We start from the raw sequence: 556,922 nt of genomic DNA on the forward strand, positions 1-556,922 counted from the left end.
ATTGTATTACAGGTTTTGAGGATTTTCCATCATGTAGGTCTAGTAATAATGGTAGTAGGTGTCTGATATGACACTCATTTTGGTTTGAGACATTCAAGTGGCTGGAATATTCATGTGCAGATTATATGGTAAATTAAAATCAAACCCTTCCTTCCTTCTCCAATCTTCACATTTTTTAAGTAGTATGTAGCCCTCACATGCAAGGAAAAGTGCATGGAAACAGTCTATTTAGAAGTATGTTTTTAAGTTTTTTGATTGAGAAGAATCTGGGCTCAGCCCTGACCTGGACAGAACTTGGCGGAGATGGTGATGGAACCAGAAGTAAGTTGCAACTCTGTCTGATTCTGTGGTGAAGAGCAGATCCTGTGGAGAAGCATGATGGTTTAAGTAGTTTTGAATGTGTTCAAAAGGACTCATTTTAATTTAGATGGAAGAGAAGTACAGGGTGAAAAAGGACAAGCTAGTCAGTTTTCAGGGAGGCAGTGGTGGGAGAGGCTTGCGTGCCATGATCGGTGGTTGCAAAAAACAAAGAATGCTAGGAGAAACACTGATTAGAGAGATGAGTCGATGGAAGGGGATAGGTATCCTGCACGGAGGATTTGGATGCAATGGATGAGGAGATCTGCTGTCAGGGTTAGGTGTTTTGGTGTAAGTTGGGGATCTTCTTTTTGTAGGCCTTTGATGAACATTTTGACATAGGGGTGAGAAATGGAAGGGGCTAGAGCTCCAGAAAACAGTATGATGAAGAAATTAATGCTGCTGATGTACTCCTGAATGATGGATCTTCTGATCTTCTGATTTTGAGAACTGAATGGATGTAAGTGATAAAGCTGGTTAAAGATATGACATCAGTGGAACAAAACGGTAGGCTGTGTGAGGTATGAAAAGCTTTGAAACTGCACTATCCTGAGTAGAACAATGAGAGGGTTTTAGGAGTGAGACTATTTATGATGGTTCCTTGTGATGCAGTGATCAGGTGGAGAAGCTGGGGGTTCAGTTGAAGATGGAGGCTGAAAACAGAGGGACCAGCGTGAGATGGGAATCTGAGTCTGGCACCAAGGATTTGAATCTCTGAAATGAGAAACAGGGGGGAGTCAGCAATAGTGGGCAGCACAGATGATGTATTGGTGTTGGCTTGAGATTAAGGTGAGTTTTTGGATGAACTGCATGATGTCAAGTGATTGTGAGTAACTTTTATTTGTTATATCGACAGTGGTGCGGTTGTCTGCATGGATGAGGATGAATTTTTTAGACCACTCACACCCCCAGAGAAGGGCGGTGATGATGATGGGGTACAGTTCGTAGAGAGTGGAGGAAGGAGATAGCAAGGACAGTTCTGGCAGCCGATCGGAGGCAAACCATCTACCACTGTAGTAATCCGATGGAGAGTGTACAGCTGGACGTCTTCAGGTTGAGTTATGTGGTTGTCGTAAAATAAAGGAAATGCCATTCTGGGAGGAAAGGAAGTTGTGCTACAGTCTCAGCTCAGATTCAGATTTTACATGTGTTATCCAGTATGATGTAATCATGGAGAGAGGGGACGGTGGCAGGCAGGGACACTAGGTGGAAAAGGAAGGAACAACCTTGTGGGCTGATACGGATGGCAAAATTCAGATGTAAAAGCAGGGAGAGAAGCTGGCACTTGGTGCATCGGAAGGCAAGGAGGAAGTTTGAAATGTACAAGGAGATACGGTGGAGTTTCGCATGTGGGAGGAAGGCCTGAGAGTGAATCCAAAGTGATGCCAAGAAATTCGAGGGATGTGCTGGGTCCTAATGTTTTCTCTGAGGAAAGGGGAATGCCAAGTTGAAGGAAGGCAGAAGTGAGGGTGGAGAGACCATATAAAGGAGGTGAGGATGATGGTGTGATGGTGAGGAAGTCATCCAGAAGGTGAATGATATATGGAAGTTGAAATGTAGAAATGGAAAGTTTGGTGGTCGCATAACCCCAGTGAGCACATGCAACTCTCTAAAAGTCCCATCCTCATAATGAAGCTGCTGTTTCACACAACCTCCCGCAATGAACAGAACCCAGTAATTCCCAGATGTAATAGTGACTAGTTGGCCAGCTTAGAAGACACCATTACCGTGCCAATAAAAAGCATTTTTCGTATTTTCTTGTTTTACAACATTGAATCAAAGGGGATTTAATGTGGCATTTGAAAGACCCTTTATTGTCAAAATGAAAACATGTTTGCATAGTTATTCATATCCTTTAATTGGACACACCTAAATTATCACTGGTGCAGCCAATTAGTTTTCAAGTCACATAATTAGTTAAATGGAGATCACTTGTGTGTAGTCAAGGGGTTTCAATTGATTATTGTATATATACACCTGCATCTTGAAGGTCCAACTTTTTGTGAGTTAGTATAATTGCAAAACTTCAACCATGAAGACAAAGGAACACTCCAAGCAACTCCACAAAAAGATGATTGAGATGCAAAAGTAAACGGAAATGGATACAGGGAAATTTCCAAGTCACTGAACATCTGATGGACTACAGTTAAATCACTATTAAGAAATGGAAAATGAATGGCACAGCTGTAAATCGGCCTGATCAGGTCTTCCTCAAAAAGTGAATGAGTGTACAGAGGGAGATGAGTGAGGGAGGCCTATGACAACTCTGAATGAATTATCAGGCTGAGACTGAAGACGCTGTGCATACAACAACAGTTGGTCAGGTACTTCACCAGTCTTTATGGGAGAGTGGCAAAGAAAAATCCAAGAAAAAACATGTTGGCTAGTTTTCAAGAAGGCACATGGAGACTTTGAGATTAGCTGTGAAATGACCATCCCCACTGTGAAGCACGGTGGTGGCAGCATCATGCTGTGAGGATTCTGTGTGTTCTGTAAGGTTTCTATGCAGCTGGCACTAGAGGGCTGGCGTGGGTTAAAATGAATGTAGTACAATACAGGGAAATCCTGGAGAAAACCTAATGCAGTTTCAAGAAACCTGCAACTTGAGAGAGGATTTGATTTCTAGCAAGACAATGAACCCAAGCATGAAGCCAAAGCTCCAATGGAGAAGCTTAAAAAAAAACAATGTTAATGTTGTAATGTGAACTTTAAGGAGGTGAATACTTATGCAAAAATGCTTTTTGCATTTTTAATTTGTAATGTTATTAATTGAGTTGAATTTGTCGATACAGTATCTGTTTTCGCTTTGATATTAAAGGATCTTTTTCTGTTGATCAGTGTCAAAAAAGACACATTCAATCTACTTGATTCAGTGTTGTAAAACAATCAAAATGAAAGTGAATATTTTTATAGGCAGTGTAAATACAACACCTTTGGAGTTACGAGAGGATGTACTCCTCCTTTTTTTGTGGGCACTGGCCACCTCCCTCATTAGGTTAATATTGACCATTTTATTTGCAGTCAAATATAATATATTTTAAAACAAACGTTTGGCAGTGCAATAAAAAAAAATATTTAAAGGTAAAAAAATGCTTTGTTATCAAATACTAATTGACTGGAGAGCAAAATTTCAAAAGGTTCTAATTTCAGTCTATTTATATTTGACTTTCCTACCTACCGACTAACATGTCCCGGACTAGTCTCTCCATTGGATACACACAGTGTCTCTGATAAACTTCTGACAATGTGCAGGAATTCAATGTTTTCTTTCACATGCATTAGATAACTTGACCACTCATTACTAAAAGAAAACATTGTTCACAAAAAATAGAAATATTCCCTGAATGAAATGCTGAAATGCTCATGAGCAGAATACTTAATTCACTAATTCCAGAGAATCTGCGGTCCTGACGTCCTGTGATCTCACAGAAGGGAGGAGGATTATTAATCCAGACAACTTTTCAAAGCTATTGCGGTTTGAACCATCACACAAAAATCTATGACACAATATTCACATCTGGTTTCATCTAAATTTGTTCACGACAACATAATTGGGGCTAAATCTGATTCCAAAGCTGATTACAGCTTTCACTGTGCAGTTTTGATGTTTAGGAAATTCATGCGGTGTGTGTCTTTCTTCACCACTTTTCTCCTCAGTGACAGAGACATAACTTTACAATGAGCTCTTTCCAGGGTTTCCCTGTCCTTGGCAAGACGCTGCATCTTTCCCCAAGAGACGATCATGAGGGCCAGTTTGTCAGTAATAGCTCTTGGCCACGTGTGGAAGATATATGGATGACATGAGCCCAGTCAAAACAACTAGAAACAGAATAGCTGAGAACAAAATATATGCATAAATATGACTTTTTGACACTGCAGCATGCATGGAAATCTTCATAATATCCTTGCTCCCCAAATACAACCTCCCTTAGAGTCAGTCATTGTTTTACAATGAGGATCTCATTATGAATAACTTGTTTAATAAATGTACTATGTAATAAGTGTCTTCACCTGTTTTTGCTTAAAAGATCCACATAAACCTTAAAAATATATATTATTTACCTGTATATTTATGATTTTACTCACTTATGCAGTGTGCAGCAAAAGAAACAACTGTTTTGTCCATAACAATAAATCTATTTTTGACAAATTTGACACCACATTCTACTGTGTGTGTGTGTGTGTGTGTGTGTGTGTGTGTGTGTGTGTGTGTGTGTGTGTGTGTGTGTGTGTGTGTGTGTGTGTGTGCGTTTATGTGTGTAACAGGACTGGTCATATATCCTTCAACACTCTTTAGCTCTCTTCTCCATCCCAACTGTCTGCACTCTGTCTCTCAGCAAGTGTGTGTGTGTGTGTGTGTGTGTGTGTGTGTGTGTGTGTGTGTGTGTGCGTGTGTGTGTGCATGTGTTGCAGTGTGTGTGTGGAGAAAGAGAGATAAAACAGGCTGATGGTGGATCATAAATAAAAGGTCACTGCTGTATGTTCTTACCATGTGCTTCACATGAAAGGGGGAGCCGATACATGGAAACACATGTTGACTCTGTGATAACCTCCATCATCAGTTAACAGAGAAAACAGGACGCGGAACAAAAAAATAAGGAAGAGAAGGAGAGACAACGAGAGAGATGACAGAACCAGATGCAGCTCTTGTGGTGTTAATCAATCATGATTTCTTCCCAGACATTGAATATGTCGGATGAGCCTCATGATCATCATATAACACACACACACACAGGCAAGCTTTCCCACCCATGTGTCTGACAGGAGGAAAATGAGGAAATAAAGACATATTAGATGCTTTCAGTAGAATAGAATAGAAGACAATAGACTGCAATAGAACAGGGAGAGCAGAAGCAGAGAAGATTTACTTACTTGCATCTCTGGCCTCAACCCAGATTCAAAATCACAAGTGCACACACAACTGTCAGCCATGCATAGTCCAGTCCTATTATCAGTCTACAAGGATTTACTGGTGTTCAGTAGTGTCATGTTTGTTCCAGATACTAAATGATTTGAGCCAATATTTAGTCAGTGGTGGCATTACAACAGATTCAATTTAGTTCATTTAAGTGGATCTTCAAATTTGAGTATTCAAGAACAGCAATGTTTAAGGACAAGGAGAGGAGTTTGGATATCTAGGGGAGGCTCGGAGCAGAAATGCTGCTCCTTTGTGATAAAAATGAACACTTAAGGTGGTTCAGGATGACTCCTGGACAGCTCCCTGTGGCTGTATTCTGGTCTAGAAGAGACCATAGGAGGGATTTTATTACCCACAGGGCCTGGGAACCTCTCAGGATTCCTCAGATAGAGTTGCAGGACGTGGCTCGGCTGACAGTGGATGGATGGAAGGATGTGTGGATAGATACATAGTTAGCACTATAAAGGTTTCAAATCTGACTTCTTGGTTAAGTAATTAGGATGTCTTTCTGTTATACATGATTTTACTCCATTCACAGCTAACATTTGTTTGAAACCATATGAATACAATTCAACTGAAAGCCAATAGGACGATGTGTGACAGTTGTCTTAGTGTGTTAATGTAGTTTAAACTCATTGTAACAATGTCTCATATTGACATCTTGGCCAGCTCTCTTTTGAAAAAGAGATTTTGATCTCAACGAGATGTTTACCTGGTTAAATAAAGGAAAAAAATTAAATGAAATTTAAATGTTAAAGGACAAAAAACTTAAACAGCTCCCCTCTAATTTATAAAAGAACATAATGCACACCTGAACTTTCCATGAAACAGAAGGAACTGTCCTCCCTTGCTCAGTAAATCACTTTGGTAATGAAGGAGGATGTGTGAGTATGTAGATGAACTGAGATATGAAAGTTTAAAAGGTTTAAAGTTGCAACACATTTAATAAAAAAAACTCTACTAATATTTTCCCTCCATTCATTATTTGTTTAAAAAGTTTTATTTGCAATCTCAGGGGCCAAATTGAGATTAAAATCATTGGTTGCCATAGGTCTTACATGACATCTGTTCCACAACTGTTTCAACAAGATATTGAAACAAGGTGGCAGAGACTATAGATCGTCTTTCGTGAGTCTTTAAGTACACAGTGCTGCACTTCTAACACAATGATGAGTTGAACCATAAATATCTTAAGGCTCTTGACACTCATTTCTCTTTTACGAGATGTGAATGATAGCTGATAGTGATAAGTCATGCAATGTTAACCATCTATGTTTGCTGACATCATGCTTGATAGGTGATCATTTCAGACACTCACTTGTGATGCAAATATAGACAAAACAGACCCAAGAGAAGAAATGCTGACTTTCTTATTACAGGTTATTTCTTACTACATCTCATCAAACATTTGGGTATAGACATCATGAATTATGAAGGTGCACTTTCAAAAAGCTTATCAAATGTTTCAATGGAGAGCGTCTTAATGCTCTTTCTACCTCCCTCTCTCTGTCTATTTATCCCTTCCTATATCTTACCCCATCAGCTCTCATCTAATCACTGAAGTACCAAAGGGGGCTGACCTCATCACCCCAGCGCCATGGTAACACCCTGCAGCCGTGCACCCTGGGTCCCCGGGATCCTGGGAAGGTGGAGGAATGTGGAATTTGATTGGTCTGTGAGAAGCAGAGTGGACGCACAGGGTGGGAGCGGAGCAACCTGAGGATGGATGGATTAAATGACAGCTGGAATACACACACACACACACACCATGATCACATGACCACAACACACACATATACACACACACACACCACGATCACATGACCACAACACACACACACACACACACACTCACACAAACTCAAGACTTAAACAAGACATGCATCCACATACACAGTACATTCACAAACACACAAACACTGTTCATACAACACACACACAACCATAGGAAAACACACAACATACTTCTCTCAAAGTATTAAATGACATAACACTAGACCCTAGACACTGGACCCTAGAGCTACACCCTCACACACATTAATACACAAAAATGTGATACCTGCAAAGCTGCATCTATCAGTCAGAGTCTAATTCACTTTGTCTGTGTAGGCTGCGGGGCAGAGGTATGAAGTGGTGGAAGTGAAGGGTGATGAAAGCCCTTATTTTCATTCATTCACACAATGTCAGAGTTGAAATATTTTAAATACCCGAGTTGCACTCACTTTACTGAGGCTTACTAAATCACAGGGCCATTACAGCTTCCTTTTGAACTGTTAAACCAGTTCTGATGTGCCTGACGATGTAAATCAAGCGCACCTCACATAGTTGACCCTGTCGGTGAATGAGGTTTACGTCAGGGAACCAAACATTCTGGTAAAAAGAGACGCACAAAAACAGACAGTGAAGTCACAAATCACTGTTTTGAATGAATGTTCAGGTTAAGAGAGGCATTGGAAAGTTTAAATATTTAGTTTTGACTCAAGAGGGCAAAGCAGAGTGAATGTGTGGTGCCCTAGTGTTTCTATATTTGTGAAGCGTTTTAGGCCTTTTTGACCGCCCTTACTTCTCTGAATGGTTATTTGAGACTTTTTTAGGCTTAGGTTTGGGGTTTACAAAAGACTATTGTTTATGTCTAGGTTAGGGCTAGGAGTAGGGTTGGCACATAGTTGTAGATAGTCAAAGATCCCATAAAATCAATACTTAAACTTCCAAGAAAACTGTGCATCTTCAAGTGTGACCTCATGCTGCATTACAGGCTATAAAATCGTCAAACATTTTTCAAAAATCCTGCCTTTCAGCCCTCCCTGTTCTCTCACATGTGTTTGAAACATATGGTTATGGCTTTTATAATTGTAGACATGTTTGTCTGTATTTGTGAGCCTCGCTCCAAACCTGCTCATTTGCATTACAGGTCGTCAAGCACACTGAATCCCCTGAAACCTTGAAGATGTGACCAAAACTAAACCACGTCTTGGGTTTACACTTTCTAGTCTACCTTGGGTTTCTGTCAATCGAAATGCAATAAATTACAGACTTAAATGTAGCTTTTCTATCATAGAGATTATGTTTTTGTTAGTCTTGTGGCTCCAAAGTAACATGCTCACACCAGGGGTGGATGTGGTGCAAACTGCACAAAAAGGATAAGATAAGATTTTGGTATGAAATTAAAGTTGCATTTCTGCCAACTCAGACCACCTACTACTGCAAATACAAGCACAAAAAGCAATATTTATGGTTTAAGTAGACAGAGATGCACACACAGATCTTTCCAACCTTTCATGAAATTAATCTTCAGTTTTACTTCCGCTTTTTCCACTTTGATTCTTATCTAATGCACACATAATTTTATAAAATATAATTTGAGATATTATTAAGACAAAGTCTGCCCTGTGTTTGATAATTACAGAAAAATAGAGGTTTTTGTTTTCCATGCAAACAAAGAAATTTGTTTGAAGAAGAAAATTATTAGTCAGTGGGATTTGAATCTGAGTTTTTCCCAGCTGGTTCAGGATAATGACAGTGAAATGAAAGTGCATCTGAACTATATTTTCAATGGAAAACACTGTATACAGTTATACATATATACACACACATACAGGTCAGTTAAGATCAATAACAGAAGTTTTTTTTCCATCATAACATTTTTCAGACATAACAACATAAATGACAGAAACCAACAAGCTTTCCATATCTTTACACTTCTGAACTGCATTAAGATGCACTTTCATCCACTTGAGTCATATTTTCTTTCAGAAAATGAAGAGATTCATCTTGTTTTACATTAAGATAGCCACTGAGAACTTTTGAGTCAGAAATGCAGAACCATGACAACCTCCAATATGCAACTCGTTGTTAAAAAAAAACATAAGAAACTGCGGAGATCTGCATGAGATTGTGTGTGTTTCATTGCATGTAGAGTAATCACATGTCAGCCAATCAAATATGATTAAATGCTCCATTAGCTTGAGTGTGTGATTTAAAGTAAAACATTTCTTGATCGCTGCAGGAGGAATCTAAGTTTTTCAGTTCTAAAGCAGTGACATTCACACACACAAAGTCCCTTGTCTTGATTCAGCAAACCCACACAAACACTTATTCATTCACTCAAAGCTTTTACAGGCAGTTCTCTAATCAAAGCTTCTGTCTCTGAGACAGAAGCAGAGTGAGACAGAAAGAGCGTGAAGTGTTCTGAATGTGTTGTCAATTAGCAGTAGCAGATCAATGGTACGAAGTGAAAGAAGCAGAAACAGGAAAGATCCTCAATGAGTCAAATCCGTCGGTTGCTTTTATGAGGTCTCATAATGGTGTGGACCCAGAACTAAATGTTTAACTATGTTTTTTTCAGCCTCTTCAAAGATTTGGTCAAGAATTACGTTTATAAAAACAATGAAGCAGCTTGTGCAGAGAGGCCCTCAGTGTGCTGGTTGCTATATTGTCCCGGATGTTTCCTTTCAGTACTCTGTTCTTCCCTCTCTGTGCAGCTTTTCTTCCAGCTCTCTTTCAGGCCTGTCCTTCACGGGTGTAATTCATTACCGCCTACATTCAGATACTAACACACATGCACACACATTAAAGGATGCACATACATTCGGCTGTGAAAGAGAGGCATGAATGACTGAAGTGTGCAATTTACTTTAAGTGTTTTATTAACAGCTATAAGTATATGCACGGATGTGATTGTGTGTGTTATATGAAAAAACATAGCAGTGTTACAGACTGAAACCATGTCTGATTACTGCTTTTTTAAGTTGTGATTTGAAAATGTGCATTGGTCCTGTGTTTATTTTAATTACACCTCCCTGTATGTGTAGTGTAGTATGTGAATTGGCTTCCTCTCTACGTAACTCAATGCAACAAAGCCCACAGCACATTTGGACCCAGACAGAGGGAAAGGTGACAGCTGCTTGACTGTAATGTTCTGAGAAAAACAGAGGACAGAGAAAAGATACAAAGTCAGATATAAAGGGACAGACGTTAGGTAAAGACAGGTTGACACAAAGTGAGGAAGATAAAGACAGAGCGGGTTATAGAGGGGCAGACATGAGGAGAGAAGGCAGAAAGGAGACTAAAGGCATCGGTATGGTCTAACCAAATGCTTGTTGGATGGCTGAATGTCTGAAACCTCTTCTGCCCACATGTTTCTGACATCAGAACTGGGGAGACTGCATCTGACAATTTCTTTAACTTTCCGAAACCAACAACCCAACATTCACGTTCACTTAATTTAGAGAAGTAGCAGGTTTTTCACTCCGACTTCAAGTGTGGCCTTTCTCAACAGCTACAAACGATTTGTCCTTCAACATGATGGGACGACACTTCATACACACAAGCATAAAAAGTCCTTCAGGTTCAAGGTTCAGCTTTATTGTCATTATACAATACAGGTTTGCACAATGTAGTTGCTGACCCCTTCATGATACACACAGAACATTTAAATTAAACAAAGAAATCTAAGTAGAACAGAATAAAAATCAAAATAAGTATCAAAATAGAACAAGGTATAATAATAAAAAAACTGTAGTAATAGTAGCACTGACAGAAGAAAGAAAAAAAAACTGTATTTTCAATGAAAAAGACTGTATACAGTTATACATATATACACACATACAGTACAGTAAAGGTTGATAACAAGTTTTTTCCATCACAGCATTTTTCAGACATGACATAACATAAATGACAGAAACCAACAACCTTTCCATATCTTTACACATCAGAATCTTATTAGTTTTTTACTATTTCAGTTTTAAGTAGATTTTACAGTCTTACAGGCACATAAATATTACAAAATTAAATCCCCCCAGCATCCATGTCCTACATTAGATTTAAACAACTGTGGCAACATATTATGTTATTATAATATTTCCATTTTTATTACAGTCCAACACGTTTAAACATTCTAACATGAAATATATTGTAGAAGAAACTGATTTGAAACTTGAGTAAAACAAAACTATTCCAAGAGAGAGGAGTAAAGCTGAACAAATACTGTACTTTAGTTCCTGTCTTTATGCTCATATCTCTGCAGCATGTTTACTTCCTGCTCTACTTTCATTGATTTAGGCACATTTATAAAGTAAGAATAATACAGCAGCTTAATAAGTTCACAGAAACAACTAGCCACAGAAAAGTCGGTTTAAATAGATGTCCTCTGAAGTATCAGAATGGTTTTAATTTTGTGAACACGATATACATGAAAAGAAAACATATTTGTGATTAAAAAAAAGAAAAGGTGTTAACGTTTTGCATGCAAAGAAACTTTGACAACATGCTGTGAGATGTCTGAGGAACAGGTAAAATATCACAGTTTTACAACAATTTAATCTATGTATATATAATGTGATAAGGGCAATTAAATATGATCTGCAATGTTAATATCCTAGCCCAACCGATACTGATTTTTTGGGCTGATGCCAATGCCAATATTAGGGAGTAAAAAATTCCAATATCGATATATCGGCCGATAATCTTACAGAATATGTTCATGAGCACACATCAGTGCACTGGGAATATATTATAAAGAACAATGAATAAAAAATAGGCATAGAACAAAAAAAACATATGCATATATTAAATTTGAACTAAGAAAAAGGATGAAACATACATAAAATGCTGCCTATAGAACTTTAAAAAAATATTGGCACATGTCGGACAACATATATCTGTGATAGGCCAATATCGGCCGGTAATATTGACTGACCTATATATAGGTCAGGCTCTAGTTAATATATTGACCTACAGTAACAGGTAAAGTAAAAGATCATGACTTTGGAATGTTTCATATTATTGTATTGAAATTATGCAGATATGCTTTTGCTAGGTTGTCAAGTGGAGCATCAAGTGATCACTACATTACACTTCTTCCCATTGCAGAGAGGTTCAGTTGATCTCACACAAAGTCACAGAGCCCTTCTTAAACCAGAAGCCTGGGTAGAGGGGTTGTGTGAATTTGGCGCAGAAGGTATGTATGACGCTCAGCTTTCCAGATGTGACACTGTAATAAGTCAGAGTACCACCTTCCCAATCCAGAAGTACTGCTATTTTTTGGCAAGGACGCACTTTAATATATTCAGAATCCTTCCCATGCATGGCCTTGTATCCAGTCTTTGAGCAGAGCAAACTCCAGGACTTCTTATTGCATCCTAGGCCACCACTGCTGTCCCATGTTCTACCCACTTCTTTATATGCCACTGTGATGCCGACCGTCCCTCTCCACTCCACCTCCCAGTAGCAGAAGCCTTTCAAGCCCTCCTCACACAACACCTGACTCCTCTTAAACCTGTCCTTGTTTTCAGGTCGTGACACCTTCTCCTTTACATTCTCCACAGTTTTTACTCGTCTGTTCCCTTCAGACAGAACAAGCCTTTTGCTGGCTGTGTCTTCATCAAACCTCAGAGCTTCAAAATCTGATAGAGAAACAAAGAACACATAATTCAGCATGTTTCATGTTTTTTGTGCAGTTAAAAGACTATAAAACATTAAAAACAATTTAAACAAGCCAAACACCAAAAAAAAAAAAAAAAATCAAGCTATGTCATATGTCTAAAGGAAAGCAGATATGAATTCAACATTGATTTGGAAAATAAAATGACCAACAATCTTATTTTATTTTATTTTTAGTTTATCATGTCACTGTTCCAACCAAACTATCACAGTGTACACATTATTAGACAAAGGCACATCATCTGACCCTCATTTCAAAATGATCAGACATCAGCTTGGTGTCTATACTGAAGTGATAAAATATTTGAGATCAGAAAAAGACTTACACTTCTTCAGCCCTGGCTTTAACCGACGTTCTCCACCATGGTCCAAACTGTACAAAATGAAGGAAGAAACAAAAATTTCCAACTTCAATACAATACTTTGAAAAGTATTGATATTTGCTGTTATTCCTAGTACCTGGCTGAGTAGGGGGAGGTGGTTCAATCATGAGTCACCTTCACAACTGCTACCTTACAAACTGTCTTGGGGGTTAACCATAAGACCTCAAATATAAATATGTTATTCCCTACTGTTCTTATACTTTAGAGCAATACAGGTTGCAAAGGCTTTGAAACTGTTTCCATCTTTAGCAGCCTAACAGTGAGTGAGAGGAAGCAGGGCAGCTCGAGTGTTCGGGAGAGATGTGTGTGTGTGTGTGTGTGTGTGTGTGTGTGTGTGTGTGTTTGTGTAAGTAATTCAATGTCAAAGACAAGGAGTAGGAAAGTGCATTTGATATAGAATGAATACAGCAAAAAATGAATGTTGGTACCATTTAAAATTTTCAGTATTGATATGTATCAAAATGTTCGACTGGCAAGCAGGAGCACACCCAATTTTACATGACTAAAAGTTTAAAATGAACAGAAGACACTGTGCTTTGAAGGGCAGCTAGCTTGCATATCAGAGTTGTTTGTTTTCCAAAAGCAGCTGGATCCTGTGGTTGTAGGCACCACTGTCATTGAACAAATCAGTAGCATCTATGCATTACTTCCTATTCAAAAAATTAGGCTGCTGAGCTATTAACCTTATCTGCAGTGCTTGTTTAGGCTAATTTTGTACTGAACTGAACGTGACAGCTTGGACTAGCAACAGATGGAACATACTACTGAACTGAATACAGTCAGATTCAATGCTGAATATAACGTCTGCATGAACGATGATGCAACTGCTTAGCTTAGCTTATTACTAACTACAAAGACACTGACTGTAAAACTTTGAACTGAATTGAACTTGATGAGTCACAAGATTTTGCCTTAGTGCATAGATAGTCTCAGTATAACCCACTCCAGGAGAAGCAGCTGTACTGTATGTACTGTAGACTTATAAACACATATCCTGACGTCTTAACATACCAGAGTGTCTTCAGCTTCATATTTGGATCCTCAGCTATAGCAGAGAGCATCATCAGCCCATTGTCTCCAGGGTGATTGTAACTTAGTTCCAGGTGTTTCAGGTGGGAAGCTGTGTTGGACTTGAGAGCTGAGACCAGGAAAGAGCAGCCTTTTTCTGTCACCTGACAACCTGACAGCCTGCAGACCACACACACACACACACACACACACACACACACACACACACACACACACACACACACACACACACACACACACACACACACCTTAAGAGATAATTGTGAAAATGTCTCTTTCTGGTTATCACATATACAACAATGACAATGTTGGCAAATTTTGTTTATAAATTTAGAACCCAGATATGTGTCCTGATACATGAAATAATGGATGATGCAAAGTACTCCACAATGTAGGAGAATGAGTCCACTAAGTGTCCTTTCATTGGACATTTGTCAGACAATCAAACATTTATTTTCAGCAGCCATAAATGTCTAAATAGAAGTTTGATGATGAATTGTGATACTTTGTTGAACTGTGTTAATTAACCTTTTATAGCAGCAATTTATGTTAAAAGAAAAAAAGTTTGTTTTGTTTTCAATGGGCCCATTTACAAGCACCTAAATACTGCAGCTATATGGGGTTTATCCTCACTATATGGATATGATTTCTACAACATACATGATTTGTTCATTCACATAGCAAATCAATTCATTATATCCCATCAAAAGTTTTATTTTTATTTTGGTACTTTTTTGCCATTAAGGTTTTCATTATTCAACAAAAAATATAAGTTTTTTATTGAGAGTCAAAGGGAAACCGGAAAACTTAATTCAAAAATGCATGTGCAAAGTCTTTAGAGGAGCACTCACTTTCCTTTTTATTCTGTGCTCTAAAGATGCAAATTTACTTTTACCAAAACTTTTGCTGCATTGCTCAATGGGCTTTTTGCACTTTGGGGTAACTTCAATCTAAACATAGCATCCTCCCATCCCTGACACTGATATTGTGTGGGTTTTCTGTCAGTCCTTAAAAACCATAAAATGCACAGCAAATGTAATGTACACTTACTTGAGAATCTCTAGTTTACATTGTAGACTCTTTAGACCATTAGCAAGTTGTTGTACACCTGAATCCAGCAGATCACTATGACTCAGGTCCAGCTCTGTGAGGTTAGAGGAGGCAGACTTGAGGACTGAGGATGACAGACCTTTGCAGGATTCCTCAGAGAGCTCACACCAACTCAGTCTGTGAAAATATTTGTAATTACAATCCTACCAGAAACATCTGCTACGGCATAGTCAAAATGTGACACTAGTGGTATTAGAAATTTGTGATCCCTCATTTATTCCCAATACTGTTGATTCAGGAACACCAAAGATAGGAAGCTGCTGTTGTGCTGGCCAACTTTGTTTAATAATTTGGCTTTTTGATATGGCACTGTCTTGCAGAATCTTAACTAATGAAGTTAGCTAGTACTGGTACTGGCCTTGTTTGTTTTATTTGATGGATTAAGTCACATGCTGCCATTGCTGATGACAGGCTGGTTAGTTACATGTGACCCAGAAACTGTTGTTAGCCAAACAGTGTTAGCTTGCTTCGGAGGATAGTGTTAACTGTGTGGGAGCAGGTAAAGGGGGAGGTGGGACTCTGGGAGCCTTTTCTGTGACAGGAACCACACTCAATGGAACATGAGTTATTGAGAGGGTTCCTTTTCCAATTGTAAGACTATCGGATCTAAATACACATGGATGGTGGCTGGACTACTGAACAGGTAATAGCATTTGCAGGAAACTGTCTATCGAGCCAGAGGGCCAAGCCAATAGCCTGAGCAGATACAATGTACTGTAGATATATCCTGGTTAAGAAGCTGAGTATCTTCTCTTTGCTTTGGGCAAGGGTAGGACTCAAAGGCATTTAACTGTATGTCAGGTCAAGGTTAGAGGGCTCAATAGATTTATGATAGCACAGCTTAAAACCTACTGTAGGGCCAAAAAAAAAGGCTCTAAAAAGTTTGGTACATTTTACCATTTGTACTGATAAAACATGAAGCCTACTTGTAGCCCACCCAGCCCACATGGACAGACACACAAGAGGACTAAATAAAGCAGCTTTTACCCACTTCATTTGCTCAAATGTGACTTATTATAAATGCCAGCCCATCGTTAGCCCAATTTGGGCCATAAGAAAAATAGCAAACATCAGTTTTGAAGTAAAGATTTACTTTGAATGCTGTATATACCAACATAACAAAACTGTATTTGCAAAAGAAATCATTTTTAAAAGTACTCACAAAGCAGTTTTTGAGACTTTGACCACCGGCAACATTCCTAGAAGAACTTTCTCTGACCTCAGGTACTTTTTCAGATCAAACACATCAAGGTTCTCATCTGATGTCAGCAGCACGTACGTCAGAGCTGACCACTGGGAGGCAGAAAACTTTTCAAATGCCTGTGATTCTGAGTTCAGGTACTTTTTGACTTCTTCCACAAGAGAGTGGTCATTCAGCTCATTCAGACAGTGAAAAAGATTGAGTTTTTTGTCTGCATCACTGATCTCTTCCCCAATCTTCCCTTTGATGTACTCAATTGTTTCATTGTTGGTCTTGTTGTTATTTCCTGTCTTTTGCAGCAGTTCTTTCAGTAGAGTCTGATTAGTCTCAAGCGAAAGTCCAAGCAGGAAGCGGAGAAACAGATCCCAGGCTCCATTTTTGCTATCTAAGGCCTTGTCCACTGCTGTCTTGTAGAGGTCTGATTGGTTTGGTTGATCTGGTTTGATAAGCAGATTTTCACCTGTGTTACTGAATGTGTGAAAGACATAAAAAGCTGCCAGGAACTCTTGAATGCTTAAGTGTACAAAGCCGAACAATTTCTGTTGGTACAGCCCACGGCCTTCTCGTTTGATCTGAGTGAATAATCCTGAGAAGACTGCAGTTTCTGTGATGTCAATCCCACACTCTGTTAGGTGTTCTTCAGTGAAGAGAAGGTTTCCTTTCTCTAGCTCTTCGAAAGCCAGTTTCCCCAAAGATAGGACTGTTTCCTTGTTCCTTGTATTCCAGCATGATTCTGTCTCAGAACTCTCACCAGTCTCATCTCCACCATACTTCACATTAGCCTGTCTGCATTGCAACAGAAGAAAATGTATGTACATGTCAGTCAGAGTCTTGGGCATCCCCTCTTCTTGGTTTCGGCTCACAAAGTCCTCCAGAACTTTTGCAGTGATCCAACAGAAGACCGGGATGTGACACATGATATAAATGCTCCTTGATTTCTTCACATGTGAGAGGATTTTTTCAGCCAGATCCTTGTCACTGAATCGCTTCCTGAAGTACTCCTCCTTCTGCTCGTCATTGAATCCTCGCACCTCTGTAACCCGATCAACATTATCAGCAGGGATACAGTTGGATGCTGCAGGTCGGGAGGTGATCCAGATTTGAGCTTTAGGAAGAAGGTTTCCTTGGATGAGGTTTGTCAGCAGAACATTCACTGATGTTGGCTTTGTCACATCTGTCCAATCCTTACTTTTGGAGAAGTCAAGATCAAGACGACATTCATCAAGGCCATCCAGGACGATCAGAATTTGGTACTTGTTATAGTCGATTATGTCTGATGTCTCCATAGCTGGGAAGAACTGATGAATGAGATCCTCTAAACTATGTTCATTCTCTTTTCTCAAATTCAGCTCCCGAAAAGGAAATGGAAATGTATAATATATGTTTTTGTTGGCTGTACCCTCAGCCCAGTCCAGCATGTACTTCATTGAGGCAAATGTTTTTCCAATGCCTGCCAATCCCATTGTTAGCACAGTCCTGAGTTTATTTTCTCCAGATGCAGGTTTAAAGATGTCATGATATTTAATGGGTGTTTCTTCTCCCACTGGTTTAAACTTTGCATCTTGAACCTGTTTAGATTCATGCTGCTGATTGACGTCTCCCCTCTCGCCCTCTACAATGTAGAGATCTGTGTAGATCTCGTTCAGTAGGGCAGATATTTTCTGCCTATCAATCCCCTCTGACACAAGATTAAATTGCTCCTTCAGCTGAGATTTGAGTTTCCGTTGACTTGTGATATCAGGCTTCTCTGTAAGAAAACATTTTAAGTTACTGTGGACAGAAATTAGCCAATGGTTGTGATTAAATGTTTGGGTCACAATCATAGTGCAGTTTATTAAATCTTGACCACAGTGCCAAGGATTAAGTGGTTGTTGTTGTATTTGTTTTGTTGGGTACACTATATTTACAACATGGTTTAAGTGTAGTAGGTAAGTGAAATAGTTTTAGTCAGATGTAGGTTATAGGTCATTTATAGGTATAGAGTGCCATGCTACCAGGTTTGCTTGTTACTGTAAGTGCAACCAAACCTTCCTGTTCAACAATTATAAACATGTAGGAAAGTGATATTTTCAACTGCTTTGTGTCCCATCCACTGCCAGTATGGTTTACACAACCACAGCGCATCACAATGAAAGCTGTCTGTATGTAGCCTAAATGTTCATCTGACTTTGCCATGTATCTTAACATTTGGCAAATTCTTGTAAACTTAGTTAATGGCTGAGACAAATGAGTACCTCCTCCTCTCTACCAGTGGTACCTGCAGGCAGTGAATCACATCAGCAGCAGAGCACAGAGGACAGGAAAGACGCCTTGCACAGAGAGCAGCTGCGCACACACACTCCACAGTGCCAGAAGCGGGTTGTAATAATGAAAAGGCAAAACTACGAAATCAGGAGATTAACAGGAGTAATTGCTAAACAGGAGCAGAGTGGGACAAAGGGTTAAAAATAGGGAGACTCCCGCGAAAATCGTGAGTGCCCTGTTCTCCCCAATGTGTTGCTGTTTACAACTGTCTCTCTATCTGTCTGTCTGAGAGAGAGAGACAGCAGTCTGCTTCCCCACTGAAAGAAGTCAGAAGACTTTCTCATCAGTCTCAGCAGAAGTCAACAGACTCCATCACCAGTTTCTGGACTCCATGGCAGGAATTATCTTGCTGCTGCTGATTTTTTCCCCCACCCCTTCCTTTCCTTTTAGGATTTGAAATTCAAAGTCAATACCTCAAACTTGACTTGGGACTTGTATCACGCGTGAATTGGAGTTTTTTATATCATAGATGTTAAAGGGGTCGGACAAACTTAAGGAAGGGCTACAGCTGGTTGAGATTTAAACCAACACTTAAAGTCTGAATTATTAGAAGCTTCACAAATTAAGTTTCATTTCTCATTAGATGACCATTTTAAGCATTTTTGGATATTTCTTGGCAACTGTTTGCTTTGACTTTGATCGCACACTTATTATGAAGCTTTAACAGCCTTCATCTACACAATTTTTTGATTCTTTTTGTTACCGGTATGAAGTCCCATTCTTTCTCTGTGTTGAGACCAACTTCAGCTGACAATTCTTCATCTCCACTCCATGCTGCGGCAACACCTTCTCATCCCTCCTGACGGCACCATCTCACTCAGCAGCTACCAGTCCACGGACACGCAAGTAGCACACTTCTGCTCTGCTAACCGGGTGAATTCAAAAAGCTTAATCTGCTAAGAATCGAATTTTAAATTTGCCACCCCAGTTTACCAGCTGCTTCCAGTGATGGTCACTAGTCAGTCTGTGTTTTTCCACCCCCTTTTCTGACAAACTCCAGTTCTGCATTCATTCATCAGCGTCATTGGTTGTTTAGTGAGTGTTGTTTTGTGTTATTGTAAGGTTAGTCTTTTAGTAATAAATGTTTTGTGTATAAGTTCAATGCCTTTGTTTTCTTTAACTTATTTTCAGTCACTTTACGTATCCAATCCCTTTTCTGAGTGCAAGTTAATCCCTTTCCAAAACTGATTTATGTGTTAAAGATTCTCTTGACTGATCAGCAAGAGAAACTATTTATTAGTGTTATTGTGCCGATTCTGAAGTTATATCGCTGTATGAATAATTGAAGAAATTCTGCGTAGTAATTCTGCTTAACACTAAAATTCCCTAAATTGAGCTAAAATTACCCTACATACTACTGAAACCTCCATATGTAACTCAGTCTTTGTTTCTTCCTGATATCCTCTTGCTCCTTTCCAGACCAACTGTCATTTGAATGTCCTGCTTTGCCTCAATTTCCTTAAGTCTTACTGTCTGGCCCACTTACATTCTGTATATTTCTGTCTATCTTACCTACTTTTTTCCTTTTTCTTCCTTCCTTCTTTCTATCTCCCCTCTTCCCTATTCCTGTGTTTCTCATAATCATATGCATAGCTTCCACCCTGTCCCTGTTGTTCTTTATCTGTCATTCTGCTTTTCCCTTTATACCCCTTTTCCTTCTAATTTCTTTTATTTTTCCTACGAACTCTCTGTGCTTTTCCTGTTTATTTGTCTTTTGCTATTATTTCTCACTGCCTTTCCTTCCCTTTATATCTTTATGTCCTTCCCTCTTCTCTACCTTTTTTCTCCTGCCCCTCCTTTCCATCTACCCCTCACAATTTTGTGATAAATCCTTCTGTTCCCTATAGAAAACACAGTGATAATACAGATTTAGTGGATCAGATTTGCAGACTTGCCAACCCTGGACGAATTTTTGGAGTTCCACTTCCGCGACCTAGATGCGTCAGATGCAAATCACTGCTGTTCGAACAATGAATTATTGTACATAATTTGCAAACATACACATAACATGTGTACATCATGTGCACACATGCAGCAAACTGACAAAAATGTGAGGGATGCACTGATATGAAAATTCTTGATACCAATAACAGATTGTTTACAAAAATATGTGCAGATACCAATACTGTTGGTTGGTCATTTATGCCTGTCTGTCCATTTGTCTTTCACCTGCCTAAACACAGTTCACCAAGGAATACAATTTCACTCAGGCTACACACTAACCTACCACTACTGCTGCATTTATATAGTTAAATTGTTTACAACCTTCACAATAATCAAACTTTCAGCCAATTTGATTTTTGAAAATATGATTTCCAGCTATTTTGAAAAGATGATGACAACGTAGCTGTAAAACCCAAACCAGCCTAAACAGACTATTTTGTGGCTACAATTAAATAAATATTTTAGAGCTGGTTAATACAACAGTTCTCATTATAGGTAGGCGATAACTCAATGGTATGATGGCCTAATGACAATACGAATATGAACATGGCTGTTGAAACTGTAGAAGTCATTACATCCCTCCTTAAATATTGTACTTAATTTGCAGTGAAGGGTTGTTTCCTTGAAATTTTCCTGGAGTAGGCAAAGTTATAGACTACAGTACCAACACACACACGCACGCACTTAGCAAGCCACAGGCCCATTCTGTCTTTTACACACACCTGCACACACACACCTTTCTAGGTAACGTTAACGTTATTTCTGTGGCACATTAACTCACTCTTTTTCCATTGTGCCACTGCTCCTCTCATTATAGTTACAGGTTTGGCTGCAACAATAATTATGAATACACACTATGAAAAAGTCACGTTTTACAATCTGCGACAAACGGACAATATATCCTAACCATAGATGATGAACCATAGATTTATGAATTGAACTCACAGGCATCACCAGCTTTTGCGTAGTTCAGAGTGACAAATCGTACCAGCGTACTTTGATGTCAAAATGCGTACCTGCTACGCAAAATGCGTACAGGTTGGCAGGTCTGGATTCGTTTACAATGTAAACAGGCACAACCAACCTGAACTGAAAACAAGTTTTTCTCAAACTAAATTTCCAAAATTTATTCCAATTCCTGAAATGGCACATTGTTCCAGAGGATAAATTCCTCTTTTCTACTTTTAAGTTGCGGTGTGAAAGTAAGAAAAAAAAAAAGTTATGACAAATTGGTGTAAATATTGATACCAAGATGTAGCCTGTTGTTATTTTCTAGGTGGAGTATTATATCTGCTTTAATTACAAAGTAAATATACTAAAATAGTAAAGGTTTAAAAAAAAAAAAAAAACAGTAAATTAAAGCTGCAAGCAGCAATGAACGGGCCCTCGCACCTCCGTGCACGTCAGGCTACAGCGCAATCGAAGGGCTTCTGTCATGTCTTCTGACCTGGGCTGTTTTCAGACATTGCAAAAAGGAGATAAACATCACTTCCCTTGTCCACTATTTTGCCTGCTGCTGGGGCTGCTTCGTTGAAATATTGTAGGGGGCGTTGATGAGCCATTCTGCCACACCCATGCCTGCCACCTATACAATATTACAGACTTTAAGACCTGTCATGTGTGTGCAAAGTTTTGTGGGTTTTCAAGCATGTCTAGCCCCTTAAAAACAGCTTTGTACTTTGTGGTGAACAATGAGTTACCATGGCAACGGCTTTTGATGAAAACTCAAAAGCTTCAGGAATTTCATTTTAAAGGTCTTACACCTTTTTTGTGTTTCTGGCTAACCTGCTAGGAGTAGTTAGCAAAAGAGTGGCGTTTAAGACTTCCTGTTGCCAGTAGGTGGCGCTATGACTATGACTCAATATGAGCCTATCCTTGCCTTCAGACCAAGACCCTTATCAAGCATGGGAAATGTGGAAAAGATCTGATCATGCAGAATCAAATTGTGACACTTTGTTTGTTCATGGCGAAACATCAAAGCCACGGCAAGGGCGTTCAGTGAAAACTCAAGATTTTGATAACTTTTAATCACAAAGGTCTTTAGATGACACTGACAAAATTTGAAGTTGGCGGGATTAAATCTCTAGGAGTTTGTTAAAATACAAAGCATGCAAATCACCAAAAATGATCGCTTAATTCAAAATGGCCGACCTCCTGTTGGGTTTACGGTTGTGCATCTGGGAATGATACATGTGCGTACCGATTTCTGTGCATGTCTGTGTAACATGATACAGGGGATACAGTTTAGTGGGCACTGTTGAGCCATTTTGCCACGCCCATGTTCGGGACCTATAAAATATCAAATTTTTCATCACTTCTGATATATGTGCAATGTTTAACAACTTTTCGTGCATGTTTAGACCCTCAAAAATGCATTTGTTTTGGAAGAAGAATTCCTTTAGATCCAATGGCGCCTTCTCACCGCTTGGTGCTCGGGCCCTAAATATACACAGAAAAATACACATATCCACCAAGTTTCTCTGCTATACTAAAGAAATAGAGAAAAAATCTGTTCAGGGATATAAGTTATAACTGCTGTCGAACTACCTCTGACAGCATCACAATCAGGATGTAGAATGAAGGTTTCACAAATCAGAAACTGTGTTTTAAAGAGTCTCTGGAGTCTTCATGATAATCTAGTCCAGATTTGACAGGTTCAAGTATAGTGGTTTTTGATCTGGACCTGGTCTAATGTGGTCTGGTCAGAGGGTTTGAGATCATTAAGAGAAAATACTACAGTAAAAATGTATAAAACTCAGGATTATGATACCCTTTGACATCTCCTGTCATACTGGAGTATTAGTTTGTTTAGACGTTTTAATACTGAGCAGATAAGACCACAGCAAATACGCAGAAATAGCAATAAGACTGAAATGCAGTTTACCATGAGTAAGGACAAAAAGAAAAATATGCTACAGTTAAAATGCTAAAAATTTAGGACAATTGCACTCTACTGATCATTCTCATTTCAATTTTCAGTTCATGAATTAGCTCGAAAATGACCAACCAATGAACAACGCCATCTACAGGCGTTATGCCACTTTTAAAGTGGACCGGAAAATTCCAATCGGAAGCTGTGAATCAGAAGCCAACTTCAGCCTTGTGTCTGGACTGTTGTCGCCCGCCAGCCTGTAACCTCACTCATTCCTCACATCATGCATCGCCCCATTCCTCATCCTGTGCCCATGTTTCAACTCAGGGATTTGTGAGTAACAATTAACCAGTGCACGTGCTATTTTGTTTTGTAGCTTGCATTTGCAAGTGAAGCGGCCATTGTTTTAGGTCTCTACGCCCCCGAGCAACAACTCAGGCCTGCAAACATTTTGTTTTGGTTTAAAGGACACTATTTTATTTTGGTTGCAGAGTGAGTGTGGGCCCTTTAGTTAGAAGCTTGGAAATTGATAAGATATAAAAAGGTCATAACTTCTGAGAAAGGTTTGAAAAGCAAAAGGGAAACACAACTAAGTTTTGTATAATATTTTTATACCTGTTTATTTTTATCAATTGGTTTAAATATTTGTTTTCATTAACTAAATTCATTATTCGCATTTAAAGTACTGTGTGTGTGTCATATTTATATGTCATTAGGGTGTGATTTGAGTTTAAAAACAAGGACCAGTACTTAAAACCATAATTCTTAGTGGGATTTAAAATTAGTGACTCCTACTATACATACCTGCTAAGTGGAGGCACCGCCGTATATTGTAGTTCATACTCTGGTAATTCCATTTCGATTACACAGGTTAGCACGGCCAGCCACAGGTAAACGTACCCAGGGCCCCGCCCATAGTACTACAACACTCGTTAGACAGTTACTAACTAAACAGCTACACGAGACGGGTGTTACAGTAATTTTTGCCAATTCCTGCAATTTTACCACAAAACTATAACATAAAACTTTGCAAATTGCATCGCAATTTTGGGAAAAAACAATGCAAAATGAAGCATTTTTTATTACAACAATCATAAAAAAAACTCTGGAGGAACTACATATAGTATATCTGAGTCTGTTGTCCATCAGCTCACCATTATTTACTATATAGTCCTCGATTCAGAGTTAGTCAGATTACAGGACCTACTTATTCATGATTTGTTAATTATCAGGTTCCTTCTGATTTGTTCCTCACTTTTCTTTCAGGTTCCCATTATGTGCCATATAAATCTGGGAACATAGGACCCTAGGAATGTAGGAATTATTCTGGGCTGGGTTATATCTCAAATTAATTCAATTCAGTCAATTCAATCTAAAAGTAACATAGATGGTAGCTGGCTACTACAGCCACTTTGAGTCATGACAATCCTGTAGACAGAATTAGTCGTGCTTCATGTGCATCTAATGCAGTTTACAGGATCGTCATAACTCCAGGTGGCTAGCTGTCTCTGGATATCTTGTTGTGAATGTAATGGTTGCATCTATGAGAAGGACAGACTGAAAATGACTCTCAGTTTGTGTTTGTTGGTGAAGTATCACTACTGGTTATGAGAGTTGAAGCACTGTGAGTTGACTGAACAGTCTCCAGATTCTACTTTGTTCAGTCTTTTTCTGTCAGATGACACTGGCTAGCATCAGAGAAAAGAAATGCAAACAGCAGATTAATTAGTAAACAAATCTTTCTGCTCTGTCTGTGCTGAAACTGATTATTAAACTGGATGTGCTCAACGTTGAAGCATTTGGTATTGACAGTCAATAACTCTATGGGATCCACTGTGTTTTATATGTAATGATCATACTGTTCGTGCAGACCTATTATTATTCTTGCTGCTGTGTTAATAAAAATCAATACATGAATCAACCCCAAGCTTGAGAAAATAGAGATTTGATATTTTAGGCCATATCGCCCAGCATCACATCTGGTGAAAAGTGCATAATGTTTTTTGTAGGATTTGAAAGTCAAGGTCAACGCCTCCAACTTGACTTGGGACTTGTATCATGCATGATATAGCTATTTTATATCATATATGTTATACAGGTTGGGCAAAACATAAGGAAGGACTACAGCTGGTTGAGATTTAAATCAACACTTACAGAGTGTGAATTATTAGAAGCTTCACAAATTAAGTTTCATTTCTCATTTGATGACCATTTTGAGGATTTTTGGATATTTCTTGGCAACTGTTTGCTTTGACTTTGATCACACACTTATTTATGAAGCTTTGACAGCCTTCATCTACTTGCTAGCTTACCTCGTATTTGTGTCTTCCTGTGGACAAGTTTATCAGGCACCTTTTCAGCACCTGAAGGTCGGGAGGTTATCCAGAGGTGAGCAGAAGGAAGCAGTTTTCCTCTGATGAGGTTTGTTAGTAGCACATCCACTGAGGCTGGCTCTCTGATGTCCGTCAAGGTGTCATTGTTGTCAAAGTCAAGAGGAAGTTCACAGGTGTCCAAGCCATCCAGAACAAACAGAACTTTGAAATCTGCATAGTTAGAGATTACAGATTCTTTGGTTTCCTCAAAGAAATCATTTAGAAGTCCAAACAAACTGACTCTTTTCTCTTTTATCGAATTTAGCTCTGAGAATCTGAGAAGAAATATAACCTCTAGATCATCATTGGCTTTGCCAAACACTGACATTGTTGACTTGATAAACCGATTGAAAAGTGAAGACTTATTGTCATTTTTAGCCCACTCTTGTGTGAATTTCTGTGCATGGAAGGATTTTCCAACACCATCTTCTCCAGTGGTCAGCACAGTTCTAACTTTTTGATCTTTTTTACATTTGAAGATTTCTGATATTGAATTCACTCGTGTCACTGATTTCCCCACAGTCTGTCCATTTTTCTCCTCATCATTGATCTCTCCACTTCTGTCTTCTTTTATGATGTGTTCTGTGTTTTTCTGGTTAGGATGATCAATGTCTTCAACTTGAGTGTTTTCTTGATATCTTTTCTTCAGGTTTGATACCAGCTGCTGCCGCCGCTTCAAGGTCTCTGAATAAACAAAAAAAAAGTGAAGCATATTATTAATAATGAAGGATAAATGCAGCATGAATCAATTATCTTTAACAATGATTAGTCGATGAATCTAATAGCCGATCATCAGAAAATCAATTAATCAATTAATTGTTTCAAGTAATTTTTAAGAAAAAAATAGAATTCTCTTGTTTCATGTGAATATTTTGTGGTTTTTTTAGTCCTCTATGACAGTAAACTGAATATATTTTGATTTTGGACTGTTGGTCAGGACAAAACAAAAACATTTGAGTTTGCATATTGGTCTTTGGAAAACAGTGACGACAACATTTTCACCATTTTCTGAAATTTTATATTCCAAACAACAAATCAATTAATCAAGAATATATGGCGAAAGATTAATCATAATCAAAATAATCATTTGCAGCCCTACATAGAAGTGATTGTTTTGAACCAAGTAGGCTAAGATTTGTTTACAGTACAACAAATTAATACCAATTTAAGATTATAAAGTAACCAATGTTTAAAACCATATTTCATTTTGGGTTTCTAATTAAATGAATCTCAGTAAAGTTTATAAAACTTTTGAAATAATATTACAATTTGTCATGTGTACCAACATTTGTAATATTTAATCAAAATCATATTTCCTAGTCTGACCAAAATAATGACGATACAGATGACAAAATGTTAGCGATCAAAAAGAGAACGAGCCATGAAAATATGTTACTGTCATAGTTTCCTACCTTGACATTCTGTCACTTTGTGAATATATTTCATAGGAATCTTGTCAACTCCTGAAGGTTGAGAGATGATCCAGAGACGAGCAGAGGGAAGTAAATTCCCCTTGATGAGGTTTGTTAGCAGCACATCCATCGAGGCTCGTTCTTTCATATCAGACAGGTCCTTGTTCTTTTCAAAGTCAAGAGGAAGTTTACATTCTTCCAAGCCATCAAGGACAAAGACTATTTCACATTTATCATAGGAGCAAAGTACTGGTTGTTTGATGCTGGTGAGGAAATGGAGTAAACTCTCCATGCTTTGAATTTCATCTCTCAGCTCACTGAAATTGAGTGGGACAATAAAGTCTATGTTTTTGTTGGATTTCCCATTTGCCCAGTCGACCATGAACAGCCTTGTTTGAAATGTTTTACCAACACCAGCCTCTCCCTTCATTAGCACTGTTCGCACTTTGTTTTCCTTTGAATCATGAAATATATCATCGTAGGTTTGTATTAGTTTGTATTTACGTTCCTTCTTTTTCACCCATAGTTCTGTATCAGTCTCATGTTGACTCAGTTCCTCTTTATAATCTTCAAGGATTCTCTTCTTTTGGTCTGCTGTGAATTTGTGTTTGGCATCTTCCTCTGAGGAAATACAACAGATATGATCAAGATTATTCAAATAAGGCAGTATGCAGTAATTGCAATAAATTCACACTCAACAATATGATGGCAGCTATTAAATACAGTGTCATATGATTGTCATTTTGGATTATACCTTCAGTTAAAGCTCAGAGAGGAAATTAGCAACAGGAATTTGAAATGTAAATGTGAAAATAGAATCCTTTACTTTTGAAATTTTAATTCTTCTGTCAAACATACTGACTTTAAGGCTGATAGAATCTGTGTGCTGTTCCTTGTTTGAATACCTAAATCTTTGCTGAAGTTGAGTGGGTCATCCTCAGACTGGTCAGTTTTCATGGAACTGACTTCTCTCTGTGACACAGGTGGGCTTCAACACAGAAAAAAGAGGAATTTGTGTCAATACAGAAAAAATATTTTAGTGTTAAAGAAATCAGCTGATGATTTTCTATATTTTTCCTATTGTCCACAAATCTCATTTGCAGAGCCAAACCAACAATGAACTCATCCTACTTACAAGTATTGTGTGTGTATCCAAAGCCTGATCTATCGTATTCCTCTGTGCCGTAGACTTCCATTGTTGTCCAAGAACTAATACCTGAATGAACCACACCGCTGCACTGGTTGACATGTTTCTGTTTATAATTTAAGACGTGGTTCTGTTTATAGAGCTTTGCTATCTTGTTGTGCTACATAATACAACATCTTGACTTTGTACTGAAGTTCTTTGAGAAATTTATCATGTAGTACAAACTCAAGAGGTGTTATGTTGTACAACAAGATAGCAAAGCTCTAAACGGAACTGCATTCCCATGCATGCGCAGTGGTGTCTGCTGTACTAAGAATGTTGGTGCCAGATTGGCTCAGACAGAGGGACAATTTGTGAAACTCTCGCAAGATTGGTACGCATTGTGTTTCTTCATTGTGCGTGTAACCCTAACCATAACCTTAACCTTAATCCTAACCGCACTCATGAGAGTTTGTCCCTCTGGCTAATCCAACCTAGCACTTATCTACAAGGAACTACTCTCCAGAGAGTTATCACTGTTTTTACTCTTTGGAGCCGTTTCCAAATGAGCTGCGGTATCACGTCATTTTCATGGATGACTGTACAAGTCACCCAGTGCAACAGTGTGGCTCACTGACATGTTTTTAAAAGTTTTTGTTCGACAACAACAGAGGTCTACAGCACAGGAATATGATATATCAGGCTTTGGATATAAACACAATATTTGTAAGTAGGATGAGTTCATTGTTGGTTTGACTCTGCACATAAGATTTGTTGACAACAAGAAAGATATAGAAAATCGCCAGCCAAATCTTTAATATCATTAGAAATTAGGTGAAATGCATCTCTCAGGGTTCACTGCTCTACTTTGTCACATTCTCATGTTGTCTTTCTCTGTTGTAGAGTTGTGAATGGGAGGGGCCGCTGGTTCCAGAAGTGCTTTTGCTCATTCTGTATTCCCATTTCAACTTTGTCTTTAAACGATATACTCAATATTACTTAAAATGGAAACACAGGACTCTCCCAGATAATGTAACAATCCTATAGGTTCTTTCACTGCAGATGGTAAAATCAGTTTTCTCAACATTGTAATCTTTAGCTTCTGCCCACTGTTAGAGGCACACATGGCCAAATTTTAAGCTCGGTGATTGGCTGTTTCTTGTTGACATGCACTGGGAGCCAAAGGGTTTCTACCTAATCTAAATCTTTATTTATGAAGTCTTGTACCTTCGACTTTTTATCAAAGAACTAGATATTTGTTAACGCAGTTGTTCATCTTTTATAATGATGATTTAATCAAGAGAGTTTCATCTCAATCAAAGCCACAGAAGTGCTCAAACTGTGAGTCACGTAATGTTGTCTATTGTAAAAATGTATGAGATTTCTGTTTTCAGAACCAGGGGCACCCAAAATAGAAGAGCATAACACCATTATTGTTGAACTTCAAGATGGAATTTACATTATTTATCTTTCTATGTCAAATTCATTCTCTTCAGTTTATTTTTTCTCTGTCTCCGAATCTCTCTGTATCAAAGCCCAAACAAAGCAAAAAATTATCTTACCCCGGCAAGCCTTTACTGAAGTTGAAAAGGTCATTACATAAGTCCATTGTACCATGCACTCCAGATTGACCCATTGGAGCGTTTTCTAATATGCTGCCTCTATCGGCAGTAATCGGCAGGACAATGTCATTTGTCTGTGCTTTCCAAAACCATTACAAATCACTGTTAAAAAATAATAATGTTTTATGATGTGACAGCACTGTGGTTAAGGTCTGGTTAGGTTTAGGCACAAAAACCACTTGGTTAGGATAAGGGACAGATCATAGTTTGGGTTAAAATGATCACTTGAAATGTGATGCGGGTTAAAGTTACTATTTTCTTTAAGTGTCTTGAAGATCTCCAAAGATCTTCGTTTAAATAAATGTCTGTTTAGTCACTATCACCAAATGAGGTAACACAATGGTAATTGAGCCTATGGCCCACTGATGAAAGCCCTTGCATGCAGTATTATCAAAGAGTATGATTATTACAAATTGGGTGTTGGTGGCAACTTTCCCACCATGCATTCAATTCAGCGGAGCTGACACAACAGACTCGCTCTTCATTCGCTTGTATGTGAAGCGGCTTATTTTTTTAAAAGCTTACTCTTATTGGCTTTTTACGCCTGGGCCACACAGCCTACCTCTACCTGAGCAGCGTGTGTGTGTTACTGAACATAACTGTCTCTCCTGTGCTGCACTGTGTGTGTAGCACACACACGGAGGGCTGAGCCCTGCCCCTCTGTGGTGAGGAGACAAAGTAGCACAGCCATAAATGACAGCAAAACACAGTAGACACTCTCACACTGAGCTGAAATTAAACGAGTGCACATAAATTAGGTAAATAACATAAACAATCAGTCCCTGCTGCGTTTTGCTGTCATTTACGGTTGTGCTATAACCTCCTCTCCACTGTTCTCTTGTGTTTCAGTGAACCAGGTGAAGTATTCCAGATGACGACAACTACACTTGTTACGTTACTGTAGGTGCAATAAAAGCTCTGTGAGAAAAAAGCCAATAAGAGTAATTTATTAATGTTATCTGCGCAACAGCACACCTGCGATTACCGCTTATCGCCATATGGTACTACCAAAGAGAACGAAATGGAAATCTTCAAGATTGCCACTTTAAAGAAATAGTAAACACTATGACAATCGTAGTTGCAGTTTTTAAAAAACTATCCCGACTAGCGGTTGGAAACTGGAAGAGAGGAGCAGTCTCCTGCAGCAAAATCCACTTTTTGCCATTGATCTATCTATCTATCTCACCCAACCCACCACCTCTGATTATGGAAATTTGTTACCTTATATAGACGTCATCTGAACTGCATCACTTTTCCGGGACATAATTATTACAGCTGCTAGATGGCGTCTGTCAATCAAACCTATTTTTGAGCTTCACAGTGGAAATATTTTTCTTTCTATGTCAAAGTAATTTTCTTCTGTTCTGTTTAGAGAGCTTCATCCTTGGATCTGTCACTTTTCATGGAAACATCACTGGGTGCAGGAGAGACTGATCTTTCTTTCTCATGCGAGCTTTAACACAGATTTAAAAATTGATTTTACAGTGCCAAACTTTAGCAATTTTAACATCTTTAGTATAATTTTTGAGCTTCACAGTGGAATTATTTCTTTTTCGATGTCAAAGATATTCTCTTCAGTTCATTTTCTCTCTGTTTCTGAATCTCTCTGTATCAAACATCCAACATTAGCCAAAATATCTTACCCCGGTAATCCTTTATTGAATTCAAGAGGTTTATCCTTGGATCTGTCACTTTTCATGGAAACATCGCTGGGTGCAGGAGAGACTGGTCTTTCTTTCTCATGCGAGCTTTAAAACAGATCACAATTAAAAACTTTAACACTTCTAACACATTTATTATTATTGTTGAGCCTCAGGGTGGATTTTACAGTATCTTTCATATTTTGAATCTCTTCAATTTGATTTGTTTCTGCCTCTGAATCTCTCTGTATCAAATATCTAAGATTACAAAAAACCCTTACCCTGGTGATCCTTTACTGAAGTTGTAAAGTTCATCCTTGGATCTGTCACTTTTCATGGAAACATCGCTGGGTGCGGGAGAGACTGATCTTTCTTTCTCATGCGAGCTTTAACACAGATTTAAAAATTGATTTTACAGTGCCAAACTTTAGCAATTTTAACATCTTTAGTATAATTTTTGAGCTTCACAGTGGAATTATTTCTTTTTCGATGTCAAAGATATTCTCTTCAGTTCATTTTCTCTCTGTTTCTGAATCTCTCTGTATCAAACATCCAACATTAGCCAAAATATCTTACCCCGGTAATCCTTTATTGAATTCAAGAGGTTTATCCTTGGATCTGTCACTTTTCATGGAAACATCACTGGGTGCAGGAGAGACTGATCTTTCTTTCTCATGCGAGCTTTAACACAGATTTAAAAATTGATTTTACAGTGCCAAACTTTAGCAATTTTAACATCTTTAGTATAATTTTTGAGCTTCACAGTGGAATTATTTCTTTTTCGATGTCAAAGATATTCTCTTCAGTTCATTTTCTCTCTGTTTCTGAATCTCTCTGTATCAAACATCCAACATTAGCCAAAATATCTTACCCCGGTAATCCTTTATTGAATTCAAGAGGTTTATCCTTGGATCTGTCACTTTTCATGGAAACATCGCTGGGTGCAGGAGAGACTGGTCTTTCTTTCTCATGCGAGCTTTAAAACAGATCACAATTAAAAACTTTAACACTTCTAACACATTTATTATTATTGTTGAGCCTCAGGGTGGATTTTACAGTATCTTTCATATTTTGAATCTCTTCAATTTGATTTGTTTCTGCCTCTGAATCTCTCTGTATCAAATATCTAAGATTACAAAAAACCCTTACCCTGGTGATCCTTTACTGAAGTTGTAAAGTTCATCCTTGGATCTGTCACTTTTCATGGAAACATCGCTGGGTGCGGGAGAGACTGATCTTTCTTTCTCATGCGAGCTTTAACACAGATTTAAAAATTGATTTTACAGTGCCAAACTTTAGCAATTTTAACATCTTTAGTATAATTTTTGAGCTTCACAGTGGAATTATTTCTTTTTCGATGTCAAAGATATTCTCTTCAGTTCATTTTCTCTCTGTTTCTGAATCTCTCTGTATCAAACATCCAACATTAGCCAAAATATCTTACCCCGGTAATCCTTTATTGAATTCAAGAGGTTTATCCTTGGATCTGTCACTTTTCATGGAAACATCGCTGGGTGCAGGAGAGACTGATCTTTCTTTCTCATGCGAGCTTTAACACAGATTTAAAAATTGATTTTACAGTGCCAAACTTTAGCAATTTTAACATCTTTAGTATAATTTTTGAGCTTCACAGTGGAATTATTTCTTTTTCGATGTCAAAGATATTCTCTTCAGTTCATTTTCTCTCTGTTTCTGAATCTCTCTGTATAAACATCCAACATTAGCCAAAATATCTTACCCCGGTAATCCTTTATTGAATTCAAGAGGTTTATCCTTGGATCTGTCACTTTTCATGGAAACATCGCTGGGTGCAGGAGAGACTGGTCTTTCTTTCTCATGCGAGCTTTAAAACAGATCACAATTAAAAACTTTAACACTTCTAACACATTTATTATTATTGTTGAGCCTCAGGGTGGATTTTACAGTATCTTTCATATTTTGAATCTCTTCAATTTGATTTGTTTCTGCCTCTGAATCTCTCTGTATCAAATATCTAAGATTACAAAAAACCCTTACCCTGGTGATCCTTTACTGAAGTTGTAAAGTTCATCCTTGGATCTGTCACTTTTCATGGAAACATCGCTGGGTGCGGGAGAGACTGGTCTTTCTTTCTCAATCCATCTGTATCACAGATTTTAAAATGCTTTAGAGGCTCACTCACACCAGCTTTTAAAGATCAAGATGTCACAACAAAATCAGTTCATTTCAGTGAAATCACTGTGATTAGCATATCCACTCATGCAGGTGAAGAGCAAAACGTTTAACATCACTTTAGAGCTTTCTGTCTCAACTTTATGTCACTTACTTAACAATAGTAAATACTGTACTATTCACCATGAACTTCCTAGTGAGGTGAGACTGAGCAGATTTCAAAGTGTCACTCACTTGTCAGCTGATGTGAGACTTCCTTGTTCTTCAGACATACTGGTTTCACAGGAAGTGAGGCTGAATATGGTGGTTGTACTGTGTGACCAGCCACCGTAGAATTTCCCTGAAAAAAAAAATCACTCAGCTGCTCTGATTCTGTCAAGAGAAATCTGATCAAAGTCTAGTAGTATCTAGTAACTTCTCAGAAGGTTATTGTTGGAGAATAGTAAGTGGTTAGTAATTACAGTTTTTCAAAATATATGGACCTTGACCTTGATGTGTCTTAATACATGTCAACTCTGTAATGATTAAGGACTGATTCATGTTCATATGCATTGTCCATAAAAATAAATGCCTGCCAGACATTTAAGGCTTGTATAAATCAAATTAGTCTAACAGAAAGAAAAAACACAGCACATGACACTTTCAAACAAAAAAAGCTGAATTTCCTTTTCCAAAACTATTAATGTTTAACTCTTCCTGCAACTGAATACTATGCTATAAATGTACCTTTGTACCCTCTGGATCTCTTTTTAGAGCTCCATCAGCCAAAGCTAACATACAAAAACTCTCTCATTCCCTCTGCCCCCTCTCAACTTTTGAAGAAAAGGGGACTTGAGCACACAAACATTCTCACGATCCAAATTCTAAAACCTCAAGGTTTTACATTTTACATTTAGATTTCATTACATTGATTTTTTATTGTAACTATTTTAAATGTATATAATAAGTCTTGACTTATCTAAAGAAACATGCAGACCAACATGTATGCAACAGGCATGTCTCAAAGGGTGCTTGAGCACCTGCCGATTCAGCCTCCTATAGAGAAAATGCCCCTTTTCTGGGGTGTTTTTTTAAATACATAAATAAATTCCTGTTATTCCTGCTACATCCAACCTCAGTCATGAGTTTGTTTTAAATACACACATTTTAATGTCCTTTTAACAGGGTCACAAAAGTAGTCATTCCAGGCATATATATATTTTTAACTGTTTGCAAAAATTGCCTTCATGAATCTGGGTCCCTGCCCCTCTAACATCCTCTGCACGTCGCTGGATAGCAAATTACTAAATTAGACACACATTAAAGTACATGATTAAATCTTACCAGTATAGACGAAGTTAAAATCCTTGAATCATGTGTATTTCACAAAGCCGTTCTCTGTAATGGAGGCCATACTCTCGTGACAGCTTTCTTCCCTTCTGGCAGTGCTGACAGTTTCACTTTGAGTTTCATTTTTAAGTCAGCAGCAAACATTTCCTTCCCCTCTGAGAGCTACTGAAGTTTACCAACTGATCATATAGGAAAAATAGTCATTATTTTATGAGTTATATGGGTTCTTTATATTAACCTAAGTTGCCTTACGCTTTATTTATTATGGTCTGTTGTCTTCTTTAACACCGTGTGAAACACTTTGTAGCTGTTGTTTTAAAAATCCTTCTAAACTCTCTTGACCAATATCAGGCTTTGTTACTGTTACTCACTTTCTCTGTTTTGTTCTTTGTTCCAATTATATGTGTATGTGTCTGTAGGCAGATTTGTTATTTTTCACTTTGTCTTCTGCCTCATGCCTTTTTCTTTTCAGACAAAATTTGATATTTTTAAGGCTGCTACATTTTTTCAACCTGCTGCCTTTTAAAGAATAGATTCTCCAGGACACTTTTCCCCAGGAACAGTGCATTGTACATGTATCTGTTTTTTGAATGTTTATCTGTATTTAGTGGGTCATCATGCAGCCCCCATGAGCACTATGATCCATGTTTCAACATCAGTGTCACACAGACTGATACCTCCTGAAACAAGGGCAGTTTATTTTTGACCATGACATGATGACCGTAAAAGCTTCCTGATACCAAATCTGTGCATTAACAATCTAAAATGGCCTGAACAATATTGTGGTAGTAACTTATGGGCTGCACATAAAAGGACACACATTCGTACACAGACACAGTATTTTGGGAGGAAAGCATTTTTCTGTTCTTCTTCATCAATATCCGATGATATCCCTGATTTGGCTGGAACTGCCTCTGGGCTGTTCAACCAAATACACATATGGTATTCATGTACGTAAAAATTGTTTTCAGTGAAAAGACTTATCATAAAAATTGAAAATGTGTGAGATCAAGTGAAAACAAACATACATGCAAGTTCATGCTGTAATAGAAAAAGGCCATATTTTGCTTTTAAATGGATTTCAGTAAAGCAGCTGTAACACTGTGTTTATGTGTGTTTGCTCTTGTACATATACCTTTGTGAGGACCAATTTGAGTTTTTGTGCATAGACAGACAATAAAGAGAGTGAAACACAAAGTTCATCAAAATTGATGCCAAGCACCAGAACAATGACTTTGACTTCACTGCCTTTTACACTGTGTACACGCGGTCAGCATCTGTTCACTTCTTCCTTCCATGTCTTTTTATTACCCATGCAGCTCACTGAACCCTCATTACCCTTCCACCTTGACTCACCCCTTCCCTCTCCACCCTCTCTCTCATCATCTCCTTATATCTCTGACCTGCCTTCTACCTTCTGCATGCAACCCTGAAAATATTTTGTATTGCATTTCCATGAAGTCAGAAATTTTAAAAAGAAGGGTCAAAATAGATACAGCAAAGGCCGAGATCTTGACACTTCGTTCTTATTATGAGTCGAGCTGCCAGTATGTAGCTCAGTTTCTATTGAAAAGACCCCTCTTCCGCGTGAACACACATCTCTCAGACTATATGCCCCCAGGGTTTGTAACACAGGCTTCCTGTAGTAATAACTTAATACTAATAAACTGACTTAGATGTATAAAATTGGTGGGGTTTTCTGTAATGAATGACATTATATGCCTACATCTATTTTCCAAAACTACCAGTTTTGGGAATAACTGAGAATAACTGGCACTGTAGTTACTGTAATTCCACTAATTTTGGCGGTAACTAGTAATGTAACTACTTTTTCAAATTGAATAACGCAATTACAATTACTGAAATTTAAATGGGCTCGTTACTCGTTACTTGTCTCTTATGTGAAAATAGTGGACAGCTGCAGAGGACAGCAGACAAACGCACAAACAACACAAACACAACATCATCTGACCTTACCGTGTCTCAGAGCCACGTTAACATAAGCTTTGTCTCTAGAGTTATAACGTTATATATTGTAAATAACACCTGTTTCTGAACTCCCGCTGCTATTCCTGGTTTGAGTTGTGGATCTGCGGTAAAACCCAGAGTGGATTTTGACTTGTCTTTCTTTTATGTTTGTGAAACTGGATTGAATTTCATTTTACCGAGTGGATTGAACTCAGATTTTGGGACGAGTTACACTTTTGCGTTAAAAGTAACGCAAAACTTACTTTCCTTAGTAAGTAATTACTTTTTATATGCAGTAGTTGGTAAAGTAGCCTAATTACATTACCTTTTGAGAGAAGTAACTAGTAACTGTAACTTATTACTAAATTTCAGTAATCTGCCCAACACTAAAAACTACTAGATCATACCTTACAACTCCACAACTGCAGTCTTGCAAGTGGAGAAAGTGTGCATCACAAAAGTAAATTAAACGCCTCCAAGCATGTCAAATGTCAAATATCACAAGCTGAGTATTTTAAAAGGGGAAATTTTAGCTTTTTCATCTTTCATGTTCCCCTTCTGCCATTGTTTCCCCCTCATGTCTCTTCTTTGTTTTGCATTCATATTGTATCTGTCCTTCCTCATTCCTGAATCAATCTCCTTTTTATTATCAGTAGTTCACTGTGCCTTCATCAGCCCTATACTGTTTCTCTGTTTTCAAAATCTGGCTGTTTCAGCTCCCTGACTCATTCATGCCCTCCTTTTCCTGCCCTTCCTTTTCTGTTGGCTTTCTATTTGATTTTATTACATCTGAATTCTTCATCTATTTTTCTATCTTTCTTTTTATACATTTTCCTGTGTTTTAGTTTATTCTGTTTTCCCTTTGTCTTCTCCATTCTTTAAATGATCATCCTGTATTTGATTCTATAGGTTTTTATTGTTTGTTGGTTTTGTTTTTTATCTTGCCCTTTTCTTGTTGATTTATTGCCCTCTTGAGTCATTGAGAAACGGACCAATTTGTTGTCAGAGCAGTTGCCGTTGTAGCTCTGTGTAAATAGAAAAATAATGTTTATTTATTTATTTATTTAACCAGGAAGTTCTTGAGATTGAAATCTCTTTAATGAGGGAGACCTGGCCAAGACAGCACACCAGTTACAGTTTAAAGGTCCAGTGTATAGTATTTAGTGACATCTAAAAGAACAGACTTGGTAAAAACTGAATAGATTATTTATAAGTATATCTTAATTAGTGTCTAATCAGCTGAAAATAATAATTGTTGTGTTTTCGTTACCTTAGAAATAAGCCCTTTATGTCTACATGGGAGCAGGTCCCCCTCCACGGTGGCCACCATGTTGCATCACCACGTTTCTACAGTAGCGCAGAACGGACAAACCTAACACTGGCTCCAGTGAGGGCCTTACACGTTTTAGATTCAGTGGGCGACTACCGGAAATGCACCAGTTTTAAAATGAAGAAGAAGAACGGACCAAACATTTTGTGTTGTGAGAAGTTTTTGACACCAAAATCTGATAAATGGAGGATCATATTTATTTAGTAAAACACAAGAGCATGAAATGTCGTTGTCAAAGAAACGAAAACACAAAAAAGCTAAACGAAATCAGGACAAGAAACGGCATAAAATAAGGATAAACCCAGATGGAAATCCTTGATGAGAGAAATGTTTGCAGACTGACGCCGAAGTTTCCTGTTTACTGCTGGACAGGTAAGAGTGTAATGTATATTTATTTTGCCCCGTGCACACTTTAGCCTCAGTTTGTGCCTCTCACGGAGCTGGTGGTCGGACAAGAGACAACAGGGACGCAACATTGTGCTAATAAGCCAACGATTTATTCATTTTCTGTGGCAGTAAGACAACACATTGACTGATAACTAAGATATTTAGCGCTGGTGATGTGCTAAAGACAGTAAGTCAGAGTAATGAGTTAGTGTGAAAGATAAACTGAGGAGAAGTCTGCTCATCACCCAGTTAATACATCCTGTGGATATTTTTCACAGTGCTCCATGATTGTTTGCTCCTAATTTGTCATTTAGGAGCACATGTACACATTGGCGGGCAAAGTTAGCTTATAGTCCAACACAAGTTATGTTTTCCCCGTTTCAATGTTGAAAAACATGTAATTGCTACCAGAGTTTTAATTTTACATTTATCAGTCAGAAGTAGAATTTTTCTGTTATTTATTTTGGTGTGTTTATCCAGGCCAGCCAAGGCTCCTAGCATCTTAGGACGTAACATAATGTATTACAAGGGTTTGTGACTGTGTCATAAAGCACTTATTTTCTTGATGTTGCTGTCGTTTCTCCAGCTATGAGAGAGGTCCTGTAGCATCGATGCATGATATTGCCTTTATCTTCATCTAAAGTGACTGTGTAATAGGTCAGGGGTATTTCACCATGTGCCATTGATGGCTGGGAGTACATAGGTTTTCTTTACAACCAAAGGCAACAAAAGTTGATTTCACTGAATAGCTACTTGTCTCTGACTGAAAGTGTGTTAATCAATTAAATAATCTGATCTAGGCTGTTGTTGGGATGAAAATCTGCATGGAATAAGGTTGAACAGTTTCTGGTGAGCACATTAGATAGATTCACTATGTCTGTGACATTCACACCCGCCATATCAGCAGTATTGCAGACACAAGTCAGGAGAGGTCTGGGTAAGTGATACACATTTGTTTGCCTATGTAGCATATCAACTTACCCTGTAAGTCCTACTCTTGGTTAAATAGCACTATTTTCACATGTACAACTGTATAGAATGTATGAAATAGTAAATTAACTCTATGTGTAATGGTACTGTCTTTCACAGAAGCAGTTTTCCATGCAGCTGCTGCTCTACACACAGCTCCTGGAGCAGATGAGGAACAGCAGTGCCAGTGAATCGTGAGTGTTGTTCCTGCCATGAGAGCATCTTCATCCAGAGCAGTAAATTGAATACCTTTGGTGTGGTATCGGTCTGACCCTTGTCAGCTATTATATGTGCAGCAATTTGACTGCTGGAAGGTGATAAGTTTAATCACACTGCTTTTAGTGTTCAAACAGACTAATGATTTGATAGATTATTCTGTCTTTATCAGAATCACCTCTGAAGAACACAGAATAAGCTGTCAAAATGTTTGTTTGAACAGTAAAAGCTGCATGTTATCCTTTTATTATCCAGAAAAGGATGTCCAAAAACGTTTCTGTTAAATAAAATATGTTTTTATTACAAATGTCATTATTCTTAGTGTTGTTTTTTATATTTTTATTTTTTGGTTCAAACTAGTGAATTACAGTTAACATAACCTGAAGTGGCAATGTAAATTAATCCATAACATGTACTACATTTCCCTGTTCTGAGGATCAGTGGTATTCCAACTTCACTACTGTTTTATGTTACTTTAAAAATATAAATAATGACAACATAAATTAATGGTGGAAGTGGTAATGACAATATACTGACTGCAGGGAAATACTGTCCTTGTATAAGTATATATTAATATGTTTATCATTGCAATTATCACAGCACATCTGATGAATGTCTTTTATTTGGTAAACTTGCACATTTAAGTTGAACAAATGTGAATATATAAACAAAAAGTTTAATTATCCAGAAAATATATAAATATAACGTAAAAATGTATAGAACAAGTATAAAATAAATAAAATATCAGAAATGTAACAAATAAATATGAGATGATTTGATGCCTTGATGATGAACAGGCAGGTGTATGAGTACCTGAGATACTGTGTGGACGTTCCAGAGGACCTGGAGGGAAACTCAGTGGCCAGGTGTGAAACCAGTGTGATGTCTTTGGAAGACCAGGGAACTTGTCCCTGATCCTCCAAACACAGCAACTGGGGATGACAAGTCAGTTTCCCTGGCCTAAAGAGCCATGCTGTCAATAGACGAAATGTCTATAGGCAGCATAACAGTACTCCCGGTTGTCATCCCCAGGCTTCCTGGTTTGGCCTAATACCGTAATGTCCTCCCAGTACCACCTGTGAATGCATAAAAAGCATTTTCAAGACAGTACTGGGAGAAGTGCGGTATAATTATTACACAATCTGCAGGGTACTGGCCACAGCATTTCCTCTCCCAGTCCGTAGGCATGTCTGTACAGTTACTACAAGTACACCATGGTACCCCTGGCACTCAAGCAAACGGTGGGACACCATGCCTGCACTGATGTATCATCAAGGCATCAAAAATGAACCCTGGCTGCCTCTGAAACAGTTCACTGGTGAGCTGCCTGTGCTCCTCCAAGGTCATCTCTTCAAGAAGTTTCTTTCAGATAAGGCTTTATAGGTTATAAGTTTCATGATATGTTGGAAATATGGTAATGGTAGTGCAGAATATGGATTGTAGGCTGTCTGGTGTTCCCAAACATGTCTACAACAATAACATGATTTTTAAAAAAAGTCAAAATATTGCTGCTCGATACTGTTCCGATATAGTATTTATATAATCATTCTGTAATGTTGCTGATGTTTTCAGTAGCCTCTTTTATACAGAGAACCCGCATTATAGCCTTAAAGAGGATCCAAGGGGAGGACATTTCTCTTCGTTTGATAACGTTAAAAGTAAAGTTAGACTTTTCTGTCAGCTTCCCGACTCATTTTAAAAAGACGAGAGAAAGAGAGAGAGAGCAGCCGTGGTCGAGTGAGCTAGAGGGTGAATGAAGAGAGGGAGCGCTAGTAACGTTAGTGAGGAAGCTGGTAAATCAGATCGATAAACGTTATTTTCTGATTGTTTCACAGTGGTTAGCTTCTAAAGCACAAACACACCCACACACCTCTTCAACCCTGCAGCTGTGTGCTGCGCCGCCTGATTTCGGTCTGAATATGGGCTAAACAGAGTCACAAACCTCAGTCACTTTGGTCCCTTCGGAGGGTTTCCAGCCTCTTCCCCTGCTTCCGCGGTGCCGGTGTTTGCTCTCCTCTCTTGCCTGGCCCTGCCTGCAGCAGCACCGCTAACTCGCCCTCTTTCTCGCCCTCTTCCTCCTCCTCTAACCTCCGGTATTTGACTAGTTTCCACTCTTCTTCAATACAGCATGATGTTCATTTTGTAAATTATGGGCCCATTTAATTTAAATTTGACAATAAAGCAGGGTATGCTTTAGGGCGTGGCTACGTTGTGATTGACAAGTCGCTACCATGGCGACAACGTTGCTTACATAACGTAACCATAGGCCTAACTGCTGCTATTTCACCATGTGTTTTCAGTTTACTAAAGTTAATTGTAACATTGTGATCGCCTAGAAAAGTCTTGTTCAGCATTTGGTTTTAATAAAAGACCCATTAATGAGTTGGATGATCAGTTTTTCCGGTGAGTACATTTTGTTTTAATGGTTTTAGGCCTGTTTTTCGCTAGTGAAAATTAGCATTAGCATGATCACTGTTAACCATAGATTGTAAATGCACCGTGCTAACAGAGCTAGCAGCCAGCGGTATGGTCAGCTCAACCCTCTCATCCAAATATGGTCACTTCTGGCTCAAAAAAATCAAACATGGTGACGGCCAAATCCAAGGTGGTCATGGTCAAATCGCTAAACTCGAGGCTTCAAATCAACAGTTCGCAAACCAATGGGTGACATCACGGTGAGTACGTCCATATTTTTTACAGTCTATGGTCAGGATGTTACATATATATGTGGGGAGTTTACCCAACAAGTTCTTGTTCACAAAAATATATTTCATCAGGAGAGACTCAGTTTTTATAAGTGAATATAATTTATTGAACATGCATGATAGATGAAAGTGAGAAGTCTTTGGCGATTAGACCCCATCATGATGTCATTATATATAAAAGGGGAGGCGAAGGCAAGAGTAGAATAGGATATCCCCACGATGGAGTCTAGACACTGGTGGTGGTGATGAATAAAGGGGCACTGAGATCTTGATGGTGTAAGAGAAGCGGGCTTCTACTGATCTCGGACCTGGAGCTGAAGTGATGAAGTTGAGGAGAATGAGGTGGAAATCTTGGATGATGAGGAGAGGAGCAAGTTTCTGGATCTCAGGCATGGAGGTAGATGGGGTGGAGGAGGGTCATGGCGATTGCATTGAAATGACAGCTGACAGCGACAGAGAGAAGAACAGATTTAAAATTTGACAGCTAAGACGTGACTGACAGAAAGATTGTGGCAGAATCTGACAAGATAACTAAGAATAACGCCCCTAATCAGCTGATGCAAGAGCGGGAGAAACAGGGGAGAGAAAGAGAGGAATGGGTGACAGATAGTCTTCCTGCCTGAATTTATGCTAAGCTCCATGGGGTTGTCAACGTAGACTTAGTAGTGATGGCCAGTCTACCAATTCATAAAGCGTACAGTAATGAGTGCAGGAACCAGAGTTGGTTATAAATCGTAGTGCACTGTGAAGCACAGAATCTAAGAGGTGGAGTGTACAAGAGGCAGCATGCATGTAGACAACATCACCATAGTCCAAAACACAAAAAGATAACCTGCACAAGTTTATTCCTGGCTAACATGTTATAGTGAGCCTTGTTTCAAAAATAAAAACCAATCCTTAGTTTCAACCTCAAGATTTTCAATGTGTACTTTGAAATAAAGTTTGTCATCCAACCAAACACCTAAATATTAATATGATGACACTTTTTCAATTGAGCCCATTTAGAGTGTACAGATTTGTGTTACCCTGGGATTGGGAACAAGCCCTAGAAAAAGTCATGAATTTGGTTTTCTTTACATGAAGAACTAACTTGAGCCCATCTAGTGAGACTTGAAGCTATTGAAATACTGTCTGAAGCTCATTAATAGCTTGTTTCAGAGAAGGGGCAACTGATTATGTCACTGTGTCATCTGTGTAAAGGTGCAATTTAGCAGTTTGCAAGTCCTTCCCAATGTTGTTTATAGAAAATAAGATACGAGGTAGAATCAAACCTTGGGGGATTTGATTTTCCATGAATGTTTTGACTAAAATTTTAGTTTTTTGTATAATTTTCAATTTATTAGCAGTAGCAGAATTGTTTGTTTGAAATCAATTGATCAATTGGTACCTTTTAAAATAGCAGATGCGCTATTAAATTAGAATTTAATGAAAGCATTTCAAAGAAAAAACAATAACAAGATTTTTCCAAAAATGTATTATTATAATTAAAATATTTAATTTATGTATTTCTTTAATGTATTCAATATAATATTTGGAGTGGTAAATACTTATACAGTGGAACATGTTCACTACAGACAATGAGCACCAACAGATTTGCAGGATTTCAGATGTGATCCTGGTGTGTTTGATGTGGTGAAAAAAAGGGAGAGAAGACGAATTGTTCACTTCAGTTTTAAGACTTATGAATATTTGTTACTTGAGTCCAGACGCAGAAACATTGCCTGCAGGAATACGTTTACAGGAGAAAAGATAGACAATAGACCTTTTCCATGTTGAAACCGGAGAAAAGAGACTTATCAAACATTCCTGTGAAACCTTGCACCACTAAAGACAGAGACTATAGACGTCACTGGAGTAGAAAGCAATAGTGTTCATGAAAAACCGGATAAAGTAAAGAGAGCTCACAAACATGTAGCAACTGTTTTTATACTGTTTTGACACTATTTAGGTCTTTATTCTTTTTTAAAAATTCTCTGTTTGTCCATCTCCTGTTTTGTAGACACATTTCATGCTGCACATTTGTTTTGACAAAATTTACTTGTAATAACAAAGGGCAACAAACTAACACTAATGTTAGTTACTTCTGTGTTCTAGTTAAAACCACTGATGCTAAAGTCACTTTAAATAGGAAAATTCTGAAGTTGTCAGTCATTTACAGTTTTATTCAAGTCATACTGTTTTATGGTGCAAGCTGACAGTGGATATTCATACCTCACACTGCAGTTAACAAAACCACAATTTGCAACATGCAAGTGAGCGGCTCTACTAGTTTCACTGCTACTGTCTAGTGCCTCAAGCTGCCTAAACAAGGGGGGATCTATGTGAAGCAGACAGAGTTAAATATGAATAAAAATAAACAGAAAAGCAGCTTTTGTTTAAACACTATATTATTAAGGTTAATTAGCAACACTTATTGTTGTTCTTCTAAAGCCATCCAGTCTCGGACATTTGAAGGGGCATGTGTCTGCTGTACTTAATCATGGCACCAGCAGATGTACGATATTTATTTTAACAATGTAAATGCATATTTTTTTTCTCTAAAACTAAGAGTCTGTGACTTAACTGGAAATGTAGCCTACCAGCTACAGTCATATAAAAGTTCAAACAATGTGAAACCAAGAATGTAATTTTGTGTGGTGGGATCAGTGTCATGTACAGGGGACAGAAATGAGACAGGAGCATATGAGTAGCACATTGTGCGGCTCATTGCGAAACAACTTCCTTGTTGTGGGTTTGTGTGACTGATATGGTGAGGTGTGTGTGTGTCTGGTTGAGAGAGAGAGAGAGTTTGGGTTTGCATTGATGACAAATAGATCCATAAGAGAAGGCCACAGTGCCACCCAACCGTGAGCTTGCATGACTTTTTTGCAGACTTATAAATCTGTCTGTGTTTGTATCATTAGAGGAGTGTATATTTCATTTAGCCAAACCCTCTGGCTGGACTAGGACAAAAAATCAACCCTGACATTTTTGGCCCAGACCAGGCCCCCACAATCAGTCCAACACCACCCACCAGTACATCATCCTTTTGGTCTCCTTAAATATGCGTACTGTACTATTCCCCCAAACAACTACAAAGCTGAGTAGAAAGTGCTGTGGACAAGTGTGCCAGTGCAAGTGGACCAATGTATTCACTTACTCTTGACTGACTCCCTGGTGATCAGAGATGGCAGTTTTAACTACAGTTGACCTCTCACATGTGCACTGGTGCTCACACGCCTACCAAGTGAACATGCATGCTTACTGGACAACAGCACCAAACAGTTTGAACATACTGTAGGTGGAGAAAGGTCTGGAGTAGGCTACATGTAGGCCTGCATTACCCCACAGATAGTAATAACAGTAACCCATACAATATATATCATGACAATTACCACATACCTGAAAATAAACATAGGATAACTTTGTTGCCTGTTGTTAGAAATGAATTTTTTCCCCCCCATATTAGGCTAATACATAAGCAGGCACATATTTTAGAGCTACAAATGTAACCTATTATATAGCTTTTTTACATATCTTTATCAAGGGAACCCTTTTGCCCAATAATTTTAATAATATTATGATACGATATGGACCTAGGTCACTCACTGCTTAGCCAATGCTAATGCTCGCTAGTTAACATTAGAATAGTCAGCTGAAATTGTGACAGCATTAAGGAACTATGCTATGCTGACGGTCTCACTTTATGATAGCATTATGATTATGTTATCTTATCTTATTGTCATTGTCATTAATTGAATTAATCATCCTTTATCATCAAAATCATGGCATGGCACACATAGTACCTCCATGCACCCTTCTTGAGAGTCCTTGTTTCCCTGCATGCTACTCCCTGCTCACTGCTTCAACTACAGTCCCCTCCTGCTCACTCTGTTCCTCTGCTTTCCCATCACACGCCTGCTCCTCTTACTGGCAGAGGCCATGACCAGCCACCTCTCCTCCTTCCACCTGTTGCTGCATAATGGCGGGTACTGCTGTCACCGTAGACGTTGAAGCTACCGCTGCAGCCCACGCAGCAAACATATCTATGATTTTTGCTCATTTGGCAGCATCTGCATCTAGATTCTTCATTTTTTGGCCTGCAACTTGTCCATCTTGAGAATTGATAAAGGCACTCTCCTTCATCCACAGATGTTTGGCTCTGAGCCACAGCTCAGACACAAGAAAGACAGAGGACAGAGGGGGAGGGGTGGGGCCAGCCCAGTAAGAGATGTGATTGGGCCACTGCCCAGGACAATCAATTCAGGCACATAATCAAAAAACATTTGCACATCTTATGTTTAGATCCCTACTTCAGGAACAAGAAATATATCAGAAATATAGGGAATATGAAGCTTAGCGAAATTCAGTCAGGAAGACTATCTTCATGCTGCTCCATATTTTCTCTCTTTTTCACTCTGTTCCTGTTTTCAACCTACTTAACTGACTGAGGGCGTTCACACTTTCAGTCAAACCAATCAGATTTTTCCACAACCACTGTGAGCATCATCTTGTTGTTGTCAAAACGGTTCCCCTCTCTGCTACTGTTGTTTCATTTTAGTGTCAGATTGATGCAACCCTCCTCCGCCCCATTCACCTCAAGTGTTCTTCAGATCCAGTGTCCTTGGGTCCTTCCACTGAGCTCATCAGAGTCCTGCTCCACATTACATCCATCCAGATCTTCGGCCACCTTCACCACCACCACCAGTGTCTAGACTCCATCAGGGGGATATTCCTGTACAGCTCATGGCATCATGGAGGTCTAACTGCCCAAGACTTCTCACTTTCATCTATCATGCATGTTCAATAAATAATATTCACTTATAAAAACTGAGTCTCTCCTGATTGACATGTTTTTAAAGTTGTAGCACTTTGAGATTCACTCTGAATGAAAAGTGAAGTACAAATTAAATGCATTATTATTATTATTGGTGAGTCTTTAGGAATCACAATTTTTTGGACTCAGCACCTGGACATGAAAGATCAATCAATCAGTTTTTATTTATATAGCACCCAATCACAACAAAAGTCATCTCAGGGCACTTTTCACATAGAGGAGGTCTAGACCATACCCTTTAATGTGAGTGTGTTCATCACACTGATTGTATAAATGAACAGAAGAAAAATGTTTTCTGTGAAACCTCTAGAGCTCTTTATCATTTTTGAGGCAAACTAACTTAATCAGATTAAATCTTCAGTCAATTATGTTGCTGATAGAGGATTATACAGGTAGTTAAGAAAAAGTCATCAGAGGTCATGGAGTCATTAAATCAAAACAAAGAACTCAGCAAATGTCATGGCAGTTTGAGTTTCAGATATGCAGGTTGTCTCAGAGGCAGATATACACTCAGGTTGAGATGCTGTACAGGTTCAGAAAAGCTAGACGATAGACCTTTGCCAGGTTGAAACCGGAGAAAAGAGACTTATCAAACATTCCTGTGAAACCTTATCACTAAACACAGAGACTATAGACGTCACTGGAGTATGAATTTGCCGGCTGTGCAAATTAAAGAAAAGGTTGTGTTTAAACAAAAGCAGGATGTGATATAGAGATGAATGAATGTCATGTGATACAGCTGAGCTGAGCTGGTCAGATGAGCCACTTTCAAATGACTACATTTACTGTCCCTGTGGTGTCATATAACTTAACTGTCACATTGATAGCAGCAATAGGATTAATGATACATACATAATATGCAAACATACACATATGCAAACATACATACATGTGTACATCATATGCACACATGCAGTAAACTGACAAAAATGTGAGGGATGCACTGATATGAAAATTCTTGATACCAATAACAGATTGTTTACAAAAATATGTGCAGATACCAATACTGTTGGTTGGTCATTTATGCCTGTCTGTCCATTTGTCTTTCACCTGCCTAAACACAGTTCACCAAGGAACACAATTTCACTCAGGCTACACACTAACTTCCCACTACTGCTGCATTTATATAGTTTATGTTGTTTACAGCCTTCACAATAATCAAACTGTAAGCCAATTTGATTTTTGAAAATATGATTTCCAGCTATTTTGAAAAGATGATGGCAATGTAGCTGTAAAACTCAAACCAGCCTAAACAGACTATTTTGTGGCTACGATGAAATAAATATTTTAGAGCTGGTTAATACAACAGTTCTCATTATAGGTAGGCGATAACTCAATGGTATGATGGCCTAATGACAATACGAATATGAACATGGCTGTTGAAACTGTAGAAGTCATTACATCCCTCCTTAAATATTGTACTTAATTTGCAGTGAAGGGTTATTTCCTTGAAATTTTCCTGGAGTAGGCAAAGTTATAGACTACAGTGCCAATACACACACACACACACCTAGCAAGCCACAGGCCCATTCTGCCTTTTACACACACCTGCACACACACGCCTTTCTAGGTAACGTTAACGTTATTTCTGTGGCACATTAACTCACTCTTTTTCCATTGTGCCATTATAGTTACAGGTTTGGCTGCAACAATAATTATGAATACATACTATGAAAAAGTCACGTTTTACAATCTGCGACATACGGACAATATATCCTAACGTAACTTTATCACCTTAAATGCCTGGTGAACAAGCAAGCTAGCTTGCAAATTATGTAACGTTAGGCCAACGCTATTAACGTTAAATATTTTCCCAAAGTTGGAAGGTCTACGTTAACTAAACACAATTCACAATTTCAACTTTCCACATCCACCCAAGTCCGTTTACGTTTACAAAGGAGTTAAAAGTAGCGTCCTCACTTGAGGAAATAGCCAGGTGGAGTGAGAGGGATAAAATCAGTGACACGTTGCTTTCGATATGCAGTCTCTTGTAATGTCATTATGTATTTGTCAAGTATGACCATATCATGGATGTATGTACCATATCCCCGCTGATATTTGGGTGAAGGCTGGAGGAATGAATCCGGTGCTATGATTGGTCGAACTCTTCTTCTTCTATTGCTTTTCGGCAGGCTACAAGCTGCTGCCTCTTGCTGTTGGACTTGAGTACTGCACGTGCACAATTGAACCATAGATTTATGAGCTCATAGGCGTCACCAGCTTTTGCATAGTTTAGAGTGACAAATCATACCAGCGTACTTTGATGTCAAAATGCATACCTGCTACGCAAAATGCGTACAGGTTGGCAGGTCTGGATTCGTTTACAATGTAAACAGGCACAACCAACCTGACCTGAAAACAAGTTTTTCTCAAACTAAATTTCCAAAATTTATTCCAATTCCTGAAATGGCACATTGTTCCAGAGGATAAATTCCTCTTTTCTACTTTTAAGTTGCGGTGTGAAAGTAAGAAAAAAAAAAGTTATGACAAATTGGTGTAAATATTGATACCAAGATGTAGCCTGTTGTTATTGTCTAGGTGGAGTATTATATCTGCTTTAATTACAAAGTAAATATACTAAAATAGTAAAGGTTTTAAAAAAAACAAAAAACAGTAAATTAAAGCTGCAAGCAGCAATGAACGGGCCCTTGCACCTCCGTGCACGTCAGGCTACAGCGCAATCGAAGGGCTTCTGTCACGGCCATGTAGATGTCCTCCTACCCGGGCTGTTTTCAGACATTGCAAAAAGGAGATAAACATCACTCCCTTTGTCCACTATTTTGCCTGCTGCTGGGGCTGCTTCGTTGAAATATTGTAGGGGGCGTTGATGAGCCATTCTGCCACACCCATGCCTGCCACCTATACAATATTACAGATTTTAAGACCTGTCATGTGTGTGCAAAGTTTTGTGGGTTTTCAAGCATGTCTAGCCCCTTAAAAACAGCTTTGTACTTTGTGGCGAACAATGAGTTACCATGGCAACGGCTTTTGATGAAAACTCAAAAGCTTCAGGAGTTATCATTATCAAGTTCTTACACCTTGGCTGACCAAATTATGTGTTTCTGGCTAACCTGCTAGGAGTAGTTAGCAAAAGAGTGGCGTTTAAGACTTCCTGTTGCCAGTAGGTGGCGCTATGACTATGACTCAATATGAGCCTATCTTTGCTTTCAGACCGAGACCATTATCAAGCATGGGAAATGTGGAAAAGATCTGATCATGCAGAATCAAATTATGACACTTTGTTTGTTCATGGCGAAACATCAAAGTTTGCCGTATCGCCACGGCAAGGGTGTTCAGCGAAAACTCAAGATTTTGATAACTTTTAATCACAAAGGTCTTTAGATGACACTGACAAAATTTGAAGTTGGTGGGATTAAATCTCTAGGAGTTTGTTAAAATACAAAGCATGCAAATCACCAAAAATGGTCGCTTAATTCAAAATGGCCAACCTCCTGTTGGGTTTACGGTTGTGCATCTGGGAATGATACATGTGCGTACCGATTTCTGTGCATGTCTGTGTAACATGCTACAGGGGATACAGTTTAGGGGGCACTGTTGAGCCATTTTGCCACGCCCATGTTCGGGACCTATAAAATATCAAATTTTTCATCACTTCTGATGTATGTGCAATGTTTAACAACTTTTCGTGCATGTTTAGACCCTCAAAAATGCATTTGTTTTGGAAGAAGAATTCCTTTAGATCCAATGGCGCCTTCTCACCGCTTGGTGCTCGGGCCCTAAATATACACAGAAAAATACACATATCCACCAAGTTTCTCTTCTATACTAAAGAAATAGAGAAAAAATCTGTTCAGGGATATAAGTTATAACCGCTGTCGAACTACCTCTGACAGCATCACAATCAGGATGTAGAATAAAGGTTTCACAAATCAGAAACTGTGTTTTAAAGAGTCTCTGGAGTCTAGTCCAGATTTGACAGGTCTAAGTATAGTGGTTTTTGATCTGGACCTGGTCTAATGTGGTCTGGATGGGAGAAAATCAGTGAAATCGTCCCTTTTTGCATTTTCACAAATAGAATAAAGGTTTCACAAATCAGAAACTGTGTTTTATTGATTCTCTGGAGTCTTCATGATAATCTAGTCCAGATTTGACAGGTTCAAGTATAGTGGTTTTTGACCTGGACCTGGTCTAATGTGGTCTGGATCAGAGGGTTTGAGATCATTAAGAGAAAATACTACAGTAAAAATGTATAAAACTCAGGATTATGATACCCTTTGACATCTCCTGTCATACTGGAGTATTAGTTTGTTTAGACGTTTTAATACTGAGCAGATAAGACCACAGCAAATACGCAGAAATAGCAATAAGACTGAAATGCAGTTTACCATGAGTAAGGACAAAAAGAAAAATATGCTACAGTTAAAATGCTAAAAATGTAGGACAATTGCACTCTACTGATCATTCTCATTTCAATTTTCAGTTCATGAATTAGCTCGAAAATGACTGAATACCATCTACAGGCGTTATGCCACTTTTAAGGTGGACCGGAAAATTCCAATCGGAAGCTGTGAATCGGAAGCCAACTTCAGCCTTGTGTCTGGACTGTTGTCGCCCGCCAGCCTGTAACCTCACTCATTCCTCACATCATGCATCGCCCCATTCCTCATCCTGTGCCCATGTTTCAACTCAGGGATTTGTGAGTAACAATTAACCAGTGCACGTGCTATTTTGTTTTGTAGCTTGCATTTGCAAGTGAAGCGGCCATTGTTTTAGGTCTCTACGCCCCCGAGCAACAACTCAGGCCTGCAAACATTTTGTTTTGGTTTAAAGGACACTATTTTATTTTGGTTGCAGAGTGAGTGTGGGCCCTTTAGTTAGAAGCTTGGAAATTGATAAGATATAAAAAGGTCATAACTTCTGAGAAAGGTTTGAAAAGCAAAAGGGAAACACAACTAAGTTTTGTATAATATTTTTATACCCGTTTATTTTTATCAATTGGTTTAAATATTTGTTTTCATTAACTAAATTCATTATTTGCATTTAAAGTACTGTGTGTGTGTCATATTTATGTCATTAGGGTGTGATTTGAGTTTAAAAACAAGGACTAGTACTTAAAACCATAATTCTTAGTGGGATTTAAAATTAGTGACTCCTACTATACATTCCTGCTAAGTGGAGGCACCGCCGTATATTGTAGTTCATACTCATGTTAAAGTTTAAAAGCTGGTAATTCCATTTCGATTACACAGGTTAGCATGGCCAGCCACAGGTAAACGTACCCAGGGCCCCGCCCATAGTACTACAACACTCGTTAGACAGTTACTAACTAAACAGCTACACGAGACGGGTGTTACAGTAATTTTTGCCAATTCCTGCAATTTTACCACAAAACTATAACATAAAACTTTGCAAATTGCATCGCAATTTTGGGAAAAAACAATGCAAAATGAAGCATTTTTTATTACAACAATCATAAAAAAAACTCTGGAGGAACTACATATAGTATATCTGAGTCTGTTGTCCATCAGCTCACCATTATTTACTATATAGTCCTCGATTCAGAGTTAGTCAGATTACAGGACCTACTTATTCATGATTTGTTAATTATCAGGTTCCTTCTGATTTGTTCCTCACTCTTTTCTTTCAGGTTCCCATTATGTGCCATATAAATCTGGGAACATAGGACCCTAGGAATGTAGGAATTATTCTGGGCTGGGCTATATCTCAAATTAATTCAATTCAGTCAATTCAATCTAAAAGTAACATAGATGGTAGCTGGCTACTACAGCCACTTTGAGTCATGACAATCCTGTAGACAGAATTAGTCGTGCTTCATGTGCATCTAATGCAGTTTACAGGATCGTCATAACTCCAGGTGGCTAGCTGTCTCTGGATATCTTGTTGTGAATGTAATGGTTGCATCTATGAGAAGGACAGACTGAAAATGACTCTCAGTTTGTGTTTGTTGGTGAAGTATCACTACTGGTTATGAGAGTTGAAGCACTGTGAGTCGACTGAACAGTCTCCAGATTCTACTTTGTTCAGTCTTTTTCTGTCAGATGACACTGGCTAGCATCAGAGAAAAGAAATGCAAACAGCAGATTAATTAGTAAACAAACCTTTCTGCTCTGTCTGTGCTGAAACTGATTATTAAACTGGATGTGCTCAACGTTGAAGCATTTGGTATTGACAGTCAATAACTCTATGGGATCCACTGTGTTTTATATGTAATGATCATACTGTTCGTGCAGACCTATTATTATTCTTGCTGCTGTGTTAATAAAAATCAATACATGAATCAACCCCAAGCTTGAGAAAATAGAGATTTGATATTTTAGGCCATATCGCCCAGCATCACATCTGGTGAAAAGTGCATAATGTTTTTTGTAGGATTTGAAAGTCAAGGTCAACGCCTCCAACTTGACTTGGGACTTGTATCATGCATGATATAGCTATTTTATATCATATATGTTATACAGGTTGGGCAAAACATAAGGCACCGCCGTATATTGTAGCTCATACTCTGGTAATTCCATTTTGATTACACAGGTTAGCACGGCCAGCCACAGGTAAACGTACCCAGGGCCCCGCCCATAGAACTACAACACTTGTTAGACAGTTACTAACTAAACAGCTACATGAGACATAATGTTTTTTTTAGGATTTGAAAGTCAAGGTCGACGCCTCCAACTTGACTTGGGACTTGTATCATGCATGATATAGATATTTTATATCATATATGTTATACAGGTTGGGCAAAACATAAGGAAGGACTACAGCTGGTTGAGATTTAAATCAACACTTACAGAGTGTGAATTATTAGAAGCTTCACAAATAAAGTTTCATTTCTCATTTGATGACCATTTTGAGCATTTTTGGATATTTCTTGGCAACTGTTTGCTTTGACTTTGATCGCACACTTATTTATGAAGCTTTGACAGCCTTCATCTACTTGCTAGCTTACCTCGTATTTGTGTCTTCCTGTGGACAAGTTTATCAGGCAGCTTTTCAGCACCTGAAGGTCGGGAGGTTATCCAGAGGTAAGCAGAAGGAAGCAGTTCTCCTCTAATGAGGTTTGTCAGTAGCACATCCACTGAGGCTTCCTCTCTGATATCCCTCAAGGTGTCATTGTTGTCAAAGTCAAGAGGAAGTTCACAGGCGTCCAAACCATCCAGAACAAACAGAACTTTGAAATGTGCATAGCTAGAGATTACAGATTCTTTGGTTTCCTTGAAAAAATGATTTAGAAGTCCAAACAAACTGACTCTTTTCTCTTTTATCAAATTTAGCTCTGAGAATCTGAGAAGAAATATAATCTCTAGATCATCTTTGGCTTTGCCAAACACTGACATTGCTGACTTGATCACCCCGAAAAGTGAAGACTTATTGTCATTTTTAGCCCACTCTTGTGTGAACTTCTGTGCATGGAAGGATTTTCCAACACCATCTTCTCCAGTGGTCAGCACAGTTCTAACTTGTTGATCTTTTTTACATTTGAAGATTTCAGATATTGAATTCACTTGTGTCACTGATTTCACCACATTCCGTCCAGTTTTCTCTTCATCATTGACTTTTCCTCTTCTGTCTTCTTTTATGATGTGTTCTGTGTTTTTCTGGTCAGGATGATTCATGTCTTTCACTTGAGTCTTTTCTTGATAACTTTTCTTCAGGTTTGATACCAGCTGTTGCCGCCGCTTCAAGGTCTCTGAATAACCAAAACAAAGTTAAGCACATTATTGACGATTAAGGATAAATGCAGCATGAATCAATTATCTTTAACAATTATAAGTCAATGAATCTAATAGCCGATCAACAGAAAATTAATTCCCAACTATTCTGATAATCAATTAATTGTTTCAAGTAATTTTTAAAGAAAAAATTTGAATTCTCTTGTTTCATGTGAATATTTTGTGTTTTTTTTAGTCCTCTATGACAGTAAACTGAATATATTTTGGTTTTGGACTGTTGGTCAGGACAAAACAAAACATTTGAGTTTGCACATTGGGCTTTGGAAAATAGTGATCAACATTTTCATAATTTTCTGAAATTTTATATTCCAAACAACAAATCGATTAATCGAGAATATTCAACAAAAGATTATCAATAATCCAAATAATCATTTGCAGCCCTACATAAAAGTGATTGTTTTAGTAGGCCAAAATTTGTTTACAGTACAACAAAATAATACCAATTTAAGATTTTAAAGAAACCAATGTTTAAAAAAATATTTCACTCTTGGTTTCTAATGAAATTAATCTCAGTAAAGTTTATAAAATGTTTGAAATAATATTGCAATTTGTCATGTGTACCAGCATTTCTAATATTTATTTAATTTCATATTTCCCAGCCTGACCAAAACAATGACGATACAGATGACAAAATGTGAGTGATCAAAAAGAGAACGAGCCATATAAATATATTATTGTCACAGTTTCATACCTTGACATTCTGTCACTTTGTGAATATATTTCATAGGAATCTTGTCGACTCCTGAAGGTTGAGAGATGATCCAGAGACGAGCAGAGGGAAGCAAATTCCCCTTGATGAGGTTTGTTAGCAGCACATCCATCGAGGCTCGTTCTTTCATATCAAACAGGTCCTTGTTCTTTTTAAAGTCAAGAGGAAGTTTACATTCTTCCAAGCCATCAAGGACAAAGACTATTTCACATTTATCATAGTAACAAAGTACTGGTTGTTCGATGCTGGTGAGGAAATGGAGTAAATCTTCCATGCTTTGAACTTCATCTCTTTTTGAATTCAGCTCACTGAAATCGATTGGGACTATCAGATCTATGTTTTTGTTGGATTTCTCGTTTGCCCAGTCAACCATGAACAGCCTTGTTTGAAATGTTTTTCCAATGCCAGCCACTCCCCTTGTTAGCACTGTTCGCTCTTTGTTTTTCTTTAAAAGATGAATTATTGCATCGTATTTGATCTCTTTATCTTTATCTTTCATCTCGTACAGTTGTGAGTCAGTCTCATGTTGACCTGGTTCCACTTTATACTGACTGAGGATTTTCTTCTTCAGGTGAGCTGCAAGTTTGTGTTTGGCATCTTTCTCTAAAGTGAGAAAATATTGAGAAAATTATTCAGAGACTTCAAGAAGATAGTGATGACAGTAATTTTGCATTCTTGGGTAAAGTTAAAATGAAACAAACAAAAAATATATATATCTTTTATTATATTAATAAGAACATTTGGGTGACAAGATTCTGAAAAATCATAATGTAAATAATCGTTTTTCTGTTTATCTCTGATTTCTTCAATCTTACTAAAATAACACTGATATAACAATCAGGTAATCACTACCTGCGTTAACATGAGCTGTAACATATATATATATATATATATATATATATATATGCAGTATATACAGTACTGTGCAAAGGTTTTAGGCAATGTAGATGTTTAGATTCTTATCCATAATGTAATACCATCTGATTGGTTCCAAATTCGTTCTGCAGCTTGACAATGACCCATAATACAGCTGGAGTAATAAAGAACATCTTCAGTGACAAGAGGAACAAGGAGTCCTGCAACAGATGGTTTGGCCCCCACAGAACCCTGTTCTCAACATCATGGAGTCAGTGTGGGGACAGAAGCAACTGAGACACCTAAATCCACAGAAGAACTGTGGCAACTTCTCTAAGATGTTCGAAATAACCTACCTGCCAAGTACCTTGAAAAACTGTGTGCAGGTGCACCGAGGCAAGTTGGTGCTGCTTTAAAGGCAAAGTAAGGTCACACCAATTATTGATTTCATGTAGCTTTCTTCTGTTCACCGAACTTTGTATGAAGTTAATTGATAAATAAAAACTATTCATGGCATTATTTTTGAAAACATCCTCACTTTACTCTGAACTAAACCAGCTGATTCCTGAATGTTGCCTTAAATGTTGCCTGAAATGAGTTCAGTGAGTTTAAAACTAGGCTACATCTAAGACTATTTCAACCATGTCTGAAAAAGCCAATTTGGGCTCATTTGGTTTAGATCCTGTGATATATATTGCATGGGGCTGGCAGAGAGTACATTAGTAATTCCAAGTTCATTATCATTAATTCTGCAACATTTAGGGCACACAAAGTCCTCAGTAGCTACCAAGACACGAGTGAGCAACAAAACATAAACAACCTGATAATTGATGAATCACTAATAAGTAGTTCCTGATTCATGGTTTGTGATTAATTAACTAATTGTGATATTGTTTGCTTTCTAGGATGTTTTACTTTATTTGGGGGAAACACAAAAAGTAAGTAATGGTATGATAATCATGAAGTATTATCAAACAAAATAAACAAAACAAAACTTGCTTTATCAACAAAAATAACTCCTCATTTACAGTTAGCAAGGCTCTTCCATCATCAAAACAAGTCCCATGCCAGTTGACTGGAACAAAAGGCAAAACAGGATGTGACAGGGTTTATGTGAAATGTGGTCTTACAGTTGTAAGAGATTGCACTTTGTTTTTGTGCATACAATATGTGTTGAATTAATATTATTCAAAAAACATTTAAAGCACTTATTTTTACAGAAGACGTGGCCTATGTTTTCTATATTAGAATCACAGACTGCTTTGTAAAGCTAGATATGTCACTTATGGAGCTTAGTGTAAATTCAGGCAGGAAGACATTCCCACTCCTCTCTCTCTCGCTCCCTGTTTCGCCACATCATCTCCAGTGAGCATCACTGCAACGTAGGCTTCTATGCTGCAGCCAGCCTCCTCACTCAGCCTGCCCTCTACATCCTCCCAGCCTGAAGCTGCTCAGCACACCCTGGCCTCAGCCGTCCCTGCCCCATCCCTTGGAAGGAATTATATTCCACAAGCAGTTTATGTTTCTCCTCGGTTAAGGTCAAAAATCCTAAAAGGAAAAGATGTTAATCTGGTGAGCCTAATCCTGCCTTCCCCCGAGTGCGATAAATCTATTGCCACGGGCGATTACATTACTGCCGTACTTAAATCTGCAGACCCCTGTCTGAACCTGAGACCTATCTATCAGGGAGTTTCTTGTAGCTTTCGGCATTTACCAGGACATCATCTGCTCTGTCTACCCCGAGAGAAGACAAGAATTTGACTCATACCTGGCTCTAATTGGTGACCTTTATCTAAATTACGGGAGGAACATCTTCTATCTAAATCACAAAGCATTCTCAAGAAAAGTTGTATTCTACATTGCCCAATCTAACATTTGCCTGAACTGGGCCATCCTGGTCATAGAATTATTGTTCATGGTTGCCGGAGGCTCTCAAATGGTCTTCCAGGCCATACCGCTTTCCTCTGCCCCTCCGTGCCGTTTCAGCCTCCTCCCCCTACATCTTCGCCGGCTTGGCAGCGTCGCCGCAGTCGGCGCGTCACTGACACCCGCGGCCGACAATTTGCATCAATAGCATGCCCATTTGCAATAATTTCAATGAAAATGTTTGTTCTTTACCCAACTTTCATTTTATCCACATTTGCAGCAATTGCAAAGACACTCATCCCTGGTCAGTCTGCCCCTGGCGCACCAGCCGGGCCCCTTTCAGACAGGAGAAAAGACACGGTTCAAAGACGTCATGAACGATCATCCTTCCCTCTATGGGTCATTTCACACTGCTCTCGGGCTAACCTCTCTCTTCCTCCTTATGTGCCAAAAAAAAAAAAAAAGAGGTCTTCGGGACCTCACGCATCAGCTCATGGTCTTCGGGACCTCACAGCACCCACTACTCTCTAGTGATCACTAACACACTCTCTTCTATCAACTCTTTTATCTTCCATTCATTCAAGTGTAACAATTACATTGTCATGAACATTTATTATCACTGCATTCTGTCTAATTTTCCCTTTGCATATCTCACTAAAATCCTTCGCTGCCAGTAAGGTAAGGATTGAATATTTGGTCGGTTTGTATGTCCTTTCACATATGATGACACTCACGATGGGGTCTAATCGCCAAAGACTCTCACTTCCATCTAGCATGCATGTTCAATAAATATCATTACCTTATAAAAAAAAACGAATCTCTCCTGATAGAATTATGACTCAGGAATTTCATGGACTGCCATGAGTCCAGGTGGCTAGCTGTCTCTGGATATCTTGTTGTGAATGTAACGGTTGCATCTACAAGAAGGACAGACTGAAAATGACTGCACATTGATCTGTTGGTGCAGGCCTATTATTATTCTTGCTGCTGTGTAAATAAAAATAAACACATGAATCGACCCCAAGCTTGAAAAAATAGAGATTTGATATTTTAGGCAATATCGCCCAGCATCACATCTGGTGAAAAGTGCATAACGACTTTTTTTAGGATTTGAAAGTCAAGGTCGACGCCTCCGACTTAACTTGGGACTTGTATCATGCATGATATAGCTATTTTATATCATATATGTTATACAGGTTGGGCAAAACATAAGGAAGGACTACAGCTGGTTGAGATTTAAACCAACACTTACAGAGTGTGAATTATTAGAAGCTTCACAAATAAAGTTTCGTTTCTCATTTGATGACCATTTTGAGCATTTTTGGATATTTCTTGGCAACTGTTTGCTTTGACTTTGATCGCACACTTATTTATGAAGCTTTGACAGCCTTCATCTACTTGCTAGCTTACCTCGTATTTGTGTCTTCCTGTGGACAAATTCATCAGGCAGCTTTTCAGCACCTGAAGGTCGGGAGGTTATCCAGAGGTAAGCAGAAGGAAACAGGTTTCCTCTGATGAGGTTTGTCAGTAGCACATCCACTGAGGCTTCCTCTCTGATGTCCGTCAAGGTGTCTTTGTTGTCAAAGTCAAGAGGAAGTTCACAGGCGTCCAATCCATCCAGAACAAACAGAACTTTGAAATGTTCATAGTTAGAGATTACAGATTCTTTGGTTTCCTCAAAGAAATCATTTAGAAGTCCAAACAAACTGACTCTTTTCTCTTTTATCGAATTTAGCTTTGAGAAACTGAGAGGAAATATAACCTCTAGATCATCATTGGCTTTGCCAAACATTGACATTGTTGACTCAATCAACCAAGTGGAAAATGAAGACTTATTGTCATTTTTAGCCCACTCTTGTGTGAATTTCTCTGCATGGAAGGATTTTCCAATACCAGCTTCTCCAGTGGTCAGCACGGTTCTAACTTTTTGATCTTTTTTACATTTGAAGATTTCAGATATTGATTTCACCACAGTCCGTCCATTTTTCTCTTCATCATTGACTTTTCCTCTTCTGTCTTCTTCTATGATGTGTTCTATGTTTTCCTGGTCAGGATGATTTATGTCTTTCACTTGAGTCTTTTCTTGATAACTTTTCTTCAGGTTTGATACCAGCTGTTGCCGCCGCTTCAAGGTCTCTGAATAAACAAAACAAAGTTAAGCACATTATTGACGATTAAGGATAAATGCAGCATGAATCAATTACCTTTAACAATGATTAGTCAATGAATCTAATAGCCAATAGACAAAAAAATCATTCCCAACTATTCTGATAACTGATTAATCATTTCAAGTCATTTTTAAGAAAAAATATTTGAATTCTCTTGTTTCATGTGAATATTTTGTGTTTTTTTTTATCCTCTATGACAGTAAACTGAATATATTTTGGTTTTGGACTGTTGGTCAGGACAAAACAAAACATTTGAGTTTGCACATTGGTCTTTGGAAAATAGTGATCAACATTTTTCACCATTTTCTGAAATTTTATATTCCAAACAACAAATCAATTAATCGAGAATATTCAGCAAAAGATTATCAATAATCCAAATAATCGTTTGCAGCCCTACATAAAAGTGATTGTTTTAGTAGGCCAAAATTTGTTCACAGTACAACAAATTAATACCAATTTAAGATTTTAAAGTAATCAATGTTTAAAAAAATATTTCACTTTGGGTTTCTAATGAAATTAATCTCAGTAAAGTTTATAAAATGTTTGAAATAATATTGCAATTTGTCATGTATACAAGCATTTGTAATATTTATTTAATTTCATATTTTCCAGTCTGACCAAAATAATGACATGATACAGATCACAAAATGTGAGTGATCAAAAAGAGAACGAGCCATATAAATAATAAAATATGTTACTGTCACAGTTTCATACCTTGACATTCTGTCACTTTGTGAATATATTTCATAGGAATCTTGTCGACTCCTGAAGGTTGAGAGATGATCCAGAGACGAGCAGAGGGAAGCAAATTCCCCTTGATGAGGTTTGTTAGCAGCACATCCATCAAGGCTCGTTCTTTCATATCAAACAGGTCCTTGTTCTTTTTAAAGTCAAGAGGAAGTTTACATTCTTCCAAGCCATCAAGGACAAAGACTATTTCACATTTATCATAGGAGCAAACTACTGGTTGTTTGATGCTGGTGAAGAAATGGAGTAAACTCTCCATGCTTTGAACTTCATCTCTCAGCTCGCTGAAATTGAGTGGGACAATCAAGTCTATGTTTTTGTTGGATTTCCCGTTTGCCCAGTCAACCATGAACAGCCTTGTTTGAAATGTTTTACCAACACCAGCCTCTCCCTTCATTAGCACTGTTCGAACTTTGTTTTTCTTTGAATCATGAAATATATCATTGTATGTTTGTACTAATTTGTATTTACGTTCCCTCTTTTTCACTGTCTCATAGAGTTCTGTATCAGTCTCATGTTGACTCAGTTCCTCTTTATAATCTTCAAGGATTCTCTTCTTTTGGTCTGCTGTGAATTTGTGTTTTTCATCTTCCTCTGAGAAAATACAACAGATATGATCAAGACCACTCAAAGAAAGCAGTACACATTAATTTCAATAAATTCATATTCAACAATATGATGGCAGCTATAGTGTCATATCATTGTCATATTGGATTATACCTTCAATTAAAGCCCAGAGAGGAAATTAGCAATAGGAATTTGAAATGTATCTATGAAAATACAATATTTTACTTTTGAAATTTTAATTCTTCTGTCAAACATACTGACTTTAAGCCTGACTGAATCTGCGTGTTGTTCCTTGTTTGAATACCTAAATCTTTGCTGAAGTTGAGTGGGTCATCCTCAGACTGGTCAGTTTTCATGGAATCGCTGCTGACTTGTGTCTGTGACACGGTCGGGCTGCAACACAGAAAAAACTATTATTTTAGAATGTTTCTGTCAATACAAAAAATATTTTAGTGTTAAAGGATGTGGCTGACAATTTTCTATATTTTTCTTATTGTCAACAAATCTCGTGTGCGGAGCCAAACATAGTGATAAGATAGTAACCTGCCAATGTGCATGCGCAATGTGGTTCTGTTTACGGAGCTTCACTAGCTTGTTGTACTACATAACACAACCTCTTGACTTTGTACTGAAGTTCTTTGATAAATTTATCATGTAGTCAAAGTCAAGAGGTTTTTTTATGTAGCTAGCGAAGCTCTGTAAACAAAATTGTGTTCCTGTGCATGTGTGGTGTCCGTCATACCAGGATCCTCTCTCCTGAGGTGTAGAGAGCTGGGGCCTGTTTCAAAAAGCGAGTTTAGTGAAAACTAGACTTTGTTCACCCTGAGATGAGGGAAACTCTGGGGTTTCAGTTGCAGAAAGAGAGCTAACTTAAACTTGGGGTCAGTTACCGCAGTAACTGACTCTGTGAAGCTAACCTGTTCGCTGGTAGGTTTTCTTCAACAAACCCTAAGTTTCTCTCTGTCTCCTCCCTCTTACAGAGCCAGACACGCCGTTTCATTTCCTCATTCAGTCCATATCAAAGCGCATTCATTAGCGGCGGTTCACTATCTGTCAGAATCTAAATCCTGGTTGGATATTAGTTTAATTACTCAGGACTTTCTAAAGTTACCGCTTTTATGTGTATCAGTCATTTCTTTGAACAGCGTTTTTTCTCAGTGTGAATTCACCTTCATCTCAGAGTAAAACTTCAGCATGTCCTTCTGTTATGACACTGTGACTCTGTCAGTTTGTTAAAGCAGCTCCTGACCTGAAATCTTTGAAATTGTGTTTTAACAGCATTTCAGTGACAATGTTTAAATTTGCTACATTTGTTGAAGCAGCTGAAATAAAGTCACTGAATGTTGTTGAGCTGAGATACAAATAGATGTCTAACAATTTAAAATATTCTGTATTTTAACCTTGACGCCTTTTCAAGTACAAATCAGCAAACACATTATTACTGATCAGACTGTGAGCTTACAGTCATGTCTCTATGTCTTTGATCTATATATGTTTTAAATCTTTAACTATATTTTTCATCTTCAGTTGCTGCCTTCTGTGTTTTGTCCATCAGATTAAAGCTGAACTAATATTTTTAAAATGTAATGTAGCTGCAGCCTGATACAGCCAGATTCCACTTTATCATTTGTTTTAATGTTTTTAACATTACTGTTGAACTTCAAGATGGAATTTATATTATTTCTCTTTCTATGTCAAAGTCATTCTCTTCAGTTTGTTTTCTCTCTGCCTCCAAATCTCTCTGTATCAAAGCCCCAACAAAGTAAGTTATCTTACCCCGACAAGCTGAGAGGTTCATCATTGGATCTGTCACTTTTCATGGAAACATTACTGTTTGCAGTTCTCTCTTCGCCTGTTCTGCTGCCAGAGAAAAGAAGGAACTTGTCACTGGCAAAAGTCAGAACCTGCTGCTTCAAAAATGCTCACAATGCGTTTGAAACAGCTGTACTGTATTTTGAAACAGTCAATAGAATTCAGTAACTCTATATTCATGTAGGGTAATAAATATACAAAGGTCAATTAGATGGTATTCTGCATGAGAAATAAAGAAAAAAAGGTCATATTATAGTGATATTTGACCCGGACAGACGTGAACACTATACGCGGTTTCCACTGTATTTATATCCTTCTTCAGTTTCTTTATCTCCAAATGCAACTTAATTTTAACTTTCATTGACACTTGTTAATGGACATTTTGTGAAAGAGAAAATGTGTCAAAGATTATGATAATGTTGGTTCTCTTAAGTTGCCAACACTGTAATTTTAATTATACATCTGATATTATCTAGCCAGTGATAATATAACCACACTGATCTGAAGGGCAATACTATTGAATGCTCATTTATTAACAAATAAAGATAAAATCATGAGCAGGGATAAGCCCTGCTCTTCACTTTCCCCACCCAGACTGATCAAGCCGAATGCAGGGATTGAACCATCAACCTTCAGGTGATAAGTTCATTCCTCTAACCTTTAGGCCATCACTACCTACCTACAGGTGTGCATTTAATCTGCCATCAATTTTGTGCCAAGTCATCGCCTTCACCTTGTTAATTGTAGCAGTATTGGCCTTTTTGGTGAAAACCGCTTTATATTCTTCATATAGTTTCATTAGCAGGTTTGCTGAGAAGAATACCGCTCTAGTTTTCTCTTCTTTTTGCGACATAGTATCGTCTTTTCTACAATCGACTGTTCTGGGCTGCTTATGTACTCTGTGCACGCGCACACTTCAAGCTTATTCCAGCCTGGCTAGACTTAGCGCTGACTAGAGGCAGCTAAACTGCATTAGTGGAACGACTTGAGCCTCAAGTGAAAGTTGACGTTAATTCTAGCCAGGCTTTTTCAAGTAAGCACAGCTCTCTTTAGCTGCGTTGATGGAACTGCAGACATCAGACATTTTAACCAGTTTTAAGTCTGTTTTAAGTCTGAATTTTATGACACACTTTTTGGATCACTGTCGCTTTATGTACGTGTTTTAACCCAGTATAAAGGTTTTAATCATCGGATGCCTCGACTTTTAACTACACGACCCAGCTGCCAACTCCAGACCGGTGCACCCTTTTCCCCACCGGTGGCTAGCAGTGTTCACACGGAGTGCCATTCCTCTGCGAGGTCAGATCAACGACCATCGGCTCAGGGAACGTCCTCCTCTGCCCGTCGCAAGATAAAGATGCTGAAAGAGGCAGTAGCGAGGCGCTCTGGTGGTCCTCCCTGCCCCAGGCCGGTGGAGAGGTCCTGTTTCAGTATTGATGTCGCTGCCTTGCCACAACGCTCGCCCACCCGGACACCCCATCCTCAGTCGGCGACTGCAACACAAGGTGTGGAAACAGACCCTGCACTCTCCAGCCGCACAAGCCCACGGTTGCCACCTCCTCGCCCTCTCTTCTCTCCAACCACATTAATAGTTGGGGACTCCATAATCAGAAACATCAGGTTCTTCAACGCAGCCGCACACTGCTTTCCCGGAGCCACGGTCCCTGACATCCTGGATAGGCTCCCGGGGCTGCTACACTCATTCCCATCCTCAACCAAACGAGTCATAGTCCGTGTGGGGACAAATGACACTGCTCGTCAGCAGTCTGAGCTGACCAAAAAGGATTTTAACGACCTTTTCAAGTTCCTAAGTAGCTGTGGAATAACTGTCTTTATCTCTGGTCCAATTGCTACACTTGCCCGTGGATCAGGGCGCTTCAGCAGTCTCCTCAGTCTACACACCTGGCTCCAGTCCGCCTGTACAGCTCACAACATTGGCTTTATTGACAACTTCAACCTGTTCTGGAATCGTTTCCCCCTCTTCAAATCAGATGGAGTCCACCCAAACAGGCTGGGTAGCAGAATGCTAGCGGCTAATTAACAGCACGCTGTACAGTCCTCTACACATGACTGACTGTTTACATGCCACACCCCCTTACCAGAACATCCACCTCTGTCTCCTCAGAGTACTGATTCCCCTGCCAGCTCCCCCCATGGGCTTTCTTTGTCATCACCACACTCACCGGTCGTCTTTCCTACACAGACCATCATTACAGACAGAGCCCATCGTCCACACTATACTATGCATGCACTGGGAACCTCCGCCGGCTGCCCCATGCCTCTCCCTGCTCTGATGCCGCTCTGCCCTTTCCAGTCAAGATGGCCTTAATCAATGCACAATCTATAAGTAATAAGTCATTTATCCTGAACGACTTATTTCGTAACGAAAAGTTGGACTTTATGTTCTTGACTGAAACATGGCAGCAGAATATGGATTATTCCATTGATCAAGCTTTGTCCTGCAGACTGCTCTTTTATCGGTACAGCGAGGCTGACGGGCCGCGGTGGTGGTCTTGCAGTTGTTTTTAAAGACAAGTTTACATGCCAGATGGTAAGCACCGAACCCTATTGTTCTTTTGAATTGCAAATATCCAGAGTTGGTCGGCTAAATCCTATTTATTGTATTTTAAATTACCGACGGCCAGGCCCAATTGGCTCCTTTTTATCAGATTTTACAGATTTTTTATCATCTATTATAAAGCTGGACAAGGTCCTAATGGTTGGGGATTTTAATCTTCATATTAATAACACTACATGTAATGCTGCCTCTGAATTTCTTAATCTCACTGAGTCCTTTGATTTTATGCAACATGTATCTGGCTCAACACACACTGGTGGGCACACTGTGGACCTTGTTTTTACCCATGGTATGGATGTTAAATCTGTGGGCTCTAAGGACTTTTATGTCAGTGACCATAAATGTATTGTATTTGACATTTGCTCCACATTGGACTCTGACCCCTCTTGCAATATGAGACACACCCGTATCATTAATGAGGCTGTGGCTGTCAATTTTTGCACAGTGTTTGACAGAAACATTGCTTTAACGGATGGAGACGTGGACACCTTAGTCAAATCATTTAACACTCACTGCTCCTCAGTATTGGATGAAGTGGCTCCTCTAAAACTCAGAAAGATCTCAAAAAACCCACCCCCATGGATAAACGAAACCATCCGGACATTCAGGCACAAATGCTGAAAGACTGAGCGCCTGTGGAAAGCTACAAAGCTGGAAGTTCACAGACTGTATCTCAAAGATCTCAAGGGTACCCTAAATAACATGGTGAAGGCCGAGAGATCCTCTTATTTTGCTAATCGCATCTCTTTCAACAAGAAAAACCCTAAAGTCCTGTTTGATACTGTAAATCATATTGTCTCTCCCAGCATCCCTGAACTTCCAATCCTATCAAACAGTGACTGCAATAACTTTCTCCAATATTTTATAGACAAGGTTGCCAACATGAGGGCAAACATCTCACCCATGCCCAGTCTGCTTACTAGTGGCTCCTCAAATCCAGCCATCTTGGACTCCTTTTGTCCAGTGTCCATGGAGGATATAGCAGCCCTGGTAGAACAAATTAAACCCTCCTCGTGCCCAGTAGATGTCCTACCAACCACTATGTTTTTAAAGGTCTTTAACTGTATCGGACCCTGCATAGCCAATATTATAAACAGCTCTCTCCTATCAGGGTGTGTCCCAGTTACTTTAAGCAGGCTATTGTTCAGCCTCTTTTAAAGAAAGCTCCCTTTCTTTTCCAAAATTTTAGAAAAGACCGTGGGGAAACAACTGGTTCAAAGACTAGAATTGCACAGGGTGTTTGATACATTTCAATCTGGTTTCCGTAAACTGTGCTCCACTGAAACAGCTCTCCTGAAGGTCTCAAATGACATTTTAATGGCTGCAGATGCCAGAGACTGTTCTGTTCTAGTACTATTGGACCTTAGCGCAGCGTTCGATACTGTGGACCATCACATTCTGATCCACAGGCTAAATCACCTGGTGGGCATCTCTGGGACTGCATTGGAGTGGTTCTCTTCATATCTCACAGATAGATCTTTGTCACTCTCTGTAGGTGAATTTGAGTCGGACACTGCAGCTTTGTCATGTGGTGTCCCCCAGGGATCAGTCTTGGGACCCATTCTATTCTCCATATACATGCTGCCACTAGGTCAAATCATCAGCAGTTTCAAGAACATCTCTTACCATATGTACGCTGATGACATCCAGTTGTACTTTTCATTTAAACCTAATGAGCTTCACAAACTCTCTGTACTTAACAACTGTTTGAACGCAATTAGGAATTGGTGGCAAATAATTTTTCTGCAGTTAAATGCAGACAAAACTGAAGTCCTGATCTTTGGCCCTGACAGTCTTCAGTCAGCAATCAGGCAGAACCTTGGTGCCTTGCCTTCATCTTCCCAGTCTTGCCTGTGCAATCATGGTGTAATTTTCAACCAATCCATGAGTTTTGAAGCGCATGTTGAGACGCTAACTAAATCATATTTCTTTCACCTGAGAAACATAGCCAAACTCCGGTCTGTGGTATCAAGAAATGAAATGGAGATGTTAATACATGCTTTTATCTCATCACGTTTGGACTACTGTAACTCTCTTTTTACCTGTCTTAATAAATAAAAGATGGAAGATACAAAGCTTACAAACTGTCCAAAACGCTGCTGCTAGGCTTTTAACACAATCCAACATATGGTCACATACAACTCCTATTTTAATCTCTTTGCACTGGCTTCCAGTAAATTTTAGAATTCATTTTGGTGCTCACTTATAGAGCCCTACATGGCCAGGCTCCACAGTACATTAGTGATCTTCTGCACCCCTACACCACTAGTCGAGCTCTTAGATCCTCCACCCAGGGCTTTCTAAGTATACCTCATACACATTTAAGACCCGGGGGGATCATGCCTTCCAGTCAGCAGCCCCTAAGCTTTGGAACACTCTCCCAACAAGCTTAAGGTCCTTGGATAATGTAGACTCCTTTAAGTCACATAACATTGTTTATGCAAAACATTTATCGGATTTTTGTTTTCTGAACCAAAGGCACCCAAAATAGTTCTTCCCACAATAATTTTATCCACTTTCTTGACAAAAGCTATATAGGAAGTATTGTACCATTGTCATGTCTGGTAAGATATATGAAGCTACAACCAGGAGCTTGTTAGCTTAGTTTAGTACAAAGAGTCAAGATGTGGAAACCGCTCTGTACAAAGGTAACAAAATCAGCCTCTCAGCACCTCTAAAGCTCACTAATTAAATTGTTATATCTTATTTGTTTAATCCATACAAAAACTGAACATCCTGCTGTTTAGGTGCAGATAACCCCCTAACTTCACAGGTGGTTTTTGAAAATAATGACTTGGTTGTTTTAACGTTTTTAACATTATTGTTGAACTTCAAGATGGAATTTACATTATTTCTCTTTCTATGTCAAAGTCATCCTCTTCAGTTTGTTTTCTCTCTGCCACCAAATCTCTCTGTATCAAAGCCCCAACAAAGTAAGTTATCTTACCCCGACAAGCTGAGAGGTTCATCATTGGATCTGTCACTTTTCATGGAGACATTGCTGTTTGCAGGAGAGACTGGTCTTTCTTGCTCATGCGACCTTTAACATAGGTTTAAAAAATGTTTTTTACAATTCCAAACTTTAACAATTTTAAAATCTTTAACATTTGTTTTAGCTTCACAGTGAAATTATTTCTCTGTATATGTCAAAGTTATTCAGTTCACTTCATTTTCTCTGTCTCCAGATCTCTCTGTATCAAACATCCAACATTAGGAAATTATGTTACCCCGATACTCCTTTACTGAAGCTGAGAGGGTCATCCCTGGATCTGTCACTTTTCATGGAGACATTGCTGTTTGCAGGAGAGACTGGTCTTTCTTGCTCATGCGACCTTTAACATAGGTTTAAATGTTGTTTTTTACAATTCCAAACTTTAACAATTTTAAAATCTTTAACATTTGTTTTAGCTTCACAGTGAAATTATTTCTCTGTATATGTCAAAGTTATTCTGTTCAGTTCATTTTCTCTGTCTCCAGATCTCTCTGTATCAAACAGCCAACATTAGCAAATTAAACATCCAGTGCACCCAGTGAAACATGCTGGAGAGACTGATCTTTCTGTATCAAACTATCTTTAACACAGATGTTAAAATGCTTTAGATGCTCAGTCATACCAGCTTTTAAAGAACAAAATGTCACAACAAAATCAGTTCATTTCAGTGAAATCACTGTGATCAGCATATCCACTCACACAGGTGAAGAGCAAAAAGTTTAACATTACAATGTTACTTACTTAACAATAGTAAATACTACATTATTTACCATGTACTTCATACAACTTCACTTTCACATCCTAGTGAGGTGAGACAGAGCAAATTTAAAAGTTTCACTCACTTGTCAGTTGATGTGTGACTGCCTTGTTCCTCAGACATATTGGTTTTACAAGCAGTGAGGCTGAATACAACGGTGGTTGTATGTTGTTCCTTTCTAAGAGAATTACATTATTAGCAGCTCCTTGTCTTTTTCACAAAGTTGTAGTCCTCTTGTCGTTCTTTGTGTTGTTAGGCTTCTCTTCATCACAATGGCTGCCCATCATCTTCTCTAGGGCACAAAGCAGGTTTAAGGCAGTCTCTCATACCTTAATCAGTGTTAAATTCCACTTGACACCAACACTGGACAAAAAGGACGCTCACTGTGTCACCAGCCACTGTAGAATTTCCCTGAAAAAAAAAATCACTCAGCTCCTCTGATTCCTTCAAGAAAAATGTGATCAAAGTCTAGTAGGATCTCATGACTTCTTAGAAGGTTAATGGGGAGGGTGAAGTCAGTGCTTAATGGTTAATAATATCAGTATGACTGTAATATATGGGCCTTACAGTTTTTCTTGATTGCTAAGACACATTACTTGAAATTATGCTCCATTTCCCAAAACTCTAAACACAAATGCATAACGTCACACTCACACCTCCATGTCAAAACCAAACTCTGCATTCAAAACCATGTAATCTTACATCTAAACCAAACTTTGCCTTCACATGATGAACACAATATAAAGACACAACATATACATTTTCAAAATGTTTAATTCCTCAATTTACTGTAGTAAAATAAACTGAAATTGAGTGAAAAAGTAAATGTACTGTAAAAATATGCAACTAATAAAGAATGTAGAATGCAGTAAAATAATTTCCATGTATTTACCAACATAAAAAAACTGTTTGTAAATCAGAATAAATAAGACAGAAATCACATTTATTCTGCCTCAGGTCTTTGTGGATCCAATGATCCAAGACAAGTGAACTGACCCATGGCCTGTTATCTATCCTGAGGTTCTGACTGATGTATGAACACTTTTGACTGGAGAATTGCATGTTAATGGGATTCCAGCTGTGATTACTTGAGTTATTGATATTGAATCCCAGTGCTTTCTAAATGAGTACGAGAGAAAACAGGGGAATGGTTTATAGTTTTGGGAAATGGATCTGTTTTTTGGTAGGTGGCGTCATGGTTTGGAGTGTTTAGTTAATAGGTCCAGTTATAATGTGAAAGTGATAAAGGAAAACTGTAATAACATCAGTATGACTGTAATATATGGACCTTGACTTTGATGTGCCTTAATACACGTCAACTATATTATGATTAAGGATTGATTCCCACATCCCCCTGATGATATGCATTGTCCATAAAAATAAATGCCTGTCAGACATCTGAGGCTTGTATAAATCAAATTATTCTAACAGAGAGAAAAAGCAAAGCACATGATACTTATCTTTAAAACAAAGAAAGCTTCTTCCTGAAATTGAATACAATGCAATAAATGCACCTTTGTACCCCCAGAATCACTTTTTAGAGCTCCATTAGACAAAACTAACAAACAAAACTCATCCCCTCTGCCATCTCTCAACTGTTGTGATGAAAAGGGGTCTTGATTACACAAACATTCTCTAAAAACCTCAAGATTTTACATTTTACATTTGTATTTATTTTTTATTGTAACTGTTTTAAATTCATATAATTAGCGTATATTCTATATTTTCTTTTGTATTTACTTGGTATTTTCATATTTATATGTCATGTTCATGTGCTTTGAGTTTTTATCCTGTTATACAATGTGTAGCAGTATGTATAGAGATGTGCAATTTATATGAAATTAGTCTTGTTCTATCTAAAGAGACATGTAGACCAACATGACAGCAACAGGCACGTGCACAGATAGACCTCAAATGGGGGTTTGAGCACCTGCTCGTTTGACCTCCTATGGAGAAAGGGCCCTTTTTCTGTGGTGTTTTTTTTAAATAAATAAATAAATTCCTGTTATTCCTGCAATATCCAGCGTGACACAACAATATACTAAGTACCTCATCTTGTTTTTATGGAAGCGTAATGCATTCACTTTAGAAAAAAACATTTTTACCCTGTTTTCGGAGTTAAGAGATAATTATCTCAGAATTCTGAGAAAAGTTTTCATTAAAAAAAAAGTCTGCCCTGTTTTTCTGAATTAGTGACACCTCAAAAACCCAGGAGAAGCTCCCATTCCTACTTGAAAGCTTGATTTCATGGAAATAAGCATAAATATTTCCTTTCTTTGTATTCACATTCCCAAGCATGAAAGTGCCAGGGTCTCAACGGTCCCTGGTACTGAAAGTGTGAGGAACCTATTGTTTTTGAAGGGATAATTATTATTAATATTCTGGTACGTCATTGCATTTTTGAGGGGCTTAGAATGCTCGGAAACTCACAAAAATTGGCACACGTCAGAACTGGTGAAAATTGCAAAGTTCCATAGTTATTGGGCTTGGGCGTGGTCAGTGGGCTCCATAGCGCCCTCAAACGCAAGGCCATTTTGGAACAAAGTTTTGAAGTGAATTACATTCAGTAGGTTCATTGCTCTCATCATTCTCGACATAAAACATATTTTTTCCAATTCTTTTGCCCAACAGGAAATCAGCCATTATGGATTTCGTACGTCAATTTTAATTTTACAAACACACGTTTGGGACCTTTAGGATGCATGAAAACTAATGAAATTTTGCATATATGTTTGGAATAAATGCTTTAATTAGTATCAAAATTGCATTTGGGCATGGCCTATTGGCTCTATAGAGCCCCCTAATTACTTTTAGCATTTTTGAGGTGCTAGGGGAAAACTCATGAAACTTTGTACATTCATCGAACGTCGCGTAACTTGATATCTGATATGGGTCTGGGTGTGGCAAAATGGCTCAAGGGCGTCCCCTAGAAAATTTCAAAGTCAAAAGCCCCCAACTTTAAATTTGACATAGATGTATGAAATTTGGTCGGCAGATATACTATCCCCAGACTTAAAAAGCCTCTTTGCGCCATACTCTAAGTCCAACATTAAGTCAGCCAATTTTTTTGAAATGACTCATAGATCATTGACAGCTGTTGTATTTTAACAAACTCCTCCTCAAGATTTAACCTGAATGACTTCAAAAGACCTCATCTAAAGACCTTTGTGATACTAAATTGTGAAGCTTTCTAGCGCCACATAGTGGACACAGGAAGTGATAGTTATTTACCCCACATGCAGTGTCCAATATTTATGAAAAAATGTATATCCATGTCAGTTGCCCTCTGGTAAATGAATCACTGCATTAATATTTCACTTATGTAGTATTGCCTACAGGCAACAGGAAGTGAAGCAGAAATGACTCATAGATCATCAAATGCATACACGATTTCCAATAAGTCATCTCCAATGCCACATACTGTGGGGAAGAGGAAATAATATAATAATAATAATTAACAAAGTGTCTGATAATTCTGAAAATTCAGAGCCGTGTCAATAGACCTCCAGTAATATTTTTCATTGTTAAATCAAGCTTCAGTTACATATGCTATGGTCCAAAGATGTAGACTTGGCCTTTGAGCAACTATTTAGTAGGAATTGTCACTAATGCGAAGTTTACACTGTTGACCTCTCTGAGTCTGTAGGTTAACCCAGGTTGAGAATGAGGTTATAATGCATGTACGGTAAAATTTTACAAGGTCTAAATATTGACCTTATATATTCTATATATATATATAGGAAATAAAACTCGTATGTTGGATATGTCACCATTTCATAACCTAAAAATGTTGAAGCTATGACTGGTAAAACAATGGGCAGACTATTTTTTTGCATTCAAAAACAAATTTTCTACGTTGTTTATTAGGTATTAGGGTTAGGGTTAGGATTATTATAGTCTATTGAAATTGGACTCAAAAATGATGAAAGGACTCTTAAAGTTATTCTAAATGTCAAAAGTTCTTTTAAATAATAGTTATGTGAAATTATTGATGTGTTAACATGAAAGCAGTGTTTAAAGGTTGTAGCTGTGAAGATTAGACCTTTACTGTTACGGATTTTACAGCAATGACTCTTATTGTTGCTGTCAAGTGAAAATATCACATGTTCAATTTTGGAGATTACCCTTATTTTTTTCCCCATTGTCACATCTCACATTGTGGCCTCTAAAAATTCATAGATTCGCAGCTGGTGTGACAATAATTCTTAACAGAAAACTCATAAGCCCATATATACATTGAAATAGTTACTGGTCTCTGTAATTGTTCCTCCTGTTCATACTTGCCCTGAAATAATGTCAGACTTAAATGTAAGTGATGAGAGTCAAATACTCAGTCCCCATTTTGTTAAATTCAGCTTAGGCTAAAATGAAGGTTCATGAAGCTGTGGCGCCTCACTCTGAAAACTGAATAAGTGACAATGCATGCATATTAGAATTCCAACATGCATGTATTGTCACACACTTACCAGTAATTCGCGCAGGTGTAGTTCTTCTCAAACAAGCCCTTATTTCCTCTGTGGTTTAGTCAGACAGGAAGTCACACGACAACACACTCTGCAAAGCTCTGAGAGACTCAGACGCAAAGAAGAAATCTAGAGAAACAAAAGAAGCAAAGCAATAATCTTTATAAACATTATTACTGTATTTGTTTGAAGATTTCTTCACCTTGTCATTTTCCACTAAGTGAAGACTTACTTTATCTTTGTATAATCTTAATAAGAACAAATCTTTCTTGCAATTTTCAGACTGCCAAGATGTTGCATCCATTGATCTTACTTCTCTTATTACAGTCATGGGGAGGTCAATTCAATGAAACATTAGACAGCACTCTCCACCACCACCATCAAATGAGGGAATATCTGCTGTTCATCCCTCCAGTAGAGCTCCACAGGCTTGCAGAAACATTGCCAAGGTGTATTGAAACTGTTCTGGTGGCACATGGTGGCCTTAAACTTCATGTTTGTTTTTCCTTTAATTTGTCACCTGTCTGTATCTCCTCCGTGCAATGTCCAATGTTCATGAAAATGTATATCCATGTCAGTTGCCTTCTGGTAAATGTATTGCTACATTAATACAGGAAGTGAGGCCTAAAAGACACTTCATCAAATATATACACAATTTCCAATATGTCATCTCCAGCACCACATACTGCACACAAGAAATAGTATTTTATCCATTCAAGCAGCTAGAGGAAGTAATCAATCTTACCAGTATAGAGGGAGTTAAAATCCTTGAATCATGTGTAATTCACAAAGCCGTCCTCTGTAATGGAGGCTGTGCTCTGGTAACAGCATGCTTTCTACCCTTCTGGCAGCACTGACAGTTTCACTTTGAGTTTCGTTTTTCAGTCAGCAGCAAACATTTCCCTCCCCTTTGACAGCTACTGAGGTTTACCAACTGATTATATAGGGAAAGTAGTCATTAATTTTTGAGTTATACGGGTTCTTTATATTAACCTAAGTTGCCTTACACTTAATTTATTATGGTCTGTTGTCTTCTTTTACACCCCGTGAAACAGTATGTAGCTGTTGTTTTAAAAATCCCTCCAAACTCTCTTGACTAATCACAGGCTGTTACTGGGAGGTGAGTAGCCAATGAGGCATTAAGGTGTGGCTTAGCTGTTTGCAGGGACGCCACTGCGGATGTCAGTGTGGTTTAGCCCCAGATCTTTTCAAAACCTAAAAATGCCCCTTGATCTAGTACAACCATCAGTTACTCACTTTCTCTGTTTTGTTATTTGTTCCAATAATATAGGCAGATTTGTTATTTTTCACTTTGTCTTCTGCCCACTGCCTCTTTCTTTTCAGACCAATTTGATATACTTACATTTATTCAACCTGCTGCCTTTTAAAGAGCAGATTCTCCAGGACACTTTTCACCAGGAAAAGTGCATTGTACATGTATAATTACGCAGCCCAGTGTAAGTGCAGTCAGATTCTCTCAGCACCACTGTTGTCTTTTCCTAAGTCCTTCTGAATTCTCCTTCACATCTTTCCCTGACCTTGTGACATTTTCCATCAAGGTCAAGGAACAGTGGTTAGGAAAACACGATAGGAGGGACTTTTTGACTGCAGCCTTAAGCTCTACTATTGAACTGTGTACTGTGAACAAAACTTGGCATGTACAGTGCTGCTTGAAAGTTTGTGATCCCTTTAGAATTTGCTCTATTTCTGCATAAATATGACCTAAAACATGATTAGATTGCCATGCAAATCCTAAAACTAGATAAAGTGACATCAATTAAACAAATGAGACAAAAACCTTACACTTGTTTGTTTATTTATTGAGGAAAATGAACCAATGTTACATATTTGTGCGTGGCAAAAGTATGTGAACCTCCAGGATTATCAGTTCATTTGAAGGGAAAATTAGAGTTGAGTGTTTCAATCAATGGGATGACAATCAAGTGTGAGTCTGGGAGGCCCTACCTTATTTAAAGAAGTAATCTGGGTCTTAAATGTGCTGTGTGGATTTTTCTCTCTGCTTCCATCTCTTGCTCTTTATCTTTTGAGCGGGGTCAAATATCATTCACAGATATTACTGCTTTGTTAAAAGGAGAGGCTCATAATTTACCATGTCCGTCTTAAAACAACTGTCAGATGCCCATATAAACATTGAAACAGGTTTTCCTTGCTTTAATCATTCCTCCTGTTCATACTGGCTATTAAAAGATCCCCTTCAAATGTGCTTTCAATGTAAGTGATGGGGGCCAAAATCCACAGTGTGTCCACACAGTCATTTAGCGTAAAATTGTATTTAAAAGTTTATCCGAAGCCTATATGAGGCTCCAGCAGTCAGAGTTAGTCATATTAAGTGGATATATGACACATTTACAGTCTGTTTAGCATCAAATTCCCTCTTTGTGTTTCTTCGGACAGTGTTTCCCTGTTGAGCTGCGGTGTAAGTATAGTGACAAAAAGACGGACTTTGGCACTAAAAAGACTGTAATGTTGAAAGATATCAACTTGATTTGACTCATTTGGATGACTGAAGCTTCATATTAGCTTCAGATAAACTTTCAAACATACTTTTGCACAGAAGGAGGACTGTGGATTTTGACCCCCATCACTTACATTGTTAGTGCATTATGAAGAGCTCTTCTAATGGTCAGTATGAACAGGAGGAATGATTACAGCAAGAAAAACCTGTTTCAATATTAATTTTGGCACCTGGCTGTTGTTTTAAGAAAGACTTGGAAAACTGTGAACTCATCCTTTAAGAGTATGTTGTGTTTATGCAAGGAGTTGTTTTATTTAAAAATGTTAAATGACAGATCCATCATACATTTTTTACAAAGTATTTCATTTTTAATCAAAATTTGAAGGAAAAATCCACTGAATGTGAATGCTGTACATTAGAGTTAAAAATGCTGTTAATTGTGATTTTTATCCTTAACACAAACACACTGACGGGTTTACATGCTGAAGTTTGAACCGATGTTCAAATGAATTAAGCATCCTTCAAGTTAGCATTGTGGTTTCTCACAGAAAAGACAGTTTAATATATATATATACAGTGCTGCTTGAAAGTTTGTGAACCCTTTAGAATTTTCCTCTATTTCTGCATAAATATGACCTAAAACGTAATCAGATATTTGCGCAAGGCCTAAAAGTAGATAAAGGGAACCCAATTAAACTAATGAGACAAAAAAATTAAACTTATTCATTTATTTATTGATCTCACTTATTTGTGTGAGGCAAAAGCATGTGAACCCTTGCTTTAAGTAATGGCGTGACCCCCTTTTGCAGCAATAGTTTCCGGTAACTTTTTATCAGCCCCGCATATCGGCTTGGAGGAATTTAAGCCCAATCCTCCTTACAGAATAGTCTCAACTTGGGGATGTTGGTGGGTTTCTTTGCATGAACTGCCTGCTTCAGGTCAGTTCACAGATGGATACCTTAAAACTTTCCTGTAGAATTTGCTGGTACAACTCAGAACTCATAGCTCCTTCAATGATTGCAAACCGTCCTGGTCCAGAGGCAGCAAAGCAGCCCAGACCATGATACTGCCACCACCATTTTTCACAGATGGGATATGGTTCTCATGCTGGAATGCAGTGTTTGCTCATCGCCAAACATAATTGTATTGTATTGTATTTATTTATCAGGACAGTGTACAGTTTTTAACATAAATGATGCGCTGCACCAGAGTTAGCTCAAAGCTAATTTACATCTGTAGTCCCTCACAATCAGAACATATAACAGCACCACAACAAACAGTACAAAGCAAAAAACACACAAAACACATTATACAAAATATAAAATGCAAAGCTACACACAATAGCACATCACATACACCCCCAATGTCAACCAGAAGTCAATAATGCAAGCGTATCAAACCAAAAGCAAGATTATTTGAGGAGACCATGAGATCAAATCACTCAGCGGCCACAGAGCTGAGCAGCCTTCAACAGCTGAATGCACTGATTGAACTGCAGCTCTTCATATCATCAGGTAGGGCATTCCACTTGTGGCTTTCACAGAGAAAGCTGATTGCCCAAATGCAGTGCGACGAAATGCTATGGTACAATCGTGTATAGAGGATATTCTGGAGGATCTAATAGAAGTTACTGAGCGATTGTACATAAAGTCACATAGTGGAGGAGGGGCCAAACCATTTAAAATTTTATAAACTAAACACAAATTTGAGAATAATCTAAAATTCTCAAAGCTCAGTAAATTGTATTTCTCCAGTAGCCCACAGTGATGGAAATGCATTGGCTTTTTGTCAAGAGTTTTTAGAGTTTGTTTGTATAAGGACTCAAGAGGTCTTATGGCTGTTTCTCCAGCCTGCCCCCAACATGTGATGCAATAATACATATGGGAAAAATCATAGCTTGCATAAATGGTTTTGTAACCCTTTCCAGCCTGGTGAGCATCAGCAACTCTTCTTCTAAGGTCCTCGGAAATATCCTTTGTTTGAGCCATGACACACTTCCACAAACTTGTGTTGTGAAGCTCAGAGTTTGATGATGAAGACCCAGATTTCTCTTCTTTAAATGAGGCAGGGCCTCCCAGACTCACACTTGATTGTCATCCCATTGATTGAAACACCCAACTCTAATTTCCCCTTCAAATGAACTGATAATCCAATAGGTTCACATACTTTTGCTATGCATAAATATGCAACATTGGATAATTTTCCTCGATAAATAAATGAACAAGTTTAAGGTTTTTGTCTCATTTGTTTAATTGATGTCACTTTATCTAGTTTGAGGACTTGCATGGAAATCTAATCATGTTTTATGTCATATTTATGCAGAAATAGAGCAAATTCTAAAGGGTTCACAAACTTTCAAGCAGCACTGTACGTTCAAGTCTTGTGCTGGATGTCTCAGGCACATTCAGAAATATATAAAAATACTGCACATGGATTCAACAAGCGTAAATAAGGACGGCGCCACCCTGCCATTGCAACCCACATCGTGGTCGAAGATGGGATTACACCCGTAGTGAAAAGAACTACCATAGAGAATTAATTGAAAAAGTGATAACACTTTATAATACAGTCCGTGCTTTACGGTGTAACTTCCCATCACTTACCATGTAATTTCCCTGAACTTACGGTGTAACTTCCACGTATGAATCCGTACGTATAAAATACTTGCCAGTTCTTACTGGTACTTAAATGTAGGTAGAGCGGAAGAAAACAAAACAATGAGAAACAAGGGAGTAACAATTGGGGTTTTAAAGTGTAACTTCCTGACATTTACCATGTAACTTCTCGGAACTTATGGTGTAACTTCCACGTATGAATCAGTACATGTGTATATGTGTACTAAAATCAAATGTTTTTGCTCGTGGCAGTTATGTTACACTCCAGAGATTTGTTATGCTTATGTCTTCTACTTCATTGTATGAATTTGAATAGAACAAGTCGAGAAATGGGTCTATACTTTTGAAAATTAGCTCCTAGCAGCCATGTTGGTCCAGCACTGCAGCAGCTCATAACAGGCAAACTTACCTCTCTCCAGTGCACAGCTATGGAAGGCTTGTATTGTCATCTGAGGATGAAAAAATACAATACAGTAATGTAATAATATACATAGTATATCTTTAATTACACAATAATAATGTGCGCAAGAAGTTGGAAAATGATTTCATTCTTTAATTACACAGAAACAACAACATACGTGCTGTTCTCCCAGTCTTACTCTGTAAATACAGACTAGTTACCCTATAAGTACATGGTAACAACAGGGAGCGGGCTGTATTATGTTCTCCCGTCCTTACTTAGCTGTTTGGTTCTGTTACCTTTCATGTCACAACCTAACAACATGCAACATGTCATTAACAACACACCAGACCAACATTTTGAACAGACAATGAGAAAACATTATTGAACATGATTAAATAGAATATGTTTCATTTACTTATTTACAATATAAACTACTATTATACAATATAAATATTGTATATAAATTGTACTATATAAAACTTAACAAAAACTACATATAAAACTATATATAAAACTTAAACAACAAAATAACTCTTAAATAATCAATCTATCTTAACTAATCTATCAAAATAAAAACAAAAACAACAAGAACAAAACAGGAAACTATGTGTAAATTGTAAATGTAACACCAACAACACCAAAAACAATTTTCAGGTACTTTGTTCTTATGCTCTACATCGCTACTTTTTGTGGGAGGAGTTCATCATTTCTTTGCAGTCTTTTTATTTTGTTCTTCAGCTCAGGGCAGGAATCCACAAATCCTTTAAACTGCAATGTGAAATCTTTTAGGGTTGTCCCTTCAGTGCAGGCGGAGACTCCTGAAGCTATATCCACCTGTAATCACAATTATTGAAGTGTATTACAGTATAGTGAGGTCTAAAACACACACATGCACACAATTGGTACATAACAGCATTGTTACATAACAGCATTCATTACATTAACCCCACCCACCCCATCCACAATTAAAAATGATAGTTACAAGTTATTCTGATATTATGTAATTTGTAGTAGTGAATAACAGTTTCAAAACAAGCATGATGGCTCCACAAATACGGGTATAACATTTTCACATGCAGTGCACATACTGTACCTCGGCAATGATGCTTGTCAGCGCCATCGTTGTTTTGTCCACATGGTCCATGGTGTCAAGGCCTCGGACACACAGAGATTTATTTTGTTTTTAGATTTGATTCTGTATGTTTTTCAGGACATACCCATACCTGTGTATGACCCGCTCAGGTGTAGTCAAGTGTTTTCTTTCCCGTACTTGTTAGGTGATAGGTAATAAACAGTACTGTGCTCTAGGTTTAATACACAGTACAAACTATAACTCACTATAGCCTATATTAAATACAAAACAGACATTACTTCCTAAAGTAGAGTAAACTATGCCATCTAAAGTAACATATTCCTTTAGCATTTAATTTAAAACAGCATGAACCATGTGAATTTACATTCTGGAGACAGAGGTAACTTGTACAACTTTCTTGCCAAAGTCCGCCTAACATGGTGGCTAATATTAGCTTAACTCGTGATTAGCATGCTAATACACATTAATTTGGTTGTTAAGACTTTACCATAAGACAGGCAACACATTACCATAAGACAGACAATGTTGCACATCATAAATATGACTGCTCACCTAACAGGGGAATATGACATAAGCAGGTGATTTGAGGTTAGTGAATGCAGAGAGTGAGCAACTGGCTCTCGCATTATGATCTCATGTAGTGAGACTGGAAGCTGTTGAAATGCTGTCTGAAGCTCATTAATGGCTTGGCTCAGAGAAGGGGCAACTGAGTATGCCACTGTGTCGTCCATGTAAAGTTGCAATTTAGCAATTTGCCAGTCCTTCCCAATGTTGTTTATAGGAAATAAGATATGAGATAAAATCGAACCTTAGGGGATTTGATTTTTCATGAATATTTTGACTAAAATTTTAGTTTTTTGCATGATTTTTAATTTATTAGCAGTAGCAGAATTGTTTGTTTGAAATCAATTAATAAATTGGTACCTTTTAAAATAGAAGATGCTCTGTTAAATTAGAATTTAATTAAGGCATTTCAAAGAAAAAACAATCAATAAAAAGATTTATATATATTATATATATATTATAATTATAATATTATTTCATTTATGTATTTCTTTAATGTATTCAATAAAATATTTGTAGTAGTAAATACTTACATACTTACTTATGCAGTAGAACATGTTCACTACAGACAATGAGCACCAACAGGTTTGCAGGATTTCACATGTGATCCTGTGTTTGCGCAAGATTTGATGAAAAAAAAGGAGAGAAGACAAATTGTTCACTTCAGTGTTCAGACTTATGAATACTTGTTACTTCAGTCCAGATGCAGAAACATTTCCTGCAGGAATACATTTACGGGAGAAAAGATAGACAATAGACCTTTGCCATATTGAAACCGGAGAAAAGAGACTTATCAAACATTCCTGTGAAACCTTATCACTAAACACAGAGACTATAGACGTCACTGGAGTCGAAAGCAACAGGGTTCATGAAAAACTGGATCGTAAAGTAAAGAGAGTTCACAAACATGTAGCAACTGTTTTTACACAGTTTTGACACTATTTAGGTCTTGACTCTTTTTTAAAAAATCTCTGTATGTCCATCTCCTGTTTTGCAGGACGCATTTCATGCTGCAAATTTGTTCTGGCAAAATTTACTTGTAATAACAAAGGGCAACAAGCTAACACTAATGTTAATGACTTGTGTCTTATAGTTAAAACTACTGAAAACTACTTTAAATAGTGAAATTCTGAAGTTGTCAATCATTTACAGATTCATTCAAGTCAGATTGTTTTATGGCATGAGCTGAGAGTGGATATTCATACTAGGGGTGTGCCCGAATACAAATATATTATTCAGCAAAGCAAAAATAGTGGATTTTATACAAATATTTGTTTTATACAAATATTTTAAAAATTATTTGTTGGGGGTGTTCCCCAGAGATAAAGCTGAGCTACTGACACAAGCAAAGTGCTCCAAAGGGACTCTGCATAACCTGTTGTTCCCTTTCTCCCTTCCACAAAGTTAGGTTGTAAAAAATAGGCAAGAAATGAAAAGTGGAAAGCAATAATTGCCTTTGAAGTTCCTCCCTACACATTACACGCTGTGCTGTCTCTGTGTTATGGGTGTATAAATCATCAGCAGTTGTCTATGATCTGAGAGACTCCAGTTCAAGACCCGATGTTGGGACCTCCTTTGTACGGTAGTTTGTTCATGAACACTTATTGTAACACTTTAATTTTCCAAAATTAAAAATGTAATAAAAACAAAGACAGGATTTTTAATTTTTAATTTATTATTTTTTTTAACTTTCCACTTTCTATTCGCATTCGAATACAAATACAGATACAAATACAAACTGGGATCTCTGCACATCCATAATTCATACCTCACACTGCTGTTAACAAAACCACAATTTGCAACGTTTCTACATGACTTCCACAGCTGCAGGTTAGCGGCTCTACTACCTAGTTTATAAAAACAATGACGCAGCTTGTACAGAGAGGCCCTCAGTGTGCTAGTTGCTATATTGTCCCGGATGTTTCCTTTCAGTACTCTGTTCTTCCCTCTCTGTGCAGCTTTTCTTCCAGGCCTGTCCTTCATGGGTATAATTCATTACTGTCTACATCCAGATACTCACACACATGAAATCATGCACATACATTCAGCTGTGAAAGAGAGGCATGAGTGGTTGAAATGTGCCATTTACTTTAAGTGTTTTATTAACAGTTATAAGTATATGCATAGGTGTGGTTGTGTGTGTTAAAGGAAAAAACATAGCAGTGTTACAGACACAGTGAAACCATGTCTGATTACTGCTTTTTTAAGTTGTGATTTGAAAATGTGCATTGGTCCTGTGTTTATTTTAAGTACACCTCCCTGTGTAGTGTAGTATGTGAATTGGCCACAGGACAAGAACCAGAACAGAAATTTAAGCAGAAATGATTAAATAATGCTCATGATTTTTGATTTTTGGACATTATTGGGAATCATTTCTTCTCTCAGTCTCAACCATATATCTGTCAGTCTAAATGTGCTGTTTCAACATCATATCACTTTACTGTAAATGTGTCTGTGTCCTGGATCTGGAAACTGAACATTGCAGCTGCATTCACTCAAACATTTATTTCTCTATATTAATCAACCTTCCTCTCTACGTAACGCAATGCAACAAAGCCCACAGCACATTTGGACCCAGACAGACAGAAAGGTGACAGCGACAGAGGACAGAGGACAGCGAAAAGATACAAAGTCAGATATAAAGGGACAGATGTTAGGTAAAGACAGGTTGACACAAAGTGAGAATGATAACGACAGAGCGGGTTAGCGAAGGACAGACATGAGGAGAAAAGGCAGAAAGGAGACTAAAGGCATCGGTATGGTCTAACCAAATGCTTGTTGGATGGCTGAATGTCTGAAACCTCTTCTGCCCACATGTTTCTGACATCAGAACTGGGGAGACTGCATCTGACAATTTCTTTAACTTTCTGAAACCGACAACCCAACATTCACATTCACTTAATTTAGAGAAGTAGCAGGTTTTTCACTACGACTTCAAGTGTGGCCTTTCTCAACAGCTACAAACAATTTTGTCTTCCAACATGATGGGATGACACTTCATACACACAAGCATAATGCCACCTTAAGTCCTTCAGGTTCAAGGTTCAGCTTTATTGTCATTATACAATACAGGTTTGCACAATGTAGTTGCTGACCCCTTCATGATACACACAGAACATTTAAATAAAACGAAAGAAATCTAAGTAGACTAGAATAAAAATTAAAATAAGTGTCAAAATAGAACAAGGTATAATAATAAAAAAACTGTAGTAATAGTAGCACTGACAGAAGAAAGAAAAAAATCTATATTTACAATGGAAAAGACTGTATACAGTTATACATATATACACACATACAGGTCAGTAAAGGTTAAAACAAGTTTTTTCCATCACAGCATTTTTCAGAGATAACATAAATGACAGAAACCAACAACCTTTCCATATCTTTACACTTCAGAATCTTATTAGTTTTTTACTATTTCAGTTTTAAGTAGATTTTACAGTCTTACAGGCACATAAATATTACAAAATTAAATCCCCCCAGCATCCATGTCCTACATTAGATTTAAACAACTGTGGCAACATATTATGACTTTCACATACGGTTTGCATACAGATTTTTTTTTTCTATGACACTTTCCATTTTTATTACAGTCCAACACGTTTAAACATTCTAACATGAAATATATTGTAGAAGAAACTGATTTGAAACTTGAGTAAAACAAAACTATTCCAAGAGACAGGAGTAAAGCTGAACAAAAGCTGTACTTTTGCTCCTGTCTTTATGCTCATATCTCTGCAATATGTTTAACTTCTGCTCTACTTTCATTGATTTAGGCACATTTATAAAGTAAGAATAATACAGCAGCTTAATAAGTTCACAGAAACAACTAGCCACAGAGAAGTCGGTTTAAATAGTTGTCCTCTGAAGTATCAAAATGGTTTTAATTTTGTGAACACCATATACATGAAAAGAAAACATATTTGTGATTAAAAAAAGAAAAGGTGTTAACGTTTTGCATGCAAAGAAACTTTGACAACATGCTGTGAGATGTCTGAGGAACAGGTAAAATATCACAGTTTTACAACAATTTAATCTACGTATATATAATTTGATAAGGGCAACCAAATATGATCTGCAATGTTAATATCCTAGCCCAACCGATACTGATTTTTTGGGCTGATGCCAATGCCAATATTAGGGAGTAAAAAATTCCATAACGATATATTGGCCGATAATCTTACAGAATATATACATGAGCACACATCAGTGCACTGGGAATTTATTATAAAGAACAATGAATAAAAAAAACGCATAGAACAAAAAAAAACATATGCATGTATTAAATTTGAACTAAGAAAATGGATGAAATATACATAAAATGCTGCCTATAGAACTTTAAAAAAAATATTGGCACATGTCGGACAACATATATCTGTGATAGGCCAATATCGGCCGATAATATTGACTGACCTATATATAGGTCAGGCTCTAGTTAATATATTGACTTACAGTCACAGGGAAAGTAAAAGATCATGACTTTGGAATGTTTCATATTATTGTATTGAAATGATGCAGGCATGCTTTTGCTAGGTTGTCAAGTGGAGCATCAAGTGATCACTACATTACACTTTTTCCCATTGCAGAGAGATTCAGTTGATCTCACACAAAGTCACAGAGCCCTTCTCAAACCAGAAGCCTGGGTAGAGGGGTTGTGTGAATTTGGCACGGAAGGTGTGTATGACGCTCAGCTTTCCAGATGTGACACTGTAATAAGTCAGAGTGCCACCTTCCCAATCCAGAAGTGCTGCTATTTTTTGGCAAGGACGCTCTTTAATACATTTAGAAACCTTCCCATGCATGGCCTTGTATCCAGTCTTTGAGCAGAGCAGACTCCAGGACTTCTTATTGCATCCTAGGCCACCACTGCTGTCCCATGTTCTACTCACTTCTTTATATGCCACTGCGATGCCGACCGTCCCTCTCCACTCCACCTCCCAGTAGCAGAAGCCTTTCAAACCCTCCTCACACAACACCTGACTCCTCTTGAACCTGTCCTTGTTTTCAGGTCGTGACACCTTCTCCTTCACATTCTCCTTAGTTTTTACTCCTCTGTTCCCTTCAGACAGAACAAGCCTTCTGCTTGCTGTGTTTTCATCAAACCTCAGAGCTTCAAAATCTGATAGAAAAACAAAGAACACATAATTCAGCGTGTTTCATGTTTTTTGTGCAGTCAAAAGACTAAACACATTGACTTGTTTAAATTGTTTTCAAATACCAAAAAAAAATCAAGATACGTCATATGTCTAAATTAAATGACCAACAATGTACAGTGTATACATTATTAGACAAAAGCACATCATCTGACCCTCATTTCAAAATGATCAGATATCAGCTTGGTGTCTATACTGAAGTGATAAAATATTTGAGATCATAAAAAGACTTACACTTCTTCAGCCCTGGCTTTAACCGACGTTCTCCACCATGGTCCAAACTGTACAAAATGAAGGAAGAAACAGAAATTTCCAACTTCAATACAATACTTTGAAAAGTCTTGATATTTGCTGTTATTTCTAGTACCTGGCTGAGTAGGGGGAGGTGGTTCAATCATGAGTCACCTTCACAACTGCTACCTTACAAACTGTCTTGGGGGTCAACCATAATATAAGACCTCATATATAAATATGTAATTACCTACTGTTTTTATACTTTAGAGCAATACAGGTTGCAAAGGCTTTGAAACTGTTGCCATCTTTAGCAGCCAGTGAGTGAGAGGAAGCAGGGCAGCTCGAGTGTTTGGGAGAGATGTATGCGTGTGTGTGTGTTCGTGTAAGTAGTTCAATGTCAAATACAAGGACTAGGAAAGTGCATTTGATATAGAATGAATACAGCAAAAAATGAATGTTGGTACCATTTAAAATTTTCAGTATTGATATGTATCAAAAAAGCAATATTTTAACAAAACAAAATGTTTGACTGGCAAGCAGGAGCACACCCAATTTTACATGACTAAAAGTTTAAAATGAACAGAGGACACTGTGCTTTGAAGGGCAGCTAGCTTGCATATTAGAGTTGTTTATTTTCCAAAAGCAGCTGGATCCTGTGGTTGTACGCACCACTGTCATTGAACAAATCAGTAGCATCTATGCATTACTTCCTATTCAAAAAATTAGGCTGCTGAGCTATTAACCTTATCTGCAGTGCTTGTTTAGGCTAATTTTGTACTGAACTGAATGTGACAGCTTGGACTAGCAACAGATGGAACGTACTACTGAACTGAATACAGTCAGATTCAATGTTAAACATCACGTCTGCATGAACGATGATGCAACTGCTTAGCTTAGCTTATTACGAACTACAAAAACACTGACTATAAAACTTTGGACTGAACTGAACTTGATGAGTCACAAGATTTTGCCTTAGTGCATAGGTAGTCTCAGTATAACCCACTCCGGGAGAAGCAGTTGTACTGTATGTACTTTAGACTTATAAACACTTATCCTGACGTCTTAACATACCGGAGTGTCTTCAGCTTCATCTTTGGATCCTCAGCTATAGCAGAGAGTATCATCACCCCTTTGTCTCCAGGATGATTGTATCTTAGATCGAGGTGTTTCAGGTGGGAGGCTGTGTTGGACTTGAGAGCTGAGACCAGGAAAGAGCAGCCTTTTTCTGTCACCTGACAACCCACCAGCCTGCAGACCGCACACACACACACACACACACACACACACACACACACACACACACACACACACACACCTTAAGTTAAGAGATAATTGTGAAAATTATCACATACACAACACTGACATTGTTGACAAATATTGTTTATAAATTTTGAGAAACATGTTGCTTCAAATCTGTCACTGCATTTGCCAGACAGCTGGAGTCAAATGTGTGACCCGGCACTAATGTGGAGTAAGTGCCGAGGTGTGTGTCCTGATACATGAAATAATGGATGATACCAAGTACTCCACAATGTGGGAGGATGAGTCCACTAAGTGTCCTTTCATTGGACATTTGTCAGACAATCAAACATTTATTTTCAGCAGCCATAAACGTCTAAAATAGAAGTTTGATGATGAATTGTTATACTTTGTTGAACTGTGTTAATTAACCTTTTATAGCAGCAATTTATGTTAAAAGAAAAAAAAAGTTTGTTTTGTTTTCAATGGGCCCATTTACAAGCACCTAAATATTGTAGCTATATGGGCCTTTAACCTCGCTATATGGCTATAATTTCTACAACATACATGACTTGTTCGTTCACATAGAAAATCAATTCATAATATCACATCAAAGGTTTTATTATTTTATTTTGGTACTTGTTGCTGGTGAGGTTTTCATTATTCAACAAAAAATATATCACAGTGTTTTATTGAGAGCCAAAGGGAAACCGGAAAATGCATGTGCAAAGTCTTTAGAAGGGCACTCACTTTACTTACTCTGAGTCTTTATTCTGTGCTCTAAAGATACAAATTTACTAGCTTTTGCTGCATTGCTCAATGGGCTTTTTTGCACTTTGGGATAACTTCAATCTAAACAGCATTCTCCCATCCCTGATACTGATATTGTGTGGGTTTTCTGTCACTCCTTAAAAACCATAAAATGCATAGCAAATGTAATGTACACTTACTTGAGAATCTCTAGTTTACATTGCACACTCTCTAGACCATCAGCAAGTAGTTGTACACCTGAATCCAGCAGATCATTGTCACTCAGATCCAGCTTTGTGAGGTTGGAGGACGCGGAGCTGAGGACTGAGGATGACAGACCTTTGCAGGATTCCTCAGAGAGCTCACACCAACTCAGTCTGTGAAAATATTTGTAATTACAATCCTACCAGAAACATCGGCTACAGCAAAGTCAAAATGTGACACTAGTGGTGCTACAAACTTGTGATCCCTCATTTATTCCCGATATTGTTAATTCAGGAACACCCAAGATAGGAAGCTGCTGTTGTGCTGGCCAACTTTGTTTAATAATTTGGCTAATATGGCACAGTTTTTGAGCAGATACAATGTACTGTTCTGGTTAAGCAACTGAGTATCTCCTCTTTGCTTTGGGCAAAGGTAGGACTCAAAGGCATTTAACTGTATGTTAGGTCAAGGTTAGAGGGCTCAATAGATTTATGATAGCACAGCTTAAAACCTACTGTAGGGCCTAAAAAAGGCTCAGAAAAGTTTGGTACATTTTACCATTTGTACTGATAAAACATGAAGCCTACTTGTAGCCCACCTAGCCCACATGGACAGACACACAAGAGGACTAAATAAAGCAGATTTTACCTGCTTCATTTGCCCAAATGTGACTTATTATAAATGCCAGCCCATCGTTAGACCAATTTGGGCCATAAGAAAAATAGTAAACATCAGTTTTGAAGTAAAGATTTACTTTGAGTGTTGCATATAGCAACATAACAAAATTGTAATTGAAATTATTTTTAAAAGTACTCACAAAGTAATTTTTGAGACTTTGACCACCGGCAACATTCCTAGAAGAACTTTCTCTGATTTCAGGTACTTTTTTAGATCAAACACATCAAGGTTCTCATCTGATGTCAGCAGCACGTACGTCAGAGCTGACCACTGGGAGGCAGAAAACTTTTCAAATGCCTGTGTTTCTGAGCTCAGGTACTTCTTGACTTCTTCCACAAGAGAGTGGTCATTCAGCTCATTCAGACAGTGAAAAAGATTGAGGTTTTTGTCACTGAACACTGCCTCAATCTTCTCTTTGATGTACTTAATTACTTCGTTGTTGGTCTTGTCGTTATTTCCTGTCTTTTGCTGCAGTTCTTTCAGTAGATTCTGATTAGTCTCAAGCGAAAGTCCAAGCAGGAAGCGGAGAAACAGATCCCAGTCTCCATTTTTGCTATCTAAGGCCTTATCCACTGCTGTCTTGTAGAGGTCTGATTGGTTTGGTTGATCTGGTTTGATAAGCAGATTTTCACCTGTGTTACTGAATGTGTGAAAGACATAAAAAGCTGCCAGGAACTCTTGAATGCTTAAGTGTACAAAGCAGAACAATTTCTGTTGGTACAGCCCACAGCCTTCTTGTTTGATTTGAGTGAATAATCCTGAGAAGACTGCAGTTTCTGTGATGTCAATCTCACACTCTGTTAGGTGTTCTTCAGTGAAGAGAAGGTTTCCTTTCTCTAGCTCTTCGAAAGCCAGTTTCCCCAAAGATAGGACTGTTTCCTTGTTCCTTGTATTCCAGCATGAATCTGTCTCATCTCCACCATACTTCACATTAGCCTGTCTGCATTGCAACAGAAGAAAGTGTATGTACATGTCAGTCAGAGTCTTGGGCATCCCCTCTTCTTGGTTTCGGCTCACAAAGTCCTCCAGAACTTTTGCAGTGATCCAACAGAAGACGGGGATGTGACACATGATATAAATGCTCCTTGATTTCTTCACATGTGAGAGGATCTTTTCAGCCAGATCCTTATCACTGAATCGCTTCCTGAAGTACTCCTCCTTCTGCTCATCATTGAATCCTCGCACTTCTGTAACCCGATCAACTTTATCAGCAGGGATACAGTTGGATGCAGCAGGTCGGGAGGTGATCCAGATTTGAGCTTTGGGAAGAAGGTTTCCTTGGATGAGGTTTGTCAGCAGAACATTCACTGATGTCGGCTTTCTCACATCTGTCCAATCCTTGCTTTTGGAGAAGTCAAGATCAAGACGACATTCATCAAGGCCATCCAGGACGATCAGAATTTGGTACTTGTTATAGTCGATTATTTCTGATGTCTCCATAGCTGGGAAGAACTGATGAATGAGATCCTCTAAACTATGTTCGTTCTCTTTTCTCAAATTCAGCTCCCGAAGAGGAAATGGAAATGTATAATATATGTTTTCGTTGGCAGTACCCTCAGCCCAGTCCAGCATGTACTTCATTGAGGCAAATGTTTTTCCAATGCCTGCCAATCCAATTGTTAGCACAGTTCTGATGGGTTTCTTTTCTCCAGGTGCAGGATTGAAGATGTCACAACATTTAATTAATGTTTCTTCTGTCACTGGTTTAAACTTTGCCTCTTGAACCTCTCTGGATTCATGCTGTAGATTGACGTCTCCCCTCTCGCCCTCTACGATGTAGAGATCTGTGTAGATCTCATTCAGTAGGGCTGATGTTTTCTGCCTATCAATCCCCTCTGACACAAGATTAAATCGCTCCTTCAGCTGAGATTTGAGTTCCCGTTGACTTTTGATGTTAGGTTTCACTGTAAGAAAACATTTTTAAAGGTTATTGTAGACAGAAATTAGCCAATAGTTGTGATTAAATGTTTGGGGCTCAATCATAGTGCAGTTAATTCAATCTTAACCACAGCGCCAAGGATTAAGTGGTTGTTGTTGTATTTGTTTTGTTGGGTACACTATATTTAAATTATGGTTTAAGTGTAGTAGTTAAATGAAGTAGTTTTAGTCAGATGTAGATTATAGGTCATTTATAGGTATAGAGTGTCATGCTACCAGGTTTGAGACTGCCAGTAAATAAGTAGTTAGTTACATTTCTTTCTACCTGTGGGCAGTGAATCACATCTGCACAGAGGACAGGAAATACAGCTTGCACAGAGAGCAGCTGCACACGCATGCTGCACAGTGCCAGAAACAGGTTGTAATAATGAAAAGGAAAAACTATTAAATTGGGGGATTAATGGGAGTAATTACCAATCAGGAGCACAGCCAGACAAAGGGTTAAATTGTGAGTGTTGGCAGGTATGCCCTGTTATCCTCAATGTGTTGCTACATACTGTTAAAATAAAGGGAAATATCCACATCATTTACCACTGTCTCTCTCTGTCTGTCTGAGAGAGAGAAGGCAGCCTGCTTCCTCACCGGAAGAAGTTTCTCATCAGTCTCAGCAGAAGCCACCAGCCACCACTACCAGTGTCTGCACTCTATGGCAGGATTTATCTTGCTGCTGCTGATTTTTTCCTCCACCCTTTCCTTTCTTTTTAGGATTTGAAATTCAAAGTCAATACGTCAAACGTGACTTGGGACTTGTATCACGCATGAATTGGAGTTTTTTATATCATAGATGTTAAAGGGGTTGGACAAACAAAGGAATGGCTACAGCTGGTTGAGATTTAAATCAACACTTACAGAGTCTGAATTATTAGAAGCTTCACAAATAAAGTTTCGTTTCTCATTTGATGACTGTTTTGAGCATTTTTGGATATTTCTTGGCCACTGTTTGCTTTGACTGTGATTGCACACTTATTTATGAAGCACTGACAGCCTTCATCTACTTTTATAAGCTTACCTCGTATTTGTGTCTTCATGTCAACAAATTCATCAGGCACCTTTTCAGCACCTGAAGGTCGGGAGGTTATCCAGAGGTGAGCAGAAGGAAACAGGTTTCCTCTGATGAGGTTTGTCAGTAGCACATCCACTGAGGCTGGCTCTCTGATATCCATCAAGGTGTCATTGTTGTCAAAGTCAAGAGGAAGTTCACAGGCGTCCAAACCATCCAGAACAAACAGAACTTTGAAATTTGCATAGTTAGAGATTACAGATTCTTTGGTTTCCTTGAAGAAATGATTTAGCAGTCCAAACAAACTGACTCTTTTCTCTTTTATCGAATTTAGCTCTGAGAATCTGAGAGGAAATATAACCTCTAGATCATCTTTGGCTTGGCCACTACTTGGCTTTGTTGAATCAATCAACAAAGTGAAAAATGAAGACTTATTGTCATTTTTAGCCCACTCTTGTGTGAATTTCTCTGCATGGAGGGATTTTCCAATATCAGCTTCTCCAATGGTCAGCACGGTTCTAACTTTTTGATCTTTTTTACATTTGAAGATTTCAGATATTGAATTCACTTGTGTCACTGATTTCACACTCTGTCCATTTTTCTCTTCATCTTTGACTTTTCCTCTTCTGTCTTCTTTTATGATGTGTTCTATGTTTTCCTGGTCAGGATGATTCATGTCTTTCACTTGAGTCTTTTCTTGATAACTTTTCTTCAGGTTTGATACCAGCTGTTGTCGCCGCTTCAAGGTCTCTGAATAACCAAAACAAAGTGAAGCACATTATTGATGATGAAGGATAAATGCAGCATGAATCAATTATCTTTAACAATTATTAGTCAATGAATCTAATAGCCGATCGACAGAAAATTAATTCCCAACTATTCTGATAATCAATTAATTGTTTCAAGTGATTTTTAAGAAAAAAAAATGAATTCTCTTGTTTCATGTGAATATTTTGTGGTTTCTTTAGTTCTCTATGACAATAAACTGAATATATTTTGGTTTTGGACTGTTGGTCAAGACAAAACAAAACATTTGAGTTTGCACATTGGGCTTTGGAAAATAGTGACAACAACATTTTCACCATTTTCAGAAATTTTATATTCCAAATGACAAATCGATTTATCGAGAATATTCAGCAAAAGATGATCAATAATCCAAATAATCGTTTGCAGCCCTACATAAAAGTGATTGTTTTAGTAGGCCAAAATTTGTTTACAGTACAACAAATTAATACCAATTTAAGATTTTGAAGTAACCAATGTTTAAAAAAAATTTTCACTCTTGGTTTCTAATGAAATTAATCTCAATTAAGTTTATAAAATGTTTGAAATAATATTACAATTTGTCATGTATACCAGCATTTCTAATATTTATTTAATTTCATATTTCCCAGTCTTACCAAAACAATGACGATACAGATGACAAAATGTTAGCGATCAAAGAGTATGAGCCATGAAAATATATTATTGTCACAGTTTCATACCTTGACATTCTGTCACTTTGTGAATATATTTCATAGGAATCTTGTCGACTCCTGAAGGTTGAGAGATGATCCAGAGACGAGCAGAGGGAAGCAAATTCCCCTTGATGAGGTTTGTTAGCAGCACATCCATCGAGGCTCGTTCTTTCATATCAGACAGGTCCTCGTTCTTGTCAAAGTCAAGAGGAAGTTTACATTCTTCCAAGCCATCAAGGACAAAGACTATTTCACATTCATCATAGTAACAAAGTACTGGTTGTTCGATGCTGGTGAGGAAATGGAGTAATTCTTCCATGCTTTGAACTTCATCTCTTTTTAAATTCAGCTTACTGAAATCGATTGGGACTATCAGATCTATGTTTTTGTTGGATTTCTCGTTTGCCCAGTCAACCATGAACAGCCTTGTTTGAAATGTTTTTCCAATGCCAGCCACTCCCCTTGTTAGCACTGTTCGCTCTTTGTTTTTTGAATCATTCATTATTGCTTCGTATTTGGTCTGTACCAGTTTATCTTCATCTTTCTTCTCGTACAGTTGTGAGTCAGTCTCATGTTGACCTTGTTCCACTTTATACTGACTGAGGATTTTCTTCTTCAGGTGAGCTGCGAGTTTGTGTTTGGCATCTTTCTCTAAAGTGAGAAAATATTGAGAAAATTATTCAGAGACTTCAAGAAGATAGTAATGGCAGTAATTTTGCATTCTTGGGTAAAGATAAAATAAAACAAACAAAAAATATATATATCCTTTATTATATTAATAAGAACATTTGGGTGACAAGATTCTGAAAAATCATAATGTAAATAATCGTTTTTCTGTTTATCTCTGATTTCTTCAATCTTATTAAAATAACACTGATATAACAATCAGGTACTCACTGCCTGCGTTAACATGAGCTGTAGTGTATATGTGTGTATATATATATATATATATATATATATATATATATATATATATATATATATACACACACACACATACATACATACATATATATATATATATGTATACATATACACTACAGCTCATGTTAACGCAGGTAGTGATTACCTGATTGTTATATCAGTGTTATTTTAGTTATTATTATATATATATATATATATTATGTTTTTTATATTCTATAATCACAGACTGTTTTGTAAAGCTAGATATGTCACTTATGGAGCTTAGTGTAAATTCAGGCAGGAAGACATTCCCACTCCTCTCTCTCTCGCTCCCTGTTTCGCCGCATCATCTTCAGTGACCATCACTGCAACGTAGGCTTCTATGCTGCAGCCAGCCTCCTCACTCAGCCTGCCCTCTACATCCTCCCAGCCTGAAGCTGCTCAGCACACGCTGGCCTCAGCCGTCCCTGACCCATCCCTTGGTAGGAATTATATTCCACAAGCAGTTTATGTTTCTCGGTTAAGGTCAAAAATCCTAAAAGGCAAAGATATTAATCTGGTGAGCCTAATCCTGCCTTCCCCCGAGTGCGATAAATCTATTGCCACGGACGATTACATTACTGCCGTACTTAAATCAGCAGACCCCTGTCTCAACCTGAGACCTATCTATCAGGCAGTTTCTTGTAGCTTTCGGCATTTACTGGGACATAATCTGCTCTGTCTACCCCGAGAGAAGACAAGAATTTGACTCATAACTGGCTCTAATCAATGACCTTAATCTAAATTACGGGAGGAACATCTTCTATCTATATCACAAAGCATTCTCAAGAAAAGTTGCATTCTACATTGCCCAATCTAACATTTGCCTGAACTGGGCCATCCTGGTCACAGAATTCTTGTTCATGGTTTCCGGAGGCCCTCAAATGGTGTTCCAGGCCATACCGCTTTCCTCTGCCCCTCCGTGCCGTTTCAGCCTCCTCCCCCTGCATCTTCGCCGGCTTGTCAGCCTCGCCGCAGTCAGCGCGTCACTGACACCCGAGGCCGACAGGTGCATCATTTCAATAGCATGCCCATTTGCAATCATTTCAATGAAAATGTTTGTTCTTTACCCAACTTCCATTTTATCCACATTTGCAGCAATTGCAAAGACACTCATCCCTGGTCAGTCTGCCCCTGGCGCACCAGCCAGGCCCCTTTCAGACAGGAGAAAAGACACGGTTCAAAGACGTCATGAACGATCATCCTTCCCTCTATGGGTCATTTCACACTGCTCTCGGGCTAACCTCTCTCTTCCTCCTTATGTGCCAAAAAAAAGAAGAGGTCTTCGGGACCTCACAGCACCCACTACTCTCTAGTGATCACTAACACACTCTCTTCTTTATCTCATTCTAATCACGCCTTCACCTCCCCCCTTTCACATATGATGACATTCACGATGGGGTCTCATCGCCAAAGACTCTCACTTCCATCTAGCATGCATGTTCAGTAAATATCATTACCTTATAAAAAAACTGAGTCTCTCCTGACTGAAATGGAGCTTCGCGTAAGTTCAGGCAGGAAGACTATCTTTAACCATTCATTCATTCCCACTCCTCTCTCTCTCTCCCTGTTTTTCCCGCCTTTGCATCAGCTGATTAGGGGCGTCACTCTAGTCATCAAATCAAATTCCTTCACGATCTGTAACTGCCAATCATGACTTAGCCGTCACACTTTAAATCTGTTTCTTTCTCTGTTGCTGTCATTTGCGACCCTCCTCCACCATATCCACTTCCATGGCTGTGTTCCAGAAGTTCGCTCCTCTCCTCTTCATTCCTGATCACCACCTCATCTACTCCATTTCATACTTCAGCGCCAGGCCCGAGTTCACCAGGAGCCCACTGCCTTCACCATCAAGATCTGCACCCCTTATTCATCACCGCCACCAGTGTCTACACTCCATCGGGTGGTTATCCCTTTCTAATAATGCCTTCACCTCCCCCCTTTCACATATGATGACATTCACGATGGGGTCTAATCACCAAAGACTCTCATTTTCATCTATCATGCATGTTCAATAAATATCATTACCTTATAGAAAAACGGAATCTCTCCTGATTGAATTATGACTCAGGAATTTCTTTGTGACTTTGAACGATTGCTTCTTTAAGTTCAGAAAATAAAAAAGATCCCACAATAGCCCATATCATATTAAGCTCTTCTTTTTCAGGTTCCCATCATGTGCCATATAAATCTGGGAACATAGGAATGATTCCAGGCTGGGCTATATCTCAAATTGATTCAATTCATTCATTCATGTGTAAAATGTCAAAATTGGTTTTAGTCTAAAAGTAACATAGATAATTGCTGGCTACTACAGCAACGACAATCCCGTTGACTGTGACAGAATTAGTCTTGCTACATGTGCATCTGCTGCAGTTTACAGGACTGCCATGAGTCCAGGTGGCTAGCTGTCTCTGGATATCTTGTTGTGAATGTAATGGTTGCATCTACAAGAAGGACAGACTGAAAATGACTGCACATTGATCTGTTGGTGCAGGCCTATTATTATTCTTGCTGCTGTGTAAATAAAAATAAACACATGAATCGACCCCAAGCTTGAAAAAATAGAGATTTGATATTTTAGGCCATATCGCCCAGCATCACATCTGGTGAAAAGTGCATGATGATTTTTCTAGGATTTGAAAGTCAAGGTCGACGCCTCCGACTTGACTTGGGACTTGTATCATGCATGATATGGATATTTTATATCATATATGTCATACAGGTTGGGCAAAACATAAGGAAGGACTACAGCTGGTTGAGATTTAAATCAACACTTACAGAGTCTGAATTATTAGAAGCTTCACAAATAAAGTTTCGTTTCTCATTTGATGACTGTTTTGAGCATTTGTGGATATTTCTTGGCCACTGCTTTGACTGTGATTGCACACTTATTTATGAAGCTTTGATAGCCTTCATCTCCTTTTATAAGCTTACCTCGTATTTGTGTCTTCCTGTGGACAAGTTTATCAGGCACCTTTTCAGCACCTGAAGGTCGGGAGGTTATCCAGAGGTGAGCAGAAGGAAGCAGTTCTCCTCTGATGAGGTTTGTTAGTAACACATCCACTGAGGCTTCCTCTCTGATATCCGTCAAGGTGTCATTGTTGTCAAAGTCAAGAGGAAGTTCACAGGCGTCCAAACCATCCAGAACAAACAGAACTTTGAAATTTGCATAGTTAGAGATTACAGATTCTTTGGTTTCCTCAAAGAAATCATTTAGAAGTCCCAACAAACTGACTCTTTTCTCTTTTATCGAATTTAGCTCTGAGAATCTGAGAGGAAATATAACCTCTAGATCATCTTTGGCTTGGCCACTACTACGCTTTGTTGAATCAATCAACCAAGTGAAAAATGAAGACTTTTTGTCATTTTTAGCCCACTTTTGTGTGAATTTCTCTGCATGGAGGGATTTTCCAATACCACCTTCTCCAGTGGTCAGCACGGTTCTAACTTTTTGATAATTTTCACGTTTGAAGATTTCAGATATTGAATTCACTCGTGTCACTGATTTCACCACAGTCCGTCCAGTTTTCTCTTCATCATTGACTTTTCTTCTTCTGTCTTCTTTTATGATGTGTTCTGTGTTTTTCTGGTCAGGATGATCAATGTCTTCAACTTGAGTGTTTTCTTGATAACTTTTCTTCAGGTTTGATACCAGCTGTTGTCGCCGCTTCAAGGTCTCTGAATAACCAAAACAAAGTGAAGCACATTATTGATGATGAAGGATAAATGCAGCATGAATCAATTATCTTTAACAATTATTAGTCAATGAATCTAATAGCTAATAGACAAAAAAATAATTCCCAACTATTCTGATAATCAATTAATTGTTTCAAGTAATTTTTAAAGAAAAAAATTGAATTATCTTGTTTCATGTGAATATTTTGTGGTTTCTTTAGTTCTCTATGACAGTAAACTGAATATATTTTGGTTTTGGACTGTTGGTCAGGACAAAACAAAACATTTGAGTTTGCACATTGGGCTTTGGAAAATAGTGACAACAACATTTTCACCATTTTCAGAAATTTTATATTCCAAATGACAAATCGATTAATCGAGAATTTTTAGCAAAAGATTATCAATAATCCAAATAATCGTTTGCAGCCCTACATAAAAGTGATTGTTTTAGTAGGCCAAAATTTGTTTACAGTACAACAAAATAATACCAATTTAAGATTTTGAAGTAACCAATGTTTAAAAAAATATTTCACTCTTGGTTTCTAATGAAATTAATCTCAATTAAGTTTATAAAATGTTTGAAATAATATTACAATTTGTCATGTATACCAGCATTTCTAATATTTATTTAATTTCATATTTCCCAGTCTTACCAAAACAATGACGATACAGATGACAAAATGTTAGCGATCAAAGAGTATGAGCCATGAAAATATGTTATTGTCACAGTTTCATACCTTGACATTCTGTCACTTTGTGAATATATTTCATAGGAATCTTGTCGACTCCTGAAGGTTGAGAGATGATCCAGAGACGAGCAGAGGGAAGCAAATTCCCCTTGATGAGGTTTGTTAGCAGCACATCCATCGAGGCTCGTTCTTTCATATCAGACAGGTCCTCGTTCTTGTCAAAGTCAAGAGGAAGTTCACATTCTTCCAAGCCATCAAGGACAAAGACTATTTCACATTTATCATAGGAGCAAACTACTCGTTGTTTGATGCTGGTGAGGAAATGGAGTAAATCTTCCATGCTTTGAACTTCATCTCTTTTTGAATTCAGCTTACTGAAATCGATTGGGACTATCAGGTCTATGTTTTTGTTGGATTTCTCGTTTGCCCAGTCAACCATGAACAGCCTTGTTTGAAATGTTTTTCCAATGCCAGCCACTCCCCTTGTTAGCACTGTTCGCTCTTTGTTTTTCTTTAAAAGATGAATTATTGCATCGTATTTGATCTCTTTATCTTTATCTTTCATCTCGTACAGTTGTGAGTCAGTCTCATGTTGACCTTGTTCCACTTTATACTGACTGAGGATTTTCTTCTTCAGGTGAGCTGCGAGTTTGTGTTTGGCATCTTTCTCTAAAGTGAGAAAATATTGAGAAAATTATTCAGAGACTTCAAGAAGATAGTAATGGCAGTAATTTTGCATTCTTGGGTAAAGTTAAAATAAAACAAACAAAAAATATATATATCTTTTATTATATTAATAAGAACATTTAGGTGACAAGATTCTGAAAAATCATAATGTAAATAATTGTTTTTCTGTTTATCTCTGATTTCTTCAATCTTATTAAAATAACACTGATATAACAATCAGGTACTCACTGCCTGCGTTAACATGAGCTGTAGTATATATGTATATATATATATATATATATATATACAGTACTGTGCAAATGTTTTAGGCATTTAGATGTTTAGATTCTTATCCATAATGTAATACCATCTGATTGGTTCCAAATTCGTTCTGCAGCTTGACAATGACCCCAAACATACAGCTAGAGTAATAAAGAACATCTTCAGTGACAAGAAGAACAAGGAGTCCTGCAAGAGATGGTTTGGCCCCCACAGAACCCTGTTCTCAACATCATGGAGTCAGTCTGGGGACAGAAGCAACTGAGACGCCTAAATCCACAGAAGAACTGTGGAAACTTCTCTAAGATGTTCGAAATAACCTACCTGCCAAGTACCTTGAAAAACTGTGTGCAGGTGCACCGAGGCGAGTTGATGCTGCTTTAAAGGCAAAGTAAGGTCACACCAATTATTGATTTCATGTAGCTTTCTTCTGTTCACCGAACTTTGTATGAAGTTAATTGATAAATAAAAACTATTCATGGCATTATTTTTGAAAAAATCCTCACTTTACTCTGAACTAAACCAGCTGATTCCTGAATGTTGCCTTAAATGTTGCCTGAAATGAGTTCAGTGAGTTTAAAACTAGGCTACATCTAAGACTAGTTCAACCATGTCTGAAAAAGCCAATTTGGGTTCATCTGGTTTGGATCCTGTGACATATATTGCATGGGGCTGGCAGAGAGTACATTAGTAATTCCAAGTTCATTATCATTAATTCTGCAACATTTAAGGCACACAAAGTCCTCAGTAGCTACCAAGACACGAGTGAGCAACAAAACTTAAACGACCTGATGATTGATGAATCACTAATAAGTAGTTCCTGATTCATGGTTTGTGATTAATTAACTAATTGTGATATTGTTTGCTTTCTAGGATGTTTTACTTTATTTGGGGGAAACACAAAAAGTAAGTAATGGTATGATAATGATGAAGTATTATCAAACAAAATAAACAAAACAAAACTTGCTTTATCAACAAAAATAACTCCTCATTTACAGTTAGCAAGGCTCTTCCATCATCAAAACAAGTCCCATGCCAGTTGACTGGAACAAATGGCAAAACAGGATGTGACAGGGTTTATGTGAAATGTGGTCTTACAGTTGTAAGAGATTGCACTTTGTTTTTGTGCATACAATATGTGTTGAATTAATATTATTTAAAAAACATTTAAAGCACTTATTTTTACAGAAGACGTAGCCTATGTTTTCTATATTCTATAATCACAGACTGTTTTGTAAAGCTAGATATGTCACTTATGGAGACTATCGTTAACCATTCATTCATTCCCACTCCTCTCTCTCTCGCTCCCTGTTTCGCCGCATCATCTTCAGTGACCATCACTGCAACGTAGGCTTCTATGCTGCAGCCAGCCTCCTCACTCAGCCTGCCCTCTACATCCTCCCAGCCTGAAGCTGCTCAGCACACCCTGGCCTCAGCCGTCCCTGCCCCATCCCTTGGTAGGAATTATATTCCACAAGCAGTTTATGTTTCTCCTCGGTTAAGGTCAAAAATCCTAAAAGGCAAAGATATTAATCTGGTGAGCCTAATCCTGCCTTCCCCCGAGTGCGATAAATCTATTGCCACGGACGATTACATTACTGCCGTACTTAAATCAGCAGACCCCTGTCTCAACCTGAGACCTATCTATCAGGCAGTTTCTTGTAGCTTCTCGGCATTTACCGGGACATAATCTGCTCTGTCTACCCCGAGAGAAGACAAGAATTTGACTCATAACTGGCTCTAATCGATGACCTTAATCTAAATTACGGGAGGAACATCTTCTATCTATATCACAAAGCATTCTCAAGAAAAGTTGCATTCTACATTGCCCAATCTAACATTTGCCTGAACTGGGCCATCCTGGTCACAGAATTCTTGTTCATGGTTGCCGGAGGCCCTCAAATGGTGTTCCAGGCCATACCGCTTTCCTCTGCCCCTCCGTGCCGTTTCAGCCTCCTCCCCCTGCATCTTTGCCGGCTTGTCAGCCTCGCCGCAGTCGGCGCGTCACTGACACCGTGGCTGACAGGTGCATCATTTCAATAGCATGCCCATTTGCAATCATTTCAATGAAAATGTTTGTTCTTTACCCAACTTCCATTTTATCCACATTTGCAGCAATTGCAAAGACACTCATCCCTGGTCAGTCTGCCCCTGGCGCACCAGCCAGGCCCCTTTCAGACAGGAGAAAAGACACGGTTCAAAGACGTCATGAACGATCATCCTTCCCTCTATGGGTCATTTCACACTGCTCTCGGGCTAACCTCTCTCTTCCTCCTTATGTGCCAAAAAAAAAAAAAAAGAGGTCTTCGGGACCTCACAGCACCCACTACTCTCTAGTGATCACTAACACACTCTCTTCTATCAATTCTTTCATCTTCCATTCATTCAAGTGTAACAATTACATTGTCATGAACATTTATTATCACTGCATTCTGTCTAATTTTCCCGTTGCATATCTCACTAAAATCCTTCACTGCCGGTAAGGTAAGGATTGAATATTTGGTCGGTTTGTGTGTCCTAAGTTCTCTTTTTTTGGGGGGTTATCTCATTCTAATCACGCCTTCACCTCCCCCCTTTCACATATGATGACATTCACGATGGGGTCTCATCGCCAAAGACTCTCACTTCCATCTAGCATGCATGTTCAGTAAATATCATTACCTTATAAAAAAACTGAGTCTCTCCTGATTGAAATGGAGCTTCGCGTAAGTTCAGGCAGGAAGACTATCTTTAACCATTCATTCATTCCCACTCCTCTCTCTCTCTCCCTGTTTTTCCCGCCTTTACATCAGCTGATTAGGGGCGTCACTCTAGTCATCAAATCAAATTCCTTCACGATCTGTAACTGCCAATCATGACTTAGCCGTCACACTTTAAATCTGTTTCTTTCTCTGTTGCTGTCATTTGCGACCCTCCTCCACCCTATCCACCTCCATGGCTGTGTTCCAGAAGTTCGCTCCTCTCCTCTTCATTCCTGATCACCACCTCATCTACTCCATTTCATACTTCAGCGCCAGGCCCGAGTTCACCAGGAGCCCACTGCCTTCACCATCAAGATCTGCACCCCTTATTCATCACCGCCACCAGTGTCTACACTCCATCGGGTGGTTATCCCTTTCTAATAATGCCTTCACCTCCCCCCTTTCACATATGATGACATTCACGATGGGGTCTAATCACCAAAGACTCTCATTTTCATCTATCATGCATGTTCAATAAATATCATTACCTTATAGAAAAACGGAATCTCTCCTGATTGAATTATGACTCAGGAATTTCTTTGTGACTTTGAACGATTGCTTCTTTAAGTTCAGAAAATAAAAAAGATCCCACAATAGCCCATATCATATTAAGCTCTTCTTTTTCAGGTTCCCATCATGTGCCATATAAATCTGGGAACATAGGTTGATTGACATAATGATTCCGGGCTGGGCTATATCTCAAATTGATTCAATTCATTCATTCATGCGTAAAATGTCAAAATTGGTTTTAGTCTAAAAGTAACATAGATAGTAGCTGGCTACTACAGCAACGACAATCCCGTTGACTGTGACAGAATTAGTCATGCTACATGTGCATCTGCTGCAGTTTACAGGACTGCCATGAGTCCAGGTGGCTAGCTGTCTCTGGATATCTTGTTGTGAATGTAATGGTTGCATCTACAAGAAGGACAGACTGAAAATGACTGCACATTGATCTGTTGGTGCAGGCCTATTATTATTCTTGCTGCTGTGTAAATAAAAATAAACACATGAATCGACCCCAAGCTTGAAAAAATAGAGATTTGATATTTTAGGCAATATCGCCCAGCATCACATCTGGTGAAAAGTGCATGATGATTTTTCTAGGATTTGAAAGTCAAGGTCGACGCCTCCGACTTGACTTGGGACTTGTATCGTGCATGATATGGATATTTTATATCATATATGTCATACAGGTTGGGCAAAACATAAGGAAAGACTACAGCTGGTTGAGATTTAAACCAACACTTACAGAGTCTGAATTATTAGAAGCTTCACAAATAAAGTTTCGTTTCTCATTTGATGACTGTTTTGAGCATTTTTGGATATTTCTTGGCCACTGCTTTGACTGTGATTGCACACTTATTTATGAAGCTTTGATAGCCTTCATCTACTTTTATAAGCTTACCTTGTATTTGTGTCTTCATGTCAACAAATTCATCAGGCACCTTTTCAGCACCTGAAGGTCGGGAGGTTATCCAGAGCTGAGCAGAAGGAAGCAGTTCTCCTCTGATGAGGTTTGTCAGTAACACATCCACTGAGGCTTCCTCTCTGATATCCCTCAAGATGTCATTGTTGTCAAAGTCAAGAGGAAGTTCACAGGCGTCCAAACCATCCAGAACAAACAGAACTTTGAAATGTTCATAGTTAGAGATTACAGATTCTTTGGTTTCCTTGAAGAAATGATTTAGAAGTCCCAACAAACTGACTCTTTTCTCTTTTATCGAATTTAGCTCTGAGAAACTGAGAGGAAATATAATCTCTAGATCATCTTTGGCTTTGCCAAACACTGACATTGCTGACTTGATCACTCCGAAAAGTGATTTTTTGTCATTTTTAGCCCACTTTTGTGTGAACTTCTGTGCATGGAAAGATTTTCCAATATCAGCTTCTCCAGTGGTCAGCACGGTTCTAACTTTTTGATCTTTTTTACATTTGAAGATTTCAGATATTGAATCCACTCGTGCCACTGATCCTTTCTCTTCATCTTTGACTTTTCTTCTTCTGTCTTCTTTTATGATGTGTTCTATGTTTTCCTGGTCAGGATGATTCATGTCTTTCACTTGAGTCTTTTCTTGATAACTTTTCTTCAGGTTTGATACCAGCTGTTGCCGCCGCTTCAAGGTCTCTGAATAAACAAAACAAAGTTAAGCACATTATTGATGATGAAGGATAAATGCAGCATGAATCAATTATCTTTAATAATGATTAGTCAATGAATCTAATAGCCGATCATCAGAAAATTAATCGCCAACTATTCTGATAATCAATTAATTGTTTCAAGTAATTTTTAAGAAAAAAATTCTCTTGTTTCATGTGAATATTTTCTGGTTTCTTTAGTTCTCTATGACAATAAACTGAATATATTTTGGTTTTGGACTGTTGGTCAGGACAAAACAAAACATTTGAGTTTGCACATTGGGCTTTGGAAAATAGTGACAACAACATTTTCATCATTTTCTGAAATTTTATATTCCAAACAACAAATTGATTAATCAAGAATATTCAACAAAAGATTAATAATAATCAAAATAATCATTTGCAGCCCTACATAAAAGTGATTGTTTTAGTGGGTTAAAATTTGTTTACAGTACAACAAAATAATACCAATTTAAGATTTTAAAGAAACCAATGTTTAAAAAAATATTTCACTCTTGGTTTCTAATGAAATTAATCTCAGTAAAGTTCATAAAATGTTTGAAATAATATTACAATTTGTCATGTATACCAGCATTTGTAATATTTAATCAAAATCATATTTCCCAGTCTGACCAAAATAATGACGATACAGATCACAAAATGTGAGTGATCAAAAAGAGAACGAGCCATGAAAATATATTATTGTCACAGTTTCATACCTTGACATTCTGTCACTTTGTGAATATATTTCATAGGAATCTTGTCGACTCCTGAAGGTTGAGAGATGATCCAGAGACGAGCAGAGGGAAGCAAATTCCCCTTGATGAGGTTTGTTAGCAGCACATCCATCGAGGCTTGTTCTTTCATATCAGACAGGTCCTCGTTCTTGTCAAAGTCAAGAGGAAGTTCACATTTTTCCAAGCCATCAAGGACAAAGACTATTTCACATTCATCATAGGAGTAAACTACTGGTTGTTCGATGCTGGTGAAGAAATGGAGTAAATCTTCCATGCTTTGAACTTCATCTCTCAGCTCGCTGAAATTGAGTCGGACAATCAAGTCTATGTTTTTGTTGGATTTCCCATTTGCCCAGTCGACCATAAACAGCCTTGTTTGAAATGTTTTACCAACACCAGCCTCTCCCTTCATTAGTACTGTTCGCACTTTGTTTTTCTTTGAATGAAATATATCATTGTATGTTTGTACTAATTTGTGATTACGTTCCTTCTTTTTCACTGTCTCATAGAGTTCTGTATCATGTTGACTCAGTTCCTCTTTATAATCTTCAAGGATTCTCTTCTTTTGGTCTGCTGTGAATTTGTGTTTGGCATCTTCCTCTGAGAAAATACAACAGACATGATCAAGACCACTCAAAGAAAGCAGTACACATTAATTGCAATAAATTCATATTCAACAATATGATGGCAGCTATAGTGTCATATCATTGTCATATTGGATTATACCTTCATTTAAAGCCCAGAGAGGAAATTAGCAATAGGAATTTGAAATGTATCTATGAAAATACAATATTTTACTTTTGAAATTTTAATTCTTCTGTCAAACATACTGACTTTAAGCCTGATTTAATCTGTGTGTTGTTCCTTGTTTGAATACCTAATTCTTTGCTGAAGTTGAGTGGGTCATCCTCAAACTGGTCAGTTTTCATGGAGGCGCTGCTGACTTGTGTCTGTGACACAGGTGGGCTGCAACACAGAAAAAAACTATTTTAGAATGTTTCTGTCAATACAAAAAAATATTTTAGTGTTAAAGGATTTGGCTGACAATTTTCTATATTTTTCATATTGTCAACAAATCTCATGTGCGGAGCCAAACCAACAATGAACTCATCCTACTTTCAAGTATTGTGACTGTGCCGCAGACCTCCATTGTTGTCCAAAAACTCCCACACCCAATGGCCACACAGCTGCACTGGGTAACATGTTCCTTCGTCCATGAATAGTTTGGTTACCATAGCTTGTTTAGAAACAGCTCCAAAGAGTAAACATAGTGATAAGATAGTAACCTGCCAATGTGCATCGCAATGTGGTTCTGTTTACAGAGCTTCGCTAGCTTGTTGTACTACATAACACAACCTCTTGACTTTGTACTGAAGTTCTCTGATAAATTTATCATGTAGTGCAAAGTCAAGAGGTTTTTTATGTAGCTAGCAAAGCTCTGTAAGCAAAATTGTGTTCCTGTGCATGCATGGCGTCCGTCATACCAGGATCCTCTCTCCTGAGGTGTAGAGAGCTGGGGCCTGTTTCAAAAAGCGAGTTTAGTGAAAACTAAACTTTGTTCACCCTGAGATGAGGGAAACTCTGGGTTTTCAGTTGCAGAAAGAGAGCTAACTTAAACTTGGGGTCAGTTACCGCAGTAACTGACTCTGTGAAGCTAACCTGTTCGCTGGCAGGTTTTCTTCAACAAACCCTAAGTTTCTCTTTGTCTCCTCCCTCTTACAGAGCCAGACACGCTGTTTTATTTCCTCATTCATTCAGTCCATATCAAAGCGCATTCATTAGCGGACGTTCACTATCTGTCAGAATCTAAATTCTCGTTGGATATTAGTTTAGTTACTCAAAACTTTCTAAAGTTACCGCTTTTATGTGCATCAGTCATTTCTTTGAACAGCGTTTTTTCTCTCACATTCAAATATTACACAGTGTGAATTCACCCTCAGCTCAGAATAAAACCTCAGCATGTCCTTCTATTATAACACTGTGACTCTGTCAGTTTGTTAGAGCAGCTCCTGACCTGAAATCTTTATTGCACATAATTTGTAATCTCAGTTTAAATTGAAACAATCTGTATGAAGCTTTAGACATGTGGGATCAATGAATAATGATCTCTGCACTGATTCAACATCATTCCTATAATATTGTAGATTATATGTTAATATGCTTAGTGAGCAGGATTATGGTGCGGCTGCAGAATGTAGTTTGAAAGTGAGATTTTTAAATAGGGAGCATAATCTTAACGTGTTTTAACAGCATTTCAGTGACAATGTTTAAATTTACTACATTTGTTGAAGCAGCTGAAATAAAGTCACTGAATGTTGTTGAGCTGAAATACAAATAGATGTCTAACAATTTAAAATATTCTGTATTTTAACCTCAACACCTTTTAAAGTACAAATCAACAAACACATTATTACTGATCAGACTGTGAGCTTATGTAACAGAGTTAGTGATTCCACTTGCCATAACTAACCATCTTGCCATGTTTTGTTATTGAATACGCACTGAATCTAATTCATTATTAGTTACCCAACTCTTTTAATATTATGTTATTTACTTTGTTACTCTTACAATGTGTAAGCTACTACAGAGTCCTATTTTTGAGCTTGTACTTTGAACACCTCTTGAACGGACCCTTGCAGACTTTGCGGGTGCACCCCGTGTTCGGTCACCAGTCTGCTATGCCCGGTGCCAGTGGTAGGTCGACTTGTACTAAGCTCCGTTCATGTTTTATGGGTAAAAGTGTGTGTTATTTGAATGATATGTTGAGAGTAACCACAAGCGTTGGTAACAACATGGGTGTGTGTAATATACGTGTAGTAATTTATTGAACCAGTTATCGGTGATCTTGCTAGCTCAACGTTAGCTTGTAGCTACTGCTTGTGATGCAACTGGATATCGGCAGCGAGTGATTAATTTTGTTTTGTTTCAGTGTGTATTTTCTGCAACTGCTGCTTGAGAGTTGGCTGTGGAGAGCTAATGCCATTGTGTTTGTTACCAGAATAAATCCGGGTCAGAGCTGAGAAGTGACTGTGTGCGTGTCATCCTTAACACAACGCAAGAGAGAGTACACCACTGCTACACTTACAGTCAGGTCTCTATGTCTTTGACCTATATATGTTTTAAATCTTTAACTCTATTTTTCATCTTCAGTTGCTGCCTCCTGTGTTTTGTCCATCAGATTAAAGCTGAACAAATATTTTTAAAATGTAATGTAGCTGCAGCCTGATACAGTCAGATTCCACTTTATCATCATTCAGGAAATGTAAGTCTGATAAATGATGAATTAATGGACAACACTCAATAAAATGTTATTGTTTTGACTTATTGACACTTTTCCTGTTTATCTTTTGTTAAAGATAAATGTGCAGCGTCCGCACACATATCTCTCATATCTCATATCTCATATCTCTACGTCCACTGGATTAAAATGGAGGCTCTGCCTTTTATTTACCTGTTGCCATGGTGACTCATAGTATCAGGGCTCCATTGATGATACGTGATTCCAGCTGTTCTGAAATTGAAAACTCTGAGTTTCCCATCTCGGGATTCATCAACTCAGGTTTAGACCATGGCTGTATAAAGAGAACTGGATAAAGGAAGAGGCCAGACTTTGAAGCAAATTTGACATAGCGGCCAAACCGTGTAATTACAATGCCACATGATGCACACTGGCCCAAAAAGACTTTTTCCAATAGACTTACATTGTGAAAGAGACATCTGTAAATCAGCAGATACATTTTTTTGAGCGTAACAACCCCTGCAAAATGACTTGTCTCACTATCAGAATTAAATCCGTTCCGTCCGATCACATTTCAAAAGCCTAGAAGAGCCGCATGATTGAATTGTTTTATTCCCATTCAAGTTAGCCGGAGGGCTAAACTGGAAGTAGCCGCCTCGGCCAGCAAAAGTCACTAGTGCGCATGCTCTATGGGCCACACAATGCAGAAGATCCAGGTACTTTCATACCCGGAAGTCGATTTTTTTTTTTTGCTTCATGCGCCACTGAGCATCTTTCATAGGAATGAACGAGGCCCTGCCTCCAACGCTGTATCCAGTTCTCTTTATACATCCATGGGTTAGACTCAGAGTTTGTTGAACCTGCTCTCTGAAACAGGCCCCTGTACTGTTATGCTGTTTTGACTATAGAGTGTCGCCGTACCTGGCGTGAGTCTCAAGAGATTTGTAAAACATGACTTTGAGATATATCAACATGTTCTGATCCCATGGGTCTCATCCCCAACTCGTCAAATACTGCCACCTGGTCAGTGGCCCGACACTTCAAACTATGACGCTCTAGGTACCCCTTTGGCGTCAGTTATGCACGTGCAGGGCTGTTCAATAGATATCAATGATGTAGTGTTCCAGTCGAAAGTATGCCATCTTTTCTTTTCCCTTGAAGTTCATAGACCAACGTAAGAGCTTGTGGCCACTCTCGACTGGTGCTAAACTCCCATCATAGCCTACTCTCCCTGTTCATTCTTATCACTTGTTTCTCTCCTTGTGCTCTGTGTTACTGTTTCTGCACTGCTCATAACATACATACAGTAACTTTTCAAAATACATTACATTTCCATGTTGTGTTCCATGTTTCCAAAATTGTGGGGGCATCTACCCAGCCAACAATACCCAGCTTTTGGACAACAATGTCACAACTGCAAGAGGCGCAACCACTTCAAAAAGCAATGCAGATCTGCAAAACTGTGAAAATCAAGCAGACAGGTGAATCAGCTGCCAGCTGAAACAGATTCAGACAGTGAAGACACATTCGCCATTGAAGGCCTGTCATTACATGATGATAATGACATAAACTTTGTGAAAACTGATGATGACAATTACAAAAAGGAAGGACATTGTACTGTGACAGATAATGACAACTAGTTAAAAGTAGACACAGGGGCCAAATGTAATGTCATTTCCCTTGACACATACAAAGTCATGAGGCACACTGAAAAACTGTACAAGCCACACAAGCAACTTAAAGTTGTTGCTTTAGGAGGAGCTATGATCAAACAATTGGTGCAGTGACTCTACATTGCAGGCTAAGTCAGCAGCCATACAACCTGCAATTTCACAAGCAAATGAACCAGATGTGTCACAACACACATCTGAACCACAGATGGAAAAAACATAAATGACTGAAAAACCTGATAACACTGAACATACACAGGACAATGTCAAAAACAAACAAGTGCTGAAAAGACTCCCAATACAGCATTACAGGTAAGTCTGTAGAGGCAATTTTATCCACTGTCTTGACAAAAGCTATATAGGAAGTATTGTACCACTGTCATGTCTGGTAAGATATATGAAGCTACAACCAGGAGCTTGTTAGCTTAGTTTAGCACAAAGAGTCAAGATGGGTGTTGGGCCTCCACATACAGTCAGACAAAGATGGGCCTACATGGAAACCCTGAGGCCTGGCCACGAGGCCGCCTTTGTTCTCCTGAAACAAAGGATCAGCACCAAAAGGCTGATCACTAACTCCATTCCCCAGCGTGCACCATTTCGCACCTAGGTGCTACGTAGGAAATGGTCCCAACACAGTCTCTGATTGGCAGAGACGCACCAACATTACGGGGAGTCATGGCAACGGAGCCGTGACGTCATTCCCCTTTAAAACACGGAGCGGGAGAGAATCTCGTCCTCTTTCAGGTACTCTTGCTTAGGAGAAGGTTCGCCTTTTCGGTCAGCTGGATCGCCAACGAAAGGGCCTCGTACACGTGTGCTATTCCCCCCTTTTCTTTTGGAGCTTCTCCCCTCGCTGGACGAGACAAGACCTTGACCCGTGTTCATCCGAACACCGTAACGTTACCGGATCCGCGAGAGACTGCTGTTTGCAACCCAGCACTCTCACCTGATACCTGCAGAAGGGAGAAAGGATTTTCTCCACAGAGACGCGGATAACTTCTACGCCCTGCTGTCTACCGACTGAGTCGACCACCCTGTGTTCTTCGCTGCCCCGCCGAGGAACCAGCGCCGTCATTCCCGGGAAACAAGGACGGCTCCGCCAGCACCACGCACCGGAGGACTCGCTGCTGGATTTCACTGACGGACTTTTAGTTTGTGTTCACCACACCAAACTGTTTGTGTTATCCCATTCGGGATTTCTGTGTTTGTGCCACCGCAAGTGGAAAGTAAATTGCTTTGTCAGTCCACAACCAGACAACGTGCGTACCGTCCGTACTCCCCTCAGGGTCACGGGACCGAGAGTCGATCTCCCTTCCTCTCTTTCCTTCTCTTACTAACACCCACACACACACACACACGCACATACACATCCACCTAACTATGCACGTTTTCCACATATCTGATAGTCAGATAACAGAGGGCCACACATACATATACTCTTACACCCTCTCCCTCTCTCACACACACACGCTTCGGTTTACCTATTTACCTTTACACAGGTGCTGTTTTATATGTGTTTTTCGCTAGTATTAGTTGGTAGTATAGTATTTATTGATTGAAGCAATTGTTGACCTTGTTAATTCTTGTGGAAGTTAATAAATACTATTTATAGCTTAAAGAGAAGTTTCTTGTCATTATTGTGCATCTGTTATTGTGATAAGTGGCTGATTGGGGGGGTCAGTGCTCAGACTTTCACCTTCACCATTCACTTAGAGGTGCTGATACACCAGGTATTAGCTCCCCTTAAGCGAATACTTTGTTTATGAGACTACCTTTACAGTTGGTTATTAGTCCCGGTTAACTAAGTTAATAATTTTAATAATTTAATAATTTTTAATTTCATATTTATCTCTGATAATTGTAAATTATAGCTAATAACCAAACACACTCCTTTCAAGCCCAACATGGGGAAACCGCTCTGTACAAAGGTAACAAAATCAGCCTCTCAGCACCTCTAAAGCTCACTAATTAAATTGTTATATATTATTTGTTTAATCCATACAAAAACTGAACATCCTGCTGTTTAGGTGCAGACAACCCCCTGGCTTCACAGGTGGTTTTTGAAAATAATGACTTGGTTGTTTTAACGTTTTTAACATTATTTTTGAACTTCAAGATGGAATTTACATTATTTCTCTTTCTATGTCAGTCATTCTCTTCAGTTTGTTTTCTCTCTGCCACCAAATCTCTCTGTATCAAAGCCCCAACAAAGTAAGTTATCTTACCCCAACAAACTGAGAGGGTCATCCTTGGATCTGTCACTTTTCATGGAAACATTACTGTTTGCAGTTCTCTCTTCGCCTGTTCTGCTGCCGTAGAAAAGAAGGAACTTGTCACTGGCAAAAGTCAGAACCTGCTGCTTCAAAAATGCTCACAATGCGTTTGAAACAGCTGTGCTGTACTTTGAAACAGTCAATAAAATTCAGTAACTTTATATTCATGTAGGGTAATAAATATACAAATGTCAATTAGATGGTATTCTGCATGAGAAATAAAGGAAAAAAAAGGTCATGATATTATAGTGATATTTGACCCGGACAGACGTGATCACTATACGCGGTTTCCATTGTATTTATATCCTTCTTCAGTTTCTCTATCTCCAACTGCAACTTAATTTTAACTTTCATTGACACTTGTTAATGGACATTTTGTGAAAGAGAAAATGTGTCAAAGATTATGATAATGTTGGTAAGTTGGTTCTCTTAAGTTGCCGACACTGTAATTTTAATTATACATCTGATATTATCTAGCCAGTTATAATATAACCACACTGATCTGAAGGGCAATACTAATGAATGCTCATTTATTAACAAATAAAGATAAAATCATGAACAGGGATGAGCACTGCTCTTCACTGTCCCCACCCAGACTGATCAAGCCAAATGCAGTGATTGAACCATCAACCTTCAGGTGATAAGTTTATTCCTCTAACCTTTAGGCCATCACTACCTATGTCATGAAGTGACTGTTGCATGTCATTGCAGCCCCGAGCCAGTAGAGGGCTCTGGTTCCACTTGCCATTAAGAGGGATTATGTACAGTCTTACGCAGAATGTTATGGCAGTAACCAAGAGAAGTTGTACCCCCATGTTGCTCATGTTATAATGTGGTTATGGCCGTTACTACATTAAAGCCAGCTCAACTGAAGACAAGTGTCGTATCTGATGACGTGTACCCTAAGATATCACATATGGCGACGAGGATAAAAGTCTGCAGCAAGATGACGAGAGCCGTGCAAGCTTAGTAAGTGAAGTGAAACTAGGCTAGTGCTAACAATGTGACACCGACTGAACCATGGCTGCCACGGTGGGTGCAGTGGCACCTTTTGATAGCAAGTCACAAACGTGGGAAGAATACTGTGAGATTCTGGACCACTTTTTCGTGGCAAATGACATTGCTGATGAAGAAAAGAAACAAGCTGTGCTGCTAAGTGGCGTGGGAGCCCAGACCTACGCACTGATGAGGAATTTGCTCAGCCCCAACAAGCCGGGAGATCGGTCATACAACGAACTGGTGAGGCTGTTAAACGATCATTTTCATCCTAAGCCGAGAGAGATAACGCAACGGTGGAAAATTTAATACACGTGACAGAAAACCTGAGGAAACTGTGAGTGACTACATTGCAGAGCTGAGGAAGCTGGCGCAGGACTGTAACTTTAGTGATTCCTTGACGGTGATGCTGAGGGACTGGCAGGTTTGTGGCATAAATGACGACAGGATTCAGCGGAGACTGCTGTCAGAGGATGGGTTGACTTTTGAAAAGGTGTTTAAGTTTGCACAAGCCATGGAGGTGGCAAACAGGGACATTGTGGATTTGTATGGCAAGAGAGAGCATGTTAAACTGAGCCAGGCGATGGGGTCTGTGTACAAAGTCGGCGACGCCCGAGCAAAGTCTCAGCCGGACACGAGAAAATGCTACAGATGTGAGGGAGACAACCACTTAGTGAAGGACTGCAGGTTTGCAAATTAGAAATGCCACCATTGTGGAAAGGTGGGGCACATAAAGAGGGCCTGCAGAATGAAAACGGTAGGAAAGGAAAAGACTAAACACTTTAAAGGGGAAACAGGAAAGCATGGCAAGAGAGCAAATTTCATACAAGAAAAGGGAGGTGATAGTGATAATGAGGAAGTTTTCACTATTTATCAAATGAAGGATAGTTGCAGAACCATGTACAACATGAAGGAAGAGATAGTCATTCCCAGAGAGGAACCTATAAAAAAGGTGATAAAAGTAAATGGAAAATATGTAATCTATGACATAGATACAGGCTGTGTGCTGTGGGGAGCCAGAATTGTGATACCAGAGAGGGGACGAGCTCCTATGTTGGAACAACTACACCAGTCGCACCTGGGGATGAACCGCATGAAAGGCTTGTCCAGAGGTTACATGTGGTGGCCTAACATGGACAGTGACATAGAGAACAAGGTAAAGTCATGCACCACATGTCAAGAACACAGAAAAGACCCTGCATGTGCACCACTCCACCCCTGGGAGTGGCCTGAGAAGCCGTGGAGAAGACTCCACATAGATTATGCCGGTCCTTTTTATGGGTAAAATGTTCTTAGTGATTGTGGCCACAAACTCAAAGTGGTTAGATGTATGTCCAGTGACATCAGCTACATCAGCAACCACCATAAACTGTCTGAGGAGTAGCTTCTGTACACATGGTATCCCAGAGATGATTGTGTCTGACAATGCACAGTATTTTGTCAGTGAACAAATTAAAGAGTTTATGACACGAAACGGAATCACACATGTTACATCAGCACCGTACCACCCCTCATCTAACGGCTTGGCTGAAAGAGCTGTACAAACTTTCAAAGACGTCATGAAAAAGAGCACTGGCAGTACAATTGAGACAAAGTTACAGAGAGCTTTGTTTAGCTATCGCATCACTCCACAGTCAACAACTGCACAGTCACCCGCGGAGATGCTGATGGGTAGGAAGTTGAGGTGTACACTGGATCTCATACACCCAGATCTGAAACAAAAAGTGGAAACTAAACAAGCAAGCCAGAAAGCTAACCATGACAAACATGCCAAAGAACGCAACTTTGTAGCAGGAGGTTTACACGAAATACTATGGATGTGGACCTAAGTGGATACCAGGACTGATACAGGAGATACAGGACCAGTTTCCTACACAGTGGTCCTGGGAAATGGTAAAGTTGTCAGGAGACACATGGATCAACTGTTCAGCAGACAGGAGCAAAAGCTACCAGTTATGATAACAGATTTAACACCTGAGGAAGAGGAGGATGTGTTATTCCCAACAGTGGCCAGCGAAGTGCCACAGGACACAGACACTACACAAGTGGAGGTTACGCCTATGGTGAAACAGGACCAGAAGAGCAGTGCACCTAGTGGTTCTCCAACTAAAGAGTTATCCAGATCTCAAAGAAACAGGAGACCACCAGCCTATATGTAAGACTTTGTGAAGTAAAGGACATGTAAAAGACACAAAGATAAGACTGAATGTGAGGGATGTTTAAAAAAAAAACAAAGCAAACAAAAAAAAAGTGTTAGAAGTGAAATTTGTTACAATGATGTGCATTTGTTATGCCTGTTTCTGCTTGTAAGCAAGAGAAAACAAAATGGAAATGAAAAGGGGGCTCTTACTGTGTTGTCTAATTACCTAGATGTTTGTTGAGTTTATTATGTATCCCAGTCAGTGTAAACTACAGAGTAGTTTAGATTTAAGAGAGGAGGGATGTCATGAAGTGACTGTTGCATGTCATTGCAGCCCCGAGCCAGTAGAGGGCTCTGGTTCCACTTGCCATTAAGAGGGATTATGTACAGTCTTACGCAGAATGTTATGGCAGTAACCAAGAGAAGTTGTACCCCCATGTTGCTCATGTTATAATGTGGTTATGGCCGTTGCTACATTAAAGCCGGCTCAACTGCAGATAAGTGTCGCATCTGATGACGTGTACCCTACGATATCACAACCTACCTACAGGTGCGCATTTAATCTGTCATCAATTTTGTGCTAAGCCATCTCCTTCACCTTGTTAATTGTAGCAGTATTGGCCTTTTTGGTGAAAACCCCTTTATATTCTTCATATAGTTTCATTAGCAGGTTTGTTCTGCTGCTGAGAAGAATACCACTCTAGTTTTCTCTTCTTTTTGTGACATAGTATCGTCTTTTCTACAATCGACTGTTCTGGGCTGCTTAAGTACTCTGTGCACGCGCACACCTCAAGCTTATTCCAGCCTGGCTAGACTTAGCGCTGACTACAGGCAGCTAAACTGCGTTAGTGGAACGGCTTGAGCCTCAAGTGAAAGTTGACGTTAATTCTAGCCAGGCTTTTTCAAGTAAGCGCAGCTCTCTTTAGCTGCGTCAATGGAACACCTCTCTGGTGTGTGCTGTGTGCTGCAGACATCAGACATTTTAACCAGTTTTAAGTCTGTTTTAAGTCTGAATTTTATGACACACTTTTTGGATCACTGTCACTTTATGTACGTGTTTTAACCCAGTATAAAGGTTTTAATCATCGGATACCTCGACTTTTAACTACACGACCCGGCTGCCAACTCCAGACCGGTGCACCCTTTTCCCCACCGGTGGCTAGCAGTGTTCACACGCAGTGCCATTCCTCTGCAAGGTCAGATCAACGACCATCGGCTCGGGGAACGACCTCCTCTGCCCGTCGCAAGATAAAGATGCTGAAAGAGGCAGTAGCCAGACACTCTGGTGGTCCTTCCTGCCCTGGGCCGGTGGAGAGGTCCTGTTTCAGTACTGATGTCGCTGCCTTGCCACAACGCTCTCCCGCCCGGACACCGCATCCTCAGTCGGTGACTGCAACACAAGGTGAGGAAACAGACCCTGCACTCTCCAGCCGCACAAGCCCACAGTTGCCACCTCCTTGCCCTCTCTTCTCTCCAACCACATCAATAGTTGGGGACTCCATAATCAGAAACATCAGGTTCTTCAACGCAGCCGCACACTGCTTTCCCGGATCCACGGTCCCTGACATCCTGGATAGGCTCCCAGGGCTGCTACACTCACTTCCGTCCTCAACCAAACAAGTCATAGTCTGTGTGGGGACAAATGACACTGCTCATCAGCAGTCTGAGCTGACCAAAAAGGATTTTAATGACCTTTTCAAGTTCCTAAGTAGCTGTGGAATAACTGTCTTTATCTCTGGTCCAATTGCTACACTTGCCTGTGGATCAGGGTGCTTCAGCAGTCTCCTCAGTCTACACACCTGGCTCTAGTCCTCCTGTACAGCTCACAACATTGGCTTTATTGACAACTTCAACCAGTTCTGGAATCGTTTCCCCTCTTCAAATCAGATGGAGTCCACCCAAACAGACTGGGTAGCAAAATGCTAGCGGCTAATTTACAGCACGCTGTACAATCCTCTACACATGACTGACTGTTTACATGCCACACCCCCTCACCAGAACATCCACCTCTGTCTCCTCAGAGTACTGATTCCCGTGCCAGCTCCCCCCATGGGCTTTCTTTGTCATCACCACCCTCACCGGTCGTCTTTCCTATACAGACCATTACAGACAGAGCCCATCATCCACACTATACGTGTAAAGGCGGTGCATGCACTGGGAACCTCCGCCGGCTGCCCCGTGCCTCTCCCCGCTCTGATGCCGCTCTGCCCTTTCCAGTCAAGATGGCCTTAATCAATGCAAAATCTATTAGTAATAAGTCATTGATCCTGGACAACTTATTTCGTAACGAAAAGTTGGACTTTATGTTCTTGACTGAAACATGGCAGCAGAATATGGATTATTCCCACCTGATCAAGCTTTGTCCTGCAGACTGCTCTTTTATCAGTACACCGAGGCTGACGGGCCAAGGTGGTGGTCTTGCAGTTGTTTTTAAAGACAAGTTTACATGCCAGATGGTAAGCACTGAACCCTATTGTTCTTTTGAATTGCAAATATCCAGAGTTGGTCGGCTAAATCCTATTTATTGTATTTTAATTTACCAACGGCCAGGCCCAATTAGCTCCTTTTTTATCAGATTTTACAGATTTTTTATCATCTATTATAAAGGTCCTAATGGTTGGGGATTTTAATCTTCATATTGATAACACTATATGTAATGCTGCCTCTGAATTTCTTAATCTCACTGAGTCCTTTGATTTTACACAACATGTATCTGGCTCAACACACACTGGTGGGCACACTCTGGACCTTGTTTTTACCCATGGTATGGATGTTGAATCTGTGGTCTCTAAGGACTTTTATGTCAGTGACCATAAATGTATTTTATTTGACATTTGCTCCACATTGGACTCTGACCCCTCTTGCAATATGAGACACACCCGTATCATTAATGAGGCTGTGGCTGTCAATTTTTGCACCGTGTTTGACAGAAACATTGCTTTAACGGATGGAGACGTGGACACCTTAGTCAAATCATTTAACACTCACTGCTCCTCAGTATTGGATAAAGTGGCTCCTCTGAAACTCAGAAAGATCTCAAAAAACCAATCCCCATGGATAAACGAAACCATCCGGACATTCAGGCGCAAATGCCGAAAGACTGAGCGCCTGTGGAAAGCTACAAAGCTGGAAGTTCACAGACTGTATCTTAAAGATCTTATGGGTACCCTAAATAACATGGTGAAGGCTGAGAGATCCTCTTATTTTGCTAATCTCATCTCTGTCAACAAGAAAAACCCTAAAGTCCTGTTTGATACTGTAAATCATATTTTCTCTCCCAGCATCCCTAAACTTCCAATCCTATCAAACAGTGACTGCAATAACTTTCTCAAATATTTTATAGACAAGGCCAATATCAGGGCAAACATCTCACCCATGCCCAGTCTGCTTACTAGTGGCTCCTCAAATCCAGCCATCTTGGACTCCTTTTGTCCAGTGTCCATGGAAGATATAGCAGCCCTGGTAGAACCACTATGTTTTTAAAGGTCTTTAACTGTATCGGACCCTGCATAGCCAATATTATAAACAGGTCTCTCCTATCAGGGTGTGTCCCAGTTACTTTAAGCAGGCTATTGTTCAGCCTCTTTTAAAGAAATCAAACCTGGATCCCTCCCTGCTGGAGAACTACAGGCCCATTTCAAAACTCCCTTTCTTTTCCAAAATTTTAGAGAAGACCGTGGAGAAACAACTGCTTCAAGGACTAGAATTTCACAGGGTGTTTGATACATTTCAATCTGGTTTCCGTAAACTGTACTCCACTGAAACAGCTCTCCTGAAGGTCTCAAATGACATTTTAATGGCTGCAGACTGTTCTGTTCTAGTACTATTGGACCTTAGCGCAGCGTTCGATACTGTGGACCATCACATTCTGATCCACAGGCTAAATCACCTGGTGGGCATCTCTGGGACTGCATTGGAGTGGTTCTCCTCATATCTCACAGATAGATCTTTGTCAGTCTCTGTAGGTGAATTTGAGTCGGACACTGCAGCTTTGTCATGCGGTGTCCCCCAGGGATCAGTCTTGGGACCCATTCTATTCTCCACATGCTGCCACTAGGTCAAATCATCAGCAGTTTCAAGAACATCTCTTACCATATGTACACTGATGACATCCAGTTGTACTTTTAAACCTAATGAGCTTCACAAACTCTCTGTACTTAACAACTGTTTGAACGCAATTAGGAATTGGATGGCAAATGATTTTTCTGCAGTTAAATGCAGACAAAACTGAAGTCCTGATCTTTGGCCCTGACAATCTTCAGTCAGCAATCAGGCAGAACCTCGGTGCCTTATCTTCATCTTCCCAGTCTTGCCTGCGCAATCTTGGTGTAATTTTCAACCAATCTATGAGTTTTGAAGCGCATGTTAAGATGCTAACTAAATCATGTTTCTTTCACCTGAGAAACATAGCCAAACTCCGGTCTGTGGTATCAAGAAATGAAAAAGAGATGTTAATACATGCTTTTATCTCATCACGTTTGGACTACTGTAACTCTCTTTTTACCTGTCTTAATAAATCTTCCATACAACGCTTACAAACGGTCCAAAACACTGCTGCTAGGCTTTTAACACAATCCAACAGATCGTCACATACAACTCCTATTTTAATCTCTTTGCACTGGCTTCCAGTAAATTTTAGAATTCATTTTAAAATTTTGGTGCTCATTTATAGAGCCCTACATGGCCAGGCTCCACAGTACATTAGTGATCTTCCGCACCCCTACACCACTAGTCGAGCTCTTAGATCCTCCACCCAGGGCTTTCTAAGTGTACTTCGTACACATTTAAGACCCGGAGCCTTCCAGTCAGCAGCCCCTAAGCTTTGGAACACTCTCCCAACAAGCTTAAGGTCCTTGGATAATGTAAACCCATTTGTTCAGACAGGCATTTGGGTAGTATGTGCTATTTTATCTTAACTTGTCCATTTTATCTGCTCTACTTGTGTATTTTATCTGGTGCCTTTGCTTTTCTTTATTCTGTTTTTATTTTATTTTATTTTTTATTTCACTTTATTTTATTTTATTTCTTTGACTGTGAAGCACTTTGTAACTGGTGTTTGTGAAAGGTGCTATATAAATAAACTTTCCTTGCTTGCTTTAGCTTCTGCCCACCGTAATAGGCACACATGGCCGAATTTTAAGATAGATTATTAGCTATTTCTTGCCCAAATGCAGCTTGGGACTTGAAGGACTTTTACCCCAAAGTCTTTATTTACACAGTCTTGTACCTTCAACTGTTTAATCAAAGAACCAGATATTTGTACTGATGATTTAACTGGGAGAGGTCCATGCTGATCCAAGCTGTCAGTGTGCTCAAACTGTGAGTCACATAACATCGTTTATGCAAAACATTTATCGGATTTTTGTTTTCTGGACCAAAGGCACCCAAAATAGTTCTTCCCACAATAATTTTATCCACTGTCTTGACAAAAGCTATATAGGAAGTATTGTACCACTGTCATGTCTGGTAAGATATATGAAGCTACAACCAGGAGCTTGTTAGTTTAGTTTAGCACAAACAGTCAAGATGGGGAGGCTGCTCTGTACAAAGGTAACAAAATCAGCCTCTCAGCACCTCTAAAGCTCACTAATTAAATTGTTATATCTTATTTGTTTAATCCATACAAAAACTGAACATCCTGCTGTTTAGGTGCAGATAACCCCCTGGCTTCACAGGTGGTTTTTGAACATAATGACTTGGTTGTTTTAACATTTTTAACATTATTGTTGAACTTCAAGATGAAATTTACATTATTTCTCTTTCTATGTCAAAGTCATCCTCTTCAGTTTGTTTTCTCTCTGCCACCAAATCTCTCTGTATCAAAGATTTGTCTTTATATGTCAAAGTTATTCTGTTCAGTTGATTTCTCCCTGTTTCTGAATCTCTCTGTATCAAACATCCAACATTAGCAAATTGTCTTACCCTGACACTCCTTTACTGAAGTTGAGAGGGTCATCCCAGGATCTGTCACTTTTCATGGAGACATTGCTGTTTGCAGGAGAGACTGGTCTTTCTTGCTCATGCGACCTTTAACATAGGTTTAAATGTTGTTTTTTACAATTCCAAACTTTAACAATTTTAAAATCTTTAACATTTGTTTTAGCTTCACAGTGAAATTATTTCTCTGTATATGTCAAAGTTATTCTGTTCAGTTCATTTTCTCTGTCTCCAGATCTCTCTGTATCAAACATCCAACATTAGCAAATTAAACATCCAGTGCACCCAGTGAAACATGCTGGAGAGACTGAACTTTCTTTCTCAAACTATCTTTAACACAGATGTTAAAATGCTTTAGAGGCTCAGTCACACCATCACATTGAAATTATTTCTCTGTATATGTCAAAGTTATTCTGTTCAGTTCATTTTCTCTGTCTCCAGATCTCTCTGTATCAAACATCCAACATTAGGAAATTATCTTACCCTGATACTCCTTTACTTAAGTTGGGAGGGTCATCCCTGGATCTGTCACTTTTCATGGAGACATTGCTGTCCACAGGGGAGTCTGGTCTTTCTTGCTCATGCGACCTTTAACATAGGTTTAAAAATGTTTTTTTACAATTCCAAACTTTAACAATTTTAAAATCTTTAACATTTGTTTTAGCTTCACAGCGAAGTTATCTCTCTGTATATGTCAAAGTTATTCTGTTCAGTTCATTTTCTCTGTCTCCAAATCTCTCTGTATCAAACATCCAACATTAGGAAATTATCTTACCCTGATACTCCTTTACTTAAGTTGGGAGGGTCATCCCTGGATCTGTCACTTTTCATGGAGACATTGCTGTCCACAGGGGAGTCTGGTCTTTCTTGCTCATGCGACCTTTAACATAGGTTTAAAAATGTTTTTTTACAATTCCAAACTTTAACAATTTTAAAATCTTTAACATTTGTTTTAGCTTCACAGCGAAATTATTTCTCTGTATATGTCAAAGTTATTCTGTTCAGTTCATTTTCTCTGTCTCCAGATCTCTCTGTATCAAACATCCAACATTAGCAAATTAAACATCCAGTGCACCCAGTGAAACATGCTGGAGAGACTGAACTTTCTTTCTCAAACTATCTTTAACACAGATGTTAAAATGCTTTAGAGGCTCAGTCACACCATCACATTGAAATTATTTCTCTGTATATGTCAAAGTTATTCTGTTCAGTTCATTTTCTCTGTCTCCAGATCTCTCTGTATCAAACATCCAACATTAGGAAATTATCTTACCCTGATACTCCTTTACTTAAGTTGGGAGGGTCATCCCTGGATCTGTCACTTTTCATGGAGACATTGCTGTCCACAGGGGAGTCTGGTCTTTCTTGCTCATGCGACCTTTAACATAGGTTTAAAAATGTTTTTTTACAATTCCAAACTTTAACAATTTTAAAATCTTTAACATTTGTTTTAGCTTCACAGCGAAATTATCTCTCTGTATATGTCAAAGTTATTCTGTTCAGTTCATTTTCTCTGTCTCCAAATCTCTCTGTATCAAACATCCAACATTAGGAAATTATCTTACCCTGATACTCCTTTACTTAAGTTGGGAGGGTCATCCCTGGATCTGTCACTTTTCATGGAGACATTGCTGTCCACAGGGGAGTCTGGTCTTTCTTGCTCATGCGACCTTTAACATAGGTTTAAAAATGTTTTTTTACAATTCCAAACTTTAACAATTTTAAAATCTTTAACATTTGTTTTAGCTTCACAGCGAAATTATTTCTCTGTATATGTCAAAGTTATTCTGTTCAGTTCATTTTCTCTGTCTCCAGATCTCTCTGTATCAAACATCCAACATTAGCAAATTAAACATCCAGTGCACCCAGTGAAACATGCTGGAGAGACTGAACTTTCTTTCTCAAACTATCTTTAACACAGATGTTAAAATGCTTTAGAGGCTCAGTCACACCATCACATTGAAATTATTTCTCTGTATATGTCAAAGTTATTCTGTTCAGTTCATTTTCTCTGTCTCCAGATCTCTCTGTATCAAACATCCAACATTAGGAAATTATCTTACCCTGATACTCCTTTACTTAAGTTGGGAGGGTCATCCCTGGATCTGTCACTTTCCATGGAAACATTGCTGTCCACAGGGGAGTCTGGTCTTTCTTGCTCATGCGACCTTTAACATAGGTTTAAAAATGTTTTTTTACAATTCCAAACTTTAACAATTTTAAAATCTTTAACATTTGTTTTAGCTTCACAGCGAAGTTATCTCTCTGTATATGTCAAAGTTATTCTATTCAGTTCATTTTCTCTGTCTCCAGATCTCTCTGTATCAAACATCCAACATTAGGAAATTATCTTACCCTGATACTCCTTTACTGAAGTTGGGAGGGTCATCCCTGGATCTGTCACTTTTCATGGAAACATAGCTGTTTGCAGGAGAGACTGGTCTTTCTTGCTCATGCGACCTTTAACATAGGTTTAAAAATGTTTTTTTACAATTCCAAACTTTAACAATTTTAAAATCTTTAACATTTGTTTTAGCTTCACAGTGAAATTATTTCTCTGTATATGTCAAAGTTATTCTGTTCAGTTCATTTTCTCTGTCTCCAGATCTCTCTGTATCAAACATCCAACATTAGCAAATTAAACATCCAGTGCACCCAGTGAAACATGCTGGAGAGACTGATCTTTCTTTCTCAAATTATCTTTAACACAGATGTAAAAATGCTTTAGAGGCTCAGTCACACCATCACATTGAAATTATCTCTCTGTATATGTCAAAGTTATTCTGTTCAGTTCATTTTCTCTGTCTCCAAATCTCTCTGTATCAAACATCCAACATTAGGAAATTATCTTACCCTGATACTCCTTCACTTAAGTTGGGAGGGTCATCCCTGGATCTGTCACTTTTCATGGAGACATTGCTGTCCACAGGGGAGTCTGGTCTTTCTTGCTCATGCGACCTTTAACATAGGTTTAAAAATGTTTTTTTACAATTCCAAACTTTAACAATTTTAAAATCTTTAACATTTGTTTTAGCTTCACAGTGAAATTATTTCTCTGTATATGTCAAAGTTATTCTGTTCAGTTCATTTTCTCTGTCTCCAGATCTCTCTGTATCAAACATCCAACATTAGGAAATTATCTTACCCTGATACTCCTTTACTGAAGTTGGGAGGGTCATCCCTGGATCTGTCACTTTTCATGGAAACATAGCTGTTTGCAGGAGAGACTGGTCTTTCTTGCTCATGCGACCTTTAACATAGGTTTAAAAATGTTTTTTTACAATTCCAAACTTTAACAATTTTAAAATCTTTAACATTTGTTTTAGCTTCACAGCGAAATTATTTCTCTGTATATGTCAAAGTTATTCTGTTCAGTTCATTTTCTCTGTCTCCAGATCTCTCTGTATCAAACATCCAACATTAGCAAATTAAACATCCAGTGCACCCAGTGAAACATGCTGGAGAGACTGATCTTTCTTTCTCAAACTATCTTTAACACAGATGTAAAAATGCTTTAGAGGCTCAGTCACACCATCACATTGAAATTATTTCTCTGTATATGTCAAAGTTATTCTGTTCAGTTCATTTTCTCTGTCTCCAGATCTCTCTGTATCAAACATCCGACATTAGGAAATTATCTTACCCTGATACTCCTTTACTGAAGTTGGGAGGGTCATCCCTGGATCTGTCACTTTGCATGGAAACATCCCTGGGTGCAGGAGAGACTGGTCTTTCTCTCTCAAACCATCTTTAACAGAGATTTTAAAATGCTTTAGATGCTCAGTCACACCAGCTTTTAAAGAACAAAATGTCATTCATTCAACAAAATCAGTTCATTTCAATGAAATCACTATGATCAGCATATCCACTCACACAGGTGAAGAGAGTTTTCTAGCTTAACTTTGACCATGTTAACAATAGTAAATACTATATTATTCACCATGTACTTTATATGACTTGACCTTCACATCGTAGTGACATGAGACTGAGCAGATTTAAAAGTTTCACTCACTTGTCAGTTGATGTGTGACTGCCTTGTTCCTCGGACATATTGGTTTTACAGGAAGTGAGGCTGAATACAACAGTGGTTGTATGTTGTTCCTTTCCAAGAGAATTACATTATTTGCAGCTCCTTGTCTTTTTCACAAAGCTGTAGTCCTCTTGTCGTTCTTTCTGGTTTTAGGCTTCCCTTCATCAAAATGGCTGCCCGTCATCTTCTCTAGAGTACAGAGCAGGTTTAAGGCAGTCTCTCCATACTAACCTAGTCAGAGCCCTCTCTGTCCCCAGACCCACTCATTACTGTACTCATACCTTAATCAGTGTTAAATTTCACTTGACACCAACACTGGACAAAAAGGACTCTCACTGTGTCACCAGCCACTGTAGAATTTCCCTGAAAAATAACAAAATTCACTCAGTTCCTCTGATTCCTTTAAGAAATATCTGATCAAAGTCTAGTACTATCTCGTAACTTCTCAGAAAGTTATTGTGGGAGGGCAAAGTCAGCAGTTAATGATTAATAACATCAATATGACTGTAATATTTGGACCTTGACCTTGATATGTAGCTTGGTACACATCAACTATGTAATGATTAGATTAGCTAAATTTCCCTCTCAAAGACTATTAATGTTCAACTCTTCCTGCAACTGAATACTATGCTATAAATGTACCTTTGTATCCTCTGGTTCACTTTTTAGAGCTTCATTAGCCAAAACTAACATACAAAACTCTCTCATCCCCTCTGCTTTGTTTTACATCTATATAATTAATTTATATACAATGTTTTCTTTCATATTCATTTTGTGTTTTTATAATTATATGTCCCGTTCATGTGCTTTGAGTTTTTATCCTGTGTTACACATTGTGTCGCAGTATGTATTATTAAAGTACATGATTAAGTACACAGACAGCATCAATCTTACCAGTATAGAGGAATTTAAAATCCTTGAATCATGTGTATTTCACAAAGCCATTCTCTGTAATGGAGGCTGTACTCTCGCTACAGCTTTCCTCCCTTATGGCAGCTCTGACAGTTTCACTTTGAGTTGCATTTTTAGTCAGCAGCAAACATTTCCCTCCCCCCTGAAAGCTACTGATTGATAATATAGGGAAAATAGTCATTAATTTATAATGAGTTCTTAATATTAACCTAAGTTGCCTTGCGCTTAATTTATTATAGTCTCTTGTCTTCTTTTACATCCTGTGAAACACTTTATAGCTGTTGTTTTAAAAATCCTTCTTCAGGGAACGGTGACAGCTGCTTGACTGTAATGTTCTGAGAAAGACAGAAGACAGAGAAAAGATACAAAGTCAGATATAAAGGGACAGATGTTAGATAAAGACAGGTTGACACAAAGTGAGGAAGATAAAGACAGAGCGGGTTCGAGAAGGGCAGACATGAGGAGAGAAGGCAGAAAGGAGACTAAAGGTGTCAGTATGCTCTAACCAAATGCTTGTTGGATGGCTGAATGTCTGAAACCTCTTCTGCCCACACCTTTCTGACATCAGAACTGGGGAGACTGCATATGACAATTTCTTTAACTTTCCGAAACCAACAACTCAACACTCACGTTCACTTCATTTAGAGAAGTAGCAGGTTTTTCACTCCGACTTCAAGTGTGGCCTTTCTCAACAGCTACAAACAATTTTGTCCTCCAACATGATGGGACGCGCTTCATACACACAAGCATAACAAGTCCTTCGGTTCAAGGTTCAGCTTTATTGTCATTATACAGGTTTGCACAATGTAGTCGTTGCCCCCTTCATGATACACACAGAACATTTAAATAAAACAAAGAAATCTAAGTAGAACAGAATAAAAATCAAAATAAGTGTCAAAATAGAACAAGGTCGAATAATCAAAAAACCCTGTAATAATAGATAGTAGCACTGACAGAAGAAAGAAAAAAAAACTATATTTACAATGGAAAACACTGTATACAGTTATACATATATACACACATACAGGTCAGTAAAGATCAATAACAGAAGATTTTTTCCATCACAACATTTTTCAGACATGACAACATAAATGACAGAAACCAACAACCTTTCCATATCTTTACACATCAGAATCTTATTAGTTTTTTACTATTTCAGTCTTAAGTAGATTTTGCAGTCTTACAGGCACATAAATATTACAAAATTAAATCCCCCCAGCATCCATGTCCTACATTAGATTTAAACAACTGTGGCAACATATTATGACTTTCACATACGGTTTGTATACAGAACTTAGTTTTAGTTTTTCTATGACACTTTCCATTTTTATTACAGTCCAACACGTTTAAACATTCTAACATGAAATATATTGTAGAAGAAACTGATTTGAAACTTGAGTAAAACAAAACTATTCCAAGAGACAGGAGTAAAGCTGAACAAATGCTGTACTTTTGCTCCTGTCTTTATGCTCATATATCTGCAGCATGTTTACTTCCTGCTCTACTTTCATTGATTTAGGCAAATTTATAAAGTAAGAATAATACAGCAGCTTAATAAATTCACAGAAACAACTAGCCACAGAGAAGTCGGTTTAAATAGTTGTCCTCTGAAGTATCAAAATGGTTTTAATTTTGTGAACACCATATACATGAAAAGAAAACATATTTGTGATTAAAAAAAGAAAAGGTGTTAACGTTTTGCATGCAAAGAAACTTTGACAACATGCTGTGAGATGTCTGAGGAACAGGTAAAATATCACAGTTTTACAACAATTTAATCTACGTATATATAATGTGATAAGGGCAACCAAATATGATCTGCAATGTTAATATCCTAGCCCAACCGATACTGATTTTTTGGGCTGATGCCAATGCCAATATTAGGGAGTAAAAAATTGGCCGATAATCTTACAGAATACATACATGAGCACACATCAGTGCACTGGGAATTTATTATAAAGAACAATGAATAAAAAAAACGCATAGAACAAAAAAAAACATATGCATATATTAAATTTGAACTAAGAAAATGGATGAAATATACATAAAATGCTGCCTATAGAACTTTAAAAAAAATATTGGCACATGTCGGACAACATATATCTGTGATAGGCCAATATCGGCCGATAATATTGACTGACCTATATATAGGTCAGGCTCTAGTTAATATATTGACTTACAGTAACAGGTGAAGTAAAAGATCATGACTTTGGAATGTTTCATATTATTGTATTGAAATGATGCAGGCATGCTTTTGCTAGGTTGTCAAGTGGAGCATCAAGTGATCACTACATTACACTTTTTCCCATTGCAGAGAGGTTCAGTAGATCTCACACAAAGTCACAGAGCCCTTCTCAAACCAGAAGCCTGGGTAGAGGGGTTGTGTGAATTTGGCACGGAAGGTGTGTATGACGCTCAGCTTTCCAGATGTGACACTGTAATAAGTCAGAGTGCCACCTTCCCAATCCAGAAGTACTGCTATTTTTTGGCAAGGACGCTCTTTAATACATTTAGAATCCTTCCCATGCATGGCCTTGTATCCAGTCTTTGAGCAGAGCAAACTCCAGGACTTCTTATTGCATCCTAGGCCACCACTGCTGTCCCATGTTCTACTCATTTCTTTATATGCCACTGCGATGCCGACCGTCCCTCTCCACTCCACCTCCCAGTAGCAGAAGCCTTTCAAACCCTCCTCACACAACACCTGACTCCTCTTAAACCTGTCCTTGTTTTCAGGTCGTGACACCTTCTCCTTCACATTCTCCTTAGTTTTTACTCCTCTGTTCCCTTCAGACAGAACAAGCCTTCTGCTGGCTGTGTTTTCATCAAACCTCAGAGCTTCAAAATCTGATAGAAAAACAAAGAACACATAATTCAGCGTGTTTCATGTTTTTTGTGCAGTCAAAAGACTAAACACATTGACTTGTTTAAATTGTTTTCAAATACCAAAAAAAAATCAAGATACGTCATATGTCTAAATTAAATGACCAACAATGTACAGTGTATACATTATTAGACAAAGGCACATCATCTGACCCTCATTTCAAAATGATCAGATATCAGCTTGGTGTCTATACTGAAGTGATAAAATATTTGAGATCATAAAAAGACTTACACTTCTTCAGCCCTGGCTTTAACCGACGTTCTCCACCATGGTCCAAACTGTACAAAATGAAGGAAGAAACAGAAATTTCCAACTTCAATACAATACTTTGAAAAGTCTTGATATTTGCTGTTATTTCTAGTACCTGGCTGAGTAGGGGGAGGTGGTTCAGTCATGAGTCACCTTCACAACTGCTACCTTACAAACTGTCTTGGGGGTCAACCATAATATAAGACCTCATATATAAATATGTAATTACCTACTGTTTTTATACTTTAGAGCAATACAGGTTGCAAAGGCTTTGAAACTGTTTCCATCTTTAGCAGCCTAACAGTGAGTGAGAGGAAGCAGGGCAGCTCGAGTGTTCGGGAGAGATGTATGCGTGTGTGTGTGTTCGTGTAAGTAGTTCAATGTCAAAGACAAGGAGTAGGAAAGTGCATTTGATATAGAATGAATACAGCAAAAAATGAATGTTGGTACCATTTAAAATTTTCAGTATTGATATGTATCAAAAAAGCAATATTTTAACAAAACAAAATGTTCGACTGGCAAGCAGGAGCACACCCAATTTTACATGACTAAAAGTTTAAAATGAACAGAGGACACTGTGCTTTGAAGGGCAGCTAGCTTGCATATTAGAGTTGTTTATTTTCCAAAAGCAGCTGGATCCTGTGGTTGTACGCACCACTGTCATTGAACAAATCAGTGGCATCTATGCATTACTTCCTATTCAAAAAATTAGGCTGCTGAGCTATTAACCTTATCTGCAGTGCTTGTTTAGGCTAATTTTGTACTGAACTGAATGTGACAGCTTGGACTAGCAACAGATGGAACGTACTACTGAACTGAATACAGTCAATTCAATGCTAAACATCACGTCTGCATGAACGATGATGCAACTGCTTAGCTTAGCTTATTACGAACAACAAAAACACTGACTATAAAACTTTGGACTGAACTGAACTTGATGAGTCACAAGATTTTGCCTTAGTGCATAGGTAGTCTCAGTATAGCCCACTCCAGGAGAAGCAGCTGTACTGTATGTACTTTAGACTTATAAACACTTATCCTGACGTCTTAACATACCGGAGTGTCTTCAGCTTCATCTTTGGATCCTCAACTATAGCAGAGAGAGTCGACACCCCTTTGTCTCCAGGATGATTGTATCTTAGATCGAGGTGTTTCAGGTGGGAGGCTGTGTTGGACTTGAGAGCTGAGACCAGGAAAGAGCAGCCTTTTTCTGTCACCTGACAACCCACCAGTCTGCAGACCACACACACACACACACACACCTTAAGTTAAGAGATAATTGTGAAAATTATCACATACACAACACTGAAATAATGGATGATACCAAGTACTCCACAATGTGGGAGGATGAGTCCACTAAGTGTCCTTTCAGTGGACATTTGTCAGACAATCAAACATTTATTTTCAGCAGCCATAAACATCTAAAATAGAAGTTTGATGATGAATTGTTATACTTTGTTGAACTGTGTTAATTAACCTTTTATAGCAGCAATTTATGTTAAAAGAAAAATAAAGTTTGTTTTGTTTTCAATGGGCCCATTTACAAGCACCTAAATATTGTAGCTATATGGGCCTTTAACCTCGCTATATGGCTATAATTTCTACAACATACATGACTTGTTCGTTCACATAGAAAATCAATTCATAATATCACATCAAAGGTTTTATTATTTTATTTTGGTACTTGTTGCTGGTGAGGTTTTCATTATTCAACAAAAAATATATCACAGTGTCTTATTGAGAGCCAAAGGGAAACCGAAAAATGCATGTGCAAAGTCTTTAGAAAGGCACTCACTTTACTTACTCTGAGTCTTTATTCTGTGCTCTAAAGATACAAATTTACTAGCTTTTGCTGCATTGCTCAATGGGCTTTTTTGCACTTTGGGATAACTTCAATCTAAACATAGCATTCTCCCATCCCTGATACTGATATTGTGTGGGTTTTCTGTCACTCCTTAAAAACCATAAAATGCACAGAAAATGTAATGTACACTTACTTGAGAATCTCTAGTTTACATTGCACACTCTCTAGACCATCAGCAAGTAGTTGTACACCTGAATCCAGCAGATCATTGTCACTCAGGTCCAGCTTTGTGAGGTTGGAGGACGCGGAGCTGAGGACTGAGGATGACAGACCTTTGCAGGATTCCTCAGAGAGCTCACACCAACTCAGTCTGTGAAAATATTTGTAATTACAATCCTACCAGAAACAACGGCTACAGCAAAGTCAAAATGTGACACTAGTGGTGCTACAAACTTGTTATCTCATTTATTCCCGATATTGTTAATTCAGGAACACCCAAGATAGGAAGCTGCTGTTGTGCTGGCCAACTTTGTTTAATAATTTGGCTTTTTGATATGGCACAGTTTTGCAGAATCTTAAACTAATGAAGTTAGCTAGTACTGGTACTGGCCTTGTTTGTTTTATTTGATGGGTTTAGTCACATGCTGCCATTGCTGATAACATGCTGGTTAGTTACATGTGACCCAGAAACTGATGTCAGCCAAACAGTGTTAGCTTGCTTTGGAGGATAGTGCTAACTGTGTGGGAGCAGGTAAAGGGGGAGGTGGGACTCTGGGAGCCTTTTCTGTGTCATGGACCCCACTAAATGGAACATGAGTTATTGAAAGGGTTCCTTTTCCAATTGTAAGACTATTGGACCTAAATGAACAGGGATGGTGGCTGGACTACTGAACAGGTAATAGCATTTGCAGGAAACTGTCTATCGAGCCAGTGGGCCAAGCCAACAGCCTGAGCAGATACAATGTACTGTTCTGGTTAAGCAACTGAGTATCTCCTCTTTGCTTTGGGCAAGGGTAGGACTCAAAGGCATTTAACTGTATGTTAGGTCAAGGTTAGAGGGCTCAATAGATTTATGATAGCACAGCTTAAAACCTACTGTAGGGCCTAAAAAAGGCTCAGAAAAGTTTGGTACATTTTACCATTTGTACTGATAAAACATGAAGCCTACTTGTAGCCCACCTAGCCCACATGGACAGACACACAAGAGGACTAAATAAAGCAGATTTTACCTGCTTCATTTGCTCAAATGTGACTTATTATAAATGCCAGCTCATCGTTAGACCAATTTGGGCCATAAGAAAAATAGCAAACATCAGTTTTGAAGTAAAGATTTACTTTGAGTGTTGCATATAGCAACATAACAAAATTGTAATTGAAATTATTTTTAAAAGTACTCACAAAGTAGTTTTTGAGACTTTGACCACCGGCAACATTCCTAGAAGAACTTTCTCTGACCTCAGGTACTTTTTCAGATCAAACACATCAAGGTTCTCATCTGATGTCAGCAGCACGTACGTCAGAGCTGACCACTGGGAGGCAGAAAACTTTTCAAATGCCTGTGTTTCTGAGCTCAGGTACTTTTTGACTTCTTCCACAAGAGAGTTGTCATTCAGCTCATTCAGACAGTGAAAAAGATTGAGGTTTTTGTCACTGAACACTGCCTCAATCTTCTCTTTGATGTACTTAATTACTTCGTTGTTGGTCTTGTTATTTCCTGTCTTTTGCTGCAGTTCTTTCAGTAGATTCTGATTAGTCTCAAGCGAAAGTCCAAGCAGGAAGCGGAGAAACAGATCCCAGTCTCCATTTTTGCTATCTAAAGCCTTGTTCACTGCTGTCTTGTAGAGGTCTGATTGGTTTGGTTGATCTGGTTTGATAAGCAGATTTTCACCTGTGTTATTGAATGTGTGAAAGACATAAAAAGCTGCCAGGAACTCTTGAATGCTTAAGTGTACAAAGCAGAACAATTTCTGTTGGTATAGCTCACAGCTTTCTTGTTTGATTTGAGTGAATAATCCTGAGAAGACTGCAGTTTCTGTGATGTCAATCCCACACTCTGTTAGGTGCTCTTCAGTGAAGAGAAGGTTTCCTTTCTCTAGCTCTTCGAAAGCCAGTTTCCCCAAAGATAGGACTGTTTCCCTGTTCCTTGTATTCCAGCATGAATCTGTCTCATCTCCACCATACTTCACATTAGCCTGTCTGCATTGCAACAGAAGAAAGTGTATGTACATGTCAGTCAGAGTCTTGGGCATCCCCTCCTCTTGGTTTCGGCTCACAAAGTCCTCCAGAACTTTTGCAGTGATCCAACAGAAGACCGGGATGTGACACATGATATAAATGCTCCTTGATTTCTTCACATGTGAGAGGATCTTTTCAGCCAGATCCTTATCACTGAATCGCTTCCTGAAGTACTCCTCCTTCTGCTCGTCATTGAATCCTCGCACCTCTGTAACCCGATCAACTTTATCAGCAGGGATACAGTTGGATGCTGCAGGTCGGGAGGTGATCCAGATTTGAGCTTTGGGAAGAAGGTGTCCTTGGATGAGGTTTGTCAGCAGAACATTCACTGATGTCGGCTTTCTCACATCTGTCCAATAATTACATTCACTGAAGTCAAGATTAAGGCGACATTCATCAAGGCCATCCAGGACGATCAGAATTTGGTACTTGTTATAGTCGATTATTTCTGATGTCTCCATAGCTGGGAAGAACTGATGAATGAGATCCTCTAAACTATGTTCGTTCTCTTTTCTCAAATTCAGCTCCCGAAGAGGAAATGGAAATGTATAATATATGTTTTCGTTGGCAGTACCCTCAGCCCAGTCAAGCATGTACTTCATTGAGGCAAATGTTTTTCCAATGCCTGCCAATCCAATTGTTAGCACAGTTCTGATGGGTTTCTTTTCTCCAGGTGCAGGTTTGAAGATGTCACAATATTTAATTAATGTTTCTTCTGTCACTGGTTTAAACTTTGCCTCTTGAACCTCTCTGGATTCATGCTGCTGATTGACGTCTCCCCTCTCGCCCTCTACGATGTAGAGATCTGTGTAGATCTCATTCAGTAGAGCTGATGTTTTCTGCCTATCAATCCCCTCAGACACGAGCTTAAATCGCTCCTTCAGCTGAGATTTGAGTTCCCGTTGACTTTTGACATTAGGTTTCACTGTAAGAAAACATTTTTAAAAGTTATTGTAGACAGAAATTAGCCAATAGTTGTGATTAAATGTTTGGGGCTCAATCATAGTGCAGTTAATTCAATCTTAACTACAGCGCCAAGGATTAAGTGGTTGTTGTTGTATTTCTTTTGTTGGGTACACTATATTTAAATTATTTTTTAAGTGTAGTAGTTAAATGAAGTAGTTTTAGTCAGATGTAGATTATAGGTCATTTATAGGTATAGAGTGTCATGCTACCAGGTTTGAGACTGCCAGTAAATAAGTAGTTAATTACATTTCTTGTTATATTTCTTTCATTACTCAGTACAGAGGGGGGAGGGTGGGGAGTGAAGTGAAAGATAACGTTTCACTCAAGTTGACGTTAAGCTAGTTACTGTTAGTGCAACCAAACCTTTATTACTGGCTAAGACAAACAAGTACCTCCTCCTCTCTACCAGCAGTACCTGTGGGCAGTGAATCACATCTGCACAGAGGACAGGAAATACAGCTTGCACAGAGAGCAGCTGCACACGCATGCTGCACAGTGCCAGAAACAGGTTGTAATAATGAAAAGGAAAAACTATTAAATTGGGGGATTAATGGGAGTAATTACCGATCAGGAGCACAGCTAGACAAAGGGTTAAATTGTGAGTGTTGGCAGGTATGCCCTGTTATCCCTAATGTGTTGCTACATACTGTTAAAATAAAGGGAAATATCCACATCACTTACAACTGTCTCTCTCTCTGTCTGTCTGAGAGAGAGAAGGCAGCCTGCTTCCTCACCGGAAGAAGTTTCTCATCAGTCTCAGCAGAAGCCACCAGCCACCACTACCAGTGTCTGCACTCTATGGCAGGATTTATCTTGCTGCTGCTGATTTTTTCCTCCACCCTTTCCTTTCCTTTTGGGATTTGAAATTCAAAGTCAATATGTCAAACATGACTTGGGACTTGTATCATGCATGAAATGGAGTTTTTTATATCATAGATGTTAAAGGGGTTGGACAAACAAAGGAATGGCTACAGCTGGTTGAGATTTAAACCAACACTTACAGAGTCTGAATTATTAGAAGCTTCACAAATAAAGTTTCGTTTCTCATTTGATGACTGTTTTGAGCATTTTTGGATATTTCTTGGCCACTGTTTGCTTTGACTGTGATTGCACACTTATTTATGAAGCGTTGACAGCCTTCATCTACTTTTATAAGCTTACCTCGTATTTGTGTCTTCATGTCAACAAATTCATCAGGCACCTTTTCAGCACCTGAAGGTCGGGAGGTTATCCAGAGCTGAGCAGAAGGAAACAGGTTTCCTCTGATGAGGTTTGTCAGTAGCACATCCACCGAGGCTGGCTCTCTGATGTCCGTCAAGATGTCATTGTTGTCAAAGTCAAGAGGAAGTTCACAGGTGTCCAAACCATCCAGAACAAATACAACTTTGAAATGTTCATAGTTAGAGATTACAGATTCTTTGGTTTCCTCAAAGAAATCATTAAGAAGTCCCAACAAACTGAATCTTTTCTCTTTTATCGAATTTAGCTTTGAGAAACTGAGAGGAAATATAACCTCTAGATCATCTTTGGCTTGGCCAAACACTGACATTGTTGACTTGATAAACCGATTGATAAGTGAAGACTTTTTGTCATTTTTAGCCCACTCTTGTGTGAATTTCTGTGCATGGAAGGATTTTCCAATACCAGCGTCTCCAGTGGTCAGCACGGTTCTAACTTTTTGATCATTTTTACATTTGAAGATTTCAGATATTGAATTCACTTGTGTCACTGATTTCACCACAGTCCGTCCAGTTTTCTCTTCATCTTTGACTTTTCTTCTTCTGTCTTCTTCTATGATGTGTTCTATGTTTTCCTGGTCAGGATGATTCATGTCTTTCACTTGAGTCTTTTCTTGATAACTTTTCTTCAGGTTTGATACCAGCTGTTGCCGCCGCTTCAAGGTCTCTGAATAACCAAAACAAAGTTAAGCACATTATTGACGATTAAGGATAAATGCAGCATGAATCAATTATCTTTAACAATTATTAGTCAATGAATCTAATAGCCAATAGACAAAAAAATAATTCCCAACTATTCTGATAATCAATTAATTGTTTCAAGTAATTTTTAAAGAAAAAAATTGAATTCTCTTGTTTCATGTGAATATTTTCTGGTTTCTTTAGTTCTCTATGACAATAAACTGAATATATTTTGGTTTTGGACTGTTGGTCAGGACAAAACAATTACAATTTGTCATGTATACCAGCATTTGTAATATTTATTTAATTTCATATTTCCCAGTCTGACCAAAATAATGACGATACAGATCACAAAATGTGAGTGATCAAAAAGAGTATGAGCCATGAAAATATATTATCATCACAGTTTCATACCTTGACATTCTGTCACTTTGTGAATATATGGCGTAGGAATCTTGTCGACTCCTGAAGGGTGAGAGATGATCCAGAGACGAGCAGAGGGAAGCAAATTCCCCTTGATGAGGTTTGTTAGCAGCACATCCATCGAGGCTCGTTCTTTCATATCAGACAGGTCCTTGTTCTTTTCAAAGTCAAGAGGAAGTTTACATTCTTCCAAGCCATCAAGGACAAAGACTATTTCACATTCATCATAGGAGTAAACTACTGGTTGTTCGATGCTGGTAAGGAAATGGAGTAAATCTTCCATGCTTTGAACTTCATCTCTCAGCTCGCTGAAATTGAGTCGGACAATCAAGTCTATGTTTTTGTTGGATTTCCCATTTGCCCAGTCGACCATAAACAGCCTTGTTTGAAATGTTTTACCAACACCAGCCTCTCCCTTCATTAGTACTGTTCGCACTTTGTTTTTCTTTGAATGAAATATATCATTGTATGTTTGTACTAATTTGTGATTACGTTCCTTCTTTTTCACTGTCTCATAGAGTTCTGTATCATGTTGACTCAGTTCCTCTTTATAATCTTCAAGGATTCTCTTCTTTTGGTCTGCTGTGAATTTGTGTTTGGCATCTTCCTCTGAGAAAATACAACAGACATGATCAAGACCACTCAAAGAAAGCAGTACACATTAATTGCAATAAATTCATATTCAACAATATGATGGCAGCTATAGTGTCATATCATTGTCATATTGGATTATACCTTCAATTAAAGCCCAGAGAGGAAATTAGCAATAGGAATTTGAAATGTATCTATGAAAATACAATATTTTACTTTTGAAATTTTAATTCTTCTGTCAAACATACTGACTTTAAGCCTGATTTAATCTGTGTGTTGTTCCTTGTTTGAATACCTAAATCTTTGCTGAAGTTGAGTGGGTCATCCTCAGACTGGTCAGTTTTCATGGAGGCGCTGCTGACTTGTGTCTGTGACACAGGTGGGCTGCAACACAGAAAAAAATATTTTAGAATGTTTCTGTCAATACAAAAAAATATTTTAGTGTTAAAAGATGTGGCTGACAATTTTCTATATTTTTCATATTGTCAACAAATCTCATGTGCGGAGCCAAACCAACAATGAACTCATCCTACTTTCAAGTATTGTGATTGTATCCAAAGTCTGATATATCATATTCCTCTGTGCCGCAGACCTCCATTGTTGTCCAAAAACTATTATAATACTTGAATGAGCCACACAGCTGCACTGGGTAACATGTTCCTTCGTCCATGAATAGTTTGGTTACCATAGCTTGTTTAGAAACAGCTCCAAAGAGTAAACATAGTGATAAGATAGTGACCTGCCAATGTGCATCGCAATGTGGTTTTGTTTACAGAGCTTCGCTAGCTTGTTGTACTACATAACACAACCTCTTGACTTTGTACTGAAGTTCTCTGATAAATTTATCATGTAGTGCAAAGTCAAGAGGTTTTTTATGTAGCTAGCAAAGCTCTGTAAGCAAAATTGTGTTCCTGTGCATGCATGGCGTCCGTCATACCAGGATCCTCTCTCCTGAGGTGTAGAGAGCTGGGGCCTGTTTCAAAAAGCGAGATTAGTGAAAACTAAACTTTGTTCACCCTGAGATGAGGGAAACTCTGGGTTTTCAGTTGCAGAAAGAGAGCTAACTTAAACTTGGGGTCAGTTACTGCAGTAACTGACTCTGTGAAACTAACCTGTGAGCTGGTAGGTTTTCTTCAACAAACCCTAAGTTTCTCTTTGTCTCCTCCCTCTTACAGAGCCAGACACGCTGTTTTATTTCCTCATTCATTCAGTCCATATCAAAGCGCATTCATTAGCGGACGTTCACTATCTGTCAGAATCTAAATTCTCGTTGGATATTAGTTTAGTTACTCAAAACTTTCTAAAGTTACCGCTTTTATGTGCATCAGTCATTTCTTTGAACAGCGTTTTTTCTCTCACATTCAAATATTACACAGTGTGAATTCACCCTCAGCTCAGAATAAAACCTCAGCATGTCCTTCTATTATAACACTGTGACTCTGTCAGTTTGTTAGAGCAGCTCCTGACCTGAAATCTTTATTGCACATAATTTGTAATCTCAGTTTAAATTGAAACAATCTGTATGAAGCTTTAGACATGTGAGATCAATGAATAATGATCTCTGCACTGATTCAACATCATTCCTATAATATTGTAGATTATATGTTAATATGCTTAGTGAGCAGGATTATGGTGCGGCTGCAGAATGTAGTTTGAAAGTGAGATTTTTAAATAGGGAGCATAATCTTAACGTGTTTTAACAGCATTTCAGTGACAATGTTTAAATTTACTACATTTGTTGAAGCAGCTGAAATAAAGTCACTGAATCTTGTTGAGCTGAAATACAAATAGATGTCTAACAATTTAAAATATTCTGTATTTTAACCTCAACACCTTTTAAAGTACAAATCAACAAACACATTATTACTGATCAGACTGTGAGCTTATGAAACAGAGTTAGTGATTCCACTTGCCATAACTAACCATCTTGCCATGTTTTGTTATTGAATACGCACTGAATCTAATTCATTATTAGTTACCCAACTCTTTTAATATTATGTTATTTACTTTGTTACTCTTACAATGTGTAAGCTACTACAGAGTCCTATTTTTGAGCTTGTACTTTGAACACCTCTTGAACGGACCCTTGCAGACTTCGCGGGTGCACCCCGTGTTCGGTCACCAGTCTGCTATGCCCGGTGCATAGCAGACCCAGTGGTCGACTTGTACTAAGCTCCGTTCATGTTTTATGGGTAAAAGTGTGTGTTATTTGAATGATATGTTGAGAGTAACCACAAGCGTTGGTAACAACATGGGTGTGTGTAATATACGTGTAGTAATTTATTGAACCGGTTATCGGTGATCTTGCTAGCTCAATGTTAGCTTGTAGCTACTGCTTGTGATGCAACTGGATATCGGCAGCGAGTGATTAATTTTGTTTTGTTTCAGTGTGTATTTTCTGCAACTGCTGCTTGAGAGTTGGCTGTGGAGAGCTAATGCCATTGTGTTTGTTACCAGAATAAATCCAGGTCAGAGCTGAGAAGTGACTGTGTGCGTGTCATCCTTAACACAACGCAAGAGAGAGTACACCACTGCTACACTTACAGTCAGGTCTCTATGTCTTTGACCTATATATGTTTTAAATCTTTAACTCTATTTTTCATCTTCAGTTGCTGCCTCCTGTGTTTTGTCCATCAGATTAAAGCTGAACAAATATTTTTAAAATGTAATGTAGCTGCAGCCTGATACAGTCAGATTCCACTTTATCATCATTCAGGAAATGTAAGTCTGATAAATGATGAATTAATGGACAACACTCAATAAAATGTTATTGTTTTGACTTATTGACACTTTTCCCGTTTATCTTTTGTTAAAGATAAATGTGCAGCGTCCGCACACACATGCGTTCATATCTCTATGTCCACTGGATTAAAATGGAGGCTCTGCCTTTTATTTACCTATTGCCGTTGTGACTCATAGTATCAGGGCTCCATTGATGATAGGCGCTTCCAGCTGTTCTGAAATTGAAAACTCTGAGTTTCCCATCTCGGGATTCATCAACTCAGGTTTAGACCATGGCTGTATAAAGAGAACTGGATAAAGGAAGAGGCCAGACTTTGAAGCAAATTTGACATAGCGTCCAAACCGTGTAATTACAATGTTACATGATGCACACTGGCCCAAAAAGACTTTTTCCAATAGACTTACATTGTGAAAGAGACATCTGTAAATCAGCAGATACATTTTTTTGAGCGTAACAACCCCTGCAAAATGACTTGTCTCACTATCAGAATTAAATCCGTTCCATCCGATCACATTTCAAAAGCCTAGAAGAGCCGCATGATTGAATTGTTTTATCCCCATTCAAGTTAGCCGGAGGGCTAAACTGGAAGTAGCCGCCTCGGCCAGCGAAAGTCACTAGTGCGCATGCTCTATGGGCCACACAATGCAGAAGATCCAGGTACTTTCATACCCGGAAGTCGATTTTTTTTTTTTGCTTCATGCGCCACTGAGCATCTTTCATAGGAATGAACGAGGCCCTGCCTCCAACGCTGTATCCAGTTCTCTTTATACATCCATGGGTTAGACTCAGAGTTTGTTGAACCTGCTCTCTGAAACAGGCCCCTGTACTGTTATGCTGTTTTGACTATAGAGTGTCGCCGTACCTGGCGTGAGTCTCAAGAGATTTGTAAAACATGACTTTGAGATATATCAACATGTTCTCATCCCCAACTCGTCAAATACTGCCACCTGGTCAGTGGCCCGACACTTCAAACTATGACGCTCTAGGTACCCCTTTAGCGTCAGTTATGCACGTGCAGGGCTGTTCAATAGATATCAATGATGTAGTGTTCCAGTCGAAAGTATGCCATCTTTTCTTTTCCCTTGAAGTTCATAGACCAACGTAAGAGCTTGTGGCCACTCTCGACTGGTGCTAAACTCCCATCATAGCCTACTCTCCCTGTTCATTCTTATCACTTGTTTCTCTCCTTGTGCTCTGTGTTACTGTTTCTGTACTGTTTACTCCTTTTTTACTGTCAGTTCCCGTTTGTTACATACATACAGTGTAACATTTCCATGTTGTGTTCCATGTTTCCACAGGAAACAACAAAATAAGAACAATATAACAAATACATTATAAGTGCAAACTTTACACATGTGAAGGTTACACATGCGCACGGGGACGAGACCGCATCTAATCTAGGCGACAATGGAATATAATACATTATATATTTTAAAAATAGGGTTTGTCTTAGGCCCCCGCTACAGTGAGGCAAAGTTACAGCAGATAATAGGCTTATAGGCTATTATTTGTATGTCTCTAATCACGGTGGTGCATGCTGGGTAATGTTGTTTGTTTTGGAGGAGGACTTTTATAATACCGCAATGGCTGACGTTGATAAATATATAAAATGTGCTACGAACGTGTTCAATTAATCAACCAACCAATTTTAACCTTGTATAACTTAACGAAACGGATGTTCGGCCCGCCTTTACGGAAATATGCAGCAGCAGTCACAGCAGGGCTTTCTTTTTTCAGATAACACAAATAAACAGGTCCAACACGAATGGAATGATCATCTATGTCTATATGCAGACTCCTAATTTTTATTTAATCGAAAAACTGTGACCCTGTAATTTTTGTAAAGTGCTTTTGTTCTAAACAGTAGCGCATTGACGTCATTGTATGCAACAACCCGTTCTCATCAACTACCACCGCTTTCACATTCACAGGTGAGAAATAGTAATGCATTCACCAGTGGTTGTTGAAAAGGCTAACAGTTTGTTTTGCCTGTGCATGTGCGTGTGTGTTCATGTGCGCCTGTGTGTAGGAAAGAGAAGAGGTAAAAGTCACCTGGCTGCCTTGTGCCTCATGGTAAGAACTCAGTACTTTGGTCAGCTTTGGCTGTTTTTAAAACACTGTGCAGCAGTGTGGATACCAAGCAGATAAAACGCAGCAGCAAATTCAAGGGTAAAATGTAATACATGATGAAGTGAGAAAATCCATTAACAATGATTTCAAGCTGCAAAAATTGTGGGGGCACCTACCCAGCCAACAATACCCAGCTTTTGGACAACAATGTCACAACTGGAAGAAGCACAACCACTTCAAAAAGCAAAGCAGATCTGCAAAACTGGGAAAATCAAGCAGACAGGTGAATCAGCTGCCAGCTGAAACAGATTCAGACAGTGAAGACACATTCACCATTGAAGGCCTGTCATTACATGATGATAATGACATAAACTTTGTGAAAACTGATGATGACAATTACAAAAAGGAAGGACATTGCACTGTGACAGTTAATGACAAATAGTTAAAAGTGGACACAGGGGCCAAATGTAATGTCATTTCCCTTGACACATACAAAGTCACGAGGCACACTGAAAAACTGTACAAGCCACACAAGCAACTTAAAGTTGTTGCTTTAGGAGGAGCTATGATCAAATGATTGGTGCAGATCGAGCCAGACAGTCAAAGCTCAGGCTCAACCCAAAAAAGTGCAAGTTCGTTCAAAGAGGTGAGCTATGTCAGACACATGTTCACAGACAAAGGACTTAAATGAGATCCAACAAAAATTACAGCAATCAGTGAAATGCCACCTCCAGAGGACAAGACAGCTCTCCAACATTTCCTAAGGATGATCAATTATCAAGGTACATTCATCCCAAACCTGAGTGAACTGTCAACACCACTACACCAGCTGCTGCACAAAGATGTGGTTTGGAGTTGGACGCAGCATCGATAGGATGTTTTTGACAAGCTCAAAACGTGTTAACAGCCCACCTTTGCTTCACTATTACAACATGCAAAAACCAATGACTCACCTGTGATGCATCCCAGCATGGTTTACGACGGCATACCTGTGGCATAAGCATCATGTACACTGACCCAAATGGAGACAAGATAAATGCAGATAGAAAAGGAGTTACTATCAGTGGTTTTCACTTGTCACAAGTTTTATGACTACAGATAAAGTACAGATAAAGTAATTATAGTAGGTGATTTTAATATTCATGTGGACGTCAATAATGATAGTCTCAGTACTGCGTTTATCTCATTATTAGACTCAATTGGCTTGTCTCAGTGTGTAAATAATCCCACTCACTGTCTTAACCACACCCTCGACCTTGTTCTGATTTATGGGATTGAAATTGAACATTTAATAATTTTTCCACAATTTTTCCTATTTTATCAGATAATTTTTTTAATAACTTTTGAATTCCTATTACTGGATTACACACCATTAGACAAAAATGTCCTCACTAGATGTCTGTCTTATAGTGTTGGAGATAAATTTAAGGAAGCAATTCCATCAGTACTGAATTCAATGCCATGTCTCAATACTACAGAGGACTCTTATGTTAACTTTAGTCCCTCCCAAATTGATAATCTTGTTGATAGTGCTGCAGGCTCATTACGAATAACACTTGACTCCATCGCCCCCTTAAAAAGGAAGATAATAAAACATAAGAGGTTAGCTCCATGGTATAACTCCCAAACCTGCAAATTAAAGCAAACATCACGAAAATTGGAAAGGATTTGGTGTTCCACCAAAGTGGAAGAATCTCGCTTAGTCTGGCAAGATAGTCTTAAAATACATAGGAGGGTCCTCTGTAATGCCAGAGCCGCCTATTACTCAGCATTAATAGAAGAGAATAAAAACAGCCCTAGGTTCCTTTTCAGCACTTTGGCCAGGCTGACAAAGAGTCATAACTCTATTGATCCATGTATTCCTATAGCTCTCAGTAGTAATGACTTTATGAGCTTCTTTAATGATAAAATTCTAACTATTAGAGACAAAATTAACCACCTCCTGCCCTCAACAGGCACCATTCTCTCCCCAAACACAGGCACCTTAGAAACAGCTGTAAATCCTGACATATATTTGGACTGTTTTTCTCCAGTCGACCTTTCTGAACTAACTTCAATGATTTGTTCAGCTAAACCATCAACCTGTCTCTTAGATCCCATCCCAACTAGGTTGCTTAAGGAAGCCTTACCCTAAGTTAGCCCTTCTTTACTAGATATGATCAATCTGTCTTTAGTAACGGGCTATGTACCACAGTCCTCTTCTTAAAAAGCCTAATTCAGGCGTTTTAGCCAACTGTAGACCTATATCTAACCTTCCATTTCTATCCAAGATCCTTGAGAAAGCAGTCTCTAATCAGTTATGTGACTTTCTACATAACAATAGTTCATTTAAGGATTTTCAGTCAGGATTTAGAGTGCATCATAGCACAGAAACAGCACTGGTTAAAGTCACAAATGACCTCCTAACTGCATCGGACAAAGGATTTGTCTCCATACTTGTCCTGTTAGATCTTAGTGCCGCATTCGACACAATTAACCATCAAATCCTTTTGCAGAGACTGGAACATTTAATTGGCATTAAAGGAACTGCATTAAGCTGGTTTCAGTCCTATTTATCAGGCCGATTTCAGTTTGTACATGTTAATGATGAATCCTCCGTGAAGGCAAAAGTTAGACACGGAGTTCCACAAGGTTCTGTACTTGGACCAATTCTATTCACCTTGTATATGCTTCCTTTAGGTAATATTATTAGGAAACACTCCATAAATTTTCACTGTTATACAGATGATACCCAATTATATTTATCAATGAAGCCTGATGAAACCAATCAGTTAAACAAACTCCAAGCATGCCTTAAGGACATAAAGACCTGGATGACCCTGCAATTTTCTACTACTAAATTCAGATAAAACTGAAGTTATTGTGCTTGGCCCTAAACACCTTAGAAACACATTATCTAATGATATAGCTACTCTGGATGGCATTACCCTGGCCTCCAGCACCACCGTAAGGAATCTGGGAGTTATCTTTGATCAGGATATGTCCTTTAAATCCCACATAAATCAAATTTTAAAGACTACCTTTTATCACTTACGTAATATTGCAAAAATCAGGCACATCCTGTCTCAAAAAGATGCAGAAAAACTAGTCCACGCATTTGTTACTTCTAGGCTAGATTATTGCAATTCCTTACTATCAGGCTGCCCTAACAAGTCTCTAAAGACTCTGCAGCTGGTCCAGAATGCAGCTGCACGTGTATTGACTAAAACTAGAAAAAAGAGACCACATTTCTCCCATTTTAGCTTTGCTACATTGGCTTCCTGTAAAATCTAGAATAGAATTTAAAATCCTTCTCCTAACTTACAAAGCCCTTAATGGTCAGGCACCACCATATCTTGAAGAGCTCATAGTACCATATTATCCCACTAGAACACTGCGCTCTCAGAATGCAGGCTTACTGGTGGTCCCTACAGTCTTTAAAAGTAGAATGGGAGGCAGAGCCTTCAGCTATCAGGCTCCTCTCTTGTGGAACCATCTTCCAGTTCGGTCCGGGGTGCAGACACGTTTATGTTTAAGAGTAGGCTTAAAACTTTTTGATAAAGCTTATAGTTAGGGCCGACCAGGCTCACCTTGGATCAGCCCTTAGTTATGCTGCTATAGGCCTAGACTGCTGGGGGACTTCCCAAGATGCACTGAGCTCCTCTCTCCTCCTCCTCCTCTCTATCTGTATGCATTCATGTACCATCAGTGCATGTCACTAACTTTGCTTCTTCCCCGGAGTTTTTTGTGCTTTCTCATCTCGCAGGAAATCCTGGGATGCAGGCCAAGCCTTCGTGGTCTTTCACAGTCCTGTCGGCATCCTTCCCTGGCTATTGATGCTTATACTTATTGTTATTGTTATGATTGTTGTTATTCTGATCTTGATTGATTAATTGATTGATTGATTGATCGATTGATCTACAGCAAACCTGTTGTGATTGAAACCAGCCTTTGGTTACAATCCACAACAAGCCTTTTCATACATTCCCAGCACGCCGACAGCACATGATGTTAAGACTGCAAAAATTCAAGTTGACTCTCATCTACAAAAAGGGAAAACACTACCTCTACCTGGTCAATACCCTCTCAAGCACACCAAGACGTGATGTCTGTCCCCAAAAAGAAGAACAGCATGAGTTTGAGGTAATGGTTGTTCAGCTGATATCTTCACAGTGGCTTGAGGAACTCTGTGAGCATACAGCTGCAGACACTCACCTGCTTCATTGAAAATGGATGGCCAATACGTATATGCAGTTAGCCTGTAGAGGTGAGACTATTTTTTCGTTTCCGTGACAAACTCACTGTTGATGACAACTTCATCATAAAAGGAAGCAGAGCAGTTATTCCTGCATCCTTGCATTCTGAACATATGAAAGCATTTTACAAGGGACACCCAGGTGTGGAATCCCCAAAGAGAAGGTCAAAGGAAAGTGTATTCTGGCCATCAGTAAATGATGATAAAGAGACTGCCATTCAGGCATGCAGTATCTGTAACAGCCTGAAGCCCCACCAACAAAAAGAACCACTAAAACTACATACAGTTCCTGACCTGCCCTGGTCCGTTGCTGCCACAGACACATTTGAATGGCACAACCATCATTATCTTGTGCTTGTGGACTCATACCCAGGATGGTTTGAAATTGACCAGCTAAGCAGTTTATCATCCCTATGTGCTACGCTAAAATACCACTTCTCAGTCCATGGCATACCACAGAAGCTGTACTGAGACAACAGCACTCAGTACATGAATCAGACCTTCCGTGACTTTGCCAGATCTTGGGACTTCCTGCATGTGACAAGCATTCCTAATAGCCACAGTCCAACAGCCTCAGTGAAAGAGCCGTGAGGACTGAAAAAAAACTGAGACAACAAAAAGAAGTTGAACAGACTGCTATTTGTACCCTGAGAGAAGATCATCTGCACAAAGACCATTGTCCAGACGGACATGAGCAACCCTACCCTGTTGTTGCAACCAGCAGCCAAAGCAACAGACAGCATTTAAGCCCAGCTCACAAAGAAGCGCAGAGCACAGAAACACTGCTTTGACCTACTGCTATGCTAAGACCAGCAAACCACTAGCTCCACTAAGACCAAACCAAGTGGTAAGACTCCAAACACAAAAAGGGCATGACAAAATGGGAGTTGTAAGGAGAAAGTGTGGTGAGCCATATTCATACATCTGAAGGAAAAGGAATATAGACGCAACCAACATCACATTCTGCCAGTTACAGAGCCACAGTTTGTTGCCTGTTTGTTGGTACTAGAAGCTGAAACATGTTCGGGTGATTTTATTCACACAGCAACCCACACTGTATCAAACATCCAACTTTAGCAAATTATCTTACCCTGGTACTCCTTTACTGAAGTTGTAAGGGTCATCCTTGGATCTGTCACTTTTCATGGAGACATTGCTGTCCACAGGAGAGACTGGTCTTTCTTTCTTGTGCAACCTTTAATATGGGTTTAAAGATAGTTTTTACAATACCAAACTTCAACAATTTTAAAATCTTGAACATACTTTTTAAGCTTCACAGTGGATTTGTCTTTATATGTCAAAGTTATTCTGTTCAGTTGATTTCTCCTCGTTTCTGAATCTCTCTGTATCAAACATCCAACTTTAGCAAATTATCTTACCCTGGTACTCCTTTACTGAAGTTGTAAGGGTCATCCTTGGATCTGTCACTTTGCATGGAGACATCACTGGGTGCAGGAGAGACTGGTCTTTCTTTCTTGTGCAACCTTTAATATGGGTTTAAAGATAGTTTTTACAATACCAAACTTCAACAATTCTAAAATCTTGAACATACTTTTTAAGCTTCACAGTGGATTTGTCTTTATATGTCAAAGTTATTCTGTTCAGTTGATTTCTCCCCGTTTCTGAATCTCTCTGTATCAAACATCCAACTTTAGCAAATTATCTTACCCTGATACTCCTTTACTGAAGTTGTAAGGGTCATCCTTGGATCTGTCACTTTTCATGGAGACATTACTGTCCACAGGAGAGACTGGTCTTTCTTTCTTGTGCAACCTTTAATATGGGTTTAAAGATAGTTTTTACAATACCAAACTTCAACAATTTTAAAATCTTGAACATACTTTTTAAGCTTCACAGTGGATTTGTCTTTATATGTCAAAGTTATTCTGTTCAGTTGATTTCTCCCCGTTTCTGAATCTCTCTGTATCAAACATCCAACTTTAGCAAATTATCTTACCCTGGTACTCCTTTACTGAAGTTGTAAGGGTCATCCTTGGATCTGTCACTTTTCATGGAGACATTGCTGTCCACAGGAGAGACTGGTCTTTCTTTCTTGTGCAACCTTTAATATGGGTTTAAAGATAGTTTTTACAATACCAAACTTCAACAATTTTAAAATCTTGAACATACTTTTTAAGCTTCACAGTGGATTTGTCTTTATATGTCAAAGTTATTCTGTTCAGTTGATTTCTCCCCGTTTCTGAATCTCTCTGTATCAAACATCCAACTTTAGCAAATTATCTTACCCTGGTACTCCTTTACTGAAGTTGTAAGGGTCATCCTTTGATCTGTCACTTTTCATGGAGACATTGCTGTCCACAGGAGAGACTGGTCTTTCTTTCTTGTGCAACCTTTAATATGGGTTTAAAGATAGTTTTTACAATACCAAACTTCAACAATTTTAAAATCTTGAACATACTTTTTAAGCTTCACAGTGGATTTGTCTTTATATGTCAAAGTTATTCTGTTCAGTTGATTTCTCCCCGTTTCTGAATCTCTCTGTATCAAACATCCAACTTTAGCAAATTATCTTACCCTGGTACTCCTTTACTGAAGTTGTAAGGGTCATCCTTGGATCTGTCACTTTGCATGGAGACATCACTGGGTGCAGGAGAGACTGGTCTTTCTTTCTCAAACCATCTTTAACAGAGATTTTAAAATGCTTTAGATGCTCAGTCATACCAGCTTTTAAAGAACAAAATGTCACAACAAAATCAGTTCACTTCAATGAAATCACTGTGATCAGCATATCCACTCACACAGGTGAAGAGCAAAAAGTTTAACATCACTTTAGAGTTTTCTAGCTTAACTTTGACCATGTCATTTACTTAACAATAGTAAATACTATATTATTCACCATGTACTTTATATGACTTGACCTTCACATCGTAGTGACATGAGACTGAGCAGATTTAAAAGTTTCACTCACTTGTCAGTTGATGTGTGACTGCCTTGTTCCTCGGACATATTGGTTTTACAGGAAGTGAGGCTGAATACAACAGTGGTTGTATGTTGTTCCTTTCCAAGAGAATTACATTATTTGCAGCTCCTTGTCTTTTTCACAAAGCTGTAGTCCTCTTGTCGTTCTTTATGTTTTTAGGCTTCCCTTCATCAAAATGGCTGCCCGTCATCTTCTCTAGAGTACAGAGCAGGTTTAAGGCAGTCTCTCCATACTAACCTAGTCAGAGCCCTCTCTGTCCCCAGACCCACTCATTACTGTACTCATACCTTAATCAGTGTTAAATTTCACTCGACACCAACACTGGACAAAAAGGACTCTCACTGTGTCACCAGCCACTGTAGAATTTCCCTGAAAAATAAAATAAAATTAATTCACTCAGCTCCTCTGATTCCTTTAAGAAATATCTGATCAAAGTCTAGTACTATCTCGTAACTTCTCAGAAGGTAATTGTGGGAGGGCAAAGTCAGCAGTTAATGATTAATAACATCAATATGACTGTAATATTTGGACCTTGACCTTGATGTGTAGCTTGGTACACATCAACTATGTAATGATTAGATTAGCTAAATTTCCCTCTCAAAGACTATTAATGTTCAACTCTTCCTGCAACTGAATACTATGCTATAAATGTACCTTTGTATCCTCTGGTTCACTTTTTAGAGCTTCATTAGCCAAAACTAACATACAAAACTCTCTCATCCCCTCTGCTTTGTTTTATACCTATATAATTAATTTATATACAATGTTTTCTTTCATATTCATTTTGTGTTTTTATAATTATATGTCCCGTTCATGTGCTCTGAGTTTTTATCCTGTGTTACACATTGTGTCGCAGTATGTATTATTAAAGTACATGATTAAGTACACAGACAGCATCAATCTTACCAGTATAGAGGAATTTAAAATCCTTGAATCATGTGTATTTCACAAAGCCGCTCTCTGTAATGGAGGCTGTACTCTCGCTACAGCTTTCCTCCCTTATGGCAGCTCTGACAGTTTCACTTTGAGTTGCATTTTTAGTCAGCAGCAAACATTTCCCTCCCCCCTGAAAGCTACTGATTGATAATATAGGGAAAAGGTGAGGCCTTGACAAGGCTTAGCCCCATATCTTTTCAAAACCCAAAAATGCCCCTGATCTAATGTAATCATCAGTTATTCACTTTCTCTGTTTTGTACTTTGTTCCAATAATATGGGCAGATTTGTTATTTTTCACTTTATCTTCTGCCTCCTGCCTTTTCTTTTCAGACCAAATTTGATATTTTTAAGGCTGCTACATTTATACATTTATTTATTATTAACAGTGCATTGTACATGTATCTGTTTTTAGAATGTTTATATGTATTTAGTGGGTCATCATGCAGCCCCCATGAGCACTATGATCTATGTTTCCACATCAGTGGAAAACTGTGATGACTGTGAAAGCTTTCTGATACCAAATCTGTGCATTAACAATCAAAAATGGCCTTAACAATATTGTGGTAGTAACGTATGGGCTGCCCATAAAAGGACACACACTTTCAGTTTTCAGTGAAAAGCCAAATCATAAAAATTGAAAATGTGTTAGGTCAAGTGAAAATAAACACAAATTTTGCTTGTAAATGGGTTTCAGCAAAGCAGTCATGACACTGTGTTTGTGTGTGTTTCTTTGTTCTTGTACATCTACCTTTGTAAGGACCAATTTAAGTTTTCGTGCATAGACAGAGGGTTACAACCTATCTCACGAGGGGAAAGGGAAGCAACATAAAACCAGAATGTTGATTGGTTAAACAGGTATTTATTGCCCGGAAGGCTGGTGGTTCACAGAAAGCACAGCTAGCACAGAAAGCAAGCTACTAACTAAAGGTGAGGGGCCGGTGGTTGCTGTTCAAATAAAAAAAACAATATAACCAAAAGAGGACTCCTAAATCCCGGAGCTAAATTTACTGACACAAAGAAAACAACAAAAATAACACATCACTAATTTTCAGTGGCTTATAGAACAAACACAATAGGAACAACACCACTGCTCCTAATGAGACTAACAAAGAAACAACTAGTGTGTGTGCGAGAGCCATCAATCAGTGATAATTATAACTACCCCTGGCCCAATCCCCAAACAACAAGCGAGTGCCTCGTACTAGAACCAGTACACCTGACTTGAGCAGCAGAAGCACAGTTAAACAGTGGGTGCTTCTTACTAGTCTCACAACAGATATTACACAACAACAAGAGGCAGTGTGGCGAGCTGTTTCCCGATTCCCAGCCACCACAACTAGCAGGCTGGCCAGACATTTATGAGTTCGGCCCACGGAATGAAGGGATTGGAGGACTGGCTTGAGCAGGGGCCACTCCAATCAGGACCCTCGCCGATACCAGCCAGGAAGTGGGAGGAGCCAGGATGAGGGGAGACTGCTTGACATGAAGAAAGAGACACTAAAGAATATGACTGCACATACACACACACAAGGCAGGGGTTTGTGGCAGCAACACAGACCATAAAGATAGTGAAATTCAAAGTTCACTAAAATTGATGCCAAGCACCAGAATAATGACTTTGACTTCATTGCCTTTTACACTGTATACATACAGTGGTATGAAAAAGTTCAGGCACCCCTCTGAGGCTGCATAATAATTTACTCTGTCTTCACAGGAAATGATCACATTGGCATGCCATTCATTTTCTAATAAAAGCTGAGGACTGAGGTATTTTCCAGACAAAGATTTTTAGTGTAGCAATATTAAGTTGTATGAAATTAAATCAGACGTGAAAAATAGGCTGTGCAAAAATTTGGGCACACTTGTCATTGTGTTGATTTGAACACCTGTAACTACTTAGAACTGATTAATTAGAACACAAAATTGGTTTCGTGAGATCATTAAGCCTTGAACTTCATAGCCAGGTGCATCAAATCATGAGAAAAGGTATTTAAGGTGGCCAATTGCAAGTGGTTCTTCTCTTTTACTCTCCTCTGAAGAGTGGCAACACGGGGCCCTCAAAACAACTCTCAAATTACATGAAAACAAAGATTGTTCAACATTATGGTTTAGGGGAAGGCAAAAAGCTATCTCAGAGATTTCAGCTGTCAGTTTCCACTGTGAGGAACATAGTGAGGTTCATAGTGAGGTTCATAGTTCACCATAGTGAGCATGGTTCTTGTTAAGACCAGAAGTGGCAGGCCAAGAAAAATATTGGAGAGGCGAAGGATGGTGACAATGGTCAAAGACAACCCACAGACCACCTCCAAAGACCTACAACATCATCTTGCTGCAGATGGTGTCACTGTGCATCATTCAACAATTCAGCGCACTTTGCACAGGGAGAAGCTGTATGGGAGAGTGATGCAGAAGAAGCCTTTTCTGCACACACGCCACAGAGTCGCTTGAGGTATGCAAAAGCACATTTGGACAAGCCAGCTTCATTTTGGAATAAGGTCCTGTGGACTGATGAAACAAAGATTGAGATATTTGGTCATTACAAGGGGCGTTATGCATGGCGGCGAAAGAACACAGCATTCCAAGAAAAACACTTGATACCCACATCAAAATTTGGTGGAGGTTCCATCATGCTGTGGGGCTGTGTGGCCAGTGCCGGTACTAGGAATCTTGTTCAAGTTGAGGGTCGCATGGATTCCACTCAATATCAGCAGATTCTTGAGAATAATGTTCAAGAGTCAGTCACAAAGTTGAAGTTACGCCGGCGCTGGATATTTCAACAAGTCAATGACCCAAAAAACTGCTCAAAATCTACTCAGGAATTCATGCAGAGGAACAAGTACAATGTTGTGGAATGGCCATCCCAGTCCCCAGACCTGAATATCCAATCTGTGGGATGATTTGAAGCGCACTGTCCACTGGCAACCATCAAACCTAAGTGAGCTGGAGATGTTTTGTAAGGAGGAATGGTCCAAAATACCTTCATCCAGAATCCAGACACTCATTAGAGGCTGTAGGAAGCGTCTAGAGGCTGTTATTTTTGCTCGAAGGAGGCTCGACTAAATATTGATGTGATTTTTCTGTTGGAGTGCCCAATATGCACCTGTCTAATTTTGTTTTGATGCATATTACACATTTTCTGTTAATCCAATAAACCTCACTTCACTACTGAAATAATGCTGTGTCCATCAGTTATTTGATTGATCAAAATGAAATTGCTGATCCAAACACCCAATGATTTATAAATGAAATTGTCAGGGGTGCCTAAACTTTTTCATACCACTGTAAGTGCAACCCATTGACTCATTTATTCCCTTTTTTTCCTGCCCCTACTTTTCTGTTTGCTTTCTACTTGAGATTTTATTACATCTGAATTCTATTTTTTTCTGTTTTTCCATCTTTCTTTTTATACATTTTCCTGTGTTTTAGTGTACTCTATTTTCCCTTTGTCTGCTCCATTCTTTACATGATCATTCTCTATTTGATTCTATAGGTTTTTTTTGTTTTTGTTTTTTATCTTTCCCTTTTCTTGTTGATTTATTGCCCTATTGAGTCATTGAGAAACTGACCAATTTGTTGTCAGAGGAGTTACTATTGTAGCTCTGTGTAAATAGAAACATAATGTTTGTTTATTTATTTATTTATTTAACCTTTATTTAACCAGGAAGTTCTTGAGATTGAATTCTCATTTCCGAGGGAGACCTGGCCAAGACAGCAGATCAGTTACAGTTTAAGTAGAAATAAAACACAACAGATAGGGAACACAAACATAAAACACACAAGGAAGAGATAAAATCCAGCTCAGATAAGGCAGTTGCAATTTTCAGTTATATGGACTTTTGACATGGTTTTAAATTTTTCCAAGGGGACTAGATTATTAAAACGTAGTATACTCCGCAGATTATTCCAAGTCCAGGGAGCAAGGTAGGAGAAGGCTTTGTTCCCTAGCTCAGTGCAAACCCCTGGAACCTGATAATGAAGCCACCTGGTGGTACGAAGCTGAAGACTGCTGGAGGTCTGCCTCTGGATGTTACGTATATATGAGGGGAGTTTACCCAGCATGGCTTTGTACACAGGAATATACAAATGAAGTTGTCTACCTAGACTTAGTCTACCAATTCATAAAGTGTACAATGATGAGTACAGGAACCAGAGTTGGTTATAAATCTTAGAGCACTGTGATGTACAGAATCTAAGAGGTGGAGTGTACAAAAGGCAGCTTGATGTAGACAATATCACAGTCCGTTAATGTTTTGACTAACATTTTGACCTTGGCTTAGTTGTTGCATGCTGTAATTTTATATTTATTAGGAAGAGCAGAATTGTTTGTTTGAAAACAGACATTGAAATTAATAAATTGGTACCTTTTTAAAAATAGCAGATGCAATTCAAAGTTTTTTCCAAAAATAATAATAATAATAATAATAATTATTATTATTATTATTATTATTATTATTATTATTATTATTATTATTATTCAGTTTATGTATTTCTTTTTTTTTTAAATAGATTTTTAGTGGTAAATAATTATACAGTAGAATTGTTCACTTCTGTGTTAAAACCTCTGAATACATGTTACTTCAGTCCAGATGCAGAAACATTTCCTGCAAGAATACATTTATGGGAGAAAAGATAGACAGTAGACCTTTGCCATGTTGAAACCAGATAAAAGAGACTTATCAAACTGTAAAATCTTATCATAACTAATAAAAAAAAGCAGGATGTGATACAGAGATCAATGAAAACTCGTCACATTGATAGCAGCAATAGGGTTAATGATAAACTGGATCATAAAGTAAAAAAGGCTCACAAACATGTAGCAACTGTTTTACTGATGCTATTTAGCTCTTGAATAATGTGTCCATCTACTGTTTTGTAGGACACATTTCATGCTGCAAATTTGTTTTGGCAAAATGTCTTAATAATAGCAAAGGGCAACAACCAAACACTAATGTTCATTACTTGTGTGTTATAGTTAAAACCACTGATGCTTAAGTCACTTTAAATGGGAAAATTCTGCAGCTCTCAATCATTTACAGTTTTGTTCAAGTCATACTGTTTTATGGCGTGAGTGGTTATTCATACCCCACACAACCACAATTTGCAACTTTTCTACATGACTTCCACAGCTGCAGATGAGTCGCTCTACTAGTCTCACTGTTACTGTGTAGTGCCTCTAGCTGGAACCAAGCAGCCTAAACAGAGGGGGGGGGGTCTCTGTGTAGTAGACAGAGTTAAATACATACAGAAAAGCAGCTTTTGTTTATATACTATATTATTAAGATTCATTAACAACACTTATTGTAAAAAAAAAAATTGAATGTAACGATTTCTAAAGCCACCCAGTCTCAGATATTTAGGGGTCACGTGTCTGCTGTAATTACTCAAGGCACCAGCAGATGTGCAATATTTATTTTAACAATGTAATTTTTTTCTTAAACATGAGATGCACATTTGTAATCCAGATTAGGATGTGTATTTCTTTGCCTGTCAATACATTACTTTAAACATAACATATACTGCACATAATTAAATGTATATAATTTTAGTTTTATTAAATACATTTCAATCAGGAGAGACAAGTGAATAGAGGAAAGATAATGTTTATTATACAGATAATAATGATAGTCATAAAGTCTTTGGCGCTTGAACTCCAAAGGTACATCATCCCTGAGCGGCCGTGAGATAGATCCCCCATGGAGTCCAGACACTGGTGGTGGTGGCTGATGATTTCGGATGAGACAGAGCCGATGGAGTGATGGGACGGATGATCATGTGGAGACTGGGCAGAGATGGGGAGGGGGAGGGGCACGCGTAACAGCTGCATGCCAGACTAATGCAGAGAGAGAGAGACACATATTTAAAAAGACAGCAACTAGATAGAATAGAATAGAATAGAATAGAATAGAATAGAAGTGATCAGCTGATGACAGCTGAAACTCAATCTACGCCCCAGGCATTGACAGCTAGGAAATAGAGTGAGCATGCGTGAGAGATGAGCAATAAAACTACGGCCTGGCATGCAAAAGATAGTCTTCCTGACTGAACTCTCACTAAACTTCATTATGAAAATATAAGTTTCATATTTTTGCTCAGGTTTGGAGAGATTCATCTCTGAGATTTCTGCCTCTACCCCAATACAATGGAGCACAATGATATTTTGTTTGTTGTGCTAACAGCATTTTTTAAAATACATTTAAAAAATTCAACAGCATCTTTGCAGAAACAATGCCCCGGTTATGCACTGACAACAAATATCAGGGATGGTTTCTTTGGTAAAAAAAAAAAAAAAGAAAGAAAGCAAATTGTTGAGAGCAAGTTCTGTTGATTATTTGGAACACTTGAAAAAAAGGCAGTAGTCTGAGAAAGCACACATGATAAGTACACAAAGAAATCTTAATGTCTGAAAAAACTGAGATCCAAACCAAAGCAAGTATTTACTAATTATTGGGAACTTTATTCTTCATATGTGTTGAACTATATGCTTACTGTACCTGTAATCTACAACCTAGCTACCTAGCCTACAACAAAAAGAGATATTTTACACTTTTGTATGTTCAGCTGCCCTGACTAAAAGAGTCTCTGACTTACAAGCAATTAATTAGAATGAAATTATTTATTAACTAGAAGTGTAGCCTACCAATTATGGTTATGCAAAAGTTCCTTTGCTTTCTAGGAAGTTCCAAACAATGTGAAACTAAGAATGTAATTTTGTGTGGACAGAGTCTGCTTGAGAGGGGATTTTTCTGAAACAGTAAAATGAGTTTGGAACATGAAAAAAAATCAGCCTCTAATAAATTATTTTATCTTATCTGTACATATTGATCACCAATCAATGATTCTATAGTTTTTTTTTGTTTTTTTTTATCTTTCCCTTTTTTTGTTTATTTATGAGATCTTGAGTCTTTGATAAATTGACCACTTTGTTGCCAGAGTAGTTGCCATTGTAGCTTTGTTGAAATAAAAACATAACATTTCCATGAATGTTTTGACTAAAGTTTTGACCTTGTGTTTTAGTTTTTTACAGTTTTTAAATTTATTAGCAACAGCAAAATTGTTTATTTGAAATCAATAAATTGGTATGTTTTAAAATGGCAGATGCTGTTTTAAATTAGAATTTAATTAAGGCATTAAAATCTCAAAGCAAAAACAATCAATAAAAAGATTTTTCCAAATATGTATTATTGTACTGTAGTCTGTCTTTATGATGGATTTGATTTTTGAATTGAGCTCTGTTCAGGCTTCTGTTGCTGCTCTGAGGCTTGATCAAAAATTTTAGGTGGCACATCAATGCTGTACGTTATCAGAGTGGATGGACTGGGTTATTCACTCCAGTTCTGCTGTGTTCCTCCTCCGTTCTTGGGGATCAAGGAGATAAATCTATCTTCCCAAGAAGAGATAGATTCTCTCTCCAAAGAGATCCAGGACCTGTTACTGAAACACGCTGTCTTGATCGTTCCCACTCGCAACAGACAGAGGGGGTTTTACTCCGCGTATTTCCTCTTTCCCAAGAAGATGGGAGGTTTGGGTGCAGAAACTTGTGCGCCAAGAAACACAGACACTATAGATGTCTCTGGAGTATGAATTTGCTGGCTGTGCAAATTAAAGAAAAGGTTGTGTTCAAAGAAAAGCAGGATGTGATACAGAGAACAATGAAAACATAGAAGTGACTATGTGCGTGTCCTGCCACAGTACAGTCATTATATTTGTACTTTTAACCTTGGAACATTTTGTCATGTGATGCAGCTGAGCAGATGAGCCACTTTCACATGACTGCATTTGACTGTCACTGTGGTATCAACTAAACTGCCACATTTATTTTTGAAACACTGGATTGTAAAGTTCACAATATGTAGCTACTGTTGTGATTTTTTTGACTCTTAAAAAATTTCCTTATGTCCATGTCCTGTTTTGTAGGATGCATTTCAGTGCTGCAAATTTGTTTTGGCAAAATGTATTAATAATAACAAAGGGCAACAAGCTAACACTAGCCTCTATTTGTAGTGTAGTATGTGAATTGGTCACAGGACAAGAACCAGAATTTCTTATTTGAGCAGAAATGATTAAATACTGTTCAGGATATTTGAAAATTTGTTTCTCAATGTTTGAGACTCAAATTATTATGAGGAAAGTGGAGTCAAATTCAAAAATGTTGGGTAACCATAGCAGTCCCACAGATGAAAGTGGACCAAATAAAATTGAACATGATAGGCTTATTGAAGATTAAAAAGCTTCTAAATTTATGGAAAATACCAGTAGACCAACATAATAAATAGACAAAAGGGGCAATAAAGAGTATCATCTTGAAAATGTAGCTCCAAAAGATAAGACACAACTCTTCTCTTTTCTCTTATTTCTGTTTTGCTCTTCTGTTATCTGTACCATGTGATGGACATTAATCGGAATCATTTCTCCCCTCAGTCTCAACAATATATCTGTAAGTCTAAATGTGCTGTTTCAACATCACATCATTTTACTGTAATCGTGTATGTGTCCTGGATCTGGAAACTGAACACTGCAGCTGCATTCACTCACACATTTATTTCTCTGTATTAATCAAGCTTCCTCTCTATGTAACGCAATACAACAAAAGCCCACAGAACATTTGGACCCAGACAGCGGGAAAGGTGACAGCTGCTTGACTGTAATGTTCTGAGAAAGACAGAGGACAGAGAAAATATATAAAGTCAGATGTATAGGGACAGATGATGGGACAACAGACGTTGACACAAATGAGGAAGATAAAGAACCTGCAGTAATAGTCGCACTGATAGAAGAAAGAAAGAAAGAAAGAAAGACTATATTTACAATGGAAAATACTGTATACAGTTATACATATGTACACACACACATACAGGTCAGTAAAGGTTGATAACAGAAGTTTTTTCCATCACAGCATTTGTCAGACATAACAACATAAATGACAGAAACCAACAACCTTTCCATATCTTTACACATCAGAATGTTAGGGTTTTTTTTTTTTTTACTATTTCAGTCTTCAGTGTAGTTTACAGTTTTACAGGCACATAAATATTCCAAAATTAAATCCCCCCAGCATCCATGTCCTACATTAGATTTAAACAATTGTGGCAACATATTATGGCAATCGCATACAGTTAGAAAAACTAAAAAAAATCTGTATGCTATGACACTTTCCATTTTTTATTGCAGTCCAACACATGTTTAAACATTCTAACATGAAACATATTGAAGAAGAAACTGATTTGAAACTTGAGTAGAACAAAACTATTCCAAGAGACAGGAGTAAAGCTGAACAAATGCTGTACTTTTGCTCCTGTCTTTATGCTCATATCTCTGCAGCATGTTTACCTTCTACTCTACTTTCACTGATTTAGGCAAATTTATAAAGAATAATACAGCAGTTTCATAAATTCACAGAAACAACTAGCCACAGAGAAGTCGGTTTAAATAGTTGTCCTCTGAAGTATCAAAATGGTTTTGTCAGCTTTGTCAGTCTTTTCAGAGTTAGCCACACTCGCATTAGCACAGAGCTGAATGTGTCACTGCACATACTGAGACATCATCAACACCTGAACGGTTTTGACCACTCTTTTTAGGTTGACTACTAGGTTGAACTGGGGCAACTTCAAGCAATGGAGGAACGTCAGCCCACACACCCTCTCCTGCGACAATATTTCCCAGAATAAGCGTGATGCCTTCCACTGGAAGAACTGAACACACGCCAACCTCCACTTGGCCCTCAAACAGAACCGAGTACAGCATCACGTTGCTTCACGTTACCAGTGTCACTCTCATCTGAAAAAGGCATCACTGCTGCTTCAATGAAAGAGTCCACTGCACCAATATCACACAATATTGTGACTGGGACCTTGTGATCACTACCAACCAAGGAAATAAACCCCTTTGAGATGAAAGGCAGGTAAGATTCAAGGTTGCTGCGTTTTAGTGCTTTTATTTCCCCATCATTAACTACAGTCAAGCTAGGCAGCATTAGCACAGGCACAGCTAAGCCAGCCCCGTGAACTGTGGCTTCCACAGCCTGCTCAGACTTAGCTTTTAAGACAAGACAATCACTCTTCCAATGCTCTTCCTTATGGCAAAAACTGCAAACCTTGTCTGGATTATGCATGCCACGACCATTTCTTGACTCTGACATGAAAGATCTTACAGGACGGCCAGACTAAGATGCATCGTCCATAGGCACACTATCCACTGGAGTAAAGCTCACCAAAAGTACGCTTGGGTGTCAGCACATACTCATCAGCCAAAGCAGCCGCTTCGGTTACCTTTTTAACTTTATGCTCACTGATATAAATAGCAATGTTCTCGGATACTGAATTTTTGAACTGCTCTAAAACTACCAAGTCGCACAATGAATCAAAAGTGCTGATATCCACAGCAGAACACCAACAAGAAAAATGTGCTGTCAAATCACATTCAAATTCAAGATGTGTCTGTTTCTCACCTTTCTTTCGCTTTTGGAACCACTGCCAATATGCCTCAGGAACTAACTGGTATGACTTCAGGACTACTGACTTAATAGCAGAGTATTTCTGACAATCTGAAGGCGACAATGACAAATACGAATACACACACGCACGCATACACATACACACACATACGCGCACGCACACATACACATGCGTATGCACACATATATGCACGCATGCATACACACGCACGAATAATACACAAATACACGTGTGTACAGACACGCGGATGCGCACACACACGCACGCATATACGTACGCATGCACACACACATACAAGCGTGTGTATACACACAAATATATACACACCCACGCAAATAGACACATGCACACACGCACACATACACATGAGCGTATTCGCATGCACACGCACATACACGCATGTGTATACACATGTATACACATACACAGGCATATGCACACACACACACAAGCACACATACAAGTATGCGCATATACACAAATATATACACATGCATGTACACATAGGTGCACACATACACGCACGCACGCACACAGACATATGCACGCACGCACACATACATGCGTGCGTATATGCGCATACATACACATGTGCACACACATATATACCCACACACACGCACACATAACCACATGCATATACATGTGTGCACACACATACACGCACACATGCACGCATATACACACGCACATACGCATACACATACACGAATATATACGCGTGCATACACACATACACATATGCACACATGCATACAACAAGCATCCACCTAGTATTTGCACGCTAGTTGGATAGTCCCTAACACACTAATTGGTCGATATTCACATTAGTGCTAGAGTCACTACTGAGGTGCTGTTAGGACAGGGATAGGTTGCAGTGTCTCTAATAATCAACCATGTAAGCCACAGGTTAACCTCTCACCTGTGCATTTAGCAACATTAGCAGTATCCACATTTATACACGTCTACTTTACCAACAGGGGACTATCATTCTACATTGGCCAAGAGTGGACCTCTGTTTCTGGTCATTTTAAAAGAACAAAAATAGAATAGAAAAATAACTTTTAAGGTCTTTTCCGATAATATTACTGCAAATGTGCTTTAATTTTTTTTTTAAAGAAATTGCCAAGAGGGGACCTGGATCCTTGAGTGTTGTCTACCAAAGAGGGGACCTCCATATACTGCAGTGGAATTGTTTGTACCCATTCTTTCACCTAATGAGTGTTTGTTTACTGCAGACTTTCTTTGCTTCTTTCAAAAATTGATGATTTAACTTTAATTTTGTCAATATTTAAACACTTCTCTGTAATACAAATGTTACGAAAATAATCATGGCAACTTTAACTGATTCATAAATAATGTTTTACCTGCAAATCAGAAGTATCTTGGCTGCTTGCACCAATATCAAGGACTGCAGTATTAGCAACAAATTTTACTTTATCTAGGCTTTCATTATATAAAATATATTCTTAAAGTTACATTTTAAAGATTGATTACACCAGTGCACTAATTTAAAATTTTCTCTTAGGGGAATTCATATACTTCTGTGTTAGGGGACTCTCTCCATCTTGTGGATCATATTTTATTTTGTATTTGCTCTTAATAACATGGAGTGAGGAAAAAGAAATTCTCAATTTTAGGCAGATTTTGATTAATGCATCATATACACTTTGTTATGGCTGTTTGGTTCTCTTTGGTGCATTCATTTTAAACTCATTCATGAATAAAGTGAGGTCAGATAAAAGATTGATTTTACTTTGACTGATTTATTCTTTTTTTTTTTAAAATGAGGATAGTTTTCTGGGCTAGTTTGTTCCTCTGTTCTTATATTCATCCATAATTGCATATTAATGTTACTTCTGTCAGTCTTAACAGTACAAGAGGGGACCTTCTAGTAAAATCTAAAATGTAAAATGAGGTCCCCTCTTTGCTTCAACAAAATGATACTGGTCCCCTGTTAGATGTTGTGGTGTGACATTGAAAATGACTGAAATGAACTCAAATGTGTCAAACTTTGTCACATAACTACTGACAATAATAATGTTCTTTTCTTACCTAATGTATATATCCATGCAGGAATGTGTAAAAATTTGTTTTTTTTGCTCTATTTTGTGCTCTAAAACAGAAAAGATGGTCTCATTTGTACAGATTGACTGAAGTCCCCTTTGCTTCAACAAAATGATACAGGTCCCTTGTTAGATGTTGTGGACACCGTGACACTCCTACACGGATGTATTCATGAGGACAGTGTGTTTGATCAGTTTTGTAAAGATGTTTCCTGGTCTGTGTCTCTGCAGAGGGGAATACATAGTTTGTCACAGAGCCTTCTATTGTCTGCAAGTAGAAATGCTGCCTGGGAACAGCAATTTAACGTGGTGGGAGAAATTAAGTTTAATCATATTGTCAGAGATACAAGGGATAAGTCAGCTAGGGGATGGATCAATCCCCAAAAGCCCAACGTCAGTCTACTGCAACACAAGTGTCTGCGGTCCATAAGGTATTGGCATTGGCTCTACTGAAGTTTTTTGCTCCTTGCCTCCATTTTTGGAGGCATGATGAGGGGTGTGAATCTGTGCTTGTCAATCTGTTTCAGTCCTTGATTGTCTGCAGTGTGGGGGATGGTTTCCGGACGACGATCGTTAGGCCTTTTCACATTGGGTTTCAGGGTTGCTAACTTCTCATGGCCAAGATGTTGTATCCAATTCAGGCTGACTGAGACATGGGTATTCCCCTGTCCTGGGTTAAACATGTGCCAAACACCACTGGCCTTTTGTGATGCAACTTCTCTGGAGTCTTGGGGAAGATACTTTGAAACTGTAAAGAGTGAAGGGTATCCACTTTTGTTGAAAATAGCACCCTACACTGCTAAAAAAAGTAGCTAAACCAGGTATTTCACATCAAGAGTCATCTACTGAGAAGATTCACTGTGGTGGCAATGACCTTGGATGTGTGAAAAGTGTGCTGCTTCTCAAAACAATGAAGAGGGACCTACATGACCTCCACCAACAGTTTCCTCAGATGAAGATTATGCTTTCTTCCATCAACCAGACACGCCACTGGAGGCATGCCGCCCCAGCAAAGGTGGACAAAGCGTGGAAGTTTGAGCAGTGTGATGCTACCTTTTTGTTTTGTGTGTTAATGGGATGTCTGTACATCATCTGTACATTTTTTGACAAACCTGAGCTATTAAGTGACAACGTTCATTTAACCCCTAAGGGAAATGATATATTTTTGGTGATATTGCCCCGGGTCTGAAAAGACCCTTGATGCTGGATTTAATTTTCAGACCACAAGTTTAGATGCCAAAAAAATAGGAAAGGCTTTCCTATCCTATACTGTTTATCAAATATTTATATTTTCTACAACTGTCAGCCAAAGGATTTGAAGAGGCATCATGCTACATGTGATATTTGCAAGCTCTATTTTTTTTTTTTTTAAACTCCAGACAAATGTAATGATAGAAGGAATGCCACTGATGTCTTGTTCACTTTAGATGTTTTAAAACCTACAATTTTCATTTAAAAAAATCTCATTTACAAAGATCTCGCATTATTGTTACAGTAGACACTACCAAAACTCAAAGCCTTGAATATTAATCTAAAATGTATGATTTGTTCTTGAGCACACATGCCAAGAACATAAACCATTCATATGTACATTTTACATTTGATGAATCTTACATCTTATGGTGTTTAATCCATATAGGAGTGAGTGTCGCACCACATCTAACAGGGGACCAGTATCATTTTGTTGACACAAAGAGGGGACTTCAGTTGATCTGTTCAACCTTGATACTTAAGATCTGTGAAGCACATGGGTTCACTACAATGTAGAGCAATTTTTTTTTATGTCCACATCAAGAACTGAAAAATGTGTAACTCTTCCTTAAAAGCTGTGTATGAATGTAAGTCACTACAGCATGAACAAGATTATTGTATGAAATGAGTGTAGATAGTAAAAATCTACATGCTTAGATACATTGTGTATAGCTGTGTACCAAAATGTATAAAAAAAACAATTATTAAATCTCATCGCTATCCTGCTCAAAATAAGTTAACATCTTGTGCCATCATCTGAACACAAATAGTCAAATTAGTTCATAATCCACTTCAGAAAAAAATACTGTGAATCACCATTCATGTTATTGTATTGTATTTCTTGGGACAATTTAGTTTTAAACATAAATGCTAAAATTTGATGCACTGCACCAGAATTAGCGTAAAGCTCATTTTCATCTACAGTCTCTTACAATTAAAACATAACAGCACAACAACAGTGCAAAGCAAAAAAACACATGACAAATTATTCAAAATACAAAGCCACACACAATAGCACATCACATACACCCACAATGTCATCTAGAAATTAATAATGTAAAATTGTCAAATTAAAAGCAAGATTATTTGAGAAGCCCATGAGATGAAATTTAGATCCAGTGGTTACAGAGCTGAGTAGTTTTTAGCAGATTTTTTAATTTGGTTTTGAATGTACCAATTGAACTACAGTTCTTCATATCATCAAGTAGGACATTCCACTGAGTTGTGGCTTTCACAGAGAAAGCTGACTGCCCAAATTTTACCTATCAATAGGTAGTATAACTACCTATCTAGGTATCTTTCATCTGTCTGTCTTTTCTAAAACTTTTGTATCTACATTTGAGGCTAAGGCGAGAGGTAAGTACCACATTTTTACAATTTCACAAAGCTAACCAATTTATCATGCTTTTCATTACTTATGACACTCAACTCTACGTCCAGGGATGTCTGGTGTGCTGTCAGTTTCAGGCATTGCGGACGTTGGGCCGAGGGATCACCTTCCCATAGTCCCACCTCCAGATGGACTGGATTGGTCCAGTCCTCAAGTCTTCAAGAGGTAACAAATACCTCCTAACGGTGACCTGCGCGTTCTCGAAGTGAGTTGAGTGCCTTCCGGTGCCCAACGACACAGCTGCAATGACAGCTGTCCTGCTGCTGAATCACATCTTCAGCTGCTGGGGGCTGCCATTCTCAGTCAACTCAGACTGAGGCACTCACTTCACCTCGAGCATAATGACCACCATGTTCGAGATCCTGGGAGTGGAAGTCAACTTCCATATCCCATACCACCCCCAGTCATCAGGTCAGGTTGAGCATGTCAATCGCACTATCAGCATGCTGAAGACGTATGTTAGTGGTAGTGGCAACGATTGGGACGTGAAACTCCCCCTGGTGCTGATGGTCATCCGATCCACCCCGCACCGCTCAATGGGAGTGACCCCTTTTGAGATGATGACTGGGAGGGAAATGACCTTGCCATTGCACCTTTTGTATTGTCCAGAGTATGTGAGTGTGGCGACTGCCTACACAGCACATCAGTACGTCGCTGACCTGTGCGACCACCTTCGAGTCATGTTTGCATGGGCCCGGGAGAACGTGGAGACCAGTGTCAAAGGAGCAAAGGCCCACTATGACCGGAAAGCGTCCCATCATGAGTACAGTGTAGGTGACAAGATGCTCTACTTCCGGTTTGCCAAACCGGTAGGACAGTCCAAGAAGTTCTTACTCAGCTGGTCTGGCCCTTAAGAGGTCGTGGGAGAGCTGTCTCCATTAGCCAGATCAGGGTTTCCAAACCTAGTCAGGCACCAGCCTAGAAATGGGTCCATGCAAACCAGATCAAGCTCTTCCAACCGTTTTCACTCCCAAGGAGAGAGGCAGCCTCCACACCCAGAATGGGGGAGCAGGCTGCATCCCAAAGACAATGTGTAGTAGCTGTGTAGGAACAGATGCATGCCTCCAACCTCCCCGCCGGCATGCACTAACACCTAACCTCTACTTCCCCTTTACGATAAGTAATCAAAACTTTGGTCTGTCCCAGGATTAGACTCCCTTGGATCCTTGGCATCTTCCTCAGCCTACGAGTCGCCGTGCCCACTGACATGGTCAACTTTGGCCCTCCAACTGGTATCATCCTACAAGAGATACCTGGACTCCTAATCACCCGGTGCAGCATATATACCCAAAGAATCTATGTCCGACTAGATCCGTAGGATGTATACCGCAAGCACATCCACCTGCCTCTGCGCCTGAGGGAGGACAAATTAAGTGGGACCCAAACACATGACACCGTTGAGCATGAACCAAGAGGTTCCTTGGAGACCTGTTCACCGCAGTGTCAGTCATCACTGTTCTCAATTGGACTCTCTGCCGCCAACTCTGTCAGCATCAAAGCCCTTCAAAGGCACATGGGTGAACTCAGTGAGGAAATGACAGAAATCTAACAGAGACTCCTCAGCCAACGTGAACAATTGCAGGACTTGGTAAAACCCTCCAGGGTACCATAGCAATGGTCAACCTCCATTACGCCCTCATCAATAACACCTTGCATGCCTTAAGGACACTGTCAGAGATAGTTAGGGATGACTTCATGTACGTACATCTAGTTAGGGATCTGATGCAGGACCTCCTCAGTTAGCAGTCTGAGCGGTGGGCAAATACGGACCTACCTCACTTCCCTAAGTCTGGTCGAGCAAACCCTCAGATCTGCCACAACCACTATTGTACAGTCATGGCAGACCCACCTGGCATATAGTCTTGGCAGTGCAATTCCAGTATATGTAAACCCACAGAACCTGGAGATAGGGTTTCTTCTCAACCTTCCAATAATAGAACAGCAGAATGTGTATCAGTTAAAATCTGTGCTGAATGTTGGGTTTTGGCAGGACAACACCCATGTCCACCTCAAGACACCGCCAACACTTGTGGTGATGATGATGACCCCTCGCGCTACCTTAGTCCCAACCTTAGTTTGTGCACCAAAACTAAGGATGTCCCCTGGGTTTGTCTAGGCAACCCTTTCATTCGGGATGTTAGTAATTATCTCTGTGGCCTGACAGCCAAGTTCCCTGAACAAAGGTGTCAGCCACCATACACTTTGGTGACATTGTAATTCATCATCTCAACCTCGACCAAAACTACACAGAGATTGAGATAATGGACACATTCAGGGGTCACAATTTAACCATGGACAACACCCTTCAGCAGCAGCACCTGGCTGAAGCGACCAAAACCAAACCGTCTGGACTCACTACGGCTTATTCTAGCCACAGGTCATCACCCTAACAAGAACACTGTGTCAGTTGGGCTGCCCTTGGGCTCCTTCTTAGTGGTTGGATCATCATGGCAGTCATCGCACACATGTATAAATACATTAGCAGGTTGCAGGCCAGACTGGACACCCTCTTGGTGGTCCCACAGCACTTTGTGCACCAGTCTGTGTCTGCACCTCATACTAACATCAGTTCTTTCCAGGAGTAGGCCTAACAGCCTCTAACCCCCTCCTGCTCTTCTTCACCCCCTACCTTAGGCCTTTCCCTAATGTCAGTGGTGAACATCGAGCAGCCAAGAATTGTAAATTGTTACCAAATGTATTTCCTCTCCATTTTGTGATGTGTAGCGTAGTTAAGTGAGTAGACACCATATGCCTAGATGATATCTCATTGTTTAACTGCCCAGACGCCAGAATCTCTGCTAACCAAACTGTACCGACTAACTGAGTCAATATCACTATAAAGTGCCTTTGGTGTCCTCATCAGAATCACTCAGTTATCATGAAAATGTAGCAGAATAATGAAACTCTGAGGTCTTATTTTAAATAGCCAAACATTTACACACATATCCAGTACAATGATAAGTCTCTTGAAATGTGTTTCCTTCATTTCATACTGTATTTTTTCATTGGATGTACGTGATTTTGGCATGTCCCACATGCTGCTCTGCTAACTACAGTGCGTAGTAAGTGGTTAAATGATACTAAATTTAAAAAAAGGTTTTATTGTCCACAACAAGTTATTTGATAAAACAAGTCATTTTGATCATGTATATATTCTATTTTCATAATCATATTGAACATTTTGCATGTGTCCCTGAAATTGCTGTCCACCCTGTCATTATGGGGTAACTGCCCCTTTAAGAAACCTTCTGTTTTCAGTGACATTACTACCACTACCTTGTCTTTCTTCAATGGAGGCTGAAACAGTGGCTAGTTGCAGAATAAGTATTTATACATTACACTTGTATTTCATAATTTTCATCAAATTATGTGTGTAGTTGGATGATGTCAAGCTTAACATTTCCACTCTGTCATAGTGAAATATCAATTAATATAAAAACCTTTCAGAAATTCAAAATATATTTGTTAAACAGTACACAGCCACCTTGCTAATGGAATCATGTTGCTAACTGAAGGTCCACCATGTGCTCATTAAATGTTAACATTAGCCAAAAATGTCCGCCCTGTCATTGTTCAACCCTGTCAGCAAGCCTTCCATGACAGGGTGGACATGCACATAGTTTTTGCCACATGCTGATAAATGTGTGTAATAGCAAAATTACTCATGCAAGTACAGCGAAGAAATACAATCTGTGCATTTTGGAGGCTCACACCAGCAGGCCAGCACACTGGAGTGCTCTACACCACTGGTGAACAAGTGCTGCACACCTTCTGCTGCATATCACCCTCCAGAAGACACGACCTGGTGACCATCTGGGCCCACCTTGACCCATTTCTGAAGGTAGTGAGAGAACAACACCCTCAAGTCAGTATACTTCATTTTTTCAGCGACAGGCCTGCAACGCATTATCGACAAAAGGGTAATTTCTTCTACCTTTCAATGGAATCCTACAAGTATGGTTTCAAAGAAATAATGTGGAATTTCTTTGAGGTTAGTCATGGGAAGGGGCACCACCATCACTATAGGTACCTGCAATAGCAGGTAAAGCATGAATAGTGGGTTTTTTACAAATATTTATTTCATACATATATTTTTAAAGTTATTTGTTTTTGGGAGACAAAGGCAGCAGGGCAGGGCTAAGGAGGATGATGCAGGGCAGGTGTGGAGGGAAAAGCAGAACAGAGACACAGGAGAACAACCCAGAGCAGCAGAAAACCAAGAAACCACAAAACACAACTCTCATCATAATCAACCAACATTCATAAACCTGTCCAAGAACACACATGCGCCCCACAACCTGCAAAATCTCTTGTCTACAATGTCATGATGATCAAGCTCCTCAAACATGGCACATAGAGGCTACAAACATAAATCACTCAAATCTACAGAAACAAATACCAAACTCTTCAGTTACATTTCACAACCAGTGTGTTGTTGTTGCTTGAGTGATATAAAAACATTGCAACGATGAAATGTTATTGACAGTATTAACTGTATGTAGTAACAGTAGAATGTTTTTCGCAGTAACCCTGCAATTGATCACACACGTCCATATATGCATTTGACATAGTTAGTAGTGCACCAGAAAATAGGGCTCCCCCGAAAGCCACTGTATAATTCATGGTTGTTCAATCACCTGTTCATGTTGTGTGATTAGTGAATGAGTGTGCAGGACGTCTGGCTGCTTGCTTGTGACAATTTCTTAAGTTGGTCTTTAAGCTGAGTCATATATTGAGAAATAAGCTTCAAGTAACTAGAATAACAAGTGTTAACATGTCAGCTTTGTAGACTATATTTTGTATGTCGTGCATATAGATAAGAGTGTGTAAGTCATGTATTTGATAAATGCATTAATACTTTTTGTGAGCCTAAACTTTTAAGATCTGTGAATGTTTTTGTGTTCAATCTTTCTTGTATTCAGCACTGATCTGAACCTGTATCAGATCATAAACTTTGTGGTACTTAATATATTTCTCTATACTAAGAAAATACATAGGAAACATGTAAATAATCATGTGATATGTTGTCTGTTTTGATGAGAACATAAATCTGTTGTCACAGAATAACAGAACAACACTATGAATTTGAATTTCACTATGTTGGTAAAATTACACATCCTGAACCACTCCAGGGCTAAAATGAGCACTTCTTTGTTTAGAAACAATATGTATATGCTAAATGTCTTTAAATAAGCAGCCTTTTCACCACTCAGAGGTTTTTGTTTTTGAAAGCAAATTGTTTTATTGGCATATAAAATTGCCCACCACTCCTCCAATTTCATCAGGTGGGGGACAATGATATAGTTTGATGCAGTTTGTTGTAAAATTCCATGTTGGTTTTCCTCCTGTCCTCCCCAGTTTTTTGAGTCACCAGCCGCCACTGATTTGAAGTAATCGCAGCTGTTCTCAGGATGCAGAGAACATAAATAAATAAAAGTTCAAACTCACTTTAGAAAATCAAAATATTTTATCTGTCATGTCACTTGTCACAAGGATTGTTACAGTGAGCTTTCAGTTTTGCCTCTTACAGTCAAGTAATCTGTTCTGCATGGACGTGTATCTATATAATCAGTGTGTAAAATAGCCTCTGACAACCAGAGGTCCTTTTTCGTGCGTGCTCCTTCCTAAACAAAGTAGACCTGCATCAACATCCTCACTAGAATCAGTTCGTTGAAAAGATTCGTTTAAAAGATTCGTTCAGTGCTTGACCAGAGCTCCGACTGCGTAATTCCACTCAGTGAACTAAAACACGGCCAAACGGTATTCCTCTTGATGTCCGGCTTCCTGAAGTGCTGTCCCTTTGACAAACACGGCAAACTCTGTTTATAATTCTTGATACTTCAAAAGTTTCCTCACTGAATATCGGAGATGAATACTGGTTTTTAATGACTTTTAACTGATCTACATTACCTCATTACTCTTGGACTTGCTGGGCCTAATTACGGTAGTTTGAGCCACGGACAGCCACTGTGTGGACACCACAACACGGCTAGCAGAGCTAAGAGCTAACCTCCGCTCTAGAAAAGCCCCCCTGAAACCTGTATTGTATTTTGTGAAACACCTTGTAACTCTGGTTTGAAAGTGACACACACACACACACACACACACACACACACACACACACACACACGCTCCGTTCAGTGAGTGTATCCTTAAAGCTGTCCTCTTTTCAAAACAGTCACGTTATGTGTGTGTTTGTGTAATGTTAAATGTTAGTCTATGCATATGATATCAATTTAGATAATGTCATATGTGGATTGCAGTCTAAGACAAATGTTGTTGAATCATTGCAGCTAACTATTAGCAACCCGAACCAGCTGTGTTTTACTGTCTTGAACACACCCCATTCCTCCTGCAAACAAATGACTTGTGTCACTCACTCAGTCGATTGTGAGCGAATGTGATTTGTTCGAAGGGACACACTCACTCACTGAGAGCTCACCTGAACTGACTTCAGGAAGTGATTCACTTCAGTTTGTTCACCCAAATGACTCGTTCTTTTGAACAAAACATTGCTGAATGACACAACACTACTGAATGTATATTTTGGAACTTCAGGGGTACCAGCAGATGTACGATATTTATTTTAACAATGTAAATGCATATTTTTTTCTCTAAAACATGAGATGCATATCAGCCATTATACAGCCATGATTCATCTTCCAACTGGTGGCACCTTGTCTTAAAACTCATTATACCTTCATCTATTAAATGTATTATACTGATTATGCAAAGAGAAACATGTCATTTGTCATTTTGGGACACAAGTACACAGTTGGGCCTTTTTTTGGAGTGACAAAATGTGTCATCTTTTAGGTTTGGTTAAAATGTTGTGGAGGTTGTGATATATAAGATGTGAAGAGAGACATGGTTCTGTTTCATCTCACAAACACTACTTTCCCACACAGAGGTAACTTCTGGATGGCTACGAAGAATTACTTATTGATGAGAGATTTGATACAGCTCATGTGGCAAATCACATGTTGCTCTAATCCCTTCAATCTGTTTTCATCCTGTGCTTTTCTATCCCTTTTTCTCCTCTCTCCCTCTGTCTTTATTCTTTTCCCATCTCTGTGACTCCCTTCTCTGCCCCGCTGCTTTGTTTTTGTTTTTTTTGTATTCTTTTGGCGAGCACTTCTTACTATGGATTAAGTTTGGTTAATGAAACTGTTGGGGGCTTGGCCTGCAACACGAGGAAACACAGAACATCTATAGGGATGTGGCTCCGTGCTGAAAGACACTTGAGATCCTAAAATATAAACCAACACACACACAAGCACTAAACGTTTAAACTGACAAACTCACTGAGTTTAAATCACCATATTAGTCAACACCTTTTATTTCCATCATGTCTTCATTATTTTAAACATTAGACTGTTGATCCTTTTTCTCAAAGCAATTCCTGCTGTTATTTTTGATAGTTTCACCCAAATTACAATTTTCACATCTATAGAGATATCATGCCATTCAAGACGATTTATTTATTTGCCCAGGTTCTGACAGATTCATCTCTGAGATTTCTGCCTCCACCCCAGTACAATGGAGGAGAACGGTACCTTGTTTGTTGTGCTAACAGCATGTCCTGGTTACGCACTGTCAACAATTTTCAGCGATGGTTTCTTTGGTAAAAATTGGAAACTGTTGAGAGCAAGTTCTGTTGATTATTTGGGATACTGTTAGTAAAAAACAGGCAATAATCTGAGACAGTACACATGATAAGTACCAACTCATTTATTTGAGTTTTTGAGAAAGAACCAGGACATTATACAGTAGTTTTTGATTGCCAAAGGAATTTAATTAAAAAGCTGCAGAAATCTTAATGCCTGAAAAAACTCCCTCTGGAGGTGTTCTGAACAAGGCACATCCAACTGGTAGGATACCCTGGGGCAGACCCAGAACAGGCTGGAGGGACTACATATCTCTTTTGGGAACGACCTGGAACCCCCCAGGAGGAGCTGGAGGGCGATGCCAGGGTGAAGGAGGTCTGGATTTTCTTACTCAGTCTGATGCCACCGCAACCAGGCCCCAGATAAGCAGCAGGAAATGGATGAATGAAAAAAATGACTGAGATCCAAACCAAAGCAAATGTTAACAAATTATTGGGAACTTTATTCGTCATATGTGTTGTACTGTATGCTTATTGTACCTGTAATTTACAACTAGCCTACAACAAAAAGAGAAGACTTTCTAGGAAATGTTTTTGGCCTGCAACTTCTCCACACCCCCTTCTTTCATTTTTGCTTATCAATCTTGACAATTGACAAAGACGGCCTCCTTCATTCACAGATGTTTGGCTCTGAGCCACGGCATCTGACACAAGAAACAGAGAGGACAGAGGGGTAGGCGTGGGGCCGGCCCAGTAGGAGATGTGATTGGGCCAGCCTGATGTCATTTTAGAAAATGGGCCAGTTGTAAAAAAAAAACAAAAAAACCCCAAAACACACATACACACTCACACATACATATATATTTTAATATTAAAAATAAGCATAGACTGTATAAAAATACGGACATAGTCACCATGATGTCACCTATTGGTTTGTGAACTGCTGTTTTGAAGCCTCGAGTGTAGCGATTTGACCATCGTCATCTTGGATTTGACCGTTGCCATGTTTGATTTTTGGAGCCAGAAGTGACCATATTTGGACGAGAGAGTGGAGCTGATCATAGTGCTAGCTGCTAGCTTGGTTAGCACAGTGCAAAAGATGCACTGCACTGGAGTTAGCTCAAAGCTAATTTACATCCGCAGTCCCAGTATTTCTCACACTACAAAAAGAAAAAAAAGGATATAATTAACAAGACAGACTGACTGTTGCAGGACTAGCCATTATCTAATTCTATTTCACCACGTGTTCACACCACTACCACCAGTCACACACACACACACACGCTATCACTGCAAGCTAACACCCTTAGGTGTCATGCAGTACTTATCTGCATGTGCAGTGGGTTCATCTCACAAACAGAAATAAACAATAACACAAATATGTTAAAAATATGCTAAAACATAAGAGACAAAATAGGACTAAATAGATTTAGGCCAAAAAGGGAAAAAAAGAAAACAAAGGGCAAAACAGGCTATAAGCTAAACAGCAGCAAACTGAAAATAAAGAAAAGAAAAGACAGAAAAGAAAAGTTATTAAAGAAAAAAAATCCTCAGGTGGTTTCAATAGAGTATATACTGAATTGTTTCATCCTACCTCTACTATAGTCACGCCTGACAAATATGTTGCAGCTCAAATGCCCCCCTCACTGGACACCTATATCATAAAGAAACTTGACTTGACTTGAAACTTGACATTTTTTGAAACTTGTCATTTTTGATAAAACTCAGTACAAAAATAACGGGCAATAAAACAACTAACAGCACCTACCCTTACAGGTGAGATCTCCCTGGTCTTCAACAACTCTGGGTGCTCAATGCTGGGGTTATCTGTACCTGGCATTTACAATTGCTACTATTAATAGAAAGATAAAACCAGCAGTTTAACATAAAGTAGAATAGTGCACTACACATACCTCAAATAGGATTTCAAACTCCCTGTCTGCCAGTTGAACGCTGTTGTGGAGACTCTGACTACACATATACACTACTGGATGACAGCTCATCTTGTTGCTGTCAAAACTGTTCCCCTCTCTGCTACTGTTAACTGTAATTTCAGTGTCAGATTGATACAACTCTCCTTCGCCCCATTTACCTCAAGTATTCTTCAGATCCAGTGTCCTTGGGTCCTTCCACTGAGCTTATCAGAGTCCTGTTCCACATTACATCCATCCAGATCTTCATCTACCTTCACCACCACCACCAGTGTCTAGACTCCATCAAGGGGATATTCCTGTACAGCTCATGGCATCACTTCACCCTGAAAACAATGACGGCACGATGACACCTAACCGCCAAAGACTTCTCACATATTCTTCAATTTCTCCCTATTGTGCACACCATGTCAAATAAATTTAATAACTCTCTAAACCTTTCCTAACAGTTAAATCAGACCTGGAACCTAAAAAACCAACTACTTTCCTGGATGCAATACAAGGCAACCTCATTTTAACACATGTAGCCATCATCTTACAACAAAGGTCACTCATTTTAACCATCTACAGAAAAACAATATGGATTAAAAACAAGATTACTTGTTCTACAACAAATGTAGTTTATATGCTAAAGTGCATCTACGGATTGGTTTATGTGGGGAAAGACAAACAGAGCCTTAAAAACCTGTATTGCAGAACATCGCAGTACAATGCAAACCGGTGTGATACATGTTGTGGAGGCAAAAAGATCCTGAGATATCTAGAAATCGAGCATGTCTTCCCCCACCAACAAAAGGGTGACACAGAGAAATATCTCCTCCAAAGAGAACTCTATTGGATTTATCATCTCCAAACCAAACCAACTTTCTATTAAACCCTTTCTCATGAATAGGGTGGTTTTAACAGCTTATCTTATGGTTCTCTGCCCCATTCTGTTTACCCTCTGCATGCTCTCCCTTGGTCGTGTCATCAGCAGACATGAGATGTCTTTTCATTGCTATGCTGATGATACCTAGCTGTACATCAAAACTGCCCTACTGCAGCCATGTCACACCTCAGCGCCTGTTTTAAGGAGATAAAGGCCTGGATGAGCACAAATTTCCTCCAGTTAAACAGCAGCAAAACTGAAGTTCTCCTTGTTGGCACTCCACACCAGATTCAGTCATCCCCCATACCTCATCTCACCTTTGACGGCCAGGACATCCCCCTTTAGTCCTCAGTCACTAATCTGGGTCTCATGTTTCACCCTCACATTACTTGTGATGACCATATAAGACATCTGCGTAAAACCTCTTTCTACTCTGCCCCTCTAACCTTGTCAGATGCAGGAAAACGTGTCCACGCCTTTATCTCGTCAAGACTGGACTACTGCAATGCACTGGTTCACAGGGATCCCTGGCAGGAGCATCCAGACGCTCCAGTACATTCTGAACAGCACTGCCAGGATCCTGGTGAGAGTGCAAAAACATGAAAACAACACCAATTCTGATGTCATTGCACTGGCTCCCTGTCTCCCTCAGGATCGACTACAAAGTCCTGCTACTCACATACAAATCCATTAGTGGACATGTACCTCCCTACGTACAGGAACTGATCATACCACAAACCTTTTTATTCAGGAAGGCTTTTTCATCTTAAGTCTTGTTATTTTCTGTATGTTATATGTTTTTTAAGTTGTAGCACTTTGAAATTCACTGTGAATGAAAAGTGCAGTACAAATTAAATGCATTATTATTATTATTATTATTATTAGTTTAGAAATCACAATTTTTTGGACTCAGCACCTGGACATGAAAGATGTGAGTGTGTTAATCACACTGATTGCATAAATGAACAGAAGAAAAATGTTTTCTGTGACCTCTAGCTTTATCGTTTTTGAGGCAAACTAACTTAATCAGATTAAATCTTCAGTCAATTATGTTGCTGATAGTGGATTATACAGGTAGTTAAGAGAAAGTTATCAGCGGTCATGGGGTCATCAAATCAAAACAGAGTTTGAGGTTCAGATATGCAGGTTGTCTGAGAGGCAGATATATGCTCAGGTTGAGATGCTGAACAGGTACTGACTGACAGGCAAAAAAATTAGGCTCAGAGAGAGAAACAGTTCAGACTCATTCTGCACTGTCAAGATATCTTGTTGTCTTATTTAGACAGACTGAACGACTAACTGTCATCCTTTGTATATTCTATTGGAGAAAAATAATAACTTTCTTAAATCCTGTCATTTACTATAACTACTATAACTATAACTATAACATTTAAAAGAAAACAAATCAGTTTACAATCTGTTTAGTTTTTAAAGTATTGCTTATCACTCACCACATTATATCCCACATGTTCATTGGAGAAAAAAAGGAATTTTAATTGAAGTTAGCTCACATGTTAGCTGCTTAGCCATCTGGAGAACAAGCTAACTGGACAGTTTCACAGCCAAGATGCCGACAGCATTGAGATTATCAGTGAGCCAAACCCCATGGTGTGCTGTGAAATATGGCGTTGTGTGATATTTTACTGCTCTGCCTTGACTCTGAGGTGATAGGGGGGTTTAAAGGATTAAGAATGATGAGTGACCAAGGATTAAAGAAGGGAGGTTCAACTTTAGGTAGAATTGTTTCTGTCCTATTCACTTTTCAGTCCACATTGATCAACGTGTGCTTAAAGCAGAAAAAGCTGATCTGTGACATGACCATGCACAGGTTTCTGTGAATCACACAGCAACAGTTCCACACAGTCAATGGTTGGTTTCTGTTTGTTCATAAAACTGCATCTCTTAAAGCAACTGGAATTTAATAAGTTGTACAAAATTAGCTGCCATAAAACATGATTTATATCTGAGTTTTGTGCCATATTAAATGTGTCATTTTTAATCAATTACATAAAAAGGTTTATTATCCACATGCACTGTTCAGTCAGAACCTAATATTTTGATGTCGTGTTTACATAAAAGATTTCATCTTCTTCAGCTTGAAAAGAAAAGCCAAAGAATCCCGCACACTGTCCATCACTTCAGTTCACCTTTGGTCTTATTTTGAAGTTAAGAGTTTTTGATCCTACGCACCTGACACTGAGACTTTATTGTGTGCGAGAACATTTTTGAAATGTCTAACTTGAACTTTTTTATCTTGCAAGATGTAGTAACTATGTACATTTTTGTTTATGTAAATTTAACAGCAACACGGAAAAAAAAACATGTACCTATAACACACGACATCAAAAGATCAGTAAGTAATCAAGACAGCTAAACTCTCATCAGAGGCAGTATAGTCTTGGCAAGTGGGAGGATTGAGTGGAAGAGGCTGTTTTTAAACAGGAATTATGATGTTGTGAGTAAGACTATACCATTGAATGACAGATGGTTCATGCTGGAGAGACGGGGTTTTGGGATAGGTTTGAGATGAAGTGTGCTGAGGAAGACAGGTGAGCAGACAAAATAAGTTTATTATCTCCTGAAGTGTAATTAAATGATATCTCTGCTCCCATCGCTCACTCTCTCCATCTCTCTTTCTTTCAGTGCTCGCTCTGTCATGCCTTTCTACTTTTTCTCCTATGCCATTCATCTCACCATCTGTTTTTTTTCTCATGCTTGTTAATAATCCCTTTCTTGTCTCTCTTTCATCGCTTGTTAGCAACCTCCCACCCTTCCTCCACTCCTCACTCTCTCTCTACCTCCCATCTCCAGCAGTGAAAGACGTCGGGGTGATAGACCTGCTATTATTATCCTCTCCTGGGTGACTACTGGAATGACGTGTGTGTGTGCTGGCAGACTGATGGAGATGATATGAATATTCAGGAACAAAGAAGGCCTTCACTGTTGGATGGACGGCACATCAGCCTGACATTCCACAGAGAGTCTTGGACTTTGCATGGAAACATCACAGAGGAGAGAACCGGACCTACATCAGCACTTCAGGGATACAGCTGTGCATCAAACGTCATCTTGTGACTAGTGGCTGCATGTTATTCAACTGCAGAAAATGATCTCACAGTCCAAATGAACATGTACTAAACACACAGTCAAAATTTGATACTGGAGCTGGTCCGAGATGCATTTGCACACATTAACAAAAATGTTCAGACTGTAGTTTCACTTACGGGATGATCCGCAACAGTAATATATTTTAATGCCTAACTTGGAGGCAAAGACATGTAGAGGGGGTGAGGTCACTTTTCCCCTGGAGGGAAAGCTGATTTTATTGTCGCTGGTGACCTGGATGCTGGACACACACAAACACACACACACACACACACACACAAACAGAAATACACACACAAAGCTCATTTTCAGAATGGAAGTCTGTATAAAGTGACATAAATAAAGGTTTGCACACATACACACTTATTATTGTTCAGAGAGACTCAGAATCAGAAGCATTTGCATTTTCTTTGTATGTTTCTCTTCTGGCATTTATTCTCCTCTCTGCATGAGGACCTTGAAGTGAAAATTTCTTTCTGCAACTGGAAACGCAACAACTTTTGGATCAGTAGTGACATAAAATCTAAGTGAAAATCAGAGCAAACCTGTTAATCCTTTCCTTTTTTTAAAAAAAAAACAGGTGTTTTTTAACTGGAACTGTGTGTTGTGTGTACACAATAAGGGTGTGTGATAAGATGTGTGTTGGCACCAGTAGCTACAGATAAAGAATTTTAAAAGAACCATTAGGCTTCCTTTACTGTTCTGTTAGAGAGAGAGAAGAAAAAGAGGGTAAACCATGAACTTAACCCTGCTTTATTTAAAGGACTTTTAATGCCCAAACCAGCTCAGCCCCTTGGGTTTTTTTATGCCGTGTTATTCTTGGTCTGAACTGTGTAATCGGCTCTTCTGAGCAGAGTCCCCACCTGAATTCTGTGAATTCTGTGTTTGACAATCAGGAAATCCCCATTTCCCACAAAAATCACTAAAAGATCAACAGGTAGACACAGTTACAGTATAACAGTTTTTGCTTTTGTTTCTGGAAAAAAGAGAAACAAAATGGAAAAAATAAAAAGTGAAAATGCAGTTGCTAAATAATGCTTTTTGAGGCTATAATATTGTTAGGTATAAAACCTGGGGTCCAAAGTTGAGTAATATCTATCATTTCACCTTTACAATGCATGTCTACACAGGCAAAATTTCTGAATAATTCACTGTTACTAATGTGACAGTTTCTGCTTTCCTGCTTTTCCATCAGAACGTCCCGCTGCTTTATTGTCCTGATCACATCTCTGAAGCAGCATAGATTCAGCTTGTGTCTCCTGACGGTTATTCTGGTGAGCTACACGGTGCTTAGTTGATCCGCAGCCGCTGTCGTCCCATACTGTGAGGGGTGGAGTGGGCTCTGAATGGACACTTGTTGAGGCCGGTCTGGATTTACTCATGTCCAGGGTATAGTCAGCTGGGCGGTGTGCTAACAGTCTGCTCTGCTTGGCTTTTGCCTTTTGTGTGTGTGTGTGTGTGTGTGTGTAGGGGTTGTTCCCAGGTGCCTTAAAGGGGTCTGATTGTCTAAATGTTTCCAGTGAAAGAATTTAACCTCTGAACTCCGAGCGAAAGTGCTTTTCATTCATCAGTAAGAAACTGGACACACACTCGTACTCACATACATCCACAGGCAAACACATTAATAAGCACGTATGGGAATACTACACACACATACATTTAGTTATAAGTTGCCATGATGATTCATGTAGACATGGTGCATGATAATTTCCCTAAAGGCCGGACTCTGACCTTTCACCCCTCCAGTGGCAAAAAGCAGTTCAGCTCTCCCCCAGAGAGGTCACATCCGTACAGTTATCTGCGTGTCCTCTTCTTTCACCTCAGGTTTTTTCCCATCCGTCGCTCTTCACCTTCCGCTCACCTTTACTCTTTGCCTTCTGCAAATTTCTTCATGACGTTTTCTTGTCAGCCACTGAGCCTACTTAGAGAGGATACATACCAAACAGAGAGTTAATGTGATTTATGAGCTCCTGGAATGTTTTTCTGTTTGTCATCCAGAAATTCACAGCTACTCGTTTCCAAAAGTTAACGTGTAATTTCCTGCATCTGTGTGTTTTATTATGCTGACTGACTTGATTGATGACCTGACGCACAACACAACACATGCATGCAGGCATGTGAGGACATTTGTGACCATTCTGCATAGTGAGTACTTTTGATACTTTTGATAAGGACTTGGACAAGAAACTGAACCCTGTCTCCTCACAGAATTCATTTATATACTACTAATTTGCTTTACCATATATGTTTTCATTCTGATACTGCACATGGGGATGTGGCCACCATAGAGTTTTTCAATATTAAAAGAAGACCATAATATTTCCTGAACATAAACATAACCATTAAAACAGTATTGTATCATCGGTAAGTGTATGAACACTGACTAACTGCCACTTTAAACAATTGACATGGTACTGGTTAGTGTTTCCATAAAGAGCTTTCCACACTCCATAACTACATTAAAATCTCTACTTTTCATGTGAACACACACAAAAAAGACAACAGACAAGTCTCTTCTCTCCTCCTCTGTGGTTCCTGCTTCTTCTTCTCTGCTTGACAATCTGTTTCTAACTTCCTCTCCTAATGTCCCCCTAATTTGTGATTAAGTAATTTGTCCAGTGTTTCCTATCATTATCCACCCTTATAAACACACACAGACCAGTCCCAATCCCTCCTCGTAATTTCCTTTCTTTTCCTTATCATTTGGAGCCGAATATTAAGTCTACATACACCGATCGTCAGCTAAGCACCGTCTCATATCTAATCTTCAGTAACCATTAACAGCCGAAACCTGCTTACCTGCAGCAACAAGGGAAAGAGAGCAAGAAAGAAAGAAAGAACGAAAGAATGAAATAAAGAAAGAAAGCTCAGCAGCCTGCTAACACTTATCCGTGCTCCTCTTCCCTCATCATTTTCTCTTGCTCTCTTTTTCCATCCCTTCCCCCCTCACTCTATCTTTTTCCACCTATCCTAAACCCCATCCATATGTGTCCAGCAGGCCTGTAAGACCATTATAGAAATGTAGACTGGATAAATAATCTCATCTGTCCAAAATTACACACAGTCCTTCTACAAAAAATCCCCCCAAAATATACAAACTCTCACCTACACATGCTCACACACGTATTTGTGTTTCCTGTTTCAGGACACATGATAAGGTTACAGGTAGAAGTGCCCGCTCTCACACAGGCACACTCTCATGTGCTCGGTGTACACTCACTGTCAACACTTACTCTCACTTGAAATGTCATTTGTCTGTGGTGGGAAAATATTTCCACTTATTTTCCTTCTCAGAATTCACACTCTTGTTATGCATTTTACATTTCATACACTAAAATTGGATTTTCAGTTGCCTGTTACTTAGATTATATAGCTTATAGCAGAGTGCATGCTGTATTGTACACCTAAGAGGTAAGAGGGTAAGAGAGATGAGGGAGTGGAAAACAGACAGTGTGCTCAGCAGAATGTGTGGACTGCCATATATATTTGCCATATATTTCATCATGTAAAGTGATGATTCTGTTGAAAGTTCCTCTTATTGTGAGAGGGCCGGCCCACTCAGCCAAGTGAGGGTGTGAAAAATAGCCGACCCCACTACTTAACACTAATGGACTCATCAATTACAGTCTTGTGAAAACACAGTCTAAGTGGGAGACACATTAGCAACAGGGGTCTGCTTGTGTGTGTGTGTGTGTGTGTGTGTGTGTGTGTGACTAGCAAGTGATTGTCAAAATGATTGATGAGTGTTTGCATGTGTGTGTGCATGCCTACACACCTGTATGTGTATGTCAAGTGTGTATGCATATATGTGTGTGTGTGTGTGTTTGTGTTAAAGGTGAGGTGTGTTGCAGAGAGATTAATATGACCACAAGTATTTAGTTGTCTCCCCTGTTAATAAACCAGAAAAAGTATAGGTTCTGCTGGCGCAGCAAACACACACACCAGCATAGCATTGCTGTAAAAAATGTTAATTGTACAAAAAACCTGTTAAAAGGTTGAAAAAATGGAACTAAAATGATTTACACTGAACTGAAATGAAAACTTTATCCTAACACACGATATAAAACAAAACATTATTTTTGTTCTCTACAGCTTGTTCAAAGTGGGAAATACTTAATGAGTAATGAAGTGTAAGTACACATAATAGAGAAAAGGTGAGTCAACCACAACATTGCACTCATAAAATAACCCACAGAAATCACTGATGAACAAGTCACTTTCATTCTGAGTTTCATTTAATGTTGCTCACTATTCATGAACAGACAGGAGCTTCACTATTATCTACCCCGTTGCTAAGCTTTGTCAGAGCTTTAATGAAATCCATTCCTCACTAGTAATGTTTACATCTAGATTCTGACAAACATTTATCAGATTAAGAGTTTGCCCTGTAGGTGGCATCAATATGCACAAACCTTACAACAGTGGCTTCAGTACTGTAAAGAAACATAGAAAAATGACCGCACTTGTTTCTTCACCATATATCATTTCAGTAAAAAGTATTTTTCAGTAAAGGAAACAAATTTACAGTTTTTATTTTATTACAAAGACATAAACTGAGTATTCTGTTGTTGATCTAAAGGTTATCCTGTTAGTAAGATGTTTGAAAGGCTACAAAAATATGAACATTTATGCTTTTCAACACAACTCTCTTGCATCAATAACTCTGTGACCTCTGTGAAACACTGACAGTCTGACTCAGTGTTTCTACTTAGATTCGCCACAATTCAAAGTTTAATCACAAAGACACACACATATGCAAAAAACATAAGCTGATTGCTAAAATCTCTCTAACCTTCCAGCCACAACCCTTTACACAAACACAGATATCTGAGATCAGTGCTGCAGCACGCTGAACAAACCAGCCACCATTTGCATTTTGTCTCCTCTGTTCTTCAAGTCCTCACGCATGACCAATCTACTGTAATAATTTCCAGAAACTTCTGTGCGTGACTAACATGGTATATGTGAGCAGATAACCGTGTGTTTTGTGTGTTTGTGTGTTTGTGTGTGTGTCACAGGAACACATCAACATAAACAGGCATTGAGAAATTTAGTGTTCGGCCTCATGTGTTTCATTCTTCTCAGTTTTTTCCTCATTTCTCCTCATCTTGTTCCTCTTTATTTATTTATATACATATTTTTCCTCTCCTCGTTCTTTCGTCTTTCCTCTCACCTTCAACCTTTTCTGGACCCTCACCTCTCGTGTGTGTATTACAGTATAATCATTGTTGCAGATGTGGGCATCAAGTCATCAATAAAAGAGAAGAAAGTGTAGCTGCAAACCTCAGATCTCACCAATATAACTGTTGAAAAGGATGTTAAAACATAGAAAAAACCACAAAAACAAGCAAAGATTGCATTAAAAATGTATTTCCTTGTAATAATCTGAAGGCAGCCATTCAGATTACTCTGACTTCCTGTGCTTCATTCTCATGATGACATAAAAACTGTGTGACAGCCAGCTTCAGCTTACCAACGCAGGTTATTGATCCATCTAGGACTATGAGAAAAAGAGAAGTCTGTGTCATCATACTCCCATTTGAATGTGGCCATACTCCTGGGAAAAAGGGGGATCAAGTCAGTAGATAACGTCATTTCCTAAAAATCAAACATGTCTTGCAGCCAAAACAAAGGAAAAAGCAAAACATTGATGCAATAGCTATTAAACCATCTTGTCTTATCCCCCTCACTCTGCTTACAAGGAGACATATCAAAAATCAACCTTAACAAAACAAACAGTAAATTACTCCTCGTGGATCTAACTATCGCCAAGAAAACTATCCTCATTAACTGGAAATCAAGGAACACCACACATATTGCACAGTGGAAAAACTTACTCATAAAATACATCTCTATGGAAAATGTATCCACCTCTGTCAACAACACTGCAACTGAACCCAACATCTGGTCATCTTTTATTAAGTTCTTACAAACCTGATTCCATCCAACTGTTTTTTGTTGTTTTTTTTGCCTGTCTACCAATCATAATTTCAACACATTCACATCAGTATCTATACCTACATGTTCATCGAAATCTACATACATACATACATACATATATACATAAAACAAAAGGAAGAAGAAAAAGGTTATTAATTTTTTATGTTTATCATTTTGGTTAATTGATCACTATTTAATCCTATTCTTTTTTATTTTTGCATCGCACCCATAGATCCTATTCCAAAACATAGATTAGTAACTTATTATTACAATTCATTTTGATATAAATGGTGTTAATGATGAAGATCTTTATTTCAATGATCATTTTAATGATGATGACTGTTATTATTACTATTAGAATATTACATATGCTACTATTATATTTGAGGATAAGAATGAGGAGGATGTTGATGCTGATACGTTATTATTATTATTATTATTATTATTATTATTATTATTATTATTATTATTATTATTATTATTATTATTATTATTATTATTGCTGTTGTGATATAATTATTATCATCATTATTATTGTTATGAATGCTATAAAGACAAATTGGTAGGATGAGGATTAAAGTGGGATTATTATTATTAAACATTTATAAGACAATGATTATGAGGCTGATTAGTATTATTAAATAGATTATTATTGGTAGGTCAAATGATAATGATTTTTTGTTTGTTTATTTTGTTTTAAATTATTACCATTATTATTGTTATTAGTGTATTATTATTACTACTATTATTGATATGAATCTGATAAGAATGACTTCACCACCAGACAGGGCTGTTCTAGAGGGGATCTGACCTGCAACAGTCCAGCCACCTCCTACGGGCCTGGTGGTGGCCTAAAGCAGGCGAGAGCAAAGAAAGCAAGGAAGAGGGGAAAGAGAAAAGACATAAATACTAAGAGGGGAAAGGATAAAACAAGCAAACAAACAAAATTAAAAGGAAGGGAAAACAAAAAATAATTACATAAAATTCTCCCCTGACCCAGCTGTCCTGACCTGGACCATCCCGGATCCACACAGATGCCTCTTTGTCCTCAGAGCCCAACCAGACATTCTACAAGAGCATTGTAGCTATTTTATTTATTTATTTTGGTTTGTTTGTTTGTTTGTTTGTTTGTTTGTTTTCTTTCCTCATACTGTCCCCCTTATGCTCTCTGTCCCTTCTATTCCTCTCATACAAACACACACACACCTACCTAAACACATGTGTGCTACAATAAGAAAATCTAAGCCACACATTATGCCTTTTTTGTTTGTTTATTTGTTTGCTCTTTTGTCATTCTTGTTGTTGTTGCTGTCTTGCCTTTTTTTCTCTCTTTTTGTTGCAGTTTGTTTGAGTGTCGTTTTCCCTATTGTCTTGTGCTGTGTCATATGTTGCTTGTTATATACAGCATATATATTAAACCATCTTTTCTGTGAGAAACCACAATGCTGACTTGAAGAGTGCTTAATTCATTTGAACATCAGTTCAAACTTCAGCATGTAACCCCGTCAGTGTGTTTATGTTAAGGATAAAAATCACCCTTAACCGCATTTTTAACTCTACTGTACAGCGTCTGAATGGAAAATGTAAATTAAATAGATTCAGTGAATTTTTCCTTCAAATTCAAAGAGTTCACAGTTTTCCAAGTCTTTCTTAAAACAACAGTTGGGTGCTGAAATTAATATTGAAACAGGTTTTTCTTGCTATAATCATTCCTCTCGTTCATACTGACCATTAGATGATCCCTTTACATGCACTTACAATCTAAGTGATAGAGGCCAAAATCCACAGTCCTCCTTCTGTGCAAAAGTATGTTTAAAGTTTTTCTGAATCTAATATGAAGCTTCAGCGTCCAAATGAGTCAAATCAAGTAGATATCTTTCAACATTACAGTCTTTTTAGTGTCTTTTTGTTACTATACTTCCACCGCAGCTCAACAAGGAAACACTGTCTGAGGAAACACAAAGAGGGAATTTGATGCTAAAAAGACTTTAAATGTGGCAGAAATCCACTTGATATGACTAACTCAGACTGCTGGAGCCTCATATAAGCTTTGGATAAACTTTTAAATACAATTTTGCACAAAATGACTGTGTGGACACACTGTGGATTTTGGCCTCCATCTCTTACATTGAAAGCACATTTGAAGGGGATCTTTTAATAGCCAGTATGAACAGGAGGAATGATTACAGCAAGGAAAACCTGTTTCAATGTTTATATGGGCATCTGACAGTTGTTTTAAGACAGACTTGATAAATTGTGAACCTGTCCTTTTAACAAAGCAGCAATATCTGTGAATGATATTTGACCCCAGTCAAAGATAAAGAGCAAGTGATGGAAGCAGAAAGAAAAATTCACGCAGCACATTCCAACAGTCAACAAGCGCTGAGTGTTTCCCTGTTGAGCTGTACTGACATTAGTCGACATTAAGCTGACAACTGCATGCTGGCTGCAATCCATTAAGAGTTCATGTATCTGTTTATGGGTGTGTCAGAAGAATGTCATTTCTCAATCATTGGGTTTAAAGGAACGGAGTGATATGTATTCAGAGAGACAACGGACTCAAAGCTAACCTTGGAGAAAAGAAGACATAATGTTATTTAAGTTGCTGTCATGCAACAGTTTAATTTCACTAAAGATGCCTTAATGTCAGATGAATGATATAAATTGCACATAAATAAACATTTCAATATGGAAAAATACACTTCATGAATACTCTTCTCACCATCTCTCTTGCTCCTTCTGTTCCCATGTGAGGTCACTATGCTGATCACTTGTTGTGTATGAACTTTGACCCCTCCGCCTGGGTCAGCCCTCAGAAGTACAGCGCTGTTTTGTCTGAACTTGCCACCTTGGACCTTCAGTCTGGGGTCATGGCCATCAGGAGCAGCAGCAAAGGAACATCAGTGTGGTTACAAGCTGCATCAAAGACGCACAACCTTCCAAGTTGTAGAGCTGTTTCTTTTTAATTCATTAGTCTTTCCCAAAGGGAGGTCTGGGAACCTAAAGGGGCCCTCGCAGGGTCAGAAAGGTCCCTATGAAAGTAAGGAATAGTATATTATCACTGTTAGTTTGTTAATGAGAAGGTAGAGCAGCGGAGCCAGACGCTCTGTAAACATGTCTGATTTGAACATCTTTTGATCATTCTGCTGTCTCTGCTGCCCTCTAGTGGTCCTAAAGTAAAAAACAACATTCATAAATGTCTTATTGTGGGGCAATCACAGTTCATTAAAATATAATAGACATTACTATCCTCAAAACACTCATTAATTGTGTTTGAGGTCAGTTCTTTTAAAATTTCCCAACCGACTTACAGAGAAACAGGACAAGAAAAAGACTGTGATCATGTATTTCAACATTTTCACATTACCCAGATGATAAGATTATGTTGTCAGCTGCTGTTTCCAAGGTCAAGAATGTGTGATTTTGTTTTGACTATAACTAATAGTGGTGAAAGAAGTATTCAGATCCTTAAGTAAAAGTACCAATACAGCAATGTAAATAAATACTCCATTACAAGTAAAAGTCCTGCATGAAAAGTCCTACTGCAGTAAAAGTACGTAAGTATTATGAGCTTGATGGAGTTAAAGTATTGCAGTAAAAGTAGTGGTTTGGTCCCTCTGACTGATATATTATTATATATGACATCATTAGATTATTAATACTGAGGCTTCAGTATATAAGCAGCATGTTACTGTTGTAGCTGCTGGAGGTGGAGCTAGTTTGAACTACTGTATATACAGTTAACTTGTTTAGTCCAGTGGTTCCCAACCTAGGGTCGGGCCCCTCCAAAGGATCACCAGATAAATCTGAAGGGTCGTTAGATGATTAATGGGAGAGGAAAGAAGAAAAAACAAAGTTCTGATACACAAATCTGTTTTCAGTTTTGGACTTTTTCTCTAATCTTTGATTTTTGGTGAAACATTGGATCACTTGAGCATTTATTGAAATGAAACCTTGTGAGAAGTTTAGAGGGAAAAATCACTATTTGATGGAGCTGTTAACAACTCATAGACATCTGAAATGTGACCCCGACTACACACTGCTTTTTGTAAGACGTCAAAAACCAAAAAGGTTGGAAACCACTGGTTTCATCTTTAACAATGTGTATTTTAAAAGCTTGTTATATTATCCATTGTGTCAAATCTTCATCTGAAAAGTAATTAAAGCTGTCAAACAAATGTAGTGGAGTAGAAAGTACAATATTTCCCTCTGAAATGTAATGGAGTGGAAGTACAATGGCGCATAGAGTTGAATAGCATTATGACATATTACTTTATTCTGTTCAGATTTTCGAAGCCTTTGTGTGCCTTTATTGTGAAGGACTTGTGCCGGACGTGTGTTTAATGTCACTGCCAGCAGAACAGACACAGAGGGATGATCTGGTACTAGAGGAGATATTAGTATTAATCAATACAATATGGGAACATGGACATTTGCCAAAAGAATGGAAACCCTCAACTGTTGTCACAGAAACCTGGTGAAACAACAAATGAACTGGCTCTTACCGCCCAGTAGTGGATGTGTTTCTCAACATGCGGAAGGCATATGATATGTCATGGAAGGAGAGTTTAGTGATAAAGTGGTATGATGCTGAAGTACAAGGTAGGAGGATCAAGAACTGTTTGAGAGATCGTACTATTCAAGTGGGGCTATATCCTGTGACGAAAATGCAGCCAATGGGACCCCCCAGAGAAGTGTAATCAGCCCATTTAAAGTGGGAAATGGTTTTGGGTGTATCGTTATTTTCTGATGAAGAGACCATATGGAAAAGAGTTCGTAATTTAGACCATATTCATAAGCAATTGCAGCAGGCATTGGATAAAGTAGTGACATGGACGGAGGACTGGGGTTTTAAAATTTCATTTACAGAGTCAAAGTATGTGGTCTTTGGTTTTAAAAAGAAAGTATCACAGCAGGACCTCAAGCTATATAACAAGCCTACTGAAAGTTAAAATACTCAAATTTCTTGGTGTCTGCTTGGTTTGAAGAGGGAATGACATGGAGGGTTAATGTAGAGAAGACAGTTGTAAAGTGTGAAAAAGTCATTAATGTCATATGATGTCTGGTAGGATCTGACTGGGGAGCAGATAGAGGAGCATTAATGATGATATACAAGGTAATCAGAAGATCTGCAATTGATTATGTCTGTACAGCATATGGGACAACAGCTTCCTCTGTTCTAAAGAAGCTTGATGAATATGTGGCAGGATTTATTATTATCTTTGGTCTAAGCTACAGAGTTATAGGTTCTTAATACCTGCTAAGTGTTTGTTAGGGGAGCACTGGGAACTTCAGGGAAGGGGTGGAAAAGTAAGGAGGGGAGTAAATTCCACGAGTGAGAGAGCACAGGAAGTGGAAGTAAAAGATTTGTCGATGGGCCCGGCAATGTGCTGGCCACCTGTTTCACCATGGCTTTAGTTAGTGACCATCTTAAAGAAAAATGGGCAGATTACATACAGATTTACACTGATGGCTCCAAGAATCTGAACAATGGAAAAGCTGCAATATGAATAAGCATTCCACAATTGCAGATGCATGGGAAGCGGATGTCAAATCATGTGCCAGTCTTTAGTACACAGCTTGTGGCAATCTTGTGGGCACTTGGGTGGGTGGAGGAAGTTAGACCAGGAAATATATGCTCAGATTCTACGGCAGCACTGATGGCACTGAAGGGTGGGAGATCTAATAGTAGAAATTTTGACTGTGTTAAATAGAGTATCTAAGTTTGGGAAAACTGTTGTTATTGTAGCGCGCACTGTTTTCTGGCTCCCAGCTCACGTAGGAGTACAGGGGAATGAGGAAGCTGATAAGACTGCAAAAAGAGCAGGAAGGAATTAGATCTGGAAGTACTGTATGAAAGGGTTGGTGTAAGAGCTTCATACAACAAGGAGTAGCAAAGTTATGGCAAAAAGAATGGAAAGAGGGAAACAATACAACACTGAAACACATATCAAATAAAAGAATTGGCAGGAGGGACAATGTGGGAATAACTAGGCTGAGACTGGGTCACTGTGCACTGAATCATGGGGTGGCACTGGTTGGTAAACACCTGGATGGAAAATGTATCTGTGGAGGGGCAGAAATTGTGAACTGTGCTTTGATGCAATGTACCAACTATCACACAGAGAGCCATGTGCAAGCAGAGCTGTCAGAATTTAGAGTTACAGCTCATTCATTGAAATCAATACTCATCGCGGAACATTGTGAAACAACCGAAACTGTAAATAGTTTTCTCCATCGCACTGCTCTGCTTGAGGATTTAACTCAGTCAATGGAGTTTTACAAATGACCTGCGGAGGGCAGCAATACGGCTTTGCTGCGTGTAGTCTACCGCAAATTTAATTAGACGAAGAAGAAGCGTCAGCATCAGCAGCAGCAGCAGCAGACGAAGAAGAACAACAACGAGAAGAAGAAGAAAAAGAAGAAGAACGGCTGCAGATGTGAGTAGACCATGACGGCTAAACCAGCATATTAACTGCCATCAAATATCTACAAAATGTAAGAACTATGAATAAATATTACATTGATGGAAATTAATATACGAGCTTGTTGCGTGTCTTGTTAAAAATTTCTATATTAAAGTCACCTGGCTGAGGTTTTCTCCAGGTTACTTGAACGTTACGTTAACGTTATCTTACGTTAGCCTTGCTAGATCCACATCTATCCAGCTTGGAGCTTTATACTGTCAACATCTTATTTACTGGCTTTGTTTTGTTTACAAACTTGCGTTAACATAGTGCTCTAATGAATAAAAGTCATACTGTGCAATTTTGCTTCTTCCATATAGAGACCAACAATGAATCTGGATCTCCTCCCACACCCTGCACTTCAGTGGACAACATAAAGGAAAAAACACCTGAAAAACAACTTTGAAGCAACTAAATTGTAGCTACAGAGGGAGCTGCTTAATTATTAGCTTGACTGACAGTTAGGATTGTCTTCCAGCTTCAGAAGAGACAGTCAACACCTGCACCTCTAATATGAGTGAGTTAACAGACTTTGTCAGAGGCCAAATAGTCGGTGCCCAAGTTGCAGGTCTGTCGGTCAGAGATACCGCCCAGTTATGTGGTGTGTCAAGTCGAACAGTCATTAAAGTCATGAGTGTGTATAACAAACACGGATATACTTCATCAGCAAAGAAGAACCGTAGGCACAAGCCACAGATGAAAGGGATGAGTCAGACAGAAGCTGGTGGTGGTGGAGGAGCCGCCAGTGAGAAACCAGTATCTGACTCTGAAGTCGACACACTAGAGCTTGATGAAGAGAGTAAAAGACTTGAATCCCAGACCAAAGAACAAGTGTAATTTGGTCTCATGTACTGTATTTCAGACTTTGTCTCATATCTAGAGTGGTTAATGTTTGCATAAAGCCACAGGACGCCTTCATTTAACCCACAGCGTCACCCACTGCTGAACATTGTCATGAATCTATAATCCCATTTCAGGGTCTTGGTTCAATCATTTTTCAGAGTGGCTGGATGATGAGCATGTTATATGCAACTATGAGGTCAGCTAATGTACATTTCCAAACAAAAACAACAAATTTGTACATTTTATTTAATGCAGGTTTTTTTTTTTCTAAAAAAGAGAAATGGGAACAGAGAGAGAAACGTCCATAATGCACACTTCTATGGTACATAAACACTGACTTTCTTTTAAGTTTTAAGTTGACAAATGGATTCATGTGTTTGTGTATGGGTTTCTGAATAATGTCACTATTCAGTTGAGAGGGAATTCAGAGGAAAAACTAGGAAAGGGATGGAAAGAAACTAGAAAGAAGTGACATTGTTGGGGTGTACCTGATTTTGGTCATTTAAACTCACTAAAGTGTGGTGTATTTTTTTTGTTTTTGTTTTTGTGGAGCAGTATTAAAAATACCATTGCAACTAACCCATGCAATATGATTTCATTAAAGGACAGGTTCACAATTTTTATGTCTTAAAACAACAGTGAAGTGTCCATATGAACAATCACAGAGGTTTTCCTTGCTGTAATCATTCCTCCTGTTCATACTAGCTATTAAAATTAATTGACTGCGATGTCATCCTTATGCTAGCCTCTCTATTGTCTAATCAGAGATGGCCCTTCTTTTCTTTTCTTCACCATTTTACCTACATTTTGTGTTTTTTTTTCTTTATGATTTCAAAAATTGTCCACTGTTTTCATTTTATCTTGATTTGTATTGTATGTATTTTGTGTTAATGTGGACAACAGGAAGAGTAGCTGTTGCCTGGTGTAATGGCTAATGGGGATCCTAATAAACTAAATTAAAAGATCCCCTTCAAATGTGCTTTCAGTGTAAGTGATGGGGGGCAAAAATCCACTGTGTGTCATTTTGTGCAAAAATGCATTTAAAAGTTTATCTGAAGCTTATATGAGCTTCACATTTACAGTATCTTTAGTATCAAATTCCCTCTGTGTGTTTCCTCGTGTTTCTTGACCCCCTGACAAGTAGTCGTGTTTTGTCTGAACTTTGAACCTTGGACCTTAAGTTTGGGTCATGACCATCAGAAGCAGCAGCAGATGAAGAACAGAGTGGCTGCTGGCTGTTTCAAAAAGTCTTCACAGTGCTAGAACTGTTTCTTTATAATTCATTAGTCCCCCATTGAAGAGTAATGGATAATGACGCTAATCATTAGTTGCAGCCCCAAATCAGTTAATCCAGAACAAGTCATTTTTGTTGTAGAATTTACTTTTCGTTTTATGTTCCCTGCAGCATTTCTCTATTCAAAAGCAGAAGGAAGGTTTAGAAAATTCTTTACAGCCAGTACCAGAGACAAAGAGCGCATTATTGCACTGCTGTGAACTGCTCAATTATATATATATTTTTTAATGTAAAATACGTTTTTGGTCAAAAACGTAGTCGCACGCCAATTTTTTTTTCTAGGATGGCAAGGTCATGACCCGTCCTACTCTGCCTCCGATTGGCTAATAGTCGTCACCTCCGTTGTTTGGGTTGGTTAGATTTAGGCATGAGGAGTGAGATTGGCTGGGGTTAGGGTAAGAATATCAGGGTAAGCCAATCAGAGGCAGAGAAGGGCGGGTCATGACTTCGCCATCCTAGGAAATAAATATCGCGGGTCGTACAGACCATGGTCTAGATGGTAACCCTAGATTTGCGAAAGATCTCGCGAGGGTGATCGTTTAATCCAAATTATGATTTTTTCCTAACTCTAAGCAAGTTATTTTTGTGTCTAAATCTAACCAGCGTTGTCATTTCAGAAAACATTATTATTTGTTACATTGCCGAACAACACGTACAAATCTCGCGAGAGATTCGCAAATCTAGGGTTATCATCTAGACACGACCCTCTCCCTTGTGAAACATAAACACAGCTCGGTTTTCATGGCAGTGGACAGACTGACTACCCTCACCCACACTGGTTGTAAGTACAACAAACAGTAACGCACCAGCTAACATGTTTAATGTGTCTTTAAACGTCACTAAAATAAAAACATTGAACTGAATACATATTTTGTAATGGAAGCTAATCTAGTAGCTTGCTACCTGGCTAGCATCGAAAATTACCATCGAGTTGATTGAACACCTTGACAGTCAACCCGAGCCAGCGTCAGTGAACTTCATGCAGTGTTTTTAGGTAAAGTGTTTATTTAATTTTTTGTTCTTAATTGAATACATCAGGCAGTGTGGACTCCCACAGGATGATTGAGTTAGTTTTGATAACCTTACTGGATTCATTTTAATACCAAACATCTAGTTTACACTTCAGTGCTAGTGTTTCAGACAGATGCAATGTTTAAAATATTAATTTCTGTATGTAAATGTTATTTTCTTCCCCACCCTGGATCCCTCTGCTTCAGCGGACAAAATAATGGAAACACCATATGAAAGAGGACTTTCGAGCACCTGAGTAGTTATTACTGAACCTGCTGCCTGCCTGTTAGCTGGGATTGTTTGTCTGCTCTAAGAGAGACAGTCAACACTCCAATATGAGTGACTTAACAGAGTTTGAAAGATGCCAAATAGTTGCTGCGAGACTTTCAGGTGCATCTGTCACCAAAACCGCTCAGCTGTTCAATGTGGCAAGGGGAACAGTCTCCAGAGTCATGACCGTATACATCAAACATGGACGAACAGCATCAGCAAAGAAGAACAGCGGGCGCAAGTCAAAGCTCACAGAAAAGGACAGACAGACACTCCTCAGGATAGTCGATGAACACCCCGAGTATACAGCCTCAAAGATAACCACAGAGCTGAATAGACACCTCTCTCACGCCGTCTCTGTGAAAACTATACGGCGTGAGCTTCACAAAGCCGGTATTTTTAGAGGAACAGCCAATCGGGTAGCAGAGACAGAGACCAAACCTGAATCTGAGTCAAGTGACAAAGAGTGTGACACGCAAAAACCTGGAGAAGAGAGCGCGAGGTCTGAAATGCAAACAAATGACAAAGACTATGGAGTACAAAAGCTTGTGAGAGAGAAAACACAGTCTGAACCCCGGGCTAGTGGCGAAGAATACAGCACACAAAAGACTGGTGAAGACAGCACAGGATCTAAATCACAGACCAATGAAGAGGATCAGAACTCACAAAAGCTTGATCACAAGAACACGGGTCCTGTACCTCAGAGAAGTGAAAAGAAATAACCTGGACTGATGTGTTGTATTTCAGCCTTTCTAATACATTCAGATTGGTTATGTTAAGGGAAAATCACAGGATGCCTTCACCCCTTAATGTCACCAGCTGTTAAATATGCCAGTGGATCTATAATGATGTTGAGGCTGTGAGGTTTGATTATTTATTTTGCATGGGTGGGTCATGGTGCAATGTTCAAGCTTTTTCATTTTTCTTGGTTTACAAGCAAACGTTATAACTTCAATGCCGACTGTTGAGATTTGCTTGATAGATGAAAATATTCATACTGTAGATGTTAGAATATTATGATATTGTTCAATGCAAAACACCCAATTCAGAACACATGGTAAATAAAAAAAATTGTTTCAAGTTTGTGCTAAGCTGATGAGCTGAGATGATGTTGGATGTTTTTCACATATGGATGTTTGTGTATTGTAAAGCATGGCCTTTTCAGAAAAACCTTCTTCCTCTTCTTCTTCTTCTTCTTCTTCTTCTTCTTCGGGGTGTAACGGCAGCTTGCATCCTTGGTGTTGCGTTACAACCATCTTCTGGAGTTAGTTAACTCCTACAGTGTCCGATTTGTCAGATTTTTCCTATTAATCCTGTTCTCTTAAGACAGGTGACCAGACACTTCCTGCCTTGTCCACTTTCACCAAACTCCAGTAGCCCCTTTAAACCCGCTCCTGTTAGCCCTGATCTTCTCATTCCCTCCATCATGTCCTTTCTCTCTGAGGTATATTTCCTGCAGTTAACAAGTACATGATCTACTGTTTCTGGTACCTGACAGTGTTCAGAAAGTCCAGTTGGATGCTTCCCTATAATGTGTCCTATTCTCAGTCTGGTCATTATTACCTCCTCTTTTCTATTTCCTCCCCTATTTATCTCAATACCTACTCAATTTTGTGTTGCATGTAGTTGTCTTCCTCCTATCTCCTGATCCTGGTGCTGCTGCCACTCTTTATTGATTTTCTTTCATGCATTACCCTTTCCCTCGTTCAGAAAAACCTCTTGTTGAAAGGGTGAAACCAAGTAGTAACCACGATTGCAGAAGAGCCTTAAGATATAATTCCTCTACAAACTCAAAAAGTCATATTAGATTGAAGTCATTGTAAAATAAAATATATATAGTAAATATAAAGTAACTTTTTTGTTACTTTGTTAAGATGTCAGGTCCTCAGTTGAAAATCTCAGTGTGTGTTTTCTAACGCGGGTCTTTTTGGTGATTTTTAAAAAAATATTTTTCCATTAAGGGGATTTTAAGGCTTCTTTACAGGTTTCTTGGGCGATCATGCTCAGCTGTGGTGGTTGCTGTTTGCTCAAGTAAAGTGTAATAAAATAAAACGTTGGGCTCATTCACCAGCACCATCTTCTCTTTGTATTGAATGATGACCTCTTAATAATGTATTGAATTCAACCATGAATCATCACATCACTACTAAGCTATGTTTGCTTTTGTATACTCAGTTTCATATCTTTGTAACACCTGCATGCATGTGCACAGCTGTGGCAGGAATGGGAGTGGGACACAGAGCATCAGACAACATATGTAATGTTTGTACTGCATATTAAACAAACAAAACAAAACAACGGCACTCACTAATCCATCTTCTTGTGTTTTTTTTTTTTTGTGGACAGATAATGAACGCATTTCAGTGTAAAGCTATCATCAGCGTACTGCATATTAAAGCATTACACTGAAAATGATGTCGCTTAACATGCTATGTGCTCACTGTTTCTCATAACGTACTCAGACAGCTCTTAAGGTCTCCTGCAAGAAGCATATCTCTTTAAATGTCTGAATTCTAAAGAGTGGTTTCAAGTGATTTCATTAACATCTACCAAATCTTGTGTTTGTGTGAGCATGCAACAAATAATTCAACCATATTCCTGTTCATTGCAGTCCTGCAGCAGATTCCATGCTGGCAACCTTTCATTTACACTGTAAGTGATGGATATCAAGCAGTACATGTATGTAAACTTACTGTATGTAACATAATTGACTTGTTATCCTGTGAATTGATATCATGCATATAGATCCATCAAATGTACTGATGTGATTGTGGTCTTAATGATGGTTCTAATAATAATATATCAATGAGGGTGTAGACTAAATATTAGATACACTTCTCAGTAAAACACAATTCAAAGGCACCATAAACTATGGCCTCCAAAAAGATCCTTAACTATAATTAACATCTATCTAAAACTGTTTTATCAAAAACCTCCATGAAAGTTATAATTATTGAAGGACTCTTAGTTTTAGCTCATGTGTACTAATAAATTACAACTTTGTGTATATTGTTTGAATATCAACAACTGTATTTGAATTATATATTCTTATTTATTATGTAAATGTAATGGAAATGTTTTGTTTTGTTCCATTTTGGCATTTTTTCTTTAAGCTATGTCATTTATTTTCATTTTTCACAACGGCTGCACATGCGCGTGCGAGAATGACGCAACAAAATGGGACCCGGAAGTGCAACAGTAAACAAAGCAGTGAGAGCTGCTGTTAGTTTCTGAAAGATGGTGTACGTGTCTAACGGTGAGTGGTTTGCTCATTTTCAGAGCGAATTCGTCGCTTTCTTGTAAAATATGTTTCATCTGCTGAACATTTCTAGTTAAAACTCATCTTTTCAACAAGGATGTGTAACTTTATATTAGTAGAGCGTTAGGCTACATTCAGCGAACTAGCTTGTTAGCTAACTTGTTGGACCTGCGCAGTAGGAAGAACCGCATCTTTAAAATCCAACGAGTCTCCTCTAAGAGGCTTTCTACCAGCATGTCATTTCAGTTAATTGCAGTAGTTAATTCATTGTACTATGTTGAACATTAGGTGCCTTGTTAAACCGGTGTTTCGGTTTAACAAGGGACCGTGTTAACTAGTGACTTGCGTCGTGGTTGCTCGTAGCGACGACGTAGGTGTCCTCCTAAAGGCCTTAAATTCTCTTAAATTGAATATTCAATACAGTATATATTCGTTTGTTTTTTCAGTCTTACCTTAGATAAATTTAATCACTTGCTTTTCCTGAAGTCAATCTTTTTCAACGGCTTTTTTGAGAGAGAAATGATGAATCTCGTCGTAGTATCCACACTGATGGGTCACAAGTTAAACAGACGGTAGATAGTTTGTACACAATATTTAGTCACAAACTGTACTTTTAATATGTACACAATGGAAAAGCAAGTTCATCGGTTGAATATTAGCCACTTTCTGATTGAGGATAACGGTATAGAATCCGATGATAGGTTGTAGCTGCACTGCTAACGTATAAGGCTAACGTTAAATAAACACAGATGAGTATATATTGATTAAAGTAAAATTGATAAGGCTTTTAAGAGGAACAGCTGCCGTCACCATGACAATCACGACACATTCGCTTGTAAGTCACCAGTTAACACGGTCACTGGTTAAACCGAAACACCTGCCGTGTTGTCTCTCCCCTTTTAAGCACTGATTTGGCTGTTAGCATATTGTATTCTACTTTTACCTTCCTAACACTGGCTAAATTTGTAATTTGTAAACTGATGAGGCATGCGTACATAGGATTTTGATATTAATGATATTATTGGCTATTAACTCCTACTTTGGCTGGTCCCCGTTGCTACTTGTCTCATTTGTCCCTCTTTGTCTCCCTCTGTCTGTCTCTTTCTCAGGTCAGGTCCTGGACAGCCGGATGCAGTCGCCATGGCGACTGTCCTTCCTGGTCGATCTCTTCTGGGGAGTTGTGGAGTTTTTCGGCCTGTAGTAAGTCATTCACACAAGTATTAATCAAGTAATGGACGTGTGACCTTTTGAACAATATAATCTACTTGTGAACTACTTTTGAAGGTGTGAGCTTCTGTAAAGATTTGTAATTCCAGTAACTTAAGTGTTGCCAGTTAGTTTTTTGTTGATTTCAAAAGATGGTATAAATCAGCTGTCTTCCTTGAGCAATCAGAAGAGTCACAAAATATTGGCTATTGCTATCCTTTAGAGCCTAAAAACATCCACCATCCATCTACCATTTCTTGCCCAGGTTGAATAGGGAAATTGGTTGCAGATAATCCAAGTTTAATACGTTTCTTGGAAGTTGTGATGAGAAATGTAACAATTTAGGTGAGAAAAGAAATAATGTGTTTGTGTCAGAACCCTGATCTTGTTTGTCCTCTACCAGTTTTAAGACATTAATTCACCCTAACATGACAAAGGATGGAAACGGTGCTTCGTCAAGCTTCAGTGATGGCAGAGGGTAAGTCCCTGGGGTAAAGTCATTTCTCTACTGTCACACACACTAGAGACATATCCTTTTTGTCCCTCAATGCAAAACATTTAGATGGTAAGACTGTAGTCTGTGTTTTAGCATATCCTTGTCATATGTAGGAACCAGCTGAGGATTTTATTTAGAAAAGGGTATCATGTTTAACTGAGAGGAAAAAAAGATAGTGTCAATCACTGTTTCTGCTTTGTCCTCACTAGTTTTCATATTTCAGTAATCCTTCCACAGTCAATGTCCTGGTGGCCTAGTGGCCAAAGGCATACAGCGTGTAATAGTAGCATCCAGGTTTTAATTTGTTTTAAAGGGCTGGCGATTTTCTGCTTTTCTTATTGTCAAAAAATCTCACATGCAGAGCCAAACCAACAATGAACAAATGAAGTGTCCTCCTAGTATTGTGTGTGTATCCAAAGCCTGATATATCTTATTCCTCTATGGGCAGAAACATGTCACTAGAAATTGAATTTTTATTGTTTAACTTGAATAATTGCTTTGAAAAACTTAATCTGAATAGCATAATTTAAAATTGAATTTATTAGTTTGGAATGAGCTAGAAAATGACAAAAACAAGTCCTTTCTTTAGCCCCAATTTTAAATAATCTTCTTTCTTCTCTCTTCTGTTGCTTGCTTGTGCAGTCCTCCAGGTCCCCCTGGTGGCAGAAGAAGGATGGGGAGAATAAACCATGGTGGAGGTCCCAGTGCTCCACCAATGGGTGGAGGAGGATGAGGAAGGTGAGGAATACCATTTTTTCTGAACTACGTCACCCAACAGATAAGCCCCTGTTGGTGCATACCTGCTAACTCTGCAGACTGTATCAGTGATATAAAGTGTTTAGTCTAATAACTTTGCCTACACTGACAACTGTAAGTTGTTAACGTTTCTAAGTTGGTTTTTAACTGCCTAATAGATATTTGGACATAATGTGAATACAACCTTACTTAATGTATAATCCTTGCTTTTCACCAGGTAAACGCCTACACATCCTGTGTAGGCGTGGGGCCTGGCATAGTGTCTGTTTGCTGAGAGCATAAAGAAAGATGGTGACGACACTGTGCTGAAGCCCCTCTTTATCTGCTGCCACTGCCACGAGCAGTTTCTTGACGCCTTTCTGGGAATTCCTGCACGTAGGGGCCAGATTGGCTGATAAAGCAGCAATCCTCATCACTTTCTACCCTTTCCCCGCTTCTGCCCCTTAATTTTCCTGTCACACCAGAGCTGTGTGTCAATATTATGATCATCCCTCCTGGGAATCATGACATTTGTTTGTCTTTGTTTTGTATCATTCTGTTTGAATAAAGATTTATGCTGTTGAAACACATTAGTATTGAGTTTTTCTTGTTCCATTATTGTCACACTTGGTCTTACAACCTCTTGTTTAAATTTATTATGTTCATAATTCCAAGAAAAGTGGATTTTGTTTGTTCCAATCAAATGCAACAATTATTTATCAAAGTGTGAAGGGTTTATTTACACAGATCCACTCATCCATGAACATGAGAGAAGCACAGTAATATTTACAGAATATTAACTAGTAAACTCCCTCTCCTATTAAAGACTGTTCAACAGTTAAACAATGACCTCATCTGGGTTTTTGATCCAAGAAAACAGCCTACTTTACATCATGTGTGTCACAAAGTGGGATTTTTTTTTTTTTTAGGAATCCTCTCTTAGCTTCAAGTAAAATCTGATTGATTTCACCAAACGAAGGCAGCTCTCTCGCGGAGCATTCTGACACCGAAGCGCTGCCACTCCCCCTGGTGGATCCACATTTCCTGTGTGGTGTCAAGACACGCCAGCACTGCTCCCCCCTTCCACGATATCAAGCGAGGGTCCATATCCTAGAGCACATGCACATCAATATACAGTACATTAAGGAAGCTGTATAACATACAGTATGTTCTGCGTAGTTCTCATCTTATTAACTCACTACCTCTGACATACACCCATTTGTCAATTTATTAGGTAAAATTAGATAAAACTAATACAGTCCTGCAATAAATCCTACTTTCATGAAGGTTATAATGTTCAGTTTATATTTAATTTGTTTTTAACATTTAGTCTACCCTAATTTATGTAAGTCTAGGTGTGCCTAATACACTGGCAAGTGAGAGCACATGGAAATATTAAATGAGGGTCACTACTTTGCAGATCTGTATCTCAGTCTGAGTCTGTGCAACAATTACCTTTGGCCGTGTGATAACTTCCACGTTGTCTACAAGCCTTCTGAAGGAGGGCGGCATCTTGTTGATAATGCGGTGAAGCAGAAACTCCTGAGCACCATGAAACATGAGCCCTCCTCCCACCACCAGTATGGAGCTGTACATCTTTCGTTTGGTCTCGTCCGATGCTGTCAATAAAAAGACGAGAGTGAGCTAGAACAGGATGTTCTGAGCATCGTGAAACATCTCTCCTCCTCTGCATCCTTGACCTTTTACTTCCTTGTAAATAACATTAAAAAATAGTTGTTTTTTTTTTAATTTTATTTACATAATTCCTTTCTATTTCTATTCTGTGATCCAGCTACAGAGTACTCCTTTGAGTCCTGCATTTTCACTCTCTTTTCAAGCACTTTGTTAACTCTGCATCTCTTCCTGCTTACAATACCTACTTAATCCTTGTTCCCTTCAACCTCTCTTTCACCCTGTCTTTCCTTACCGCAGCAGTCGATGCTATGCAGGATGGCCTTATCCAGGCCCAGTGCTTTGCTCTCAAACTGGCTCATGATAGCAGTCTTCCTGGAGAGGTGAGTAGACAGTGGCTCTTCCACCTCTCCTACCCCCATCAGGCACTCCCCCTGGGTAGGACCAAGCTCCATCTCCCCCTGCATCCCTCCAGCACCGCCACTCCCGCAGCCCCTGGGCAGGTCTGAGAGCTCCCCAATCCCTCCCTGACCGCTCATTTCTCCATCCAAAGCTCCGCCCGGTCTGGAGAAAGCCTTCCGGTCTGAAGCAGATTTGGAGGACTGTTGGAGAAAATAGGAGAATAAGCAAAAAAGGACAAGAACCAAAGAGCATCTATCTGAAGAAATTTAATTCAATGTGTGAGATGGGCACGAGTATCTCTGTGTGAGTTACCTGGTCCTGTTTGCTCTGCGTGGACAGCAGGTAGTGTTCATCATGAGGGTCCTCTGAGTCACCTTGGGAACGGTACTGCAGGGATGTCATCTTCTGACCTACGATGCCAAATGTGGTCGGGTAGAAAAGTCCCATGGGTGCCTAAAACATGCACACACACACATATTAACCAGTAAACATGAGGGGGAGAGACACAAATAGAGCCACAGATGCAAGCTGGAGACAGAATAATGTAAAGAGTATTTCAGCATCAATCTAAAATCAGCTTAGATTTATATTACAGCAAAGTACCTGTAATTTCTCATCTCCTAGTCGAACCTGGTAGAGCAGAGCTGGAGCTTCTGGGAAGCGTGTTTGGAATTCATGATCTTGTAGTCCTGATATGTCCTAATAAGATGAAGAAACATTTAGAATTTATTCACATAATTGCATATTTCTCTGTCAATTTTTAAGAATAACTGTGGTTAGTTCACCAGAAACAAACAGGCCAGCATTTATTTTAAAAACTCGATCAACGCACATGCTGGGATTTCCAAATATTCCCTCTAAACCATTAACACACATACACAGATCCCACCCCTGACCCACACACTTGGTTTAGATGGCAGAAAGTCTCCTTTATATGTTGCAATAGCTGGCAGTCCAATCTGTTGGACAGCTGACAGTCTCTGTAGGGAAATCCTGCCCTCTGCAGGAGCCAGAAGAAAGTACGGGTCACATCTGAGCCACCGTATGCCAAAGACAACCTGCAAAGTCCAACAGACAGATAAAAACATAAAATACAGATGCCGCAAAAAAGCCAGATGTCAATATGAAACTGCAGGAACCCAGCATTATTATTATCAATCTGGCAGGCTGTTTGTTTTCTATATATTTCCAGTGGGGTTTACAAAACTTTCATTATTGTCATCTATATCACTGCTCTGTGGTTTCCTGTGTAAAACATACCTATGATCTCTGCAATTATAATCCAGACAAATTAATTATTTCAAAGACATATTCATAAAAAGTTGTTCTCAGCCCCACCTCGAGTTCCGGTGGGACACTCCGTCCTCTACACAACAGAGACTGGTCTTCTGGTCTCCTACATCCACAACACAAGCACTGCTCAACCCACTGCCAAATGTAGCACACACAGACTCCTGGTGCACGATGATTGCTATACACACACACAGGACAGAACATGAGGTGATGGCAAGAGAAAAGATTGGATAGATTGACCAGGCTGAGGCAGAGTATAACGATGTATATGTATGTCTTTGTATATGTGTGTGATACCTGAGAAGCCCATATTAAGCAGCAGCATGTTGACAACTTCTTTGATATGCTGCCTGTTGTAGATGTCAGGAACCAACAGGATGCATCTGTAATACTGTCGACCAGCCACAAGAACGAAGCATTAATGTGAGAAGAAAAGAGCATTGAAGAAAGTGATGTAAAAAGCTGCAGAGGTCTCTCCTACCTTTAAGTCCTTCAGGGGGATCTCCAGATGCTTTTGAATGACGTGACTCCAGATTGTCTCAAGGTCGGCCAGAACGGCGGTCAGTGAGCCTCCGGGACCGCCATGCACATTGAGCTGACCTCTGACTATAGGCCAGTGGATGTTGTAACAGTCGGATGGATTCACATACAGAGCCTGCATGATGGCAGGATGGAGAAGGTAGAAGAGGAGAAAAAAATTGATGAAACAGAGACAAAGAGTTTGGGTAATGCCAAGTTTTAGATGGATATTTCCTGACTTATAAATTCATTGCACTGACCTCCTCTCCCACCAGATGAGGAGGATGGTGAGCTGTGTTGGTCCACTTTACCCTGGAGCTGTTGTCTAGTACTGCCGGACGGATCTGACAGTTGTAGGCTCTGGCCTAAACACACACACACAAAAAACAGGTATGAAAATAGATTTTTGCACATGAAAGCATACACCATGCTTGCTCTTACAACAGCGATAGATTACACAATACTCACTGATGTTAACACTAGAGTCATTCATTGTAGTTTAAAGCAACCTTTTCCCTTTTAGTCAAAAAACAGAAATGTGACTTAAGCCAAACAATTTAAAGGCAAATAAGTTTGTAGTTTTTATGTGCCGGTAAACCCCTCTAAGCTGTTTTTATTTGCAATGACTGCAGAGGTTACAAAGTCATTGTCTCCCCTTTTTTTTACTTTCTCATAAGCAACAATTTTCTCTCTTCCTGTTCCTCTCTTCCATAAAGCGCACCTGTTCAGCCGACACTGGCGTCCTCCGCACACCATTAGACATCTTCTTGGACCAAATAGCCTGGTCGACCATTTTAAGCCCGTTCTGCCTCTGCTCATTACTCTCTGGTTTCTGTTGGACAGGATAAGGAAGCAATAAGGGTAAATGAAGATATGACACAAATACTAAAAGTAATTTGAGACTAAAAGACTGTGTTGTGACTGTTTCTGGTGAAGAGTGACGTACATTTAGACCCTCTCTCAACAGCCAGGGGTCCTCGTATCTGGGCTGTCCACTTTGCTTGTGTCTGCGAGCTATCACATGCGGGATGGTCACCGGAAGAGTGTCTGTTGCTCGGCCAATGCGGAGCGTCCTGGAACCAGGGTGGATGACAACTATAAAATTGCTCTGTATTTGCTGTAAAAGAGGAGAAAATGGTTTCGAAATAATCAGAACGAGAATCACAATATCATGAACATTAGGTGAATAAAGATTCTATTACATGGCCAAAAATATGTGGAAACCTGAACATTTCATTTGTGAAGTTTATGATTGGGTAAAATTATGGGCAAAAATCTGCTGCTGTAACACACCGCACTCTTCTGGACAGACTTTCCACATGAATTTGAAATCTGAAGGGATTTGCTCCCATTCAGCCACAAGAGTATTAGTAGTATTAGTATCATTAGTATTAATGAAGCTGGGTAGGATGTTGGGTGATAAGACCTAGCAGTCTTTGTTCTAACTCATCCCAAAAGTGTTTGATGGAGTTGAGTTCAGGGCTCTGTACAGGCCAGTCAAGTACTACCAAACTCAGAAAACCATTTCATTGAGCTAGGCACTATGGAGACCATAACAGTCCCTGGACAGGAGTTATTAGCTGATTAAACGATTTCTCAATGGCCAAAAACATAATAGAGTGAAAATAAAATCTAAACGTAAGTGCATCAAGTAAAAGTAACAAACACACATTAAGCTGCTGACAGCTTCTCTTGCTTTTCATATCAATGCACACTGAACACCTTTGAGGTCACCTGTGCGGGGCTTTAGCGGAACCTTTGACATTATCTAGAGCAACATCTAAACCGAAAGGATCATTAACATTTTAACCAATAATGAAAATAATCTACCAAACTAAATTTGTTCACTGCCAAGTCACAGATGAGTTCATGTGACGGATATTAAGCGCCAGTCAAGAAAAGTGGATATCTGTGTAGGACAAATGAACAGATTACTGGGATGTTTTCCAAGCATTGATATTCGGCTACTTTACAGGAATCTGAGCATTAGACAGCGGTTGAAACTCTCCATCTCACCTCCTGGAGAGGCTCCGGGATGGCCGGCGGAGCGATGGGTCTTTTCACGCCGCGCTGTTGCTCCTTCTCTTTCTCCTTGTCTCGCTCCTTTTCTTTCTCCCTCCCGTTCTCCTGCTCTTTCTCAGCCTGAGTCATGTTCACGGTTCAATGTCATCGACTAACAGGCAGAATTAGTGTATCGTTAACTTCTAATAAACGTGAAGAACTTCAAAATGCGACCACAAGTAACTACCTCCCTCCTGACTGAAAAGCTGCAGCACAGCTTCCGTGTTTGGTCACGTGGACAAAACATCGATTTCTATTCGTCGAAAGAAGTTTTTTTTTTCTTGGTATTGTTTCTCATTCATTTTATTGTTACATGACCAAAAAAAAAAAAAGAAAAAAGAAAAATAAATAATGGGAGGATTAAGTCTCATGGGATCCTTGGGCACAGCAGACTTGTAAGCCATGCTGACATTCCCAGAACAACCATCAAAAAACCTAATATGCAGGTTATAGTTTCTCAAGGCAAAGCTGCTAAGAGGACACATATTTAGTGCTTTTCTAATTTTAATATAGGTTTATTGAAGCTTAAGTATGCACTGCATGGCTGTATTACGTGGGGAAAAAAATAAAAATACAATATCCTAACTTGACTCAGATACTTATGGGAGCCAATTTCTGCCAGTGAAAGAAAAAAAATTTTTTTTTTGGTCAAAATTATGAAAAAATAAGGCAAAATTCCAACTTAGTCAAAATTATGAGGTAAAAAGTCAAAATTTTGACTTACTAGGTCACTTAGTATGTCATCTTGTAATTTTTACTTTTTTCTAACAATTTAGACTTTTTATCTCATTATGTTGACTTAATAAATCAAAACGTTTTTTCAAATAATTTTAACTTACCACCTCATAATTTAGACTTTTTATCTCATAAATTGGGCTTTTTATGTCATCATTTTGGCTTCTTAATCTCATGATGGTGAATTTTCATCTCATAATTTAAATCAAAATTGTGATATTTTTTTATCTCATGATTCTGACTTAGTAAGTAGGCATTTTGACATGATTTTCTTTTAATGGCATAAACGGGCTTCCACATTTACTCATAGTTACATCATTGCCTATGCACAGTCGGATGGTTCATTAACTCACTCCTGGACGAATGCATTAGAGCAACTGAAAAAACATGTCCAACATTCATACCAATATTTACCATCTCATCATTTGAACTGTGTATTTATATACTGTAACTGAATAGTGCTGCATATGATGCCACTGGTGTTCACGGCCTTGGCAGAAGCCCCAGTAGGTCAACACCTGTCATCAGCTGACCTTTGCAATGGACAAGTGTTCTCTGTATTATTTGTGAATATTAATCTTAAATCATGTAAAGCTTATATTTTAATTAATGTTTCTCAATGCATTCAAATACTACTTGATGACACAATTCGAAGGACCATATAAACCATCAGTTTTTTTATAACCAGTTCTTTTCAAGGTTGCAGGGCGCATGAACCTATACCAACATGCAGCAGTAAGAAACAAGGTATACCCTGAAAATCTGCCCGGTATATCACAGGGATAGCATAGACATGAAAAAACATGTTCACATTTTCAAGCAATTTATAGCTTCCAACTGTGGACGGAAACCGGAGACCATGCAAACTACTTTGCAGTTGGTCAGGTTGGGTTTGCGCTCAGAGTCCTCTTGCTTTGAGGCAAACCACTGAGCCACCATTCAACTTTATAAACTGAGTCTGGATTAAAAAAGTTAGCTAGGTACATTTTCCAAAGAGTAGTAAAAAAAATTCCATTAATATTTCACAAGTTATAAAATAAACAAAAAATCCTGAGGGATTTGATGATATAATGTAATAAATATAACATCTAGCCTTTAGCATTAGTTGGTAGCTGATTAGAAAATGTATTCTGGTTTCTTTAATTAAAGCTTACAGATTAAATCATAATAACAATCAAATACAGTAAATGAATTATTTCTTACATCTATTAAGTAACAGACTTTGTTGTGCTGGTGTTCATCCACCTTGAAGCAGCTTACAATTTCTACATGATCATGACGACAGATGAAACACTAACAGAGCATGTCAGTGGCAGGTTTCCACACCTTCCTCCTCAACGAGAATAGGCAACTTTGGTGTTGTAACAAAATGGATAAATAGACTAGTAGGTGGTGCTACATACCAGAGATGAAATACTGAGTATCCACCTTGCAGTATTCAACTCAGTGTTTTGCTATTCAAAATAAACAGGTCTATGTCAGTAAAAAAAATAGAATAAAAAATACATTTTAGAAAACAGCATAATGAAATCACTTTTCTTTGACTAATTCATTGACCCTTTAAACTATATCAGTCTAAACATTTTCATTACACACGTTCAACCAGAGGTGATCACAGATTTCAATGGTTCTGCCTCTCCGTGAATGCTTGGTTGATGTCCGCTTAGCTTTTCTACAGTTTCTCTTAACTTCACTGTACTCTTCTCACTGTAGGAAATCCGTGGTCTTAAGATCAGATCTGATGTCTTCTTCTTGTCATCCTGCCTCTGAGTATAAAGACTCTCACAGAGCTTGTTCAAGTCCTTCATCAAACAAAAACTCTTGCAGGACCCCAGTTCCAGCGGCAGGTTACTGGGCCTCTTGTCCTTCTGCTCACCCAGCTGCACCACCCAGAACCGAGCCAGCTCTATGGCACTCTTCGCATGACTTGCCACCATGTTGAGAATCAGGGGGTAAAGGTCATGAGCTGCAGCTGGGATGGTGGGTTCTGGGGAGCTGTGGCTGGGAGGAGAGTGGCTGGGCTGTGAAGAGGGCTGAGAGAGGAGAGGAGAGGAGAGGAGAGGAGAGGAGAGGAGAGGAGAGGAGAGGAGAGGAGAGGAGAGGAGAGAAGAGGAGAGGAGAGACAATAAATTACACATAATTACAAAATGTCAAGGATTTCCCAGGCATATACCAGGTGAACTCCTGGTATATACATATCCATACATGAGAGCTCAGAGGTCATCTCCTTTTGATGTTCAGTGGCATGTACTCCATTTTTTTCCCACTTTACTTTTGTTAAAGTTAAAGTTTTGGGTTACATCATACAATACAATAAAAACGATCATCACTAAAATCACTTCTAGTCAGACAGTAAAAAAATTAATTATAAAAAATTAGACAACTTTACAGTCTCTACCTGCGGGCAGACGATGAGCACTCTCTCTGCAGCCTTGACCTGTTCTGCCAGCCAGCGCATCGGCCCCAGCTCTGCGATCCTCCCCTGCTGCCACATGTCGATAGCCACACTGCAGCCGCTGTGCCACTGCAGGAACTCTGCCAAGGCTACCACAGCCCGCTGGAAGGCCACATTCTCAGCAGGGTAGACCACGAGGACAGAGACAGGAACCATGGGACATGTAGACAACCTTTCGAAACTCAATGACGTGGCGAAGTTTGTTCCACAGCTTTTATCTTGGGAGTTACAAAACACTGGAAAAGAGTGGTAAGGTAACCTCAGCACAGGGTAGCAGTGTCAAACATTTTATATTTAATATGGAGGGGATTTCCAATTTGTATAAAAAGACTGATACATATGAGTCTTTAATCAAACCTTCAAATTTAGGATGTGAAGCATGTTTCCATTTCAAGATAACAATAAGACCTCTTGCCAGTAGAGTAGTTAAAGCTAAGGTCTTTGCAATCTGACAGAAAGATTGCTGTAAAAGTTTTTGTAAGTAATTGATGACATATGCAAAGTATGTGTACAAGATTGGCAGATGAGCCCATACATCTGTTACAAGGGAACATTTTTGCTAATGTGGCATTGGTATAATACATTCTAGATCAGATTTTGCATTGAAGTAAACCATGTTGCTGAGAATAAGTTCTCATTTATCATCTGAAATGTTGGTGCCAAAGTCATCTTCCTAATAAATGTATGTTTTAAAAGTGTTTAAAAGTCTATTTACAGAAAATGATGCAAGTAGTCAGGATCATCAAACCGGCCAGTCCTCCAAAAATGGCTGCCACCACTATGCTGGTGAATGGTGTTTTTGGTTCTGCAAGGAAAAACATACACTTACACACAAAACACATTCCTTATTTTTACATCATGTAATTATATTGAGATTCAACTGATTCACTGTATGCACTGGCGGTGCACTGAAGTCCAACTGGAATCAATTTAGTTGTATCTTTATGCAAAGATGTTTTTTTAATTTTAATGTCAATCATTTTTTTATTATTTAAGGGAAGAAAAAAAGATCTTTGGGGAAATATTAGAAATGCCCTCTTTCCTCTCAGCAACTGGAGGGGCGTTTGGTGTCTATGTCTTGACTGACTGGAGCTAGCAGGCTGACATTCAGCAGTAAACAAACTTACAAGCCATGGGCAGACAGTGTGTTGTTCTCATGAAGAGTAAGGACCACACCAGCATCATCATTTTCAGCTACATTTATAAGGTGTTTAATGTGCAGCAGCTGAGCAGCTACTTAACTACCTAGCCTGCAAACTGACGTTAGTCTGTCTTAACTGACTCAGTGAATGTTTGTTTGGTGGTTCGTTCAACGAGCTGAGGTGCGGGACAAGATGTGTGTTCATGTTTGTAAGTTTGATAAGAAGGAGGCTTTAGCAGGAAAACTAATGTGTGTTGTTGTTCAGAAACTGTGGCTCTTGTGTTGCAGGTTGCTGTCAGGCTCAGTGTGACCATCAGTTTATGAATTCACGGTGATGTGAATGGAGCAATTTTATTGACTGTATGGAAAAACTTCTCTATCTACATAGACGGAAACACAAACCACCATGAAATTAAATATATATACACACATATATATATAAATTTATCTGTTTTGGTTAAAGAAAAAGAGAAAAAACTTTCAACTGTACTTTCAGTAATTGTGAAGTCTCACCTGAAGTAGGAATCTCAGTAGTGATCTTAACTGGAGTGAAATATTTAAAAAGTATTGTTAGATAGAATAACAACAACATCTTTGTTATGAATAATGATTTATATACACACATACACACTTGCACAAGACATGAGATTGCTCACCTGTAGTAACTTGAGTAGAACTTGGGGTTTGGTGTGTCATACCTGCTGAGAAAACAGACACTAAGGCTGAAACATTTGAAAACTTTTCAGTTCATGCTGCCTGTATGGAAACAACAGAGTAACCATGACTGAGATTACAAAACATATTTATGTCTTTTACATATTTTATACCCATCATGTTTGATGATAAGCCTGTAAAATGTTCTCGATTCATTATTCTGTACTATCAAAACAACATAGTTTGAGTGCAATGTTGCTAACTAAATACTTTTGACTTGCACTAAGTTTCATGCCTGACAGTGTTAACAAAGTAACCAAAAATACTCAAATGGAAATGTAATAAATCCAAACATTTTTTGCTTTTTTTGTTTGTTTATTCTTGCTGTCTTTACTTTTTGATGCTTCTTTGCTGGGTATCAATAAAGTAGTGAATTAAAAAGTGAACTTACGTTGTGGTGTATCAGGTATTTCAATATCGGTATATTTGTAAGACGGACCACTCCCATGTGGTGGCACAGGGAGATTGACAGCGCCGATCTCGTTGGGGCCAGTGAATCCGCTTACTAAATGATGAAACCATTTCTAGATTTGAAAAGATGACAATAAAAATATGTAATTAGAGAGCATTTGATCTTTTCACCTTCACAGTCCTTTCGTAAGTCGATCATTTAAAACACACGTTGTGCGGACAATCACTGCTTAAACAGACTAAAATGTGTTTTCATTCCTATTCAACATCCCATAATGATAAAATGTATCAAAACAACAATTAATATGTATAGATTATGAATATAATCATGTGGCTGTATGTTACCTGCTTTGAGCCAGTGAGGTTTGTCTTGGCCAAAGGTGGGTTGTATTCACAGAAGTACACTGATACGATACCTTTGATACGAGTGCCTATCAGATATTCGATACTAGCTGCAGGGAGACAGAAAAATGACAGGGTTTGTATCAGAGTTAACATTATCAGTTTATCAGCTGGCCTTCAGTAGTGTCCTCAACTTCATATATGTAAACTGCAGTGAAGGCTTGTTTATCCATATTATATTAATTCTTTTAAAAGTTCAACATCTTTTGTTGAACATCAATTTGAACACCTTAGTTTTTCTCTAGCATTATGTGGCTTTTGCCTCATACATAAAAGCCTTTAATTATTCTGGGTTTCAGTGAAAAATTTCCATGCCCAGTGATATAAAATTGAGGAGAAAGTGTGTCGGCTGACTTTCATCTTTGACATGCTCTTAAGAAATCTGTGGCAGAGCATGTAATTATCAATTTTGAATGATTTCCATTATTAAGTTATTTCATTACATCCATTTTGGGGAATTTTCACTATTTGCAGTAAACCACCTTGAAGTTCACTGAAGAGAATCTGAAACCTCTAGAAATGTTAAGCAAGTTTGACAGTCTTGACTAGCGCTGCAACTAAGGATTATTTTCACAATCAGTTTTTTGGTCCTAAAAATGTTGAAAAATGTAGATCACTGTTTCCCAAAGCCCAGTTTGACATCTTCAAATGTCTTGTTTTGTCCACAATCCAAAGATCTTCACTTTACTGTCATAGAAGACTAAAGAAACAGAAAATATTCACATTTGAGAAGCTAGAATCAGAGAATTTTGACATTTTTTCTTAAAAGATGACTCAAAACAATTAATTATCAAAATAGTTGGCATTTATTGCTAATTGATCAATCAACTAATCATTGCAGCTCTAGTCTTGACACCATATTTACTGAGGAAACAGAACTAAGAAATTCTTTTACCAAACAGACATTAAATAACTGAGGGACATCATTACCAGTTCATGCACTGAGGTTACCAACTTGACCAGAGAGAACAACAACCTCAGAGTATAATACATCAAGGATACCATGTTATGGTATTACCATGACTGTAGGAGCCATGAATGGATTAATTTTCAAGTTTGAATGAATTGCAAAGTTGTAATTTTTGTTTTATATTTTGGGTTATTTTGGTTTATTTATTATTGCACGATCACAGTGATTGATAATCAGGTCACATGGATACGGGCGGTGATATCCTATGGTTAATATAAGCACCTGTTCACCTGCATGCCGACTGGTAAGAAAGAGACAGAGGGTGAGTGGGTCGTCGTATTTTTGTTGACCGCTGTTTACACCTGATCGCTGTGATTATTTTGAGTATATTTTGTGCACGTTATAATAAGTTGAACCTTTTCATTAATAAAAGTTATTAAACTTATTTTTTTGATCTCGGTGAATCTTTTTGGTAGTGTGTCAGACAAACGGCAAACAAGGCCCAACCTCAGCCTCTCAGTGACTTTTACGTTGTTGCCAATAGTCGCTACATTTTTGTCAACAAAAAACGGCATTAAAATAAACATCACCGGATGGCGCATGGGCTCAAGGATCGATTGGAAGGGGATTAAACAAGGCGATCGTCGGGGGTAAATGACTGAAGAAGGCACCGGCTGTCAACTATTACAACTTCAGGAGCCGCAGTCAAAGCCAACCACAGAAGCCAGGTAGGCTTACCGGTGTTTGTACGCATTAAGCTGTGTATTAATGGAAGGAATGCGGCTTGCATATTCACTGCTGTGTGTCCGCTGGGGACGACTGACTGATTGATTACCGGTTGAGAGGTGGCTCACCCGGAGTGTTGGCATTAACCTGATTGTATGGATTCCCGGTGCTGAATTATCTCCGTGGTGCAAAAATAAGGAATCTCTGCTTGGTCTCTTTGAAGTTGCCGCTGCGCTGTTGATGTGGAAATGTTTGCTGGATGAATTGCCTTTCGGTCTGTGGATGTGTCCTTAAATGCACAAATAATGTATTGGAAAATACATCGAAAAGGAACTCAAGAGGAAAAATGAGTCAAATAAATGCTGGTGTTACAAGTTCTCAATGGAGTGTGGGAAAAGAAAAGCTCAACTCACTGCAAAGGCGTTGGTGAATAAAATTGAAAAGCTTCAACGGGAACGCAAACTGACTGAAAATAAAATTAAAGGGCTCATACCACAATTGAAATCATTCATGAAAAAAAGGGAAAATGTCTCTCATGTACAACCCCTTTTAGAGAGTTTAATTAAACTTTGTGAAAATGCCAACATGTCACATAATATGTTGATTCCTTTACTCCCAGAGGATGAACAGAGGAAACAAAATGAATGGTTTTCCAGCATTGTGAATTGAAATTGTGTCTTTTCTTCAAATAGCCGATGAACCTCAAGTAATAATGCAGGCTGCATCCATAATCATGACAGATGATATACAAGATGATGTAAAGCCAAGTGACAGTGTGTCAAATGTGGGAAGCAGAGTGTCCAGATCACAAAACTCTGCAACAGGAAGAAAGTCTGCTGCTTCTAGTATTTCATCTGTACGTCTTAAAGCTGAGGCGGACTTGGCAGCTTTAAAGATAAGACAAAAATTATTGAAGGACAAACACGAACTGGAAGAAGAGGAGGAACGACTACGTAAAAGGAAGGAGCAGCTTCAACTGGATGAGGAAATTGCTACACACATGGCTAAGCTAAATGTGTTCAGATCTCAGAGCATCCTAAGTGGGAAAACCTCTAAAACAAAGCAATCAGATGGAATGAATTCTTATTTGGAAAAAAGACAAGGAAAAACACAAACCCTCAGTGCTAAGGCAAATCCATTTATTCCACAAATGTCACAAAAGGAAGTCACATGTGACCACCTGGATACAGGAGCAAGGCCTGAGGAGAAAAATCCATCTCAGTTCTTTCATTTGAAGCCTATGTCTGTAGGGTGCCATGAACACCTGCAACATTCGGTGTATCATGATGCTCAAGCAACTACACAAATGCAATATGGAAATGTGTCATATGCAAATATGGGTCCAGAAAATGAAGACCAAAACAACATGCTTGGTATTATGAGGAAGCAAAATGAAATCACTACACTGTTGATACAGCAGCAATGTCTTTCATCTTTGCCCAAGCGAGATATACCAACCTTTTGATGGTGATCCATTCAAATATCATGCATTCATGAAGGCTTTTGAGGATGGTGTGGAAAGGAACACTGTGAGCCACAGTGACCGACTCTATTTCCTGGAGCAGCACACTAAGGGTCATCCAAAAGAGCTTGTTAGAAGCTGCCAGCACATTGATCCAGAGAGGGGATATGTTAAGGCTAAGGCTTTATTACAGGACCGGTTTGGAAATGAGCAGAAGGTTGCATCTGCATACATGGAAAGAGCTCTGTCATGGCCTCCGATCAAAACTGAAGATATAAAAGCTCTTCAAGATTACAGCTTTTTCCTCAGAGGCTGCTGTAATGCCATGGAAGAGGTGCAATACTTGCATGAGCTAGACATGCCTGCCAATATGCTGGCTGTTATAAGGAAATTGCCTTACAAATTTAGGGACAAGTGGAGAACTGTAGCCTGTGAACTGCAAGAAAGGCGTAGCCAGAGAGCTACATTCATTGACATCACTAATTTCATTGAGAGACAAGTGAGAATCTTAACTGACCCAGTGTTTGGAAACATACAGGATGCTCCATCGCTGACAACAAACAAAGGTGTAAGCAAGCACAATCCACAATCTCGTTCTGGAATTAAAGGAACTAGTTTTGCTACCACCGTAGCCCCTGTGGGAAACAAAACTCAACCTGGAACCAAAGGGAAGGAACATGTTCAAACTGAAAGGAAGACATATTTTTGCTGTGGAGGAGGTCAGGCATTGGATTTGTGTCCTCAGTTGGGGAAAAGAGCACATAAAGAGAAGATTGGCTTCTTGAAGGACAATGGTGTCTGTTTTGGCTGTTTGTGTATTGGACACATCAGCAAAGATTGCAGAAAACGGATTTCCTGTGCAAAATGTGGTCTTAAACATCCAACCATACTTCACATTCCTCCAAAGGAAAAGGAATCTGACCTAGCTGAGAGAAAAGCAGAGGTGTCAGTGGACAGCACTCTGGTGTCAAGTGGTCTTACTGCGGCTAGTGATCATGATTGTAAACTTCCCATAGTTCCAGTGCAAGTTAAATCCAGAAAGGGGAGCAAGATTGTCACCACCTATGCTTTCTTGGACCAAGGCAGTACAGCAGTATTCTGTACAGAGTCTCTGATGCACAAGCTTGACCTTACAGGGAAGAAGGTACATATTCTTTTACAGACAATGGGCCAAGAGAAAGTTGTGAGCAGTCACATCAGGAGGGCCTGGAGGTAGCTGGCTTGAATGAGGAGCACTTCTGTGAACTGCCCAAGGCTTACACGCAGGTGTGCATGCCTGTTCACAAGGGGAACATTCCGAGACAGAGTGATCTTCAGAGATGGCCTCATTTAAAACATGTCAATTTGCCTGAGATTGAGGCAGGGATTGAGCTGTTGATAGGGACAAATGTTTCTAAGGCCTTGGAACCATTGCAAGTCATACGCAGTGTTAATAATGGACCCTATGCAATAAGGACAATGCTGGGTTGGACTGTGAATGGACCACTGAAAGGAGACAGTGGAGATGCAATGGACTGTGAGCAGCCAGAGTTACAAGTGAACAGAGTGTCAGTTGTGTGTTTGGACGAACTTTGGCAGCAGCAATTTAAGGCAGATTTCCCTGAATGCAGCATGGATGAACAAATTGGCATGTCAAGAGACGATCAAAAGTTTATGGAACTGGTCACAAACTCAGCAAAGCAAGTGAATGGCCACTATCAGATCAACTTACCTCTGAGGAAAAGGGACGTTAGCATGCCAAATAATAAGAAAATCATTGAGCAGCGTGCCTTACACCTGAACAAGAGGCTTCAGAAGGATTCCTCATTTCATGCTGATTATATGGCCTTCATGAATGACCTTGTTGCCAAAGGTTATGCTGAAAGGGTGCCTGAAGAGGATGTGGAACATAGTGATGGCAAGGTCTGGTATATCCCGCACCATGGCATCTACCATCCTACAAAAGGAAAGATCAGAGTTGTCTTTGACTGTGGAGCGAGTTTCCAGGGAACATCACTTAATGCTCAGCTCCTACAGGGACCAGATCTTACAAGTTCACTGATAGGAGTGGTGACCAGATTCAGGAAAGAATCAGTGGTGAACATGGCAGATGTTGAATCCATGTTTCACCAAGTAAGAGTGCCAGTGGAAGATGTTGATTTGCTGAGGTTCCTCTGGTGGCCTGATGGGGATTTAAATCAAGATCTCATCGACTTCAGGATGATGGTGCATCTCTTTGGGGCGACGTCGTCTCCCAGCTGCACCAATTTTGCCCTCAGAAAATGTGCAGAGGACAACAAAGAACAGTTCAACCAGGAAGTGGTGGATAAGGACCTACATTGTTTCTATGTTGATGACTGTCTTGTGTCAGTGGCTTCGGTGGAGGAAGCAGTGTCACTTTATCATGACCTCGTCTCCATCTGTGCTAAAGGTGGATTCCAGCTCACAAAGGCGTGATGTTCTGTCTGTGATACCTGAGAGCCACAGAGCTAATGATATGAAAAGGTTGGACATGGACCAGTATGTGCTACCAGTAGAGAGAGCACTTGGGGTGGAATGGTGTATCCAGTCTGATACTTTTAAGTTCAAGATTGTGATCAAGGACAGACCACTCACCAGGAGAGGGATTCTCTCAACAGTTAGCTCCATCTATGACCCTCTTGGTATCTTGAGTCCTGTCGTCCTGTCAGCGAAGAAGATCTTAAGGAATCTGTGCAGGAGAGCACTTGGCTGGGATGATGTCATACCTGAGTCGGTTGCACAGGACTGGACAAGTTGGCTGGATGAACTTTGTCATTTGGAGAAATGTAACATGATGAGATGTCTGAAACCACTGGACTTTGGAGAAGTTACTACAGCACAGCTGCATCATTTCTGTGATGCAAGTGAAGAAGGCTATGGAGTAGTGACTTACCTGTTGTCATGAAATGCCCACTCTCAAGTACACAGTGCCTTTGTTATGGGAAAGGCTAGGGTAGCTCCACTGAAGTCTGTTACCATCCCCCGAATAGAGCTTATTGCTGCCACCATGGCAAGTCGCATTGATGTCTTGTGGAGGAAAGAGTTGCACATGCATCTTCAGGATTCTGTGTTTTGGACAGACAGTGCTTCTGTGCTCAAGTACATCAGAAATGAGACTTCCAGATTCAGAGTCTTTGTTGCCAACCGAGTCTCAGAAATTCGCAAGGCCTCACACCCTTCTCAATGGAGGTATGTTGAAACTGCAAGCAATCCAGCCGATGTTGCCTCCAGGGGTGTGAAAGTAGATACATTTCTCAAGAATGCAACGTGGGTGTCAGGGCCTCATTTTCTCCTTCAACCTGAGAGTGAGTGGCCTGTCTCTCCTGACGATGCTCTTCAACTTCCATCAGATGACCCTGAGGTTAAGAAAGCTGTTGCAGTGAATGCTGTACAGGTCAGAGAGGAGGTTGATGCAGTGACTCGCATGATCCATTACTTTGACTCTTGGACCCATCTGAGAAAGTCTGTTGCTTGGATCTTGAGATTTAAGACTTGGCTCTTGTCTGTTTGTCAGAAGGAGACAATTGAGCATGGCTCTTGCACAGTCTGACTTGGATACGGACCAACAAAGACGTTCATTGGAGAAGGACATGGAAACTTTTAAGAGAAAGACAGTTTCAAGTTGTCTATCAGTGGGGGAGCTTGAGAAGGCTGAACTGGAGATCATCAAGCTTCGTCAAAGGAAGAGGTTTCCAGAGGAATTCTCCAGGCTGAAAAAGGGCAAAAGTGTGAAGGGGCACAGTCACATCTACACACTCTGCCCACTGATGGAGGATGGTGTTCTGAGAGTTGGTGGTCGGCTCAGCAGGTCATCTATGCCAGCAGAAACTAAACATCCCATAATACTGGCTAAGGATTTACATATATCAGCCAGTCTTCTGAGGCACATTCATCAAGAGGTGGGACATGGTGGTCGTAACCACATGTTATCCAAACTGCATGAGAGATATTGGATCACTGGTGCCAGTACAGCCATAAGGAGAGTTCTGTCAAAGTGTATCATCTGTCGACAGTTGAATGCTCAGCCAGTGTCCCAGCAGATGGCAGACTTACCTTTATGAAAGAATTAATCCAGATGAACCTCCTTTTACTGGTGTTGGAGTAGACCATTCCGGACTTTTCGAGGTGAGGAGCAGAAGGAGTGTAGTGAAGAGGTATGGAGTCATTTTTACCTGCCTGGCCATACACGCAATCCACATTGAAGTGGACACAGACTCTTTCATTAATGCACTCAGACGCTTTATAGCGAAACGTGGTCAAGTTCAGGAATTGCGCTCTGATAATGGGACAAACTTCATTGGAGCAGAGCGTGAATTGAGAACAGCTATTGAGCAGTGGAATCAGTTGCAGATTAATGGTGTTCTTCTTCAGAAAGGAATAAAATGGACTTTTAACCCCCCGGCTGGCTCACATCATGGAGGATCTTGGGAGAGGTTAATTAGATCAGTGAGGAAAGTCCTCAATTCCAATTTGAAAGTGCAAAAATTGGACGAAGACGGCCTTCACACAGTTCTCTGTGAAGTGGAAGCCATCATCAATGGCCGTCCAATTACTAAAGCATCCCCAGATCCTAATGACCTGGAGGCATTGACACCAAATCTCCTGTTACTTTTGAAGACCTTACCATCTTTGCCACCAGGAGTCTTCCAGGGGACAGACATGTATGCTCATAGGCGATGGAAGCAGGTCCAGTACATGTCTGACTTGTTCTGGAAAAGATGGGTTAAACAATACTTACCTCAACTGCAGGAGCGTCAGAGGTGGTCAGGAGTGAAGCGCAACCTCATAGTGGATAACACGGCACCTCGTAACTCCTGGGTCATGGGAAGAGTCCTACAAACCTTTCCAGACAGGAGAGGTTTTGTGCGTCAGGTGCGCATCAAAACAAAGAGCAGCTGCCTGGACCGACCAATAACCAAAGTCTGTCTACTACAGGAGGCCGAAGCTGGATAAGGAGTGGCTGATGCACATTGTGACACTTTGACCTCCATTTTGACTCTAATTTTTGACTGACAGACATAGTGATGGTAAAGATCACTCTGATAAGACTATGTGCTAGTAACCTCTGGTCTTACTGACTTATGACTCATGTACAGGATCGGGAGGAAGAAAGAAGATCGAAAATGTAAAGTAAATTTATGGACTTTGATTATTGAGCTTTTAATTGCTTCATGCCTCCTATTAACATTTGTAATGTGAGTAATTATTATGTTATAACCTAATAATTAGGGGCTGGCGTGTAGGAGCCATGAATGGATTAATTTTCAAGTTTGAATGAATTGCAAAGTAGTAATTTTTGTTTTATATTTTGGATTATTTTGGTTTATTTATTATTGCATGATCACAGTGATTGATAATCAGGTCACATGGATACGGGCGGTGATATCCTATAGTTAATATAAGCACCTGTTCACCTGCATGCCGACTGGTAAGAAAGAGACAGAGGGTGAGTGGGTCGTCGTATTTTTTGTTGACCGCTGTTTTACACCTGATCGCTGTGATTATTTTGAGTATATATTGTGCACGTTATAATAAGTTGATCCTTTTCATTAATAAAAGTTATTAAACTTATTTTTTGATCTCGGTGAACCTTTTTGGTAGTGTGTCAGACAAACGGCAAACAAGGCCCAACCTCAGCCTCTCAGCGACTTTTACATTGTTGCCAGTAGTCGCTACAATGACATTCACTGGATAAACACTGACTGTAGGTGTAAGAACCTATGTTGTTTGTAGCAGATTATCAGTGATAATCAATAAGATACTGTCTTAAATCCAACAAATCAAGTGGTTTCATAAATATCCATGTGGAAAAAAATATAACTATATAAGTGCTGTCTCCTACCATCAATGTTGATTGCCCAGCTTACGTTAATCATATATTTACTTCCCATTGGCACCAGCTCGGCTTTCAAATCCGCCAGCAAAGATGGAGAGTTGTCATTGCGGGGAGGAAAATCTGGAACAAGAGATAACAGTGTTGCTTAATGCATGCATTGATGGTGTCTATGTTATTTAACCAGATGTCCTCTGTTAATTCAGAAATGTAGGCTACATTTACATTATAAATTTGGCAGATGCTTTTGTCCAAAGCGATGTTCAAATGAGGTACAATCCACCAGTGCATCCTACAGGAGATCAAGAAGAAGCCATTGAGAGTAAATGCCTCAATATTCAGTTCCATGTTACACCTGACACAAGTGCCACAAGGCTTAAAGGTGGTTGAAGCAACATAAAACTTCTTTTTTGAGTAAGAGAGAAAGAGCATATTAAGTAAGTGTTCTGTAATTTCTGTGACCATCAAAACATGTAAAAATCGTTATTAAATGATTATTTATATTTATATTTTTGCATAATATCCGCATTAATCTGGAAATCAGCATAATGAAGTTGAAAAATGTGTTGAAAACCAGTGTGGCTACTGATGTTGTTCAATTTCAGTCACACATTTTAAATAAAAATCTATTGTTTAACCATGGCCTTCATAAAAAGATTTTAAAATTTTTTATTTCATATTAATTTCTTTCTTTTTTTTTTTTTTTTTTGTCTATTTTTGACACACTTTGGTGGCTTATATGTAAGCCACTGACTTTGTGTCATCCTGTCTGAAAGAGCTACCAGCCCTGTAACAACCTCATAGGAAGTTTTAGTGTCCAATTATGATCAAAATCCTACGTACAAACTAAATCAAACAAAATATTGGCCAACAAACACCTAGTTGGGTCAAAACCTATAATTGCTTCAATGGTGCCTTCAGATTTTTAAACTAACATATTGACATTAAAGGTCATAGTTCTACTCCAAAGTATGAATAAAATATCACAACATACCGAGCGATTCACGACACTCCACTTTCTGCAAAGAAACCCACCCCCCCAAAAAAAGATAATTTAAGTCACTGTTACTTTTAACTGAAATCATTGATGTCTCATTCGCTGAAAGCTGGGAACTTACAGTTTCCTGCGATGTCACCTGAGCCGCCACGTAAAGAAAGAATATAAGTGAGACCCTCCACATCATGAAGACCTGGCTGCCTAAAAACACAGAACACACGTCTGAGGGACAGGTACAATTTTACAACCCCGGTCCCTACCAAACTTCAGCCCTGACTAGTCCATGTAGCATCCCACCTGCTGTGTGTCAAGTGATGACTCCGTTGTAACGACTCACTGGGTTTGGTCCGTTAAAATATAACTTTACGTCTTTATGAGGTGACGCCCACACCGTGACGTCACCTCTGGTCAAACCAGATCGGGCACGGTAAGGTCCGTTTATTTCTGCTGCTTATTATTTCAACTCCTCATGCCTCTCTGTGTTGACATTACCGTTACACACCTCCGGTACCACGTTGTTTTATATTAAACGTAAACTATATTTGTGAAGTAGGTTAACGGTTAGTGATGTCCATGTTGTGCTGCGAGCTTCGGATAAACAGTAAAACTAAACAAACGTAACGGACAAACACGTCCCGAAAGAAGTTTCAACATCGCTGTCACCATCAGCCGAACCACTGTAAAGGTTATAAACACACTTTCAAACATCCTTTAAATCGTTTGTAGTGGTTAAAACGTGTTTGAATCAGGCATAAATCTGTCTTAAAGTGTAGTCAACTCGGTTAGGCAATGGAGCAGACTTATTGACTCAGGCTGTTATAACGTTACTGATAGCGTTAAGCTAGCGGTTGCGAAATTGGACTTTCATCAATGCAAACCAGCCCTAAAAGATACATTTGAGTTCATTGCTTGTAAAAAGTTGGGAGACACCTTGATGTTTCCCTTCTGAATTTTGTGGTGTCTCGCTTTATAAGAAGTTAAATTACTTAATGACATATCAGGCTGTTTGCTGAGTTCAGTTGGACAATAAACTGCTGTGAGTAGCTGACCTAGATATGCCTGCCCGGCTTGAATAGGAAGACTGTAACTGTTACACCTTTCCCCTGGAGTAAACGCGATACTGAATACTCCACAAATAAACTATTGTCAAAACAGTTTATTGCAGCCTTTTCTCTGTAGCCTTTTACACGGAAAGGACATAAAAACTCTCGTATATTCTCTCACACACACGCACAGATGCAGACACAAGCTTTTTTTCTGTCCTTCCTCTGAACAAAATTAGTATAAATTAGTGAAGTTGACTAGGCATGACTTTAGGATCTTATCAGGGTGACTCACAAAGTGAGGCTGCAACAGAAAAGAATGTTACATTCTTACTGACAAACACTCTCCCTGTTGGCCCAAATCAAATGTAACCATTAGGCCTAGATATCAGGCAGATCAAAACACAAAGATTTCTCCTTTACTGTAGTGAATGAGCCATGACAAACAAGGCCCCAGGTCAGACATTTGGTTTAGTTGTTAATTTAAATGCCAGTAATTTTAAAACTGACTTTGACAAGGACAAGGTGAGGCACAAGTAATGAGTATGATGCAAGGGATCCAAAATGACAAACAAAAGTCTATTTAAGGCTCTGGAACCACAATTTGCATATTTAGCAGGACGGTACACAAATGAGTGTTAATTTTGGACATGGAAATTTCATCCAGCACCATACTAGTGCCAGTTCCAGCTTCCCCCTTTCAGTGTGTCCTTTAACATGTGTTGTTCTTGTTCTCAGTGACAGCTGACCAGTGAATGAAAAGAACCCTCCCAGAACCAGGATGTTGTCTTTGGCCATGTTAGGCCAAACTGGAGCCCGACAAGTTGTGACCGGGACTCGAGGGAGATTTATGAGAGACAGCAGGTGCCTGTTTACCTGTTTGCCAGAATGTCAGTTTGTCCCAAGGATGAGACACATGGGCCCTTCCGTTTCCTGCTCTTCCTCCTCCAACCATTACAGATGCTTCAGTGCCACAGCTGCTCACTGGAACTCTTCAATGTCACCTGCAGCCAATCAGAAAACGCCGTCATACAGTTATATCATTGTTGGAGCAGGGTCAGCGGGCTGCGTCCTAGCTAACCGCCTTACAGAGGATGACCATGAGTCTGTGCTGCTGCTCGAGGCAGGGCCTAAAGACATGTTGCTTGGCAGCACACGACTCTCATGGAAGATACACATGCCAGCTGCATTGACCTACAACCTCTGTGATGAAAAGTAAAGTAGTTCAGATATTTCACTTGTCTTTCACTGATCTTGAAATGTTAAGGTGCAGATGTATAAAACTGTTATTTGTTTTAGTGGCTGTCAGTTATTATTGCTACACTGTTTTCACGTATGTGCAAACACACATGACCTCTGTGACACTTTGATTTGACATTTTACCAAAAAATACATCCTCAAATGTGAAATGCAAAATGCAAATCATACAGTTGTACTCAAGTTAGTTTGAGTAGTCTTTCTGGCCATCAGCTCCGTCATTAGAGAAGAGGAATTATTACAGTTTCTATAAATGCACAAAAAGTCAAATATTAACATAAGTTATTTTAGACTATTAAAGCCACAATAAATAAAAGGTGGACTTCTGATATCAGTCCCAATATAACAACATATTATAATGTTGTTGTCCAAAACCAATAAGCTGACAGTTATCTTTTCCATTTTGATGACATGCTGTATTTCTTTGTATTTTTCCTCAGGTATAACTGGTACTACCACACTTTACCTCAGGCCCATATGGACAACCGGGTGATGTACTGGCCAAGGGGGCGTGTCTGGGGTGGGTCCTCTTCACTCAATGCCATGGTGTACATCCGCGGGCATGCCGAAGATTACAACCGCTGGCAGAGAGAAGGGGCAGAGGGCTGGGATTACGAACACTGTCTGCCTTATTTCAAGAAAGCTCAGTGTCATGAGCTGGGAGAAGACAGGTACCTAACAAAAATATCTGGAGAGCGTTTTTTTTATTCAAAGGCTCTTGGAGTAACTTTGACTTACGTGCAAATATATAATATACAGTAGGGCCCAAAAGTCTGAGACTATTTTCCCATTCACTTGAATGGGAAAGACTTTTTCTAGACTTTTGGATCCTACTGTGTATAAACTATGTAATATAAAATAATTTTAATATGCATATGGACCAAGTTTAAAAGGAAGCCTCATGCTCTGGTTCCACAGGCTCATTAGACTTCAAAATGCATCCTGGGTGATTGGAAAATGTCGCAAATGTTACATGCAAATGTGTAGTGACCAAAAGCGTCATCACCTGGTCATATGGGCATCACAGTCTAAATGAAGTGCGTCAAAAATCTAATGTCAGCAAAACATGCAGGGAAACACTTGAGACTTGGAGATTGCATATTCTCGTTAAAAAAGGATGATAAAGCCTTTTGTGGTTTAGGAACAAATATAACATTCTGGGAAGTCTATCACAGGCAGAAGTGAAACGTGTGTGTCATTGTGAAAGACAGACATCAGATTTTGTTATGTACATTACACACATTTAAATGGAAGGTTTGAATGTGTTTAAGTTATCAGAGACTTTAATAGAACTTTTATCATGTCATGCCTCCATGGAAAGCTAATTATGCAGTAGCTGATTAATGTGATGCTTCTACTGAATAATACAGCACCAAATTTTGTCACTTTGTTTGTGTTTAAACTAAGCCGCAAGACATACACTCAACATGTGGTCAGTGCCAAGTCTGTTGGCTGTCAGCAGTGTGGGTATTGTGGAGGTAGTGCAAATGTCTGCATTTCATCAGAAAGACAATAAATATAAAATAATTGCATAATTCTTTTGGCATATGTTAGCATTGAATAGACAGCAGTGTGTTGGAGGTGAGGACATTTTTACATTATTATATATTTATGTGTTAAATATTCATATTTATAGCTTTGGAAACTGTTTTTATCTGAAAGATTTTAGATATAAAGTAGAAGGTTGCTTTTCAAAACACATGCAGGGAGCAGCTGAGGACAACTTGGGATGTTTTTGAGGCTGTCTCTGTGAGGACTTTGATATAACTATTTACACATGCTCACATGAAAGTTATCTGAACAACTACTTGAACAGTTCTTTTCAGAAAGGTAGCACTGCTGAAAACAAAATGATTCATATCTTTATAATATTGGTCATTGAATACCTGTACATTATTCCCATACTGAAAATGGAACTGCTTTCATCTTTGTGAAACGTTCAATGTGTTTACTGTAGGTACCGGGGAGGCAGCGGACCTCTTCATGTGTCCCGAGGGAAGACCAGCCATCCCCTCCATAAGGCTTTTATTGAGGCGGGGCAGCAGGCAGGATACCCCTTCACTGATGACATGAACGGATACCAACAGGAAGGACTGGGCTGGATGGACATGACCATTTATAAAGGTACTAGTGCAGTGCCCATTCAAAACGTGCCTGTTAGGAACGGGCCGATTTCTCAATACCTAGAGAGAGTTGTGCCTGTCCCCTAAATGCCTCTCTTGCAGACTATCGGTAGACACTACGATTTACCGATGTTCCCTAAATGCTTTACACACAGAATATCTGGAGACTACAATTTTGCTGAAATTGATTGGAAGAACTGTATTGCCCATTCAAAACGTCTCTTGAACATACATGCAAAGTTTCCTCGTGTGAAGAACGGGAATAGACCTCATCTCTCTTAAGTTTTTCAATTCATTCTCTATGGTAGTTCTCATTACTACGAGTGTAATTCCACCTCCGACCACAATGTGGGTTGCAAAGGCAGAGTGGCGCTGTCCGTATTTCCGATTGTTAACCTCACAGGCAGAAGAAGAAGCAAATCAATTATTTATTATTTATTATTTATTATTTATGAGGGTTTTTTTTTTATATATATATATTTCTTGAGAACTGCTCATCCAAACAACTTCACACATCAACATTGCACTTCCTCGTTTCCCCAGCAATCCATCCACCAGGTATGAAGTAGATCAGATGAACGGTTCTCAAGATATGCGAAGGAAAAAGTTACATACATACATACATACAGACAGACAGAGATGCCTAGATTTATATAGAGAGAAGACAAACAAAGAACTATTATAACTACTGGAAATGTTGATGATTAACAAATAACCGTTGAGAACTCCTGCAACTTCAGTGCAGTATTATATATTTTTTAATTTTTAAATTATAGAACATATAGAACATATTCATACTGTCTGATGAAAAATAACTACAGTGCCTTATGTGAAGCAGAATTCATCCAAAAGTCAAAGATCTCTGTGTGCATAGCGGCGTTCAGATACATTACCGTTTGCTACAGAAACAGGCAGGTTTACTGCCTGAAGAGAAAAGACTTTGTTTGCTATGTGATTTAGGTGAGACTGAGAACTAAGTCCATTTGATGTTTTATTATAGTTTTATATTATGATTTAAGGGCAACACTATTTAGTAAAATGTCCTTAATCTCTGATTAATTTTTCTGGATGAATGATTATAGCAAACATTACATTACAAACAAACGTTTTTTGTTTGTAATGTAATGTGAGTTAGTTAGTTAGTGTCTCGTAAATCCACATTGTCCAAGCTGGTTAAGCAGCTATTTAGACAACAGACGACAATATATACAGTTTGCTGGTAATGCAAATGTGTATGAAAATTGAATGTGGAGTCACACAAGGGTTGGTTTTAGGGCCTAAACTCTTTATTGTTTCTATCAACGACATATGTGAAGTGGAAGACATTGCAGTTTGTTTTGTTTGCAGATTTTTTTTATTTTTTTTTAGTTCGGGTGATGAATCAAAAGCTTTAGCAGAGAACATTGTAAATGAAATATATATGGGAGAAAACCCCCAGAGTCCCACAGAATGAACCCATAAAAATGCAGGAGGGACGAGGCAGGGATCTTATTTGTTGGCAGCTTCACTATAAGAAAGAAAGAAGCTTGACTTTCTTATAGTAAAGTTGCAATGCAGCCCCGATGCCCCTCTCATCAGCCCAGATGTTTAGTTTAGTGCAGCCGCACTTCCAGCACACTTGTTGGCCCCAGTACCCCTCTGGTCAGTCAAGACTCATCTCTGGCCGAGTACTGGGACCCCTGCTTCACCCCCTCAATGTGTTCTTAAACACCATCAATGTTCCTTATAAACTCATTTTTTTGTTTTGTGGTACAGTTCTCCAATTGTTTGTCTGTTTGTTTCTGTTTGTTTCTTGCAGCTTTGTTGACATGTTGCCTCTTTATCCACTTTGACAGCTTTGTATCCTTTTTGTTGGTCTTGAATTAAGGACTTCCTGAGCTCATAATGGCTTCATAATTGCTGGCTGAGATGTGTCCTGACACCATGGAACTGAGCCTGTTGAGAAGAGTGTGGTACTCGCGCAGGAGGCCCTCCCTCTTATGGCAAGTCGTTCTCATAGTGTAAAACTTGTCCAGCCAAGGTTTTACGCTTTCGTAATCTGCTGTCATGTCCTGGATTTTGCCCTCGAGGTAACGACAGTCAGCCATATTAGCATGATGTTGGTTTTTCAGCATATGATACTGAGCCCTCATTTGGCCTTCGTCTTTCAGTTTGTCAGTCAACTGCTGAACTTCTTGCTGCAGGTTGGCACGGCGTTTGCTTAGGACTTTGTGTTGTTCTTGTTTTGTTTTATATTTCTCTTGCAACTGATCGTACGTGTAGATTTTTTGAAGGAGGTCCTGAACCCTCTGTTGCAGGATGTCGTTCTGCTGGCTCAGGCTTTTGCACTCCGTTTTTATTGCCTTGTATTCCTCCTCCAATGTGTCTCGGTCCTGAAATCTCCTGTGAATTCCAACAATTTCTTGCTCGAGAATTCGATTCTTTTGGACCATCTTTTGTCTCTCGTCTTCTTCAGACTTGCATTTTTCCTCCAGGGCTATTTGACTCTGAAGTTTTATGTGCAGCTCTTGAGCCTTTTTCTGAAGCTTTTTGTTTAATTCAGTTGCTGCTTTTCTCTTAGCTTTCAGCTCTTTATATTTCTCTTCTACATCTCGGCTGTTGGCAAGCCTGAGGTTGAGCTCATCTATTTGGTGAGCCAAGACCCTGTTCTGCTGGTCCATGGCTTCAGTCTCTCCACGAACCTTGCAGAACTTGAAGAGGAGACTTCTTTGTCCCTGTGTGTTGTTGTCAAGGAGGGGGGCCTTGTTGCCTTCAAACTCCTTAGGAATGGTCTGTTTACGCTGAAACATTTCTTTCATTTCAAACATGTCTTCGTTCTTGTCTTCTTCTGTGTACCACAGTATTGAATGTGCTCTGTATATGGCGAGCTGGTTTATGAGTATCAACACAACGCAGTGAAGGTGTTCTAACAATGTTAGAATGCTGGATGTTGGCTGTTCAGAAGCTGAAATGTTGTGTCCACAAACATCAAAGTCCTTTGATGTTTATGACATCAAGAGTGACATCACATTCTAAATGACATTTTGTCTTGAAAAAACAGAATGTGATGTCATAGTGACATCACATACCAGCCATCACTGTCAGACCACAGAATTTGAGGTTGCTATGACTCCCATATTGATTGACAGGTCTGTTAAATCCTGATGATGTCATCAGGGCAGTTTAACTGAGGGGGCTCGTACCTTTGTCCCTCTCAGCAAGTCAGAACCCAGAAGCCCCGCCCCGCTGTGATGTGACAGTGTTTGTATCAAACAGCCCCCACTGCACTCAGACACAGAGGTCAGCAGCTCGCTGTTCAGTTGTTTATTAAAAGTTTATTAAATGTGTCGCTTATCCAAACAACTTCACACTCATTCAAAGCTTATTAATATTAAATGTGTCCAAATTGCACCAAAAGAGCGTCTATCTCCACAGACTGTCTGTTGTTTGACTGATGGTTGTTTATTTGTGCTTTAGAACGTAACCGCTGTGAAACAATCAATAACGCTGTATTTCTGTCATTCACAGGCTTTCTCTCTCTCAGAGAAATCTTTCCAGCCTGTGTCTCTCTGTCATTCACTTGTGCTCTCAGCTCGCTCGCCCTCTCTCTCTTTTTCTCTTGTCTTTTTTAAAATGAGTCAGGAAAACCACAACAAAGTCTAACTTTTAAAGTCATTAAACACAGAGAGTTCATGGCAGGGTTGTAAAGCTCTGATTATGACATTCAATAGCAGAGCCCAGAGGCCCCGCCCCACAGCTGCAGAGTGGAGCTGATCGCTTTTTTTTATTCAGAGTTTAAATTTATTAATATTTATCGTGCCGCATGTCTACATTGAACCAAATTCAACACAGCACTCCCTTTTTTCCCCAGCAATGCACCTGGCAGTGTGGAGTTGATCCAATGAACGGTTCAAGAGATACATACAGACAGAGATTTTTTGTAATCCAACCCTTTAGAATTGTCTACATTTCACTGCCCAAATGTGTCCAGGGAAGAGGTGGAGCACAGCCAGTGCCTACCTGAGACCTGTCCTGGGTCGACCAAACCTGAAGACAGAGGTGCACTGCCTGACCACCAAGATCCTGTTTGATGGCAACCGTGCTGTGGGCGTGGAGTACACACAGAAAGGACAGAAGAAAAGGGTCAGTAGGACAGAATTTAAAAAATAGAAAAGAGGAAATTATGTTGTCAAAGATTCACTTAACAAAATTATGAACTAAAACATGACCCTTCTTAACTGATTATTTTAATTCATCCATTTACTTTATTTATTGAGTTATCCCATTTTTGAGTGTATTTTCTCATTGTAGGTGGGTATTTCTATGATTCACAGACTCACCAATCAGTTGTTATGGTCTCTCTTTCCAGGTGTTTGCAGACAAAGAAGTGATATTGAGCGGAGGTGCCATCAACTCCCCTCACCTTCTCATGCTGTCTGGCGTGGGAAATGCTGATGACCTGAAACAGCTTGGCATCCCCGTGGTCCAACACTTACCAGGTGCATTGCAGATACAGATCTTTCTCTTATGAGCATCTAAGCATTTAAAAAGCCTAAATTTCATCAACAGAAATGAGGGGGAAAATGGATTTTATAACTGAAGAAGGAATAATGTTTCAACTAATGCAGATTTTATAGAGTTTTTGCTCATTTTTAAGTAATTATGTTCATGATAAGCACATCCACACTTTAAACATAGCAAACACTCATTTCTTTGTCTCCCTCTCTTCTCTGGGTTGTCTCTCAGGTGTTGGCAGTAACCTGCAGGATCATTTGGAGCTGTACGTCCAGCAGCAGTGCACTCAGCCCATCACCCTGTACAAGGCCCAGAAACCCTTCCACATGGTGAAGATAGGCCTAGAGTGGCTCACCCTGTTCACTGGTAACCAACAGCACCCACACAGGCATATGAGAATACATACGTTCTCCCACTTATTCTACAGAAGTAGTGAATTTCTCTAGGTTGATATCACTGAACAGACATTATTCTTGAAAATGCATTAACATAATTTTAAATCAAGAGAGTAAGTCCCCTTCCTTCAAGTAAATTTAGTTTAATCTATGCCTGTTGTTAATTCAGGAGATATTAGTCATGGCCAGGTGTGGGTTAATATGAACTCTGTATCATGGAGTTAATGGAGTTTGAACAAAAAAATATCCCCCTTAACATGCAAATATTCACAGCATGGTTCTCCACAGTCAAATCAGATTATTAATTTCGTAGAAGTCATACATGTTAAATGTAACTCAGCTGTTTTCCTTACCCAAAAAATAATTAATTATTAAGTGACAGGACAGGCACTGTTAATATAACTAAAGAAACTCTACCAACTGATTTTTCTATTAAAAAACTATTTTAAAAAAGAAAGACAGGTTACCTGTCTATTATAAACAGGAGAAACACAAAATAAAAAGATAATGATAATAAACTTCATTTATAGAGCACTTTTCAAAATCCACATTACAAAGTGCTTCCAAAAGGCAGCAAACTAAAACAGACAAATCATAAAACCATTAACCAATTTAGTGTAAGTTAAAACAATAGAAATTTTAAAAGAAATTAAAACAGAAATAAAAGACAGTTCAAAGAAAATAAAAACTCAAGTAACATCAGGAAAGGCACTCTGATAAAAGACAAGACAGAGATTGAAACAGTACACAGTCCTCCAGTACAAACTTTCATAAAAACCCAGAGTATGACGTATCTGTCATCTGTTATTGGCACATAACGGAAGATAGGGGTTAGACACACCGACACCGCCTGTCTGATGTCAGTGCCCCGCTGTGTCTCTTACCATGACGATTGTCCCTTAGGCTACGGAGCAACAGCCCACTTGGAGAGCGGAGGGTTCATCCGCAGTAGGCCACACGTGTCACACCCTGACATCCAGTTTCACTTCCTGCCCTCGCAAGTCATCGACCACGGACGAGTTGCCTCCAAGATAGAGGCGTATCAGGTATGTGTGGCTTGTGTTCAGGAAACATGTCTGCTTTTTCTGTGGGTGGAAAAAATTATAGTGGTTTAATAAGAAAATTCCATTAATATGCAGATTGTTATGGTTTCGACTGTACATGATGGTGTGATAAATGCTTATGTTGCCATTTTGTCATACAGGGAAATTTGGGTTTGTGTGTGTGGGAGGTTGCTCTGGATGTTTGTTCAACAGTGTGGCACTCATGATTTCCTGTTTAAACTGATGTATGTACTGTCATTGCAATCTACCTCTTGCGCTTGACTTCAATGAGGAAAGAGACAACTCTCAATATAGTATTGTCACACTTTCTTTAATGCTCAGAGCGTGGCACACTCACACTTGATACATACCTACAAGCTTCTGTAGAGGATTGAGCCCTGAATAGTGGGGCAAATACGTCTTAATCTGTTTCACACCAACCTCTAGGAGTTGTTGTGACCACTCTTCTACTACTACTTATATGTATTATATCCAAACATGGCAGGATCTGTTTCAGAATAAACAGATTTTCTTTGTTTCTCACTCAAGTTCACGCAAGCGTTCATACATATTAATACAGTAGTTTCCCCAAAGTACTCACTCCCCTGTGCACACTCAAACAATCTCACTGTTAGTCATAATTTTCTAGACAAGACCCCCACATAATACACAAGAGACAAAGGAGTCTTTATAGAGTCACACATATGATCAACAGAAAATGGTTATTGATACCAGACATGTAATGACACAACAGCAGCTTACTAGAAGAGGGGTTTTCCAGAGAAGTGTATTCACCAAGAACTAATAAAGATACTGAACACTGAAATTGGGAAATACGGAATGTGACAGATGCACCAACACAACATCTAACGCTGTGTTGAGGCAACCAATAGTGATGCGTTCACAGACCACCACATGGGCCAGTCTTACGTTTATGGAAGGTTTGGTAGTGGAGAGGGCCGAATCAGAGTATCATATCTTCCTGGCTGCTGCCCCCCAGCTGGCCCTCCCAAGAGGAGATAGATTCTCTGTCCGAGGAAATCCAGGACCTGTTTCTGAATTAGGCTGTCTCGATCATTCCCGCTCATGACAGACAGAAGGGGTTTTACTCTGCGTACTTCTTGGTTCCCATTTTGGATCTCTGCATTCTGAACTAGTGTATCGCCTGAAAAACTCTCTGCATGCTAACCATCAGGAGATTGCTGTATCTGGTTCAGCCAGGCAACTGGTTCATCACCATCAACTAGGGCTGGGCAATATGACCAAAACCTCATATCCTGATATAGGTCATTTCATATCCCGATAACGATACCTATCCCGATATAACAGATTTTAATTCAAAGAATAAATAGTTGGTCCGTCCCCTCCGCCCGCCCCCAGCCCCCCCTCCCCGCCGGCATAAAGCCGTCTCCGTGTGTGCTTTTATGATGCAGGTGTTATATGCAGGTATTCCGGATTCAGAGGTGTGACGGAGATCAGACTGATCAGAGCAGTAAACTCTACCATGAGGGAGTACAAAGACTTTACTAGAACGAGGAGAGGACATTTCTCTTCGTTTGATAACATTAAAAGTTAAGTTAGACTTTTCTGTCGACTTCCCAACTTTAAAAAAGACAAGAGAAAAAGAGAGAGAGAGCAGCTGTGGTCGAGTGAGCTAGAGAGTGAATGAAGAGAGGGAGCGCTGGTAGTGAGAAAGCCGATGAATCAGATTAGAAAACGGTATTTTCTGATTGTTTCACAGCAGTTACATTCTAAAGCACAAATACACCCACACACCTCCGCTCAATACTGCAGATGTATGCTGCACCACCTGGTTTGGTCTGAATACGGGTTAAGGGCTATAGAGAGCAGAGAAGACTAGCACGACCATAAATGACAGCAAAACGCAGCAGAGACTCTCACACTGAGCTGAAATTAAAAGTGTGCACATACATTTGGTAAATAACACAAATAAAGACAGTCTCTACTGAATTTTGCTGTCATTTATGGTCGCCGTCTTGCTGCCTCTCTGCTCTTTCTCAGTGCAAGTGGGACTGAGCCCTCTGCGTGTGTGCAGCGTAGCAGAGGAGACACACAGCGGTGGAGAGTTGACAACAACTAAACTTGTTATGCTACTGTAAGTGTAATAAAAGCTTTGCAAGTAAAAAGCCAAGAAGAGTAATTTATCAATGTAATCTGCGCAAAAGATGGACAGACTCCAAATGATGAAAAATATTGCCGTAAAGAGTGGGATTTGTGTCACAACGATGTAAACGATAGAGCAAAATGCTGGTGCAGGGAAAGGACCCCGTCATGTGCAGTGGGAGAGGGTATCTCCTTTCTACAGTAACTGGGAAAGGGGCTCATGCCACTATTAAAGTGTGTGCAGGAGCAGTTTCCTCCTGTCATGAGGGCTTTGGCATTGGAATGTTATGTTGAACAAGCGGCCCCCTTTCGGCACACTGAACAGCTGTTCATGTGCTATGGGAGGGAGTGGATGGTAAAAGCCCTATCCAAGAAGTGCCTAACTAGTTGGCTCTGTGAGTGTGTCTCCCAAGCCTACAAACCACACACTTTCATCTTGAGATAATCCACTGCAGGACTTCCAGTCGAATTCCACAGTGCATGAAATGTTTTAAATGAATCTCCAGTTTAACAATGAATACGTGATCTCTGTCACAACATCCAAGCAGCTTGTGAATCATCTTTTGGTTTATTTTGGTAAATTAATGATCAGTCAGTCAGTGCTCTTGAGACATTGGTCTCTTGAGACATCGGTCTCAAGAGCACAGCTCACAGCTCTCCAAGATTCTATGAATCAACAAGTTTGATGTAAGTCCGCTTGTAGTAAAAATAATAAGAAGAATAATTTGGCCTCTTCTCTTGTCTTGTTTCAAATAGAGTCTTAAGACACAGTTTGTTGGAGCAAAGTCTCCAGTCTGACAACAAATATCACCAGTATTCCTGTAAGTCCCTGCCCCCCACACACCACCGCCACCCCCCACTGTTGAGACATTGGGCCCTATTTTAACGATCTAAAGCACATGATCTGAAGCGCATGGTGCAATTGCATTTAGGGTGTAAAAAATGGTCGATGCTACAGGCGCATGGTTCAAAGGGGTTGTCCATAGTCTCCTCATTAATCATGGATGTGTTTGCAGCGTAACATGCAATAAACCAATCACAGTGACATCTCCCATTCCCTTTAAGAGCCAGATGGGCTCGCACCTTGGCGGCTTGCTATTATGATGGCGCATCTTTTCTGCAGAGGAAACTGATCTGCTCGTGCGCAAAGTGAAAGCGCACGATCCATAACACACTGGCTTCTGCTGCTCCTAGACCTTCCCGTAGCCAGCCCCAGACCACCGGTTTAAGATCCTGTTCATTAATTTGTTGAAAATTTATCTTCGTTTGGTTTTTGAAAAGGTTTATTTTTTTAGTTACAGCTTTGGTTTCTTTAAAATCATTTTGTTCAGTCATGGAGTAACAGTTCAAACCAGCAGGGTTTTAATTGCCGGAAGTATGGAAACCTGATCACTGTAATCTCAAAAATGTTAAAGAATATTTGTTAAATATTGTTCAAAAATTAAATCATTAATTTTAATCATGTAAAGAATCATCAACATAGTTATCAGGTCTTGATCAGCTCTCCAAGGTTCTGATCCTGCTGCTGCACCTCATTTATTTCCTCATGTGTTCCTCATGTCATCATGTATTGATGCTGCAGGAAAGTCAATCTGTGTCTGATCCGTTGTTGTCCGTCTGTTTAAATACCGTCATGTATTGTTACAATTTGGTCAAATAATTAAACAATTCAGTCCGTCATTACTGCGATTAGTTAATTCTGATAAATATTATGACTAAGCCTTATGACATGTATTTTTTTAAATATGTTAATATACACAATAATAATCTTTCACATTACGATCCTTTTTTTGTTACATTTTGCATGTTTGTGTGCTGCTGCGGGTCCTGTGTGTGTAACAGGCAGAGTTGTTGATGTACGAGAAAAGTGTGTCTGGTGCCTGCCGCCTTCACAGGCAATAAGAAACACATAAAGCTATTAAAGCTGCAAGGAGCGTTGAACGGGCCCTCACGCCTCCGTGCAGGACAGGCCGCAGGAAGGGCTTCTGTCACGGGCATGTAGATGTCTTCAGACCCAGGTTGTTTTCAGACAGTGCAAGAAGGAGATAAACATCACTTCCTTTGTCCACTATTTTGCCTGCTGCTGGGGCTGCTTCGCTGAAATTTCGTAGGAGGCGCTATTCATCCAGTTTGCATCACTGATGTAATACTGTCATGTAGACGTGTTCAGGCCAGGACTCTTATCAAACATGTAAAGTTTGGTGCAGAGCATTTACAATAAAGTTATAGCAACTTCCTCTGTCATGATGAAACATTAAATCTCATCGGTGTGAGGATGAGAATTTTCTGCAGGGTGAGACATGTCTGTCTTGCTCACACCTGTGTCATCAAAATTATTGTAAAAAAAAAAAAGATAATAACACCAAACTTCATACAAAGTTTGTATATAATGTACTGTATGTATATGGATCCTACAAAAATAACCCCCCCCCCCCCCCCCCTACTCTCTCAGTTGGAGAGGAGAATGTCACTCTCCTTGTGAAATCTCCTCATAAATCCCATGACTTTGGCCAAATCTTACATTAAAAATTACATTTTTTTGTTGGAAATTTTGTTGCGAATCCATTGATACAGGTTTGAAAGTGGTCAGACTTATAATTCAAACATCAGAAGCCTCAGTTTGACACAAAGTCCATGCCCATAGATTGCCTCCCCATTGGTTTACATTGTAAGGTGTGATGTGGAACAGCAACTTTCAGGGCTTATGAAATCTAAACCGTTCGAGCTATTACAAAGTTTTTAACAACTTTTGTTCAGCACAGTGTCATAAGTCATGTAGTAAAGTTTGAAGCCGATACCATTAACGCCCTAGGAGGAGATAGCGTTTATTCGGGGTCCAAAATTGGCACATAGTGGTACTTTGATGGGCTTATTGCGAACGTCCTGTTGGATTTAGGTAAGGGGTGTCAGCGTATGATTTGTAGGTCTTGATGAGACAAATAATTGAGTTTTGGTTTGATCTCTCTACAACATTCCTACGGGCCGTGGCGGCCATATTAGTTACATAAGTGGCGCTCTCAAGTTCATTTTGGCACTTTGGGGGTTAATTGTTACATTTTATCCAGACCTGATGTGTGTGCCAAATTTGGAGTGTTTTTGAGCATGTTTAGGGGGTCAAATTTAGGGTTTAAGTGGCGTAATAAGAAAGAAAGAAAGGGGCCTCATGCAAGAAGCACTCGTACAAACAGGTTTGTTCTCCGCCTGTGCTTATAGAACTAGGGTTAAAATATCTTAAGTGCGCAAATGTCAAAAGTATCAAAAAGTGTGCAAATGAATGTAATGTAATGTAATCATGTTGTAGGTTCATGTGGGACCAATGAGAAGCACTAGTACCGGCTGGATGAAGTTGAAGAGCACCAACCCTCTGGACCACCCAATTCTCCAGCCAAACTATCTGTCCACTGGTAAGATCCAGTCACTGAGCTCTCAAGAACCAAATCCATCAAATGTTTTGAGAATTTCCCCCTATTTCCCAAGAGAATCCACTTTATAAACCATCACTAATCCTCTCATACAGTACTTGATCCACCCAAGAAACAGCTGCGTCATTTGAAAGGATGGTAGTAATTTGAAAGTTTTCTAAACACTGTTCTCATTATTGGATCTCTGAATAAATATTAACATTAGCGTCAAGTGCATCTCAGCAATGTGGATATTCATGTTCAGGATGAGCATGGAGTTGGGCTGACTGGCATACCACTATTTCAGCAGAATTTAAAAAGCCAGTTTCTAATTTTTGTCTTCTCTATCCTCTCCATCTCAGACATTGATGTCTGGGAGTTCAGAGAGATTGTTAAACTCTCCAGAGAGATTTTTGCCCAGAAGGCCTTCGACTTGTTCCGTGGTCCCGAAGTCCAGCCTGGTCCTCAGGTCCAATCCGACGCTGACATTGATGCCTTTGTCCGCCAAAAGGCTGACAGCGCCTACCACCCCTCCTGCACCTGCAAGATGGGCGCACCTTCTGACCCGATGGCGGTCGTCGACTCGAACACACGCGTTCTGGGTCTCGAGAGGCTCCGTGTGGTCGACGCCTCCATCATGCCCAGCGTTGTTAGCGGCAACCTGAACGCTCCGACCATCATGATGGCAGAGAAAGCTGCTGACATCATCAGATGTCGCCCTCCTCTTGTAGACCCAGGAGTTCCAGTGTACCAACCGCCGACACTCGACACGCAGAGATGAGAGAGAGAACGAGGTGATGGAGGAGAGGCAGAACAGCCTGAACCGTTCAGCAAACAAGTAAAGGGTACGTGTTTTAAGGGAGATGAAAGGAGACCGTATCCCTCTTGTTTGCAACTATTTGCATCCACGTCTCCATGGTAACTAAACAGATACTGGTGATCCACAATCAGTTATTAGGCAACAGTAAACATGTTATTGTGTGGGATTGGAAGCTGATCATTGATCTGTTATTGTAACTTAATGTGAGTCTGCTGTCTTATTGTAAACATGGTAACATATCAGGGTTAGATGTGGTTAGCAGTCAGTAAGTTAACAATGATAATGAAGGTCTATGTGATCTAAATTTGCCTTGAATACAGTTAATTTAGCAGTTTATATGTCGTGGTGCGACTGTTTTAATCAGGCAGCAGTGGTTCTGTCACTTCCTTATATTTTTCAATTATGATTTTGGTTTTATTTGACACTCTAAATTACATGTCGTCAGTAATCTTAAATCTAATGTGATGAAACATGCAGACACCCTGATAATGGTTTCGTCCCCTGTGTTGTTATTGAGCATTTAATGACTAAAACCAGTTGTTTGCTCAGGTTTACAAAGTCAGATTGTACTTTAAACTGTGGGACCAAGGGAGCCAATGCTTAAGATCAACAAATTTGCCAACAAATCTACTTTGCTTGACACACTTACTCCTGCCTCATGGTTCTAAACGTAAACATGTCTGCTGTCAGCTGTGTGCTGGCACTTCATGATGGTTTGTAGGGAAGACGCTAGGCGCCTGCAAAGTCACTGTGGATGAAATGGAAAATTGTTCATCTGAAAATTTGGCCTAGTATTACCTTTTTAATATGAACAATTTACCAACTGTGGCATTTTTGTGTTTGTTTGTGCTCTGAAGTTAAAAAAAAACTATACAGCTGCACATGACCATGGTGAATTTAAGCCTTATAAATATCTAAATTATGCCCTGTATGTGAACTTTTATGTAATGCCTACAACAGTCTGACCTAAATATTGCATTCAGCCTCCTTCATTCCTGTAAAACTAACATTGCTTTGATAACATTTCAACCACGTACTTTAATCCTGAGACAAAAACCACAGTGTCTCCAGTCCAAACAGCTTTACTCTGTTAAAAAGTTAATCATTGTTTTTCGGTTTATTTTATAAATTCATGGTCACAAGAAACCCAGTTTTTATATAACTCACAGGTATTCATCAGCAGTCTCAGGAGCACTTTTTGTTTAGATCAGATTGTTCTCTCCTTCCTGAAAACCTGCAGATTCATGAGTCTGACAAAATACTGTTTTCATAGAAGGTTTGCTACACAGCAAAGTTGTCAATCTAAATTTAAAAGTAGAATCAACAAGTTTGATGTAAGTCTACTTGTAGCCTCTTCTTTGGTCTTGATTCAAATAGAGTCTTAAGACACAGTTTGTTGGAGCCAAATCTCCAGTCAGTGTGGCAACAATTATCACCAGTATTCCTGTAAATCGCACACACACCTCCCACTGTTGAGATATGACGTTCATCAGGTTGTTGATGTACAAGAAACACATGTCTGCTTCCTGCAGCCAGCAGCACGCCCAGGCAATTAGCTAATATGGGACAGATACTGAAAATATAATAGGGCTCAAACTCAAACTGGTCTCAGGCCTTGGAATTGACTTGGCGCTTGAGGGCGTTTTCTCTTTGGTGATTAAGTGTGAATTCTGGAGTGGTTTACCTGAAATTTAGTAGTGGACATTGGGCCTCATGCAAGAAGTACAGGTATGAACAGATTCGTTCTTAAGATGCATGTACAAGTGATTTAAGAACATTTGTGGCATTCATCAATTGTCTTGTACTTAGAATTTTATCTTAGGTACAAAATTTACAAGTGTCGTATGTGTCATGAATAGATCATCTCTGCCTTTCTTCACATGAGAGAAACACTTGTTTGACTTACAATTATAATGTCCTAATGTGAATGAATTTGGAGTTTAAATATGATACCGAAATGAACAAAAATTAAATATATAAGTAAAACAAACTTAATGCAAAATTCATATTCTGTTTACCACATTATCATCATCATGGCTGCCATTTTACTGAAAGTTTTTTTTAGATTTTACTTGGCATATTTTGGTGCAGCAACTTCTACATTTCAATAGTTGCAGGAAACTTCTCTCACTCTGACAGCTGCCTCTGTGTCTCTGCAGCTCTCCAGTATCATCTTATGTTGCAACCGACAGTGTAACATCACCTGTAGACTATAATATTCTCCTCACATCTCTGTGACTGTCACATCCCTTGACCACCTCCCAACACGAAGCGCTTTGCTTTAGAAAGATGTTTTTTAGCATCTATCTTCACGTCAAAGCATCCTCTCTTTATTTCTGTCACAGTGCAGAGCTGCTCGGATGACACGTCATTCTGGATTCATGTTTTCTAATTGTTTTGGCTCTCCTTCTACTGACGCTCCTAAATTTGTTGTTGTTTTGTCTACTGATCTCTGAAAGCAGGATTTGAAGCTGTGGGGTATTTTTTCTCTTTGAGAACTCTTGGTAAATGAAACTCGCCCACAAATGGAGCGGAACAGGACACCTTATATGGCAGATTTAAGGCCGTGGATTATGCCAGTGATCAAATCTCACAAACAAGCACATACTCATGAACAGGTGGCATTCCTCAGGCTGAAATGAGCGATTTACAACAAGTTCAGGCAGTTAAGAGAGCTCTGACTTGAAGCACTCTTATGAGCAAACCTCACAGAAGAAAGTCAGAGTTTTAGGATAAAAATATAAAATGTCCTTGCATGAGGCCCAATGTTTCAAAGCCTGGGTGCAGACCAAGGAAAAGGACTAGAGTTGGTTGAAATGTAGTAGGATTTATGTGCAATCCTCAGTCCCACAATTCATGTGCTCATGTCGTGATGATATTACTCTTTGTTGGCAAGAGAACCAGAGAGATAAAAACTTTCAACTCCTTTCATCCCATTTCTTTTTCTCAGCAGTGCTTGCATGGCCTCCATCTTTCTCGTGATTTTTCTTACGTGCATCATAACAGGAATCAATCTTGTTTTAGCAATGGTGGTAAACAATCACACATTGTTAACAAAAAGACAGCAGAACAAGCACAAGCAGACCATGTGTCAGAACAGAAGAATAACAAGAAATTAGAGGAAGGGCGAAATTCTGATTCAAACTCAACAAAGTTTGAAAATCGCCTCAAAAAAATTTTGTTGCCTTTTTGCATTGCCTCCTAAAATATGGTTTCATAATGCAATCATATTCCGACTTTAATATGTTACACTACCTTATAAGTGTTTTTCCTTTATTTAAACAGAGGACATACCTTCAAAGGCTACAAACAGTTAAAGGAATAATCTTTTTAAACGCTCTGCATCATTGCATATGTAGAAGAATTTAGCAGAACTGATCCTCTGTGTGGGTTTTTTTATGCTTATAAGTTGCTTTGTCTGATTCATGTTGTGTCTTTATCTTTGTTGCTGAGTTCCCAAGTATTACAGCTCACAGCTTTTAGTTGCCTTTTGGTTCAGACCAGTCTAGTAGCTGTTTAATTTAAGTAGCAGTAAGACACAATTATAGCTCAGAAGATCAAATATCTACTAACAAATTCACTATTCTAAAAAAAAGTAAAAACTTCTGTGTATATATAAACATTTTTCATATGTATTATGGATGTTTACAAAGAAGCATTTGAAGATGATTATGTATAACTGATCAGCGTAGTATGATGCTTGTAAGATCTTAACATCCCAATGTCGATGTGAGTTACTGCATATACAGTATGTGACTGAAGTGTGTTTCAGTTTGGTCCAGCCTGGATTGATACACATTAGTGTAGATTTTAGAATGAGCTTCATACATGAATACATGAAGTACTGATTTAAATGAAATACACATTTTGTATCAGTTCATAACTAATATAAATAGCTTGAAACTGGGAGACACGCTGTCATCAGACTTAATGAAAAAAGCTCTAATAGAGACAAACAAGTCCTATAGTGACTTATAATAATGATACTAATATCAAGCTTTGCACTACACTGAAGTATCTTAGCTCAGCTTTGTTACTGTGACAGTAATTGTTTACATTATATGCAGTGTTGTATAGTATTACTGAATGTTTAAATCACTGTGTCCTAATGAAGGAATAAAGTGTGGATCATAAAGGGAAAATTACTGTGAAAATTCTTACAGCTTTTATGTTTGCATGTTCATTTTTTTTTCTGATGATGATTGTAAACAAACACTAGAAACCATCCTGACCTTGTCCTCATGACTTTATTCAGTGATCCTTACAAAATTCCTCAGCAGTTTCATTGTAATTTCAGGCAAATATTTAAGAGAATTTCAATGTACAAAACAGGGTTTTTGTTTTCCATTGGTACAAAATCTAAAAGGTACTAGTACTTGTGCTACAAAGTAGATACAGCTATATATTTTTTTATTCTCCATACAACAAATGGGTAGAAAGCAGAAATTTTCAAGTTCATCACTTACTTTTTACAAATACTGTACAGATTTTATACATTGTTTTCATTTCATCAACATCTGTAAAGCAGTGGAACAGTACAAAAAATAAAGCTGTCAGTTGCACGTACAACAAAGCTTCATGTTTTTTGGGGTTTTTTTGTTTTTTTTTACTTTTTTTTGTAACTACATTAGTTTTGATAAAACTCTAGATTCTAAAGTATTTGGATAGTTGTCCCGTGAATAAACGGCAGATTGTTGTTGTTGTTTTTTTCTGACATGATGTGAGCCACAAGGTTTGGTTTTATCAGCACATAAAGTAGACTGTGATGTGTGTAAAACTAATCAATGATGACACTGATTGACTCATTTATTTTTTTTATTTAAAAAGTGTGTTTTTGATCTGGACTTTATTTATTTAGCAGCAGAAATAATTAGCATGTGTTTCTCCTTTAACTGCACTCCCTGTTATTATTGTGTGAATGTGTAACAGCTTTACATCAGACAGAAGCTTCTAAAGAAACTGAGGAAAACGTGGCAGACTCTTGATCCCAACAACTAGCAGAGAGTCCATCATGACTGTGTGAGACGCTGCGTTCTTTGGAGGTCTTTAGACTACTGGTGTGTAGCATGTGTGTGTAATATGGCTTTTGTAGTGTTCTAAACAAAAAAATCACTAAAATAGAAGCTGCATTTACTTAAAATGATGAGATTTTAAAAGATTCTTGAGTTCGTTGCTAAGATTTTAGTGATGCAGCGTTTCTGATCAGATCACCGATCAATCAAACACTGATCACTTTACTGTCTGATCGCTACAAACCAATAATAACTCAAGATTTTAGGACACGTGAGATAGCCAAGGAGATTAACTACAGAAAATAATTTACAGTATGTGAGCAGGTTTCACATTATTACCACTTTAAGTATCTTATTTTACCATTTTGTGCAAAGACAGCCTTCATCACACAGTTTCCCTGACACGTTAATGGACACACCTGGGTAGTTACAGAGGTAATAATAACAGAATTCAATAAAAGTCTTAAACACAATTCACATGCAGTTAGAAAATGCATAAGTCATATTTTATTAGTTGTATTGGCCACTAAAACCTATGTGTGCGCATATTTATGAATCTTCTGGAGAGAAGAGAAAATGAGTGAATTTACAGTACATGTGAAGCGTATGTAAGTACCAGCTCATATCCTGCAGTGGTGTGGGTGAAACTAATCTGTAGATCTGTTGGGGTTTCCCAGTATTTTGCGTCAGTCATGCTCATACCTTTTAGCCTTTAACTTGTCAACAACAAAAACTCAGTGTCAGAAATAATATTTGAATATGAATGTGTTCATGAAATTACCCCTTGTTTTGGTTTCATATTTGAAGGAGCCCTTTGATTGCACAGATCAAACATGTTGCACAGACAACAGCGCACAGATTGAGGGATAAAAAAAATGCCCTGCCACAACCCAATGTTGTTTTTAATAAAAGTTGACCTGAAGACATTATTACAGTCAGCAGCGGTAGAGCATGTGCAGAGAAATGTTGCCTCTACTCAGCGTTTTTCCTACGAGCAGGTTTTCTTGTTCTCTTTACAGGCAGCAGCTGTTTTAGACGTCTTGTGTACTCAAACTGGCGTTGGAACAAAAACAAAACCCTACAAATTAAAGGCAACAGCTAACATCAATCATGTTACCCCAAGTACTACTGTATGTACACCCAGCAATATACTGAATTTATATATTAGAAAACTCAAAAAATATTGTCTCCCTTTCTGTTGCTGTGTTTTGAATTTACAGCATGTAGACGGTAATAAAGAGCTGTCAGACCTTGGTGTTCAGGATCTCAAAGCTCAAACTTATTTACTTCTCTTCTCATCTTACTGCACTGATTCATCCATAAAAAGCACTCAAGTACTGAGTACTGTGAAATTGCAACATCTGTTTGAAGAGTACCTATTATTGACTGATTGTAGACAGTACGTATCCCAACAACCCAGACTCTGAACTGTATCATAGCAACAAGCAAGAAAATATTAATACTGTAAGCATTCCAAGTTCAAACAACATGGTTGTCTCCCACTGACCACCCAAGCTCTCAATTTCAACATTTTTCCAAGTAAGTATTTGAACTGTAGCATTTTTTTCCCCTTATTCTAAAGATGTTTAGTGATAGAAAACTTTAATAATTAAAGAAAAAAGTATAATACACATGATTTGGAGGGATTTGTTTCAATGTCGCAAAAATGCAACACTGGGCTTCAATGGGTGCCACTTATTCACAAAAAGGCCCCATCACTGAGTCCTGAGTATATTCATCAAATGTGCCTATGGCAATATACAGTGTATATACTATATATGTATATATGGGTTATAGGGTTAAGGTTAAGGGTTAACCCTATATATACAGTATAGGGTTAGGGGGAACAGACTATATATATATATATATACACTCACACACATACATACATACATACATATATAAGTATTGTATAGGTATTTAGGTGTGTGCGTGCATGTGTGCGTTGCATTAGATATCTAAATTTATTTTTAAAAAACCTATTTACATTTCAGAATGCCATTGACTAAGTGAGGAAGAGTGTGCTCAGTTAAGGATGTATTTGATGCTGTTGTTATGGAGATACAAGTGATTTTGAGATTGAGTCAGAGAACAGTGATAGCGATAAAGAAAGCACAGCACAGGATGGCCAGGATTGGGACTTTTCAGCTGACAATGAAAATGAGAGTGAAACCCTCAGTCAGAACCAGGCAGAGAGCATGAGTAGCGACAGTGAGGATATGCCTGGTACAATACAGCGCAGGCAGAAAGCTTTGCTGGTTAAAGAAAGAGTTCATAATCCTTGAAACAATCTTCATAGGTGCTGATGTTGCGGCCACCTCCAACACTACAAACCCCATTGCAATACATGAAGAGATTTGTGTCCTCAGAGATGCTTCAAGAGCAATGAGCTTAGTCTCCAGAAACATGGGACAGTTGTTGACATATTTGTTAAAGAACTAAAACAAATGACAGGCATGTATTTGTGAATGGGTATAGTACAAATCTTATCAGGGTTTACTGGAAAGCCAAAACACACTATGTAGCTGACGTAATCTGTCGTAACTGTTTCCCATAATTGCTTTCATCATCCACTTTGTCAACAATCTCACTGCCTTGGATGAACAGAAGAAGGAAAAACTTTGAAAGATTAGGTCATGGTTGGATGCACTCTGAGAGAGAAAAGCCTACAGATAGTGCCAGAGGAGCATAACTAGATGAAAAGTGGATGAAATGATGATTCCTTTTGAAGGAAAGTTCAGTGGGATCAGACAATACACGCACAGGAAACCCTTGAGACTTGTGCAAGAACAGGAATGTCAGGTATACTCTGCGACATTGACGTGTCCAAGGTAGAGGAAGCTTTGACTTCTGAGTGGAGCAAAGTCACAACGTCTGTGCTGTGAGGTGGGATGACAACTAGTCAATTACTCTTCTCTCTACTTTTGATGGTCCACACCCAGTTGACAGGGTTGACCGGTGGGACAAATCCACCAAGTCCTACAATGAAGTGAGAAATCCATCCAATTGTGAAGATGTACAACAGATTCACGGGTGGGGTTGATTTGCTTGATTCCTTTACAGCCAAGTACAAGTTCCACATGCGTGAGGTCCACATGCTGGTATTTGTACATTTTTTGGCACACCACCATCCTTGGAGCAATTCAACCATAACTGTTGAAACCTGCAGATCCTTAAAAAGGAAGTTATGAACAGGAGGCACTTCCAGGAACAGCTGGCAACCCCTCTCATCCAAATACCCTGAAGAGAGGCAGACCATCCATGGATGAGGCAAGAGCAGAAAGCCAAGCCACAATGCTCCCCCTCCTGATGTTCGTAGGGATAATGTGGGGCACTTGCCAATGAAAGTTGAAAAAAGCGGCTGCTGCAGGCACTGCAAGGATGGATATAAATCAACTGCATTCATCAAGTGTGATGTTCGTTTGTGCTTAATGCATCAAAAAAACTGCTTCCTTCAGTTTCACACATAAGAGGACCCAAACCAGGAGAGCATCCACCAAGTTAGACATCAAAAATCATTATGATGTTCAAGCAAATTCAATGTGTAAATATGAAGAAATGGTAGAAGACTGATGTAATAAAATTCCAATTTTGCAAAGTCAAAAAACAAGTCATTTTCTTACAGTTTTTTATCGTGCGGACATGATTACAATTACAATTACAATATTACCTAGTCAAATTCATTTGCTTTTTATTGTGCTGTATCAAACAGTTTCATGTCAATAAAGTTCATTTTTAAGATACATATCAATATTATTGAATCATCAATGCCTAATAATCTATGTACTTTGTTAAAATTAGAGTGGTAATATTTGTAAGCACTAAGACCCGCTGTTGCAATTTTTCAACGTTTTCACAAAATCCTCCAAAAACCACAAAATGAATAAAACTCTTTTTTGAAAACTTTCTTGATCAGAGTCTAAAAAAACTGTTTAAAAAGGAGAAAAAATTCTACATCAATAAAATCAATGCTTGGGTGTCAGAGGGTTAATTTCTTTGCTGCTCAGCTGATGAAACCCATCAAACATAACATGGAATTCATGGGAACTACTTACTAACTACTTGGAACTGTTAGTCAAGTGGAACATTGCATATTCTGAATGAGTATGTAACAATGAAATGGTCTCACATCACAGTTTTAAAAGGCCTTGATAAACATTAAGCATCACTATGGAAACAAGTCTGACAATAATCCTCCATTCATCCTTTATTTCCAAGGTATTTTAAGTAATCGAATCGGTAAAATTTAAAAAGTGGGGACATCACTGTCGTGGGTGTAAAGGAGGGAGGACTTACAGTATTTTTCCCTGTGTGTCATATCAGCGTGTGCCTGAAACAGAAGGATATGCCAGAGGACAAAGACTTTTTTCATTGATATGTGATTTTTTTTTTCAAGTCAAGTACTGACACAAGTAACGTTGAACCTGAAACCCTGAACTGTGAAGCCAGAGCAGCTCCCAGATTAAAACATATCAGCTGTGATGGCTTTGGATGGGCCTGATCGTCACTCTGCACTGAGATTACCTGAAATAAACTAACAAATAATATTATATATACATCTTTATCACCTGTTTGTGTCATTTGAGTCATGGAGGACAAAATGTAATCTGAATAACGAGCGGAAGATCAAAACTGCTTCTGTTATAACGTAATTACGTAATAATGTAATGTAATAATAATAAAAGTTTAAAATCACATCATATATATATATATATATATATATATATATATATATATATATATATATATATATATGAAACCCAACTGGATACAGGGCATCTTGGAATCATTGGGCGGCCAAAGACATTTTGCAGCAGGACAATTGTAGCTTTGCAAAGCCAGCTCACACATGCCTCATTTCAAACTGGATGGAGGAGATGACAGTTAGTTTTCACCTGCACTGAGGCATCAACTGGTGAAAGCACAACTAATTGGTCTGTCTTTGCTTCAGATATTCAAAGTGGAGAACAGGCTGCAGAACAAGTTGTATATCTTAAACCTTTTCCACTAAAATCACTTTTCTGAATAAATTTGAAGTGATGTCTGTGAGTGTTTAGGAGGTGACACATTTTCTGGGATTTTTTGGCTTAATATCCATATTGAGGTAACGGTGTGGGACTCGTTTTATGCAGTGTAACACAGTTTTAAAACAGTGCAACAATGAAAGGACTCAGTCAACCAATCACCTTGATTTAAGGGTACTGGAGTGCTGAAGCTGTCTGGAGCCAAAACAAAACAATAATCAAATACTTACAGATTATGCACCTTATTTATCTCATCACTATAATTAACTCCCTGTATTTTACCAAACTGTGGCTCTCAGCTGCTGGGCTCAGTTGGTTCTCAGAGGATTTTGTTAGAAGAACTAAGTTCACAGGCTTTGGGTTGGCTTTGCAAAGCTACCAGATTACCCTACCTAAATCACCATTAATATAAAGAAAAAAAAAACAATTTCTAAGGAGTGTCCTGCTGAATGACAGGAGGGCTGGCAGGTAAATTGATTCCCTCTGGTTTCAGTATTTGCTGAATTTAACTCCTTCCATGAATCCATCTGTGTTTCCTATGTTTCCACTCTCCACTCCACAGAAAGAGAAAACAAGGCACTTTTGTTCTCTTATACCTCCATGTTTTACATTTTCTGTCTGTTGCAGGATACACTGGAGCACAGACATCTCCTCGATGTGGAATTGTAGCAGAAATTCAATTGAAAAAACCTAAATATCCTGTGTGAGCCGCTGCTATAGCGACGTGATGCATATCATCTCATCTGTTAGGTCCTCCTCAGATTTCACAGCCACGTACGGCTCTTCGTCACTATAGTCACGGATACTGCGGTCTCTAAGATGCGCTGTGGCAAGTGGGTCTGAGCTGATGCTCTCCAGTGCCCCAGTGGTGCTGTTACCCATACTCCCGTTCAGCAGATTACTGGCGGCGCTCTCCATCTCATCGATGGTCATCTCACAGGCGTCTGCGATCTCGTGTTTGGTTGCTGACACAAACTTGGGATCCCTAGCATATTTCCCCAGGCCCTCAGAGATCAACACCTGAAAACAACAAAGAAATAATAATCACATCTGAAGAAGATCAATTAATTCAAATCTGAATTCATCTTACTGTCAGACTCTGGCACACCTCAGGCTATCTGTGTGTACATGTATAATTTATGTTGAGTTGTAATGATCAGTCAGTTTGTTGATTAGTTTACAGAAAATTGATGAGTTGTAATTTTGATAGTCCAATAATTGCTTTGTCTGTCACCAAAATACCAAACATTTGCTAGTTTCAGCTTCAGATATACTAAGACCAGCTTGACCTTCTCTTAAAATCTGCAATAACTGATTTTTTTTGGGCCACTTATTCAAACCTTTTAAGCTGATATGGTGAACTTGTTTGCAAACTTGCATAGTTACATAACCAGCAAATACAGAGCAACAGTACTGAGCAGGTAGTTTATCAGAGTGGTTTATCAGAGTTTTTTTTTTTTTGTTTTTTCGCTGAAAACAGCCATCTGCTACGCCTGGAAACAACCCTGCTGACAGCTATGAGAGGGAACCAAAACAAACCCGCAACAATGAGCTGACAGATGCTATCATGCTTTGTGAGTGGAAGGGAGCTGCAGAGTTGGGTGACAATTCACCTTTGGTTCATCATTATACATACACAGTATGACAGGAGTCATGATGTGATCCATTGCTGATATAAAAATATTGATTATAGCAGCTTTAATATCATTATAAAATGAATGATTCAGGTTTTTTTGTTGTCAATAAAAGTATAAAATGTTCGAATGAAACTTTTGCATATTGCATTTTCTTTATTTGTAACATTTCATAGATTAAACCAGTGGTTCTCAAAGTGGGGTCTGGGGACCCCCAGGGTTCCTTGAGGGGTTTCCAGGGGGTAAACTAAACTATTGATCAGAAATATATATAGATTATAGTACATGATAACTGTGATTTTAGCATTCAGTGTAAACACTGTTCGATCTCCACACACATCAGTGAAATGTTTCTCAAATGTGGGTCTACAGTTCTATACTTTGAGGGTCCATGTGATTAAAAAACTCAACAGAGCCACTGTGTGTTACTCACAGCCTCTACCAGACTGTTGGCGCTGCCTCTCTTCTGCAGGAGGTGCGAGCAGCTCTCTGCAGGTAATTGCAAACGTGATGGAGACTGGCTGCGGCTGGGAGCTCCATCCTGGCTGTCTGTATACCATAGACTCCTCTTCACTGCTCCAGGGATGCTGCTGACGCTGCCAGGGCTGCGCCAGTCCACCTAAGTACACACACACATACAGACACACTCAGGGGCATACATTTTCAAACTACATGGTAGCACTGACTGAGACAGATTTGTTGATTCTAATGACATTAAATCATTTATTAATGTCAAAAGTTTGATTGGAGCATCAACAGTAATGAACGACATGTATTTTCGCCTCTACAATAAACATTTTTTCTGTCCTTACACATTTTTTCTTAGTAGGAAAATAATTAAGAAAAATGATAGTAAGCCAGTTGAATTTTTGATATTTCTTTTGTCTTCATTGTTTTTCAATTTTATCTTACTAAATCTAATTACTACTGATTCAATTCAATTCAATTTCATTTATATAGTGCCAAATCATAATGAAAGTTATCCCAGGGCACTTTTCACGTAGAACAGGTCTAGACTGTACTCTTACTTAATTTACAGAGAAACAGCCATTCCCCCATGAGCAAGCACTTGGAAACCGCTGCAATGAAAAACTCCCCTCTGACGGTAAGAAACCTCTGGCCATCTGCCTTGACTGGTTGGGTGGACAAATATTGACACATTTTCCCAGAGCAGCTTGACCCAGTTACAAATGACTCAAATATGAGTGTAGTTCCATTTATAGCAGCACTACAGTCAAGTTTTGGAAATTCATTAAAAAATATCTGGTCACTAAAATTTAGGCTCATTTGAGAAGAATCACTTTGACTTTTCAAACCTGCAAAGATCATTTAAAACTAGTAGTAGTATAGTAGTGCAGAGACTAGTTTGTTCAAATTTCACCAACGTCGCTGTGAACAATCTTTAGACTTGGACAAGTACTGTCTTTGATCACACAGGGAACCAGACCTGTATGAGCGGTGTGTAGCAGGGTGAGCAGTCATGGGGGATGGGGGAGGCCGGAGGTGTGGCCCAGGATCGCAGCGACCGTGTAGGGGACAGACGATGAATTCTGCTGGCATCCAGACCGGCCACCGCCATTACCTGAAGTTAGTGATAAAAGGTCATGATGATGAAAAGGAATCAATAAAGACAGACATTTTGGAGTACGGAGTAGAGACAAAACAGGTCTTGTAAAGAGGTGCTGCTTTGTGACAATATGTCCCAAGTTGTGTGTGTTTGTGTGTGTGTGTGTGTGTGTGTGTGTGTGTTGTGTGCTGGTGTACCTGTTGCTGTACCAGGTGTAGCGGAAGAGCTGTGCAGGATGGAGAAGGGGGAGTGTCATCCTGACTACTTCTTCTGCGAAGACACTCAAAACTGAATGTTGGTCTGTTGGAAGCTGAGAGGACACACAATAACTCTGGTTATGTACTGAATAATACAGAGTTATTCATGATTAACATTCATCATAAATGTCTGTCAGATGTGACTCTGAGGCTTTAGCTGGATTGGGATGAAACACATGATAGTGACAACATATATAGTACACAGTAATAGCACAAACATTATATTCAGTAAAATATTCATAAAATATTACTACTGTATTATTACAACAAACAATCTGAGTGACAATAACACAACTATGTTAGTTCAATATTCTGCAGTCATTTTGAATCAGTCCAGGTTATCGACATGTGGAATAAAACACTAAAAAATATAATAAAACAAACTACAGTTGTTTTTCTGTGGCGTCCCACCTTGAGGTGACGGTAAAAACCATCTCCTAGGTGACCGCCTGCCATCTTGGTAAATCGGCTGTTGGTCATCGTCATAGTAACCATCAAGCTGATGGCTGCCCCTGGAAACCTCGAGGTCAAAGTCTCCCTCTGCATCATGGCGGTCCTTGTTGGACAACCTGTCAAACAAAATGACGAAAAATGAAGTGTATTTTTAGTGGACTGACTTGAGGAATTATTTCATCAAGATGTAACTCACTCTTATATAATAATACAGAGATTTATGGTAAAAATAACTTATTCACAGCTAGCAAACCAATACAATGTTATTATATTATCATTCTTGGTGAGCATGTTGCTAGGGATGCACCTGTTTCACACATGAAAATGATAAAGTTGCTGTTGCGGCCACAGTACCTGTCCCTCGTGAGCATGATGTCGTCTTCGTGAAACTCCTCCCCGCTGTAGTACTCTGCTGAGCCTCGCTCCTCATCGCTGTCGCCGCCCCCTGGCTCCTCTCGACGAATGGTGGGGTAGAGTCCCCCGCCACTTTCTGACCTGCATCCAAACGTCAAAGATACAATCAGTCATACTGTAGCTAGATTGACCAGTGCAATGATTAAACTGTCTGTTGAATTAAGTGCAGTAAAGTATAAACACTGATTTATTGTAAAATCATGACTTCACAGATTTGCATTTCCCCAGTGCTCATATGCTGTCATCACATGTAATGAAACTGACACTATTTGTCTGTTTTTTATTTGCAAATAAGAAACTATAATGTGACACAGCCGCCACCAAAGACAGCATTTTGTGAAATGAAGCTCTGTGAAGTCGTAACATCATGCACATACCTAATGTAGGCCTCATAGTAGCGTGTCCTGCTCCGAGGAGAGAAGGGGGTCAGTCAGACAGACAGGATTTTTTGGAACAGGAGGGCAGGAAAGGAAGACGAGGAGAGAGGTTGCGTGCAGTGACAAAGGACAAGAGGACACAAATTCAACATTGATTTTTGCACAGGCAGGGAAGTGGTTCCAATCAAAACAGCAAGGTCTGCAAATTATCCAGAGCAACTGCGACATTGTTTCTGGAAAGGGAAGTTACCTAATTAAGTTTTTTTTCTCCGTGCTGTGAGCACAATGTACCAAATTCCATTCACCTGCATTGTATTGGGGCGGCAACAGAAATTTCAATGGCTGATCAGACTTGTTTTTTGACTTTGCAAAATTGGCTCAGCACATGAAACAGAAGCTATATCGCTAGACAGTAAGAAAATATGTTTCCTTGTGATTTGGGTGGACTGACATTTGAGACATTTTTATTAAGTGTAAAGGCAGCTGCCAAGTGATTTAAAAACCAAATAATTTATATTGGCACTTTACAGGCCTAGTGTCCCAAAGCATAAAGGGAGCAACAGGGACAATATCACATGGCCACTTATTAATAGCTTTTTATATTAAGTCATGTTTATTTGTTTAGCCTATGAAGACAAGGAAAAACTTTGTTAAAACCTTAACACATAAAGAAAATGAGTGAAAACCTACTGATGGGGCTCAAATTTTGAGACACTGAATCTCTAAAGTACCAACTGAAAATAAACGCTTAACTTTTTCTCCTGATTTGAGCTCATATCTGCTTGTTGATGAAATGTCATATTAATATAATGAGGCTGCACAAGTCATGTATAATAACACTCACAGTGGAAATATGGGTACATACTGTAGGAGGAGTTTTGGGTGACTTTGACATTTTAGATCAAACACTACAGTATTAAAAAAAATACCATCTGCATCTGGTAAATGTAAATTATCTTTGGCACAGGAAACGAAACCCATGTAAGTGTCCTTTTGCAGTCAACTGCGTGGGCAGAGATGAATTCAGTTGAGAAAATACAGTTTGTCCGTCGACAGGATGATGAACAGTGAGACCTGATCACGCTGAACGGGAGACTCAGAAGTAGTTTCAGAAGGTTTTCGTCTGGCAATCAACTGGTTAATAGATACTGCAGTAGGATATGACTTAAATAAATATCAGTACGTTAATATGAATATTTTTCTAATATCACTATATTAAGGATCCCAACCACCTGAATAAAGGCCTTTTCTCCCTGCTGCGGTCGGCCTGCGGCCCACCCCCTCATCAGCTGACCAACAAAAAATTAATTGGCAACTGGCATTTTCATAATTGATTAATTATTTAAATATATATTTTAAAGCAAAAATGACCAAAACTCACTGGTTTCTCTCTTCTATGAGAGAAAATTCAATATCTTTGGGTTTTGGACAGATGGTTGCACAAAACAAGCAGTTTGTATGTTGTACTCCAGGAAACTATGATGGACATATTTTTACTATTTTGTGACATTTTATAGACTGAATTATTAATGGAGAAAATAATCAGCTGATTAATCAATTACTAAAATAATTGTTAATTGCAGCTAAACCAGTACAATTCATGAAAAGTCAATAAACACTTATTCTGAATTATCCTACAATGCAAAACAGAAACATACTTTAATTCATGAATCATTGAACTTTTGATGTCAGTTTTGAATCATTAGCAAAAACAGGAGCATCAAATATTAGATTAAGCATCTGTAACTATCAAATAATACATTCTTGTGGCTGCATTGGTTTATACCTTTAACAAAAGGTCCCCATCCCACCCCCCCAAACCCCATGCTGGTTATAAGTTTAATTAGTGTCTTAACAGGAAAACACGTCTCAATCAACTGACCTTGTGGAGTGTGACTTCCAAGGCCTGTCATGCAGGCCTTTGCTGTAAGTGGATACCGGTGATCCAGTTTTGGCGGAGGACGGGCGGTCTCGCCTTAACAAACACTTCTGCTGCCTCCCGTTGGTCATGGAGAGAAGTGAGGGCACGTTGGCATTGTTGAGGTTGGCATTGGAGGGTATTGGCGATTGGTGGCAAGTGGAATTACAGTGAGGGTAATTATACGGATGAGGGGTGTGATAATGATGATTATACTGGATGGGTGAAGAGTTCATATCTGTCTCCCCTCCTCTGTCGCTGTCGCTGGCTCTCCCGCTGGTTTGGATGGGTTCAATCGAGGCACTGCAGGAAAAGGGCAGGATCTGTAGCGGCCGCTGAGTGACCGTAGTCGGGTGAGAGGAGCCTTGCTGATCTGCACTGACATGGTTGACATGGTTCCCAAAGAGACCGCCATTACGCTGCAGAGAGACACCAGAGACCAATGAGGACTGAGACAAAACACCATAATTAACACAGCAAGATGCTGAAAGTAGAACTCACAAAGATGCTGGTCAAAACTAAAAACCCGACAACTTTAACCAATACACATCATTTTAAACAATTCTCCAATAAATGAATAAATGTTGGTTCATTTAAAGGAGTAGTTCACAACCTTTTTTCATCTTAGATAATCCCACTTCCCCATCAGATGACCTCAAATACCCTGTCATCAACACACTTGTCATGTTTTCAAAATGTGTCCATTTAAATAGATTTTAAACTGCTTATTTGACACCATTAATTATATAAAGCTGGATGTTGTTTAAATTTTTTCATACAAGGCATAGAGGTCCCTGTTCAGCCTTGTCTTTTCTTCCTTTTTTTCAGTAGGTTTGATGGAGTTTACATTTGTACCAGTTCCAGTTGTAGAGAAAAAACCCCCAAAAAATACAAATAAACATAACCTGTGAAATGAAACCAAGGATTTATCTCATCTGACCCTTCAGTCTGTACTGAAAAGAGTTAATGCTAAAAGGCTGTTTTCACATTCATTTGCTGAAGTTGGACAGTTTGTCTATGTCATCTACAATCAGAGTTTAAAGCGTGAACCTGCGTGCATGATTTGATTAAAAGATGTCTGAAGGTGATCTAAAAGGATGTTTACCCTGTAGATTTCCTCTTCTTCCTCTCCATTAGCATCTACTAGCCCCTCGTCCTGCAGGTCACATGATATGGCTCGACGAATCTCTGGTCCAATGTCATGCAGCGTACGCAGGCCGGCCTGCAAAGACAGCAGCTGTAATACCAAGCCTATCAGTAAATATTTGTTTTTTCAAGTGCCAACATGTCTCTCTTGCAGATCCCCTGACACAACAGTAATTACAGAGATAAATGCGGTTAACCTGCTTTTAAAGGTAGTCAGGTCTTAAATCTGGAGGTTTTCTACTCAGTGGAGTATGGAAGCTAAACTAACAATAACAATTGCATCTCCATGTTTAAATTGAGCAAGAAGACCTGAAAGATCAAGAAGTTTCATATGATGAAAGAAAGTCTGAGATTTACTTTAGTCCAAACCCACTGAGAGATTTATAGACAAGCAGAAGTATTTATAAAGGGTTGTTTCACCCAAATTACAAAAATGGTAATTTGGGTTTTATTTGTCCAGGTTACTCTGTTACTCTGGATAATCCACAAGATACACTGTCAAAAGTTCTACTTCTTTGGTAGAAAGTAGTTCAATGAAATCTATTGACTGTGTCCTCTGGATTCATTCAGTAATTACTTTTTAATCACCTCAGTGTACACTTCCAATACAAAAATTTACACAAAATATAAGTTACAATCTGTAAAAACATAATACACATGTCTGTTAGAAACTCCCTGCAGTCCCGGGACTAAATCGTCCCCTTTTAGCAGACTGTGGATAATAGTTGTAAAACTAACTTTCCCAGAATGCACTCCTCCTTTACCTTGTTTATTACCTAATTCAGCTCCTGACGCAGTTAGTGTGCCCTCACTCGGTAGAGCAGTAGCGAGCTCAGTAAATACCTGGCCCCTTCTTAAAACACAGCTGGTCTACCATAAATTATCCACAGTAACAGTGACATATTTTTGCAGTAAGAGCTGCTGCTCTTGGATGTCTTAATGTGTTTTTGCAGGAGCACCACAAAAGGAATTCTGTTCACCTTCATCGTAGCGGGGTGCAGGCAGACATATCTGAGACAGAATGTCTCAAAACCCAGAGAAATAAAACCAAAATATCTGCACAGCTTGATATGAAGCCTTGAAATGACGTATGACGTAGGGTAAATATATTCAATGATGCTCTGCAGGCCAGTGCAAATACCTCAGACTTGTGTAATGCATTTAGTTTGTTTTTGTTAGATCTCAGCAATAGACATCTTAATAAGTATTACAATGTTCCAACCTCTGTTTCTCTTGTCTGGGAATGAATGATATTCACTGTGTTTTCATGATGACTACGGGCTGACTTTTTTTTTTATTGTGTTATTAAAATTTTGATGCAATTTCATGATTAAATGATTCATGATTAGATGGTTTTCATAGACAGAGTTGATACGAGTGCAGAGTTTCAGCCTTTCTCCTGTATTTATTCTGTATCTAGATGAAAGTAACATAAGTAGTAAAATAAGTTACATCCAATCACTGATTTGTTCAATGCTCTGGTGGAGTAAATCTGTGAAATTGAACTACTACAGACACAAGCATGATACTCTGCATTTAACTCACCTGTAGAGCCATGGTGGTGTTCAGCCTCTCCCATGAGCGCCTGCCCACAAGACCTTGCTCTTTGCGCCTCTTGAACTTCCTGAAGTAGTCCTGTATCAGGAAGGTGGCATAGAACTTCCCCACTGTTACCTCGTCATCTGAGTGAACAGACCAGACACACCAAAGCCTCCCGAATCAACACCAAAGTACCTAAATGCCTCAACACAGAAATCCTGTATGTATTCATACACACAATTAAAACAAACACCAATAACCAATACTATCTCACCCTCTAAAAGAACACAAAAACATCTTCCCACACCAAAACAAATCAGAAGTATCAAAACGGTAACCTCTCAAGAGAAAAACATCACAGTGGTGAAGTACCACCACTGCAGATGGTTGTATGAAAAGACAATATCTTGACATTGAAATCAAATAACTCTGCATCATTAAAATTTGATATCCAGCCTTTAAAAAGAATACCAAAGCTAGTTCATGAAATGTCATAAACACTAACTGCTTGGGCGCTATGAAAACTGTTAATTCTAGGAAACACTATTTTAAGGAAACACTATTTCAAGGAAACACTATTTCAAGGAAACACTATTTCAAGGGAATCACAACAGTAACCACACAGTAAGTGAACTGAATTTCTCAGTACACACATCATAAAACCTGTGGTCTTCCTGACTTAACTGAAAGTTATGTTATCGTCCATTGCACTGTATCCTGAGATGTGGCTTTATCGACACAGAGGAAAATATTGCTAAATTCCCTTTCAATTTGAACTTTGAACAAAAACAAAGGGTTTGATAAACCTTAGTCTTGGCACTGTCTAAGTGTGTTCAGGTGCTGTGATGACAGAGCTGAACATTAAAAGTCTGCAGGAATCTGCAAATGACATTTACACACACATGCAACTGTGTGCAGCAGGTTTTAACCCGACAATAGATAATATCTTGACCTGCAGCTCCAATCTTGTTTCATCTCTAAAAGCACATGTATGTGGTTATGAAGCACTCCTCTCAAACACACACACACAAAAAAAAACAGGTATACACACACGTAACCCTGACCCACAAGTTACTATTACAGAAATTATAGCTGCATTGAAATCTGAGGAAACAGAAACATATAACTGTGTCTCGGTTACTGCAGCACAGACCACTGCTTCGTCATATAGTGACTAATTACAACTATAATTACTAATTTACTACATTAAACATTTACCACTAAAGAGACAGATGAGCAGAGGTGCTTTATATCTGTGATTGCAGAAAAACACGATCTGTGGCGAGAAGCACATGCAGGGAGGCAGCAGAGTTCAGAGAAGCAGCAGAGAGGGTCGGAGCTACAAAGTCCCTCTCAAGGGAGAACACCGAAACTACATTTAGCCATAGGGGAAACTGTGACTACATATCTGTCATGCAAGGAGGCTTATAAGCATCGGTCTGATTCACTCAGATAAGTGAGTTGCTGAAGCAGACTGGGGAGGGACACTACAGAAGAAAAAAAATGAGGCTGCATCGTGGAATGTGGGGAAATGTGGGTCTTTACTTTTATCACAAACTTTAGCTTGAGATGAATCGAGTAAAGGTGGCGAATGTCAATGGGATGGATGCTTTAAGATGGAAGCATCACTGCCTCCCATGGTTAAAAAACGGTGTTGGGCCTGTATTGATGATGATCCATCTTAGAGCAACTACCACATTTCCCCACAACATCCGACGCAGCCAGTGAGAAACTACGAAGGGCTCTGTTCAGAAAGAAAACCACTGAATTTACCTTTCTGTCATGACCAAAGCCATTTTCAAGGTCTAAAATTACACTGTTTGTCTAAATAAGGACTTAAAATGCATTACATGATTAACTATTTACTACACTACAAGAAAGAAATGTTTGAAAAGACTGGACAGCTGTCTTACAAAGTCTTTGTCCGTATGATACTGGATAAAGCCTGGTGTATGTTGATAACAAACTTTAGTTTGGATTTTCATTAATTATATACAGAAAGTGTTTGAGTTGACATAAAACCAGAAACATCTAAGGATTCACTTGATAAGATAGTAAAAAAAAAAATGTATGCATCAACCTGCCATGTCTGTCTGATCAATGTATGTTTGGTTCTCTTTCTGGGCAGAGCCTGGTGAAGTTTTTGAAAGAGAGGTATCAGTAGTTTCATGCCACCAGACTAAAACAGAACTGCCCCAGAGAGCTCAGGGCGGCAGAAAGAGAAGAGAAGAAGGCCAGCGACTGACTGAGCACTCTATTGATAGCAGAGCAAGCTGTGGAAGAAAGAGGCTTGGCAGAAAATATTCAAAAGAGAGAGAGAGAGACAGAGGTGCAGGGACTTAGCAGACTAACGACACAGACTAACACACAAAGACATGCAGTTGAATATGGTTTGACAAAACAAGTTCTAAAACACAGCAGTGCTGAAGTGTAGTAAGCAGAGTCAGACACAACTAGAGGAAGATCTGTGTTCATGCTTGACTGAGGGGACGTTCACAATAAGCCAGTTTGGAGCATTAAGTCTTTTACTGTTGTCTATTTGTTTTGTTTTTGTGATCTTTGTTTTGTCTGAGATCAGAAAAGTGACCACCCCAAATGACTCAACGACCTGCATATTTATGGGTATGAGGAGGAAGAAGTAGATGTTGGCATCTGATAATGTCTGGAAAGTTTCTTACATGAGAACCATAAAATAGAACAGACCACAAACCACAGTTTGAACTCATATACAGTGATTTTTGATACTTGACTGGTATGACCAATGGCCACACACTTGGCTGAAGTGCAATTACTGGCATATCTCAGCTTGGCAATCATTTTGAAACTCCTTTATCTCGACATGCTGGTAATCGATGCATGCAAACACAGTTGTTCAAGGAGTTCAAGGAAATGCACAGTTCATCTTAGAATTGTTATTTGTTACGTGCATAATGTCAGTCAGTCAGTTTTTGCTAAAGCTGTTTATAAAAATGTTTGTAAAACTAGTTTAAGAGAGAAGTCTCAGCACAGACAGAAAACTGCACATGTACATGCACTTGGCCTGTATCAGTAGCAAAACATAAAAAGGATACAACATATATAAAACATCAGCATTTTATGAAATCTCTCTACACTGTTTCAGGATGTTCTGATCTGAATAAGATTTAGTCAGTATGACAGAGTGAGTGTGAGCTAGAGGAGGAGAGAGGTCCAACCAACAGTCAGATTAATGATAAACAAAACCGGTGATTCTAAAAGAAACTGGCTGAGACAGATAAGGGGTGTTTCTGTGAACTGAGGTGGAACTACAAGGAAGAGTCTGGTCCTCGGTCGCGTTTTGCTGGTTGTGGTCAGCAAGTGGGTGTCAGTGCTTCAGAGCAAAGCGAAAACAAGATACTCAAGGCCTCTCATGGATTAACCCCCAAACCTAGATTTTGCGCACTAAACATTTCCACTCTGTAAATTTGAAATGTGGCTTTGTACAATATGTAAATATCTCCTCCACAGTGAGCAGCAGTAGTCAGCTTGGATTCATGTTTTCAATTCATTTTTTTCAACTTCTTAATGGAAAATAATGAACCACTAAAGGCCCTCTTTCAAGTTTAGGGTGCGTTTGATACCCAAAAGACAAAATCTGGGTATCAAATTAGAGTATAACTTTAACTCTCTCACTCCATCTCTGACACCATAATGATTTGATCACAACAACAAAATGTATTTGAAACAAAATATCACAGATCGGCTTGTCTTCCATCTAAGTTTGACATGATTCCTGTCTGACACATAGAATATAGTGGGTAAAACAGAGAGAGAGTGTATCCAGAAGAGTGAAAATAATCAGCAAAGCAAATGTAACCGAGTTCATTTCAGTTCAACTTATGCGGATAATAAAGTCGCATTCAAAAGCATGTCCATTGTTTGACATCCTTCCTCCCTCTATTTATACACATGCAGTCTGCAGTGTTTCTGTCAACACAAATAATGTATTAACAGATGTAAATTAATTTTACATAATATTAAGATCTCATGCTTGATATCCCTTCTGTTATGTGTGCAAATGGTCCAAAATCAGCAGCATATCTGGTCTTCAACCAGTCTATTCACCTGCTCTTTCTCTCATTCAACCTTGTGGCACTTTGTGTCAGGTGGAACATGGAGCTTTTTGTATGCAGCACTTATTCTCTAAAGTGTCTCCTTGAGCTACTTTGACTTGGATTTGACCTCACTTGTATGTTGATTTGGAAAAAAAAACATCATAAATGCTATCAGCAGGAAGCTGTGTTCCCCTATACTGTCAGTCACATGTTAATTCTTGTGAAAATAGAAATGAGAAGTAGCGTGTTTTCAAATCAAGCGAGAGAATGGTGCAGAGGGAGCGAGAGAGACAGACACCGTCATTCACAGAACTGTGAATGACGGTGTCTGTGTCTCTCTCTCCCAAATGAGAGAGACACAGACACCGTCAAATGATCATCACGTGTTCCTGCTTGTGTTTAATGACCACTGACCGCCTGCAGGGGGCACCACTTGGTCCAGCAGCTTCATGCTGGTCCTTTTCCAGATCTTCTTGATCACAGCTCTCAGCTCCTCATTGGCTTGCTCCAGGTTACCTTGGAAATGGCAGAAAATGTGAAGAATGTAAGGTATTTTTTGGCAAAAGTGTCAAGTAGCTGCTGAATATGTTGGTGAATTAAGTGGTTCATAGCAGAAAGTATTAATTGTATCTCTCTCACACATACACAGTTATCAATACACTGCAAATATGCCAAACACAAATCAACAATAACATAAAACATTAAAATACGAATACATAACTAGAGAGAAAGTAATAAATCCAAATCCAATTGAGCAGGAAACACTCCCAGTCAACATGAAATAGAGTTTAAAAGTAAATTATCTGAATCAGTTGAATAAATTAAATACTTTTGATGCCATATTATGCATAAATGAAATGTTCTGGCTTTTATGTCAACTTAGCCGAGCAGTGGGTGCTGGAGAGAAACCACTTATTGAACATCTATAGTTCCCTCTTGTGGCAAAATGCTAAATAAGTTTATGGACTTTCTGACTAGGAAGAGTTCAAGACATTAACAGAGTTGTAAATAAGGAACTATTCTATTAAAGTCACAGTAGCATGACGTGACATACATTTATATGCATGAGCTCTGTCCGATGATCTCTGTCAGAGTAAATCATTTAGAAGTGTTGGCTTGCAGATTTCTGGACGTAAGTAATTGATGTCTTGGTATGTTTGGTTCATTTTATAGGATTCATGCCTCTACACTGATTGATGAATTTGCTCTGTTTGTTTCCATAAACTTTAATTTAATTAACCTTCATAAAAGGCATATTTTATATGCTGAATATTCATTTCAGTTTATGTTTTTGTGTCCTTATGGTGATGAATAATGCTTACTAGCCAAAGTATTAAAGCAGCTCTGTTCATGAATATGGGAATAATAACTGATTAAAGGTGAAAAAATGACCAAATATCAAACACATGGCCTCATGCAAGAACAACTCATGAACAGATTTGTTCTTAAGTCGCATGTACAAGTAATTTAAGAGAATTTGTGGCACCTCATGTTCTTGGAATTTTCGGACGAAATTCAAGAGATCTCCAGATGTCTGGACTGATAACTCAAGTAGCTTTTATACCTGGAAGCTGCGGTACACACAATAGGACAGGCACCTACTGTATATACCCGTGCTCCATCTTCTTACCTTGTGGTCAAAGTACTTCATAGTACTATTTTATACTACAAATCCCTCGTCTTTACTGTACAGAGTGGGAATGCACAGACCAAATAGCCACAATCCATATGAATATAACAGACAATTTTGAATATCTCTGATGGACAGAAGGTGCAGACTCACCTTCTGTTTTAATCTTGAGAGCGGTGCGGACCAGAGCAAACAGGGTGGCATTAAACATGACAGTCCCATCACTGTTCAGGGGCATGTTCATCGCCACCAGACGCTGCAATCACATGCAGAAATGTCAAAGATGTACAAAAGGTTTAATGTATTTTTGTCATCCTCAAGATTTACCACAACTTCAATTCATGCATTTCTCTCTCTGTATAAATATGAGCATGGAAACCTACCTTGCAGGCCACTCTGTGGGGACAGAGCTTGCCGAAGCCCAGTGGAGGCTGGATCCTCCTCAGCAGAGTCACCACATCAAGGTGTTTTATCCTGCCCCTGACAACAACACACAATCAAATCAAAGACATGATACCACTGAGCACTGACTTCACTACTTCCACAGTTACACTGATAATTCAAGAAAAACTGTTACTGTCTCCAAAATGAGTCCTGAGTACTCACTTGGCTTCAGGGTCATATTCAGACCAGATCCTTTTAAACTCATCCAGGTGATGTGGTCCAAGAATGGACCAATCACGGGTCAGATAGTCAAAGTTATCCATGATGACAGCTACAAACAGGTTGATGATCTGAAACCAGGACATGCAGCACTTTTTTTAGCATCTTTTGTTGTATTTCATTGTATACAGGAATGTGCATGCAGTCTGTGTCCAAACATTACTGCTGCTGAATTCAGCTGAATTCGTCTAAAGATTACCAGAAAAGCACAGAGCATATAGAAGCTGATGAAGTAGATGACAGCAAAGCCACTGCCGCAGGTTCTTTCCTCTCCGGGGTTGTAGTCGGACTCCAAATCACAGAGCTTTCCTGGCAGACAGGCCAGCATGATCTCCTGCCAGGCCTCACCAGTGGCACACCTAACATTCAACAACAACCAGGAAACATTAATACAGAAGCAGAATGAGAGTTTTTTTGCACATCAACGTATGACTCTTAGTTACTTATAATCGGCAATTCAAGTTACACAAACACACAGACCTGAAGAGCATCAGGACAGCTTGAGGAAAGGTTTGGAAGTTGTTGTTGCGGTTGATTTGTGTCCCATCCACCATGGCTATTTTCCCAAACACCTAAAAGTGGACAAAAGTGTAATACAAAGAATCAACCAGCCTGCTCTCAGATACCGCCTAAAAAAACTACAAAACAAGGGGTTACAAGATGATATCAGTCACTGGAGGCAACATATATCTTGCATATATGTTTCAGGTTCCAGTCATACTCTGATCACATTTGATTATAAAAATATTTTACACTTTACCTGCATTCCAATTACAGCATAGATGAAGAACAACATGGCTATCAGAAGTGCAACATAGGGAAGAGCCTGGTTGGGAAAAAAAGAGAAAAGAGTAAGACACTGTAACAAAACCCTGCAATCTGCAGTCGTGAATTTCAGTGATGCACATTGTCACCTACTGGTTACCAACCAAACAGCAGTTGCAAAATAACCACTCAAACTTCTGTGCTCTTATGCAATTTAAAATGGTGTAACTTGGTTCACTGGTACAACTTGACTACTGACTTAGAAGGCCCCTCACATAAAAAATGAATATGGATCAGTTTTTGACACAATGCATGGTTAACCAATGATGCACTATGTTGGCCAATCAAATACATGATTATCACCGTAACGTTTCAGTTATAAAATGTTGCCTCATAGTATCAGAAACTGATGTACAGATGGAAACATGTATTTTTCAAACAGGACTGTTTGTATTTCATCCTCTCACTGATGCAGCACCTGGTGTTTTTTTCAATGTAGTGCTATTTTCTTAAAAAGACAAATGGGTTGAATATATTATACATTGGTGAAAATGTGTGAAACTACATATTAACTCATAAGCCAACTACCCTGCAGCTGTTTTTAGAAGTTAACGCTCCAAGTGTCTCTTATCTGTTTTATAATACTGCAGATTCAAGAAGGATGTGTATTGGCTGCCTATCTCATAGTCTCACCTGAAAGGACTTGATGAAGGTCCACAGCAGAGTCCTGATGCCCTCCCCTCTGCTCAGCAGTTTGACCAATCGCATCACTCTGAACAGGCGGAAGAAGGTGATGGAGATGCGAGCGCTGTCCTCCGTGTTCTGAAGGGCAGGAGACAGAGAGCGATTAAGGGATGAAGAAACTAAAGATGTAATATCCAAACACAGACGGCAGTCATTCTTACATGCGTTCTTTCAACCAGTCATGTGTTCAACTTACAAACAACATAAAAATAAATGAAAATCGTTATGAAGAAATCTTCCTATTTGTGATCTTTCTGCGTCTTTGCAATGACAACAATCAACGTGCATGCAGAGTAGCAGTGTCTTAAACACCATGCTATGAACAGACCTGGGGGATTTACACATACAGTACATTTAATTCTGACTGATAAAAAACAGGCAACAGACACAATCTGCAGTCTAAAGACAAACAAACCAAAAGACAAACTGTGAACGACTGTTTACAATTGAGTCAAACACCAAGATGGATCTTTTACAGTACAATCACACAAGACCTTTGACAAGAAGTGTAAATTCAAAGCAGTGCATTGACTATACGACGTTGGTAGTCTGATTGCAAACATTTGGTCAAGCTATGCTGTAATGAAGAAATGAGACAAAAGACCACACAGCGCGTTAGCTGTTCCTCCGTCTCATGCCATGCACCAAGACAGGACAAGATCTAAACAAAACAAAATGTCAGCTCAACCATGAAACTGGGGGCCAAAATGCAACAAACCAGGCGGTTTCAAAACAAGACTTTGACAAACATTGAGAGTTCGATCACAAACCCTCACACTTGACTGAAAAAGTGAGACCAGAAGTTCTGACAGAAAGCATCTCAATGTTTTCATCAGTTTAGTGAGCGACAGAGAGCGACAACAAAAAGATCTTGATGCTTTTAAATGGGTAAAAAGGGTAAGGGGACATAGATGGAGGAGGAGGAGGGGCTTCTTCTTACCCCTGGTTCCACTATCACCTTGACGACAGGAATGGCTGCCGACTTGAAACCAAAAGCCTACAGTTAATCCGAGTTACACAAACCAGCTGTACAGCACCAAACCGTTCACGAGTCAATGCTGCTGCAAACGTCATCACACATCATTATTACCTTTCATTCATTCAACATCTAATTACATTTTTAAAAAATCACTCAGAAGCTCCATCACTTTAAAAAAAATCCCCACAGCATTATTATTTATACCACAAACAAAAACAACATCAGCGTGAAGCCTCTCATGCAAAAGCTTTACCTAATGTTCTCAGCAGACATGAGATGCAGGCATACAACGCTAATGGAAAATGAACTTCAGCAGATAAAGAGTTTATCTGTTGACATTCACCATGAGGGGGAAGCACTGATACACATCCTTAGAGGAAAATATTGATACTGTTTTGTTTTATCATTACTATCATCTACATAAAATTACCCCAAATACATTTTTATGCGATTCATGCTGGATGTAATTAAATATCTGAAACACTTTTTCCACTGTTTTTAGATTATATTACTTTTCAATATCAAACCTGATTTGCAACACGTTTCTTTTTGAGATTTTGTTTTGGAAGAGACTTTCATCACTTCCTGTTGCTGTATGACAATTACTGACTGATTAATTACTGACTTTTTGACTAAAACAAATCAAGGTGCTGTGAATTATTGTGATGGTTGATCAAGGTCGAGGAAGTTTCAAGTTGTTTTTGTTGTGTATGAAAATGAATGGGGCAATGGAGTGTCGAGTTGTCTTCCACAGTTTTATTGCTACAACCGGATCACACTTGCAAATGCGGATCCCCCAGTTTGCTAGGCTGAAGAGATACTGTATGAAGTTCAGTGATAGTATTTGTACATACAGCTGCGTGCATCACAAACATCCCGTATTCGTCACACTATTAGGTTTCTTTTAATTAATTTACCATCTCTCTGGGGAGTTTCTCTCGGTCTCCTGAGAATTAAAAGTTGAAAGCTGAATCGTTATCTGCCTTAACTTTCCCTCTCTGCCTCTGTCTAATGAGCAGTAAAGCTACAGTGACTGAGCCCCACCGCTCACCTTTGATGGTACCTGTTGGGAACATTTTCACACAGGAAGCTGAGAGCACAAAGTCCTACATACTGCTTTTGGCAATAAAGGCAAATCTTAATCTTAAAACACTGGTTCAATACAGCAGCCACTGTACATGAAGTGCTGACATCTCAGGTTATATTTACTTTTTTCCTCTAACTCATAATATCCAGGCTCTCTGCATGCAACATTTATTTTATACATTACATCATATCCTAGAGTTTGATCAATGAAGGTTTACAGTGTGCTCTCTCATTCAAACATCCATTCAAAACAAGTGACCAAAAGGACAAACATACACTTTCACACGGACCACCCTGCAGCTAACATGGGGTCAGTGTTAAGAGCAGACCTGCACACAGAGTGGTTTCGCAGTAGCAGGACGGCAGATTCAAAGAGTTTACAAGCAGAGGAATTTCTACATGCAAGATTTTTACATGAGATAATTGAGTTGCATTCAAAAACAATTCAAACATTTTATTTTTACTGTCTCTGTTATCAATTATTTTTTGTAATCCAGGGAGGATAAAGCATTTTGAGGTATATAATCTGGACAGAATTGCAAGAAATGCTGATAAAATCTCGAAATCTTAAAAGTCTTAACATAGATTTCATTTGCACACCACTAAACGTGTGAAAGTCTCCTTTTACCCTTTTTTCTGTTCAGTTAAAAATAATTTAGTCATCATAACATAATGATCAAATAAAACTGTGGCTAGTTGCTAGAATTTATTTAAACATTAAAAAAAATGTTGTGATCTTGAACGCAACTCTGATGCTAAAGCAAGGTCCTCCTGCTGGGAGCGTCACAGGAAGACAGGTGTGTATGTGTGATAAATGACTACTTACATTGATCTCAGTGATGGCAATGTCAACCACGCTACCCACAACAATTAAGGCATCAAACGTGTTCCATGCATCAGCAAAATAGTTCTGCAAGCACAAGCAACAAAGACACACAGAAAAGAAGAAAGAGAGAGACAACAGAGCGAGAAAGAAAAGGAAGAAGAAGAAGAGGTTAAAAAAAAGAAGAATTATGAAAGATAGAAGAGAACATCAAAAGGTTGTGATTTGATATAACAGTGAGGTTGAAAGTCAAATCCTTCCTGCCACTGAGCCTGTGAGAGTATAACTTTTTATATATAATATATAATGACAAATTTTTAGAAATATCCATCTGAAAACTTAGAACTCGTTGTCATTAATCTTGAATTTTGAAAGTAATTGTTCCTCTCACTGATACAGTAGCAGACTCAAAGAAATGGCCACCATAGACTTAAAGCAATTTAACAAAATCTAATCAGTATGGACTCATGGCTCAATGCATACAGTATGTTTAATACTGTTGAGTTGTAGACGCATATAACTGATGGAAATTGTTCCAGCCCAGTTGGTCTATGGTGCCCATCAACCATTAAGTCCACACCAGATTCAACAGATTTGCTTCATGAGCAGAAATTGGATCAAGCCAACCTTAAGAGATAATATAAAATTAAGAGAGGAAGGAAGGGAAGGAGGAGAGACGTGAAGGAAGGGAAAAAAGGAGAGTGGCAGCAGCAGTGGGAGAGCCGGAAGAGGGAATGACAGAGTTGTACATACTGACGTCTTTCTACCTGGCTGAGTATGATGTCGATTACACTGCCAATCACCACCAAAGCATCGAAGACGTTCCAGGCGTCTCCGACATAGTCCTGAATATGGCAGCATGTACAGCCAGCAGGAGGAGGGAGAAAGGCAGGAGAGGAGGGGGATGCAGGAAAGTGTAAGAGGTAGAGAAGTTACGGTGACAGGAGTAATGGAGGGTGGGGGTAAGGAGAAAATGGAAGAGGTGTCGCAGTCAGTGGGGGAAGAGCCCCACAGTGAGACGCATCAAGAGGAACCAGAGGGGAGGTAAGAGGGACAGGAAGAGTGTATGAGGGCTGGGTTAAAAGGAAAAGGGGAAGGCTATCAGACAAGAACCATTGTTGGGATAAAATGTAAGGGGAGGTCTAAAAGGAAAACTGAGCAAACCGTAGTGGTAGTAGTATTATTTGCTTAAATATTGCAAATACTGCAATATCTGCAAATTTCTACAAACAAAGAGACTTACTCTGGGTTTGAAGGCGATGAGCTTGAGGATCATCTCCACAGTGAAAACCCCGGTGAAGACCATGTTTAGGATGTCCATGGCGTAGTTAAACAGATGAGACTGACCATGGTGCTGGAAAGAGACAGACAGACAGACTAAGCAGAGATATAAAACAAACATTTATCATTGATACATGTGTATTAAGTACATCTATATTCAGTAGTACACAATATAATAGGAAGTGTTGAATTTATTCAGTTATACTGTACTATTAACTCCAATGAAGAGGAAAATGCCCCAAAACATCTTAAAATAACTGCTGCCATGAAATTCTCAACAAGCACCGAAATATTTCCAACAATATTATGTTTTAAATATCTAATCTCCATGTGGTGTATATAATCAAACTAATGTTTTCCGGGTAATATGCAGTAATGGGTATCATGAACTTGCTAGATGGGTAATACTGATTTATGATCCATTGTACCATTAAATGAATGAGGGTAGATTCACCAGCTAGTTTACATCAATTTTAGCTGAAGGACTGAATGAAGAGTACTTACCTGTATGGCCAGACACAAGGTGTTGAGGATGATTAGGACAAACATGACATACTCAAAGCCAGTGGAGTTGACCACATACCAGAACTTGTACTGGTACGGGTTTTTGGGGATGTAGCGCCGCAGAGGGCGGGCCTTAAGAGCGTACTCCACACACTGACGCTGCAGTGATGGTGAGGTTGGGTGGTGGCAAATAGAGAAACAGACAGAGATACAAACAGATTAACAAGTGCAAAATGTTGTCTTATGTGAAAGATGCAAGCACTCTTTAGACCTATTAGTAATAAGATACAGGAGATATTTCATCACATTTGAGCACAAATCCATTTGGATCATGTCAGTCTTTATTCATTTTTTAAAGCAGAAAAATGAAATTGATGAAATGGTGCATTGTTAATTAGCTAGATCCAGTTGTTTGGGATCAACAAATCTCCTTTTACATGTTCTTCTGTTCTACTAAACTTAAAATGTTCAACCCATCACACTCACAAACGCAACAGGCTGCTCCTACCTGGTTCTTGTCCAGCTCACAGTTCTTGTACTCTTTCTCCCCCTGCTCCTGGAAGGTGACAATAACGAAACCGACAAAGATGTTCATCATGAAGAAGGCGATGATGATGATGTAGATGATGAAGAAGATGGAGATTTCAACGCGGTAGTTGTAGATGGGACCCATGTTCTCTCTGTTAGAGTCAATGGCCTTGTACAACAGACTAAGAAAAAAAAACAGAAAGTCAAGACACTGAACAGGTAATTATTGATAGCAACTATAACTGAACAAAGTTGGTTACTTAATAGTACATGATGGACTTTAAGTCTTACAAATACAAATGCATGCTTAAGCAAAAATTCATACACACAAAGTGGTCAATTTATAGACAAAATAGGTGATATCTCTTTACTTTTGGTTACTGAAAATGGTGACAATAGAGAATTTTTCATTTAGACAGAAAAAAGGTGAATAATTATCAAACATTAAGTGAATCCAGAGTCCTACCAAACTCAAAGCAGTACTCACGTGGGCCATCCCTCAAAGGTGGAGACGGTAAAGAGAGCCATCATGGCCATGAGGACGTTGTCAAAGTTGAACTCACTGTTGTACCAGATCCTTTCCTTCACCATGGGCAGCGCAGTGTCTCCGTTGTTGTAGAGAATATAGGTACCTCTGTGATTTATAGATGAAATTTTAACCACATATATATGCATAAGCATAAACTCAGAGACACTCATGCAGGCCAACGTCAGGAAGCTGGAAACTGTGAAGACATAAAAGAACTTACTTGCACTCCTCTGGGCTGGACTTTGCCTCATCTGTGCATCGATAAAATTTCCCCTGTGTAAGAAAACAACAAAGAAAGTCAGAGATGCATTTAGTTTTAGACCCTCAACTTCTGTACAACTAGTTACTGTTTCAAACAAGCAGAGTCAGAGTCAGAGTTCGTTTTGTGACCACACTACACTCTTTCCCTCTCACCATCTCTTCACTGTACCTTAAAGAGCTGCACTCCGATACAAGCGAACATGAACTGCAGCAGCGTGGTGACGATCATGATGTTGCCAATGGTCCTAATGGCAACAAACACGCACTGGACCACATGCTGCAAAGGAGTTACACACTGTTAGTAGGAGTACACAGTACTGTATCAGAAGCATGCATGCACAAATATACTTCAGGACTTATTCACATGGAGAACTACACACACATACAGTAGATACACACTGCTCCATGTTGTACTATTGTCATTCTGACCTTGAGTCCCTTGGCTCTGTTGATGGCCCTGAGCGGACGGAGGACTCTCAAAACACGGAGAATCTTCACCACTGAGATAGCAGAAGATCTATGGAAGATAAGAAGATAAGGATAAGCAGATTCAGCTAGGTAATGTATGTGACGGAGGTGTTACCATTAAACATCTTTGTGATGTTCAAGGCCTTAACTAATACTCATCTGCTGACAGCTCATTGCCTGTCATTCATTACAGATTATGGTTTAAAGGACTAGTGTGTAAGATTTAGTGGCATCTAGCGGTGAAGTTGAACCAACAGAATAACCGACTTAACCATCCATCCAGCCCCTCCACCACAAATACAACACAATTGCTCAGCCAAGACATTGAAAAAACAATGAATGAGTGATACATACTGAATGCCAAAGGAGACCAGAGACACACCAACAACCAGCAGGTCTAATAGGTTGAAGTAGTTTCTGCAGAAAGCTCCTTTATGTAGGAATGCTCCAAACGCTGTCATCTGGACAGGAGAGAGAAAACAATCAGGACTAAGGAAGATGCCATCTTAAACACAAGCACTTACAGTACAGTGGGACAGCCCCAGTTCAGGCTGAAATTGGATTTAAATGACTGTTTAGTGGACTGATATGTAAAACTGTTTACAGCGTCAATTTTCAAAAGTGTGTGTAACCAAAGATTTTTGTTGTATTTTATATTTCTACTTGAAGGTCATGCATTTCAGAGTTGATTGCATTCTGCATTTTATGAGTGTTCATAACAACAATGCAGAACTTAATTTGGTTTGCAGTTTCCTTGTTGGTTTTTGAAATAAATCCATCTCCCCCATCCTGTTTATTATGGGTATGAACCTCCTAATATCATCAGTAGAAGGCGTAAACCATGGCTTCATGCGAGAGTTGGGGATCGCCCAGCTGGCACTATGAAGGTACTTGGACAACAACACAATAACAACCGTGTCACATGTCCAAGCAAAATGTGTACTGGAAACCCCCTCATTTAAGGCCAGCAAGTCCATGAGTATGGTGTATCGGGAAGGGCACCAACAAGTTCAGCCTCCAAGTTCAGGGTGAGGTCATCCACTGAGGACAACCCAACAAAGTGCTTAGGAAAGTGGTTTAATGTATCACTGACAGATGGAGCCATTGCACCAATGCTGTGAAGCAGATCGATGAATGGCTGAAGAGGATCAACAAATCCGGACTCCGGACCCAGTAAATTTAAGACAGACCTGGCTGTACCAGCATTGCCTTCTTCCCAGGCTTCTTTGGCTCTTCACAGTTTATGAGTTCCCCATGACCTGTAGAGGGCATCGAGAGGAAAATCAACAAGCACCTGCAGAGATGGTTGGGAATTCCCCCAAGTTTCTCTTTAGTGGGCCTTTACATCTGATCTGGGCAAGTACAGCTCCCCCTGTCATCAGTTGTGGAGGAATACAAGGTGGCAAAATGCAGAATTTTATTAAGCCTGAGAGACTCCAACGATGACCTGGTAAAGCAAGCAGCTGTCACAACCAGATATGGGGTAAGCGGGCAGCCAGCGCAGCCATAGAGTAGGCAGTGAGTTCTCTGAAGCTGCAAGACATCATCAGCAACCCCTGCATCAGGCAGCAAGGCCTTGATTCTGAACACTTCTAGTGGAGGGGAAACACAAGTGCATGGTCCAGGCAGAGGTATGGACCCATGAGGAGGAGAAGCGAATGTCAAAGGCAGTGGAACAAGGGCTCCCAGGGCACATGGACAAAATGGGATCTGCCCAAGCGCAAGATCTCCTGGGCAGAGCTGTGGAGACTGGAGCCCTTCCATGTTTCCTTCCTCCTGCCATCCATGTATGACACCCTTCCTTTGCCATCACAACTGCACACATGGGGGCTGAGAAAGGACCCACATTGCAAGCTCTGTGTGGGTGTAAAGCATGTCTAACTCAAGGATGGTAGAAGTGGTGCCATGATAAGGTGCCTCTGTCTCTTACTGACACAATAGAGCGGGAGAGATGCAAGAAGAGGTCAGCTGGCTTGAACTTGAAGAAGGTCATCACCTTCATCAAGTAGGGAGCCTGGCTTTTCTTAACTAAAAGACCAAAGCCCAATCTGCTGCAAACTGCCAGGTTCTGGGATTTGAGGGTCGACGTGGGAAGGAGGCTGCAGTTCTCGGAGGTGGTGAACACAACTCACTCCACTCAGACATTGTATTGTGGTCAACCAAAGACCGGAAAATGATTCTGGTTTAGCTGACAGTGCCGTGGGAGGAGGGATGTGAGGAGACCCATGAGAGAAAGGCCTTGTACCAGCCCTTAGTTCAGGAGTGTAAGGACAAGGGATGGCAGGCATGGTTGTTTGCCACTGAGATCAGCTGCAGAGGTTTACCAGCCCAATCAACAGGTAGTTGTTGTCAGCTCTAGGCCTGGACAAAAGGAGCAAGAAACAAGCAGCTCGTAGGATGAGGGAGGAGGCAGAACAAGCCTCTTGCTGGATATGGAGTAGGCTGGGGAGGGAAGCTGGAAGCCAGGAGCAGATAGGCAGTGATTTTGACACCAACTGGAGAGTGTCGAAACACTCAGTGAAGGTTGGGTACCACCTGATGACATCTGCTCCTGGCTGAAGGCTACGGTTACCTCATAAGGTAACTGGAGAATGCACCTAAACAGGTGTTTGTCACAAGTAATGATGATTATGTTTCTTAGAGCAGGCACAGTTGAAAAGCAGTATCTCAGAAACAAACTTGTTAACAGATTGGTACTTGTAATATTGTGTAAGCAACAATAGTGTCATGCAATTCAATTTTTCTATTTTTAAAATTCTAAATAAAAAAATATTCATTCACATACAATAGGAACTTAAAAGCAGACATATACATATGCAGTACTGCACACACACATACACATAAATAGACAGATCATAAAAAATGCAAAATGTTCACAAGACATGGGGCACATTATTCCAAAGCCACTACATTCATTTCTAATGCAGATTAAGCCAGGGACCCTACAACAAACACTTTCCAAGAAACGGGGCTTATAATCCTCTCCTGATCAAATGTTAGGCTTAAAGTGAAAAACAAGGGATTTCCTGGTATAGGCATGCAGCAAGCAAAGGGTAAGACAGAGGACTGAATTTTAACAGTAAAAATGACATTTCCTGATTTTTGTAGATTTCTTCAAGTTCATTCAAATGACCAAATTAAAGAGAGAAGAATATCTGTATGTGCAGTACACAGTCAGGCAGTGGAATACTAAGCTTGATGGTTGTTCAAGTTCAAGTTCATCTCTCCACAGTCCACAATGTTTCAAATTTAACACATCTTTCATATTAAAAAAAAAAAAGTTAGTTGTTCATAATGTGGGTATTTACTAGTCAAGGATGTTGACAAAGATTCAAAGTTTTTAAAAATGATCATAACTGGTGAAAGGTCTCAAAACGCCACCAGAGTTATAGTGCCAATTAGGCATATATTTTTTAATCTTCAGAAAGTTAAAAAGAAAAATTAAAAAAGAATTTGGGAACAGCCAAACAGGAAGTTGTACTCTGGAGAGCCACTGGTCCATAAACTGGTCGAGGATGAAGAAGGGGAGTGGGCCGTGATGGAAAAGTGACTGACAGACAAAAAAATATCTGACAAAAATGCATGATCTCCACGTTGACGGATTGGCGCTATGACAACAAAACAAGCAGGCGGCCGTTTTAACAAAAAAAGTATAGAGACAAAAATGGGGGGAGGGAGGACATGTGCAGCAAGCTTGGACGTGGTGGGTTGTTGCTGAGGCAGCTCAACAGTTTTTATTATCCAAGGAGGGTTGAACCGAGGGCAACCGAACTTGGTTGAAGATACTTGAAGATGTTTCGCCTCTAATCCAAGGGGCTTCTTCAAGTATCTACAACCAAGTCCAGTCCCCCTCGATTCGACCCTCCTTGGATAACCATGACCTGGATGACTGAGAATCTTCACAGACAACAGTTTTTATTGTTTACCTTAATAAGGATCTCAAATGTAAACATACTAGTGAAGACATAGTCTGCATACCCTAGGATCTGAGGAGGCAATCAGAGTGACATAAGCACGCAGGGTTACTGAAGCTCTACCCAGCACAGCACAACACAGCACACAAAGGACATTTACCTTCAACAGGATCTCAACAGTAAAGATTGCGGTGAAAGCATAGTCAAAATAACCAAGTATCTGCAAGAGGCAATGCACAAGTTCAAGTCATCAAGTCATTCCAGGATAACAGAACAATGAATGATCTAAAGCTGTAGATACAGTGAGGGTCAACACATGACATAGTAACTCCTAGTAAATTAAAGCTGCACTAGGTAATATTTTAATGTAAAAACAGTAAAGAGTTTCCTATAAACAAATCAAGATACCAGAGATTTATTTTTGTAGTAGTAGTTTGCTCTAATCATAGAATGTGAGGAATTCAAATTTGCATGTATCTCCTATATTTCTAAAAATATCTCTTTAAAGTCAAGTTTCAGACTTTATAAGACATCTTCAATGCCACATAGAAAGCAATTTAGTGTCTGTTTCACAATCATACAGATCAAAGTATGAAAGTATGATGGAAAACCAGTATGGACGATATGGCCTAGAATTATTTATTATTATATACTGTATTTTTTAAGTACTTTCCATCATTATGTAACAATAATTCCCAACAATATAAATAACTAAAGTAATGCAACTTGGGCCTGAATAAGCAGCATAAAATGGACAGATGGATTAACCAATAAAAAAAGATTAATTCATTTAAGTTTGTTTGAGTTTTTGCTAAAACCGACACTTGCCCATTATGAGACAATGAGCTTCCTACAGTAGCTACTGTACATAGCAGTAGTGACAGTGCTTGCTACTGTCTGATGGTGCTGACTGAAACGCTACAAAAAAGAATTTAACAGCTTCCTGCAGCACAATCTACTTTTGAAACAAAGAATTAAATGCTTTGTAGGATATTGCAAAACCTGCAGATAAGCTGCTACAACTCCAGTACTTGTTTACATACAATATTGCGAGCAGAGAAGTTGCGTATGGGATCCTCAGCAGCCAGAGAGACGGAGCTGAGCATGATGAAGACCAGGATGAGGTTGGTGAAAATCTGATGGTTGATCAGCTTATGGCAGAATACACGAATCCTACAGTGATAAAAATAAAAAAGAGGGAGATGTGGAGACAGACAGGGAAAGGGAGCAGGCAGAAAAAGTGTAACAGCAAGTCTGGATTTGTGATAGAGATTTAATTTGGAAAGATATTAATGGTTATTTTTCTGTTCAACTGAACAGGTTGACTGGTATGTAATTATGTCCCGGTATCAATATCACCAAACATCATGTACGATACTCACGGGTTAGTTCTGCTGAAGATGAAGAAGGCGCTGCCCTCTGGGATGGGTGGCATTTTTTCTTTGATGCTGAGTTCAGATAGTCTCTGGGGGCGGGGCCCTGGCGGGACTTCTGGGAGGTCATTATCATCATCATCGTTACACCCTAAGACACAGAATCAATGTTATTTTAATCCTTTTGAACATGAAAAAAATGTGTGTGCTCTATTTGTAATTATATTGCTGATGCTTATTACAACTGAAAATTTAGAAACCAAATTCATTACATTTCATTTTTGTATTAACTGCTGTCAAGTGTTTATTTTGTGAAAAGTTCCTTTAACAGAAAGATAAATGTGGAGAGTTAATGTTCGAGATTATGTCTTGTCTTCTCACATTTGTAATACTTTGTTTAAATCCACATCTTCTCTCTAAGTGATCATCATTACTGATCATCAAATTTTGTCTGTCAAGTTTATTGTGATAATTTGCTGAATCGCACCAAATAATTTTCACTGACTGCTGTGTTGTGTTTTATTTTAAATGTTACCTAATAACTTTCCCTTGATTCACTTTCTGTGTAACCCAGTGTTGTTCAAATTTAAGCATGAGAGCAAAGATTTTTCTCCCATAACATTCATCTTGAGGTTTTCCTGAATGTCTGTACCTACTCTCGATAAAGTTGCTCTCAGTACTACAAGTGTTGCTGGAGTTCTCATCTTCACAATTACGTTCCTTCTCCATGCATCTTGCTAGTATGTGAAGCAAATATTTATGCAACACTTCCAACTAAACTCGACTGAAGTTGGTGAAATAATACAGAAGTCCTCTTATACTGATTTTTCCTCATTGCTCAAACTTCAAGTTAATTACATAACCAAAACACTGGATGATGTGAGGGATTATTTGTGAATTCCAGTACGTACACTGTTTATGTCACAGTCACATAATTGTCATTTGTCCTTCTGATTGGTTGCTGGGTGTGTAGAAGGCGGGTCTTGGAGTGCCAAGGAGTGGTGGGAAACACATGGACAATGAATAATAACCCTCCACCCCTTTAGTTTTTGTCTGTTTTTATATGTTGACATGAATTAACTGAAATCAATGTGAAGCCGCATGCAGTCAGTGCACAGCTCCCACCACACATCGCTGGTATAGCTGCAGCATGTAGTGGCAAGTAATTCACCTAGACATAACATCAAATTATCTCTCCAGTACGACCTGTGCTGCAAAGTTTTACCTGGAGAGTCGATGGCAGGATACGACTCTTTGTCTTCCTCCAGTAAGATCTCTGCTGGCATCTACACACAGTGATCAGGTTTAGCAATCTTAAAATGCACAACTACTGAGATGAAAATTAAATACTGTGCTTAAACATAGCTGGTAGCAATTTGTTACATTCTAGACCTGCACACTTTATAGGATATTAATAATACAATTCACATGATTTATGAAGAGAACTGGAGCAATCCTCTGTCTTTTACCTTGGTCTCTCCATCCCTGGCATCCATTATTTCAACTCTCTTCTTCTCTGTGTTTGTTTCTCTGTTTGGGAAAGATAAAACAAAAGAGGTAACTAGCGAGGCAAAAGGCAATTTTTCAGTGGCAGTGGAAAGTGACAAATGTGACAAATGTCTTAGAAAAGGAAACGGAAAACAAAAACTGAAATGTGAATTATTGAGGTGTCCTTAGCTGTACTTGATACTATTCTTCCTCTTCTTGGCCTCCTCTTCCTCCCTCTGTGCTGTGTTTAGGCTCTCTGCATCTGCCAGGTTGTCAACAGCGATGGCCAAGAAGACATTCAGCAGGATATCTAGTCATGTGACTTAAGGAGAAAACACTGACCAACACCATGAAATCCAATCATGAAAAACCCACTTGAGCTTTGAGAATATGGAAGTGGCTCAACGTCAGCATTTATACGTGAGTGTGTATGTCTATGGCTGGTAGGATACAGTTTCCACAGATGAAGAGGATTATGAAGTAAATACAGACCACCATTCCAGAGGAGGCCGGACCGCCGTACGCCATGATACCGTCATACATTACCGTATTCCAGTCTTCTCCTGTCAAGATCTAGTAAACGCAGTAAACAGTGGAAGCTATTTAAATCACTTCTTCTATGAGTGTCTGATGTCATTTTGTCCCTTTCATTAGATGAAATCTTTTCATGAATACATTCTTCAAATTTTGAAATATTGGGAAGGTGATGCTACTAATGAGGATTTTTACATGTTTCAAGGTGCATCAACAGCTTTTGCTGTTCTATAGCAAAGTAAAACCTTGTGCAGAGGTTGGTTTTTAATCATCACCAATGACTGTGATCAATGACTTCTTTGTCAGATGCCGAGATGTCAATCTTTAAAAAGTACCAGCCTGCACTGTGAGGTTAAGTAAACATGTTGCTGTTGTTGCTATAAATGTCTCTTTAAGACATTTTGACTTGGTTTGTGGTTGGTAGATGTTTGTAAAATATTTTTATGATAAAATGTTTACGGAAATATTAGAAGATTTGAAATATTGCATAAAACCAAACATTCACCTGGAACACAGTGAGCAGAGCCTGGGGGAAGTTATCAAACGTGCTCCTTTTGGTCACAGTCTCGTCAAAGTTGAACTTGCCCCCAAAGAGCTGCATGCCAAGCAGGGAGAAGATGATGATGAAGAGGAAGAGTAACAGCAACAGGGAGGCGATGGACTTCATGGAGTTGAGCAGAGAGGCCACCAGGTTACTAAGTGATGCCCAATGACTGGAGAAGAAACAATATAAAACAAATTAAGAGACGGACAGACAAAGTGTTACACACACCTGTGAAGGTACAAAAATGGAAATGATAAAAAAAAGACAAGGCATTAAGATCAACTCTAACATACATTTGTAACAACCTCCGTGGTTTAGGGCAGAGACTGGAACTAATCTTCTGTCTGACTTAATAACTAATAGCTGACTTTGTGAAAATTCTTTGTGCTCATTTAATGTGACAACAGCAGATCACAACAGCCAGCGATCACTGCACTGTGTGAGCTGTCGTTGTAAGAACTGAACTGGTCTTGTTACAAAATGACTGTTCTATAGTCATAAAGCTTACATGTATGTTCTCCTTAGTGGAGTATCCCCAGTGATACCAGAGAAAAACCCTTACAACTTTTGAAGTGTTTGGTCAATGCTTTGACTTGTTTATTGCTATAGTCAGACAGTACTATAAAATGAACCACCAATCAAATACCCTTAAAAAGACATGTCACTACTATCTGTTCCCAAAAAAAGAGTAACAGAAAGAAATTAGGTCTGGTCAACTTTGCAACCAGCCTTCCCAAACCTCTGATACAGAGTGACCTTTGAGCTTCTGCAAAAGTGATCACTAGCAGAATTACAGGTATGCCAAACAGAGACATGAAAAGTCATCTTTACTGCACTCAGAAAACTAAAAACTATGAGTCTCTGTTGCTCACCGTGTGACCTTGAAGATCCTAAGGAGGCGCACACAGCGGAAAACAGAGATGCCCAGCGGAGACATAATGGCCAGCTCCACCAGGATGGTCTCTATGATGCCTCCACACACCACGAAACAGTCGAAACGATTGAACAGGGACACAAAGTAGGCCTGCAGCCCCAAACTGTACATCTTCACCAGCATCTCTAAGGTGAACATCGCTAGGAGAACTTTGTTGGATACGTCTGGAGAAGAGACGAAAGGACAGAAGAAGAGAAGACTTACTCCAGGAACATTGAATTAACACAAACATGAAAAATAACACATTATGATGCACAGGATACAGTTCACTGTCGTTACTTTTAAAGTCACAGGGCACATCACTGTGTAGAACTGAGTTCATGTTTCACAACCAAACAGAACAGAGTAAAGAAGAATAGATACCCTGTACTTCAGTCAGCCAGTCCGGCTGGTTGTAGTGCTCAGAGGCGATGGTGAGAGTATTGAGGAACACCAAGATGATGACCAGCCAATAAAACGTCACAGATTTCACGGCTGCACGACACTTCCTGCGACAGAAACGGTTCCACCGTCGCCACTGACGACTGACAAACAAACAGTTTCACTTTAGGATCAGTTGTCAGCATACGTACGTCCATATTCAGAAGAGTTTAGTTGTAGAATAACAAAACATTTCTTTTACAGATAATGGAAAGTTTTATTGAATTTAACATATCTTGGAATAAACTCTTCTGTCTTTGGACTTCAGTTATACTGTATATATTTGATTATAATGTTTTCTTTCTCACATATGCAATTACACAGCTGGTGAAATAAAATGAAAGCGCAGCATCACTATAAATCAAACTGAACAGAAATGGATTATAAAGAAGAGCAGGGGTGGATTTCGAGTGAGCAAACTGGACAAAACACAATGAAACTGTGGTGAAATGAGGATAAAGGCAATAATTGGTCGGTCAACAATAAAACATAACAGACAGTGAATCGACAGCAAAAACAAAAACGCAGGTGAAAACATTAAGGATCTGAGTAATTCAAAAATCAGCCAGATGAGTTGAATCCATTAAGTGAATGATGAACGCACCTACCATGCAGCCATGCAAAGATACTAACCTGCACTTTGACTTAGTAATTTTTTGACTGAGGAGAATAAAAGATGAGGTAACTTTTAATAAAAGGCAGCAAGATGTGCTCTGTGTTTGAGTCACATGTTTCATATATACAATAGTCATTGTGTCCTTGTCAAATACGACAAACTTCTTCCTATTAACTCATCATCAGTTGACTGTTAGGACTGTCAAATAAATGTCTGACTGTTGTGTCCATAGTAATATGTGAAACTCACCACAGCGGTCCACAGCAGGGTGACTTGCCTTCCTCTTCATTGTGATTCTCTGTGTTCACCGACTCTGTCTCACTTGTGGGCATGCTCGCTGTCGTATCGCACACACAAACACACACCAAGAAAAAGGTAACATGAGATGATATGATGCCAAGTTAACAGAGAAGTTTAGGATATTAACTTTTTCACCAGTAAAATTCACATTGTAATAGATTTTCCTATTGACACCCATGCATGTTTGGTTTGGCTTGGTTCCAGGGTGATGAAATATGTTTTTGAAGTCCAATGTTTGTTTTTTTGAACACAGAAAGAGGAAACAATTCTCTAATCTACTGAGAGTCAAACATTAGACTGAAACTATCACAAGATAGACTCAGGTGCATCTTAGCTGTTGACTGGAAGCACTGAGTTATTTTCCTTTTCTGCCTGTAGTTGTGTCAGCTGAAATTTTATCTTTCATTTGTGTTTCACATGGCTTACAGACCAAGCCAAACCACCTGAAAGCAAAACTGACAACGTGAAAAATCCAGGTGTCAAGTAGAAAATGCTGGGGTGACTTCTTGTCAAAGTTTGACATGAATGAAAATGAAATTCAGCCAGTTTTCCTTAATTCTACATTATATTTGTTCTGAAAGAGACTGACGAGGTCTGATTAAAGGTCGACCCCTGGATGTTAGAGTTGCACTATGTGAAACCAACTGGCCTGCTTTAGGAATCCTACAAAATGATGAATTTTAAGGTTTCTGCATAGATCAAATCACAGTGAGTAGCTACATGCTGCCAGACCTGAGTCAAAGTGGAATTTGTACATGATTTTAGTCATTTTTGAAACAATTTATTAATTAGAAACAGATTACAGATATTGACAGTGAGACAAAATAGTTTACTAGTGGACTATTTGGTCCAGGTCTGTATGCTGTATAATTTACATAGTCACATAGTCATTTACAACATACAGTATATTGAAAATATATACTGTACATGCATAAAATATTGTCTTTATAAGTGACAAATGAAAGGAATTCAAAATGATGATGACTGGATGAAGAATCTGAACACAAACACTTTGACAATTCTGTTTAAAAAATGAGATTCATGAGATTGACGGAAAATATATATTTTTATACATTACAAAGTGTCAAAATGTAATATTTAATGAAATGTTTAAAGTGGTACTAAAATAAACACAAGCTAAATACATTTTACTGGCAAAAAAAAAAATCATTTACAGGTCAAAATGCTGAAGTAAAGCTTGTGTGTCTTGTGGCAAAGAATTGGCTGAAAACATTTAAATTTGCGCAAATTTGCATCATTTACGTAGGACTTTGAAATGTATTATTCACTTAAAGTTCAAGCTTTTGATAATTGTCCTACCATTTACGTACAGCAACAATAGTGTACATTCAAACTTATGTGACGCATTATCTTATATCAATATTTCTATTTTAAGAATCTCGATTTTTAACTTTTGATGTTTTCTATATTTAAATAAAACATGCATTTTGAGTTTGGTCAATGCTGTATATTTAAACAGTTTGAAGGAGCTACATGTGACTCTGTGTAGTTACAACAAAAATTAAACCTCAGCTCGAGCTGTGTTAGTGTTACTGTTAAACTGACACATCTCTCATAAACTTGGCTGCTGCTTGGTGCCCGTCCGCCTCTATGGAGACATTTGACTGGAGGATTTTTTCCCCTGATCCACCTTTCATCTTCTACAGTACAAACTGTTGATTAATTTCACTCACAGTTAGACTTTGTTATTATTAGGCTTTGTCTAAAGAAGTTCAGCGATGATGAATGATAAAGTGTGTGTGTGTGTTGAAAGAAATGCTCATGATATGATGTTACGGATCAGATAATGATTAATGATTCCAAACAAAGAGCATGCAAACACAAAAGCACAAACAAAAGCATGAGCAAAGCACATGCAAGCAAGCGGAGGCACCAAAGATGAACTGTCTGTATGAACATGCACATGAGAACACACAGTCCCGGACTCTCACGCACACACAAACACATTTACCCTGTGTCTCTGTGGACTGAGTGAACCAGCCAAACTTTCCTTTCTTCTTCTGAGTGAGGTCAGCTAGCGTGACCCCTTGGTGTTACCAACATGCAGTTCACACAGCCAGACAGCAGAGGAAGCAGTGAGTCAGTACACAGCAGAACAAGAGAGAGAGGAAGGTATGGCAAGAGACAACTGCAATACAATCTATAGTACGAACACAGTTACTGTGTCCAGAAAAGCTACAAAACAAATGTATAGTAATATCTTTCCATAACAGACTGACTACAGAATCCAAGTATGGATATTTTATCCTGCTACAGTAAAATTCATTTGTTATATTTAGTCCTAGCATTAAGTAGATTGACACTAACAGGAAAGACAAAGGTTAAAGAAGGCCTTACAATACAGCACAGTATAGGAACAATACAGTCGAGGAACTAACATATTATATAAATATTCACAATAATCTGAACATTTAAAACCAGTCAATCATGCAGGAAGAGAGGATGGTGGACATAACGTCCTCAAAATCAAATTACATAAAAACTCAGCACAGTTCACCTGTTACACAACATATTTGCTAACTGAGGTAAGATAGTTGGATGTAATAGACTGAGTATAAGGGCCATACTTTACATTGCATTACATAGTTCTGATATTGACCTCAATAATTCAATGTCAGCTGGTCTATATCTCATCATTTAAAATCTATATTTTCTGGACATAGTAACTATACAGTATAATCCAATATTAAACTTGAAAAGATTAGTAATAAACAAAACTTCTTTAAGAAAACTGAAGATAGAAGACAGACAAGAGAACTGTTGGCGACAAGAGCAGAAAATATGAGGAAACAAAAAAAGGAGAAAGAAGGGGAAAAACTAATGTTAGCAGCATCTACAGACAGTTTTTACAAGGCACACAGACACTGCGGGAATCAAGGAGAGAAAGTTAGTGTGTTGTCTTGGATGTCTACATCAATGACAGCAGAGGTACAATAAAAGCAGGGCAATTACTGGAGGACATAAAAACTGAGAGGTACATATGCACTGGTCTCAGTCAGCTATCTAATATGAACCTGTCAGGGGCAGCTGCTAAAGAGAGAGGAAAGAAGGAAGAGAGGAGGAAGGAAACAAGGATGCAACAAAGTTAGGGTGCTGCAGATGTGACGAGGAACTGCTTTGTTGAGACTGTGATGGACAATCAGTGAAAATTCTCCTCCCTGAAGTATTTGGGGTTTAGTATTTGTTTGCATTTATATTTTTTATGTCATGTAGGTCTTAAAACAGTACTTACATGATCATATGTACGTACACCGCAACAGTTATTGGTCTTTGTAATTGTTTCTCCTGTTAATACCGGTCATGAGGAGTTCCCTTCCTAATATGATTTCAATGTAAGTAATGAGGGATAAAATCTCATGAGGCTCCAGGAGTCTGAACTGTGTTTCCTGGCAGAGCTGCAAGCTGCGGAAATGTGGCACTATTGGTCATTAGCTATTCATAACATATAAAATACTTGTTTTTCCCTCATGAAGGCACCATTAAAACAATGGACGAGTGCTAGTTTTGTAGCAAAACCCAAGTAAAGTAGGTATTCTGAAGAATAAACATAAAAAATAATCTGAATGATAAATCAAATAACACGAAATAATGCTGTCAATCCAAACTCCTGGTGGGCTCCCACCTCCATCTGTCAGTCTTCAACACATTTCAGAAGATTAAACAAAGCCTACAATAGCAAGTGTTTGACTGGAGAAAACACCTCCTTAATTCATCTCATCAAACAGGAAGGGAGACCCTCTCGTAGCACAAGCCACACAACAAAACCACCGTACGTTTACTGACTATTCCACAACATGCCGTACACATCCTACATTGTCAGTTAATATGTTTCTAATTCATTAAATGATTCAGGTCATCCGCAAAGAAAATAAATGAGACAGTGGGCGGAAAGTGATGTGCTATCTCTAGATTGGCAGATAAAAGAAAAGAGAAGGGTTAATTAAGATATTTTTAAATATATGCTGCAAACAGGATAAAATAAGTCACTTTTAATACTGCTCACAAGATGTTTGTAAATGAAATTAGCATAACAGGAATTAAGGAGAGCAAGTTAGTAACAAGTCATAAAAGGGGAAGGGGGCCAATCTGTGGAGGACAGAGGACACTGACAGATGCACTGTGGACGGTTTTAAGGCACTGAAGCAGTATTAAGAAGAGACTGGAGGCTGCCAGCAACAACACTGCAGGTCAAAGCATCTAAATGTGGAGATGATTTCCATTCAGTGATCTTTATACACACAATGTAACACATAATAAACTTTGTATGAACACTACCAAACATGGTTATTTTACTTTTGTTGCCCTTTCTGTTGTTTGACCATCTTGAACTTGTCACTATTCATGCCAAACATTTTCAAGTATGCAAACATGCATTTATTGTCAAATGAAGGATTTTTCATGTACTGGATATATAAATGCCTCAATATGAGTAATGCTCATGAATTACATATTATGGTTTGTCTGGATGTGGTCCAACAACAAAAAATCTAACATGTTTTTGAAAAAGGGGACATTCTTGATCCACTGAAATCATTTTAATGATATATAGGTTTAGGTTGAAATATTTGTTGATCATGACCTCTTTCCATGAAGTCGAATGATACTGAGGTGTAAGCTGTTTATGTATAAGGCATGTGGGCACAGTAGCTAAATGTAAATATTACTGCCTTGAAATAAATGAAATAAATATCATTAATTACTTATTTTGGTCACTGTGTGTGGCTGTGGTGAAAAAAATAAAAAAAAATAAAAAAAATAAATAAACAAATCAATATCAAACATGTTTTTGAAAAAAGGAAAATCCCTGAACGAATATAAAATATCAGCAGACCTCATCATTCATTCAAATCTGTTTAACAGGCAAATAACTGTTTTTAATTTGCATGAAGTCAAATTAGTTGATCTTACAGTACTGAGGTATTGTTTTTATGTAACCTAATAAGTCTCTAAAAAACAGAAAGCAAAGAAAGATGGAAATAATTCTGTCTTTTATCTGTTTTATATGCATCTAAACATTTAAATATTTTCATTATTTTATAGTACATTGTTATATTCTTGTGGCTACAAAACTCTCAGAGATTCATCATAACATGATACATGATACTTCAGTTACACAATACTTCTCTATTAAGTGATATATACTCTAGTGGAAATTGAATAAAAATTCTAGTATTTGATTTATTTTATGTTTATGACATCCATACATATGGCTTGATTAAGACCTTCATGGTGTTAAAGGGTCCTGCTTCTCTCACCTGGTCAACAAATTGCTTTTACTGCAGAACAACAGGCCTCACGAACAGATTTGTTCTTAAGTGGCACATACGAGTGACTAAAGATTTACAAAAATTCATACTTTTTCATAACTTTGCCTGAGGTACAAATAACATCACTAAAACAATGATTCAAACTTGAACATTAACAGCAGAACTGTCAATAATTAGAGCGACCGCCTCCTCCGGTTGCTGCAATATTTTGTAATTATTTGAGGTCCTAAAATACAACTACTGACAATACTAAATGTATCTGTATATTTCTGACAGCAGGACCTGAAGCTCTTCAGTGTGACATTCGTCTTTTTACTCTTTGGTAATATTTTTGTGAATGAAACCTGCCCACAAACAGAGCAGAACAGGTCGCCTCATATGGCAAGTTTAGGGAAATCAAATCTAACAAACCCACACCTCCTCATGGACAGGTGGCATTCATCAGGCTGAAACAAGCGATTTACAAGTTTTGTAGTAAGAGTCTGGTGAATCCGAACTGACAGAAAAAAGTAAGAGAGATTAAGGAGAAGAATACAAAAAATGTTCTTGCACGAGGCCCATTGACACGCCTGAAAACTGTGAAATGTTCCAGTGTCCAAACCTAATCAATATGCATGTCTGTCACTGCAGGGCTGTGTGCTGTGTCCTCAAATGTTCCCAGTCTTAACCATTTTGTCTATGACTCAAAGAACTTGACTGAAGCACTGCAGAAAGAAATACACAGACCTGGCACTATAGGCAACATGGAGGATGCGAACATCTGGATTTAAGCAAATTGCCTCTCGTAGAACACAGAGATGTGATTTCTTAACTTTTCTCTATTATTCTGTCTGTTTCATATAATCAAAAACATTTTAATTTCCACAACCATCAAACTAATAGAAGAAGGGCAGATTTGTCCATAAATATTAAAGCTATAAAGAGCTCAACAATGATTTATTGAGGTTATACTATTGTTATACTGGATAGGGCTGTATGATGATGTGAGCAGCTGGAGATTGTCACTGGCAGATAAAAGTTTCTACAAAGAGAGGGAGACTAAGTTCAGGAACTGGGTGCCTAGTAAACCTGACAACTACAGAAGTGAAGAACATTGTGTTGTCCTGCATGATAATGGACAGTGACGTGATTACAGTTGTAAGGAACTCATTCAGTCTGCTTTGATGTCACAGGTGAGAATTTTTACTACAGTTTATATCCTAACATAATCCTCTTTCCCCTCATTACCTCACACACACACAACAACACACATTCACATTAAATTCACACCAGCCTGCTGCATTGTAAATACCACAGTGTTGACAGGAAATCTATTCCATGCATATAGTGCATATAATGATTATAGAAGAGATCTAAAGTTGTTTTTTATGTTGCTGTGGTACTGTAGTGGATGGCACTCTGGTATAATTTTTCTGGTATTGTTATTATAATTATTAATATTATTATTATTAAGTTCATGTTCAGATGTGGACGCTGTGGCTCTTAATGTTTACTCCCCACTTACACAGTAGATGGACATATTGTTTATGTGCAAATAAAACTACTGATTTATGACATATGTTTGAGTCTGAGCAGAGACAAAATGCTTATTCGTTGCAAATGTCCATTTTGTAATTTCCCTTTTCCATATTTTTCATTGTGCAAATATAGTTTCATACAGATAATAACAGATTTTAGGCCACTTGACAGCAGGGGAAACGAGCTCTAACACTGACGTACTAACACATGCTCTCCACTGAGCCCTGAGGGAAATATTTGGCTCTTTAGCTGCTAAATCCTCCACTATGTTCACCAGCTAGTTGCTGGCAGGTGGTGAACAGTGCGTTTTTTTAGAGCTTTTTGAGAGAGCTGCCTTCAGCTGACAACAGCGCTGAGAGCATTGAGATAAACCAAAACAGTAAAGATACAGAACATGAAAGCAAAACAATGAGCTGAAAGACACTGAATTGGGTGTCGGGTGATACATCTCTGTGGGTTCAACACTGAAAGCGACCCCTTTCACATACATGTAGTCGTGATCCAGTGGTAATGTAAAAGTAATGATTAAAACAACATTAAGTAGCTGGTAACATGAACTCAAATTAAAAGCAGGGGCACTAAACCAGCTCAAATTGCACATGTGCACACATCCAGCTCGACAAAAGATATAGTAGGCAGATCATTTTGTTGGACTAAAAAGGACACGTGAAACAAGGACTAAAACAAACTTCTGTCACTGTATCGGTGAAAATGTGAGTGAATACTCAAATGTTCACATCTAAACAGTTGCATCTTTATTTCACCTTAATTCTGAGATTTATAATGAGAAACAGGAGTCATATTAAATATTAAAAAAAACATTTCTACATACAAAGCAAAAATATGTGTGTGCATCTATGAAGTGTGAAGAAAATACTCAACATTAATTATGATGACAATGTCTTTGATTGGTGCATTTACAGATGCATTCATTCATTAATCTTTATATCTAAACTGATTGATGACGTCACTAATATTGCCTCAGTTATGAAGTGGACTTCTGTACATCACTTTTGCTTCATGCCATGGACAACATACTGTATGTTATTAATGGCATATTGTATGTGAAGCACTTTACTATGGTCTATTTTCAGGGCTGAATGTGACATTTGTCTTCATCAACAACTTCATAACATGGATTGAGGCCCAGAGCCACTACACAGACCTGGCCAGTGAGAGAAACATGGCAGAGAACCAAAAGATAAAAGAGCTGATACCTACAGGACAGATAGCTTGGTTTGGTTTTTTCAGAGATTCCTGGAAATGGTCAGATGGAAGTAACTCCTCATTTAGGTAGTGGAAAGAATTAACACAGGAAACTAATAACGTCAATAACATGGAGCAATTTGTGGCGGCAGACTTTAACCACTCTGGCAAATGGGAGGATTCGTCCTGTGAATGGAAGAGAGCATTTATTTGCTGCAGTCAGTGTGAGTGGCAACCCATGATTCAATTAGTCTCTATATTTGGATTTGTTAGTTTGCTTTTTCAAAGTCACAACAAAGCAAGTAATAAGACGGAGTCTGGTGAAAAAGAAACCCTCCCTGAATCTGACTGACCCTGCTGTGATGGAGGTGAATCATTTCTCACCTTCGTAATTTTATGCAAAAACAAACTAAATGACTTGTATATTTCAGCTGATTCTTAAGAGCAACTTATACATGCTGAAAGCAGTGTGATCATCTATATGCATTGTAACTAGACAGAGCTGCAAATAACAATACAGAAGCTATAAATGTAGTAGAAAGGTAAATAACTGTATGAATGCGAAGCAGGTGAAGAAAACATCAAAAACAATCCAGGATGTAGCTGACCAACAGTCTGTCTGTGTGAGTAATGATGTGAGTTTTGTGTCTCAGCTCAGAGACTGAAAGGCAAAGACATCAAACTGAGCTGGAAGAAGCAGTCAGATGAAAAGGTCTTCAAAAGGAAAAGAAGGAAACAAAGAAAAGGAACACCATTAAAAAAAGATGATCTTAGGATCGTGGTGAATCTTTAAATCTATTTTCATAAAAGAAAGATGGTCATGTCTGGCTCTTTGTTCTTCCACCAGTCCACCAGATGCCCTCACACTTTCTCCCTGTTTGTTGAACTGGACTGAGTGGGAGTAAGACTGATAAGAGAGGTTGCAGATTATATTAAAGGACCACTTGAGATACTGCTCATTGTATTGAACCTTTGTCCAGATGTTTAACCGCCTAGTTCGTTCACATGTGCTCCACTTGAAGAGCTAACAGAACTAAGTGTAATCTGTGATACTTTTCCCTTCACCTGGTTAAGAATGAGGGTGTTTGTTTAATTATCAGATTTTTTTTGTGTTTGCATTTGGCCTGCTGACATTTTAGGCTTCCTTGAGCCTACTTATTGTGTTTTTAGTTTCTGTTTGCTCTGTGTTTCCCTCCTGTGTTCATGTGCTCCTCCTCAGCCTGCTTTTCCCTCCACACTTGCCCTGCATCAGTCTTGTTAGCTCTGCCCTGCTCCCTGCGTCTCCCCCAGCCAATCAACTCCCAGCCTTGTGTCTCGCCACCTGTTCCTCGTTGTTTCATTAGTTCAGTTTGTATTTAAGTCCTGGTTTTCAGTTTAGTGTTGGTGGATCCTTTGTTCAGTTATTCTTTAGTTCATACTGCCTGTGTCCTCCATTGACACTTCTTCTCTCAAGAATAATTTTGCCCTAAATGTTTGCTGTTATCTTTGTATAATGCATCTGAATATCTTCAAAGGAGTTATGATGAAAATTATAGCAAATTATATATAAAACACTCTGTATTATTGTTATGCTGTTATTAGGAATACAACCTTTCAGCATTTCCTTAAAGCCCTCATGCATAGATTGTTTTTCTCTGACTGTAGCATCTCTAAAATTGTTCTAATGTAAAAAATGAGAAAATCTCAATGAAAATTTCTGTAGTCTACAGAATGTATTGCCTGCAGCCCATTATTTGACATGAGCAAGGTTCAGATCTGTGTGTGGGGACAGCAGGAATCGTACAGTAAATGGCACAAAAGTGTGCTGTCACTCCAAACTGCGGCTTGTGCTCCTGCTGTTGGGATACAACAAATACCCTAAATAAAGCCACTAACTCTGTACAAGTTACTGGCTTAATTTGAGAACACAGTAAATTAGATGAGACTATATATTTATATAAGGAGAATATAACTACCTACAGTAGAGTGTACCAGCAGAGTATATAAAAAGATTTTGTGGTGTTTTGATGTATTTTAACTGGTCAGAAATGTTCAGTATGTGTAAATGAAGTTTAGTTTTTTGAATTCTGCACCAGCGCTGGTCTGACTTGAAAACCACATAGGTTGGAAACATTGTGTTCACACAATAAGTGTCCTCCAGATCCCTAAACTCTCTCTCTCTCTCTCTTTCTTTCTTTATACACACACACACACACACACACACACACACACAAAACCACATTTACCGGTGCGTTGTCATGGTGAAAAGCTCACACAAGGCCACACCATAGAAAAGACCACAAATGATTGCTGCTGTCGCCCACTTCTTAGTGCAGCTTCTGATGTTGCTGCCACGGTAGAAGTCACCGTTTTCACTTGCTTACAGTACATAGCACTGTTGCTCCATCCCAAAGAGTCTTTTTTTTTAAATCCTGTAGCACTAAAAAAGGGGAAACATTTCACTGTGCTGAAGTCTGAGTTGCACACATACTATAAACTAGATCACAACTGCCCTAACCTGCAAAGAGTTGAAGTCTGCACTAATGTTCAATGTCAATCTCAATAATAATCATGAGCATCTACATGTGTGATACATCAGTGTTATTTGTATGCATGTCAGCACACACAATATTTAGAACTATACTGTATACACATTGTGTTTCACATACAGTACGAGTGATGTGATATAAAGGACATGTAAAATAGAAAAAAAAATGAAATTATGTAAGAAAATTGTACACTGTACAGAAAGATTTAATTTATCTAACATTAAATATATCTAAGATGACATGTTGGTCTACAATCAGCTGCATGTGATACTGTCCCTTTGTACTGAATATGAAATTTGATTGTGTTTGTTTGTCAGCATGTAATTTCTAACTGTAATGTTAATGCAACTGTTTTATTTTGTATGTAAACTCTTCACATGCTCGAAAGAGGTTGTTTACTCAACATCCAATTGGGGGAAAGAGTCACGTATCAATTTATACATTAATGTTCCAGTCTGGAACAAAGGCCATTTGTTTCAGATACATAAAACATTTCCTTTGTGATGCATTAAAGGCAAACCGTCAGTGAACTTCTCTGAATGGAGTGACAGTAGTTAGATGAGTAATGGTTTGCCCTCCTCACCTCCCTCCTGTCATTACTGACGGAGCAAAGATGTGCGACATTATTTGAAAGGCAGAAGAAGTTAAGTCGAGGTTACTCAAAAATCTGTTCTTCGTTTCCCTGCTTCAGACTGAGAGAAAAGGACTAAATGGATTTAATCCAGGTAACTCACGGTTACGCTTGCCCTCCTCGTCTCCCTCCTCCTCGTTCTCAGGGTCGATGTCCTCGGCCTGAGTGATCCAGTCCAGGTAGCCCTTCAGATCTTCCTCTAACTGCTGCTTCTCACGTAGCTTCTGGAAGTCGCCTCGCGCCTTGGCCTTCTCTCGCTCTTTGGAAAACTCTCTGGACAGGACAGAGCATAATGTCAGTCTATACTGTACGGGATCATAACGGGTTCCTTTCAACTCTTTCTAACATTGTCATATTTTTCATTTTAGATGTTTTTTTATGTGTTAATAAATTGTCTATTTGTACTACTTCTGTTTGAAAACTTACTTGCCTCCCATTACCCTTTGAGGGACGAACTATTCTGAATTGAATTTTTCTTTTCATAAAAAACATTTTCGCAAAAGCGCAACAAAAAACAAACACAAGCACACTGAACACTTACCCGCTCAACACACCCAAAACCAAGTTAAGAACAAAGAAGGATCCAAAGATGACCAGACTGACAAAGTAGACCCACGGCAGCTCAAAGCCCATTGCGTCGTTCATCTACATAGAAACACAAGCAGAAAGAGAGAAAAGTGAATAAGACATATTGTATACATGGTATTTTCACAATTGTGTACATTATTCTCTTTTATCATTAAATTTTAATATCTATATGTCACATATGCATGTATTTTATTTCCTGTTCCATAAAGCATGTCTTACTGAAATTAACTGTTTATTTATACAGATCTACTTAATTGTGTAGAAATCTTTAGGTTACTTTATGTAACCCTCAGTTCTTTAATAATAGAGTGAGGTGCTTTCTGTTGGTTACACAGAAGCGATTCCCAGAAGTAACACAGAAAAACAACCCCTGTGCAAACTATTAGTAAAGTATTAATGGATGGTTAATGGGTGGGAATGAAGGTGTGTGTCTGCCATTATTCACAGCTTCTGTTAGTAAGAACCTGCATCTTTACACACAAATTTAACTCACGTTATTGACTATGAACTGAGTCCATGAATAAAAAATAGTATTTAGTGCTTCTGAGCAATTTCTAGGCACAACCTTAAAAATTACATTTAAGTTCATGACATAAACTAAATTAAAGAGTAGTGTCAACTGGTTGGTGTTTCTTCCCCGAAATATTAACAGTGTGCTTTCATGTCATAATGTCTGATGTGAAAATGTGAATATTTACCACACATAAATGTTGAAAGTACTGTGTAGGTTATTGTGTGTTTGTACTTCTTGGAAAACTAGTCAGTCTTGCTCGGCTCAATGGTGCCACTACTCCAGCAGTGGATTTTAAACAAAATGTAATGGACTGGAGGCAGTTCAGAGTCCATAATATCCTTCAGAGGGAAACAGATCGTCAACTACAACTGGGACAGGAACTGTGACCACTAGAGGGCACCATGTGAGAGACAACTGGGCTCCTGGTGAGCGAGAGGAGGTATTCAGAAGTTGAGATATCTATTAGTCTACTAATCTATTATTAATGTGACCATGGCAAATGACCTCACTACAGAGCTCAAGTGCCCTTTTTAATAAAACTGTTTTGAAAAGAGACACCCAGAGTTTATAGTTGGAGTTTGTCCATTTATAACCTTGCAACTGGGTTTTTACACGGTCCAAATAATCTCTACACACTTAACACATAACTTTTCTTCACACCATGTACAGTACATGCATTGATTTCTACTAGATACTCATGTTCCCTCTGAAAGAAACAAGACAAAGTCCCAACTGCCTCCTACTTTTCATTTACACTGCTTTCTATAAGAAAGGTCAAAGGTCATATTGAATCTATCCATCCATCCATCTATATGTCCATCTTTTAGGTTTATCAAGTCTCCTTCCTTCAACACTTTTACAGCAGTATTAGCATGAAATTGCCATGGTAACACGTACATGCATAAGAGAGGTAAAGAGTGTGTGAGTGAGAGAGTGAGACACATAGACGAAGAAAGAGAAACAGAGAGAGAGAGCTTCATTATTTCATAAATGAGGGTCTCCATCAATAAAGGGATGTGGGTGGATTGTGGTGAAAACTCATTCTGTTTTGAACTTCAATGCTGAGTGTTTTGGCTAATTAGAAGCTGTTGGTGATTTTTGCTAATGAGCTACTGAGGATTTTTAAGTGAATGTGGTTTTTATACTTGTTATCAACTAAACAAAGGGTGACGGTTCAAACTGGAGCTACAGTTTAAAACGATTTCTAATAAAATAAAATCATATCCTCAACGTGTTGGAGTGACAGATTATTATCATTTAGTCATTTCAATGGGTTGCTATTCTTTTTCCTGTAGCCCTCAAACTTTCAGTGGAATAAACCTTGTAATTTATTTTATGTATAAATCATTATTGTGATCATGTGCTGTAGGAAACATAACAGTTTGTCATCTTATTAATTATGTCCAAATTACAGGCATTTGTAATGTGAATATAACAATACAATGGTTATATCTTGACATCGAATGTTTTTTGGTGACTCAGCATCATTTCAAACATGCTGGAAGTAAGTTAATGAACCATGTGCTCAGAGTAATTTTGATGCAGAGTGGCAGATTGATTACCCAGTAGAGAACGTCGGTCCAGCCCTCCATGGTGATGCACTGGAACACAGTGAGCATGGCAAACAAGAAATTGTCGAAGTTGGTGATGCCGTTGTTGGGGCCTTGCCAGCCTTCTCTGCAGACCGTACCGTTCATCATGCAATGACGGCCGTGCCCTGATACCGCACATGGCGTGGCCTCCTCTTCTGCAATGGAACCTGGGAGGTACAGAGATAGAAAGATGAACTGACTATTCTGTAATATTTACTAGCTTCTACTGGTTGATATAAAAGGAAACATATTGCATCCTCATGTTTTAAAACACTCCATAAGCCCACCATGTTAGGTATAATGACAATGATAAGACATTGATTCTGTAGTAGAGAGATGTGACATCAACACAGAAACACTGAAATTAAATACAAACATTAGGGCACCGAAGAGCGCCAGGTATTCACAGTATAAACGTCTTCTACATGTCTGTGCATCTTGGCAATGGTTGTCTTTTTGTTGTTAGTGAACTTCTGATCTCAACAGAGATTAAACAGTTTACATCTTGTGGTCATCTGAGGCTGACTGTTCTTCTGCTGTGCTGATGCTTCAGTGTTTTTAACAGCCTTTCATTTAAGATGACACCTTTCTCCTTTCTTAAATCTCATCTAAAACCCCATTTTTTACTGAATTTCTTTCTTACTATTACAGTACATGTTCGTGACTGCACTGCAATTAATCAGACTATTTTATCATCTCTTTTTACTGCTTAACCCACACCCTGTCTAAGCCTCCTATTATACTGAAATTGTATTCATTTTGTAAGACTGCACACTCTTTTGTGTTAATAAAACATTTTTCTTTTTCTCTGCTTTTGTCCGATGTCAAGTCACTGAGTTCTAATTTTTAATTCTTCTGGAAAGTGCTTCTGAAGTTATGCTCATTATTATAATAACTCTATATGAAAATAATCATACACAGTAATTTAAGTAGAGCACACAGAGGTCACCAGTCCATATATCCCTTCATAAATATAGCATATATATGAATAGTAGATTAGCCCACGACATGTTAAACTTGAGCTTACACCTTAAAACTCCTCCATAAAATATCCGCAATGCAAGCACATACATACAGATCCACACATACACCCCCAACTCCAGCAGCAGCAGCAGCAGCAGACACACAAAAACACAAGCTAAGTGCCTTTCTCTGGGCCAACAGACACAAGTGAGAGGGGATTAAAGGGAGCTTGTATGTCACTCTGTCATGACCCCTTAACTTAAGTCTACAATGCTTCTCCTGACGTCCACAAGTAACCAGCTCAAAGCAAGAAAGAGGGAAAGAGGAAGAGATTAGGTGAAAGGTGTGTGTGTGTGTGCGCGCAAGAATGAATGAATGAAAATTGCTGTCGTATTCCTGTGTAGCCCGCCATCGCTGTAACTTAAGCTGTTCCTGTCAGTCAGCCATTTTAGAATACGACTATGGTTTTAATGTGTGTATATATGAACATGACATTTATGACTGCTGACAACCATCCATCAATTTATCCTCATTTCCTTGAATAATTCTGCCATGTTGGAAGCAACGCTAGAGTAAAGGTCAAGCGTGTTTACATAATAGCCAGATATTAGTCATTTAATCACTGGATTTAATCCACCATCTGTTGTTCTGTCCTGTTTTCAGCAGCTTGCCACCATTCACATACATGGTATGCATGTTCATTCACTCTCAGGGATTAGAGCCTGTATTTATCCTAAACTGAGATGTATATGTCTGTTCATACTGTATGTTAGCTTAGGAGTTAATTTTAAAAAGGGTTTTAGGGTAAAAATCACTGTTTAAAAACTGAATCCAATTACCACGTCCTTAGACAGTTCACCAGATAACCCCAGTGGCTGAAAGAGGCACGACTTAATAAAACTGATCAAACGAAACCAAAAAAAAGTCGAAAACAAAATTAAACTTTTTTCCAATACCTTACCTGTTTGTATCACGTAGCATGTGGCGTGCATTTTGCCAATGAAGAGCTCCAGGCCGATGATGGCGTAGATGATGATGACAAAGAGGACCAGCAGAGCAATGTGAAGCAGAGGAACCATGGCTTTAATAATGGAGTTTAAAACCACCTGTAAACCTGCAAACACACACAGAAGCCAAAGTCAGAGTGAACACTTACAGAAATGTGCACATTTACCTGTAGTTTCCCACATTTAAGTAGCCACCCATATAAGAAAATAGGCAATTAATGAACAAACGTGTTTGTGTCTAAATAACAAGATGGTTATTCCCAGTGCTGAATGCAACTTCACAAAGTAGTCCTACTACACATATACAGTATGTTGTGTACATTAAAGCGAGACAAGGATACAAGTATATCTAACTCATTTTGAATACCAAACAATCTTTCAATTCTTTTCTCAATCAATCAATTGTTTAATCTATAAAATGTCAGAAAATGCAAAATGCTTATCATAACTTCCTAAAGCCCAGAGTGATGTCACTAAGTTGCTTATTTTGTCTAATCAATAGTCCAAAAACTAAAGACATGATCACATGACACAAAGAAATGCAGTAAATCTTCACATCTGAGAGGCTGAAACTGTCCACTGTTTGGTATCTTTGCTTGAAAAATTACTTAATTGATGTTGCCAAAATCATTGCAGATTATTTTTCTTTTTGATGGATTCATTCTTTCTAATTGACCGGCTCTAATTAAAGAAGAAGATCAGCTGGAGTTGAGTAGATGGTTATTTAGCTGGCATAGCTAGCTGTTATTATCTGTAAATCTAAAAGCCTCGTGATATTGAATCGACATGAAAGCCAAATATCACAACTTAATTAAACTGCATGTGTCATCCGACAAGACAAATGTTAAACCAGAATAGAACCAAAAATGTCGTTTCAGCTCAGTTCAACTTTATCTTTCCCCAGAGGTCCTTTCCTCCCTAAGACCGCTGAATGATGCGTTGCTATGGAAACTCAAAGGATGCAGACACATGAGGGCAACTCCATGTAAAGTTAAATGTGTGCTGAGAACAGAAACTATGACGGAAACAGCATCTCCCTGGTGATAAATGAATTAGGCAGAACTGTGAGGACTAAGCAGATATTTTCTTTGCAGGATGGGAATTTTACACTTGTTTTTAAACACTCATAAATATTCATATTTAAAAATATAGATGATATAATATCTATATTTCTAGCAGTGCAGACTGATATATTTTAAATTTGTAAGTACCACTTTTTATTATAGAGGCAGAAATAACTTAAATGTAACCAGTATAGGCTTTTTTTCACAGCAGACAGCAGAAAAAGCAGGTGTAATGAATTACATTAATAATGGCTCTGTTGTGGATGCTAATTGGTTGTGTAGCTGGTTACAATATTGTATTTACATATTATATACCACTCCAATACACACCAATCAGACAAATACTACTAACTTACTTTTGCCACTGCAGTTGAAACAATTTAAATCCCCTTATTTGTTAATTTAATTACCTTACCAGCTAACTAGGCACAGTTAGATAACATAATGTTAATTTACAAAAACAGCTGAACAGCCTCTCTTTGTTCTGTTAGTTAGTTAACTTACAACCGTTCATTGTCAAGTGCAGTATTTGTTTTTGATATGACAGGCAGCGATGCCAATGACAAAAATAAATCAATTTACTATGTAATTATTTCTCTGAGCAAACACTCCGATCGTGGTGTATGTATAAAGCTTAAAAAGATTAAAATTTGTATGACAAGCACAACTCTGATACAAATGTTACTTATGGCTGTATAATAGTACTGCACAGCTAGAAATGTTGGTTCCCCTGAAAATATCAACAGCTACGACAGAATAAATATCTATGGGGCCTATTTTTTGCACCATCACTCCATCTGTCATATTTCAGTCAGTGCCTCAAGTTCTTGCTGTAGATTCTTGAGGAGAAAAACATCTTCAAGAGTCTAAAGTAAGTCCAGTTGTTTTCACTTAGCCATTCTCAATACTGAGGACATTCACGGACATACTGCAAGTTATTTTTATTGTTCCAGCGTCCCTGCATAAAGTGTTATAGAAATACAACTGAAGTAAGAGAGAGACTGAAGTGGAAGAGTTAGGATAAAGGAAAGTTGGAACACAAAAATTGTTTTTTCCTCACAAAACACTGAGATGAACTGAACATCACAGGGTGAATATAGCAACTGTTCCCTCATTTTAAGACATGTTTTAAGACAGACTATTCTGCTTTGAATAATAATAAGTGTCTGATTTTTACATTTAAAAAAAAGTTCAATTAGGCGATCTGGTTAGAAATTCTCATAATGACACCTACTCCTTCTACCTCTTTGAAAAACCAAGAATCTATGAATATGTAATTTTTTTCCCTTTTATTTAGTTCAAAATGTGTGAATAACACAAACTGAGTGCAGGATAATTGATTAACATGAAAACACATGTGACACAGGACGGTACAAACAGGAGAGGCAACAAGAACCAGACAGTAACCCATTAAAACAATAACATGCAAAATACTAGATGCACGTGGTGTGTGTGTGTGTGTGTGTGTGTGTGTGTGTGTGTGTGTGTTAGTGAAGGTAGGCGTTATTAGTGTTTGTGTGTAAGGATATAGGGAGAAGAGTGTTGTTGTGGGGATCTCTGGTTGGGTGCCAGGGTGAAACCAGGATGAGTCAGGGCAGAGTTTTTTTTTTTTCTCTCCCCCTCCTCACTCCTATCCAACCACTTCTTTTTATAGTTTGTTTGTTTGTCAGTCCACACTCCCCTTTCTCTCCTCCTCCCCCCTCTTTGCTCTCATTGCTCTCTCCTGCTTCAGGCTGCCTCCAGACCCATAGGAGGTGGCTGGCCTGTTGCAGGTCAGATACCCTCTAGAAAAGCCCCCATCCCTACAGGACGGGTCTGTTCATTTGGGTCTGAGGAGCATCTTTCTATTTGAAGGGGGGTTTAACAGGGAATTGGCCCTAAGACACCAAATTGACCAAACCAGTCTGGACCCCCCGAGCTCCCACAGCCACCTGGGCCCAGTATGAGATGAAAATTTCCACACTTAATTTCCTCCTTCCTTCTTTATCCAAATGAAATTCTGGTATATGTAATTACATCTTTCTTCTCTTAGGATTAGATGTCACCATCACATGAAAGGTTTCCTAGTGCAGCTTTAATTAATTGCACGTGACTACGTTAATTCAGGACTGCAGACTTGGAACAAAGACACAAGTCAAAGAAAAGAGGACGTGTGACTTGGACTTGCCCTCAAAGGCTTGAGACACTGTTAAAGATTTTAAAAGCAGCTCTGTGTGAACTCACTAGGAACTCCAGAGACAAGGCGAAGGGGTCGTAGCACGCGAAAGGCTCGGAGGGCCTTGACGTCAAACCCCCCAGGTTTGCCCCCCGACTGGCCGCCAGAGTCAGCGTCTTTGGTTATCATCTCCAGAACCACACTGAACAACCTGCAGAGGAGAGAGCGATAAGGGATGAGAGAGGAAGAGTAATGGGAGAGGGATGCAAAGGTTTGAAAGAGAAGGAGAAAGAGCAGTGACAGAGATGTCACGAAAACAGCAAAAAGATTAAAGCCAAAGAGACAGAAAGCAAGGAACAAAGACCTGGACCCTCTTTGTACTTGTCTCTGTGTACATGCACCTGTGTGTACAGTTGTGTGCTTATGCATTGTTTATGTGTGTGTCCTTTATGTCTGTGCATATTTACCTTTAGTTTTTTTACAACTCATCTCAAAGTCCTACTGGGTCCAGGTGGTCTACTGATAAAGCATCACTATGAACAACACCATGATTGTGTGTACATGCACCAGTGTGTGGGTGTGTGTGTGCATTTTATATGACTCCGTACATGTGCAGTTGTGAAAGCCATTTTTTAATCAGTCATCTCACATCAGTGTATGTATGTGTGTGTGTTTGTGGATGTATTAGCGTTTGACTACAAACATGCACTTGAGACTGACTGATGGACAAGTAAATGTTGAGTTAACCCGTTCAGATCCGTTCCAATGGACATAACTTTTCTAGGATGTCTAGATTTATGATTACTGTCATCTGACTCTACCCAAATGCACAAACTTTGATTTGATTGGATGTCTATAAGCCAATCACAGTGCTCCACATCATCTAAAGTGGGCTACAGTAGAACCAAACCCCCTTTTTCAGCAAACATGGCTGACTGTGAGGCAAAGAGGAAGCATTAGGCACATTTTAATCTATTAATCATATTGTTAATATACATAATTTGTGTTTAAACTGTGTTTAAAGTAAACATGAGATGTTATATTACTTACACATGTCAAAATATTATATGACAGATTTATAGCTTTTATTCAAAAAATCCATCTATTGGAATGATCGGTGGATCTGAATGTTAAAATAATACAAAATATATATGCAATGTGTTTTAAAGCATCACTTTATTCATTGATATGAGTTAACCATTCATGAAAAATAAATAAACTCATATTTTTGTTGAAAAAAGATCTCTTAAAACTTTTTATTTATTTTTACTATAAGGTGGTTTCTTGCGTTCAGATTCTCCATCCATTGGAATGGACAGGAAAATGACACATAATAAAGTATTTTAATCATTTTTTTATTGCTAATGATTTATGAGTGCATTTAGAGTAGAAATCCACCATTACAATATTTTTTGTGTGTTTGGAAAAGGTGCTTGCACAATGTATATGTGTGTATTTGTGTGTCAAAGTACACGAAGGACTGTATGAGCGACCTCACTGTGTGTCTGTGTGTGTATTTTTTTTTGCCTTTGACTGGGTGCGTTTACACGTATAAGTGCTACACCTATAAACTCACCCCACTATGACGATGACAAAGTCCAGCATGTTCCAGCCGTTTCTGACGTAGGAGTTTTGGTGCATTACCAGGCCGTAGGCAATAATCTTCAGAAATGTCTCTATAGTGAAAATGATCAGGAAGGCATATTCTACTGTTTCCTGCATAGAGGGAAAGAAAGGAAAGAAGAAAGGACAGAAGGAAGGGAGAACGTAAGATTATATTCATCTAAGTTCATCAGCAATTTCTATGAAACGAATTCACTGAGGGCCAAATAATGTGAATAGATATAATACACATAATATACAGTTTGTAATATACAGAAGCAACGATGCAGACACACATGAGGCCCAGCAAAGAAGATAACATTTTCCCTGGTTACCACCAAGAGTTGGCATGGCAACTGATTCCTTTTTTTTTTTTTTTTTTTGGTCAATGCCAGCAGAAAAGTATCTTTGACTTGACTTTGATCAACAGGCTCATGACTCCCGCTGACTTACAGTAAGATCAGGTCTCCATCAACAAAAAAAGGGCAGATTTTCTGTGCATTCCTGTTATTTTTTTATAATGACACACTTACACTTAGCTTTGCCACAGCAACCGCAGTTTGAATGCAACTCCACTCCTTTTACAAAAGCCTCAATTCAACATAAAACATAGCATGGTTGAGAACTTTCACCAAACTTCCCCTTCAAGCTGAGATTTGATTTGCTCTTCACTTCTAGAGGACATGCTGACTGGAATATAAAGAGATGAAAATAAAAAGAAAATGAACTCTGGCAATCAAACAGTGTTGAATATTGTTTCATCATGTTTTAAACGTAATCCCAGCTCTCTTCAGCTGGGTGAAAAATGATGTCATGATCAAAAAACAAATTTGTTTTACTCACAAAAACAAAAAATATGGATTCTAGAGAGATAAAAAATCACATATTCAAATAGAATTTTCTGAATTGATCGATTGACCGAACTGTACAGTTCAGTGACACTTAATCATAGATTAATACTGTGTCGTATTGAATTGTTCTAATACATGTTACAGAAACACAATAACTTTATATGGTTTGTAGATTTAGTTTGTATGTTTTTTATTTGTATGTTTGAATGTGTCTCTATGCGTTCATACGTGTATATGTTATTACACCATTCATTCATGTATTAAGCTTAGTGCTGTACCAAGAAAAGCAGCCATGCAGAGCTGAATTAATTAACCCACTTTAAATGATGACAGACATGAGAGGGAGCAAAGGGATCAGAGATAAATGATACATTTATCAGATCTGAAATCTGTATGCAAGGAAGGGACTGAATCTCATGAGTGGGTGCAATAAATGTCTGACTGTATGTATTGTATATTTGTGTCACGTCCCATTTTTCTGGGTGGTCAGATCCCAGATATGATGTTGGGTTGGTCCAGGTTTCTGAGACCTGAGATTTTACAACAAGACCTACAATATATGCAACGATTAAAGAAAAAAACACAGAACTTCAGTGCTGAGATATTTGATCAAAGGTATGCTACAACTTTGCATCAGTGAATGTCTTCTGGTTTTCAGATATGATCTGTGTGTCTTGGTTTCTCATATTTTAGGAAAAGGGACACATCTCTGTCATCTTCATGTTTCTTCTTGGTTTAAAACTGTACATGGATCTTTGTTTTTTTAGCACGTTGACTGTAGCATACTGTAGCATTCAGAGAAAACCCATTCCGACCCTTTACAAGAACTTTAAACAATCCTGTCTGTCATTTTGAAAGCAAAGCTAAAACTCTAAGCTAAAAGATTTGAGAGCTCCAGGTTTTCATGCAGCAGGAGCAGCATTGTGATACGTATAAAACTGGCCTTTTATGCTGGGATGTGGGTGGAGAAGATCTGTATGAAATGACAGCCCTTCTGCCTTGGACACATTATGATGCATTCAGGTGATCCTAATAAGCACAGCGCAGGAAGTGATGCTTTTAACATTTCAATCTCAAACTGCAACAACACAAAATAACAACGAGAAGATACAGAACTACAGTACCGGTCAAAAGTTTGGACACATTCTCTCATTCAAGTGAACGCGAAGGTGTGTCCAAACTTTTGACTGGTACTGTACTTGCACTCTTCAGTCGCACTGTGTGTCCTGCTGCATCATCAGCACGTTTCCATGGTAACAGTGTGTCTGTTAATGGAAACAGGTCCCTGAATTTACATTTCCACACAATATCTATTTATTGTGCTTACACATTATTATACTTTCTCACTTCCACTCTCTTTCTCTCTCTCAGGAACACCTTTCACTCTCCTACGTATCTCACTTCTATCTCCCTCTCTCTCTCTCTCTTTCTGTCTCTCCCACACAAACTCTCTCTCTCTCTCTCTTTCTCTCTGTGTGTCTCCCTCAATGCAAAAGGTTAGTGAGTCGACAGGTTTTGAGGCCCATTAAGCTAAGCACTTCTCTTGTTGATTTAAAGGACACAAACACGCAAAGCACACTCGGACGGCACGCACAAAGACACCGACGCATTCACGAGCAGCAAAAGACAATGACGACTACAGTAACACCCAGACTTCACACCCACATGTGCGGGCAGAGAGACCTGTAGTAGTACACACTCAAACCGTACTTCTAAGAGGCGTCAAGCCAACCAGACAGACAGTTTTACGTAGGGATTATAGATGATCCTGGCAAAGGCGACTTAGAATCAGCCAGTTAGGACGTGTGGCTTTGTAATAACACCACAGACGTACCACCTGTGTGTTTTGTGAGGTGTTATTGCCGTTCAAACCTTCCTTGAAGGGAGGAAAAATACACTCAAGAATCTGAAACATTACAGTGTGGTTTGCCAAATATTCAGCAGTAATGTGAAATATTCTTGATTTGTAGTTAATGGGCTAAAAAAAATCATTGCTATGGTCCTGCAGAATTACACAGATGCTTCAGATGATCAAACTCAGCTGCAAATGTAAATATTGGTTCTTCTACAATGACGGTTGCCTTTGTCCGGCTCCTAATTGTTAACTGGTGTAAGCTGAGTGGTGTGCCATTACAGAAGCTGGGTGATGACTTGCTAAGGTCAACAAACGCCATGACTCAGAGCTGTTTCTCACTGATAAGAGCCTTCGAAGCACGCACCTGCCCCCATCCAATTTTACATTCTTGCTCTATCGTCCTGTTGTTTACGTAGGCCTGAAATGTCCGCTCTTCTGCTTAGTGAACAGCTGACAGTGTGTGTGTGTGTGTGTGTGTGTGCAGATGAGTGTGTATCTGCCTGTGTGTGTGTCAGTCAGGTTGCAACCGGAGACTACGGCTGATAATCAGCAGGGCTGAAGAATGGAGTTTACTACAGGACAATAGAGACAACAAATGGAGCGGTCACATGATCTTCTACCAGACTAACACAGAGATACATACAGTATACACACACACACACACACACACACACACACACACACAACAGAAACAATGCACATTGGAAGATTAAGTAATTATATGAACACCTGACAAAACTGTTAGTTAATCAAAAGTGAAATCAACTATTTATTCATTTAGTAGCAAATGAAAATGATACTATACTGCCGGTGCATTGTCCAGCATACATCATTTACTTTTCACAAGTCAAGTCAAGGACACACTGTGTTTTATCATTTGATTAAGTGACTGTTCAATAGTTACATCCAACAATGTAACGTATGTCTTTGAAGACATACTTTGTGATAAAGGACTATATAGAATTTTTATTACATTTTAGACCCATTAACAGTCAGTACATGGTTTCCTAAACACCTAAAAGTCTTCTGTATCTCAGTGTTTTTCTTGCCTGTACAAACACACAATGAACTGACAAACTGTTTTTCAACCACCTAAACCAAACAGAAAAAGAAAATCCTTGACGAAATCATTCACAAAACACTGCGAGAACAAGAGCCACAGACAGTATTTTCAGAGGGCAGGTGCATGAATGCAACACTGATAATGAAAACTAAACACTTCCTGCAGCTGCTTCACCTTTAAAGCTTTTTGGATTATGGCTTTTACTGCGAGGCAGCTGCAGGAAGAGCTTTAATTACTTAAGGTAAAGCTGAGCGTGGGTTATTGAAGTTTCAACTGAGGTTTAAAATACATCACTCTGAGTGAAGAAGAATATTTCTTTGATGCTTATATCTGATACAGAGTTCATTATCTGTCACCTTTTTAAGTAGCAGGTAAATAATATTTAATAAATAAACTAATTTAACTAACGTAGTAACAACAGCTCAACTGTTGTGAACTTTTGAATATACTTAAATATATATATATATATATATATATATATATATATATATATATATATATATATATATATATATATATATACACTGTATTTTGTTGTTCAACCCTTCAATTGTGTTATTTGTCTAATTCAGCAAATCATCTGGACAGAGACAGATGAATTGTATCAAACAAACACACATTTTGCATTAAAGTCCACAGTTTAAGAAACTAAAGACTAATATGAGGAGAAATGATGTGCTCGTGTAACTTCCCCTCCCTTCCAGGAGTAGATTTAATAAGTATAGGTAGAAAAGTAATAGTCTTTGCCCTCTGGCCTATTACACACCTCATGATAAGTTATACACACAGCGTCATGTTACGTAATAAATATCAAATCCCTTTCTTCACATCCCCCGGGGGTTCCTGGATAGTAAGTGGAGTATGAGAGTGACATGTGGCGCAGGCCTGAAGCTGTTTCTGTGTGACAGAGTTAGAATGGGGTTGAGTGCTGATCCGGAGGTGGAGAGAGAGACAACAAGTGGCCCCCGAACTCTTTCAGCCCTCTTCTCTGGATGCTCAAGTAGAACTAGGGAGGGAGCTGGGAAATGCAGCACTCATGCAGCTACACTGAAGAGCTAGAAAGCTGTTGAGCTTTTGTTTTGTTGCATGTAAACTGTTCATCAAAAGGATAAATTAAACTGTTAATTAAAAGTTATTGGATCTGACTGTTCTTGTCTCCTGTGTGTACAAGCAGTGAAGAGCGCTACACTAGTGCATCATGGTAATCTCCCTCTGTGCTTGTAGTACGGCTGCAATAGGGATAACGTTGCTATGGAAATCAGGCTTGTTTCATGTGTGGGCAGAGATGAAACTTGAAGTTGGGATACTCAAGACAACTGCCTCTGGTACAACACACTGTGTCAGATGAATCTGAGTTTTTACTGATGCACTCCAACGTAATGTCTTACACTAATATCTCCATCATACCACTTTATGTAAACTCTGAAGCAGGGAGGCTTAATGGACTTGTCAACTGCTTGTTAATTGCTAAAGGCAACCACCCAGGCTATTGAAGACAATGCAGCTTGTAGCTTTCAGCCACCACATGCTGCTGATTGCAACTTCAATCTGGACATACAAAAAGTAATTTTTCTTCTCAAATACTGAGAGTCTCAATACCTAATTTCTATTCTTCTTTGTGTGTGTTGGTGGTGATTTTAAAAATAATTGCTCTTTTAAAACTATATTTAGCCTTAAAGACACGTACATATGTTTGGGGGTTTTTTTTACCTTGATTGACAAGATCTTTGTCTCATAGTTTTTACGTTATGCTCATCAAACCGCAGCAGCTCCATCCAGCTTCCATCCACATTTCCCAGATTTTGATTTACTGGCTTCAACAGCAAACAATGTGTTAGTGAGTAGTAATCCCAAAGTAAAGACTCCATTGAAGTCCCTTCAGTGAACTACTCTACGGAAAATTAAATGAACTCTATGTCCATGTTTTTCTGCAGTAATTAATTGCCACTGGCTACGTTTGTAGGACTGAGTGCATTTGTCCTGCTTTCCCTTGAACGTTACCTTCCGTGGCTTTAAGACGTATTTACTCTCCACTGACTACAGCACAACACAGGCCCAGGCACTCACAGCAGAGAGAAAGCGAAGCAGCTTAATTGATTTAAGAAGGAGCAGTTTGTCCCGTAAGCCCTCAAATCCCCTGTTTTGGGAGCAGGACAAGAAATTTTGGTTGCTTGAGCTGAAGCCAAGAGAGCGCACAGTGTCTGTGCAGAGGATGAACAAAATGTCCTAGATGATGTTTGTGGATACAGAGAAACTGTGGAGCGTATTTTCAGTCAGGAGTCCAGAACTGTCTGCACAGTTTGGGTTAAAAACAATCAAGAGTATTTAGGTTTCTGCTATATGAAAGCTACTTTAATGCTCTATGTTATCATGGGTTCATTGATCAACTATTTTGCTTATTGCTGCACTGGTAACGCACAAGATGAGTTCACTTGAGGTATTCAGCTAATGATTGACAGGTCTTTCCTGTACTCAGACATCAACATGAACCCTCTCCACACTAGACTGGACAAATCCACAACTTGCTGGGCTGCTGTTAGTCTTTCTTTACTTTGTCAACGCTCCTCCATCTGGAAAACATGACAGCTATTCTGGTAACACTGACAAAGTTCTCCCAGAATATTATTTTTGAATAAATTAAGAGTGAGAAAGAGGCCATGCAGGAGCTCTTATGACGGCTTTATGTTTAAACACTTTTTTTAATAAATTTCTGTAATTTCTTGTTACCAAGTTTACCATCATCATTCATTTTTTTTACAGTGTCTGTACAACACTGTACCTGTCTTGTTTCACCATAACAGATGTTACAGAGGTTCAAAAGCTTAGAGAAGAGTCGGGTCATATTGAAGTTGCCCTGTGGAGCACTTGACCACTAGTAGCACTACGGAGTAATGTTTTTATGAGTGGGACTCCATTGTGTTTGTATCGCACGCACGTGCAATGACACACATGCACATGCATGAGCCTGCTGGTGACACAACACACCTGCCACTGTGGGGGCGTGATTCATGCTGTTTAAGGATATCCCCCCTATATTAGTAATCCGCAACCTTATAAAGCCACAACACATCACAGTCTCTTTCTATTTCTAAGTGTTATACTGTTTTGTGTTTTACATGTTTCACATTAATGTTACAGATATGTTACCTTTTGTGTTTATGTGAGTTTGAGATGTTGGAACATTATCAGTCGCCACATCTTTCCATGGAAAAACATAGACTGGCTAAATGGAACAGGATGGCTTATTTAGGATGCAAAGAGTTTAAAATGAAGATATCTAGTTCTAAATTATTTTGTGGCCTTTGACCTTAGCTTGGAAAACTACAACCAAGCAGTTGATGAGGTAAAAGATTATAATGGCGATCACAGCAGGTTGTAGAGAAGAAAAGAGAAAAGTAAGTGTTTGTCATTTCTGTTATCAGGCTGTAAAATAATACAAATTCACCAGTGAGAGAAACTGGTAGCAGCAGTGGTAAATTGGCTGTACTCTGTAAGTGCCACATTGTGTTGTGTGAATCTTTGCAGTTATACTAACAAGTTATTTTTTCTGTATTCCCACTGCACATGACCACCTAATTAATTATTTGAATGTGATTTTATCTGTCTGGTTAGTTATAATCTAACCAAATATTTAGAAAACAACTTCCACGTACCAAAAAAGTACCATGTTAGGACATCTCAGACTTGAAACTATTTAACATCTGGTAGGTCTTATTTGCAGCAGACATTTTGACTTGTCATAGTGGGAAAAGTTCCTCTCCTCAGTAGCCTCATAGGTCATCTTAAAAAATGAGCAACAAAACAGCTTCAGTCTCTACAGCCTCTTGTAGTACAACAGCAAAAGTCTTCAAATGTTTTATGTCTCTCAAAAACGTTGTTCATGTGAAGATGGCGAGCAGCTGATGAGTGTTGCTAAGACACAAAGCTAGTCCTGAACACTCAACATGAATTATGCAGCATGATTCCTTGTGTTTCACATTTATATCAGACTTGTTTCTGACCACAAACTGCAAATGGACACAGAGTATCAGATCATATCATAATTCCACCAGAATCACTCTGCCCTACATTTTAACTTGGCTAAAAAGTAACAACCAGCATTTGGTAGTTCAACTGGGTTTTTATGTTTGCATCGATCTACAGTACGTGTTTTTGGTCTTTTTATGGATGTTGGATTATGTGGCTCAGCTCAACAGCTGCTCGATTTTGTTTCATCCATTGATCATTACTGAATACATAAAAGTAAGATTGTGCGTACTTTTATCTTCCTCACAGTTTGCATTGTTTTCAGTTTCTTCACTGTTAGCCTGAAGGAAAAGAAAAACCTTCCTGCCACCCTCATTTCTCCTCCACGCTTCCCTCCCATCAGTCTTTGTTTATGTTGAGGCGCTGCTTTGACACAAGTCTGTTGTTGTTTAACACACTGAAAGAAAGGATGTGAAGAAGATTTGTGTTGGCTGCAATAGTGCAAAACAAAAGACTGTTTGATTAGGACTTTTTTGGAGATGGTTTCCATTTTGATATGAATTCTGATATTGTTGAGAAGTGTGAATTCTTTAGGACCAATTTAAGTTTAGACACTGACAATGAGGACATAACGTATATCTGACAAAAGTTAGGACGCACTTTCTCATTCAAGGGAATGTGAAGGGGCGTCCAAACTTTTGACTGGTACTGTATTTAGAAACATTTCCTCTAGTTTTTACTTTTTCAAAGAGCTGTTTGAGGGTTCAGACTTGATTTAAGGGGTAATTTTAGAATTAGTTAAAGGTTTATGTTAGAAGTTGAGACAGTTGAGGGTTAGTGTTTTGGTGTTTACAGGTCTTGGGGAGTAATACTGTATAAATGAAATGTTGCTTAAAGCCTGTAAAAAGTTAGAAAAAAAGTGATGTTACCAGACCTGCATCTGCTTCTCATCTCTTGAGGCCAGCGACTCAAGGCTACATGAATCACTGCTAACACACCCCAACCTCCAACCAAACTGTCTGCGGTCAAGTTTCACTGTAGGTAACGTAGGGGCCAAGTTTTGAAGAAGAATGCATGAAATAAAAAAAGGCAGTATCTTTGATTCTACTTCATCATTTTTGATAATTATTTAAAAACTGTCCATTGTAAGTCCAATAATGTTATAGAGTGAAATGCTAAATCAGTAAAAAACTCATTTACAGTTGGGATTGGAGCTAGAAAATGCGTTATGTCAATGTACAAACATGTGTTAGTGTTTCTTGAAGAGGACTACCGCGCAATAATGTGTAAGCACACAAATCGAGACAAACAGATACACACGTACATGATTACAAAAACATGAAAAAACACTACGTTGTAAATTGCAGGACAGATGCAGACAGTTGTTGCCACCACAGAGTTCTCTCTGCCCTCTGTCGACCGTATTCTGCATTCGTTTCTTCTGAGTGCAGCTGAACAGCAGCGGCAACTACATCAGATTTAAAAAAACATCAACATATCAATGTAAACTAGAGCAACATATTGAAAAGTATATAATGATCAACATTATGGATACATAAGATTAAACCCCTTGAATTTAAACTTTTGTTGGTGTTGTGAGAGGTTTACATCAACACATGTATAAGAGTGTAGCCTAGGTTTATTTGTTTTTCAAGTTAAATCTTAATCTTAACTCACTAATTTACTAGTTTTCCACCTTGTTCTGAGAACAAGCAACAATAATCAAACAATATGTAATTTTTTATTTCGCAGAACAAATAATCCATCCAGAGCCAAGTTTACAGTATGTGAGCTACTTTAAGTTGCATAGTAAGCGACACAAATCCAGTCACCCAATGACCTGAGGCTGCAAATAATCCAGCAGGATAAAGCTATCCAGACAGAGAGAGTGTGAGAGTGACAGAAGGTGACGCGGGCAGAGGTGTTAATTGTATAATAGCTACACAACAACAGAGTGACATTCTGCAGATGGGAGCCGTACTGACATTTTCTTTTCAGTAAACAAGAGATTTGCTTTCTGTTTTTTCAGGTGACTGTATTCATCCTTTTGTTCTTTATGTGTGAGCGTGCGTGCGTGTGTGCGCTTAAATTGATCAGAGAGGAGGGCTGGCCCGGCATCACCATCATGCCTGACCTGCCTAATAGATCAGCTGGGAGCATCACACACATACACAAACACATACACACACACACAGAGCAGACGTAGGTTCACTCGATGTCACTACCCACAGTAATGATAATGCGAGCTGACATAACACTCGATGCCATGTGGTTCAGGCCAGTGTGTATGTGGTGTGTATGTTTGTGTGTGTGTGTGTGTTTGGGCGGTCATCCCCCACCCCACCCAACAGGTACTGCAGCATCCCATAATGCTCTCTGTGTGACTAAGAGCTGTGATGATGTCAGCCCGAGTCACATGATGTAAACAGGAAGTCATTGGAAGTTCTTTAAAACTGAATTTTATTTGTATTGATACACATTTTTCAGCATAGCAAATAAATGGTGTTGGGTAACAAGCAGAAAATTAAGTTTTCTGGTCTTTGTAGTTCCTTTTAACGTTCCTATATATTGATGAATACCAGTCACTGTGAATGTGAGTAAATTAATTCAGAAACATGATGTCATCCATATAGCAACGGGGTCAGCGCTGCTCCTTCTCTTAGGTTAGGAGCTCCTTAGTAAAAGTTGCTCTTTGTGAACAGATCTTAAAGAGGAAACTCTTAACTGGGAAGTTTAAGCTCCATTTAGGAGGAATCCCAATGGTGAAATACTTCCCTTTGTCAATACGACCTTAGCGCAATGTTGGGAAAAAAGTTTTGGGATTTTTTTCAGTTGGGAAATATTGGTGGCAAATGACTCAATATGTCGTAATCAGCTGAGGATGTGAGTAATAACTCACAACACAGGAAGAAAAAAGCAGCTCTGAGGGTCAAGCAATGAGTTGGAGTCTGAAGTTAGATATTTAACCTCGATGCCTACATGTAGCAATGATGGCTGACTGATGAATATATGAGCGCAGGACCTCAGTTCCGCAAGTCATTATGCATATACAGTCTATAAATTCATGTTTAAATTAGTTAGAGATATGCGTGTGTGATTGTGTTAGTGTGCTATTGTGTGTGTGTGTGTGTGCATGTGCGGGTACATGTAGGTGAATCAGCCAGGCGGCCAGAAGCAGGCTAATCACCTCCTATTAGCTTGTGTTCCCATTGGTCCTAATAAGATTAATGAGGGTCAGAGAGGCTGAGGATGTGCTGCTCACTGCTTCAGAACACGACCACCAATATCGCCACCGTTAGAGCTCTTTTTATTCTTACAAGAAGACTAATGAAGTGTTTTTCTTAAAACCGTAGCATCTGTCTTCTTCTACGAGGCTGTCATGTCAGTAAGTGATGGTTGATCCTTTTTATCACTTGATTCCACCCATCTAAGTGTATTTTACATTTTAAGCTTCTCTGAAAATGCTCAATTTCAAAGAGTAAGGTAGGATTATCGTCACATACACACGCACAGAGTACGCCCTGTTAACAGAGGAATTAGGTCTCCTTTGCTCTACTGTCCATCTCTCTCTCTCCATGTTATATTCATGAGAAAAATTGAAGTGGTTATATTATGGATGCTTCAATGGACCGTTAATTATCTTCACCCCCTCTCCCGTCTATTTATCGCCGGTTCAAGCTGCACATTTTGCAAAAGTTTGCAGACTTTAAGTCATTTCCAAACAATTTGGTAAAATGTAGCATGTCAAAAAAGACAAAATCCCCAATGATCCTGCATGTGCAACGTACACGCGAGGTCGCATGAAATCAGGGGGAAAAACATCCTGATTTTTTTTTATCAGTATAAAGCCTGATTTAATCCTGAAGCTTGTGACTTTTAGGGCAGAAAGTACAGAACCAAAAAGACAGAAAAAAGAAATGGCACAGAGAATTTATCTACAGTACTACACATCTGCTGCTGTCATTGTTTTATAAAAATTACCCAGAAATCTCTTTAAATTATAGTTCAGAAAAGTTGTTCGCTGCGTGAAAAATTCATGCTCATTTCGGTTGATGACATTTAACCTACAAGTGATGTAAGCAGACTGTTAACTTCTCTGTGTTGCCGCCTGTTAAATACTTGCAGGTAGGGAAGAAACGAACAAAGGAAGACTATCAATGATCCGACTTTGTCCTGGAGCACTCAGTAGGAACAAGGGACGGGAATAGAGAAACACAAAGATGTGATCTGTATTGTCAGCCTCCCGCCTCTTCTCTACAGCATGTCTGCTTCCCTCGTCTTGCTCTCTTGCGGTGTCCCTATTCCTCCGTCAGCCTCTCTCTCTCTCTCTCTCTTTCTTTTTCTCTCCATCTGTGTCTGTTTTTCTTTCCCTTTCTCTCTCATCTCCAGAATTAGAGGCCAGTCCTGTGATATCATGTTAGATAGAGATGAAACCAGATATGAATACAGATGAGAACGGTGTAATCACTACTTGCTAATGATTAAACTGATTCGTCTTGCCTGAGAGTGATTTAATGTGCATCAGTGCATAAGACAAGCCATGTGCTGTACAGTATATGTTCAAATCAAATCTTTTCTTCTTTTTTTTTTTGCCTGTGATCAAACCAAAAAGGAACAACTAAGCCTGAAGAACACAAACACTCACAGCCGAGTTTAATCCAGCGAGCTTCGCCTCAACAAATACTACGATGTCATACTGAACTTTTTCATCTTTGCCCTGCTGCCAAAAAAACTTAACTCATTGTTCACCATTTCCCAGAACTGATCCTTTCTATCTCCTCTAGCTCTGTGGCAGCAGCCTTCCTTCCAGACAGCGTTTTTTGATGGTTCAGCAGCCGAGTTTCGGCCTGTGTGCCTCCCTGTTCTCTCCATTTGTTTTCCAATTAAGCCCATACGACTCTAGCTTGTGTCTATTTTTAATCCCGATGTCAAAACAGAGAGCACGACCACAACGCAGTCCAAATAGCCAGCGTTGGTACTGGCTGACCACCAAAAGCGATTTACTAATCCAGAGTTGGTATTAAGATTAACGACCACAGCGGCAGCAAAGATCTGCCTCCGCTATAAAATGCAAAAAGTCATGTGTGTGTGTCATCAGTCTACATGCGTAAGAAAGTGAACACACACGTCAGACCAGCGTTGATTCGGTTAGCGGTGGAGTGAGTTTAAACATGTTAATGACAGATAAACAGGAGGTCTAGTTGGAAACAGAGGATGAGAAACAAAGACAAGAAATGTTCATCTCCTCTTTATTCTTCCTCTCTCATACTCTTCACTACTTTCTCCTGCTGTAATTTCATCGTTCTCTCCTCTTTAATTCCGATCCTCGTTCTCCCCTCTCACCGTCACCTACAATCTTAACCTCTCCTCCCTCCTTCCTCTGTTCCCTTTTCTCTTGCTCTTACTATCACCTCCTTGTTCTCCTCACTCTGCCCTCTCTTGACCACTCTCTCGTCCTCTCGGCTCTTTTCTCAATTTCCTGTTCCTCTCTTCTTCCTCTCAGTCTGCCTCTTCTCTCTTCTCTTCTCTTCTCTTCTCTTCTCTTCTCTCATGTCCTTTCTGTCTCTTGTTGAGAGCCTTCTCCTCGCGTACTCCACAAGTCTCCATGGCCACAGTTGTCACGGCAGCAGGCTGTGCTGTATATGTAAAACGAGGTGAGGGAGCAGCACAATGAATATGAACACCCAGCTAGTTAAAATACATATACAGAACAGTGTATGCATGGAAACTTGAAGCTGGGAACATCCGCATCTGCACGCTTACAAAAACATTTATAGCTAGGCAGGTGATTCATTTGAGAAGCATTTTTTGTTATATTTGTTGAAATTTTCTTTACATCCTGACAGCAATCAATAAATCAAATGTTCTGACAATAAAAAGAAATAAATCTGGTATCTGTGGCTGTCGCAGGCCTGTAATAAGTTCGTCCAATCATTTCATTCAGTCCAAGTCTTCCACAAGGCTAGGCAGACAAAACAGGAGGTTTGGAGCCCGAGCTAGCAGTAGGATACCGACGGATAGGAAGTGACGGGAAAAAAGACAGAAAGCAGAATGAAAAGCAACCTGCGATCATCAGACTATCACCTGTAGTGCACGGGAAACTAAACAGTGCATAATCTTATCAATAACGCAAAGCGAGAGACTTTCAAAGGAAGTGAACTCGGCGCCCAGAAGTGAAAAGCAGTGATAGATTTTTATACATCACTGCGGCTTCAGATCGGATATTGACCTGTCTCTGCACCCTGGTGCTGCTCGTTGCTGAGGAGGTTTCGGAGGTGGACAATGAAAGAGATGCAATATCACTCGAATTCAAGCAGGGAGATGGGACACTCATTACTTTTGTGGTGGACTTCCAACAGGTGAGAGGTCCTGTATACTGTTTACTGTTTACTGAAGGTTGTTGTGCCTTGAGAGGAAGTTGTGTGTGTGAGTGAGTGCAGTAGGAAACACTGTTGTGTTGTGTGTGCGTATTAAGTGTGTGCATACGCCCATGCTTGTCTGGTTGGACTGTTTTCTGATGGTTTGATTATGTTTAAGCACAAAAAGGACTTTGTTACTTGGTGAAAGTTTATGGAACAATGTGCGAAAGTCACATGCTTTGTCGTACAATAGTGTCACGCTACACTCCACGCTTGCTCTTGACAGACAAGTCATAACTGCTGCTAAAGGTCCTCGTCAGCGAATCAAACAAGAGATGCTGTTTTTCACAGGAAAACAATTTCCAAAGAGCACCTGTCACCTGCACTGTTTCCTCTAATCATTTCACTTTTGACTGATGTGTCTTCTAACACTCCTGCCTTTCAACATTAAAAACTGATGTGATGACCTGAAAACGCCCGGTGATGTCCACAATCACATGTGTACCCACATTTATCGAACAAGTAGTTATCAGTCAGTCTCCAGCCTCAGTGACATCACCGTGAAAGTCTTCTAGTCTTTCACAGCTAGAAAGATCTGAACGTTATGTGGCAGCAGGAGGTGTTTGGTTAGGTTTAGGTTTAGATTTAATCTTCTTTATAACCCTGACAGCACAGCAATGGAGAGCTGATGACAGAAGAGTGAGGCTCCCATCATTTAGATCAGAGTGAGAAGGGAAACATAGCAGCAAGTCTGATGTTACACAAGAGCCACAAAACCACTGAATGCTGAACATCATGAATCTTTCTCTCCTCTCACCTGCATGACCTCACATGTTGAGCCTAAACATCAGTTTACCTGGACGCTGAGATCGATTTAGGGAAGAAGACGAATGTCACTGTCTGACCCCAAAATATAATATATATCTGCCAGATTTCAGGGCCAAGTTGAGGTTGCAGTGACAATAAATGAGCGCTACAAGCCAGCTAAAGCGTGGTGCAGTGAGTCAGAGAAAGAAGAGAAATATGTAAAGATGTGAAGGAAAAAACTCTTTAATTTAATTTAATTTAATTGTATAGCACAGCAAATCAAAAATGTATTTAAAGTTATTTAAAGAGAAACTCTTGGCTGACCTCCACTGGTTTAACGTCTAACGTGATGTGCAGGTGTACTCCAGCAACCCGTGACATCACTGTTGGGTGTAGTTACAGGTGTGACAGATCGCACTTCTGACAGCCATCAGTACTTCGTGTTAAGTGTTATTCTTTCATTGCAAGCTAGAGGAATTTTTAAACTTGTGCTAAAGAAAGTAATTAATCTGAACTGCAGCCACAGAGGTGTCTGCAGCTTCTCACAGCTTCACTGTTACAAACGTATACAAATCCAGTTCAGGTTACCACTAAGCCTCTAACCAGCGAGATACTGTATAGCAAAATGTCTCACTCCATTTTGCTCAGAGGTGAACTCCATAAATTGATATAACAACATGATACCACTGACAGTTTACAACCTTTGATATAACAGTCGCAGCGTCCAGTGAAAGATTTCAGCCAAACAGACGAGCTGCAGGTTTAAGTGCTGCTCCATCACTTGCAGAGCGAAGCGCCCTGCTGTTAAGGAGAAAACTGTTGAACGTTACAAAGAGATTTAAGTTCTCATTTATCCCACGAGCCATAAACCTGCTTAGCTATAACAGATAATCTCCTCATCACATTTCCTGGTCATTCAATCTACTGCCACTTTCATTATTCATTTTGAACAGTTTCGTTTGAGAATTATATATATGTCATTTGCAACAAGGATCACCTGAATCACAACGACTCACGTTTGTTTTTAAAAGGATGATAAATGACTGAAATGAATCAACACAAACGATGAAACACTAAAACAGCAGATTATCAATATTTTAGAGTTGTTGAATGATGAAAGGTGATGCAGTAATTTTTTATCAGATATCTTCATGTTTTGAATGTTTCTATTTCTATACAAGAAAATAACCTTTATAATAAAAATGTATTTTACAGCAGATGCTATTAAAATCTGCTTTTTTCATGTTCACATCAAACACAACACCTGGTCATGCCTCAGGTAGGTAGATATTACATGCGGTATACTAACATGCTTAATTTGTGCTTAAACTTGTGTAAAATCGATATTATTTGCTATAATTTTGCTTCTTGTCTTTTCAATGAAATTTTTTTTATAAGCTTAAAAACAAAAGACAGTAATTTGGGTCAAGTTCAGAGGAACACTGTGTTTTAGTCACATGGTCGGGTGTACAAGGCTTAACGCTGCGTTCAGTAACCGTGCTCTACTCCGCGGCTAATGTCTGAACTAAGTGTGGTTTTGGAATACAAAGCTTTAAAAATACAATGTGTGTGTGTGACACAGAGACAGAGAGTAACAAACACAGTGTCTATGTTTGTGCCCTACATTCCCTGCAGTGTCTGCAGTCCCTGGGCCTTTGGGTACTAAGCAGTCGGTCCTACAGGCCTCCTGACATCTGTCACCCAGCGGCCTAAAAACCAGTAAAGCCCCTGGGCTCCATTTAAAATACGCAAACACTCGCATAACAGTCAGACGTGCACACAAGTGTTGGTGTGTGTGTGTGTGTGTGTGTGAGGTGTTCATGTGAATGTGTAATGTGTGTATCTGCATACAGAACGAAGACAAGACGTTTTCAATATAATTGGTCACAAGATTGCAAGTAACTTTGTCAGATGAACATTTAAAAGAAAAGTTTTATGTCAAAAATGGATATAAAATATGTGACTTTGCCCTCCAGCTGGGGTTTCACATCATTAACATCATTTGTTTTCACTGATGTCTGAACGTTGAAATAAATATTTAACGTAATATTCTGTAAGAGTTTGTATTCTTTGGACTTTCACAGACAGTATATTCGCAAGCATGTTTGCTGCAGTTACACAGAGAGTCTATATATAACACATGATAATGATGAAGAGGAGTGACAGCTCAGACAAGGAAGGAAATGACTCACAATGATGGGACTGCACTCTAATAAAGCTGTATGATCACAGATGTCCTGAGGCACCTTTAATAGGGAGTGCACACACACACACACAGATGCACAGATACACAGATATACAGATACAGGGGCTCAAAAATACTTCCTAGTCAGACTTCTTTAATTTAAAAAAGGGTGACTGAACACAAGCATTAAGACTTAATACGTATTTTGTGCTCAGGACATATACAGTAGCTGCTGAGGGACACACTGACCAATAAATAGGGGCGTGCGCTATGGATAAATGGATAAAATCTTCCATCATGGTACATGTAATTTTATAACACAATCTAAATACATATTGATATCAACATTTTCTGGAAAATCAATTACAAAAAATGTTCAATTAACAGTGATTGAAAATGGAAAAAAGCAGCAACTTCACAAATTTCAGAAGAAAATATGATAGTGATATGGTACTTTTACATGATTAATGACTTAAATCATCATCAAAACAGATAATTATTTCATTTTTGTTGGTTTTGTTGTTCATTTCAGGATTATAACTCACACACATATACACATGTAAAAATGTTGTGATCTTGGATATACTGCTGTTCCCTTGATAACAACACAATGTTTACACAAGATTCACATGTGAACCTTCTTTCCTGCTTTCCCGCTCATGGTGTGGTAGCCTCGTAAAAAAAAAAACAAAAAAAACACTTTTTATACCCATGGCAATCCACCAAGGATGAATACACACACACCCACAACCTGAAGCCTGAACCTGCTGTTGATATTTCATAAGACACACACACACACACACACACACACACACACACACACACAGACCCAACACGTGGACAGTGAATGAGCTTTAACAGAGTGTAAACCAACAGGGTAAATGAAGCTTTAAGAACATTAACTGTGGTCTTCTTCACGCTATCCCACCCCCTCCACATCCACACACATCCGTCAGTCCCTTAATGCTGCAGTTCCCTTATATATAATCAAATAACAGCAATAAGGTAGTGATGTAGTGTTATGTTAGTGTCTGTCTGCATGTTAAGTCTGCTTTTTATCATCCGTGCATGTCCTGTTATATCTCTTTCATTCAACTTCCTCTAAAACTTTTCTTCCTTTTTTACATTTTTAAGCATATAAACTAATTATGGGACTTGTTCTATTTCTGTCGCAGGCCAGTGTGTGGGCAGTGTGACCTCTTGTTATCTGATCACAGTGTAGACAAACACAGCCTGTTGTTCCACTCTTTTCACTTCACGGGTACAAGTAGTGGAACAACAAGTGCCATTTGGTGGACGTCTGGGTGAAAAACAATGTGAAGACTTGATTAAAAAGTTTATGAACCGTTATGTTCCCTCTGTGAAAGGTATAAACTCTTCTATGACTGACTTTGTAGTTTTAGACCAATAATTCAGCAGTTTGCAGATAAAACAAGCAAATGGGAGCATCTGCACATCGACCAGGTCTGTCTTTTCTTTCCATACAAATGATTCCAATCTGTTGTGGCACCAAGAAATTAAAATGGGTGAAGCAACGTGATATTGTGATCTGGCCTCCCTGAATGCATAATTATGTTCAGGTGCATCATCTTCCCTTTAATGCATAAAAACTTCCTACTGCAACTTCAGTCTTGATCATGTTTTAATTTAAGTTAAGGATTGCAGGATCTTTTATGGGTTGAAGTTCAAACAGAAAGTGTTTAGACGCCTAAACTTTTTGTTTGCATAATGTTTCTCAGCTGCTTAACTGATGACGCTTGGCAAGAATAAAATGCTTGATTTTCAATAATTCACAAAAACACTGAGCGCTGAATTAAAACATGTGCTTAGGATGCACTTTTAATAGCCAGCAGTGTGGTCATTTTATGAGTTTTGTGATTCACAAATGTGACATGACTGTCTTCACCATTACCTGGAACAATCTTTTAATAAAAATCCATCTTAGTATCCAAACATGTACGACTGCCAGTCCTTCACAGCTCAGACACACAAAGACACACACACACACACACACACACACACACACACACACACACACACACACACACAAACACACACAGAGTCTGTGCTTTTCTGTGCCTGGCTGCTAATGAGAGGGCTTCACCTCACATACTGCACACTCACATAAAGACACCTACATCCTTTCTTACACCCACCTACACACATACAGCAGATACATGAAGACACATAAATATGGATACAAACACAAAATATTGCAAAATGACAAATAGCTGCAGAATATGTGTGAGGATGCGTATATTGTGCGTTTGACTGTGTATCAAACACACCATACTGCCCTAAAGGCGGACAAGTTGCTAGGTCAACAACCAGCCACACACTGCCATAGTCTGATCACCAATACAATCAATTGATCTCTCTCACTCCCTCTCTCTCATTTTAGATGCTTTAAAATGACAGCTGATACCCAATACAGTATAAGACATGGCTGAAATCAGTGTAATAGTAAGAATATGTTTTCTGATATTATACTCAAGATCCGCAAATGTATGGACAATTACATAAAATAAATGAAATGTCTTCCACTGTCATGTATTAAATCTGACACCAATTAAACAAAAACATTACAGTAATAGTGACAAGTCAGCTGATCGATTCATCAGTTGTCAGACCGTTCATCAAGTGCAGCCTCTACAAATATGAGGATTTGCTGCTTTTTACCATTTTTACCACTCACTGTCACTTTGGGCTCCTGGAAATTTCTTGTTTAACAAGACGTTTTTAGAAATGATAATATCATATGATCATAATGCAGTTCAACTAAAAGTTAATAATGAATTTTTGACCAGACTATTAATTAGATTAATAAAAGGAGAAAAAAAAAGACCTCTGAAGCATGGTCTGTCTGTATCTCTCACTTTCTTTACAACACACACACACGTACATGCGCATAGAAAAAGACACGCCCACACACTCACGTGCTTGCTGAAGCAGTGGCTGCTTATAGTGTGACTCTCATTTCCCCTCCTCTCTAAACCTTTAATCCTTGACTGAGAGAAAAATGACGCAACCTGACATTCTGTTCTGAGCATCACACACACACACACACATATACACACACACACACACACACACACACACACACACACACACACATACACACACACACACACACACACACACACACACACAGGAACACACACACAAACACACAGACACACACATACACATACAAGCATAGACACACACACACACACACATACACACACACACAAACACACACAGGCAAAAACACATTCAAACAAAAAACACACCTCAGATATGATTGCAACACATGCACATAGACATTTACACTAACGCATACAGATCATGTGTACAAGTTATAGATGTACCCAAACAAACAGTGCACAAGCACAAAAACACACATGAAAACGCGCACACACACAGGACAGTTTGTGCAGATGTACCGTCCTTTGGGCAATGTTTTTATGCACAGAAGTGCCAAACAAGCAGTCTGTGCTTTCACAGTGAGACAGATTAACAACATTCAGTTGATGTACGAACACAAACCTGAATCAAGTCACTACTGTACCGGTGATTTGGATTAACCCACCTTGTAGCATTCAGGTCTCATGACAACCAACTCAAACATCTTCTTTCTGAATCCTGGTGAAGACAAATGTGTATCACAAACCTTTAACCAAAGACAGAAGCCTGATCTCTTGTTGATGGAGTGAATTGCAGTTATGAAACTCAGTAGTTGCACTAATGGCTGTGCCTAAGAACAGTTTTAAGATGCTACTTTTCTTTATAAATAATGCACTAAATTGGAGAATTACAGTGGTCAAAAGTTTACTAACCTTCCCAGGTAAAATGATTAGGGCCGCAACTAACGATTATTTTCATTATCAATTAATCTGGCAATTAATTTCTCGATTAATCGATAAGTCATTTGGTCTATAAAATGTCAGTAAAAGGTGAAAAATGTCCATCACTGTTTCCCAAAGCCAGAGGTGACGTCCTCTAACCCAAAGATATTTATTTTTAGAAGACTAAAGAATCACAGAAGTCTGAAGAAACCAGAAACTATTCATATTTAAGACTCTGGAGTCAGAGAGTTCTGGCATTAAAAAAAGACTCAGAAGGATTAATCAATTATTAAAATAGTTGGCGATCATTTTTCTGTTGATCGACTAATTGATTAATCAACTGAACAGGATTATTGTCTGAAACTAATAAAAAAAACAGAAGAATCTCTGCTTGACAAACATCCACGTTTCATCCACAACTCATCTGCCCGTTTACTGAAAGGAGACTCTGAAATACATTAAAAACACTGGAAAAAAAAAAACTACCATGAAGATTTAATTTTTGGAGGCAGGTGCATGAGAATCAGTTTCATTTCCCATTTGAAGCAAATTGAATTCAGGTGAAGTCGGGATGTTTTCTGCCGCGTGCTTTGACTCGTGTGTCATGACTAAGCTCCGGCAGAGTGAAACACCCCTGCTGCAGAGTCTGCCTATGGTTTTAATCAGAAAATTATGTGGCTTGTTACCATGGTTTTAACTCTATATCCAACCCTGCATTAGCCAAAAGATTATTTACCCTTTGATCTCTGACTCATGCTGTTCATGTGAAGACTCACCCACATGCAGTGAAATGGGCTCCACTAATGAGAGCAGAACACACACACACACACACACGCACACACACAACCAGTCAGGTTAACTGGGCAGAAACACAGCCAGATATGCTTTTACATCTGCTGATAATTACAGCTAATAGTCTTTTCATGATATGCTTTTGTCTGCTTTTTTCATTGTTGGTCATTATTCACATATCAGTTTGAAATATCCTCAAACTGCCTGTTCACATTACATTTACTCTTTCACTGACTGTCACACCTGATCCCTTCACTTCATGCAGGTTTCTACATACAGACAGAGATTCACAATGATTCAACATATTCTTTCTATATGTACAGTACCAGTCAAAAGTTAAGACACACTTTCTATATATTTGACTGGTACTGTATATTATGGAAAAATGTTCATATTATTCGCTGTGACTCAAAGTTAGAAAAATGTATCGCAGTGTGGCGTCTAAAATATATTTTATTGTGCTCTAGTAAAACTTTGCAGAAACTATTTGACTCAATTGAATCAACTCAATTAGATTTGATTTTAAATTGTTATTTCATATAATCTATTTCCACAAACTTTAATTAGACAGTAGAACGCACCGACACATCAAATCCTAAAAACTGATCTAATTCAAACCGGAAGTCATTTTTCTACACTTTGGTCAGAAGGCTGCATGTATACTTTGATTTATGAATACACAGAACCTGGAACAATAACTCTGTTGTACTATTTTGACATGTTTTTAAGTTTAAATGCCAGAGGGACGGGGGAGATAGCTGAGAGCAGGTATGTCATGACAGTTTTTCAGTTGCATCACAAATGTTTTGTGTTTTATGTGATGAGACGTCAAATACGGGGTCCGCACAAACTGTCCCTGAGACGCTGACAAACTCTCTGCACACCAACGTGACCTTTATCTGTGATTCAGTTTATTTACTCATCTGCCGTCTGATTTATATGTTGTGATGCAGCCGTTAATGCGGGGGCATCACAAGCAGGTGGGTCAGACGTTACAAACTCATTCTCAGCCAGACTCTGTTCAAACTCACTGAACTTTACATTTGAATTCTAGTGAAGATCCCAAAGTTTCCAAACACACCAGATATATCAGGCAGAATGTTGGGAAATGTGTAAAATGATTTTAGTTTTGATAGTATGGTGCAGCCAGTCTTGGTTTTGAACATTTTACCTAATGTAAACATCATATTGCTTCAATAAAGACGTGTAAATAGCTGATGCAGCCAGACAGTAAAATGGTTTTAACAGCCTTAAAGTGACCTAAAGACAAAAGGAAACTGTGTGTTTATCTACCAACAGACTTTCAATCCTTGCAATATCTTGCATTGTAATCAGATAAAATGCATAATTTAATACATATCTGAAACATATGTTTGTTGAAGAGGAGTTCTCCTCCTAGTGGAAAGCAAACACACCTACACAGAGAGTAACGTTGATGTTTCAGACAGAGCAGAAAAATCTCATGCCAGAGATATGAAATTATTTTTCATGGAGCAGAGGTGAGAGGTTTGTCGATGTTACTACGTTACTTTTTTCAAAACTGAAGTTTGCCGCTATGGCGAGAACACACAGTAACAGCACATCCCAGCAGGTGTGGTTTGATCTGCAGGTGAAAAGACACATTTGAATTTTATATCTTAATTGTAGTTTGTCTCAGTCAGTCTTCACTGACCTGACTGAGCATGTCCACTTATATACAGCATGCCTTTAAGCCACACACACACACACACAGCCTCTTACTCCATATACTCACACAGCAGATTCATATAGGAGTCTTATGGGATTATCAGATGATCAGCAGTGTATGTTAGTCAGCTAGCGGTCAAAGGGGCCATAAGTCTGCTAAAACACTAACCAGCTTAATAGGATATTAATCATTCTCCTCTCAACAAGGGGAGGTGGAAGGGAGAGAGAGAGAGAGAGAGAAGGAGGTGGTTTAAATAGAGAAAGAAGAGCAGTGAGACGAGAGGAAACAAAGAGGAAAACAAGAATGGAAAAAGTAGGAAGAGAGTGAGGCAGTTAAGAAGACAGAGTGATCATTTTTAGTGAACAGACAGTAATGAAGAGATAAAGAGAGAGCGGGACGCACCAGTGTGAGCAACAAACAAGAAAACATGCAGTCTATTACAGTCTACGCTGCAGGCCTTCATGCTCTGTGTCAAACTGCTGCTTGTATACTTCATTTTGGAAAGACTTCTCATACATATACAATGAGCAATAATCAACGGCGATGTCAGAAACACGTCCAGAGTAACATAACACATCAGATTCTTGCATGAACTTTCATTTCAGTTACAGTCTGTGTTTGACATTATGAGGAGTCTCTTGACCTCATATTAATACTGGCTCAGCTAAGCTACAGAGAATAAAGCAAAATTATAGGTCATTATGTAACTTTTTACTTTAACAGAATGTGAATTTATTTGTATTTATGTTTTGTTTTTTTTTGCAGGAAAATGAGCAACTGTTGTGGTTTGTCCTCATTTATTTCTTAGTTTTTATAAGGAATCATCGTCTGAGCTTTGTTCCCTGTAAACTGTGGTTGACAAATGTCCGCTGGCAGCAGGAAACAACAAGTTTTAGATTCATGGGAATATCAATTATAATATTTCATTAATAGATATATAAGGGGGAAGAAATCAAGTCAGTCACATGGCAGTATTTATTAAAATCTCCTCTCTGTCAATGGACCCTCCCACTTGTAAACCCCCGCCCTACATCTCCCCACCCATCCACCCATCCTCCATCCATCCATCCATCCATCCATCCATCCATCCATCCATCCATCCATCTCTCTCTTTTTCTCTCTCTGCAACCTCCACTCATTTATGGACGACTAATCCACTGCCCAGCTTAATCCCTCAACCTGCTCTCTCACACACACACACACACACAAACACACACACACATACTTTCTCTCTCCTCCTGCACCACTCAGCCCCTCGTTCTGGCACACGTCCTCTTGTTCAGAAACGCAATCAAATCAAATACACAAACTCACTACGAGCATTTCTTCACTGGAAAGATTTACGTGTGCACAAGCAGCTCTAAATGATATGAGTCTAACTGGAAAACAGTAACTCACGCTGAAGCTCCTCACAGTGAGTGTTCTCGTACTATTGTATGCAAATCACCCCACACCATAATTGTAATGAAACACAGTGAACAGTTTGTTATTTTTATGTTTTTGTCAAAGTTACATTTTCTTCCTGTGGGTAATAGGAGTAATACTGAATTTGTGGTTAAGAGGCTCAAACATGCATTAACACCAGCATGGTGATTTAAAGGCTGTGGCATGAAATCGAATGAGTTCAGCATCCAACATGAGAATCCACAACTGATTTATTAATCTGGAGAATTTCTCAAGTGCAGAGGTATCATCATTATTTGTGGTGTACATGATTTCCTAAGAGTTGGCAAGAGAGAACAAATAATAAAGCCACTTTCCACTTATTTTCATGTCAAGTTCATGTGGAGATTTGTTTTAGCTGCAGTAGCTGCGTCCCCCAGCCGTTGATTTCCTATTCTTTGCTCCAGAAGGAGCTCAAACAACACCTACATGCTTTCTAAAAAAGGATGTAGTAGTGCAGCAGTCGTACAAATACTACGGAGGTGAGAGAGATGACCTGCGTTCCCCAGAACATGAATGGATACAAAAAAAAAACACAGTTCTTAGTGTGTGTGTCACAGTGTCTGCTTTAGAGCATGTATTATTATGGCTTTCATAAAAATATATATGTTATTAATGTTATTTATATGGATTCGTCACACTTACTATGTTTGCTTACATCTCTAGCAACAAGCATCATACTGAACATGCAGGTGGACAGATACTTTAATCATTTCTTCCTTTAACATATTTGTTAATTAGGTTTTGGAGCAAAGTGTCACTTCATCAGTAAGCAAACAACTAGTAACAACTGTTCAGTCTTGTCTCTTTCTTTAATAAGAGAAGAAGACAATTTTTCCCTCATCTAGCAAGGACTGTCATGAAAGGCCAGACATTAGACTTTTAAGTAAATAGAATTTAAGCACCACGTACCACAGCATTTTTCAGAAGCCAAATTAATTTAAAATAATTAATATCATAATTAAATATCAATATATTTCCACCTTAAGTCTTATGCCTGAAATTAAAGTCCCCCTCCACTCAACAATGTGTTTTGCTTCTTGTTCCTTCTGTTGGATGTTTGTGCTTCACTGTGCAGAATGATGTTTATGCAGTTTGACACTAAGAGGCTGTTTTCACATTCATCTGCTGAAGGGGAAAATTTTCTCTGTGCTCACCTTAAATCTGTGTGACATCATAACTGGGAGTCAATCATGGTTCAGTATACAACTTACACAAGTTGTTGACATGTTGTGTCCAGCAGTTAAACTTTTGAAATGAACATTATTTATATATTTATAGGAGTAGAGGTCATTTTAAGAATTTATAATTAAACTTTTTTTACAGAAACACGATATCAGACACAAATTATTATTCCAAACGGATTATTTTTAAATGTTACACATCTGGAGGGGATCTTTAACTCTTGTTTTCAAGACATCTCTGCCATCATGACACACTATATTTCTTATATACACCTTGTAAACCAATTCTAACTAATTCTCAGTAAGACAGTATATCATGTTATCAAAGTGTGTGCAATCTATAGTACACTAAATTCAACATGACAGAGTAAAACAAGTAAAACAAATTGTTAACTGTTAAATACTGTTAAAACTGATTGATCATTTACTGTAATCAGACAAATCCTTAGCGAAGAAAAAAGATAAATTAGTGACCAATTCAGGATGATCACACATCTCTCTCTGAAAGCAGAAAAGAGCAGTGTGATGTGAGACTCTTTCTCTCTGATGTAACAGAGGTGCAAAACGATACACAAACATTCACTTTCTCTCTCACACGCACACATATACTGTACATTGTGCTGTGAGTGTTGAGCGTAGACTTGGACAGCGTGAATAATCCCCATCTGTTGAGGGAACATGCTACGTTTCTCTGCGTCCGTCTCTCAATCGCCCACTCCGCACACACATATATACATATACATATACACGTATACAATTCCCAATGAAGCTAAGAGGGTCCCTTGCCAGCCTAAAGAGAAAAAAGAAAATGTTTGCACTGCATGAAAAAGTCTTCTGAGTCCTTCTTGTTTGGAAAACCAGATGCCTGAGGATTATCACATCAGAGCGGGTGAGACAGAGTGAGAAAAGCCACTGTGACAAGGCTGGCTATCTGCTATTCCACATGGATTAAACATCACACTGACGGTTGGGGAAAAGGTGGAGGGTGGGAGTGAGAGGTTAAATTTCTACCATTACTACAACTGAGCCTGATGGACCTGTCTGTCTGTGCTCTTTAGCTTTCTTATGGGTCCTTCTTGTCTTCATTAGTCTTCAGTATCAGATAACAACAATTAGCCATTGATTATAGCAAATAAGTTACACACTAATGATGACAATCTTTTGAAGAAAATGTAAACTGCGTAGAAGTCAGCGTCCAAAATGCTCCTGATTTTGATTGGTTTAAAGGCACACCTCACACAGGTGTTTTTGCTAAGCTTGTTTCAAATAAGAACCCTGTCAAGGGGGTCTTAAAAGTGCTATATGTAAAAAAAAAATCAAAAGTTAACTACAATTATCAACAGACTGTAAAGAAATCAGTTTTGACATTATGTCAAAGACATCTATGTATGTAGAGATATTTACTGAAGTTAGCATGCTAACGAGCTAGCCCCAGTCCATCCTGTCTCATAATACCACGTTGTAACTCAAGAAGCAATAGTGAGTCACTGTAGCATCCAGTCTACCCTCAGTCCAACAGGAGAAGAAGTAGTGCAAACATTAATGCAATGTTAGCAATGAATTGATATCGCTATCATACTTAGTGAAAGTCTTAGTTACTTAGTTTGCTAGCTAACAGAGCACTGATTATGCACTATTGATTCTGCGCTACCGTAGCGCAACATAACAAACACCCCTACTTTCTGGTGATATGCTGCCCTTCTCCAAACTGGTTTGGAGTGTGGAGTATGAATTCGACAGATGGCCAGTTCTTACATATAGCACCTTTAAACATGCACTTGATGGCTACATACCTAATATAATACTAAAAGACTGAAGCTAAAGCTGCATGTGCCAGGCTGAAAGTCAGCCTCCTCACACAGTTGATGATCCATGTAGAAGTGGAAATAAAGAAGCAGTATTGCTCTCGTTTTGCTGTGTAGAGTTAGTTAGTATGATGAAGTGTGATAAGGAAAAGTCTAAGGACTGTTAAAGAGCAAGACAGACCTGCTAACATTACATTAAACATTACAGCATAAAGGATGACCAGCCTCCACACAGTAGCAAAATACTGCACAGCGGATATGAACATTATCTGTAACCCCACAAAATACGTTAGGTAAGGTTATTGTTATAGGTATTATGATTGTTTTTTTGATTTTGGAAAGACAACTACTACTAACTACTAGCTACTTAAAATGCTAGTATCGCAACTGGAACCCCATAAACACTACTTCAGCATGTGGAGAAATCCAAAGCTTGACAGGCCTCTTGTTCAAGCCAGAGAAGGAGGAGGTTTAGCGAACAGTCAAATAAGTGAGGTCACCAAATTACATGAACTAATAAAAGTTAGAACAGGTGCAACAAAGCTAACGGGAGTATGTTTATGTCAATCAAGCATGATCAGTACACATCCATAAAGCCCTGAGAGGAGGTCCAATCAGTCAAGATAAATGAGAACACCTGTGGGGCTGAACCGTGGCTGTGTAGGGGCTCTAACCTGAACGTTTTTTGTCATCTATAGTGGATTCGGTCAGATCAAATACAAGGCTGTTAACTAAAATATCAGCATCAGTCCAAACTGCATTTTGTGTTTTCGCTGTGAAACATCTTCATCTGTCTTCTTACTACCCTCATGGAGTAATTTCCTGTGGCTGGTTGGTATATCTTTTCATGAGCAGTGCAACAGTATTAAAAGGACTGAAACTCACATTTCACTTAATTTCCATCAGGCATTTAGAGTCTGTTCTGACCTCACCAACAACCTCAACCAAATAAAACTTTTTTTTCACTGCTCACATTTTGATATGTCACAGTAAGAAAAGCACAGGTGTAAAAAATAAATGAATGAATTCCATTTAGCTGCTTCGGTTTCGGGGTCCTGATATTGTGAACACTGGTTCAATGCCACAATGTCATGTCTTACTGGAACACTTGAATAGAAGAGAGTCATTGTTAATGTTATTAGTAATATCTGTGCTTTTCCTGCTGTGACATGTCAAAGTCTGCTGTGAAAAGGTTATTGTTTGGTGAAACGTTTTCCCTAAAAGTTGTACCCTTATATGTGCAAAAACGAATCTAGGTTTCCTTCTACCATCTTTGGACAGGGTTCAGCAGCACATATAGTAATTTTGTCATTGTCACTATTTAATTAGTAGTAATTAGTGGTAGTATGAATAAAAAAATACTAAATACTGAAAAATCTGCTTCCTTTGCTGTAAATTTCAATAAACAGATCATTTGAGTTTATTATATAATCATATCTGCCTTGGATTCATTCACTGTATTGTATTTTATGGTAACAGTTATTATTTTGTTAATCGTTTGATGCTGCCAAATTACACTGTAATTATAGAGGCTCCAAAACAAACTGGTTTCATCTCTCACTGCCTTTCTGTCTCATAGCCTCGGCGCTGTTCTCATGACACGGGGAGCTGCCGTGCCACACAGAGGGATGACCTGCTGGGTGTGTGTGTGTGTGTGTGTATGTGCACCACTGTTTGTGTGTGTCAACAAAACAATGAAACCCGACACATCCATCCAAATATTGCCGGGAAAGCCCTCTGACACAACACACACTTGCAGCCAATCACATTCATGCAAAGGTGTTGTGTCTAGCCTTTGTGTATAATCTGGTTGATGACAAATAGTGGCACGAGCAGCTAGAAACAGCAAGCGTATGTGAAAAAACTACTTTAACGTTTTCTACACGTCCAGCAGGCAACATCTGCAGAACCACAAACAGCACAAAGAAAAGCCAGGAAAGCATGAAAACCACCTCAGTACCGACTCCCCTTAAAGCAAACGATTCAAGGTCTTTTATAAGAGTCACCAAAATTAAAACAAAAATAAATAAATTGTAATTTTCACCAAGTCTTTGTTGTTCTTGGTAGAAAATAGTTCCAATAAAACCTGCTGACAGTGACGTCTCTGGATTATCCATTGTTTCTGAAAACACAAGCTGCTGTCGACTTCTTAAATGTAATTTTTCATTCTGTGAGCATCACAAACACAGCTCTACTCCCCTCCGTTATGTTGAGGTGGAGGCAGAAATCTCAAAACGTTGGAAATAAAACCAAAACTAGCTGAACGGCTTAACCAGAGAGACAATGTGCCAATATGAGGGTTTAAAGTATGAACTGACAGTTTCCTGATTTTATATGACTGCATCTCTTTTATTCAAATAAATGAAGGTACTTGCTGTAGCACACCAAGCTGTTCTTTATGTTCTCCCTGATAACTGCACGTTTGGTACCAAAAAACTAAAAAGTCAACTACATAATGTCTGCTGATCTTTTCTATTCAAAACACCAGATAGTAGTTTTTTTATATTCTCATAGGCATCAAAATGATCAAAAGACATAAAGTACACTTGTGGCCAGTCCCCAAAATTATCACAATGTGTCCTTCTGACAATCTGCTACAGCTCAAGTTTCCAGTCACCAGTATGTCAATATCCTGACAACCTACTGATCTGGGCATTTAAAAACAGCAGGGATATAAAAGGCAGTGAGGTGTAGTAAACACCAGTGCATCCTTTACATCACTGATCCTTGTTTCTTTATTTTTCAGTCGTACTCACCAGCTCTTGGTTGGTAGAATTGGAGTCGTCTCCGGGGAAGGGGATGTAGATGGCTAAGGCCACACAGTTGGCAAAAATAGACAGCAGTATAAAGATATCAAATGGTCTGGAAAAAGACAAACTGTTAAGGAAAACAAATTGTCTCAAAGAAAGACATAAAAAAGAAAGATTATGATGAGGGTTTGTGAAGTTAGTGCGTTCTCAGTCATAGCAGGGCTTTGAACTTTGATGATAGAAGTGTTTATTTGAACTGTGTAAACTTGTCATACTTTTGTGAATCCCTGCATTTTATCTGCAGTAGTCGAGTCTTCTCTCTTTGTGTTTCTCTCACTGTCTTAAGAACAGGTGGAGAGAACTTCATGTTATTTTGAAAACTAATTTATTGGATAATTGTCCGTCTTCTAATCTATCAAATATTTCATCCATACAAACAAACATCAAACTCAACCAGTGCCTTTCTCTCTGGGCTGAAGGATACTTCCACTCCACCAGGCTGATGCAGGCCCTGCGGATCGGGTTGTTGAGGGTGAGGCAGAACAGAGCTCTGGGCGGCCTGCTGTTGATGGATCCGCCCTGCTTTTTGCTTTTGGCGTACTGCTGCCTCTTCCTCTGCGCCAGTGAGCCCACAGGAGCTGGTCCAGTGGTGCAAACTGAGGGCCGTGAAGTCATGTCGGGCTTTGCAATGTCATCGCCCTGTGCTTGGCGGGCAGCGCTAATAGCGGCATGCCAAGCCAGGACCGGGCTGACACCGGTACCGGTGCCGCCAGGACCCTGAATGCCACTGTTGGCTCCGAGGAGGCCGCAGGCAGAGCCGACGGGCTTGCCAGTGCTGGCAGGGGCTTGAAGGGGATCAGGTGCATGGAGCTGGTGCAGACGGGTGTGGGTTTCTGACCAGAGCGCAGAGGCGTTAGTAGAGGAAGTGGTCCTTTTGTTGCTGGCATACTGTGCCCCTGGAGGGAGAGAACAGGAAACAGAAACTTTATAATATAGGACATGTATGTAATAATCTGGTCAACACCTATTGAGACTGTTTACTAACATCTACTAAGTATGTGCAGGAACCAAAAACTCCTGTAAAGATCAGATCATCAGATAACACAGAACATCAGGAGAGCTGTAGGACAAACTTTACATTTCAGTATAATTAAAGTAGTTTATAATCTAACACACACCTGTTTGACAGCTTCATAGGAGAATACCATCTAGAGAAAAATTTGTGGACTGCACATCAACACAAACTCTTAAACAACGCATGTTTTGACCTTTGTTATGCAAAATGATCCCAGATTTGATGTTATGAACTGCTGAAAAAACTGCACTGACACCTGTAGTGTGCATCGTATTTTATGCAGTTTTCTACACTGAGGAACTTTGGACACTGGCAGATCCAGATAAATAAAAAATGTAAATTTAAAATCTAGAAATTACTCAACATGATTAATAATATATTGGTTAACATGATCAGAAAAGCTTGTATACCACAGGGACAAGAGTGTCTCCAGACAGAGTTCTTATTTCCTGTTAGTTTTGACATTTTGCTTTCAAACTTCAGGTTTTCAAGTCTTGTGGCTGAAGAAATACAGAATTAGATGAGCACTGCTATTTAACATAAAACTCTTTATCACTCGTTGCAAATGTACATAACTGACGGGACAAAAGAAGATAAAAGCTCAACTTGAATTTGAAGGGAAAAAAAAGTAGAAATGAACAAGGCAACAGACGGGAGGAAGACCGGTTTGGAGGGCGTGTGAGGGAGCAGAAAGAGCAGACAGGCTGCATGAATGAGAGAGACTGAGAGAGTCATTAAAATCAATGCAAACGATGAGTTAAAAAGACAGTGCCCTTGACACAGTCTCTTTGGCTCACTGCAACTCTGCAGCGCACAGCAGGGCCCACACTGTCACAAGCTAACCAACAATTCATGTCAGCCAGCATAAACAGCTCTCACATTGAGATGGTCAAGACAAAAACACAGATCCTCTGGTGTGCCTGTGGGATCAAAGTATGTATCCTAAAAGCATCATAACTTTTCAGCCTGAGTGAGAAGGAAAGCAGAGTTTAAATAACTATTTAGTACAGAGTAGCAGGCACCAAATTCCTTGTCAGACTCCTGATCTTTAATCTTTGATCTGTTACATGAATCTAAGTGATTTTTGTTCATTTCTATTGTATTTTATTAAGGCCAGGCTTTGTCTTATGAAAGTTATGTATGTGAAACATGCATTTAAAAGATAAATAAGCTAATGAGCAAGGTAAGGTGTCAAAAATATTATTAGTGGGACCATCACTGAACATTTCTGAGCATGCAGCTCCACTTGAGTTTACCTTGAAGTCAGTCTGATCAAACACGGTGAGACATTCGTGGGGAAAAGTCATTTTTTTTAAGCTGAATAAAGAGGATATTATTCATGCAGAACAGTAGCAAAATGACAAGTGCAGCCTATTATTTAATGATGATCACAGCCTGTGTGACATTTCAGAGATGTAACAGGAATTATCCAAACAGTTCCGCTGCTAGAAGTCGCACATCTGTCACACACTGCTGGATAACAACTGTTGACTCTGTTGATGTCCCGACTTTACTTTGAACTGTGGTGGCTTTTCTAAATACTACAGTGTTTGAACCAGTTTAAACCCATTATTTTAACTACTTGAAAAGTTAATTAAGCGTCGCTCAGTTCATTCAAATGGCGCACAAATCCAAAGCATCCTGTCTCATGGCTCCAAAACGACCACTTTAATTTTACAGCAAATATACAGTCAACCATATTTCGGAGAAGTAGACGCAACTCGTTTCCCAGTGGATTTTATAACTGCTGTCACTGCAACCACGCAGCCCACAACAAGCATCTACAGGATTAATTCTCAATCTGTGGACTAAAATTAATTGGAAAAACAAAATAGAAGCAGACACTCCTAAAAATATAATCACACAGAATAAACAGACATCTCTCTCTCTCTCTCTCTCTCTCTCTCTCTCTGTCTCTCTCCCTCTCTGTCTCTCTCTCTCTCTCTCTCCCTCTCTCTCTCTCTCTCCTCCTGCGCTCCACGCACCGTTTTTTTTTTTTTTTTTTTTACCTTCTGACTGTTCATCTGCTTCTTGCATCCTCGAATCCACATTGAAAAGATCCGTTTTAAATCCAACTCATCGTTGGAAAAAAAAACATCTAAACGTGTCGACGCGCGAGCCTGAACCGAGCCGTTAACCTGAATTATAAAATGTTTTCCGAGCGCAAACCCTGAGAGGAGCGCCAAACATTTTCGCCACATCCGGGTGCCTGGCTGCAGATTCACGGCGGATCCGAGAGGACGCGCTGACAGCAGCAGTCAATCCACTGCTGTCAATTATTCTGCCTGGCTGCAGCCACAAGTTGGAGCAATCACTGCGCTGGATATGAAATCACACAAAGGCTACAAGCAAAACAAAAAAAATGCACCTGTTGCTGTAACTTCAAAAGAAGTTATTAAACATTTCAACTCAAAAATGAAGTTTGACATTATTGGCGAATGTTTTAAGACAAACAAAACTAATTATAGACACTAAAATAACAGATAATAGGCTGTGTTCTGTATGTGATGAGAAATAGCCCTCTAAAGCAGAGGTTCTCACACTTTTTCACGCCCCTAAACTGACACAAATTAGACCACAGACCCCCATCTGACAAGATGTATGCTTTTAGATGTTTTATCACAGACAGTGTATGAAACCCATGACCCAAATAGTCATACATTCTGTCATTGTGTTATTTATGGATGGAAATATAGTGAAAATAAATGAATCCCCTATTTGCTGAAAACCCCCTGGAAGCTCCTTAAGGACCCCTAGGGGTCCCCGGACCACACTTTGAGAACCACTGCTCTAAAAGAAATGTAAAGAGCAAAAAACGGCAGTGAAATCAACAGTCTGCTACAAGTTAGATCTGACTGCATAAACTGTACAAACAATGTTTGTGTTAAGAGTAAAATGTATAAAGCAGCACGTGACACAGTGTCACAAACACACAAAGCGACGTACACATATTAAGGCCTGATTAAAACCTACATTTATATTTAAATCTAAGTTAGTTTAAAACAATATTTAAAAGTAGCATTAAACCTGATAATAGGCCCACAACACGTGACACTGAAGTCATCAATATTTCTGTCAATGTTTCAGTTCAATGTCAGTTTATCTATTAAGAAACCATTCAGATCAGTAGAAAACTACCAAACTCGTTATGACAGCGTCTGTGACTCACTTTCCCTGCCAGTATAGCTTCTGGATAGTTCTCATCCTAGTCCTTCAGGTCTTTACTTACCCCTCAGGGGTCGTCCCCTTATAATGAACGGCATTCTGTCACCTGGCTCTCTTCTGGGGCCTCATAGCGCCGTTTTTCTGCCCGCTCTCCGCCGCGATTCGAGGGGAAATGAGTCGACGGAGCCGTGCTGGAAGGTTACCAGTGATTGGATTACCGGTGCCTGTATGGAGGATAACCGGCAGCGCGTAATCCTTCCATTATAATCCTGCTCCAATGTTCCCGCAACAGAGCAGGTGAGTTAGGCAGCTGCAGCTCAACATGGGACAAATAATAGCAGATCAGAAAACTTTATGTTTTGCGTTTATAGGCTATAAATTAAAGAATTTTAACCAAATAATCCCAATAAAAATACAGTATTGAGTTTGAATTGTAGTCCTATTTACATTAATGGCCTATTTCTTATTGTTCATTTATTTATTATTTATCAGTGTGTCGTTTTGATTACTGCTTAAAACTAAAATGTCAGGACTTCACATGAATTCACTTAAACTGCAAACAGCAGGCTCACATCCTATAAAACATGTTAACATGTTAACTGCTCTTCATTTGTGGTCTGTAGTGCACACAGACTCTCAGATTAAAGACCACATGTCAGATTACACTTGAAAATAAGGACTGCAGCGCAACCCTGTGGTTTTCATGTAATATGTAGACTGTCAGTATTTCTCTCTGCAGACAGATGCGTCAAAGTATTAGAAAAATGATGTGAAAGTCAAATGAGTCTAATATTTATTACAACCAGATCCAGTTTCTACATTGTCGCAATGTATCCCTTGATTAATACGATTTTTTTTCTCTCTTCAGTGTTTCTTTAAAATATAGAGACTATAGCTAAACTAATTTAATTTAATTTAAAGCCTACACAGCAGTAAAGAAATTACTACTTATTTTGCCAAATAACCATGTTTGTCCATTGTTTCTAGGTTTGTACTTCATCACAAGAGGGATATCTTTATTTATTTATTCATAACCTTTTTGATTTTTGTCATTTAAAGCGAAGCTCGTGAGACTGACCATCATTTCCTACAAACGTTTCGTTTTTAAGCAGCACTTATTAGGAGTGACCTAAATGACGTTTGAGATTAATCAGTGCAGAATAAACGTTCTTGTAAAACATCCGTGGGAACAAATATGTGTTGGAAACTTTTGGAGAGCCGGAAGTTATAAGTGTCCGCAGAAATCTGTCCGTGCGGGAGCAACAATCACATCCAAGATGGAGACCGCAAACGCAGGACATATGATGAGCTTAGCAGCTCTGCAGAGACAAGACCCGTATATAAACAAGCTGCTCGATGTGACCGGTCAGGTGGCTCTGTACAACTTCAACTCTAAAGCCAATGAATGGGTAAGTTTGGTTTGTCGGAAGACCCGAAACTGTTTCGTGTGCAGCCAAACGAAAAAGTATTATGTTAGCATGCTAACGTTAGCTCCTCGATAAAAACAACACAACAACACCAAAGAAATACGTCAGTATTTATCAAACTGTGATTATGCCAGGTGTGTTCACAGACATACTGTCTAGATACTGGTGCCTGGTGTCTGTTTAGTGTTTTAGTTTCGACATTAAGTTAGCGTTATTTTATGTGAGCTAGCATTAGTTGGCTAATTACACTCTGCGGTCGTTGCTAACGTTCAGCACGTTTTGCATCAGGGTTTGTTGTTGTTGTTGTTTGTTGTTGTTGTTGACGAATTACATTACTTTTTATTGTAGGAGAAGACCGAAATTGAGGGCACCCTGTTTGTTTATACGAGGTAAGCATTTTAAAGTGTTTTTGGTGATTTAACACGACGACCGTGAAGGTTGTTTACTTTTTTTACGTTTCTTCGCGCTGTCATTCCTCTGCGCATGTGTGTAGGCCACAGTCTTTGTAAACAAACAAACAAATAAAGATGGTTTTCCATAATTTGGACATTGCAAGAAAACCACAAACTATTTAGAATAAAATAAACAATTTTACATTAACAACATTGAATCTTAAATTGTAATAAATTATGCTTCTTGTATTGTTTTTTCTCTTTTCTCTCAACCAGTTTTGGCTCTTGGTCAAACTATATAAGAGACTGTAAGATATCAGTCTTTACTATGGTGACTTACTAACAATTAATATTTGTTCAGCACCTTTCATTCAGGTTATTGCAAGTGCAAAAAGCAATTCAGAGCACTTTACAGATGACTCATAGGTCATAACAGAGCAGCACAAACATTAACTGTAAAAAAAACTGGAAACTAATGTACCTGAGAGGTAAAATGATAGAAGTGAAATATTAAAATCATTAACATAGATATAAGTATATTATATAAATATATTTAAACCAGAAGATTTCACTATAAATGTTTAAAACAAGAGAATGATGATTAAATACATTAGAAGATATGTAATGGCCCAAAAATGTTGGTTTAACGTTTACATTTAAAGATATCAACACTTTCAGCTCCTCTTAGATTTTCAAGCAAACTGTTCCAATGACTTGGATAAAAACTCAAAGCTGCACTTTGGAATGACTGAAAGAAAGAAAAGAAAGCAAGGAAACTAATGTCAGGACTTTAAAAAGGGTTTAATATGTTCTCTCATTTTGGTCCTCGTCAGCATGGCCATATTTCATTTCTTTTCAATTTTAAGAGTCAGTCAATGGAAGAGCTGATTAATTGATTAATCAATAATGGAAATAATAGTTGGAGTTCTTCATCACTGTTTGCAGAGGGCTCCAAAAGTCCATCAGTTTCATCAGATACAAAAAATATGATTGTTTTGTAAAGCAATGTGTTTAAAATAGAATTAACTACATTAATATAGTGAAAAATAATTTTATATAAGTAATGCAAGTGAAAAAAGTTCAGATCATGAAGAAAAAGTCGAGTCAGTTAAGTGAAAGTTAAGATTTTAAAGCTTGAATGAATGAACATCATTTTACAGTGTTTGTGGTCTTTGTTGGTCTAAGGTCTGCCTCCCCTCACCACGGCTTCACCATCATGAACCGACTGAGCACAGAGAACCTGGTGGAGCCGATCAACAAAGACCTGGAGTTCCAGCTGCAGGATCCTTTCCTGCTCTACAGGAACGGCAACTGTGAGTATTTTGTAGAATGAGTCCTTTTAAAACATTATGTGAACAATAGGCGGACATACATTTCTGTATCGGTGTGGACTGAAATCAGATGCACTTGAAGATTATTATTTAATGACTGAGATCAAATATCTGAAGTATTTCACTGTTTCTTGAGAAGTTAAAGGCAGCAAAACGTGTCATGTGAGGGGAGCAAGAATCTGCACGACGACAAATGTGAGATATCTCCCCGTAGAAAACGCCTTTTATATAAATGCAGCCGTTTACGAATGCTGTACAAAATGTCAAAAATCATCATGTCAGTGGGAATATCAAGCATTGTTTCTTAACTACAGGAGATGATTCTGTTTCTGCTCAGCTCCCATGAAACACTGCTGTATCACAGAAAATAGACCCACTGTGCACATCTTGGTGTTGATGATATTCACACACACACACACACACACACACACACACACACACGATGTAACAAAACACAGCGGTACCTCTGAAAATGCCGAACAAACACCTCCCCAGTGTTCTCTGAAACATTTCTTTTCCTTTTTGCTTGAAGTCATCTTGGCGTCTCGGAGTCACATTAAGCAAGAAAACATCTTCTGAGACGACTTTTCCACTCATGACCTCACGCAGGCCGATCAGACGGTAACAGTTTCAGCTTGGTTCGGCCACAGTTGATATTCTGCATTGGGGCAGCAGCCAAAAAGACCTTTTTATTATGAATCTAACTTATTCTTACTATGTATTTTAATATATAAGTTGTGGTTTGCTGATGGCTTTATCCAGAGATGAGCCAGTGCTGCAGTCAAGCTCTTCTAGCGTGAAAGAAAGAGTTCATCAAGAAGTAAAGTGAAATAAAAAGGAGTGTTGAAATTCCTCAGATCTTCAGAAAGTAACTGACTGCGCTGCCGCCGAGGTAATCTATCAGAAGTCTGAACAGGAGTTTCATCACAGCAACAAATAAAGAATTTGATTGTTTTCCCATTTGTTTGCTGATCAGAAAAAACAACATAGCCAAGGTCAATGTCAGAGTAGACTGCTCCCCTTTTGGACTCGGTTTGCCCATCAGCCTGGCCGGTATGGAAGACATGATGTAATTTCTTGTTGGTATTCAGGCCAAAGCAGCTTCTCCAGTAACTTCACATCAGTTCAAGTGCTGCTCTTATCATGTTTAGTTCCTCAGAGTGAGTGGAGTCGCAGACGGTTAAAAACTGGCTACACTGGTTGACAGTATTCCTCAGGTTATGATGGAGATGCTTCCTACCGCTGCCAGCCGTCACCTCAGGGAAACTGGTCGGAGTAAATATTCTCTGATGGTTTCCTCTCCTGGTTCTTCTATCTGTTGGTTTTAGCTGCTCGTGTAGTTCTCTTCAGTTTTCTTCAGTCCAGTTGTTCTTATCAGTAATGCAACTTGTTTGCCAAAGTTCGTTCAGTTCTTCTCAGACATGAATTGGTCAGCACCTCCTGCTTCTGTTTGTTTTTTTATGAATTCTCCTCTGTGGTTGTTGTGGTAGAGATTTCACGTTACTGTTCTTTAGAGAGAGAGAATTATCTTGGAGATGGTTTTTAAGACTCCGCCTTCCGCTGTGAACAAGATATAAGTTTGATGATTTGAAGAGCAGAGAGTCCGACACAGGGAGGATGAATTCTTCAGAGATGTTGATAATTAACGTGCCAGGGTTATTTCTGTCTGTTGCTCTTTAAGCGCTGGTGAAGTCACCGCCTGAGGGTGATGAGTGTGTTCAAAGTTGAGTTGAGAGCGCTGTTCAGAGAGACCTGTGTACTTGGACACACACACTTGTTTACACCCATCCATATTCCCCGTGGTCGCAGTAGATGCTGCAGGGAGACAAACACATAGGTTGCTAGGTTACCTCAGCCTCTTTAGGGACCTTGAATACGCCAGTGTTTCATCACGCACACACAAATGAAACACAGGCTGTAACTCATATACAGTTTTTGCGTTTGTCTCTGACTTTAATGTAGCTGTTGACTGTTTAAACTCTGTCTAGATGAGATTTAAAACTTTCTCTGTTCATTTTCTCTCAGGACAGAGGCACTGTGATTCAAATGAGCACAGATGATTTGCATCATAGTTGCAGGGATTTGTTGTTTTTATACTGTGCTTTTTGCACTTTTTATATTTCAGTCCTTATTGTTTTTAAAAAATACATCACCAGACCCCCCTGCCAAGAAAATTCAATGAAATTATCCTTTTTAATTCTAAAATTTCCTTTTTTTTCCTTCCTGTTCCTCTTCCTGTTTATTTATTTTGTTATTTTTATTTATTGACTTGTTATTAATATTATCATCATCATTATTATTTTTTATGTACACACTCATACCTACACACACAGGAATCTGTTAGATTTTTTTCTTTTTCTGCTGTTACTGTTGTACGTCCTAAATGCACGTTTTGTCTTGATGCCTGTATTGTCATCCATTGTGTTACGTTCTGTCTTGTCTCGTATCACTTGTTTTATCTCATCTCACTAAATTAAGAAATATATATACATCAGTCAGTATGTGTGCAGGCCCAGTTTACATGATGCATTGAAACTAATAATAGTGATTGATGCTGAAGTCCATTTATATCCTGTTGTCCTGGACAGTTACTCAACATATTGACTTTCAATGGAACCGTATTGTGATGATTCGATCATATTGTGTCTAAAGTTTTACAAAACTCTGTCATCTAAAGTAATGATTCCAGGCCAATTATAAAACCTTAATGAGTTACTATATATTTTACTGTTTTATTTTTATTTGTGAAGAGTTTTGTCTGATTTAATGCTTGAGGGAACTCTGTGAAGTTTCGTAGTAGCACTATGCAGCAGTTATGAGCGGGTCCCTGTGCCTGTGTCCCTCATGCACAAAGGCAGGAAGAAGACTGCGAGGATGTAAACGATGCAGGATCTAAAATACTTAAAATCAAATATTTTATGATGAAGGACATTCATTGAACACTTTGTCTACACAGGAACAATCATCACTCTCACACTTATGTAACTGAACGATGTGCTTCTGTTGTAATCGATACATCTCCCTACACATGCTGAAAAAGCTCATCTCACTCATGCTTCACACTCACATAACTGCAACCGAAAGTGTCTTTTCTGACTCCAAATCTAATTTCTTCTGACTTGCACCTCTGAGCATCGGGCTCTGAGCTCAGAGCAGTTCTGTGGCTGTAGACACTGACAGAGAACAGAAACCCAAATTACACTTTTTTACACTTGTGTAAATTTCATCACCTGTCCACGATGGTCCATGTGAAACACCTAAAATATATAACAGCCTCGATCCATTACCATGTGTGCTGACACCCAATGAGGTCTAAACAGAACCACATCCACTGTTCCTGCCTGGTTTATGGACTATAACATGACTAGTGTAAACAAGATGTAATATAAAGTATTTGTGTTTTTCTTACAGTGGGTATCTACAGTATTTGGTTCTATGACAAGCGAGACTGTCAACGCATCGCTCAGCTGATGGTCAAGTAAGTAGCTGCACACATGAACCGTCTCTGGATGAGAAGGTGAAAAAACCTTCAGTTAGTTTCACAAGATGCTCTATTTCAACAAAACAGTTAGTTAATACATAATTAATATTTATAACATGCATGTAAGTCAGATCAGTGGTGGGAGTCGACCCACAGCTCCCTGTGTGTGTATATATATATATATATATATAACGCTTTACCTCTCCCCCAGGATTGTGAAACAGGAAGCGGATCATGCCCAGAGAGAATCACCAGAGAGGGCAGAGCCGAGGAGGACCAATGGTACCACAGATCCACGACCGATGGACATCCTAGAACTGCTCAGCAAAGCCAAGGAGGAATACCAGAGAGTGAGGATCCAAATACACACTCGCACATGCAAAATTAACATGTGATTTAGGTCCTTAAATCCGCAAATGTGCTTATCAAAGTACTGGTTCACAGGTTTGACTCAACAGATACCGACTCATGAGTCACACACATGCTAAGTTTACAGTGGTACTAAATCTGGGATTATTTCAGGTGTGGGGGCGTCATAAGCTTTAAGGTGGAAGAATTTATAGCTATTCTGGTTTCTTAACCTCTGCTGTTAGTCGACATATTTATCCTCTGGCTCTGTTTGAGAGTTTGAAAATAACATTAAATTCTTTGTTTGCGTGTGTGTGTGTGTGTGTGTGTGACGCAGGCTCAGGCAGGTGATTCAGACGTGTCTACTGAGCCAAATGTGAAAGCAGCTACAGATCATCCCCACAGCACACTGCAGCCTGAAAAGGTACACACAGAACACACAGTACACACAGTACACACAGTACACACAGTACACACAGTACACACAGTACACACAGTACACGCATGGTACTTATTCATTGCAACTAATAATAGTTTTTTTTATCATTACTGAATCACCTGTTTTTTTTATATTTTCCTGTTGCCTGTTTTGTCCAAAACTCAGTGTTATTCTAATGTAAGCAAATATCACCTGATTATTATTTATTATGAGCTTTATTTAACTAATATATGTTACGACTATCTTTAAGTAGAAAAGTCTGACAAGGGACAGGGGTCGCAAATTAGCCTTGTCTAGAAATCCTATATGCAACACATCTGTTTCATGTTATTTTAACCTGTTACAATGTGTTTTGCATCATCCTTGACAAATAAACTAATAAATAAATATTAAAATTGCTGTTGATTTATTTTCTGTTAGTGTTTTGCACTAATTTGTTTGTGTGATTTCCAGCCAGCTCACAGATTTGTTCTTTTTCACCCATCAGAGCACTCACACTGTTGTGAAGCAGATCACAGTTGAGGAGCTCTTTGGCTCGTCCATCCCTAAGGACGCCTCTCTACCCGCCATGCCAGCACAAAACACCAGCGCTCCCAGTGACCCCACCACTGCCTTCCTCAAGAACCAGCCATATCCCACTCCAGCCCACCAAAACCCTCTCCTCCCACCCCATCTTACAGCCCCGGACCCGGGGTCAAACCAGCGGCACCAAGCCCACGGCCTGCTCCCGGCTCCTTACACGCTACACCCCAGCCCTGTTTTCCAGTCAGTGGGCCCCAGGTCAGACCCCCAACCTCTGTGCTCAGTCTCCCCTCTCATGATGCCTCAAGCTGGCTCAGAAACTCGCGCTGCCCCCCCTGGTCCTGCAGCGCCGTCAGCAGCTCCTACGGCCTATTTGGGACAGGAGATACTCAGCACGCTCAAACCGCCGGTGCAGTCAGTGAACTCGGACATCCACAAACCCATCCTCGCACCCAACTTCCTGCCAAGCACGCTGGTCCCACCCCACAGCTTCCAGGAGCACATGGCGAAACCCCTTCTCCAGCACGGCAAGGAGATGGATGTTTTCTCTCAAGCTCCAAGCCTGATCAAACCAATCTCTGTGAGGTTTTTTTTTTTTAGAAGTCTCTCACATTTACTTTTATACCACAACAGATTAAACAACATGTTTTTGTCTCTCTGTCTTTCCTTTTCTATTCTCAGGCTGTCCCCATGAGTCCAGGTCTTGCTGTTCCACGGTCGGACACTTCTGTGCTTCTCTCCCCCAGCGCCTTCCAGCAATCAGTCAGTAAAGCAGCAGCATCAGTGGTCCCTCCTGCCCCCTCTGAGCTCTCCTCCACCTCCGTAGGAGCTGTAGAGCCTCCACAAGCCCCCTGCAGCAAAACACAGCTACAGGAGACTCTGATACACCTCATTAAGGTAAAACAAGGCCATAAAATACATAAAAGTGTAGAAAAAGTCCGAGCTAGAGTTGTGCACAATTACAGTTTCAGAATGACAAGACTCAAGAATAAAGCTAACACACATTTGTTCATTCTCTTGTTTACTTCCTCCCCGTCCAGAACGACCCAGACTTCCTCGGTACCATTCACGACGCTTACCTGCAGAGTCTGTCCAAGGACTTCAGCAACATGAAGCTATAGTCCTACTTCAGACATCACCGCTGTAACGTTCAGAGCTACGACCGACCCCTTTACAACCTGTGAGGAGACCAGAAGATAATGAGTTAAAAAAAAGTGCATCAAACAGGTTTTTGACGCACTGTAAACCACAACTCTTCAAAACGAGTCTGTTCTAAGGGATATTATAGCATGCAGCGCTCCATTTAACCTTCTGTTCCTGACTCAGAACTTGTTTTTTGAGTCCTCACTTGGACTCTGATGCTGTCCTAATCGCGTTAAAACTTGGATCGACTTTTTGTCTACACGTCAAACCAGAACTACTGAGGGAGAGTAGGATGAGATAAAACATCCCAGTGCGGCCTTGAGGGTTTTTTTTTTTGTTTTTTTAACTTTATAAATATTGTAAAGCCCACGGCTTCACACTGGTACAGATTACCTGTCGCTGGTTTAATTCGTGGAGGACAAGACCACAGTGGAGCTTCGACAACCTCAAATCACAGATAATTTTGCAAACACACACTCTGCTTCTCGTACTCATCTCACGTCTTTGGAGTTTCTCGCAGTGCGAGAGTGAGAACACACTTCACACTCTAGCTGCTTATTAAGACAAAGACCTCCGAACTGTTTCAGGGGTCTTTGCAGACAAACTGTCCCACTGTGTGGCATTAAAAAGGACTACTTGTTCTCCTAATTTCACTTATTGAACCCTCTCCCTCAAAGTGATGCTGACACTTGTATAGTTTTAGTAATGATACAGACGCACTGAACACAGTTTTTCGTTACAGTTACTTTTGTGGCATTTTGTGTTTGTCAGTGTCTGTTAACGAGGAGGACTTTTTTTCTTTCAACTCCTGTCCAAGGACGACACAAAATGTTTGGAGAAGCACTTGCAGCTAAGAGCTCAAACTTTTTTTTTTTAACGTTACTTTGCAGACTGCCATGTGTTCATAGAGGCACACCGACAAACGCACCAACAAGTTCCTTTGCTGTCATTCCTTTGTCCACCCTCGTCCGTCTTTCAGCTCCCCCCCACCAGCTGAGCTCACAGAACTTGTTCTCAGAGGGGAACGTACGATAGACAACAGCTGCGGTGCCTTTAGGGATACCAGTATTTTAGGATGGTACAACAGAGCTTAGTTTATCCAAACCTGTGGGTTCTGCAGCTGATCTATAATTTGGGTAAAATGAGCAGAAACACACAAAAAAAACTGTTTACATTTACCCTTTGATATTAAATTGATTGGAAAAAAACCCCAAGAGGAACAGATCTACTTTTGATATTTTCAGTCCATTTTAAACCAGTTAATTCCGTTTATACCAGTAATCCAAACTAAAAATATAAACTACCTCCATTCCTGTATCAGTTTATTTTACGAAGCCACAGTTAAGTCTTCAGTCACAAAGACTTAAAGAAGAAAACTTTGGTAATTTGGCTTTTTTGCAGTAAAAGGCTACTGCAGCACAGACCCGTTGACCCTGCAGACTGCAGCGGGGACAGGAAGTGACACACCTGTCTCATCATCATGTGCAATGCTGAGTGGAAAGTGACGCTTAAAGAAAAAAAGATTTAGAAAGGAGATAAAAAAAAGAGAAATACTATGTGGCATATGTGCATTTTCTAACCACACAGCAGGTTACTAATAGGTTTCATTTACCTTGTTAGAAACAACACAACACACGTAAAACCATGAAAAACAGTCGAAAAATAACGTAAAAGCATGAAATTTTAGGTTGTAAGGTTTTTGTAACAAACGGTAAAGTGATATTTGTCCGTAGTCGGCTTGTGGATGATCAGGCTACTTTTTCACACAAGTTAGCGCTCAGATGTCTGTAGTTCTCTGAAGAATCGATAAAACACGTCAGCGCAGATGGAAACTTTAGTCATAGACGTTAATGGGTTTTTTTATTTTGCAAACAACATTTCAGAGATTATGGCTGATTTCAAATTTTTTATGTCACTTACGGAACATGTAAAAAAAAAAAAAAAATCGTGTAATCAAAAATGTTTTACATTGCGATAATAACCGTGTGAGTGATATGAATTTCTGCATAAGTCCTCACTGACACCACACCTGTGTCTGATCCTGCTATATGAATGTATTTGATGTTTACTCGCAGTATGTATGTGCCAGTCTTCTGTGTGCTGCGTATTTAAGTTGAGCTCAGATACACACGCCTTCAGAACCAACTGTTACTTATGATGATGGTTTGTTTTGTTTTTAATTGGCAGAATTTATATAAGACATCGGAAGTATCCGCAGTAATTTGTACACTTCGTCGCCCTGTCATAATTCATTTTGCCAACACCTCTGGTATGTGTTGGCTGAATAAACGCACACAGGAAGAAATGATTGGAATGTAGAGATTGTTTTTAATCCCGGTCTCATATTTAAGATTTTTAGGTTATTTTTCGCTTTGGTATAATTTATCTTATTGGCCAGAGGTATGATTTTTTGCTCAATGTTTTTGGTAAAGTCTTTGCAAATTCATTTTCTAAGATTGTTGTCATTATGCGGAATTTGGTTTATTTTGACTATTTTGTGATATTAAAGATTTGAAAATAGACTTGTCTGTTTTTGTGTGCTGCTGGGAGGAGCCACCGTGTTTCTGTCAGCTGTTTAAAGCTCTTTATTTTTGTATGTTTTAATCCTAAAGGATTTGTGACTCATGACAACTTGTAATTTACTCCTTTTTCTCCTGTTGGATTGTATTAGAGCCTGCATGAGTTAACTGGGGATATAACTATATCATACTGAGTTTTTACACCATTTGACAAACAGTTTCTTTTAATAAGTGACCCCTTCTCTAATGTTGAGAAATACAGGATGATGCAGTTTCTCTGTGTGACCACCAGATGTCACTAGAGTCTTACTTTTAATCTGTTGAACACTATAATCTGCTTCTAACACTGCCAACATTAAATTCAGTTGGTTTCAAGCCCTGCAGGTGTGTATCCCCTTGGATAACTTGATGTAGAGTAGTTCCGTGTTTAAGTGCCAAAACAAATTTTCCCTCTCAGAAGGGACTCATTGATTGGCTAGGAGAATAATTATCATTATTATTATTATTATTTATAAACCTCTACAGGTCCCCTGCTGGCCAAATGTGTAATTTAATCTCAGCCTGTGGCAAGAGTTGTCCTTATCATGAGAGAAATGTTCAGTCTTCTCAAATGAATTATGTAACTGTGTGACACCAGGAAGGTAATATATCATTCTATATGAAGAGTAAAAACCGCCGTTGGCTGTGTGTCAGTCAGTACCTGAATGGCGTGTGAGTGCATGTTGCAGGTGTGCGGCTAATCATGTCGGCCTCAGAAGTAAATGTCATTAAGGTAGATTACTGTCATTTGTGATCCTTCCTTTTGCACGACTCCCTTCCTCTCCTTTCAACTGAACGCTTCACATGACAGCTTCACATCACTGTTTAAAACTTATACGCTCATCTATTCTTCATCTACACTTTTTTATGTCACTCATACCAGAATACATACACATTAGACCACAGACCCTCCTCTGATAATGATCCTTAGATCAGTTTTAATGTATGTAAGAAGGCTCAGGTCAGACAGTATCCTGCTGCATTTCACTGACAGAGGTGTTGATTGTGTGTTTGGACGTCTAAAAGCCTAAATCTCAGTGCCTTATCCACCTCTTTTTGTACATTTTGTTCAAATGCTGAGTGTGTTAACTGTAGAGGAGGTTTCTTGGTGATGTTGGTGCAGGTGTGACAGTTTCACATCCATACTGCCACATGGTGCAACTACAAGAAAAGTCCATTACAGTGAGATCATCTAGAAACCTATTTATAGGTTACTGTGTGTATATAGTATGTATTTACAGCCTGTATAGTTGTATACAGTGATGGAAGTAAGAATATAAGCTCTCTGTCACTCAGTGTGAAGATGAGCCAGAAATACAGACAGAAATAATGTATTTTGTTGCTGTCTCACATGAAACCACACACACACAAATCTGACTGTTTATGATTCATTTATACTGAATTGGTCACAACGTTAAACACGTTTTGTTTTTTTGTTGTTTTTTTTTTACCAGGAGCGTCACTGTTTATGTTTTACGCTCCTTGAAACGTGTCATCAGATACAGTAGGACGCGTTGCTGCACTATTGAGATTGAATTTGAGCGTGCCGGACTGCGTGTGAGCGTGCACCTGCGCTTGCGAAGGGTGCGCGTGGCCTTGGCCCAAAGCCTTCCTACTATTGGCTGTGCTCATGCGTGACAGTTTGGAGTAACTGTCGGCTCCTTTTAGCCCTAGATTAGCCATATTCATAGGCTTTGCTTGCAAACACGCCCCCTCCCGCCGTCTCGCTCTCTCAGGTTCAACGGCACTGTCTCTTTTTAACCCCTGCGATCGACCGCTGCGCACTCATCGCCTGCATTCTCTGGGCAGCAGACCGGGGACTTTTAACTCTTAACTCCTTTTAACAAGCGCGTGTGTGCGTGTGTGTGCTCTACTTCGGTGCATCGGCCAGATGGAGGACTACCATAAACCAGACCAGCAGACTGTGCAGGCGCTCAGGAACATCGCCAGCCGGCTCCGGATCAACTCCATCAAGGCGACAACTGCAGCGGGCAGCGGGTAAGAGGCGGAGGAGGGAGAGATTAAACCGAGCTGGAGACAGAGTATGACACACAAAAAAAGCCACAGTTACTGTCCTGGGTCAGTTATTGTATGATTCATGCACTTGTCTTTTTGAAGGACGCATTATTAAACTAGAGGAGAAATACAGGCTCAGATTTGTGAGGAGGGAATTTAAGACTATTTCCTGATGGACCTAGAAGAGGACCAGTAGCTACAGCAGGATGATGCAGAATATAAGAATCTTTGCGTCCTGTGTAATACATAAAATTAATGACTTTTAAAATGTTCTTTATTATTTTTACTGTGCGTAAAGACGGTTCAGTACCAACATGTTTTGTGCGCAATTTACGCACTTCTCCAGTAAGGACGGTTGAAAGGTTTTAAGGGTCAGAGCGCATTTATTTGTCATTTTCGCGTTTGGATTTCAGTTTATGATTTTTTTGTGAGAGTAATATGACTTTCTGCATTAAATGAACAGACTTGTTTGCTTTGCACGAGCGTCCCTTCAAATCATACAACACTTAATAATATGAGATTTGGAGATTGGGTCACAGAGTGCTGCAGGTGCACCAGTGCTCGGTTCCCTCTCTACCGCTTAACGTTATGTGATCGGTTATGTAACGGAGGAGGAGCAGAGACCGGATCGGTGCATGATCCCGTGCAGCCCGTTGGTGCGGCTCGTGGGGCGACGTGTTGTGAGGACGCAGCGGAATGGAACCGGGGGGACGCACGGACGCGCTCCTGCCGACACGTCGCGCCTGCGTACCGCAAGTGCTGCTTGTCACCGCAGCGTCAATTAGACAGATTGTAATAGAAAAAACACGTCCGGTTAGAAATTTCAAAATACAATCCGAAATGACAAACGCTCTGTAACGTATCTGGAGGGATAGAAAATAAGATGGAAATAGATTTAAACGGCTGTTTCTGACATCTAGCTGCGCTGTTTTTCTTCATGAAGAGATGTATCGATGAGTGTCCTGTTTCAAGAGTAGCTGATTCCAGTTCATTCAAAAATATTAACAAATAAAATTCCAGTTTGAGACATACAAACATAAAAACCTTGAATAGATCTAAGCTGTGAAGAAAATGCTTAGTTACACCCCTGCCTGAGGCTCAGCTCTTCCATAAACATGGTGACAGAGAAGAGGAGAGTATTATTTCACTATTTAAAAAATGTCCTTCTGAAATACATTTAAAATGTTTGACTTGTAGCCTCACAGGAGACCAGTTAGTTCTGTTTTTGTTTTTATTTTTTGTTTGTTTGTTTCTATTAATAAAATCAACCAGGAGAAGCACTGATGACGAGGTATTTTTTAGATGTTGGTCAGTTGGTGTTAACTGCAACATAGACAGAATAAATTGAGACTGGACTGTAGCCGACCCTTTTCTGTTTACTCCATTTTTTTTAGAGGTCATTATTTTATCACGTTTCAACAGAAGCATCCATAAATATGACATCAGTCACCGTTTCACCCTTTTATATGACATCCTTCATCCCTGAGAAGGTTGTGATTACTCATCATCCTTTACTGTTTTTAATTTTGCTTATTTTTATTATTATTTGATCACATTTCCCATTTCAGGACATTAAAGGAAAAAGGCCTGAGTGAGGTATTACTGGCATGTGGTTTGAAAATAAACAGACGAATAACATGCAAGAGATCAAAATTTATCATAATCTACACACTGAATGATGTCTTTTGTACACGTGTGTACGAATGAATGAAAGAGAGGAACATCCTCCAAATGCATTTCCACTATTTGATGTGTGTGTTTGAAAGAGACTCTAAATGTACTTACTGACTGTTTGACCCTGACAACGTCAATCAGACTAGTGTGCCATCTGCCTAACTCTCTGACTACAGATGGTGCAGCATGAATTAACCCACTACTACTACACTTTAGCTCAAACTGTCAAACTCCACTTCTGATTGCCGCTCTTCTCTCCTTTTTTTCCCCGTTTTGCCTCTCCTCTCTGCATCTGTGTGTTTACAGTTTGCTCTGGACACGCTTATAGATTTAAACTGATGGAAAAATGAGGAACACGTAATGTTTTTATGTAACTGCTGCGTGCCTAATTCCTCTCTCACCATCATTTTCTTGCAGTCATCCGACATCATGTTGCAGCGCGGCAGAAATCATGTCTGTGCTGTTCTTTCATACCATGAAGTACCGACCCGAAGACCCCCGTAACCCCAACAACGACCGTTTCATCCTCTCCAAGGTAGCACACATATCCACACGTTATCCATGTTGGTGGCATGCACACTCTGTGTCACTGATTTCCAAATAATTATTTATATAAAGCTGCTCCTTATTTATTACTATGCCACAAAATTCAGATTTAAGTCCTGCAGTTGATGGATTTTGTGCTACTGGATAAACAAGCTCTGAAACAAGTTTCAAACTTGACTGGATATTTTGATTTAAGTAGCACAAATGCCTTTAAGCAGTATAAGGTGTAGATATGAGGTGTAGATAGTAATGAATAGTGTGTTGATTGAACGTGAAATTCCTGAGTGTGTGGGTGTGTTCTTGGTGTGTGTGTGTCTTAATTAACCTTTGTGGTAAAACAGAAAATTTCCTCATGTGTATCTGCACCTACACTGTATTTGTTCAGCTTAATTACTTGCTTTTTGCAGGTTATTTTTCACACATGATTAACTTCTTCATCATTTGATGTCTTTAAGGTGTCGGTGGCAAATTCCAGACGTGACTCTGCCAAATTTCATGCTTAATTTGACACGTATACACTTCACAATAAAAACGTTCCTTTTCTTTCTCACACATCTCATTCAGCGAGACGTTTGGTTGTGCAGGAAAGACTGGAAACGACTTCAAACAATAAACTTCATCTGTTATCGCTTTTACAAATCTCTTTCACTTCTGCCTCCTTCAGGGTCATGCGGCCCCCGTGCTGTACGCTGTGTGGGCGGAGACGGGCTACCTGAAGGAGAACGAGCTCCTCAACCTCCGCAAGGTCGACTCTATCCTGGAGGGACATCCTGTGCCGGTGAGGTGGCAATCAGACCTGCAGGAAGTTGTCGGTCTGATAACTCATGCATTCCAATATAACAACACATATGCATTAAGAAAGCATCAAAACACTTAAACTATTATTCTGTGTGTTGATTTAACAGATATTTTGTGAAAAGCATGCGTGATTGTGCAACAATAAAGCAGCGCTCAGAGTCAGAACCTAAATATCTTTCTGATATGCATTCAGAACAAATCTCCCACCAACTCAAACATCTTATTGCAAACATGTTGTGCTTCTGGTTAAGGCTGACTTTGCTCCTCACCTCTTACTGCATGTGGCCGTCTGTCAGACTCTTGCTTGCAGCTTACTTGGGCTTTGGGCAAACTTGGTGACAGCATCTAAGAATCTTAAAATATTAATATGACATGACTAAGTAAATGTTTGTCACAGGATGTAACCATACTGAAACTTTCAAATATGTAGCCTTGAAAAACCTTCCTTAAAGCTGTTCAGGATGGTCTCATCATCTCTGCTAGAAACAGTTTGACTGTGACTCACGCTGCGCTATAAATTTATGAAGCTTTAGTTCCTGTAATGAGACATTCGATTATTTTACCGTCAGGAGTCACGACCCCAAAAAGGTAGTGAATGATTACTTAGAGCATGTTCACATGATGCACATAGAGACAGCACACACACACAGATAACAGACACACTGTATACAGGCAGAGACGTTGTGACAAAGATGTTGTTGTGTGACAGAGATGGTCCGTCCTTAGCTCCTTTCTCCTCTGCTGCAGACATTAATGACCCCATGTTCACATAAAGCCAGACGCTGACACACTGCAGCACACAGACTGTACTGTTACTGTCCAAACAGTTTGACTGTCACTGTGTTTTCTTGCACATTATGAAATTAAAAAGAATGAATCCGCTGTATTTGCATGCTTAAAACTTGTGCAGTCTTCTGAACAAAAGATATGTTGTGTGTGTGTGTGTGTGTGCGCTAACAGAAGCAGCAGTTTGTGGATGTTGCGACTGGATCTCTGGGTCATGGGCTGGGAGCTGCCTGTGGAATGGCCTACACTGGAAAGTACTTTGACAAGGCCAGGTACGGTACATAAAAACACACTCATATATAAACACACACACACACACACAAACTGTCCTTAGAGAGAAACAGACCTTGACGCAGGCAGAGACCTTCCCAACATGCACAAGACACATACATGCAGGAGCGCCGCAGCTCAGTTTGCATCTATAGACGGTATGAAATTATACGTGACAGACTGTACGCTGCAGCGAGCCGTGCTGACATGTGACATTTCAGCCCGGAGCTTTGGATCAAACCCTCCCTGACAGGTTTTGTCTGGGTTGGCATTTAAGCAGCCGCTCTGAGAGCAGGAGAGCTGACCTCCGATCAGTTTTACCTTCGGATCAGGATGAATGAGGGATCAGTAACGTGAGATTAGAGATGACTCCGGGAAGAGATCAAGCGGTTAAAGAAATCAGTGATAGGGATTATTTTGCCTCTCGACAAAGGTGGAATTCAAATTTAGAGATGAATGAGGCATGAATGCAATTTTTTTTCAAAAATTGAAAAACAATTCCAACATATTTACATCACAATAGACTGATGCACACCTCAGCTGAATGTTAGCGGAGTTGCATCGCTCTAACAGATCAGTCCACATGTGTCTCCTTTGTTCTAGCGTGATCTAGAAAGAGCCGTGTGGCTTTCAGTGCGACAATAGAGAGCACGAGACAGTTGCGTGGCCTGTAGTAGGACACAACACCCGCATTTTTTTTACAGATATGATACCGAAGCATCCGAGCTGAACTCTTGAATTTGAGGGACGTAGTTTGACACATTTGTGCTGTGAACAGATCAGAGGGAGACCGTCTCAAAGGCAATTTTGTTTTTTTGCACGCAGCAGATGCAATGAAACAGGCGTGCAGGGAATGCCATACTTGCAGTCTGAGTTGGCTGCCCTTGATATCTCTCTCTCTCTCACACACACACTCTCTCTCTGCATTCTGTGTGCACTCGATTGTTTCTGCTCTAATAATCACACATGCGAGAGCACAATTCCTCCCTCGTCTCTCCTTCCGCCTCGCTCTATCCCTATGTCTTCTCTTCCAAAAACGACAAAATCTCCGTTTGTGTGTCTGTTGCATCTACGTGTAAACGGCTGATTATACTGTATACATGTGATCGCCAAACTGTGTGTGCACAAGAGCGTATATGTTTCTCTTGTGATGCTCAGAGCAGCTTGTCAAGCTAATTTGATGCAACATAATGGCTCAACACTCACTTAGAAGGCTGCATCACTGGTTTCACAACGCAATCTGGGGTAAAAACTGCTGAGTGGCAACTATATCACCGCCTCCTGGACACACATATATACACAGACACAACCCACTCTGCAGGATCGACTAAACAATTTCTCCTGGAATGCAGCAAGCATACAAAAGCATCTGTCGTACTGTCATGACCTTGAAGAATGCTGCTCAGTAGGATAATGAGGAAATAAAAAACTTTAATGTTGGAATATGTTACATTTTTATCTCTTATTAAACTGTCACAGGAAATGAATCCTACAAACATCCAAACAGACGTCTCAGGTTCTCTGAGGGTGTTGTTTATTAAAGAAAAACGATAGATGCACGAAGCTGTCAAATATGCTTATCAGCAGCGCTGAGATGAGACTGAATAACTGACTGTTCATCGCTTCATGCTCGTGTGGGTCTCGTTCAATACTCTGCAGTTGTAAAGATGAACAATATGAGATTATTGGACGAAACACACACAGAGTTTCTCCTCATGCTGGTTCACACTTTGTAGTAAACCCTCGCAGAGGAGTGTATTTTGTTGGCAGGGTGTAATGGTGTGGGTGAAACAGAGTGAGGAAGGGGTGTGTGTGTGTGTGTGTGTGTGTGTGTGTGTGTGTGTGTGTGTGTGTGTGTGTGTGCACGTGTGTGCCAGTTGGACTGGTTTGGGCTGTTTTAAGGGAGAGATATCACCTCATCTTGATCTGTTATTCTCACCTTGCAAAGACAGGATGAAATAAAGATGAACACACACACACATACACAATCTCATCTTGTTACTTACTCTTGTTAGTCTTGATCTTGTTGCATATTAGTATCACCTTTGGCAAAATGTCTTACATTTTATTCAGCTTTTACCACCAATAATTGAAGTGAAAAAAGAATAAAAAACTAAGACAGCTTTATAGTCTATTTAAAAAGATCCACAAAATAAGTTCCACAATCCACATCCAAAATGCAACAGCTGCTCTTATAACATCTAATTTTACACTTACTAGTAAGAATCTGACTAAAATACATTTCAAACCAAGAAAAGTCACCATGTGCTGGAATAAGATAATCATTTTGGAGAGCTTGAATGAAGAACACAAGCTGGCAGTTTTTCCAGATGTTGCTCAGTGCATCTGTATATATCATTATGACAGGGAGGAGACACCTTTAGGGTTTAGAGATCAGTTTAACTGGTAGCACTTTCCTCTTTTCCCACTTTTTCCCTCCAGTCTTAAATCTTTACCTCTTTCCTCTCTCTCTCTCTCCATCTTTCCCTCTGTGGAATTCCTTCCCTCTCTTCTCTTCTTTCCCTTCTTTCTCTATTTTCTTTCGGTGCCGTGTGGTTTTTTCTTTGCGCTCGGGGTTGGAATGCGTGGTGTAATGCGGCATGTCTCGGCCTATCTTCCAGCTTTAATGAGAATGTGTCTATTTGACTGGAAAGCTGTCAGGAGTCGTTACGCCACGGGAGCAACTAGTGAGGATGATCAGAGCGCGGCGGGCGGGGAGGATGAAATGTGTGTGTGAGTGTAGGTGTGAGGCTCAGCTGTCACATTGAACCCTATAGAAAGATGGGAGGATGTGCTGAGGGGAAAAATGGAGCTGATATGGAAAATTACCTCTCTCCACTGTTTATTCATCTCTTTCCAAGAATCTATCTGTCTGTCTAAACTCTGAATTTACTGAAAACTCTCTCTCTGTTTGAAGCTATCGGGTGTTCTGCCTGCTGGGTGATGGAGAGATGTCTGAGGGCTCAGTGTGGGAGGCCATGGCCTTCGCCTCCTACTACCAGCTGGACAACCTGGTTGCCATCTTGGACATCAACCGCCTGGGTCAGAGCGACCCAGCGCCCCTCCAGCACCACGTAGAGAAGTACCAGCGACGCTGCGAGGCCTTCGGGTAAGCGGGGGAAGACAGAGGGGTGAGGGTGTGCGAGTGGGTGAAGGAGGATATAAAGTGTTTGTGCATTTGTTTTTTGTGTAAATTTTTAGGTGAGTATGTGTCCTTCAGAGCTGAAATGATCAAACGATTACTTGAGTAGTCAATCCAAAGAGAACTAAACTACAAATAAATAACAAATAAATGAATCTTATTGGATGAATTATAATTCCAGTAGGATTATTTCATCAAAAAGGGGGGGAGATATTCATTCAGGAGGCCCAGAAATCCCAGCTCCTGCAGGACTGCATTTAAAATTGGCTCTTTCCTGTTTTTGCAGCTGGCATGCCATCATTGTGGACGGACACAGTGTGGAGGAGCTGTGTAAGGTGCTGAGTCAGCCCCGCCACCAGCCACTCGCCATCATCGCCAAGACCATTAAGGGCAAGGGCATCCCAGGTACAATAATCAGTCACACACAGTGTGTGAGGTTAAATATCAGTGCTATCCTGTGATATGTAGAGTTTAAGAGGAGTTCTTTTGTTCTTCAGGAATCCCCAAATAGAGTATAGAGGATGTGAGTTGTTAAAATGTGCTCCACAAACCGCAATTAACTACTTTAGGTGGCGTAATTCTGTTGTTATTTAGTCTAAATATCACTTAAATTCTCAATTCATTTTGGACCAAAACTCTCAGCAACATATATATCAAAAGTAGAAATTCAGTGCAGTTTCATAACCATGACGTTGGGCATTTATTGCTAATCTGCTCCAAAACCCTGTTTGTAAATGATGACTTTGTAAAACGGCGGCAACTGACTGGGAATAATAGTTCTGTCAGAGGTTTTCTAAACGGCCCCAGGGACCCGCTGTCACTTCGCAGGGGCCCTCACTCGCTGTAATCCTGACAGCGCTTTAGTGCTTTGGCTGCTGCAACTCAGTAATCCCTCAGAAATGTGTAGGATACACTTCCAGCAACATCCCATTGTGCTCATGTTGTGATAACAATGAGGGGGTGTGTGTGTGACCGTGTGTGAGGGGGAGAAAGAGGCAGAGATGCAAAGAAAAGGTAAAGAGACAGTTGTTATAACAGTTAGGTGTGTGTGTGTGTGTGTGTGTGTGTGTAAGAGAGGAGTATGTCTTTGTTTACATAAGATTGTTTCAGAACTGGTGAGTGTTGGTATAAGCCTACAGCCTCTCGACTTTAACCTTTGACCTGTGAAGTAGCCTGTTGTGACCCACTGAAGTGGAAGATTGTTATATGTGACAGCTGGCTGTGGTTTATTTTATGCATGTGCACATACATAAGAGATAACTATGGACATCAGGAGTTTGGTTTATAGAGTATATGAACTTTACATTTTCTGTAAATTTGATTAATACCACAAATGCATACATGTAATCTCTGGTGGGACCTATTACCTAATTTTTCAGGATTATTCTTTATCAATTAATATTAATGTGCACGAAATATTAATATGCATGGACACAACAGCTCTCACCACATAAAGAGTCAAGTTTGCTCTTTGGCATCGCTTTTATTTTTCTTATAAATAAAAAAGTTTGCTTGTTCTCCATCTGAAATTTTACTCCTGTATAATAATGTACAAAAATAATAATAAAAGAAGATAAATCCACACAGATATCAGACGATAAAAATACATATTTTGAATTAGTCCTCAGTTGTGTGTGTGTGTGTCTTTCAGCGGCCGAGGATAAGATGGGCTGGCACGGTAAACCTCTGCCCAAAGACATGGCCGAGAATGTGATCAAGGAGCTGCAGAGCCGCATCATCAGCTGCAACAAGCGCCTCTACCCTGCTCCACCCAATGAGGACGCTTCACCTGTCAGTCTGCGCAACATCCGTATGCCGAGCGCCCCCAGCTACAAACCTGGAGACAAGGTAGCATCAATGGCGGCAGACAAGCTGAGACGTCTTGAATAATCTTAATAACAATAACAATAAAGCTTTAGCTCAGCTGGGATATCTGGTGTACATAAATAATCTGTCTGTATTTAATGGCAGTTGACTGATTAGTTGTTTGTTTGTCTCTCTGTAACCAGATTGCTACAAGGAAGGCGTACGGAATGGCTCTGGCCAAGCTGGGCCGTTACAACGATCACGTGGTGGCGCTGGATGGAGATACTAAGAACTCCACCTTCTCCGAGCTCTTCAAGAACGAACATCCCAACCGCTACGTGGAGTGTTACATTGCTGAGCAGAACATGGTACGAAAGAGATGTTAGCTCTCCAGTTAGGAGGCTGAAAAGGTTTTTGGTCCAGTGTAAAGTGTTTAAAGATGAAGTGTCGCAGAAAAACATGAGGCATGCGCAGCAAACATTGATCCCTTTACATGTACAGCTTAAAAAATCCTGACAGTCAGGTCTTTTTATGTTAAAAAAGACCATAACTAACCTCCAAACTTCTGATTCATCAGTCTGAATGAAGTTGCTAGTTGAATATAGACTGTAATGACAGATGCCGTCATCAGTCAGTACATAACAGAAGTTATTAAAAACATTTTGGCATAAATATGAACTATTTTTATACATGTTTACCCACCAATCTGTAATCCTCTGTTGTTTCTAAAGGTTTTACTGCAGTCAAGAGTGTTTCTGCTCTCTGTGGGCTTTTCTGAGCCTTTTAATAACAGTAACCTCAACAACAAGGGTTTACTGTACACTGATTACATTACTTACACATTAAACCCAAGTACATTTGGTACAATGGGGATAGTTTAGTATATGTTGAATGTATTGAGTGCCGCAGGTATAAATGAGACTATCTGTAGCCATTCTTGTGGCTCTGTGAGGCTGTACTTGAGTGAAATACTCATGTCAGCATGTTAACATGCTCACAGCAATAATGTTAGTATGTTGATGTTTAGCACATATAATGTTTACCATGATCACCACATTAGTTTAGTGTGTTAACATGCAAACATTTGCTAATTAGCACTAAACACAAAGTACAACTGAGGCTGTCATTAGTTGTGCAGGTATTTTATCATAAAAGTATTGGACAAATTTCAATTTTGAGCTGTTGCTGGCGTTAGATGAGAAGTTAAGAGATCGCCAAAGTCATTGTTTGGAGACCATGATCAAAATCATGACAATCCATATGATAGTCCAAACTGATTTAGAGTAAATTTGCAGTAAGGAGCTCAGTAAAATAAACTTATATCTTTCTTCGCATTGGAGCCTACTTTGTGATGAATAATCACACCTGAATGATTATAATCTGCATGTCAGAAACTAAATGTATCCTTACAAAACTGATGATCTCTGACATCTGAGTCCCACTTAATCTTTACTGCTCTCGCTGCCTCTTTCTTGATATACAAACAAATACACCTTAAATATTTTTCATCTGTTTTTTTGTGTGTTAAATGTCGTGTTGTGTATGAGCTTGTTTCACTCTTGTTTCTCTTCACGTCGTCCTCCTCCTCCTGCTCACTCTCTCTATTCTCATTTACAGGTCAGCGTGGCGATAGGTTGCGCAGTACGGGACCGTAATGTGGTGTTTGCGAGCACCTTCGCAACGTTCTTCAGTCGGGCCTACGACCAGCTGCGCATGGCTGCCATCTCTGAGAGCAACATCAACCTCTGCGGCTCCCACTGCGGTGTCTCCATCGGTCAGCACCCACCTCTCCTTCCACCAATCATAGCCGAAATAATCTGACCTTTGACCTTTCAGTGGCATTCAGATGAGCGAGGGAAAACACACATGATATCATAGATTACAAATTAGGGTGATGAACATTTGTTAGCATATACGGTAACTGTGGTAATCTGTGGAGTGATCTTGTATGCAAGTCACTGTAACCGCTGTTATAGCTCATTACCATTTCATACACCACTGTCAATATTAAACCAATCACAGCCTCAGTTACCTTTGACCTCTAGACCGAAGTAGCTGCATTCATTATGACATTTACTGTCACCCAGTGTTCCTCTCAATACACACTTTTCTTAAACTCAGTTTTACATAGTTCTGCTTTTGGATTTATTCAGCCCACTGAAGGATTTAAAAACAAGTCAAACTCATATAATATTTTTTAAAATGAGCACATTGGTCAAAGTAATCCAGACTTACGTTGTTCATTGGTTTGTCACATGTTGTTGCCTTGTTAATATCACTGCAGTGGGTCGAACCTCTCCTCAGTATTTCTTGATTTTACTTTCCCTGTATCCTAAACCTTTTTTTCCCTCCATCTTCTCACCTTCTCTGTTATTGTGTTGTCCATCTCCCTCTCCTGGTATCAGCACTCCTCCCTCCCTCTCTCTCCCTCTCTCTGTGTCACGGAGGTGATGACAGAGCGGCCTGATTCTTTCACCTCCTCCTCCTCCTTCCCTTTCACCTTCTCCTCCACCTCCTCAGGTACATTGCATGCCCACGTTTCCAGTCTGAATGCATGCCAGTCTACTAGAATCAATTTTACAGCCTACATCAAACGTGTGAGTGTTACTGTAGCTGACTTTTGTCTGTTGATGTTGCTGTGTGTGTGTGTGTGTGTGTATTCAGGAGAGGATGGGCCCTCTCAGATGGGTCTGGAGGATCTGGCCATGTTCAGAGCCATTCCCACGGCAACCATCTTCTACCCGAGCGACGGCGTCTCCACTGAGAAGGCCGTGGAGCTTGCTGCCAACACAAAGGTACCTGTAATCACCTATCATAAGACCTGAGAAAGAAAAAGAAATGCCTGATTTCCTCTGGTTCTGTGTTATACATACAGACACATGAAGGTTATTTCTGGTTTGTTTCAGGGTTTGTGTTTCATCCGAACAAGCCGCCCAGAGAACAACATCATCTACAACAGCAACGAGGACTTCCATGTCGGACAGGCTAAGGTTCGTAGCAGTGTTTTCCCACCATCATCCCTTTTCTATGTACTATTTAAATAAAATCCATTTATTTTTCATACTTTTTCCTGCTCTTTGAATTCAATCGTTACCACAAATGATTTATCTGACAAGACTGTGTGCATGTTTCTTTATGGATTCCACATAAAAATATATCTTTGCTTCCCTCTCAGGTTGTGTACAAAACCAATGATGACCACGTGACTGTGATTGGAGCAGGAGTGACTCTCCATGAGGCTCTGGCTGCAGCTGAACAGCTGAAGAAAGGTACAAAGAAAGAGAGACAGAAAGAAAGAAACTAACTCATGTCAGCAGAAATCACTGAGCAACACATTCTGCTTTATGGCTTTGACAAAGTATAGCCAAATGAAGCATCGGTTTGATTGTTCACTGAGTGTCCACCTTCCTCTTTTGTCCCTCAGAGAGAATCAACATCCGTGTGATCGACCCGTTCACCATCAAACCTCTGGACTCTAAGACCATCATCGACAATGCCAGGGCAACCAGAGGACGCATCATCACAGTGGAGGACCACTACTATGAAGGTGAGGAGGCTGACAGCGCCGCCAAAAACACAACAAAGATATGGCTGAATTATTTTCTTTAAATGTAAACCTGAGCAAAGAAAGTGAATTTTAGCACATATCCAGGGTTCAACTAACCTGTAACCTTTGTCACGTGTCCTTATCTTCTGTCTCTAATCTATCCTACAGACTCTGTAATACAGTAAGTGTGTATTTTGAAAGACCATCTTAAATCTATTTTATTTCCTGTGGTATGTTCCTAAAATTATAATTCTTATTGGTATATTCGGTAATATTGATAGATTTACTAATATCTTAAAATGCCAGAAATGCACGGTCAAAAATAGGAAATTAACAAATTTATCTCAATTTAGAGTTATTTATACAAACATTATACATATATTTCTCTATATTATTTGGACCCATTGAAGAGGATTAAGTGTCATTTTTCTGCATAAATCTACAGAATGTTAAAATCATGTCCAGTTAAAATCAGGACAGTCACATCTGTGGGGGGTCCGTGGCATTAGCAGGAGCTTTAACTAGCAGAGATTATTAGGCAGCTGCTCACGTGTTTGTGCTGCTTATTTATCAGCTCATGAATAAATAGGCCCGGAGCAGCAAATGACAAAGGTCTGCCTTCAGATAGAGATGCTCCAAGGAGGCTGGAGTCTGAGCGAGGGAGGACAGAGAAGAAGAGCATGAAGAGGACTAACGTATAAAGATTCTGTCTGTGGCAGAGAATTAGGGTGAAGGTTGTGGATGTGAGGAGAGAGATGGAAGATATAAAAAAAGGTGAAATGATAAACAGAATATGGAGGGGGAAGGGAAGATGGGGGGTGGAGGGGGGTAGAAGAGGAGGAGCTGGGAGAGGCTGTCAGGGTTTCTTTATTTCAGCTGCGGCCTTTGGGCTCTCGCTGACCTACATACAGTACCAGCATGACAAAATACAAGTGTCCAAAAAATGCTTTCTCTCTCTCTCTCTCTCTCTCTCTCTCTCTCTCTCTCTCTCTCTCTCTCTCTTTCCTGTTATGTCGGTGTGTTTATGTTGTCCTATATGTAGTTCCTTTCTCCATCCTTTGAGATTGTGTCTGTTTGCCATAATCAAAAAAAGAAGGCAGCACCTTTAGCTTCACAGTCCACACACACACATACACACACATATACACACTTACACACACATATACACACATATACACACATATACACACTTACACACACCTATAAACCCACATGAGTAGTTTAGGACAAGTGAAAATGTAAAAGCTCGGTCGTGATACATGCATGTGTGTTGATCTTCAAACTAAAAAAAAGAAAGTTGTCCAACAATATAATATTTTTGGGCGGTGTGTGTGTTAGCTAAGTGGTATCCAGGGAGCGAGAGAATGTGATGAACAGATGGGTAAATGGTGACTATGGTGTAACACTGGAAGTCCCCAGAAGTCCCAGAAAATTGTTCGTTTTTTTTAAATTTTGCATGAACAAGATAATAATTTGTGTGCGCAAGTTCAATCATTTAAAAAAAAAACCCAACAACATCTTTTGGGATCCAGTGCAGTACTGAACATGGACAGAAAATCAGAATATCAGGTTCCAACTTTTTAGAAAGAAGCTTTTTATCAGAGATGACTTTGATTTACAAAAGCTGGTGGAAGAGAAACTGATCCAGATACGTTGTGTGACTTGGACTCTATAATGTATAAACTGCTGTGTAACAATGTTCACACTACATTGTTTTGCCAGTTAATAGTTTTTTTTATTTTTGTGTCCAAAAAATGTGCCCATCCCCACATATTACCACCGCTGTAGGCAAAACATCAAAATATACAAGAAGTTATCACTCTTTTACCAGTTTGTAATTACATTAAGTGACTCAAGATGAGTGAGTGAAACCTTTACAAATAGTTACAAAACATGTTTTTCCAAGGATATAATTCTCCGCAGTTATATTTTTATCAGCAGTGAGTAGCTGCTCCATTTTCATAGTGTGTCTAATTGTGGGACCACAATTACCTTCAGCACCGCACACACACACAAAACTGAGAAAGAGACACACAAAGGTTGTCAGTTTCAAATATGCAAGTCTATTTCTTTATATATGGTTTTGTAGAATGAACATGTCTCTCTCTTTCATTCACACATGTACATACCAGTTAGTACGTCAACCACAGGGTGGGAATACATCAGAAAGATGGACTAAGTAATGACTTCCTAATTTTCTCATTCCTCGTGTGCGTTCATGTTCAGTCAATAAGAAATGTTTGAGTGACGGTTTGTAGTGAGATGTGAATGCGTGAGTGGGGGTGGAGGGGGTAAAAGTGAGACAGAAGATGAGTGAGAAAGTAGAGGGAGGGCTGCAGCGGTCTTGTCAGTCCACATCACATCACTGCAGAGTTCAATTGCCCATGGAGGTGTGAGGGATTTTATATGACAGAGGGGTGGAGATCAAAGGCAGGAAGGGTGGGTGGGTGATAGATGGAAGATTAAAGATTAAATAAGACATCTAAATCTGAATTTTAGGAGATAAATTCAGTTTTTTTTTTGTCTGACTGTTCTGTGTCTGTGATTCCTCAGGTGGTCTAGGTGAAGCGGTGTGCTCAGCAGTAGTGAACGAGACTGGTTTCACCGTCCACCGCCTGGCTGTTTCCCAGGTGCCCCGCAGCGGCAAACCCCACGAGCTGCTCCGAATCTTTGGCATCGACCGTGATGCCATCGCTCAGGCAGTCCGCAAGATGCTCAGCAGCTCCGCCAACGCCAAGTAAGGATGCTGCAGCTGTGACAGCAGCGGCAAACAACATGGTAAAGGACTCCGTGGTTGACTTGGTGATCTCCATGGAGACAACAAACAAATAAACCAACACAGGACGGGAGGCACTTCTGGCCCATGCACGCCCTCCTCCTCATAAAACAATCTATTAGTATTTGTTTGAAAAAATAAAAAGATAACTTGGTTCTTCTCTTTTAACTGTCATCGATGTGGTTTTGACACCCCCCCCCCCCCACCCAAGATTTTTACCCCATCAGTTTGTGAGTTCAGTAAACACCCCCCCTCTCCTTCACACACACACACACACACACACCTCCACCCCCCGCCCCCCAACCCCTTCCTACCTCTCAGAGAAAGTTCTGGTACTGCTGTAGTGTTTCAGTAAAAGCAGTGAACGTGGTTTGGAGTAAAGTGAATTATTTTTTATCATTTCTGTGGATCCCCTCTCACTTCTTTGGCGCAGCGCTGCGTACGTCTGCACCCAGTACGACTTTGTAAATCCCACCCCACTAGAGTCAGCAGGGTGTGGAGAAACTCTGGTTTGGTCTGTTTTTGAGCACTGACTGTTTTTAATCCTTTTGACCCTGACTTGGATGGGACAGCTTCACACCAATAAAGGGATGGTTTCTTCACAACACGTGTCTGAAGTCTTTCTTGTGGGTTGTGGTCACATGAAGGGTCAAATTACAAAAGTTTTTCTTGATTTTACATCAAAATCCCTTTTTTCTCCTTTTTTTCTAAAAATTTAGCAGAGGCAACTTATTTTCTGCTTCCACCACATCTATTGTTGTCTTAGGACATCTCATGAAGTATCACTTATGTAGCTCACATGTAGCAACTTTTGACAAAAACCTAACTTGTTTTGACAAAAAACTATCTCTTGTGATAATCTCTAATAATTATGTGCATTAAACATTAAAGACCAAAATCCCATCACCATGCTAACAGTACTTGTTAATATGATGTTAACGTTAACTTAATGTTAGTATGCTAGTAGGTCTAGTGCTACTATGCTATCTGTATAAATGCTAACTTACTGACGCTAATTACAGTTTTTCAAAGGAATTAGTGTGTCAAATTAGCCTGTTAGCTTAATAACATGCAAAAGGTTACATGCTTGGGATGGTAACATGCTAATTGTAGCTGGACTCTGCTTAAGGAGCATACGGTCTTTCAGTCAGTGTGTATGAGTCACTATGGTGTATATAGTATGACTGAATAGTATGACAGAAACGTCAGGTCTTCAGCTTTTGCTGATGGTTCATTTTTGTTGGTATGCAGCACCTGTCTATCTGTTTGAGCTCTGGAAACTTTTCCCAAGATGCCATGAATTGATTTATTCAAGAATACGTCTTTCTCCATGGAAGACCTTTTTCAACTGTCACAGTTTGAAAAGCTCAGGTGTAAATAATTAAGTTAATGATGGCTGAATTCCACCTAGCTGCTTCAGTGTCAGGCTGCTGGTATTGTGCATGCTGGCTCACTGTCACACTGTCATGGCTCACTGAATACAATAGAGCCATCATTAATGTTAACACCTGAGCTCTTCCTCCGATGTCTGAACAAGGTCTTTAGTTTAAGGTTATTTGCAAATCATTTTTTGATTATTTTGCACACTTAAAAGCGTGCATACATAACTTTTCCTGAATAGTGGTCACTGTGGCAACAAGTTACCAAAACAGGATGTTGGTAAATATATAAAAAATATTGTGTAACAGTGGTAAAAGTAGAGAAAAGTCATACATTCATCAGAATGACTCAGTACCATCTGCTATGTAGCAATAACTGGTAACATTATCTATACCAGACCACTCAAGGTTGTAGCTGGGAAACCCTTCAGAGTATTGTATTGAGCAAAGGTACCTTTTAATTATTTATGAATTCATCTTGCAAGAGGAATCATTGCTTTAAACAATCCTTCAAATTAGACAGAACATGTGAAAGAGATCTCTCTGTCATGTCCTGTCTAAACATCCAGGGTCGACCAAATCACAGACACCATCAGATTACATTATCACTGACTGAAGTCAAAACATATCTGGTTGACAGACTGGAGATTAAACAATGGGGGTTTTGAAAGGATATAGGCAATAATATGATGATAACACTTCTCCTGACTGGATGGTCAGCAAGTCAGATACAGATCCTCCAACACTTTTGGACCTGACCAACTCCAAAATATAATATAATTATTATATTAATGAATAAGACATAATAACATATCTTCTGACCAAAACATCCCACAACTCCTCTTCAGTCCTGACCTACCAGCTACACACACAGGAACTACTGAGCTACAGTGCTTTGACACTCTTATTATTGAGTTTTCCTTTTTAATGTGCTATAAAGGAAGGCAACAGGAGGACTTTCTATTATCTATTATCTTTTTTTTCTGTAACTTGTAATGGAGAAATAACTCCGTTCTGTATAATTTATTTCTTCAGGTTTTCCACTCAGGAGATGCAGTCTTTGTCCGATCTTTAGGGACAGTCACCAGAAAATCACGTCCTTAACTTACTTAACGTCCTCTTAAATTAACGTCCTCTTATATAAACATGTACAGTTCTGTATGAAGCTAAGCCCCACCTGCTGCGGTCTGTTCGTTAGGTTCAGGTTCAAGTGTCCTGTGACCGGTTTAAGTCTGTAGGATCATCCAAGCCTACATCCACCATGTGCTGTGCATATTTTATGTGTGTCAATAATTGAAAGACCTATTGAAAGACTCACTCAGACTGCAGCATGTGTACGTGTGCGTGCATAGGAGACATCATGCAGTAAATGCGCGTGATATTTACTGTACGGCATCTCAACTGTAACTCAGATTTAGTCAGACTGGGTTTTGCAATTTAGCAAAATAACATGAGTTGCCAAGGAGGGTTGAGCAGTAACTCAATGTTAACATTTGTGATCATACTCTAATTAAAAGACATCCTGATGCATTTTTATGTTGCCTAAATGAACAATAAAAAAAAAAAAACACATAAGATGTGACACAAGTTAGGAAACAGGACTTGAAAATGTTTGATTTTGTGAAGATTCTCATTCATCATTTAACAGTGTGATTTTTGAAATTTTCAGATGGATTTTTGAAATGCCTTTAACTTAGTGCATGAAAATCAACAAAAAATGTGGTAAAAATACGTCAGCAGACGTACTGCTCGACAAAACTCTTGTGTTTTCAATAACCAAGTAACTCAGTATCTAACTGATGATACTTTGAAACGTTTTTTGTAGACAACTGGATTGAAATCTGGGTTCAGATGCAGAAAAAAAAACAACTTTTATTACTGATGAGATATTTCAGCATTCAGAAGACACTCATAAAAATCATGTGATTTGTGTAGACTTCTTAAATGTAGACATTAACTCCTCTGATACTGAGCACACACTGCAGTCAAAGGTAAAGAGTTGTTTTCAAATGTTTCTAAATGTGTTTCACAGCTTCGTGCAGAATCACAAAAAGATCCTCTTTGTCTTCGCTATACCTCACAATCCTTTGTGCTCTGCGCTGACTGAACTCCAGCTGGTGAGAAGAGCCACAGACGATTGGATGTGATATCTGGGACGACCTTTGACCCTGCTCCTATAGCGCAGCAGCAGTCTGTCTCGTCTTTGAGGTGGACAGAGTGTGTCAGCTGTGTGTGTGTGTGCGAGGGAGAAATGTAAAACAGACTGACAGATTGTGTGCGCGCCTGTGTGTATGTTCATAATGTTCACACACTGTAGGTGCTGGGAGCATAGACAGGCTGGGCGTTTCTTTCCGTCGCTCGTCTAAGCATCTGTCTGCATATCTGTCAATCTGTTGTATGGATTATTCACTAACGCATAGACACACACACATTATAGTGCATATGAACGCACGTGGAGTGGCTCACACACCCTCCTGTCAGACTACATTGCTGCTACTTCAGTACACATACTGTACATGCAAACATGTAAAACCCAACATTAAAACATGCTCACAGCACACACAGATTAATTAATTACCTACATACTACACATAATTATCACACTATAATTATGCCCTCACCCATGTATACCTTAAAACACACAGTATCTAGTCACCACAATCCCTCACCAGTCACACAAAGCAGCGCATGCTATTATCATAAAAGTGAATTTTATGTTTAGTGATGGGAGATTAACATTTCCGTGTGTGTGTGTGTGTGCGTGTGCGTTTTCTCGTCATGTGTAGGGCGAGACAGTGCTACAGGGTTCCCCATTTCCTTCCACTTCATTGAGCCCCTGCCCCCTCAGTACTGTACATACTGTACACGCCAACACGTCTACCTCATGGCCATTTTCTCAGACACAAAGGAATATTGATGAACATTGTCTCATGATATAATTTAACGGGTCAGTTCACCCAGGTCACGAGAATATCTGTGTATATTATGATATACATCTCAACATCATCAACATCTCTTTCCAGGAATAATGTCTCGTTGTCCAGGATGATAAAAAGACGTTCCTGAACGCTCCGCATGGCTAGATGCCACATTTTCTTTGTGATTTAGGTGAAATGATCCTATAATAAATGAACTTCAGGGAAACAGCAAAAAATGACTTTTTTTTTAGAGGTTTTATTGTTCTCCTTTCACTCCTTTAGAGTGGTTTTCTCATTTGCTTAGTAAAAAAAAAAAAGTGATTCAACTTAAATATTAAATTCAAGTAAAAAGTAGACACCATCTCATTATGTTCTTTCATTAGAAAATAATATAAATTCTTATTACGGCTTAAAATGACAGCTCTGACACTGAACTATCACTGAATTCTGACTTAAAGACATGCTGGATACCTTAATGTAAACACTGATTATTGTGTGTTTGAGCCTCTCTGTGAAAATGTATTCAGGCATGAATGAGAAACTTCTCTCCCTCATCGAAAAAAGATTGAATAAACCTGTTCAACTGCATCAGGCATTCAGGTGGAAGTATAACTACATCTTGTATGAGGCGCATAATCTTACTTATAACACTTATAAATGCAAAAAGATAATCAGTTTAGGCTAAATGCTCTTTATAATCTATGACAGAGGAGCAGCTACAGTCTCTTTGTGCAGAAACTGAGATTGGAGACTGATCTTCATCAGAAGTTCCATTTATATTATTTTCCACTGTTGGACTGTGCTGTGTGAGATGTTTCCTCCCTCACTTTACTCCTCCCTTCTTCTGTCACATCCAGTCAGTCAGTCCACCCCCTCTCCCCTTTTAGCTCCTGTACTCATCCCCGCAGTCCCCAATGAGCGCCATGAGGTCCCTGGAGCGGCGTGTCACTGCTTCAATGGCGGCGAGATCTTCCGCTGCCAGCTTCAGGTCAGGGCTGCAGCTACGTAGACTGTCTCTGATGTGACGCCCCGCCCCTGCTACGCCTAGCCGACAGCCCACGATGACCCCGCCCACTGCAGGGCGGTCCAGCACGTAACGCGTTGCCACGCTGGCCACCGAGCAGTCAAGTCTCTTGGCAACGGCCTCCAAGGTGACAAGGAGGTCCTGGAAAAGTCTCCAGCCGCCCCAAGTGTCGATCATGTTCTTGTACTTAGAGAGGGAGGCGGTGTAAAGCTCCGCCCTGGTGTTCGGCTCTGCCTTTCCCAGATAACGCTCGGAGAGCAGACCTCCAGCTGAGAGAGGAGAGAAGGAGTTAAATGAGTTGGAGAGGATGGAAAGAGGGCAGGAGAGGAAATATGGGATGGAGTAAAAGGAGAAGTGGGAGGAGGAGGAGGAGGAGGTGGCAGGGGTAAAAGGATGGAGGAAGAGAATAGATGAGATGGAGGAGGACGGGGAGGACAAAGAAGGTGAAGTAAGAGAAGGTTATGAGAGAAAACGAGGAAAAGGAGGGGAGAAGTGATGGAGGGGAAAAAAAGGGCAGAGATGACCGTTGAGGTTAGCAGGAGGACGGGATGCAGAGACGGAGGGAGGGAAAGGTTGATATACAAGGGAGATGATGGAGTAAAGATGAGAGGGGGAGGGCAGACGAGAGAGGATGTGACGTCGTGTCGTCATGCTGACTCCATCTTACAAAGCCCACCATTTTACATCTTTACATCACGATGGTAAATGTGCTGCTTACATCATAAATCATGAAGCCTTCCTCTTTGTAAAACGCTTTACCGGAGTGATGTTCATGTGTAAGTAATGCACATTATATAATTATAATTCATATAATGCGTTGTGTCTCACCCAGAGTGCCGTAAGTGAGGAGCTGGATGTTGTTTTCCAGACAGAACTGCTCCATCTTCGCTGCAGGTCGCTGGTCAATCAGAGAGTACTGAACCTGAAACACAGACACATTAAATATGTTGTTAATACACAAAAAAAAAAGAGACGGAGACAGAAATCATGAGCGTGATGGAGGAGTGTTGAGTAGAGGGAAGTGTTACCTGGTTGCTGGAGATGCGGATGCCTCTGTTGGTGATCTCCTCCAGTCTCTGCGTGTCAAAGTTAGTGAGGGAGAGCTCACCTGACAACAGAAGACAACAGTTGGTACCTTGAATCCCAGAATAAAAGTAAAGATCCTGGATCACAGGAAACCATCAAGATAAACACGTCTGCTTTCCTGTTTTGACTCTTGAGACATACTGTATATACTTTCAAAAAATGATCACATAAATATGTGTCTTTGCGTCTGTGGACTGAATCCTTCTACAGAGTAAAAATAATCCAGTAACGATATACTGGTCAATACATGTGTTTTGTTTGTTTTTGTAATATATTCTGGGGGGATTTTATGCCTTTATTAGACAGTGAGAATTGAGAGAAATGACACGAAATGACGTGCAACAAAGGTCCGCTGCCAGAATCAAACCACGGACGTTGTGGTTACATGTTATGGGTCTTAACCAGAAGGCTACCACGGAGCATCCAACAAACGTTTTTCACAAAACCATTTTAGCAAAGATCTCTTTTTATTATTATGATCTAAAATTTATAGATGAACAATAAACTTAAGAAGAAAATAAACAGTAACAGCAAATACAAGACAGCAGCCAAATTTGAACAGTTAACTCAATTAGGCAATTCAATTAAAGAAGTAATAAAAGGCTGCAACTAATGATTATTTTCCTTATCACTTAATTAATTTTACAAATAACTGTTTTCTGACATTTTATGGACCGAACAGTGAAAAGGAGACATCTGGCTTTCCTAACATTGGAGAAGATGGAAACAGAAAATGTTTGATGTTTGATTATAAGCGAAATTGCTGTTTATTAGTTTTCTGAAAATTAACTTATTGATTAATTGACTTCTTGTTTCAGCAAAATCAAACTTGGAATATATAAAGCAACTAAAATACACTTTAAAACATTTATGTACTGCAGTTTATTTTTACATATCTCTGAACATAAGCCTGATACTACAACTACTGATATATCTGTAATAAGTTATCACACTACTAATATATCTGTCAGTATAACTGTATAAATTATACATAGACTGGTCAACAGTGTGGATGAGCTGAGCTATTTTTTAATTTTATTCATCCCTGTTTTGTTTTATGTTTATCTGTACATGTTCACAGTATGTACTGTGTATTACAGTGTACATACGTATGAGTCCGTCCTGCTGCAGGTCGGACAGGTGTCCCAGTGCGTCCAGGTATCTCTTGTCTCTGTAGTCCCACCAGTGGAACTGAACACAGTCCAGACTGTCCACCTGCATACGGGTCATGGAGCGCTGCAGCGCTTTCTCCACCACCTGCACAGACAGACACTTCAGCCCCTGTCTCAACTTTCAACAGTGAAACTGACTGTACTGACTTTAAAAACAAAAAAGAAACTGCATTTAATGAGCAGAGTTTCATTCAACATGAGGGTCCAGACTCAAGCAAGTCTCTCGCTGTGTACATCAGCTCAAAAATAAACTGCCTGACGGTGCGTTTAGCTGTGACTCAGAAAACCAAAATTATTTAACATAAAAGAAGTTGCTTAAATCTGTTTAAACAAACAAATGGTAAAAACATTTTACTAAAAGAGTACTGTAATACTGTACTGCAATTACAACATATTGATACTGAGTTTGCAGAATATTCATATTGCAGTGTGAAGGATTAAATTGGTCTAATCTCCAACTAAGAGCTCAAATTTCCAGAGATGAAATCCCCCTCAGGTAGACTGGTGCTCTTTATATAGAAACGCACTGCTCTCTAGAGGTTAGCACTGTCCTCACTGTTAGACACACGGCAGACTGAGTGTGAATGCCCCTCCAAACCCGTTTGTCAGCTGCTCACCTTGCGGTCCATTGGTCCTGGTCTTGGCACATATTTAGTCAGACTCTGCAAAGCTGGGATGACGTTCCCAGATGATCTGGACTTCAGCTACAGATCAGACAAAGAGTCATAAACATAACAAACCATTTGGATGGGCTTGTTTCTGTACAATATTATCTATTATTACCACATTCAGTATCTTGCAAATGATCAAATGTTGCACCACAGTTTGTAACGGTTTTGTAGTGCAGCCAAAAATACTGTGATGCAAATTATTTAACAGGATGCAGGAGTTCAGAGGTATCTGTTGATTCGTTTACTGTAACCGTGACAAAGAGTCAGGAAAGCAAATGTAATGAGATAAATAGTAAGAAGAAGAGAAAAGATGGGTTGGTGAGAGAAGAGCTCTCTGATTCTCTGCACATTATTCCAGGTGAACGGCCGACACTGCAGTCAATACCATTAGACTGTCACAACACATCAGCCACAAAAACTCTGATCTGAGCCACACTGGGACCCCTGTGTGTGTTTGTGTGTGTGTGTGTGTGTGTGTGTGTGTGTGTGTGTGTGTGTGTGTGTGTGTTAGTGGACTGTGAGAGCATTTCTTAATGTGTGTGTTGAGTGTCTGCAGCTCTGTGGAGAACACAGTAACATCTCTGCCACTAACAGCTGGATGGAGAATCAATAACCAGGCAGGACTGAGCTTACAGTAATATACAGTGTGAATGACAACTGTATCCATCACAGTTACCTCAATAAAACTGTATTAAATAATACAGCATGTTCTGAATATGGTCAGTTTACTTTACTTTGAGGTACAAAGGTTTTATTAAAGAAAATGTGAGACTAATTGAATTTAGGACAGGCTTATATGCAGCTTGTTAGACCTTTTCACTTCAATATTATTCCCCAAAGTAATCCTGGGAGTCCTGTCACAGCAAACTGCAAACCAAATACATAGTTTTTAGGGATTTTATTTTCATATTTATATCACGTAATATAGATGTTTTATTTTGTATTTGTCAGGAAACAGAATGAGAAACTCCTTCAGTCGCCTGTTTTTTTCTTTTTTTTTTCAAGTCTCTCTTGTTCACTGTCTCCGTTTCGTCCTTTCTGTCTATGTCACACACACACACACACACACACACACACACACACACACACACACACACACACACACACACACAGTAGCCCCCATGGAGCACCTACTTCAGTCTACTACAGTACATCAGCTCCCTCTTGTGTTTTATGTTTGAATCAGTCAAAAACATCAGGCAGGATGTGGAGTTAATGCAACTTTACTGTGTTACTGTGATTCATTTCTTCTTGATTAAACGTGTCCTGTACTAATATTTATTACTGAGAATAATGTTGCACTTTTCAGACCAAGAACATTGTTACTTGACAACACAAGCTAGTAAGACAATTAGAAATATCTGTCTAATCAACGTTGTATGTGCATTTTTCTGTTCATCTACTATATTTTAAAATGATTCTTAAAATCACAGACAACTATTTCTTAAAAGGGGGAAAAACTTTAAAATTGTAATATTGAAGTTATGTAGATTTCACCAAATGATGAGGTCGGATTAGTTTGAATTTCCTCACAAACAAAATGAAAAATATGATTCAAAGTTTTTGTGGTTTTTTGTTTGTTTGTTTTGTATAATTCTTATCATAGCCAGACTATCAGGGTGATAATGTGGCTATGACAGACTCAACCACTTCATTAAGTCTCTTATAATAATAAAATATATTGAGATGGAAACTCACCAAACAGCAGGTCAGACTTTGTGATCAAATTAAGTGCTTGTTTGATCACAGTTGCTCACATGTTTCTACCATAAAACGTGTGTGTGTGTGTGTGTGTGTGTGTGTGTGTGTACCTGGCTGTTGAACTGTCCAAATATTTCCTCGGCAGGCCCATAAATGTCTGCCATATCAAATGTGGTCAGACCAGCGTCTACATAGGCCTGCATGTCCTCAACTGGAGAGAGAAGAGAGGAAACAGCGTCGTTCAGCTGTGTAACAGGTACTTAAAGAGAGTATAAACAGTGACAGTCACAGCTGATCTGCTAAAGTCTTTCTGCACAGTCAAGATGTTGCACCACTAACATATGCAGATGATCTGTAGTATCTGAGTTAATCTACCTCTAACACATTTTAAATACTTTCCTGATATTGTTCAAACATTTTCATTTGCACGCAGCTTTACGACACAATCCTTGCAAAGTGAAATTAACACATATTATTAGGTTTGTCTCCTTTGAATACAAAGAAAAACTATTGATTGACTCTTGAAACAGGGCTCCTACCATGGCCCTGGTGTGACTTTCAAACAACATTCAAATCCAAATTGTAGTGCTTCATACAGTAAACTAGACCTGTAATCATAACACTTTAAGTCCTCATATTTAGGATTCATAATCAGTATACAAACATAGTTTATGACACACTATAGTGTAGTTATAAGCAGATCTGTCCAAATAAGGACAGTTTCAAGTATTCATTACATCCTTACATCAGAGTTTTACTATATTTTCATTCATCGTTTATACACCAGCCTCCACAAACGGCCCACAGGAGGAGTTACAGCTGCTGACAAATACATTAATAAACACTTCTATCTGACAACAAGTAAATTATAGTGTACATCTAATTAAAGAACTAAACAAGACAATGTTTCTATTCCAAGCTATCTGTAATATCCACAGATATACACCTAACAGTTACATGTTTTTAAATCTCCATGAACCCCGGGCGGGTTGATGTTCACCTGCTCTGGTTTTATCCACCGGGCCGTGAGCCCCGGACACCTGCCACATCCCGTTCAGGACTCGGCAGATCTCCAGACCTCCGGACAGCTTCACTTTGGGCACCAGGGACATGTTGCTTGCAGGGCCGGAGGAGAAACTGCTTGAAGCGGGCTGCAGCTCTAACAAGAGTTATATAGTTGCTCATTACTTACTTGCATGTTAGATAGGAAAGCAATATAAATAAATACATAGTTGAAGGAGAAGCTAGTATTCATATTGTTTTTCCTTTGTTTTAACAGTTGTCATAAACATTAAAATCGACTAAATCAATAAAAGTGACTTACTTTGTGTTTCCTTTAAGCCGTGCTGGAAGAGACGCTGTTATGAAAACATTATTCAACAGTTACAAAAGAGATTGCGTAAGTGCGTCACAGGAGCCACGAGGGTTTCAACCAATAGCGGAGTCTGTTTGACCGGAAATTAGCTGTTTCTTCTTCTGCAGGCGGCTGCTGGTGGCTGGTCTGTCGGTACTTTATCTTCTCGTAACAGAAAGTATTGTGTTTCGTGTTAACAGGAAAGACGTTAACAGTGAACTGATAATGAACAGCCTGACACTCCAGGCGAAATGTTTCATCCACGCATGTAAATGAAGGAAAATGAAACTTTGATTTTCTATTTTCAGAAGAGACCTTGAGAACAGTCATCAGTACTTTGAGACTAATGACAAGAAAAATATAAAACATGCAAAGTCTCTCCTCAAAGATTATGAAGAACTGAAAATATCTGATGACTTCTAGAGCAACTATGGAAGAGGGCACACTTATTATTTAGTTTAAAAAATATATTTTTCTATTATTATTTATCTTATTTTATATAATTTAAAGCATCTTTTCTTATCTAGTGTGCCTCGTATGTTATTAGGTGTTTATTGTTGTTTTGGTCTCTATGCCTTGATGTTTGTAAATTAATCCTTTTTAATTAAAAAACTGTCTTGAAAAATGGTTGTCTGCAGGTTTTCTGCCCCCTGCTGGGTAAAAGCTGTTACTGCACCTTAAAAAACTCTTGAAATGTAAATAAAGGAAACCAGAGAATATTTTAAGAGGATGAGAATATTTAACAACAGTGACACAAAGAGAGCTGATAAAACACTGATTGTAAATTAAAACAATCTTTACTTCTCAGTTACATCCTCCACATATATCTCCACAGGATTATTTCACACATAGACACAGAACTGAGCCCTCGTTAGTGTTATTAATAACACTTATGCTTCCTACTACCATGAGTCAAAATGTCTGCTGTGAAAAGCCAGCCATTGTAGAGCATTCCCACCAGACAACATACTGTAGCAGTCTCATTTTACATTTCTTATCACTCCGCTGTTGCTGCCGCCTTCTTCTTCTTCTTTTTCCTCTTCCTCCTCTTCTTCTTCCCTGGTGTACTGTCAGTCTGCCCTGCAGCGGGCGTCGGTTTGTCCTCCGTCTCTGAAGCTTCAGACTCTTCTGAAGACGCTGCAGGTCTCTTCTCACAGGCAGGTGGACTGCGTGGCGTCACCTGTGAGTCACTATGACAGAGCAAACAGCAACAGTCAACCTGCTCATCTGATTTCAACATGAATTGTTTTTCTGTATTACGAGCTTCTTTTAAAGGGGCACTCCACCAATATTACACATGCAGGCTGGTTCACTCGTCAGAGGGAAAACTGAACAGCCTGTGAGAACAGTCTGAGGCTATAATATCTACTGTGGCTCTGAGGGGAGATTCCTGAGGTTATTTCAGCTTCAGTTTGAGTGTTAAACTTACAACAGAAAGCCTGCGTTACAAACTGGGAGGGTGGATATTTATCAGGCAGGGAGGGTATCAAGATGCATTATGGGAAGTGCAGGACTAAAAGTTGAAAGTCTCGGCCTCTGCTGGTTCAATTTTCATCATTCTTCTTTAAAATCTGTTTCTCACAAGCCCCCAAACTTTATGGAAGTGCAATCTTAAATTGCTGTTACTGTTACTACTGTTATGGTGGAACTTTTGAATCAATGAAATACACCCAAACTGTCACTGCTGAGCTGCCAAATTCATTTTTACATCATGTTCACAAATTACACATTATTTACTGACTGTGGTGCCTCCATTTATTAAGACAGATAATGACTGAAGCTCAATATACAATAGAAATAGAAATCCATCAAAAACAAATAACTAAATAAATAAACTAAATGAATAAAAAACAAAAATAAATAACATTCACTATACAAATTAAAGGCACTAAACAACATTATATTATACAGATGTGACATATTTGAATGTAAATTAAATAACTGTTTTGATGTCCTTTGAAAATACTAATTCAGAGCAAACAGGACTTTTTATTTAGATTAACTTTATGTGACACCTGTCACGTGACACCTCCTGTATTTACCTTATCTGGACGGCTGGTTCCTGCTGCAGTTTCCCAGCTTCAGCATATTTCTCCAGCAGAGCCACAAAGAAGCCGTGTGTGCGGGTCTTGGAGGTGCTGGCACGCAGACACTGAGTCAGCGGCTCCAGGCCTCGTTCAGGCCACTGAGGCAGCAGAGGAACCAGTCTGAAGGAAGAAAAAAACATTAAAGTAATAGTGCCACCAATAATAACATGTGATGTCCAACAGAAATACGAGCACACTGGGAAAGCAAATGCTCTCATATTTGCAGGTATAAAAATATGAAAAGGTTTATTTTCATCTAGTGAGAGCGGACTGTTGCTACCTGAAGCCCGGGTTCTGCTGCAGACAGGCGGTTATGACCTCCTCGTTCTCCTTGCTGTGGATGGAGCAGGTGGAGTAGATCAGGCGCTTCAGGCGAGGGAACCTGAGGCCGTGGTTCAGGCAACGCAGCTGGAAGGAGGCTAAGGAGGCCAAACGAGCCTGATCCTTCTCCTGGTCAGCAGAGGTGTTGTCCCGCAGACACACCATACCTGAAACCCACACAGATAACAGAAATTACAATTAAAGCACACAGTTGCTGGTTATGATCCAATTTTTGAAGAATCATGTTTACTCGTTTCAGGATTCCACAGTACAAACAGATTGTAAGAAACATGAACATGCTGGAGGAAACATCAGGTATCACCCGTCCAAAGTCTCCCATTATTGACCCCGACCTCCACAGGTCTCCTTTGAGAGGTTTAGGACATTAAAATTTCTTTTAAGCATACAGCGATGACACAGGAGGGGTACTGTTAATGCACAAAAAGTGCTTATCTTCACCACATAATAGCTCGAGATAGGTGGTGGTCATATCAGAATCAGATTTATTCGCCAAGTAGCAAGTAAAAGGAATTTACTGTGGTCCAGATGTCAACAGAAAAAAACAATAAACATGAACACAAACATAGCAGTGTAAGAAACATTTCTGTGTAGTGCATATAAAGTTGTTTGAGACTTCTTGTTAAGGAACCTGTTTTAATAAATATCCAAAAAAAAAAACCTCTGTGTCTGTGTGTGTGCCAAAAAAACAGGATATAGCAGTATTCATAGCAGAAGTATGAATACCAATGTAGATCTATATGTAGAGTTAACAGTTAATCGATACACATTTACACAGTGCAGGACAGACACAGACACAGTATGAGTTAGAATGAGAAATGGAGGTGAAGTTTATATGTTTGTGCAACATGTGACTATGAATCTAAAGTCACATGTTGCACAGATTCACAGGTCCAGGTGTCCCTGTAAAGACAATCTGGACAACATTAAACATGTTTACAGGGACACTGGTTACTCTACCTGATCCGCTGCAGGAGGGATCCAGCAGGATATACTCAACATCTTTATACTGCGTGCTGTCAGGATCCACCTTCAGGAAGTCCTGGTTGGCCAGCTGCTGACAGGTGACCCCTGCTCTGAGCAGGAGGGTCGACATGGTGCTGAGTCGCTTGGCATCCAGATCGAAGGCAAACAGCTTGCCTTTGTTCTTCATTTTGGCTGCCAGGTGGCTGGTTTTGTTGCCGGGGGCGGCGCAGGCATCGATGACATGGCAACCAGGTGAAGGGTTGAGGAGATGGGCGGGGAGGCAGCTGGCTTTGTCCTGCAGAATGATGTGGCCGGCTTTGTACAGGAAGTGGTCATGGAAGTCTGTTCTAGGAGAGAAGACCAGCACCTCGGGCAGGTGTAGGTCCTTCACAAAGTCTCTCCCCTCCAGGGTCAAGTCATCCAGCCTGGAGGCCTGTCCCAGGTAGGTGAAGCCATCCCTCTTCAGGTAGTCCACAGCATCCTCCACGGTGGTCTGCAAGGTGTTCACACGCACATACCTGGGCAGCTGGTCCCCGGGGTTCTGCCTGACGCCGGCCTGGAGCAGGTCCTCGTTCCTGCTCACCTTCTGCTTTACCTTCATGCGAGCAAGCACCGCCTGCATCCTGGAGCGATGCTTCATCATGACTGCCTTCCAGGCGCCGCCGCACTTCAGCCCCTGCCCCATCAGCAGGTCGTAGACCAGCACCTTGGCCAGGTGCATCTTCAGCTTGGTCTGTTTGAGCAGCTTGGTGGTCTCGATGATCTCCTGCAGGATGGCGGAAAACTTCTGCGTCTCACAGACCAAAGCGAAAAGCTGCTTGATGTTCCCAAATTTACTGTCGTAAACCAGAGTCTTCAGGGCGCCCTGCTTCCTCTCGGCTTTCTCCAGGATCTCAGCGGCTTTCATGTACAGAGCCATAGCGACTGTTTTTACCAAACTACCTCGCTAGTTTCTTTTCCTATTTTACTTTTGTTTTAAGTTTTATTCTTGTCAGCTATCCTGACACATTCCTCGTCTTGCTGTGGAAGTCTCCTCTTCTCTCTTGAGCGCTGAACATGTAACAAAAGCGGGTTAATTTTCATCTTCTGGGTTTTTCACAAGCAGCAACATGATTACTTTCCTAACACGCGCATGGTAGAGCGAGAGGAGAGGGTCGTGACACCGGAAGTACAAGCTGACACAGTTTTCGTCTGACGTAGGAGGTCTGTCCAGCCAATCAGTGGCGAGAACTAAAAGATAATAATAATAATAATGAAGTTAATTTGAGCTGCACTTTTCATTCGCAGAGTAAATAACATTCACAGAAACATTAGTAGATGTAAAGACATTCCCCAAAAGACATCTGAGATTTTTAGACTTGCCACATTTCTATTTTAAACATTACTTTAAAAGGAGCAGTGACCAACTTACAATTACTGACGGACGGAGAATTAAAGGAAAAACCTGATTAAATGAGTGAAGAAACATAATAAATGCAGATACTTCCACACAGATGCATTGTATGATACAATTGAACAGTTAACATCCAGTCAGTCTCTGTGGCATTTATTCTGATTTTGTATCGAGATGGCAAGAGGAAAAAGTCTAAGTGACGTTGCAAAAGGGTTGATTATTGGGGTCCAGATGACAAGAGCTTCAGTCACAGAGACTGTACAACTTGCTGGTGTTTCAGCAGTGACTAAAGTGACATCTACATTTTGATGTATGGGAAAGACATCAGTAAATAGGGTCGGAAATTGTGGTCGGCAGCGCACATTTGATGACTGTGATGCTCGTCTATTAGTGTGATATGTAATGAAAAACAGGAGGAACACTCTCTCTATCCTATGATGAAACATTTCTATCCTGATGGGAGTGGTCTCTTCCAGGATGACAATGCCCCCCTCCATAGAGCACGGGGTCACTGAATGGTTCGATGAGTATGAAAATGATATCAGTTCCCAGTTGATTACAGTATTAGTTTATTCTAACAGACATTTCTGTTAGAAAAAGCAGCATCAGACATGAACATATAAAAATAGTTGACCACAAATACAAAAAACTGTAGAGAAAACATGTTTATTCTTAAATATACAAGTACAATCTCTGTATATTTCCATGTGGAGACACAAGAGGTTAAACCGTTAGAAGCACTGAGTCCTTTTCAAGTGAAGCAGCTGAAATCTGTTTTCTGAAAAAGAAGAGACTAAACTGTTTAAATAAACCCTGTTGCTGCAATATGAACAATCATCACTGCAATGAAATCAGTTAGCTGTCATTCAATGTGAACTTAAGTTTGTTTACAAGATTTCCTTTCTATTGATGTCAAGTTAACATGTAGAATAACATTTCCCATCAACTTCAACGGACATAACAATTAATTTAAGAGCAAAAACTATTTATAAATCATCAATGCTCTTGAAAAAAAAAAAAAAAGACATTCATTGTGGTACATTTAAGGCATCACGGACCAATAAAAAATATAAACAAACTGTAAAAGATTTATAAAATAAACACTGCTTTTACAAAAAGCTGAAAGTGTTCAATTTACTGCCAAGTGACCCAGTTCATCTGCATGTGTTCAGCATCAAAACAAATAAATTACAATGTGTGAAAACAAAAATCACAAGTATCTTCACACTGCAATTTACCTGCAAAAATAGACCTCCAGTAACTATCTTCTTTCTCTAGTTTATATTAATGACTGATTGACTGTAGCATCTTTTAGTAGCAGGTCTGCACTGTTGTCCTCCACAGGGTCTTTTTTTTTTTAATACAACCAACCAGATTAAGCTGCAAAGTCAGAAACATTCAAATCCTACATGTAGACTTTGACCATAGTAACTTTTTCTCCTCTTTGAGAAAGTATTAGCAGCACAGGGTCTTCAGAGGAACTCAGCTTCAAAGAAAAGCATCATCTTGACACCTGGGGTTACATTTTACAGGCTGAATTACTCTCAAATATAACAAGTCTTTGTTATATCTATTATGTAACGTTTTGGGAATGTAGTCCAGCCTTTCACTCTGATCTCTTACAGTTGTCTGATCCCACTCATCACTGACAAGTGACAGCAGCTCTATGATAACATGTTTTGCATATACTGCCCTCATTCTAAATACATTTTAATATACTTTTTGCAGAGTTTCTGTTTAATGCAAAGTGTGAAGAGGCAAATGTGGAGGATTGAATAACAAGACACTAATGACACTTGACCTACCGCTGTTTAGTGACCCCACTAGGTTTTTTAACGGTCTTTGTCTTTAAAGAGTTTTTATATAGAAGCAGTCTCTCTGTGGTGTGAGGTGGCAGGCGGTTCCTCTTGGCTCTTACAATACAAGCCGCCATCGGACAGAGTCGGTCGAAGCCCCCCGAGGTGGCCGGAACCGCCAGCAGCTTCTTGGCGATGCCCCGGAGTTGGGGGAACCGAATAGCAGATTTCCAGTACAACAAACTGTTGTTGCTTTCCCACAGCGGTTCAGACAGGTAAACATCAAGCTCTGACATCTTCAAGGTCTTCGCAGGTGGTTGGAGGAAGTTGAAGATAGACTTGCGCTTGAGGTCGTTCCCGTTGATTCCGTCGCAGTTGTTGTCGTCTGAGCTGCCACCAGACGCCTCTATCAGTGTGTTGGCTTGGCTTTCCTCTTCGCCGTCCTGCTCCTTTTTCACCTCCTTGCTTATCTGGTTTTCATCTGCCTCCACAGAGGGAGAGGCTGAGGCCTCCATGGTGCCCAATGAAGCTTCCACGATGGTGCGAGCCTGATTCTTTGATGGAGGCGTTAGGAAACCTGTCTGGTCCTCCGATTTGGTATCAGAGAACGGCTGGAAAAAAAGGTTCAGGTGAGGATGAGAGGTCTGAGTGTAAAGACGTATGATATGTAGTTATTTCTCTGATGTATTTAATATAAATATAGAGCTCTACGGAAAGCACAGCAATACTGCAAAATACAAGACAATAAATCTGTTTGTTGTTCAAACCGACCAATTAATACTGGTGATACAGCTGCAATATGAAATTATATAAAATAGGTATAAGTTGCCATCTTGCAATTTTGCAGCCCACCATCAGCTTTGTGGAGGCAAAATGACAAAGCATGATAAATCAGCCACAGTACCTTCAGTTTGATCCTGGGGTCAAGCACAGCAGCTAGTATCAGGTCTTTCTGGTGAATCAGGGACTGGAAGTGAGTGTGGAGGCCTGTGCGAAGGCCCTTGCTGAAGTGGGTGTAGTTGGTGACACAGCTCTCCAAAGTCTTATCCAGGCCAATGAGCGAGGGTATGATGAATGAGATGGTCACGCCGTTTCCTTGCAGGACCTGGGTTGGAAGAGGCAAAAAGGAAATGTTCTCACATCATCTTCTGACAACAACATCCAAACTAAATATCCAGTATTTCCATAAATGTATACAATAGTCTCGAAGGGTCCATGAAGAGAGTAAGTCTTGAAATCCTGGAAACAAGGCTCAATGTACAAATGAGACATTATGAAATTAGTGCTGCAACATAACTGGATTCATCATCCTGTTTTGGTTTGCTTTTTCATTGGTAATTAATAATGGTAATTACAGACAAATTTGGAAATTCTTGACTATGATCTCTGCATAATCCTATAATTATCAGTTTTATCTTTACCTGCAATGCCTCCTGAAAGGGTTCAAGGAGACCCAAGATGTCAATCACTTGCTCCCTCTTGACCATGACCAGAGGCGGGGTGCTGGCTGTGTCGTTAGCCTCTATGCGAGCCTGGGCCAGGAGAGTCATGATGGCGCTCCAGGTGGATTCCTGCACCATACGACGCAAGGACACCATCATGGAGTTCCAGCGACAGTTACTGGAGGACGGGCACAGGGACACGCTGCACTCCTTCAACAAAACCTGAACAATAAAATGATACAAAATGGTCAAATGTCAGCAATTCATAAACAGCAGCAGGGATTATCACACCTTAGTGCTGCAGATTCATATTTGGATGTAAAATCAATTTAATTTATACTATACTGCTGATATGAACAGAAAGCGCCTACCTCGCTCCAGTAGGCGCTGCTCCTAAAGAAAGCCACCACATTGTGGGCTTGTGAGAGCAGGTTCTCCACTACCCTGGAGTTTTTCAGAGCCTCTTTGATCACCAGCTGCAGTGTTTTGGCTATACAGGTGGTCCTGGTCCCGATTTGCAGTTCTGAAAAGGGGGACTCTGTTTCAGCCATCTGGTCTGACAGAAATGACACTATCTCATCTCCGTCTGGTTCTCCCCTGTTAGATGAGCACATGATCTTGTAGTTGCAGAACAGGTTGTTCGCAGCGAGGGCTTCTTTGGCCTGGTTAGCGAGGACGCAGCCAATGCTGCGAGGGAAGATGCCGTAGCTCAGCAGCACACCTTCAAGCTCTCTGGCCACTGCTGTACTGAGGTTTTTGTGGCTGAGGTGACGGAAGGCCACAATGGGACGGCGGATCTGCCAGGATTCACTGACAAAGTGGAGCTGCACAATGACGATGGGCTCCTCGACTGGATGAAATTGATCACCTGCCCAGAGGTCAAGGGTGACATGAATGGCGCTCTCACCATCTTTAGTTGTGGCGAGGCATGCTTTGAGGTCACGGATGAGTTGAGGCTTGATGGTTCTCTCCACCTCGTCATAAAGCTGCAGGCCGATGGCACGCTGGGACAGCTTGTTGTATTCAGGGCTGATGGTACTCATGAATGACCTGAAGCCTGCTCCTTCAACAAAACTGTGTGGGACAAAGAGAAGATACATCAGTGTCACTCGTGCTGATTAACAGGGCTCAGCAGAGACCAGAAACATCTCTAAATGTACAGTAGGAGCATTTATTCACTGACAACACACATTGCACTGCTACAGCACAGCTATACTGCTAACTTCATACTTTCTGCTTGCAGCCTCACCATCACACACCCGCTCTCTTTCTCTCAACTGCACGCTCGCTATGCTTGCATCGGGAGAAATCCTGTGCACCAGACCCCTCCCACACCACCCACAATCAGATCGCAAATCAGCGCAAGCCTAGTGTGATCCAGACTGGTGATTGGCTATCTCAACAAGTGGTACGTAGTGCAGTGACTCAAAAAATACACAAAAGTAGCTGCTTCAAATATAACATCATCTGGGGAAGGGAGACTCATGAGAGGATTTCTTCAATTTGAGGATTAACAAACTTTGGTATTTTGATAATTTTACACTGTAATAGCTATAAGAACTACAAGTCACCTGAGTGGCATCATGTCCTCAGAGATCATCCTCAGTGCTGCATCGGCAAACCTTTTCTGGTCCACTGGTGCGCCTGCTGTGCCTGAGCTGGAGCTGGGACTGGAACTTGAACTTGGGGGTAAGGAGGGACTGCGGGAGGAGACCTCCCCCTTTGGCGCCAAAGCCTTCGGAGGCGGGACGGCCGTCTTCTGCTTGACTTTCTGATGCTCCTTCTGCTTCTTCTCCTTCTCAGGGCTGAGCTGCATCTGAGCAAAGAGAAGAGTGAAACAAGCTTGTCAGCTGGGAACATTTAAAACCACCTCTAATACAAACTGATGATAATAGTTTTGCTTTTGTTATAGCAAGCTTACCACTACAGGAATAACTGGTTCAGTGTCTAATACAACATCACACTTGAAATCCACCTGTAACAAAACATATAATGTGAATCCACAATAGTGTCAGCGCCGCAAAATATTAAAAAGTTTTATTTTTCTTTCATACTTTACTTCATCAGCAGCCCACAAAATGATTAGCATGTTGTAGCGTGTTATACTTTATCAATATTGATTTCATAATATGAGGCAGGTAGCATTATAGCATTAAACTGTAACCAACAAACATTTTATCTGTTATGTCTCTACAATATCAAAATCTAATCTATTGTCCATTTTTTAAATTTTTTTGTGGGAAATCACTCAGAAAAAAATCTGTAAAAACGGTGGAAATCAGTACAAACTGAAAACAATGTGCTGAAGTCAGTAAGCTCTGTACCTCTCCTTCCACAAACTGTTGAATATCAAGGGATATGCTGTCAGTGTCGTCTTTGAACAAGCCCAACTCTGCTTTACGTTTGATAGTGGAGTTCCAGTGGTTCTTCACACTATTGTCCGTCCTGCAAGAGGAATAAAAAACAACATACACTGAAGTCTCTGTGTGATCACTGGTTAAAAAGGATGTGAAGTCTGTCCCCTTCTATTAAGAATAAGCAAATAATGCATCAGCCTCAATCACCGCTAACCAACCTACCTCCCAGGAAGCAGCTTGGCAATCTCAGTCCACCGGTTTCCCAGAATAGAATGAGCTTTGTAAATGATGAGATCTTCTTCGTTGGTCCAGGAGCTTTTTTTGATCAGTGGGTCGAGGTGGTTGTGCCAACGCTCGCGACACTGTTTCCCGAGCCGCCCCTTCAGTTGCCTGGAAATCAAAGTCCAGTGTCTGGTGCCAAACTTGCCCACCAGCTCTGTTATCTGTCCAGAGGAAATACACATAAGCACAATAGATACAACGTGAGACAGGATAATATTAAGCAAAAAAAAACCCAAACAGTGTTGCAGTCAAATATGTATCAGATTTCCTGAGTAATTTTTCCACCTTTTCATCTTCCTCTTTGGACCAGAATCCCTTGACTAATTCAGGATCCAAGTGCTTCTTCCAGCGCTGCATACACTGGATTTCTGTCCGTCCCTGTTATAGCAACAGAAAAATCTTAACTCCATTTCTTAAAATGCAATGATAGGTTGTTGCATCATCAAAAGTTAAAATAAGTCAGCATAGAGAGATTGGTTAGCAATTAGAAATTTGCCAATTTTAACAACACAGCGATATGCAAGTCCTATTTTCTTTTGTTTCACTGAACTGTTTTGATTTTTAATTTCCAATCATACTTTATTTACCATACTTGACATTTTTTAGGATTTCTATTATATTATTCAGATGAAGACTTACTGGTAAAAAACTGGCAATAGTTTTCCAATCTTTTTTCCCAAAGTTGTTGATCAGGATTTTGAGATTTTCGTCCTGCACACAAGAGGAAATCAGTTCAGACACCATTGAATATAAAGTGAGCTTTAAAGTCAGCTTTCAGGTTTTGAATGAATGTATACTTTGTAACATTACATTACATACAGAATTACATTTTAGTCATTGATACTACAGTAAAAACCCATTAAATGACGGTGAGCTGCTCAAGACAATATCATCAGATGAGTGTGTAAAACGTAAACATCACAGTGTTGTCACTGACAGTCTTCTTTTCACTCACCTCTTCCTGAGTCCATTTCACTTGACCCTTGGTACCATCCTTTTTATCTGTTGAGTCCGAGTCTGTGTCAATGCACAGATTACTGTCAGCCTCTTCTTCCATGCTGCAAACACACACTGATAGTGAGAATACTCGCCACAGAGAGATTAGACATCTCAGCATGCACAGTGGACACTGATATGAACACATGATATGATTGCTACAGCATTTATGATGGCGCTATTGAGTTTTTGTCATTTTTAATAATGTGTATAATGTAAACAATATAAAAACATGTCTGAACCTCACTGTTAGTTATCCCCTGAAACAAACAATCTTTGGATTGAGTATGTTTAAATGATCCATTTAAAGTGACTCCAAGACTGAAATGCTACTTGAATGTCACTGCTGTTTCAATGGAAGATACTAAGTTGTATACCACTGCTGACCAGTGCAGGCCCGTTAAAAGTTGCTCTCTACAGTAATGCTACTGCTAACAGTCTCAGTAACCTGTGAGTTAGCATCAACTCCTACGGTAAAGGCAAATATACACATAATAGACTCAGAGGGAAGTACGCAAGTATTGGCAGATATATCTGTTGTCTGAAATCCAAATTCCAAATTATTCTTATTATCATTATTGATTCTTATAGGTCTCCAACTCAAACATTACACCTTCAAGATGTTGCCATATTCCACAATGTTGAAAATCATGTACTATGCACAGCTAAACAACGTCAACAATGGTTTGAAGTTAAAATGCTTTGCCTCTATTAAAAATAGCTGTAGGCACTAGCCTGTATTGTATAGACACCAAAAGCAATGTCTGGCCAAAGTACTTGTATGTCACTGGGTATTAACCCACTGGCCAGGAAGGAAGACCTGTAGTTGGTCGAAACGTTGCAAATACAATTAAAGGGAGCTTTGATTTAGTGTGTGGGTACTCTTTGTATCACAGTTCAATTGATTTTTGTATCTAGCACCTATCCCACTGATGTTTTGTGGATGTGCACACACTCTGACATATTCCAATCTTTAATAAAAGCAGCAAAAATGGGTTTACTAAATGCTGCTACCAGAGTGGCAGCATTAGTAACCATAACAGCTGTAAAATATATTATATAACATGCTTTCCCCACATTACTACAAACACAACTATTACAACAGTCTAAACAGTCACAACTAGTCTGTTTGACAATGTTAACTGCATGAGGGCTGAAAGAAACCCTGTGAATGGTTTTCACTGGAAATGTATTATTTTCAATTGTCAGACCTCTATTCACTGCTAAAATTAAGTTTTTAAAACCAGCATTAATCTGCTACTCTTTACCAATTAGACAACAGTTGACACTTCTCTGCAATGTGCTCAAACAGATTTGTTAGTAACTGCTGAAGCGCGTGGAGAACAAAGTTGGATATTTTAAGTTTTGTAAACAGCCAAGTCGACTGACTGTAGATGTTACATAAGTAATGCAAACAAAATATAACTAAATTGTCACAAAGCTAACTTATCAGTTTGCTTGTGTACAAAGTCTGTATTTCACTTTCCCATTGGGCAACCTATTCAACAAGCATGCATGCTGTGCTGCTCCACAGCAGTGAGCTAACTGCCAACAGAAAGGCTGATAGTAGCTAACAGTAGCTAGCAGCTGAAACCAGCTACCTCGACATAAATATGAAGCGTCACGCTGCATGTCTAAACAGTACACAGCGCAGCTCTCAAGGTAAAATTATTGCAAATAATTATCCAAAATTGAGTGAGAAGATACATCACTTACATTCCAACTTTGTTGTGTAACTTCAGGTTAGCTATCTCTGCTAGTGCACACTTGAGAAGACGTTGTGTTTGTGACTGAGCTACTTCAGAAAGTAGAGCGCCTCCTGCGGCGCATGTCGCAAATACAACAAGCCTACCCATGTTTCTATTATTAGATAAATAATAGGTGTTATTAGACATCATTTCGATGTGACTGTTGTGGAGAAAGTCAGCCTAAATGATAATAGTGGAAAACACAGAAATGCCTACCTAAACTTCAGCTTGTGCAACTGCTTCTGGAATACAGCTGGGTCCAGCTCTCCAAGCTCTCTACCGAGACACAACAGAGCAACGGCTATTTAACGGACATCAACCGTCTCTCACACTCTCACACAACAGAGACATACAAACGCCTGATTTACAGCTGCAACGATGGTCACATGTAAATTGCAATTGTAGCTGCGAGACATTTCCACCTTGAGCATAGCACAAACACACTTTTCCCCAAAACGGCAAGTTCTTTAATATCCAGGAACGGTTTGTCTCCCACACTTACCCGCGCGACATCCTCCTGTGTCCAGTGTGTGTGAGGCGCAGCTCCCAACTGTTAGCTCCAATAGTTAAACACTAACTAAAATAGACGCTATTTTCGGGAATAAATGAGAGCTTGAGTAACATGCCCTGAATTAAGTTTGTGTTAATTGTTGAAATGCATGAACAACGGGGGAGTTCGTGTCGCTGTATCAGCAGAAATGTGGCCAGAAAATTGCCCGGGTCTGAAAATTTGAGGTATGTTCAAGAGCACAACGGCTGCACCACTGCTACACAAATCCCGGAAACAAGCCGTGTGTGTAACGGTTCTAACGGACTCTAACGGCTACTGTTACACATACGTTGACTGGTTACACTGCGATCACGGTTTTTAGCTCTAATATTAACATGAATAAATTTGTGTCAAAAACAATCTCGGGCTATCAAACATCTGTGGACGTTGTATTGACTCTTGTGTAAGAACAACATATTTCAACTAAAGTAACCTCTTCAGGAAATCATCGGTGGGTCCAGGCTACATGTTGCTTAGCTACGCACTGTTCACACTCATGTAACTGAGTTTTAATGAACGTCCTCGGGTTTCCATTGATATCATTCATAGCATGCTGACAGACTCAGAGCAAAATATGTATAAACTCATGCATCTGATGTCCATTCAAAGTGGGGATGAAGCTATAAAAGGTGTAATTTTGAAATAAGATGAGAGATTCTACATCATACCACATTACAAAACTTTATGGCACAACATTAACAACATTTTATGAATTAATACTGGACACATACTGTGTGGGTTTGTGTGTGTGCACCCTCATCCCTGCTCTCTTCAACACTGTTGCTAAGCAACTGTTGGTGACGTTAAGTTACCACAGTTACTTAAACTAAAAGTGTTTCCAACAATAGGCTGTGTAGAGTTTATATTTTTCACTTTGGCTCTTTCCATGTCAGAGAAATGAATATGTCAAATGTTTGGTTTTGACCATAGACTAGACTGTATTAATATAGGTTTTGACACACATTAACACTAGAGCTGTAATCACATCCAAAACTAGTAAAATTATGTTGCCGGAGTGGGAAACTTCACACAATCGTGCATGTGTGAATCACATAGCCTTGACTTTGTTCTGTTTTTATGCAATAAATCTGTCTCAATCAACCAGCTCTTATGTTGTATTTCTCATTGTGACCACTGGGTGGGGCAGTTCTACAGTAATGTAGATGGTTGTTGTGTATGGGGCCAAAACACTGGAAGTTAATATTTGGCATCAAAAACACAATTTAGCATTGAAAACAAAACCTGAACTGAAAAAGGAAACAGTGGCATTGAAACATTTGTATTGGAAAAAGTTGTATTGGCACTGAAACAAGTTCCACTGAAAAATAAAACACAGGCAATAAAAAATACAATATTATTATTATTTTCTTTATGTCTGTCTTTATGCAATATTTTTGTTTTGTTTTTTATGCTGTTTATGCTTTTTATGCTTTTTCAGTGTCATTCATTCAGTGTTGAATTTTGTTTACTCAGACACTTTATTAAAATCTCCCAAAAATTAACACTTTGTATTCATCAAAGTTTACCAGCTGTGTAATGTATACTGTGAAAACTTATCTGTGACATTTACCTGAAATGATGCAGTTTTGACCCCAAAGACATAAACAAATAAAAAGTGGTGGCATGCTGAATTAACAAAGTAACTGATGTGCAGTCTGTGTAACTCAGATTTCCCCCATCATCATTCATGCCAACAGATGATACAGCACACAAATATAGATACATCAAAGTGTTGAACTGCTGCTCTCTGGTACTTCACATCTACAGGACTGTTACCTGCTGAGTGTGTATGTGTTTGTTTTGGGTTCAATAATCACACTAGATGCTTCTGTTGGCTCTGTTCATGGATGAATACAGTCTGTTGACACCCTCGACTTCTGCTTTTGAAGAGGGTAAGATGAGCTGATGCTACTGGCCGTGATTGTTTCCACCTTGTAATACATCCACTGATAATCACTGTTAGATGCTTCAAAATCTAGCCCACGTCCACAATATGTGACTTCCACAGAAATACCCAAAATGCACTGCTAAGGGTGTTTCAGACAATTTGCTTCCTCTGCTACTGATCACCCTGATCACTGGGCATCACAACCACAAAAAAGAAGCTGACAGGTTTGGATCAAATCCAGGAAAATTTAATTATACAAACATCTACGGAAGTAAAAAAGGTGAAAGAAGTTTCAATGCGTGAATTTATCTTGTGTTTGTTATGCCACATGCACTTTACCTCAGTAATTAAACTATTGGGTAAAATAGGAAGGAAAATAAGACTTGGGTTGTAATAAAAGAGACTTTGAAAGATATCTACTTGATTTGACTCATTTGGACGACTGAAGCTTCATATTAGCTTCAGATAAACTTTGAAATACATTTTTGCACAGAGGGAGGACTGTGAATTTTGTCTCCCATCACTTATATTGTAAATGCATTATGAAGTGATCTTCTAATGGTCAGTATGAACAGGAGGAATGATTACAGCAAGAAAAACATGTTTCAATGTTTATTTCTACACCTGACTGTTTTAAGACAGACTTGAAAAATTGTGAACCCGTCCTTTAAGACCCCTAAATTAATTTACTAAAATCATATCATATAAATAATCTGTGGACAACATCCAATAACAGATTTTAATCCCAACAACAGTCTAATACACTGATGTAACTTTAGAGATTAGATTTATAATCTATCTGTAATCTCAGCACTCTTTACACAGGTGTGGTGTATGTACAAGCTGGTCACTGGTTAATTACCAAAAACATAGTGTCTGATGTGCACACATGTTTAATGGCTCCTAAAAAAGAACATGTACATGTTTTCATAGCAGTTTGATTTATTGACAAGTTTTCTATTTACACACACACACACAGATTCTGACTATGACGCGGCTGCTGGCAGCGTGACCTGACAGCCTCTATCGTCAGCCTCTCTGTTTACAGGATCAGTCGGGGAATAACAGCTTGGCACGCAGGGTTACAGCTTTAAAGGGAATATCGTGAACACGCAGGGTCAGAGCAGCGTTTGTCCCTGAGTGTTTTTCCATTAATGCTTTAGACCGTTTATCAGAAGAAGCATCTGATACAGAACTCTGCGAAATTAAAACTTTCTTTGAAGTTTCTTAAGGAGGTAAATAGTGCCTCATTAATATCAGATGTACAAACAAAACTTTTAAGTATATAGATTGTATATTTGAATGAGATAATAAAAATAAAAAGGACATCAGATGTACATTTTCAAACTGTATCAACCGTCACTGTCGACATCAAGCACCATCAATCATCAACTTCATTTCCTAAACAGAGAAGCACTTCATGGTTTACACTGACATTACTACATTAGAACAGTACATAACCATGACATGCAAAGCTGCTACTGCATATTTACACGTTAGGCTGTTATGTATCATGAAATAAAACTAATCAACATAATCATCTGCTAGCTACAGGCTAAAATAATCTCCAGTCAAACATGTTCAAGGACTTTTCTTAGTTACAATACAGAAAACAAACCACAGTCCACAGAATAAACAGTCAGCTGTGAGGACTGAAAGCGTCTGTGTCAAACCAGCTGCATTAATCACAGAGTTATATTATCGTTAGTTATACTTTATGAAACCGTTTTCTTTCTTTTGGTCTTTACTGGGGAAGGCAAACATTGATTTTAGTGTCAGTCTTTCACTTGCATCATGATCTTCTACAGACTGAAAAGCTTTAGCTCCATTCAAACTGGAAGAGTAGTGTCTTATTCTTGTTTTCTTTGCTTAGATGGTTAACTTCAGGTACATTAAGTACTTAGTAATGCACAGGAATTGCTCTTTGTGCTATAAAGCCATTCAGCACTTAAATCTGACCTTGCTTCACTTTAAATACAAAGAAAAAGCCAGTAGAGGCTGGCAGTCCTCTCAGCAGTGGGCTGTTTTACTTCAACATATCATACCAATGTGACAAAAAGTGGTAAATATTTACTGATGTTAAAATGCAAAACACTGCAGTGTTAACGTTTTATATAATGGTATAATGTTTTTCTGACTGTCTATGCGTGAGACTACAGTTATCAAGAATCTCAGCCAAACACACTCATTCATTCATTTGGTTTCCTGGCCATAAATATGTCAACTCCCTGTTTCAAAGCAGTCATTCAGACCTGTTTTCTTTAAAAAAATGTGTTTAGTGAGACAGTTTCACAAGGGATTATAACACAAAGTCTGGTTATACACAGGAAGACGACTGTTTTTTCCTTTTTAAACAGACACAATATCTGTGTGCGAAAAAAACAACTATAAAAACCTCTTCTGGCTAAATCCAGCTTCACATGTTCTCCCTTCCATTATAAATGAATGGAATAAAGATAATTTGTACTGCATCTTATAGATGCTCTTAGTTCTTAGGAGCCCTGTTTATTGGATAACTCATATTGATGTGAGATTCCTCGCTACCTCTTTAGCAGCAGACCTCGGAAAACTTGCAGTCAAAAAGCTTTACATTTTTATTCTAACTGGAGATGTTTCCATTGCAAGCATTTTGTTTTAAACATGCTCCCTTTCTGCTACACACTCAAGCGGAGCAATTAGGAAATCCCTGCAGTAGTCAAACATGGTCTGCAATGGCAACCACGGTACGTGAGGTGCTCTTAGTTTCATGAGATCTTCACTCAAAAGAGGTGCGATCACTCTGTTAAAATCGATCACCCTGTTCAAACATTCAGACACAAACGTCCCGTCTCACAGAAAACTGTCCTCGGTGGCGACGAAGGAGAATCCGTTGAAGGCGTTGTTGGAGCCGGTGCTGCCGTTGAGCTCCGGGGTTCGACTCACGGAGCTAGGAACCATTTCTCTGGTGAACTCTGGGTCGATATGCTGAGTGTCAGCTGGGCCTCTCTGAAAGATGAAAGAAGTGTGTAATTGATAAGGTCAAACCAATAAAAACCCTCTTGATGCACAATCAGCAATGTTTTCTGTGGTTCCAGTCATCTTCAGGTGTCAAAGACTTCAACTGTTTGGGTATTTATGATGAGATAAGAGGTGAGGGAGTTACCTGAGGTGAGAAAAACAATTTGACCAAAAATGATAAGAGGAAGGAAAGATTGAGAGAATTTATGAAATATATAAAGTGACTGAGATTTAGAAAGAATACCAGAGGGGATTTTATTGGCTGATTCTACTGGAAAATGTGTTGTGAGTGAAAAAAACTCACAACACATTAGGTAAAGATTGTAAAAGATATATTTGAGAAGATACACAGATGTCAGACGAGCAAACACAGCTGACAGTAGACAGAGTGCAGGAGCAGGTTTACAATAATATTAAAAAAAAACTTAAATTAATATTTAAAACTATTTTAGGCCTGAAACAACTCACCACGTTGGGGTTGTAAGGAGGAGTGATTCTCTTGTGGTAAAGGTCGTCCCAGTTGATTGGAGAGAAAAAGGTGTGGTTCTTTATTTCTAACTGTGAATAAAAGAAAGAAATGTTATACAAGTGTTACTGTATACTGACATTTTACAGCACTGGCCCTCCAGTTGAAGTTCAGACAAGTATATTTTCAAATTCTATCAGTGGGACTGGATGCAGCTCTGTCCTCAGAAAAAATCTCTTAAAAGATGTTTTATACTGTTTGGAGCTAGTTTCCCAAACGCAGATTAAATCTAATCTTCAATTCGAGCAACATTTAATTGAGTTGTCCTTTGAAAAACATCCTTTGTCTCAGACGAGGCTTATTTCTTGTCTGGGAAACCATCTGCTAATGTGCAGCAACAGTTGAAAGACATTATTTTTTTGTAACATAACACACTCACAAAGTCGGCGATGGCCCCGAGGCGTCTGTGCTGGTCCTTCTGCAGAAGACCCACCAGCAGAGAGCAGACGGCCTCAGACTTCCCCGGAGGCAGCAGCAGTGGTTTGTGGAGGATCCCATCGTACATTTCTCCAACGTCACGGCTGTAGAAAGGAGGCTGAAGGGGAGGGACGAGTACAGACCTCGTTAAAATGACACAATGCAGCGTAACATATATATACATTCCCCAAGATATGTCTCCTTATAAGGGAGGAGAAAACGCCTGTTAACTATTCTCAAGACTATGGTCACCAAAGTCATTAGGGTTCATTGTCTGGATCATGAATGTCTGTATAAAAGTTTATGGCAAACATTTCATAGCCGTTGAGATATTTCAGTGGTAGGATCACTGTCTCGTGGTTAAAAAGTGCAGCCACTGATAAATTTTACAAAACGTTGTCTTACAGATATGGACTTCTCAGATGCATGTTTTTGGGCAGCTGCACCACGGGTGTAAATGTCTCTTTGACTAATTGTAAAATTTGTTGTGTATATTCATGGTCACGAGGGGATAAATCATTTGTTTTATTGTTTCAAAAAACCCTTTCAATTCTGGTTTTCACCCTCAGGTCTAAATGTTGAACTAATTCACATGATATCTCATAGTCTTACATAGGGACGCGTCCAGAAGGGATAACCCATGAATAAACCACACACACACACACACACACACACACACACACATACCAGGCTGTAGATCATCTCATAGAGCACTGCTCCCAGACACCACCAGTCCACTGTCCTGTCATATGGTTCCTTACGAAGAACTTCTGGTGCCAAGTACTTCAGAGAGAGAGAAAACGAAAAATAAGTTTAAAGAAAGAAAGAAAGACAAAGAAAACTGGATTAAAGAGATGGACAGATTTTCAAGTCAAATCAACCTTCTGACTGTAAATAAACAAGTTCTTGCCACTAATTTCACAACAAATCATCAAAAAAATTGTAGGTGTTAGTCAAGTTTAAATAGGGATGATGTCTTGTACATGACAGATCTGAGGACCCTTGAATGAATGAATTTAAATGTATAGTTTTTACTATACATACTATACTATACTTACTTCTGGAGTCCCACAGAAAGTTGAGGTGGTTCCTTCTGGTTCAACACCTTCTTTACACAGACCAAAATCTGTCAGCACCACATGGCCCTGAACACAAGTTTACATCTCAGTCACACAAATATAATCCTACAATAACGACTGACACACAGGAGTCGAAGCAAATGTGTTTGTCTGACTCACCTGAGAGTCTAAGAGAATATTCTCTGGCTTCAGATCTCTGCAGTAGAACATCAACAAGCAGATTATAAAGGTAGAAAGTAAAAATGTGTGATTTGTGAATTTGTTCATTTTGTGCTCCGTCTGACCTGTAAACGATGTTGAGAGAGTGAAGGTAGCCGATAGCACTTGCTACCTCTGCAGCGTAGAACCTCGCTCTGGGCTCAGAGAAACACCTTTCTCTCTGCAGGTGGAAGAACAACTACAGAGAGACAGAACATGGAGAAGATGGAGGGAGAAATAAAAAGGAAATGAAAAAAGAGATGTTAGAAGGGGACAGACGCAACCCTGACACTGAAATAGAATCCATATTTTACTACTGTTTGCCGAAGAATTGATTTTAGAAGATAGTTAAAGGTATTATCTAGTATTTTTATGTTATGTTAAAGGAATAGTTCTACATTTTGGGAAATACGCTTATTAAGACATGTACCTCTCCGCCGTTCACGTAGTCGAGGACAAAGTAGAGCTTCTCTGGAGTCTGAAAGGAGTAGTGGAGCCGAACCAGAAACGGGTGTTTCAGACTCTTCAGCAACACATTTCTCTCTGCCATGATGTTCTTTTGCTGCAAAAGAAGAAAGACAATAAGAAGATGGAAACAGAACAAAGGAAGTGACCTTTGCCCCCTTGTTCTTCTCAGTAAAAGACCTTAAATGAGACATTTCATTACCCTCGAACATAAGAAACCTCTTAAAAGTTTATTACAACGATGAGCAGAAATGAAAGAGCAAATGTGCTGAAATCTTATTTTATTTTCAGTGGGTGATTTTCTGAATCTTTCCAAACACAAAATTGTTTTGATGATGTATTTTCTATATTTATAATGTGGTTTGTGGCCTTCGTCATGTTCTGTGTTTCCTATTGCTTTATAACTCTGCAGTGAGGGTCTCTGTTAAAGTTAAGGAGGCTCATGGTTTCTGTTTCTTTGGCCTAAAGTGATGTGCACACACTAACACTGATGTGGTTTGGATCAATCAGAGAGCAAAATCTCAACCTCAATCACACTGAAAGGTAGAGGGAGTGAAGCTGAGGACGAAGGTGGATGAAGAGCAGAAGAAGATGTAAAGATGTGTCAGAGGAGATAAGGAGGAAAATCAAACCAACAAGGAGTTGGAGAGTCACAAGGGAAACGAGAGCAGAATCACGAGGGAGAAGAGTTTTGAGGGGAGGAAAAGGAGGAAGGGGGGACAAAGCGGTATAGAAGCAGAGGACAGAGAAGAAGAAAACAGAATCAGTTTCTCTTCATGTTAGCATCACCGCCGGGCTGTGTGCAAGGAACTGCACAACTACATTAATCTAAATCCCACAAAAACACCAGTCCTACAGAAAATACATATTTCAGAACAAAGATACCGTAAACCAAAGTCTTTGCACACCAGATTTTTCTTTTTCGGGGGAGCATTTTATACCTTTATCATAGTGGACGACAGTAACTGAGGGTCCGCAGCCAGATTTGAACCATGGATGTTGCGGTTATATGGCATGTGTCTTGACCAGGGTGAGCCCACTTTAGATATTTTATAGGCTGTCTACACCACATTACAGCTGTTCTCAAAGAGAAAGTCCATTTTCTTTGCAAATTTCATTAGTTTGCGTCATTTTTTCCAACTAAGAGAAAACATTTTTATTGTCTGGTTTTCAGTGGACATTTTTAGTGTGTAATAATGGTCTAAATGTCTCTTCTCTGTCATAAGAACACAAATCTGATACTGAAGCTTTTTTGGGGGAAAAAAATAAATGAAAGTTAAACGTATTTAATCATCATCACACTCAGTCAGGACACATTTAGAGAATAATGAGGGAACGGTCGTCATATCCAACAGTCAGATGTCTTAATTTAGCATTTAGAAAGTTACAGACGAAAACAAGACAGTGAAACAGTGAAACCATCCACTGTATTTTCTAAAAAAAAAACCACATTAACGCGCATAATGAAAGGACGACAGGTGTGTTTGATCAGATAATCTTGTTGTGTTGTCGGACAAACACAGAAGTGGCCCTGTGTGTTTTTCTTCTCAGAGTTGTAAAAACTGTCCTTTGTACAGAACAAGCTGTAGATTAGATAAGATTCAGATCGTGTTGCTGGGTCCAAACACTGTTTACTAATAACACTCAATGATACTCACACACACACACACACACCTTTCCTCTTGGCTCGCTTTGAGATATTTTCCACCTTTATCTATTTCAGCCTGGATCATTAAAGTACTTCAAAATATACTTGTACCATTTACAACCAAATCTTCAGCTTGTAGTTTTGTATAAGTTCATGTACAGTCGTTGCAGGTTGTTGCTCATAACAGACTTTGTAGAAGGAAAATGATAAATTAAGCCAAAAAAAGGAAGAGCTGTGATTAAAAATAGACGAGCGTGACAGAAAGTGCAGCACTGGGACGGCGGAGTTCACCTCTTTTTTCTTCAGGATGACTTTCTTCTGCAGCACTTTGACGGCGTAGAATTTGCTGTCGGCTTTGAGCTTGGCGAGCAGGACCTGCATGGAGGTTTGTTTGTTAGTGGTTTGTTTGGTAAATATTCTGCGCCACCATCTCGAAACACCGCCGTCAAGACGTTACAGCAAAACTATGGAAACAGATGAGACTGAGAAATCTGAGAGGTGAAAAAGAAAGGTCTGAATGAACAATTAGATGATTTTATGTAGAACGAGAAACCTGCCGACAAAGGAAATAATCATATTTGTTGTGTTCTTTATGTGAAACACTCCTCTAGTGTTTTGCTGTTCCAGTCGCTGCGTGATGTTCAGGTAACCTTAAGAGGCCTCAGTGGAGTGTACAGTTAATGATTCATGAAGCAGGCAGCACATTTTGATCAGACAGTAGTCAGCAGGTAGACTCTCTCTGACCCTGTCTGCAATGTCAGCAGCAGCTCTCTCTCTCTCTCTCTCTCTCTCTCTCTCTCTCTCTCTCTCTCTCTCTCTCTCTCTCTCTTTCTTACTCTCTCTCTCTTTTGTCTCACAAGGTCATCACAATAAAACAGCTCCAGTTAAATAAATCCACCCAGAGCAACTCTTTATCTATATGACTCACTATTAATCCCTACACAGTTTACACAACACAGTTTATCATTTATTGTCCTTAATGTCGGTCCGTGTCACAGAGATCTCGTCCAGTTTAAACCTTTTCACTAAACTGAATGAACAACAAGGAAACAGCAGAAAGAAAAACACATGGAAAAAGCCAGATATACATATATATACAGTATAAATAATTGTTTCTGTGTTACCTTCCCGAAGGTCCCTTTGCCAATGACAGCCAAGAAGTCAAAGTCAGTGGGCCTGGCACTGAAACACAACAGAGTCATCTATTAAATGTGTTGTACTGTCTGACAGAGAAAATTACACAATAACCTCTGAAACACACTCTATTTATGACAATTTAGAAATGAAAAGCCATCAGTAAAAAACAAAGAGTTATTTGTTAGAAGAGGACTTTTCTTTCTTGACTCAGTAATAGTTTGTTGTAATAGTTATAATAGTTTATTATTGCTGGATTTGCAGCTGATATATGAAAATCCTCTGTGTGTTAAATTAAGGAGAGCTGTATGCTGGTGAGTGAGAGCAGAGCTACTGACTGTGGGTTTGCTGAAGGTCCCAGATTGACGTCATCATGAGGAGAAGATTGAAGCTGGAAGACAAATAAAAGCAAAACAAGTCAACCAAAAGAAACTCAAAACAAAGCAGAAAACTACACTTTTCATTCAATATTTGTAGTATTTAAGTAAAGGCACATAAACCATGAATAACTGACAGGAAATGCGTTCAACAAGTTCTTCCTTAATGATACACACTATGTATGTGTTTTGATGCGCAACACTGAATAAAAAACTCCACAAGGCAACTTTACGTAAATACATCTGAAAATGTTTTTTACATGTGAAAACATGACAACACTGAAATACCAAAAAATTAGAAAACAGCAAACATCGTTCTCCTGTTTTGGTTGGTCAAGTGTTTTCAGATTTTTTATGCTATTATTGATTTGTGAAAAGCATCATTCTGGGTGTTAAAATCACTTTCATTTGGGGATCGAACCCCAAAATTTTGAGGAGAAGACTTTTTTTGTCGTTTTATTTTTTTTGTTCAAGTTAAGCTACTGTGGTTAAGTGTGAACATGGCTTCATTTAAACTGGTTAGAAATAGCTCAGATATCAACAGTTAAGGGGAGAGACATTAAATGGGCAAATGCAGCCGTCATTTTTATTTTGAGACTAAATGTTCTCCATAGACCGGAGACATAAAGCAAAGCCTGAAGATAAAAACAGGATCATCTGAGTCACATGGCCTCAAACTGCAACCACAGAGCTTCTACTGTTAGATAACTGTTAGAGATCATTTGTTTAATACATTTAATGCATTCCAGGTTTGTATTTTAGATATTTTAGATAGAAACTGTATTATAGGTGTGGTGAATCCTGACATGATGTGGGGGGCAAAAATCAACCACACCCAGAAAACCGCACCATAACCAAACAAATAAATCTCCAGGATGCTTTTCTAATAATAGTTTGTTCACAGATATTCGTTAAACAAACAACCTTTTCTTATAACTGGAATTTAAACTGTAAGCATGTGTTCAGGCAGATCGTCTGTCACATGGTGAAACGGGCCAAAATAAAATAAAATGAAAGCATCAACTTACTGATGAGTACAAAGACTTAATTTTCACTCACATTACAATGTGCCATGGCTATTATCCATTCCACTTCCACTGACACCCGGCATCAGTGTTTGACAGACCTGAGAGGAGAGGAGAGGACAGATATTGGGGGTCATGGTGTCAGTAGTTGTGCAGGATGTGGTGAACGATTAAGGATTTAAACCATCAACCTTTTCTCATTTGTCAAGCTCAAGTCATGCCCTGACTCAGAGGAAATTGCTCCCCGCCCCCGTCTTCCGTTGTGTGTGTGTGTGTGTTTGTGTATGTGTGTCCGAATCAACTGCTGACCTCAGTATGACAACCTGAGGATCCAGAGAGGCTGGTAGTTCTGGTTTGAAAGGATGCTGGATCAACAGAAATACAATGAAGGACATTGTGTGTATCGTGTGTGTGTGCATGCGTGTGTGTGAAGGGACTGTATCAGTGAACACGTTTATATGGTAAATATTGTTGTGTTATTGTCATATATGTCAAAACATGCAGGATGACCAAGGTCTCTCTCTCACTCACACACACACGCAAATGAAACAAAAGTCCCAATTAATCAATCTTTATCATTTTCTGAAGGAGCTTCAGGCCTGTTTATACATTTATAGGCACAAAGACGACAGAGGTTCAATTTTGACAGTTCATTTTTCTATCAGACTGTGTTTAATTTTATAAAATCAAGATGCAAAGACATTTTGGGGTGACACAGAGCCATGTAGATTAATCCAGTCGTACCAATCCAGAGATTTGATCCCAAAATGAGCTCTACCCACTAAAAACCTCTGACCACACAGAAAAAACATTCTGATAACATAAGAAAGTTAATCTGTCAACTTAACTTCAACTTAAAGTCAAAATAACAGAGAGCAGAACGAATTTAAGCACCTTTAGTTTTAATTTCCGAACATTAAAGCATAATCTAACACTCATTTTGGATCTAAATGATTTCTCAAGAGACTCTGCTTTGTTTTTAACATTGTAAATTCCTCTATAGGCTGTTGCAACTTGTTTCTGTTCCCTACAAAATTAGTGTACAACTTAATATCCTGCTGTACTAATTGTATATAATTTGAAATAGTACATTTTACCAAGTTGTTACCATATTTATAACAGTGTTTCTACATTGAGATCTAGAAAACAGCTGATTGACATATTGAATATAGGAGGGTAAAAGCATCTTCAGTATTTTCCTCTGCAGACTTACTGCAAGATGAAAAAATAAAATCCACTTCCTAACTGAATTGATCTGAAACCTCACAGCAAAGGAATATTAATAAATAACATCACAGAGGAAAACAAGGAGGACATGAGGAAGAGCTCCCATGAGGAGCAGGTTAAATATAATGATATAATGATATAATGATGTTTTTATGTGTTTTTAAACATTAGTTATCTTTCACAGGCAAGTAAAGCTGCTATTCTACAAACGAAAGTCATGGAAAACCTCCTGAGGCAAACAGCTGCTCTCTGTACGAAGGTTTGTTCCGGTTTGTTACGGTGATTTGGTGTCCTCTGAATCACTAAATCACCGTAAACTCCAAAAATCTGCACCAGATAAGTTTAAGCTCACCCAGCTCTCTTCCACAAACTCGAAACCCTGACAGAAAAGAACATAATTCGACAGACTTTTTCAAAAGTATCCTGCAATAAACCCTGTAGGAGTATTTCATTATTAGAGCCAGAGGAGACACAAATCAAATATAAACACACATGCGGTTCTCAAACACTCTCAAAAATATAACTGGAATATTACTTTTCATTAAAGGAGAAGAAAATAATAATGAATAACAGTGAAAGGCATCGTTAGGCTAAAATAACAGAGATAGAACCAGGAGATCAATATCCTGAGGTCACTATAAACTCAATGAGTCGCTCAGATATCTCATATATAAGTTTACATGTTCAAGTCTCTTTGGAAAATCACAAAAACATGAGAATCTACAACATAAAAAACAGAAAATAATCTCTGTAATCTGTCTGTAATTTAGTAATAAACAGGCTCTATACAGATAATCCGGGTCATCAGTGTGAAGTCCATACAGTTTGCTCACCTGTGTGCGGAGGATGAGGAGTTTGGTGTGCAGGCAGTCTGCTGGGTTCAGGACTCTGAGGAGACTAAAAACAGAGAGCTGTCAGAGCTGCAGGAGCCTCCCAGCTGAGGCTGATCTGAGGTCAGGGTTTTTATTTCATTTTAGACGGTCACACAGGAAGGTCGACTTCAAGAGAGTGAATCATTGATGAAAAGTGACTGAGTTTAAATATGAGGCGGAGCAAGGTTTCAGACTGTCAGTGTGTGTGTGTGTGTGTGTGTGTGTGTGTATGTGTTTGTGTGTGTGTGTGTGGTCAAGGTATTCCTCATGTTGTGGGGACTCGCCTCCCTTATGGATAAAAAAGCAAGTCCCCTTAACGTAAATCATTCATTTTAGGGTGAAGATTTAGTTTAAAGTTAAGGTTAGTTTAGGGTTATGTTAAGGTTAGGGTAAGTCTCCAGGAAATGAATCTAAGTCATGGATGGAAACATGACTGTGTGTGTGTCTGTGTGTGTCTGTGTGTGTCTGCTATAGGCTACTTTCAGGGACAAATTTCAGACTAAACACCAGTTAATTGGGGACGGCTTGTTCCCAATTGGGAAAAGGCTGATTTTGGGGTCAGTAGTTAAGGTTAGGGTAAATGAATGTAAGTCTATGTATTGTCCCCAAAAAGTGACCTAGGGTAACATGTGTGTGTGTGTGTGTGTGTGTGTGTGTGTGTGTGTGTGTGTGTGTGTGTTGGAAAAGTGAATCGATGTTCTTTTTTTACCCTTCAGCTGGGGGGACTCGGGGTCAATTGTACCTTTTTTTCTTTTTTTTCCCCATTTTTGTATATTTTTGGAAAATTACATCAGTAAAACACTCATATTTGTAGGTAAAAGTTATCTATATGTGCACGGAAGATGACTATGAAGTATGGATACTGTCACACACCGCAACTATTCTCCCTTTCTTGGACAACCTCATTAATTCATTCAGTAGTTGATATTTAAAAGGAACAGTTCTACTCCTCTTTCTAAGAATTACATGAGAAAAGGAGAAAAAAGAGAGAAAGAGAGAAAGAAAAACATCCTCTCTGTGCGTTTGGTATGAGCAGAAAGATCTAGTAAACCAAACCAAGGAATAAATAGCTGGCTGGACTCTCTCCAAAATACTAATGATTTAAACTGTTGTTGTTTTCACATTCTGTTTGTGTTTGCATTGATCAAATGAGATACACCCCGATAATATAATAATACCTCTGACAAAGCCAGACTGGCTGCTGAGCTAATCACATCCTGGTTCTAGTTGTGTAGTTAACACACAAATATGAATAATATCAGTAAGTGAAGACCTGACACATAAGTCACATTAGTTTGTAAACTGGTAATACTGATTGAATTGATATAATATTATAATTTATAATTTGAATTTATATAAATATAAGTCTGAAATGTCTCACAGATACACACAGCTATTCATAATATGCAGGAAATTGAACCCACTCTTCACCACATATTAAACAAGCAGCTTAATACTGTAGGTGAACTTCACTTATTTTTATCTTTACTCTTCATTTTGGATTAATTTGACTTTAATTTTAAAAGTCAAATTACTTTAATTTTAAAAGTCAAATTACTGAAGAGGGTCTCCTCCTTCCAGAGGATAACTAATAAAAGCTGCACACCTGCTGTTTCCTTCTCGTGTGAAACGTTTACCACCAAACAGTCAAGTGAATACTTTCATTTTGCTGAGTCTGGCTGCAGCAGCAGGTTATCAGCGACACCCGTGTCCCCGATCTCTGCTGCCGTGGAACAAGGAGATAAGCGGAGGAAGCATAAAGGGCGTGGAGCCAGTTGTCACCACCACAGCCAACTGTTGACGACAATATAGTCAATAGGGGGATGTGATATAAGCAAAGTAAGTTTATAGTCAATAGTGCAACTCACACACACATGCAGTGAATCTCTCTCCCTTTAACACACCTGCACAGGAAATGCTGTGTGTGTGTGTGTGTGTGTGTGTGTGTGTGTGATCCCTGATATAAGACATAGAGAAAGAAGACAGCTTTGGACGTTTATTAATTCATATGGATTGAATGACATTTGTGACCCATGATTATCTTGACACGCGCACTCACTCACACACACACACACACACACACACACGCACACACACACACACAAATCCCACCAGAGAGACACACAAAGAAGTAATATTCGAGATTCCAAAAGCCCTTAAAACACTCCAGTAAAATAACTTTCATCTCACAATATCAAATCCATACGGTATTTTTTTTTTTTTTTAAACCAGTTCTGACATAAAATGTAAACATTTCAAAGAACACACTCTGAACTGAGTTTCCACCACATGTAAACTGCAACAAGCTCTGTTGGCTAGATCCCAAATCCGTGTTTATAGTGCTTCAGAACGTGGATTTTTTACACTCTCTAGTGACCAAGTGTGGTAATATCAGTGGAAAAAATCCATTTGGGTCTCACAGTTGTGCTAAAATTGCCAATGCAAAGTGTCCTTTTCATCTTTTCAAAAAAATAATTGAACATCTTTTGCATATAGAGATAAAAACTCAAAACGCTGTGTTGTTTTTCTGTTCTTTCACTCAGATTCTGGATCAGAGGACGACACTTGAAATGACAGCTCCTGCATCACGTTATCGCAGCAGTGAGTACAAAGTACAGTGAGAAGAGTTTTGAGGCATTAAACACAAATGACTAATACTTTAGAATAATAAGGAAACTGAGAAAAGGTTGGCACCTTTTCCAAGCAGCTTCGTCATTCTGCTGCGGTGTGAAGAATGACTCTGATAACGAGGAGGAGCTGTTATATTAAGTGTTACTGAATACAGTACTTCTGTCTTTTTTTTTTTTTTATTGCACAAAACATGAAGCTTGTTAGAGCTTCACTGACCAGCCTCGTCTACTGCATTAAACTCCTCTCATATATATACAGTATACATATATTTTGGCCACTTTTCCACCCTGCCCACAGTCCTCCCCATTTCTTCCCTTTTACTCAACATTTACATTTTCCTCAGTTCCTGTTAGAACATCCAGTATTTTCAGTATTTTCCCCATTTTGTTGATTTCAACTTCGAGTCATATTTTCTCAAACTGACAGGTTTAGTCCAGATCTGGGTACGATTCTCATCAAAACGTGGTCATGTGTAAAATTTATCCAAGTCCTCCTCTGCGAGGTGAACTAAGTATGGTTTGAACTGGCCTGTTTTACAGTTCACATCAATAGAAACGCTGCCTTTAATCATTCAGGAGGTAAATGTATTAATACTGGTTTGTGTGTGTTTGGGGCAGCAGGATGTTTATTTAAAAGCATATGTGAGGAAATCTTCTCTGCATCGATACAGAGCGTTTCCCACCTCAGCTGAGCACAGAAACCTGTTTACAGTTGTTTGAATTTCTACTATTTTCACTTTAATATTCCACAAATAAAGTGCAAATTCAACTTCAGCATAAAAGGTGGATGTAAATGTACATAATGAACGTTTTGGTGAAACCGTTTACCGCAGATCTGTAGCTGATGTGAAACATGGCCGATGATATTTAGGGGGTTTTGGTGATGACTGAACCCAGATACTGAACCAAACGCATCAGTTGTGAAAAGCACCAAACTCGGAAATCATCCGATGTTCCCCCTCGCACACCCCAACCACCTTCTCTCCAGTTTAAAAGCCTTTCACACCAGTTTCCTCCATTAGTCTCCAAAAAGCATCTGTATTTCCTCCAACTTCTCCTTTTTTAACCCTTTAACCCTGATCGGACCCCCCCCCCCTCCCCCCCTCCCTCTCTCTGATGGGTACAGGACACCAAACACATGAAAAAGGGTTCAGGGTCTTTTTCCCTGCGACAGAATGGATTTGGCACATGATGATCGGCGGCCTGGCGCCTGGTGAGTGAGGGCGGGATCACTTGAGTCCCTCGTCTGTGCTCTTGAACATGAGGATGGCGTTGGAGATCTTGAGGGCGGGGCCTAGCTTGATGCTCATGATCTTCACAATGTCGGTCTGAGTCAGCAGCAGGAAGGCTTCCCCGTCAATCATCTGGGGGGGAGACGCAAACAAAATAGAGGTGATGTGAGTGGACGTAGAGGTGAAAGGTGAAACTGCTCTGTCGTACGAATAATCGTCTTATTGGTGGTCTCACCTCTTCTTTGAAGAGACGAGCCTGTTCTTCACAGCCGATTAGATTCTGGACAAACCTGAAGACCTGCAGCACAAATGAATCAGAATTCAGACAGTCAGAGGAATCAGAGCTGTCAGAGAAAGATGATAAATAAATACATAAGAAGACAACGTTTTCTCACTTCTTCCACGTTCCATGCCGCCACCTGGCTGGCGTGGATGCCCTGAACGCCGGGCAGCAGCTTACAGTGTTGCTCCCAGCACAGAGACAGAGTCCTGTCTGACTGACCGCTCAGAGCTGACATGAACAGTGACGGATACACACCCTCTGAGGACATGTCTGACCACAAACACACACACACACACATACACACAAACATGTCAAGATTCAACTGCTGCTGATTCATGACATATACACAAATATTTCAGATTGAAGCTGCCAATGTTCAGGCAGAAAAATCCCAAATTTTCAAAAATCTGGTGTTTGTTTCAGGGTAGAAAAGATTCAGAGACATCCGTCACACCTGCAGATGACGTGAACTGAAATTCACTCCTTAAAGCAGAATAAAGCTGCAGGTTTGACAGACGCTGCTGAGTAAAAAGTCTGACATGGAAAGTGCATTTAGAAAACTCACTCTGATAGTCTCTCTGCTGGTTCTTCCTGTATTTGGGAGGACGACCGATCCTGAAAACAGAGGAAAAAATTAATGTGAGATAAAAAGCAAAAACGTGCACACATACTTAAAAGACACCTTTACCTGCCACGGTAATGGGTCTTCTTGGTCCTCTGGCCAAAGAAGAGGTTCCTCTTGCACTCCGAGTCTGACAAGTCGGCCTTCAGCCTACCCTGGTTACGCTCAGCCAACGGGCAGCCGGATATGCAGTGATGGGCGGTGAAACGGCCGGTCACGTGGCCTGAGCCGTCACAACCAGGAGTCGGACACTTCCTGTTTCAAAGACAGACACAAACATTCTTTCGGGGGCCAAAACTGATGTCAGGACGGGTTGGTCCTGTAGAGTAAAGCATCCATGAAATGATTCGATGAGCTCAGTTCAGTTCTGACCTGTTGTGGAAGCTGTACTTGTTGGCTCTGGGGTGGCTGATGGGTTTACAGGGAACAGAGGAGGGGTAGGTGGACTGGGCTGTAGCAGGAGGCTCCCTCGGTCCTGAACATATATACAAATATAGTACAGACACATGAACCCTCACATGTATATACACACACACACACACCCAACAACACACATACTGTACATCAATGGTAGGCAAATGGCGGCCTGTGGGCCAAATCCGGCCTTGCAGCAAAAATATTTGGCCCCCTGATGAAAGTTTTGATTTTCATAGTTTGAAACAAAACTTTTACATAATTTTTCACAAATCTACTGTAGATAAAATAAACACAAGGCTCCTTTAATTATTGTAATATAACCTTGTTACATCAAACACAAGGAGAGGCGTTAAAACTTCATGTGATTTGAACAGTTAACGGTGCTGAAATTAAGTCTAATAAACCTCCCAGAGATTAAAGTTTAATGTGTGAATTCCACAACTTTAGCCTGTGAGATCAGAACAGATTTGTTCTTCACAAACACAAATGGTTGGCAGTTGAACAGAAATGGTGTGTTGATGTGGATTTTCCCCCCTCAGATACAGTTCTTAACTGTCTTATAAATCTATTTTATTCTTGAATGAATTAAAAGAAATAAACAAAACATAAGTCTGTGTTTAACAGCCCCGCCATGAAAAATCCTGAACCTAACTGCTGACCCCTGGTGTACATGGATACATGGTGACGACCCTCTCTGGACAGACTTGTCCTCCCCCCCATACATAGATCAGATTTAAAAAGGATACTATAAATAAACAAAGATGAATCACTGAAGAGTCATTCCTAGATGAATTGAAGGTGAACTTGTCAGGAGAGTTTTAACTGGAAATAAATCTCTATATACAGGATTTAACTGAAAATACACAAAATGACAAAAAAGGGGCAGGTACAGAAAATACAAAAAATATATATATTTTCCCCAATTCACCAACTGCGTCTCCTTTTACTTTTCTATTTGCCAGTTCAATTATCATTTACATGTCATTATATGGGGCATCACAGGAGATACATTCAGCTAATCCTGTGAGATTTATCAACAACTCAAAGCACAAAATATTTATTGTCGTAACTTCCTGTTTTGCCTGAAGTGTTGCTGGTAGCTACCGTGTGGCTGGTGTGTTTTGGGGTCCCGTGGGGGAACTTTGAGCGGATGATTGGTCATTTCACACCAGCCTGCTGGATGGATGTCGGGGTGATCTGAGTCCATCCACTCGTCATAGACGTGACTCCAACCATCATAATGGATCTGAAATAGGGACAGAGATGAAGCTACGACACGTATAAATACTGCACACACACACACACACACACATACACACACACACACACACACACACATATGGAGTACATGAAAACCATCAGTACCTTAATGCGGTGAGTCTCCACCTCCTCCACTGTAGCCACCCTGATCAGACCAGGACTCCTCTTGTCCACTGCCTCCAGTTTCATCTGAGGCTGGAAGCTGTGGGCTGCACGCTAGTAAAAGAGCAGTGTATGATGGGAAAAAAAAAACATTTATTAAACTAGTATGTTCAGCCAAAAAAACTGAACAAAAACACTTTCCATTTGCTTTACAGGCAGCAAACTTAATTTCTAGTATTTATGTTTTTATACTGCTCTAAACTGCAAACAGTACATGTGCATCAACATCTGTGATATAAAGTCACACCTCAGCTGTTCCTCATGTACAAACTGCAGCGTTGTTAAAGGCACATCAGTAATTCTTTATCTTTTCCACCTCAGATTTCTGTCCAGGAGCTCATGTAGTTACAGTATAAATGATTTGGTTTGTCTGCAGGCTAAAGAAGTTACAAATCTCATACGATACAGCTGCTGCCATTATTACATTTTTTCCTCACTGTCGCTGCTGCTTCTGCCAGAAACCACACTGCTGTTCAACTAGAGGCCAAAGTGTAAAAATCTCTGACAATACTGTGAATGAAATCAAAAATAATACATTTATTCATTGTTCTCACCACTTTAAAGGCGTCAGCTGCCACCGCCTTGGAGCCAGTCTCCTCCAGGTAGTGAGACCAGGAGAACAGAGCCTGATCTGGATAATCTGGTGCAACAGAAATTAAATTCACATCAGTCAGGAAATACAAACATTCATCGCCTACATACTCTCTTCCACTGGCTCAACAATCCACTAATCTGTGATTTGTGTAATTAGTGACTAATGCCAATGCCATGCTGTATTCACATGTTTAATAGAAGTGAAAGGAACAAAAAGGACAAGAGTTGTTTTTGAAGTTTATGACCCATTTAATGAACATGATGAAAGATTTACAGGGAGAAACACTGGTCACCTTGAGGTGGTGTTAATGGCAGGTTCCTCTCCTGGCACCAACCAATGTGGTGAATGTACGGACTGCTGGCATCACACCTGCATATTTTAACACACAACAACAACAACAAGTGTTATAAGCAAAAATGGTAATGAAAGAAATGATAATAAACAAGCAAAGCTGCAGTTTGATGGTTTCACTGTAAATGGAGGATGTGGCTGATGTTTATTTAAAGCTTTGTACTAACAAGGAGAAAACGATCAGCCAGCTCTGCAGCTCTGCTGAGCCTCTTTTAGCTCGTTGTTGTCAGTTTACAACATATTTACTAGTCTGGTTCATGTCAGCGCTGTAATCAACTAGGTTTCATGCAGCCCAAAGCTCTGATAAACCCACTGACAGACTGTAAAAAACACACAGTTATGGAGAGGCTGGTGAAGAAAGTGGAGCATTTAAAGGGAACAGATATTTACTCAGAAGCTGGTTGAAAACAAACAAGAGCTGAAAGGAAAATGGATGTTGGCATTGAAATCCAAGTGAACAAAGACATGACTTGAGAACAAACGATGTCTGCTGGATGTGTCAGTACTGTCTGCTAACACTGTATCCATAGCAACTGTATATGGTGATTATATGTCAGGTTGTTTTTGAGTTATTCTGCCCCCTAGTGACCATGTATAGATTGTATATTGCAGCTTTAAAGACTCAGCACAACCACGTGAGTGCTTTTAATTATTTGCTTGATTAGACCTCTGCTCAGGTTTGTGTTTGGCGGAACCGTGCTGGCAAATACATAATGAAGCTTCATTTAAATAACAACATTACAAGACAAACAGCAGCACACCGAGTGTAAGTAAAAATACAAGACGTCACGCTCTAACAGCTGCAACAAAAGTCAGGGAGCTGTCAATCAAGCAGTCTGTGCATGCCCATACAATCCCGAGAAGAGGTCTAATCAGCCAACAGACTTGTGGGAAACTATTTAAACAGATTCATGACTCACCGGCTTCAGTTTCTTTACAGCTGTTTGGTATCATATTAATTCTAGATGGTTTTTTTTTTTAATCATATCCCTGATGTTTGTGAGGCTCACCAGTAGTCGTATGTGTCGTCCCAGTTGTCAAAATGAACCAGGAAGCGGTCGTCCACCACGTCAGTGATGGTTGCTACACAGATGAGGGAGGGGTTCATGCGGTCGACGGCCTCGAGCTTCATTCCTATCTCGAAACTGCTCTTCACATCGATCTACACAAGAAGTAAAACTATTAGAAATTACACGGCAGGCGCACATGAGGAAAACGAGACAGGATACACGATGTGATACAGAAACCGAACCCTTGAAAAATTCATCGTGTTGTTTGACTGTTTCTAAATTTATTTATTCAGTCATAAATCATTAAAAAGGGCGACAGATTGCTCTGCAGTGCAGAAGAAAGTCCGACTTAGACAAAAAACTATAAATACCTAACAACCTCGTTTACTGGTTTCCCAACACTAAATCATTCACCTCATCCATTCATGCTTGTTGATTATACAACTACCGTATATTATATAGTGGCAGTTACCCTCCCAGGACTGGCAAAGAGTTCTTTGGGAGCCACTTGTGCTTTAGTCATTCTCAGGTAGTTGGTCCAGGTAAACTCTTCCTCTTTACAACCTGGAGGAGAGAATAAGGAAAGAGACGATCAACAGGATTCAGGGTTTTTTTTGTCGTGTTATTTTATTCTGTTTACATGCTGTTTGGTCTTTGATGGTGTTCAGAGTGTTGTCACCTCTGACCTTTGGGAGTGTGCAGTTTGTGTCCTGTGCTCTCACACCAGCCCGCGGGGTGGATGTCTGGTGAGTTGGCATTCACCCAGAAGTCGTGGCAGTCAGAGTAGCCGTCAAAATGGAGCCGCAGCCGGTAACCGCAGACCTGCATGACAACATGACGTGATTAGAGAAAGTGGGCTGAGCTCCTCGGAGCGAGTCTTTTGAGTGAACGGTGATTTTTAATCCTCAATAATCATCCTGGCCATTAGAGTCCATCGACCGTGTTAATGGACGTCTGGCTCACCTCGGCCACAGTGAGGACGAAGTACATGGACGGATGCTGCGGGTCGATGCCCTCCAGCTTCATCCCCTGTTTAAAACCGTTCTTCACTGTCGGCACTCTCTGGGTCTGGACACACAGGATAAAAGAGCAAATGTTTCCATAGAGAACATAAAGATTAAAACAAAGTGAAAACAAATTAGATTTTCTCGAGAAGTTCGGCAAAGAACAGACGAAATCAGATCACAGCAAATGGACTTTCCTGAACTAGTGATTTTTTTTATTTCTACTAGGACAGAAAACCTCCCAGGAAAATTTACATTTTTTTGCATTCTTGTACTATTTGTTCACTCAGAGCATCAGATGTGTCTCTGTGCTATAAGCGGAGCTGCAGCGGTAGTAAAAGAAGTCATTAAAAATGACGTGTGTGCTGGGTGAAGCTGCGTGTATGTGCCACTCACCAGCTCAGGCTGAAACTACACTCTGAATATTCAACTCAAACGTACCTCTTGGAAAAGCTTGTTGGGAGCAGCGACAGCTTTGGTTTCCTCCAGATACTGGGCCCACGTCCACTGCTCTGTCTTACTGTCTCCACCTTCACCACAAATACCAATCAAGCTGATTAATTTAAAGCAACAACAAGACATCACGAGCACTCAAGCCTCAAACTGAAAGACTTTAACGGTGAAACAGAAAGACAAGAAGATCACTGCTCCTGTGATTTTAAGTGAAAATGTTCATCTCAGAGTAAAATATTACTTTACATTCAGTGTCTGACATCACTGCAACATTATATTATTAACGTCCATTCCTCTAACTGTCCTGTGAGCGGGAAAGGAACTGAAGAAAAGCCAACAAATAAGCAAAAAGAAGCGTGACAAAGGATGATATCAGACACTAAGACAAAGACAGATGCAGAAAAATGATTCCAACCTCCTCTGATGTGTCTGCCGTCTGCTTTAGAATCATCCATTTTCTCATCCTAAAAAAAAACATGGAATAAAAAATCAAAAAAAAGTCTCCATTTTCAACACAAATGACCTTTACTCTGCTGTCTGTTTGTTTCCAAAGTACAGAGAGTAAAAAACAGCCAAACACGTAGCGACTGGACACAATATTATCACTCAAATTAGAGCAAATTATTGTTGAACAGTTTGTATTATTTTCAAGGACTTTCAGTCGTGATTTGCGACATTCATGCACGTCTGACTGATATGACAACATCATGTTATGTGTGGATGTTAAACCTACCGTGCCCTCCATGTCGGAGTCTTCCTCAGAGGGACTCAGGTACTCCTTCCTCTTCCTCTTCCTCATGGGTTTCAGGTGATCGGGGTTAAGGGAGGAGACCCTCCCGCCAGCTGGCACCTTCTCCACCCCGACACTCCTCCTGAGGAGCAGAGAGTGCAGACGGTGTTCCTCAAGTCTGAACACATCACCCCTCTGTAATCTGAGTCCTTATTTTTTTATCTTCTTTGATATTTTGTTGTGATTTCTCGTACAGTTCTGGTGAACCCACCTTCCTCCTGTAGCTCAGTCACTATTTATTAATCTGTGAGTTCGTGTTACTGCTGTATGTCTTTCATATGTTGTCTGACTATCTTTTGTTGTTTGTCACAGAGTGAGGATGACTAGATAAGTTTCCCCTTTAACAGTGTTATCTAATCTCATCTAATCACATTAATGATGTCTTAGGTTTCCCAGAATGCCTGCAGTGAGGGTGTGTTTCAAACCCAGTCATGTGTGTTAGAGAGGAAGGAAAGAGTGTGTGTGTAACTGTACATGACATGTGTGTATGTAAAGATACATGTGTGAATATGAAATCAGCTGTGATGAACATACTTGTCAGTGATTGGCTCTCTGCGTAGCTCTTCTGTGTAGGTCCTCTGAGCTCTGGGATCGTGGTTCTGTTGGCCCGGACCAATCTGGACTTCAGGTTTGGCCTGAACCGGCCTCTCTGGCTGCACAGCTGCACCTCTCACAGAGCCGACAGGAGCTGACACATCTGAAATATAAAGAACAGGCTCGGTGATGTTTTAGTGATAAAACATGTCTGAGCTGCTCTAGAGGCTGATATTTTAGTATCTGTGTATTTAAAGCTCAGCGGGCGGAGTCACATAGCTCACATTAGATATCTGGTTATTTCTTATAACTAACTAGAAACAATGTCCGCCATGGTGATGAAGGTGCATTAGTCCAGTTAACTAGCTTGTAAGCTGGTTTGAACATGAACGGTCACCTAGCGTCGTTATAAACTGTATGTTTTCTGTTGTTATTTTCACTTACGAGCGGAACGTTAAATCTTAACACTTGTGTTTGTCACTAATGTTCAGTCTGGTGTTTCTTCGGCTCCGTTCCTTCAGGATTTACTGAGCTTAATGATTTTTCAGGCTAATATAGTTATTAATTTCTCACTTTCAAGATTCTAGAGTTGCAACGATCAGTTGATTGATCGATTAGTTGTCAACTATTAAATTAATCGCCAGCTATTTTGATGATCCATTAACAGTTTTGAGTCATTTTTTTCTTTCTCAAATGTGAATATTTTCTGGTTTGTTTAGTCCTCTATGACAGTAAACTGAATATCTTTGGGTTGTGGACAAAACACAACATTTGATGACGTCATCTTGGACTTTTCACCATTTTCTGGACCAAACAACTAATGGATAAATCAAGAAAATGATCGACAGAGTAATCAATAATGAAAATAATCATAAGTTGTTGTCCTACAAAATATGCATAGATATAAGTTATTTTGATGAAGATCCGATGAGGATGAAACGTCGCCTTTTTCAGTCACTAACAAAAAGACTTTTGGAGCTACGATCTAGTGCGTCCAATTATCTTTGAATCAATCACTGCATTTTGAGCCAAAAAGCTCTGCGTTGCATGAAAACTGCAGTAACATACTGTATTCAGTCAGCGATACATCAAAGATGCTCTCGAGGGAAAAAGGGTTCTTCCTCTACTTATCGATTACTTTGATCTTTTTATTTTTCAGCTGGATTTGGAACATCTGAGCGTTGCCTGCTTGATATGTTCAACATGAACCTGCAGCTGCTTTCTCTTCACTCGTCAAGAGGAGCTCTGCTGCGGCTGATGTAATTATTGCTCATTTCTGCTTAATACACGCACAAGTGAATCACTGAAAAGATCAGACTTCAAGTGACACTGCAGCCGTGTACAGAAAGCAACAGTGATTCATACAAAGGCTTTATTGATTGAATGTGTGTTATATTATAGGAGATGATTTACACAATATGTTATATATTGTATAATGTTTCATAATGAGTCACTGATTAGGGTGAATATTTCATGACATAATCGTTTTTCTGTCCTCACTGGTACAAATTGTCCTGAGTGACCAGAAATTAAATAAAGGCTGATTGATGATATAATGACGACAAAGCGGAGCTGCTGGGAATCAGTCCAGAAACTGTTCAGTGGTATTTATCTTTGGTGAAACACTCGATTTACTGAGTGCGTATTCAGTATTAGTTCATGAAAATAATCAAGATCGCTCATTTGACTTTCAATGCGATGCATCTAAAACCAAAGTAAAGTAGCAGATCGGCGTATTTAATTTTGTGTGAAGCGTTTGAATGATCTAATCAGCGGATCCTGCGGGCAGCTACAGCTTCTCAAGTGTTTCTCTTAACTGCAGTATTTAGTGTTCAGTCGCTGACATCACTACATCCTTATGTAACCTGTTTCCATGACTCTACCTGGCTTGTCTGGAGGAGCGCTTTCTGCGTCATTGGATCTCCCAGAAGTCCCTGCTGCTGGTTCAGTGGTGCTGCTAGTGGTCCCTGGGGTGATCAGTGTGCTCAGCGCTCCTACGTCACTCACACAGAACTACAACACACAAACACACACACACACACACATATTCGCTCGCATCAATGGATCCATCTGTCAAAATGTATCATGATGTTTTATCGTGTCTCTTCAACCCATTTAGAATAAAAGCATTTGACACATTATAGTTACACAATATACAGTGTTGCCTGAATCATTATAACTACGTTTCCAGTGGCGGATCTGTAAAATCATGACTCTTTTCTTCTTTCCTGACATTTAACCGATGTGCACCTTGTTTAGCTTTATCTCGCTGCAGTTGATCTACTGAACAGAGGTTCCTGCTAAAAGTGTGAATTAGGACGATATGGACAAAATCAAATATCATGATATTTTTGACCAAATACCTCGATATCGATATTACAACAATATTGTAGAGATGACTATTGGTGCTTTCACAAAATGAGATTTTTAATAAATAATGGGTAAAAAAGTGTTTAAAGGCAAATAACAGAACAGCTAGAACAGTCTGGTAAGTTCAGAAAATTAATCAGTTTACTGTAATGCAGCCTTTAAAACCAGGAAAAGACATCACATATGTCATATCATGATATTACGATATCCAAAGTCTAAGATGATATCTAGTCTCATATCACAATATCAATATAATATCGATATATTGCTCAGCCCTAGTGTGAGTTCGTTTAACTGCTGTGAGAATAAGTTTGAAGGGACTTTACAAAAAGACCAACGAGGATAATCTATAAAAACTTGTTATTGGAGAAAATAAGAGATAAATATCTTTAAATCCGCTCTAAAGCCGATGTTATGGCGGGAGAGCAGCCATGTCGGAAACATCTCTTTACCTTGAGGTTGCTGCTGGGCAGGATGGCCATCCCTTCCTTCCATTCAAGGACGTGGACGATGCTACAAGCCCCGCCCACCTGTGCTGTCAGGGTGGGCTTGGCTGTCTCAGTGACCCTGCCTCCTTTACCCGGGTCTCCCACGGTAACAGCTGGAGTCACCTCCACCTTCTGATGGCCGGGAACAGGAGCTGTAGAGCGAAATGAATTCAAATGTAGCTCACCCAAGAGGGCACAGTTCGCTATGTTATCTTATTTTTAGCCACGTTAGCGGTTCACTTTGGTCCAGACTGAAATATCTCAACAACTATCGTATGGATCACCATGAAATTTTGTACAGACGTTCATGGTTCCCACAGGATGATTCCTACTGACTTAAGAGATTCGTTGACTTTTCATGTGGCGCCACCATGAGGTTCACATTTGTAGTTTTTAGTGAAATGTCTAAACAATGATTAAATGGACTGTCATCAAATGTTGTTCCCACGTGGCTTTTCATCCTGCGTCATCATCACGTAAACGTTTCAATTTGTCCAGTACTTCAGTTTATGACCAAACACCAACAAAACTAATGACACACCGATCTGCCTCAACTGTAATTTGTTCTGTGCTACGTAGCAAATGTTAGCATGCTAAACTAAAATGTAAATTGTAAAATGTATATTGTAAACGTTTTACGTGCAAAACATCAGCACGTTAGCATTGTCATTGTGAATGTGTTAGCATCTAGCTCAGGCTGCAGACTCTTAGTCTTTTTATATTGTATTGTATCATTTTTCTACCTGTTTTCAACATGTAACTTACTACACATCAAAAACTCTTAATGAAAAGCAAATTTCCGATACAATAGAGCTGACTTGTACAGATACAATCTATGTTAGCATGTGTTACTGGAGACCAGTGTTTCTTCAGCATTACAACAACATGACATGTTCCCACTCTACATAAAATAATAAGGTAACGTTTAATACTTTATAGTCATGTTAATTAGTTATTATCATTACATCTAAATACTGACTCAGGTCCAAGAGAACAAGATGATGCCAGTTTTTAAAGGTGCTTATTACAATTTCACACCAATAAATCATTATCATGTTCTATCATTTAGAGGCATGCAGTAATTATTATAAACAAAAGAGACCGCCATGTTGATAGACAGACACTACATTTTTTACATTTTACATTTGTACATCAATTGATTATAATCTCAAAGAAAATATCCTGACCTTCATAAATCAAGACCTGTTTTCTAAAAGTCGCCTTCTGCTCAGAATAATGTTTTTCTTCTTGTGACTTCAGTTGGATGTTTGAGCTTCACTGTGCAGAGTTTGACACTAAAAGGCTGTTTTCATGTTCATCTGCTGAAGGGGGAAAGTTTCTCTGTGCTCACCTTGAGTCTGAGTTTAAGACGTGTTCAGACAAGTATGATTATGACAGAAGAGCGATGTGGAAACTTGAAGCCTCCAGAGCACAAACACTGAGGGTTGACTTTCCAGTGAAAGAGGAGACATCTTGCATCCAGCAGACACAAATGATTATTCAGAGCAGGGTTGTGTTTTCATTATCGATTTCTCGATTAGTTGATTAATCGTTTAGACTATGAAACGTTAAAGAAAATAGCGAAAAAATGGCATTCACAATTCCTCAGAGGTCAATTTCTTCAATTAAATGTTAAGATATTCAATTAACTGTCATATATGAAAAGTAAAAAACAGCAAATCTTCACTTTTAAAAGCCTGAACCATCAAATATTTGGCTGCTCTGAAGCAGAATATTTTTATTTGTCTTAAAACATGTCACGAGGATCTTTAAGAGAGACTTTAGGTGATGATTGACATATTTATCCAATACAATAAAATAACAATAATACATATGTGATTATGAAACATTAGATGAAACAAGATGAGTTTCCTGGTTTCTGGATATAATCCCAGTAAAGTGAAACATTGTGGAGAATAAATAAGCTGCTTTTTAAAGATGATACTTGATCATCGTGGCAACATTCACAACAAGGAGGTCAGAGGTCAGGGTCTTGCTTAAGGACACCGCGGCCTCAGACGACCTCCAGTGCTCACCTGGTAGGAGCAGAGCGGTGGTGGTGTGGGTCTGGGGTCGAGCCTTCTTGGCCACACCGTCGCTGCCGCAGATGAGGACGGTCTCGCTGGGGGACGAAGAGGACTGGGCCAAAGGGGTGCAATCGGGTTCTTTGGGTGGCGGAGCCTCCATGTTGACTTTGGCACTCATAACGGCGTCCCTGTGCTTTACTCCGGAGCGCTGAAACAGTATGAAGCACAGGAAGCATTGAGCTTAGTGGTTTAACAGAGAAACCAGTTTACAGCATTAATAGCATGCGTCCTTGTGGTCGTACCAGTGTGTGACGCCACTAAAGATGAAAGTTTCTTGACATTTTCTCTGATCCATAATCTTTATAGAGTGAATGTTCGCACTATATTCACCTAATAGTCACTCTGTTCCTCCATGTTGTAATTTCACTTTAGTTGTTTCTTTCTGCTCTTCTATGTGTGACATCTATAACAAGTCTCATCTGGAGGTTTCTCCCATTTTTATTATTTTTTTTTTTTTTTTAATTTTTTAATCTAAAAGTCTTAAGATAGAGGATGTTGAACATATTGTAAAGCACTTTGAGGTAATATAAATAAACTTGACAGGACTGGAAATGTTCAGTTAAGTCTTTCTGGATCCTCTCTCCTCAAAACATTTGTTACACTGGTTTGATTGATCTGGTTTTAAGGGTTTTACTGTGCTATTAATACAATGCACAGGAACACGAGGTGAAAAAGATGAAATAACAGACAATATAAACCACTTTGGTGCTACACCATTTCTGAACAGAAAATCATCAATCAGAATATTATATGACCATCATAATTACATCATAGAAATGCATATTTTTTGCCTCTTATTTCCCTCCAAAAAAAAAAAGCTCTGAGACATGTGAATGAAGATTTAACAATAAATTACAGAAGAAAGACTTGAAATTGTTACGGGAGATTTCCCCCAACTTCAGAAAAAAAAAGATCAAATAAGTAATTTATTTATGAGTGCCATTTTATACAATGACGGCAGAGCAGAGAAGCCTTCCTCCATCATCATCAGACATGACCCCGAGTGACTTCTAAACAGCTCCCATTCCCTCCAATTAAAAAGGCAAAAATGGTCACACAATATTTACGCATAAGTCCACACATACACACACACACAGACAAAAAAACACAGCATTTCAGTTAAAATGGCGGAGGATCTGAAATCCGTGAGGCAAAAAAAAAAAAAAAAAAATGTGTAAAACCAGTGTCTCAAATCCTGTGAAGATCCCATTTAGTGAAAAATGAACCCTGTCACCCATTCCGGCAACATCTCATATGAATGAGCAACATTTTTACCTCCCAACAACGTTAAGCGTTAAATATATCGTGGTAACAACGGCGCGACTGCTTCTTAATTCAATTAGGTCAATTAAAACGCCTGCCATGTCAAAATGTATATTTTTTTAAGATGAACAGCTTTGTGGTTGCTTGTAAATCATACCGCTAAAAAAAACGCTTCAGCTCAAGAGAAAAAAAAAAACAAAAACATACTGACACTTGTCCCTTTAAAGCTGTAGAGGTTTTAAAGATGCTCTCGTCTGCTATATTTACAGGAACATTAGAAATGTGAAGTAAATTCGTGGCTGCGGATCAATTCGGAAACTGAAATTTGGCTTACCAGCTCTGATCTCCTGCGGCCCCGGGGCTCCGACTGCGCATGCGCGGGCCCAGAGTACAGTCACCGCTCGCTGTACCGTGTAACGCCGAAAAGACCTCAGCAATGGTCGATATGTGAAAATAATGTAGTGCACTATCGATCAGCCTGGACAGTTTAACAGCTGCTCGATCGCATTTTACTCCCAATAATTAAACTGCGTCTGCTTTCACCTCCAACACATCCTGCTGTTTTTTTTTTTTTTTTTTTACCCATAAAGCACCATCCCTTAATAACCAGCGTTTATTATATAATTAGCAGGATGTAGGTCATGTCGATACTGCAGTCAAGGGTTTTGCAATCCTGACACAAAAAAAACACAAAAAAAGACACATCACAGACAATGTTTTTTTTTCATTAAGATCTTTAATTGAACGTACAATAAAAAAAGGACATTTTCTGTTAGACCTCATTTGCATGGAGAGGAAAAAAATAATCTGAATTTATTCCCACAAGATGGAGAGAGGGGACGCTTTCAGTGAGACTGATGTTTCATGTTTTTGTAACCAGAGACTAGGATGCATGTGTCCTTTGAGTTCAAAAGCTCCTGTATTAGCTGCACACTTAAAACAAGCAGATGCATGACAAACTCCTTAAACACCCAGATTCAAACTTGCATACAAAACAAAAACAAATTGAAAATGACTTAATCTGGGCTGCAAAACAGGATATGCAACTGCTATTGAGGCGTTTAAGCTCTAAATCTGAAATCCAGAAAGTAAAAAATGGGCCTTTCCACAGATTACTTGCTCAAATTTATACACACACACAAAAAAGTCAAGTAGCAACAAAGAGGAATACGTCTTTTAAATTCTGATCACACGCTCTATGTACAAGAGGTTAAAAAGGGATCGTAATCGTCCATCTACAATGTAAATTGTTCAACCATGAAACAAACCCTCATCGTTTTCTTTTCTTGTAAATTTGCAGTTCTGCAGTACATGTTCTTACATCCCAGTTGTGCATTTTAGTGCCGCGAGATAACATGAAGATTGCTTTCTGAAAGAATCTGTCAACTGAGCCTGCAGATGAAAGGGAGACCGCTCCGATGCTGTAGCCACACGCTACTTTTCTCCCACAGCTGTGCAGTTTGAAAAAGTATGAAACTAAAACAGTCATATCAAACATCATGAATGCTCCAAGACGTCACTGGACATGAGACACTGAACCGTATCAATATACCAACCAAAGAAAGATTTGTGGCAAACTGAGACACAACAAAGTAAAATACAACTTAATTCTTACTCAGCTATAAAAAGCTTCTAATAGATTTTAATTCAAGTTGTTGACATTTTTGGGAGACTTTAACTACTTCAGGTTTTAGCTCTCAATATTTTAAAGACCAGCAGTTTGGTTTCTGAAAATAATTACTGTGAGAATTAATAATTTCTGGGAGGAAGATGATTTGATGAAGACCAAAATGATTCCAAAAAGTGACTGTGTTGGAAAGAAACAGATCAAGTAGCCCTGTCACTGTCACGCATCCTCTGATGAAACTGCATCTAAAACATGTTTTGAGAGAAGTGCAGACTTGAAGGAGAAAAGTAGACGAGTCAGGAAGCATAAAGCCAGTATGAAGAAACTGCTCATTATGTACAGCAAAGGATTCAAGCTCAACAATCAGAGAAACGCCTCCCTCCTCTACTCCCACTAATCCTGAGAAGCTGATCGAGACCTTGAGCGGGACTTTGAGCGGGAGGCCGAACGTTTCTCCCTCGACTTGGATCGGCGGTCGTCTTCCTGTGGGGACGGGGAGCGGGAGGCGGATTTTACGGCACGCTCCTCCTTCCCGTTCTCCACCGGGGAAGCTGAACGACTGCGGGACTTCTTCTCACCGGACATCTCCTTGGATCGGCTGCGTGAATCCCGTTCGGACTTCACCTTGGAACGGCTCTTTGAACGGGACTTAGATTTCCGTTCAGCTGAGCGGGACCTGGATTTGCGGGAGCGTGAACGAGATTTGGATTTGGGGGATCGAGAACGGGACTTGCGGTTGCGAGAGCGTGATTTGCTTTCTCCTGACTTGGAGCGAGACTTCCTTCCAGATCTGGAGCGGGAATGACGACGTCTCTTGTTGCTGCGGGAACGAGACCTGTAAGGAATAAAAGAAATGCTTATACGTGCACAACTGATCAATGTCTGGCGCTGCATTCAATATGTGGTCTACATACTTCATGCCAGCATTAAAACATAAAACTCAAACTAAAATGTACTTTATTCTTATTTTTCCTGGTTTGGATCCGTTCTCACCTGGAGTGGGATCTGGAGCGACTCCTGGAGCTCCTGCTCCTGTGGCTTCTACGGCTCCTGCTGCGGGAGCGGCGGCGACTACGAGATCTGAGGATGACAGCACAAAAATTAAAAATATGCAGAAGCAGATTCTTGTGCGAGATATCACTTGTGCGGTGTCATGAGGGGAGCGTGGCGGGCATTTCTTGCATCACAGCAAGTCTAAAACATCAGAGAACTGATTCAGTGGTTCACCGACCTGGAGCGGCTGCCAGAGTAGGACCTTCGTCTGCGAGGCCGGTCCTCCACTAGACGAATCTTTCTTCCATTGATGTCTGTTCCGTCCAACTTGTCCAGAGCCCTCTTCATGTCCGAGTGGGACCGGAACTCGATGACTCCCTCGTTGGTGCGTTCCTTGTGGGCGTCTGCATAAGTCACCTCTCCTGCCTGACGCATGAAGTCCTGAATAACAGAGTGTAGAGAGAAAAAATAATTAAATCCTGATGTGCTGCAAACTGCAGACTTCTAGAAAGACTAAGTAGACTAAGTCCATACAGTTAAAGAACAGATTCACAATTTTTAAAGTATTTCTTTTTATGTTAAAAGACTTTAAATGTGGCAGGTATGGCTTGACATGACTAACTCAGACTGCTGAAGCCTCATTTAAGCTTCAGATAACCTTTTAAATACATTTCTGCGCTAAATGACTGCATGGACACACGGTGGATTTTAACTCCCATCACTTACAATGAAAGTACATTTGAAGGAGATCTTTTATTAGCCATGACATGTATGAACAGGAGGAATGATTACAGCAAGTTTCAATGTTTATATGGGCATCTGACTGTTGTTTTCAGACATAATTGAATAAGTGTGAACCTGTCCTTTAAGTGGTGAAAACCATCTTGATCTGATGATTCACCACAGTTGACTTAACTGAGGAGACACAGTTTATGTTTGAATATGTACCTTCAGGTCCTGCCAACTGCAGCGGCTGGACAAGTTCTCCACAACCAGACGGTACTCAGTACGGACTGGAGGTCCATACTTATCCCTGCCAGAGCGACTCCGGCTGCTGTAACCGCTACCTTTAAAAACAACAGCACATGGAAAAAGTTAGAAAACACTAAAATGGCCAAAACACAAAGAACTACTGGTCTGGGTTATCAAATGAACAAGGCAGTGACTTGCCAGATAAAAGCCCAAGGGGGTTTAAATTTGCTCTTAATGAAAGGAGTCCCTCTGATCCCATTTTCAAACACAAAGCTTCAGATAAGTGATCTACAAGCCCATGCACAGGCTCTTTAAAGTTTGCATTGTTCAACAATGAAGTTGTTCTCTGCTGCAAAGAACACCACTGCATCTGTTTCCGGCAATACAAAGCCTGTCTTACTCCGATACATCACACTGTGATGGTTTAGCTGCATAAACAAATGGACAGTGATGTTCTTTCAAGACCTCTGAACCCTGTAACACAAACAGAAAGGAGGCATCCACATAGGTTGCGGTCAAGGACACCGTTAGATCAAATTGAGCTAAGAACGGTGACACATACACCAATCTTTGTTTTAGGCCATTTGACCGGGTGTCAGCCTGAAATTTCGTTTTCCAGTTTTCTCACTTACATTTTTTTTTTTGATTGCAAGTTCTTTACTAGAGCCGCTCCACTTATGTTTGCTGTCAACATAGAAACCAATGGCAATCCTCACCATCGCCCCTGGTCTATTGGCAAAAGGCTGCTGTCATCATGGCTTCCGGTTAGGTCAGCCAAGGATCAAGGGGGGGCAAAGGTCACACACACATTGTAAGGTGAAAGCCAAGGCCAAACGGGACAGGCAGTCATCTTAGCCAGTCATCTTTAGCCTCAATGGACTCTCAGCCTCAGCCCGCAACTGGACTCTTTCAAATTGAAACATCAAGGACTTTTGTTAATGTTGAATATAAAAATATGTACCAAAGTTAGAAATACACATTTCACATGAAAATGTTAGTCTACTCCTAATGATTAAGCTAAAATTACACTAGCTAAGTTTGTGGTGATAATTTCTGATTAATTTTGTTTTGAGGTGCAAAGTGGGAAATTCACACCTTCAAAACATGGCTCACCAAACTTAATTATCCAAGAGGACTTTGTAATGCATGATAAGTCCTGCTTTCAGGCCATTTTAACTACTGCCAACTCTTACATCCTACACTCTCAGTTCTACTACTCCAGGGCTGTGTCTTGCAGATTGTTGTCCCTTCCCAATAGCTAATGACCCACAGACCAATCAAGTGTAGACCGTGATCACTAGGGAGGAGCAAAAACCTGCAGGTCACCGACCCTTGACGATCAAAACTGAGAACTGCTCACTGGGATGAGCTCCAACACAAGACAAATATTAAACTGGACTCCTGAACACTTAAAACAAAAAAAAAAGAAAGGAAAGAAAACAAATCCCGTTTTAATCGACTACATAAGTTTGTTCATAGTCATGCTGCTACATATGACATAAAACATGAATATGAATAATATCAATATTAACACTAACTTAAAGTTTGCATGCAACCTGAGCCATAATAAACTTACAGCCACGTTACACATTAGCTTTCAAGGATTCAAGCCTTCTGGCTATAAACCGTGATTATTTGTGTGTGTGTGCGTGTGTGTGTGAGTGTGTGTCAAGAGTCAACAAGTCAACTGAAAAGGTCAATTAACGTTGCTCTAACGTCAATTAATCTGTAAACTTTAGCTGCCAATCTAAATTAGCGACACAGTATCAAATATCTCTCTCTCTCTCTGTGCAGTCCACATCGACACCTCACCCCAAGGGGAAGGGGAAGAGAGGGTATCTTGTAATAGACTGCACTTACTGCGCCCACCACCCCAGTAACCCCCACCGTAGCCATCTCGGTCTCGCCGCGGCCCCCGGGCATGCTCGACGATCACCCGCTCCCCGCACAGCTCCTTCCCGTTCAGCTCGTACACGGCGTCGTCGGCGTCTCGGTTGTCCTCGAACTCCACGAATCCGTAGCTGGAGATGGGAGGGAAATGCATGGTTTAAACATAAAATGAATAAAGTCACAACAAAAAGTTTAAACTCACGTCCATTAAAAACACTGAACTAACGACCGTTAGCTCGGCCCGCTAGCTCCGCGCTGTAGCAAACACAAAGACGCCATGTTGGCCATGCGACATTTGCCACACAGACAAGACCAAAGTTAAGGAAACAAAACATTTAAACCAACACTGGTGCTATCTAAACAAAATTAACGCGCGGTGTGAACTTCCAAGCGAAGTTAACTGCAGAGGTGATAAACATTTAACAGAAAAAGAGTGAAATGTTTCTGTGCCAGCGCTGACGTCGTTAACATGAACGGTTAACTGTTGGCTGGGAAGCGTTAGCAGACGTTAACTCGTATTCACGGAAAACTCACCCGTTCTTTAAATCGATTTCCATGAGCTTCCCATATCCGCTGAAGAATCGCTGAATGTCTTTTTCGCGGACATGGTAGCTCAGCCGTCCAATATAAACACGAGGCATGGTTATGTCGACTGTTCTTCACCGCGGCTCGTTAGCAAGCTGGACCCGACCGCTGCTTCTCCTACAAGAAGAACCCGCCAAACCAGCCAATCACAGCGAAGCTAGCAGCGCGTCATTTCCGTTATTTAACTTCGAATTAAAAGCACACATTTATCCCCTTCACAGGCTGAGTTAAAATATTTCCATTAAAGGACAAGTTCACAATTTATTAATTCTGTCTTAAAACACCAGTCAGGTGCCCATATGAACGCTGAAAGAGGTTTTCCTCGCTGTAATCTTTCCTCCTGTTCATACTGGCTATTAAGATCCCCTTCAAATGTGCTTTCAATGTAAGTGATGGGGGACAAAACAATGTGTTCACACAGTCATTTTGTGCAAAAATGCATTTAAAAGTGTGTCTGAAGCTTATATGAGGCTTCAGAAATCTGAGTTAGTCATATCAAGTAGATATCTGCCACATTTACAGTCTTTTTAGCATCAAATTCCTTCTTCATGTTTCCTCGGACAGTGTTTCCCTGTTGAGCTGCTGTGGAAGTATAGTAACTAAAAGAGGAACTTTGGTACAGACTAACATTGAAAGATATCTACTTGGTTTGACTAATTTGGATGCTGAAGCTTCATATTAGCTTCAGATAAAAAAATTTAATACATTTTTGCACAGAGGGAGGACTGTGGATTTTGTTCCCATCATTTACAATGTAAGTGCATTATGAAGGGATCTTCTAATGGTCAGTATGGACAATGTTCATGTGGGCACCTGACATGGTGAACCTATCATTTAAGCAACACTTAAGATAAAAAAAAAAATCCCACTTTTAATCATCTGTCCCTGGGTTTATAGTTCAGTTACGTCTTATTATATGCTAATTGTATGTAAAAAAAAAAAAAAAAAAAAAAAAAAAAAAAAGGCTTAAAAGAGAAACACAAAGTCCCTCAAGATGAAAGTTCTGAAATGCCAGCATCTAATATGTACTTTACCTCCTGTTTCTATACAAAATAATCTTTTAAAATTGAGTTAATAGTGCAGCATTTAACTGTTAATAATAAACTATTTGTACACTTTGTGTAGCTATATGAATGCATTATTTGCCCAACAACACTTACTAGGCCTACAGATGGAGCGTTAACATGACACCATGTCAGTTCTGAACATCCTGGTGCTGTAAATAGCCGTCAGAAACAAATCTACCACATGTAGGTAATCAATGACCTTGCAGAGCAAACTGTTTCAAGTCACTATGAGTTTCATAGTGATTCATTTTAAGACTGAATATTTAACAAGTTAAGAAGCAGATCATTTTACCAGGTGGCAACACGGATGTAATAACGGGGAGAACAATAGTGGAGAGAGAGAGTAGAACATTTATTTTTGTAAAAACCAGGTTTTAAAATGATTGCAGTCAGACCTTCACATTCTTCTCCAATAAGAACAGAATCAATGTCATGTTTGCAGGATCACTGAACTCAAACTCCTCTTCCCCGGCTAGCTCGAGGTGTAAATTTGAATCACATTTGAAAATGACAACCTGTTAGAGGAGACCGATCTGAGCTGCCTGCTCAGAGTCTGCTTTTCAATGTAAGGCTAGATTGTAGAGTTAGAGGGGGGGGAAGCATTTGGGTGTGTTTGTGTCAGAGGACTAAGAAACCCAATCCTCTTGACGAAATTAATTTTATTGAATTTCACATTCCTCTATTTAAATGTCCAATATTTGATCAAATGTGTTGATCTAAACCTCAGAAGTCAAAGAAATAAAGTCCACAAATGCTCATCAATGCCGTAACAGCACTCACAAACACACTGTATAATTTCTATCTGTCTCACACACGCAGCCTCTCTATTAAAGTCTTCAGTGAGTAGGTGCTCTCCCCTTTATCCACCTCAAGTACTTTGACTTTGTGGTCATCTTCAGCTACAAAATGATGATCTGTGTTAGGACTTTGTCACAGACTGGTTACGGAGAGAAAACTTTTTTTTGTACTCCATCCTGGTGACTCTGATTGGCCTCTTTGATAAGTTTTGAGAGACCACAAACAGGAGCACAACCTATTTTTTAAGCAATGTTGAGCTCTAGCATAAAAAAAAAAGCAACCATGAGCCACAAGGCTACAATTATTAGAGCAGCTAAGCTCCATCATTGTAGTTCAACATAACTACAGTTTGGCTGGCTGCATGGAGAAATGTTTCTTTTTGTATCCAATGTAATATTGATGTTTGGTGAATGTAAAGAGGGAGACAAAGAATGAGGAAGGATTCAAGCCATGTTAAATTAGGATTTTCTTGCAGGAATCAAGAATAACAGCAAAAAAAAAAAAAAAAAAAAATGTAGGAGACGCAGGGTTCATCAGCCAGACAACAAATCAAATGCATCCAACAGTGTATGTGGTACACATCATCTGCTTACAGTGCCTGAACTCCCATCTGCCAGCTATAGATACTCTCTCACTCCCTGCCCGGTCAGGCCACAACACAACTAAACGACAGCCAAACCCTCCCGCAGTTCGTTTCAGAGAGTCCTTTTCGCGAATCAAGGGGGCGTCCGACCCCAGCCTCGGCCTCCTTCAGGGGAGAAAGGGGAGGCCGAGCGGGGAGGAGGGAGCCCAGTTTTGGTGGCCTTTAGTTGGCTTTGGCGCGGAGCTGCGCCCTCTTGCCCGTCACAGCCTGGAAACCGGTCTTGATGCTGGCGACAGAGCAGCGGGAGTGGCACGTCTCACACTGCAGGAAATAGAGGCGAGTGTCCTTCTGCAGGATGGTCTCTGGGGAGCGGCAGGTGTGACACGTCACATATTCCTCTGCAGGGGGAGGGAGGAGACAGTTATTAGTGCTGCGGTACACACTGGGGTGCTTTTAGGTCGTCTTTTAGTTGATTCTTGGCAGAGAAGTGTGAGGGGTGTGAACGAAATAGATTTGATGAAAGTATAATTAATTAAACTACTTACTGATATATCTTCTCAACACATTTTCTATCTGTTTCTGTTGAAATCTGCCTTTGATCACAAGTTGGTTATTTCCGTCTATGGAGCCACTGTTAAAAGTAAAAAGAGGAAGAAAACAAAAACACAATTCAAACTTTCAGAAAAACGGTACAAACACACACAGAATGAAGAGGATGCTGATACAATTACTGTATATTCATGAATTCCATCACTGTAAATACAAAAAACAAACCTTGTTCCCAACTCAGCCAACAGGAAAGCGAGGAGATGTTTAGGCTGACGATGCAACCTGTGATGAAGTACAGATAATCAGTTTATAAATGGCTCTTTAAAAAAGGGGTTTATGGGATTCTGGGATTGACAGTAACAAGCTCACAGTTTGCAGATGTCTGTGAAGTTGACGAAGGAGGTTTTCTTGGTTCCCACTCGGACCACCTGAGGAGGCTTCATCACAAACTTCCTCTTCTCGCCGGCCACCATGTCCGGGTTCTTCTCCCTCATGATGTTGAACACTCGATTCAAGAGCTGAGAAAAGACGACACAAAGAGTGATGCCGACTGTAGTTTACAAGTACAACGTTTGCATCAGGCTGATCCTCAAAACACATAAATCCCTCTTTCAGTTTTTCTTTTAACCAGTAGATTTTGTTAACCCAGTGCCTTGTGCACAGTTAGTGTGTAAGACTGTCTTGCATTTGTTCCAGTTTACAGGAAATAAAACTGTTAAGAATTGAGATACCTTCCTTTTTTTCTCCTCTCTATGTTGTTTGAAGCAACTTTCTTTTTCACTTATCAAAGACTTATCAAAGCGAGGAAAGTACATCCAACAAGCTGTACTTCCTCAGGAGGATGAGTAGTCTGTTAATAGCTGAGTCTTGTTTTAATATATATGTGTGCATGTGTGTGTGTGTGTGTGTGTGTGGTCCTACCTCATCATAAGTGTAGTCTCTTTCAGAGCCAGCCCAGGCCGGTCCTGTGGAGGAGCTGAATGAAATGCCATCGTTGTTCTTCCCCTCATCATCCTCCAGTGCTGGAAACACATCATACAAACATGTTATTGCACGTGTGTCTTCCTTTAGTTACTACTGTAAAGATCAGGTGAGTTATTCTTACCGTCATCCTTCTCCAGTGTCTCTCCCTCATCAAAGTCCACTTTCTTTGACTTCTTCTTCTTTGCAGGAAGCATCAGGTCCAGGTTGTCCTCATCCAACGCCTCCGTCTGCTCTCCTTCAATTTTCAGCTCCTGGTTTAGAACAAAAAAACAGTGAAATTCAGCGAGGAGATGATGATGATGATGATGAGCTCGAGAGAAAGGAGAGTAATGAGAAAACAACGGCAGAGGTAGAACAGGAAGTGCTGTTGTAAAAATGAGCGGAAAGACAAAAAGATGATGGAAGCAAATTGAAATACAAAGATTAAAAGTGATGAGGTGAGAATAAAGAAGAAAAGTTGGGTGTGTTTTGACATTGACTGACCTTTAATCCCTCTTCTATATCATTATCAAACACTTTCTTAGGTTTCTTCTTCTTTTTCTTCTGGTTGAAGAAGTTCAGGTCATTCAAATCATCAGACGGCTCTGGAGAAGGTAAAGAAAACGCAGCTTCATTCCAACGTAATGCAGACTGGCAGCTAATGCAGAGTTCACACCGCATGACTTCAGCCCTGATTTTCTACTCAGCGACAGTTTTCGGAGATCACCGATGAAAGCACCCAGATCAGAGACATATCGGTGCTCACTTGGCACTCTAAACTCAGCGCTTGATCGCTGTGCGTGAACTGTTTTAAGACGTGATCTGAGAGCTCACCAATGTGTCGCAGGTGCCCGTAAGATATCTAGCAGGCTAAATATTTGGTCTCGTTGGGGAGCCATACAACAAGCTACAGCCAATGAGGGCCCAAGACACAGAGTGAGGCAGACACGGGGTGAAGACAGCAGCTCCCTGAACCCAGTTTTATAATGCATTTATTTGTATGGAGTTTCTATCAGAATCAGAATCAGCTACCTACGTTTCCAGTAGGGCTGTGCGATATGTCTTTTCCACAGATTACATTGATAAATTACTCTTCTTGGCTTTTCACTTTCTCACGAAGCTTTTATTGCACTTAGAGTAACATAATGAGTTTAGTTGTCATCAACTCTCAACTGCTGTCTGTCTCTACTTCGCTACGCTGCACACACGGAGGACTGAGCCCCGCCTGCGCTGAGAAACAGCAGAGAAGCAGCGAGACGGCGACCATAAATGACAGCAAAACGCAGTAGAGACTGTCTTTATTTACATTTGTAGTTATTTACCAAATGTGTGTGCACTCGTTTCATTTCAGCTCAGTGTGTGAGAGTCTCTGCTGATTTTTGCTGTCATTTATGGTGGCGCTACTCTCCTCTGCTCTCTATGGTTCACTGCGGGCGGGGCTGAGCCCACGGTGTGTGCAGGTGATGCAGGTGAAGCGCTCAAGTCAACGACAACGATATTTGTTACGTTACTGTAAGAGCAATAAAAGCTTTGGGAGTAAAAAGCCAAGACGAGTAATGTAATTTAATCCATGCAAAGGATGGACAGACAGCGTGTGTATGGAGGGGTCAGACCCTTTGTTTTTTGCTGCAAATCGGCACACTCCTCACGTGTGTTTTCGTGACATTCTTACCTTTCTTCCTTCCTTCATCTTCATCAAAGTCCAGCTCCTTGTCCTCTCCGGCTTCTGGTTCTGCCTCCTTCGCCTCCACCTCTTTAGCCTCTTCTCCTCCCACGCCCTCTCCTCCTTCTTCATCCAACATGAAGGGCTTCTTCTTCTTCTTCTTCTTCTTGGTCATGTTGGGATCAAAAATCATCTGGAGGAGAGAAAGAAAAGCAGGAATAGAAGATTATACGGGTCATTCAGAAACTTTCACACGCACAAAAAAAAGCTTTTAAAACTGTTGAGAAGGTTATCAAATGATGGCCAGCATAGTTCTTCTGTGACAAGTTTCTGACCATTTTTCCCAAGAATTAAATAATTTGTGGTTCAGTAACTGAGCAGACCATCTGACAATAGCACGGTTCCCCTGGTTACCTGTAGTAACATTACAGTTACAGTCAGAGTCATTTGGAACATTAAAGTTAATTACTATAGATTGAATTTTTATCATTTGCTCAACTAATTTGTCCTTTTCCTCGTTTTGGCTTATGTGATTATAGATATTCATGTTTTAACAGATGTTTATATATTTCAACTTTGTTTTTGATGACCGTTTTAAAAATCAATATCTACAGAATTACAGCAGATCAGATTCAATGTGTTTTAGTTCATTATTAGATCAGATATGTGAGCAATAATAAAGGACAATGTGTCCACATATACAAAAATACCAGACAATGGCCTTTTGGCAGAGTCAAAAAAGAGGAGCTATATTCACTCTGTCAGCTTATCTGTAGGCAGTTTGACCCAAAGTAGATTATTTTCACTTGTGAGAGTCGACTAGTAACATAAAAGAAAACACAGGTGCTGTTGTTGGATTAAAACAGTGATTCAACTGCTGATTTAAGTATCATGTTTTACAATATCAAGTGACAGAAGCTGCAACAGTGAGCTCAATAAATGATTAGTCATCTACAGAAACTGTTCATTTTGTTGATCTTGTATGTCATTTAAGAAAAAAAAGATCAGATTCAAACCTCTCAGTGTTGGTTTCCTGTTCTGATATGATAGTAAAGTCGAATATTTTGGGGGTTTTGGACAGTTTGTTGGGTAAAATAATGTATTTGAAAACCCAATTTGGAATCTGACAATCTTTTCCTTTCATTTCATAAAGTTAATAACAGATCAATATGCATTAGTCAATACTGAAAAGAACCGTTATCAGCAATCCTACAACAGACACTTGCAGCCATTCAGAAATTAACATTTTGAGTGACAATATTCATATATACCGTGATCTGGTTATAAAACATTGTGATAATCTGCTGTTACCTCAGTTCACTAGTGCGATTTTCTGAACTATCGTGACTATCTGAGTGAAACAGTATGAAGACTGACAGCAAATCCATATTTACTACTAACGCACCGACAGAAATTAATTATTTCAAGCCGGCTTAACGTTAAAGTAAAAATACAATTAGTCATGTTTTAACTGTGACAATATACCTAGACATAGAGATTATTCTGACAGCAGTTTCCATGACTACCCTGTAGAGGAAAGCTGACTGTCCTTCTGGATAAAACAGATCTGGCAGCTTTTTGTCTCCGGAGAACATGAAACATTACTAGCCTAACGGCCGGCTAACGCTAACGCTAGCTAGCTCATTTCTACCAGTCGGTCTGAGTTGTCCATTAGTGGTGACAGGGCGGATTGGTGAACCACAGCGAATAATGGTGATCTACACGATGTGACAGCGCCCGATACACCGGTGCTCTGCATATTTTCATGTCATTTCATGTGGTCGGGCCGTTGTTAGCTCGGCTAACAGCCATGTGAGGAGAGCTGCTGCGGTGCCGAGGCCCAAAGTCATCCTCAACACCCATCTGACCCGATCATTCACATAATTTCACCCAACGAGTCTACAAACCGACACGGACTGAACAGTAGATACACCGGGATGACTCACCTCGTCTCCTGACATGTTTGCGGGCTGAAAAGTGACTGAAATGTGGCTCCTTTTTCACTCTTGGATCAGTCGCACACTGCTGCGCCGAAAATGTCTTGCATCAGCGTTGTGTCTGTAGTGCGCAGGCGCAGTCGCCAACTCCTGACGTAAGTACCTCGCGCCAGCGCAATCCAGCTGAGTGTTCAAGAGCGAGCAGATTTATAAACGATAAGAAACGTGCACATGCAGTTAGTATGATCCAACAGTGTTTTAAAGACATCTGATTTTATTGCCCACATTTCCCGTTAAGTTGTTGTTTTTTAATCTATTTATTGATAATTATTACCTTCAAACTGTGTCCAGTTTCCATGGTGACTGTATCAACAAACTGAAAGTGAAGTCATTTATGTTGTCTTTATTTCATTATGATGCCTAATTGTTTTCTGCTATTGTATTATTGTCACAATGGTGCAATTGACGCTTTCTATAAAAAAAAGTGAGGGGAGGACAGAAAGAAAAGCAGGGAAAAAAGGGAAATTTAGTCTAAAACAAGTGTTCAAGAGCAAAATGGCTCAACTAACTGTTGCCAAATATGTATTATATATATGTAAATCTACAGTCTATGATATAAATATGTATTTTATGAGTTTATAGTTAGTTTCTTTTATTATTCTATCGAAAAGTCATTGTATCTCTGTGGCGACTACCGATAATACTACTAATAATAATGATAATAATAATAATACTGCATTTAATTTGTACTGCACTTTTCATTCGCTGTGAATCTCAAAGTGCTACAGCATTAAAAATATGAAGAAAATAACCATTTAAGCCTGAAAATCCCATCTAATGTAAATTATTATGAGACACGTTTATCAGCATGTACAATATAAACTTAACCTTAACACACAGACACCATCAAAAGGCTTCAAGATACTGAAGGTCTAAACCTAAAACTAAAACTAGATTTAGCATCACCAGCAGGTCAGATATGGTCACTACTGTCTGCTGCATGTGACTAATAAAAGTGATGAAAATCTCATTACTTACATTTTCTCATTTTAATGAACTTAGAATGTATTTGCTCATGTTATCTGAGATTTATCATCAAATGCTGGTGTTCAAAATGTGTGACTCAGTGTAGACGATGACCCACATCTATGTTTACCTTCTCTGCTGAATTTCAAGTTCCATTCTTTCAAATGTGAGGATTTGCTGCCATTATTAGTCTGACAATGAAGACACCAGCTTGTGCTTTGGGTAAAATTATGACAGGCATCTTTCACAATGGTCTGACATTTCATAAACAAAACAATAATTGATTTAATCAACTAATGATCAGCAGTGTTAGTTGCTGCCCTTCTTCGAACAGAAAAACTGAACGTACACCCCCATGATGACAAAGTGAAAAGACGAAGCTTTCACCACAATAAAAGAATTGAAAACTTTTTAATGATTTTGCAAATAATATTCTCATCTGGATAAATAAAACACTGAAATGCAAACATGCTTGTCCATCTGTCCTTCTGTTATGCCTTTTTTTTTTTTATCTATGTAAAAAATGTACATCGTGACTTTGAAAAACTAAAGGAATTAACTCTTTAAACTCCAAAACGCTGACGTTGTAGATTGACGATAATCTAATCTTTAACAAACCACCATCTCCTTTTGGATGGACAATAGTGTGACAATAGTTTTATTATTATTATTGTTATCATTTTTTTTAGCGTTATACAATTTGAAACAAAAACCGTTATGAGAAGGACCGAGACAGACAGAGCAGGATCAAAGTGTTAGGTTAAACATCTCTCTTCTAGCCGTGCGTTGTGATCTGTATTGTGACTTTCCCGCTGTTGCATGCTTCACACGACCCCGACAGAACCTCTCAGTGACGGCAGAAATACAGTTTATAAAAAGAGACACGTTTGGGATATTTACACTGAATAACAAGGACTACTGGTGAGAAGTCGCTTCAATGGCGACAGGAGGCGAAAAACAGGTGGGTGGGTTTGGGGGGGAAGAGGGGGGGGGGACAAAGCACACGGCCTGAAACAAAAGAAGAGGATTCTTGCAAACACACAGCTCGCAGCTTCTTCACCCAGCTCATGCTCAGCTAAGGACTGTTATTTTTGTCAAGAAGGAAGAAAAATGAAAAAACATCCAGCCAGTTAAACGCCACGAACACAGGTAAATATGAGAGTCGGAAAAATGGATCGAGCTCCCGTGAAAATCCCCCCTTTCTGTCATCCAGCGACGTTAACGTCACACAGGCGGCCGCAGTAAACTGACAATAACTTCATTATGGCACCGCAGAGCGGAACTATCACGCTTCAGTGTGAACTCTGCAGGCGCTGAGATAGCCCAGTAGCAGGTAACTGCAAGGACAATGGAGTGCTAGTATTGTATTAAAATAGAGGGTAAAAATATTAGGTGAGGTTGCCGTGACACAGTGACGGAGCTTCCTGACTGTGTCGTCGGCACTGAGCACCCCGGGGGTCTCTAAGGTTTGAGTTGTGAGGGGATCAGGAGGGAAAAAGAAAATAATACAGCATTTTTGCTTTTTCGTAGTGTTAGATGAAGTTCAACTCTCTCCTCACACACACAAAAACACTCATACACAACATCCTATCAAGTCCATTCATCCCCCCCCCCCCCCTCCCCTCCCTTCCCGCCTGCCCACCCCCGCTTCTTCTTCTTCTTCCCTCTTTGATGCAGGTATGATGTGGCGGACGCTGCGTTGTTTACATGGCTTCCATCGCCCAGCGCTGCAGGTCCTCCATGTCGTCCTCGTCTTCCTCTTTCTTGGCTTTTGTGGGGTGAAAAGACAGGAGTAAAAAGCGGTGAGAGCTTTGAACAAATGGATGCAGTCGTGTATAGTTGATCTCAGCTGGTTTCCAGGATCAGTACTAGAGGTCTCTGGGGTGACGTCTAACACATCTGACCACCAACTACCTACATAAACTGACTTAAACGTTAGAAAAATGATGCTGCAGTCAGGGCTTGCAGGGTTGCTTCTTCAAAAGTTTCTTACCAGGTCTGGAAGGTAATGAAGTAGAAGGCACGTTGGGGAGGGGGACGTTCTCTGGGCCGATCTCCAGCAGGTTTTTGTCCAGCTCCTCCTGTTCCAGCTCATCCAGCTCCGCCAGCAGTTCATCCTGATAAAGACAGCAAGCAACACGAAAGATGAGGACGAGCAACGACTCATTCATGTTACACCTAAAACCTGAAAAAAACCCCACTTTCAAATCAAGTATATGATATTCATTAGGTTGTTAGGTGGTCTAACTGGGGCCAAATCTGGTCCTACTTTTGTGCGTCTGTACACTTGGTGAGTAAAGCGTCTCGCTTTTAAATTAAAATACTTCAAGTCAGTTGACTGAGAATTTCAGAAATTGTATTCATTCTTTCTGCGATATTATCCCAGGATGACTGAATGCCATCAGTTGTTGTTGATGTTAGTCCATGAATGCGACCCATTGAAAATAAAGACTGATTCAACAGTGTCACTAAACCAGAGTTCAGCCTGGTGGATCACAAAACAACACCGGGCAGAGTCGAGAACAGAATAATCACATGACCTTGGCAGATGACCGACAATATTTCTGGGTCAGGGTGCGTGAAGGGTTTGAGATGTCAGATCAGCTCAAGGTAATATTTCTAGTAAATCTCAAAACATATCAGACACAGACTTTCCTTTTAAAGGCAGAGATCAGTTAAGAAATACCACAAAAAACAAACAAACTGTAAAAATCAAAATATCTGAAAAGCGTCACCAACCTCATCAAACTCCTCTCCAAAGCCGACAGGTTTAGAGATGGCGTCAGAGATCTCCTGGGCCAGTTCCTGCTGCTCTGTAATGTCCTGCATCAGGTCGTCCACCTTGTCGATGTCCCTGAAACAACGTCAAGGAGAGAAACCACATCTGAGTAAAACAGAACACACGTTTACACCTTCGGAGCTTGATGTTGTCCATTTAATGTACAAGTTAGAGGCAAGAAAGTGTGTTTGGATTCTTCTTTAGTACACTGTATCTCTATTATTTCAACCTGTTTCCTCTGTGAGACAAAAGTGACTGTTTTCTATTATGAAATCAAAGCAGATATTCCCGGATAATCTCCATTTGATCGATTAGTCACATTGTAAGGAACCTGATCCACGACTGGCAGCTGCTCTCTCTTACATGTTTTCGTGGGCAGACTTCATGGCCTTGGCAGCGAAGCCCATGTTCTTGAGCACTTCAGTGTTGGTGTTGGCATTCTCCAGAGCCTCTCTCTGGAACTCGATGGTCGACAGCGTGCCATCGATCTGGGCGAGCTGCTTCTCGTATCGCTTCTTCCTTTTCAAAGCCTGCAGAGCCGCTGTGGGAAAGAGAGAGACAGAGAGAGGATGAACAGATTGTCACAAAAATAAACCTACTGAGACGACACTGAAGTGAAGCTGTGAAATATCACCAGGGGTTGTTGAAGTGATTCTCCACTAACTCAGACACCTGATATGTGGTGGTGAAACTGTCACACTGAGTTGACTCTTGACTCATTAATCTTTGTGGAGTTGGAAATAATTAAGGTAAAAGCAATGTACACAAAGTATTCAAGCCAAGAATAGGGACAATGTTTTTTTTTATTTTATTTAATGCAGTCTGCAACTTTTAAATCAGCCTCCAATAAGCAGTATAGATTTATAGTCTATCAATGTAATAACTATAACTAATCAATCACTGGAGGGTCAGTCCATCAGTTTCCTCTCTGTTGGACACTTTGGTCGAGATCAACAAGTCTCACCTAATACTGGCCAGGCTGGCTGGAAATTTAGTTTGGATATTTGCTCCTCAGAGGATGATCCTGACTGACCTCTGAAGTTTTATTATTCAACACTTTCAGGTCAATTTTACTCTTAATCAGCACATTCATGCACGACAAGACGCCTTCAAAACTGCTGCTCAGATTTTCTAGAAAATACATGAGCGATATTTCAGGTCTCAAGGAGGTTTAACGTCATATTTTCAGTGACATCAGTGAACATCAGGCCAAATGTTTATTTGTATACATTTAAAAACCACAATAAATTTAATAGCCAGACTGCTATGAAATTTAAAGTGTGTAGTCATCATCTCGAGAAGAGAAAGCTCCTTCGTTTTAGATGTGCAGAAGCTTTTGTCTCACAACACCATTGAGCCAAATGATCAATCTAGACTAACTATCAGTTAATTACTTAGTTAATTGACAAAAAATGATCAGCAACACATTTTATAATTGAAAATGCAAAATATTTGCAACTTTTTATATGTAAGGATTTATTTCTTCTGTTGTTGTTTTTTAAACTGACTGTTTTTAGGTTTTGGACTGTTGATTGGACAAAATCAGATATTTGATTATGTCACCTCCACTTTTCACTATTTCCATATCTTTAAGACTTAATTGATCCCCAGAGGAGAAATTCACATATTACAGCAGAGTAACAGACACTCAGTAGTCAAGTGAATGGCAAATCAATCTACATACATTATAAACATTATACACATTACAATACTTAGACTACATGATCTGACTTGTGGGCTGTAAAAATAGAAAAGTTGTGCAAAATATGTGCAGAAGTAATGGTTCTGGTAGACGTAGCTACAGTATATGTACATGTTATAGGTGAAGGTGAATATAGGTGGAGTAATGAAACCATTATAAATTAAATATGAACTTTGATGTCTGGAACCCCCAATCACTTCAATGAAAAAGTTTGTCCAAACTTCTGACTGGCACCCTACACACACACACATATGTGGGTAGTTTTCTATTTACCCAGGCTTACCAGTTACAAGCACTGATTAGTTTATAGGTCGTTGTAATTGCTTTCTGGCATTATGACCTTATATCAGGAACTTCTGCTGGAGGTCTGCAGGATTCAGCACAGACTTCTGATCAAGGTGCAAACACGCCCACTTCTGTGACAGCAGTGTCACGTCCCTTTAACATGTGCAACCCCAATGTTCAACCCATTATCTAGATATACTGAGTCAGTATATTCACTGCCAACCTCTCTGCAGCAGAGGGACATCTAACTGTAGCTGCAACGACTGCCACACCTCTATTCTTTATATTTATAAGTGGACACACGTGAATCACACGTTAAAATGATCAGTAGACATATGTTAGCTGAAGATAAGACTAGCAGAACCTAAGTTAGAAGAAGTAAACGATAATCAATAACCAGCCAGACAAATCGAGCTATCAGCTCGCACTCACGCCACCAAACCTCAACCTATGTCTGGATAACGACGCGAGGTGAGGCTGCCAACAGTGACGGCAGCTCGGGAAAGTTAGCTAACTCAGCTAACATGCTAACACATAGCCTCGCGTTGTTGTCAAGGCTGTTTGATCAACGAAGATCAGGAATGAACAGAAAACACGCCCGGATATCTTTACCTCTTTTGTTTTTCGTGCCGTTTTTCTTGGCGATTTGCAGCTCCTGCTCGATCTTCTTCTCTAGAAATTCCTGTTTCTTCGTTAGCATCTCCTCCGTCTCTCGGAGTTTCTGGATCGCCTCCTGTGGGCTCGGTCCCTTTCCTCCTTTTCCCCCTCCTCCAAATATCTTACCGAACAACGACATATCTACTACAACACACTAATTATTTATATATAAAAAAACAAACCCAGAAAACCAAGCTTAGTGTTAGCTTTCTCGCTGCTAGCATACACTGACACTTCGCCCTGGAAGGATTGTTGATGTTTCCCCACTTCCTGGATAAGGCCCTATGACGTCACGTCGCACGATGACGTCTCCATCTGCTGGACAACGGAGCGCTGAACATTAAAGACAGATAGATAGATATATAGATAGATAGACAGACAGATAGATAGATATTAAATAGACAGACAGATAGATAGATATATAGATAGATAGACAGACAGATAGATAGATATTAAATAGACAGACAGATGGATAGATATATAGATAGATAGATAGATATAAAATAGACAGACAGATGTATATATAGATAGATATTAAATAGACAGACAGATAGATATATATATAGATATTAAATAGACAGACAGATAGATATATAGATAGACAGACCGATAGATAGATATTAAATAGACAGACAGATATATATATATATATATATAGATAGACAGATAGATAGATATTAAATAGACAGACAGATATATATATATATATATATATATATATATATATATATATATATAGATAGATAGATAGATAGATAGATAGATAGATAGATAGATAGATAGACAGACAGACAGACAGACAGACAGATAGATAGATAGATAGATAGACAGACAGACAGATAGACAAACAGATGGATAGACAGACAGACAGACAGATGGCTACAGATAGACAGATAGATAGATAGATAGACAGACAGACAGATAGATAGATACACAGATGGATAGACAGATAGACAAACAGATGGATAGACAGACAGATAGATAGATAGACAGATGGATACAGATAGATAGATAGATAGATAGATAGATAGATAGACAGACAGGCAGATAGATAGACAGATGGATAGACAGATAGACAGATAGACAATTAGATAGATAGATAGATAGATAGATAGATAGATAGATAGATAGATAGACAAATAGATAGACAGACAGACAGATAGACAGATAGATATTAAATAGACAGACAGACAGACAGATAGATGGATAGATAGATAGATAGATAGATAGATAGATAGATAGATAGATAGACAAATAGATAGACACAGACAAATAGATAGACATATAGATAGATAGATAGATAGATAGATAGACAGATAGATAGACAGACAAATAGACAGATAGATAGATAGATAGATAGACAAATAGATAGACAGACAGACAAATAGATAGACATATAGATAGATAGATAGATAGATAGACATAGATAGACAGATAGATAGATATAGATAGACATATAGATAGATAGATAGATAGACATATAGATAGATAGATAGATAGACATAGATAGACAAATAGATAGACAGACAGACAAATAGATAGACATATAGATAGATAGATAGATAGATAGATAGATAGATAGATAGATAGATAGATAGATAGATAGATAGATAGATAGACACTTTATTAAACCAAAGGGAAATTCAAGTGTTACAGCAGTCAACAATGAGGTAAAAAAGGTTTTAAAAAATGCAATTGAAAGCTAAATTATATACAATAACTAAATAAACTAATTCAAATATTAAAATTTAACAGGAAGAATAAAATGATCAGGTGGATATTGCGATAGCATTAAGGTGCATGATTGTCCATGGCTGACAGCAGCTAAAGACGATCAAATAAGAATCTAAAATATAACAGATGTGATGGACACTGTAATAAATAATAAAATGAAAGTCTGTCTTCACTGTCACAGGAGGAGAGTCATTATACAGACTGATGGCAGCTGGCAACAACGACTTCCTGTAGAGAAACTGAAAGTGCTCCACTGTTTGACCAGCAGGTCATGGAGGGGATGACAGATGTTCTCCATGGTGACTGATAGTTCGTGCAGCATCCTCGTTCAACGACCAGCTCCAGTGTATCCAGAGGAGTCCCCAGCACAAAGCAGGCCGTCACTGGCTCTGGCTTAATCATTTTGACTTTGTTTTATTATTAACTCATTATTTATTCATTATTGTTCCAGCTATCGTTCTTACTTGCATTTTGTTTTCGGCATCGTACATTATTTCCTTCAATAGAAAATTTCAGTGAAAATACTGAAAGATTAACCTGCAGGTACACCGTCCTCACTGGGACCTCAACCACTGACGTCATGGCAGGTGTTTTCCATCAGCTGTCAAAGACTATTTCCATACAAAGTCATTCACACGAGAGCTGGTTCTGTACCTTAAAACTACACATATCTGTCTCTAACAACTGTTTCTACTGTAACTGTATATCTAAGAATACTGGATTCATTTCATTCACATCATTTAAGCCTGAGCTTTCAGAGTCTTGTGAACATTAGTTTTATATGCATGGAATCAGAGATTAAATTCAACATATATGAAGCTTTTTAACAGTGAATTATTTTGCTGAAATTTGCTGGCAAGCTGCTTTAATATCACTGACAGGGATGAGACCTGAGGTGCAAATGCCTGCAGGCTTTAAATGGATTCTCCAGATGCTCCAGATCAATATAGAACTGCACTTACAAAAAGCTGCTTGACTTGCAAGAAAATGTAAAAAAGGATGGAATAAATCGATGCAGCGGAGGTTGAAATGTTCAGACTTTTACTCCTTAGTATGTGAGTCATGCCCCCAAAACACTGGATCCTACATTTCCCATAATGCAACTCAACCCTCTCTGTGTAGTGTATGAGCAGCTCTTGAAGTCTCCACTTTTCAATGAGGTTGAAGTTTAATTTAATTATTTTAAATATTGTTTTTTTTAAAATAAGTTTTAATTTGTAATCTCACAGCCCCTGATCATGATGACATCATCACCGTTATCTGGTTAGACTTAAGCTCCTTTCAGAGAGGCCATTAGTTAACCGTTTTCACAGACTGACTAGTATTTCTTGTGAGGAGCTTTTAGCGGGATGCCCCTTTAATCCAGGAACAACACTTTTACAGCTGTTGTAATTTCTTCACTGATGTTTGGTACTTGTGCTCCCCAGATGTTTTCTTTTGTTGTTGTTTTTCTACCTTCAAATGTGTTTTTTCAGCCTCACACACACACAACCTCTTTTCAATGACTCAGATCTGAACTAAATGAGAAACAGAAGTAAAGTTCTCACAGAAACAGACATTTGGGGGTTTATGTATTTTAATTCATTATGATGCTACATGATCCATGGTGGTTGTTTAATTATTTTCTTCCTTTACTACAGTATGTTAATAACTTTGCCGGTTATCTTTTAAGTAATTTTATTTTTATGTACATACAAAAGAGTATCCAATTACTGTGTGATTACATTGTTGTGTGACTGTATCTCTGCATGTGTGGTCTGAAGCACTGATGCCTTTTTTTTTCTTTTTTTTTTTAACTTTTATCAATGTAGTGTGTATTCACAGGTCAGTCCTCCTCCCAGCCGCCCACATCCCCACATCTCTGCTCCCCGAAGCTCCTTCAGGCAACGAAAAAATACAGATATTTATTCTTCCTCTTAACGGCCGAGTTTGCCGAGATGGTCATGTGATAGCCGAGATAATACAGCTGTGTTGTCTCGGTTTTCTCACACGACCACCAGAGCCCAACAGGAAACTGAAGAAAAAGATGACCGAAAGGAAACAAAAACACACACACACACACACAAAAAAACTGATGAACCAGACTCAAGATGGTCCCTTTTGAAAAGATGGTACTTTTTTTTTTTTCTGTTTTGCTCATATAATTTCCAACACTCAAAAAAATAATAATAATAATAAATCCAGGTCATTTCATGCAGACTGCAGAGTGGACATTTGAATATAGTGCATTTGAATATTAAACATGAGAAGCATCGTGGCTACATGATAATATAAGAAAGAAAGCAAACAACTGTTGTAATACAAGGACGCAAAATACAATACTCCAAATTAAACAAGGTGGCCAAAACTACTGTTACATACTGTGTGTTATATACTGAAAATGTCAGAGTTGGTTTTGCATGACAAGTTTGTTTTAAGGTGTTTTTATTGGCTGATGCCACTTTCTCCCTCGCAACCTGAGGAAGTAATGATCAAGAAAGTGTTAACTGGGAAACTCTGATGCTTTGTCTTTGAACTAGATCACTGCGTAGCATTAATTTCATGTCGTAATCTTGATTTTATTAAGTCATAATTTTTACCAATTGCCCCAAAAATGGATTTATTGAATTCCTATTGATTCCTTGGTCTGGTCAGATACATTTTAATCAGATTTTTTAACAAATAAACCCCCATTTTTTCTGTTGTGTACAGGAAATCTGTTAAACCACCCCTCTTCCTTCGCTCTAAAACTCAACAGCCTGTGATTTCACCGTTTGTGGTCTCCTCACATAAAAACATACACATGCAGTCACATCAGCCCTCCTGCAGGAGGAAGAAAAAAAAAAGAAAAAGAAAAAAAAAAAAAAAATCAACAAGACACAGACACACGCACACAAATGCACGGCTTTAACTGGCTCGCGTTTTTAAACCACAAACTGTTTAGAAGACGATACAGTTTGAGTCTTTCACTCGTCGCTTGTGTTCAACTCTCCTTGTAGATTATCAGTAATAAGTGGAAGAGAGATCATCAAAGGAGGAGTGTCGGATCTTTCTTACAGACAATGTGGAAGTTAAAGACTTGATAATCAATATAGAATCAATGAAAGACTTTAGACATTCAGCCAGAGTGAAGCCACATCCACACACCACTAACTGTTACCTGTGCAAGTTGGGGGAAGATCATTTAAGAACGAGGGATGGACGGAAAGAACGGATCAGAGGTGGAGATTATTTCACAAAAAAAAAAAAAAAAGAAAAGAAGGCAAGACCTGTGACAAAAACGCTCGTACTGGTGATTTAACTGGAATCGCCTTCCTTTGTTTTCTTTTTTTTTTTTTCTTACACATTAAATTATTTTCCATCCAGACAACCCATCATGATATTGCCTTAAATGTTTAAAAAAAAGAAAAAAAAAAAAAAAAGAAAGAGAAATCAACATAAACCCAGAAGACATCCCCGTTGCCGTCATTGACGCGTGTCCTCCCGAGCACGCCGTCCTCGCCGTCTGTCACTGTGCTCTGTCCGTCTGTGTCTCTACAGGGCGAGCTTGCCAATGATGACTCCAATGACAAAGAAGAGCACGCAGAGCGCCAGGACGCGGATGCTTAGGCCTTCGTCCCTCATGGCCGAGGTTGCCATGACGGAGGAAGAAGAGGAGTGGGGAGCAGTGGCCAGCGACGTCACCTTTCTCTTCCGCAGCCCGTCGTCCTCCTGCGACGGAGACGGAGGAGTTACAGATAACAGCCGGAGCCGATCGGCACACACAAACACACAGATAACGAGAAAATGCAGAGCAGGAATATGACTGACACTGTGTCGTCGTGACATTGTTTGTCCACCAGAGAGCACTGACAAGTCTGTTTTATCTCCAACAGTACATAATGTATATATATACACATATATCGATGCTGGTGGCCTTTAGAATCGAGAGGCCGGTTCTGTTTTTCACATCATTAATCTATATGTGTCATCACAGTTTCTTCTTCACTAAGCGGTTGTTTGCAGGTATGTTGCTGCTTTGAAGTGGCGTCCCAGAACAAAATGAAATAAATCACAAGGCGAACGCACACAAATGCCGCAAAAGTACATCTGGAGTTTCATATCATGCCCTTGATGCCGAGGTGTGACATTTAGGGGGGGGGCAAGTCTCTAGAGGAAACTGTAGATGAGCAACTACTGAATCATTTACATACCTAATGGACATTTTCTCCTCTTCAGTCTGTCACTATACTACTTATCTGTGTGCATATCTTGCACCAAAATCTACATCTGAACTAAAAATAAGGGAAAGTATGACAAGTTTCATGTCTGATAAGGTTCAGAAATAGAAGCTTAGACCCGCTTCCTTCACATAAAAAACCACAGAGGTGTGGCTGCAAATAGGCTCAAAGGCTGTAACATACTGACAAGCAAGTTTTGCACATGGTGTCATTTGGTGACTTGTAGCTGCAGCACATTTTAAACAGCCAATAGAGACTCTCCTTGCAAAGAGCTGAAAACACTTGTAGGTAGAGGAGAAAGGAGCCTTTGGAGTAAAGCTCTAACAAATGTGAAAAAAAAGGTTATTAATTTTTAATGTGATCATTTAGAGGCAGCTGGACTTACTCCTGAAAGAGAGCATGAGTCCCGTCACTGCTGCTAAATGTGTCGTAAGATAATAAAAACATTCTGTAAAATATTTTTAAAGTTACTTGATGTCGCTTGATGTGTGCAGATTTGAACTTTTACAGCCTTATTTGTTAAGATGCTCAAGCAATGAAGCAAGTTGTTCTGGTTGACTCATACAGTGCAGCACTAGTCAAAGCATACAAATCAAATGTTTGCCTCTAGATTACTCATAGCCACTCATTTAAATAAAAATATTTTTTTTTTCTGAACTTGGACACCACATTTAGAAGTGAAAGTATCTTAGCTTCTCTGTGTATGATAGAGGAAGTGCTGGAGTAGGAAATACAAGCTTGAAAGAAAACGCAGGTTGCCTCATTTTTCTTGTTTTTGCGTGTCTCACCCTGATCTGTTTGTTTTCTTCCCGTAGCCTCTGCACTTCCATCTGCAGCCGCTTGCACTCCTCCATGATCTTCTTCACCTCTCCGTCATCCAGCGAGGCGCTGGCAGACTTCGGCAGCGCAGAGTGCTCGGTCTTAACAGAGGAGGTAGAGGAAGACACAGTTTTGTTGCTTTCACTCTCATGCTGTGGAGAGAGAATGAGGGCGGTGGGGTGAGAGTGGGGGGGGGCGGGGGGATGAAGAGACATGCAGAGACACGGCAGGGAGTGAGATGAACGTACAAACAAATAAATCATAAACGAATAAACAAAGCATGTAATGGGTGATACGGTGATGTGTTGCTGATGGGAAGGAGGCTGACAAAATTAAACTCAAAAGGAAATGTGCGATGTGGATGTTTCAATCTGATTTGTTAAAATCATATCCAATCAGTCTGAAATGGTTATTATGAAGCTGATGAGTCTGCATCTATTTAAATATCATCTTTGATCTGATGAGGATGTGAGAGAAGGTGACTTTTGTGATTCTACACCTGTCATTTAATGACTGAGTGCAGCACAGTCGAGACTCGTGGACCTGTACTTACAGTTTTGTCATTTTCTAGAGGCATCTCAAATGCACATCTCAACTTTGAATCCATCAGCTCTTCTGGCTTCGCCTCCTTCCACTGTGAACGTCATGAAGAGGTAAAGAGACAGAAAGAGAGAAGAAACACAAACAGTTCATACAAGGATTCTTTAGTATCACTTTATTGTATCTGTCATGTGAATACAAGTCATTACTTCAACAGGAAATGCTTTAAAGTCCTACAGAAATTATCTGAAAAAAATGACGTTTCATGGCTCATAAAGAGTAACTCAGGGGTCTGTAGGTCAACTCTCATGTGATTTAAGGAATAAAAGCCTCATTAGTTACGGGCAATGAAAAGATTATAATCCCAAATTATGTTTTATGCTCAGGTACTCACAACTCCTTCCATGTCAGTCATGTCGTACGGAGCCAGCATGGACTGCACCATGAATTTGTGTTTACTCTTTTCATTGGGGTCGTAGTCAAAAGGCTGTAGCATAACTGTGGAGAGAAACAACAAGAGAGTGGAGACAAAGATCATTAGAGAAAGGCTGACTTCCTGTATTGACCCATAACAAATGTTGCATAAAAAAGACAAGATGCCAGTCAGGTTTATGGTTTTGGTTATACTGTGACTTTGTTTTCCTCCTGCATCGACGACTCGTCCTGAAAGCTTCATCTTTCAGTATAAAAGATAATTCACTCGACCAATGAGTGCAGTGATTCTGTACTTAATGAATGTCAGAAATTAAACGTATTTGTTTGATATCCATGAAAGTAACAGAAACGTTGAGTTTGTTTGTCCCACATTTATGACTTATGAAGGCTTCCACCAGAATGGTGGCAATGTGGGAAATAAATATTAAAATATCAATAAGATATCATTTGTCTTAAAAGAAAATATCTGACAACACATGAAAAATCATGTTACAGGATAATAACATTGATATTAGTTACTGTAGAACAACAAAACTAAAACTCTTTAACCTTTAGATCTTCTTCGTAATTATTATGGGATATTTCATGTATTTTTTCCAATTACTTTGCTATTACTTTACCAATTTATGCCACTTCTTTAATTTAATGATTTTGAAGAAAAAGGACCCAACAATATTTGTATCAGCTTACTGCTCTCATTCCCAACTCTTCTTTTATTCTTCAATGGGAACAACAGCAGTGTGCCAGTATTTTTTCATCATTTTGTGCAGATTATTGTTACTCAGCACCTGCAAAGACTTTACAGATGTGCCTCCTCTTGATCATTGCCTGACAATGTTTCTATCCTGGTAGAACTGAGGCTAGAAGATTTACTTTGGTGCTGAAACATATCGCACGCTGGCTAGAACTACACCAACTCATATATATCATCGTATGAGACTAGATAACACTGAGGATCTTGTTATAAGGACAGCTTGATACGGCTTTAACACCGGCCTCTCCCAGTGTTATAACCTGCATTACAATAAAATGAATTTTCTGAACTTATTTCAGTGTTGCTGCCTGGTGTAACAATCGATATGTCTCCTTCTGCTCCGCTATTGGATTCACATTTGCAGTGATTTGTTTTTCCTCAGACACCACACTTCTAACCCAAAATCAGATTACATATTGCATGATAGCAACGACAGATCATCACATTATCAATAATAAAAGGGCACTACGTCAAAAATAGAGATATCTGATTGTTGAAAGAATAAAATAGTTACGGACCAGAGACGTTGATGGAGGTTCCGGAGTCGATGATGCCACTGTTGGGGCGCACACAGTATCTGCGAGGTGCGGTTGTCTTGACTTTGAAACACACATTTCTATCTGTGGGGTTGGTGAGCTTCAGAGTGGCAGTGACGACATCTGTAAACGGTCCTGAGGACACAAACACAAACAGCACAGTGACTCAAGGGTGTGTGTGTGTGTCAATTTTACACACTTGTCTAGTACTTTGGGTACAAGTATTTGTTTCTCACACTTGAAAGTTTTCACCAGGACTTTGACTACATACATGCTGCATTTTGTGCGTCTGCGAGGATGAATGTGAGTAGTGTTTGTGAGCCTGCCGTAAACATTGCTCTTCTTTCCACTGTTTTAATGTTTAATGTGCAATGTGTACAAAGCATTGACTTTATTATTCATGCCCCGCCCTCAGCCCAAAAACATACTAGAAAAACTAGACAGAAAACTTACTAGACAGACAAGAACTAGTGCTTTCTTCTGCCTCATGCTGACCCTCATGAGACCGTTTGAGCGTGTTTAATGACTCCAGACTGGAGTATTCAACCTGTTTTGACAGCCAAACCTTGGTTTTGGAGACAAACAGCCTCCCTGTGCTTTCTGCTCTGCATCAGTGACTCTGAGGGCGTATGCATCTTTTTTTCCCCCCTGGCTTATCTTGCATTCAAAGCTCTGCAATAATCAATCAGTGAACCTAAGGCCATCCCTTGACCCATTTCTGCAGCAGTACACACCTTAACAGCAGAAAATAGCCATTAACCAACAGCTCAAGCTGTATTTTCACAATCAGTGTCTGAATATAGAAAATCTGAGGAGGAATTCAGGCTTGCACAGTAAAGTGAAACGGTAAAGCTCTCAATCCCAGCGTGCTAGCTTTACAATATTGTGAAATAAGCATGATAATTAGGCTGAGCAACGCCACCCTGGTGTAGAAAGCGCTGGAACAGTTGGTTTCTTTCTTGGCAGCAGGGTGTTAGCAACAGAAAGGAGGACGTATGTCAAGCAGAAAACATCACGGTGTTTCACATGCTGTCAGAGGATAAAAAGGCAGCGCACAGGAAGCAAATGGGTGAATTAGGAGAAACGGGACGGCGGGCCTGGCCTGCCCTGACGCTGCAATAACAGCTAGCAGAGCTAACTGCTATCTAGCTAGCTGGTTAGTTAGCAACGTCGCACACAGTGTCGTTTCACCTGTCATCATCATCATCATCACTACCACTATCATCATCATCACCGCAGCTCGCAATATGTGTCTGATTTAATAACAGCGGCAACAAATGGCGCCGCATGAGCGACCATTAACTGGTGGATGCAGGAGTCAGTACAGCGGCTATCATTAACGGCCCCGGTGTTAGCTGACTGGCCCCCCGGCCCTGCCCTCCGCTTCAGCCTTTACCTCTGAACTTCAGCTCGTGTTGTGGCTCCAGCACCAGCACTTGTTCTGTTCTGGCCATGGCCCAGAGAGCTGCTGCTGCCGCTGCTGCTGCTGCTGCTTCCTGTCGCGACGGCGGGGACAACGATTCTACCGCAGCTGGCTCCCGAAGAAACAACCCGGCCGTCCACGGTTTGTCTGTCCACGGGAGGGAAGGAGGAGGACGACGGTTACAGTCGCACCAGCTCACTGACTGACTGACTGACTGACTGACTGCCACCGACAGCTGCTGGAGGCTAACTGTGCTACTGCTAACTGGGCTAGCAGCGGAGGGAGGGGCGGGAAGGAAGGAGCAAAGTGACGTCACAGAGGGGAGGTGCAGAGCAACGTCACGGGGGGGGGGCGGGGCTAGGTGTCAGCTGGTGTCTTGACAGAAAGCGACGTTCACATCTTCAATGCTAAATGTTATATCTTTAAATGTAAATAATAACCATAATCATGTTATTAATAATAAACAGAAAGTCATCAGGTCTGTGGACCAGGGCTGTAGTCGGGATTTCAGAGATATTCAGGTCATGTTAGTCCCCTCAAGGTACCCCAACCAACCAAAAAGACCACTTATCTTTTTAAATTACTTATGTTAAATTATTAATTCAGTTAATTATTTATTCAGATAACTAGTTCACTTACACTGTACTTGTACCAGTTTTCTAAATGCTGTTTCAAAGCCTTCATCACATCAGGGCTAAAACTCAAGAGGGAAAAAAGCTGAAGCCTTTCTTTAATTAAATTTTAAACATCCTTAAACCAAAAAATCTGGTGTCAGCCTACAGAATACCCACCGTGTATATGTTTTTTATTGTAGTGGTAATCGTGGAGGTAATTGAGGGGTTTGAGCAACATGACGGATGTTGCTCAAACCCCTCAATTACCTCCAGATGTAGAGGACATGACCCCAGTGTCCACAGTAGCTGCTACAGTCCTACTATAGACATTTACAATGCCTCAGTTGTTATATTTATGTACCTGTTCCCTTGTGTTTTTGTTTTATCCTTCATGTTTTTTTCAACTTTGTATGAACTGAAGTTTAGTTCTATATATAATTAATACAAAATACTATAAAATATAATTAATTCTATATATAATTATCACTATACATTATTTTACTATCAAGGGAGCAAATAAACATAGTGAGGGAACAATCAGATTTAGCCAATTTGGGTTCAACTACAGACAAACTGTGTCTAGATATTATGATTCATGCACCAGTGCTTTCAGCACATCCATGAATTTCTTTCACAGCAGGCTCACTTCTGCTAGAGTGCTCCAGATCACATTTGTGACCTCAATAATTTTTTTTTTTTTTTCAGTAGTACAAATTGATCCTCCTATATCAAACAACTATAAAGCCACAAATGAAATAGCTGGCCACAAATGTTTAGTTTGGAATCAGTTTCCAATGTTTTCCAATGTTTGAGTTGAGTCATGATTCATCATTAAATGTCATAATTCCCAGAATAGTGCTACTTTTTTCCTTTTTCCGAGCAACAAGGCTGTTAAGTCTTATTTCCAGTCACCACATTACTCATTGTAATACAGACAAATTCTCTGGTATTACTTTTCCCTTTAGACAACCGTCACAGCATCTCCACACTAATAAATAAATGCACAGTTGGTGAATCTTTGCCCTAAAGCTTGTGATTGCACACTCACAGCAACAGTTCTCCACAAGAGCAAATTAAACTCAGCCATTATCCACTCACCTCCACATCAGCTGAAACATAACTGAAGCTGGTAAAACCACCGAGCACAGAGTGAATTAGCTCCGATAGATCTGTGTCAGCAGCCTCCGGCCATCATGCTACTGATAGCACGGTCATCATTTCACAGCTCAAAAAGCATTTGAACAAGTTCAACACTGGATTTTTGGATGCACAGTGCAAACATGTGGCTACCAAACTCTTGTCTGGAGAAAATGTTAGAGTAGACACCTGAATATATTTTTGCATATCGAGAATGTTGGGCGCAAAAGTTTGCTCGTGATTGTGTTGAGGTCTAAAAAAGACAAAAAGTTAAGTCCAACACTTTGTAAGATGGTTCAGAGTTAAAACTTATACAGATGTTGAGTAAATAATTGCAGATTTTTCAAAGTATTCCTGTAAAGACGTTCATTTCTGACTGTGGTCATGGCAACGCAACCAAAACACCAAATGCACTTGTATATCAGGAGTTGTATTTTGCAGAATAGGGCTGGATATTCACAACATGTCCACTCAGTACATTTTTACCCTCAAGGGCTCACTGAGGAGCCTTCTGCAGGATAAAGACACATCAGTTGCACTTTTATGAAGAGTGGGCCGAGTTCCTTATTTAACTTTCGACCTGAGTTTCCACATCGCTGAGCTTCAAACCAGAGGCCCTCCTGTCAGAATCTGACTTTACAACCTCCACGGTCGTCCCAATAAATAGAGACTGCATATCTGAAGAGGAAATGTCTGCTAAACGAACAGGAAACGCCACTTCCTCTGGTGAGGATTTACAGCAATTTAGGGATAAGATTGCAAAAATGCAGCTTACGTGAGAGAGCAGTGTCGCCTGTGTGTGTGTGTGTGTGTGTGTGTGTGTGTTTATATGTGTAATGACAGACTTGTTGCTGTCTGCACCAAAAAAAAACCTTTATTTCTTAGAGCTCCTGTTCAGAAAGTAGAGACCCATATTTGATGTACACATTAAATGAAGACTAGGGCACTGAAATGAGAGAGATGCTAATACTGTACAGGCCGCCTCTGCTGTGCAAGGCTAGGAAGGAGGACCCCCTCCCCCCTCATCAGAAAATAAACTGAAAATAATTTATTTTTTTGTCACTTTTTTTTTTTTTGGTCTTTTGGTAGCAAAAGAATACGATTTGTGTAGAAACAAGCAACATTTTGCATCTGTCATCTCCTCTTTAACCCTTCAAAATGTCCTTTGCAGATGTCAACGGAGGAAAACAAAAGAAACCTGAACACAACTTCAGTTGAAAGGATTTAAGTTATAGCAATACGCACACTATCAAGTGTACAATTTGTCAAGGTTCATTTGATTTCTAATAAAATACTTTTTTTTAAAACCCATATACATTTCATATATTTATCTTTTTGGGGTATATGGATCCAAAAATAGACATTTAAATCATAAAGAGAGAATGGGAGGATAGGGGAGAGAAATAAAACTACAAAAGCTACGAATGGTTGTCCTCCAGCCTAGAGAGAGAGACAGAGAGAGAGAGGACAGAGGAGAGAGAGCGAGAGACAGACAGATAAAGAGATAGAGAGAGAGAGAAAGAGAGAGGGGGATAAAGAAAGAGAAGGAAGTGGCGAGGGAGGCAGAGAGTTAGGAGGGGATTGGCCAAGCTATACAGCGCAGTATGACACCCACTTTAGCTCATTACACACGTACAGTCGTGATCAAGGCACAGGGATCTTCTAAAAGTTATTTTTTTCAATAAAGTTGTACAAAATAATACATTTTACAGTCTGTACAAGAATAATAGTTCAGCAGTAAAGTAAAGACAGACATACAGAGGAGCGAGAGGTCGGGGAGGAGGGAGGAGAGAAGAGGGAAGATGGAGGGAGGTGCTAGCAGGTTGTTTGACCACATGAGTGAAAAAAAAACAAAAACAAATAAGCGTCCCGTTTGTTGTTGTCATCTTCTTCCTTTTTTTCTTTTTAAAGTCCAGGATTATTATATTTTATTTTATTTTTTAAAAAAAACAACAAAAAGAGCACTGCCAGTAAAGTAAAAGTGCGGATGGGAAGGTGGTGGAGGAGTGAAGGAGGAAGAGAGAGAAAGAGACGGAGAGTGAGTAGAATCGGCAGAGGAGAGAGAAGAGGGAGAGAATGACAGAGACAGAAAGAGTAAAGATAAAGAAAGCGCACAGGGCACAATGGCACAAAAGTCTACACAGACAAAAACAGCTGTGGAGACAGTAAAACAGGGTCAATCATGACAAGATGAGAGTTCTCTTTAACTTATATGGTACTGTACTGTAGAAGGATGCTTTTTGCCCTCCGTTTGTTAAGCTCCATAAAAGTTGGCATTATTTTTTTTCTTTTTTTCTTGTTTTAAACTCAATATTTCCTCCTAACGTTTTGCTCCACTACCAACAAGGCAAAGTCAGGTGGCAAAACAGTTCTGCGGAGGAGTCGAGGGACCGTCGTCGTCCCTCTCATGTCCAAACTCCAGCAGAGAAATTCACATCGGAGTCGGCTCTGTCCTGTTTGTTGTGAACCTGCCCCACCTCCCCTGCAGCCTGGCTGATCACAACACACCCCTGGTCCGTTTTAGTCCGTCGACGTGGTAACACTGCTCCTCGGGGCTCAGCTGCGCAGTCGCTCAGTCTGTTTAATCTCAAAGCACTGTGACGGACAAAAAAAACAAAACAAAAAAAATCAGCCGACAGCTCAATGAACAGGTCGCTTGTCGGCTGCTGCTACAGTAGGCGGATCAGTACATTTCCGGATCCGCCCCGGTTGTTGCAGTCCAGTAAAAAGCAGGTGTGATACGTTTCTGTGTGCAAGCAGATTCCCGTGGTTGTTGTATTTCTGGATGTGTGTTAAGTGATAGGAAGGATTGGCGTCGAGTCCTGAGCACAGTGCTTGTGTTTTCGTTAGATACAGTGTTCAGCTGATCTGTTGTGACATGTTTATTCTCTATTTGCAGTAATTCAACAGTCATCTCTTTCCAAATCGCACTTCAATCTCAACCTCAATCTCAACCGCAGCTCGAACCCTCCTCACTGCAGGAGATACAGTCCAGACTTTGGGAAGGTGAAGGTTACGTGTACAGGGGGGAGGGGGGGAGACGATACATGATGTCCGAGAGGCGAGGAGGCTGGGAGTATGGCTGAAAGTGGTGGAGATCAGAGTCCGTTCATGTGTTACCCCCCTTAAACCCTTCATCCGTCAAAAGATCTCCGTCTACTACAGGTAGGGAGTTTGCATCGGGGGAAGTTCTGGCTTCAGGGTGTTTACTGTAAGTGTGTGTATGTGTGTGTTTATGTGTGTGAGTGTTTTGGCCTTCACAAGAGCTCACACACCTCTGTGGAAGAGGGGGAGTTCAGAGACTCAGGGTTCAGGGTGTTTCATAGTCCGATCTGTTTTTGCGTTTTTTTTTTTTTGGGCCGAACACCTTTTCCTCTCCCATCACAACAGCTCGTACTGCCTCAGGTGCATCCTCTGGATGATGTCTCGACAGTCGTTGAAGACGCGGCGGATGTTTTCCGTGTCGACGGCGCAGGTGAAGTGGGGGTAACAGTAGTGCCTCCCGTCCCCGCTCGCTGTGCTGATCCTCTGTACATGGAGAAAGGAAAAGGTGAAAAATAAATCACAAACTAACACAGATAATTGATACTTCACAGCAAAAAATATACAGTAAACAAACACATTCTTGGTCATGTTATATATAGCTCTCACAGTATAAAACACACAAGCAGACCAAACTCACCAGGAATTCATCTCTTATGAAATACTTTGCCCTTGTAACACGTGGATCTTCTCCAGGCTCTGGTGTCGCTGGAAGATGAGAGAGAAGCTAATGAGACCAACTGCTACATAATACATAATCCTTAAAGTGACAACTATTCAAACATGAGGTGATCTTGCAGCAACAAGGATGGAAACTGGCTTTTTTTCATTTATTAGTCAGCAAGTAGACATTTGTGTGTGTGACCAGATTGATCTCCCAAGTGTATATCAAAGATGACCTCTTGTGGTCACCGACACTAAATGCACCGTCCCTCACATGTAGTTTTTTTTTTTTTTAGAGGGAATCACCAGTCACGAGTTTGTGCATGTTAACTCACACAGTCACAAAGAAAAAAATACTTTACACTAAAAGCTGAAATATCACTGTAGTAGTTGGTGTATCCCCATGAAAGCACAGGGATGTTTCTGCAAGCTCAGGAAACAGATTTCTTTTTTAAAAACTGGGATATATTTGGCACAGGTGATGGAAAACTGGGACATCTTGGTATTTTTCAGACCTGTTTCCAGCTGGGACTGTTTGAGAACAGTTTGGGATGTCTGGTCACCCTACTTTACAAACAATTATCACAAGAGGTCAAAGTATCGGTATGTGGATAAAGCTGCAGCATGACTGCTCACCATCGTCAGGTGTGGTGTAGCGAGCAAATTCAGGAAAGTATTCCTCGATTTTAGACTTTCCTGCCAGCACCTTCTCCGCTAGCAGGTCCTGTTTATTTAGGAACAAGATGACAGAAATGGTCCGCAGCCACCTGAAGGAGAACAAAACACTCTGAATTAAGATCAGATACACTGAGCCGTCAAACTGTGTCTGAGTGGTTCCTGCAGAAAACATTTCCACGACTGAAAACAGTAATTTAGAGGAGAAAATAAACTTACTGGATTCAGTACTAGAACAAAAATAATGTCAGCAAATACATTTTGACTGAGGCATGAAACTCAGTGACGTCCATGTTTGTCATGATATGAGACACGCTATCAAAGATCTTGGTAGTTTTCCACCTTTCTGCAACAATAGTTTGCTTACACGCTGCTGGAACTTGTAAATAACACGGTTATGCAATCTTTCAAGAGAAAAAGCAGTTCATGAAGTTTCCCAGCAATGTTACCTGGGTGTGTCAATAACTATGATCTGTCTGCAATTACAAAATTGGGGGGGGGGGGGGGGGGGGGGGGACCCTGAAATTAAGTTCCTGGTTCCTGGTCCATCTTGTTTACTTCTAATAAGTGACAGAAAACAAAGAGGCCAACAGACATCTGCTTCTCCTCACCTGTTGTTCCAGATGTTCTTGAAGAGGTTGAGGGCCTCCTGTAAACGGTTGGTCTGATTGTCCTCTCTGATCACCATGTTGTAACTGCTACTGGCTACCACGAAGATGATGGCCGTTACGTCTGAGGGTGAGAGAGGGTCATTGAAAAATCAGACACAGCGAGAGAGAAAAAAAAAGAGCCGAGTGAAGTGAGAGGAAGCAGAAAGAGTCAGTTACCATTAAAGCACTGGATCCATTTCCGGCGTTCGTCTCTTTGACCGCCGACATCGAACATACTGTGTAAATCAGACAAGAGACATTAAGGTTCATGGGTGAAATACTGCCATCATGTGGACAAACGGTACATCTATGCTTCAGTACGCCTTCATAGTATGTTTTAATACAAACTTTGAGTCAGTTTTATAAGAAATCTGCACAGTTCCTGAGCAGATGATTTATTCCTCCTTCTCTTTACATTTTTACTTACTGGAAATTAACTTTGTCCACTTGGAATCTTGTCTCGAAGATCCCTGAAGTCAGTACTCTGCACCGCAGCAAATCCTGGTGAAAATAAAAGAAATTGTAACAAAAAAGGTTGTTAAGATCATGAAGATATTCTATAGGATTTTAAATACTTTCAGCACTAAATCTGGAGCAAGTATAGCGTCCTGAACTTATTTTCTAGATCAGGGTGAAAAACTTGGAGGAACTGGGACATGGGATGTTTTTTATTTTAGGCCCACATGTCTGAGCTTCACAGCTTGGGTAAAAACGATCACTTTACGGTAGCAGAGATTCACCCACCTGATCTGTGGGAGTGTAGTCACTCTGCTTCACAATTTCAATCTTGTCTAGAAAGCTGAAGAGACAAAAGGTGAGAAGGGGTAATGTTAGTGGTGGAGAACAATGACAAAAAACTAAAACACGACTCTTTGATTTCTCTTCTCTTTAAGAACCTGTAACAACATTTTAAAAAAGCATCATGTGTGTTTAATAGAACGTTAAATAAAATGTTCCCTCATACAGCATTTAGAAACAGGAATGAAAACATTTTAACTTAGCCGAGACATATTATTTGAAAAGCTTTAACACAACATTTTGACAATGTGACTGAAACTCTCCACTGGACCAACATAAATCATATCGCCAAGTGTTTGACCTTCAAGGCATCAGTGGACGAGCCGTAGAGGAATAAACACACTTGGAAGTGATCAGCAACACAAAAAGCAGGAGACACACAGCATGAGAAGAATGGAAGATGTGTCCAAAATGCCAAAGTGGTAGAACTTTTATCAATAGCTAATAGATCATTTTATCAGTTAAGTAGTGCTCTTTCAGGTTCTGTTATGCACATGAAAAAAAACTGCTCTAATGCTGTAATTTATACTATAAACACTTTACATTATTTTATTATTAACACTTCATTAGTCCTGCAGTAATTAAACGGGAGGTGGGCCACGATTTAAAATCTCCTGACACACGTAGGAAAACATTTTCTGTGGGAAAAAACCTTCAAACTTTTTCTGAACTGCAGATGACTGATCAATATGACATGAAGCCAATGTAACAAACAAAATACTTACTCACACACTAGTTTCTTACTTCTGATTCACATTATCAAGTGAAATTATTTTAGTAGTGCTATTATTTCTTTTCTCTAAGGACCCCAGGAGGAGCAGCTGTCGTGCTGGTAACAGGGAACCCAAATAAATAAATAGACTTCATGGTGGTCGGCAGAAACAAAGTTTAAGAGGATTATCGACATAATTGAAACATTTAGGTGTTATTGTCTCATAAATGGTTATAATTCAGAGTGAAATTGACCCTTAAGTCATCACGCAAGACAAAACATTTAGCGACCCTTTGTTCAAACCCTGTAACAGATCAAATAAAACGTGTCTTTAAGTCCACAGAAAGTTTGGACTCTCAACATTAGATCTTTTCACCTTTTAATGTCTTTAAAACGTCACAGATTAAGTCAAAAATAATCCTGATGTGTGCAGTCTGCTGCCATCTCTTGATATAAATATATAATTTAGAAAATTCTTGGTATTGAAGTTTAAACAGTTTCAAAAAGTTTTCAGCCGTTTGGAGGCACAAACTTTCTGAAATGCTGGTTTGATTATTTACTCTCACGTTAGTTTGCATCATCTCTAAACACATAACAGGAAAAGAAGACGAGCGGTAAACTTCTCGTCTCACAACAACAAGTGTCTCTAATCTGTGTATTCCTGTGAATCAAAGAGAAACGGACGGAAACCGAGATGATAGAGAGAGAAAAGACAGATGGAGAGACTTGATGTGAGGACGACGTGCTGGAAGCAGAAACAGCAGAGAGATGAGAGTGAACCTGAGAGAGAGAGAAGAAACAGAAAGAGAGACAGAGAATGAAAGGTAGTGGCGTCTGTCTGACATTACAGAGCAGATTTCAAAAATAGCTCCCCAGCGCCCTGGCCTCCAGCACGGTTACCATGGAGACCCAACCACAGGCGCTATTAATAGTCTATCAGCTCCCAATCTAGTGCGGCTGGAGTAGCTCCAGAAAAAAAAAAAAAGAAAAGAGACAGACAGAGATGGAGAGAAGGAAGACAGAGGAGGAGGAGGAGGAGGAGGAGGAGGAGGAGAAGAAGAAGAGCAGGATGAGCTTGTGTTTTTGTTCTGGATGTGTGAGCAAGAAGAGGGAGGGAACAAAAAGACAGGACCGTACCATCTCAAACACCTGAGGGAGAAACACAAGGGGAGGGTAAAACTTTTAGAGGAGCAAATCGACTTCAAGTGTTAAATTAAACGCACATAATATTCACTAAGACTGACGTATTTAGTAAAAAACAGCTGAGGCTTCGGGCTCGTAGTCCAGAGCCGAGCAGCGAAGGTATCCTCCACAAACATCACCCCTCCTCCTCCTTTAAACATCCTCTGGTCTGAAGATGACTCAGCCTCGGCCATGTTTGCTCCCAAACACTGCAAACTGCTGCTGTTACATAAAAAAATATTTAACTACAATTTTCTCTCTTCAGTCTCTGTAACTGCTTTTGCTTTGGAGAAGATAACTGGACGTTGCAACAAACTGTCAGCTGATGAAAACTGGGCTACGTCGCATTTATTAAATCTATAAGAAAATACATGTTTATCATTTTGATATGACAATGAGAAGATGGTGTTTTGGTGATATAAAGTGTAAAAGACGCTGTGGGAAAAGGAGGCAGAGAGGATCACTGAGCAAAAGTCTAAAGGACAGGTGGTAGTTGTGGGTTTAGATAATGAGAGCGCAGCGACGTACTGTATCTGCAACTGTTTCTGACATCGTTTGTGGGTGAGATGTTGTACATGAACGTCAATGAAGAAACAGTTTAGTGGCTCTTTGCATATAAAAGTCAGCTGGAATCTACGAAACATCAATACTGATGCAAACACGTGTGTATGGCCTTCTGATTCAGAGTAAAATACTGGTGAGACGAGCAAAGACGACACTAATGTCGGAGCTTTCTATGCGTCTGTCAGTTTATACACTGAGTAGAAAACGTTATCACATCTCTGAAGTCAGTTACCTAACGGGCACAAAGTCTGACGCAGTATCCCACGGCTGCCACTAGATGTTACCGAAGAGCAAAATCTTAACTGTACATGAATTGTACACTATTATGAGCATTTTGTTGGTTACAGGACACATTACAGTACAGCTGTGTCGAGTTCACATCAGGCATGTTTGCAGTATTTCACTCAAACAGTAGAATGATTTGGTTACGTTGTTTAGACGAGAGAGAACAATGTGATAAAAACTAAAGAAACATCAAAATATGCTCGTCCTTTTCCCTCCTACAGTGTTCAATCCAAATCTCTTCCAAGAAATGACCTTAAAATATTACAGATGTTGACATGCGACAGCCGGACGCTTCTCATGAATGGAAAATCCTGCCTGTTTGTGCTTAATGACATGAAGTCCGTCACGTTTAGATGAAGTTACAGGGATCAGAATCAGGGATGACCCCCCTCCACATGAAAGCTACAACTGATGATTGTTTCAAATCATTTAAAAAATAGCTGCCATCAACAAATATATAAAAATAGTAAGCATAGTCTGTGTATGTTTGTCAATACTGCAACCTTTCACCCAGTCAGTATGAGTCCTGCTGTGGTGAAGTCTCCACACTGACCAGAGGGAGCTGCACTTCCTGGTATGAAGCTACTTTAAAAATCACAGAGCCACCATGATGTCCTGAGCCCATGTGACGCTGTTTGTCATGGTTCATTTGTAATCTGGCAGTGTGAACCAAAACAAACCAAATAAAAAATGCAACAAAGTACATTTTGCCACTATGGAGCAAGAAAAACTAACTGCAGGTGTAACCGAACGTTAAGTCACTGTTCTGTGAATGTTCAACATTAATAATAGTAAGAAGAAGAAACTTGATTTATAAACAGTTCTTCACATTAAAATATATAAAGGACAAAAAAAAAATAAAACCACATGATAAAGAAACGTTAAATTTTAAACTAAAAAAAACTGTACGGTCATAAAAACCACAACTTATTAGTTTAGATGAACATTAATATTTCTGAACTCATGAATAACACCAATTATTTAAATAGTTTAATAGTCTGTCTTACGAGCAGAGCTGCAACGATTAGTTGATTAATTGCCAACTATTAAATTAAATCGCCAACTATTTTGAGAATCAATTAATTGTTTAGAGTCCAAATTCTCTGATGACAGTTTTTAAAATGTGAATATTTTCTGGTTTCTGAATATCTTGCAGACGTCACATTGGGTTTTGGGAAACAGTGATCAACATTTTTCACTATTTTCTGACATTTTAAATAATGAAAATAACGGTTAGTTGCTTCGTACTTTAGGGAGGTATTTTCCATATTATAGACTTAGACATATTATAAACTCTTGTTACCAAAACTAATTCAATAGTTTTTGTGCCACCTGGTGAAAACTGTGATTCTGAGGCCTTTAATCTGCACCACGAGAAATACTGTTTACACTGAATTATCAGTTTATTAATATAGAGCTGAAATTATGATTATTTTATTAGATGACTGGTTGATGTTGTTTTTCAGATTGACATGCTGTTATGGTGGTTTGTTAAGTCTCTTAACCAGTAGGCTACTGGGACAACTGGAAGCCCTGGTCGGGTGATTTTGATAGAAAACACTCAGCAGCTATTTAATAATGGATTCATTGTGAGGCCTTTTCTTTGTCTTACGTGAAAGTTACCTGAATATAATTTGGATTTGGACAAAACAAGCTAACTGATGACATCATCGAGGCTTTAGCAAACCTTGATTTGCATAATTTGCATTTTTTTATCCCTTTTCTGACATTTTATAGACAAAATTATTTATTTATTGAGAAAAGAATTGCTGGATAAATAAAAAATGAAAATAATAATTAGCAGCAACTCTAAATCTAATATTACGCCACTACTATCAACATCAAAAACTACCAGAGTTGAAGATCAGAAACATCAAAACGTCAAGAGATTTTTTTGTAAGGCTGTTATATTGTATTTAATGGTACAGCAGGTGCGGCCATTTATTGGGTGCCACCCAATAAATGTCAGTGTAAAATTCACCATGAAGCTGGACTGGCAGGTGGTTACTTACTATTGTGCACAGTCGATTAGCTGGTACTCGTTGGATCTCTCGTAGCACGCTTTGACCCCCTCGTCCAGCCACAGTGTCTTCGCATGGTCGTAAAACTCCTGAGGAGGGACAGACAAATACATGAAATTAAAAAAAAAAAAAAAAACTGGATTGGGGAAAAAAAGATGAAGAGTGTCAGAAAAGTACACGCTTTGACGTTGCTGCTCAGTAGGATAACTGGGGAAATGTACGTGTTTGTGTATGTTTACCAAGCTGAAACCTGTTTAAAATGGGATTACAAAACACACGCTCAGTTTGACCTAACGGCAGTGGAAAAGTTCAGTTACACGAAGTATTTTTAGTACAGTAAAAATCAGCGACCTTTGCTTGATTAAATTGGGTCAACTAACAGTTGATCTGCTGAATCAAAGAAAGGAGACATTCTGTATTATTTACTGTGCATATTACACCTAGTATGACGGCTGTGACAGAAGACAGAAACTAGGACGGGGTTGTCTGTCGTCCATGGCGAGTGTGTGAGGGCAGCGGGCGCTTGGCGTTTCTGTTGACACCACATGCAGTGTACGTTGTGCCTGGGCGATGCCTGTGTACATGTCTGTAAAGGTAAATAGGGGCGGAGGGAGAGAGAGGCTCCTCACTGTACACAGGCACCATGGATGGATTAACCACTTCACTGACTGAACAACAGACGTCCTCTGGAGATTTCATTTAAAGGATGTTAGAAAGTAGCTGAAAACACACTAGTAACTTATAAAACTTATCATAACATCTCCCCTGAATACATAATGGCAATAAAGGACACAGTTATAACCCCAAACTATTCAATCTTTATATACGGTTTATATATAGATCATGTTTTGAAACTCATGTTCAGTCTACAGCCTTTCACAGGTGTGAGGAGGATTACAGGGCAACACATGGCCTGTGTATCCTTTGATAGTGGTGCCAATATGATACCTGAACCAAACACCTGTGAGCATTAGTCTTAACATGAGCAGCAGTGCAAGAACTTTGTCTTAACAAATACATGACAAAATAAGCAAAGATTTCTAATTCAGCTCAAGGAATATCTGATCAAAGAATAAGTAAATAACCTCCAATATTTGACAGTCTATAACACGTTTTCATTGGTTCCCAAAAGGTTTTGATGTTGATATCCAGGCAACAGTCATTTTTTGGGTCATATGTTTGGGGCATTTACTGTATAGAGGAGCCAGCTCAACAACTTCATAACTCCAAGTCAAAACACTTCCTTCACAGCAACGTGTCAACATGTCAAAAATACTACATGAACTATTTGTAATTGGCATAAAGCCTGGACGTCCTTCTGGACAGAGGACATGTCAGTTCACTCAAAAACTGGATTATTTGTCTTGCGAATATCACGTCCACAAAAATACACAACATGATTCCACACAGGATTAAAAATATCACTGAATGACGCCTATTACATTATTTGACCTTCTCTATCTGATCCAAACCTGTCCAGACATGGTTCAACTTGTGCTCAGGAGGTGTTCAATGTTCCCCATTAGAATGTCATCTATACAGTGCAGATGTTTGTCTTTCTCTAACTTTTTGGGGTTTTTTTTAAAAGTCTGATGTTGGGAAAAAACAGATATTGATTTAACATTTAAGTAATTTATCAAACAAAAATGCAAACCATTTTCCAGTTTCTCGAATATGAAGGTTTGCTTATCTTTGTTTCTTACGACTGTAAATCGACTGATTAATCGAACACGTGGACAATAAAGTTCCTAACTATTTGACATAATAAAAAGTTGCAGCATTAAATCCAGGTCCTACTTGTCAAAACTGGGGTTGACGTACCAGGTGTGTTGATGTGAAGGTGCAGATAGAAATGAGGAACAGACTAATGTGGGACTCAGCGGCGTGTTTTGTATGTATGGGGGCCGTTTAAGTGACTTAAAGGACCAGTGTGCAGGATTTAGTGGCATCTAGCGGTGAGGTTGCAGATTGCAACCAACCGAATACCCTTCAGCCTCCCCTTCCAAGCTTGTAGGAGAACCTACGATGGCCATGAAAGTCAAGAAACACACAAAAGTCCCTCTCTAGACCCAGTGTTTGGTTTGTCCGTTCAGGGCTACTGTAGAAACATGGCGGTGCAACATGGCGGCCTCCGTGGAAGAGGACCCGCTCCCTATGTAGACATAAAGGGCTCATTCTAAGGTGATGAAAACACAACGATTCTTATTTTCAGGTGATTATACACTAATTAAAACATACTTATGAATATTATTTTAAATTTCTCTCAAATCTGTTCTGCTGCCTCTAAATTCTACACACTGCACCTTTGACAGGAACTTTTTGGTTGCCGTGTCAATGAACTGTCTTAATGCAGGCCGAGCACAGGCTGCTTTCTAAATCAGAGCGGTAATACACAGACGCCTGTCTGTCTCACTCTTACAAAACACACACACACGCACGTGACGCACACACACACATTCTTTCAATTACATCGGTTTATAACGGAATAGATCAATTTGCTATGTGTAATCATATGTAGGAAGTTATCCACTGCTTAGTAAAGCATAAAAACAACCAGATAAATTAGCAATGTCACAGTCCTGACACACACCTCTCCCTTTACACACACACACACACACACACGACTGGCATCGCTGCTGTCTCTCTCTGTCAGGCAGATCCCGATGAAAGCAAGAATACACTTTCGCCATCCTGTTTTATAACTTGGAAACTATGCCGTGCTCGCCATAAACAAGTCAACCAACCAAACAAGAAAAGCCAACAGCAAGCGTAAACAAATAATTGCTTCCCAACAGCTCAGCATGAGTGGAATTCCTTGGACGGCAGGGTGACTTAGCGCTTAAAGAGAGCATCATCCCGTAGAGAAAAATCACAGATTTGATTCCCATAACAGCTGACGTGTCTTAATAAAGTGTCGCTGAGTGGTCGTCTGCTGTTTGCTGCTAACATAAATCACTCAGAATGAGAGTGTAAATAAATTAATTAATAAATCAATGTATCTGGTAAAGACGATCACTTGACTCAAACACACGTGTGCTGCTCTCTATCTTCTATTTTTCCTGACTTTGGAATAAAACGGGATCATTATCTTCCATAAGTAGCTTTTTATTCACATTTCTTAAAGGATTTTTCTTCCCAACCTGGTCATATTTTTTTCCGTATCATTTGTCATCATGTCTTACAAACTTCCAGTGTAACCCAGTTATCTAAAACACTTACTTGGAAGCGGGAATAACAGTCAGTATATCCAGAAGGTCAATTATTCACTGCACTGTAAAAATGTGTGCGTGTGACTCAGTACATTTGTTGTTGCCAAAGAGGAACGTAGCCAAAAATTTTTTAGATATCTTTACAGTATACAATTTGATTTGCCTTCATTTTCACTTTCAAATAGTTTAGTTGTTTAAAAGACCACATGCAAGTCTCTCCTGTATCTCTACAATTACACTGATGTAGAAAAAGTTATATCTATGAAAAGTTATAAAAAAAAAAAAATCTATAATCTTTCTCCCTTTTACCTCTTTTGTTAAGATGTTCTTGAGACGTACATTCAGTCTAAGATTCAGTTCTAATTTCAAGGGGATCACGAAAAAAACTTCACATCCTTCGAATTGCCACTGAACCTGGTAAATGTGTCTTTATTTGCGACGTTAGTGAGAGAAATCTTGTCATCTGCATCGTCCCTTACATGTAAAAAAAAAAAAAAAAAAAAAAATCCTTTCATCATGTAGCTCTCCATGACAGCAAACTCATCATGTGTTTACAAACAGAGCACTCTTTTATAAATCAGTCATGCGCTTTAAGAAAGAAAAAAATAAAAACCTCAGTCTTCCTTTCATGATGTAATGCTTCCTCAACCCTCCCTTTTCCCTTCTTGCTTCCTCCGTCTATTACAGCATCTCTTTCTGTCACATTATAGCCATTAAACTTTCAAACTGGGCGACCAGAAAATCCTGAATTCTAGCTAAACTTTCTGGAAGCTACAAGTGTGTTTTCGGCTAAGAAACGGAGGCAGCGGGGCTCGTCTTTGGCGAGGTTGATGTGTAGGTGCTAGTTTGGTCCTGCGGGACAGCTGACCCTGTTTACTGAAGGTCGTCATGACTGTATGGAAAGAAACAAGAGGCTCTTCAGCCGCCTAATGTCTCTACATAATCACCATCATACGTTAAACACAAGCTGTTGCGCTAATTAGGTTGTTGCACCAATTAATACATTCATTAGCAGGAAAGTCAGAAATACTCATCTTCCCATAACACACAGGCGCTATTAATATGAACCCTGTGCCTCGAAGCATTAAAGGACCATGTTAGTGTTTACCTTTCTGAACAGTATTTCTATCAAAACAATTAACATGAAAATCAATTCTATATCAGTGTGAACAATTATCATCGTGTAGTTTTCAAATGCATCCATAGTTTGAAATCTGATCATTTAAATTTAAAAAAACGTGATATTCTGTGTCATGGATGATCACCAAAACATTATTTCAAACATGTTTCAAGACTCCGAAGGTTGATTTTCATGCTTCACTCAAATAAACTGAAATTAAAGGTTGTCTGGAGTTTATTGAAAACATCCAAACATTAAAAGAGGGCATGTTTTTGAAAATAGTCAGCAGAGGGATACGATGTGTGATACCTGACTGGTATGGTGGTATGAAGACATATTTTTCCCTAATTAATGAAATCCAATGAGTACTTAAACATGTACACTATAAGGAGGACCTGTGGCGTTACTATAAAAGTTTTATGTTTTATAAATTGTTTAGACAGACAGAAAACATATTAAAAAGTACCATAAAGTACCAAAACAGCAGGACTTTAAACAAAATTAATTCCCAAATACTAGAAAATGAACTAGAGCTTCTATTTAATTCACTTAAAAGTGAATAAAGTCTGGCCCCACAGGTGGTTGTGGATAAACAGTGAGACTCTGAGGTTTGGTCTCTTGGCATGGACAATTAGTTAATGGGAATGTCCCACTGAGACACTAAACCCAACACAGACATTACCCATGAGGTCATTAGCAAAGCTCAGTGTTTGCTGCTCGTGTCAAGAGATTAACACCTGGGATTTTGGGACTATTATCTACTATCATTTACTGACAAACCTACCTGCACCTGTTGCAAATATATCGGCCACAGCTTTACACCAACAGCCAAACAGGGTAAACAACATGAGGTGATCAGAGAGGTTACTAAACCAATCCTAAATTTAATTTAGCTACAGTTACACTTTTTGGAGGTGAAGATAAAAAGAGCTGCACCTGAAATGTTCGTTAAAATTGTCCGATTCATTGCAAAACCACATGCACTAAAAGCTACAGCTGCAAAAAAAAAAAACGTTTCCTTTAAAACTGGTGTGAAGATAATCATATTTCTGTGTGTGTGTGTGTGTGTGTGTGTGTGTGTGTGTGTGTGTGTGTGTGTGTGTGTGTGGTGTCTACTTACAGATGGAAAGTCAAAGTCCTTCTGGCTGACGAGGTTGAGGACGTATTCGATCCGGTGCTGGTTCTCTGGACACGCCAACTGCACCGGCGGTGTCAGGGTGCTCATAGCTGTTACTATGGTCTGTCACACACACACAAACACCAAAGAAAACACATTTAAATATGGATGACGGACACACAGATGATCCGTCTCAACAGTTCAATTAATCAACGAATCAGAATCATTTAGAGCATTTTTAGTGTTTTTGTCTGCTGATGAGATGGACACAGTCACTCACCTCGATAGCTTCTTTAATATTATTCTTGATGTCGTGAATTTTCTGCTTCTTCTCTCTGAAACAGATACACAGGTTCAGTGAAATCATCATCATCATCAACATGAACTTTAAGGTAGGACAGGACACACAAATAGTACAATGAAATAAAACTGCATCCAGTCCGACAGTTACTGATAATTCAGGAGCCAAAATAGCAGTTTAATGCAGTAAAAAATTATTAATGAATGAATAATGTTGACAGAATGGTCAAACATGCAAAATTATAATCAATAAAGAACATGAAATTTGGTCACTTTCACTGTCATCGAGGCAGACTCACAGCTTACATTATCACTACAGCTCCACTGCTTTTCTTCTCTTAAACACAAGAGAGGACAACTGTTTATTTTGCAAATATTGTTATTGTGAAGTTAAAAGGAAAAAAGGTACCGGGAGGGAGTTCCATGTTACCATGACATGGTACACAACAGTGTGCTGCATCGAGTTTGTTTTTGATCTGGGAAGGGTAAACAGACCTTCATTGGCACGCGTGGTAGAGAAATTATGTCTGTCTGCTGTGAAGGATAGCTGTTCGTACAAGACATTTGGACTCTCTGTGACAGAAATGTTTCTAATAAAGGCAACCAGAGAGCCAGTTATCTGTCACCTTGAGCCTCCCAGGACCGCAGCGCATTGTGTGTACAATAGTTGTATGTCAGTGACAAAAGGGTGAGATGGGCCTCTTTGTTCTGTGCCATTTTTTTCTCTTTTTTTTTTACTTTTTCACAAGTGACACCGCAGCACTAAACCACATGCAATGCAAAGTTTCAGTGTCTTAACACCAGTGCAATTTGCACCTTGAAGGTCATCCATTTGGTTACTGAAAACTAAGGCTGCACAATTCTTCTATAACTTCACCTGACAGATAAAATCTATGAGATGTTTACTGCTCTTACTGTCCAGGTTTAAGCTGCATGATGCATTAAAGGTTTAGATGTAAAGAACTATAATAGAAGTATTTTCTAACTCACTTAAATTTAGCAGGCTGCAGATTGCCCACAAGGGGGAGGTGTTTCGACATGGTCGGACTAGTTTTACACACGCTAACCTGTGACACAGACAGACTCGGTCATTAATTGCAACAGCAGTTTACCACTGCAGATGCAGACGTGATTGTCAACACCTACTAGCCAATAAAGTAATAACTGCAGCATGTTAGACACTTTCTCGATAGCTCAGGCTTTACGTTACATTGATATGACAAAGAAGAATTTCTAACTTGTTGGCTAAAGTCTTGATCAGGACTGAACATGAACAGATTAATACTGAGAACGTCTTCTCTCACACACACGTTTCTACTCAAACACAAAATTCATACACGTATGCAGACGAACATTCACACTTGACCAAGCTGCCATGTTGCCGCAATGCTATTTATAAGCGTATTTTGGCTCAACATCAATATCGATCACAACATTTGCTCTGTTGTTGATGCAGCTAGGGCTGCGAAATTCATTGAAAAGTTACTGAAACTGACTCTCTAATCGACCTAATTTCAGTCATGTCGGTATGTTCAATAAATAAATTCTGTCATTGGCTGCTGCCTATCCCACTGAAGTACAAGAACAGAAGTACACAATCAGTCAGTGTTTGCTTTATGAGTTCATCATCAAGTCGGTATTGTTCAAATAGAGAGTTTTAAGCTACATGAATAACAACGCATGTCCAGTCAAACATACGACTCAAATGTTGGAGAAAAGCAGCTGGGTCTGGGTGGAAATGAGAAAGAAGATACTATGTCCATCGTGTGGGCACATTTGGCTTCAGTAAACATGATACAGCACAAAACAAAGTTAAATGTAAATAGTGTTAGAAAACAGCGGAGTAGCAGTCTCTTTGGTGGCGTCCATTCTCCGTGTGTCTGCGCTCATGACGGGCAGGTTGCTAGCTGTTGGCGCAGTCAGGTTGGCAGTAAGCCATGACTGCAACAGTTAATGTTTAGTATGAGCTAAAGTTTGTCAGAAAATTAATGTTACAGCTTCTAAAGCAGAGTTGCAAAGCAAAGTTTTGTTTACCAGCAGCCGAATAAGCGACGCTGTCAACGCTGACATTAGCTACATTGCTGTGAAACAGTAAAAGTGTCTCACCTGCAGCAATCTGTTAAGACAAACCTTTGCTAGAATAATGTCACATCATTCCCTAAAACTTCCAGCTGGATTGAGATAACAGAAGCCAGAAAAGTAAAATTCAAATCTATTCATCTATATGTTTATAATATTAAGCTATTTACATTAGTATAATATAGTATAAGCTATAGTTTTGTGAGATATGAAATACAGCTCATTTCTCTTAGATATTCCTGTTGCTGTATACCTGAAAATGCCTAAAAATGTTCTTAATTACTGAATATGTTAAATAATTATTCTCTTTATTAGTCAATGCAAAGATTTAATAAGAAGATCCACTGTGAGGACCAAAAATCTTGTGCACAGGTCTATCTAATAAGATATCATTTCATTAATTGTTACCGAAGTAAATGTGACAATCTAATCGTGGTATTGATTTCAGGTGGTATCACCCAGCCCTGGTTGATGCATCAATCACATGACCTTCAAAACAGGGACCGAAAAATACACACACACACACTTGAAAACCATTTGTGTAATACTCTTTGGCAAATGGTAACAGAGCCTGAGAAGCCTGTGAGGTCAGTGTGCTCTAAGAAACACAAGAGAAAGAGAGACAGCGAGAGAGAGAGAGAGAGAAAAGGGGAGTTAAGACTGAGTTTATTGGGTTAGGAGGCAGATTGAGAAGGCCTTTTTACATTTTCAACCTGATAGTCATTAAAAATCACATGGCCGTGTGTCTGCACTCTCCAGTCTTAAGAGTGCGACTGCATGCCTGTGTGTGGTTAGTGAGAGAGGGGAAGAAAAAAAGAAGACATGACACAACATACTTGTTACAGCGATGACGTCTAGTAATACGTTAAGATGAATATATGCAGAGAAAATGTAAAGCAGATGACAGGAACTCATAATATATACTCATAATTCAGGATGTGAAGATATATATTTCTTCTGCAAAACCTTAAGGTGAATAATCAAATATATGTGTATTGTGCAAACCGTCAGTACAGTTGCTTAAAAAACACAAACAGCTGGAATTAATTCCAAGTTATTCACAATTAATGGCACTTCAGGCATTGCTGGTTAATTCTTGATTGAGGACTAGCGATTCATCTACAGATTATTTTTCAATTAACTTATTAATAACACAACTAAATTTCCGACAGCTGAGTTGCATTGTGGGTAATGTAGGCGCCAGGTTTTGACAGTGAGGAAGAATGCATGGAATATAAAAAGACGAGAAGTACTTTTCTTTTTTAGTCTGGAAAATGTATAAAAGCAAATATTAAAATTTACTTTATGCATGAAGTGTATATTAATCAATATTTTTACATTAATAATGGATCACATGATTACTTGTATGTGAAAGTGGTCACTCGTAGAGACTCGTAGAGAATTATCATCCGACACTGCAGCTCCTCTCAGCTCTACGGAGCATTTTAGCATCTTTCGACTCTGCAATCTTTACTGTTTTGACTCAGTCTCATCGCTCTCATTAGCATCAAGAGCTTCTAGATCAGAGGTTTAGGGTAGGGCAGCTCAGTCATAGTTTTTCAAAGAATAGAGAGCGCTGAGTCAGTCATTCATTGCTTTTCCCAAATCAGGCCAGCAAATGGAACCAGCAGTCTTCCGGTCACAAGCCAATTACTCTGACCTTTAGGTTACCACAACACTCAATCCATTCACCCAAAATCTTTCATCACAGGCGTTACTGAACCCTTTCAGTCCCAAATCAGTAAATTTATGTCCTGCCTCGGGATCCGAGCTTATTAAAACATATTACTATGCTTGTCATGTGGAGACCCACAAGCAACAGGCCTGCAAGACTGTTGTTTTGGTTTGAACAGATCTTCAAAAACAAACAAAAAAAAAAACAACAAAGGTAATTCATTGTTACCATCTTAAAAGATGACATCTGACCGCACGCTAAGAGTCAAACACATATGGAGCCACATATATATGAGTACTCCAGTTTACTACACATAAAGGAGACAAAAGGGTCTTACACAGCTTAGTAAAAAAAAAAAAAAATCAACCAGATAATCCAAAAACAATGTCACAGATCTGACTGGAAGTTGTGAGGCTGTATGTGTTTGTGTGTCTTGTTAATGAAGACACCGATCCACTCGCACACGCATACAGACATACAGCATATCCACACACACACACTGCTCAGTGTTGTGGAGTCACGCGCTGGGTCATACGCTCTTGTCTGCCTTAGGTGCTGATTTTCTAGTCTAACCTTGCAAAGATGCTTCCATCCTCATTACAACCACCAGACCAAAGCAAGTCGCTGACACACAGATGAAACTTTCCATTTTGCTTATTGAAACGAGCACAAGTCAAGGATGTGATCCACCAACGAAAAAGCAAAAAACATAAAGAGCAAGAGTTGTAATCTTCCACAGAAAACAGTTCAGAGTTACGTCTCCAGAGAATAAATTAAAGAATTCAAAATTAAGAATGCTAAAAAACAGACAAATCAATTAAATTTACATCCACAGAAGCAGAGGAATGTCTACTTCAGATTATAAGAGGCAGAAGCTGAGTTCCTGCTAATGACGGGGTAAAATAGTATCTGGAAATAATTCCTGATGCTTGTTTTACTGTGTTTGGGTCACCAGATTGGTGTTGGAACAATAAGGTCCAGAAAGAAGCATTAAAGAAAGCAACCGCACTTCCAGGCTGGACTCTGCGACACAGGCGGCTTCTTTCACTGATCTCTCTGAAACACACAGACGTGATATTCTTCTCTATTCTAAGCATAATGAGCATCTACTCCTATACTTGCTAATAACACCTTGTTATTTTAAGAAAGATATAACAACAATCATCATTAGCTTTCAACAACTACAGTTCCCATAAGGCTTTGCATGCCCACAGTGAAGGTTATTGGGAGATGTAGTTCCTGTAGTTCCAAGGAGCCAAGCTAAGTCACACCACTTAATTAGCATTCAATATTCTCCAACATTGAGTAAGTTAGCAAACTGGTATTTCCATTCACTTTACATGACGCTAGTCAGCTAACAGCAGAGGGATTACCTCACTTGTCACTTTCAGCCAAAACAATCAAATGTCCATCAACTCTACCGTGTTAAATAGATAACTTCAATAGTCCAGGCTTGACTTTGCCTCTTTTGCAGAGGGTCAAACATTACCTACGAAGTCCACATGTCACAGACATCATTATGGATCGACAGGGTTGTCTAACTTTAAAGGCTTTTCCAAAAGAAGCCTCCTTTTACTGGAAGACACAACTGGTGTATCATCTGTGGCCATCAGTATCCCACAGCCCTCTACATACTGGCCAATTGTTTAATACAGCATGAAGCCAATACTCGTCTACTCATAAGGTCGGAAATAACACATGACCACAACCTGTTAACCACGTATTTGTGTTCAGGTGGTCATCAGTCACTAGTGAATACATGTCACAAACACCACAACAGGGTGTGAATAATAGAAGCCAGACATAAATCTCACTGTTTATTCTTGTTTGCGGCTTTAATATGTTGTTAATCACAAAGGTCTTACAGCTAAAAAGAGGTTATATTGTACAATTAACCTACTGCACTATTTTAAAGTGTCTTATCAAATGATAAAATGAAATGTCACAGCTTTTACTGTGAGCACAGGTATTATGGAACTTGCCCCAGTTTACCACTTGTATTATCCATTTGTCAGACTTTTGGGGGCAGCTTCATTGAGGTAAAACTTTGCCACTGATGTCAAACACACTATTGGTCCTCTGTGAGGTCAGAAGAAGTACAGATTCAACCTCTTCCATGGACACGTCATCGCGTACCACGTTCTTGAAAGGATGCAGCCCCAGAATCGGGACGCAGCTATCGTCTGGTGCACTGTGCAGATACTACCTAAACCGACTTTGGATATATGGCCATGTTCAGCTACTACTTACTCTGCATTGAAGCCGTTGACATGTAGGATCCTCATCTGTTTCACTATGGTGCTCTTTCCTGACTCGCCAGCTCCTGAGAGAGAAAGAGAGAGAGAGAGAGAGACGAGGAAATATTAGTGATCTGTTTACATGTGAAACAAGATCACACACACAGTGTTGGGACATAGACCGTACACATTTGTCTGAAATGCCACTGTGCAGTGTCCCTTATTTGAATTGAACTGAAAAGGTTTTCAATTTGGATATTCATAAGCTGTTTTGGCTGTGACTTTCTATGTTCAACGGAAACTTTCAATGAACAAACTGAAAATTTCATACACGACTGACTTTTTTTTTATTTGGGAAAACTGGGAGTAGAGGCAAGGACAGTGCTGCACGGTCATGGCTGAAATAATAAACTGGATTATTCCACTAGATACCGTGATCACAATCGCAAGATTACATTTTGAGATGTGACAATGACTGCGTTTAGACTTAAACCTTTTCCGTAAAAACATGGTTTCATTTCCCTTTAAAAGTAGAAACTATAGTGTTAAACACTAAAAGGTTTGGCAGGCAGTATGCTAAAAACGGAGTCTGAATTTGGCATGTGGGACAGTCCAGAGGAAGAAATGTTGGATTTACCACCAAGGTGCCTCATATGTGGCGTTGATTGTTACAGCAGGTTATTCAAACCTCATTAACCACCACCGATATACGGCTGCCTGCAACTGACCACCAGTGTGATTGATTGTGAGATGTGTATTTTTGCTTTACTGTACTTCCACAGAGTTATACTGGTTTGAGCTTAAGATCTTGTACAGTGATTCCTTCATGTAGCAACATTAAACAAACAACTCTAAAACCAAACTGGTGAGCAGTTAAAGGTGTCAGCTGGATTTTCACAGCAGACTGAGACCACATCAAATTCAATTTAATTTAGGCTTCACTGCCCATCATCCATTTTGAGGATCTGCCTTTTAACGTCAAACTTTCCCAAATGCTTCCCTCTTCAAAAGTTTTGAGTCCCATCCCTCAACTCACACGTTTTCTTCTGATAAACAACTAGTTCAGAAGCTCATCATATGTCTTTATGTGCTGTCTGCAATCATAATCTACAACCCATCATAATAATACATTGCAGTAGTAATAAAACTGATACAGCTAAAAGGAATTAAGAGAAACTGGTAGCATATAGCATTGCTAGCCATGCTGCAGGTCCCTAAAAGGCCTTTGTGCATCGTAAGATCGAAACTCATAGCTGTTTCTCTGTATTGTCAAACCTGTAGTATGTACAATTGCTCGGAGAGAACATCTTGAGCAGCTCTTTCACAGTTTGATGTCTTTCCTGTCAAAGGCCTTCAACACTTCTTCATTATGCCGTCTATTCATCTTAATTTCATGTTTACAACTGAAAGAAAGATCAAGAATTAACAATGACTGCTAACTTTACACTTAATCAAATAAATTCTATGCCTTGAGCAAAAGATATTTTATTCATTTTTAGTTATGGAACACCTGTCTGAATTATTTTACTTAATCCTTGTACGACAACGTGCCTCATTCTAACACAGTGTTGCTTGTTTCTGGTTAACATCTATGAAAACACATAATTTGGTGTTTTAAGCCTCAATGAGTGACTGAAGGACATGTTTGGATGGACATGATGTGGTTTGTGTTCCTCTCAGCTGAGCTGGAGTCCTGATGAGTTTTTGGTAACTTTGTGAGTCATAAAGGAGGTATTATCAAATATCAGACTCCCAATATTAAGACTAGATGTGAAGACACAGGCATGACATGACATCTCAGAAAGGAGACTTATTCTCAGCCATGTTGATTCTCTCCAGTGGAGGAAAATGGATAATTGTCACTATCTGTCCAGTGACTTCAAACTAATAGTCCTACATGTCTGTACATCTGTTTAGAAAAAGTAAAGGACCTGAAGATTTGAATCAATTTCTTAAAAAAAGACTCTTGACAATCCCAATATTAAGCATTAGGACATTTGTAGTAGAAGAGTCTGTGACTTGGGCATTTTGGTGGCTCAGCAAGCTACAGCGCATACCATGAACTCATAACATCATGCTCTCAAATCTGACTGATGACCTCATGGCACAATGTCAGCTCTCCTGTTTCTCTCCCATCTTCCCGTCTCTTCCCTCGCTGCACCGTCACACAGTGCACAAATGCCAAAAACATCCTGCAAAGTAACTGCATTAAATTAAAGTACAGAGGTGTCGTGGTGAATTTGGGGCCATTTTGGTTGCATGTTTGAAAACCCACACACACACACACACACACACTCGTTCAGGTTTGGTATTAAACCTGAATTGTTTTGAATATCAGCAGAACTGCGTCCATAGTACAAAGAATTCAAAACTATTAAGATTTGCCTCTCAAGACTTGGTCAGATTCTTAGTCTTGTTTATTCATTCTTCTATTTTCTGATTTAAGTCAAACATTTTTACTTTTAAATACTGTATTTTATTTATGCAAAGATCTAGTACAGATGTTTGTCGAGTCAGCATTAAACGCTGACGGATTTGAGAGGTTTGGTTGGATTATAAACTGCAACTGACAGAAGTAAAAGTGGTGAATTACTACAAGAGGATTCTTGTCAACAGCAGTGCGTCCAACAGGCAATATTCCCACAGTCTGTATGATACTGAAACTTTAAAACCACACTAATAGTTTTAAAAACTGAATATATTTAAAAAATAACTACAATTCAAAAATGTGTTTCTATTGTGAAAAATCCTTAATGGACTCAAACTGGGTGACTATTAAAAACATTACCAAAAATATCAAACCTGTATGTAACTCTCATCAGACCAGATACGAAAGTCAGATATAGATATAATCTATTTTCAGTCTATAATCTACTAGTATTGTCAGGTGAAGCGTTTAATTGTTATATACTGTTGTTTCTACCCCGGAGGAAGTTATGTGGAAGATGTGTTAGTGTGTTAGCAGCTAGCATGGCTGCTGATATATCCGGTCAGCTCTGAACGATCAATAACCTTAATAAATGGTAAATACATAAGTGGTAAATGTATCTAATCTGAACCCAGGACATGTAAATACATGGAGAAACGTATCACTGTAATGCAGACACAGATATAACCTGTGCAGAACATCACTGAACAGTTAGAGAAAAGTGATGAACCAAAATGTGGGTGATCTGTGGGGCAGGATGTAACACTATTAGTCAACGTATCATTTACTGCAGTTAAATAAGAGATAACTGTGGCTGTACATTACCATATAAAACACATTTGTTCCTTTGATTAGCAAAGATTGTGCAGTTCACTTCAACTGTGGGCTGTCAGGCAACTTTGTAGTTAATAGAAAGTTTAAATGAATCATGGGTATGATTAGGTTAAAAGTATAAAAGATAAATAAAACTAAAAGATGTGCTTAATGTTTTCCTGCCAGACATAAAAAGACTAAAATGTGAATACATCACAAGCAATCTGGTAATTAAATGTTCCTCAGATTATTATCCTGATGGTTTTCTTTGCTATGTCTGAAAATGTATCCAGGATCTAATATTACAGATACAATTTTAGGAAACATGATGAATTAAATTATAATGTCACTGATTGGATAAATGTTGTGGGAAGTCTGAGGAGTTTATGGGATCCAAAACTTGTCCTCATCCATGGAAAACATCCATAAATTTTAGGTAGTTTATTTGTTTTATTAATTTCAAAAACATCATAATTATAAATGGAGACCAATAAATCCATTGTGGTTCCCCGGAGGCCATTATATCTCGAGTAAAGAGGCTCAAGTCTGAAAAAGTGTTATTTTGTCAGCTGGGGACTGAGAAACAACCCCCGCCAACATAAGCCACAAACCCATTGACACTTTAATTAGGTGATCTAGTTAATCCAGTGACCAGAGTAGTTTTAGTTGCAGGTTACAATTAAACTGATCAACATAATCCGACGATCAACAACTTCAGCCAGGTGAACAGACACTAAACATTTTGTCCTACAAACAGACCGCCGACGTATGTGTGTCACCTCCACCCAACACAAAGACTGACACCACGAATGCTGAACTTCTGGTTGCCACTAACCACTAGATTCTTTACAGTACTATCATATATTGTACTACCTCTCATAGTATCTTTCCCAAAAACATAATATAAACAAAGCACAGGGCCTAGGTTACATATTGCAGCTGCACCAGGCTTGAACTGAGTGACCAATGTTTCAACAGATCCCCCAAAATGTGCAGCATCACAAACAACAGCCTGCAGGTCCACAGGTCTGCAATAAAGGAAAACTAGTAGATTATATAATGGAAAGGCAGCTAACTTTACGGCAGACATCTTTGTTTTGGTTTTCATGTGGGTCCTGTCCTTCTGCTTTCCTAAAGTCACCACAACTTCCTCCCCAACATAAATACCGGCTTGTCGTACAATGCGCACCCTGGCTGGCATTTCTGCAATCAAATATTATGATTTCTATCGAGTACACCTCGACTTCTTACAAGTGATAAGCCTGCGAATGGACATTCAAGGAGTGTACAAGAGAGCACGGCGGGGGAAAGTTAGACACTCTTATTTGTCTCTTATGTAATGTGGAGACCCAGCCCACCTCCAGTTCACTGTCTGACACACACAACCACATGTTGAGTCTGACACATGTTCATTTCTTCATTAAGTAGGTCTCAGTGGGTGTTTTTGGTAACAATCACATTATTTTAAGACGCTGTTTGGGTTACACACCCACAAACTGGCATGTCATGTAAAACCAGTGTTGGTTAAGCTAACTATTCAAGCCTACATGCATGATTAGGATTAAAATGAACAATGTTCAACATGCTATTTAGTCCCAAACTGATACAGCTTATGATGGACATGTTCTGTGAAGAAAAACATGCATAGATTAGCTATAAATGACTATAAAACCTGTTTTTCTTGACGTCCATGTTTGTTTATCCTACGATGAGCACTGACAGTAGTTTACTCACCTCATATATTCACCTCTGCATCACTGTATGCTCTCAAATCAACCTATGGACTCTGCTACAGCATGTTTTGAGGTTAGCAGGGGTAGACTGCCAATTTGACAGCAACATGCTGAAAACCCAGCACAGTGTTGCATTTTTAGCCTTATGCAATGGCAAAGTCACACTGTTGACAATGTTTCCCAAAACAACATCCCAGAAGGTTATGCAGGGAGGAAGCAGAGCCTCAACTGTGCAGACTGAGGCCTTGCCTGTAAAGCAGCAAGCAGAGAAAACAAAAATAAAAAAAAATAAAAAAATAAAAACATCAAACTCACCTAAAAGTAGTAGTCTGTGTGTTGCTCTGTATATCTGTTTGTCTTTTTGGAGCTGCTTCTCTATCTTTTTGTTTGCTTCTCTTTGTGCCTTCTCCTCATTTCTCTGGTCTTCGGTCTTACTGTTGCCCAAACAACCCATCTTCCCGCAAGAAAAAAGAAAAAAGGGGGTCCAGGGGAGGAGGAGGAAGGAGAAGAAGAAGAAGAAGAAGAAGAAGAAGAAGAAGAAGAAGAAGAAGAAGAAGAAGAAGAAGAAGAAGAAGAAGTGGAGGTGGAGGGAGGGGGGGGATATGTAGAAAGAAAAATAAATAAACTAGTCTAGATCCCTCGTTTGACCCGCGGATTTGGCAGCAGTGTCACCCACATTTACACCGTTTCACGTCCCTGGTCTGCTCCAAAAACTGTCCGTGGTGCAGCACGGTAGAAATTATATGTCCATAACGCGTATTTTTGCTGTCAGAGAAAGGGCAGGATACTGTTGCTGACGACACCGAGGCCGCCTTCTCAGTTTGCTGAATCCTGCTTTGGGCTTTTTCCTCCTTCACATGTAGTGTTATAGTTTTCTGTTTTGTTTCTTTTCCCCCACTCTGTCCCCCCGGTCAGCTGTGTAACGTTAACAATTGTAATCCACAATGTCTGTTAAGACGCCAAAAAAGCGGGGTTTCACCTCAAACGGAGGCAGAATAAACAGCCTAATTTGCATCTCCAAAAGCCCGGGTCTTGCGTCTCACTGCTGCCCGTGACAAGGAGCCGAACTCGGCGTGTCCGAAAGGCTCGCCCGTACGGTGGCGCGGCTTGTTTCCACGTCTCCTGTCATAATAAACATTTCCAAAGGTGTACACTTATACTCTCTATCTATATCTCTGTCTCCCCGACGGCTGTCTTCGTCGGGGAGGAGGGAGAGAGGAGGGGGGCCCAGCAGGACAGGAGGAAGGAGAATAATATTTACACCCAAACGAGCTACATGTGTGATATTTTCATTGCTTCCGTCGTCATCCGGCTCCTTTTCATTCTCCGCATCAAATCAGCCCCGAAACAGCTCCAAACTCACTGCGGCTGTCTTCTCGGCTGGATCCCCCACCACCTCCAACTCCGAAACGATCCACTATCCCCCCGATTTGTCCTCCTTATTTGTGATGGCTGTTCCTTGCTGTGTTTTCTCCTCCAAAGGGCCTTCTCTCTCTCTCTCTCTCTCTCTCTCTCTCTCTCTCTCTCTCTCTCTCTCTCTCTCTCTCTCCCTCCCTCTCTCTCTCTCTCTCTCTCTCTCTCTGCCCCTCGCTTTTGTTGCTGAAATGTGTTATCAGCCCCTCACATCACCACCGAGCCTCCAAAACTGCGCACCGATACACTTTTTTTTTCTTCTTTAAATTCCCAGCTCGGCTCCGATGAATCTCTTCAAGAAGAATATCTTTAAAAAAAAAAAAATAGGAAAAAGAAAAGGAAAAGAAAACGTGACCAAGATGTGAAAATCCCTCGAAATGTATCCACGTTTCTTGCAGGTGAAAAAGAAAAAAAAAAAACCCAAAAACCTCGCTGTCAGGCTCAGTTTGTGCAGCCTACATAAGGCCTATATGTGTACACACATACACACTCTCATATACATTTATATATATAAATAAATATATATATGTATATATATATTCCTCTTCAGTCCGAGGTGGGTAAATAGGCTACAGGCTTGACACTACATGTGCATTTACATTCACAAAAAAATAGGACACGGGGTTGTTGTAGCAGCACATTCCCACCGCGAAGGCCGCTCCCCCCCTGGCCGCTGGTCGTGGAAGGTGAAAGACAGGAATAACCAATTCTTGGAGGTAATTATTTTCTCCCTTTCTCTCTCTCTCTCTCTCTCTCTCTCTCTCTCTCTCTCTCTCCGAGAATAGTAGCCTACATTGAGGAGATAGACAGCGCTGAAGAGAGACGGGGTGGGGCCACACAGCGCTCATTGAACCCTGGGAAGGAAGGACCGAGGGAGGAGGAGAGGAGAGGCCGCTTCGCCTCGTCACGTGGCCCGGGCGCGGAGCAGCGTCAGCGGCGCGGCTATGCGGAGAAAACGGCGCCCTCTTCAAAGAAAACGACCGCACACGGTTTGGAGGGTGGGAGTCTTGAACAGCGGCCAGGCCAGGGGCTCCCAGAGCCAGGGGCGGACTTAAACCACTAGGCAAGGTAGGCAGCTGCCTGAGGCCCCCTACTAAAAGGGCCCCAGACAGCTATAGATTTATAATAATAATAATAATAATAATAATAATAATGATAACTTTTACATGCACCAAGTACTTCACATGAAAAATACATAAAATGGACATAAAAACATGTTTAAAAAAACAAACAAACATTAATGTAACATAAGATGGAAAACAAAAAAATATTGAATTGTTGTTAAAATATTGAATATTTTTACTCATTATACCTTGAAATAACTTTAAAAAAAACTCCCCAAAGCACTTAAAAATATGCAACTGTATACTTCTACTTCAAAGGAAAACATTGTACAACTACATTTACATGACAGATAAATGTTACTGGTTACATTGCAGATTCAGATTTCACTCACAAAATATAACAATTAAAATATGATGTAATATTGTTATTGATTAAACCATCCAGCATTATATAAAATAGAACTAAAAGCTCCACCTCAAACAGACGTTAAGTAAATTTAAGTACATTGTGTCACATTAAGTAAAAACTTAAATGCAGGACTTATATACAACTATATACTATATATAAACTTTATAATAGTTTTACTATTGATAATTAATAGTCAATAGTTTTACTTTAGAAAAAACATTTGAGTACTTCTTCTACCACTGTCAATACCAACATTCCCAGTGTGAGAAAGAGTGAAAATATAGCAAGACGGCGTTTTCCTTGGACCACAAATCACTAAATCCACCGCTGCCCAGAGCTTTCTACACTATCAAAGAGAACATCCCAAACACTAATACAAACAAACTCAAATTAATATATAACCTAACATAATTCAACATATGACTATTTGTCTCTCAACTGATCATGATTGAAAATATAGACTTGTTCTGTGTGTGATGTCAGAGTTTAGTGATATAAATAAACATTTAACAGCATCCATCCTTCCATCTTTCCCTCCCTCCATCCATCCAAGCATGTTTATGGTGAGGAGAAAAGCACATGACAGGGCAACACAATCATACAAACACATGCACACCTGTGCATCTGCTCCAGAAGCTTCCAGTTCATCTAACCTGCGGGATGTTTGAGGACAGAGAGAAGAAACAGCAGCACCCGAAGACACATTAAGACTTGAACAGCTTCATACTGTGTGACGACACAGAGCCACCGCACATCATCCATTTCACTGTCTGATATTATGAACATATGCTTGTGGTGTTATTAGGGTTTTGAGTACTTTGTAGTATTCATACACTGCTGGAGGATACCTGAAGGGGTCAGTAGAGTCATTATGTGTCCACAGAATGTTTTTTTCAGTTGCAGGTTTGTTCAATTACAACAGTGTGTAACCAGCTTATTAGGTAAATAGGTAAAATCTTTTCTAAATCAACACAACAGTTCTGCATCTATGTTAGGTTTACAATATTCACTTTTCATTGACACACTTTAACTTAATCTCACAACTGTAAAAATCAAAGATTAAAGAGAGAATTCACTTAAAACATTCAGAATTCTGCAGTAAAACTTTTTTTTATGTCTTTAATCATTCTCTGTTGTTGACCTACTGTTGTTACTATTACTGCTCAGAAATATCACCAAGTCTCCACAAGAGGTGAACGTAGCTCTTAATACATAAACAGTCATCATACTTATCAGTCTTAAAGCGTCTACAGCATCATTAATGTTAAAAAAAAAGTTTTAATAATAACTATTTATACTTAGTTCCTGTAAGAAGCTGTTTTTGTAGTTTAAACGTAAAATACAAACAATTACTGGTGCTGCACTAGATTTTCTGGGCTAAATATTGAACATTGTGTAAATTTTAGAAGAAAACCTAAAACAGTTTCCAATAGATGATGTTATTAAATAAAAGGTCCATATTAGTTACAGATCTGCCTCTGTTGCTCTCAGGTCTGGTAAACACTAGGTGGCAGCAGTCTTTAACTCTGAGCAGCAGAGTTCAGGTTCATTTGTTTGCTGCCAGTTCAACTCAAATAATTGAGTAATTATCATATTTCAGGATATGTTGAAGCATTGATTGATTAAAAACTATTTTTCTGAAGTAACTTTGCAAAGTCAAACTGACTGCCTGCTGTCTTTCAATGTTTTGAGCAGGTTTTGAGGTGAAATCTTCAAACATCTTAACATGAAAATGGACCTAATATGATATCAGTTTGATAAATTATCAATTTATTCACAATTTATACTGATTTATCTTTCATTCCTGTTCTGTTGTTATGATACAGGTTGAGTGTAGGAGCACACAATAATATTCAGCTGTCCTCTGGTGCAAAAACAAATTAGCATTATTCTGCAGCACAATGTTCATGTTGTTATTGTGTAGTGTAAAATTAAAAATGTAAATAAATAAAAAATATCATTCTGTTGTGACTTTATTAAAAGCATCAAGATGGCTTGAAAGAAAAATAAACATTTTCCTTAACTTTTTTATGACATATGATAACTTCCTGTATCCTGTGCTCGACCCTTTAAACTCCACCCAGAACACACAGCAGGACGGACGAGAGGCTCAGCGCCGTTTGTGTCGCTGACGTTAAAAGTGAAATGAATCACTGAGCGGACTAAAAGCTGAGCCGTGCTCTGTGTTCACCCTGACTGTCCTCGGGTTTTATAGTGGGCTTTGACCCACTGTGGGCGCTGACCCCGGTGCTCTCTGGAGCCTGAGGCCGACACGTTAGTCCAACATGAAACACACGACTGCCGTGCTTCTTTTCTGCAGTTAAATAGTCAAATAGTCAAATTCCCCTGTATATCTCTAACTTAAAAAAATCTAAACCTTTTTAAGTGTAATATTAAACCTTTAGCCAAGTCATAACTTTCTGCTGTTAATTAAATTGTCTTCCCATCAACAGTACTACCACCCCACTTCTCACTTCTGTGTTTGTTTTGTAAACAGTAGCCATGTCTGTGTGTTTATATACACAGTCTCTGCTCTGTGTTGTCAGTAGATTCAACATACAGTGTAAAGATGCAAATTGCAGCACCTGTTTGTAACAACAGGAGAACTTTTTGCTTTCTATTTAGCTTCTTGTTATGCAAAACACACATTTATCACAAAATTGTAATAACAAAACATGCATTTGAATTTAAATTTTAAACACTGACTGCTACTCCTCCAACTTTTCTTCTGTGTCCTTTTCACTTTCTACATTTGCATGATAATAGTGCAAATACTTCAACTTGTTACGTGTGTGGTATCAGCGGTTACGACACAGTTTTATGTTGTAGAAGGCGGTGATGAGAAGTGCAACAGTGATGTAAACTAAAAAATGAGCATGTATGTAAAAGTTAGAGGAAGTGATGTGAGACTGTCAGACTACTTGTTCCCGGCAACAGATCAATACTGGCTCAACACTCATCTAAAACATGGCAATAAAACTTTTAAATAATTTTCCAATAATGTGTCGCTGTGTCAGACAGACATTTTTTGATGAAACAAAACTGGTTTCATTTAACACTTTTGCACACAAGCACAAGTTGAGCACAAATTATCACTTTGACTCACTCTGACCTGCATCAAAACCTGATTCTGATCTTAACACTTATCAAAAGCTTTGACCCTAATCCAGCCCATAAAACTATCATTATCTTTCTACCCGTGTCCTCACACATAGCCAAACACACACACACACACACACACACACACACACACACATACACACACACTCTCTCTCTCTCCCCCCAAAGCATCACCCCAGACCCTCTTACAGCACGTGCACTCGCAGCTCTTTTTAACTGCACTGTCATGAGATGTTAGCTGCTTACTCAGCAGTCATTCTCATCATACAGTAATCAATTTAGATCTAGCGCTGAGGCATAATTGGGTGTGTTTTCTTCTCATTGAGTCAGGTTTATCTGCCCTCAGAGGAGCATCACCTGTAATAATCTACAGTCAAGTACACACTAAGAGTTTATTAGTTTAACACAGAATTAGTTAACAGTGTTAGGAGCATCTGGGTTATTTGGGGTGTTGTGATGATTAAACAGAGAAGTTTGATGTTCAGGTATTCTGAGCGTCTTTCTCTTATCTCGTCTTGTTGTTTTGAACTGTGTAAACCTAAAGTTGCTTCTTTACAACAACACAAAAACATGATGTTTTTATTTCTACATAGTCTATTTATTCATTTATGTAGCAACCATATGCAGTAGAGGCTAATATTCATTACACAGTGATGCTTGATTTTGCCACTTTAGTTGTGAAACTCACAGCTCAGTTACTACACATTAGAAAGGAGAAAACGTTCAACACTACTGACTGAACAATTCAAGACAGAACATGTCTGTTTATCTCATTTTAATGATGTACGTGGTTTTTTTGTATTTGTAAGTGGTGGATGTTAGATGTTTTTTTCTCTACTTTTCCACACAGTTACCCACCTGTTTCAAGACCAACAAGCTCAAAATCCTGATAATTACAGTAACACTGAACACTTCAACACTGAATTATTGTCATTTAACACTGAACAGAATTTACAGCCAGTTTACAAACCCTCTACTTGAACTGGCTGTCGATCAAAGTAACAGACTTGTTTAAATGTCTGTTACTGGTAATAAAACAGTAATAAACTGATTCACCAGATAACTCCACTAACACTCCTGCCTCATACAGATAATCACAGCTGCTCAGCTTTATGTTGTCATTTAAAACATCATATTGGATCTTCCTGGGAGGTTTGTGCAATTGTTTTCTCTAATATTTTAGAATAAAGTTAATGTTTTTGCCAGCTGGAGTCCTTGCATTGATCACTCCTCTGTAGTCACACCAGCTCTTAATGGCCTCGCAGCCATGAATATTAGATACACTTCCCTTCGCTTCGCAGCGCAAATATGATGAGGCAGCCTGACGCGGCTATAAGGAAACAAACACAGTGCTGTGTGAGTATCAGCCTGGCTTTCAGAAATAAAGAAATCAGACTGTGGTTTCCACATATTATGCAAAGAAAAGTAAAGAAAGATACAGAAACATACACTACTCTGAAAAATGACTTTTTAAGCAGAATTTTGTCCGTCATGTTGTTGTGTATAAAAAGTCATTGTTGCTCTTTGCTGTTTGTGTGCTTTTATGTATTTGTGGAAGCATGTTTTTCAATCATGTAATGATAGCGGATGTTCTCCTGAGTGAGATTATCCTCAATATCAGCATAATAACAGAGATGCTGGGTTACAACCCATTATGTCTGAGAGAGAGAGAGACACAGAGAGAGAGGTGAGGGAGGGAAAGGAGGGTGTGACAGAGACACAAGGAAAGAGTGGAGTGAGACATCATCTTCACACAATTTTGAACCAAGAACATCTCCTCTAATTTTCCTCACAGTGCTGCGTGTCACCAGACTGACATAATCTCTGTTTTGTTACAATTTGAGTGTGTCGGACTCTATTTTCTCTCTACATGCTGGACGACGTTTTGACCGAGACTGCGTACATTTTCTTTTGAGAGATGTGTGAGCAGGTTAGAGTTCCCTCCACATTGCTTAGACATTTACCCGTTTGTGTGGACATCTAGAGGGTGATAGTATCTGAGGGAGCTGTGTGAGTGTCTCTGACACCCAGAAGGAGACATGGCAGGAGACCTCCTGGTTGGGATGCTCTATAACTTATTACTACCACTGCTCCTGCTGGCTGGTGAGTTGATATCTGGTTAATTATTTTATTCATACACATTTCTGCTGCTGAGGTCATATTATGTTTAGATTAAATATACAAATGGTATTTCTGCAGCAGCTTCATATGTTATTATGTCAGAGTTGAGATCAGAGGAAGTGATGGGATGTGAGATATGTGAGTCTGGTGTGCATTAAAAAAATACTTACTTAAGGGTTTTATAAACAGCTAAAAACTATTGAAGGTCATGAAGAAAGAAAACAATGACAGAAAAAACAAAAGATCACACAAATAACAGGTGTTTGTATGCTATCTCTTTGTCTAAGGACAGACTAGTCGGTCTGCTTCTCTCTTAAAATATTTAACAAAATGTCTGATGTTAAAATCTTTTAGTTTCGAATAGATGGACGCTGTGCTCTGAAGGCTGTACTGAAAACCTTTTATACATTTAACTACATCTATTTCTTCTGCTGATCAACCAGTATTTCATTATTTTCCCACAAATTGCTTTCTGTGGTGTCTTATATTGGTGTATGGTATCAGCATTGGGTCTATATCATTATACTGGCTTTAATTCTCCCCTGAAGTGGAAGCTGGTCACGTTGAAAGTGGTGTATTGTTAATATGATGAGTTGGACTTATTGTAGTTACGCCTGACATGTGTGCTTACTGTTTCAGACAACTGGCCTTTAACATAGTAGTGAGGAAATAAACAACACTGATTCAGTCTCAGGGATTAATATGGCGTTCTGTTAGGAGCATTCATATCTTATGATACATGAGTTGTTGTCTTAAAGGATAGGTTGCCATTATTCCAAGTTTGTTTTAAAATAATATTCACATCATGTCCACATTTACACTCCGACATGTTTTGCTTGCTGTAATTATTCCTCCTGTTCATACGATCCCGTCCCGACAGGCTTCCACAGGAAGAGATGTGGCACAAAATCCATAGTCCTCCTTCTCTGTAAAAACGTTAGTCTGAAGTTAATGAATTCCCTTTTTTTGTTTCCCTGAATCTGAGCAGCTGTGGATGAATAGTAACACAGACGAAATTTTATACTAAAAAGACTTTGGTGGACGCTCACTTGATTTGTTGAAATCAGACCACTGAAGCCTCATATTAGCTTTTGTTTAACTTTAATACATTTTTGCACAGAATGAGGACTGTGGATTGATAACAGCAAGCAAAAAGTGTTTCAAGATCCATTTGGGCACCTGATTGTAACTCGAGCGTTTTGCAAGAAGCAGTGTGTGCTGCCAGTTCAAGACTGAGATAGACCATGTTGACTGCAGGAGTACAGATAAGATTTACCTGAGCAGTATTTCTGTATCAACTGTGATTTGATTAGTGAAATGTACTGTGTAACTTGAACTTTTGGCTTAGACACTATGTAACATCTTGTGTTTGCCACTAAATGCTGTAAAATTCTCATTAGGTGCACATTTATTGTAGTGGCTGACAATGATTTGAAATTTTGGAAAAGTGTTAAAAGATATTTGATTTTCCTGTTGGGTTATTGTTTCAAGACCCTCAGACATGTTTTAAATTGCTGCTGTGATGATGTTATTATGATTTTTTTTACTCCACACACTCCTCAGTGGTTTCTTCATCAAAAAACATATGTTGTGCCGCCAAGAATCTCACACATTATTTCAAATTCTAGTCAACATCTTTAAGTTTTTACAAGTAACTAAATACAGACTGAATTACAGGAAAACAGTGAGTGATGTATAAGACATCTACTGTTTGATGTCATAGTGCCGTTACAGAAAAAATGGTGTCACTGATTTGAATAAGTTTGAAACATAAAGGCCAAACACATACAGAATTTATATGTGATACAGTCTGAAAAAATACATCCTTATCCAGCTACTTATTGCTGGTAAAATAGGGATGATGTGGCTTATTAAGTTACAAATTTCACTTGTCACTAATTATATTACTATGCCAACTTGTTTAACTTGTTACATTAGAATACAATACAAAAAACCACTGTGGAGGACTTCAAAGATTTCAATAACATTATGTCAAATAACAATCTGAAATCTTCTGTTTCAGACACATCACTTGCTGGTTTGGATGAGCTGTGATAAAATCATTTTAGATTTTTTTGTATTAGTTTCAGTCAATAAACAGGTTACACTCTACACAGGTCATATGACTTGTAATATGTTACCTTATTTATTTTCTTTTAGTTTATTTTCTTGTTCCTGTGACCATACAGTCTTATTTTTGTGGGCAGCTGAGTTAATTAGGACAAATCAATCAAACAAATTTGTGTCTGTTCTCTCCTCTACACATCAGCTTCCTCGTTCCGCTACAATGGTCTGTCAGTGGTGTATTTCCTGTTTCTGCTCACCTTGCCGCTGCTGCCGAACCCCAGTCTGGTCACCATGAAAGGTGAGAGGGGCTCCAGAAACAAATCAGACGTTTGATTTGAAAGATTTTCCACATTTGACCACATTTTCCACACACTTGATTAGACTCAGATTGTAAAAGTGTAAAACTCTTAATGCCGGGCTTGAAATTCATCTGTGTTCTTCCCTCAGTTTCAGTCATTTGTGTCTGTAATTTAAAACGAGATAACTCCACCAAGTAACAAATAATTCTCATTAAAACAGATACCAATGATTAAAAGCTTTTCTTGTGATATTCTATATTAAAATCAAGGTCTATAGGTTATCCTGCTCCATATTGATGCAAAAAAACTTAGAATTTTCTATCAAAGTTAAAGTATCAAAGCGGAGAAAAACAAAGATGGAGCTGAGCAGTGAAGTACAAGAAATTATTATAATGTGTATGTTTGAGCATGTATGTCCCTACTGCATGTGTGTGAGTGCCTTCACTGTATTGATCACTGCATTCTGATGAATTAAAGCATCAGCACCCCTCCCTCAAAAGTACTTTGTAAAGGGGATGCGGTTTGGGACGGTCAAATCAATTATACATAGCCTGGTAATTACAGTGAGGAATTAAAAGATGTGATGTCAGCATTCTGACAGCATTTGCTCTTTCTTTCACTTTCCATCCCGCTATCTAAAAACTGTTTGCCTTTTAGCCTGTCTTTGAAAGCTTCATAGATCCCATAGATCCCTCAGTTATCTTCATTTCCCTAATATGATCTCGCTCTCCTTGGGCTAAGTGGTCAAGTGTGTGTACATCCTGTGTGTGTGTGTGTGTGTGTGTGTGTGTGTGTGTGTTGGTTCATGGGTTTTTGTGCGTCCACCTATACTTGTGAGAGTGTGTATATCTTATTATTGGCTTTTTATTGGGAAGCAGAGAGGTTTAAGTGAAATGAAGCTTTTAGTAAAAATCCTGAACATCAACAACACATTTGCTGGCTCAGCTGATGTTGAGCCACATTAGCTATTAATGCTTTGTATCTACAACCGTTTCATTATAAGACTAAAATAACGAACTGGTGCATTTATTTGAAAGTGATCAATTTTCAGCATATGATTCTTATCTTTAATGTAATTTAATAAATGTGTGACTTAGAGAAAATGTGATTTTTCTGAGTTGTGCTTCTGCTCAGACACACACTGATACGTCCAGTGAGTTATTTTGTCTGGAGAGGTGCAGTCTATCAAATAAACTTCAATGTAGTTGTTTGGCAGTTTGAACTAAACATCTCTGTATTTGGCTGCACCAGCTATATGTGAGTCCTTCTAAGTTTGTGTATTAAGTCCTTCCTAAGTTATTAGTAACTAGTGGCGAGTCTCAAACTAGTAATTGACTAATCAGGTGTCACCATTAAAACTAAATATAATGTCTTAGCTAGTTAAGACTTTAGTAATACTAATTTAAGAACATGTAAATTAGTTGGTAGCGTCATTCAATCAAAGTTAACAAGGTAAACAGGAAATCAATCACCAACTGTACCATAACTTCCAACAATAAGAATTGCAGGGCGATAAGCAATATATTAAACCTAACTGACAGTCCTCTGTAAATGTTGGTATTAGAGCTGAGCGATATGGAGAAACTGCAGCAGCGATTTCTGATCTAAACAACCGATCTGCGGTATAATACAGTGCGCGGCGTGGGAATACGGAAGTTCTACAGTTGAGAAAACGTAGTGCCAAAGGAAAGGGCTGTCCGACAGCAAGGTAAAGCAGTGAAAATATTCTAAATATATCGTGCACTTAAATTGATATTGATTTTTTTAGGTGGCCAAAACGCATTTAGCTGCTGGCCCCGTTCACAGCAGTACATTACTTAACTTCTGGTACTGCCAGTACTTCTGCCTGCTTCTCCAAACTGGGGGGCTGCGGACCGCCCTCTACTGCTGGTAATACACTGACTATGGATAATTACCTCATTCAACCCCACTTCAAAAAATGCAAACTATCCCTTTAAGTTACTAAGCATCATCTGGACGCTCTAGTGGACAGTAGAAGAACAACAACTAAAGGTGCTTTTGCATCTGGATTCAACATTGAGTTAATATCAGCGGCTGCTGTTTGAATCAAAGTGTGTTTGTAGGAACCTGTGATGACTGATTTTTGTCTTTGATACTTATATATAATAAACTTAATGTTTACAAACTTAAAACTTAAAAAAACTTAAAAACTTCGGCAACTAGAACACTTAAATATCCAGACTCACATATCTCACTTTAGCAGGTTTATTGATCTGTAAAAGTGCTCACATAGTCAGAACCAGCTCAATTAAAAAGTGTCTAGACAACAATATTCTACCTAAAAATGTCTTGAAGAGAAGTACGGGTCCATCAATTACTGTGTGTGTGTGTGTGTGTATCATATCAGATCTAAGCCAAATACAGACAAATACAGAGTGGTATGTTTGTTTTTATCAAAGATCATAATCTCCCTACAGTTGTTCAGGTGGTGAAAAAGTATAATTGAGTAAAACGGGAAAATATTAGAGTGCACAAACAAACAGTGTTGCAACTAACAAACATAATTTGTTTAAATTACTTCAAACACTTGTTCAATCCAATCCTTTAATATATTTTTTATAACATAATCTTTTCTGCTTTTGTCACATAATTTACCAAGGATGACAGTTACTGTAAAGCCCGACAATTCTCAGTATATTTCACTAAATAAACCATAAACTGACTCTTGCTTAGAACATTGTCAAAATACATAATTTGTGTGAATTTATTTTAAGACATGACTTTGAACCTGGTTTGTTAACTTCCCCTTTTGTTTCCTACTGGTTCGTCTCACTTTTTGCGCTCTTCAGGTAAAACAGGTCAGTTCCTTCGGCTGATCCTCTACACTAGTCTGATCTTCTTGACCCTGCAGTGCTTCATGCAGATTCCCTTCGCCTACATCCCTCCACACGGTAAAAACAAATACGTTACACTTCACGCAATAAGGACATTTTTTGTAGAAGAAGACGTCACCAGTGTGCGTTGCGTGCAAAATGAAAATATTATCATTTGTATAACATACAAATCTGAAACACAAACATTTCAGGAAGCAATAAAAACAGCTTTGTTCCTGTCGCACCTTTTTTTTTTTTTTTTTTTTACAGTTAGCAGCCCCTGGGAAGACTTCCTCTACCATGTGGGTATTATAAGGTAAGTTTACATTTGACTTACACATTTTCAAGAAACTTATCAGTGGTTACATATTTTTATATCCCATTATTTTGAGTCACATCAACTTAACATTACTGCAGACCATTTTCCAAGACATACCATGACTTTATAAATTGATTTCCTATGTTCCAAACAGATTTATAGTCCAGTTCATTTGAGTGTAGTATGAAAATCAACCTATTGAGGATTAAAACTTGACATTGAGATTTATCACCAATAACATTTAACCTGTTTTTTTTGTTACATGCTAAAGCAGGACAGATAATGTAATGCTTCCAAAAAATAAAGGCAACTAAATATAAATTACGTATCTCAAGCATGTGATATTGATATGAATGGAAATCAGTAGAGATCACACCCATGGTAATGCTTGTGTGTTTCCAGATTCAGCTTGGTAGATCCCGGCAACATTGTGCGCCTCTTGGCCCCAGACGTGAGCCTCTTCTTCTCTGTCCTTTTTGTACTGAGGCTGTGCAAAAAACTACTGCGCCCCGCACCCCAAGTTAGTCTCCATGAAAACGGAATCCCGCCCTCTGACCCCGAGGTAATGCTGAGCATATTCACCGACTGCTCTAACATCGCATAACATGAAGAACGCCACAGTGATATCAATCTGATTGTTTCATGGGTCTGACAGGAAGTGGAAACCTCTGACACAGAGTCTGAGGGAGGAAGTGAGACCGAGGGCTCGTCCTTTGACAGCTCAGACGAAAGCACCATGCCGGTTCAGTCGGGTCCGCCCCAGTTTGTTCAGAAGCTGATAGTGTTTGCAGCCGGACTGAGGCTGCTGTTGTCGGCAATCATGAACACAGCAGGGAAAGTGGTGGTGACTATACTGCTGGGGCTGGCAGGTACAATACAGCAGCTGGTTTGTGTGTGTGTGTGCAGGTTTATTATAGTTTTAAAATGTCTATAAGTTTAGTGTAATTCACTTTATTTTCCTCTTCTCTTGTCATACTGTGTGTGTGTGTGTGTGTGTGTGTGTGTGTGTGTGTGTCCAGGAATCACGCTGCCCTCCCTCACCTCAGCTGTGTATTTCGGTGTGTTTCTCGGGCTGGTATGGTGGTGGGTGTTCAGCCGCTCCATCAGCCTGCTCTTCTTCAGCTCCCTGTGTGTGATGATGGCCATCTTCAGCGGAGGACACCTGCTGGCACTCTACCTCTACCAGCTGCCGCTGTCCCAGCAGCTTGTGCCACCAGAGGATGTTTACGCCAGGTACGGAAGTGGTTGAAAAGTAGAATAAGACTGAAATATTGGACTGATCTGGTGCATTTATTAAATATATCAACAATGTCATGTTGGTTACAAATATGATGAATCCAAAACTATGAATATAAGCAGAAAATTTTAAAAAGGGCAAATATTTCAATACATATTCATCCAAATCAGGTCATTAAGTTCATCAGTTTTGACTCTGCATCTTGCACTGATATTTATGTGTCAGTGAAAGTACTGCACCAGACTGAAGAGTCATATAAAATGTTGTGTAATCAATACACTTTTAACAGAAATACTGGCTGTTAACCTTCATTAATTTTAACTGTGGCTCAAATGTTTGCATTTACATCATACAGTACAGGATGTGGAGCTGAGAAAAGGCACATATTTTTGCCAGAAAAAAAAGATTTATCTGTTTTAACCTTTTTCTTATGGCTTTATTAAAATTGTCCTTTTGGCTGATTTATCTTCTTTGCAAGTTCCAAGTTAATATTTAATGTTGTTCTTCTCTGCACTGACACTCATTCTCCGTTCACACTCGCTCTCCTTCTTCATCCGATGTTCCTTCCTCTCTACCTGTCCCAGGTTGTTTGGTATGACAGGAGTGATCAGAACCAACAGTTCAGACCCGTACACTCTTGGTCTACAACCACATGTCATCTGGCCTGACTTCATCAACCCACTGGTCCTGCTGCTGCTGTATTACACACTGGTGGCTCTGCTGCACAAATGGGTCCACATCACAGAGGAGGTTTGTAAGTGTGTGTGAGTGTTTGATCGATTGTTATCTTTATAATAACAATCTATCAAACGACAATGTGTAATGCAAAAGCAGGCAGTTGTTTTAAGGGATAAAGTTCTGAAAAACCCACTGCACAGTACCTGCCCAGCACCAAACTCCAAACAGACACTCTTAGTGACTACCTGGTGAACACAGTTCAGCATTTAGCATTTTTTTTAGCATTTAGCTGCTAGAGAGCCTGATATCTCCCTCAGGAGTTGGTAGAGACCAAAGAGCTAAAGGAAAGTGAATATTAGACTTACATTCACCAGGCAGCCAGAGACAGGACTCCAAATGAATGATAATGTCGCTCCGTAAGTGCTGGATGTGTAAGTAAGCAACTGTTTGGTAACAAATTCAACATATCAACTTAAAAAGTGATGACATGTTATGTAGTCACAACTTGTATCTGCTGCCCCCAAGTGGGCCAAAAAATCAGTTATTGCATGAAAATCTCAAGCACCAGTCAGCACAACCCACATATTTTGACATTTTTGTTAAATTTGGGGGGGGGGTCAAAAAGCTCCAGAAATGTATTTTTTTCTTACCAGATAACGGAGGTTAATCTCCATATTCTCCTAGCAAACCCTAGAGGGTTGGGAACACTAAATACCACTACTTCTACTACTACTATGGGTACAGCTGAAGGTTTTACTTGTACTAAAGCCAGTGCTTCTCTGACACTGCGACTTCTCCTACTACTTCTGATGTTTCTACTATTGCTACCACTTCAACCACTATCAATACTTCAACATAAAAACAATTACTGCTATTGATACTGTCACCACTACCCCCTTCATTTACAAACATCTTTGTGCGAATGTATGTGTGTGTTATTTTTATGCACAAACATGCAGGTATATTAACCTTCGCACAGTATTCAGATGATATTAACTTGCATGACAAGCTTTTAATAGCTGCTGTGTTTCTCAGAATACTGTTGATGGTGAAGAGTCTGACAGTCCAATAGAAAGTCCAGTTGATCCTTCAAGCTTCTTCAGAGTCATGTACATCTCAGGAGATAAGGAGGAGGTAACCTACAAACAGTGATATTTTTCCTCTGAATTATATTGTCGGGTCACAGGAATATTGTAAATGTATTTTAGCTCTGATCGCACTACTGGTTGCTTGTTATGTCAGTGGTCCTGCATTTATGGTCATAGTTAGTTGCTTTGGATAAAAGCATTGACTTAAAATCTGTTAAATAGACATCATAGTCTAACTGCAGTTTCACTGCTAGCCTCTTTCAAATTGACATAATCAACAGAAGATTTCTCTTTTTTCAGCTTTTGACTAGCACAGATGATGACGAAGCCTATCTACCTGATGAAGTAAGCCATCTTATTTGACTGATAATTAAGGTGGGAGGTAATATAAATTTTGAGAGTAGTGTGCACTCTTTTAAAAAATCCTAGTGGCTTTTTTGGTAACCACATACTTGAATGAACATGTCTGATCTAAACTTACAGCATGATGTGCTCTCTTTCCTCAGCCTATGGTCTTAATGACGAGCAGTTCCTGGGAAGATGGCCACAGAAACGATCTGAGATCTCTGTTAGGAGCGGCAGGGTACACAAACTGTTACCCTCCACCACAGTATGAAGGCAAAGAGTCACCATCACATGGTAATCACACTCAGATATCTAAGTACACAGCCTGAGCAATTATAGCAACTACAGCTTTACTGCTTCCATTATTTCTTATGTGTGTATTGTTGTGTAGTTGTCCTGAAACTTCAGCAACACATGCATAGTGTCATTGTTGAAAATGTGACAAATTACTGTCTCATGCAAATATTGTATTTTATTGTAGGGCTGTATTTGGTTTGTCCTTTGTAGTTTTTCAGTGTCAGGGATTTAATGTGTTTGATCTGTTAACTAAATAGTTTCTTTTAATCTCATATTTTGCCTCTCCTTTCTGCTAGAGACAGAGGGTGAGAGTGAAATGGAGGAGAGGAGTGAGGAGGTCCTGGAGAGTCCGACAGAAACCTCGCCTCCCCCCTCAGGCCCAAGTGGTCTGGTCATCTTTGGACGACTGGTGCAAAAACACAGCTATGTCAGCGCCCTTATCATCATGATGGTAAACTACATACTAATACTGATTTTATAAAAGTGTTGTATTTGTGAACAAAATTTGAGAACAAAATTATATCTGAAAAGAGTTTTTGTGTTATGGGTGTTGTGTAGGTAGTCAGAGAAGATAACCTTAAACATTAAACAATTTGTCTGTTAATTGATTAGTTGACCCACAATAAAATTTATCAGCAACTCTTTTGATAATTGATTAAGTCGTTTTTCAAGCAGAAATGACATATATGGTGTGATTTCAGCTCCTCAAATGTGATGTTTGCCGTATATAATAGTTAACTGAATATCTTTGGATTGGTAATGTAAACAATTTAAAGATATCATCTTGAAACCTGGGAAATTATAACTCTACTTGTCATTTTTCACTGTTTCCTGACATTTGTAGACAATGATTATTCGAGAAATAAGTGGCAGAGGAAATGATAACTTTACCCTTGACCCCGAACCGGAAACTAACTTCAGCATCTCCCGAAAGAACAGTTAACTAACTAGCCAACAGGCATTATTTAGCATAGTCTAGCGTTAGCCATGGTAGCTAATTAGTATGAATTATGCTGGGAAGCTAAGGTGCTAGCATTAGCTACGGCTACTACTGAATTAGTAACCAGCAAATAACATTAGCATTGTTGTCTGGTAGTTTAACCAACCAGCTGAAATGACCAAAAACACGAAATAATATATGATTGGTAGAAAACAGCACAAAAATAACTTCTGTACTTTAAAAAATTTGTACATTTCCATCATGTCGAACCGTTAGTGTTAGTTAACGGACTGTCAAACGCGCCACAATAATTCAACGGTCACTGACGGCAGTGACGTCACATCAACAAACGTTTTCAGGTCTGGAGTATCACCTACAACAACTGGCTGACGTTTGCCCTGCTGGTGTGGTCGTGTATCATCTGGATGATGCGGGACCGGCGCCGGTACGCCATGATGTCGGCCCCGTTCCTGGCCATCTACGGCACGGTGCTGCTGGTGCTGGGTTTCCTGAGCGGGCTGCGCCTGAGCCGGGCCGAGCTGTACCCTGGCCTGCCTCCGGCTTTGATAGCGGACTTCGACCTGAACAGTTACCACCCTGCGCCCTGCATCCACCTGGGAGCAAAGGTGAGGAGGAGGGAGGTTAATATTTTTTCTTTCCAAAACAATTTTATCAAATTTTATATTAATACAATTACAATAATAGTAGAAATCCCCTCACTCTTACCCCCCATTCCCTCCCTCCCTTTCCCTCAAACATGTACACATCATCCCCTCCCACTCCAAACAATTCTTGGGTGTACAATTAAAAAAGTAACATAAATGATAATAATAAGCCAAATTAAATACAAGTAGCTTAGAGGGCATAAGATACAGATAGATACATAAGATACATAAGATCAAATATCCATTGATAAAATGTAATAGGGGAGGTTATTATTAATGGACAAGAACTTTTTCTTTTCCTTTATTACAAACTTGATGAGGACATTGAAAGAGCTGAAAGAGAAAACAGAAGTAGAAAAAAAGTAACCCGTATGATAAAAGGCCAACTACACTTATGCTTCATGAGTATCTCATATTAAAGTCTCTAAATCTTAACTACAACTGCTTTATAAAATGAAATATTTGTGACAAAATAAGCAACTATAAAAGTTAATCACTCTTAAAAAAACAGATCAGATTTGAATGATATTGGCTCTACTTGACAACATGAGTATACAACCCAATTATAACCTATTTCAGATTCAGATTTTTATCATTTTGCATCTTAATAGGTGCATGAACATACCAGATATTACCTTTAGTAACAGGCTTATTAAGAAAATGGATTTTCAGGGTAATTATTGCAGATGAGGCAACAAGAACTTCCAGCAAATAATTCCTGTTCTCAGCATTTAAAGACATCAACCAGCTCTTTACACGGTTGCCAACTGGACACTTTCAAGTCAATTGATTCATGTTAAACTGTACTCTGCTCCCAAACACCTGTAGTCTGTGCACAAGTTATTTTAGCTACTTATTCTTTTGGTAGCCAAGTCCAGAGAAACAGGTTATAACTTATTTTTGCTCACCAGATTGTATTAAATTAATTGATTGTTTTGTACTTATGCTGTGTGTGCTGCAGGTTTTCTACAGCTTCAGCTTTTGGTTGGTGTTTCGTCAGCAGCTGAAGGAGAGGCAGGAGGAGCAGAGCTTGAAGGAGGAATCTCTAGATGAAGTCAAAGTTATGCAACGTAATTCATTTTTGTATTGCTTTTTATAATGATTATGACTATTAGAGTGTTAGATAATAACATAAATTAGTTTGTAGTAATGTAAGGCTTGTGTTCTTCAAATCATCTTGAAATGTACCGAGGCTATTTGACTGATTTACTATGTTTGAGGTAAGTATGCTAAACAAAGATGTATCCCTGCTCTCCCTCTGCTCCCTGCTCTTCTCCCTCCTGTTCTCCTTCTGTCTCTCAATTCTTTTGGGTTTTTCCTTCTCCTCCTCATCCTTCTCCTCTTTGTTTCCTCCATCTCAGCGGAAGAAAGTCAGCCATCACCTCTGGTAGCGATGCTGATCTCAGGAGTGAAAGGTACACTGGTGAAATACTGGATCCTCTTCTGCTGCTCCATGTTCTTCATCGTCAGCTTCTCTGGAAAGGTATCGACAGACAGTACACCTTAAAAACTTTGCATGAGAAAAGTTCCATTCATTACATATCTTCTAATCAGACTTTTTCAACACTGCCGCTTTGTGTCTAGGATGCATTTTGGGAAAATCATGCAGCAGGAATGAGGTTTTAACATGAAGTCAGCAAACTACAATGATTTTCAATCTAATTTAAATAGTAATTTAAAATACATGCCTGAATTACTCTGCTGAAGGCTTCAGGGCACATGTGTAGTTATTTATTTTGATCATCCTTCTCCTTATTCTCAACCTCTTATCAGCCACTGTGGTGATAGATTAAATTTCCTGTGATGCCATCAGTCACTATTCCACTTTGTACATTGTGCAACAGTGACACAAAATCAGATGTGAACGATGAAGACAATAAATCATTTATTAGTTTATTGTTTCTAATTCATTACGGCAAGTAGATTTTGTATTTTGGATAATGGATGTATGGTATGTGTAGTATATTTATGTTTGGAAGCCACTAAAAAAAGTTAATTATAAAAATAAGAACATTTACAACAAATATATATCTGGATGCAGATTCAGGACTTTTATGGTCTAGTATTCCTCATCTCGACCTGGTTTTTAGCTGATTTTCCTCATGTCAAGCTTTTTTTTTTAAAATTAATTATATTATTACATTAAACATACATTAATAATCTTGACCATGTTTCACTTGCTCAGGTGGTCGTCTACAAGATCCTCTACATTGTCCTCTTCCTCTTCTGTGTCGTCCTCTACCAGGTGAGTGATTTTTCTACCAAGTTAGTGATTTTAGTGATCTGGCTGGTTGTAATAAACAGCCAAGATTTAGTCTATGTGTATTTTGAAATGACGTATACTGATGTAGATGTAGTACTTAAATTATTCATCTTCCTCTATAGAACCACCTGTGTCTTGACATCTTGTGTAGAAACTGTGTTCTTGATGTTGAATGGCTTCTTGATGTGAATATTGTCTATTATGCTTACAGGTTTCTCTGACTATGCAAAGTAGAGAATTGATAAAGGATGGAAATTTGATATTGAGATTGCAGGGGTCAATAAGTGGAGAGAAAATCTGCTTTTATGGTTGAGACGTTGCATAACACACAATTATAATTTCAGGTTCATCTTACACTGTAATGTGTCGACTCCTGAATTATCATCAATAAGTTATTCTGCTGTTGTCTGCACATAAAAAGGTTCAGAACATGTCCAGCTTTTATATAAACCTGACAACACACACACACAGACACACTCAAACAGTCTACCCACCCCTGATAGATACTATTTTACTGTTAAAAGTATTGATTATGAGCCATAAGCACATACATAACAATTTTTGCTACTGTTTTCCTGGTTTTCCTCTCCCTTCTTATGTTTCTGCTGACCTTTTACAAACACGGTAGGCACTTACAGGCAGGCTTAATGGCTTCGGAAGTGACGTAAGACAAGACAACATTATTTGTCTGTTTGGACAGCATCAGCAACATCATGTGTTTTACACCCTGGAGAGTGTGATAGAAGAAGTAAAGGCAACACTGTTATTAATCATAAAAATATCTCATTTAGCTGCTTGTTTTGGGGGATACATCAGAATAATCAGAGCAAACTGTGTCAAATTATTATTGAGTATTGAGCATATTAATATGGATTAATGCCAGTACAAATTTAGCTTGTATGACTACCAGTCCAACACTAATGTCAAGATCTGTAGCTTGATGGAAAAGGTACTGTATCTTTCTGTCTGTTTTCTCTCCCCTCAGGTCCGTTATGATGTGTGGCGTCGGATCCTAAAGACGTTCTGGGCGGTGGTGGTCGGTTATTCCATGGTGGTGTTGATAGCCATCTACCTGTATCAGTTCAGAAGTGTGTCTGGGCTGTTCAGACAGATCATGGGCATGTCAGAGGAAGGGTGAGTAGGACTGTGTGTCTTTTTTTTAATGTAATTAATCATTTTTGCTAGTTTTAGGAGTCTTTTTGGGGATGAAGCAGCCTGTTTTTTTTGGTAAAGTGATCATATTGTTTCTCCTGTCTGACTCTGCAGTCTTCGGGATCTGGGTTTGGAGCGGTACGACACGGTGGAGTTGTTTGCTCGTATCCTCCTTCCTGCTGCGTTCCTACTAGCTTGTATTCTCCAGCTGCATTACTTCAACTCAGACTTTCTGACTCTCACTGACCTGGACAACATACCTGTCAGGCAGAACTCCAGGTGAGACAGCAGGAACGAATATCTAATAAAGCGTTTCACTTACAGTATGTTGAAACAGTTGCGCTACTTGATCAAAACATGAAAAAATAATTACGTCTTCCCTACTTTTATACCTGTGTCATATAAATCATATAAATCAGCACAGTGCACATCATTTAGATCCAAGTGCCCTTTTTTCATGTTAAAACAAGCACTGTTCCTGTATGTGCTTTATACTTTATGGTTGACTGATAAACAAACTGTATAATTGTACAAATAATATTTGTCTAATCCGACCTTCTCTCCATCCAGAGAGGAAGAACTCAGAAGCTCAATCAATGTGATATCTGAGACGTAAGAACCGTGTTTATCCCTCCTTATCGTTGTGTATAGACTCTTCATGATTAACTGATTTATTCCCAATAGATATAATCTGTGCTTAAACCAGAAAGGGCTGCCTTCACACAGTGCAAATGTATAATACTCACTGTAATGTTCACACATCTCTTTCTCTTTCATTTATTTCCCAGCATTAAAGAAAACATTGAAAAGTTACAGAAAAGGTGAGACTCTTGTTTGACTCATATCTTTGTTCTTTAATGAATCAGCGTTTGTGTTGACATACTTATTTGGAATGTAATCATGTATTTAGAAATAAAGATAAGCAATCGTTTTTGAGTGTTCAAAGGCAGCATTTCAATTGAAAACTTAATTCTCTGTAACAACCAACGTGTACATACATGTAAAACATGATCCTGAACCCACTCAGTCCTTGTAAGTGCCTCTGAGCAAGGTTTTCTGATAATTGTGTACAAAATATCTCAAAAAAATACTTGCTGTGGTCCTGCAGGCTTCTGAAGGAGCAGATTGGAAATGGGAAAAGCCAGGAGACTCTGGACAGCATCGAACTGCAGACCTCCTCAGAGAAAGGAGCTGAGGAGCAGGAGGAGACAACGGGAGACGGTAACTACAGCTCAGAACCCAAAATACCAGCAGGACAAATAATTGATATGGCATTATATGATAATGTGTTCTCTTACAACAAGAACATGTCATTTATACAAATATTTTATTCATACACTGGCTCCAAGTATTGCTTATTTTGTGAGCACTGATGATGAATTTTATGAAGTAATTTGCTATTTTGACAGTTAAACCTGCTTTCCACACATGAAAATGTGAGACTTGGTATGAGGCAGAGATCTTTCCTTCTTTTACAGACATTTTAACTCTGCAGCTGTTTGTCTTATGGTTACAGTTTATGGCTGTTCTACTTTTTAATGACAGCAATCAGTGCATGAGGTGTATTTGGTAAAAAGATTTGGACTCTCAACACATGAAATCATATGAAACGGACAGCACAGTGAATAAATATAGTTTCTTATTCCCGCTTTTTAAAATTTTTTTTTCCAGTTCTGCGTTATGTTTTCCTGTTATACAGGTGGATTAATCATCTGTATCAGCCATATGAGAACTAAAGCAGAGATATGATGTTCATATGGTATTTAATGTTGCTTTTCACTGACCTTCATTTCTTTCTTCCTCCCAGAAACTGCCCCCAGCAGTCATGAGGACAAATGGGTTGTGATTGTGGACCGGGCCAGCCTGCTGCTCTTTCAGGCTCTATCAGGACTCCACAGGCTCCAGGAGCTGAGCTGGAGACTGCTGGAGCTCCACAGCCTCAAAATAGTGTCTTCCGGCATCATCTGGGTGTCACTGCAAGAGGTGGGATGTTATCGATTTTCTCAGTGCTGATTTGATGGTTAAGGAAGGAAGTAAAATCAACCTATAAGAGACAGAATTTACAGCTTTTAATAACTCGGTTGATGTAATCAGTGGAAAGAATCAATCTAACCTATTGGTATTTTGCTCAGATCAAACATGGTATTCAGTATTTATTCGCTTATTTTAGAAAAAAAAAAAAAAAGAAACATGATTTCCATCTTCACAGGTTTCTCTGATGAACTTGCTCTTCCTGGTTCTGTGGGCATTTGCACTCCCATTTCCGCGGTTACGGCCTATGGCATCCAGCATCTCTGCCGTGTGGGCCTGCGTCATGGTGGTGTGCAAGATGTTTTACCAGCTCAAAGTCATCAAACCCCTCGATTACTCCTCCAACTGCACTGCTGTGAGTATCCGTACCTGCGTGTGTTTGTAACTGTTATCTATTGCAGTATAAACAGTATAAACTGTCTTTTGTCTTGTGCTCCACATATCATCATTCAGATTTAGACACAAGCATGACACATATTTTCACACTTACACATGTTTGTCTTTTGTATCTCAGGGTTTGGTAGCTTCCAACAGCTCGGACCTGAATGATGGAGTGGAGATAAGGGGGAACATGATGGAGCTGCTCAGAAGGTCCGTTCTCTATATCGAGCCTGTGGACCCCGTCTACTGGTGTGGAGCGTTGCTGAAGTGTGAGGGCAGGATCCTCCCCTGTCTCAGGGTAAGATAAAACATGTGTTCAGTTATACAATCTTACCAAGTACACTCCACCAGGTTTAGGCTCTAATATACTCGTACTGTTGGTGAAACTGTAGTTACAGATAGTTTTGTATGAACAGAGAAAGTGGATTCTCTGTTAAGAGGCTTGATTAGATGCTGATGGTCTCAGGCAGAGGACCAGGACCACAAAATTCAGACTTCAGTAACACATCCAAAATTCTCAAATCAAATATTTCCAAAAGTTTCCTTGTCACACTTTTGAATTATGTCCCAGTGTAGTTTTTTTTCTCAGAAACTTTTCTCTGTGTTGTAGAACCATCTGATGGTACTGGGGCTGCTGGTGTTTGAGGCGACTGTCCATCGCCACCAGCTCTACTTCCGTCTCCATAACAACCTGAAGGCCCCGCACTTCAGCATCATCTTCCAGGGCATCACTCGGCAGCACCTGGATCAGGGCATCCTGCCCTGCATCAAGTACTTCATCAACTTCTGCTTCTACAAATTTGGGCTCGAGGTACTTTTTAACTGCATGTGTGCGTCTGTTCACTGTTCAATGTATCTGACATCTTAACATAAATGCGCGTCTTCTTCTTAGGTGAGTTTAATAGTGGCGGTCAACGTGATTGGTCAGAGGATGGATTTCTATGCCCTGCTCCATTCCTGCGCCTTATTGGCTGTCCTGTCGCGGCGACGCAGGAAAGCTATCGGGGAGGTGTGGCCTAAATACTGCTGCTTCACAGCAGGGCTCATGGTGCTGCAGTACCTGCTCTGCATCGGCATCCCTCCTGCTCTCTGTGTTGGTATGAAACTCTGAAACTATCATTTAAATCCAGTCCCAGAAAAGCTTTTCTTTTATTTTTTTTCTGTTCTAACCTCCTGGTGTGAGTATGGCCACAGAGGAACAGAAGAGGAACCGGGTAGCATGAACAGCGAAAATGTGTGACACCTACAGAAAATCTAGCTCCAGAAACAGAAAGTCTAAAGAAGAAGAGGCTACAGTACCGTATAAACCAATTAACAAGAACAAAACAGTGCAAGAACATTATAGAAATGAACATTACATAGCATGAAAGATATCAAAATCAACAAAGCTAAAAAAAACAAAGGCAGGATTGGAGATAACCACTCTCACACCAGGGCTGCAATGGTTAATCTGTCATATTTCTTTTCAATTAATCAATTAATTAAAGGTTTAATTAATTTTTAAAAATACCAAGATGAGGTTATCAAATAGCTGAATGTTTCTCAAATGTGAGAAGTGAATGGAAGTGTGTTGTTTTTGCTTGATAAATGGCTTTAATGATTATTCTATTCCCTTGTCAGATTACCCCTGGAGGACCGCTGTTCAACCTTTGACCTCTAATGTCATTAAGTGGTTTTACCTTCCTGACTTCGCCATGAGACCCAATCCATTATTCATATTCTGTGAGTTTATCTCTACTCTCCTGTCCTCCTCTCTTCTCTTCTCATGTCAGATTTTGACTTCTCTCTCTTTCTCCTGCTCTCTGCAGACGACCACCTCCTGTTGCTCTGCTCGTCTCTGCAGTGGCAGGTGTTTGAGGAGGAGAACCGAGCGGCAGTGCGACTGCTGGCCGGAGACAACGTTGAGATCAGCCGTAATCTGGATCCTTGCTCCTTCAACCAGTTCATACCAGTCAACAACTTTCTTCACTGCAGGTCAGCAACACCGACCTGCTCTTCAGGTCTTTTATTTAGTTTTTTATCTTGGGCCAGATGTCTATTTGAAATTTTCATGGTTATCTATACTATCAAAAACAAAATGCTTGATTTATTTTCTCCTCACCCTGAAGATGACTCACTCAAGTCTAAATTTATATTCTCTGTATAAGAACAGGAAATAGCCTGAGCTCCATAATCCAGCACTTAGTTAATCTCTTCAAACAGTTTTCTGCTTTGTAGGTTAAACTGGTGGAGAACTGGGACTCCATCATGTTGGTTTGTGGTTGTTTTAGGAGCATTAAGGGGTTGAATTAGACCATTAATTTATACATGTTGTCAAACTCATGAAAGCTGTTCTGGTAAACTGAAATTGCTGGATAAGCACTCACAGACGTCTCCCATTTCCATCACAGATCAGTGCCTTCATTTATGGGCTTTATTTCACTGTCTTCCTGTGAGCCTTCATCACATCTGATATCTCGCTGCTGACAGAAACAAAACTCAAATCAAAACCAGAAATTTCCACATGGAACATTTTGGCATCAGTCACAACAAATTCATTTTGCTGATGAAGTTGGTGGATGTTGTATGTTGTATGTTCGATTGTCAAGTTAAACTTGTTTTTAAATTTGAAACGGACTAACAATATCAACAATTTTCACAGTAGTGCAAGAAATGATTCTTAAACTTTTTTTTTTCAGGTGCTACCTCGACATGGTGAAGGTGTTTGTGTTCAGCTATTTCTTCTGGCTGGTACTCTGCCTCATCTTCATCACCGGCACAACAAGGATCAACATCTTCTGTCTGGGCTACCTGGTGGCCTGTTTCTACTTCATGTTGTTTGGAGGCAGCGTGCTGATGCAGCCTGTCAGATACATACTGCGTCTGTGGGACTGGCTCATCGGCTACACCTGCTTCGTGATCGCCATGAAGAACCTGCTGTCTGTGAGTTACTGCAGTCATTTTAGACACACAGCAGTTTAAGCAGCTATACTATTGATTATTGCTTTGTTTTTGACACAATGCTTCCTCTGGTTTCTGTCTGTCATTTTTGTATTATTCTGTATCAGCTCGGTTCTTGTGCCTACCTGAACAGTCTGTTGAAGAACGGCTGCTGGTTAATTCAGGCCTTCAGCATGTTCTGCACCATCAAAGGCTACGACGTCCGTAAGTGTCTGTAACAAGAAGATGGTAACTGACACCTTAAATCTTAGTGTGCACACGTGTTAGAGAGGGAAATTAAAAGAAATACATAAGAATCATTGATGTTATGACATTTACAGTTTATGAACTTCATGCATGATCAGAGTAAGTTTGTATATTTTATGGTACTTGTGGGTTTCCAACTGACACTTTATTGAACATCTATTTATGGCTTCTAAGGGTTCTGTCAAAGTTACAGTTGAGTTATTCCTCGATCTCTCTGTGTGTTTCAGCTGATCCTGACGATGAGTGTGAGCTGCCGGAGGGTGAGGCCGGCATTGTCTGGGATGCGATCTGTTTCACTGTCCTCTTGGCACAAAGAAGGGTCTTCCTCAGTTACTACTTCCTCTATGTGGTGTCTGACCTCAAGTCCTCTAAGATATTGGCCTCCAGGTCTGTACTCCAACTGCTTCCTGGTTAGGTCCCTAACATACCTTAAAGCAACACAAACAACGGCGAAGGGTAACATTTTTATAAAACTGAAACTTAAATTTGGTTGGATAAATGAAACCCAAAATATCTCTTACGTATTCAATTAATAAAAGAAACGAAAGGGACACACAGTAAGGCAAAAGAGTCCAACTTTCCTCAGCTGAAGCAGCGCTCACTCACAGCTGTTTAGGAGTTATTTTACAAGTAATTAATAATTATTATTGATCATTTAAATTTCCTGGAAAAAACTGTGTAATTTGATACTAATTATAAGAAAAATAAGAATCTCCATATATGTTTAATATGTTTTTTTTTAGCTCTTTAATTTTGTATCTCTGCAGAGTGACTGTAGCTGACGTCAGAATATGGTGGATTATGCAGCACACTCGTTTTGTTATAGCAGATATAATGATTGTAATAAGAGGCCCTAAATAAAGTCTTACGGTGCTTCACAGACCAACTAACAAGGAGAATATAAAAACACAAGCAGCAGTAATGTAATCATGTCCTTTTCCTCTCCCTCTCTCTTCCTTTAAGGGGCGCTGAGCTGTTTGAGGCGAAGGTGAAGAAGCAGGTTGCAGCCAGACTGGAAATGGAGAAGAAATCTGTGGAAACACTGAAGAAACAGTAAGACACACACACCCTTCACCCTTTTCAACCCCCCATTTATTCTCTCTTTAAAGTAGTAGTGAACAGTTAGTAGTGAACTTACCTTTGCACCATCTACCTGTAGGATGGAGAAGATCAAATCTAAACAGAAGGGTCGGCCGGCACCAGCAGACAAACCAGGACTTCCTGCTGATCAGGAGCGGGTGACACCAGGTAACACATGAGGGTCTATTTCCTGTTTCTACTGTTAATAGACCAGTAGAGCATGAGCAGGCATTCACACTTTTATAGGCACGCTCCATGAAAAATGTTCCTCTTTTGTGACCGGACAGATCTTCCTTATTTAGTCAAAAATCTCTTTCTAAAGCCCCAGTTGTTATTATTTAGTCATGTATGATTTGTGCTAAATTCAAATACATAATTGAAGAGTTTGTTTTTCTGTTGTAAGATCATTTTATGTCAACATGGGGTGTTTGATCCAGTTTTATAATCGACTTTTCACCTTGATCTATACTCTTACTTACTTAGTATATGTAAGTGTTTTCTCTATGAAACTTATCAATCTTTAACATGTGAAGGGAGAAAATCAGCAAATATTAGTGTTAATATTTGTGTTTTCCAGGTGATGATGAGAAGGCAAAGAGGGATGCAGGAAAATGGTGGAAGCCTTGGGTTTCACGACCTGGAGGTGAGCAGCAACACCGCAGAATGCAAACAGCACTGAAGAATGACGATTGCTCCTTTATTTCCCTTTAAGGTTTTTTTTCAACAAGCTGCTCTTGTTTTTTGCTCTGTGCTCTGCTCTGTTTCATGCAGTGGAAAACAACTGTGGCTACCACCTGTTTGAGAGTGACAGTGAGGAGGAGGAAGAGGAGGTTACGGAGAAGAAAGAGGAGGAAGAACCACCAAAGAAGAAATCTGCTTTCCAGGTGAGAGCTAGAAAACCAACAGACAAAACCCAATGACAAATAAAACGGATACATTTATATGTTTTCCACATACTCAAGGATTATAGCTGCTCCATGAAGAGTTTAATGTTTTTTACATCTGGTGTTTCTATATTGTGACATCATCAGTCAAATCGTGTCTTTGATATCCCAGTTGGCCTACAACGCCTGGAGCACCAGTTCTAAGACGGCTCTGAAGGACCTGAAGAAGGAGAAGAAGACAATACAGAAAGAGGAGAAGAAGAGAGCAAAGAGAGAGCTGCAGAAACAACAGGGTGAGAGAGCGATATGGTGTTTAACTAACAGCGCATCGTCTCTCTCTGTAGTCAGTCTGAATTGAATGTCAGAGTTGTAAACTATAAAACTACTTCTGAAGCTGGACTTGGTAAATTTACATTCAATTTGGCAATTATATTTTTGTATTTGTTGTGTAAAAGTGGACATGAAGGCTCCAGAGGAAAGGTCAGATCACCAAAAACATGAGAATATATCTCCAGGGACGTGTTTGGTAAGCAGTAGGATGTCAAATATGTTCCTAGAGATGAACATACTGGAAATTTTATGGAGATTTGATTCGTTTTTGAGGTACTGGCATTTTACAAACTGTTAGTTGGGGGAAATATCCTGCTATGGACCAAACTGTTGGATGGACACACTGACCAGGTCAACATGAAGGTCAACATCTGCCTCCTCAGACTTCATCACTATTGGAGCAAGACTGAATTGACAGTAAAATCTTCTTTTTCCCAGGTATTGATCGAACAGACTCTAGTGAGGATGAACTGGATGAAACCACCGTGGAGGAGGAGGGAGAGGAGGAAAAAGGTAATTAGACATTACAGTTACAATAAACCACTGAGAGATGTGACTATATAGCTGTAATACAAAGAAGCAGCTTTAAACTGTAAATGAAGAGCAGATACAACCTGGACAGCACTGATATATACATACTGGACTCACTTATATACTGTTCCTTTCCTTACAGAAAACATTCTGCAGCGAATCGTTAGCACTTTGAAATTCAGCTGGGTCTTCCTTCAGTCCCTCCTTGACGACCTGACGCAGGGCCTGAACTCATTTTGTAAAGATAACGTGGCCATATCCAAGGTGCTGTGCTTCGAGCGAACATTACTCAGCCAGCAGCAGAAGAAGGTGAGATGACGGGATATAAAACTGCAAATTTATTTGAAATTTTTGAAAACGTCTTGTTGAAAAACCCTTTATTTCTCCAATGTCAGATATTATTATATATTATATTGTATTTATCATTGCCTTCTTCTTCTTTGCATTTACGTTTCGTCATTGGGCAGACGTGTTTATCCAAAGCGACTTACAAGTGAGCCAAGACAATCGAGCATTAGAGGACAATGAAATTTTGGAAGTTAATTCGTCATTTAAATGCCCTGCAGCCAAACAGGTGTTTTATTCTGACTATTAGTCCTCTGTCAGGTTGAATTTGGGCAGAGCTGATGCTGAGGATTATGTGATGTTACCAAACTCCTTAAGAATGATAAACAGGTGCAACAAAACTAACATGAAATTGGGGAAGACATCAATCAAGCATGGTCTGAAGATTCATGTTTTCTATTTAGAGCATGTATTTCTTGAAAAATAAGTCCTGTCAGTCGAATCCTACCAAACATGCAGTAAATATGGTGGTATAGTCTGAACACACATAGTGCCATTCAACCACTCTGCTCAATCCTGTTCGGCTATTAGCAGACTCTGCCTCTCACTCCTTCGCTCTGCAGGGCAAAGAGGTGAGCCAGGAGAGCGTGAAGCAGTTTTATGAAAACTGGATGTCCCGTCAGAACACACTGTCATCTCAGGACGGCCTAGATGACACCCTGCCTCCTCCCGCCTCGCCGCCCGCCGTCCCCTCCTCACACCACGCCTACGCCAAGCTGAAGAACCAAGCCTCCAAAGTGTCCTGGGCCAGCAGCGTTTCCAGGTAGGTTACTGGATGCCGACTCATGCCAATGCATACAACATATTCACCTCTTCTTTTAAGATCTCGTATACTCATCTTCTCTCTCCCTCCTGCGGACCTTCAGCTGTATGACAGATGAGACGATGCTGGGCTCCCGGCAGCCGACCCAGGAGGAGCTGGATGAACCTCCCACTGTGACGCCCATTGCTGACCAGTACAGACGGAGGCTCCTGAAAACTGCCAACATCGACTTCACCTCCTTTGAGACTGATGAAGTCTTAGCAAGGTGAAGGAGAAATCTATGTTTATGGACAGTAAAACAAAGGTTCACACACGGATTTGGGCTACGGGGTTGTGAGAGAATCCTGGACATGATTGTATCATCAAGTACAAGTAATTTAAGTATGTTAATAAGTAAATTAGATGTAAATTAAATTCATACGGTAAATCTAGACTCACACAAACTTTGCAACCCATCTCCACTATATTTATTGCAAATAATTAGTACTGTACATAATATCCTTTAAATCTGCCAGTCGTTATGGCTTGTTTCATAATTTATTCATCAAAGGGTTTTTTTGGAATCGAAAATAATTTGGTTCTTTTATTCAAGTTTTTATAGATATTTATTTATTTATTTTTTATTTTTAGAATATCACAATTTATACCCTCTTTATTTTTTGTACTTTCAATGTTTCAATGTTTCGAATCATTTCTGACTATCTTTCTCAAAAGCTGTGAGGAAGACACCCCTCAAGAGGAAGACCCCGAAAAAGAGAAAAATGAGGACGAGGACAACGACGGGGAAAAGAGATGTGAGCAAGAACAAGAGGAGGCAGAAGAGAAGGAGGAACAAGAAGAGGACGATTGTGAGGAGGAGAGGGAAGAGTGGGACAAGGAAACACAGCTGGGGGAAGAAGATGAAGGCCCTGATTACCCAGAATGCACCTCTTTGGGTTTCAGGGAGGGTGACGGAGAGAAAAGTGTCGATCTCACAGAATCCCCCAGACCTCTGAGTCAGGAGACGAGGAACCTCACTGCCAGCGAACTGCTGCTCAACAAGTCAGTAGACGCAAGAAATGTGTTGCTTGAAAACAAGAGCAGAGCACTTTAAAAACATTTAAACTAACTGTCTCTTCCTCCCTCCTGCAGTATGTTTGAAAACGACGAGATCGCAGAGTCTGATAAGTTTTTCCTGTCGTTGCCGAGGCCACTGAAGCTGCTGCTCGCCCTCTACAACACCATGGTGTCCAAGTCAGAGATGCTGTGCTACTTCGTCATCATCCTCAACCACATCGTGTCGGCGTCGTTCCTCTCGCTCATCCTGCCGATTCTCATTTTCCTCTGGGCCATGCTGTCTGTGCCCCGGCCGACCAAACGCTTCTGGATGACCGCCATTATCTACACAGAGGTGTGGTGTGTTTAACGTCATCTTCAAGCATGAGGAGTTTTTCTTCTACAAATGTATATTTTTTGGTTCGCTAGTTCCATATATGAACTCCAAGTACAGAAAAATATGTGAAAAGGACAGAAATTAGTTTTTTGAGAAAGCATTACCTGGTGTTTATCAATTTTTAACTCTGAATTAGCAAAACTAGTCTGTAAAATAAGGACTCAAGTTACCCACCATCCCTGATTTGGTACTAATTATACAGTTTTACAGCTGATGCATGATCCAGAACTTTCTACTCTCTCTCCTGTGTTTCTATCAGCTGACTGTTGTGGTGAAGTACTTTTTCCAGTTCGGTTTCTTCCCCTGGACGTCCTCTGCCTACCGAGGCATCAACGCCGAGCGGCCCTTCGCTCTGCCCAACATCATCGGGGTGGAGAAGAAAGACGGCTATGTTCTCTTTGACCTCATTCAGCTGCTCGCTCTGTTCTTCCACCGGTCTATTCTCAAGGTAACCGTAAAAATGTACCACTGAAATGTATCTGCTCTTTCGGATATACCATCCTGCTGCTGTACGTCTTGTACTACCAGCACTGTTGCCATGCAGCGAGTTATTCATGTTAAAATTTGATTCTGTTTGGCAGAAACTGAATATATAATGTGTCCATACAGTGTCACGGGCTGTGGGACAACAAAGAAGTTGAGATGCCCGATTTCTTCAAGAAGATGAAGAAGAAGGTGGACAAGAGGAAGATGACAGGAGGAGATAAAATTGGCAGTAAGGGAAGAGCTCCGAGCCGGCTGAGGTTCCTCCCTCTGCAGGCCTCCACCACCTCCATGTTCTGTAGAAGAAAGAGAGGAGACTCTGCAGAGTCTGATGGTGAATACATCCAAATCTGGTCTTGCAGTTTGTTGTCTTTTTTTCTCATGAGAGAGGGAAGTCACTGCTAGATAATTTTTCTTCTTGACATTAATTACATAATATAATTTCTCTTTTTTTTACTGGAGAGGTGAAGCCCAAGAAGCAGAGCAGCAAGAGGAAGAGACGGCACCAACACAAAGCTCCACTGACCAGGAAGCAGAGGATCAGACAGCAGATCAGAGAGAGGATGCTACAGGCCAAAGCTGCCATTATAGAAGTGTGAGTTGTTTTCTTGTCTCATGGCTTTTTTTGTTAATGGGTCAGATATGGTGTCTAGAAGGAGCTAGTGCTGTTAATGCATTAGCTTAGATGAGTTTCTTTTTGTCCATAACTTTGTATCCACTCAGTTTTCTTTTCCAGAGAAGGACAAATATTATGACACTCAAACACTATAAAGCTGATTTCAGATTTTTTCTGACCAATGTTCAGTGTGAACCTGCAGAGGAGTTTTCCTGCCTTTTTTGGATTCTGATACTGTATTTTTTTATTATTTTATGTTTTTCTACAGCGCCCTTCATATCTACTTACCCATAAGACAGTTTTTCTATGACATCATCCACCCAGAGTACAGTCCTGTGTGTGACGTCTACGCTCTCATGTTTCTCATCGACGTAGTCAACTTCATCGTCACCATATATGGATACTGGGCCTTTGGGGTGAGAGTCTGCCATGTTTCTTATTAAACCAAGAATATACACACATATATTAATGTTACTTATTATACAGTTTATGATACTGATCTTTGTCTATAGAAATACTCCGCAGCAGCCGACATCACAGAGTCCCTGTCAGAGGACCAGGTCCCTGAAGCCTTCCTGGTCATGCTGCTCATCCAGTTCGGTACCATGATAGTGGACCGGGCCCTCTACCTGAAGAAGTCCTTGCTGGGAAAGTGTGTTTTCCAAGTGGTCCTGGTGTTCGGCATACACTTTTGGATGTTCTTCATCCTCCCCGGGGTCACTGAGAGGTCGTCAACTGAATTTAATGTTTTCCTCATATGTTCAACCAAGCGGTTGAATTCATTCATCCAAACCAATAGAAATCAGAATTCACTCAATTTATGAAACTTTTATTGATTATGAAACATTATGTAAGCATACACCCAGTGTGTTTAGCTTTATTCTCATAACTTCTCCATTATCTTCCATTCAATTTCAGGATCATTAATCGACTGAGTGATCTGAAACATATTAACTTGTAAAACCTAATTCCCACCTAAAATTTCTGTTATTCAAAACTCTGTCAGACTTTGTCAGATCTTTAAGACACCAACAAGATATTTTCATTGACACCTTCTTTGTTCATGTCAATATTTGCTCCACAGGAGGTTCAACCGGAACCCGATTGCTCAGCTCTGGTACTTCGTTAAGTGTATCTACTTCGGCCTGTCTGCCTACCAGATCAAATGTGGCTACCCAAACCGCATTCTGGGAAACTTCCTCACCAAGAATTACAACTACCTAAACCTCTTCCTCTTCCAAGGGTACGAAAACAGTGTCTTGCTTTAATAATTGTTTCCAGAATATACTATATGAAATTAAAGAAACTATACCTCCTCCAGGTTTCGATTGGTTCCCTTCCTGACGGAGTTGAGGGCGGTGATGGACTGGGTTTGGACAGACACCACTCTGTCTCTGTCCAGTTGGATTTGTGTTGAAGACATCTATGCTAACATATTTATCCTCAAGTGCTGGAGGGAGTCTGAGAAAGTAAGTGAGTGTGTGTGATGGACCACTATTACTACAATACCGCACACTCAAACTGATATATGTATAATATTAAAGTAAGTAAATCTCTGCCTCTCTGCTTTAAAATGACCATAAGATTTGTATCTGCAGGGCTGTTGCTAAAATTTCTGTACTCCTATACTTTGTTTTCATGTGGAAAACTCCCATCCATGTTCTCTCACCCTCCCTTATTGACTGATAATTATATAATAAAATATAATAAAATATGAGGAGTTATAGATCAAATACATATTGATTTATGACTGTCGCTCTGATAAGTTATGATGTCAATTTTTTGAGATTTTATAGGCTAAAGACAAAATAAATTGATATTGAAAGTAACAATTTTACCCAGTAAACTGAATAACAATGAGTGTGAAGTGAACTACAGTCATTTAATTGCAATTCCTCCAGAAATACCCCCACCATCCAGGGCAGAAGAAGAAGAAGGTGGTGAAATACGGGATGGGAGGATTAATCATCTTCGCTCTCATCAGCATCATCTGGTTCCCACTCCTCTTCATGTCGCTCGTCCAATCAGCAGCCGGAGTGACTAATCAGCCAGTGGACGTCTCCATCCAGCTGAGCATCGCAGGATATGAGGTCAGGATGGATATAAATACGTGTTTTAGTGTTTATGTGCTTGTTTTGTAAAACACTGACGCTAGCTCACTGCTAATATCCATACAAGGATTCTTGTTTGTATAAGGTGCCTTTTGCTTGAAGTGAAACAGTAAAGACATGCAGGTGTGTTGTCTTGTATATTAAAGTCACCTGAACTCATCTTCATCATTTCACACACAAACCACTTTTTCTTTTGGTTTGGTGGTCTGGTTCTTCCCTGCAGTACCATCAAGGTTTATACCAGTGATGAGGTTTTTATGTTTTCCATCTAACTGTGCAGTTCAGGCCTTTGTCAATGTCCCTCTCTAGTGTAGATGTGCGTCACAGTGTGTCTGTGTGTGTTTTCACAGCCTCTGTTCTCCATGAGCGCCCAGGAGCAGAACTTGGTTTCGTTCTCAGAAGCTGGATTCAACCGACTCACCAAAGTCTATGCGACCCATCCAGTAAGATGCACTTCATTACTGTAAACACAAAACTCAGACCAAATACTAAACCAAGTTAATGTTAAATACTTCATGTTAATTGTTTTGTAGTGCGTTTGATACATACAGAAGTGATTGATTTGACATGTGGCACTCTGAGTGATTCGATGGTTTATTTTTATTGTCTCTCCTAGTCTGCTATGCAGTTCATAATGAACTACATGGCCGAAGACATTGTTGTTGCAAAGATAAAGAGTGATGCCAGCCTGCTGTGGAGCATCAGCCCGGCCAGTCGAGAGGCCATGATACAGGAGCTCAGCAACTCCACTCACATATACATAACCTTACGCTGGACGCTGCTCAGGTCAGTCTGAGTCTGACTGTATATGTGCATCTGTACTTGTGGTCAACTATGCATTTTAATTAATAATAATATAATTAAATATTCAGTTCCTGTGGATTCAGCTTGTTAGAATACATCTGGTGCATTTTCATTCAGGTTTAAGATTTAGAGTAACGCTGCCACTGAAATGTGCACCATTTCTTTTTAATCATTTTTCAATGAAACTGAAACAGCCCACTAACTGCATTTTTACATAATTTATCTCAATTTGGCACAAATCCTCAAAGTCTCAAGCAAACTTTTGGTACATGTGCTACTTCATGTCCTCCTCAGGAATGCGTCCATATCAATGCATGCGGAGACGGCTGGAGAACACACTGTGAAGTTTGAGGACAAGGCCTTGATGGAAGGGATAGTCCACATGCTCAAAGGCAACAGCAGTAAACCTGCGTGAGTCGCAGTCAACACACACAAACAGCTGTTTGTTTTACTTATTATGTCTTCTTCAGGTGTTGAAATGCAGTTTCCTTTCTAATGACTATAATTAAGATAAACTTTTACCTAAAATACTTGAATAAGCATGACACTACATATATGAGTGGGTATACTGTTTTTTATCAGCTATTTCTAAACGCTTTTACAACCCAGACGTTCATGTGCAACATCACTGAATGTCTGAATTCAGCTCAAATTGTGTTAAACTGTTATTCTGTCTTGTAGGATCATTAATTCTCTGCTGCCAAAGTACATCAGGGGTAACAGAGGACCAGAGTCCAAAATGGCAACCAGGATGGAAGTAGGTCAGTTAGTGTTTATTGTACATTGACTGCACAACAGATGATTCTCTTATAGATAATAACTGCATTATACTGTCCAGAGGAATCCATACTGGCAGTGATAAATCCTCAACTCCTTATGCTCTCTCGCTGTTTTTGAATTCTCTATCTGGGTACGTCAGGATTCATGTGAGTCCTGTTTAAATCCTGTTTAACTTAACCTGTGGCGTCTTCCCTCAGAGCACTCGGACCGCCCGGACCTCCTGGCGCTGTCTTTCTTCAGGCCCATGTCGATCAAACTCGAGCAGGCCGACGGGACTTCGGAGAGAGAGGCAGAACAGTGGTGGGTGGTGGAGGAGTGCTCCCCAGTCCTCGTCTCGTCCGACCACAAGTGTCACAGCATAGAGATAGTGGTGTTCAGTGATAAAGTCAGCCCCTCCAGTGTGGGCTTCCTGGCTGGACACGGGTAGGTAACGAGGTGTCTTTGACCTGCATTCTTATGACTGTGGACTTCGGACCTGTTTTTGATGTTTTAAAAGGGCATTGACACGCTGATTTGTGCCTGTCTACTCTCTCTCTCAGCATCGTAGGCCTGTACATGTCAGTGGTGCTGGTCATCGGAAAGTTCGTCAGGGAATTCTTCAACGGGATCTCCAGGTCCATCATGTTCGAGGAGCTGCCCTGTGTAGACCGGGTCCTGAAGCTCTGCACAGACATTTTCGTGGTGCGGGAGACGGGAGAGATGGAACTGGAGGAGACGCTGTTTGAGAAACTCATCTTCCTCTACAGATCGCCGGAGACCATGATCAAGATGACCAGAGAGAAGAAAGACAGCTGAGGGTTTTCACAGGTGTATCATCTGAATGGTCAACTGTTAGAGGGACGTGGAGGGTGAAACGGCACCTGTGGATGTGGCCACGCTGGACTCCCATCAATCAAAATGGATGTTTTTGAGCAAATAAAACTTGGTGCAGTAGAATCAATCATTTCATTTACATTTTGAGTGCAGTTAAAGCACAATTTGTGTCAAAACTTGTGATTAAAGAATGATCCAGTTGTAGTCAAGATTTTCAACCCCTTTCTGACCCTGCTACTGACCTTGACCTCTGACCTCCAAGCACAGGACAAGGGAATTTTTCTAAATCATTGCTTACTTAAAAATGGATATACTAATGGTTTTCAAACAAGTACTTACTTACTTAACATTAATTTAAAGCTCATTAATGTGGGACTCACATGTCTGAAATTTATGTTTGTTTATTTACTGACACTTGTGTTCCATCCTCTGCAAACAGAATGTCAACAACAACAAAAATTTAAAAAGGTACTTAACGCAGATTAACCTGGACTGGAGTTAAGCGAATTAAGTGCCTGCCAGATGTGATTCACTTCAGCTACACACTGGACAATGCATGAGTTTCTAATCATGACTTTGGACTCTGATTTTCACTGGTGTGAAGCAAAAACATCCTATTTTCCTGACTTATGTTCTTGCAGATCACTTAAATTTTGACAAACTCTTGATATGCTCATGGATCAGCACACAAATACCTCTGTAAATACCATGTTTCTGAATACGCCTATGTAGACTAGTGCACTGATTAATTTATATCAAAATAAAAATTGTTACACACAACAAAATGTTTGAGTGTCTGATTCAGCAGAGCTGTAAAAAACTATATTCAGCAACGAGACAAGAAAACGAACTGTATTTCCAACATCCACTTTTAATATCACTTTAATTACAAATAATAGGGAAAAAACAGCAATTTCATTCAGGTCCCCGGTCTCAAACAGATCATCCTGATGTCATCCATCTTTTCTTTTTTAAAAATTATCCACGGTGCGCAGGACAAAACAGTCACAGGACCTCACAACACCAGGAGAAACGCTCTACATCACGGTGTCACATCCTGGAGAGAACAAAGAGCAGAGAGGTAGAAACATTACTGAAATTATTCTCATGAAACAAAAAGGACAATTTCTATCAATTATTTCAGGTTCAGGATTTGTCCAGTTCAACTGTTAAAATGCATTATTTCACTCCACTTATCTGCATTGAGAGTATAAGGATGACAAATCTTCTCTTGGGCTCATATTATACATTGTTAGTCAGTTACTGTGATAGTATCAGTTAATAAAGTATGAAAGGTATTGGGGCCCATGCTCTAAAGTTTACCCAAATACATGTAACAGTGTACCAAAGACTGCAGCAAGCATCCAAGTTTTCATTCCAACCAAAACATCCTGCTTCAGTCTGACCATGATGGAAAGTAAGCTAATATATTCAAATTATTTAAAGTACCATTTTCAGGTAAATGTAGTAAAGTATTTCAATTTTATGCCACTTCAAACTTCAACTTCACAAAATTTCAGAGGATTAAATTAAATATTATACTTTATAGTCTACAACCTTTGGCATCTGTAGTTAGTCTTTAATTTGCAGCTTAAGATTTAATACCAAACAATTTTTTTAATGCGTCAAGAAGAATCAGAAAGGGTAAACAATGGATTGCCTAAATGTCAGAGCATCAGATGACACTGACGTTAGCTTCTGATTCAGGGTTAAGGGGAAAGTAAAGGGAAACATAAATAATAGATATTTAGTGGCTGATTCTATTTTTTTGCACCACTTACACTTGTGAAAAAGTGTTACACATCGTAGCATAAGCCTTAACGTTGGTAAACCTTCTTTCAAGTTTGTGAAACCTTTATTTTGCTTATGTAAACAGAAAAAAGAGTATCACTGATATTTACTCATTCAGATCACATTAGACCAGATCCAGATAAAAAAAAACTATACTTAAACTTGTCAAATCATTATTAAAATATTCTGGTCCAGACCTGGTCTAATGTGGTCTGAATGAAGAGATATCAGTGAAATCGCCCCTTTTCCTGTCGTGTGCATCAGTAATAATAATAATAATAATAATAATAATAATCTAACATTTAACATAAAAGGAGCAATTCCGCCAAATAAGTCCGTTCACCTTTGCTACTGTATATAAATGTAAATGATGATACTAATGTAGTTTTGCTGTAATAAACACAGTGACTACTTCATCACCGTCTGTCGCTGTCAATGTCACTGCAGTCTCTCCTTGAAAAAAAAAAATCAGCCTGTGCAGGTGATTATATGTGCACGTGTGAGTGTCTTCTATGTGCTGCCTACATGCATGGTAACTTGTTATAAACATGTAATGAACTTACATGACGCTGCTGTTTTGGGTTTGAGGACTTTGACGTTGGCTTCTGCGGCCTTCATCGCCTCTACTTTCAGCTGCGGCTTCAGCGCAGCCCGCACCGCGCTGGCGCAGATGGCGGAGAAGCGGATGTAGCTGCAGAGAGGACACACTTGTTAGCCGCATGCTGAAGGGCAAGCTACACTGACAGTGATTACACTGAAAAACATAATCACAGCTTCTACTATAAGAACAAACAATGCATCAGGAGCATTAACGGAGTATTACTTTATTAACTGACATTAGCGCTACAAGGTAAAGCGCATGAGTGGAGAAGCTAACTGCAGCTTAGCTTAGCTTAGCTTAACTCCGTGATTGATTTCATCAAATGAGTAACAACAAGGGTTTTGACTAGATATCCAGTTACAATAACAAATTCTACCTATAAAATACTCGCTGAACATGACATACATGTATGTATATATATATTTGTTTTACCTGAGGCCTGCTTGTCTCCAGTATGCAACCATCTTGGCTATGTTGTGGCTTCAAGGACAGGTCGGATATGTGCGTGATGACGTTATTTAAGCCACGCTGTCTTTTTTCTGACCAATAAGAGCAGCGATCAATCATGATTGACAGCTCACACGGTCACTTGTCCCGCCCCTAGGGCAAACCACTTTCTCACACAAAATATTAAAAAGTATATCAATAGCATACCCATTGCACGTATTTTTTTTATAATTAGCTTTTTTGATGTTTACCTTGGAGTAATTTTACTGATTCTGACGATGATAGTGATGACCTGAAGGTATTTATCTGGTCAGCCTGTTGGTAATCTGATGTCAGTTTGTCACCTTAAGTCCTGCATCTTTTCTATCTTTACATGAAGGACATCCTTTGGTAGATTTGGAATGACCTTGAATTAGGTTAAGAAATAACTATGCTGATTTAGTAAGTGTAGCTATTGGAATATATTTATAAAGATCAGTGGTGGATGAAGTATTCAGATCCTTTAACTTCAGTAAAAATACCAGAATCAGAATCTAATGTATTTGCCAGGTAGAAAGTACAAGGAATTTATTATGAGGAAGTATTATGAGCTTGATGTAGATAAAGTATTGCAATAAAAGTAGTAGTTTGGTCCCTCTGACTGATATATTATTATATATGACATCATTAGATTATTAATACTGAAGCATCAGTGTTAGAGCAGCATGTTACTGTTGTAACTGCTGGAGGTGGAGCTAGTTTCAACTACTTTATATACAGTTAGCTAGTTTAGTCCAGTGGTTCCCAATCTAGGGGTCGGGCCCCTCCAAAGGGTCACCAGATAAATCTGAGGGGTCGTGAGATGATTAATGGGAGAGGAAAGAAGAAAAAACTAAGTTCTGATACACAAATCTGTTTTCAGTTTTTGGACTTTTTCGCTAATCTTTGATTTTTGGTGAAATATTGGATCATTTGAACATTTATTGAAATGAAACGTGAGAAGTTTAGAGGGAAAAATCACTATTTGATGGAGGTGTTAACAACTCATAGACATCTGAAATGTGACCCCGACTACACACTGCTTTTTGTAAGATGTCAAAAGCCAAAAAGGTTGGAAACCACTGGTTTCATCTTTAACAATGTGTTGTATTTTAAAAGCTTGTTATATTATCCATTGTGTCAAATCTTCATCTGAAAAGTAACTAAAGCTGCCAAATAAATGTAGTGGAGTAGAAAGTGCAATATTTCCCTCTGAAATGTGGTGGAGTGGAAGTATAAAGTATCACATGGAAATACTTGGAAGTAAATGGGAATGAAGTACAAGTACATCAAACACTGTACAGTTGTAAAGGGGAAACAGCCTTACTAGTGGCAACCTATGATGAATTCACCCTACTATCATTATTACATGGTGACAATAGTCATAATAAACATTATTTAATTATTGTAATAAAGGAATATTATGATGATATTTAGAAAAGGATAGCATAGATCTAAAAGTGCAAACACAGAACAAATCCACCTTAATTTACACATTTATTTAAAGCTGATAATAAGTAAATCAAGAAGTATAGTAACTGTCAAATGAATTTAGGTTAGTAAAAGGTATATTTGCCTATGACATGTAGTGGAGTATGAAGTAACGTAAAAAGGACATGTTTAAGTGAATACCAGTACAACCCCTCAGGTCCTCTGGCATAAGTGCAGGACAAAAATCTTTGGTGGGGCAGCTTTTAGCTTTCATGCTCCAAGCAGCTGAAGATCTGAGAGCAGCTGGACGTGTTGATATCTGTAATGTAAACCTATAACCTACCTCTTTATGACATTTACTTTATTTTATTCACTTATTTTACTGTATTCATGTTGTAAAACTGTATTTTATTTTACCCCCTCTTATCAATTTTGTCTTTGTTAATAAAAATTAAAATTAAAATTTAAAAAACTAATACAAATATAATAATAATAATAATAATAATAATAATAATAATAATAATAATAATAATAATAATAATAATAATACATTAAAATAGTTTAAAACTGAGAGGAAGAGTCAGTAAATGTTTATTGCATTTTAATCATTTTATTTCTGGTGTGCATTTGTTCTACTGTTTACTCTCTACATTTGTTCTCTCTTATCATTAATGACTTGTCAGTCATCTGTGAAGCACTTTGAACCTGTATGAAAGCTACTTTATAAATAAAGTTTGATTGATTGATTGATTGATTGATTGATTGATTGATTGATTGATTGAAATGCAGGTTCCTCAAAACTGTAAAAACTTGAGTACTTGACACTACCACTGTACGTTTTTTAATAAGATAATTTCCTGAGATAAATAAATAAATAAAACCTGGAGTGCAGCACCTGTCTCAGCCAGCAGGAGGCGTCTCGTCGTTAAAGCCCCACTAAAGCTTCCTCCTCCGGCCCGCTCTTCCTTCCTCACCTCGGTCACTGCCACCGGTCACCGGCTCCCGACGCCCGACAGCAAAGCCTGCAAAAATGAAGATCTGGGCGTCAGAGCACATTTTCAAGTGAGTGGTTTTCTGTCGGCGGTGATGTCTTATACAGTTTTGTCTATTGAATGTCATACTTTGTTTCTAATAACTACTTTTTGTGGGTTTCTCCTCGTACTGCCTGGCGCTGCTAACAGTTAACAGTTAGCCTCCTTAGCTGCTAAGGTTGCAGATAAGTTAGGTAACAGTTAACACAAGGAGCCTTCGGTCAAGTTATCTAACACTGTCCCTTTGTTGTTAATGTTAGCACCGTTACCACATTTAACTAATGGTACACCCAGCCGCTATTAGGTTTGTTACAACACATTATTATATTTGAAGGTCCCTCTGAAGTAGATGTAAACTGTTTTAGCTCGCTAGCTAGCCAGCTAGCGTTAAGTTAAGTAGCGGTTTCTGCTGCTAGCATATGGAAGCTAACTTTGGCTGTCTGGTGCCGTAGTTAATGTACACAGATACATTTTAAACATTATTGCAACATGTCATCCAAAAGCTAGCATAAGGTGAAGGGTTTTATGTGGTTTTCGTGTGTGTTGTCGGGAACTGCCAGTGAAGTTGACATGATGTAATCCGCCATGATGAATGTTACATAACGGAGGAGAGACCCTCCGATCTGAATACAACCATCTGCTGTCGGTGTGCTCGTCATTCAGTCGCCTTTGTGTAACAGTTATCAGGGCATTTAGTAGGATAAAGAGCATCTCCTACAGTTTCTAGTAAAATCCATGATGTTAGTCCGCGGTGTGCGGAGGTGGCTCTTCCTCTGTGTTTGGGTTTAATCAGTGACCGTGTCAGCTGATGACCTTCGGCCGGACCATAGACTATATATATAGTATATACACAGTATAATCAAACCGACTACACCCCTGTGTAATATCACTAAACTGTTAAATCATTCAAAATTGTCTCATCTTACAATAATTATATCATAATTATAATATGTTAGAGTGAAGTGTAAGGTATTTGATCTTATTTATAGTTAAAAATAAACAGGTTAGAGAGACTAAATTGAAAATACAGCCCTCAAAGTGCAACCTCAATGCAACACAAGTGAGTACACCTCATGACATTGACATCACCTCATTTATTGTTATTACCATTTTATACATTTATCTGTAAGGGACACATTTATTGATGTAAGCTAACATTGACCCTCACCAGAATGTTACCAACTTTCTGTTTTTAATGTTTTAATATTGGTTTCTAACAGCCACCCATGGGAGACGGTGACTAAGGCAGCGATGCAGAAGTATCCTAACCCCATGAACCCCAGCGTGTTTGGAGTAGATGTTCTGGACAGAAGTGTGGACAAGGAGGGACGGTTACACAGCACCAGACTGCTCAGCACAGAATGGGGTCTGCCTGCCATGGCCAAATCTGTAAGTTAGATAATGAGAGAAATGTTTCAATTATAGAGGTGCTTTCTGTTGATTGATAATGTGATGACTTTTTTTTAAAAAAAAAAATGTTTGTGTTCCCTCCTTTTGTTGCAGATCATTGGGGTAACAAGAACATGCACTTATGTCCAAGAACATTCAGTAGTGGATCCCAGAGAGAAATCCTTTGAGCTCAAATCTACAAACGTGAGTAGTGCTGACATAGATAATGTTATTAAGCACACAGTCAGCAAGATCTGTTGTTGCATGACGCTGACATAAAGGGACACTCGCTCGTCAATCAGGACGGCAGATCAAATCATTCATACTTCAGCTCAAACCAAGAGGTTATACAGAACAAAAACTGTAGAACCGCTATTTTGTACTGTTCCTTAATGTTTTCATATGTTGACATATGCTGAATCATCTAGTGTTGCATCTGTGACGTCTTTGTTGTTGCTACACACTGAAAGTCTTTGTCAAGCTAATTTGAATCTTAATTATTAGGACAGAAAACTGATACATATAATTTTCTCTGACTGAAAATGACTGTGTGTATTTCTAGGGTAACATTTATACTTCTGGTAAAACAGAATTTATTTGGCTTTATAAGAATGTCACAGCAGGTCCGTTGACTAAATCACCTGATTTTCATTAAGTAGTCACAGCCGTTCATTTACCAGCCTTTTGGAAGAAGGCAATGTTTTATAATCTGATTGTGTAAGTTTGTTTTATGACATGTTTGGAGTGATGATGTTTAACTGCTTGTTTAGATATTTAGTGTATCTATTGTTAGAGATTTGACTGGTGTGTTAATTTGTGTCCTAAACACACACACACTAACTGGCCCCTGAGGACTCTTAGCATATAGAGCCAAATATGGTGTTAAATTGTTTGAATTTCTTTATGTGCTTTTCTTCCTGTTTGTGTAACAGAGTGTCTAACAGTGGACATTTCACTTGTCAAACACAGGTGTAACTTATAACATAGATAATTGCTGCTTACTAGTTAGACTGGTGCAGTCGTTAATGATCATTTACACCTGTGTTCATCCTGCTACCACAAGTCAACATGTTAAAAAGACTTAATTCTTCATCTTGTCCATCCAGATTTCCTTCACTAACCTGGTATCTGTAGATGAGAAGTTGACATACAAGCCACATCCGCAGGATCCTGAAAAGTAAGTGACTCATCTCGTCTTTGTATAAATGTCAAAGGTCACTTGCTTTATTAACTAATATTCCTGTGATGTCAGGTTTTCTTACACTTTTCTAGTTTAGTCCTACATGTTTCTCTGCTTGAACCTCAGTTATATTCTGAGTGAAAGTAAACAGGCATATTTCACAGCGGATATTTTGACCTATTATAGTAGGCGAGGTGTTACTAATGATAGCATTAAAGATGGTTCACTTCTTTTTAAGTGTTGTGACAGTGAGCCAGCATGCAGAATGCCAAATGCTGCAAAGTTTTTCCTATAATTAATGTTGTCATCTAGGACTTATCAGTTGAAACCTTCTTAAACAAGGTTTTACACAGATATTAGGTGAAGAACTGTTTCATGAACAGCTAAAATTAAGTCTGCTGGTCCAGTACTTGTTCAGCTTCTCCAGCAGCATCAGTTGGAAGGAACCAGAGCTGCTGTTAATTTTATCATCTTGACATTAATCTGTCAAAATCCATCTGAACATACGGCTCAAAGTATTACTTTTTCACATGGTTTACTTCAACCAAAACAGAGGAAAAGCAGTGACATTATAATAAATTTAAAAGCCAGCAGAATCTAACTGGAAGGTCATGAAATAAACACAAACACCGCAGCATGTTTAACATTGTGTTGATTGTTTTCAGCACTGTTGATGACCTTTTTAATTTATGTGATTGTGTGTTCAGGACGGTGCTCACCCAAGAGGCTCTGATCAGTGTGAAAGGTGTCAGTCTGAGCAGCTACCTCGAGGGTCTCATGGCCAAGACCATCTCTGTCAACGCCAGCAAGGTGAAGCCGCTCTTAAAATCTCCAGATATACCATCATACCAGCGTGGCCCAGCGTCTCTTTTAATATCAAGATGGCTGTCAATACACGTTATGTTTTGTGACACTTGTCCTCTGTTTGTTTCAGGGTCGGGAGGCGATGGAGTGGGTCATCAGACGTTTAAACACAGAAATCGAGGAGTTGGCAGCGACCGCTCGCGGCACCATGCGTGTTCCCATGGCAGCAGCCGTCGCAGACAAATGATCTCAGCCTTCGTGCTGCTTCCTCCACCATCATGAACCGATGGACCTCTCAGACTTTTTCCCCTCAAAGGGGACCTCTCACCTCATCTGCCAGCACAGCCTAATAACCACAGCCCCATCCTTCAGCCCTGCGTATGTTTGTGTGTGTGTGTGTGTGTGTGCGCGTCTCACAAGAAGTCAGTGTTCGCCCCTCCTCAGCAGTCTGTGCCGACGAGTTTGATACTCGCCGCTGTGGGCAGTGACGGGGAGTTATGAGCTGATGACAGTTTAAAAAAACCAAATAAACAGGGTTGAATAGGACCGCACTCGAAGCTCATGGGACGTAGTCTTGTGATGTGAAAGCTCTTTTTTAAAATTCACACTGTGCCTCCACATCATCTCATCAGTCTTCTCTCGTCTTTGCTTCTTCTTTTCAACCTCTCATGTCTCTCTAATGTTTTTATTGTTTGTACATCCTCTTAAACAACAGTGAGCACTGTTAACCGCTGAAATTAAGTCACTTTTCAATAACTTCCTCTGCATCGACTGACCTCGCTTAGTACAGCAGAACTGACCGAAACATCTCAAAACCAAAAACCCCACTAATGCAGGCAGACTGTAACAGAGTTTTAAGAGCAACTCATGTTGAAGTTACAGATCGTATCAGCTGACTTGTGATATTGAGGCAGCAGACGACTTCTCTCCACTGTCCTGTGAGGTCAGATACTGAGAGGACCTGTATCTTTGTGAAACGCCAGTATTTTTTTTTAGTATTTCTGTAGTGGTGAAAACATCAGAACAAAGCTGCTTCTCCTGAAAAACCAGTTATATCCCGCCATATTCCAGATGAGTCTTTTTTTTTTTTATTCCTACCCAGACTTTTGCTTTTCCTCACAGATGAATCTTCTGTGAGCTGTGCGGGTTAAGTAGACAGAAAAAGAGTGCGCTTGTCTTGCATGACGCTGGAATACAAATGTCACTTATCCAGGTCTTGTATAGTCGATAGTCATGAGCCATCAAGTGGAAGTCTACCAGTTTTCTTAGTGCAGGGGTCCAAAGCAGTCCACGGCTCAGGAGCAGAAAGTGACGCTAATAAGGTTGTTTATTTCAAAGCAGTTAAACAAATTGGATTAGAGCGTTTATGTTGTTGTGATGCAGATCCAAGCTTCTGCTCTCTTACAGTCCGTCTGGTTTATTTTGGGTAAAAACAGGTAAAAAAATGACTTGATTTTTTTTTTTTTTAAGTCTCTCTTGTGTTTGTCAGTTTTTTCTCTCATACTGATGATGTGCTGTTCAGTTAAGTGTTATGTGCATACTTGAATGTTTAACTTATTTTCAGCATTTGTTACTTAAAGTGGCAGGAAGTCTTTTTTTGAAAGGTGCAGTGTTACGTTCGGGATCACTGAGTGCCAACATTTAATACATATTTTAAAACGGGCAGAAAGATGGAGATAACTGTATTGATTTAATACCCCAAAACACTTTGAAACTTGATTTGTGATGATGGACGAACCCCCTCTGTAGGCTCTGTCCATTTTTTTTTCCATACTGGTGTTATTTTTGGTATATTGGTGAATACTGGCAAAGGTTGTTGAATGAATTGTTTTTAAAAGCTGTTAGCTTGTGGTGTTTTTTGCAAGTATCAGTACAGTTTTTATACTACATTTAGCTTCTTTATCCCATAGAGAACTCTCAGGTGCTACATAGTTGACCTTAGTTCAGTTTCTCCGTTGGCTTCTGAGATTTAGGCGACATAATTTTCTTCTTTGTCTCGCCTGACAAATTAAATAAGGACACTTATACACATAAAGTTTACATTAAAGGGTTTGTGATGACAGCTAAAGCAGTTTTTAATTGTCAAATTGTCCCTGAATGGAGCTCAGCATCATCTGTCTTCCAAGACGCTCCACAGTCGATCTCAAATAGTTCAGTTGATCCTGTTTATCTACAGTCCTTCGTTTTCACTCCTGCCTCCCTAAAATAACGATGTGTTGTTTGTTGTTGTTCCAGTTCATCATGTCCAGTTCAGGGCTGAAAGTTCACTCCGCTGCCCAACTAACAGCTCAGTATCCACACAGTCTCTCGTCTCATGAATGAAGTGTGATGTATTTCTATGGGGAACATTTTAAGAACAGTGGTTGTAAATAGGATTATATTTATATTTTGGTGGTGTTACATTCCAAGAATGTGAAAATGTAACAGAATCTAAAGAGTGCACACTGAAATGTTTGAAAATAAAGAGATGTCATTGTTTCATGAATATGGTGGTGCAGAGTCTCCTTTAACTGTGGAGGTCTATTCTCCTCTGAGACCCTCTTATCCAACCTGTCGGTGTCCAAACAGACAGACTATCGACATGTTTCCTGTACTTTATGTAGTGGATCCTTTTAGATGTTTCAATCAAATGTTTATTCCAGATTTTGGGTTTCAGTTTTTAAAAAAAGTAGGTAATTGGCTCCTGACAGGAAATGACTACCAGCTCTCATCACTACTGAAGTAAAATGAAGGTGTGTTTGATTTACCTCCTTATACAACTGAATCAATTCCATGTTAGAAAGCTGGAGCTTAATCAATAATTTCATTTCTTATTGGGAGCTTGTGACAAATGGAAGTTTAAATGTCTTTGTTTTTAAATCAGGTCCCCGTGCAGTATTGCATGTGATTTACTTTGCCTCCGTCTGGTGGTTGCATACAGAACGACACCGTCTCAGACACTGATACACGCTGCTACAAACAGACCTGATGTCATCAGAACAATTTGAAAGATGCTATAATCATATAAAAACATAAACACAGTAATTAAAATCAACTCAATCCCCTTTTTTCTATTTGTGGAAACCTGTAATGAAACCGTTTTTTAAAAATCTGATGACAGTAAGTTTTTCAACTTCTTTGCTCAGTTAAGTCTTGTAATTTTATATTAATGAGACTAAATGATTTTAAAAAATATGTATATTTGTTTTTATTTGGAAAAAAACACATGCTGTACATCTCCACTTTATAAGCATTTTTAAAGTCGAACTGCAGGTTTAATCACTGCTGATTTGACATAAAGGCTGCAGAGATGTTGATTATGAACTGTGCAGAGAAGTCTCATTAATGACTCAGTCTATGGATTCAGACCATAAACGTAACATTATCTTTTAACTACATTCAAGCTTTTGTCATGAGGTGTGAGACAGCAAATCCAGTTTGTTTACGGGCTTGTTTACTGGAATGAAGAGCAGTGTTGGATGAGGTTTCTATGTCAGTTGAAACCTTCGTCTACTAGCACCTCCGTGTCTGAAGAGAAGGCAATAAATCCCTGTAAGGAAAAAAAGACAACAGTCAGCTCAAAGATGATTTCTGCTCTGAATTAAAGCTAAACATTAACCTTACGTTGTTCTGTAACTCATACTGACCTCTTCCACTGTCAGAACTGAGTTGGTCAGCTTTGCATGTCTCATTCTGGGTAAATAGATACCTTCACTCATTTGAACTGAAACAGAAAGTTACAGGTCAGGACAAGGACCATGAACTCAACGCTCAGATGCAGCATGTTGAACCAGCACAGTATTTTATGGTCATATTCTACAGGAAACATCTTTATCTCCTGTGTTCTGGTAACAGGTGGGTTAATACCTGGAAACTTAATATTATAAACATTTAGTTGGTATTTTTTTCTAAATGCCTTTTTGTGATTATGTCATGATCATGTGAGAATAAAGCAGACAAACAGACACAAATTTAGAATTAAAGACATTATGGAGCCATTATGACGACTAAAACGATACCATACAGTGAAGAGATTGTGAAGTGAAAACACTGATTAAAGATGCGACTAAAACTTACGGTTCACTTTTGACAAGACCACCGTCTTCATTCCAATCTTTGCAAGGTTTTCCAAAGCATCAGTCTGTCAAGAGAAACATGATTCTTTCCTCATGAAACCTGCTGTATACTGAAGATTTAATATAATATGTGATGCAATTATTTTTTTTGTGTCACTTACCTTAAAGGTTCCCACTTCAGTCGATGCCAGACTCAGTGTAAGGCTGTTTGAGAAAAACCAGTATCATTACTGTGAGTTTGACTTTTTGAACTCAGACTCTATTATGTGTTTTAAAAACATGGTGATGCTCACTTGTCCATCGTTAAGGAGCCCTTCACTTTTCCTTCATCGATCCAAAATTTACCACTGAACTCTAAGTCCTGAAGGGAAAGAGGTTTACTGTAAATTCAGGATTACATTTACTTTCATTATGGATTAATCTGTCAGTTATTTTTCCCAGTTAATTAATTATTAATTAACTATTCAGACTATGAAATATCATGAAATGCAGATTGTAATTTCTGGTGGCCTATGATGATGATTTCAAATTGGTTGTTATGTTCAACCAACCAAACTCCAAAGATTTAATTTACAATTTACAATTATATAAAACAGAGAAAACCAGCAAATCCTCACATTAGAGAAGCTGGAATCAGCAAGTAATTGGCATTTTTACTTGATACATAACTTAAACTATTAATCAGTGATCAAAATATTTGGCCATTAATTTGCTGTCGATCAACTAATTGAGGTTTTTCTTCTGTGGATTGAATGATTACACAGACTGGGCATTACATTACACTGGGCAGCTTCAAGCTGTAAATGTACTTAAATACTTTATGTAACTACTTTGAAGTGTTGTGAACATAAAGAGTAAAAAAAAAGTACTCACAACAAGGAGTTTGAACAGGGGGGTCTGGGTAGCGTTGGGCTGGATGGCGACAGCCTTGACAGCAGCCTGGAAGCCAATTTTAACAGCACCAGGCTGGAAGGAAACCGCTGGAACCTCTTGGGCATAAAGTTGCAGGCTCATCAGCAGGCCTGGAAACATCTTGGGCAGCTGCAGAAGAAAAGAAAAGTTGATGGTAAACTTTAATATTTTCACCGACTCCATGAATGGTACAGTAAGAAATGAACCTGCATTTATAATCAAATAATCATTTGAGTTATTTATATATGAACATATCAGGCAGAAAACAATCATCAACTGGTTTGAGCTCCTCAGATGTGAAGATTTGCTGGTTTTCGGATAAATGCTGCTCTCACCAATTTTGTGCTTGTTTGTAAGCATGTAAAGTGAGATTTGTCTGTTTGTAATTTATTGTATGTGTAAGTCTGTATGTTTGAGATGTTTTTTTGCCTCAGAACTGCGGTTTTCAATAGAGTGAATGTTTTTGTGCTAATTTGTGTGGTCATTTTCGTACCATAGTCCAGTGTCTGCACATGTTCTTAATTAATGTGTTTTTTTATTGTGATGTTTCCTTTATCCCAGACAAATTTCACCCAAGGGAGACAATAAGTGACCTTGACCTTTTATTTCATGTAAACTAAATATTTTTGTGATTTGGACTGTTGGTCAGACAAAACAAGTGATTTGACGCTGGCAGTTTTCTCACATTTATAGACTAAATGATTGAATGATTGAAAAAAATCTATAGATTTATAGATAATGACAATAACCGTTGCTTGTCTCTATGAAAACGTGACAGAGGGCCAGATGTACGCATGTACATATTTATACTACACCTTTCATTCTATTTGCTATCAAATATGCAACAAGGACACAAACTTTAGTTAATTTTTGTCCTGCTAGGAATCTATTGAGGTTAATCAGGCCGTGTGTGTGAGTGTAAATTTAAAGTTCAGATAGTCAGATAGACACGTGACTCAGGACCAGTTGGGTCTCACAGCACCAGTGAGTCTCTGCTGCTTCTCTGGTATGACTCTTTTATTACATCCTGTTTGTTTTGGTGTTTCCTGTTGACTCCTTTAGGTTGATCATCTGATTGGCAGGCTGACTAGTGGGCTGTCCAACTCTCTTGCCGCACCCTGCTTGAGCAACCTTTGTGGTGCTTGGTATCTATTTTCAGTCTAATTTATTCCAATAAACTTACATGCAGTAACTTCTCTCCTGGTATTGTGTCAATTGGTACGTTTGGTGTTTGAGGCAGCGAAAACACTTTTAAAACCTACTCATTAATTTCGAATATAATACTGCATGTTTTCTTACAGATTAGAAAGTGTACTACTAAAAAGCTGAGTTTGTGTTGGGCAGCGGGGTGACAAAGACACGGCAAGAGTGTTGATAAAAACCTTGAACAGCTCAAAACCTCCAACACGAGAGTTGGAGGTTTTGAGTTTCTACGTCATTGCAGTAGAATTGTTTAAGAAAAACAAATTGAGTGGTGACAGTTTTGTATTGAAATCAACAGAGGGCAGCTTAGATAAGATGAGATGATTATTGTCAGTCACAAAATAACACAAATTTTCCTTTGACAAGGCTCAACAATGCATATTAAAAACAGACATGCAGTTAAAACTACAAGTGACAAGAACAAGTTAAGTGCCTATTTTAATTTGTTCAGGGTGATGATCAGAGAGGGAATAAAACTATACTCTACTATACTATACTATACTTTTATGGCACAGGAAAAGTACCAAAATTAAGATTAGTGGGAGGACGGAGGAGACCATATATCTACCGTCTAAACAGGTCTTGTGTCGAAGTCTGTTTCCCCCTTCAATACCATTTCCCTTCAGGATCGTGCTTCCCTCAGCGCCATCTCTGTGGTTGGGCTTAGGGTTTAGATGCTAAAAATAATCTGAATCAAACTGATGAGTGAAGGTGAACTGAATCAGCAGCTTCAGCCAGGAAACCAACCAGAAGCAGAACAAACATTAAACGCACAGCAGGAGGTTTTTAAGGTTTGTTGATTCACAAACAGTCTCAACTGTCTGTATTCATCTTTAACCTGAAGTATTCTTTAAGGAGCAGCTCTGAATGTCGGAATGAAAAACCTGGAACAAAAGTCAAATATTAACTATAACCTACATTAGCTGTGATATTAACTATATAACACACAGTATAAATCTTTATCAGTTGGATCATAAAGTCTGATGTGTGCCTTTTGTTCTAACAAGGAAATAGAAAGTGCTGCTGAGATGGCATAAATGCAGTCTGTTGTATCTCTGTGATATGTGCAAAATGGACAAATAAATTGGTGGTGAATAAGATAAAGATAAAATTCCATAGCCGTCCCTAGAGCTGGTTAGTAGCTACAGTCTGACTATGGGAGGATGAGAAAATTGCAGTTCAAGTTCATTCACTACAAGCCTGTTTTACCAATGTTTTGGGATTATTATTTTTTTTATGGCACACAGTGCATTTATTTAAATAAATATTGTAATGATAATAGTCCAAAATTGTGTGAAAATGTATGGGTTTCAGTCAAATAACATCAAATTTTCTTGAGGGTGGACCGTTGACACAGTTAGTAATAATAATAATGATAATAATAATGATAATAATAATGATAATAATTATTATTATTAATTATAAGAATGCTTCTTGTTTGCCATCTGATCCACTGCAACCCAAATCCAAATGCAACTATCTGTGTTAAGAAAAGGTGTTTTATAGCCTGTGATTGTAAAATGTGAAGTTGCTCATTTAATTTTATATTTCTAAGAATATGTGGCTGAGGATATTTAATATGAAATCATCTTTCTTAAAACATAGAGTCCCCCTCATTTAATATTGAGCCGCGTCATCCAATAAAACACAATGATTCTACATGGCTGCGGCTTTGAAATACTGACCTTTGAATCTTGACCTTGGTGCATGTATGAAGGCTCATAATTCAGCACCAAAAGGGGCTACAGACATGGGACCAACTGTTATAAAGAGCTCTTGACCTCAGCTATCACGTGAGTGTAGTCAACAACTGGGGGGGCTGTCTGATTGGATAAAATGTGGTTAAAATTAATTTTTTTAGTTTTTGTATTTTTTAAAACTACAGTTTTTCAGATATTTTAGCCAAAACAGGAGTTGAATGTGCCAAGTCTGCCCATAACACATTGTGTGAGCCATGTCATCCAACGCTGTGTGTGTGTGTGTGTGTGTGAATGGGTTGGGGTGGGGCAACTCAGTGAACCAACTGCACACAAAAATCTTAATCAGTTTGGCATAAATTCAGCAATTAAAAGTAAATAGCATATATAATAGTAAATAAAAGTTTTGTAGCATAACACAAAGTGTCTTTGTCTCCATAGTAAGAGTCGATGAGGTCATGGGTAATGAAGCTGCTTCCGCAATCGAAAAAACTGACAAAAAAACCCTTTATTTCTCAAAATTGAAGGAGAAATAATCAAAACTGATGGCCTTAATATTAACCAATCATATTGTTGAATTATCAAGGACACTTTCATATTTTTTGTGTTGAGAAATGTTACAGAATTTGGAGAGAGATTTGTTTCATAATGAGTTGTGTGAACAGATCAACAATCTGTGTGTAAATGTGTAATCTGTAAATGTAAAACACCTTCCACAAATACAAAAAAAGATTTGTAAACTCACAAAAATATTTTGGAAATATAAAACATATCTGAAAATACAAAAATAAATCCACAAATAAAAAAAAATCTGTGAATACATTAAATTAATTTAAGTAAATGAAAAGCATTTGTGAATATCTCCCTAACATTTACAACTTTCGAGGAGGCATTTGTGAACTCAATTTTTATTTGTGAATCGAAAAATTATTTGTGGATCTCAGTTCTACGCTTGTGGATTTTCTTTTTACACACAGTTTTGAGACAATCATTCCACTTAATAGAGCAAATCAAATCAAGACTTGATAAAGGAGGAGTAGTTGGTGCTGTGTTTTTAGATCTGTGTAAAGCATTCGACACAGTCAATCATGATGTTTTAATATCGAAACTCTTTAAATTTAACTTCTCATCTAGAGCACTGGCATGGATGTCTTCATATTTATCTAATAGGATACAATGTGTTAGAGTTGGTGACACAATGTCCAGTAACATGAAGTGCACAATGGGTGTTCCACAAGGGTCAGTGTTAGGTCCCCTATTATTTAACCTATATATTAATGATCTCCCTCAACAGTGTCATGATGCAGAACTACAAATGTATGCAGACGACACCGTTGTGTACACACATGCAAAAACAGCTGAGTTAGCTGCTGCTAAGCTAACAATTGCATATTGGAAAGGTCACACATTGGCTTGATCAATCATGTCTGAGTCTAAATGTAAACAAGACAAAGGGTATGTTTTTCTCTAAAACCATGGTACAACCTCCTAACGCTGATATTCTCATCAAAGGTGAAAAGACTGACAAAGTCACTGATTTTAAATATCTTGGTGTGACACTGGATTCAAATTTGAATGGTCAAAACCATACAGTACAACTTAGCAAATTTTAGACATATTAGAAACTGTCTCTCTTTGGACGCAGCCAAGATATTTTTGCAAGCTATGATTCTTTCTCATATGTCTTATTGCATCACATGTTGGGGGCAGGCTGGAGAAACAGCCATAAAACCTCTTGAGTCCTTATACAAACAAACCAATGCATTTCCATCACTGTAGGGTACTTGAGAAATACAATTTACTGAGCTTTGACAATTTTAGATTATTCTCAAATTTGTGTTTAGTTTATAAAATTTTAAATGGTTTGGCCCCTCCTCCACTATGTGACTTTGTGTACACTCGCTCAGTAACTTCTATTAGATCCTCCAGAATATCCTCTATACAAGATTGTATCATACCATTTAAGAGCTGCAGTTCCATCAATACATTCAAAACCAAATTAGAAAATCTGCTAAAAACTACTCAGCTCTGTAATCACTGAATCTAAATTTCATCTAATGGTCTTCTCATGAATGCAAATAATCTTGCTTTTAATTTGAAAAGCTTACATTATTAATTTCTAGTTGACATTGTGGGTGTATGTGATGTGCTATTGTGTGTAGCTTTGTATTTTGTATTATGTGTCCTTTGTGTTTTTTGCCTAGTACTGTTTGTTATTGTTTTGTTATATGTTTTAATTGTGACCTGCTGGAGGGACTGCAGATGGTAACATTTATAGTTAACACCAGTAAATAAATGAGATTTAAAAAAATCCAAGAAGCAGGATGAACTTGCATCCAAGACCAGACTGTTAAAATGTTCTAAATATTCTTAATAATGTCATCATATGTTGTTTCTAGATTACATACAGCTGTATGCAGTTGCTATATGAAGTGATATGCAAACCATATACTCTGCAGGGTGGTGAACAGACCTGCATAACCTCCTGGTGCCACTGAGACGGATACCGGCTGCTTCAGCAATAACAGTAGCTCTGACGCTGGTCAAAGGTATGTTTAACAGACCAGACCTCCCAACCTCAAGCTGCACATCTCAGACAGCAGTTGTTGGGTTTTAGTATGTATGTCTCTTTTTAAAGGGGCAATTTTCTTCATTTTTAATTTCTTAAATGATTTTCAAATCATTTTAAGTCATTTATTTCTTGCTTTTTTAATGAAGTATCATCTAATATAGTGTATTTAAATGTTTGTACTTGTCGTTTTTGTGACATATGATGTGATATCTAGTGATTGGAGATGAATTTCTACTTTTGTGCAACAAAGATGGACAATGAAGTTGTGTTTGATTTTGATTTGAGTTGATATCTAAACAAACCAGCACATCTTTAAAGTTATATCAATGTGTTGTATATCATGCAAAGCAATATATAGTGGGGTCAATAATAATAAGTAATAATAAGTCTCAGAAAAACAGTAATGTAATTTAGTTTTTAAAGAGAAATCCTTAATATAAGATGTCATCTAAGGATGTTCAATGTTTTTCTCTTTAAAGTGAGCATATCGATTGCGCCTCTGAGAACATGTCAGTAAGTGACTGGTCCAGAGAATCACCTCTGTATTTTCAACAATCTAGCTGGTACGATGTCAACAAGAAAGCTTAATTATTTGTCTATTATCATATGTGTAATTATTATATTGATATTAGTATTAACTGTAGTTCAAATGAGAAAGTGTCAAAATTCAGATTATTAAGGCTATAATTTGCTTTATAAATGTCCTAATCTGAGTGGTATTGACTATAAATAGTTTAAACTATTTAAGTTTAAATTATGCAAAGAATCTTAAAAAATCAGTTCTGTATTCAATGGGAAGCATGTGGCCAGAGGGTGAGTCATGTGACCTCTTGTTCTTGCTTTAGTCAGCAGTCTCACTGCCGCTTTCAAATAAATACAAAGAAATACAAAGAATTGCAAAGAGATGAGAATAGAGAAGTACCACTCCCAGAGTTTGAGCAACACCCTTTTCTGGGAGCATAAATAGTGACTCTTAAAAAATGCTGTAATTTGATTTCAACTTTGTCTGTATCTCATATTTAGGGGGGACAACACAACCATGGAAGGGGAGCCCTCTCCAGGCAAATATATGGTGATATTCTTAGTAGTGTCAACAATATACCTTTTTGCCTGCAGTGTTTCTATCAAAGGTATTGTATTTTTCTAAGCATTTTAGACTTCAAGATATCACTAAAAACATATTTATGTTTGCTGACCAGAGGTTTTTCTTTCTTTTTCAGCGCCATCACTGAATGAAGATGTGGAAATTGTGCTGCCGGACAGTTCAGAAGAAGCGAGGAGTGCAATAGAAACAGATAAACTCCTGAGAGAAATCATTATACAACTAAAACAGGAAGTGGAAGCTAGAGTTCACGCAGAAATTCGAGCAAAGGGAGGAAAATCACAAGCGTCTGGACTCGTCTGTTTAATCAAATTAGTTTTTTTTAGTACTTAGTGCTCTTTTCGTAATGGTGGTTTCTCCAGACTTTGCAAAAACTGCAAAAGATACAACTAATATCACAAATGAGTTCATGAATTTCCTACAACATCTGAGGGTTGTAGTTTTTACCAAATATTACTATTATAAGCAAAAATTGATTTTTTGCCACAGATGATCACAATCTAGTGGGAATAACTAAACTGGTTCTTGTGTTCATTGTAATGAAGGAACATGTCAGCCAGTACAACAGTGTGGCTCATTGATGTGTTTTTAATGGAACAGAGGAATAAGATGCTGTATATCAGGCTTTGGCTACACAGGAAATACTTATTTAGTCGGATCAATTAATTGCTGGTTTTGTCTTTTTCATGGGCTTTGTTGACAATTTGAGAGTTATCCTTAAATAAGAACAACTAATCAGAATCAGCAGCAGTCAGGATGAAGAAGAATATGGCTCATACAACTGTGATGTTGATTGTAATGTCAAAGAAGCTGCACTATTGTTGACAATCTCTTAAAATATAGTGTCCACAGGTGTTGTCTTCTCATGGTTTATGAAAATAAAAGTAAATAATCTGCCGGACATCAGTTAAAAACAAGTTCCACATCTGTACAAAATGTTTTTATCCTCATGTCATAACATAATCTTGTGATCATTGAGTCACGTATTGTGATTATTTCAGAGTCACATGCTGTCAGTCCTATTATAAATGGCAAATCATGTGTTAAGAGTTTTGATGATTGAGTGTATTAAATATCGTAGTTAATCTGTGCTTGACATGAACTGTATGTAAATATGTTATGTCTTAATGTAAACGTGATAAAAGTCTTGGAAAAATAGCTTCACGCAGCAGCAGTACTGCATGTCTAAGAAAACAGTCAATCAAATGTAACATAAAACTTCTCAGATACAGTATGTGTCCTGCATTTTTCACTTTGGTTTTGTTACTTATTCCTTTCTCTTTCCCTCTAAATGTATACATTCTCACAATTGAAGCCACATTTTTTTTAAATTAAAGAATTAAGCTGATTACTCCACTGGTTTTGTCCTGTTTTATTAACTATTTTCTTGAGCCCAATCGAGTCTGTGGATGTCCCTGCTAGAGCTGTGACACGGGAGCTGCACACTGCCAAATGTAACTCTAATAAATAAACTCACCTGAGGAATGAAAGGCCCCATTTGGCTGGTGTTCAGGTGCACAGGAGAGGTGGGAGGTATCTGAGATGATGAAACATCAATCATTAACCACATACATCATTATGACAGAAAAGTGATCAATGCTTAATATACATGGATGGATTTTTCTGATTGAAAAAGCTGTTTGTAACCTTAAAACAAACTGGAATTGTCTTTCTTGCGTGCGTCTTTCGGTCCTTTCAGGTGAACTTACCATGCTGTCATTGATGACGGTCTGAAGAAGTCCAGCTGAGAAGTAACCAAAGGCGGCAGAGTTCACTGTGAACTCAGACAGGCCGACTGACAACATGTAGCCAGCATGCTCAGACATGGTGAAAGGCTGGGCCTCAAAGGGAGGTTCCTGATGAGTTTTGATACTGTAGAATTCTCCCTTTAAATCAAATACAGTTATTGATCAATTTTGTGTGTGTTGTTATGTGTTGTTGTTCAATATATAATCATTGCCAATATGGTTGTGAGTACTTCCTTTTTTCAAAGAAATGAAAGAACAGCCTGAAGGGATTACCATGATATGAAAATATGAAACTATCTCTACTGTATGTGTGTATTTTTACCTTAAGACCCAGATTTAGACTTGAAGCTTCAATGACAGGTACGTCGGTGAGAGGAACGTCAAGACTGAGGTCTTGATTCACGTCAAAGGAGACTGAATAGAGAAGAAATCATATGTTGACTGAATTATTTAGACATTTCAATTCCTGACTGTTGTTTCATCTTTGGCTTCAAGTAAAGTCACTTCCAGCATTTAGTAACTGTTGCTATCAACAATCAGTGTACATTGTTTTATAAATATGGTCTTTATTAACATTTATCCTGCTGCAATACCGTTTGTGGCCTGTAGGCTGTACTCCAAGTTTACAATGAATTTCTCCACAACGGGGCAGATCTAGGAAGAAAATAAGGCAGAAGTCCCGCAGAATTCACCATTAAAAGTCTTTACAGATTTACTGGTTTCACCTGAACAGCATCTGATGATCGTTCAGCATGGACCGAATCACTGCTGATATAAATGTTAAAGATGTGGAAAAACACTCACTTCACTCTCTATTTCACCTCTAATACGCCCCTTGAAATGTTTCACAAAAGGCTGGAATATCCAACTGTAGACAAATAAGATTGCAGGGCTTTAATCTCGACATCAGTATAACTCTCTCTCTCTCTCTCTCTCTCTCTCTCTCTCTCTCTCTCTCTCTCTCTCTCTCTCTCTCTCTCTCTCTCTCTTTTGTACTGTACCTGGCTCCACCAGAGAATTGTACATCCACATTTCCAATACTAGCACTGCAGCTGACACTGGCGACAGACATATGTCCATCAGCATCTTTCCCCAGCTGCACTACAGAGGCCACATCCACATTAAATAAAGCCATGTTGAAAGTTCCCCCATCATGTCTGAAAATACACAAAACATACAAAATCAGTGCAGATTTGGACAGAATATATTCAGTTTTTTTTTCTTCCTTATTTCCTTGTTTACAGTACATTCAGATGGTAATCTGGCATAGCAATTTGGTGATTCTCTGTATTTTAATATAAACTTGCATGTGCAGACTGCAGACCTCTGTCTGGGCCTAAATATCTCCCCAGCTAGTTGTCACTTTGACATCCGTCATTTACTGGGTAGATGAGAGTGTAGTTATATAAATATACTGAAAATGGCCTGACGACACCAGCAGGAAGTCATCAAAATGACTTTTTTTTTAACTTATTTTTTTCTGTCTGTGATTTTTATCTGTTTGTGAAAATACTTGACAAATTTTTCAAGACTGGATATTGATCACATATTGCTCTTGTTGGAAGTAATAAAACGTGGATAATTGTCTACACATTAGCTAACTAATCTGACAACACCAGATCAGGATGCTATATCAAGTTCTGGTTTTCAATACAGTTCATTTTACAGTAAAAGGTGAAGATGATGAAGATGAACAGGTGACTTCGCACCTGTGTAAGAACTTACATATATAAACACACAAACTTCCATTTTAGATGTTTTTTCTTTTTTTCCTTTTTTGCTGAGATGTCTTTATAAGCCTAATCACATGAGCATAATGCTTTTTTACTCCTGGGTTGCTATGTATTGTTATTTATGCAAATAAATAAACTAAAAAAAAAATATCTAATGTTCCAAGAAAAGCAAAACAGCAATGGACACAACAGCATCATAGAGAATCACTTCCTTTTTCTGATCAGCATGAAGGTCATTTTGAAATTGAACCTTAATATCAGTTCCTCATTAAGTTTTTATACACTTTTTTTTCAACATTTCACACCAAAGTGTATCACTATGAACTATAGATTGTGTATATGCAATCACTGTTCTCTAACACTTTCATGTTGTGGTAAAGACAACAAGTCCTCCAAATTAAACAACCAAATAAAGAGGAAGACGAACAGCTGTCAGGGTTACTTTACTTTATACTCTTTTAATTTTTCAACTCACATTGCTATATAGTGTGTCCTCCAATCTCCTGATATTGCAACACTGAGGCCTGAGGTGGAGGTCTTGAATCCTACAGGGTCGGGATTGAACTCAACAGATGGTTCAGGAAAGTCACACTTGGTTATCCTGATGCTAAAACACACGAGGAGAGGAAAGGTGTGAGGTGTAAAGAGGTGTGAGGACACAGACATGTAACATAAACGAGCCTAAAGAGTAAACTCAAGTATACACAAACTATACTCAAAACACCATTATTCACCCTGGAGTTCAAATTCATAAAGTTAAATCATGGAGAACTTACACCTTTTGAAGAATAAGCTCTCTATGATTATAAATAGTAAATGTTAAACTTGGATTTGTGAACTAATTTGGAACTGAAAAGATATATTAAAGGATCTCAAATGTAATCCTACCCTGTCAGTGTGTAGTCGATGCTGCCAAGGATGCCCATGCCAACTTTACCGCTGATGTCAGGAAGAGTGACGCGCTCCAACTTGTCCTGAATCCATCCTGCACCTACATGCTTCCCTGGGACAAACAGCACATGTATTAAGTTATAATTGATGTGAGTGAAACATGTTTTATGTACTGATCATGCAGTGAGATTTTACTGGGTATTTTATATAAAGACACAGGTAGCTCTAAAGAAACCAAACACCCTACAAAGCCATTGTGTTTAAATAAACTTACCGTACTGAAGTCCTTTGTTGGTCAGAACGACTTGTATGGCAGGATTTTCTCCACAGGTGAGAGAGACGAGCATGAGCGCTACTATCACAGATGGAAGCATTTTGCTGCAGAGAGAATGAGTATAACCACAAAACTCTGTACAATCAAAGAACTACTGAGACATTAACAGTTTACTATCAAAAATAGTCTCTGAAATCTAGTAGCTTTTATTCACAAATAAACCTGTTGAGTGAGATTATGAAGCGTACCTGAAACTCTGCAGCATGAAGTGCCAACAAGTTCAAAGTCTGCTCCTGACTTTGTGAACAAGCGTCTCCTCTGCTTCTTCTGCTGCTGTTAGAGAAGTGAAACTGACTGACATCTGACTGTGGACTTGTATAAACTGCTGTGCGCGTGTGTGTGTGGGGGGGGTGGGGGGGTGTGAAGAACCGGAAACTATGTTGTGATACAGGTCTGTCTGGTTGAGTGTGTCTGTTTAAAATAAAAACCAAAACATTATTAAAAAAAGTGTTATAGGGACTAAACATGCATGCATGATCAGTGTTTTTAACATATTTTAAGGTCCATCTTCACTTTAAGGTTTCATCCATCACTTATTTGAATATCCTCATTGTTAGATACATGTCATGTCATGGCTGACTAATAAAAGGAAGTGAAAATGAAATGATTGAAAATCTTCTGTCTTGCTGACTTTTATATTCTGCATTACACTCACACTCACACTTTGTGTGAAATCAAAATTTCTACTTTAATCCACGTCCTGTTTTTTTCTGACTTCACAGGTGTACTAACAGGCTGCTGCACCCTATCAATAATTAATTTACTTAGCAAAGGTTTCAGCCTGTCATTTGATACACAACGTTGCATCTGCAAGATCTCATCTTATCTTTGAACACTCAAAACATTGTTTTTTTTAGAAAGGGGAAGCTTAATTCACCTTTTAAGAGGAAGTTTAAACAAAGCCCAGAACATTCAGAATGAAAGAGAAAGTCACACTGACAAACTTTCTCACTCATATCTGGCTGCATTTCATTGTACAAGGAAACATTAGAATGACCAGCCATAAAATATTTGATTTATTTATCTCTTAATTCAACAAATACTCTGTCTCACACACCATGATTAGTTCCATTAAATCACAATTAACAAGTTCAATAGGAAGAGAATATTATCAGACAAACATTTTTCATATTAACACAATTAAGGACCCACTTGCTTTGCACTTTGAATTCACTTCATCCAGAATGACACTTGATACACCAAGAAAACAAACAAGGTCCACTATAGGCATAAGATGGAAAATAAAAACACAAAAACAGAAAGAAACTGAAAAAAAATCTGTAACAACTACACATAAGTTATTCATGGTTGTTATAATCCACAGAGCACCATCTGATCTGATGGGAGCCTCTGTCTTATATTTTCTCTGAAGTGGGATTAATGATATATCTAGCAGCTCAAATACCAGTAATAACATATTCACTCCAATGTTTTTCACATATTTCATTCCCCAGATATAAACACGTACACACTCACAGTTAGACCCATTTTTTTTTACTGGATCTTAGACAACTTTTGCATGAAGACTTGATACCTGGACAGACCTGTTAATGCCCGCATATATAATCACCCCCCTCTTCATGCGGAGGTTGTGTCCCTCTGTCCAGTTAATAAAACATGTTTTCTGGAATGAGAAGACTACTTTACACTATGATTGTAGAGTTTATTATTGCACATTATCACGAAGGCAAAATAAAAAGATGTTACATTTCACACAAATAATCCTCCTCATGAGCTCCTATGTCAAGTGGTCAACATGATGTTTTGATAAGGTCTGCGTCATGACAACCCTGCCGGAGATTTGCGGCATTTTTAGGACATCACCATTCAATAAAGGCCATCTCTGGAGCTCTCAGTCGTGGATATTGTACCTGTACGCCTCTATGAGCCCTTCGACTGAGTGGATGAAGCCAGATATGGCGCAAATGCCCCCAATAACAAAAATGGCAACGTCGAAGAACACGTGGTGCCACAGGAGATTCCTCCACTGGAGCTTCAGGTGGAAGAGGCTTGGCAACAGGAAACACAGGCCGGCGCCGGTGAGGCTCCCAGTTAAACCCATAAGGAGGGCGAAATGGGGGACAAACACTGCCATGAGCAAGGTGAAGACCACCAGGAGAACTCGGAGGCCCAGACCCCATGATTTTAACTGCCCACCGGGGCCGTAGCAGTCTGGGAACATGGCTCTCCCGCCATCCTGGAACAAGGATTTCTCCAGAACCTCAACTGCAGCAAAGAACGGCAGCGGGTAAGATAATAGCGCCTTAGCGACGAGGAAGATGTTCACCACAGCCCGGATGGTTGACGGCAGGTTATCCGTGATGACCTCTTTGGTGGCGTCTGCCCACGTCAAGTAGGCCACCAGGGCGAAGAGGCCCTTGAGGACGCACGCAGAGATGTGACTCCAGTCCATCATGCAGTGGAACTCGCTGGGCTTCTGCATGTTTCCCTCCAGGGACGGGAGGAAGATCTGGGAGGTGTAGCTGAACACGATGATGCCGATGGAGATGGGGAATTTCTTCACATCGATATAAAACTTGACCTTTTCCCAGGCCCACTCGCGCGCCCTGGAGAGGCAGTAGGCGATCACGAGGATGTTGATGACAAAGTGAGCCAGGGTGCAGAGGAAGCTGAACTTGGACACGGCCTTGAGGTTCTTCAGGAAGGCGCACGGCAGGAGCGCGGCCGTGGCCACCACGGACCAGGCTTTCTGGGAGACTGGGAACCCCGGGAAACTGTTGTACATCAGGTTTCCGCTGACCACGACGTAAAGAATACAGGTCATGACCAGCTCGATGATCTGAGCCACGTTCACAACGTGACCGCCCAGTGCGGGGAAGCGGGGCGCGCAGCAGGCGTTGGCGATGTCCACATAGGACTCCCTCACGCGCACTTTTATGCCGTCCTCGTTCTCCTCGTACAGACACGCGATGAGGATTTTTCCGGTGTAGCAGCACACCACAGCCGCGAAGATAATGAGGAAGAGACCGAGGTAGCCGCCGTGGAGGATGGCGTACGGCAGACCGAGGACGAACATGCCCTGCGGACAGAGAAGCGCAGCTGAGTGGTAATGGACGAGGCCCACATCGCAGTGACAGGCCGAGCCAGCCCAGGCGTGCAATGACTGGCTCACACGGCCCACAGCTTACATAATAACAATGACAAAAAAATGATATTTTTGCACATTAAAATGACATGCAACGCAGAAATATGAGATTTACCACAGTTGAGTAATTTCAAATGTCTACATCACACAATTATTTTCTCATTCGTCTCGCCCTTGAAAATCAGGCCTTTGCTTATAGACGGAATGGAATTAGGTCATTAAAAATACGATTAAAAATAAAAAAAATTAAAATTCGTTTGTTCAAAACTTCAATTTGATGGAGACGGTGATAAGCACGTGGGTCCGTTCAGCCTTGGGGCTATCACAGACCAACAGGCCCTGCCTGCAGCTCCACTGATAAACAGATTTGAATAAATAAATTCCCAAACCCACTGCACCAGTGAGTTCACCCACAAACCATCAATAAAACCTTTTAATTAAGCCTGCATTTATTTATAATAAAAAGTAGAATTTTAAATATATTTAACAGCCAAAATTAATTTTGGTAGACTTTGTTGAGCGTATTGATTTATTACAATCCCGGATTGTGTGAAATTCTGCGCTCTTTCTTCTCGCTCAGGCCTAAATCTTAAAATATGACAGATCTTCAAGGTGACTCTTGGCTCAGGCCTGATGCATGCAGCACATGGTATTTTTGCATCCACACATGCACGATGTCAGTAACCACAGTGTACCTGAATGGCGTTGGTGACGTTCCAGCCCGCTTCCCATGACGTGATTTTGGGTTTGTCCTCATCCAGGGAGCCTCCTGTCTTCAGGGACGAGGGCCTCGGACCGGTGCCGTCTCTCTGGTAGTGGCTGTCTCCATCGAGCTCCCCTTCTCCCTCCACGTCTCCCCCTTCCTCGTCTCCCTGAAGGACATCCATCTGCATCCCTTGCCTGTAGTCATAATCCAAGTCGTCGCACTCAGCGAAACCCAAACCCTCCTCGTCCGTGGCGGCCTGGAAGCCCAGCCGGGCGAACACCCCGCTGACCTTGGCCTGAGATTTGTTGGACACCGTGTGGGCCGCATTGGTCAGCTTGTTGCTGAGCTTGTGTCGAATTAGGTGAGCCATCTTCTTTACCCGAATTAAAAGACGCTATTCAACTGAAAAATGTTATTGCCGAGTAAAAAGCAGAGAGGAAGATGCATGCAGGGCGATTTATTTGTTGTTGTTTTGTTTTTTTTAGATTGCTACTGTAAAGTCATGCCTGTTGCCTCTTCGATGTCTGGTGAAGAAAGCCAACCGTGTCTCCCACACCGTTAAAATCCTCAGCCGCTTTTCTTGGCTCGCTCATCCATATTACTCCCTCATAAACACTCCTTCATCAACGAAAAAACTCCCCAAAACACAGACCAAGACGAAAATATGTCCTCATTTGTCGTTTAGAAAGAACAGTCAATTTAGCATCATTTTTTCCCAAGCAGTTTTGTTGGTCGGTGATGAGAGCGCGAGCGCTGGAATCTGTGACCGCATCACACGAGGAGAGGGAGAGACGAGCGTGCACGAGATAGAGAGAGAGAGAGAGAGAGAGAGAGAGAGAGAGAGAGAGAGAGAGAGAGAGAGAGAGGAGCGTGCACGAGTACATGCAGAGGATATACTGTGTATAGGCTTATATAAATAATATGTATCAATCTTTACGTCGTGTTAACGATCATATTACTGTTATTGGTTACTGTCCAAATATTTGGAGAAATTGTACGTTGATGCTTTGGCAACATTGTTCTTGAAACCTTCGTGCCAATAAAACCCTTTGAATTGAATTTAGGGAGAGAGAGAACAGCGTGCACGAGAGAGAGAGGGAGAGAAAGGAGCGTGCACGTGTCCGCATAGAGTGCCAGTGTAACGGCACGCGCACTGCACAACTGAATGTGTGTGAGAGAGAATGTGTGGGTGTGTGTGTGCGCGCGCGTGTGTGTGTGTGTGTGAGCGAGAGAGAGAGAGAGAGAGAGAGAGAGAGAGAGAGAGAGAGAGAGGTTGACCCTCTCCACGGGACTTTATTTAACAGCAGAGTGATCACGAGGATAAAACGGTCCTTTAAAGGCAGCAGTGTTACAGACATTATGAATGAATGAATGAAGAGAATAAACATTCACCTGCTCTCTGTCAACAGGTCGACAGGCATTGCCGTCAACAAACAACAACAAACAACAGGCGTCAGGCATGTATGATAAACAAATACTAAATATCTAATCAGGCCTTTTGCCTCAACTTATCCACATGTATTGTATAAAAAAATATTGTAAATTCTTACAGTGATCTACAGTTGTTGTTTGCAGCATCTACAGTATGGAAAATGCCGTGGCTATATAAATGAACTATATGACGTAGGATTTTGGCTCAAAGAATCATTTTATTGTATTTATTTTTTTTGTTAGAAAATATTTCACCTGCTCGTCTTTATTTCAAACGCGAAGTTAATCTTAAATGTGTGAAATGAAGCACAAACTGCAGCATGTAGACTGAGATACACAACTCACAGTCGTGCACACATGCACGCAGCCAACGGGTATTTTCTGTAATGTAAAGACAGAAGGCCTCATTTCCGTTGTCAACTTAATATATTTCTTTAGAAATGAAACAGTGTTCATACAAACAGTACACATTTTCCAATAGAAAATATTTTAACGCATTATCCAATCATTTTTGTCTTTACACATTTCCGTTCGATAATAAAAAACAGAATCGACAATACATCTTAAAACAAAATCCATGTATTTCTATACAACACTCCTCATATTAAATCATGTATATTAACGGCTGCACTATTTCCTCAGAGTCCGTTTGAATTTATCCTGCATGCAGTTGCAGATTTTAAGTTTCCTGCTCATTTAACAGCTGGATTCCAGATGAGCATGCTGAGCAGGCTGCAGGAGGAGGCAACTCGTTGCTGATATGATGAACATCCTGCAGATGGCCTGCAGCACCACGGACAGCTCCCCACACACACAGAGAGAGAGAAAGAAAGAAAGAAAAAAAAGGCTCAGACTCCTCCTCAGCCTTTTTTAAAATTTCATTTAAAGAAAAAAAATGGTCACACCATCTATTAGCTCAGTTAATTCTCGTCTTATAGTGGGTAAAATGTTCTGAATATCTTCACACAGGGAAAAAAAAAATCTCAGAGTGAGAGTTATTTCTTCTCCACTTCAACTCTAATCCTCGGGAATACGAAGCACCTCGTCTTTGCCTCCATAATCTGCCGTGACACGGCTGAGCAAAAGTGTCATCAAATTTTTTGCATCCTGCTTGCAGAAATGTAGCTCAGTGTGGCAGGAGGGCTGAAGAGGCTTTTCTGTCACTGTCTCACATTTATGAGCTTTGAAAAAAAAACATCGGACATTTCTGCTAATTAATGATTGGTAAAGTAAACGAATTGTATTTTTTTCCCCCAAGGCTGGTTACATCAAAACTGTCGTGTATCAGGCAGAAGAGATGAAATGCAAGACAATATTTTACGAGCAGCATCGCAAGACAAAAAGCGAAACACGGACTAGAGGTCTAAATTTAGACACCAGCCAGAGGACAGAGAAAGTTGTGCATATTTTCATGCTTGGCTTGAGCTGCTTTGCCAGCTGCTATTTGTGTTCAGGCCAACACAGTGTTTGTTAGCGAGTGTGTGTCATCCATGTCTGGGGGTATGTGCATACGTGTGCGTGTGTCTGTGTGTGTGTGTTTGTGTGTGTGGTGAGGAAATAGGGAGAGTCCTTGAGGCTTGTCTCCCTCCCCCATCACATGCACACAAACCGCGGGCGCTGGGACAGAGGATCGGCTGCAAATGTCACACGCACAAAAACGCAAGCACGCAAAATACATGCAGCCTCACCCAAAATCTGCAAACCAGCTCCCACATCCTAGTGAGAAATGTGGAAAAAAAGACATGTAGAAAAAAAAAATAACGCGGCAGAAATATAAAATAGTTTAGAAAAAGTGAAATATACCTATTAAAATATAGCAATATAGATTAAATTCAGTTCAAAATGATAGATGTATTTCTGAGCTACTTCCTCATGACAAAATGGATTTCCAGTGTGCCTTTTTTCTCTGAAAGGGCTTTAAGATTGGTTGCTGGGGCGACCAATTTAGCTTCTAAGGCTACAAAGAGAAGGATTAATTCAGACTAGATGTGTGTGTGTGTGTGTGTGTGTGTGTGTGTGTGTGTGTGTGTGTGGAGGCCTGAGATACGGAGGGGCTTATAGCCTCGTCTAACAGCCGTGCAGTGCTGACTGGGAGCAATAATCTCTGATAGTTGCCATGGTCACAGTAATTGGACAGGGTGTGTGTGTGTATGTTGAGATTTTTGGAGAAAAGAGATTTTCTCAGCACAGGTTGTCTTTTTCTTTTTTTTGTCTCTGAAAGCCTTAAATGTGGCAGAATTAAAAGTATTTAAGCCAGGCCTAGACCTTTTTTCTGATTGTAATGAGTGACAAAAGAAAAGGAAAAATACTGGATACAAAGCAGTGAGAGAGCACGTGCCTCTATAGCAAGGCTGCACAATCGTGTTTTATTTCTAATAAAGGAAATAATATTTTTTAATAATAATCAGGTAATGTTGATTAGCTGATAGTAAATAATTAATAGTAAAAATTACTGATAGAAATACTGATAGTGAGTCAGACTCCTGAATAATGATTTACGGCTATTTAAATGTATCATGCTGCTGTAGCACCATCTAGGTTAATAAAACATTTCTAGGATCGCTTCTGGTTATTATACGTGCAGCATGTCAGCTAAATTTGGTTTCAGTGGTTACAGTTGCACTTTGCCCTCCAATAGTTGCTGAAATAAGCTAGTTTCACAGCAGACATTTTAACACGTCACAGTAGGAAAAGCAGAGGTGCAAGTAGGAAAATTAATGATGGCTGAAGTCCATTTAGCTGCTTCAGTTTCAGGGTCCTGGTGTTGTGCAGGCTGACTCACTTGAATAGAGCAGAGCCATGTTAATGTTATGAGTAACACCTGTGATTTTCCTATTATGACAAGAGCAAATGTCTGTTGTGAAAAAGTACTATTAGGCAACGCTTACAAGAATAAAAAAGATTTTAAGAAAATGGTGATACATAAATGAGGAACTTTATTCCATCTAATCCGATGTGGTGATTGGAGGAAACTCAGAGGAGTGAAAACTATTTTGCAAAAATCAAGAAAAAAAATCAAGACAGTCAGACATCTGTTTAGGGATACATTGGTGTAACCTACACTTGTAGTCTGAAGAAAGT

At 39.3% G+C, this 556,922-nt stretch overlaps 25 protein-coding genes and 5 long non-coding RNA genes across 49 annotated transcripts; 9 read left to right on the forward strand and 21 right to left on the reverse strand.

Annotated features, from left to right (window-relative positions):
• Positions 1-10,621: 10,621 nt before the first annotated feature.
• Positions 10,622-75,657, reverse strand: LOC137184227 (uncharacterized). Of its 3 annotated transcripts, XM_067591694.1 has the most exons (14): positions 75,570-75,657; positions 74,828-74,953; positions 70,447-70,772; positions 69,840-69,944; positions 62,527-62,615; positions 61,623-62,249; positions 60,151-60,876; positions 56,002-56,622; positions 54,527-55,267; positions 16,400-18,185; positions 15,178-15,354; positions 14,110-14,286; positions 13,042-13,088; positions 10,622-12,678 (listed from the first exon to the last, which is right to left on the reverse strand). In XM_067591694.1, the coding sequence occupies exons 3-14, from the start codon at positions 70,482-70,484 to the stop codon at positions 12,152-12,154; spliced, it is 5,661 nt and encodes a 1,886-aa protein (XP_067447795.1). In that variant the 5' UTR covers positions 70,485-70,772; positions 74,828-74,953; positions 75,570-75,657; the 3' UTR covers positions 10,622-12,151. The 3 variants fall into 3 exon arrangements, with proteins under 3 accessions (XP_067447795.1, XP_067447796.1, XP_067447797.1); XM_067591695.1 differs by lacking the exons at positions 69,840-69,944; positions 70,447-70,772; positions 74,828-74,953; positions 75,570-75,657 and adding an exon at positions 63,999-64,069; XM_067591696.1 differs by lacking the exons at positions 54,527-55,267; positions 56,002-56,622; positions 60,151-60,876; ... (4 more) ...; positions 74,828-74,953; positions 75,570-75,657 and adding exons at positions 25,871-26,614; positions 27,343-27,963; positions 28,248-28,308.
• Positions 75,658-86,000: 10,343 nt separating this feature from the next.
• Positions 86,001-149,292, reverse strand: LOC137184226 (uncharacterized). Of its 2 annotated transcripts, XM_067591692.1 has the most exons (14): positions 149,193-149,292; positions 148,904-149,008; positions 139,062-139,150; positions 138,167-138,784; positions 136,995-137,738; positions 99,986-100,606; positions 98,508-99,251; positions 94,656-95,279; positions 93,181-93,921; positions 90,373-92,137; positions 89,552-89,728; positions 88,434-88,610; positions 87,363-87,409; positions 86,001-87,094 (listed from the first exon to the last, which is right to left on the reverse strand). In XM_067591692.1, the coding sequence occupies exons 1-14, from the start codon at positions 149,246-149,248 to the stop codon at positions 86,568-86,570; spliced, it is 7,035 nt and encodes a 2,344-aa protein (XP_067447793.1). In that variant the 5' UTR covers positions 149,249-149,292; the 3' UTR covers positions 86,001-86,567. The 2 variants fall into 2 exon arrangements, with proteins under 2 accessions (XP_067447793.1, XP_067447794.1); XM_067591693.1 differs by lacking the exons at positions 93,181-93,921; positions 94,656-95,279.
• Positions 102,148-124,082, reverse strand: LOC137185418 (NACHT, LRR and PYD domains-containing protein 5-like). The gene is made up of 6 exons (XM_067593733.1): positions 124,027-124,082; positions 123,529-123,633; positions 123,237-123,341; positions 107,377-107,465; positions 106,482-107,099; positions 102,148-102,395 (listed from the first exon to the last, which is right to left on the reverse strand). Exons 1-6 carry the CDS (start codon positions 124,080-124,082, stop codon positions 102,274-102,276), a joined length of 1,095 nt encoding a protein of 364 aa, XP_067449834.1. The 3' UTR covers positions 102,148-102,273.
• A 765-nt stretch (positions 149,293-150,057) lies between the features above and the next one.
• On the reverse strand, positions 150,058-151,156 carry LOC137185329 (uncharacterized). Its single transcript, XR_010928831.1, has 3 exons — positions 150,743-151,156; positions 150,349-150,453; positions 150,058-150,164 (listed from the first exon to the last, which is right to left on the reverse strand). It is a non-coding gene; the product is annotated as an uncharacterized lncRNA (long non-coding RNA).
• Positions 151,157-192,382: 41,226 nt separating this feature from the next.
• On the forward strand, positions 192,383-193,873 carry LOC137184228 (uncharacterized). Its single transcript, XR_010928633.1, has 2 exons — positions 192,383-192,797; positions 193,087-193,873. It is a non-coding gene; the product is annotated as an uncharacterized lncRNA (long non-coding RNA).
• Positions 193,874-195,393: 1,520 nt separating this feature from the next.
• LOC137184230 (uncharacterized) lies at positions 195,394-196,254 on the forward strand. Of its 2 annotated transcripts, none has more exons than XR_010928634.1 (3): positions 195,394-195,684; positions 195,787-195,897; positions 196,121-196,254. It is a non-coding gene; the product is annotated as an uncharacterized lncRNA (long non-coding RNA). The 2 variants fall into 2 exon arrangements; XR_010928635.1 differs by having other exon boundaries at positions 195,395-195,684; positions 195,815-195,897.
• Positions 196,255-199,317: 3,063 nt separating this feature from the next.
• On the forward strand, positions 199,318-201,887 carry selenok (selenoprotein K). Its single transcript, XM_067591697.1, has 4 exons — positions 199,318-199,440; positions 200,553-200,643; positions 201,053-201,127; positions 201,788-201,887. The coding sequence occupies exons 1-4, from the start codon at positions 199,422-199,424 to the stop codon at positions 201,885-201,887; spliced, it is 285 nt and encodes a 94-aa protein (XP_067447798.1). The 5' UTR covers positions 199,318-199,421.
• Positions 201,888-202,592: 705 nt separating this feature from the next.
• Positions 202,593-208,018, reverse strand: actr8 (actin related protein 8). Its single transcript, XM_067591699.1, has 13 exons — positions 207,743-208,018; positions 206,673-206,843; positions 206,448-206,558; positions 205,987-206,091; positions 205,689-205,862; positions 205,505-205,598; positions 205,253-205,385; positions 204,819-204,972; positions 204,518-204,613; positions 204,227-204,367; positions 203,808-204,114; positions 203,336-203,499; positions 202,593-202,990 (listed from the first exon to the last, which is right to left on the reverse strand). Exons 1-13 carry the CDS (start codon positions 207,875-207,877, stop codon positions 202,847-202,849), a joined length of 1,929 nt encoding a protein of 642 aa, XP_067447800.1. The 5' UTR covers positions 207,878-208,018; the 3' UTR covers positions 202,593-202,846.
• Positions 208,019-209,111: 1,093 nt separating this feature from the next.
• LOC137184235 (interleukin-17 receptor B) lies at positions 209,112-223,947 on the reverse strand. 4 transcript variants are annotated; one of them, XM_067591710.1, is made up of 11 exons: positions 223,871-223,947; positions 223,695-223,774; positions 223,571-223,595; positions 222,586-222,699; positions 213,589-213,695; positions 213,224-213,356; positions 212,775-212,819; positions 212,632-212,661; positions 211,693-211,782; positions 210,921-211,213; positions 209,112-210,555 (listed from the first exon to the last, which is right to left on the reverse strand). In XM_067591710.1, exons 2-11 carry the CDS (start codon positions 223,758-223,760, stop codon positions 210,121-210,123), a joined length of 1,338 nt encoding a protein of 445 aa, XP_067447811.1. In that variant the 5' UTR covers positions 223,761-223,774; positions 223,871-223,947; the 3' UTR covers positions 209,112-210,120. The 4 variants fall into 4 exon arrangements, with proteins under 4 accessions (XP_067447811.1, XP_067447812.1, XP_067447810.1 ...); XM_067591711.1 differs by lacking the exon at positions 223,871-223,947 and having other exon boundaries at positions 212,775-212,816; positions 223,695-223,864; XM_067591709.1 differs by lacking the exon at positions 223,871-223,947 and having other exon boundaries at positions 223,695-223,864.
• chdh (choline dehydrogenase) lies at positions 215,114-244,846 on the forward strand. 4 transcript variants are annotated; one of them, XM_067591703.1, is made up of 10 exons: positions 215,114-215,283; positions 225,355-225,831; positions 226,314-226,544; positions 227,831-227,997; positions 231,967-232,118; positions 232,345-232,474; positions 232,722-232,856; positions 233,789-233,931; positions 239,354-239,456; positions 239,816-244,846. In XM_067591703.1, the coding sequence occupies exons 2-10, from the start codon at positions 225,398-225,400 to the stop codon at positions 240,232-240,234; spliced, it is 1,914 nt and encodes a 637-aa protein (XP_067447804.1). In that variant the 5' UTR covers positions 215,114-215,283; positions 225,355-225,397; the 3' UTR covers positions 240,235-244,846. The 4 variants fall into 4 exon arrangements, with proteins under 4 accessions (XP_067447804.1, XP_067447801.1, XP_067447803.1 ...); XM_067591700.1 differs by lacking the exon at positions 215,114-215,283 and adding an exon at positions 223,917-224,000; XM_067591702.1 differs by lacking the exon at positions 215,114-215,283 and adding an exon at positions 223,958-224,005.
• cacna1db (calcium channel, voltage-dependent, L type, alpha 1D subunit, b) lies at positions 244,438-346,095 on the reverse strand. Its single transcript, XM_067591713.1, has 50 exons — positions 343,156-346,095; positions 335,786-336,257; positions 335,308-335,413; positions 304,702-304,841; positions 303,194-303,336; positions 299,861-300,013; positions 297,907-298,103; positions 295,784-295,887; positions 295,346-295,515; positions 284,021-284,108; positions 283,789-283,815; positions 283,099-283,259; positions 282,674-282,899; positions 281,763-281,970; positions 281,176-281,296; positions 280,919-281,033; positions 280,705-280,765; positions 280,461-280,521; positions 279,245-279,386; positions 278,906-279,035; positions 278,023-278,082; positions 277,875-277,934; positions 274,303-274,409; positions 273,910-273,997; positions 273,650-273,757; positions 273,440-273,492; positions 273,178-273,324; positions 272,671-272,872; positions 272,163-272,321; positions 271,621-271,731; positions 271,145-271,222; positions 270,381-270,464; positions 267,439-267,567; positions 266,741-266,806; positions 266,461-266,552; positions 266,180-266,339; positions 265,924-266,051; positions 265,701-265,797; positions 265,471-265,573; positions 264,102-264,203; positions 259,621-259,757; positions 258,035-258,151; positions 256,894-257,348; positions 255,012-255,038; positions 254,575-254,715; positions 254,179-254,336; positions 253,708-253,820; positions 253,391-253,525; positions 252,377-252,562; positions 244,438-251,329 (listed from the first exon to the last, which is right to left on the reverse strand). The coding sequence occupies exons 1-50, from the start codon at positions 343,286-343,288 to the stop codon at positions 251,024-251,026; spliced, it is 6,867 nt and encodes a 2,288-aa protein (XP_067447814.1). The 5' UTR covers positions 343,289-346,095; the 3' UTR covers positions 244,438-251,023.
• dcp1a (decapping mRNA 1A) lies at positions 340,786-351,146 on the forward strand. Its single transcript, XM_067591708.1, has 9 exons — positions 340,786-340,950; positions 341,317-341,357; positions 342,546-342,673; positions 346,103-346,169; positions 346,384-346,522; positions 346,858-346,944; positions 347,447-348,061; positions 348,163-348,378; positions 348,522-351,146. The coding sequence occupies exons 1-9, from the start codon at positions 340,819-340,821 to the stop codon at positions 348,600-348,602; spliced, it is 1,506 nt and encodes a 501-aa protein (XP_067447809.1). The 5' UTR covers positions 340,786-340,818; the 3' UTR covers positions 348,603-351,146.
• A 1,458-nt stretch (positions 351,147-352,604) lies between these two features.
• Positions 352,605-369,148, forward strand: LOC137184233 (transketolase-like). 3 transcript variants are annotated; one of them, XM_067591704.1, is made up of 14 exons: positions 352,605-353,180; positions 355,290-355,407; positions 356,083-356,196; positions 357,177-357,274; positions 360,190-360,381; positions 360,701-360,819; positions 362,066-362,262; positions 362,424-362,588; positions 363,838-363,994; positions 364,885-365,015; positions 365,127-365,210; positions 365,396-365,489; positions 365,645-365,767; positions 368,321-369,148. In XM_067591704.1, exons 1-14 carry the CDS (start codon positions 353,074-353,076, stop codon positions 368,506-368,508), a joined length of 1,887 nt encoding a protein of 628 aa, XP_067447805.1. In that variant the 5' UTR covers positions 352,605-353,073; the 3' UTR covers positions 368,509-369,148. The 3 variants fall into 3 exon arrangements, with proteins under 3 accessions (XP_067447805.1, XP_067447806.1, XP_067447808.1); XM_067591705.1 differs by lacking the exons at positions 352,605-353,180; positions 355,290-355,407; positions 356,083-356,196; positions 357,177-357,274 and adding an exon at positions 359,727-360,005; XM_067591707.1 differs by lacking the exons at positions 352,605-353,180; positions 355,290-355,407; positions 356,083-356,196; positions 357,177-357,274 and adding an exon at positions 359,727-359,999.
• A 3,880-nt stretch (positions 369,149-373,028) lies between these two features.
• On the reverse strand, positions 373,029-380,500 carry LOC137184239 (uncharacterized). Its single transcript, XM_067591715.1, has 8 exons — positions 379,819-380,500; positions 379,495-379,653; positions 378,605-378,705; positions 376,740-376,826; positions 376,060-376,207; positions 374,893-374,972; positions 374,693-374,786; positions 373,029-374,133 (listed from the first exon to the last, which is right to left on the reverse strand). The coding sequence occupies exons 2-8, from the start codon at positions 379,604-379,606 to the stop codon at positions 373,724-373,726; spliced, it is 1,032 nt and encodes a 343-aa protein (XP_067447816.1). The 5' UTR covers positions 379,607-379,653; positions 379,819-380,500; the 3' UTR covers positions 373,029-373,723.
• A 193-nt stretch (positions 380,501-380,693) lies between these two features.
• On the reverse strand, positions 380,694-384,410 carry nsun5 (NOP2/Sun RNA methyltransferase 5). Its single transcript, XM_067591714.1, has 4 exons — positions 383,235-384,410; positions 382,216-382,423; positions 381,891-382,055; positions 380,694-381,038 (listed from the first exon to the last, which is right to left on the reverse strand). Exons 1-4 carry the CDS (start codon positions 384,157-384,159, stop codon positions 380,846-380,848), a joined length of 1,491 nt encoding a protein of 496 aa, XP_067447815.1. The 5' UTR covers positions 384,160-384,410; the 3' UTR covers positions 380,694-380,845.
• Positions 384,411-385,283: 873 nt separating this feature from the next.
• On the reverse strand, positions 385,284-394,029 carry mybl2a (v-myb avian myeloblastosis viral oncogene homolog-like 2a). 2 transcript variants are annotated; one of them, XM_067591717.1, is made up of 13 exons: positions 393,757-394,029; positions 393,471-393,530; positions 391,466-391,568; positions 391,150-391,221; positions 390,796-390,888; positions 390,451-390,671; positions 390,196-390,316; positions 389,793-389,846; positions 389,443-389,687; positions 388,243-388,945; positions 387,851-388,093; positions 387,334-387,534; positions 385,284-387,040 (listed from the first exon to the last, which is right to left on the reverse strand). In XM_067591717.1, the coding sequence occupies exons 1-13, from the start codon at positions 393,765-393,767 to the stop codon at positions 386,435-386,437; spliced, it is 2,733 nt and encodes a 910-aa protein (XP_067447818.1). In that variant the 5' UTR covers positions 393,768-394,029; the 3' UTR covers positions 385,284-386,434. The 2 variants fall into 2 exon arrangements, with proteins under 2 accessions (XP_067447818.1, XP_067447817.1); XM_067591716.1 differs by lacking the exons at positions 393,471-393,530; positions 393,757-394,029 and adding an exon at positions 393,223-393,377.
• A 2,540-nt stretch (positions 394,030-396,569) lies between these two features.
• On the reverse strand, positions 396,570-407,778 carry sgk2a (serum/glucocorticoid regulated kinase 2a). Its single transcript, XM_067591718.1, has 13 exons — positions 407,619-407,778; positions 405,593-405,659; positions 404,495-404,547; positions 404,147-404,204; positions 403,314-403,397; positions 401,340-401,471; positions 400,996-401,108; positions 400,871-400,907; positions 400,691-400,777; positions 400,320-400,415; positions 399,595-399,750; positions 399,158-399,247; positions 396,570-398,677 (listed from the first exon to the last, which is right to left on the reverse strand). Exons 2-13 carry the CDS (start codon positions 405,605-405,607, stop codon positions 398,522-398,524), a joined length of 1,077 nt encoding a protein of 358 aa, XP_067447819.1. The 5' UTR covers positions 405,608-405,659; positions 407,619-407,778; the 3' UTR covers positions 396,570-398,521.
• A 1,862-nt stretch (positions 407,779-409,640) lies between these two features.
• l3mbtl1 (L3MBTL histone methyl-lysine binding protein 1) lies at positions 409,641-425,852 on the reverse strand. Its single transcript, XM_067591720.1, has 22 exons — positions 425,543-425,852; positions 423,895-424,093; positions 421,823-422,010; positions 420,884-421,013; positions 419,001-419,163; positions 418,410-418,548; positions 418,092-418,140; positions 417,665-417,753; positions 417,183-417,287; positions 416,906-417,041; positions 416,692-416,783; positions 416,220-416,371; positions 415,151-415,227; positions 414,818-414,903; positions 414,207-414,317; positions 413,946-414,087; positions 412,797-412,899; positions 412,491-412,679; positions 412,368-412,417; positions 411,915-412,072; positions 411,755-411,817; positions 409,641-411,651 (listed from the first exon to the last, which is right to left on the reverse strand). Exons 2-22 carry the CDS (start codon positions 424,061-424,063, stop codon positions 411,517-411,519), a joined length of 2,526 nt encoding a protein of 841 aa, XP_067447821.1. The 5' UTR covers positions 424,064-424,093; positions 425,543-425,852; the 3' UTR covers positions 409,641-411,516.
• Positions 425,853-425,924: 72 nt separating this feature from the next.
• On the reverse strand, positions 425,925-431,408 carry LOC137184243 (serine/arginine-rich splicing factor 6-like). 2 transcript variants are annotated; one of them, XM_067591721.1, is made up of 6 exons: positions 431,225-431,408; positions 430,661-430,821; positions 428,777-428,895; positions 428,067-428,269; positions 427,829-427,915; positions 425,925-427,670 (listed from the first exon to the last, which is right to left on the reverse strand). In XM_067591721.1, the coding sequence occupies exons 1-6, from the start codon at positions 431,329-431,331 to the stop codon at positions 427,229-427,231; spliced, it is 1,119 nt and encodes a 372-aa protein (XP_067447822.1). In that variant the 5' UTR covers positions 431,332-431,408; the 3' UTR covers positions 425,925-427,228. The 2 variants fall into 2 exon arrangements, with proteins under 2 accessions (XP_067447822.1, XP_067447823.1); XM_067591722.1 differs by having other exon boundaries at positions 430,688-430,821; positions 431,225-431,407.
• Positions 431,409-432,673: 1,265 nt separating this feature from the next.
• eif2s2 (eukaryotic translation initiation factor 2, subunit 2 beta) lies at positions 432,674-439,000 on the reverse strand. Its single transcript, XM_067591723.1, has 9 exons — positions 438,845-439,000; positions 436,908-437,091; positions 435,740-435,840; positions 435,378-435,507; positions 435,194-435,294; positions 434,642-434,790; positions 434,498-434,554; positions 434,269-434,354; positions 432,674-434,121 (listed from the first exon to the last, which is right to left on the reverse strand). Exons 1-9 carry the CDS (start codon positions 438,857-438,859, stop codon positions 433,946-433,948), a joined length of 999 nt encoding a protein of 332 aa, XP_067447824.1. The 5' UTR covers positions 438,860-439,000; the 3' UTR covers positions 432,674-433,945.
• A 1,255-nt stretch (positions 439,001-440,255) lies between these two features.
• Positions 440,256-445,573, reverse strand: LOC137184248 (charged multivesicular body protein 4b). Its single transcript, XM_067591727.1, has 5 exons — positions 445,240-445,573; positions 443,004-443,181; positions 442,601-442,715; positions 441,855-441,978; positions 440,256-441,629 (listed from the first exon to the last, which is right to left on the reverse strand). The coding sequence occupies exons 1-5, from the start codon at positions 445,421-445,423 to the stop codon at positions 441,565-441,567; spliced, it is 666 nt and encodes a 221-aa protein (XP_067447828.1). The 5' UTR covers positions 445,424-445,573; the 3' UTR covers positions 440,256-441,564.
• Positions 445,574-448,670: 3,097 nt separating this feature from the next.
• On the reverse strand, positions 448,671-456,011 carry LOC137184246 (vesicle-associated membrane protein-associated protein B/C-like). 2 transcript variants are annotated; one of them, XM_067591726.1, is made up of 6 exons: positions 455,698-456,011; positions 454,284-454,436; positions 452,971-453,074; positions 452,590-452,670; positions 452,006-452,188; positions 448,671-450,708 (listed from the first exon to the last, which is right to left on the reverse strand). In XM_067591726.1, exons 1-6 carry the CDS (start codon positions 455,753-455,755, stop codon positions 450,532-450,534), a joined length of 756 nt encoding a protein of 251 aa, XP_067447827.1. In that variant the 5' UTR covers positions 455,756-456,011; the 3' UTR covers positions 448,671-450,531. The 2 variants fall into 2 exon arrangements, with proteins under 2 accessions (XP_067447827.1, XP_067447826.1); XM_067591725.1 differs by having other exon boundaries at positions 452,006-452,137; positions 455,698-455,900.
• A 2,673-nt stretch (positions 456,012-458,684) lies between these two features.
• Positions 458,685-486,981, reverse strand: gnas (GNAS complex locus). Its single transcript, XM_067591724.1, has 12 exons — positions 485,094-486,981; positions 479,818-479,890; positions 473,794-473,848; positions 473,517-473,636; positions 468,059-468,156; positions 463,250-463,304; positions 462,933-463,006; positions 462,683-462,741; positions 462,467-462,587; positions 461,817-461,947; positions 461,158-461,225; positions 458,685-461,003 (listed from the first exon to the last, which is right to left on the reverse strand). The coding sequence occupies exons 1-12, from the start codon at positions 485,230-485,232 to the stop codon at positions 460,857-460,859; spliced, it is 1,140 nt and encodes a 379-aa protein (XP_067447825.1). The 5' UTR covers positions 485,233-486,981; the 3' UTR covers positions 458,685-460,856.
• A 10,483-nt stretch (positions 486,982-497,464) lies between these two features.
• Positions 497,465-503,477, reverse strand: LOC137184251 (uncharacterized). Of its 4 annotated transcripts, XR_010928640.1 has the most exons (5): positions 503,387-503,477; positions 501,909-501,993; positions 501,341-501,478; positions 499,466-499,628; positions 497,465-498,174 (listed from the first exon to the last, which is right to left on the reverse strand). It is a non-coding gene; the product is annotated as an uncharacterized lncRNA (long non-coding RNA). The 4 variants fall into 4 exon arrangements; XR_010928639.1 differs by lacking the exon at positions 497,465-498,174 and having other exon boundaries at positions 499,201-499,628; XR_010928637.1 differs by lacking the exons at positions 497,465-498,174; positions 499,466-499,628 and adding an exon at positions 499,640-500,381.
• On the forward strand, positions 503,387-524,254 carry si:dkey-11f4.7 (piezo-type mechanosensitive ion channel component 2). 2 transcript variants are annotated; one of them, XR_010928636.1, is made up of 44 exons: positions 503,387-503,635; positions 504,636-504,744; positions 505,036-505,157; positions 505,860-505,919; positions 506,923-507,071; positions 507,204-507,368; positions 507,660-507,701; positions 507,878-507,910; positions 508,198-508,310; positions 508,897-509,072; positions 509,299-509,475; positions 509,635-509,799; positions 510,112-510,312; positions 510,394-510,598; positions 511,122-511,223; positions 511,310-511,475; positions 512,180-512,423; positions 512,549-512,645; positions 512,915-513,074; positions 513,651-513,740; positions 513,847-513,935; positions 514,345-514,410; positions 514,539-514,651; positions 514,824-514,944; positions 515,420-515,494; positions 515,655-515,821; positions 516,421-516,620; positions 516,724-516,885; positions 517,335-517,661; positions 517,752-518,010; positions 518,312-518,500; positions 518,662-518,869; positions 518,998-519,130; positions 519,420-519,567; positions 519,664-519,878; positions 520,236-520,394; positions 520,473-520,620; positions 521,053-521,241; positions 521,613-521,705; positions 521,879-522,048; positions 522,361-522,477; positions 522,748-522,823; positions 523,044-523,269; positions 523,386-523,476. XR_010928636.1 is itself a non-coding variant. In XM_067591728.1 (44 exons), exons 1-44 carry the CDS (start codon positions 503,435-503,437, stop codon positions 523,639-523,641), a joined length of 6,687 nt encoding a protein of 2,228 aa, XP_067447829.1. In that variant the 5' UTR covers positions 503,387-503,434; the 3' UTR covers positions 523,642-524,254. The 2 variants fall into 2 exon arrangements, 1 of the variants encoding a protein (XP_067447829.1); XM_067591728.1 differs by having other exon boundaries at positions 522,748-522,827; positions 523,386-524,254.
• Positions 524,255-524,510: 256 nt separating this feature from the next.
• atp5f1e (ATP synthase F1 subunit epsilon) lies at positions 524,511-526,627 on the reverse strand. Its single transcript, XM_067591729.1, has 3 exons — positions 526,484-526,627; positions 526,014-526,141; positions 524,511-524,716 (listed from the first exon to the last, which is right to left on the reverse strand). Coding segments are annotated over exons 1-3 (162 nt in total). The 5' UTR covers positions 526,516-526,627; the 3' UTR covers positions 524,511-524,714.
• Positions 526,628-528,906: 2,279 nt separating this feature from the next.
• On the forward strand, positions 528,907-534,836 carry LOC137184253 (PRELI domain containing protein 3B-like). The gene is made up of 6 exons (XM_067591732.1): positions 528,907-529,009; positions 530,199-530,367; positions 530,482-530,571; positions 531,474-531,544; positions 532,255-532,357; positions 532,482-534,836. Exons 1-6 carry the CDS (start codon positions 528,978-528,980, stop codon positions 532,596-532,598), a joined length of 582 nt encoding a protein of 193 aa, XP_067447833.1. The 5' UTR covers positions 528,907-528,977; the 3' UTR covers positions 532,599-534,836.
• A 689-nt stretch (positions 534,837-535,525) lies between these two features.
• Positions 535,526-548,893, reverse strand: bpifcl (BPI fold containing family C, like). The gene is made up of 16 exons (XM_067591731.1): positions 548,787-548,893; positions 548,539-548,642; positions 548,262-548,376; positions 547,849-547,980; positions 546,642-546,797; positions 546,445-546,508; positions 546,234-546,294; positions 545,963-546,054; positions 545,602-545,778; positions 545,370-545,429; positions 537,280-537,447; positions 536,700-536,767; positions 536,568-536,610; positions 536,408-536,471; positions 535,978-536,054; positions 535,526-535,880 (listed from the first exon to the last, which is right to left on the reverse strand). Exons 1-16 carry the CDS (start codon positions 548,801-548,803, stop codon positions 535,824-535,826), a joined length of 1,455 nt encoding a protein of 484 aa, XP_067447832.1. The 5' UTR covers positions 548,804-548,893; the 3' UTR covers positions 535,526-535,823.
• Positions 542,063-545,335, forward strand: LOC137184254 (uncharacterized). The gene is made up of 3 exons (XR_010928641.1): positions 542,063-542,767; positions 543,814-543,920; positions 544,011-545,335. It is a non-coding gene; the product is annotated as an uncharacterized lncRNA (long non-coding RNA).
• A 698-nt stretch (positions 548,894-549,591) lies between the features above and the next one.
• LOC137184255 (vesicular inhibitory amino acid transporter-like) lies at positions 549,592-553,227 on the reverse strand. Its single transcript, XM_067591733.1, has 2 exons — positions 552,400-553,227; positions 549,592-551,638 (listed from the first exon to the last, which is right to left on the reverse strand). The coding sequence occupies exons 1-2, from the start codon at positions 552,778-552,780 to the stop codon at positions 550,451-550,453; spliced, it is 1,569 nt and encodes a 522-aa protein (XP_067447834.1). The 5' UTR covers positions 552,781-553,227; the 3' UTR covers positions 549,592-550,450.
• Between the last annotated feature and the right edge of the window lie 3,695 nt (positions 553,228-556,922).

This window comes from Thunnus thynnus, chromosome 6, assembly GCF_963924715.1.
Source record: "Thunnus thynnus chromosome 6, fThuThy2.1, whole genome shotgun sequence".
In the NCBI taxonomy this organism is placed as follows: domain Eukaryota; kingdom Metazoa; phylum Chordata; class Actinopteri; order Scombriformes; family Scombridae; genus Thunnus; species Thunnus thynnus.

Coding starts and splice junctions, on each gene's coding strand:
- dcp1a (XM_067591708.1), top strand. CDS start 340,819: ATGGAGACCGCAAACGCAGGACATATGATGAGCTTAGCAGCTCTGCAG. Junction 346,523..346,857: donor CCAAGGAGGAATACCAGAGA/GTGAGGATCCAA, acceptor TGTGTGACGCAG/GCTCAGGCAGGTGATTCAGA. Junction 348,379..348,521: donor CTCTGATACACCTCATTAAG/GTAAAACAAGGC, acceptor CTCCCCGTCCAG/AACGACCCAGACTTCCTCGG.
- chdh (XM_067591703.1), top strand. CDS start 225,398: ATGTTGTCTTTGGCCATGTTAGGCCAAACTGGAGCCCGACAAGTTGTG. Junction 226,545..227,830: donor CATGAGCTGGGAGAAGACAG/GTACCTAACAAA, acceptor TGTTTACTGTAG/GTACCGGGGAGGCAGCGGAC. Junction 239,457..239,815: donor GCCAAACTATCTGTCCACTG/GTAAGATCCAGT, acceptor TCTCCATCTCAG/ACATTGATGTCTGGGAGTTC.
- gnas (XM_067591724.1), bottom strand. CDS start 485,232: ATGGGTTGTTTGGGCAACAGTAAGACCGAAGACCAGAGAAATGAGGAG. Junction 473,637..473,793: donor ATATTAAAGAAGCTATCGAG/GTGAGTGACTGT, acceptor TGTGTGTGACAG/ACCATAGTAACAGCTATGAG. Junction 462,588..462,682: donor ATGGATCCAGTGCTTTAATG/GTAACTGACTCT, acceptor TCTCACCCTCAG/ACGTAACGGCCATCATCTTC.
- LOC137184226 (XM_067591692.1), bottom strand. CDS start 149,248: ATGCAAAGTGACAGATCCAAGGATGACCCTTACAACTTCAGTAAAGGA. Junction 138,785..139,061: donor CAACTTCAGCAAAGATTTAG/GTATTCAAACAA, acceptor GTATTTTCTCAG/AGGAAGATGCCAAACACAAA. Junction 89,729..90,372: donor AAAGTCTCAAAAATTACTTT/GTGAGTACTTTT, acceptor ATATTTTCACAG/ACTGAGTTGGTGTGAGCTCT.
- eif2s2 (XM_067591723.1), bottom strand. Junction 435,508..435,739: donor ATATAGAAGAGGGATTAAAG/GTCAGTCAATGT, acceptor GTTCTAAACCAG/GAGCTGAAAATTGAAGGAGA. Junction 434,791..435,193: donor GAGACTACACTTATGATGAG/GTAGGACCACAC, acceptor GTCTTTTCTCAG/CTCTTGAATCGAGTGTTCAA.
- mybl2a (XM_067591716.1), bottom strand. CDS start 393,362: ATGGGTAGGCTTGTTGTATTTGCGACATGCGCCGCAGGAGGCGCTCTA. Junction 391,569..393,222: donor TTACACAACAAAGTTGGAAT/GTAAGTGATGTA, acceptor GTGTGTTTGCAG/CATGGAAGAAGAGGCTGACA. Junction 390,317..390,450: donor GCCAAGCTGCTTCCTGGGAG/GTAGGTTGGTTA, acceptor TTCCTCTTGCAG/GACGGACAATAGTGTGAAGA.
- cacna1db (XM_067591713.1), bottom strand. CDS start 343,288: ATGAGTGGAAAAGTCGTCTCAGAAGATGTTTTCTTGCTTAATGTGACT. Junction 266,807..267,438: donor CCTTCATCAAGTCCTTTCAG/GTGAGACTATGA, acceptor TTTCCCAACCAG/GCTCTTCCCTATGTTGCACT. Junction 252,563..253,390: donor GCTACACACCGCTCATACAG/GTCTGGTTCCCT, acceptor GTGTGTACTTAG/GTGGACTGGCGCAGCCCTGG.
- si:dkey-11f4.7 (XM_067591728.1), top strand. CDS start 503,435: ATGATGCGGGACCGGCGCCGGTACGCCATGATGTCGGCCCCGTTCCTG. Junction 513,936..514,344: donor TCAGGAGCGGGTGACACCAG/GTAACACATGAG, acceptor TGTGTTTTCCAG/GTGATGATGAGAAGGCAAAG. Junction 515,822..516,420: donor TCAGCCAGCAGCAGAAGAAG/GTGAGATGACGG, acceptor TTCGCTCTGCAG/GGCAAAGAGGTGAGCCAGGA.
- LOC137184248 (XM_067591727.1), bottom strand. CDS start 445,423: ATGTCGTTGTTCGGTAAGATATTTGGAGGAGGGGGAAAAGGAGGAAAG. Junction 442,716..443,003: donor AAGTCTGCCCACGAAAACAT/GTAAGAGAGAGC, acceptor ACGTTGTTTCAG/GGACATCGACAAGGTGGACG. Junction 441,979..442,600: donor TTGGAGAGGAGTTTGATGAG/GTTGGTGACGCT, acceptor TGTCTTTATCAG/GATGAACTGCTGGCGGAGCT.
- l3mbtl1 (XM_067591720.1), bottom strand. CDS start 424,063: ATGAGTGCCAAAGTCAACATGGAGGCTCCGCCACCCAAAGAACCCGAT. Junction 418,141..418,409: donor ACTCCGACATGGAGGGCACG/GTAGGTTTAACA, acceptor GTTTTTTTTTAG/GATGAGAAAATGGATGATTC. Junction 412,680..412,796: donor AAGTACAGCTTCCACAACAG/GTCAGAACTGAA, acceptor TCTTTGAAACAG/GAAGTGTCCGACTCCTGGTT.
- LOC137184243 (XM_067591721.1), bottom strand. CDS start 431,331: ATGCCTCGTGTTTATATTGGACGGCTGAGCTACCATGTCCGCGAAAAA. Junction 428,270..428,776: donor GCAGTTGGCAGGACCTGAAG/GTACATATTCAA, acceptor TCTGTTATTCAG/GACTTCATGCGTCAGGCAGG. Junction 427,671..427,828: donor CGCTCCAGATCCCACTCCAG/GTGAGAACGGAT, acceptor TATTCCTTACAG/GTCTCGTTCCCGCAGCAACA.
- LOC137185418 (XM_067593733.1), bottom strand. CDS start 124,082: ATGAAAAGTGACAGATCCAGGGATGACCCTCCCAACTTAAGTAAAGGA. Junction 107,466..123,236: donor TTAAGTAAAGGAGTATCAGG/GTAAGATAATTT, acceptor TCTGTGTTGCAG/CCCACCTGTGTCACAGACAC. Junction 102,396..106,481: donor CAAAGTGACAGAATGTCAAG/GTATGAAACTGT, acceptor TTTGCCTTTTAG/GATTTTTGACCTTAACCGAG.
- nsun5 (XM_067591714.1), bottom strand. CDS start 384,159: ATGGCTCTGTACATGAAAGCCGCTGAGATCCTGGAGAAAGCCGAGAGG. Junction 382,424..383,234: donor TCCCTCCTGCAGCGGATCAG/GTAGAGTAACCA, acceptor TGTGGGTTTCAG/GTATGGTGTGTCTGCGGGAC. Junction 381,039..381,890: donor GAACCAGCCGTCCAGATAAG/GTAAATACAGGA, acceptor GCTCTGTCATAG/TGACTCACAGGTGACGCCAC.
- bpifcl (XM_067591731.1), bottom strand. Junction 548,377..548,538: donor CAACAAAGGACTTCAGTACG/GTAAGTTTATTT, acceptor TGTTTGTCCCAG/GGAAGCATGTAGGTGCAGGA. Junction 536,055..536,407: donor GGTCTTGTCAAAAGTGAACC/GTAAGTTTTAGT, acceptor TTTCTGTTTCAG/TTCAAATGAGTGAAGGTATC.
- LOC137184239 (XM_067591715.1), bottom strand. CDS start 379,606: ATGTCCCTGGTGCCCAAAGTGAAGCTGTCCGGAGGTCTGGAGATCTGC. Junction 376,827..378,604: donor TTGGACAGTTCAACAGCCAG/GTACACACACAC, acceptor TCTGATCTGTAG/CTGAAGTCCAGATCATCTGG. Junction 374,787..374,892: donor TCCGCATCTCCAGCAACCAG/GTAACACTTCCC, acceptor TCTGTGTTTCAG/GTTCAGTACTCTCTGATTGA.
- actr8 (XM_067591699.1), bottom strand. CDS start 207,877: ATGACTCAGGCTGAGAAAGAGCAGGAGAACGGGAGGGAGAAAGAAAAG. Junction 206,844..207,742: donor TCCCGGAGCCTCTCCAGGAG/GTGAGATGGAGA, acceptor CCTCTTTTACAG/CAAATACAGAGCAATTTTAT. Junction 203,500..203,807: donor GCATAGCATCGACTGCTGCG/GTAAGGAAAGAC, acceptor TTTTATTGACAG/CATCGGACGAGACCAAACGA.
- LOC137184227 (XM_067591694.1), bottom strand. CDS start 70,484: ATGTCTGAGGAACAAGGCAGTCACACATCAACTGACAA. Junction 62,250..62,526: donor CAACTTCAGCAAAGATTTAG/GTATTCAAACAA, acceptor GTATTTTCTCAG/AGGAAGATGAAAAACACAAA. Junction 18,186..54,526: donor CAGGAAGACACAAATACGAG/GTAAGCTAGCAA, acceptor GTTTTCTTACAG/AGAAGCCTGATATCACAAGT.
- LOC137184255 (XM_067591733.1), bottom strand. CDS start 552,780: ATGGCTCACCTAATTCGACACAAGCTCAGCAACAAGCTGACCAATGCG. Junction 551,639..552,399: donor ACGTCACCAACGCCATTCAG/GTACACTGTGGT, acceptor CTCTGTCCGCAG/GGCATGTTCGTCCTCGGTCT.
- LOC137184233 (XM_067591704.1), top strand. CDS start 353,074: ATGGAGGACTACCATAAACCAGACCAGCAGACTGTGCAGGCGCTCAGG. Junction 357,275..360,189: donor AAGTACTTTGACAAGGCCAG/GTACGGTACATA, acceptor CTCTGTTTGAAG/CTATCGGGTGTTCTGCCTGC. Junction 360,382..360,700: donor CGACGCTGCGAGGCCTTCGG/GTAAGCGGGGGA, acceptor CTGTTTTTGCAG/CTGGCATGCCATCATTGTGG.
- LOC137184246 (XM_067591726.1), bottom strand. CDS start 455,755: ATGGCCAGAACAGAACAAGTGCTGGTGCTGGAGCCACAACACGAGCTG. Junction 452,671..452,970: donor TGACTGACATGGAAGGAGTT/GTGAGTACCTGA, acceptor TGACGTTCACAG/TGGAAGGAGGCGAAGCCAGA. Junction 452,189..452,589: donor CTCTAGAAAATGACAAAACT/GTAAGTACAGGT, acceptor CTCTCTCCACAG/CATGAGAGTGAAAGCAACAA.
- sgk2a (XM_067591718.1), bottom strand. Junction 401,472..403,313: donor TCATCCTGAAGAAAAAAGAG/GTGAACTCCGCC, acceptor CTTCTTTTGCAG/CAAAAGAACATCATGGCAGA. Junction 400,416..400,690: donor CTTTCTGTGGGACTCCAGAA/GTAAGTATAGTA, acceptor CTCTCTCTGAAG/TACTTGGCACCAGAAGTTCT.
- atp5f1e (XM_067591729.1), bottom strand. CDS start 526,515: ATGGTTGCATACTGGAGACAAGCAGGCCTCAG. Junction 526,142..526,483: donor TGGAGACAAGCAGGCCTCAG/GTAAAACAAATA, acceptor TCCTCTCTGCAG/CTACATCCGCTTCTCCGCCA.
- LOC137184253 (XM_067591732.1), top strand. CDS start 528,978: ATGAAGATCTGGGCGTCAGAGCACATTTTCAA. Junction 529,010..530,198: donor GCGTCAGAGCACATTTTCAA/GTGAGTGGTTTT, acceptor GGTTTCTAACAG/CCACCCATGGGAGACGGTGA. Junction 531,545..532,254: donor CATCCGCAGGATCCTGAAAA/GTAAGTGACTCA, acceptor TTGTGTGTTCAG/GACGGTGCTCACCCAAGAGG.
- LOC137184235 (XM_067591710.1), bottom strand. CDS start 223,760: ATGATGTGGAGGGTCTCACTTATATTCTTTCTTTACGTGGCGGCTCAG. Junction 222,700..223,570: donor GGAGTGTCGTGAATCGCTCG/GTATGTTGTGAT, acceptor CTCTTGTTCCAG/ATTTTCCTCCCCGCAATGAC. Junction 210,556..210,920: donor TGCTCATCGTCTGCCCGCAG/GTAGAGACTGTA, acceptor CTCCTCTCTCAG/CCCTCTTCACAGCCCAGCCA.